Source organism: Hypanus sabinus, chromosome 4 (genome assembly GCF_030144855.1).
Source record: "Hypanus sabinus isolate sHypSab1 chromosome 4, sHypSab1.hap1, whole genome shotgun sequence".
NCBI lineage: Eukaryota > Metazoa > Chordata > Chondrichthyes > Myliobatiformes > Dasyatidae > Hypanus > Hypanus sabinus.
This window is the reverse complement of record NC_082709.1, coordinates 113,429,890-114,006,605: the sequence shown is the minus strand read 5'-3', so window position 1 is coordinate 114,006,605 and position 576,716 is coordinate 113,429,890. Positions and strand designations below refer to the sequence as shown.

Here is a 576,716-nt window from a genome sequence, read left to right as displayed (position 1 = left end):
GAACTGGCCTCAAGTGTTTCCTGTGGCAGAGAATTCCACAGATTCACCACTCTCTGTGTGAAGAAGTTTCTCCTCATCTCGGTCCTAAAAGGCTTCCCCTTTATCCTTAAACTGTGACCCCTCATCCTGGACTTCCCCAACATCAGGAACAATCTTCCTGCATCTAACCTGTCCAATCCCTTTAGAATTTTATACGTTTCAATAAGATTCCCCTTCAATCTTCTAAATTCCAACGAGTATAAGCTCAGTCGATCCAATCTTCCTTCATATGAAAGTCCCGCCATCCTAGGAATCAATCTGGTGAACCTTCTTTGTATTCCCTCTATGGCAAGAATGTCTTTCCTCAGATTAGGGGACCAAAACTGCACACAATACTCCTGGTGTGGTCTCACCAAGGCCTTGTACAATTGCAGTAGAACCTCCCTGCTCCTGTACTTGAATCCTCTTGCTATGAATGCCAACATACCATTTGCCTTTTTCACTGCCTGCTGTACCTGCATGCCCACCTTCAATGACTGGTGTACAATGACACCCAGGTCTCGTTGCATCTCCCCTTTTCCTAATCAGCCACCGTTCAGATAATAATCTGTTTTCCTGTTCATGCAACCAAAGTGGATAACCTCACACTTATCCACATTAAATTGCATCTGCCATGAATTTGCCCACTCACCTAACCTATCCAAGTCACCCTGCATCCTCTTAGCATCCTCCTCCCAGCTAACACCGCCGCCCAGCTTCATGTCATCCGCAAACTTGGAGATGCTGCATTTAATTCCCTCGTCTAAATCATTAATATATATTGTAAACAAATGGGGTCCCAGCACTGAGCCTTGCGGTACCCCACTAGTCACTGCCTGCCATTCTGAAAAGGTCCCATTTATTCATACTTTTTGCTTCCTGTCTGCCACCCAATTCTCTATCCACATGAATACCAAACCCCCAATACCATGTGCTTTAAGCTTGCACACTAATCTCCTGTGTGGGACCTTGTCAAAAGCCTTTTGAAAATCCAAATACACCACATCCACTGGCTCTCCCCTATCCACTCTACTAGTTACATCGTCAAAAAATTCTATAAGATTTGTTAGACATGATTTTCCTTTCACAAATCCATGCTCACTTTATCCGATGACTTCACCGCTTTCCAAATGTGCTGTTATCACATTTTTGATAACTGACTCTAGCATTTTCCCCACCACCGATGTCAGGCTAACCAGTCTATAATTCCCCAGTTTCTCTCTCCCTCCTTTTTTAAAAAGTGGGGTTACATTAGCCACCCTCCAATCCTCAGGAACTAATCCAGAATCTAAAGGGTTTTGAAAAATTATCACTAATGCATCCACTATTTCTCGGGCTACTTCCTTAAGCACTCTGGGATGCAGACCATCTGGCCCTGGGGATTTATCTGCCTTTAATCCCTTCAATTTACCTAACACCACTTCCCTACAAACATGTATTTCCCTCAGTTCCTCCATCTCACTAGACCCTCGGTCCCTTACTATTTCCGGAAGATTATTTATGTCGTCCTTAGTGAAGACAGAACCAAAGTATTTATTCAATTGGTCTGCCGTGTCTTTGTTCCCCATGATCAATTCACCTGTTTCTGACTGTAAGGGACCTACATTTGTCTTAACCAATCTTTTTCTTTTCACGTATCTATAAAAGCTTTCACAGTCAGTTTTTATGTTCCCTGCCAGCTTTCTCTCATAATCTTTTAATGTATGTCAAATACCGAGTGAAATGCAAAACCTTTGGGCTAATTGCAAGTCTGTATCTTTGCTATTGCTTTGCTAATGCTTGAGAGCTCGGTGGCGGGTGCCCATGCTTTTTGCCAGTGGGGGGAGGGGGGATTGCTGTTCATCACCACTTACATGCAGGAGGGATACTTTGGGGTTCTAACATTTAACTGTTGTTCACTCTTTGGGGCACTCCTCTGTTCTCATGGATGTTTGCGAAGAAAAAGCATTTCAGGATGTATATTGTACACATTTCTCTGACATTAACTTGTACCTTTGAACCTTGGAACCTTTGAACTTTTGTTTGTGTTAGGCACTGTATATTATACTTTTGACCCCTTTATAAGTAAGTATTGAATTAACAGTCCATCAGGCATTGCATTCCATAATACCCTGACCTACAGTGCTGATCTCTGTGTCTCTCCGGAAGAGAAAAGTCCAGTTTCATCAGTTCCTGTATACGTAACCACTGTTCTGCCCAGTCATTAAAAAATTCTAATAAGTTCCCTCTTCACCCCTCCAAGGCCTTGACATCCCTCCTTTCCCGAACCCTGGTGTGTAGAAGTGGTTACTAAACCACTGCTCATTGATAGGAGCTCCCTGCCTTCCTTTTACTAGACCCTACTGTTTGCAGAGGCATATTATTTCAAAACCACAAAGTCTACAAAGACAACAGATGGAGAAAGAAGGTCAGGCAGAGTGTACGTAGGAACCATGTACCTGTTCTCCAACTGCATTGTGTTCTGTATTGCACGCTTAGTATATTTATTATGTAACTTGTCGTATTAGTCAGGGCATGGTAAAAGTGAAGGGAATAAGTTACGTATTCTTGCTTATTTCACGGCAGTTTGTAGCTTGGAAGCGATGAAGATTGTATTTTTGCTGACCGCTCAATAACACTGAATAATGTTTAGCTTACATTTTGGTACATTTAAGTTCATCGCTTCAAGATTATATGATTGCTAATTGCTAATAAAGGATCCAACTTTTGGAACAATCTTTGGAGCTGGGGTCTGGTGAGTAAAGCAACTCTGTAGCGGTCACAGGCTAATGGCAATTGTTTAGTTTTGGATTTTGGTTTAGTTCTGCAGCCACAGTGTACTATTTTGATTATTTCGACTAATCACTCAATGTTAAAGCTAGATGGAGCAGGAGTTTCACTTCCTTGGGAATTTCGTTAGGCAGCAGGTTGGTGGTTTGGGAGTTTGGGTGTGGAAAGAGAGCGAGGAGAGCTACTCACTTCAAAGCTCAACTCTTTTAAACTCTCCAGTAGATATCTGCTTCCTACCCAAGGACTGACACGGGCTTACATGCAAGAGCAGCAATAATGACAGGAGAACAGGGCCTGACGAACCAGTGGTTGAGTGCTGGGGACCTAGGAACAGAGGTCCTCATCGGGCCAGCCTGTGATGGGTTCTTCTTCAGGACACCTGGAGATGTCAGAAATGGCAGTGCACAGAAGTTGACTTGGCCTCAAGCATCCAAGACAAGTCAAGTTCATTTTTATTGTTAGGGCATATTCCGGAGTTAGGGTATATTGCAAATATTATCTTCACCAGCAACCAATCTTCAGACATGAACATGGGTTGAATTTAAAATGCAGCCTTCAACGATAGTTTACCTGGAGTTGTGGACTGGAGTTGATTGAAAACCAGACAATGTTGATTGACTTTCATTTTGGGTATCTGGAATGTGGGTGTGAAGAAGGAGGTGTGTGAAAACTATATATAATTCAAAGGAAGCACTGTAGATGTATTGTAATGACAGAATTGTCCTGATGTTACCTTTGATCTTTAACATATAAAAATGTCGTGTAATGAGGTCTCAGGAGGCTTCTTCCTCCGAGAGTATCTCAATATGATGCCTGCTGCTTGTTTATGTTGAATAAAACACTTCCAAGTCCTCCAGCTTCAGTGTACTTGCAGTGACTTTATTCACGTTACACCATTTAGAGATATCACTCATGTATGGTGAGTACAGCCACAACGACAGAGTTGTTTGAAGCAGCATTCCCAACACAAATGTACATACAGCACAAGCCTCCACCTACACCAGGGCAATTTACACTGGCCAGTTACGCTACCAATACACACATCGTTGGGCAGTGGGAGTAACCAGAGGACCCAGAGGAAACCCGTGAGGCCACAGGGAGAAAATACAAACTCCACACAGTCAGCAGCTGAGGACAGGATTGGACCTGGGTTGCTGGGCTAGTTCAGCCTCTGTTCACCTGCCCATTACTTCCCCCTGGGTCCCCTCCTCCTTCCCTTTCTCCTATAGTCCTTCCCACCCACCTGGCTTCAGCAATTACATTCCAGCTAGACTGCCCCCACCTTTTCATTCTACTATCTTCCCCCTTCCTTCTCAGTCCTGAAGGATCTCGGCCCAAAATCTTGACTGTCTATTCATTTCCATCAATGCTGCCTGACCTGCCGAGTTCCTCCACCATTGTGTGTGTGGTGCTCAGTTCTCCTAGTTATGCTTCGCTGATGTCTCAGGTGTCATCTGCCATGAGTTAAATCCCAATTAATGTGCCATTCAAGCCACCTAAACCTTCTCAAGGGCCAGCCTTGTAGCTCTCTTGTCTCCTTGCTCTAAACCAGAGGTTCCCAGCCTTTTTATAGCAGGGGCCCTGGGATCTGTAGGCCTCTGCTCTAAACCAAATACTGAGAAAGAAATTCATTAAATATCTTTAGTAACTGATGTACAAGAGATTGATGGAAGCTCATTAGAATTACCATTAAAAACAATGGAAAATTTTAATTACATTCATATGTCGGAAGTTATCGCTTCTGACAAGATTCCCACTCAGTTAACCATCCCTGATTGCTCCTTGGGAAGGTGATAGCAAACCTTTCGAGTCTGCTTAGGGCACTTCTGGAAAGAAGGGGCTCTAGCCATTGTTGTAGTTTGCTGGAGATGTATTACAGGATCTGCACAAAGCGGGATCCCACAAAGAGTATGCTGATAGTGTAGTGACCAAGTGATCTTTTCCTTTGTAACTTTGATATAAGGCCTTGAGGTGCACCTCTCCATTCCCCTTCGGAACAGAGCAGGCAGATCCTCTGATGATCTGAAAAGTAGCCCCTCTCACAATACAAGAAGCACACTGGAGCCTCGATCTGGATTTGGGATGGGCCGGGGCATTGAACTCAAGAACCTCCCTTACTCAGGGGTAAAGGTGTTGGTAACTGTCGTAGGTTCTGCCCCTTTGAGGGCAAACGTTTCTCCATGTAACTGCTGTGGATCACAAGAAATAATTAGTAATTAAAAACCTTGACAAATATCCATGCCTATAATTGGTGCTGATGCTGTACACAACTAGTTTATACAATCCAAAGTGATGCTTACTTGGATAAGAGCCATTTATGAGATATATACTGAAGAGAAGCTTGAAAGTAGAACTGCAGAGTAATTTCAGATTGATGTTTAATCGTATTTAATCTGCCCAGGAAGCGGAGCCACAGCACATTCTGGACGTTTACAGCTCTTGCCCTGGCGATATACCCATACACTGCTGAAGGATTGTGCAGTTTAGATGTTAGGAGAAGCCACGGGGTGAGAATGAGATGGCGCTGGGGTTAGAGGCTCATTTTACATCCTTCTTGATCTCACACCGCAGTGGTGAGTGGCAAAGGAACAAATGGTGCTGTGTAAAGCAGCCATGCAGCCGCCCATTCCACCCCTCTGGAACAGCTGACTTCCTCTGACCTACCCCTATCCCTATCCCTATCCCTATCTACTACCCCTATCTACCTCCTGGCCACCTCCTGCCTCATCATTCACCCATTCACAACTTCCCAGATGCTTGACTGCCCATCTCCATCTCCTAGACCAGACAGCCATCTGATCATCACCCTACCCATATCTCCTCAAGCACCTGTGTACCTGTCAGCTAAAACCAGGACTTCACCAGAAACTGGTTCGGGACCTCGGTGAGTAATCTAAAGACAAGAAGATAAGTTTGGACAGAGAATGAATAAAGGGTTACCTCAGAATGAATACTTATGATGGTTTTCATAAGACCATAACAAATAGGAAGAGGACTCTGATGCCACTTAGTATGATCCTGTCCATCAACCTCAACTCGCCTTTCCCAATCCATCCATATGTCCACTTCTTTCCCAGGCCAGGAAATTCCAAAAGATCTCAAACTTCTCAGTGAAGACACGCCTTCTCACCTCTATGCTGAAAGGGTTTGTTTTGAATCCAACAAATAAACTCACTGTTCCAATTTCTGAAAGAAAAAAAGGATGAATACTTATCCAGCAAGTTTCAGGCATTCTGAAGAAATTCCAGTACCATCTTGATCAGAGGTCATGTGTTATTCATTTAAAGCTGGTAATAAAGTTAATTCGTATAAACATTAAGTTTTATAAAAGGATCTTCTTAAGTTAATCTGCAACTTTATCAAAGTGTGTCCAGTTGAAAGAAATATCTATTCAAATAAGCTTTATTCCTTAATGGCCAATGATGCATACTTAAAACAGTTTTATGAAGTTAAGATAACAATCTCCAATCTTACTAAGGGTCTCAGTGCCAGTAAAAGAGAACCCACTTCAGTTGAGCGGAGGTTCGTTTTTACGGAGTTTATCAGCCCTCAAAGGACTTGACTGATGCTGAATTATTGAATTGTGAAATCTCCTTCCCAGCTACAGTAATAAAACACAAAAAGGGTTCATATTAATGAGTACTATCCCCTCCAGGCTGTCAGTAGGACAGACAGTTCCCTCCATCCTACAGTACCGTTATTGATAAATGGATTTCCAGGCAATCTGTTTTCCATCCTTCATAATTATCATCCCCAAGGGTTGCTGATAGTTTTTGATAATAGCGAGAGCTGTACTTGGAGCTAATATCTTAATAGTGAAAGAAAGAATTACATTTATGTGGAGCCCTTGACTCATTATGCCCTCAATGTGCTTAAGGGAATGTAGGGCTTTCAGTTACAGAACTGACCCCAGCAAGGGCTTGATGAAAGAGGTAGGGGAACAAACGGTGGTGATCTGTGCATGTAAGTTTATTTTGGCTGACGTGCAATTGCAGAGGAGCCGAAGCTGAGCTGGCATGGATGAAGACCACGGCAGAGACGAACAGAGCACCTCCACACACTTGACAGCTAGAAACAATTGGATATGATGCTATAGGTCTCCCACTGTTAATTAGTTCCTGTGCTCTGTCGTTCACAGGAACTCCTAGTTCACCCACCCCCACAGAGAGGACCACTTGTAGCTTTCATTGCATGGGAAAAGGTGTAAAATTTGTTGCCTCAGGAGTCCCAATCTGGTTTAAAATCATTTGCTGAAATGCAGCAACCATTGTAACGCAGGAAACACAGCAACACATTCTCAGACAGCAAGACCCATAAACAGCAGTGAGACAAAGAGCACATAATGGATTAGATTCTGAATGGTACCATCCAATTTTGTATGAAACAGCAAATACTTATCATTGAAGCCCAAGGTGGGGTGTACAATAGAATGTGCTTGGTGAAACGCACAGGTGACAAACAATCATAAGCGTTTCCATATGATGGAGAAGGGAGCCATTCAACCCATCAAGAATATGTTGTCTCTTAGAGCAATCCTATTCCCAACTCTTCACTAATTTTGCCCACAAACTATTCTCCTCAAATTTCCCAACTATTTTACCACCCACTTACAATGGTACTATTTCACATTGTTTAGTTAACCTACTAACCTGTACATTTGTGATGCAGTCAGAAACCACTGGAGTTCAATGTCAAACCCAGGCCCCTGTGAGAGAGCTGCCCCACTAGCTGCACCACTGGATTCAATGGCTTAGGTGGGTGGCTTCATGCTGCAGTTCACTCACCTTGTGCCTACGTACTGGAGTACCCAAAGTGTTTAACAATTCAAAACCCACGGCAGTTCAGCACCCTGAGGGAACAGTGAGAGAGGAGTTTGTAAACACAGTTATTAACAATGATTATCAGCCTCATTGTTCAAGCAGGAGAAGGTTAAGTAACTCTGATCCTGTGAGGGCAGCCTGCTGACAATGGAATTTGCCAGTTGTGGTGAAAAACCAGCCACTGATACTCTCCAGGGAAGGAGAGCTGCCCTTGTTCTGACCTTCATTTGACTATAATCCCATTCTTTGAGGGGGAGATGGTGGGGTGGGACAGTGAGAGTTTCCAGGTTCTCCACTTCTACTGGAACTTTAGTGAGAGTGGCCAAGTTAACCCATTGATTCAACCCCATGAAACTGCAGATGCAATGAGCAGGAGAAGGCCCGAAGGAAAAACTGCCCATAAGGAGCCCCTTCCAGTCATGTACTTCCAATTCTAAAGGTCCCAAGTTTTTGTTTGATCTTGATTAAGGCTAAGAGCAGCTTGGTCTTTCTCGTCTGAAGGTTTATTACCCTTGGATGATGTCCAGACCAATGCTTACTCCTTCTTGACTCCAGCAGGGCTCATCACCAGAAAAGGTTAACTGTGAGTCTGAGTATTTGATCCAGGACAGTAGAACACCCAAGGGAAACAGGTAGAATGTGAAATCCCCAGACAGGAAATCGGAGCTACATTAAACGGCAAAATGGACTGTGAACACTAAAAATCCGAAGAAAGAAATGCAAGTACAAAGATCGCATCGGTAACCGAACTTTGAAACAAAATATGTAACTGTTATTCAAAACAGACTATTTACTGCACATTTGGACTGAGGAATGATGTGTATAAGATCACTTTTCATTGGCTCTTAATGACTTTTGGCTATTGTAACCAATATACGGACAACGGGATCAAATAAGGTAAATGGCCAGCTGACCAGGGGGTTAAATATTGAAAAAATACTGGAGAAATTGTTCTATCTGAGGTCATTGAATCATTCACATTGAAACCAGTCGAGAGTTAGCATTGAGTCATAGCATAGAAGACCATTGAGCCTGTCTGAGATCAATGTTAGACTGATCGAGCCAGCTCAGCTTCCTGTAAACCCGCAAATTATTTCCCTTCTGAAATCTGCAACCTGTTTCCGCTCTGCTAGAGCATTGCCAACGGGACCAGAGTGTCTCAAACGGGGTTCCGTGAGAGACTGTGATTTTAAAAAATATTGGTTTTTGAACTTTGTGCTCACAGTGCTGGGTCACCAATCTCACTAGAGGTGTCTCTGCCCAGTGCGGCAGTGCGCAATTGGGCCGTGTTTATTTGGTTGAGTCCATCGTCAGTTTGTGACACGAGATAGGGGAGGCGGTTGATAATCGGTGAGTGCTGTATTGCACGGAGGGAGGACGGTAGACTGGTAATTGGTGAGTACTGTATTGAACATAGGGGAGGACATATAGACTGATGATGAGCACTGTATTGCATGAAGGGGAGGATAGTAGGCTGTTGAGGAGTGAGAAGAGCGTTTTCAGAGAATTGAATGTACTCGCCCAACTTGGACTGTGACATCAGCCTCTCCCGCCTGAATTACCTCCCCCAACTTCCCCTTATGCACCACCAACTGACTTAAGGGAGCGAACAAACTACCAGTGCAGCAGAAAATTGGAGGGGAATTTTCATTCTAAAGATGGTCCAGTGTGGCGATTTTTGAAGAGGAGGTGTGAGTTGGAAGAGGAGGATTCTGGGCCTAGGCCTGAGGACAATTCTGGTAAGGTCAATGATGAAGAATTACAACCTTCTGAGTCATTTCACTGCACAAGTGTAACAATGGACAGAAAGCCTGTCTTTTTTTACAAAACTATAAAAGTTCATTCACACAACAAATACGCAAAGTACAAACATTCACTACTTGCAAGACAGTGAACAAATTCAAGTTATATTGTATATAAAACGGTCAATTCCCTGGGGGCCCATTGCTCTCGTCAATCCCCCACTGTTGCCATTGTGACCACATGCTGTCTCTCCAAGGGAAGCCAGGCACGAAAGGACCTTCGGAAGAGGGGTAGGCAATCAGCCCTGGCAGAGCCCTTGGCCATCTTGTCCAGGCCCACGAGTAGATCCACCAGTAAGGCCTCTGAGTGGTTTGCCTCCTTCCGTACTGGGTCCCTGTTTATGAGGAGCGCCGGGCTAAAGTGCAACCAGAACCTGAGAAGCAGCCCCTTCAGATACTCAAACAGGGGCTCCATGTCCTAATACACTCCACTCCATGTCAGCCCGTACACGGACTGCTCCTGGCCAGGTGGATGGGGTGTCAGTGACCCTGCTTCAAAACCTGTTGCACGGTACTGCCCAATGCAACACCTCCCACCCCAGGTCCCCAATGTACTGGGAAAGGCCCCTGCTTAGAGAGATTTCCACCGGGGACCTCCTCCGCTGCCGGATGGTGAGACAGATCGCCCAGGTGAGTCTGGTCGGCAGACGAAGGCTAGGGACTGAAAGGTGTGCGGGAGCTGCCCTCACAGGAAGCACTTCGAAGCACAGTGGGCATTCCCACGAGATGCCTGACGTCCTGCGAGACCCTGTCCCGCGTGGTATCCTGAGACCTGGGTCAAATGGGCCCCTCCGCCCCATCGAGAACTGGAACTCCTCCACTTCCCCGAGCCCCCTCGACACCCACCACGATAGGACGGGGACCAGTCCCTCTTGCAGCTGGAGCACCGTCCCCCACTGGCACAGGAGCACCCTGCCTGGATGAGACCGGACTCCAAACCCTCAACGGCTTTCGGTAAGAGCGAGGCAGTTCCCTCGGGGTAACGTGGCTGATGCTGTGCTGTATGCCGCATGTCCTCCGGCAGGCAGCGTTCCAGCGGAGAAAGTGTGTCGCCAGCGCATGCCGTCTCAGAGAGTGGTTGCGGTACAGTCACCTCTGCGAGGTCCTGAGGCAGAGAGCTGCCAGCTGGGGGCACACACTCACCAATGACTGACCGCCCTCCACCATCGAAAGCCTCAGGACTGCAGCAGAGACTCAATGCTTCCTAGTGTCCTACAAGAAGTCCAGCAGCCGCTCCTGGGTCCTAGAGACAAAAGCAGCGGGTGGGACTGAAGTAATCAGCCGGTACCATATCTTTACAATGAAAGCTGCTTCTCAATGGGTTTTACACGGACTGGTGATCCGAGTTGTCTTGTTCCATTGTGCCTGCTCTGTGGCAGACAAGTTACTAGTGCAGCAATGGCTCCAGCAAAACTGAAAAGCCATAAGTTACAGAAACGTGCCAATCATTTTAAACGTCTGCTGGAATCTCAAAACAAACAGATTAATGCTTTTTAAAATAAAGTCACAGTCAGTAAAAGGAGTTCAGAAAGCAAGTTATTTAGTAGCTTTAAGACCAGTTCACTGAAAATGTTTAAAAAACTGTGTGAAAACCTGGACAAAGAGTGCACCAATCTCCTGCCTCACACAGAAGCCAATGGCTTAGCAGAGGAAGAGTTCTCAACAGGGTGTTGGAGCTGAAAGGAGTACTTTCGAGAAAATGGTAGGCCAGATTTTGCCCAGTACTTTGAAGATGAAGAATGGCTGCAGAAACTAGCCTACTTTACAGGCATTTTTTATCATATGAACCAGTTGAACAAGTCTTTGCGAGGCCCTGGTGAAAATGTTTTGACTACAAGTGTTAAGATTCTTGGATTTAAAAGAAAACTGGATCTTTGGAAAATCATGCTGCAAAAGGAAACCTCAAAATGCTTCCACTGCTGCTTGGGCTTGAGAGTGACGAAGGATATCAGATAGTGTCGAGTCTTATTGAAAACCACCTGGAAGAACTACAGAACAAAATTGAACAGCATCTTCCTTCCTTTCAGCACAAGTGAGGGACCTCTGAATCTTCTGCTCAGCCTGAGAACTTGACTGTGAGAGAAGAGGAAGAACTTTGGGAGCTGGTACTCTGATCGTGCACTTAGGATGGGATTTACTGATCTGATTCTGGATTTCTATGAAGAAAGAGTATCCTGCCATTCATAGGAAAGCACTGATATTTTGTTCCATATTGCAACTCCTTACATGTGTGAGCAGGTTTTTTTTCTTGCTTAGTAAGCATCAAGAGCAAGGATAGAAATTGTTTCATTTCAGTTGAAGGTGAAACCTGTGCATGCTTATCCCAAGTTTGACCCAGAATTGAGAAATTTATTATATTTGCCTTATGAGTTTTCAAAATTTATGAAAGAGGAAGAAAGAGTAATTTCAAGAAAGGTAAGCTAGGCTTAACAATGTGTTTTTCAAGAAAGCTTGGCTAAAATATCATGCTGTACTCAAAGGAGCATTGACAATTATTTTTGGATTATTATATCTACAACTTACTGATCACGCTGTCATACTATGAGCTCTAGATATAATAATATTTTGCAGGATTTCCCTAAGACCTGAAAATTACTTCAAGAGCTCCCCCAGGACAAAAAGGTTGAGAAAGGTTGATGTAGACACTAACCACTCACTATATAAAAAACTCTTCCTCATAACAATTATGTTTCATTTTCAGAACACCTTCATTCTGTGTCCTCTGAATCATGAGCTCTCTGTCAATTGGAATGGCTTTTCTCCATCTACTGACTATATCTTTCATTATTTTAAAATTGTCTATCTGAGCTCTACATAACTGTTGAGAATGAAGCCAGTTGCATTCTTCAGTTAGACCACTAAGCATGTACCAGCCCTCTGTCCCTTAACTTAAGACTCCTAGACCATAAGACAGAGGAGCAGAATTCGGCCATTTAGCACTTCAAGTCCACTCCGCCATTTCATCATGGCTCATCCATTTCCCTCTAAACTTCATTCTCCTGCCTTCTTCCTGTTGCCTTTCACACCCGGACTTATCAAGAACCTATCCATGTCTGCCTTAAATACACCCAATGACCTGACAGCCACAGCTGCCTGTGGCAATAGATTCACCACTCTCTGGCTAAAGAAATTTCTCCTCATTTCCATTCTAAAATTACTTTCCTCTATTCTGAGGCTGCACCTTCTGGTCCTAGACTCACCCACCACAAGAAGCATCTTTTTCACATCTGTACTATTTAGGCTTTTCAACACTCGATAGGTTTCAGTGTGATCTCCCCTCATTCTTCTAATTTCCAGTGAGTAAAGGCCCAGAGCCATCAAACGCTCTTCATATGATAAGCCTTTCATTGCCAGAATCATTCTTGTGAACCTCTGCTGAGCATTCTCCAAAGTCAGCAGATCCTTTCTTAAATAAGTGGCTCTAAACTGCTCACAGTACCCCATGTGAGTCCTCGCCAGTACCTTATAAAGCCTCAGTATTACATCTTTACTTTTATATTCTAGTCCTCTCAAAATGAATTTTAAAATTGCATTTGTCTTCCGCACCAGTGACTCAACCTGCAAAGTAACTTTTAGGGAATCCTGCACAAGGGCTCTAAGTCCCCTTTCTCCTCAGATTTTTGTATTTTCTTCCAGTTCTGAAAATAGACTATGTTTTTATTCCTTCTACCCAAGTGTATGACTGTACATTTCCCAACACTGTTTTCCATTTGCTACATCTTTGCACCTTCTCCTAATCTAAGTCATTCTGCAGCCTACATGCTTCCTCAACACTACCTGTCCCTCCACCTATCTTCAGATCATCCAGAAATTTGGCCACAAAGCCATCAATTCCATCATCTAAATCATTGACATACAACATAAAAAGAAGCAGTCCCAACTCTGACCCCTGTGGAACACCACTAGTCACTGGCAACCAATCAGAAAAGGCTCCCTTTATTCCCACACTTTGCCTCCTACCAATTAGCCGACACTCTATGCATGACACTATCTTTCCTGTAATACCATGACTCATAGTTGTTAAGCAGCCTCAGGTGTGGCACCTTGTCAAAGGCCTTCTGAAAATCCAAGAACACAACATCCACTGATTTTCCTTCGTCAATCCTGCATTGACACTCAGTGTTGTATTCCTTACATTGCATTGTAAGAATGCCATATATTTTTCCACTTGTGTGATGTTACGAAGCAGCCAGATGTTCTATATGATGAGGTGGTGAGCTTGTCTAATTAATCACTTGCAGATCCCAAGATATTTGTCTTCCTTCAAAAATTGACTGAACGCGTTCCAGAAAATGTTGATTTCTTCCAGCATCTACATTCCTAGTGTGTGAGTTCCATATTTCCGATATACTTTGTGTGAAAAATTTCACTTACATTTCATTCCCAGATGGATGGGCTGCTGGGTTCCAGTTTGTTTTCTTGCTACAGATTCCAGCATCTGCATCTCTTATATCTCCACTCGTAACCTTTTTTCAAGGGGAACAACTCCAGCTTCTGCAGTTAACTTGGTTAACCAAAGTCTCTCCTTGCTGGAAACATCTCTGCAGACTCTGTAAAGAATTTACGTACTTTTTAAATACTCCAACCGTGGCTGAACTAGTGTATTACAAAGATTTATAATGAGTTCTTGTTTTTGTACCCCATACTTCTCCATATAAAGCTGAAGAACAGTCATGCTTTTTAACGACTTTCTCAGCAAGATCTCTCTGTTCTTTTTGAGTGAGGCACTGTAGTTTATTTTGCCTCTTCCAATCAAAATGTTACTCTCAACATTTCTCAGTATTAAATTTTATCCGCCACCTATCTGCCCAATAACATTTTTAATATGTTTTTTTTAAAACTGTGCAAGTATTGGAAAGGCCCACACACCTAGCTGCCAGTCATGACTGTGATCATTTCAACAAAGTGAATCAGACAGCTAGACAGGGAAAATAAAGAACAGTGAAATCTTTAAGGAAAATTTAAGCAGGCTGCATTTCCATTTGCTGCCCGAGAGTGAACATGACACAACATTTGAGATTATGGGACCCAGGCAGTAAATTGTGTCCAGACTACTGCATGGTCAGCAAATTGAAAATCTATTCCATTCTGAGAACTTCTACTTCACTCCTGCCAGTCATTAATACTGCAAAAGTAGAAATGCCCACTCGTCCACCGCTGTTAGACTGAAAGTTTAGAAAGGACAATTGTCCATTCCCCAGATGATTCCTCTTAAATTTTTGAGATGTATTTGTTTAAAGAAAGCTGCACTGTCAATCTCAAAACTGGCTTGGAGAGAAGCAGATCCCATTGATCTTTCGAATCCATGTGGAGGTTGATGGGGGGGGGGGGTCATTGTTTGCTTCTCTTCTGCCTAACCACCCCCTAGTCTCTTCTTTACCACCTTCCCCTACCCTCCCCCCACGTCAATCCTCTGTCCCTCATGTTAAATTAGACTACAGGCACTTTATTACATTATGCCAAAGGTAATCAATTTATTTCACTGTTTGAAATTAAAACATCCATAAAATACAAAGAATTTATATGAAAAGAGCCTTTAAAACCTTGAAAGCACAGCTTAACCAATTCATCTGCAAATAAACCCAATTAATTCTCCATTGGCTATTCGTCGTTGCAAAACTTAAATCCGGCCCGACTCTTGATGTTGGTACTAAACAGTAGCACATTTAACAGCTCTGCCACTTGCAGTTCTGTGGTTCAGTCTGAATTACCACAATTAAGACTTTTTTTTAAAAAAAGCTTTTTATTTGAGAAACAGCTTCCAGTGAAGCTTAACATAAATGGTTACCATGGAGATGTGGAGCAGACATTTGGGTACCTATTGAAAGGCTGCCGGTGGAAAATGGAGATTACTGGGCCTTTGAGGAAAGGATAATCTTTGTCTTCATTGAAAGCTTTCTGTGGGAAATGAAGAATGCACCATTGTAATCTGGCCTTCCTCCAACACATACATGATGATGCAAATCACTAACTTACTTTCTGTCTGCCTCATCACCTATATCTCTGTCTCACTCCCTGTTTTTTCTTCCTCACACTTTCTGTCTGATCCCCTTGTAGTTTCCCTTCAGACAGGTCTTGTTCTCTCTTTCGCTCTGAACCTTTATTTTTTGATGTTGTCAACTGCGGGATACTAATTAGACAAAAGAAATGCTCAGCATCCGAAGGGCTGTATGGCCTATGATGTAACACCTAAAAGATACAGCTACTATTGTGATGTTGATGACCTGTCAATTCATTTGAATATAAGACGCTGACACAAACAACAAAGTAAAAATGACTAAATGCTTGAGAAATCAATAATCATTGCCATGGATTCTAGAAATAACTCTCTACTCTTCGAATTAGACCCACGCAGGATCATTGGCATCCATCTGAGAGATTAGCTGGAGCCTTGATTGAACAATGAGAGTGTCTCCTACAGAAAATCCTTCTTTCAGTAATGCTTAGCAGTAAACTGTTGTACCCAGGTTTCTGCATTGAGATGTGAACACATAACCCGCTGACTGAGAGACAAACATGCCAACACTGAGACAGAGTTGGCATCTGACACCTTGATGCAGACTTCTTGGGAATAGTCTTGATTGATCACATTCTGTGCCAGTCTCCATTTGCTCCTACCCATGGTCCTCTAGTTTATCCAGAGAGTCAGGTGTAAGACTGGATCCAGAATGAATGTGGACATTTGTTTATAAAATATTCATTTCTCAGGATCCTTGGCATCAGTAGTAAAGCCTGCATTTATTGCCTGTCCCTGATTGTCCTTGAGAAGTTGATAGTAAAACATCTTCCTGAATATTGGCAATCTTTTTGTTGTAGGTACTCCCAGTGCTACCTGGTAGAGAGTTCCAGGTTTTAGACTCCGTGTCAGTGGAAGATAACACCACACTTGTAAGGCAGGATGTGCACAACTGAAAGGTGAAAGGAGAATCTGCAAGCAAAGATATTCCCTGGCACCTGCTGCCTTCGATCTTCTTCTTAATGCTGCTAGCACTGTGGTGAACTACGTATACCTGTCTGGACACGCCCCCCCCCACCCCACTGACTGCTCCTGTGGCACCTCCCACTGACCCCTGTATAAAGGTGATTGGAGACACAGCCCCGGCCTCAGTCTCCAGGATGTAGTGTGGTGGTCTCTTGCTGCTTGTTCTTTCTTCCAGCCAATAAAAGCCTATATCTCGCCTCACGTCTTCGAGAGTTATTGATGGTGCATCAGGCACATAGTTCCAGCAACCTGGGTTCGATTCTGACCTTGGTAGTTGTCTGTGTTGAGCTCCCGAACTATTTCTGTGAGGTCATGGGTTTTCCCTGGGTGTTCTGGATTCCTTCCACATCCCAAAGACATCCTAGTTGTTAAAGTAATCGGGCTGTGGAAATTGGCACATGAGTGGACGTGGTGCAGGAGAATGAAGGGGGTACTAATAAGTATGGGGGCATATCCTTCAGCTACTTCTACATTGACCTTCCTTCTGTCGTAAGGTCACAAGTCACAATGCTTGCTGATGATTGCACAATGTTCAGCATGATTCAGATAATGAAGCAGTCATATGCAAATGCAGCAAGAGCTGGACAAGGTAGAAAGTAAAATTTGCACCATAACAATTACCAAACCATGGTGAAAATCCAGCTACCAGCCCTTTACTTTTAGTTCCTGTTATGGAATAACCCAATATCAATCTCCGGGGGGGGGGGTTATCATTAACATGAATATGAATAGCTGTAGTTACAAAAACAAGCCAGCGGGTAGGCAATTTACTCACCTGCTAGCAACCACTGTCAACGAGGCCCAAGGCAGGTGTGTGATAGAATAACCTTTATACATGCCTGGATGAGTGCAGCTTCAACAACGTTTATGAAGGTTAACACTTGGCATAGAAGCCCACTTGACAGCCAGCCCAGCCACAACCATTCCCTCACTCCACCAAGTGGCACACAGATACAGCAGTTTGTATCATCCACAGGATCCGTTGCAGCCACTCACTAGGACTCCTTAGACTGCAAACCCATGAACTTTACCAGCTGGAAGAACAAGGCCAGCAAAAACACTGGGGACCCTCCACCTCAAAGTTACCCTCCAAGCCATGCAGCATCTTGACTTGGACAGACAATATATCACTGTTGCTGCACCATCACTAAGTCATCACTGGAACTTACCCCCTAACAGCAACGTGAAGATATCCACATCTCAAGGACTACGGTGGTTCAAGAAGGCAGCTCACCATCACCCTCACAAGAGTAACTAAGGCTGGGCAATTAAATTCTGGCTCAGCCTATGAAGCCCACATCCCTTGAACAGATTTAATGAATGGTACAACTGGAAGTCAGAATAGCCTACACATTTGCAGTAAGATTTCCTGACAGGGAATTTGAAGGGGTGGGGTGAACGGGACTCATAGCAATGCTCTGACTTGATGGGCTGATTGGCCTTCTCTGTTATAAGGAAAATCAAATATGAGGTGATGTCGAAATAGCAAATAAATGCAGTGTGTTGTATGGATGGACACTAAGGCTGGTGGATTCTACTCTTCTTTAGCTCTATGGATGCACTACAGTTAACAGCTGCACAATATCCTATATCACTGTGACATGGTTTGGAAACACCGATGCGCAGATACGGAAAAGACTACAGAAATTGGGGGATATAGCCCAGCCCATCTTAGGCAAAACCTTCCTTGCGCATCTGCAAGGAGCGCTGCCACAAGAAGGCAGCATCCATCATCAAGGACCCCACCATACTCTCCTCTTGCCACTACCATAGGCTGGAGGTTCAGAAGACTTGGGTCTCACAACACCAGGTTCAGTATTAATTTACAACCGTTATGCTCCTGAATCAGAGTGGATTATTTCACTCACCACAACTCAGAACTGACTCTATGCCCTACAGACTCACTTTCAAGGACTCTTTGCAACTCATGTTTTCAGATCATTTTATATTTGCACAGTTTCCCTGCTTTTACTTCTTTTTGTCATTCTTTATGTGTGTATAATTTTCTTAGAGTTTCTAATGAATTTATTTTCCTGCAAATCCTTGCATGAAATGAATCTCAATGGTAACATATACATACTTCGGTAATAAATTTACTTTGAACCTTGATTACACGCCATTCAAACAGGCTGCTTTGCCCTGGATAGTGTTAGACTTACTGGGTGTTCGTCCAGGCAAATTGAGATCATGCTTTGTAGATGGTGGAAAGGCATTGGCATGGTGGGATGTGAGGTATTCACCACAGGATTCCTATCTTCTAATTTGCTTTTGTAACCATATCATTTATCTTACTGGCCCAACTGATATGGTCCTCCACAGATTGGAGTCAACCATGGAGATTTACATGGGTGTTGCCTGGATTGGCAAGCATGCATTACAAGAATAGGTTGAGTGAACTTGACCTTTTCTTCTTGGACCGGTGGCCGATGAGAGGTGACCTGATAGAGGTGTATAAGATAATGAGAGGCATTGATCATGTGGATAATCAGAAGCTTTTCCCCAGGGCTGAAATGGCTAACATGAGAGGGCACAGTTTTAAAGTGCTTGAAAGTAGGTACAGAGGGGATGTCAGGGGCAAGTACTTTACACAGGGAGTGGTGAGTGCATGGAATGGGCTGCTGGCAACTGTGGTGGAGGCGGATATAATAGGGTCTTTTAAGAGACTCTTGGACAGGTACATGGAGCTTAGAAAAATAGAGGGTTATGAGTAACCCTAGCTAATTTCTAAAGTAAGGGCATGGTTGGCACTGCATTGTGAGCTGAGAGGCCTGTACTGTGCTGTAGGTTTCTATGTTTCTAAATATATTGGCTGTGTATGAGACTTGGTGACAGCAATCCTTAAGAAAGTCAAGAGCAGATGATTCACCTGGTTGGGGATGGTCATTGGCTGACTCTTGGAATTGAGAATGTTACTTGAATTTGTCTGAAAGTTTCTCTATGCAGTCATGAACTGTTTTCTTCTTTGAAGACCTTGAACGTAATTTACCATTGTGCTATTAACAGCAAATGCCCCTACTTCTGAGCAAAGAAGGGTCTTTGACAAAGTTACTCAAATGGTGAAACCTAGAGTACTGCCTTGATGAACTTCTACAGTGCAGCCTTGAGACTGGGATTGAACTCTTACAACCACAACCTTGTTCTTTTCTGTAACATAGAATTTCTGTTCTATGCATTTTCTGATGCAGGGATATTTTCTCTTTGATATCCATTGACCTTGGTTTTGCCAAGGCATGTAGATGTCACACTGGATTAAATGCTGCATTGGTTCAAGGCCTGTGACTCTTACTTCACCTCTGAAATTCAGATGAATTAGCTAGTTTTCGAATTGTTGATTCACACCTTACTTTGTGACATTGGCTGCATTTCAACAGTTAAACACGTGATCCAAAGTGCTAAGTCAATGTGAGAATAGAACATTGAGCATGGCACAGAAAGCACAATACAGCCCTTGAGCCATCGAGCCCATGAGGTTGTGCTGATCTATATAAAGCTACTCTAAACTAACCCTTCTTTCCTGCACAGCCCATAATCCTCCATCCACAAGGTCAAACCTTTCCTGATGAGTTAATTTGGGAAGTCAGATGAACATATTTCTTTTACATGAGGTTGAGCATATTCTTTAGATCTAGGCCACCCTGTGGTGGGGTGGTTTGCATGCTTCTGTTAACCCTTGATATGTTTAGAACTGCTTGGCCAATTGCTTCATGTATGATTCACACGCATTCTTTTCAATTCAATGGTAGGTTTTTCATAACAACCTTAGTCAGTATCAATAGTTCATTCAGATGAAGCTTCTTTACCCAGAGAGTGAGAAAAGTGCTTGAGACCAATAGCTCAATTACTTTTACAGGGACATGAGACAAAAGCGTGCTATGGAGTTAAGACTATAAGACCTTAAAACCTATTTATGAGCAGAATTAGGCCATTTGGCCCATCAAGATTGCTTGGCCATTCCATCATGGCTGATTTGTTATCACTCTCAAACCCATTTTCCTGCCTTCTCCCCATAACCTTTGACACCCTCTATGATGGCCTGATTAATCAGATCCAAAAGACTCAAACAATTCCAGAGCTCAGGAGGTGTGGTAGTGTAAATTAAGCTAGTTTATTTATATAAAATAGAAAGCATAAATAAACCACTCAAAACCGTATGTAGTAAGTAACAAAGACTTCAGAGCACACAATTCATAGTCACCACTTGATTGTCGCTGTTGTCAGGGGAACTCCAAATTCCAACTTGCGAAATCACCATCGGTCTACTGGGCACCGATCGTAATCCCTCAGTCTAAGTCCCAAGAACCAATCGAAAGTTACCCCAGTAAATAAGGAGTTCCACAAGCATTGTGAGACACACAGGAACAGACAAGCCCTTTGATCTTCTGTTCTCATGTCACTAACACAGCATGGTATTCTTTCATTCAAATAACTCGTGTTCATAACAGGCATCCTCATGCCACTGGTGCCTGAGACCAGGAATGAATCCAGTCGCTATCAGCTAACATTAGACATAAACAAACCTACAGTGTTTCACTTGTACAGACATCTTATATGCTGCAAGCTCACACAGTGTTGAAGTGTCACTTGGAACACTTCAGATCTTCATCCAATAATTTACAGAATTTAATACACCACAACACCAGCCATGACTTTGAATATCTGAATAGGCCAAAGACACATAGAACACCTCCTTCTGCTTAAAATGAAGAATGCATATTAATATTCCTTTTGGACGATTGAAAACTAAGATTATCACAATTATTAAAATATGAAAAATTATACAGATTCAATTATTAACCTCAACATTCACATTAAAATATATGACCTCGTCCTTAAGGAGCATTAACAATATCTTGTCGATAATTAAAACAGAATGAATAAGATTTGCAAACACCATATCATGATCAGAAATGCAAGAGTCAGATTATAATCAATTAGGCGGCTTACTTGTTTCACAGGGGAAAAATAGTCGTATGACTCCAGTCACTCTAGGTTTACAACATTCTCTCACACCTACAGGTCCCCAATTAGCACATATCACATCATTTGCATTTTCCACAAAACAATAATATCATTTTTACAGATCACAAGGTTTTCAGTGGCTTGTCGGATCACAACAAAAGCCCAATATCCATCAAAATCCCAGGCGAGCATTAAAACAGAACAAAGCAACGTTCTGGCAGGAACATTTAAAAACAAAAGTGGAGCAATGGTTAGAAACGTTTTCATGCCCTCTTAGTCAATTTGCCCTTATCCACACACACAGGATGGGTTTGTCCTCCTACCATCACCGAGTATGTATTTCCAAGTCCGTCGGATATAACCTCACCCTCTCCTGGAGGGGAAGGTGGGCATGTCAGAAACACGTTACCCCCCCCCCCCCTTGCAGAATTGAATTGGTTCTTTATTAGCCCATCCAGTAGTGCCATCAGGAACAAAAGGAATAGATTGTCCTGTCATTAACAGAAATAGAAGTCCTCCTTTCAAAGGGTGGTTGTTCAAATTATACAAAGCATGGGGAAGGCTAGGAAACCATCCAGATAAGGTCTGGGCAGGAGTAAGTAAACAAATTTGCCTTTTTAATGGACCATTCATTAGATCAATCAGACCACTGGCTTGAGGATAATATGGGACGTAGAAGACCCACCGTACACCATGAGATACAGCCCATTCTCGTACCCTGCGACCATTATCGGATTGAATTTCAAGGGGTTCGCCTTAAGCAGAAACAGAATGTTCTAATCCTCGAAGGGTACTATCCTGATTCCTTTTACCATCGAAAGGCCAGGACAAGTGTCCACCATAGTGAGGAGGGACTGGAATCGCTTCTGTAAAGGAAGGGGACCAACATAATCTATTTGTCAAAATGACCAAGGTGAATAGCAGCCAAGAGTCGTTTTAAACAGTGTCGGTCCTTAATGTCTTAACATAGCCCACAATTCCCTAGCACTGTATGAGCTACACAATCCCCGTCCCATGGTACTCTGTACTCCCAAATGAGCAGAAGATTCGTGGGCCCACTGAGCAACTGGCAATTATGGTATTTGAGGCTGGGGACTGGATAGTGACAACACAAGCAATGACGTTAAATCTTGTCATTGGCGAATCGTCTTTCAAATGGGCGTCGAGATAGTAAACTCTAACAGTAACGTGCGATAATCGTTTCCAAAGGTCCTTCCCTAACTCTGTCACCTATCAGGCATGTCCCATAACTGTATAAAACTGCTGGGTCCATCGGGGCAACCAAACAGCAAACCCGTTAGCAAAGAAGTATAAATATGTGTTTCTTCACTTTCACGCATAATGGCAGTTCCACAAGTTCTGCATATTGGCTGGAAACATCAGAGCCTTGCGTCATCGGAACTTGTTGGGTGAGAGGGCAAAATGCTGCAGCCTTCCAACAAGAGCGACGGCTCTTCCATATCGCAGAGCGATCCGTGAACCAGGCGTGCTGCTGCTGAACAGAAGATCTAAGGGAACTCTCCGCCCAGCAAGCCAGAGTAACTTCAGGCGAGGTTGACAAAGCCTGAAGGGACTTGGCAACCAGTTCACGTATTTTACAAATTCCTCTGCTCCCTTTGATGCTCATTCAGAAATACTCCAATTCTACTTGACAATTCAACTTTTTTTTTGCACGCCCTACCTTATGATTAAGTGTGTCAGAGAGTACCCATCCCATAATATGAAGTTCAAGGCGGAGAGAGATGAGAGAATCTCCCGTCTGCTAAAGCCCAGTAATAAGCATGAAGCTGTTTCTCAAACACAAACGTATCTGGTGCCAACAGCAGGAAGCTTTGGGACCAGAAACCCTGAGGCATATTCTTTCCTCCATACTTCAGCTTCAGACAGCCACATCATCTTTAACAGAAACTTGTAGTTCAAAGGGGAGGCCTTCTCGACGAGGAGATAGGGGTAAGGCCACGGCAGCTGCATCCTTTGCAGCCTCAAAGGCCGATTGTTGCCCCATACAAAAATAACTATATTTCTGGTCACAGCATACGAGGGTCAAAGGAGCATAGTCAAATGGAGTATGTGGTGCTGTCGGTATCCCAAAATGCCAACAAACCTGAATGCTTCTTGTTTTGTCATAGGGGGTGCTATGTCTAGGATCTTATTTCTGACCTTATCTTGAATTAACACCCTTAGTACATTGTATTTCCAGAAATGAACAGTTGTAGCTGGGCCCTGTACTTTATCAGGGTTAGTTTCCCATACCCTAGATTGCATGCGATCAGTCAAAGTACTAAGGACTTCAGAACCTCCTCCGAGCATCTCCACATTAGGACATCATCTATATAGTGAGGTACTTTCATGCTGGAGGATAGCACACTTTCACGCAAACCCCGTGCCACCACACTATGGCAAATAGTAGAACTATGGACATAACCTTGTGGAAGCCATACTGAAAGGCGTACTGAAGGCCATTCCATGTCAAAGCAAACCGATCTTGGAACTGCTCAGCAACAGGAATGGAGCAGAAAGCATTAGCCAAATCAATAACAGCATAATAACTGTCAGATGAAAAGATCTGCAGCTGCTGGAAATCCAAGCAGTACATACAAAATGCTGCAGGATCTCAGCAGGCCACAGGCTCCATCATTAATGGAAAAGAGTAAACACGCGACGCTTCGGGCCGAGACTCTTCATCAGGACTGGAAATAAAAGACGAGAAGTTAGAGCAAGGAGGTTGGGGGAGGGGACCAACATTTATATTCCGTCTGGGTAGCCTCCAACCAGATGACATGAACATTGATTTCTCAAACTTCTGGTAATTGCCCCCTTACCATTTCCCGGTTCCCTCTCTCACCTTGTCTCTTTATCTGTCCATCACTCCCTCTGGTGCTCCTCTCCTTTCCCTTTCTTCCATGGTCTTGTGCCCCCTCCTTTCAGATTCCCTCTTCTCCAGCCCTTTATCTCAGCCACCTGTCAGGGTTTGATTGAAGCATGACTGTGCAAGTGCGTGGATGTTGGCGAGTTAGACCAGTGGGAAGGATTTAAAAAGAAGACGGATTCATAGAGCAGGCATCCAAGGGGCGAGCGTTGAAGTAGAGGGAGTTGGAGTAGGAGGGCTTTGGCTCAACGGTGCTTCAGCGATAAAGGGTCGAGGCGAGGTAAGTTACTTGTGAGGAATAGAGAGTATGTCTGTGAGGCCGGCGTTCTGTTCTGGGTGTCGGATGTGGGAAGTCCGGGAGACTCCCAGCCTCCTGGACAGCCACATCTGTGCCAGGTGCATCGAGCTGCAGCTTCTTAGGGACCGGGTTAGGGAACTGGAGATGCAGCTTGATGACCTTCATCTGGTCAGGGAGAGTGAGGAGATAGAGAGGAGCTATAGGCAAGTAGTCCCTGGGGCTTCAGGAGACAGATAAGAGGGTAACAGAGGAGAGGGAAGGGCCGGAGTCAGTTACTAGAGAGTACCCTTGTGGGTATCCCCCTTAACAATAAGTACTCCTGTTTGAGTACTGTTGGGGTGGGGGGGGGAGAGAGCCTACCCGGGGGAAGCAACAGTGGCAGTGTCTCTGGCAAAGAGTCTGGCCCTGTGGCTCAGAAGGGTAGGGAAAGGAAAAGGAAGGCAGCAGTGATAGGGGACTCTATAGTTAGGGGGTCAGACAGGCGATTCTGTGGATGCGGGAAAGAAACGCAGGTGGTAGTTTGCCTCCCAGGTGCCAAGGTCCGGGATGTTCCTGATCATGTCCACAATATTCTGAAGTGGGAAGGTGAACAGCCAGAGGTCATGGTACATATTGGTACCAATGACATAGGTAGGAAACGGGAGAGGTCCTGAACACAGACTACAGGGAGTTAGGAAGGAAGCTGAGAAGCAGGATCTCAAAGTTAGTAATCTCGGGATTACTGCCTGTGCCACACGACAGTGAGTATCGGAATAGAGTGAGGTGGAGGATAAATATGTGGCTGTGGGATTGGAGCAGGGATTCAGATTTCTGGATCACTGGGGCCTCTTTTGGGGCAGGAGTGACCTGTACAAAAAGGACGGGGGACCAATATCCTGGCAGGGAGGTTTGTTAAGGTTATTGAGGAGAGTTTAAACTAGAATTGCTGAGGGGTGGGAACCGAACTGAAGAGATGGAGGAAGGGGCGGTTAGCACACAAATAGAGAAAGCCTGTAGGGAGTGTGAGAGGGAAGTCAGGCAGGTAATAGGGAAGGGACTGATGATTTGAGATGTGTCTATTCTAACACAAGGAGTATCATGAACAAAGTGGATGAGCTTAGAGTGTGGATCAGTACTGTTGTGGCCATTACAGAGACTTGGATGGCTCAGGGGCAGGAATGGTTACTTAGAGTGCCAGGCTTTAGATGTTTCCGAAAGGACAGGGAGGGAGGCAAAAGTGGTAGGGGTGTGGCACTGCTGATCAGAGATAGTGTCATGGCTGCAGAAAAGGAGGAAGTCATGGAGGGATTGTCTGCTGAGTCTCTGTGAGTGGAGGTTAGGAACAGGAAGGGGTCAATAACGCTACTGGATGTTTTTATAGACTACCCAATAGTAACAGGGACATCGAGGAGCAGATAGGGAAGACAGATTCTGGAACGGTGCAGTAATAACAGGGTTGTCCTGATAGGGGATTTTAATTTCCTCAATATTAATTGGCATCTCCCAAGAGATGGGGTGAAAGTAGAGCAGTAGATGTAGTGTATATGGATTTCAGCAAGGCATTTGATAAGGTACCCCATGCAAGGCTTATTGAGAAATTAAGGGGACATGGGATCCAAGAGGACATTGCTTTGTGGATCCAGAACTGGCTTGCCCACAGAAGGCAAAGAGTGGTTGTAGACAGGTCATATTCGGCATGGAGGACAGTGATCAGTGGTGTACCACAGGGATCTGTTCTGGGACCCCTACTCTTCGTGATTTTTATAAATGACCTAGATGAGGAAGTGAAGGGATGGGTTAGTAAGTTTGCTGATGACACAAAGGTTGGAGGTATTGTGGATAGTGTGGAGGGCTGTCAGAGGTTATAGCGAGACATTGATAGGATGTAAAACTGGCTGAGAAATGGCACTGGGAGTTCAACCCAGATAAGTGTGAGGTGGTTCATTTTGGTAGGTCAAATATGATGGCAGAATATAGCATCAATGGTAAGACTCTTGCCAGTGTGGAGGATCAGAGGGATCTTGGAGTCCGGATCCATAGGACACTCAAAGCTGCGTCACAGGTTGACTGTGTGGTTAAGAAGGCATACGGTACATTGGCTTTCATCAACTGTGGGATTGAGTTCAAGAGCAGCGAGGTAATGTTGCAGCTATAGAGGACCCTGGTCAGATCTCACTTGGAGTACTGTGCTCAGTTCCGGTCGCCTCACTACAGGAAGGATATGGAAGCCATATAAAGGGTGCAGAGGAGATTTACAAGGATGTTGCCTGGATTGGGGAGTATGCCTTATGAGAATAGGTTGAGTGAACTCGGCCTTTTCTCCTTGGAGCAGTGGAGGATGAGAGGTGACTTGATAGAGGTGTATAAGATGATGAGAGGCATTGATAGTGTGGATAGTCAGAGGCTTTTTCCCAGGCTGAAATGGCTAGCACGAGAGTGCACAGTTTTAAGCTGCTTGGAAGTAGGTACAGAGGAGATGTCAGGGGTAAGTTTTTAAGCAGAGAGTGGTGAATGTGTAGAATGAGCTGCCATTGGCAGTGGTGAAGGCAGATACGATCGGGTCTTTTAAGAGACTCCTAGATAGATACATTGAGCTTAGAAAAATAGAGAGCTATAGGTAACCCTAGGTAATTTCCAAAGTAAGTACATGTTCTGCACAGCTTTGTGGGCCGAAGGGCCTGTATGGTGCTGTAGGTTTTCTATGTTTCTCAGCTCTTTACTTCACCTCCTGCCCCCTCCCAGTTTCACCCATCACCTACCTCCTTGTAATTCTTCCTCCCCTCCCCTCATCTTCTTGCTCTAACTTCTCATCATTTTTATTCCAGTCCTGATAAAGGGTCTCGGCCTGAAACGTTGACTGCTTACTCTTTTTCATAGATGCTCCCTGGCCTACAATATTCCTTCAGCATTTTGTGTGTCCCACTAGAAGTGTCCTCAATCTGGGTCATAAATCCTAGAACAGCCGTGGTCAGCGAAGGGGCAAACCGATTCAGCTGGCGATAAACAACGGTCATGCGCCATGAAACATCTAGGTTCTAAACTGAGCTATTATAAGGGGAAGAAGCAGGATGAAGAACCCCCAGATTTAAAAGGGACTGTCTCATCGATTTCCTTATGCCCTCCCAGGATATGATATTACTTGGTAATTACTATTTGCAATGGCAAGGGTATAAAGACAAGTTCCCACTTTGCCTTTCCAACCAGAATAGACACCTTCCAAACACCAAAAGTAAATTCGCCAAAAGGGTGTTTTGTTAGAAATTCCCATTGTTATGGCACGGTAGCAATGAATATAGAATTGAAACAGGTTTTTCTATAACAAATAAAACATTTATTAAACACTGCTCAAAAAAAACCCAAAAGTAAACCAACTAACATAACCAGAAGTCAACTGCTGTACGGCGGCTCGAACAGTTCTTAAAGCAATTTTGCAAAAACAGTTCTTAAAGTGATAATGCAAAAACAGTTCTTAGAAGTAGTAATGCAAAAGTCCAAATGATTTACACAGTCACTTAGGAGAGTTTTTCCTAGAAGTAACGAATTCCTCACTGACGTCACGACGTTACTGCTGATCCTAGCCGAAATATGCCCTGCCCAAAGGATTCATGGCAAATGAAATAAAACGGATTAAAGGTACTGTCCTTTCCTTGGTGAAACCTTGCTCCAACCCTTTCTGCTCTTTTGCTATCTTGGACCGCTATCTTAGGGGTTATCTTGGACCGCAGGTTACTAATTCCTTCAGAATGAAGATTAATTAAGGTCAAATCTATTTATCGCCATCAACACCAACTTTTTCCGATCCTTCGGGATTTCCGTACTTCAATAAACTCTTCACTCTCCAACCACACTTTAACTGGCAGTGATTTTCAGAACTGCCGGCACAACAATGCTCACAGTGGAAATTAAAACTGCACTTTTTAAATGAAACTGCGTCATAACATTAAATATGCAGCAGAACGGAGTCACTGATGAGTTCAACCATGAACTGACCTGCGTCACAGGGAGGGGTTCTCCTTTTATACCCTGTTGAAAAAACTATCACATGACCTCTCACTGGCGGCAAAATTACATCACTCCACCATCACAAGACCATTACATCATGCCCAACAGAGCCTCAATTACATCATGATCATGTGACAGACACAAGATACCCACGGTACGTAACACCTCCCTCCAAAAAATTTTTTTTGTCTGTTATGAACAAAATTTTAAGAATTAATTATTTACAAAAGAAATAATAGAAATGTATAAAATTTACAATATACCCAGTATACATAGTATTATCATACAGCATCTTACAACTTACTATACAGTAGGTGTTACAAATGTTAAAATATCACTCCATAAAAAAAATTACATTGTACATTCAACATCGAGATAGACAATCAGCAATCACATTATCTTTGCCTTTAATATGAGTCATCAAAATATTGTACTCTTGTAACATTAAACCTTTGTTACTAAATTGGAGTTTGATGTATTTCCTTAACCATTTTCCTTAACCAAGCCCGGACTTACAACATAACTAAGGTAAGTCACAGTGGCATTACCGAATTCACTTTTAGCTAAGTTAATAGTTAAGTTAGCTTTTGAAAGCCTTTCAATAATTTCTCCACCACAGTAATGTGTGCTTCCCAAGTATCATTTCCTGTAACTAAATCATCAATATAAGCATCTGTACCTTTCAATCCATGAATCACAGAGTTAATCATCCTTTGGAAAGTACCTGGGGCATTCTTCATTCCAAATGGAAGAACATTATATGCGTATAGCCCAGATGGAATTACAAATGCAGAAATCTCTCTATCCCTATCTGTTAATGGAACACACCAATACCCTTTCAATAAATCAATCTTTGTAAGGAACTTTGCTTTTCCTACTTCATCTACACAATCATTCACTCTAGGAATTGGATATGCATCTGTTTTTGTTACAGCATTCACCTTCCTGTAGTCCATACAAAACCGAATACTACTACCTGACTTAGGCACCGTAACATACGGTGAACTCCAATTCGAGTTCGAAGGTCGATAATATTATCCTCTAACATATATTTAATTTCTTTCTCAGTGAGTTCACATTTTTCCATGTTCATCCTATGTGGATGTTGCTTTATGGGTTTGGCATCTCTAACATCTACATCGTGTGAAGCTATTGTGGTTCTTCTAGGAATGTCTGGAAATAAATCCTTATATTTAAAAATAAATTGCTTCATTTGTTGCTTCTGGTCTGGCTGTAAATGTGCTAATTTCTCATCAATATTTTCCAGAATGCTTGAGTTTGGTAATCTGACAGAAACAATGTTGGGTTTAGAATGAGTTTCAGATGAATCATCCATTATGTTCCTGATGAGATCAGATTCAGTATTATTGACCACAACAGTCATAGTAACAGACTGTTTCTCATAACATGGTTTTATCATATTTACATGACAAAGTTGAGTTGGCCTCCTATGATCTGGAGTTTTTATCACGTAATCCACATCATTAATTTTAGACGCAATTTCATAAGGACCATGAAATTTGGCTTGTAAAGGATTTGTTTGCACTGGGAAAAGAACCAGCATCTTATCTCCAGGTTTAAATGTCCTCATCCTAGCTTCTTTATCGTACCAGGTTTTCATTTTCTCCTAAGCCAATTTTAAATTTCCCTGGCTAAGCTACAAGCTTTATGCAAACTGTCTTTAAATTTTAAAACATAGTCCAATAAATTAGTGTGTACTTCTTTATTAATCCATTGTTCTTTTAATAAAGCCAAAGGTCTTCTAACTCTTTGCCGAAATACAAGTTCGAATGGACTGAAACCAAATGAGTCCTGTACTGACTCCATTACTGCAAATAGAAATAAATATATACCCTCATCCCAGTCATTTCCATTGTCCACACAATACGTTCTAATCATAGTCTTGAGGGTAGATTGAAACCTCTCTAAGGCAGCTTGAGATTCTGGATGATATGCAGAAAGGGTAATCTGCTTAGCTCCCAATTTATAATCTGTTGAAACAATCCAGACATAAAATTGCTGCTTTGATCAGATTGTATTTCCTTCAGCAACCCAAAATAAGTAAAGAATTTTATAAGAGCCTTTTTTACCATTTCAGTTGTTATATTCCTAAGTGGTGCTGCCTCTGGAAACCTAGATGCGGTGCACATGATAGTCAGCAACTACTGATAACCAGCTTTTGTTTTTGGTAAGACTCCTACACAATCTATAATAATTTTGGAAAATTGTTCACCAAATGCTGGAATAAGTTGCAGTGGGGCCACTGGAGTAACTTGATTAGGTTTACTCACAATTTGACAAGTATGACACATTCTGCAAAACGTCGCCACATCTTTTCTTAAACCAGGTCAGTAAAAATGTTTTAAAATCTTGTCCAGTTTTCCATACCCCTTGATGTCCACCCAAGGGCACACTATGGCCTAAAGTTAAAATCTCATTTCGATAAACTTTAGGAACTACTACCTGGTGAACAATATTCCATTCATCACTTGCAGGAATTGTAGGTGATCTCCACTTCCTCATCAATACTCCTTTATCAAATAATATCCTACTGGCACCTTATCAATTTCACTATCTGGAAGAGTTTGTTCTTTTAATCTGATAATCTCAGGATCTCTACTCTGCTCTGCTAACATCTCCTTCCGAGACAGAGACAAATCTTCATGGTCAGGCTTACTCCAAGAATCTTGTTCAAACAATGAAGGTAAGAAAGTTTCTGACACATCCTCAAAACTCGAATCCTGAGTTGAACAGTCATGGGTAACAACCTCATTCTGCAATTCAAACTTTTTAGCCATAGCTGGAGTTACAACACAGGAGGAATCTGTGTTTGAATCCATCCGTGGTTCCTCTGACTTTATTGTCAAATGCATCTCAGGAAAAACTTGTCCACCTGCCATGTAATTGCCTAACAATAAAGAAATATCATTCACTGGTAAGCTAGGTTGTAGTCCTACTTTAACAAGTCCTGTAACTAACCCTGACTTTAAGTTTATTGTATGCAGATGTACAGGCATAAGGGCACTCCCAACACCTCATATATAATTTACCTCACCAATGTTAGACTCATCTTTAAACTTCAACACACTGTCTAACATCAGTGATTGAGAAGCTCCAGTATCCCTAAGGATTTTTATTGGCACCGGAGGGGGTCCCTCTTTTAAGGATACAAATCCTTCAGTTATAAAATGATCATATCCCTTCTTAACTTGGTCAGACTCTAACAAAGCTTCATTTGTGTTTATCAAACCCTATGAATTTACAGGTGTTTCAGTATGTTGTGTGCAAGCATCTGGGACTGTTTCCTTCTTTCTTTTTCAATCGGCAACAGTTGGCTATTACGTGACCAGGTTTCTTACAATAATTACAAATGGGACCAAACTGTCTTTCCTTCACAGGATTCCCTTCCTTCTTACCTTTCTCACCAACTTCTGATTTAATTTCTGATTTACCTTGATTCTCTGTGTTCGTTTTCCTTTTAAAAGATCTGCCCTGAGGAAATTTATTCTTGTGGATTAAAGCATACTCATCAGCTAATTTAGCAGAGTTCTGCAATGTAGCAGTGTCCCTCCCATTTAAGTATGTCCTTACTTCAACAGGGATGCTCCTTTCAAATTCCTCCATTAAAATCAGCTCTTTCAATTTATTATAACAAACCTGATAGAGTTCTTTGAGGAGGTGACCAGGCATATAGATTAGGGTAGTGCAGTGGATGTGATCTACATGGATTTTAGTAAGGCATTTGACAAGGTTCCACACGGTAGGTTTATTCGGAAAGTCAGAAGGCATGGGATCCAGGGAAGTTTGGCCAGGTGGATTCAGAATTGGCTTGCCTGCAGAAGGCAGAGGGTTGTGGTGGAGGGAGTACATTCAGATTGGAGGGTTGTGACTAGTGGTGTCCCACAAGGATCTGTTCTGGGACCTCTACTTTTCGTGATTTTTATTAACGACCTGGATGTGGGGATAGAAGGGTGGGTTGGCAAGTTTGCAGACGACACAAAGGTTGGTGGTGTTGTAGATAGTGTAAGGGATTGTCGAAGATTGCAGAGAGACATTGATAAGATGCAGAAGTGGGCTGAGCAGTGGCAAATGGAATTCAACCCGGGGAAGTGTGAGGTGGTACACTTTGGAACAACAAATGCCAAGGCAGAGTACAAAGTAAATGGCAGGATACTTGGTAGTGTGGAGGAGCAGAGGGACCTGGGGGTACATGTCCACAGATCCCTGAAAGTTGCCTCACAGGTAGATAGGGTAGTTATGAAAGCTTATGGGGTGTTAGCTTTCATAAGTCGAGGGACAGAGTTTAAGAGACGTGATGTAATGATACAGCTCTATAAAACTCTGGTTAGGCCACATTTGGAGTACTGTGTCCAGTTCTGGTCACCTCACTATAGGAAGAATGTGGAACCATTGGAAAGGGTACAGAGGAGATTTACCAGGATGCTGCCTGGTTTAGAGAGTATGGATTATGATCAGAGATTAAGGGAGCTAGGGCTTTACTCTTTGGAGAGAAGGAGGATGAGAGGAGACATGATAGAGATGTACAAAATATTAAGAGGAATAGATAGAGTGGACAGCCAGCACCTCTTCCCCAGGGCACCACTGCTCAGTTCAAGAGGACATGGCTTTAAGGTAAGGGGAGAGAGGTTCAAGGGGGATATTAGAGGAAGGTTTTTCACTCACAGAGTGGTTGGTACGTGGAATGCACTGCCTGAGTCAGTAGTGGAGGCAGACACACTACTGAAGTTTAAGAGACTACTAGACAAGTATATGGAGGAATTTAAGGTAGGGGGTTATATGTGAGGCAGGTTTTGAGGGTCAGCACAACATTGTGGGCCGAAAGGCCTGTAATGTGCTGTACTATTCTATGTTCTATGTTCTATAGTCCCCATTTACATTTTTAGAGGAAACCCATCTCTGAAAACACACTGCTTTATCGTAGACGAATTCCACATAAGTTTTCTCCACAGATTTCTTCCAATTTCTGAATCTTTCTCTATACGCTTCTGGAACTAACTCATACGCCTTTAATATATGCAGTTTCATAGTATCATAATCAAGTGCTCGCTCAGCAGTTAAAGCTGTATAAACTTGTTGTGCCTTGCCTTTAATTACAGTCTGTAACAACAATGACCATTTCTCTTTCAGCCACTCTGAAGTTAGAGCAACAGTTTCAAAATGTTGAAAATATTTCTTTACTTCTGTTTCATAAAAAGGAAGGACCAATTTAGTTTCCTGACTAACAACAAACATTTTTTCTAGAACCAGGAGACTGATTCTCGGACCCTAATTCCGCCATCGCAAATTCAAGTTCTCTCTTTTTATTTTCAGCTTCTAGCCTACAATGCTCCAAGTCCACTTTACTTTGCTCTAACTTCATTTGTTTGATTTGTAACTGCATCTCTAGAGTATTTATTGGAAACATATCTAAAATCGATTCATCAAAATCACCCGAATCTACATCCTGTGACGCGATTTTTCTCTGTATTACAGGCTTTGTTGTAGACCTTGAAATACCTTTAAGCTCTAACATACTAGCAATCTCAGATACATCACTCTTTTTCACCTTTGCTAATAACTTTGTGTCTGGCGATGCCAGGAAGTCATCAATATTCATTGCTGCTCAATACCACTCACAAACCAATCATACAAAACAATTGGGTGTTTCCCTTTACCAGAACACTGACCAAATATTAAACAAGCATTTAAACTCAAAAATGGTACTAATCCAATGAACCCCCAATTGTTATGGCACGGTAACAATGAATATAGAATTGAAACAGGTTTTTCTATAACAAATAAAACATTTATTAAACACTGCTCAAAAAAACCCCAAAAGTAAACCAACTAACGTAACCGGAAGTCAACTGCTGTACGGCAGTTCGAACAGTTCTTAAAGCAATTATGCGAAAACAGTTCTTAAAGCGATAATGCAAAAACAGTTCTTAGAAGTAGTAATGCAAAAGTCCAAATGATTTACACAGTCACTTAGGAGAGCCTTTCCTAGAAGTAACGAATTCCTCACTGGCGTCACGATGTTACTGCTGATCCCAGCCAAAATATGCCTTGCCCGAAGGATTCACGGCAAATGAAATAAAACGGCTTAAAGGTACTGTCCTTTCCTTGGTGAAACCTTGCTCCAACCCTTTCTGCTCTTTTGCAGGGGCTATCTTGGACCGCAGGTTACTAATTCCTTCGGAATGAAGATTAATTAAGGTCAAACCTATTTATCGCCATCAACACCAACTTTTTCCGATCCTTCGGGATTTCCGTACTTCAATAAACTCTTCACTCTCCAACCACACTTTAACTGGCAGTGATTTTCAGAACTACCGGCACAACGATTCTCACAGTAGAAATTAAAACTTCACTTTTAAAATGAAACTGCGTCATAACATCAAATACGCAGCAGAACAGAGTCACTGACGAATTCAACCATGAACTGACCTGCGTCACAGGGAGGGGTTCTCCTTTTATACCCTGTTGAAAAAACTATCACATGACCTCTCACTGGTGGGAAAATTACGTCACTCCGCTATCACAAGACCATTATATCATGCCCAGCAGAGCCTCAATTACATCATGGTCATGTGACAGACACAAGATACCCACGGGTACATAACACCAATAACAAATCAATTCCTAAAAGGTGTTCCGGTACCCGGGAGATAACCACAGAGACAGATCGAGGAGGTCTACCGCCAATAGTGAGACAGACCTTAGTTAGTACAGTATCTACAACCAATCCCCCATATCTGTGAGTATGCACTCGCTCCTCTGTTTATCGATCCAGATTCCCATGTAATAAGGTAACCTCTGCCCCAGTGTCCACCAGGGCGATTCACCATTGTTTATTGCCATATGATCACAAGGGGTATGGCCTCAGGTCTCCCTCTGGGTCGCCAGAAATATCAGTTGCCAACAGCGGCCATCCTGGAGCCCTGGCCACATCCCTTGGCAACGTGCTGAGGAACCCGCCACCCAAGTGCGGAAATAGCCGGGGAACGTGCTGCTTTCTGTGATAAGCATTACAGTCCGATGTAGGGGCTGGACGGGCTTTGTCTGTGCTATTGAATGCAGTATGACACATAAGGAACACCAGTAGGTACATCATCTATATATTTTTTTTCTTTTAGCAGCCCCATTTTTAGCAGGGACAGAAATATTTCCTTCCTAGCAAAGTGGAGCTGTCTGAGACCGACTGTGGACACACACAGCCGTTGACTACTTTGGAGCATTCCGAGTTCCATTCATCAAATGCCTGAGTTGCTGCTGCTGCTGCCGGGATTTAAAAGCAGCCTTAACCTTGCCCCAATCCCAATATGACATCTCATCCTTCAAGTTGGGCCAATAGACGGCTAGCCTCTGTAACAGCCGGGCCCTCATCTGGCCCGAACAGAGCAAGCGAGACACCTTGCCACCACTGGGGTTCTCATTCCATCAATGGGTTGCACACACCTAGCGAGAAGTGGACAGCCGTTAAAGTTATAGATGCAGATTGTGTTGCCATATCACAGCAAGCTTTGTTTCCATTCTTCCACTTTGGACATGTCTCAACGACTTCTATTTCCTTAACGCCTCCTTAGAACACGTGACCACCCCATCAGGAATCACTGGTCTAGGAGAAGTGGTAATAAGCATACAAGCACAACAAAGTAATTTAAGCTAATTTATTATTATAAAATAGAAAGCATAAATAAACCACAATAAATACTACATAGAAAGTTACAAAGGTTTCAGGGCTCATGATTATTAGTCTCCATCTGATTGCTGCAGTTGTCGAGCGAACTCTGAACTCTGACTTGTGAAATCATCCTGGGTCTCCTAGGCCCCAATGACAATCCCTTGGTCCAGGTGAAGTCCCAAGAACTGAGCGAAAGGTACCCTTTAAATAGGGAGTTCCACAAGTACAGTGAGACACACAAAGATTGACAAGCTGTTTGATCTTTTGTTCTCATGCCGCTAGTTCACCATCTCAGCATGATTTCTTTCAATCAAACAGCTCGTGTTCATTGACAGACCTCCTCATGCCACTGGAGCCTAGAGCCAGGAAAGAATCCAGCCACTGGCAGCAAGCATTAGACATTAATAAAACTACAGTGTTTAACTTGTGCAGGCACCTTACATGCTGCGAGCTCACAAAGAACTGAACTGACTTGGAACTGTTTGGACTTTCATCCCCCCTACCAAATTAGTTTATCCCCTCAGCAACTGCTCTAGCAAACCTGCCTGCGAGAATATTGGTCCCCCTTGGGTTCAGTTGTAACCTGTTCTTTTTTGCATAGGTCATGACTTACCCAGAAGAGAGCCTAAAGATCCAGAAATCTGAATCTTCAGCCACGCTTTCATCCGCCAAATCATCCTGTTCTTACCCTTGTTTTGACTGTCAACAAAAGCCACCAGGGAGACATGCAGCTGGTAGTATGAAAGTCTTTATTTGGCACACACAAGCTGACAGTATTTGGGTCACTCTGGAGAGAGATAGTCTAACAATCTATCATCACATTGTTAGATGCTAAAGATCAAATTCCTCTAGTCACAATGCATTTATAATGCTTCCTTTGGATTATATATAATTTTCAAGCGCCTAGATCGTCACACCGACACCCAAAATGGATGTTAATCTCCGTTGTTTCTGAGTACATGGACAGGTCAACTGATTTAGCCCATGCAAACAATTTAACCCAGGAAGACCTTTGTCCAAGCTGCATTTTAAATTCAGTCTATATTCCACATTCAGATTCGAAGACTGGTTGCTGTTGAAATGAATATTTGCTATATACCCTAACTCCAGAATACACCCCATCCTCACTGAGGCATGACACAGGCAGCAATCTGGAGATTACTACCTTGGAGATTCTCCTTTTCTGCTTTCTACTTTATCCCTTATATTCTCTTTTCAGGACCTCCTCCCTTTTCTTACCCATGTCATCGGTACCAATATGTTCCATGACTTCTGGCTGCTCACCCTCCCACTTTAGAATGCTGTGGGCCCAATTCAAGACATCCCTAACCCTGGCACTTGCAAGGTAAAATACCATTTGAGTTTCCTTTTCACATCCACAGGGTCTCTGGTCTGCTCCCTCTAACTATCAGAGTATGTGAAAGGGTCAGATGAAAGATGGGGGAGCACTCCTGTGGAGAGGTCAGCTGGGAAATGGCCAGTTTAGTAACATTTGCACTTTTTTATGTAACTTTTGTCATGGGAGATAATTGCACAAAAGAGAAGATCAGGCCAGAGGCTCAATATACCACAGGAAGTAAATCATCTCCCAACACCTTAAATCTTTGCACAAGACAATGAACCAGAAATGTGAACCCAGATGATCCCCATTTTCTCAGGCAAGTGCTGCACTAACAGATCCATGAGACGCTGAACACTATCCAGGACAAGCAGCCCACTTGATTGGCATCCATCTACCACGCTAAAGCATTCAGTCCCTTCAGCGCCTTGCTCAGAAGCTCTGATGAGTACCATTTATTGAACGCACTGCTGTTGCTTACCCAGGCCACTCTGACAGTGCACCCCAAACCCATGACTTCTACCCCCAAGAGGGACAGCAGCCGTGTGGGACCACACCTATCTGTAGCTTCCCCACAAGCCACACAACAATCTGATCTGAAAACGTATCCCTGCCCAACAGCACTGAAGTGGTTCAATAAGGGACCTCGGCCGCACCTTCTCATGCATACACAGCATGCCACAGTAGATACTGCATTTCTGGCAATGACTAGATTCTGAAAAATAAAATGAATAACTAAATCACAGATGAATAATCTTTCTAAAGTGCTACATTCAAATGAGCATTGCATTTCGACAGAAATGAGTCTCAGCCCATTTAACATAGATAAGATTAATTATTTTATCCTTGTGAAAACCCATCTCTCAGCAAGTGGAAATTATATCTAGGCACTCAATCAATATCACAGACTAAACTTCATCGCTGCCGTCAAAAAATGCATTGACGCTCTCTATGATTAAATTGCCTCAAGACTATAGCTGCTCAAACCAATTTCAGGATACTAAAATGTCTATTGCATATCTGCTTTACCTATTATAAATGAATGTCTGTGAGTTGAAGATATTTAACAGGATGTATGTAACTTATTCAACAAGCTACAGACTCTTATCTTTCTACAAGAATAAACTGGTGAGCTTATTTAAGTTTCTCCTTTTGGGGATGGTAATTATTTTCCCTCCACAATACAGATTTCAATGCTAAACTCTTATCAGGGAGCCAAAGATAATCAGCATAGCCTCATATGAAATTCCTTGTTGTTATCTTGGGCTGTCAATGATAGAGGAACTCTGTAATGAAAAGTAGAGGATGGAAACCAGTAAAATGCAAAACCACATATCAGTCTGTGTGGCAACCAGGTAGAAAAACACATTACATCAACAAGAGAGTCCAGTTCTGGTCAGACCCTGTATGGAATTACTGGATCAATCTGTTGCTTAGGCACTAGTTCTTCTAGCAGACTAACATGCAAATGTTGGGGCATATTCTGGAGTTAGGGAATATAGTAAATATTGATTTCAACAGCAGCCTTTCTTCGGATTTGAATTCAGAACTATGGGCATCCTGGAGCTGCAGACTGGGGGTTAATTGCAAACAAAGCAACGGCAGGAAAGAGCAGCTAGTTTTTCCAACAGAAGTCGCAGATGAGATAGAAGGGTTCCCGCGCAGCTGCGACAAAGAGCTTGAAAAAGCAGCCAGTTTTTCGACGGGAGTCATTGATTGGAGTACTGCGCAGGTGCAACAGGAGCGTTCCCGTGCAGGTCTGACAAAGATTTTCAACGGGAAGCTCAGTCTTTATAAAAGAGAGGTAAGGGCTAGTGGAGAGGACTTCGTGGGAGCGGTCGTCGGCAGAGTAGTAAGGCTTAAGCTCAATAAGGCTTCGGCAAGAACAGGCAGAGGCAAGGTAAGTAGGTATGTTCATTTGTTATTCTTATTCAAATCTTGAAAGAATAGGGGATATGTATACAGAGCCAGTGTTCTGTTCTGTCAGATGTTGCGATTTCCAGCAGAATTCCAGCCTCTTTGATGGCCACATCTGTGCCAGGTGTATCGAACTGCAGCTCCTTAGAGACCATGTTAGGGAAACTGGAGCTGCAGCTCGATGACCTTTGGCTTGTTAGGGAAAGTGAGGCAGTGATAGACAGGAGTTACAGGGAGGTCGTCACCCCAAGGCTACAGGTAAATGAGTGACCATCAGGAGAGGGAAGGGGGAGCATCAGATAGTGGTGAGCACCCCTGTGGCCATCCCCCTCAACAATAAGTACTCCATTTTGAGTACTGTTGGGGAGGGTGGAAATGACTGAACTGGGGGAAGGAACCGCGGCCGTGCCTCTGGCACTGAGTCTGGCCCTGTGGCTCAGAAGGGTAAGGAACTGAAGAGGATGGCAGCACTTACAGAGTCAAGAGGGCAAATAGGCAGTTCTGTGGATACAAGAAGGAAACTCGGATGGTAGTTTGCCTCCCAGGTGCCAGGGTCCACGATGTTTCTGGACGTGTCCACAAAATCCTGAAAAGGAAGGGTCAGCAGCCAGAAGTTGTGGTACATATTGGTACCAACAACACAGGAAGAAAAAGGGGAGGGACACTGAAAACAGACTACAGGGACTTAGGAAGGAAGCTGAGAAGCAGGACCTCAAGCGTAGTATACTCGGGATTGCCGCCTGTGCCATGCAACAGTGAAGGGAGGAATAGAATGAGGTGACAGATAAATGCATGGCTGGAAAAATGGAGCAGGGGGCAGGGATTCAAATTTCTGGGTAATTGGGACCTCCTCTGGGGCAGGTGAGAACGCCTGAGGCGACCCAGGGTGTTACATTGTGGGGTGCTCGTCCGGGGTTGATTTCTGTGGAAGCTGTGTGATCACCCTCTTTAAATTGTGTCTGCGGCGAAGAGCTGGTGTGTCTTTGTGGGTGTGCGATTGCTGGTTATCACTGCGTGTGTGTTGGGTGGGGTGGCTGCTGTTGCTAGCCTGGAGGTCGTTGTTCGAGTTCCGACTAGTGCTGACGAAATGGTGGTGGGACCATGGGCTGTCCGTACTGTTTGGAGTGAGGAGTGACAGGTTGGGATGTTTCAGCAGTGGTGAGCTCCGCCCGGTTGTTGGAATAATGTCCAGCCCTAAAGGGGCGGAGGCGTGGGCGGAGCGGACCCCTCAGTTATTGGGTGAGTGGCAGTGCTTGGCTGAGGGAAAGCGACAGGGATGGGTTGAAAGTTTGAGTAGGCAGGCTGGTGACTTTGTTAGAACTGTCGGGCGCAATTACCTCGAAGTGACCGCTGCCAGTTCTGGGAAAGTGTGGGAAAATGCGTGTGGTTCGACTGGAAGTCAAATGCCGCAGCTGGGGGGCTTATCATATCCGTGGCAGGAGATTGGTGGGAAGTTTTTAGGGTATCCCTTTTTGCCTAGGGGGGCAGATAGATTGCTTGTGGTGCCAAGGGGATCTGTCAAGGGGATCAGTTGTTCCGTTGATTCGAGAGGTGTCGGGAAACTTAGAGGAGGCCCAGTGGGGGAACGGCTTGGGGTCTCTGGGGGAGCACGTTCCCAGCAATGTACCAAGGAACTCCCGAAAGGAACAGAACCTATTCCTGAAGGCTTAGAGGGGCCACGCGCACAGGTGTTGTTACGGATGGATGGAAGTCAAGTTAAAGCCATCCTCGGCACCGGGGCGCCGGTTAAGTTGCTGTACAGTTTGTTTCATAACCGTTATTGGAAGCATTTACCCTTGACGACACTGAGGACACTGGAGATTCGGGGTACCAGTGCCGGTGATTATCCAGACGACGGTTGTTGGTCAGTGAAAATGGAGTTCTTGGAGGCAAATGTGGAGGAGACTGAGGTTCAGGAATCGTTAATGCTGATGTGTCCGGACCCTGTTGAGACGGGCAGCGTTTCTGTTCTAGAGAGAACCAATATCCTGCTGGTGTGCTTGGGGGCCTGCCCGGAGGAGGCGGGTGAGCGCTGTTTGGAGGCATTGTCGATGCACCCAGAGTTTCGAGCTGCTTGTGCGGACGTGTGTAGCAGCATTGGGCCGATACCGAATTCAAACAAGAGCCAGTGGTGGTACGGCCTGGGGGAAGTATCTGAGGGTGAGACCCTCTTAGTGGACGCTGCGAAATACCACGAGGGAGCGGAGTTGACTGCTGAAGACACCTCGGAGAGAGAGATGTTGTGACGACTGGCCCCTGAAGCCGTGGAAGATGTAGGCAGCGTGTGTGTGGATTATATTGCGTTGAAGAGGCGCACTGTCAGTGACCAGAATATGGCCCTGAGGGCCGGAGAGGCGATGGCCTGTCTGAGTGGTGTGAAATGGTTTAAGGTGCTGGATCTGAGGAGTGGATGTTGCCAGATCCCGATGAGTGGGGCCGACAAGGAGAAGACGGCCGTTATAAATTCCCTAGGAGTCTTCGGGTCCGAAAAGATGCCACAGGGCATATCTGGAGCCCTTGCAACCTTCCTGCGGGGCAGGTGGAAGACCATAGGGGATGTGGAGGCGTTTGGAGTTTTGGTGTATGTGGATGATCTCTTGGTGTTTGGATTTGCCTCAGGAGAATATGAAGTGAGGTCGTTGCAGGAGCAGCTGAGAACTACCGAGTTAAAGTGTTTTCGGGACACGTGCCAGGGCTGGCGAAGGTCGCAGCTCGTGAGTGACTGTCTCTACAGAATCAAGTTTGAAATGAAGACGGAGAGACTGGAGAAAGTGATCTGGAACCATTCGGAAGACTTACAAGTTGGAGAGAATGAAGAAAGTTATCTGACTGAGGGTAATAGCAAACTGAGAACCCGGAGAGGGGAGTTTGCGGAGGTGAAGAAATTACAGACGAATCTCAGAAGAGAGAAGCGGAAGCTTGAAGGGAACCTGAAGATGACCATCGACAGTTCAAATGAAGTGCAAAACCTGAAAGTTGATCTGGAAGAAGTCATGAGGAAGAAAAAGCTGGAGAGAAGTGCAGTGAATACTGAACAGGAGGTTGAAGAGACTGCGGGAGCAGTGCAGGCCACGTGTTTCCATTTGGAGAAGATCAAACAGCAGCTACCGATCACAGGAATGAGGAAGAATACAGATTCGATGGATGATGTGCTGGATGTGTGGTACACACTGCCTTTTGCTGACTTTCCCTTGATTGAGGAAGAGACCTTTGGCCCTTCTCCCATTGAGTCAGGTGTAGCGGGGAGGGTTAGCTGTGTGCAGTGTGGGGCATGAGTGAGAGGTTGAGAGAGGAGTTGGTAGTGGGCCCAAGGTATCCCCAGTTGTGTCCGAGCCTGAAGGGTTTAGGTGAGGGGGTACGGAGGCCTCAGAAGGGTTAGGGAACTTCCAGACAGTTGGCCTAAGTAGCGCCTGAGGAACAGGGCATGAGGGTTACTGTGTGGGGAGGAGATGTCACTGTTTGTGCTTGGGTTACGGTGTGTTGGCAGGAAAGCTGGCGAGTTATTTAGTAGTCATGAGGACATGACTTTTATTTGGTGGAGGGAGAGTGTAAAGAGGGTTTCTTCTTTTTGTTAACTAGCAGGAATGCTAATTTACTGATAACGAGAATGGTATTCCTTTGTAAACCAAATGGGGATTAATGTTCTTTCTTCTGAGTCTGTAAGCTTTTGTTGACAGGCTTTTGGGGAGATCGGCGCGAGGGGGTCGAGAGAGAGGACGCAATGCTCTAAGCTGGGCGGGGATCGGACCCCAAAGGGGGGTCCGAGGCCGGGAGATTCTCCGAGGAGGGGGGGGGGGATGAAGCTAGATGTGCTTGGTTGACCACTCGGAGGGTCCTGAGCTGTTTGGAGAGTCGAGGAGTTCGGAGGGTCCTGAGCTGCGAGTCGAGGAGTTCGGAGGGGATCGAATGGTGGCCAGAAGACTTCAGTAATTGAGCTCCAACGGCTGTGCACGAAGTGGTTTGGACTTTGATAAGTTTGGCGCCTTTTCTTTATTTTTTCTCTTCATATATACTGTATCGTTATTAATCACTTAGTTATAGTAACCTTTATAAATTGTACTCATTTAATCGCATATGGTGTACTGTCTGTTTTTGGGCGAGGCGGGGACATCAAACAGCATCCACACCAGCTGATTACCCAGTGTGGTGGGGCCGAAGGCTGCTCCCCCTAGACGAGAACGAGCTAAGCAAGCCTGAGGCGACCCAGGGGGTTACATTGAGATAATTTGCTCACTCTTCCTGCAAAGCACAAAGTCCAACTGAGATGTAAAAGGCAGTGACATAGCTCCTCAAAGCGGTAGGGGTCACACTCTGTTCCCTAGTACTACATAGGCCAGTCTATCCAGTGATCTCCTGATTCTTTGAGACCTCGGTACCACCTCATCTACCTCTTCATGTTCCAACACTACTGGGGATATTTCTGGCTCGGCCTCCCCCAGCCTATCACTTGTGCCCTGCAACTCTGACCCCTCTGGCATTTAGCTGAGCCCCGCTTCATCCTTTGCAGGGTCCTGCTGAACCCAGGCTGTCCACAGACAGGCCCTCAATTTCACCTGACCCAGTGTGAGAAGGGTTGGGAATCTCTTCCTCAATCAGTGGGGAGTCAGCAAAAGGCAGCATATACCACACTCCCATTTCCTCATCCTCCGAGTCTATATCCCATTCAGGAGTAGGGGCCAGTCTAATCTCTCCTGCTGTTGGTCCGTCAGTCACCCCGTGTCACCACGGAGTCCTCTTACTAGGTGTAGGCTCCAGGTCGGGCTCTGGGTCAACCCACACCTCTTGTCCCAGAGAAAGAAGGTGGTTCTGATGGAGAATCTTGACAGGCCCATTCCCATCCTCAGGTTTCACCTGGAAAACTGGCAGGTTTGGCATCTGACTCTCCACCACATAGGGCAAAGCCGCCCAGTGGTCGGCCAGCTTATGCTTCCCAGGTCGTCCCAAATTCCTTAGGAGGACCTGGTCTCTCGGTAGGAGTTGGGAGACCCTAACTTTTTGATCATACCTCCTCTTATTTCCTTGATTCTGCTTAGCAGCCAGGAATCTGCGGTAAGATGCTGAACTTTAAATAACGTGACAGTTTCATGGAAAAGAGCCCTGTTGTCACTGTGCTTGGGTTAGTGCTAGCTCCGTCATGGGGATCATCGTGTGCAGGCACTTCTCGGAAACAGCACAAGGTTTAAGAAGAGCTCGTGAACCTTTGGGCGGGTTTGCCCGGTTTGAAAACATAGCGGTCTATAAGAGAAGCGGAGACTGTGCAGGTCGGAATCTGTCTACAAAGTCCGGAGAGGCCGCCAGTTTATTCACCTAATGACTAATGGCTGATGGTTGACAGAACTATCAAACTGCCGCACTTGTGAAAAATAAAAGGAGGGAAAAGGAAAAGTTGTTTGGTCATTGAGTGGAATCCAGTTAAAAAAAACCTTCGGGTAGACCAATTCAATCCCTTTCAAGTGGGGAAACTGCACATGTTCAAAGAAGAAAAAGAAATCCAACTTGACACATATACTTCAGATGAGTCTTCGGGAGAAGGTCTTGCTCATCAGTCTCAAACAAAGGTCGATGGGCAACCTCACCTCACGCCCAAACGTCAGATAGTACGGCGAGTACGCAGTAGCTTCATTTCGTGTACGGTTGTAGCAGTGGACCAGACGTTCAATATGGTGACTCCACTTGCTCTTCTTGCTGATTTCCAAGGTTCTGAGCATGTCCAGCAAGGCCCGATTAAACCCCTTGGGCTGGGGCTCACCCTGTGGGTGATAGGTGCAGTTCTCAACTTCTCAACTCCAAGCATGCTCAGTAACTCCTGTTTGAGCCTACTCTCAAAATCCTGTCCCTGATCACTATGTATCCATCTGGGAAGGCCGTAATAAAGGAAATGCTTCTCCTGTAACACTTCGGCCACCGTGGACACCCTCTGGTCCTTGGTAGGACAAGCCTGCGCATATCTGGTGTAGTGATCCGTGATGACTCAGACATTTACCGTGTTGCTGGCATCTGGCTCTATTGACAGGAAATCCATACACACCAGGTCAAGGGGCCCCACACTCTGCAAGTGGGACAACGGAACGGCCCTCGTAGGCAGCATCTTCCTCCATATGCATCGAATGCACGACTTGCAGTATTCTTCGACCTCCAGCTTCATTCGGGGCCAGTAAAGCTGGTCTCTGAGCAATCCATAGGTCTCTTCAACCCCCAAATGGCCAGACTCATCATGCAGTGACTTCAACACTATCCTCCGGTACTTTTCAGGCAGAACCAGATGGAAATACTGAGACTGATCTGGAGGTGACGTGAACTGGTATAGTACCAGCTGCCTGCGGTCAGTCCGGAGGCAATGTGAGTCGGTATAGGATCTGGTTCCTCAACTCCAGTCTGGGCCATTCTCTCAGTAATGGTGGCACCGCAGCGTGTTTCGTCTTCTCCACTTGGGCCACACCCCCTCAAATGGTGCCGAACATCTCGCTGAACAGATGCCATTTCTCCATGACTCAATTCCAGTAACTGTTTCATCTTCAGAGCAGTCAGGTTACAGTGAACTTGTGGAATGGTGTCATCAGAAGCTCCCAATTGATCCACCCCTTGATCCTGCCCTTGCCTTCCCCCTGCCTTCACCGTGATGGCAAACTGGCACATGGCTTTCACCCCCGGGGCAGGAACGCTCTCCCACTCTCCGTCCCTGTCCTGCCCCTCATGCGCACGTCGGGACAAAGCATCAGCATTGATGCTCCTACTTCCCGGCCGGTACTACGAGCTGAAATCATAGGCAGACAATGCCGCCAACCACCAATGGCCTGTGGCATCCAATTTCATCGAGGTCAGGTTATAAGTTAGGGGATTGTTGTCTGTCCTCACCTCAAACTTGGCACCATAGAGGTAGTCACTCAGCTTATCCACCACCGCCCATTTCAATGCCAGAAATTCCAACTTGTGCATGGGACAGTTTTTCTCAGAGGGTGACAGACTCTGGCTGAAGAATGCAACAGGTCTCAACCCGGTGCCCTGATCCTGATACAGGACACTCCCTAAGCTCTCTCTGCTGGATTCTGTATGCAGTACAAATGGCAATCGAGGATCTGCAACATCCAGCACAGGCACCTGGGTCTGCATCTCCTTCAGTGACTGAAAGACCTCTTCACATTTCACATTTCACATCCCACATCAGTCCAAAAGGCTCCAAAGGGCTAAAATACTCTTTACCCTCCTCTCCTTTTATTGTTCTGCCTTTCTTCCCCAAGAGAGGGTAACCATACAGAAGCTGGTTTAAAGGGTGACTCATTTTCGCATAGCCGTTCACAAACCTCCGATAGTAACCCCAGAACCCAAGGAACAAGTGCAAGCACTCACAGTCTGGGGCGTTGGCCACGTGATCACCGCCTTCATCTTAAACAGATCTGTAACTACTCCATCCCCGGAAACTATGTGCCCAGCATAGCTAACAGGTGTCTTGCAGAACTGGCACTGGACCAGGGAAAGTTTTAACCCTTCAGCTTTCAGGCAGCCCAGCACCTTCAGTAGCCCCACTTCATGTTCCTCCAAGGTGGACCTGAACACTCTGAGGTCATCCAGATACACCAATACCTCAAACAAGTTCATATTCCCCACTGTTTTCTCCCTGGCAGGCTGGAAGGTCACAGGGGCTCCAGATATGCCCAGGGGCATCCTTTCAAACTGGAAGAATCCCAATGCACATATAAATGCCGTCTTCTCTTTGTCAGCCTCACTCATGGGGATCTGGTAATATCCACTCCTCAAGTCCAGCACACTGAACCACCTCGCACCACCCAGACAGGCCAGCGCGTCTTCAATCCTTGGGACCGTATACTGGTCAGAGACGGTACGCCTGATCAGTGTCCTATAGTCCACACACATCTGTACCTTCCCATTTTTCTTCCTGGCTACTACTGGGGACGCAGAGGGCCTTTAGGACTCAGTGATGACCCCAGCTTCCTTCGACTTACACAGACACTGTCAAACATCTTCTGCAGGGGCCAGTCTCTCTGAACAGAGTGTCCTCGGTCACCCGGATAGAGTGGCAAATGCTCTAGGAACAACCCACATAACATTCATCAGTAGAGAAGGCACCTTCCAGTTTCAACATCTTCTCTGTCAACCCCCTCTTCCAACCTGAGTCCCCAAAGTTGAATGTCTCAGCGGTCAACTTTCCCCCTTTTGCAACTAGTTTCTCCCCGGCTTGTCTCACAGGGGCCCTAGACATTACTGTCACCGGGAAGAGATGTGCCGGGGCATCCCCCGCTTGAAGGTGACCTCCCTCTTCGTAGTGTTCCTGACAATCACTGCCATCCTGCTTGCCTGCACAACCGAGGGTTCTACAGTTGGTGCCTCACCGGTACCCAGCAGGCATGCCTGACTCCTCTTTGTGATCTTCTGGAGCATCAACCAAGAGGGCCGTGCCCTCGGGTATTTCGGGATACTTGGAGTTTCCCATTACTCTCGCTACTTCCCTGGGCCAGTACACAATTGGCTTGGACTGGGGGAACCACATAGTCCCTCGTCTAAACTCGTTATCCAACCCAATGCAGCCACGCACTTCCTCAAAAGCAGCTCGAAACGCCAGACGAACAGACAATGTTCTCTGGAAGCTCTCTCCAGCTTTCTCCTTGCAGTCTCCCATGAGCCTCCTCACAATAGGAGTGTTGGAATTGAAGAATTGAAACTCCGCCCTTCTCAAAGGGGTCCAGACAAACCAGCACTAATGTATCAAGTCCCTCAGTCACTCCCACATTGGCCTCCGAAAGCTCCAGCTTCACTGACAAATAACCTTCATATGGATAATCACCTACACTAAGACCCCAAATCTATAGAGCACTGAGTGGCATCAATGATTTCAAAAGTGGAACTTTGAGAGTACAGAGTTTGTCTGTTCCTGTTAGAATAAAAAGCAAGAATAGCAGGTTTATGGAACCTTGGTTACTCAGGCACTGGGTAAGAAGAATTAGGAGGCGCATAGCAGGTATATGCAGGAAGGAGAAAATGAGTTACTTGAGGAATATAAGAAATGCAAAAGAACTCTTAAGGAATCAGGAGGGCTAAAGGAAGGCGTGAGGTTGCTCTAGCAGGGAAGGTACAGGAGAATCCCCCATGCTTCTACACATACACTAAGAGCAAATGGATAGCAAGAAACAAAATTGGTCCTTGGGAAGATCAGAGTGATTACCTAGGTAGGGAGCCAAATAATATGGACTCTTGGTCTTGGATTATTTTGTGTGTGACTATATTTACTGATATTTTATATGTGCCTCTAATATCTTATACATGCCTTGAGCTGAGCATGACTGTTAGTTCTGTGTTTGGAACCTTTGCCCCAGAGTAATTCTGCTTTGTCAGGCTCTATTCATGGGTATTCGTGTATGGTTAAATACTGAAACTTAAACTTGAGATGGGGGAGATAGTAAATGGATTTTTGCACCTGTATATACTTAGGACACAGAGCCTATAGAAGTGAGGCAAAGCAGCAGTGAGCTCATGGACTGTATACAGGTTACAGAGGAGGAGATGTTTGCTGTCTTGAAACACATTAGGATGGATAGCTCCCCAGGGCCATACAAGGTGGTCCCTCAGTCTCTATGGAAGGCCAATACAGAAATTGCAGGGGTCCTCGCAGAGATATTTAAAATGTCCTTAGCCACGGATGAGGTGCTGAAGGATTGGCAGATAGCTAAAGTTACTCCATTTTATAAGAAAGGCTTCAAGAATAAACCAGGAAATTATAGACCAGTGAGCCTGACATCAGTAGTGGGGAAGTTATTGGGTAAGTTTTTCTAAGGGACTGGATCTGGGAAGTATCCAGTCCCTTAGAAAATTAAGTGACTAATTAAGGATAGTCAACTTGTTTTTGTGCATGGTAGGTTTAACAAATCTTATAAAGCTTTTCAAGGAAGTTACTAGGAAAGCTGACGAAGGCAAGGCAGTGGATGCTGTGTGCATGGACTTTATCTAGGCCTTTGACAAGATCGTTCATGGGAGGTTACTAAAGAAGGTTCAGTCACTTGTCATTGAAGATGAGGTAATAGATACGATTGGACATTGGCTTCGCAGGAGAAGCCAAAGAGTAGTAGTAGAGATTTGCCTGTCTGACCTGAGGCCTGTGACTGTTGGACTGCCACAGGGATTGGTACTGGGTCCTTTGTTGTTTGCCATCTATAACAACAATCTGGATGATTATGCAATAAGATGGATCAACAAATTTGCAGATGACACCAAGAGTGGAGGTTTAGTGGACAGTGAGGAAGACTATCAAAGTTTGCAGTGAGATCTGGACCAGCTGGGAAAATGGGCTGAAAAATGGCAGATGGAATGTAATGCAGACAAGTGTGAGGTGTTTTGCTTTGGGAGGACAAACCAGAGTAGGACATATGTTGAGTGGTAGGGCAATAGAGCCAAGGGATCTTGGAATACAGACTCATAATTCCAGGTAGATCGGATCATAAAGAGAGGTTTTGGTACATCATCAATCTAAGCATTGTGTACAGCAGATGCAGTGTGATGTTGAAGTTGTACAAGACATTGGTGACACCTAATCTGGAGTGGATTTTTAGCCACCTACCTAAAGGAAAGAATACAGAGAAAATTTACAAGACATTGCCAAGACTTGAGGAGAAAGGTTGAATAACCTGCAGCAGCATTTCTCGAGCTATTTGTCCTGGAGGAAACCTTGAAATAATCTTTAGGTCTCAGGGAAGACCTGTGCAAAAATTAGTATACCTACAGCTCACAGTATGTTAGCGTTGTCAGTAAGTTGCAGACATTAGTGTGAATTATGGACATTAATCTGTCAAAGAAATTTTTCACCACCCTCTGGGTCTCAGGATAATTAATCCCATCGAGTGTTTTGGCTACGGTAGTGGAAGCAATATTGTATATATGAGGGAGCAGCTACCAGCAGCCCGGAAGCAACCCTTGTTTGCCCAGCAGAAGCTCAACAATCCAGACGAGCTGAGACAGAGATACCGAGGCTGCAGATCAGGTAGAAAGCAGAGCAACAAGAGACAGATATAAACCATATCTCCCAGCCTATCATTATGGGGAGCATAAGATTCCTGGCAAATAAAGTGGAACTAGCAATACTCATGAGGACACAGAACGAATATCGAGAATGCAGTGTTATGTGTTTCATCAAGACATGATTACATGAGCAAATCCTGGATCCAACGCTACTATGAATGAGTTTTCAATGCTATGAGCAGACAGAGTTAATCTCCAGTGTGGTAAGAGGAAGGGAGGTGGACTTGCTGTGCTTATAAATAACAGATGGTTTAATCCCGGTCACATTTCCATGAAAGAGCAAATCTGCAGCCCAGACATTGAACTGTTTGCTGTGAGTTTACATCCATGTGAGCTCAGCCACACCATTTTGCTTGTTGCCTACATTCCACCTTCCCGACGCTGTGTGTGACATCATACACACTACCATCACAAGCCTCCAGACTCTGCATCCCGATGCTTATCATTCAACCATGTTTCTCTCTCAACAACCCTACCCACCTTCCATCAGTTTGTCAAATGTCATACCAGAGGAAATAAACCACTGGACCTCTTGCATGCAAGCATTAAAGATGCACATAGCTCCACAGCCCTACCCCCACATGGAAGATCAGATCACAACCTGGTTTACCTCATGCTTCCACCAAGATAGTAAAGAAATGGCTTCCAGGGGACATCATGGCCTTGAGGGGCTACTTTGAGGTTACTGACTGGAATGTGCTTTGTGAACTGTATGAGGAGGACAGTTATGGACCTATTTATTCCGTAACTGGCTACATTAACTCTGTGTGGACACTGTAATACCATCAAGGACAATACGAGTGAATCTGCAGATGCTGGAAATAAATAAAAGCACAAAATGCTGGCAGAACTCAGCAGGCCAGACGGCATCTATGGGAGAAGGTAGTGACTCAGAGAGAAGATCTGAACTTCTTCATCAAGGAGAGTTCGCTGGCTTCCCCAACAACAAACCAAGGGTCACCAGTGATCTGAAGGCTCTTCTCAACCACAAAAAGAGGGAGCTAAAGGAGAAGATCAGGGCTAAAGAGGAATACAGGAGAGAGCTGGAGAACAAGCTTGGGCAGAGTAGCACACGGGGGGCATGGAGAGGCACGAAGTACATCACCGGCTTCAATCAACCTAGCTGTAGAACCTCAGAATAGGCTGTGAATAGGCTAATGAGTTAAACATACCTTTAATATGTTTGACAATTACCCTCCTGTTCACACCCCACTCAGCATAGCATTCCAGGTGCCAAAGCACCCAATGCTCCCTCAGCATCAACGCCTCCCTTCCTCCCTCCTCCAGTTCAACACAGGGATGACAACACAGGCTACCACTGTCTACACCCCCTCCTTGCCCAGCACCTACCATCCACATCTCCAAGTACTGGCTGCTATCATCACGATCTCTACCTCCCCCCGTCCCCACCTTCCACCAGTGAGCAGGTGAGAAGGTCTCTGGGGAAAGCATTGGGACTGGAAGGTGTGAACCCCCAAGGTCCTGAAGGAGTTTGCTGAGCAGCTGTGTGGAGTTCTCCAGAGCATTTTCAATCTGAGTCTCAGCCTGGAAAGGATCCTGACTGTGTGGAAAACATCATGTGTGATCCCAGTACTAAAGAAGGGCCAACCAAAAGTCTTGAATGACTACTGTCCAGTGGCCTTGATCTCACACATCATTAAGATCCTAGAGGTCCTGGCTTACCTCCTACCCCGGTCAGATCCAGCCTTGATCCACTGCAGTTTGTCTACCAGGAGCATATTATAGTCGACAAATCTGTCATCTACTTGATGAGCAGAGCCTACTCCTATTGGATAAGCAGGACAGCACAGTGAGGATCATGCTTTTTTTATATTCAAGTGCCTTCAATACCATGCAGCCCTCATTGCTGGGGGAAAAGCTCCATTCAATACAGATTGGCACTTCCGTTGTATCCTGGTCAATGCAGACCACAGTTTATGCAGCTTCAGAGCTGTGTGTCAGAAACGGCTATAAGCAGCACTGGGGCCCCACAGGGGACTGAAATGGGTCCTTCCTGTTTACCCTGCATACCTCGGACTTCAGATCATCTGCAGAAATTCTCTGATCCCTCAGCAATAGTTGGGTGTATAAAGGAAGGACAGGGTCCTGAGGAGGACTTTGTTAAATGGTGCATACTGAATCAGCTACAGCTCAACATCAGTAAGACAGGGGAGAAGATGACGGACTCTAGGAAGACCAAGCCTGCATTGCTCTCTGTTGCTATTGATGGTGAAGGCGTGGATGTGGTGAGGACCCACAAGTACCTGGGGTGCACCTGGATGACAGACTGGAGTGGAGTACCCACACAGAGGATATGAGCAAGAAGAGCCAGAGTTGCCTCTACGTCCTGAGAAAACTGAGGTCTTTTGGGGTATGCAGGCCTCTCCTTCACATGCTCCACCAGTCTGTTGTGTTACGTATCCCGTAACTGGATCACTTACCAGCAAAGATAGAGAGGTCCGTTGGAGTCTGATGGCACTATTTTCAAACGTTTTTATTCATAAAAGGGGGCACCAAAGTAAGGTTAATACAAACATTCAGAACATATATGTCGGCAAAACTCAATCTAAAGCACGGGTATAGCAATAATCATCATTAAGAAATAATCTCAACTGTTGTCTAGGGGATAATATATTGTCCGTTGGAAATATAAAAGTCACTCAGAAGTCTGCAGGCTTCAGTCTTTTTGGGGAATCACTGGGTTTCACGTGTTTCAGAGAGAGTGAGGAGAAACGACAAAACTTGCCCGGGTCTTTGACGAAGCAACACCGTTGAATCAGGGGAGCGTTGTTTCCCTGTTATTAGTTCGAAGTCCTTCTCGGTATTATCAGCCACCTGCTCCCCAGGCAGAGAAGTTACGGAGCGCACGTGGCTTTTGACTGGCTTCCAGCTATCATGGGAGCATTGAGCTATGGAGTCCTTCTGGTACGTTGCTGGGGTACCGCCTTCTGCAGTCCCCTTTTATCTTGACTTGCAGAGTTGTAGATGTCCATCAAAGTAGGGTGATGCAATCCCCACCCCCACATTGCCCGAGGGTGTCCATATCCGTGGTAGTTGTCACGTAGCAGGGTCATGCACTTAGCACAGGTGTCTCTAAGAGCCCTGGCCAAAACCATTACATTGTCTCTCATTTGCCTGGGTCCGAGACCCGAATTAATAGTGCTTTTGCGATTCTCTGGAAGGAGGGGGCTGCTCCCGCCCCTTCGGCCCCTCAGAGCTGTGGTACATTCATAACACCTCCCCTCTAAAAAAAAGTTTTTTACCAGCGGTTAAAAACGGAGTTGTACAGAGTCTTACATGATTTTTAATCTAACACAATACCCAAGCTTTTTCTTTTAATTACAGAGCCATCCAGTTATACACTTAGTTCAGCATCGAGATAAACAATCCGCTAGCACATTATCACTCCCCTTAATGTGCTGTATCTTAATATCGAATTCCTGCAGCATCAGACTCCAGCTCAATAACCTCCTGTTTTTATTTTTCATATTGGCCAGGAATACCAACGGGTTGTGATCGGTATTGACCACTAGGGGTTTTTGCGCGGGACAAACGTATACTTCGAAATGTTGTATCGCCAACACAAGTGCCAACAATTCCTTTTCTATGGTAGAGTAATTCCTCTGGTGTACATTGAACTTCCGAGAGAAATATGCTACCGGGTTCTCTACTCCATCCCCTGCTTGCTGTAAGAGGACCGCTCCTGCAGCCTCATCACTGGCGTCCGTCGCCAAGGAGAAGGGTGCTAACAAATCGGGTGCTTTTAACACCGGGTGATGGCACAATACGGCTTTTAACTTTTCAAAAGCATTCTGACAAGAGGGACCCCACTCAAATTTTTCCTCCTTCCATAGGAGTTTTGTAAGGGGGAGCGCAATGTCCGCAAAATTTCTACAGAATTTCCGATAGTATCCCACCATGCCCAAAAACCTCCTCAGGGCCCTTTTATTGTAGGGTACAGGAACCTCAGAAATAGCCTGTACCTTCACCTGCACAGGAGTCAACTGTCCCTCTCCTACCACATACCCCAAATAGGTGATAGTGGCATGACCAAATTCACTCTTGGCAAGGTTTACTGTAAGGTGGGCTGCCGACATTCGGGTAAACAGACTTTCTACAGCCTCCAGGTGCTCCTCCCAGGTGTCACTCCAAACTATCACGTCGTCAAGATAAGCCTTGGTGTGGGTTAACCCTTTTATCACAGCATCTATCATCCGCTGGAATGTCCCTGGTGCATTTTTAATCCCAAATGGCATAACGTTGTACTCGTACAACCCGGATGGGGTGACAAAGGCGGAAATCTCTCGAGCCCTGTCCGTTAAAGGAACGCACCAGTATTCCTTTAACAAGTCAACTTTTGTGATGTACCTCGCCTTCCCCACTTGGTCAATGCAATCATCCATCCGGGGAATAGGGTAAGCATCTGTCTGGGTGACCGCGTTGACCTTCCGGTAATCGGTACAGAATCTTATGGTACCGTCCGGTTTTGGGACAACCACGCAAGGAGAAGCCCACGCGGAAGAGGATTCGCGGATTATCCCAGCAGCTAGCATATGTTCAATCTCCTTTCCTACTAGCTGGCTCTTTTCAGAATTCATACGATAAGGTGTCTGTTTTATGGGCTGGGTTGAGGTAACTATCACATCATGTTGCGTCCCACTACACCTTCGGGGAACATCTGGGCACAAGTCTGCATGCCGGTTAATGAGCTGTATTATCTGCTCCCGCTGTTCAGGCTTTAAGTGTCTAACTTTATCCGCAAGGCTTGCCAATACCATAGAGTTCTCCAATCTGGTGGGGACTATACCTATCTTTTCAAACCGCTCTGGTCCCTCCGGGCCATCCCCCCCACCCCACCTCATCGGTTTTAATGGCCACACCGACCACCGCGGGGGTAGTGTCATGGTACCTTTTCATCATGTTCACGTGAACTAACTGGGTCGGCTTTCGCCGATCGGCGGTTTCAATGACGTAATTCAGCGAGTCTATTTTCTTACGCACTGTATATGGTCCGTGAAACCTCGCCTGAAGGGGATGGGTAACTACCGGAAATAGGACCGAAACCTTGTCGCCTACATTAAACTCTCGTTCTCTCGCTTTCGGGTTATACCACTGACTCATTTTTTCCTGGGATTCTTTAAGGTTTTCCTTTGCCAAGGCGCGTTCTTTATGCAGCCTCTCCCGGAATTTCAGAACATAGTCGATCACACTGACTTGAACGGTCGGGCTAGACCACTTTTCTCTCAGGAGGGTTAGAGGGCCCCTGGGCCTGTGACCGAAAACGAGCTCAAACGGACTGAACCCCAGTGAGCACTGGACTGTATCCCTGACGGCAAATAACAGAAGGGGTAAAGCCTCATCCCAGTCTCGAACGTTCTCCTGACAATAAGTTTTAAGCATGGTCTTTAGTGTAGCGTGGAACCTTTCCAATGCCCCTTGGGATTCCGGGTGGTACGAGGAGGCTAGAATTTGTTTGACCCCTAGCTGGGTCATCACCTGCCGAAATGCGTTAGATGTGAAGGTACTCCCCTGATCCGATTGTATCTCCTTAGGCAGCCCCACTGTGGTAAAGAATTTGATGAGGGCCCTCACCACCACAGCGGTCCTAATATTACCCAGAGGCACAGCCTCTGGAAATCGTGTAGCGGCACACATCATGGTCATGATATACTGCAGCCCCCTCCCAGTTTTAGGTAGGGGTCCCACAAAATCTACAATGATTCGGGAGAAAGGCTCCTCGCACGCGGGGATGGGTCGGAGGGGTGCCTTAGGGATAACTTGGTTCGGCTTACCCACCATTTGGCAGGTATGACACCTTTTACAATATTCAGTAATCTCTTTTCTCATGTTTGGCCAATAGAACTCTCTTTGAACCCGATCCACTGTCTTCGTTATTCCCGGATGCCCACCTAACGGTCCCTTATGAGCTAAGTTCAGAATTTCGTCCCGATACGCTTTCGGGACTACTATCTGATGTACCACCGCCCAGTCCTCATCGACCGACACCTTGGGGGGCCTCCACTTCCTCATAAACATACCCTCCTTCAGGTAGTAACCTTCGGGCTCAGTTTCAACCTTGGTCTCCGAAAGAACCAACTCTCTCAAGGCTATCAGCTCCTTGTCCCTTTCCTGTTCCTGTACAAACTCTCGTCTGGCTAAGGGCAGGTCTACCTCCCCCAGTTTACTCTCTCCCCCCTCCTTACTCTCCGGTTTACCTTCCTCGAACCCTCGCTGGTACAGAGTCGGTAAAAACGTGTCGGCCAAATCAAAACCAGCCAGATTTAGACTGCTCTCTCTCTCAGCTATCTTTTTAAACATGCTGCGAGTGACCGCGCAGGCGGGGTATATCTTCAGATCTGAGGGAGGGGCCTCAATCCTCGCAGGCTGGGTTGTCAGCTTCACGGCTGTTCCCATTTTCCCTCCCGCGAGGTCGCTCCCCAGAAGGACATCCACGCCTTCCCCCGGCAACTCCGGCGGGACCCCCAGCTCCACTGGTCTCGACACCAACTCACAATCTAGAAGAACCCTATGCAAGGGTACCACTTTGGTCCATTTTTCCTATGCCTCTCAGGGCTACCTCTCCCGTCGGAGGTCCGAACTCTAGCACTTTATGGCTAATCAATGATAGCTCAGCTCCACTGTCTCTCCAGATCCGTACTGGAATTTGTGGGCCTCCCTCCTCCTCCAGGGACATGGTTCCTATGGAACTAAACGCCCCTCCTGTACTCCATCTACCATCTACCGGGGGCCCTCTCGACGATTTTCCTATCGACGCGATACATCCTATAGGGATAGCTGCTTTCCCTTTTTCTGGCTCCTTCCTCGGAGCGGGGCACTTAGATGCAATATGTCCCACCTTTCCACAATTAAAACAGGTCAAACCAGGAAATCTCCAGGTTTCTGGCCTGGTATCCTCACTTTTCCGGCTAGCTCCCGGCTGAGTTTCTACCTTAGCCGGCGGGCTTTCCCTACCATTCCCACTGTCTCTCGGGTAACTTTTTGTCGAGGAAAACTTTGTCTTGTGAGTTAGGACATATTCATCTGCGAACCTAGCAAATTCTGCGACGGACCTAGTCGGCCTCTCGTTCAAATACATCCGGATCTCCTCTGGAACACAACTTTTAAATTCCTCAATCAACAGTAACTCTCTGAGACGCCCATAATCCTCGTCCATCCTTTCCGCGGTGCACCAACGGTCCAAGAGCACCCCCTTCTCATGGGCTTGCTCGGTATACGTTTGATTCCACCCTTTCCTTAAATTTCTAAACTTTTGTCTATAGGCCTCAGGTACCAATTCGTAAGCCCGGAGAATGGCCTCCTTTACTTCAACATAATTCTCCGCTTCTCCCTCCTTCAGGGGCAATGCTGCATATGCTCGTTGGGCCTTCCCCTTTAACACACTTTGTAACAACGCCACCCACTGCTCTTTTGGCCACTTATGATTTACTGCCACCTTTTCAAAAAGCAAGAAATAACTATTGACATCTGTCTCCTCGAACAGGGGTACCAATCTCAACTCCCTACTAACATTAAACCGCTCCGCTCGGTCTAACCCTTGATCTCTTCGCTCGTTCCTTACCTTCTCCATCTCCCAGTCATGTTGCCTCTGTTTCTCTTTCTCGGCTGCTTCTAGCTCCTTTAGCTGAATTTCATGCTGTCTTTGCCTCTCAGCTTGGTCCTGCTCCCTTTCCACCTCTAACCTCTTTAGTTGGAGCTCATGGTCTCGTGTCACCTCCAGCTCCTTTAGGTGGAACGCCTGCTCCCTTTCTCTCTCTCTCTCTCAACACTTTCTTTCTCTCTCTCAGCCGCTTCCAGCTCTTTTAACTTAATTTCATGTTCCAACCTTAATTTCTCCACCTCTAACTGAACCGTCCCACTTGATGGTACCTTTTCGGCGATATCTCCCAATACCTCAGCTTCAAACACCTTCTTCCCAATGTAATACTGGGTTATGGCCCTTCGCACCTCCCGCTTTTTCATGGACGACTTCACTTCTGCGAGGTTCAACCCCTTTGCCAAATTTAACAAGTCTGATTTGGTGGCCGCTTCTAGCGCCCCCACAGTCAGGTTTTTCATAAATTCACCCACATCCATCTTTGCTGGTTTCCCGTCTGGCTACCCGCGTAACTAGATTCAAGTTTTGAACTACAAGCCCGATTCACTGGCCTCCCAATTTGGTGTCAAATCCCAGATGAGCCCCCAAGTTGTTACGTATCCTGTAACTGGATAACTTACCAGCAAAGATAGAGAGGTCCGTTGGAGTCTGATGGCACTATTTTTGAACGTTTTATTCATAAAGGGGGGCACAAAAGTAAGGTTGATACAAACATTCAGAACATATACATCGGCAAAACTCTATCTAAAGCACGGGTATAGCAATAATTATCATTAAGAAAATAATCTCGACTGTTGTCTAGGGGATAACATATTGTCCGTTGGAAATATAAAAGTCACTCAGAAGTCTGTAGGCTTCAGTCTTTTTGGGGAATCGCTGGGTTTCACGTGTTTCAGAGAGAGTGAGGAGAAACGGGAAAAACTTGCCCGGGTCTTTGACAAAGCAACACCGTTGAATCAGGGGAGTGTTGTTTCCCTGTTATTAGTTCGAAGTCCTTCTCGGTATTATCAGCCACCCGCTCCCCAGGCAGAGAAGTTACGGAGCGCACGTGGCTTTTGACTGGCTTCCAGCTATCACGGGAGCGTTGAGCGATCGAGTCCTTCTGGTGCGTCTCTCTGGGGTACCGCCTCCTGCAGTCCCCTTTTATCTTGACTTGCAGAGTTGTAGATGTCCATCAAAGTAGAGTGATGCAATCCCCACCCCCACATTGCCCGAGGGTGTCCATATCCGTGGTAGCTGTCACGTAGCAGGGTCATGCACTTAGCACAGGTGTCTCTAAGAGCCCTGGCCAAAACCGCTACACTGTCTCTCATTTGCCTGGGTCCGAGACCGGAATTAATAGTGCTCTTGCGATTCTCCGGAAGGAGGGGGCTGCTCCCGCCCCTTCGGCCCCTCAGAGCTGTGATACATTCATAACAGTTGTCACCCAGTACAATCTTCTGTACAGTAGCGTGCTGGGGCAATGGCATCAACACAACAAAGGTGATGCCAACAGGCTCAATAAACTGATTAGACAGGCTGGCTCTGTTAAAGGAGTCAAACTACACACACTGGAGGCTGTGGTAGAAAAAAGGACCCTACAGAAAATCCTGGCAATTCTGGGCAATGTTTCTTACCCTCTGCATGCCACCTTGGCTGAACAGAGGAGCATGTTTGGTCATGGACTAATACAACTACACTGCTTCAAAGAGTGCTATATGAGGTCATTCTTACTCTCAGCTATCAAGCTCTATAATTAGTCAACCTATAGCCGGGGAAGTGTTAAACCCCTCCTGTTAGACTGAGGTAACTTCTTTATATTCGTTCTTACTTCTCTTCTAATATTTGTACCTACTCTGTGTACTTGTAAAGTTATTGTGACATTGTAATTTCTTTTGGAATCAATAAAGGATCTATTTATAATAATCCAAAAATAACTGTCAATGCTCTTTTGAGTAGAGCATGAATTTTTAGCCAACCTTTCTTGAAAAAAACAGTGAGTTAAGCTTAGCTTACCTTTCTTGAAATTAATCTCTTTCTTCCCCTTCCATAAATTTTAAAAACTCATAAGGAAAACATAATAAATTTCTGTTTTCAATAAGATTTGAGACTTTATGATATCCTTCCTCACTCTGAAGCCTAAGCAGCACTGGAAACATTTCAAGATTTTCTTTTGTGCATGACTTTTCCAAAGATTCAGTTTCCTTTTAAATTCAAGAATCTTGTCACTTGAAGTCAAAACATTTTCTCCAGGGTCTTGCAGAGACTTGTTCAACTGGTTCATATGATGAAAAATATCTGCAAGTAGACTAGTTTCTGCAGCCATTCTTCATCTTCAAAGCACTTAGCAAAATCTGACTTACTATTTTCTTGAAAGTACTCCTGCGATTCACTTTTTCACATAAACACCTTGTTGAGAACTCTTCCTCCGCTAAGCCATTGGACATCTGTGTGTGGCAGGAGATTGGTGTGCTCTTTGTCCAGATTTTCACAGTTTTTTAAGTATTCTTGAGTAACTGGTCATTGTTTAATAAAGTTAACCATTTTTGTAGCATCATCCAGAACTTTTTTCATTTCATCTCCAAGAGTTTTTGAAATCAGCACCTCTCTGTGATGAAAGCAGTGTGTTGTGACAACATCGGGATTTTCTATTTTTACAAGAGAAATGCAACCTCTCATGGAGCCAACCTCTGATAAGGCACCGTCTGTGCCGATGCTGACACAGTTCCTCCGAGACAGACAGTTTCTTTCCAGATACGAAGGCTAAGCATTATATACATCTTGGCCTTTGCTTTTTTTGGGCAGCTCTTTACAACAGAAGTTTTCTTGAATTTTGCCACCATTTACAAATCTTACAAATGCTACAGCATGACATTTATTGATGAAACCTATTGACTCATCAAACTGGAGTGAGAAGCTGTTGTTTTTCAGTTTATCACACAAAAACTCTTCGGCATCATGTGATATGTCATCAATACATTGATTTATGGTACTGCTTAGGAGTGAAACCTTTTCAATTTCTTGTATTGCATCTTGTCGTAACACAGAGGTTAATAAAATATTTTAAAAGTGGCATTATAAATAACTAAATGAGAAAACCACAAAAACTTCACAATTCACTTCTAACCAACACAGTTCACCTTTTGCAACACTTACAACACAGCAAAGCGGCAGGCCAGTAACTGAGTCGCAGCATGTAAAAATTCCTTTAGAATTAAAATTTCCCTCCAATTTTTTACTTCACTGGTAGTTTGTTCGCTCTTACGTCAGTTGGCAGTGCGTAAGGGGAATTTAGAGGAGGTCATTTGGGAGGGAGAGGCTGACATCACAGCCCAGGTTAGACAATTCCAGTCAATGCTCGGAAAATGCACTTCACACTCCTCATCAAACTACCGTTCTCACCTCTGTGCAATACAGCACTCACCAATCATCAGCCTACCGTTCTCACCTCTGTGCAATACAGCACTCACCAATCATCAGCCTACCGTTCTCACCTCTGTGCAATACAGCACTCACCAATCATCAGCCTACCGTTCTCACCTCTGTGCAATACAGCACTCACCAATCATCAGCCTACCGTTCTCACCTCTGTGCAATACAGCACTCACCAATCATCAGCCTACCGTTCTCACCTCTGTGCAATACAGCACTCACCAATCATCAGCCTACCGTTCTCACCTCTGTGCAATACAGCACCAACCAATCATCAGCCTACCGTTCTCACCTCTGTGCAATACAGCACTCACCAATCATCAGCCTACCGTTCTCACCTCTGTGCAATACAGCACTCACCAATCATCAGCCTACCGTTCTCACCTCTGTGCAATACAGCACTCACCAATCATCAGCCTACCGTTCTCACCTCTGTGCAATACAGCACTCACCAATCATCAGCCTACCGTTCTCACCTCTGTGCAATACAGCACTCACCAATCATCAGCCTACCGTTCTCACCTCTGTGCAATACAGCACTCACCAATCATCAGCCTACCGTTCTCACCTCTGTGCAATACAGCACTCACCAATCATCAGCCTACCGTTCTCACCTCTGTGCAATACAGCACTCACCAATCATCAGCCTACCGTTCTCACCTCTGTGCAATACAGCATTCACCAATCATCAGCCTACCGTTCTCACCTCTGTGCAATACAGCACTCACCAATCATCAGCCTACCGTTCTCACCTCTGTGCAATACAGCACTCACCAATCATCAGCCTACCGTTCTCACCTCTGTGCAATACAGCACTCACCAATCATCAGCCTACCGTTCTCACCTCTGTGCAATACAGCATTCACCAATCATCAGCCTACCGTTCTCACCTCTGTGCAATACAGCACTCACCAATCATCAGCCTACCGTTCTCACCTCTGTGCAATACAGCACTCACCAATCATCAGCCTACCGTTCTCACCTCTGTGCAATACAGCACTCACCAATCATCAGCCTACCGTTCTCACCTCTGTGCAATACAGCACTCACCAATCATCAGCCTACCGTTCTCACCTCTGTGCAATACAGCACTCACCAATCATCAGCCTACCGTTCTCACCTCTGTGCAATACAGCACTCACCAATCATCAGCCTACCGTTCTCACCTCTGTGCAATACAGCACTCACCAATCATCAGCCTACCGTTCTCACCTCTGTGCAATACAGCACTCACCAATCATCAGCCTACCGTTCTCACCTCTGTGCAATACAGCATTCACCAATCATCAGCCTACCGTTCTCACCTCTGTGCAATACAGCACTCACCAATCATCAGCCTACCGTTCTCACCTCTGTGCAATACAGCACTCACCAATCATCAGCCTACCGTTCTCACCTCTGTGCAATACAGCACTCACCAATCATCAGCCTACCGTTCTCACCTCTGTGCAATACAGCACTCACCAATCATCAGCAGCCTCCCCTATCTCGTGTCAAAAACTGAGAATGAATTCAACCATACTGAGCTGATTGCTAATGGGGCTGCTCGTTCATTGCTCACCCCTGCAAGCGACAGTATCACGCATTGCACAAAGTTAAAAAAACTGGGTTTCTTTGCATGACCTCTTGCAGAGCCCCAGTTGAGAAACACTGTCCTAGAGCATAGAAGAATGAAGGGAGATTTGATACAGGTATACAAATTTATGGGAAATATTGACGGAGTAAATGCAAGCAGGCTTTTTCCACTGAGTTCGAAGTTCAAAGTAAAATTATTATCAAAGTGCATAAATATCACCATATGCAACACTGCACTTGACTTTGACTTTGACTGTACGGGTTTCCTCACAGTTCTTTCCATGCCCCAGAAATGTGTGGGTGGGTAGGCTTATTAACTGTTGTAAATTGCCCAGGAGTGTAGGTGTTATTTTTATGGTCTTAATGTCTTTTTCTTGTTATTAAGTAATTAATAGTTGGTGAAACCAGATGAAACACCATGCAAATGTGATGCACAAATGATAACACCAAAGAATTTAAGGGTTACTGACCCTCTGCCATGAGGACTGGCTCATGAATCTCTGGTTGTCTCCTCCTGAAGTCAATAATCAGCTGCTTGTTCTTGGTCTGGGTAAAGAGGTCGTCGTTGCAGAACCACTCAACCAGACTTTCAATCTCCCTCCTATAGCCTATTTTAGATGTGACTAATTATCGAGCTCATGGATTAAGGGTGAAAGGTTGAACATTTAAGGGAAACATGGGGAGGGGGATCGTCTTCACTCAGAGGGTGACTGGACTGTGCACTAAGCTGCCAGCAGATGTGGTGGATGCATGTTTGAATCCAACTTTAAAGAGGAAACTGGAAAAGGGATGAGAGCTTTAAGGACTATTATGGTACAGGTGCAGGTCAATGGAACTTGGCAGATTCACCACAGATTAGATGGGCTGAAGGGCTTGTAATGGATTAAGTAATCCATGACTCTATGACTCTAATAGCTGCGTAGATAGAGTCCATCTTACCATTCAGAGTGTCTGATAACAGTGGGGTAGAAGCTGTCCTTGAGCCTGGTGGTGTGTGCTTTCAGACTTTTGTGCCACTGCCCGATGGGATATGGGAGGAGAGAGAAAGTCCAGTGTGGCCATGATCTTTGATAGTTGGTAGCCTTACTGAGGCAGTGAGAAGTATAGACAGAGCCCACCCCATTCTTGAACTCAAGGGATGATGAGACAGATTGTTGTGATTTACCATTAGCGCAGACCAGAGATTTATTTCAAAGCCTCTTTCACCTTTATGACTTTCATTAATAATCAAACTGGGGGAGTAAGCCCATGAAATAAAACTCTAATCAATCATGTTAGAGCAGTTTAAACCAGTGAGGTCAATAGTGAACTTAATTCAGACATACTTCAGCAGAGCCCTGGATGCTTGAAATATCCTGAGGCAGGTATGAATCCAGAGTTGAGATTTAAACTGAAACAACACACACAAAACGGAGAAATTCAGCAGGTCAGGCAACATCTGTAGAGAAGAATAGACAGTCTTCGCTTCAGGCCAAGACCTTTCAGATAAAACCCTTCTTTTTATGTTATATGTCAATGATTTGATGATGGAATTGATGGTTTTGGTGCAAAGTTTGCAGTCATAAAGAAGATAGGAGGAGGGGCGGGTAGTTTTGAAGAAGTAGAGAGGCTACAGAAGGGCTTAGACAGATTAGGAGAGTGGGCAAAGAAGTGGCAGATGAAATACAGTATTGGGAAGTGTATGGTCATGCACTTTTGTAGAAGAAATAAAAGGATTGACTATTTTCTAAATGGAGAGAAAATTCTAAAATCAGAGGTGCAAAGGGACTTGGGAGTCTTTGTGCAGGATTCCCTAAAGGTTAATTTGCAGGTTGAGCCTGTGGTGAGGAAGGCAATGCAATGTTAGCATTCATTTCAAGAGGACTAGAATATAAAAGCAATGTTGAGGCTTTATACAGCACTGGTAAGGCCTCATTTGGAGTATTGTGAGCAGTTTTGGGACCCTGATCTTAGGAAGGATGTGCTGACACTGGAACGGATCAAAGGAGGGTCATGAAAAAGATTCCAGGATTGAACGGCTTGTCATATAAAGAGCGTTTGATGGCTCTGGGCCTGTATTCACTGGATTTCATAAGAATGAATGGTGATCTCACTAAAACGTATCTCATGGTGAAAGGCCTTGATAGAGTGGATGTGGAGAGGATGCTTCCTTTGATGGGAGGGTCTAGGACCAGAGGACAAAGACTCAGAATGGAGGAGTGTTCTTTTAGAACAGAGATGAGGGGGTATTTATTTTGCTAGAGAATGATGAATCTGTGGAATTTGTTGCCACAGGCAGCTATGAAGGCCAAGTCATTATGTATATTTAAAGCAGAGGTTGATAAGGTTCCTGATTGGTCAGGGCATGCAGGGATACGGGGAAAAGGCAGAAGATTGAGTTCTGAGAGGAAAAATGGATCAGCCATGATGAAAAGGCAGAGCAGACTTGATGGGCTAAATGGCCTTAATGTTGTTCCTATATCTCATCTTATTTTGACCTGGAAACTTGGGCTTTGTTGACTCAATGACTTGGTCACAGAGTTCCTGGTATTCTTACACAGAACACCAAAGGTCAGTATGCAGCTCCAACAATGAATCTGGGTAGGCGGAGGTTGACTGTCACCGTAGACCCGTGCCAACCCTTCCTCTGAATTATTGCACAAAGGCATGGGCAAAAGAGCCCTGCTATAGCAATAGATTTACTGGAAACTCTCAGCAGGTCAGGCAGCATGCATGTAGCAAGAAACAGGAATAAAGCTTCGGGCAGTAAACCTTGCATCAGAATCGGCTTGCATTGGTATGTAACTTTCTTGAACAAATACTGAGGCAGGGAATTGGAAGAGCATTAGAAGAAGCAGGTGTCTATGACTGGGTAGAAGGTGAACAAGGTCAAAGAAAAATCTGCACACAGAGAACAGATCTCCCACTCTTAATTATCAAACTTTCTGACAAAGATTCCAGATCCAAAGCATTAACTGTTTTTCTTGCCACAGATGCTGCCTGATCTGCTAAGTGTTTCCAGCATTCTCTGAGTTTGTCTCCAGTTTCCAACATCAGTGTTTTTTAAATTTTCACAAACTTAAAAGAAACCTGTTTTGCCTCGTTTCCACTTCTGACCAAGGGTCTCTGACCTGAAGCAACAATCCTGTTTCCCTCGCCACAGAGGCTGCCCGACCTGCTGATTGTTTCCACCATTTTCTGATGCCTATCATGTGCAATTACTTTGATTTTTGTAAATAAACAAAAATACTGTGACACCAACTGTTTAGCAGACTGTCATTTATATTGCTAACGAGGACTAAAATTATGGTTTATTATTTTTGGTGGTACATTCAGAGATACTTCCTCAATCTGATTCCTTTGTTTCATTAGTCGAAGATAAATTCACAGATATAAGGTGCAAATAATTCATTGTACTGCTGATGAGAAACGCAAGAGGAGAAATATACAGTTGACATTCTGGGCTGAGACGCTCCATCAGTACTGGAAAGGAAGGGGGCAGAAGCCAAAATAAGCCTTTCCCCACACCTAGTCTCACCAATCATCTGCCAGCTTGTACTACCTCCTTTCCCTCCACTTTCTTATCCCGGCCCCTGCCCCCTTCCTTTCCAATCCTGATAAGGTCTCAACATGAAACGGGGAGACTGGTTATTTTCCTCCATAGATGCTGCCCGACCAGCTGAGCTCCTCCAGCGTTCTGTGCTGCCAAGCTGTTAGCAGGCATGTGTTCCAGCGGGAAATTAACCCCACTACCAGCCCAGGAGGGAAATGGAATTTTTCTTCCAAGATGGGACTGAGCTGCAACTTCCATCGAGTCGAGGCTCGGATTTAGTCATTTTGAGTGGTTTTTCTTAGACTCATTAATGATGGTTTTAGGGACAGGGATGAGGGGGATTTAGAGGTCAGGCCGGAGTTCAAGTTTCCAGTCCGCTTCTGAAGGCCAGTGGCACGGACGTGGTCAGATGCAGAAGGTCAATGACCACCCTCCCAGGTCACTGAGCTGTTGGTGAGTTCCAGAGTCAGAGTCAGGAGGAAGGTGTTCTGAAAACCCCCTGGGTTCTCAAATCAGTGAGACCGGAGCTCGAGGCCAAGCGTTCAGTAATCGATGCTGAGGGTCGAACCGGAAGTTCACTGGCCAAAGCCAAGTCTGCGAATCTCTGCAGGCCCGCTGGGATGCCAGCAAGTGCAACTCTTTGAGGTTGAGTCCAGTAGGGGCTAGGGGCTGAAGAAGACAGCCTCCCCTGGGGTTAAAGGACAGTGCAGGTGCATAGGTGGGAGGGAGGAATGGTGCCTGCTTTGCTGTTATCTTGTTGCTTGATGTGTTCTGTGTTGCTCTACCAAGCATCGTGGGTGTGCTATATTGGCACCAGGGTGTGTGGAGACACTTGTGGGCTGCCCCCTGCACACTCTCGGTTTGTTGGTTGTTAACACAGACAACATGGACACTTGAGAAATAAACCTGAATTTTGAACTTTCCACCAGACCAGCAGGAACTGGCATTTTGTACAGAGCAGCATAAAACTGGAACTTTTGCAGGAAAAGTTCGGTGCCTGACATGCCCTTACTCCTTGTCATTCACTTGCAACTTCTTCGATTGCTGCGGCCATCCCTTCCCGTGGCTGGCCTCCCTGACTGCTTTCTGCTTCCCACCAGCACACTGTTCTTCTAATAAATACCGTCTTCACATCTTGTGAAATACTATCTTTACATCCCGTCTCCACATGCTTCCCACACACACCCTCCCCCCACTGAGGCTTCAACCATCTTGTTCTTATTCTCTGAAGCCCCCTCTCTCAAGCGTCTCCACTTGCACCAGCCCCTCTGCGGCCTCAGTCTCACAGAGAAATCTCTCCCTCCTAATCACCCTTTCCTGGCAGTCTGACAAGCTATCTGTGCCCATTGGGAGACAGTCTTTCATGCAAAACTGGCAGTTGCTTTTGCAATTTGTCTTGTTGTGTCTCGCGCATCCAAACATGCATTGTAATGTAATGGTTAATGCATGTAAGTTATTCTTGTCATGACTATTGTAACTTTTGTGACTTTTTGCAATCAGTCATTTCGGTGATTTATTTTCCAGAAGACTGCAGTGCCTGAGCCATATGCTCAACACACGCTTCCATTTTACCTTAATTGGAAAATTACAACATGTAATTCTGCTGATGTTACTTGGAGGAAACAAGAGCACATGGGACACATTACTGCGCTAAACAGCCTCTGAATTCATGGAATGTGAGCACTGTATGGTCCCAGTAAACGAAGCCCTGATGTGTTCAGGGGTTACAGTGCTAACTTCTGCAAATCCTGTCATCCCCCTATACTTTGGCAATGGGATCGATGATGGCCTGACAAAACAGAATAGGATTTAGGTATGCTAAACAAACAAATAGTGTCATTAATTCTGGGCCTAATGAATTGTCTTGTGCATATTGACTTAGTCCAGGAAATAAACTGCACAGTGATATATAGGTACCAAGAGACACTGTTCTACAATTGGCAATTTCTGTGGCAGGATGGTGAATCTTTGATCCCCAAACTTTGCATTACAAGGGCTCAGTGAATAAACCCACAGCTACAAAGCATTACATCTACCTTCTTCACGTCCTTGTCTGTTAACTTACATTAACCTCCCATAGGTTTGGCTTCTCATGGGTCTGCTGCTTTGGTGGGACATGTGACCATCCCTTATCAAGCCTAAGGTGAGCCTGGAGAAATGGCGGAGACAGCTTCATCATAGGCTTCAACTGGATAAATGTCTGCTGAAGAGAAGTCTGCAAGGCTATGGAGAAAGGGCAAAGGTGGAGCAAGTAGAGAGCTAGCATGGACAAAATGGGTCAAATGGCCTCCGCTGCTGTAGCAGTTCCATGAGTTCTCTATCTCATTAAACCTGCAAAAAAAAGTTAAATCCGTTTTATGTCACTGTAGATTTAAAAGATTTATCTACTGTGAGCTTAGAACTATACAAGGGACAAGCAACTATCTTGTTGGCTGCAACTTGGGAAGTTGCTTGAACATCTGAACTGATTTTGAACATGTACCAGATACTGGCCATTTGACCTGGTTCTGCAGGAAGTGTCCAACCTCAGAATCGGAAGCCTTAACACTGGGTGGGACACTGACAAAATCGCATCTGTAGCTGTGAACTTCCCATGATTCAGGACATTTACAAAGACAGGTGTGAGAAAGGGGCCCAAAGGATCATTGGGGACCCGAGTCACCCCAACCACAATCTATTCCAGCCGCTACCATCTGGGAAGCAGTACCGCAGCAAAAAGCCAGGACCAACAGGCTCCGGGACAGCTTCTTACACCAGACCATCGGACTGATGAACTCACGCTGATCTGAGTATACTTTATCTTACATTGTCTGTTCTATTTATTATGAATTACAATGATTGTACGTTTAGACAGAGACGTAACGTAAAGATGTGAAGGATGTAAGAAATAAAGTCAATTCAATTCAATAAGATTACTCTTGCTTGTTGCAACCTGAGAAATTTCCTTGTCAGAAAGGTGAAAGAGATGCTTAATCTCTTTGTGAATGACATGCATCCTTGAAGGGGATTCCTTTCTTTTCAGGAAAAAGAATGAAAATCTACCGTTAGATATGTTTAACAGTGGACAAAGGGTTTCTGTGTTCGTTGACCCCTAAACTGCAAAAGCCATTGACTGCCTTACATCGCAATGAAGGCTTCCCTCTGATATTGTTTGTGTATCCAGGTCACAATAAAATGTGGTTGTGTGCTCCCTCAGTCACGGCTTTTACTAAACTCCCATCCCCTACCAGTTACCCCATGAACAGGTGCATTATGCTTTACTACAGCAAACCCGGATGCTCAAGGATGCAAGAAACTACAGAAAGTTGTGGACTCAGCTCAGTATTTCAAGGGAACATCTCTTCTCATTATCAGTAGCATCAACAGGAGGTTCTGCCTCAAGAAGGCAGTATCCATTCAGACGATCTCATCTTTGCACAGCTACCATCAGGCAGGAGATGCAGAAGCTTGGTTCAAGAATAGCTATTTCCTTTCAACCACTTGGCTCTTGAACTAACAGGCACAACCTACAGAGATCCTTGACTTCCTTATTTGGAGACCACAGTCACTGTAGATCAGCAGTAGTATCTCCTCCTGACTGACTATAAACATCGGCGCACCTCAAGAATGCATGCTTAGCCCATTACTCAACTCTTCCTGCACTCATAACTGTGTGGCGAAGCACAGCTCGAACACAACTACAAATTTGTTGATGACACCACCGTTGAAATGTTGATGGGATAATAGACAATAGACGGTAGGTGCAGGAGTAGGTCTTTCGGCCCTTCTAGCCAGTCCTGCCATTCAATAGACAATAGGTGCAGAAGTAGACCATTCAGCCCCTCGAGTCTGCACCGCCATTCTGAGATCATGGCTGATCATTCACTATCAATACCCAGTCCCTGCCTTGTCCCCATATCCCTTGATTCCCCTATCCATCAGATATCTATCCAGCTCCTTCTTGAAAGCATCCGGAGAATTGGCCTCCACCGTCTTCCGAGGCAGTGCATTCCACACCTCCACAACTCTCTGGGAGAAGAAGCTCTTCCTCAACTCTGTTTTAAATAACTGACCTCTTATTCTCAATCCATGCCCTCTGGTACTGGACTCCCAACATCTGGAACATATTTCCTGCCTCAATCCTATCAAATCCTTTAATTATCTTAAACGTTTCAATCAGATCCCCTCTCAATCTCCTCAATTCCAGCGTGTACAAGCCCAATCTCTCCAATCTCTCTGCGTAAGACAGCCCTGCCATCCCAGGAATCAACCTAGTGAATCTACGCTGCACTTCCTCAATTGCCAGAATGTCCTTCCTTAAACCTGGACACCAAAACTGTACACAATATTCCAGGTGTGGTCTCACCAGGGCCCTGTACAAATGCAAAAGAACATCCTTGCTCTTGTACTCAATTCCCCTTGTAACAAAGGCCAACATTCCATTTGCCCTCTTCACTACCTGTTGCACTTGCTCATTCACCTTCATTGACTGGTGAACTAGGACTCCTAGGTCTCTTTGCATTTCTCCCTTACCTAACTCGACACCGTTCAGACAATACTCTGCCCTCTTGTTCCTGCTTCCAAAGTGGATAACTTCACATTTATTCACATTGAATGACATCTGCCAAGTATCTGCCCACTCACTCAGCCTATCCAAGTCTCCCTGTATTCTCCTAACGTCCTCTTCGCATGTCACACTGCCACCCAGTTTAGTATCGTCAGCAAACTTGCTGATATAGTTTTCAATGCCCTCATCTAAATCATTGACATAAATCGTAAAGAGCTGTGGTCCCAATACAGAGCCCTGTGGTACCCCACTAGTCACCTCCAGCCAGTCTGAGAAACACCCATTCACTGCTACCCTTTGCTTTCTATCTGCCAACCAGTTTTCTATCCATGTTGAAACCCTGCCCCCAATGCCATGAGCTCTGATTTTACTCACCAATCTCCTATGTGGCACCTTATCGAATGCCTTCTGAAAATCTAGGTACACAACATCTACTGGCTTACCCTCATCTAACATCCTTGTTACACCCTCAAAAAACTCCAACAGATTAGTCAAGCACGATTTGCCCTTGGTAAATCCATGCTGGCTCGGCCTAATCCTATTTCTGCCATCTAGATGTGCCACTATTTCGTCCTTAATAATGGACTCAAGCATCTTCCCCACGACTGACGTTAGGCTAACAGGGCGATAGTTCTCCGTTTTCTCCTTCCCTCCCTTCTTGAAAAGTGGGACAACATTAGCCACTCTCCAATCTTCAGGAACTGATCCTGAATCTAAGGAACATTGGAAAATGATGACCAATGCATCCGCAATTTCCTGAGCCACCTCTTTTAGAACCCTCGGATGCAGACCATCTGGACCTGGGGATTTATTAGCCTTCAGTCCTACCAGTCTACTCATCACAGTTTCTTTCCTAATGTCAATCTGTCTCAATTCCTCTGATATCATATGACCCTGGCCCATCCATACATCTGGGAGATTGCTTGTGTCCTCCCTGGTGAAGACAAATCTAAAGTATGCATTAAATTCTGTTGCCATTTCCCTGTTTCCCATAACAATTTCTCCCAATTCATTCTTCAAGGGGCCAACATTGTTCTTAACTATCTTCTTTCTCTTCACATAGCTAAAAAAGCTTTTGCTATCCCCTTTTATATTCCTGGCTAGACTGAGCTCATACCTGATTTTTTCTCTCCGTATTGCTTTTTTAGTTAAGATCTGCTGTTCCTTAAAACTTTCCCAATCATCTGTATTCCCACTCATCTTAGCCCTGTCATACTTCTTTTTCTTTAATGCTATACAATCTCTGACATCCTTTGTCAACCACTGTGGCCCCTTCCCCCTCTTTGAATCCTTCCTTCTCATTGGAATGAACTGCATTTGCATCTTTTGTATTATGCCCAAGAATATCTGCCACTGCTGATCCACTGTCTTTCCTGCCAGGGCATCCGCCCATTTAACTTTGGCCAGCTCATCCCTCATGGCTCCGTAGTCTCCTTTATTTAATTGCAACACTGACACCTCTGATCTGCCCCTATCCCTCTCAAATTGTAGATAAAAACTTATCATGTTATGATCACTACTTCCTAATGGCTCCTTTACTTCAAGATCACTTATCAATTCCTGTTCATTACACATCACCAAGTCCAAAATAGCCTCGTTCCTGGTTGGCTCAAGCACAAGCTGTTCCAAAAATACATCCCTTAGACACTCCACAAACTCCCTATCCTGGGGTCCAGCACCTACCTGATTCTCCCAGTTCACCTGCATGTTGAAATCTCCCATAACGACTGCATTACCTTTAGCACATGCCAATGTTAACTCCCTAATCAACTTGTACCCAATATCCACGCTACTGTTTGGGGGCCTGTACACAACACCCATTAGGGTCTTTTTACCCTTACTGTTCCTCAGCTCAATCCACACAGACACTACTTCCCCTGTTCCCAAGTCACCTCTTGCTAAGGACTGAATCTCATTCCTCAACAACAGGGCCACCCCACCCCCTCTTCCCATATTTCTGCCTCTACGATAGCACGTATACCCTGGTACACTCAATTCCCAGGCCTGATCCCCTTGCAGCCATGTCTCCGTTATCCCAACAATATCATAGTTCCCCATTTTCATCTGAGCTTCAAGCTCATCTGTCTTATTTCTGACACTACGCGCATTCAAGTATAGAATTCTTAGCCCATTCCTCCTCTCTTTGCTTAAAACACTGTCTACTGTACCTAACCCAGCTCTTTGAACTTCCATCGGGCAAATTGCACCCTGAATTTTGATGACCTTCTCAAGATCACCCAAACCTTGTACACATTTAACCCCATGCACCTTCTGACCAACCCTCTGGATCTGGATCCCTGCCCCCTGCACATCTAGTTTAAACCCCCCCGAGCAGCACTGGCAAATACTCCTGCAAGAATGTTAGTACCCCTCCGGTTCAGATGTAGACCGTCCCTTCGAAACAGATCCCAATGTCCCTGGAACAAAGACCAATTATCCAAAAACCTGAACCCTTCCTTCCTGCACCATGCTCTCAGCCTCGTATTAATGTGCATAATCATTCTATTCTTCGCCTCACTCGCACGTGGCACAGGTAGCAATCCCGAGATTGTCACCCTGGAGGTCCTGCCTTTCAGCTTCACTCCTAACTCCCTGAACTCTCTAAGCAGGACCCCCTCACTCACCTTACCTACATCATTGGTCCCTACATGGACCACTACATCTGGGTTCATGCCCTCACTCTCAAGAATAGCCTGCACCCGATCTGAGATGTCCCGGACCCTGGCACCAGGGAGGCAACATACCATCCGAGACTCCCGATCTGCCCCACAAAATCTCCTATCTGCCCCCCTAACTATAGAATCCCCTAAAACTATCGCTCTCTTCTCTTCCCTCCTCCCCTTTCTAGTTGAGGGTTCAACCTCTGTGCCAGAGGCAGGACCACTACAACTCATTCCTGGTAGGTCATCCCCATCAACAGTATCCAGTACAGTATACTTATTGTTAATGGGAATGGCCGTAGGGGTGCTCTGCTCTCTCTGCCTGCTCCCCCTGCCTCTCTGGACTGTCACCCATCTGCCTACTTCTTGGTTTTTTGGTGTGACTACCTCCTGCTAACTAACTATCTCTGCCTCCACCTCCCGAATGATCCATAGTTCATCCAGCTCCTGCTCCAACTCCCTAACTCGGTCTGATAGGAGCTGCAGCTGGACGCACCTTTTGCAGGTGTGGTCATCAGGGACAACTGTGTTGACCCTGACCTCCCACATACTGCATACGGAGCACACCACTGCTCTGACTGTCTCCCCCATACCTGAACTGGATTAATAGAATAAGTCTAAAAAGCACCTAGCGACCTTACCTTCTTCCCCTCAGCGAGCAATCACACAAGCTTACCGAAGTCCCCTTACGCTGAAGCCCACTTAGCCAAAGCCCAGGACTCTGCTTCCACGGACTCCGCTGCCCGCTCTGACTGTGATCATGGCTGATTATACACAATCAGTACCCCGTTCCTGCCCTCTCCCCATATCCCTCGACCCTACTATCTATAAGAGCTCTATCTAACTCTCTCTTGAATGCATCCAGAGACTTGGCCTCCACTGCCTTCTGGGGCAGAGCATTCCACATATCCACCACTCTCTGGGTGAAAATGTTTTTCTGCATCTCTGTTCTAAATGGCCTACCCCTTATTCTTAAACTGTGGCCTCTAGTTCTGGACTCACCCATCAGCGGGAACATGCTTCCTGCCTCCAGTGTGTCCAATCCCTTAAGAATTTTATATGTTTCAATCAGATCCCCTCTCATCCTTCTAAATTCCAGTGTATACAAGCCCAGTCACTCCAATCTTTCAACATATGACAGTCCCGCCATTCTGGGAATTAACCTTGTGAACCTACGCTGCACTCCCTCAATAGCAAGAATGTCCTTCCTCAAATTTGGAGACCAAAACTGCACACAATACTTCAGGTGGGGTCTCACCAGGTCCCTGTACAGCTGCAGAAGGACCTCTTTACTCCTATACTCAATTCCTCTTGTTATAAAAGCCAGCATGCCATTAGCTTTCTTCACTGCCTGCTGTACCTGCATGCTTGCTTTCATTGACTGATGTACAACAACACCTAGATCTCGTTGTACTTCCCCTTTTCCTAACTTGACTCCATTTAAATAGTAATCTGCCTTCCTGTTCTTGCCACCAAAGTGGATAACCTCACATTTATCCACATTAAACTGCATCTGCCATACATTTTCCCACTCACCCAATCTGTCCAAGTCGCCCTGCATTCTCATAACATCCTCCTGACATTTCACACTGCCACCCAGCTTTGTGTCATCAGCAAATTTGCTAATGTTACTTTTAATCCCTTCATCTAAATCATTAACGTATATTGTAAACAGCTGCGGTCCCAGCACCGAACCTTGCGGCACCCCACTTGTCACAGCCTGCCATTCCGAAAGGGACCCGTTAATCACTACTCTTTGTTTCCTGTGAGCCAGCCAATTTTCAATCTATGTCAGTACTCTGCCCCCAATACCATGTGCCCTAATTTTGCTCACTAATCTCCTATGTGGGACTTTATCAAAAGCTTTCTGGAGGTCCAGGTACACTACATCCACTGGCTGTCCCTTGTCCATTTTCATTGGATCATGGTTAGAGGAGTGAGATAGATCAAATGGATTGAATGATGCCCTAACAACAACCTCACACTCAACATCAGCAAGACTGAGGAAGTGATTGTGGACTTCAGGAAGGGGAAGTCGGGAGTACGCACTCCGGTCCTCATTGAGGCCGTCAGTGGTGAAAAGGGTGAGCAGCTTCAAGTTCCTGGGCATCGATACCTCAGAGAATCTATCCTATAGACCCAAAACATTAATGCAATTACAAAGAAGGCATGCCAGTGGTTTGACGGTATTAGTTTGAGGTAATTTATTATGTCATCACGGACTTGCATATTTCAATAGACGTACGTTAGAGAGCATTCTGACTGTTTCCATTACAGTCTGGTATGAAGGCTCCAATGCACAAGAACCTGCAGAGGGTTGTAGACTCTGCCAGATCCGTCACCGGCTCAACCCGCCACACCACCCAAGGACATTTTCAAGAGGCAGAGTCCATTAATGAGGAGCCTCTCTATCCTAAACATGCCATCTTCTCATTTCTACCATCGGGAAGGAGGTATAGGAGCTTGAAGAGCCTGAATAACTTAGGGACAGTTTCTGCCTCTCTGCCCTGAAATTTATGAAGAGCTCAAGAACTCATGAACACTGCTTCATTATTCCTTTAATTATCTTATAATTTATAGTAATGTCTTTGCATGTACCACTGTTGCAAAACAACTAATTTCACATCATACGTTCCTAATAATAAATCTATTCTGATTATGTTTCTGAACACTAATCACTACAGTGTAGCAGCATTATGACCACTTTGCACTTTTTTTATCATATTCTTTCTTGTAAAAATGTTATAATCAATGTTTAATTTATGTTTTCCTCATGAATGCTGCTTCCTGATGCTGTGTGCCTGTGTGGCTGCTACAAGTAAGGCTTCCATTGCATCTGTGCTTCGGTGTGCTTGTGCAGGTGACAACCTAAGGACAAACTCGACTTTGATAAACCTCTTCACAAAGAGGTGTGGTTCGACCCAGTCGGTGCCGGTTGGCCTTGAGTGTGGTTAATTGCTCTAGAGATTGGACCACCCGCCCGCGTGCAGTGGTGGTGAACAGGGTAGTGAGCACTTGGGACCCTGCAAGAATTATGAGCGTACCCTTGTAGTGCCCTGGTTCATATGATTTTACTGTTATTCTGTCCTGTATTTGATTTCTGTGCTGTTCTCTGCAAGCTGGTTGTTTGGGTTACTGTTGAAGATTAGAGACGGGAGAATTGTGTGCCGTCTAATTAGGATGATCGGATTCAGGGGAGGTTTCTCTGGTGAGGGACACTAAGGTTGGACTTCTGGCTTTTACTGAAGGGAAGAAAAGAGAAGGCGCCAGAGACAAGAGGTCGCAGGGTTCAACCAGGAGTGGGGCCGTGATTCAACGAAGCCCAGGGAGATCGAGGGAGGATCGGCGAAGGCAAAACCATGAGCTCCAACTTCGGCACATTAGACTGCTTTTCTCTCTTTCTTTACTAACCCTTCAATAAAATTAAGAATTATAAATCTGAATTGTTTAGTATATGCCGTATACTATCTATTATTTCATGGCATTTATTTGTAACAAAGTAACAAATCATTCAGCAAAGTGGGTTTTGGGATGGGCTCACACCTCAATGTCACATGTCTGGTGGAGCCAGAAATTGTCTTCCCTAGACTTACACAGCCGACAGAACCAGAGGGTTTCATCCTCAAAGTTCAACTTTCTAAGAACATTTATTATCCAAGTATGTGTACTATATACAACCTTGAGATTCGTCTCCTTACAGGCAGCCACACAACAAAGAAACCCAATAGAACACATTTAAAAAGGCCGTCAAACACCCAACATGCAAAAAAAATCATGCAATAAGTAAAAGTAAGCAAATAATATTCAGAACTGAAGTTCATGTGAGTGAGTTCACAGTCACAAAGCCAGTCGCAGCTGATCTAGGAGCCTGTTAGTTGCAGGCCACAGCCTCAGTTCAGTGCAAAGATGAGAAAACTTCACGAGAAGCAAGCTGAACACTGGCCCATCCCTTACCTTCAGCTCTGACACCCTGACATTTTCAATCTGGCCTGGTGCTTAAATCAGCCAAATAGTAGGGCATTCCTTGCTCTTGGTTCCAGTTCTACCACCTCGATACACTCCTAGGCCCAGGACATACTGCCTCGATTCTGCCTTTCCTATCTGGCCCAGCACTTAAATCAGTCTAACCTTGGCTCATTCCTCACTCCTGGGCCCAGGCCCCATCACCTCGATCCAGCCTGTACCCGCCACACTGTAACTGTCCTGCACCTTTAAGATTCACGCCGCAAAAATGCCAAGCGTACAAGCAAGTTCAAAAGCTTAGGTCCAAAAGGGAAGTTACCGGATATTGTCTGCAGTAATCATTTTTGAGAAAAAGTGTGAATAATAAATTAATTAGCTGTTTTGTTTGCTGCCAGTAAGTTGTCACTGTGCGTGAAGCACATTTCAAGCCAAACAGAAGCTGGTTAAACAAACACTGTGATTCCAGCACACACTCTCCCCTGTTATCCAGTTTAGCCCTTGGTATGTCTAGAGTCAGCTGATCATAGATTTTGACCTCAGCATAGTTCAGTTTCGATCCCAGACTGTCTGGGGTCTTCCATTTTACTACAGAATTGAAATCATACATCTTATGTCTGTAAAAGGGAGTGTGAGTGGGATCATGTTCTTCACTTGCCATGGAGGAGGGTGTAAAGGGCAAGTCACATATTTGGTGAAGATTAAAGTGCTTGGGAACATCTTGCTCTAACCATTCTGTGACTCTGCCAGTCTGGATATTGGACAGGTTTTATTCTTGTCATCAGTCAACAGCAAGTTAGGGAGGACTCACATCATTAACATTATGGTGAAATAACATTTGCCACGTGAGCAACTGGCCACATTAGTTCAGACCCACACATGGCGCGAGGCTATGAGAATTAAGAAATTGATGTCATGTCACATCTCCTTTGAATTACGTGGCCAGTCATCACATCCATCTACTTCATTGCGAAGACGTGAAACTGGAGATGGGAAAGTGGTGGGATTATTGGGCAAATTTAAGAGCAGGCTGAAGGCTTGTGGATAACTCATGGACTTCTCTCACGCTGTTCAGATGTAAGCCTGCCTTGAGCACAGAAAACCGTCTGCAGTTGTTGCTTGATGTCCCTCTGCAATAATGCGATACATCTCATCAGAGTGAGAAACATGTGCCTTTGAAATGAGGCACTGTTGGTAGAAATCAAAAGCAGATGCTGAGAGAGAGGGTAAAGTAATACAAAGGCTGACTCCTTGTAGCAAGTCTGCAAGCCCTGACTATAATAAACTCCAACAATCCTCTGCTCCATAGCTGAAAACCGCTGATGGCTCACCAGGTGATATTTCCAGTAGGCCCTTCAAGCTCATTGTTCTCAGCTTCCATGTTCCCTTTTAAACACATTGAGGCATACATTGCCATGCTCCCAAGAAACCCAACTGGTGTACTGAACGTAAAGAAAAGTGTGCAGGAATATTAAAAGGGACAGCTTCCATCAATGCAGAACAGCCCAGTCCAGCACTAACAACACCCAGAGCATGCAAATGATCATAGATTAGACAGCTTAAAACCTCCACAATTAGAAATGTAGAAAACCTACAGCACAATACAGCCCCTTCGGCCCACAGAGTTATGCCGAACATGTCCCTACCTTAGAAATTACTAGGCTTACCTATAGCCCTCAAATTTTCTAAGCTCCATGTACCTATCCAAAAGTTTCTTAAAAGACCCTATTGTATCCGCCTACACCATTGTTTCCAGCAGCCCATTCCACACACTCACCACTCTCTGAGCAAAAAACTTACCCCTGACATTTGTTCTGAACCTACTCCCCAGCACCTTAAACTTGTGGCCTCTTGGGGAAACCATTTTGGCCCTGGATAAAAGCCTCTGACTATCCACATGATCAATGCCTCTCATCATCTTATAAACCTCTATCAGGTCACCTCTCATCCTCCGTCACTCCAAGGAGAAAAGGCTGAGTTCACTCAACCTATTCTCATAAGAAAAAACAAAAACAAATCTCTCTTGATAGAGTCAAAGGGTAGAGGCCAGACTAAGAGTGGTCCACAGGTCCTCCAGGTTACAGAAACAGAAATGCAGAATCCTTCTGAGTAATTTGAGGAGATGGATCTCTGTCCCTGGAACTGCTTCTGCTGATGTTGTCTGAGCATTCCCCTGTCTGATCACACTTTAAGGACAGTCAGAAAATTGGCTTATGGCAAATTGTTCTGTGCATTCACAGAGCTTTTGACCAATGGGAATTTGTGCTTCCTACCGTTGCATCTATTGTATGTTTCCAGAAGTCAATGCTCTAAGTTCTGCGACTGAGTCCTCCACATTCCTGTTGCCATGCTTTCACCGATACAAACTCAACTATAAAATACTAGCTCAGCAGTAAATGCAAAACGTAGCACTAGCATGATAATTCAGCAAAAACAATGGAAATCAGCAAATGCGGGCCATGAAATGGAAGATACTTTTGCCACCACTGCCTTTACTCTTCATGCAACAAGCATTAGCAACTTTGAGACTGACTTAAAGCCATCTGCATCTCTGATTTTATCATCCACTCTGAATTAATTTCCATATGAAGTGTCCAACTGAAACTCTCCACAGTTCAGTATATTGCGTCCACTACCAGAATCTGTATTAGAGGCTGATGTTTTTATTACCTTTGCTTTCCGATGCCACTTTCCCTTGAAACCCATGGACTTTTACTTTCTTAATCAATTCCAATTGTTTACCAATCATCATAAGACTCTGGTTACAATTCTTCCTGCCAATGAAAATACTTTCTTTCTACCCACTCATAATTAGAACACTGGCAATATTCTCATGGATCTACACTGAACTCATTCCAAGGTCAATATATACCCTTGATGATACATTGCCCAAAGGTGGAAATTGAAATGCAATCAATCTGGCTTTCATTGCTTCACAAACTCAAAATGTCACAGAATGCTTTAAGTGTATTAAAGCACGCTTACTGTTGTATTTCAGAAATGCAGCGGAGTATTGAAAACAAGTGTAGCGACAGAATTGATCCAAAATCAAAACAAAACATTTGTTGCCAGCAGTGGACCATACGGACTGTTATACTTTCATGATGCACCCACAGCTCCAATGATTGCTCCAAAAGGCAAACCCTTTATTCATTCCTTTCTTAGAATTTAGCAAACAGACAATAAGCATTATTGAGTGTATCTCAGTGATCAGTGGACAAGATCGAGAGGTTGGACAAGATCAAGGCTGAGGAGTAATTTTTAACTGGTGGACAAATTAGAACATGGGAATATTCCTTCAAAGATGAGAGTTTGAAAGGTGCTGGTGTTCAGAGGGAACTGGCTATCCTTGTGCATGAGTCATTGAAAGTTGTTGTACAAGAACAGAAAGTTACAAGTAAATAAATGGTGGAAACCCGATATAGACTGGGAGACTGCTTCGCCGAGCACCTACACTTCATCCGCTAGAAAAAGCGGGATCTCCCGGTAGCCAGACATTTCATTTCTACTTCCCATTCCCATTCCGTGTGTTGCAAATGGTGGGAATGTTTACTTCAAGAGGATCTGAGTACAAGGTAAAAACATCTGACTTCAGTTGTGTACAGTCCAAGTGAGACTGTATATGACATGCTGTATAAGGGTCTCCCTGTTTAAGCAAGGATTTGGTTGAAATGCAGTGAAGGCTCACCTGATTTGAATGAGAGAAGGTTAAATTGGCTGTGTCTATTCTCTCTTGAGTTTAGAAGAATGAGAGGTTATCTAATTGAAATGTACAAAGCTTTTTCGGGCCTTACAGTAGAGACAAGAATGATGGTACTTCTGGATGTGGTGCCTGGAACTGTTTCAAACCGATCAGCTTATTTGGAACAGAGATCAGAAGAAATCTTTTCACCCTAAGAGGGATTAATATTTGAATTCTATTGTAATTCTCTAGCGTAGGGAGATGTTTTGGAATGAATTTGAAAAGTTTTTAGACATTAAGGGAGTCAAGGGACACTGTTTTGTCCAAAGAATTGTCCGTGAGGTGAAGGATCAGCCAGGATCTCGCAGAGCAGGTACAAGTTCCCCCAAACTGAGTAGAAGATGGGACCTAAGATGATATTTGAAGACGCACTTGCTGAATTCGACCATGCACATTTAAGGCCATTGTGTTGTGCTGATCCAGGACCTCTGGGTGTCCATACCCCCCCCTCACTGATCTATCTGTACCCAGGCCTGTTGGGATTCTAGGACAATTCTTTTCCTCCCCACTGTAGCCCCTAGGAAGGCATCCAGCTATCCCAAGATTTCTCTTCTGGTATGCGCAGTCTCCTACACAGCAACCTCCAGTACATGCCTCACTCACAATGTACCTTTTGAAGCCAGCCACCTTGTTGAAGCAGCATTAACCTGAACTGATGCGAGCCACTAATGCAAAACTTCAAGCTGTTTTCAAATGCCTCGCTAATCAACACAGCAGGCAGGTGCTGGAGGCATAACAATTGCCTGGCAGCACAAATCCAATTTTCTGGCAGTGTCCCTCAACAGTTATGTCAGTATTTACCCCATCCAGCAATCGACAAGGAAGAACAGCAGGTGAAATAAGGGGGGGGGGGGAATAGGCGGTAGACCCAAGGTACTACAGACATCAACACACAATGTTTTAGAGCTACCTGTGGTTACCTGAGGGCAATAGCCTTGAGAAGGTGAGGAGCTGCCAAAGATTTGTATTCCCTGAATTTCTTCAGTTCATTCATCTTCTGGACTTGCAGGTAGAGCCTGCTGCCCGTGTGGTGTGAGTGTAGAACTGTGGACCCTCTTCACTTCACTAAACAGTAAATGAGAATCAGTTGATTGGTTATCATTCCCAGAAATGGACTTGTGGATCTAGGTGTTCTGATACAGGCAATAAATCTGATCTCTCACTGGTGGATTTGTGAAGTATTTTAACCATTCCCTCATTGTCAGTGGACCCAGTAAACTAGAGGCAGCTCATGAACAGTAACACAAGAATCACATATGTTTGGATGCTGTTCATAGACTTCAGTTCAGCATTCAACACAGTCATTCCTCAGCACCTGATTGGAAAGTTGAAACTTCTGGGCCTGAACACCTCCCTCTGCATCTGGATCCTAGACTTCCTGACTGGGAGACCTCAGCCAATCCAGATCGGGAGCAGCATCTCGAACACCATCACACTGACACAACAGTGGTGGGTCTCATCAGAAAGAACGAGTCAGCTTACAGAGAGGAGGTGCAGCAGCTAACAGACTGGTGCAGAGCCAACAACCTGTCTCTGAATGTGAACAAAACAAAAGAGGTGGTTGTTGACTTCAGAAGAGTGCTCTCCGCTGGACATTGCCGGCTCCTCCGTTGAGATGGTTAAGAGCACCAGATTTCTTGGTGTTCACCTGGCGGCGAATCTCACCTGGTCCCTCAACACCAGCTCCATAGCAAAGAAAGCCCAGCAGCGTCTCTACTTTCTGCGAAGGCTGAGGAAAGTCCATCTCCCACCCCCCATCCTCACCACATTCTACAGGGGTTGTATTGAGAGCATCCTGAGCAGCTGTATCACTGCCTGGTTCGGAAATTGGTTTGTCTCAGATCGCAAAACCCTGCAGCGGATAGTGAGGTCAGCTGAAAAGATCATCGGGGTCTCTCTTCCCACTATTACAGACATTTATACCACACGCTGCACCCGCAAAGCTAACAGTGTTGTGAAGGACCCTACGCACCCCTCACATAAACTCTCCTCTCTCCTGCCATCTGGCAAAAGGTACCGAAACATTCAGGCTCTCACGACCAGACTGTGCAACAGTTTCTTCCCCCAAGCCACCAGACTCCTCAATACTCAAAGTCTAGACGGACATCTATAGCATTTATTATTATATTGTAATTTGTCCTCTACTGTGCCTATTGTCTTGTTTATTAATTACTGTACTGCCCTGCACTGTTTTGTGCACTTCCCGTAGTCCTGTGCAGGTCTGTAGACCAGAGCAGTTTTTATGTTGTTTTACATAGTCTAGTGTAGCCTTGTGCTGTCTCACATAGTCTAGTGTAGTTTCGTGTTGTTTCATGTAGCACCAGGGTCCTGGAGGAATGTTGTTAAGTTTTTACTGTGTACTGTACTAGCAGTTTATGATCGGAATGACAATAAACTTGACTTGACTTGACTCTACTTCATGCCCATGAATTATGATTATTGGGCAATACAGCAGGTCAAGCCACTCGCTCACAATCCACGTTTAGCATGGTGACACTGACAGGATCCCAGCACACATTCAGGCTGTGTCGGCCAGTGACGCAAACGCTGCATTTAACTGAGCGTTTCGATTAATTCTAATTTCTCCAGTGATCCTGGCTCAGTCCTGAGCTCAGGTACTGATGCATGGAGTTTGCACATTCTCCGTGTCTACACGAGTTTCTTCTCCGTTCCCCAGTTGTCTCTCACGCCCCAAAGACATGAGGGCTGGAAGTTTCATTGACCAAATGTCCCTAGTGAGTGGTATAATCTCGGGGAGAAGAAAAAAGCGTGGGGAGGTTAAAAATGGGATTAGCATAGGTTTTTGTAAGTGGATGGTTAGTGTGGAATCAATGGGCTGAAGGTTTTGTTTCCCTGCTCGATCTGTCAGATTCTCCGTAATGCAAGAGCCCACGCTTCCTGACCTCTTTGTTCCTAGCTCTGGGAGTGCTCTTTTCCACATTAAAAGACATATGAACAGGTGTACAGACAGGAAAAAGGCGTATAGAGGAAAGTGGGCCAAATGTGACTAGCTCTGGTAGGCTGATTGGTAAAGAAGGATTTATTGGGCTGAAAGACCTAGAAAGCCTCTCTAATCATTCCGCACCTACTCTCTCCCCATCTTTCCAGTCTCTTTTTCCACCCACTGTACAGATAAGCACCCCACCCTGGTACGTACAGAGGGGCCCCCTGCAGTTTTTAGGTTGCTTGTTCATTAGCTGTGGTGTTGACTGCTCCATGGTTAACAACACAATATAAAAGATTCTAATGGTCAGTCTGAAGAATTATTCGGAATAAGCATTCCTTTTTGCTGATGATGCCAAGTCTCAAAGAGTTAGGTCGATGTTTCACACTGCAAACAAGCAGAGATGCCATCATCGCATCAATCTATGTCCTCTGATTATCAATCCTTCTGCTCATGGAAGCAGCTTAACTTGAGGGACTCAGCTGAATCCCAGCCTGAATCTCTCTTCCAAGGTGACCAATTTGATTCATTCTGAAGGCTCCCTTGCTAGTTTCCAAACACATACATCTTTTCCAACATCTTGACATGCTTCCTAGCATTTGGTGCCCAGGACTGCACTCAGTTTCCACCACTAACCCATTTAAGTACAGAGGATTGATGTGGCCCTCATCAGTTTGCACACATCAATCGGGATGAAGCTTTATTCACCAAGGTCAACCTTCCACTGCAGGATGGGCTGTATGCATACCTGGGTATCAAGTCAAGTCAATCACTTTTTATTGTCATTTTGACCATAGCTGCTGGTACAGTACATAATAAAAATGAGACAACGTTTTTTCAGGACCACGGTGTTACATGACACAGTACAAAAACTAGACTGAGCTACATAAAAAACAACACAGAGAAAGCTACACTAGACTACAGACCTACCCAGGACTGCAAAAAGTGCACAAAACAGTGCAGGCATTACAATAAATAATAAACAGGACAGTAGGGCAAGGTGTCAGTCCAGGCTCTGGGTATTGAGGAGTCTGATAGCTTGGGGGAAGAAACTGTTATATAGTCTGGTCGTGAGAGCCCAAATGCTTCGGAGCCTTTTCCCAGATGGCAGGAGGAGGAAGAGTTTGTATGAAGGGTGCGTGGAGTCCTTTATAATGCTGTTTGCTTTACGGATGCAGCATGTAGTGTAAATGTCTGTAATGGTGGGAAGAAAGACCCCAATAATCTTCTCAGCTGACCTCACTATCCGCTGCAGGGTCTTGTGATCTGAGATGGTGCAATTTCCAAACCAGGCAGTGATGCAGCTGCTCAGGATGCTCTCAATACAACCCTTGTAGAATGTGATGAGGATGGGGGGTGGGAGATGGACTTTCCTCAGCCTTCGCAGAAAGTAGAGACGCTGCTGGGCTTTCTTTGCTATGGAGCTGGTGTTGAGGGACCAGGTGAGATTCTCCGCCAGGTGAATACCAAGAAATTTGGTGCTCTTTATGATCTCTACCGAGGAGCTGTCGATTTTCAGCGGGGAGTGATCGCTCCGTGCCCTCCTGAAGTCAACAACCATCTCTTTTGTTTTGTTCAAATTCAGAGACAGGTTGTTGACTTTGCACCAGTCCATTAGCCGCTGCACCTCCTCTCTGTAAGCTGACTCATCGTTCTTGCTAATGAGACCCACCACGGTCGTGTCATCGGCGAACTTGATGATATGGTTCGAGCTGTGTGTTGCAGCACAGTCATGGGTCAGCAGAGAGAACAGCAGTGGGCTGAGCACACAGATGCTGCTCCCAATCCGGACTGACTGAGGCTTCCCAGTCAGGAAGTCTTGGAAGTCTAGGATCATGGTCCTTCAGGAACATATGGGATGCACGTTGGCTGTGTGAATGTGTTGCACGTGTGTACGGGCTTTCATTCCACCAAGATGTAACTGTTACCCAGCCACGTGTTCAGAAGTTCAATGCAGGCTGCCATGTACTTCTGGCTCTTGCATGGTGCGACCATTTTGTCAAGAGATAACAGCTGAAAGACAGCTGCATTGACAAGGAGCCACTGAACTGAGACATTCCTCCCTCCACAGATCCTGCCTGACCTGCTGAGTGTTAGATCTGCAACATATTACGGGAAAGGGCAGTAGGAGCAAAGTCTATAGAAACCAAGTGTAGATGCAGAAAGAAGCACTTCTGGATTCATGACGAGAGAACAGGTCAGAGAGACAAACCGGGCAGATGTTTATTTTAAAGAGCCGGTGTAGTCAGATTCATTTATTTATCAAGATACAGTTGAGAAAAGGCCCTTCTGACCCTTCAAGCAATCTCCAATTTAGCCCTAGCCTAATCACAGGACAATTTACAATGAGCAATTAACCTACCAACCAGTACATCTTTTGACAGCAGGAAGGAACTGGAGTGCCCGGAGAAAACCATGCATTCCTCAGGGTTTTACTCTTTACAGGTGACATGGAAATTGAACTCCAAACTCTGATGCCCTGAGTTGTAATAACACCACGCTAACACTACGCCTCTGTGGCACCCACAGATGCTCTCCTTCTGTGATAGTATGCTATCAGCTGTGTAAGATAATAACTGATATCAAGAGGTTAGCTGTGTGAAAAATGACTCCCTGAATTTCGATCACATTCCTCAATCATTTTATATGACCTTTTTGCTCGAGGTCATGAGGCTCTAACCTGGACCCGATTGGCCCTCCCTCCTTCAATTATGTTACCGTTACGACAGCTTCGGAGGCTATTGAGCAGTCCACATTTAAGCATCATTTGTGCTTTTGGGAGTGCAAATAAAAATATGTTTAATCAATCTCATTAATAGCATCGATGCCATGAGTAATATAAGCTGCTCCCTGTCTCCATGGAAACAAATTTAAACCCAGGTGACAAAATTAATTAAGTGGTGCACAAAGCACTGGCAGGCTTCACTTCCCAGTGTGCACTGCATTATAGCTGCTTAAAAACAAACTAAAATAATACCTCAGAATCTGAAAGTTGAAACAAAAACAGGGAATGTTGAAAGCACTCAATAGTTGAAGAGTCTTTTCTGTGGTTAAGCAAGTTTGTTTTTCACAATTAATTTAAAGTAATATCCTCTGTTTACTTGCTCTAGCAGGTGTGAAAATATTTGACTTTTATTGGTGCAAAAGGTAGTGAATGGGACTATTGCATTCCTGGGTTTAGAACGTCTTTTCTCAAGACAAAAGAACAGACAAGGACTGAGTGTTAGACCTGGGCTAGGTGGGAGGAACAATGTTTCATTGGCGTATAGGGCAACCGATCAACAGGGAAAATTTGCAATGGCGCACACTTGGGAGAAAATGATAGAGTAAAAAAGATTCTTAACATATGCATTTCTGCTTGCACATCCACTTTTAGATTTACAAAAAATCTTAGTTTGAGTGTTCATTTAACTCTTTAGGAAATATTTCTGATTTATAATTTTCTACTGCTGTAATAAATAATGTGCCACCCTTCAGTCGGAGGAATACTCTGTACTGACACGCTCATATTTCATTTCACTCAGCTGTTTCAGGAAGCAATTCAACCTTTCAATATTGTTCTACCAATCAATTGATGCATACATCAGCTCTAGTTGCTCCATAAAACTTCACACCTAAATCTATCAATCTGCATTGAAACATTCAGTTGACCACCAATGTCTCTAAGCCTTCCTAGAAAAGAAAATTCCAATTTCTCTTCACATATTGTGCGATAAGCTACTTATGATTTCCTTCCAATTATGATTATGCAGTCAATCCAATGCAAGCACACCTGAAGCAAGAAATAACTTCAGCGCTTTTCAGCAAGTCAAGTTAACTTTATTTTCAGTCATTTAGATGCCTTTGATGCATAGTCATTGTTGTTATGCAGAGAGAGCTCCCAGAAACACCAGTGGGATACGAGAGCATATCTAAAGTATTCACGATGCTGACTGAGGGTTTTACTTCAGTGAGGAATTTGAGAGAAGTTTAGTGCCCTTCGAGAAATTGTCGCACAGTAATTAAATCGTTGGTTGTAAAAGACAAGATAGAAAATCTTACATTCATTTTTACCACTTAGAGAAAATCCTTGCTGATAGTATGAACTTTCAAAAACTCATCAAACTACTACCTGCACCCACCAACTAACACTGAAATGCAGGGTTTTATTTTGCTTCTTAATAGTTCAGAGGTCTGGACCTAAAATCCAGTTAATTTTCTTTTCAGTAATTCCAGAAATAAGAAGCTGGCAAACCAATCATGAAATTGTTGGACTCTTGTGATCACTGATACTCTTACTAGTTCTTAGGCTAGAGCTGACTTTGTACCACCATAACACTAACCTTTATTGGCTCTATGAAGTCGGGTGGCATCCCACCAACTTGCTACAAAGAAGGTGATGAGTGGTGAAAAAGAAGACCCACCATGAGATATGCAGGATGATTAGAAATCAGCAATGGAGCTTGATGACTTGAGAATAGTTATAATGGAGAGTTGTGATGTCCACATTGTTTACAATGGGATGCAGGTTATGTGTAGTTGAAAACTTATCACATAAGTTAAATGGAGTAAAGTGTGAGGTCCTGCACTTTGGTAAGAGGAAGCTAAAGGTAAACTATTGCCTACATGGAAGGAGATAACAAATGAGTGATGAACAGAGAGACGAATGTAGAGTCCAAGACATCTTCAAGGAGTGGTTTCTTTGGAAGGCGGTGTCCATAATTACAGACCTCCATCACCCAGGACATGCCCTCTTCACAATGTTACCATCAGAGAGGGGGTACAAAAGCCTGAAGGCAGACAGGAACAGCTTCTTCCCTTCTGCAATTCAATTGCTAAATGGATACAGCACCTAGAACACTATCTCATTACTTTATTTTGGTACTACTTAGTTTAACTTAACTATTTAATAGACATATATATACTAACTGTAATTCAGTTTTTTCTCTATATTTATTCATCAAATATTTCATTGTACTGCTGCAGTAAAGTTAACAAATTTCACAACAATGCCGATGGTATTAAACCTGATTCTGATCGAGGTGTATGAAATGATTCTGATCAAGAAATGCAGACAGTTATGAAGACATACAAAACACTGGCCTTTATTGCAAAGAAGTTGGAATTCAGAAATGGAGAAGTTCTCTTGCAATTGTACAGGTTGTTGTTGAAGCCAAGGCTGGAGTACAATAATGGGGACATGGTTTCAAGATAAGAGTTTAGCTATTTAAAACTAAGATACGTAGTAAATTCTTGTAGAGGATGGTGGATCTCTGGACTTCTCTGGCCCAGAGAATTGTGGAGCCTAACATTATAAGTACTTAAAGTTGGAATAGTTGCATCTGTGAACAATCACGCAATTAAGAGCTATGGGGAGCTGGCACAGAAGAGGAGTTGAGGCCTGGGGCTGAGCAGCTATGGTCACATTGAATGGTGGGACAGGGTGAAGAGCCTGGCTGCTTACAACTGCTCTTGGGTGCTGGTATTCTTGTCCAGCCTCACCATGCACGATCATGTCCTGAATTCAAATTAAAACAGTGACACAAAGGAATACCTGCTAAGTTCTATCCAACATGTTCCTCACATTACATCATGTTAGTCACATTTCTTGGGCTGTAAAGCATTTTGAAATTGTGAAAGGCACAAAGAAACGCAAGTTCCTTTCTTTTCCTGCACTCCCAGCTTCTCTTGCTCCATTGAACACAAACAAAAACTCTTTCAGCAGAAGGGATGAGTGTCAAGCAAGCACTAAAATGTAAATGCATCTTTACGTTAAATGACCCACAGATGAATGCTTGCAATTAGTTTCCCCACCCCAACCCCCACACCTATTGAAAAAAATAATTATAACTGTCCAAGAGCAAAGATATGCAGCCGAAATGTTTTATTTAAAAAAAGCTGCATTCTTTGAAGTGCAAAAACACGGCCCAGGAATTCTTTACAAATTGGATGATGTAAGTCAAGTTTGCTTGTTGAAGTGCACCAGGAGGGAATATGCCTAGCTGGGCTCCATGGCTTCTAAAGGCTGCTTGTGATTAGTAGTAATACCAATCTCAAGTGTTGTCAGGCAAAGAAAGTGGTGTTCGCAGTAGTGATGTGGGAGAGTCACCTACTCAACAACCACATGTCGATCCAGTCACTAAGCCTTCAGAATGAACAACTATTTTCTCAAAGGGGAGAAAAGAGATGGAAGCATTAATGTTCCAAACAGGGTAGGGAAAGCCCCGTTGGTCAGGTAGGCATTTCAAAGGTTGTGGCAGTGGGCTTGCACTCTCCAACACTTCATACAAAGTAATTCCCCATAAAATTTAATGTGCCAGTTCTATAATGGAACACAGATCTGCTGGATTTTTTTTACTGCTGGTCTATAATGTTTCTCAGGTTTCTGTTATGAGTTCTTTTGGATTCCTAGTTATGTGTAAGGAGATGAATCTCAAGGTTGTATAATGTATACATACCTTGATAATAAATGCACTTTGAACTTTGAATTGATCTTTGATGGAAGAGAAAGTGCCGGGAACCTTTCAAAGTTTTAATATTTCCGACCTAAGACACATATAAACCCAACAGAGAAGCACAATTTAATTAGTGGAACTCTAGTAAAGGGAAGTGTGTAATCCCACTGCAATGTGTGAGATTGAGCATATTCTTGGATCCAGAGGCCTGACTTCTGTCTGAGGAGAGTCTGGGTGTTCGTCCTGTCACTGCATGGATTTTCTCTCCATGTCCTGGTTTCTTTGCATATCCCACGGAAGTGTGGGTTAGTAGGGTAATTGGCTGTTGGAAATTGCCATCAATCTAGAGAGTGGTTTAGGGATAAACTTGGCTTGCCTCCAAGTCTACAATGAAAGGAAATGTGGATGTAATTCAGAATTCACGACCACATCACATTAAACACTAAAACAACATTGAATTAAATTGACTTTATTTCTTACATCCTTCACATACATGAGGAATAAAAATCTTTACGTTACATCTCCATCTAAGTGTGCATTCATAGTCATTTATAATAATTTACAATAAATAGAACAGTCAATGTAATATAGAGTACACTCAAATCAGCGTGAGTTCATCAGTCTGATGGCCTGGTGGGAAGAAGCTGTCCCGGAGCCTGTTGGTCCTGGCTTTAATGCTGTGGTACTGGTTCTTGGATGGTAGCAGCTGGAATAGATTGTGGTTGGGGTGACTTGGGTCCCCAATGATCCTACAGGCCCTTTTTTACATACCTGTCCTTGTAAATGTCCTGAAACATGGGAAGCTCAGATGCGCTGGGCTGTCCACACCACTCCCTGCAGAATCCTGCGATTAAGGGAGGTACAGTTCCCACACCAGACAGTGATGCAGCCAGTCAGGATGCTCTCAATTGTGTTTCTGTAGAAAGTTCTTAGGATTTGGGGGTCCATACCAAACTTCCTCAACCGTCTGAGGTGAAAGAGGTGCTGTTGTGCCTTTTTCACCACACAGATGGTGTGTACAGACCACGTGAGATCCTCGGTGATGTGGATGCCAAGGAACTTAAAGTTGTTTACCCTCTCAACTGCAGATCCATTGATGTCAATAAGGGTTAGCCCATCCCAATTCCTCCTGTAATCCACAACCAGCTCCTTTGTTTTTGTGACATTGAGGGAGAGGTTGTTTTCTTGACACCACTGTGTCAGAGAGATGACTTCTTCCCTGTAGGCCACCTGTAGATAGATTCCAGGCAGCAGTGGGCAAAAGAGATTAAGCCTGTTTGCTCATGGAGGGGCTCAGAGTTAGATCAAAGGAAAATAATTGTTTATGTCAAGTACAGGGTTTTCTTTAAAAAGTAAGACCTCGGGGCAGCAAAGTCTGTGCTTGTGATGCTGTTGCAAGCTAGTCTTCCATTGTACCAGTTCCTCCTAGTACTTGTGAACATAAAAGCAAACTCCCACAAAAAGTAGTGGATATGGCGCAGTCCATCACGGGGAAAGACCTCCTAATCATTCAGCACATCTGCATGAAACACTGTCGCAGGAAAGCAGCATCCATTATAAGGGACCCCCACCACCCAGGACCTGCTGTCTTCTCACTGCTTCCATCAAGAAGAAGGTACAAGAGCCTCAGGACTTGCACCACCAGGTTCAGGAACAGTTCAGGAACCTTTCAACCATCAGGCCTTGAACCAAAGGGGATAACTTCATTCGCCCCATCATTGAAATGTTCCTACAACCAATGGACTCACTTTCAAGGACTCTTCATCTCATGTTCTCAATTCTTATTGCTTATTTATTTATTATCATTGTTTCTTTTCTTTCCATTTGCATAGTTTGTCGTCTTCTGCACTCCAGTTGCACAATCTAGATGGGTGGTTTTTCATTGATGCTGTTATTGTTACTATTGTGTACATTTGTTAAGTATGCCCACAAGAGATTGAGTCTCAGGGCTGTATATGGTGGCACGTACTTTGATAATAAAATTTACTTTGAACTTTGAACTAGAAAGGGTGTCTGGACAGTCGCTGTTAGGCACATCACCTACACAGGGAGTGCTGTCAGGGCAGGGCACTCACCAGAGGTCGGATTAGAACGTCGGATTATTGATTTCGAGTTAGTTGCGGGTTTAATCAGGGTTCTTCTCATTGTAGAGGCAGAGAGAGGTATCCCAGCTTCAGTTGTACTCTCTCAACCTCAAGAAAAGCCATTTCAACATGGAATAAGGAATTATTTTCTAAAACTCCCTGATCAGGACATTGAAAATTGAAATTGATTAACACATAAAAATCGGATTTAGAATTAATGGCTCTGTCTTGGCTTGGCAAGCTATAATGAGTGGATTATCCTAGACCCTCAGTTATTCACGTTTCACTTTAATGGCCTGCAAGAGGGCAAAATGGAAAGTTTCCAAGCTTGCTGATGACACGATAGGTGGAAGGTCAGGTCTTGTGGTGAGGATGTTGTAACTCTGCAATGGATGTGAGTGATTGGGTGAAATCTTGGCAAATGGAGCTGAATACTGGAGACTGTGAATGCATTCACTTTGACAAGAGGCACCAAAAGCAATTATATCTATGTAAAGCTACTGTGAATGAGTAACATACGAGGAGATCTAGGTGTTGTACATGAATCACAGAAAGTTAACAGTCAGCTGTAGTAAGTATTTAAAAGAGAAACATAGACACTTGCAAATTTTTACAGATGTTCCGTGGAGAACATTTGTACTGGCTGCATCACAGCCTGTTATAGGAGAAGGGGTAGCTACTGCTCAGGATTGAAATAAGCTTCGGAGAGTTGTAAACTTAGTCTGTTCCATCACGGGTACGAAACCCCATAGTATCCAGGACATCTTCAAGGAGCGATCATTAAGGACCCCATCCAGACCATGCCCTGTTCTCATTGCTAACATCAGGAAGGACGTACACATTCAACAATTCAGGGACAGATTCTTCCCCTCTGTCATGCGATTTCTGAAAGGAAATTAACACTAACACTACCATGAACACTACTTCATTACGTCTTTATTTTTGTTGTTGCACTAATTATTTAACAATTTAATATATATAAACTTAGTGTAATTCACATTTTTCTATTATTATGTATTGCATTGAACTGCTGCTGCTAAGTTAACAAATTTTATGACATATGCCAGTGATAATAAACCTGATTCGGATTCTGATCTACTGTATATTGCAAAAGGGTTGGAGTTTAGAGATCGGCAAGTTTTGCTACAATTGTACAGAGTGTTGGTGAGGTTTCACCTTGAATACTGATCATGGAGACATTGTTTAAAGGTAAGGGGCCAATGATTTAATAGCAAGGTACTTAGTCATTTGTTTACATAGAGGTCTGCAAATCTTTGAATTCTCTAATCCTGAGAGTTGAAAAGGGCATATCACAGGAAGTATTTAAAGCGGAGGTAGATAAATATTTGACAGATCCGGGCTTGAGGACAGTGGAGTTCTGATGTAAGGCAGTTGAAGATGAATCTTGATGTGGAGAGGATGTTTCTGATACTGGGGGGAGTCCAAGACCTGAGGATAAAGCCTTAAAATAGAGTAGTGTCCTTTTAGAATGGCGATGAGGAGGAATTTCCTTTGCTGAAGAGTGGTCAGTCTGTGGAATTTCTTGCCACAGTGGCTGTGGAGGCTAGGTCATTGGGTATATTCAAGGTATAGATTCTTGATTAGTCAAGGCATGAAGGGAGATTGAGGCTGAGAGGGAAAATGGATCAGCCATGATGAAATGGTGGAGCAGACCCGATGGGGCAGATAGCATAATTCTGCTCCTATATCTTATGGTCTTATGGTCACATTGAATAACAAAACAGGTTGAAACCAATTTCTGCTCCAAATCGTGTGGACACTGGACCATAATTCAATCACTGGCTGGTTGTAAACATGGTGGGGGTACCGGTCCTGCATAACCAAAGTGTTTATATATCTTGACCCTGCCTTGACCCTAATTATAGAAAAATTCACAGGATAATTGCCATTCTGTAGGACCTGACATGATTGGTTCCTCAATAGTTATTCCCATCTTTATAGGTCAGATCTGCCCTCAATTTCCTGTAGTTTGCCTACAAAAGGCACATTGGAGTCACATATCTGTCACCTACCTGCTGAACAGAGACTACTCCTACTTGGATAAGCAGGGCAGGGCAGTGCTGTGAGGATCATGTTTTTTGATTCAGAGAGTTGTAAACTTAGTCAGCTCCATCATGGGTACTAAACCCCATAGTATCCAGGACATCTTCAAGGAGAAATCATTAAGGACCCCATCCAGACCATGTCTTGTTCTCATTGCTAACATCAGGGAGGAGGTACAGGCATCTGAAGGCACACACTCAACAACTCAGGGACAGCTTCTTCCCCTCTGTTATGCGATTTCTGAATGGAAATTAAACCCATGAACACTACCTTCAAGTGCCTTCAATACCATTCAGTTGCCATTGTTGGGGTAAGTGCTCCATTCAATGCAGATTGGCAGATTTACCCTGGATAATGGATTACCTGACTGGCAGATCACAGTTTGTGCGTCTTCAGATCTGTGTGCGTCTGACATGGCTATAAGCAGCACCGGGGCCCCACAGAGGACTGTATTGGCTGCCTTCCTGTTTACCCTGTATACCTTGGTACCTCAAACTTTAGATAGAGCATTGAGTCATGTCATCTGCAAGAATTCTCTGAAGACTCAGCAATAGTTGGGTGTATAAAGGGAGGTTGGGAGGATGAATACAGGGCCCTGGTGGAGGACTTTGTCAAATGGTGCAAGCTGAATCATTTGCAGCTCAACATCAGTAAGACAAGGGAGATGGTGACGGACTTCAGGAAGTCCAAGCCTGCACTGCTCCCTGTTACTATTGATGGTGAAGACGTGGATGTGGTGAGGACCTACAAGTACCTGGTGGTGCACCTGGATGACAGACTAGAGTAGAGCACCAACACAGAGGCTGTGTACAAGAGCCAGAGTTGCCTCTACTTCCTGAGGAGACTGAGGTCCTTTGGAGTATGCAGGCCTCTCCTTCACATGCTCTATCAGTCTGTTGACCCCAGTACAATCTTCTGTGAAGTGGTGTGCTGAGGCAATGACATCAACATGGGTGATGTCAACAGGCTCAATAAACTGATTAGACAGGCTGGCTCTGTTATAGGAGTCAAACTGGATACACCGGAGGCTGTGGTAGAACAAAGGACCCTACGGAAAATCTTGGCAATTCTGGACAATGTTCCTCACCCTCTCTGATCAAAAAAGTATCTATCTATCTATAACAACCTGTGCAGGACTGCAGGGTAAGGAGGGTTTTGTTGTCTCACATACAAGTTCACTTATTTCCTGTGATATAGAGCCCATTCAGCCCTTCAAACCTATGCAATCCCATCAGACACTCTTTTATTTACCTGTTGCCCATTCTCACTCTCTCATGCCTTTTAATTGCCCCTGACTTTCCTGTCATTCAGGTGAACTACTCTCCCAGGAGGTGCACATAAAATCATAGAAAACTACAGCACAGAAACAGGCCCTTTGGCCCATCTAGACTGAGCAGAATCATTTAAACTGCCATCATCCTGCAGTGGGACCATCGTCCTCCATACCCTTACCATCCATGCACCTACCCAAACTTCTTTTAAACATTGAAAATGAGCTGCCCCACTTACATTGACAGCTTGTTCCATGCTCCAACAACCCTCTGAGTGAAGAAGTTTCCCCATATGTTCCCCTTAAAATTTTCAGTTTTCACCCTTAACCCATGATCTCTTGTTGCAGTCCCACCTAATCGCAGTAGAAAAAGCCTGCTTTCATTCACCCTATCTATACCCCTAGTAATTTTGTCTACCTCTATCAAATCTACCCTCAGTTTTCCACGTTCCACGCATGATGTGGGTGGGAGCTGTTGCACCCAGGGGAAGCCCACCTGGTCAGTAGAAGGTTGCACAAACTCTACAAGGACAATGTCCAAAATCAGGCCCGAAGCCAGGTCCCTGGAGCTGGGAGGCGGTAGCACTAGCTGCAGTACTACTCTGCCGCCAGCGGACATCTGCACTCTGTAAACAGGTACAAAATGGAATGCCAGCGTCAACTCGCAGAACCAGTGCCTCTCCCTCAGCTTGCAGGAGAGAGTTAAACCGTGCACCTTCTGACTCAGATGGGAGTGATACACCACTGAGCCAGAGGCTGCTTGCAATTGAAGTAAACAGCCTAATCAAAGTCCTATTGTTCCCTCTTTCAAAACTGGTTATTGTTGGCTCAGATGCCTCTTCACTTCACAGAAACTTGAGTTCAAATAGAATTAAACTGGTTAAAAATAAGTCACAGTTAAAGGAACAAAGCTCAAAACTGCTATTAAAAGAGTGCAATTATCTAGACACAAACCTCCTTTCTCCAGCCAAGTGTCAAATTTCCTTTGATATTGCATAGGCTGGTCACAGATAATGTTGCAGATATACTAGTGCTTGTTCAATAATAAGCTCATCGAAGAAGCAGAGGAGTACTGAAAGGAGAATGTGGTGTGAGTGACAGAGATTTATAGTCTGTAGTGGAACTGAAAGATACTCTTTTGTCTCGTTTGACACTTGCTGCAGATCTTTGATCCTCACTTAACTGTGCATGGGATGAGATGTTCCCAATGACTGTTCAGTTCAGAATTCTGATGCCTTTTCTCTGGCTTGCACCTGCACCAACTGCACACTTAGAGAAAAATCACAGCCAAATCCCTCTTTGTGTTGAGTCCTCCAAAGAGATGAGGGCAAAAGTGGGGTTGAAGGGGCTCTTGCAATAAAATGGGTAATACTCAGCAGTTCTAACACAAATGGTTTTCTTCAAAGATGCCTATCTGCTGCAAGCACAACTTGACCATAAACACAGCAGCTACAAAAAATATTGTTTCATTGTGTCATAGAGCTTGCGGTGAAGGATCTGAGCCCGAAACATTGACTGTTTATTCCCCTCCATAGATGCTGCCTGACTTGCTGAGTTCCTCCAGCATTTTGTCTGTCCTATGTGATCCCTTCAGCTCCTGTCATGCCACTTTCAGGGATCTTTGTACATAAGGGCTAGGGAAATAAGGCAGGGATTTGTACCATGAATTGTAGGGCTCTCAATATTCTGAAGGGTTGTATCACTTATTGTATAAATCCTAGCTTTGTTAGACACCCATAAAATGCATCAGCACACACTAGTGTGACCATGGTGTCACAACAACATTATGATGTCCTGAAGCTCTAAAAGGTGCTAATATAAAGGTAGATTGAGCCTTCCTTCTCCTATTTCTCCTGTTTTCTTCCATCTTTCTTTCAAAAACTATTCACAACTTGGGTGTATGATCACAACCCATGGCCAATCAAATAAACATGATCAAATAAACTTGCATAAAGGCATTTTCTTTGGCCTCTGGAGTCCATTGGTAATACTGGGGATTAACTTTGTTCGTTATTGGTCAAAGCAAACTTCTTAAAGTATTCCTTAATTTTTTAAATGGATATTTCAAAGTTAACTGAAGTAGAAGTTGCCAGTTGAAGTAAAGATGCATTGGAAATCTGTAGATGTGGCATTTGAAGTTCAGCAGACAAATTTAAAACATCAAAGGTCGAATTTAATGTCAGAGAGATGTACACAATATAAATCCTGAAATGCTTTTTCTTCATAAACATCCACGAAAACAGAGAAGCGCCACAAAGAAGGAACAACAGTTAAATATGAGAACCCCAAACCCCAGTTCCCCCATCCCTTGCATAAGCAGCAGCAAACGACGATCCCCCTCCCCCCACCAGCAAATAAAAAGCACTTTGGTACCGTCACTGAGCCCAAGCATGTGCTAAGCAACAGCAAAGACATAGACCAAAGTTACCCCAAAGGCTTCACATTTCATCTAACATTCAACAAACTACGGGTTCTCCCTCTCCCTGGGAAGGGAGAGGGAGGTGTCCCCCATTTCCACAGTGAGCAGGAGACATAACAATATTTAGCAACCTGCTGGTTTACAATGTTAAAAGCCTGTTTCGTCACTTTTTTTGAGCTCTGTGTCCTAAGATCACAAAGACCTCGGGACTTTGGGCCCACAGCGACGACACACGAGTCTCCTGCCGTGACACTGACCCTCGATCTGCCCGTCTCCAGAGCCTCGAGATCTCAGGCTTCTGAACACAATCGAGACTCTCAGGCCAAACCCTTGGCAGGTCGAACAGTGGCCAGTCGTGGAACCCCGAGAACGGGTCTCATTCCCACAAAGAACTGAAGCCTGCATGTAACTCCAGGTCAGGGTCTTCAAAAGAACCCTGAAAGGGAAAGATAGAGATATTAAAGGTGGAAATAGAGCTGTTTCTGAAGATGCAAGCAAAGGAGTCGCTGTTAGGTGCCATTTAGAACTAATTCACCTGCTGGCTTGATGTCACCTGGGAGTTGTAAGGAAGATGGAGTATGCAATCTCATTTTGATTGTATGGATAAGGTGAACGAACAGGCCAGGAGCAGATCATTCTATTTACATGGGGGGAGGGAGGGGGGGAGAGAGAGGGGGAGGGAGAGAGAGGGGGAGGGAGAGAGAGGGGGAGGGAGAGAGAGGAAGGGAAAGAGAGGGGGACGGAAGGAGAGGGAAGAAGCGAGGGAGAGGTAGAGGGAGGTAGGATGCGAGGGAGAGGAGGGAGAGGGGAGCGGGATAAAATATTGTACAGCTGCAGATCGGATTACCTTCTCCAGTAGCTTTCTGCATCACCTAGCTTTGTTTCTGGTGAATTAACAAAGGCTAAGATTGCAATCAGCAAAGATAAGGATAGGAGCTGGTGGAAGATGGTTCTTTCATAAAGCAGAGTAAAGAATGTAAGGACAATGAAAAGCAGAAATGCATCAAATGATTTCTTTTAGCTGAAGCAGATGGAAGCAATCAGACTGGCGGCAGAAGGAGGGTACATTTGAAGAAAGCGGGAAGTGCCTGAAGCAACTGAAACAATTTAATAAACTGTTAACAATATCAACTGGTCACGTTTCCAATAACAGCCTGGCCTGTGTTGGGAATATACTCAGACAAAGCCTCTATACTCAGCAGAAGTCCAGTGCATGGTGCAGTAAGTGGAGGTCTCGTTTTCCTGAAAATAAAATGAATGCTTTCCCGCGGACTGCTTAGGCCTGGCTTTGAGTGTCAGGAGCTGAATTCTTCACCATTAAATGTCCAACATATAACCTGCATATTTAGTCAGATTTAACTTCAAACCTTCGGTCAAACACAAATGTCGGCGGGGGAGTGTGTGGGTGGAGGCAAAAGTGTCATAGGTCCTTTATATTGGAAACAGGCCATTCTGGCCATCTAGTACCTACTTTTACTGATCTCACTCTCCAAAACTGGTGCCTCAGTGTCTATGCCTTGGCATTTCAAATATTCATCTAACTACTTAATTAGTATTTAGGTGATCAGGGGAGGCAGAAGAGTGGCTAAGGGATTGCTTCAAGTCAGTGGACTGGGCCATGTCAAAGGACTCATCAGATGATCTGAACGAATTAGCCACGGTCACCACAGACTTTATAAAAGTAGTTGCAGACAAGTGTGTCCCCACAAAGTTATTCAGAGTCTTCCCAAAGTCATCGAAGCTTTGGATGAAACAAGAGATTCACAGTCTGCTGAGGACCAGTTCAGTGGTGTCCAGGTCTGGCGACCAAGTAAGATGCAAGAGGTCCAGGTAAAAGCCACCTTACATGTGCTGGCAGTTCCGGACCTAACTTGAATCACTGCAGGATGTTTGATAGCTGTGGCAGAGCTTGAAAACCATTACCTCCTGCAAAGTGAGCCAAGTGACATAGGTGACAACAAGGTTTCACTTCCAGATGAACTCAATGCCTTTTATGATCGTCAAAACATGGAGGCATCTTCACGAACGCCCATGGCCTCAATGACCCTGTGATTTCTGTCTCTGAGGCTGTCATGGGAGCATCCTTCAGGAGGGTGAGGTATCAGCAAAGATGGGGTACCTAGCCAAGTACTGAGGCCCTGTGCTGGTCACCTGGCTAGGGAGTTCACTGATATCTTTAACCTTTTGCTTTGGCAGTCTGAGGTACCCACCTGCTTCAAGCAGGCTTCAATTACACCAGCGCCCAGGGAAAATGTGGTGACCTGCTTCAATGGTTATCATTCAGTCGCATTTACATCCGCAGTGATGAAGTTCTTTGAGAGGTTGGTGATGAAACGTATCAACTCCTGCCTGAAGAGTGACTTGGATCTGCTCCAATTTGTCTACCGTCACAACAGGTCAACAGCAGATGCTATTTCATCAGCTTTTCACTTAGCCCTGGAACATCTGGACAGTGAAGATGCATAAAATGATGCTCTTCATTGACTACAGCTTGGCATTCAGTACTATCACCCCCTCAAAGCTAATCAATAAGCTCTAAGTTCCAGGCTTCAGACCTCCTTGTGCAGCTGTATCCTTGACCTCTACAATCACCATCATGCTTAGCCCATTCCTCTGCTCACTTCATACTTACAACTGTGAGGCAAAGTGCAGCTCCAATGCCGCCTCAAGCTTGCTGACAGACACTGGCCGAATCAAAGGTGGTGATGAATCAGCATATCGGAGGGAGATTGAAAACCTGGCTGAGTGGTGCCACAGAAACAACCTCTCATTCAATGTCAGCAAGACCAAGGAACTGATTATTGACTTCAGGAGGAGGAACCCAGATGTCCATGAGCCTGTCATCATTAGGGGATCACAGGTGGAGAGTGTCCTCAACTTTAAGTTCCCTGGTGTTAGCATTTCAGAGGAGCTGTCCTGGGTCCAGTGCCCAAATACCTTTACAAAGAAAACATGCAGTGCCTCTACTTTCTTAAAAGTTTGCAAGAATTTGGGCATGTCATCTAAAACTTTGACAAACTTCTATAGATGTGCAGTGGAGACTATATTGACTGGTTGCATCACTGTCTAGTATGGAAACACCAATGTCCTTGAACTGAAAATCCTACAAAAAATAATGGCTATGGCTCAGTCCATCATGGATAAAGCCCTCCCCACCTTGAGCACATCTACATGGACTGCTGCTGCCATCAGGAAGGAGTTACAGGGGCCTAAGGACCCATGACACCAGATTCAGGAACAGTTATTACCCAACAATCATCAGGCACTTGAACCAGGGAGATAACTTCACTCACCACAACACTGAACCCTTCCCACAACCTTTGGACTTGCTTTCAAGGACTGTTCATCTCAAGTTCTTGACATTTATTGCTTATTTACTTATTTATTATTTTTTGCTTTTTTTGTTGTTTCTTTGTATTTACTGTGAATACCCTCAAAAAATGAATCTCCGAGTTGTATATGTTGACATATATGAACTTTGAACTTTTATTAAATGTGAGAATACAGCTCCCACTACCCTTTCAGGTAGTAGATATCAAATCCCTTCTAAACCTAAGTGAAGATTAATCCTGTCCCTCACAACCTTCTTCTCCCCCAATAACTTTCCTCTGGTGAAGACATCGCTTTGCTGGCCGACTTGGGTCAGAGTTCAAGGGTGATGGATGGATGAATGGAAATGTTGTGGGTTGGAACTAGAAACAGAGTTAGGCTACAATTTTTGTTGAGATAGAATGAGGGAACCTTGCAAGGAACCAGTTAAAAGGGTGAGTTCCAGGGGTATCAAATCATGGATGATTGAGATGAGATGATGAATCTTGATTTGGAGAAAGTTATGGAAGAAACGGTGTCATGGGTTCTGTCTAACCAACAATGTTACCTAACACGGATAGACTGATTTTTAGGTTGAGCACATTCACAGTTAGCAAGAAACTTGAGCCACCATTCTTCACAACTGAAAATGTATTGTGGATTTAATTTGGAGTGCAGCTCTGAACAATGGATTCCTAAAAGCCGTAAATCCCAAATCAGACAATGCTGATTAAAATTCATTTTGATGTCTGTGGTATGGATGCAAATCGGGAGGCGTGAAGTTTATGTGTTGTTTCAAAGAAAACATTGTCGATACGTGGTAAATATGAAATTGTCCTTTAATGTTTAGCACAAAAAATATCAAGCCCCATATTAGGCCAACTAGACCTTTCAACCAAGACCGTTTCTATATGATGCCTGTTGTACCTTCTTTTGGGGAATAAAAAAGCTGCTTTGTATCTGCCAGTACTTTTCTCTGGAAACTTCAATCACACAACGACATTAATTTTGTTTCTAGGCCCCACCCATAGCATTTCCATCCATCCGTCACCCTTGAACTCTGACCCAGATTGGCCTTCAGCAGAAGAAAGTTAATTGGGGGGGGTGGGATGTTCTGAGAGACCAGATTAATCTTGTTAATTAGGATTAATCAGGTTAGGATCAACAATCAAATGGCAGGAAAAGGGGGACTGAGTCAATGGTTGGGAACAGAGTCTGAGACAGTAGTCAGTCTATTAGAGGTCTCTTCTGCTTACCCAGGTACGGACACTAAACAAGCTGCTGCAAAGCAACAAATTTCACAACATATGCCAGTGATTCTGCTGACACAATGTGTTTTTTTGCTTTTCATTAAATCCCAAGATTTTAGGATGAAACATTAATATCAGCCTCCCTTATCCCAGTGTTTTCGTTCCCCTCGGTGCCTCGTGCTGCATTGGATGGCAATTGCCATTTCTTTAACATTTGTCTGTTTTTTACGAGGCTGAGTCGCCAGCTCGACGCACAGATGGAAAGCGTGCAAGCAGGCAGCCGGATTCGAACCCCTGACCACTTTCCTCGAAGTCCGGTGCAGATGCCGCTACACCACCCGCTGGCTTTTCTCTATTAATCACACCTATATTAACATCTTAATGTAAAGTGGCACTTTCATCAGTGCAGCACTCTCTCAATACTGCACTGAGGCATCAGCCTGGATTCTGCACTGAGATTTCTGGAGTGGTTTTGACTCAAGAATCGGAGGAATACTTATCTAGAGAATGAAATTTGATAAGAATGGACTCTCACCTGTTGTCAAGGTAACACTGCAACTTTCCCCAGACATCCTGGCACCTCCATTTTATTGCCTTCCAGTTTGCGATTTATTCAGTCAGTGAAGATTAGTATTGTTATAAGTTCGTTATGTGTAGTACACTTTCCTTGCAATGATGAGAATGCAAGAGGTTATTACCTAAAAGAAAACAAATGTTAAATGATGAATTCTCTCAAAACTCCACAACTAACTGGATCTCTTAAATACATTAGATCGCAGAGGATACTCGACTGTCGGTACCTGTCTTAGGATTCAGGGTCTGCAAATACTTAAAAGTTGAAGCTATTTTCTATGCCATTCCCAATACACATTACTGCAAATTAAGTCCATAACATCACAGTCAGAGAGCCTTGCGTTCCACTCCAATACCCTGCTCCTACACTCGCATCTCCTCCCTACCTAATCTGTCCTGCCTGCCATGTAGAAAATTAGAGAAACCCTAACAGTCTCAATGCAACCTATTCCCACCTCAGTGCAACCATTCCCCAACTGGACAACCAACTAGGCTTACAGACAACTACGCCACAGCCAAGAACTTCAATCCTTTCTAATAGTCCCTACTCTCACCCAACCCCACTCCCCCTTCACTCCACAGCCACAGCTTCTAGCCAAATAGCCCCAGTCTTTGTCCTGAGACTGGCTGGAACAATGAAGGGACTTCATGCTCAAACACTATGATACTTCTTCCACGGATGCTGTTTGACCTGCCGTATAGCCACCATTTTCTGTCCGAGTTGCAGGTGTTCCGTTTCTCCGCCCATGCAAACAGGATCTCTCTAAACTCACTTTCTCAGTGACAGCACCACTCCACCTGCACTGGACATCCCTTCATTCTGCAAACGCGGCTCGTCGAGTTCGGGCCAACTCACTGAACAATTCTGCTCGCCCGCTTTATCTCTGGATTACTCAATCAACCCGGCTGGCTCTGAGCCGTCCATTGGATACACAAACCTGCCACCTTCCCTGCTCTGACTGTGTGCAAGCCCAACACTGTTTGCTTTCGCTTCTTGAATATTTTTCACCTGCCGTTTGAACAGTAGGTTACAAACTGATGAGCACAAGACTGCAGCTTTTCAGGCACCAGATGCCAATAAGAATACATCATCACACTGCGCAGAATCTGTGCACAAGTATAGAGTTTCCTCAAATCAGACGAAAGGCAGACAATGGAAGCAGGAGTAGACCACTCAATGTTGCCTCACTGCTCAATATGTCATGGCTGGTCTACCCCAGGCCTCAACTCCTCTTCTTACCCCAATAATCAATTGCTTTACTAAAACATTTGCTTACGAATTTGTTTGAATGGGAGTTGTTAGATAGACATCCATTGCTAAGTATTCAGCGCATATCCGGTTGCAGTGAGCAGGGAGCAGCGAGCTCTTCCCAAGTTGTTAGGGATTGTTTTAGGCACTTTGCCAGTTTGTTCAGAGCAGTTAAACTCACTGGCGAGGGCTGTGTAAGTAATCACTGCCGATGAAATGGAACTGAGCAAGTATTATTCTGCAACTGAGCTGCCAGGGATTAGCTCCCATTCATGGGAATTAGAAGCTGCTCCTCATTAGGAGCAAGCTGGAAGTGCACAAGGGAAATGCAAGAATTCCAAAGTGCATCAAGTGCACTGATAAGGGAGTTTACCAGTCCTTGCAGCCCACTCGCAAACCATGACATATGGGGGCACACCGTGCGATTTTGAGCAAAATGACTTCCCCTCCTGTGCTAAGTTTTGCCTGTGGAAACCTTTCCCTGAGAAGTTCACTCAAATCACTTTCATGGCAAAGCCTTACAAAATTCACCTACAGATGGGGGAAAATAACACTGTTTAAACTCTGCCTTGTGACACAGGGTATCTGGAGCCCCTGTGAATGGTCAGGTCAAGTCAAGTCACTTTTTATTGTCATTTCGACCATAACTGCTGGTACAGTTCACAGTAAAAACGAGACAATGTTTTTCAGGACCTTGGTGTTACATGACACAGTACAAAAACTAGACTGAGCTACATAAAAAACAACACAGAGAAAAGTTACACTAGACTACAGACCTACCCAGGACTGCATAAAGTGCACAAAACAGTGCAGGCATTACAATAAATAATAAACAAGACAATAGGCACAGTAGAGGACAGTAAGCTGGTGTCAGTCCAGACTCTGGAGTCTGATTGTTTGGGGGAAGAAACTGTTACATAGTCTGGTCGTGAGAGCCTGAATGCTTCGGTGCCTTTTCCTAGACGGGAGGGAGAGGAGTTTGTATGAGGGGTGCGTGGGGTCCTTCATAATGTTGTTTGCTTTGCGGATGCAACGTGTAGTGTAAATGTCCGTGATGGCAGGAAGAGAGACCCTGATGATCTTCTCAGCTGACCTCACTATCTGCTGCAGGGTCTTGCGATCTGAGATGGTGCAATTTCCGAACCAGGCAGTGATGCAGCTGCTCAGGATCTTTTCAAATGCTATTCACTATAGCCCATCGGGAGTGCCTACATACCTCACTCTGTAATCCCCATCCCCTCCCCAACAGTGGCTCGGATTACCCATCACTTCCCTTCCCAGATCGCATCTCAGAATGAAGTTTATTATCACTGAGTTATATGATGTGAAATTGGCTGTTTTGTGGCAGGAGTACAGTGCCAAGACATTAAAAGTTACTATAAATTACAAATAGTAAAAAATAGTAATAATGAGGTAGTGTGCATGGATTATTCAGAAATCTGACAGCAGAGGGAAGAATCTCAGAATCGGATTTATTGTATATGTCGTGGAAGTTCTTGTTTTGGGGCAGCAGTGCAGTGAAATAAATAAAATATTTCTATAAAGATTAGCTCTATTTGTGGCATGTACACAAACATACAGTGAAATGTGTCGTTTGCCTCAAATCAAGTCACCAATGGCAGTGCTGAGCAGCCCATAAAATCAGAGTTGTCGGGGTTGCCGGATGCTGCAGCTCGAAGGGCCCATCCCACACTGTTTCTCTAAATAAAATAAATAAGAGTCACCACATAGCTTGCCTGCAACTCACTAATGCTAACCCCACGTCCTTGGAATGTGGGATGAAACAGGAGCAAGCAAGGGAAACCCATAGGAGCACAGGGAGAGGCAGTGGGAATCGAACCCAGGTCTTACAGCTGACGCCATAACAATTAGAAATATCAACAAAGCAAAAAGGGAGCAAAATAGTGAGATAGTGTTCTTGGGTACATGGGCCATTCAGAAATTCGATGGCAGAGAGCAAGAAGTTGTTCCTAAAATGTTGAGTGTGCTCCGCAAGCTGCTGTGCCTGCTCCCTGATGTTAGTGACGAGAAGCGGCATGTCTTGAATGGTGGGGTCCTAAGTGATAGATGCCGTCTGCTTGATGCATCCTCTCTGAAGAGGACAGGGAGGCTGGCTAAACCTATAACCCTCTGCGGTCCTGTCCATTGTAGTCTCCTTACCAGACGATAAAGCAGCCAATCAGAATGCTCTCCACCGCACACCTATAAAAGTTTGCAAGTGATTTTGGTGATACAGTTTATCTCAAACTCCTGACGAAGTTGGCATGCCTACTTTGCATCAATGCGCTGAGCACAGGGTCGATTTGCAACAACCCGCCATCCTCCACCCCTCCTTTCTCGGACTCATCTCTAAGGTTATGAGCAATGCTGGAGCCAAGAAGAATTGTCAGGCCTTCTGTATACCAGTAGCCTCGGGGGCAGGGGCTGGCACAGAACGATCAGCTTGGTGACATGGGGTAGAATTTCTCTCCCATTTGGAGTTAATCTCTCAACAATTACCACAGCTGTGCACAGATAAACAGAACTTGGGACCTTTAGTGCTTAGTACAGGGACCTCAGTTTGTTGTCTCTGAGGAGACTCCTCTGTGCTCAGTGTTTGTCTGCCACCTAGTGAAGATGTTAACATGTACACAGTCGAATGAACAGGGACTTAGTCTAAAGGCAGCAACACATATTTACACCGGACTTTCAAGATGAACTGACTCCAAGTCTTTCCCATCACATGGCCTGGCAAAGGAAGAACTCAGTGTTAATTGGGATCCCTCATTGCTTCCGTATTTCCATACAAAATAGAACACCACACCAAGTCTATGTCAGTGAGCAGAACAATCCTATTCCTCCACTGATTTGGTAACAACTTCTCCCCACGTTCCTAATGACTCTCTCCAGATTCTACACTCAGTGGCCAGTTTATTCGGTACCACCTGCACACTACTGTTGTAATGCAATGTTATTTGAGTTGCTGCCCCCTTCGTCTCACCTAGACCTCTCTCATTAACAATGCATTCTCACCCACAGAACGACTGGATGTTTTATTTTGTTACCCACACCATTCTCTGTAAACTGTAGTGTGTGAAAATCCCAAGAGATCAGCAGTTTCTGAGATTCGCAAACCACCTTATCTGATACCAACAGTTATTCCATGATCAAAGTCACTTAGATCACATTCCTTCCCCATTCCGATATCTGGTCTGAAAGATCCACTTGACCATATGATTGGCTGATCAGATATTTGCATTAACGAGCAGGTATACAGGTGGCCACTCATGTGTAAATATAGGTGATTTACAGTGCCAATTAACCCACCAGACCACATGACTTTGGGATGCACAGGAGGACACCAGAGCACCCAGGGTATCCAGCTGTATCACTGTATCATCAGACCTATTTGCCCCTTGAGAAGGCAATGTTGGGATATCTCCTTAAATCACTCCAGTCTGGACCTTGAACAGTATGGAGCCTGAAAGCCCTTCCTCACTGCTGTCAGATTTCTGAACCAGCTATCTCTTCCACAACCCCTTCCTGGTAGTGTTTCTACCTCCTCAAGCCTTCAATCTATCCTCTTCCATTATTGTCACTTCACCATTTTGCTTGCACTACCTCAGATTGCACCATTTTGTTATTTTTATGCTCTAACTGCTTTATTATGTTTATTATTGCCATCGAGTGTATACTGATTACTCTGAACTTCACGTGGGCATTGCATGCTGGTGTATACCACAATGAGCCAGACTGTGTGATGAAGTAGTCAGTCCTTATGCCTCAGTTAAGGAGGTCACTGCAGGGTCTTGTCAAATTGTCATTAAACCAATCCTCAGGAGTTGATTTACCTACAATGAATGGGAGAAGGGATGGAGTGTAGTGTATAAATGTCATGAATCATAATCCTTTCAACAATGCCTACATTCTGCCTGGGGCCACTGATCTTGGAAAGGGAATAAAGAAGTTAACTTGGAAGGCAGAGATCTAATAAGAAGTTAAAATATTAACAATTATTGAAGATAATAGGGAAATATTTGACAGGCACATATTCTATAAACTATAAAAACTACTTTCTGGGTACTTTCAGAAGTTCTAGGAAAAGGAGAAGCCCTTAAACATGACAAAGTGGCTAGGCACAGCTCAAATGCCATCTATAAATTTGCTGATGACACAACTATTGCTGGCAGAATTTCAGATGGAGACGAGAGGGCATGCAGGTGCTAGTTGAGTGGTGTCGCAGCAGCAAACTTGTACTCAGTGTCAGTAAAAACAAAGAGATGATTGTGGACTTCGGAAAGGGTAAGATGAGGGAACACACACCAGTCCTCATAGAGGGATGAGAAGTGGAAAGAGTGAGCAGTTTCAAGTTCCTGGGTGTCAGTATCTACGAGGATCTAACCTGGGTCCAAAATATCAATGTAGCTACAAAGAAGGCATGACAGCAGCACTAGGAGTTTGAGGAGATTTGGTATATCACCTAAAACATCCACAAATTTCTACAGGTGTACTGTGGAGAGCATTTTAACTGGCTGCATCACCATCTGGTATGGGAGGTGGTGGGGGGGGGGTGGCTACTGCACAGGATCAAAATAAGCTACAGAGATGTAAACTTAGTCATCTCCATCATGGACACTCGCCTCCGTCGTATACAGGACACTTCAAGGAGTGATGCCTCAAAAAGGTAGCGTCAATCATTAAGAACCACCATCATTCTTCTCATTGCTACCGTCAGGTAGGAGGTACAGAAGCCTGAAGGCACACACTCAACAGTTCAGGAACAGCTTCTTCCCCTCTGCTATCGGATTTCTGAATGGGCACTGAACCCATGAACACTACCTCACAACATTTTTTACATTTTTATTTTTCCATTGCTTTGGCTTCAGTGAGAACAGGCGGAGGTGAGGTAAGTAACTAAGTTTATATCTTATTTCTTTTTCTTATTAAACTTTTGAAAGAACAGGGGGTATGTCACAAGGGCCAGTGTTCTGTTCTGGGTGTCAGATGCGGGATTTGAGGAGACCCAGCTTTCCCGATGGCCCCAACTACACCAAGTACATTAAGATGCAGCTCCTTAGAGACTGTGTCAGCGAACTGGAGCTGCAGCTCAGTGACCTTCGGCTTGTTAGGGAAGGTGAAGCAGCGATAGACAGGAGCTACAGGGAGGCCGTCACCCCAAGGCTACGGGAGGCAGATAAACGGGTGACTGTCAGGAGAGGGAAAGGGGAATGTCGGATAGTGGAGAGCACCCCGTGGCCATCCCCCTCGACAATAATAATTCCATTTTGAGTACTGTTGGGGTTTGGACCTACCTGGGGGAAGCAACAGTGGTCATGCCTCTGGCACTGAGTCTGATCCTGTGGCTCAGAAGGGTAGGGAACTGAGGAGGATGGCAGCAGTAATAGGGACTCAATAGTTAAGGGTACAGATAGGCAATTCTGTGAGCACGAGAAAGAAACACAAATGGTACTTTGCCTACTAGGTGCCAGGGTCAATGATGTTTCTGAACATGTCCATGATATCCTGAAAAGGGAGGGTGAGCAGCCAGAAGTTGTGATACATATTGATACTAAAGACACAGGTAGAGAGAGGAGGACTTGAAAACAGAATACAGGGAGTTAGGAAGGAAATTGAGAAGCGGGATCTCAAGGGTAGAAGCTGAAGATAGCTGCCTGTGCCACGGGACAGTGAGGATAGGAACAGAATGAGATGGCAGATAAATGTGTGGCTGAAGAATTGGAGCAGGGGGCAGGGATTCAGATTTCTGGATAATTAGGACCTCTTCTGGGGCAGGTGTGACCTGTACAAAAGGGACAGGTTGCACTTGAATCTGAGGGGGACCGATATCCTTGTGGGCAGGTTTGTTAGAGCTGTTAGGATTGGTTTAAACTAATATGGCGGGGGTGGGGGTGGGAAACAATATGATAGAACTGAGGATAAGCCAGCAGATTTACAAGTAGATGATGGGTTTAACATGAATATAAAGAAGGACAAGCCAATGATTGGATACAAATGCAGACAGAGCAAAGAGTTAAATTGTACCACAGAGGCAAAATTCAAAAGGGGGAAGAACGCAGGAAGAACGCAGGAAGAACGCAGGAAGAACGCAGTGCTGTATTTAAATGTGCATAGCATTCGGAATAAGGTGGAAGAACTCATGACACAATTGGAGATTGGTCGGTATGACATTGTGGGCAGCACTGAGTCGTGGCAGAAGGATGACCATAGCTGGGAGCTTAATATAAAAGGATATACTTTGTATGAAAAGGACAGGCAGGAAGGCACAGGCAGTGGTGTGGCTCTGCTGGCAGGAGATGGAGTTACATCTTCAGAAAGAGGTGACTTAAGGTCAGAGAATGTTGAATCATTGTGGGTGGAGTTAAGAAACTGCATCGGTAAAAAAAACCATTATGGGAATCATTTATAAGCCTTCAAATAGTAGCCAAGATGTGGGGTTGAGATTGAAAAGGGAGCTGGAAAGGGGAAGTAATACGGGTAGTGTCACATTTGTAATGGGGGATTTGTTGAATGCCTACAAGAATTTATTTTAGAGCAGCTTGTGCTTGAGCCTATTCAGGGAAAGACTATCTGAGATTGGATGTTGTGTAATAATTCAGATTTTATTAAGGAGCAGATAAAGGAACTTGAGAGGGAGAAGCCTAAGTCAGATGTTTCAGTATCGCAATGGAATAAAGGGAATTACAGAGGCATGAGAGAGGAGCTTGCCCAGGTGGATTGCCTGCGGGGATGACGACAGGGGAGAGGTGGCTGAAGTTTCTGGGAATAATTCATACGGTGCAGCATAGATATGTCCCACAGAAGAAAAAGTTCTCAAATAGCAGGGGTAGAAAACCGCGGCTACCAGGGGAATTTAAGAACTGCATAAAAGCCAAGGAAAGGGCATATAATGTAGCAAAAGTGAGTGGGAAGTTTAATGATAGGGATGTTTCTAAAATCCAACAAAAGGGAACTAAAATTCATAAGAAGGGAATAGATGAAATATGAGGATAAACTAGCCAATAATATAAAGCAGGATACTAAAAGTTTTTTCAATTATATAAAGAGTAAGAAGGAGGTGAGAGATGACATTGGACCACTGGAAAATGATGCCGGTGAGGTAGCAATGGGGGCAAAGAAATAGTGGACGAACTAAGTAAGTACTTTGCATCAGTTTTCACTGTGGAAGACACTAATCAGTCAGGAAGCAGGAGTGAGTGCCATTGCCATTACAAAGGAAAAACTGCCAGGCAAACTGAAAGGTCTTAAGGTTGATACATCATCTGGACCAGATGGACTACATCCCAGAGTCCTGAAGGAGGTTGCTGAAGAGATAACAGATGCATCGGTTATGATCTTTCAAGAATCACTTGATTCTGGCATGGTTCCAGAGGACTGGAAGATTTCAGATGTCACTCCACTCTTTAAGAAGGGAGGAAGGCAAAAGAAAGGAAATTATAGGCTAGTTAGCCTAACCTCAGTTGTTGGGAAAGTGTTGGAGTCTATTATTAAGGATGAGGTTTTGAGGTACTTGGAGACTGATGATAAAATAAGTCAAAGTCAGCATGGTAAAGGGAAATCTTGTCTGATAGATCAGTTAGAGTTCTTTGAGGAAGTAACAGGCAGGGTGGACAAAGGAGAGGTAGTTGGATTTTCAGAAGGCATTTGATAAGGTGCCTCACATGAGGCTTCTTAACAAGATAAAACCCTATGGTGTTACAGGAAAGTTACTGGCATGGATAGCAGAATGGCTGACAGGCAGAAGGTAGCAAGTGGGAGTAAAGGGGGCCTTTTCTGGTTGGTTGCCAGTGACTAGTGATGTTCCTCAGGAGTCAGTATTGGGATCACTGCTTTTCACATTGTTTGTCTATGTTTAAAATAATGGATTCATGGCTTTGTGGCAAAGTTTGTGGATGATATGAGGATAGGTGGAGGGGTAGGTAGTGCCGAGGAAGCAAAGTGTTTGCAGCAGGACTTAGACAAATTAGAAGAATGAACAAGAAAGTTGTAGATGGAATACAGTGTTGGGAAATGTATGACAATGCATTTTGGTAAAGGAACAATACTGTGGACTATTATCCTAATGAGGAGATGGTTCAAACATTAGAAGTGCTGAGGGACTTAGGAATCCTCATGCAAGACTCCCAGAAGGTTAATTTACAGGTTGAGTTTGCGATAAAGAAGGCAAATGCAATGTTGGCATTTATTTCAAGGGGTATAGAATATAAAAGGAAGGAGATAATGCTGGGCTTTATAAGAAATTAGTCAGGTCGAGACTAATTGTCTTATTGTCAACAGCCCTAAGTGTGTTGTTATCCCAGCAGGATGTGTTGTTATTGGAAAGAGTCCAGAGCAGGTTCACAAGGATGATCCTGGGAATGAAGGGGTTAACATATGAGGAGTGTTTGGCAGCTTGGGCCTGTACTCACTGGAATTTAGAAGAATGCGGGGGAATCTCATTGAAACCTACCGAATGTTGAAAGGACTAGATAGGGTGGATGTGGAGAGGATGTTTCCTGTGATGGGGGTGTCCAGAACTAGAGGGAACAGCCTCAGAATTCAGGAACAACCTTTTAGAACAGAGGTAGGGAGGATTTTTTTTAGCCAGAGCATAGTGAATCTGTGGAACGTTCTGCCACGGACAGCTGTGAAGACAAGACTGTCAGTATATTTAAAGTGAGAATTAATTGTTTCCTGATCGGTCAGGGCATCAAAGCTTAAGGCAAGAAGGGGGTTGAGTGGGATCCGGGATCAGCTATGATGGAATGGTGGAACACAATCGATGGGCTGAATGGCCTAATCATGCTCCTATGCCTTATGGTTTTATGGTCAACTTAATTAATTTATCTATTTAATATATATATACTTGCTGCAATTCTTTTTTTCTATTATTATGTATTACGTTGTACTGCTGCTGCAAAGACAACGAATTTCATGACATACTGTATGCCATTGATATTAAACCTGATTCTGATATAGAACCTAGAACACTACATAGAACATAGAATATAGAAATCTACAGACCACAATGTTGTGCTGACCACGTAACCTACTGTAATAACTGCATAACCCCCTACTGCATAACCCTCTATTTTCCTAAGCTCCATGTACCTATCTAATAGTCTGTTAAAAGACTCTATTGTATCTACCTTTACCACCATCACTGGCAGTGTATTCCACGCACCCACCACTCTCTGTGTGTGAAAATCTTACCTCTGACATCCCCTCTGTACCTACTTCCAAACACCTTAAAACTATGCCCCCTCATTTTTGCCCTGAGAAAAAGCCTCTGACTATCCATATGACCAATGCCTCTCATCATCTTACACATCTCCATCAGGTCACTTCTCATCCTCCGTCGTTCCAAGGAGAAAAGGCCACATACACTCAACTTATTCTCTTAAGGCACGATCTCCAATCCAGGCAACATCCTCATAAATCTCTGCACTCTTTCTATAGGCATCCACATCCTTCCTGTAGTGAGGTGACCAGTACTCCAAGTGGGGTCTGACCAAGGTCTTATATAGCTGTAACCTTACCTCACAGCTCTTGAACACAATCCCACGGTTGATGAAGGCCAACACATCATATGCTTTCTTAACAACACTGTCAACCTATGCAGCAATTTTGAGTGTCCTATGGACATGGACCCATGGACCCCAAGATCTCTCTGATCCTCCACACTGCCAAGAGTCTTTCCAATAATAATATTTTCTGTCTTCAAATTTGACCTAACAAAATGAAACATTTCACATTTATCTGGGTTGGCACTTCTCAGCCCAGTTCTTCATCCTATCGATACTCTGCTGTAAGATCTGACAACCCTCCAGACTATCCACAACGCCCCCAACCTTTGTGTCATCTGAAAATTTATGAACTCATCATTCTACTTCTTCATCCAGGTCATTCATAAAAATCACAAAGAGGAGGGGTCCTAGAACAGATCCCTGAAGAACACCACTGGTCACCGACCTCCATGTAGGATACGAAACCATCTATAACCACCCTTTGCCTTCTGTGGGCAAGCCAGTTCTGGATCCACAAAGCAAGGTTTCCTTGGATCCCATGCCTCCTTACTTTCTGAATGAGCTTTGTATGGAAAACCTTATCAAATGCCTTGCTGAAACCCATACACACTACATCCAATGTTCTATCCCTAATCATATTATGCCTCTCCAAATGCTCATAAATCCTGCCTCTCAGGATCTTCTCCAACAACTTGTCCACCACTGAAGTAAGACTCACTGGTCTATACTTACCTGGATTATCTCTACTCCTTTTCTTGAACAAGGGAACAACATTTGCAACCCTCCAATTCTCTGGTACTTCTCCTGCCTCTATTGATGATGCAAAGATCAATGCTAGAGGCTCAGCAATCTCGTCCCTCGCTTCCCACGGTAGTCTGGTGTATATCCTGGTGACTTATCTAACTTAATGCTTTTCAACAGCTCCAGCACATCCTCAGTCTATATGCTCAAGTGTTTCAGTCCACTGTAAGTCATCCCACAATTACCGAGATCCTTTTCCCTGGTGAATACTGAAGCAAAGTATTCATTAAGTACCTCTGCTACATCCTCATATTTCTACATTACACTTGATTGCTCCTCTTACACGGTTCATTCTCTTGCTCTTCACATACTTGTAGAATGCCTTGAGGTTTTCCTTAATCTTGCTCGCCATGGGCCTCTCATGGCCCCTTCTGGCTCTCCTAATTTCATTCTTAAGCTCCTTCCTAGCAACCTTGTAATTTTCTCAAACTCTATCAGTACCTAGTTTCTCGAACCTTGCGTAAGCTTTTCCTTTCTTCTTAATTAGATTTTTCACATACTTTGTACACCATAGTTCTTTTACCCTAACACCTTTTCACTACCTATGCAGAATGCCATGCAAATGTTCCCTGAACATTTGTCACATTTCTGCCGTGTATTTCACTGAGAACATCTGCTCCCAATTTATGTTCCCAAGTTCCTGCGTAATGCCATCATATTTCCCCCATCCCAATTAAATGTTTCCCCATATTTTCTGCTGCTTTCCCTATCTAATGCTATGATAAAGGGGAAAGAGTTCTGATCACTACCTCCAAAATGCTCTCCCACCGAGAGATCTGATACCTGACCAGGTTCATTTCCCAATACCAGATAAATTACAGCCTCTCCTTTAGTTGGCTTATCTACATATTGCATCAGGAAACATTCCTGAACACAACTAACAAACCCCACCCCATCTAAACCCCTTGCTCTAAGGAGATGCCAATCAATATTAGGGAAGTTAAAATCTTCCATCACAACAACCCTATTATTTTTGCACCATTCCAGAATCTGTCTCCCTATCTGCTCCTCGAAGGCCCTGTTACTATTGGGGGGGGGGGGGGGGGGTCTATAAAAAACACCCAGTAGAGTTATTGCCCCCTTCCTGTTTCTGACTTCTACCCACACTCAGCAGCCATTCCTGCCCCCGAGACAGCCAAGTCTCTGTAATGGCCTCAATTGAGTCACGCTCTAAGTTCATCCACCTTTTTTATGATAGTTCTTACATTAAATTGGACACATTTTAAATCATCAGGCTGAGTGCATCTTTGCACTATCATCTGCCTATCCTTCCTCACAAAAGCCCTACAAGCTGTCTCTACTTGTGCACCAATCGCCCCATCCTCTGCCTCTTCACTTTGGTTCCCACCCCCCAGTAAATCTAATTTACACCCTCCCCAACAGCATTAACAAATCTCCCCACAAGGATATTGGTCCTTCTCGGATTCAAGTGCAGCTCGTCATTTTTGTACAGTTCACACCTGCCCCAGACGATGTCCCAATTATCCAGAAATCTGAATCCCTGTCCCCTGCTCCAATCCTTCGGCCATGCATTTATCCTCCACCTCACTCTATTCCTATACTCAATCCTGTGGCACAGGCAGTAATTCCAAGATCTTGGAGGTCCTGCTTCTCAGTTTCCTTCCTAACTCCCTGTAGTCTGCTTTCTGGACCTCCTCCCTTTTCCTACCTATGTTATTGGTACCAATATGTACCACAGCATCTGGCTGCTCATCCTCCCATTTTGGGATATTGTGGTCGTGTTCAGAAACATCATGAAGTCTGGCACCCTGGAGGCAAACTACCTTCCACGTTTCTTTTTTCATGCCCATAGAATCACTTATCTGTCCCCCTAACTATAGAGTCCCGTATTACTGCTGCCTTCTTCTTCTGTTCCCTACCCTTCTGAGCCACAGGGCCGGCCTCAGTGCCAGAGGCACAGTCACTGTTGCTTCCCCCAGGTAGGTCATCAACCCCTCCCCCCACCAACGGTACTCAAAATGGAGTACATATTGTTAAGGGGGACAGCCACAGGAATGCTCTCCACTACCTGATGCTCTCCTTTCCCTCTCCTGACAGTCACTCACTTATCTGTTTCCTGTGGCCCTGGTGTGACTACCTGTATGTAGCTCCTATCAATTATCTCTTCACTTTCCTAACAAGCCAAAGGTCATCGAGCAGCAGCTCCAATTCCCTAACTCCGTCTCTAAGGAGCTGCAGCTCAATGCAGCTGGTGCAGATGTGACCTTCGGGGTTCTGGAAGTCTCCCGGATATCCCACATCTGACACCCAGAGCAGAAAATTGGCCTTGCAGTCATACCCACTACTCTTAAATTAGAAGAAATAAGAGGTATGTAAGTAACTTACCTCCTTACCTCACCTAGGCCCATCCTCGCCAAAGCCCTACCACTCTGACTCACACTACTCAGACAACTGCTCCTTCGACAACAGCTCCACTAGACAGTGTCTCCCTTTTATCCCAAAAGCTTCTCAGTAGCCTTGAGCGATGATGAGCTGCTGCATCTGCCTGCTTCTCCCAATCGTATCTCCTGCTGAAAGAAACTCGTCACTTTTTAAGTTGTCTCAGCAGCCTTGCAGGATGACAAGCGACTGTGTCTGCACACTTCTCCCAATCTAAACCCTCCTACCTACTCAATGTCAATATCTCTCCATCTTCCTTACAGCCATGTGCCTATCCAAATGTCTCTTAAAAGCCTCTAATGTATTTGCTTCTACCACCATACCAGGTAGTGCATTCCAAGCATCCACTACGCTGAGTAAAATATTTACCCCTCACATCCCCTTTTCAACCTAGCTCTTCTCAACTACAATGTGTGCCTTCTGATATTAGACAAATATTCTCCATCTACTCTACCTATGCCTCTATAATCTTGTAAACCTCTATCAGATCTTCCCTTAGCCACCGCCTCTCCAGAGAAACAGCCCCAGTTTATCTAGACAGTACAAACCCTCTAAAGCAAGCAGCTTTCTGGTAGACCTCCTCTGCACCCTCTCCAAAGCTTTAGCATCCTTCCTTCAGTGGGACGACCAGAAGTGTTTGCAATACTCCATGTGGCCTAACCAGATTTTGTAATTTTGCAACATAATTCTTTGAACTCAGTGCCTCGACTAATAAAAGTAAGCATCCCATAAGCCTTCTTAGCCACCCTGTCGACCTGTGTAGCCTCTTTCAAGGAGCTCTGAAATTGGATCCCAAGGTCTCTCTGCTCAGCAACATTGTTACGGGTCTTGCTTGTAACAGTGTACTATCTCCTTGTATTTGCCCTACCGAGGTGCAACACCTCATGTTTATCTGTGTTAAATTCCATCTACTATTTCTCTGCATATACCTTCATTTGATCTTTATCATGCTGCATTCTTTGCCAATCTCCCACACTATCCAAAACTCCTGCAATTTTGGTATAATTTGCAATCTTATTAACCCACCCATCTACATTTTTATCCATCACAAACAGCAGAGGTCCCAACATAGATCCCTGTGGAACTCCATTAATTACAGACGTCCAGCTCGAATAAGCCCCTTCAAACACTACCCTCTGACTTCTATGCACAAGCCAGTTCTGAATCCAAACAGCCAATTCACCGCGGACCCCATGCATCTTAATCTTCTGGATTCACCACACATGAGGAACTTTGTCAAAGCCTTACTAAAATCCATGTAGACAACATCCAATGCCTTACCCTCATCAATCTCTCTCCTCACCTTGTCAAAAAATTCAATCAATTTGGTAAGGTGCAACCTGCCCTTATGCGTCATGATGGCTCTCCCTAATTAGCCCATGGATCTCCAAATGTTCTTATATCCTATCCCTAAGAATTTTCTCCAGCAATTTCCCTACACTGGTCTTTAGTTCCAAGATTTTTCCCTTGTTCCCTTCTTAAATAGAGGTATAACATTAGCCACTCACCAGTTCTCTGGGACCTCGCCTGTCGTTAGATAGAACACAGAGATGCTGGTCATGTCCCCAGCAGTCTCATCCCTTGCCTCCTTCAATAGCCTGGAGTAAATCCCATCTGGGCCTGGGGACTTATCCACCATAATACTCATTGGGAGACCCAACACTTCCTCATCTTTGACCTCTAAACAGCCTAACGTATTTACACACTCAGCACTGATCTCCTGGTCCTCCATATCCTTTTCCACTGAAGGAAAGTACGTATTTATTAAGTACCTCACTCACATTCTCCGCAAACAAGCAAATGTTCCCCCTTATCCTTGAGTGGTCCCTTCTCTCTAGTTATCTTCTTGCTCTTAATGTATGTGTAAAATGCCTTGGGATTCATCCATATAACACTGTGTTTTTATAATAAAGTTAGTCCTAGTAGAATTCATTGGTTATTTTTCATTTTTGTTTACATTTAGCAGAGCTCTCCTGAAACAATGAAGTAAAACTTGACACAGTATGATAAATGGGCTTTTGAAACTTGGATTGATTTTCTGACCTAAAGCATTTAGGAGAAAAGCTAAATAATTTTAAATGCAAGAAAGGTGTTTCCAAGAACTGAATTCTGCAAAGGGCACGGCAAGTAATTTATAATAGCAATTTTTTAACAGTAATTGCAAAAGGAGAAATAAGAAGGGAGTTGGGGCTGAAGGTGAATGTCAGATAAACCCATATGATACATATTCCAGATGGCTCTGCATACTCAATCACTGAGTCCAAGATCAGTGGATGATTGGAGATAAGAGAAATAGAGGAGGAGAAACACCATCCTTGACTTTATTGATTGATCAGTGGCGGAGTTATTCCAGCTCCAATTTCTTATGATGTCATGACTACAATGTGAAAGAGCAACTTTTCACCAGTAGTCCGGAGCTCTAGAATGAAGACACATGAACAGGGAAGAGTGGAGGAATAATCTTCTCGTTACATGGAGGTTTTATCATTTGAAGGTCTGTTGAGAAAGGGACACCTTGGAAAACATATCTATGGTGAGCATGTGTCCAAACTGAAGAGGGGTTAAGGCCTGTGGCAGATCATACCGTAGAGCACGGCATGACACCCAAACTTGGAAGATTAAGTGGCCTGCTCCGACTCCCATTTTCTTGTGTTCTTGTAGTTAGTTCAAGAACATCCTGAGCCCTGTATTACTGGGAACTAAAAGAAAGGTATCCACATTCCGACATTGTCAAAAGCAACAGAACTCTTCTGACTCAGAATCAGGTTTATTATCACCGGCAAAATGTGATGTGAAACTTATTAACTTAGAGGCGCAGTTCAATGCAACACATAATATAGAAGAGAAAAAGAATAAAAATAATAATAATAAATAAATCAATCAATTACAGTATATGTATATTGAATAGATTAAAAAAACGTGCAGAAAACAGAAATATTGTATATTTAAAAAAGCGAGGTAGTGTCTAAGGGTTCAATGTCCATTCAGGAATCGGATGGCAGAGGGGAAGAAGCTGTTCCTGAATCGCTGAGTGTGTGCCTTCAGGCTTCTGTACCTCCTACCTGATGCTAACAGTGAGGAAAGGGAAGCCCTGGGTGCTGGAGGTCGTTAATAATGGATGCTGCCTTTCTGAGACACCGCTCCTTGAAGATGTCCTGGGTACTTTGTAGGCTGGTACCCAAGATGGAGCTGACTAAATTTACAACCCTCTGCAGCTTCTTTCAGTCCTGTGCAGTAGCCCCTCCATACCAAACAGTGATGCAGCCTGTCAGAATGCTCTCCACGGTACATCTATAGAAGTTTTTGAGTGTATTTGTTGACATACTAAATCTCTTCAAACTCCTAATGAAGTATAGCCGCTGTCTTGCCTTCTTTATGACTGCATTGATATGTTGGGACCAGGTTAGATTCTCAAAGATCTTGACACCCAGGAACTTGAAACTGCTCACTCTGTCTCCTTCTGACCCCTCTATGAGGATTGGTATGTGTCCCTTCATCTTTCCCTTCCTGAAGTCCACAATCAGCTCTTTTGTCTTACTGACACCAAGTGCCAGGTTGTTGCTGTGGCACCACTCCACTAGTTGGCATATTTCATTCCTGTACACCCTCTCGTCACCGCCTGAGACTCTACCTACAATGGTTGTACCATCAGCAAGTTTATAGCTGGTACTTGAGCTATGCCTAGCCACACAGTCATGCGTATGTAGAGAGTAGAGCAGTGGACTAAGCACACACCTCTGAAGTATGCCAGTGTTGATTGTCAGCAAGGAGGATATGTCCTCCAATGCCCTCCCACCAAGGCACACCCAATGACATTTAATAAGATACCTAATGGCCATAGTTTTACATGGGATAGACTAACTGTGTCCAGATAGATCCCTCACAAAAATCCCCCTGGTCCTGTTCTCATTATTCCTTACACTCAGTGGCCATTTTATTAGGTACCTCCTGTATTTAATAAAGTGGTCTCTGAGTGTATGTTTGTGGTCTTCTGCTGTTATAGCTGATCCATGTCAAAGTTCGACCTGCTGTGCTTTCGGAAATGCTCCTCTGCACACCACTGTTGTAATTGAGTTACTGTCAGTTTCCAGTAAGCTTGAACTGCCTGGCCATTCTCCCCTGACCTCTCTCATTAACAGAACTGCTGCTCACTGGATTTTTTGTTGTTTTTCTCAGCACTCTCTATAAACTCCAGAGACTGTTGTGTGTGAAAATCCCGGGAGATCAGCAGCTTCTGAGATACTCAAACCACCCCATCTGGCACCAACAATCATTCCACAGTCAAAATCACTTAATCACATTTCTTTACCATTCTGATGTTTGGTAAGAACAACTGAACCTCTTGACCATGTCCGCATGCTTTAATGCATTGAGATGCTGCTCATGATTGGCTGCTTAGATATTTGCATTAATGAGCAGGTGTATAGGTGCACCCAATAAAAATGGCCAGTTAGTGTATGTGGAGACCTTGTACTGGTGAGTCTAGTATCACAAATGCTCCATGATTTCTAATACTTGTCCAAATCATCATGGACACATCCCTCCCCACCATCGGTAGTAGCTACATGAGGCACTGCATCAAGAAGGCCGCACCGATCATCAAAAACCCCACAAAAGCCATCTTCTCGCAGCTACCATAATGAAGGGAGATACAGAAGCCTGAAGTCCATGGCACCAGGGTAAAGAACAACTATTATCCCTTCAACCATTTAGTTCTTGAATCAACCGGGGTTAGACGTATCTGGAGTTAGGGTATACAGCAAATATTAATTTCACCAGCAAGCAATCTTCAGATTTGAATGTGGATTGTAGATTAAATTTAAAATGCAGCTCTGAACAAAGCCTTCCGGAGCTGCAGATTGGGGTCAATTGCAAATCAGGAAACACCCATTCATTTGATGTCTGCATATGCATGAATCCAGTCAGTTGGGATTAACATTAATTCTGTGTGTCTGGAGTGTGGGTGTGAAGAAGGATATGTTAGAATGCTGTATGTAACTCAGAGGAAGCATTGTAGATACATTGTAACATTAGAATCGTCCTGCTGTTACCTTTGATCTTTAGCATATAAAGAATATCATGTAATATTGGGTCAGGCAGGCCTCTTCCTACAAGACTGTCTCAGTATGATGCCTGTGCTCTTATCTGCTGAATAAAACACTTTTATATCCATTAGCTTCAGTGACCCTCCAGTGACTTTGTTCGTGTTACCAATCCGACACAACCTAAAGGCAGCAACACAACACAAATTACTTCGATCACTTGACACTAAAATAGCTTTTTTTCTTCTATATGTGTACTTTCTTGCAAGAATTGTACAATTTATGTCTATGTTTTTCTTGTGAATGCTGCTTATCTGATGCTACGTGCCTACGATGTTGCTGTAAGCAAGTTCTCCACTGCACCTGTGCATATATACGTACTGGTGCAAGTGACAATAAACTCAACGTCGACTATCACATTGAAACCAAAGCCCAGCCCTGCACTCAGTATCTCCAACACCATGGAACTGACTGTGGACTTCAGGAAGGGGAAGCTGGGAGAACACGTACTTCTCTACTTTGAGGGGTCAGCAGTTTCAGGTTCCTGGACATCAACATCTCAAAGGATCTATCCCATGCTCAACATTTGATGCAACCATGATAAAGGCATGTTGGTGGTTGTGCTTCATTAGGAGTTTGGGGATATTTGGTATGTCACCAAAGACTCTAGCAAATTTCTATAGATGTACTGTAGAGAGCATTCAGACTGGTATGGAGGTGCCAATGCATAGGATTGTGAGGGGCTTTAGAGGGATGGAGACACAGCCAGCTCCATCACAAGCACAATCCACCCCACCATCAAGGACATCTTCAAGAGGTGGTACCTCAAGACAGCATCCATCACTAAGGACCCCCACCATCCGGGGAACGCCCTCTTCTCATGAGTACCATCAGGAGATGACCAATACTCAATGATTTAAGAACAGTTTCTTCCCCTGTGCCATTATATTTCTGAACAGTCCATGAAACCATGAACACGACCTCACTGTTCCTCTTTATTTTTTTATTGTTATTTATAGTAATTTAGTATCCCAACTGTAGTCCTGCCACAAAACAACAAGTTTCATGACTAATGTTAGTGTCAGAAGCCCTGCTTCTGACACCCAATACTTGTTCTGATTTTGGCAATAGCATAGTATGGAAAGATTCAAAAAACGGATAGATTCTGCCCACTATCGGCCATTTTTTATTCCTCAGAAACATATGTGAACATTATTACATTACTGTCTGTGCAAGCTTGCTGCCATTACAATGAAAAATCAGATTTCAAAACTACTGTATAGCGTTTTCAATGTTGTCATCGTTGACATGAGATTGTGAAAGGTGTGGTGGAAGCAAAAGTCTTTAATGACGAGTTATCTTGCTTCAAGGATGTTGAATGAGGGGGAACTATTGCCCACAGCACTGGTTAGATGCCCTTTGACCTCTTAATGTGATGTTTAGATGTGGAAAAACACCTTAATTCCTAGCCTTCCTTGGATTAACAGTTAAGTTCCTAGCATGTTTAATTGGCTTTAGTGATGTTGAGTAAGGGATAAATATAGGCAGGATATGCATTAGATTTTCCCTTAATTTAAAGAATCACTCATAACATTATTAATTCCTAAACTTCTTTTGAATGAACTATAATCTACTATGTCCGGCATTGAAATTTAATACAAAGAATGATGGCTACAAGCCATCATTTTTTTTATCATTTTCAGCAAACTCTGTTGAAGGGAGATACTCACAGAATGGCCTGCCCTCTCTAATAAGATGTCCTTAACTCAAATTAGGGTGGAATAGGAAAACTTGAATTGTTGGGAGTTTTTTTGTTCTTTTATCTCTTTCCTCCTAGCTGAGCTTTGGCTCTGATGGATTGGCTTGCTCTTAGCAGTGAAATCAGAAACACCTGTTTCTTGGTATTGTTTAAAGTTTTGAACCAGAGGTACGTGAACTGATAAATCATCCCATCTTATGATCAAGGCAGTATGATACTTAAAATTCCAGTTGGCACCATTAGGTCTTGACTCAACACCTGGTTAAAGCATGTGTGCGGGGAGAAAAATCAAACCAAAGTGTAAAGGGCTGGTTTTTTTGTTATTACAATAAGCAGTGTCTGCAGAATATTGCCCCAGTGGAAGTGCTTTTCATGCAAGTTTATTCTTTTAAAGGGAAATCACTATTTTATGTTGGAAAAAAAATACATGCAAGAAGATCCTATTAACAACAGTGATGGAAACTGACCAGGTGATTGGTTAAGTGGTGTAGAGATGGACTTGGTAAAATAAATTATCTGACCATTTACAAATAATGCCATGGGTTTTTTTTTTAATTTCCTTCCAAGTGGGAAGCTCTAAAGTTGTATCATGTTGAGCACCTTCTTGCTACGTCTTATAACAAACAACAATTAACTCAGAGTGAATCAATGATATGCCCGTTTATTCTATTTGCAGCAAGGAAAGACCAGCACCACACAGGATCCAGTGATAGGTTTGAAAAAAACAGACAGCATAGTCACTCCTTTATACACAAGTGTTTGCTCAGTTTCCCAGCCAGAAGCCTTGGATGAACCCTTAGATCCATACTCGGCTGAGGGCCAGATCAGAGGCATCCAAGTTAAAAACAAGAGTTCAAGGACAGGGTGCATTCTGTTCATCTGCTTAATCAGTGTACCAGGTATTGTTACAGTAACCAAATCCAGTTGTCTTTCTGCAGCTTGTCATATACTCAGGGTCCATCAGCATAATGTTGCACAAACACTATCAGCAAAGCACTTTAAGTTCCACTTTGTTGCTGCCAAAATGTTTTTTGTTACTACAAGTACATTTCCATATTCCCTCCTTGTTGCCATTTCATGACATTACATTTCACCAAATATAGTAATTGAAATATCCAGATATATGTATATAAAGCAATAATGCAGTTTCAAAGCCCAACCCAAAAATCATCCCTTTCCATCTGTCCACTTCAACTAGTACCTGTTCCTTTCCTTGATATCCTCTACTTCATCCTGTTACCTCACACAAAAATCATAAAAGAATAACAGCCATTATTATAATACCAATAGTTATACCATAGTACCGAATAGTTGCCACCATCCTCCCAGAATCCCAGATGGCCACCATCTACCTCCCGGAGTGTAACAGCTGTGATCCTGATTCCTTAATCTCTTTGCTAGCTTCTTGGATATTGTTTGCCAAGTGAGTTATATTTTCTGATTTGTCAGGTATACAAGTTATTACTGCAATACAGATGCCCCCTTTCACTGATAGAATAAAATCCAAAGCCATTCCATTCTGTAATGCTGCTGTATGAACAGCTATCATTTCTGCCGACAACTCGGTTAATGCTTGTTGGGTTCGATCAAAGGCACATGCAGTTTCATTCGCCATTTTCTCCAAAGTCTATGCCATATTAATCAATTGCTGGGACAGTCTAGCAATTTCATATCCTAGAAAGACAATCATCTAGTATCTCTCAGCCTCTGGTACTGCTGGACCAGAAGGTGGTGAGATAGAGGCGCCAAGTGTCACATGTGGGACACTATGTAAGCAAGATAACAGCAGCCCTTCTCTCTGCTCTCTCCACTTCCTCTCACAATCAGGGGACATGCCTAGCAGCCAGGGGTAGGCCCAGTAATCACATACCCAATAAGTACCATTCAGCGAACAGGGACGACTGAGGTTTGAAAGTTTCATTTCGTTACCAGCTAGGGGACCTTGCAGTGACACATTACACCCTTGGCCACTGCCCCAGACAGTTTCATGTGAGGAATCTGGTTCCCATATTTCTTGTGGCTGCACCAATCATGCTGGGGGTGGGGGGACACGGCAGTCAGTGTCTGTCCTGTAACTGTTCAGGGTTTTCAGTTTGGTTCCACTCTCCCTCGAGCTATTCATGAATGTGTTGACTGAGCCCCGTTCACTGGAATTAAAGAGAACCACCCACAGCAGGATTCCTACTTTACTATGGAAGTTCAGCATCACCAATATGAGCTAGGAGGTCGGCACAGTGTTGAGTGATCTCATGCTTTTATTTGCTTGTAAGTCTTTTTACAGTGCAAGGCGTGTATCCATGATGGTTTCTCTCTTACCTTGATAGCACTATTAATCACCAACAGTACCTGAAATGCTTCTTCAAATAGAGGTTGGAAACAATTCTTCCTCTTAAGTGTCTGGACAAGTACATAATATCCAGGCTCCGTGTCATGACACTTAGTGTTGGCAACCAGTTGTTGTGTTTCCTTCACCTGTTGCTGATAAATTTTGTCAAGGATACGCAATAGGCCAACATTCTTTCATCCAAATTATGTACGCCTATTTGCATGACTCTGAGAGGTGTATCAAACGGCTGGCATAATACCACTCCATTATGTGTTAGTGGGGGGACAACCCAGCAGTCCCATTGGCTGTGGCCCTAATGGTCATAGGGACCAAAGGTAATGTCTGTTTCCATCTCAATCCAGTTTCCTCACACATTTTACTAAGCTTGTTTTCAATCATTCCATTCATCCTTTCTACTAAGCCTGCTGACTGAGGATGGTAGTTACAATGGAAGTGTCAGTCAATCGCAAGGCCTTACATACTTTTTGTATTACCTTCCCAGTAAAGTTGGTACCATTGTCGCTAGGCAGTTTCCAAGCCTCAGAATGATTTCCTTCAATAAACATTTAGCTGCTGTAACTGCATCATTCTTTCTACAAGGAAATGCTTCAACCCATTGTGAAAAAAAAATTGACCAATACATATTTATAATCTTCACACAAAGGTAATTCAATAAAATCCATCTGTAAATTCACAAGTGTTCCATCAGAGGGTGGTGTACAAAATCCTTCCACCTTCACTAATTTTCCTGGATTTTGTAAAATACACATCATACATTGTTCACAAACTTGATTCACAGTTTGTGATAAACCAGGGCATACCATGTTTGATGTATAGGATGTACTATTTCCCTGTTCATCCTCCAGGGAAAGTGAGTACTGTCCCCTGCTGGACCATGGAGCATTTGAGTTGATGGTCACTTTATACAGCTCAGCCATGAGCAGCTTACTCATCTCATTCGGCTGGAGGGCTCGAAGTTGTGGTGGGACCTTGGAAAGTAAAGGTTCCACATCAGCACTGACAACCTTCCTACAATTTCCTGTTCAAAGGTTGCCTCTGCTCCTAATATACTTTGGAGTAATAAAAGAAAGCCCTTACCTCCCTCCAACTGCCTTGGACTCCATCCAGTCATTTGCAGGACCTTCAGTCATGATGACAGACCCTTCATCATTCGTCCAAGGCCCTTTGCCGCCCTGCCTAGAATTAGGTGGGGTTCCCTGCTCTTCTGGTCTTGTATTGTCCACTGAACCTCGTTGGGGGAGTCACACTGGTGCCACAATACCGGAATTGCCCCCATATATTTCAGCAGTGTGCAGAACTATTTCATTACTGAAATAGGGGGCCAATTTCTGATGCATAAAATGGTCATTTCCAGCTGAGTCATGATAAGCCGTATAGTGAAGATAACAATGCCACTTACTGAGTTCTAGTTCTAAACAGAATCTAGAGGAATCCTCAGAGGTTTTCAGAGAACTTTTGCAAAAATGTTCCAAACTCTTTGAGAAGTGGGTAGTGAGTAACTGCCACTTATACGAAATAGGCTATTACTGAAATCGTACAGTCCACAATGGCTGTCTGGTGTATACACATGAAGTCCTTCAAGAGGGCAGATAATAGTAGCTCACATTTTACACAATAAATCTCTTCCACACAAGCTCACAGGCACATCCGGAGAAAGCAGAAAGGCATGATATAAATCCGGGTCTCTGATGCTAACCTCCACCAGGTCTGATTTCAGGACATTAATAAGCTGTCCCATGTTTGGGAAGGACAGAATGCAATTCGGGCCGAGGACTATTTGCAATAATACTAATTGTAGGACCCATAGCCTGTTCTTTCAGCAGTCCTGAATGTTGTTCCAGTTTCTGTACTATCTTCTGAATATATTCTTCTACAGAATCACCACTACCTTGTTGTGTCTCCATAATCTCAGAACAATTAGCCTTTTTAGGAAAAGCAGCATGTAATGCATCATACATGTTTTTTTATAAAAGTCTTCATTTGGTGTGGTTGCAGGTCCTGGCCTGACACTGTAGTGATGTTCTTGAAAGCCCTGAAATTTAACCTTATAAAAGTCAAGTTAGGGTCCTAACCATGTCCTCATTAAGGTCTCCAAATACATAATGTTAGGATCATGAAACAAAACAATAATTTTAGTTTCTGAATAGCTATTTCCAAGCCAGTCTCCAGGTCAGGCATTTCATCTACCATGGCCTGTAATCCTCCAACTGACTAAAGTTCCCTATCCATAATTTTTCCATCAATCCTTCCTATAATTATTAAACATATGCTATGTCAGTATCTCCTTATTTTGGGTGGGGAGGGATTCCTTTTGTCCCATTGTTAACAATTTCTGGTGTCTCTTCCTTACCCTACTTACCACGTTTTCTCCTTCACTACAGCTTTCTGCACAGATTAAACTATTAAGCTCAGTTTCTATAGATCTCCTCTTATTCATCTTACTGGTGCAACCCTAATGCCAGAGGTGTCTCTGACCCTGTTACCATCTAAATTTAGAGCATCCCTAATGCCATAGGTATTCCTGAAACTCTTACTGTTCAAATTTTGTGACTGTCGATGCTATAGGTGTCTCTGACACTCTTACTGGTCAAATCTAACCATCGATACCCATATGCTACTGGTCACCATGCTGAAAGCATTGGAATCATGGGGAGTGAAACTGATCTACAAAATAGACAGTAGGACAGATCACAATGTATCAACCAGGAGCAGGCTAGAACCCAGTATTTGCTTCTTGCCTGGAAAGGCCACACAGCAAAAAGCAAACTTACTTTTCTGTGATCAGTCTCTTCAAGAGTTTACCCGGGAGTAGATGGGCATCAGAATCTCCCTTGGTCTGCTCCCGCACCTAAACATGCAATCTCGGTGAGACTTCCAGATTTTGTTGAGCACCTTTTCACTATGTCTTATAGCAAACAGCAGCTGCGTTATATGGGAGGCAGGGTTTAAGGGTGGGCACAACATTATGGCCAAAGGGTCTGTACTGTGCTGCATTATTCTATGTTCCATGTTCTATGTCTTATAGCAAACAGCAATTAACTCAGGGTGGATTAATCATAAGCATGTTTATTTTACTTGCAACATGGGAAGACTAGCACTGCATAAGAGCCAGTGATAGCTTTGTAAAACAGATAGCACAGTTGCTCCTTTATACACAAGCATTGGCTCAGTTCAAGGACAGGGTGCATTCTGTCCATCTGCTTAATCAGTATATTTGGTATTCTTCTAGTCATCTAATCAACTTGTCTTTCTGCATTTGTCATATACTCAGGGCCCATCGGCATAACTTTGCACAAACACTATAAGCAGGACACTCTGGTACAATACAGGTTCCATTTTGTTACAGCCAAAAGTGACATTTTTGTACAAATACATTTCCACAATCAAATAATCTCAATCTCCACGAAGTCTGAGCCCAAATCAGTGCCCATTTCTCTGGAGCTGGAACTAGCAATCCTACAACCAGTGTTGAAAGGCATAGTTGTACTGTGAGGCCAAGTGGTGTGGGCATGTGCTTAAGGAAAGAAGAGTGGTCTCATCAACAGGGTAGATGTGGAGTTTATGTTGTTCCTGACTGGGAGCCCAGAACCAGAGGTCACCACCTCAAAATAAGGGCCGGCCACTTGGGAAACAAGTGACTAAATTTTCATTTCGGAGGTGCAGACTCTTTGTAGTTCTCAATCCTGGAAGGTTGTGGAAGCTGAACTGCCAAGTATATTTTATGATCAAAATCAACCTTTGGTATTAAAGAAATCAAGGGGCATGGGGTTAGTTCAAGACAGTGGTGTTGAGGTAAAATTTGAGCCATGATTTTACTAAATAGATTAGTGGGTATGTGAGGGGCCAAATGGTTTACTCCTTCCGTTTCTTATGTAACTGCGGCACCAGCGGCTGGCACCAATATCACCTGCCTCAAGCACTGAAGCAAGAGGATATGAGTTCACAGGGATCATTATCAGGGCTGCCTGTAATTAACAGAGTCTTGCATAGCTGAAGGCAAGAGAAATGCCCTGATGGCCACTGCTGTTTCACATTTCAAAGGATTATAGAAAGGTGCAGTACAGAAACAAGGGCCTTTCGGCTCTTTCATCCATGCTGACTATGATGGCTATCTATGCTCACCTCTGTCTTCCCTATCCAAGTTCAGGTCCTCACAGCCTACAAACACTAGACTTATGTACTGTCCGTATAAATGAGCGAGCATTTGGGAGACCAGTAGGATGGATTTGCGGGATCTGCTGCCTCCACCACCTCTTCTGGCAGCTCGTTCCAGATGCTCACCACCCTCCATGTACATTTGGAAAGGGTTAAATTACGTTCTCTGTGTCGACAGCTCACAACAATATACTTCCTTACAAATAATGTTTTGCAAATTTATTTATTGATTTTACAGACTAGAATAAATTTGTTCTTGCAATCATTTGTATTTGCAATTCCAGAATGAATACTTACTATGCATCTACTAAGAACCGGTACAGAAACACTTTGACAGAGAGAGAGATTCCTATACACAAGAAAACAAACGACAATACATGGTAGAGAAGCAGCCCACTCAACCCAATTTGTTCTGCTTTTTAAATAAGCTTATGCCCGGTCTGGGCCCCAGCCATACTGAGGTCCCTTTACTGTATTTCAATTAACACTGTCACCCAATAAAATTCATCTCAGCTCTTGCAAGCACCACACAGGTTTGTGGGGAGGAGTCCTTCATCTCTTGTCAGCCTTTCATTTCATTCCACTTACAGACTAAAAATGCAAAAGGGAAGTCTTTTCCCTTTAAAGTTCAAAAGTGAAATCTGAAATTTTGCTTTACTCTAGACCCACTGTACAATAAAAGCAGAATCTAAAAATAAGCAGATGAGAAATAAAGCCAGCCTATTTTGCTGGTAGCTCTGCACTGGCCACATTGATAACAAGCAGGTTGGACCTCAGGACTAGAATTAAACTTGGATCCATGCACACCTCAGTCTTATCAAGTTACACATGTGAGATAGTTATCTGAAAGAATCCCTTTATCTTTCAAAGAGTCACAGAAGAGGAGATATTGCGTCACATTAGTCACACTCAAGTCAGGCCAGTTCAATGGAGAACTAACGTAGAGTGGCTGAAGCCTAATGGTTAGTTGCTTCAACAGGGGGGATGATCCACTAAAGCAAACTACTCCTGATGAGCTGCACTTCCACTGGCTTTGAGGAACATCTGCACAGGATTTGTCCAGTTTCAATATACTTCAGTATGGCATAATACCAATTACACAGAGGGGGAGTCTCTTTGGAGTGCATTGCCGAAACAGCTGAATACACAGGAGCATAGACAACTTTTGAAGTCAGGAGGGAAGAAGAACAATTAATATTTTTTTTGCAACTTCAACCAAGTGAAATGACGCAAGATGTTTCTCAGTAATACTAGAAATTAAAATTTGACACAGAACTGCATTTGCAAACCCCACAAACAGGAAATAGTTCTCCTGGCATTTTGCTTTAGCTGAATTTTGATAACTGGATACTCTGTGTTGTAATAATATAATGCGAACATTTTCAATGGCTTGATGCAAATTTGATAACACTAGAAGGGAAACTGAGGCCATGTTCCACAGGGTACTAGGAGATTTTGTATTAGTTTCAAAAGAAAATCTGGAAACAAATTGTTGGATAGGTAAAACTGATTATGAATCAGTTATTAATTTTAAAAATGCAACTAGTTCACTAATAGATTTAAATGAAGCAAACCCCCAGCCTTGATATTAAATCTATCTTACAGATATTATTTAACTTACTTAGGAGGCCAATCATCCTGCTAGGCAGCACCTATGGAGAGGCATAAACAGTTGGCGTTTCAGGGTAAGACCCTTCATCAAGACTGGAAAGCAAGGGAGCGGGGTGAGAGGAGGGAGTACAAGATGGCAGATGATAGGTGAGACCCAGTGAGGTGGAAGGGGGAAGGGATGAAGTAAGAAGTTAGGAGGTGATAGGTGGAAGAGGTAAAGAGCTGAAGAAGAAGGAATCTAATAGGACAGTGGGCCATGGAAGAAGGGAAAGGCGGAGGGGAACCAGAGGGAAATAATGGGCAGGTGAAAGAAGAGATGGTAACCGGAATGAAGAATGGAAAAAGAGGGAAGGGGGTAATGGGGAGAAATCACCTCATAGTCCATCCGGTATCCTCCAACCTGATGGCAGGAACATCAATTTCTCCTACTTCCAGTAATTTCTCCCCATTCCCTCCTCTCTTTAGTTTTCTCAAGCTATTTACTTATGAGGACTTGCTGCTCAAAGAACAGGAGTATTTCAGTTCAGAGCACTTACTACATCAATATTAGATTAATCATGTTCAGTTAACTTGCAACATCTAGTGGCAGCCCCATAGCACTTAACCAGATCGTTTTATAATTATAAAATATTGTGTCTTAATTTGCAACCACTGTAAACCGGATCTCTGTCCCACTCACAATCTGAATTCAAAGCATTGTCAATTTAATCCTGAGCCCCTGACACCACTAATGAACAATTCATCAAGTCATCAAAACAGTCTCATGTCACTTTGAATAATGCTTGAAATGAGATGTGCACACAAGCTGAATTGCAATTAACGTCATTATTGAGAATACCCAGTGGCATTTACAGGGGCGACTAATCAGTCCAAGTTATATACGTCAGAAAGAGTGGAGATTGTTTATTTGAATAATCTCCTTGAACTTTCAAAGATAACCATGCTGGTCTCGGGTGGTTCTGAAACAAGAGTCTTCAAGATTGTGGATATATATTGCTCCTGGGCCTCCCAAGCTGACTGAGCATTTGGATGGGGCAAGGGTGGTAATAAAGCCTTGGGATGAGTTACAACATAAAAATATTTGACCATAGGTAAAACACACCATTAATATAAATTGACCATTAATATTAAGTGTGAGGAGGAGCTTGACACCTTCCAGGATATTGAAGGGGAGATTCACCAGGATGTTACCGGAGGAGGAACGTTAAGGGCGCTGGATGGAAAGGTTTTGTTTTTCCTTGGATCAGAGGATGAGCTGACAAAAGGTATAGAAAATGATGAGAGGCACTGATTGCGAGGAATGACAAGAGGGTGGATTGTAAAAAAGTGTTCCCCATGGAGGAGGTGTGCAGGGCAAAAGGGTGAGGGTTTAAGGTGAGGAATAAGAGGTTTAGAGAGGATTTTTTCACTCAGAGTGTGTTTGTAGTCTGGAACATATTGCCTGAGGACATGATGGAGCCAGTTACTCGCCAAGTACATCCAGGAACAATCTGTTGAGCACTTAAGTTGCCATGGCATAGTACGTTACATTCCGAGTGTTGGGAAACGGGATCAATATGGCTGGGTGCCTGATGGGAAGCATGGACATGATGAGCCAGGGGACATTTTTTTCTGTGCTGTATGATTTAATTAGTCTGCTTTGTTGACACCACATCGACAATCCCAAACATTCAAATTCTCTACATCACGTCTGCAGCGGGTACCCTCTACAAAACACACTGCAGTTACTCACCAAGACTTCTCCTCCCCAACCTGCAAACTCCAGCACAGGAAGGACACAGTCAAGTAGAGCATGGGGAAACCACCACCTACAGACTCCACTCCAAGCTATGCACCATCCCCATTTGGAAGCATATAAGACCGTAAGATATAGGAGCAGAATTAAGCCATTCAGCCCATCAAGTCTGCTCTGCCATTTCAACATGGCAGATCCATTTTCATCTCAGCCCCAATCTCCTGCCTTCTCAGTGTATCCCTTTATGCCCCGACTAATCAAGAACCTATCAACCTCTGCCTTAAATATACTTAATGACTTGGCGTCACAGCCCATGTAGCAATGAATTCCACAGATTCACCACGCTCTGTCTCAAAAAATTTCTCCTCACCTCTGTTCTAAACAGACAACCCTCTATTCTGGGGCTGTGTCCTCTGGTATATGACTCCCCCACCACAGGAAACATCCTCTCCACATCCACTCTAATGAGACCATTCACCATTCAATAGATTTCAATGAGGTCACCCCTCATCCTTCTGAATTCCAGTGAGTAGAGGCCCAGAGCCACCAAATGCACATCACATGACAAGCCTTTCCTTCCCGGCATCACTTTGATGAACTGCCTTTGAACCCTCTCCAACGTCAGAACATCCTTTCTTAGATAAAGGGCCCAAAACTGCTCACAGTACTCCAAGTGAGGCCTCATTAGTGCTTTATAAAACCTCAACACTACATCCTTGCTTTTATATTCTAGTCCTCTCGAATTGAATTCCCCCAAACCTGTGCTCTAGATTTAGATACCTCTGTTATAAAGAAAAGTTCCTACTGTCTACCCTATCTATACCACTCATAATTTTATATACCCCTACCAGGTCTCTCCTAAGCCTCCTTCACTCCTTACACATTTAGATGGAGACGTAACGTAAAGATTTTTACTCCTCATGTATCTGTAGGATGTAAGAAATAAAGTCAATTCAATTCAATTCCAAGGAGAACAAACCTAGCTGACCTAGGCCCTCCTCATATCCGGAATGCTCCATCCAAAGCAACACCCAAACAAATATCCTCAGCATCTGCTGGAGAGGGATCCCAACCCTCCTGTGGTGTCGTGATCAAACTGGTGCACAGTACTCCAGATGTGGCCTAACTAATGTTTGATGAAGATCTATCATAATCTTCCTGTTATTATATTTGATGCCTTGCCTAATGACGCTAAGTATACTGCATGCCTTCTTCACTATCTCCTCTCCCTGAGCATCCATATGAATGGGGACTGCTGAACCTGCCCCACGTTTATCCATGGAAATACTTGGAGAAGTCCTGGCGTTAGTGCTGATGCCCAAGATGAAGATTCAGCCCTGATATTCCTGGACCTATTTATCTTTTTTTTTGTTGATCCTTCCCTCTGATTTTATAATGTATCTTCTACAATCTTGAGAAACTCCAAATCACATTACTGGTGATGCAGATTTTGTGTATTGGCTACTTGGCAACAACTGGTGGGGGCAAGACTCATGACAAACAGTCCATTGGATAGCAGGAAAAAAAGCCAACTTTCTCAAAGAAATTGTTCAGTCTAAAGGCTGGAAGGTAAGAAAGTACGACAGCGTCTCCCAATAAAAGCAGGGTGATTTCACAGCAGCTGAGTGTAGTTAGATATTTAGTGTGCACAAAAGTACTCAGTCCCTGGTGTGGCCATCAAGTTTTATGTAATCATCTTCAGTTCTGATTGGCTACAGAGTTGTCAATTTCAAAGTGTAGTCATTCAGCAATAGTGCAAATATGATAGCCAATGTTCACACATCAAGCTCCCACAAAGAGCTGTGTGATAAAATGCACATAATCTGTTAGTTCTATTGCACTGATTGAAGGACAACTGTGGTTGAGGACATCAGGGCCCTTTCCTTGCAATGTCACAGGATATTTTAGGTTTAACTAAAACAACAGACAAGATCTTGCTCTAGGTTCTCATCCAAAAGATAGTGTAGCGCCTTATTATTATGGCATTGGAAAGCCATCAGAATTTTATACTCAAGCCTGTGGAAAAGGATTCAAGCCTACAGTCTTGGTACACAACCAAGAAAGAGTCTTCCTGAGAACCACAGGTGACAATCTCCTTTGGACTGGCCCTCTATTAACCCTGATCTCTGTCAATTGTCATCTGTTTAGTCTGGGCTATTAGGTCTTGCCTTAATCTGAACATGGGGTCTTGAGGTTTTAAAGATTCTATGTCTATGGCAGACAGTTTATTGATCTTAGCATTTTATGTGCAAAACCAGAGCACTGTAGACCCTAACCTCATCTCAGTTAAGCATCCATGTTGATAAAATAAATCCATATATATTTAACTAGTAAATTCTTTTGAACCATAACATACATATCCTGCCTAACAATAGGGGAGGCTGTAATTGGTTAGTGTACAACACGTAATAATGAAGGCATGTCTGCTTTAGATTCTTTTCCCTGCTACTTTAACGGAAGTACTTATTTATTGAATTACAGCGCGGAATAGGCCCTTCCAGCCCTTCAAACCACACCACCCAGCAATCAATGTTCCCTCTGGTTTGTAATGACCAGTGTGCGCAGAAATCTCGTGCTGTGCAATTTTTTGCCCAGTGACAACAACATTTTATACATAGAGGTATTCATTTTAACAGCTAGCAAAACCCTTTCAATAAGAACTTTGATTTTCTTTGGGATGACTGTTTTCCCTCAGAAGAAACATCACTAACAATCCTCCAATTTAATCCTAGCCTAATCAGGGACAATTTACAATGACCAATTAACCTATCAACCAGGTATGCCTTTGGATTGTAGGGGGGAAACGGAGCAGCCGAAGGAAACCCACTCAGTCACAGGGAGAACATACCAACTCCCTAGAGGCAGTGGTGGGAATTGAACCTGTGTTGCTTGTACTGTAAAGAGTTGTGCTAACCACTACGCTACCATGCCGCCCCTTTACTTTAAGCAGTTAAAGTACATTTTTCAAAAACAAGAGAAAGTAAATGTCTAATTTGCAAACTCTATAACTTAGCCCAACGTTGTTCATAATTTAAACATGTTAATTCATGTTCATTGATCTTCACAGTAGTGATGGAAGAAATTTCACAAGGCAAGCATACAGACCACATTCTTGTTCAATTTCACACATTTTCTCAGTAATGTATTTGGAAGTATAAATAGTAGTTGTTACCTTCTAGACTTGGGTGGTGGGGTCGAGACACATCTCTACCAAAGGTGCTGTAAGGCACTCTTTCCCTCTGAGAGCCTGCAGATCACCCTTGGGCAAGGTGTAGCACCTGCTTAGCCTCCTGATGAGGGTCGGGTGAAACCATGAGATCGGGTGGTGGGTGGTCATATGAGCAGCTGATTCATATCACGCCTTGATTATACAACCACTGAAGCCAGGCAGACAATCTCTGAAGATTACTGATAATGGCTGGGGTCACTCGTCTTGTAAAGACACTGCCCAGAGAAGGTAATGTCAAATCATTTTTGTGGAAAAATTTGCCAAGGACAATCATGGTCATGGAAAGACCATGATCGCCTACATCATATGACACGGCGCATAACAAATGAACGAACCCTTAAGCATTGCATTCTGGAAAACTACTCACCACTGGATAGGGTCCAAGGTCCTTACAGATGATAAAATGGACTCTTGGCCTCACAATCTACCTTGTTATGAACTTGCATCTCTCTGTCCACCGATACTGCATCTTTTCTGCACTCTGCTATTGTTTTACCTGGAACCATCTCCATACAACATTGTTAAAAATTGATCTGTATGGGTGGGATGTAAGATAATGTTTTCACTCAACGTTGGTACATGTAAGAACAATAAACCAATTTATCAATTTAATAAATGAAAATACTTTTCTGGTTAATGGCAGAACATGCAGCATCACAATATAAACCTCAGCAATCTAGTGCCCCTACTTATTCACAAGGAACAATTTCTGAATTGGTCAAGTGAAACAGAAGATCAATTTTTGACGATTGGCAGGGTAAATTAATATTTGACATTGACATACTCATTTTCATTGGTTTTTACCCATCCCAACAGCCAAAACTATAACACACTCATATCATGCCATTAACAGAGTAAGCTGTAGTATCATTGGGCACAAAACCACATGAGGACAAAAACTAAAAGCATTTTTTATCAATGTACATGAGGGGAGGATGGCGGAGGGGAAGGGGAGGATGGAGGGGGGTAAAATCAGGTATGGAAGAGGCTAGTACTGGAGGAACAGATATCTATCAATATCTTAAAAGAATTACAGGGCTAGAGGGTGACAGTGCTGAGAAATCTGTTGACCCACTCAAACAAATACTGCTTATCTGCTGGGAGAGATTAGTCTAGCTGGACAAAATAGCAGGGAAACAGCAAGCCACCATCTGAACAAGTGGAAGAGTGTGCAATTGTCTGGATTTATGCAACTAGGTGAAATGAATATGTTAAAGGGAGCTGGGATACTAAAGGATGGAAATGATGATTCATACGGTCATATAGATTCTGGTTAGAGCCCAGTTGGGTTGATGCCTCAGTTCAGGCACAACACCTCAAGAAGGAGAGGTTAACCTGGGGGTGATTGCAGTAGAGGTTCACCAAGATGATATCAGGGATTAAATATCAAAACAGTAATTGCATAGACTGAACATGTAATAGTTAACACAAACTTGTTGGAAATGAACTGTATTGATTCAATTAAGAGGAAGCTAGGTACGGACATGAGGATATATTGACAATGCAGGATTAAACAAGGTCAGTGGAGGCTTGCTGTAAATTCGCTTGGAGTCAAATCAGCTTTATGTTTCAGTAAACTTCATCAGATTTGTGAGCTAAATGGGTGATTTGGGAAACAAATCTTAAGTCTTCAGCACGAATTTCTTGCTACTTGCCATAAATTCAAACAAGGGAAGCTGAGGTCTCGTACTGAGCTACATCAGAGACCAATATTCAAATGCAATGTATTTATAAATCTCTATCATGTTACTCCAGTTGAACAAACCTCTTAGGTAAAGTTAGTGAGTTGAGAGGTTAATATAAGATGCATCTTTGAACACACTGCCAGGCTTTCCATAAGACCTGGGACTTCAGCTTCTCCTCTTCTTCTGAAAGTGATACTGGGCTGGTGCTCACCATAGGCCGGTCCTCTTCTCTGACCCAGCGCAGGGCCAGTTGTCCATCTCATGAGCAAGCTGCTGTTGTTTACCCAATGATCAGTATTCAATTCACTTAAAGGTCACCATGCCCTGAGACTTCAGCCACACCCATTGTTTATTCCCTTCTTAAACCACAACTCAGCAAGGTTGGACAGTAAGGGGGAGGATGGGGTAGGTCAGTTGAACATGATTGATTCAGGGTCCTGATTTGCCATTTGGGCCATGTGCCTTAGTACATCCTTTTTTGTTAAGATGCCCAGGAGACGTCTGAAAAAAGAAGAGAAACCCGCAGTGAGAGTGTGCTTTAACTTCTGGTGCAAGCTACAGAGGATGTTACAAAGCCTGTGTTTTCTGTCCAAGCAGGATCACATTTAATACGTAGGAAGTGTTCTGAATACAGCAGACAATACATGTCAATCGCACATTGTTACTATTTGTAGTCCAAACCAACAGGAGTGGTCGGTTCATTTGCTAAAAGACCTCAGCTTGACCAAATCAGATTTTAGAAGAACCTACAAGATCTTCATTGGATGCATGCCAAGTGGCACTGACTGGCTAGTCCCAGTAGTATGCTGCTATGTTGCATATTCTGGCCATGTGCTACTCTGCATTACCTCTTCAGGGAATTCAAGGAGGCTGGTCAAGCTAGACTTTTCTGATGATTTGAAATAAAATATGGAAAATGCTGGGAAAACAGCAGATCAGGCAGATGTGTGAAAAGAGGAACGGCTCTGAATGTGGGAGCACAGTTCCTGTAAATGGGGTTGGGGCCCCAGCAAGTGGACGGTGAGTTAGTAAATATCATTTGGTGAGCCAGATGCCAAACCCTCTGTATTTCTGAGCAGTCTGATAAGTGATTGTCAGACTTTTATTGAATTTCTTTCATTACTTTCTGTCTAATGATTTTGGCTTTATTTATCATTGAGCCTCAATCATAGAATATAGAACAAATTTTCAATTGGCCTTAATACCATCAGACCCCATCAATCACAGACTTTTTGATACTACATGTTCATCCCTTCCTTTTACCTCCAACTTAATTTGAGGCATGACAGGGGTTCACTGGCTTCACCACCCTCAGAAATGCCACACACCAAAAGATCCATCTAACCCTGCAGCCCCTGGTCCTGCTTTCCCCACCTCAATTATGGTCAACATCAACAATGGGCTTCTGTGCAATAAAACCTCCCAACACGTAGCCCTGATGTAACATCTCAATGTGGCCCCAGTGTCAGATTGGGTGAAAGTCAGTGGTAAAGCGTACCCTGAAGAGGAGAGAGGTCGAGAGGGACAGAAGGTGAGGAATGGAATTTGACCAAGGTAGCTTAAGAGGAAACAGACGGTTGGGCCAGAACTGGAGATCTTACAGGGTTTCTGGAATTAGACATGGGAAAACAAGAAAAGAAAGATAACTTTCTTTAAACAAAAATAAATTATTGCTCATGTAGGAACCAATGTAGGAGAGGAGAGGCGAAGTTACGGATATTCTCAAGCCTGGGAGGGGCTGGAATATGGAACCCCTGGTGCATTTGCATAATGGTCTCAGTGTCAGAGACCAGGACAGTGACTTAGTATTCCCAGTTTCCCAGGCCTGACAGCAATTCCATATGGAATGGTGCTGTGCCCTGGATTTGTGAACCTTTTCCTGAAGGGTTCCAGCAAAGCACACAGAGTTTGACCGCTTTAAATCCAACAGTTCATGCCAGGTTTATACACTCATGGAAGGCTTTACTAATGGTACAGGAATCTGGATCACATTGTGGTAAGTCTGGGGAATTCTGCTGACAGACAGAAGAACAATTCAGAGCATTGCAGGTAGTAGCGGGAGGAGGTGAGTCAGACCCTGAAGCCTGCTTCAACATTCATCAGATTGTGCTGATACAGTCTTGGAGTCTACACCACTATCTCTGTACCCCTTGTCCCCTGTTATTGTTCAAATGACTGTCAATCATGTCCCCCCCCCCCATCCAGAGAATATAAAAAATTCTACAGCTTTCTTCCTTCCACTGTGGGTAACCTCTCATTTTGCCACATTATACTCCATCTGCCAGCTTCTGGCCCTCTCACACAAGCTGCCTATAACTTGCTGCATGCTCCTTATGCCTAACTCACAAATAGTTAATTCAGCTATCTTCACAAAACAGCAAGGATGGCTACAGATCGCTTCACCCATAGTATCAGCATTAACAGTAAGTGGTTGAGGCCCCAGAACTGATCCTCAGGTGCTGATGGTCAAATGGAAATTGACCCAAGCATCCCAACTGTCCTCTGCTTACCGGTCAAGGTACTACCCCAGTCCCACTGGTTCTTGATACAAACAGCAGATAGAATTCATGGTACTGCACATTAAATCCATATCTAAATCATGAGTGTATCTATGGGCATTGATTCCTAGAAGCAGTGTGGGGTTAAAAAGTGCACCATTTCACAGTCCAGCTTTCAGGAGGAAAGTGCCTTGCACCTTATTGTCTGCCTCACTGCACTTTATTCTGCATTGTTACTCCTTTCGCTTTGAATTACCTCGATGTACTGATGTGATGACCTGCCTGGACCGTATGCGAAACAAAGATTTTCCCAGTTCACGTGACAAAGTAAACCAATTTATCATGAAACCTCTTTGTGAGTCTCAGTGCTAAATTCTCCTGCTGAAGGACCTTAAAGATGTTATCTAACTGTGAGCTGTTGAACATTACAGCTGATGTCATAACCATTTTGTTATCTGCTTGGAAACCTCTTCTCAGAGGCAGCCATTCTAAAAACTGTGGTGTACCTAATGATATGTCTGACTGCTACCGTTTAGTGGGCATGGCCCATGCATGAAGGAGGTGAGGTCGTTGAAGAAGCTGACTTTAACTGCCGCTTACCCACTACGAGTGACGAGACACTGTCGCAGACCGAGTTTACGGAAGATATCCACCACTGTCTCCATGGGCGTGTGGTCGGTTACTGTGAATGGGCTGAGGTTGAGAATCCTCCGCAGTTTGAGAGGGCAGGGGCAATTGCCTGGCAACGAAGGAGGCTCTTCCATAAAGTATACAATGGAGTTGCTGACTACACCGTCTTGAATTTTTCTTGCGTTTTCTGGTGAAGAGAAGAAACAAAGTTTAAAATGATTGAAGGATTTTGTGGTTGCCACTGTTACGCCTGCAGCCCCCTCCTTTTTGAGAATCGCAAGATCGCTATTGATTTGGGTCAGGAGACCCAGGAAATGAGAGAGAGACGTGCGGAAGGTCTTGACCCCCCCCCCCCCCCCCGTCGATATACAGCTACAGAAAACGGCCATTGTCTCTTGGAGACGAACTTGTGTATTGCAATACTGTGCTACGTGGAAGCCCTCAGGCAAAGTGGGCTGGTTGAGGGAGGGATTGCATCATCCCAACCTGATTGACATCTGAGACCCTGTGAGTCAGGATAAAAGAGGGTCTGTGGGAACAGCCCCTCAGACGCACCAGAAGAAACGTTAGCGATCCCATAATAGCGAAACCCGGTGGGAAGGCCGCGTGCGTTCGGTTCCATTTGCCCCGGAACCGGTGCCCTTTACCACGGAAAAACGGCTTTTAGCTAACAACGGGGAAACCAACTCCCAACGACTCTCGAAGGAGTGACATCATAAAAGGACTGGGCAAGTTTTAACCCGTCTTTCTTTCAAACCAAAACACTGCAGCTTGAACGAACTAACAGTGATTTTCATATTTCCATCGGACAATACATTATCCCCTAGACAATGATAGAGCTATTTCTTATTGATTATTATTATACCCGTACTTTTAGATTTAGTATTGACGACATATATTATCTGTATGTTTGCATTGATATTATTTTGTGTACTTTTATCAATAAATACTGTTAAAAACAGTACCATCAGACTTCAGTGGACCTCTTTATCTTTGCTGGTAAGTGACCCAGTTACGGGGTACATAACACCACACCCTACACACCTCCCCTCAGCCCCCTCCTTCTAATTCCGAATTTCATTCTGGGCAGTGTTCCTAATGGGCCTTACCAATCATCTCAGACTCAGTCCACTACCTTGCCTTGATTAGTCAAGGCATTTGGGAAGATGTATTGCAGCTTCACAAAACTCTAATTAACCCACATCTGGAGTATTACATTCATTTCTGCTTGCTCTGTTATAGGAAGGATGTAGAGACTTGCAGCGGCTGCATAAGAGATTTAGCAGGATGTTGCCTAGATTAGAGAGTAGGAGCTTTAAGACCACATGACCATAAGATGTAGGAGCAGAATCAGGTATTTTGGCCCATCCAGTCTGCTCTGCCATTTCATCATGTCTGATCCAATTTCCCTCTCAGCCCCAGTCTCCTGCCTTCCACCCATATCTCTTCATGCCCTGACCAATCAAGAATCTATTAACTCTGCCTTAAGTATACATAAAGACTTGGCCTCCACAGCTGCCTGAATTCCACACGTTCACCACACTCTGGCTAAAGAAATTCCTTCTCATCTCTGTTCTCCTCTATTCTGAAGCTGTGTTCTCTGGTCTCAGACTTCCCCACCACAGGAAATATCCTCTCTACATCCACTCTCTCAAAGCCTTTCACATTTGACAGGCTTTAATGAGGTCACCCCTCATTCTTCTGAATTCTAGTGAATACAGGCCCAGAGACATCAAACGCTCTTCATATGACAAGTCACTCAATCCTGGAATTATTTTCGTGAACCTCCTTTGAACCCTCTCCAGTGTCAGCCCATCCTTTCTAAGATAAGGGGCCCAAAACTGCTCACAATACTCCAAGTGAAGCCTCACCAGTGCTTTATAAAGTCTCAACATTATATCTTTATTTTTATATTCTAGTCCTCTTGAAATGAATGCTAACGTCACATTTGCCTTCCTCATTACCAAGTCAACCTGCAAATTAGCCTTAAGGGAATCCTAAAGGAGGGTTCCCAAATCCCTTTGTGCTTCAGTTTTTTTGAATTTTCTCTCCACTTAGAAAATAGTCAACCCTTTCATTCCTTCTACCAAAATGCATGAGCATATACTTCCCGACACTGTATTCCATCTGCCACTTCTTTGCCCATTCTCCTAATCTGTCTAAGTCCTTCTGTAGCCTCTCTACTTCCTCAAACCTACCAGCACCTCCACTTTTCTTTGTGTCTTCTGCAACCAAGCCATCAATTCTGTAATCCAAATACAAGGAGAGGTTGGACAAGCTTCAGTTGTTTTCCCCAATGAAGCTGACAGTAATTATAAGATCATGGAAGGGATAGACAGAGTGTCTGTCGGTACCTATTTACTAGGTCAAAATATCTAACACCAAAGAACATGCATTTAAGGTGAGAGGGGGAAAGTTCAAAGGAGATGTGCTGGACAGCAAGTAGAGGGTGCCTGGAATGTGCAGTCGGGGTGGTGAGTACAATGGAGGTGTTTAAGAGGCACATGAATGTGCAGAGAATGAAGGGATAGGGGATTAGTTTAGTAAGGCATTTAATTAATTAATTCAGCACAACATTGTGAGTTGAAGGGCGTGTCCCGTGCTGTACTGTTCCAGGTTCAATGCTCTACCTGAGGTAGTGAACTCAAAGAGGAGGTTACGTCCTGTGGTTTAACACCCAGAGAAGAATAAATAAACTAAACCCATCTATATAATTTCTGCTTGTAACCTGCACTGGACCCTGACCACACAGACCACAACTTCTTCCTGATCTGGTTAGTGCCAAGCTCACAAAGGGCACTCATTTCCTCACGCCCTTGTGCTTACATTGTCACTCCACACTTTCGCCTTTTATGTATTTTGTTACAGAGTCAGTGTCAATCCAGGCACAAAATTAAGTATACATACCATGTTTAAGTATCTTCCACACATTTTTGTGATCTGCTTCCAAGCCCCAAGATCAAGTTATTAAAGTAAATAATGGATGCCAGTTCTCGACTCATTCACAGATCACATGTACAGGATATTCTCTCATAACTGAGGTATTCCAGTGTTGCCAGATTTCTAGAGCCCCTGTGTCATTCTTCTTGAAGTTGTCAGTCAACTTTGTTTGTATTCTCAATTGGAAGAGGGGCCAAAAGGCCTGTTTCTGTGCTGTAATGTTCTATGGTTCTATGGAATTTAGCAATCCACGTTATTGAATTTAAATAGAGTGCAATGATTTGCAGGCTCATTATCTAGCTGAAAGGTGATGATATGCAAAGTCCTTTCACAGGTCCCAACTCTTTTCCAGAGAACAGGAGGGATTATTGAGGAGGTGCATCTATCTACATCCATTGGGCATGATGTCCTACTGCTTACCCATCTGTATTTCGAACCTACAACTCTGCTCTCCATTGCTGCGACTTTCTGAAGGAAAACTCCAATCATACATTCATGGTAAACAAACTACAGATCTGCCCCAACTTAATTCATTCAACAGAAGCTATTAGTCTCAAGGTGTCAAATTTCCATATGACTTTCCATACAGATCAGTGCAATATTTGGTCTGCCAAGTCTATGCAAGCATCTCTGTTAATCAAACCACACACACCCCACCCTGTAACCTATCAACTCCTACATGCTCCTCAACTATTCCTGTAGCCCAGTTACCCTGAGGGTAATATACTGCAGCCCCTCAGCACCTCTTTGGGATTTGGAAGGGAACTAGAGCACCCAGAGGTTGGGAACCGAACAATCGTAGGGAGAATGTGCAGATTTCACACAGACAGCAGCAGAGTTCAGGATCAGACCTGGATCTCTGGATGCGTACAGCACTGACAATGCCTGTTGCCCCTCTGCCCATCCAAATGCACATTGTGTGCTGCTGAATCCACTAAAACCAGCTGCTCCACACTCACTTATTGCGAGAATGAGATCTCTCCGCTGGACAAAGCCAATGAGCCGCTCCGACTCCTTACTGACGACAACTGGGAACCCATTGTAGTCCGTGTCCTTGATGAGAGTCTCCACATCCTCCACGGTCATGCTGCCTTGTGTCAGGACCGACAGCGGAGGCTCGGTGCGTCTTGGCCTCATGACATCAGTTGCCAGCGTCCTGTGCCTGAACTCATCCTTAGAGTCCAGGAAGGGGTAGCCGTTCAGGTGTATGTGTGCCTCATAGATTCCCACTTTCCCAAAGGCATCTGCGACCCACTTGCTGGTCACTGCTGCAGCCATCAATGGTACAATGTACTCCAAGCCTCCGGTGAGCTCGAACATGATCACGACCAGAGACACCGTCATCCGAGTCACTCCACCTGCAAAGACAATATCAACACTTGGCACAAAATTCTTTTAAAATGAGATCAGAGGTATCTAGAATTTGGATTGGAGAACAAAAAACAGCATGCACTTTTTTTTTAAATGGTATATACATCTAGTGGATAAGACATGATTTTGGGCATGCATTAAAGTGTTCCCATTACTTTGTTGTTGAAGTTCCACCAACTGATGAAGGTAGAGCTATGGTTGTGGTGTGTATAGATTTTAGTAAGGTGTTTGATGAGGTTCCCCACGGTAGGCTCTTGCAGAAAGTCGGGAGGCAAGGGATCCAGGGAAATTTGGTTGCATGGATTCAGAACTGGCTTGCTCACAAAAGGCAGAGGTGGTAGCCTGGAGCTCAGTGTTCCACAATCGTCTGTCTGGGATCCCCTGCTCTTTCTGATCTTTATAAATGTCTTGGATGACATGAACATTCGTGGTGTTATGGGTAGTGTAGAAGGTTGTTGTAGGTTACAATGGGACATTGAGGACGCCAAGCTGGGCTGAGAAGTGGGAGATGGGGTTCAATCTGGATTCAAAATATGATGTGATATACTTTGGAAGGTCGAATTTGAAGGCAGATCGCAAGGTTAACGGCAGGATTCTTTGCAATGTGGAGGAACTGCAGGATCATGGGATCCACACTCATAGATTATTCTTGGAATATGTTAAAAGGTCACTGTCTCTGCCTCGCAGCTGAGCTTTGCTGTCTGATTATGTTCAATGATATGTCAGCTGAGCGGTATCAATGCCTTGATTTTTATTCTTGGGCTGTTAAAAATCTTCAGAAGTGGAAACAGTTGTATTAGCACCAAGTCAATCACATCTGTACTGGGCTCAGCGACGGTGCTCTGCACTCTTATGATTACTGGGGGGTTGTGAGGGGAAGGGGGTTGAAAGAGTCTGGCTGAGGTGTTAAACAGAAGGCTTGCAGGCCTCTCTCATGGACATTAACAAGCCAAGTTAGTTCTTCTGGGATCCTGCACAACATTTATCACTCAATCAACCTTATTAAAATACACAATCTTGTTATTTACCCCTTTACTGCGAGTGAAACCTTACTGTATATTTGATAACAAAGAAAACTAATAATGCTTCAAAATCCGATGACCACGAGATACTTGGCGTGATGATTAAAAAAAAGCGGCCAGAAGGTAGAGGTCAAGACCAGAGTCCATGTGATTAAGCACATTCAGCTTTTATTTTAATGAGCAGTTTCTGATCTGTATTAGGTCATTTCCTGTGCAACCAGGAAATAGTATGTAGAAAAGCATACTGGCTGACAGTACACCAGAGGTTTATGTTAGGGGCAAAAGAAATTTCTATTCAAAGACATCTTATTGTTTCTCCAGCAGAAGCACTGCATGCAAGTTGATGTTATATTGTTTAGAAGTTAAGCTAAAGGTATCATTAAGAATTTGTTAAAATAGAATGTTATTTTTGAGTTTATTTGACACAAACCGAGATGCTAATGGTTTACACATACTGATCAGCTGTAGCAATTTGTTGTTAGAATCTTATAATATTTACCTGCAGGAAACTTAACAAAGTTCTTACTTGTGTATATTTACGAGTGTGAAAGGAACAATGCGGTGATTGCATGAAATTTTGTTGATTTTCAGTTTCACTCCCTATTCGCTATGTCATGCTATGAGTCTACAATAAACCCAAGGAGCTAGGAGACTTTACCCTGACTCTCATGTCATTTTGGCTGACTGTCTAGTTGATATTACAAAACCTCAGCAAGGGCATTACAAAGAATATTTTCAAACGTTGAAATACCGTGTAATATTGCTAGCTTGGGTTGGCTATTAGGAAGTTTGGCTGATCGCCGAGCTTGGCAAAATGTTTGCAGACATTTCGGCTCTAATTGGGAAGCCATCATCGGTGCGCAGTAGCAGGATCAAAACACGTGAACAGTTTAGCATTCCGATTGGCTAGCTTCGAGGGAAGTCTGTGGGAAATGTTTGTTTCACCGTCCAGATCCTGAGATTACTGGCAATTTGTTGACGTTGCTGTTTCTCTTTTATATAGTGGATCTATGTTGATGGATCCTTCTGTAGACAACAATGCTTCAAGAAGCGTGACTGATAGAACAAATGGTATCAACAAAATTCAGCATGGTGACTGCAACAAGTACTATGGTACATCGGTCAAACAGGAAGAAAACTATCAACCAGGCTACACCAACATCAGCTAGCAAGCAGTAGGCATGACCTACTCTCACTAGTATCAGCTCATGAAGACAAAGAAGGACACCATTTCAACTGGACAGCAGTTAGAATCTTGACTCAAGCAAGAACAAGAAAAGAATGAAAATTTCTCAAAGCGTGGTTCGCTGCAGAAAGATCCATCAACAAACACATCGACATTGATTCGGTATATGAACCCTTACAGAGAAAAGAGAAAAAAACGACGTCAACAATCAACGAATTGCCAGTTATCTCGGTATCTGGACAGCGAAGCAAACACTTCAAATGGACCTCCCTCGAAGCTAGCCGATCAGAATCTCCTACTGCTAAACTGTTCAGTGGCTAGAACCAGCCAACCAGATCACGGCGTCTAATCAATATTCATTTGGATCCCGGAGGAGTATGCAAGCCGGCATTCTGAGGAGCCAACACCCTCAGTGTGCACTGGTGATGGCTTCTCAATTGGAGCTGAAACATCTGCAAACTCTTAGTAATCAACCAAACTTCCAAAATTTCTTTTATATTATGACATTGTCTCCCCACATTCCCAGGGCTACTCATAAAACTTCTGATTTTGGTCTCCACTAGCCTCTTAAAAAGTTCTTCCCAAGATTCAGTCTATCCCCCCCCGCCCCAAGGTACAAACACTTCCTGAGCACCTGAGATACTCCAAACCATTAACAAACAATGACATATAGCTAATAGCCAACTTGTACACAGAGTTACCTGATCATGTAGCACATCAGTTAGCAGACAACTGTATGGGAGGCAACCCAAGGTCTAGCATATTGACTGGCTAACAAGAAAGGGTGAATAGTGATATAGAGATCTTTTTCTGGTCAACACTGTGCTGTGACTGGTGTACACAGAGATTGCACCTCAGGTCTCAATATTTTATATTTTGTATATGCAACTAGAATGAAGACACTGAAGTCACTAAATTTGCTGAAGACACCACAATTGGTAAGAAAATAAGTGACAAAGTAGCCCTTAGGTCAAAGAGGGTACAAATAACTGGCAAATGGAGCATAATGTAGAAAAATATGACAGTGTCCACTCTGGCCAGAAAGATAAGAGAAAAAAAACATGTGATTACTGTTAAATGTTCAGGTGCCAAGAGATTAGGATATCTAGCGCATGATTTGCAAAAGTTAGCAAGAACATGCAACAGATAACAAGGCTATCTAAAAGAATCTTAGTGCTTGCCGTTGGAGGAAATAATCGCAAAGCGGGATGCTTCTGTTACAAAAGACAATGGTGAGACATAATCTGCAAACAATGTTGTTCTGCTGTTTAAGAAAGAATGTAAATCCGTTGAAAGTAGCTCATCACATTGATACATGAAAGGTGTGGGTTGACTGATAAGGAAAGGCTTGAATTCACTGGAGTTTGGAAGAATGAGAGAATAGTTGAATGAAATATATCAGATCCTGAGCAGACAAATATGGAGAGGATGCTTCCACTTGTAGGAGAATTCAAAAATAGGAGTCACTAACCATGGCCCATTTAAGACAAGAATGAGACCAAATTCTCTCTCTCTCTGAGGACTGAGAGTTTTTGGAGCTGTCTTCCATATATTTTAATGCAGGATTTTTTAGATTCTGAATGGTAAGGGATGAAAGGTTACTTGGGATGGGCAGGAATGTGAAGCTGAGGCTAGAACTAGACCTTGTTGAATGGGGGACCAACTTAAGAGGCCATACGAATTAACCCTATTCCTAATTCATACCAACAAATATGCCATTTAAGTACAAATATTAAGTACAAACTCCATTGGTTGCTGTGGACTAACATTTCTCTCTTGGTCCATCAGTTGTCACTCACCCAGACACGCGGCGGCCCCAACCATGGCGTACAGCCCGGGTGTGACACAGTCAGCTCCTGGCCTGCACCAGCTCCTGAAGATGAACCAGTCGTGGTGGTGATAGGCCATCTGCTCCACACCAATGCCAACCATTCTACCAGCTATTGCTCCAACAGCCATACTTGGTATAAACAGTCCTGATGGCATCTGCAGGGATAGGAATAAAAAATATCACAGTACATCTCAGTAAAAGTATAAAACAGCTATGAACACCCTTGTTCAGCAATACCTAGCTAATGCTTCACCTCAGCCTCCATCCAAGGCCCCACGATCACAGGAACTAGTCTTCGGCAATGCAGTTCACTCCATGTGACATCACGAACAACTGGATGGAGAAGCAGCAGAGGAAGCCACTTAATGTACAGTACTGAAGTTACACCGTCACGGGGCATGCAGCCCAGAAACTGGCCCTTCAACCCATCAGCTCCATGCTGACCATCAATCGCATGTCTACATTAATCGTGTCCTAATAGTATTGCTGAGACAGCCAGCCACCCTGGCCATCCCTTGTTCTCTCCTCTACCCTCTGGAGAAGATACAAGATTAAGACTCAAGAACACTTATCACACCAGTCACCCCTTCCACATCTCCTTCCAAGTGGTGCTGCCACATTTTCAGACTCTTAACTCTACCTCTCTCAGTCTGTTATTCTGACTTTGACATTTTTCTCCACTATTTCAGATTGCACTTCAGTCTTCCCACTATTCTCATTGTTGCATTTATTGTTATACTTATTTTTTCCAAGTTTACCACTTACTCTGTGGGCTTATGCTGTGGGTGACAATAAACTAACATGAAATCTAATCCCTTACTTTATTTTCCCCTCGGATTCTACAGTCCACCTATTTTACAAGAGCAATTTACAGCTGCTAATCACCTGACCAAGCTGCATGTCTTTGAGGGATGGGTGAGAATCACACAGTTCATTGGGAACCCATATATTCACAGGGAGAACATTCAAACTCCACACAGACAGCCCCAGAGGTCAGAACTGAACCTGGACCTCTGGTTCTGTGAGGCAGTGTATTTATTATCTGCATTGCTGTGCCATTCTGCTGAGGTTCTGGGCTAACACGGTACAAATATAACATCAGGGTCAACCTGGGGATACAAAAAAATCACCCAAGAACTTCATTATCACAGAAAAACAGGACAAATCCAGTCCAGGTAACTACCAGTTCCACGGCCTACTCTCCATCACTAGCAGAGAGAAGCAAGAGCCAACCTGTTCACTTGTGCTTAGTTTGGTTCTGCTAGTTTCATACTGCGTGGAGAGAAGAGCTCAATTCCAACGGTTTGGTTAGCTTTGACAACAGGATGGCAAGTGTGACATTAAGAACTCTAGATAACGCTTCTCACACACGGACAGGACAATAATTGTTGGAAGTTAATCCTCCATTACCTAGAGACCTGGGCTACATTGTTCAAGTCGACAGTATCTGGGGCTGAAACCCTTATCCACATGAACTTATTCTCCACACCAGTCTTCCACAGTTTATTCTCTGTAACATTTCACAAGGCTGCACCACTGAGATTGACAGCTTCAAGTTCCAATCACCTATAGCCTGTCTTGGTATGTAAGCACAATGGCCAAGGAAGTGCACTAAAGCCTTATCTTCCTCAGGAGGCTGAAGAAATTTAACATGTCTCCATTGATCCTAGACAGTTTTTTTAAGGTACCACGGAAAGCAACTTGGTATGGCAAATGCACTGCTCGAGACCTCAAGAAACTGCACAGAGCTGTAGAAGAAGCTCAGCTTATCACGGAAACCAGCTTGCCCTCCATGGATGCGATACTTCTCAGTGCTTCAGTAAAGCAGCCAATATAACCAAAGCTCTTACCTCCATTTACTCTTCTCCCTCAGCCCATCAGGCAAAAGTTTAAAAATAGCTTCTGAAACCAGGTATCATCAGACTCAAGGATAGCTTCAATCCTGCTCTCTATGAGACGGACTCTTGACCACAATCCGTAGAGTATTTAATATTTCAATAATATTTGAGTAATCGTCAAATGTATGTGTGTGTGCATATTGATTAAGCACTCTTGTTCATTTAAAAATTCATTATAGTTTATATGTATAAATACGTGAATTGATACGTCATCATGCTACCACATGATACATGTGCCTCGCTTTAAATAAACCAGAAGTTAGATCTGCTGTCCCAGACTGTCTTGTCTTCCTTTGAATTAGTTTAATATTTTGAACAAAACATAGTAATCTACCATGTTACAGCCCTGCACCTAATTGTCTGGCTGCATCACAACACTTCATTCTGCGTTCTGTTATTCTTTTTCCATTGTACTCAGTGTGCTGATGTGATTAAATGATTGGTATGGATGGCGGGCAAAACAAGTTTTTCACCAAATCTCAGTCCTGTGACAATAATAATTTACCAATTAGGTTTACCAGAGGTTCTGCTTACCATAATGTTATCACATACAGATCCTGTTCACAATTCACTCCTGTGCTCACTATACTACACTAGATCCCAGTTAAGGGACATCTTGATTTAAAATCCCCGCATTTCTTTACGCATATTAATCTGCAAGCATTCCCAGTCTGAAGCTTCCTGAGTTACGTGCTCGCCTGTGAAGCATACCAACTCGTTAATCACTATGCCACTGACATCAGTTGCCTGGAATTGCTCCACCATGTCTCCCCGCCGTCTCGTTCACATCAACAGCTTGTATTTGTAAAGCACACTTAACATCGCCAAGCATTCATCGACAATGCACCAGTCTGCTATCGTGTGCAGGTTGATACTGAGCCAAGAGCAAGTAGGATAGAATTCTGCAATCAGTTTTAAATGGAGAGGGTTTTAAAAATCATTTAAACATAATTTTAAACGGATTTATTATGTCCTCCATTAATCTCCTCTGCTCCTCAGAGAATATCGCAAGTGAGTGCCAGCAATATAACTGTGACACAGAGTAGTACCACATTGCTCATCAGAAGGAAAGAAGATCATTTTCATCGGACCAGAGAAGATTAAGGAAAGACAATGGAGATATGTAAAATTATGTCTAAAATTTTTAAAATCTCTCCTCCCTGATTTGGTACCATTCTCCACTGCCTTCTCCTACCAGGCCCATCATTTTGACAATGTTTAATGTCCCCATTTACCTCTTCACTTCACATTCTGATCCTACCGTCCCTCCTTCTGGGCGGTTCATGACCCACCACTTCCCTTATCTTACTTTCTACCTGAGTTGGCTTTCTTCACTGGTTCTGTATTAACATCAAGCTCTCTGCCCTTTCCTGTTGGCGTTGCCTGAACCTCACTCTGCTGGATTTTGCCCCTTCCCTTTAATTCCATGGCCTTACCCCTCTCCAACCCCGGATATTCAATCTAGCAGATCTCATGTAAGTGGCACCATCCCAGTGGAGTAGCCCTCCCTTCCCCCAACCCACTACTCCATGAGTCAACCATTGGAACTCAGGGCAATCCAACTACTTCCTTAACTCAGTTGTCTTCTTCCTCCAGGTGATACCTGACCCACAGAGTATTACCAGTATTTTCACAGAACAGTACAGCACAGGTACAGGCCAAGCACAATGTCAAATTAAATTACATCTCCCTGCTTGCATATGATCCATATTCCTCGCTTTCCTGCAGGTTCATGTGTCTGTGACTAACTGCCTCTTAAATGGCACAATTGTTTCTGCTTCCACCCCTACCCTGCCAGCCCATTACAGAGATCTCAGCCTTCACCCTGCCTTGTGCAGCTGGATCCTGGACTTCCTGTCAGATTGCCGGCAGGTGGTAAGAGTGGGCTCCCTCCCCTCTGCCCCTCTGACCCTCAACACAGGAGTCCCTCAGGGCTGTGTACTAAGCCCCCTCCTTTACTCTCTGTATACCCATGACTGTGTCGCCGCTCACAGCTCCAACCTGCTAATTTAATTTGCGGATGACACTACTCTGATTGGCCTAATCTTAAATAATAATGAGGCAGCCTACAGAGAAGAAGTCACCACCCTGACACAGTGTGTCCAGAAAACAACCTCTCCCTCAATATCGCAAGAACAAAGGAGCTGGTTGTGGACTACAGGAGGAATGGAGACAGGACAGCCCCTATTGACATCAATGGATCTGGGGTTGAGAGGGTGAACAGTTTTAAGTTCCTCAGCATTCACATCACAGAGGATCTCACGTGGACTGTACATACCGGCTGTGTGGTGAGAAAGGCACAACAGTGTCTCTTTCACCTCAGACGGTTGAAGAAGCTTGGTATGGGCTCCCAAATCCTAAGGACTTTCTACAGGGGCACAACTGAGAGCATCCTGACTGGCTGCATCACTGCCTGGTATGGGAACTGTATCTCCCTCAATCGCAGGACTCTGCAGAGAGTGGTGCGGACAGCCCAGCACATCTATAGATGTGAACTTCCCACTTTTCAGGACATTTACAAAGACAGGTGTATAAAAATGGCCCGAAGGATCATTGGAGACCTGAGTTTTCCCAACCACAAACTATTCCAGCTGCTACCATCAGGGAGATGGTACCGCATCATAAAAGTCAGGACCAACAGGCTCCAGGACAGCTTCTTCCACCAGGCCATCAGACAGATTAATTCAAGCTAATACAATTGTATTTCTATGTTATATTGACTGTCCTGTTGTACATACTGTTTATTACAAATGACTATAAATTGCATATTGCACATTTAGATGGAGATGTAAGGTAAAGATTTTTACTCCTCATTTATATGAAGGATGTAAGTAATAAAGTCAATTCAATTCAATTCAAATTCCCCACGTACCTTTATCTCAAACATTATCCCTCTCGCCTTAAATAAGTGTTGTCTCTTGTTTGACATTTCTACTCAGGGGAAAACTACCAACTATCTACCCTACCTACACCTCTCACAATCTTACCAGCTTCTGTCAGGTCTCCTCTCCGCTTCCTCCACTCCAGAGAAAACCACCCAAGTTTGTCCTGCCTCTCCTCATATCCTCTAATCCAGTACCCTCTTCAGTACCCTTTTCAAAGCTTGCTGCAATGAGACACTAGAATTGTATGCATATGTGACTCAACTGATGGTTTACACAGCTGCAACATGACTTATTTACTCTTGTAATCAATGACTTGACTGAAGAAGGCAATATACCTTCATATGCCATATCCCTTCTTTACCAGCCTATCAATCTGAGTGGCCGCTTTCGGCGAGCTATGGACTTAGACCCCTAGATTCCTTTGTCCTTCAACACTGTTAAGGGTCCTGCCATTAACTGTATATTTTCTCCTTACAGTAGACCTCCCAAAGTACAACATCTCTCACTCACCTGGATTAAACTCTATCTGCCATTTCATTACTCCTAACTGCTTTATATATAACTGTAATCTCAGTGCCTATTTCAGATATCAGTGGGTGGTTATTGATTATCGATGACCATTACCCTTCCTTTGACAACATAACCAAGCCTGGTTTGACATCATATGGTGGCAATCAGGTGACTTGTTCTGTCCATGGTGATTGGCTTATCTTTAACACAATAGATTGATAGGGCTGTTGCATGGAGATGATTCTCACTATTGGTGGGCTTGCGGCCTGTCCTTACCTTCATCCCAAACGTAAAGATGGTGATGATGATTTTGAAAATGAGAGCAAGAGCCAGCTGCCACAGAGCCGCGTAGACACCAGGTCCCGCGGGGCGGTCAGGGATATCGTCCACAGGCCGGGTCATGTTCGGGTCATTGATGTAGTCGCAGAGCTGCGAAGATTCAAGTGCCCCGCAGTCATTGAAAAGTTCAGAGATGAGCTCGCTGGTGCTTCGTCGCGTGTACGGGTTGGGAAAGGCAAAGATGGCGGTGATGGCAGTGACGGCTATCACCTCGAGCACTGGGTATCTGCCCAGGTTTGTGGTCTTGCGCTTCCTGCACCAGGCGATATTTCCTCGTATGAACAGAGTCCCCCACAGCCCCCCAAACACTCCCAGCAGGATGAAGGGCACCAGCTCGGCCATGTACCAGGGCGTGTGATACTCCACGTAGAACAGCACCAGCCTGCTGTTCCCAAACGGGTTGATCGAACGGAGAGTGAAAGCGGCCACCAGCGCAGCGAAGAATGATCTCCAGAGGGTCTTCAGTGGGAAGTAGTAACTGACCTGAAAGAGAACAGCAAAACCCAGAATCACTAGCCCTGCCCCGTTTCAGCACTCTTAAACCGCGGGAGCACAGAGCTGGGGCACTTCCTTGTGGCATTCCGCAAAGGACTTATTTACACACATTCATTTTTTGAGAGTGTTTGCTGGCACTTATTGTCCATCCCCATGAACAGGAAATCTAGCAGGGCTATTAAAGGTCAGCAACACCACCAAGTCAGACTGGATAAGGATAGCAGATATCCTGGGACAGTAAAACCTGGTGGGATTTTGCTTCAGTCTTCATTTGGCACTAAGACACTTAGAAACATTGTACCCTGCCCTCACCCAACTTCCAACGGCCCAGTTTTGTTTTATCTGGAGTTAATCAAATGAAGTTCTGTGCCAAGGCAGAGGTAACATCTAAAGCATTGAACTCCCAAGAAACCTGCGAGGAAAGTGCCCAATCCAACAGAAACTTAGCCAGGTAATGCAGGGAAGAGAGCATAGCGGCTCAAACACAAAGCAGGAAGACCCGGCTCCAACGGACGGAGGTGAATAGGGCTTGAACCCCTCACCTCCTGTGCCAGTGGCTGTGTCACCACTCAGTCAACTCTCTATGAGCTTACCTGGCATTGGTTGAGAAAGTTCATTAGGAAATACTGATGAAACAACATTTCATAAGAATTGGGACTGGGGAGACAGTTTGAGCAGGAACATTACCTCTTCCAGACTGAAAAGCACACCTCCGATGGGGGCACCAAAGGCAACAGAGACCCCTGCAGCAGCTGCAGCCGACAGCACCTGCAGGGTGGACAAATGCTCTGGTTACTTATTGCCTGCAAGCTTGCACTGTCACAGTGAACAGATAATACCTTCAGTAGGGGAGCCAGTCTTCAGATTTAACAGGAATCGTACAACCTTCATGCCGGGGCACACACACGACTCAATGGTTAATCTGTAGTGTGCACATGCCCAGAGGCTGCACACCAACACAAAATCAACATCATCACTGAAGCATATGAGAGGACAAGCTTTATACTTAACAATTAGCAAGACTAAGGTCCTCCATCTGACCCCCAACCGTCAACACCTCCCTCACTGGACCACACTACCCACCGACAACACAGTTTAGTGGAAAGACCTTTGTAAACATGAACCACTTCTCATATCTTTGGAGGCAGCTCTCAGTGAAAGCAGGCATCTCCAGGTTACAAACACCCAAATTATGTTCACCATACACAATGAATGAGCTCCCATAATACTATTCAATTCAAAAGTCTGGTATATGTACATAAGTTTGTTCCTACCAACTGCAGGACTAGTTTCCTCTCCGACCACTTTTAGTAATTGTTCTTTCTTATCCATACCATTCATTACAAATCTGTGCAGGTGCAGTTATCATATTAAAAATGTATTTGCCAACATGGACAAAATTTACTCCAGCATGTCAGTAAAAACAGAACTAATTTTTTTACTCAGGATGATATCCACCATCAAAGCTCCTACACACCCTATGGTGAGTTGAGGTAAATGGTGTTTGATGGTCAACAGCTCAGACTTGGAACAAAACCATGCTCTACTATGCAACAGTGAGCTCTGTCCTCCATTATACTTCCGAGACCTGGACTACTACATCAACATTCTCCATATTCACTAATAGGACATGTGAACCAACATCAATGTCTTCTCCATTTCCGAGATCCAGTCAGCTACAGTGGACAGACTCTCTATTCCATGGACTGCCAGGGGAGAGATCACCAGGAGGACAGAAGATGAAGACAGGGTTGAGAACCTCAAGTCCTTCCACGTGGAATTCCTGCATCACCTCACAAATGATTTCTCCCACCTCATGCTCCAGCCGTTGAAGAGTCCATAACTCCCACATCGGCTGCAGAAGCCACAAAACCAGAGTGGAAGTAAGGTATCCTCAATCTCGAGGGACTGCTAAAGGGGAAGGAAGCATGCCCTGAATAAAGACAGGAGTTTGGCATTTCATCTATATCAGTATTGAGAGATGAAATCTCCAGTCCCCACCAAAGTGACCCTCCACCATTTATTTATAAGCAGCTCAACTGCATTATCACTTACCTCTCTCCTCTTCCCTTCATTCTTACTGTATTTTGAAAACAAGCAGCAGAAAAGGTTGCCACAACAACAGGCCACGTGCACCAGAGGCCCTTCCTTTCCTAGGCTGAGGCCAGAGGATACGGCCAACACCAGGGTCACCGTTTTAATCAGGAGAGTCCACTTGCCCAGATAGCCCCTGATAATGAAGCCACTGAGGATGGTTTTAATCTGGAAAAATAAAATTCAAGTCAAATGAAAGATCATTTATGATAGGAACACAGGCACAGATCAAACCAAAAGGATATTTTCTAAAGTAATAACTTCATCAACTTATAAAACTATTCTGACTCAATTAAAAATCACAGCAGTGGAATGTCACATTGTATTAATGTATCTATGATTTGCTAATACTTTGATAGTTTTGTCTTCAAAACCAGTTTTGTTTTCCTTCTGAGTCCCTCACATATCTCAGCTCACAATTAATGGCTGTGCCCCAAGCAATATCAGGAATTCCCTCCCTCCTCCCTCCTCAACATATGATCTCTGCCTCCTGCCTAATGCACTCTCCCCCCTCCCTGGTGCTCCCGCTCCTTCTCCCTGTTACGTTCTTCTCCTTTTCTCCCCAAGGCATGCTCTCTCCCTCCCCCGTGTTCTCTTTCTCCCGTTGCATTTGTTCCTCCTCTGAGACTCTGCATGAAACCTGGCTCGTTGAGCACGTACCTGCCCTATTCTTACAAAGGTTGATAGATTCTTGATTGATACGGGAAAAAGGCTGGTGACTGGGGCTGAGAGGAAAAATGGAACAGCCATGATGAAATGGCAAAACAGACACAATGGGCTGAATGGCTCAATTCTGTTCCTATATCTTATGATTTTATGGTCTACTCTCTTTTATGAGGCTCAGTGGCAACCTTTTGTCTCTTTCCTGTGAAGAGCTTGGGGTGGGGTTGCATTACATTAAAGATATAATTTAAGGGCAACTTGCTCTACAAAATCAAAGGAGAAAGACATGAAGTGTGAGAGCGCCCTGTGGAGTTTTCATTTCAGATTGAAGAATCTGGAGAGAACTACCTGTAAAGGCATCAAATAGCTTTAACCTCCTTTGACTGGCACTTACCTCGGGAATTCCAGAGCCACAAGCATAGGGAGCAAACACCTTGACCAGTGAGACTCCCAGAAAAGCGAAAGTCAAAGCCCACAATATGTATAAGAGGTAGTTCAGAATGTACGCACTGGCACCCTGGGGAAAGAACACACACCACAGAGATTAATTTTAATGTTATAGACACTCACAGACGAGAAATAATTCCTTCAACCCACCGCGTCCATGGCACCCATCAAGCACCCATTTTACTAATCCCATTTTATTCCTCCCACATTCCCTTTAACTCCCCACAAATTCTGCCATTCCTCTATCCGTTAGGGGCCATTAAAGTACCAGTCTGCAAATCTGTGGGGCGTGGACAGAAACCCAAGCCAGTAACAAGGAGAATATGCACTGGCATCAGAGGTCAGGATCGAACCCAGATCACTAGTGCTGAGAGGCACTTCCTGCACAAAGTACAATCCACTCAGAAGCTGTGATTGGTACAAATGCCCATGGAAGCAGTAACTGATGGGAAAAAGAAACCCAATGGAGTCACATGATACATGGATCATAGAGCAGTTAACCTCAAACAGTTGGTGTTCAATGGACACTGACATCTACCAAGTGCTAATGCCACAGGGCTTTAGATATCATCCTTGGTCAGGTGCTCTGGCAGCTACAAGCATTTAATTGAAAATCACAGTCATGGCAAGGAAGGTGGCTTAAAGTAGCCAAATGTTCAAGATGCCAACCCTTGCCAAGACACCCTGGTAGAATTCAATCCTCTGTCAGTGGCACCATACAATGGCAGCTGTGCATCTTCCTCCACTTCTGAAATTCACTTCAAGATGAGGTAGTAAATTGTATTAGATATTGGCTTAGCAGGAGAAGCCAGAGGGTGGTAGTAGAGGGTTGCCTCTCTGACTGGAGACCTGTGACTAGTGGAGTGCCACAGGGATCAGTGCTGAGTCTGTTGTTGTTTCTCATCTACATTAATGAGAATATGGTAAAATGGATCAGCAAATGTGCGAATGACACCAAGATTGGGGATACAGTGGATGGAGAGGAACACTACCAAAGCTTGCAGCAGGATCTGGACCAGCTGGAAAAACAGGCTGAAAAGTGGCAGAGAGAATTTAATGCAGGTGAGTGTAAGATGCTACACTTTGGGAGGACCGACCGGGTGAATAGTTTTACACAGTGAGCTGTAGGGCAATGAGGAGTGCAGTAGAACAGAGGAATCTGGGAATACAGATCCATAATTCTTTGATAGGGAAATAATTTTGTAAATAAAGCTTTTGGCATATTGGCCTTCATAAATCAATGCACTGAGTACAGGAGATGGGATGTTATGTTGAAGTTGTATAAGACGTTTCTGAGGTCTAACTTGGAGTATTGTGTGCAGTTTTGGTCACCTACCTACAGGAAAGATGTAAACAAGGTTGAAAAAGTGCAGAGAAAATGTACAAGCATGTTGTCGGGTCTGGAGGACCTGAGTTATAAGGAAAGGCTGAATAGATTAGGACTGTATCCTTTACAATGTAGAAGATTGAGAGGAGATTTGATAGAGGTATACAAAATTATGAGGGGCATAGATAGGGTAAACGCAAGCAGGCTTTTTCCACTGAGGCTGGGTGGGACTAACACCGGAGTTGATGGGTTAAGGGTGAAAGATGAAAAGTGTAAGGGGAACATGAGGGGAAACTTCTTCACTCAGAGGGCCGTGATGTGAGAGTGTGGAACGAGCTGTCAGCGCAAGTGATCGAAGCGGGTTCGATTTCACAATTTAAGAAAAATTTGGATAGGTACATGGATAGGAGAGGTATGGTGTGCTATGGTCTTGATGCAGGTTGATGGGACTAATGGATCAGAAAGGACTAGAAGGGCCAAAAGACCTGTTTCTGTGCTATAGTGCTCTATGACTCTGGACTCTAATTTGGTTCTTTTGCTGGGAATGGTACACAGGTTCCAATGCCCTTCCCTTGGACAACATTGGTGGCATGGAGAAGGGAGACTTGCAGCTTGGGCAACTGCCAGTCTCCCATAAAAAAAATACTTGCCCAGGCTTGCGCCCTGGAAACTTTCCAAGGTGCAAATCCATGGTCTATCGAGACTAACAGAGGCCTACACTACACACAGTTTGGAAGCAGAGTGCCATGAAAGTCACATGCTTTTATGCCAGGCAACAGGGGATGAATTCCCACCCTCCATTCATCTTTATACGAGGGATGATTGATAAGTTTGTGGCCTAAGGTAGACGGAGTCAATTTCAGAAAACCGAGCACACTTATTTTTCAACATAGTCCCCTCCTACATTTACACACTTAGTCCAGCGGTCGTGGAGCATATGGATCTTGGACCTCCAGGAAGTGTCCACGGCAGGGGTGATTGATAGGTTTGTGGCCTAAGGTAGAAGGGGATGAGTTATACAGCTCTTGTTACATGCACATGCAGTTCAACTCTTTGAGTGATTATGCAGAAATTTTGAAGTTAATAACTCATCAGGGCTGATGGGTAAGTTCGTGGCCTAAGGTAGAAGGAAATGAGTTATTAACTTCAAACTTCCTGCATAATCACTCAAAAAGGAGAACTGTATAACTCATCTCCTTCTATCTTAGGCCACGAACTTATCAATTACCCCTCGTATGTTAATCCTCTGGACTACATGGCAGCTGTCGCTCAATGCCACTGGTGTTGTGGGGTTGTGCTCCTCCTTCTCCCTCTTCCAACTCTGTGTGGTGGTCTGCTCCTCCCAGTCAAGCTGTCTCCCAACATTATGCTGGAAGCATCTGTTTCGTGTGGAAGCCTGGGATCAGCAGTCAATCTTCAGCAACTTTCCCTGTGATCTGTAGCTGAAATCTAGAGTAGTCTGAAGGTACTGCCAGAGCGGGCAGGTAAACGGAACAATATGACAGACAACTGCTTCCTAACACCAGGGAGTTCTGGGCCAATTCCAGAAACTTAAAAAGGTAGAAATAAAAAAAGAAATAAGAAAGGCAAAGAGACCATTAAACACAGTTTTCTGCAGGCATAACCAAAATTATTGGACAGGAAAACGATGGAGGCCACCCAGAGATTAAAGGGAGGCAAGTGGTATAGCCAAGGGGGTAAATCAGTCTTTAACGAGAAGGAGATACCTCTGTAGTCTCAGCAAAGGCAGATGGAGTTGAGATTCTGGATGGGATAAGAATGGATAAAGAAGTACTGGAAAGGCTAGTTGCACTTAATGTGGATAAATCCCCTGGTCCAGATGAGATGCAACCTGGACTGCTGAGGGAATTAAGGGAGGAAATTGCAGAGACCCTGTCCATAATTTTCCAAACATCTATTAATTCAGCAGTGCCTGAGGACTGGAAAATTGCAAATGTTACATCCTTGTTCAAAAAAAATAGAACGTGGGGAACAACCCAGTAACTACAGACCAATCAATTTAACCTTGGTGGTGGAGAAACCTCCAGTATCGATTAATAAGAACAAACATAAAATATGAATTGCTTAGTGAAGACCAGCTTGGATTTATTAAAGACAAATCATCTCCAATAAACAAGAGAAAGTTTTGATGAAGCGTTAGGAAAGCAAATATAAGGCAAATGTAATTGATGCAATGGACTTCCAAAAGATATTTGATAAAGTGCCATCTAGTAAGCTTGTCATCAAGACTGAAGTCCAGGGAATAGATATTGTCATGGCACTAATATAAAAGTGGCTATACAACAGGAAACAAATAAGAGCAGTAACAGATCATCTCTCAGCTCAAGGGAAATGCAGAGTGAATGCAAGGAACTTTGTTTTCCTTAACAAATACAAATGGCTTGAACTTCAGTTTCCTAGGCCCAACTTTTGAATTTGGAAACAGTGTGATGTGTGAAGGATAGGAAAAGGCATCAAGGAGATATAGTGAGGCCGGTAAAATAGACAACAGAAGAAAGTTAATGTGCTAAATTGTTACATTTGAAAGGAAGAATGGGAAGTAAGGCAACTGAGGGCATGGATTTACAAAACTAAAGAACTCTGGGGATGCATAGTTTTGATGAAAAGCAGCTAAAACATCTGGGCTGTATAAATGGAGTCATAAAGAGTAAGGAAATCTCGATGATCCTTTATAAAACAATGGTTTAACCACAGCTAGAGAATTGTGCCTGGTTCTGGATGCCAATCCTAATAGATTGGAGAATAAAGTCACCAAAATGATTCTAGTAATGTTGAACTTCAGAATGGAGAAGCCTCAGTTATTCTCCTTGGAATAAGGAGATCTAATTGAGGCATTTAAGATCATTAAGAGCATAGACACAGCAGATAGAAATAAATAGCCATTAGTCAAGGAGTTAAGAACTAGCAACATAGAGTGAAAGTGATTGGCTGAAAATCTAGAAGCAACATGAAGTACCCTGTTGGAGCCTTAAATGAACTACCAGAATCAGTGGTAGCTTCAAGTAAAGCAGTCCAAAGGAGAATAATATGGACTTGAAAGGAATGAATCTGTATGCCTTTGTGTAAGAGGTTGTCAACAGGATTAGCTAGACTACTCTTGCATAGAACCGGTATGGCCTCACTGAGCCAAGGCCACCCTCCTTGCTGTAACTACTGTGAACCTGCAAGTAATCTGGCGGCAGTGGCACAGGACAATGGGGCTGTCAGCTCCACTTGCTCATTTCACCATCTGCCCACTCTATGTACAACTGCCAAGCATCCACTGAATGTTTAATGTGTACACCAGTATGCCAGCAAATACAACTCACCCCAAAGGTGTGCTTGTAACACATACCACGTAGATTGCAAGGGGTAACAGCGGCATTCAGAAATGACTTCTAACAATTCTAGTATCTCACCTATTGCATGAGTGCCTAGGGGGTTAATTACTATAAGTTCTCTCAAACTGATTTTTGTGTTGGATTTAACAAGACAGTGTACTTAAGGCCTCATTGTTTAGAAATTCATAGCTGAATTCCTGCAAAGCTCTGTTCTGAGCACAAAGTGTAGACTCAATGCAACTGGAGAGAAAATAATAAACCACTGCACACATCTTCTGGCTCATTACTAATAAACAGTGGCAGAGACCCAGGAAAAGATTATTTGCTTTTAATCTTATTTGGTGAATATTTATAGCAGTTTAGAACCTAGGGAAAAATAACTTTAAAAATAAGTTTTGAGCAGGAATCTTTTTTGACTTTTGTGGTTTTCATCAATGATCCAAGAGGTAATATTGTCATTCAACATTTTACCAAGGAATGCCTCATGGATGTTCTTCGCAGATGAAAGCTCTGCTTAGAAGCTTTGCTTGAAGGTGCTACTGGAACAAATGCATAATCCAACAGAAAATGTTTAGTTATAGCTTGTGATTTTTAATCAGATCGTGTGTCTAACTGGAGTTAACTCCATTCAAATTATTTAACTGTGATGACATGATGTTCTGCAGTCTACTAAGACCAAGTGCCAAATGGAACTCTGCAATTTCTTACTTCAGATCGGTTGGCCAAAAGCTCTGACCATGACTTCCACTGAGGGCACTTGTCTCTGTCCTCAAAGGTGGTCTCGTTGGAAGTCCAACAGCACTGCTCGTGACTGAACCAAAATCCAGCTAGGCACACCCCCTCCTTCAGGTCTGTCATCCAGTCGACAGCTAGGTCAATCACTCCAGCTAGTGTTCCTGAATAAGGCAGAACACAACATTTAGTGTGGAAATAGGCTCAGAGATTCTGGTTTAGTGTTACAATGACTGGGTGTCTACATTGTTGAGGCAGAGACAAATGCCATGGACAAACTTTAGAATTGCAGGTAGACTTTCTGTGTTCCTACAAAAATATAGTGACCTCCCTCCATTGCAACAACACTCACCCTCTCCTCCAGCTTTCCATGGCTACAATCCATTCTTTGTCTAGGATGCAACGCATCAAAGCTTCTTCAGCAGGATCTCCAAAGACCAGCGTCCAGAAGTGGCAGGTGCATCTGGAGACACCATCTCCACATTACACCCTAACCTGGGCATTGTTGTTCCTTTATTGCTGCTGGGTCATAAATTAGAAATAGGGGTATTCAGCACTTTGTCCCTACTCCATGGCAGAGCATTCACTAATATACCTAGTTCCTGCCTTCTCCCCAAATTCTCTAATCTGCTCTTTACTTGAATAGTTTTAATGACATGGCCACCGCTGTCTTCTGTAGTGAACTGAACAAGTTCGCCATCCTCTAAGTGAAGGAAGTTCTCCTGATCTCAATATTAAAAGGAATTCCTTGTTGTATATTTAATGTTTCAGTAACATTTGAGTAATATTGTAAATAGATTGTTTGATCAAGCATTCTTTGTTTGTTTAGGTAATTCCTTATGTGTTATATGTAAAAGTATGTAAATAGCATACATCGTTATGCCACCATGTCATAATTGCACACCTTGCTAAAAGTAAAAATAAGAATGTACTTGAGTTATCCCGGCTCCTTGCTTTGCTTTGAATTCGTTTTATGTTTTGGAGTTACAAAACATAACAGTGGCAATAAGTAAGTTTTAACACAAACCCGAGACGGCTACCGACCTGTTGAAGTGCAGTTGAGTTTTTAAAAAAGGGCAGAAAATGGATAAATTCACAGGTTCATAAAAAGTGAGGACTGGGTGAAAATAATCAAAAAAAAAACATTTTAAAAAGGGCAGAAACAGCTGGCTACATTGGAAAGATATACACATTTGGTTTCACAAAAGGGTGATGTATACTGAGTGAATTACATTTTTTACAGCAAACGAAAAGCCAAAGAAAAGTGAGTAGCAGGTTTGCTGAGTATGCTAGGTTGAAGAGCATACAGTTTGTTTAGAAAATTGACTTCTCAACCCAGCTGAAACGAACTTTGCTGATATTGTGACAGTAATGCAGGAACACTTAAAAACAAAACAATTGTTGATTGCAGAATGCCTTGGGTTTCTTAGGTGGATTCAAAAGGAAAGCATACGTGGCTGAATTGAAGAGATTGTCAGTTCAGTCATAGGTTTACAGATGCACTGAGAGATTGGTTGGTTTGTGGAACCTTGCAAGGAAGCAATCAAAAATGGCTCCTAACTAAAGCACAACACACATTTAAAAGAACATTTGAAATTGTTTGTATCAATGGAAACAACAGGAGATACGCAATGGTGTTGCAGTCAGAAATGACAGTGAGTGTGAACAAAATTGCAATATCTAAACAGAAACCTGCATAGCCAAATAAATAGTGTTACCATTGTGGCTGAGGTCCACATGCACCAGGCTAATGCAGATTTAAATGTGAAACTTGCAGAAAATGCAATAAAGTAGGTCACATACAAAGAGCATGCTGAGGAGACAAAATAAATGGGGAAGAGAAAATGATAAAAAGTCATTTTGCGGTTTCAAAAAGAGCACCAATCTGTGTGTTGATCAAATTGTAGCATTTAAGATCATTAAGGGCATAGACAGAGCAGATAGAAATAAACGTCCATTAGTCAAGGAGTTAGGAAATAGGAACATAGAGTGAAAGTGTTTGGCTGAAGACCGAGAAACAACATGAACAAGTACCCTGTTGGAGTCATACACTACGTCCACACTAGACTGGATAAATCTGTAACCGAAGCTTTTTCTCTTCATTTTGACCCCCTGTCCACACTGAAACAGTGCTTCCCCCCAAAAAAACAGAGCTTTTCTAAAGTGCCCTCCAGAGTGTGTAAACATGAAAATGCTGATTGGGCGGAGTAGAGTGGACGGGGTAACCGGAGATTTCTACAAATGCTGTCATGACGTGCCAGAACAGATGGTGGCGGCAGCACGGCATTCCATTGTTTTCTTGAATGCAACCCCCACACACAACCTAGCAATTTCAGAACAGACGGCAACGAGGCTGAAGCCAGAAGAGTTAGAAATGTACTCATCAAATACTTTGACCCATAACTTACTAAATAAATAAGTATACTCACTTTGCCCTGTTTTCTGTCCTTGCTCGTATGAAAGTGGTTTACCTATTTCAAGTACTTCTCTGACAATAGATGTGTAACAGCCTAATGTAACATTGTATGGAAATACAGGATAACACTGATGCAGACATGTTTTATACATTTAACAAAGTGTTTTATTAATGCAACAAAGTTAGTCAGTTTTTCAATGTTCGTTGTCAGCCAGGTCATAATGTCCGTGAACTTCCTGTCAGTTACCTCTATACGCTCCAGTAATTTTTTTTTTAGTTTTAAGTCCTCCTGCATGAGAGCCAACAGCTGTCCATCACTTGGCAATTTCCTTTTAAGTTTTTCTAGTCTGTAACTGCACAAATGTGCACTTTCATAGCGAGATTTGACACCAAAACATTTGTTTTCTGTAGATGCATCCTGCGCATGCCAAGTAGGAGGAAATTTGCCCAAATACCTGTTTCAATGTGGATGGAGGTATTTTCAAAAATGCTTGGTGTGGACGCCTTTCGTTTTTACACGAAACCAGTGTTTTCCGAATTATCTGGTCTAATGTGGATGTAGCCTTAAATGAACTACCAGAATCAGTGGTAGCTTCAAGTAAAGCAGTCCAAAGGAGAATAATATGGACTTGAAAGGAATGAAGCCGTATGCCTTTGTGTAAGAGGATGTCAACAGGATTAGCTAGATTACTCTTGCATAGAACCGGTATGGCCTCACTGAGCCAAGGCCACCCTCCTTGCTGTAACTACTGTGAACCTGCAAGTAATCTGGCGGCAGTGGCACAGGACAATGGGGCTGTCAGCTCCACTTGCTCATGGTGTGTCTAGCTCCATAAGTTAAAGAAAGGGCTTCAACATGGAAACACTAGTTAATGTCACCATCTGCCCACTCTATGTACAACTGCCAAGCATTCGCTGAATGTTTAATGTGTACACCAGTAGGCCAGCAAATACAACTCACCCCAAAGGTGTTCTTGTAACACATACCACTTAGATTGCAAGGGGCAACAGTGGCATTCAGAAATGACTTCTAACAATTCTATTATCCCACCTACTGCACGAGTGCCTAGTGGGTTAATTAACATAAATTCTCTCAAACTGATTTTTGTCTTGGATTTAACAAGACAGTGTACTTAAAGCCTCATTGTTTAGAAAGTTATAGCTCAATTCCTGCAAAGCTCTGTTCTTATAGACAACTGCTTTGCGCCACTTGAACGATTATCTGTAAAGTTTAACTTACCCAGCAATCATTTCTTCAGATATTTGCAAATTAGACATTTTATCAGCCCTTTGTTATCAAGCTTCCCTGAGGCACCGACACAATCGTCGTTGATATGTTTCTCTGCATGAATCCATTGCACAAAGGTCTAATATCTACTATTTGTGACAAGCTGGCGGTTCTGAGGCGAGCCCCCCTTGTCAAAATCAAAACTGCCTGGGAGCAAGATTTAAATTTCTCACTGTCAGACGATGTATGAGATTCAGTTCTCAAGTTAGTTAACTCAGCCTCTTTATGTGCCTGCCACTGCCAGTTACAGTTCAAGGTCGTACACAGGGCCCATATGTTTATGTTATCTCGTATTTACCCGGATGTTAATCCCTGCTGCGACAAATGCAAAAGGGGCGAGGCTTCCCGTATTCACACGTACTGGACATGCCCTAGCTTGGAAAAATACTGGAGAGATGTTTTCCAGACTCTATCCCAAATACTTAACTACAATCTGGTACCTAACCATTTGATTGCTCTTTTTGGCACCCCCGGAGAGGGGGACATGCACCTAAGTCCGACCAAACATCACATACTGTCTTCTGCCTCTCTTTTGGCCAAGCGTGCAGTCTTGTTCAGGTGGAGGGATGCTGCCCCACCCACCCACGCTCAGTGACTCAGGGACATCATGTCCAGTCTACACCTTGAGAAGATCCATTATTCAACTCTCAATTCGGACATAAAGTTCCAAAAGGTGTGGGGGCCCTTTCTTAAATATTTTCAGAATTCCCAGCCAAACTAAAGGTTCATCCCTTCTTCCTTTCCTCTGCACATAACTCCCTGACTTTCAGCATTCTCCAGTAAAATTCTACAATCTCAGACGCGTAAACATACAAAAGTTTATGTGTTAGGAAAATACATCTTCTCTATACCAATGCAGCTCTGTGGGGATAAAGGTTCTGTTTAACCCTTTTTGCTAATACAATGATGGCTTGGAGATGGGAATTGGGAGGGGCAGGTCGGGGCAGGGAGGCAACCAAAGCATGATTGTACTATGGGTGCATCTCTTTTATAGGTGTGAATTGTACGTTTGTTGTGTACTGCACAAACCTTCTTTGTACTATGCTTTCTTGATTTAAAAAACCTATAAAAATATTGCTGAGAAAAAAAAATCTGATAACGATGAGAGTGACACAGGACTGAGTAGCCTTGAGATTTACAATGTGAAAACTAACAAAAGACAAGCAACAGGGCTTACACAAGAAGTGAACGGTAAATTAATTAATTTCCATGGATTTGAACACTGGCTCAACTGTTCCAGTAATTCCACATATCTTTGCAAACCTTTCTGGCGGGAAACTCTTCAGCAAAGTAGACTGATCTGTGACCCACTTTCAGATGCAAACAGAAGAAGAGTTCAAAGTGTTTCTCACCATAAACACACACAGAAGGGCTTTATTGCTAAAATAGGCTTGTTTTTGGAGTACATCTGACCTCTGGCAGAAAGCTATGGACGAGGTGCTGCAAGGCTGCCCAGACACTCACTGTTACCTGGATGACATCATTGTTACTGGTAAGGATGACGAGGAACATCTCCAAATTCTGTGTTAAAAAGATTATGAGATTATGGGCTCACAGCACAAAGCAATAAGCAGTGAGTTCTTTAATTCAAGCATCACTTACTGCCCCACAAGGATTACACAAGTGTGCTGAGAAAATCCAAGCTGTGGTAAATGTTCCAAGGCCAAAGGACGTGCCACAGATGCCATCCTTTTTAGGATTTGTCAATTACTAGTGCAGATACCAGCCAAACCTGACTATGAGCTCCAGCCCTTGAATTCATTACTTAAATTGGGAAGAAATGGCAATGGACAAAGCAGCATGAGGTGGCTTTCCAAAAGACAAAGGAAATAGTGACATCGGAACCTGTACTCACACATTATAATCCACGTCATCCAGTGAAGCTTACCCGTGACGCCTCGCCTTATGGTATAGGAGCAGTCATGTCACGTGTTATGAGTGATGGAAGTGAACACCCCTTAGCCTTTGTATCACATTCCCTTACTGCTGCAGAAAAAAAGTCACGAACAGATGGACAGAGAGGCCTTGAGTTTGGTTTGGAGTATAAAGCATTTCAACTCCTCTTGATGCATTCTCACCAATGCAAATCGAATGTCTTCCTATTACAGCAGAGCTGATCCAAAAGGAAATGAGAAAAGACCCCACACTGTCTCCAGCCTATATGGCCACCCAAAATGTCTGGAATGTGAAGCAGAAATGCTAGCTCCTCCATTTTTTACCTGCACCAGGATGAACTTGTCCCTGATGGGTGTTGCCTTATGCGGGGACTGAGAGTTGCTGTACCATCCAAGCTGAGAGCTAAGGTGTTGGAGGAGCTACATGCCTGTCATCTAGGCGTGGTCAAAACGAAAACTTTGTCTGGATCAACAGGTTGAACAGCTTGCCACACATTGTTTGGGATGCCAATGTGTACTGAAGGTACCAGGAGCAGCATCTCTCCATCCCTGGGAATGACCACCATTGCCATAAAAAAAGAAAATCTGCAAATGCTGGAAATCCGAGCAGCACACACAAAATGCTGGAGAAACTCAGCAGACCAGGCAGCATCCATGGAAAAGAGTACAGTCGATGCTTAGGGCCAAAACCCTTTGGCCCTACCAGGATTGCCATGACAGAGGATTCATGTAGATTTTGCTGGACCATTCATGGACACAAATTTCTTGGTAGTAGTGGATGCAGCTACAAAGTGGCCAGACGTGTTTCTAATTGCCTCCAATACATTCCCACACACTGTTTACATCTTGAGAAGCCTCCTCTCAAGGACTGATGTCCCAGAACACTTAGTCAGTGACAATGGACAAGAGTTTATTGCAGAATCATTTCAGTCATTCTTGAAAATAAATGGACTAAGACATATTGCATCTGCACCCTACGACCCAAATAGCTTGGTGGAAAGGTTTATCCAGATTCTAAAGAACACTCCTGCAAGTAACATCAACAGAAAACACTGAAGCAAAAGTTTGGCAATTTTCTCCTTGCATATCACAATGTGGCACACTCCACCAACAACTCACCAGCTACGCTGTTCCTGGATCATCCTTTGTGTACACGCTTGGATCTTCTCAAACCCAGTCTCTGGAGGAGTACACAGGACAAGCAGCTGAGACAAATAGAAGGCTCCTCAAGCAAGGAGGTTTGACGTTTCACTCCTGGACATGCAGTCCTGGTGAGGGATTTACAGAGGTGATCAAAAGTGGATACTTGGAAAGATTAAAGACAGAACTGGACCACTCTCCTACACACTGGAGATTGTGTCTGATATCACCTGGAGACGACATGTTGATCAGTTGACGAGAGCAGAGTCAATTGGTAAAGAAGAAGAGTGTCCGGAGCTCTCAAAACCACTTCCTGCAGTCCCAGTCAACTTCTACAGCCACCACGGAGCAGGCCCAGAACCTGAGATTATTTCACAGCCACAAATCTCACCTGCCAAGCAGAGTGACCCCCCTTTGTCAGGAAAGACATTATCCCATGAGTAAGAAATCCTCCACAGCAATTAAATCTTTAGGCCTAGATGGGACAATTTAAAATTTACTATGCTGAGGATGTCTATATAGAAGTTGTGTTATATAGTATACTGTGCATATAAGTTGAGATGCATTCTATATTGAATTGGAGATTATAGCCAAGCAGGGAGGAGTGCTGTGTATTGAATGTTTCAGTAATATGGTAAATATATTGTTTGATTTGTCATTCTTTGTTCATTTAAATAATTCATTTCGGGTTATACATAAAAGTACATGAATGGCATACATCATAAAGCCACCATGTCATAAGTGCACATCTTGTTAAAAGTAAAACTAAGAATGTACATCAGCTGTCTCTGCTCTGATTTTTTTCTTTTGATTAGCTTTATGTTTTGGAGTTACAAAACATAACACCTGGCTCCTGGTTCTGGATTCCCCAGCCATCAGAACCATCCTCCCTGTGTCTAGTCCCATTAGAATTTCTGGATTACTATGACATCCGCTCTCCCTACACCATAATGTTTGGCCATATCCCCTATACTCCAGTGAAGAATCCTAACTACCCAACCTCTTCTCGTTCATCAGCCCTCCCATTCCAAAAATCAGTCAAATAACCTCTGTTGCACTCCATCCATGACAAGAAACATCATGCTTCAGGCAGCATTCCTCAAACTCCATGCAAAATTCTACATGGAGTCTCACCAAGGCCTTGTAAGGAGGAGGTACAGAAGCCTGAAGGCACACATTCAATGATTCAGGAACAGCTTCTTCTCCACTGCCATCCGATTTCTGAATGGACATTCAACCCATGAACACTACTTCACTATTTTTTAATTTCTGTCTTTGCACTACTAATCTTAATTTAACTATTTAATATACATATGTATACTTACTGTAATTCATTTTGTGTTTATTTATCATGTATTGCATTGTACTGCTGCCGCAAAGTTTACAAATTTTATGACCTATGCTGGCGATATTAAACCTGATTCTGATCCACAAATTTGGAGACATTAGATTTTATACCCTTATCCAAATCCAAAGGTGATGCCTTTAAATGCGCATAGAATTCAGAATAAAGTGGACAAACTCGGCACAATTAGAGACTGGTCAGTATGACCTTGTGAGCTTCAGTGAGTCATGGCTGAAAGAAGGTCATAGCTGGGAGCTTAACAGTAAAGGATAATCTTTGTATCAAAAAGACAGGCAGGAAGACATAGGTGGCTCTGTTGGTAGGAGATGGAATTGCATCGTTAGAAAGAGGTGACACAGGATCAGAGAATGTTGAATCTTTGTAGAGTTAAGAAACTGCAAGAGTAGAACATCCGTTATGGGAATCATATATACGGGCCTCCAAATAGTAGCCAAGATGTGGAATTGAGATTGCAAGACAGCTGTAAAAGGCATGTAATAAGGGTAATGTCAAAATTGTAATGGGGATTTCAACATGCAATGAGATTGGGAAAATCACATTGGCGTTGGATTGCAAGAGGGGAATCTGTAGAATGCCTACAAGATGGCTTTTTAGAGCAGTTTGTGTTGGAGCCTACTTGGGGAAAGGCTAGCTTAGACTAGGTGTTGTGTCATAACCCAATTCTTTTTAGGGAGCTTAATGTAAAGGAACCCTTAGGAGACAGTGACGATAATATGATGGAATTCATGCTGCAATTTGAGAGGGAGAAGCATAGGTCACATGTATTAGTATTGCAATGGAATAAAGAGAATTACAGAGGCATGAGAGAGGAGTTTGACCAAGTGGATTGCAAGAGAAAACTGGCAGGGATGATGGAGGAGCAGAGGTGGCTGAAGTTTCTGGGAATAGTTCACAAGATGCAGGAGAGGTATGTCACACAGAAAAAGTGGTTCTCAAATGGCAGGGCTAGGTGACCGTGGCTGACAAGGGAAGTTAAGGACTGCATAAAAGCCAAGGAAAGGGCATATAAGGTAGCAAAAGTGAGTGAGAAGTTGGATGATTGAGAAGCTTTTAAAATCCAACAAATGGCAACTAAAAAAGCTGTAAGAAGGGAAAAGATGAAATATTGGGCAAAGTACCCAATAATATAAAGCAGAATACTAGAAGTTTTTCCAGTTATATAAATAATAAAAGGGAGATGAGAGTTGATATTGAACCACTGAAAGAAATGTCAGATGAATTTAATGGGTACTTTGCATCAGTCTTCACTGAGTGTCAGGGGTCTGGGAGTGTCAGGAAGCAGGAGTGAGCGCCATTGCTATTACGAAGTGCCAGGTAAACTCCAAGGTCACAAGGTTGATACGTCATCTGGACCAGATGGACTACATCCAGAGTCCTGAGGGAGGTTGCTGAAGAGAAGTGGATGCATTGGTCATGATCCTTCAAAAATGGCTTGATTCTGGCATGGTCCTGGAGGGCAGGAAGCTTGCAAATGTCACTCCACTCTTTAAGAAGGGAGGAATGCAAAAGAAAGGAAATTTTAGGCCAGTTAGCCTAACCTCAGTGGTTGAGAAAGTGATGGAGTCTATTAATTAAGGATGAGGTTTTGGGGTACTTGGGAATTATTAATAACATAAGTCAAAGTCAGCATTGTTTCTCCAAAGGGAAATCTTGCCTGACAAATTTGTTAGAGTCCTTCAAGGAAGTAACAAGCAGGGTGGACAAATGAGTGGCAGTAGCTGTCACTTACTTGGATTTTCAGAAGGCACTTGATAAGGTGCCACACATAAGGCTCCTTAAGAAGATAAGATCCTATGGCATTACAGGAAAGATACTGGCATGGATAGAGGAATGGCTGACAGGCAGGAGGCAGCAAGTGGGAATAAGGGTGCCCTTTCTGGGTGGCTGCCAGTGATTAGTGGTGTTCCTCGGGGGTCAGTATTGGGACTGCCACTTTCACAATGTTTGTCAGTGATTTAGATAAAGGAATTGATGGCTTTGCGGTGAAGTTTGCAAATGATATGAGGATAGGTGCAGGGGTAGGTGGTGCTGAGGAAGCAATGCAATTGCAGCAGGACTTAAGAAAATTGGAAGAATGGGCAAAAATGTGGCAGATGGAATACATTGTTGGGAAATGTATGATAATGCATTTTGGTAGAAGGAACAATAGTGCAGACCATTATCTAAATGGGGAGAAGGTTCAAACATCAGAAGAGCAAGGGGACTTAGGAGTCCTCACGCAAGACTGTCAGAAGAATAATTTACAGGCTGAGTCTGTGGTAAAGAAGGCAAATGCAATGTTGGCATTTATTTCAAGGGGAGTAGAATATAAAAACAAGGAGATAATGCAGAGCCTTTATAAGTCACTGGTCAGGCTGCACTTGGAGTATTGTCAATAATTTTGGGCCCCATTTGTCAGAAAGGATGTGTTGTCCAGAGCAGGTTCACAAGGATGATTCCGTGAATGAAAGGGTTACCATATCCAGAGTGCTTAGCAGCTATGGGCCTGTACTCACTGGAATTTAGAAGAGTCTGTGGGGATCTCATTGAAACCTACCAAATGTTGAAAGGACATGATAGGGGTGTGTGGAGTGGACGTTTCCTATGGTGAGGGGATCGAGAACTAGAGGACACAGCCTCAAAATTGAGGGGTGATCTTTTAGAACCGAGGTAAGGAGGAATATTTTTTAGCCAGAGAGTAGTGAATCTGTGGAATGCGCTGCCACAGACCAGACCATGGGTATATCTAAAGTGAAAATTAATAGTTTCCTGGTCAGTCAGGGCATCAAAAGTTAAGGCAAGAAAGCAGGTGTACGGGGTTGAGTGGGATCCGAGATCAGCCATGATGGAATGGTGGGGCAGACTCAGTGGGCTGAATGGCCTAATTCTGCTCCTATGCCTTTTGGTTTCATGGTCAACTTAATTAATTTATCTATTTAATATATATATGCTTACTATTTTTTTTAGCCAGAGAGTAGTGAATCTGTGGAATGCTCTGTCACAGACTGCAGTGGAAGCCAAGTCCGTGGGTATAGTTAAGGTGGAAAATGATCGTTTCCATATCAGTCAGGGCATCAAAGGACATGGCGAGAAGGCAGGTGTATGGGGTTGTGTGGGATCCAGGATCAACCATGATGGAAGGTGGAGCAGACTCGATGGGCTGAATGGCCTAATTCTGCTCCTATGTCTTATTCTAGTCGATCTTTGAGACTTTCCCAATAGATCCCAAAAAAAATGAAAAATAAATACACAAGTACTGTTGAGAGATTGTTTCTGGGTTGCGGGGTTTTAGTTCCGTTCTTTTTGCCCCGTGTGCATGCGTGTAGCTCCCCCGCCACACACTGCACAGTGTACTTCAGTGGTCCCCAAGCAGCGGGCCTCGAGGAAACGGTAGGAGTCAGCTGCACCTTTCCTCATTCCCTGTCAGCCCACTGTTGAACTTGAACCCACGCGAGGTCATCAGTCGCCTGAATGCAGCGACACCCTCGTGCCAGGGATCGCTGGTTGGCTTCGGGTGGCTGGCGGGAAGTGCCGTCGCTACTGGCCTGGAGCACTGTCTCTAAACCTGTTTAATGCACTGAATGTTCGTGGGGAACCCAGTGCTAAAATATTCGCAGACGACCTAATTCGGGCTCAGCATTTCGTAAGCATCAGAGCAGCTACCGCACTGAAACAAACTTTTGTTGGCCGACAGATCCTACAAGGGGGGCGGGCGCACTCCCTGTTGCACTCCTCACTCGGTCGCTCGCTCTCTCTGGACTGTGACCACCGCGATCTTGGGCTTAAAAAGGTTGGTGACCACTATCTTATAGTCTTATCGTCTAAATCATTGATAAATATTATGAATAGATGGATAATTAACCACTGCCTAAGAAAAGCTTGTGTATTCCTGTTATTTCTTGCTTGCCTATCAGTGCTTGCCAATATACCACCCCCAATCCCATGTGTTTTCATTTTACACATGAACGTTTCATGTGAAACTGTACCAATAGCCCTCATAAACGCCAAATTTAACACATCTGCTGGCTCTTCTTTATCTAGTCTACTAGTTATTTCCTCACAAGACTTTTACAGATTTTCTAAGCATGGTTTCCGATTTCCCCTTAAAACCCCAGACTGACTTTGGCCAATCCCATGAAAGTTTTTCAAATGCTTTGTTATTGCATCTTTTTATTTCCCTCACTACTGACATCCAGCTTACTGCTGTTTTCCACTCTTTCTCCGTTAGGGCAGCAATGAAGCTCCTCTATCTCTGTCTGTCCTTGGCCACATTTTCTCCTGTGTCCCAAGTGCGATTCAGGGGCCTCAGCCGCACATACATATAGGATTCTTTATTGCTCTTTCCATAACAATTTTATCTTAACCAGTCAGGGTTGCTGGCCCTGACCCGAACCCCCGAACCTGGAGGACCGATAGACCACTTGTAATTTGGCCTCTACCCTTTGACCCGTTTGGCATGGGAGACCCTACCAGGAGCCAAAGCATAACGCCGTGTCTCCAGTCGACAGGGCTCTCCAGGTCACTGAGGCACACAAGCCTCCAAGCCATGGCAAGGTTGTGCTCCACTTGGGGGGGTATGTGGTAAGATCTCTGGGAAATCTTGGAACTTGTGATGTCGCACTGAAGAAGAAGTACATCATTATATGAAATGAGGTTTTAGTAATTAGTTATGTACAATTTGGGACAGACAATAAACACTGGACTTGACAATGATGGTTATTATTTTAAAATGTACACAATGGACAGGAGTAAAAGAGAAAGTCATACAACTAAATTACAGTGGCACACTTTTATTTTTTAAGACCTCTGTGAGTTGCAAAGATCTAATATTGCCTTCTATAAAATGTTCTTGCTGAAGCACACATCAGAGCTACAGAAGATGGTTGTCAACACGACTTTCAAATTCTTTCAATGCCTGAAGAGAAATGACACTGTTGCTTTCTACTGATTTCCATTCAGGAAGTAGAGCAAACTGAAAGGGAACATGTGGGAGAATTGCTACAGTGGAATCGGCTGGTAAATGAGACGTGGAGTTAATTGCAGCAACTGCACAGTCAGAGAAAAAAGTTAATGAAAAGAAAAGACAAACTCCAAACCAGGCCTCTCAATAACTGGAACACCCTGGGGGTATGACTGCTAATATATACAGTAAGGTTTCATTTTTCCCTTTTGCTGTTAGATTGGGCAGAGGGCAACTACTCATTAATGGCTCTCACTGGAACAGAGAAGTTAAAACAGTAATCCAGTAGAAATTCATAAAATAATGAAGTACTAAACTAAGTTTGCTTCTTGGCGGGCGAACAATCAGCACCGATGGAGAAAATGGGAAAAACTCCTCCCGCCGATGGCCACACTGATCGTTGTAGCAGCAGTAACCGCTACAGCAGGGTCTACAAGATGCTATTTTAAGTGAGAGTTGGGCCGAGCACTGGAACAGATGGGGGAATAGAAACAAAATGAAACCAGCTGCCTGCTGCTGTGAGCAACCACTGAAGCACATCGCAACGTCACCTGCTTTCTGTAATTCGATGATCCCTCCTGGCTAATATCTCTGTCATCCCAGATCGCCCAATTACAAACTGAAAAAGCTTAAAAGGCCATGCTGAGGCATCTATTGGATACCGAAACCTGCCATTATTCAACTGTTAAGTTTATTGGTTAAAATCACAACAAATTAAACATAAAAACTCTCTGAAAGTTAGAGGGGGTAAAACCCGCTGGCCCATTGCCTGGCCTCATGACTGAATGTTCCTGCTCTCTGATGCACGATCAACCTTGCCTGCCCCCTCGCCCTGACACCCCACCTTCTGCTGTTTACCCTGCCACACCCCTTCTTCTGTTGTAGTCTTGGGATTTGGACTGACTTGGGAGCTCTAAAATGGCTGATGGGGCCAACGTGGGACCCACAGATGGGAGAGGATATAGATGGATGGATGCCTTCCTTCATTTACACTAGACTCTGTGTGCCCCTGAGAAAGAGGTGCATCGTGCCTCGATGCCTCTATTTTGAGCTGCCAGGGATCCTATGAATTGCTGAGGATTTTACTCTTATCCTTAAGTAGGCTTTCAGAGTTACCTCAAGTTGTTCCCTCTGTACGTGGCAGGGTCTATTTTTGGGACTCATCCCTCTGCACTGAGCAGTCCATCAGAGCTGAGTGAGGAGAAGACTCTGAGGTTGGTTCACTCACCCTGCCAGTTGATTTGGAAGGCTTTGTCCAGGGTACCTCTCCAGTGCTTTAAGCTGCTTGCTCTAAGCAGCACCCAGAAGGGCAGAACCACTGCCGTTAGAGCTTAAGCTTTGTGCTGGATCGAAGACCCCGAACTTCAAAGAAACAAAAGCTTGCTAGCAAACTAAAGGTGATAGTGACCTCCATCACCAATACCTGCCTGCACTGAGAGACGGCTCCCGTGAGATGTCAAGTGGTTCACACTTTTCAGGAGCTGATGGACCTTTCTTGCTCCTGGAGTGGGGAGGATATGCCAAGTGATCAGGCAGGGTGCTGTGCACAGGTTTAGTGTGAGGCCCGTTTATTGTGGAGGATAGGTGAACAGCGGCTTAGAGCTCAGTCTCTGAACGTCTGCATACACAAGTATCACCCGGCCACTCCAGCTCGCTGACTGAAGTTGAAGTGATCCTGGTTCTGCACTGGAAGTGAATGGCTTCCCCATTGCCCTGTGGCTGAGCTCCAGTCCACCGGCAGGTTTGCTGGCAGTGAGAAAGACAGAGAGAAACGGTGCAGCCTTGCCTCTCACCAGACTGCACTGACTTCAGGCCCGGTATGGAGCTGCTGGTTAGCATCACAGAATACATGACCAATTTCTGAGGGCAGCCAGGTTTGTTAAGAATGTGCCACTACCCCTCCCGATCAATGGAGTCAAAGGCATTTGTGAGATCTTCCAGCGTAGCTAATGCTTTGCCTTGCATTTCAGACCTCACCTCATACTTGGTTCCCACCTATCACCTCACTGTGGGCAGGTACATTATCCAACCACATCAGAACGCCGGGATATAATATTTATACAATTCCTCCTAGGTCCTAGACCCCTCCTAGAGGAAATAATTTTTCACTGCCTACCCTATCAGTTCTCCTTACTACCTTTGAATTTTCCATCCAGTCATCTACTAAAATTGAGTAGTAAAAACAAGTTTATTTAATCTCACCTTGGGACACATTACACACCTGACCTCCAGAAAGCCAGGCCAGTATTCCTTCAGTATTTATGACCGTGTTCTGCTCCTGTCCTGCGTGCTTTAATTTTGTCACATTGGTGGCTAAATCTCCTTGGATTTTGGGGAGAATCTCTACACCCAATCCCATTCAGACATTTGATACCAGCCCAAGGAGGTGGCATGCAGGTCCAGAGTAACAATGAACTTTGAGAAGCCCGGAGATTTCGTACCTGCCAGGAGTCCAATAAGTAGCATCACCACCCATCCTGACCACGCGTCCAACAAGCCCTTGATACATTCCAAGATCGATTCCTTACTTCTGCTTGTGATCTGAAAATAAAGACAGACCAGTTATAGAGCACATTCTAATTGCTCTTATTGTCACCATTACATTTCAATTGCAAACTATATGAAATAGGAGCAGGAACAGGCCACTCAGCCTCTCGAGGCAAGGCCTGAACTGATCATAACCTCAATTCCATATATCCACTCTCGTGCTTATCAAAAACTTCTTGAACTCTGCCTTACAAGTGCTCAGACTCTGCTTCCACAAGCCTTCGAGGAAGAATGATTAATGATTCTTTGTCTCATTTCTGTCTTAAATGGATGGTCCCTTATTTTTAATTGACTCTTAGTTCTAGATCAACACACACAAAATGCTGGAGGAACTCAGCAGGTCAGGCAGCATCTTATGGAAATGAATTCACAGAGGATGTTTTGGGCTGAGACCCTTCTTCAAGACTGAGAAGGAAGGGGAAAAGGTAGAGGGAGGGGAAGGAGACTAATTGTAAGATGATAGGTGAAACCAGATGGGTGGGAAAGGTCAAAGGCTGGAGAAGGAATCTGATGGGAGAGGAAAGTGAGCCATGGGAGAAAGGGAAGGAGGAAGGGACCCAGGGGGAAGTAATAGGCAGGGGAGAAGAGGTAAAAGGTCAGAGTGGGGAACGGGGAGGGGGTTGAGGGGTGGAATTTGTTCACGGAAAGGAGAAATCAATACTCAAGCCATCAGGTTGGAGGACTGACATGTTGGAACGGGATTAAATGTTTATCCATCGGAAAGTCCCGCTTGTGTGCATGGAGTGGAAGTGCTCGACAAAGTGAAATTCGAGATTCCCCCAAAAGAGGGAACATCCTTTTACATCCAATGGGTTGACCAGCTCTGTGAGGGGAATTGGCAGTGTTTCAATATAAAGTATCAACAATTCCTTTTCTTTCTACAGGTGCTGCTTGACCCGGTAAGTTCACTTAGCATCTTGCTCATATTCTGAAGTCTCTTGTGTCTCTTTTCAAATTCACCCTGTCAAGACCCTTCAGGATTTGTGCATTTAGCTTATTCTGCACCTTGCAGGGAATAAAATGAGGGCACTGTTAAAACCTCCTGACGTGGCGAGGAAAGAAAATCATTCAGTGTGTGCTGTTCAAGATTTCTAGCATCTGCCGAATCTCTCGCCTTTATTGCCCAGTCTCTGCTTTGGCTTGGAGATCAGCTCTGTTGATGCTGGGAGCGTGTAGGTTCTGCACAGCAATCAGCCCGCAAAACGTCTACATCCCATCTCTACAGGCTCACAAAATCCCCTCCACCCCTGTCACTGGCACAGCGCAAATGTATCTCAGCATCATTTTGTGGCAGTATTGAGAGAGTAGTTCACAGTCCATGGTGCCTTCACCCAAATGTCACTCAGACTTACGTACAAGGTTCCACTGCAGCAAGCATTTGCCCAGAGTGGTGTCCGAGATTTATCCCCCAGTCATCATCACATAAACACACCACTTGCTCATTTATCTCATTACTTTCGGGAGCCTTCCTGTGTGCAAATGGTGTGTCATTGCAACAGTGACCAACATCTCGGAGAACGTTAATTAAACAGTAATAAAGCACGTTGGTTCATGGCGATTTACAAGCACCTTGAAAGTAGAGGGCTGTCTCCATAAAACTGGAACACAAACAGAAAAGAAATCTAATTGATTCATTTTCTGTTTTTCTGTAGAGTGGACCAGCTCTGGGTAGAGCAAGGATCTGCCAGTTTCATTCAAAGTTAGCTGATATTGGAAGGTAGAGCTCTCGTCACACAGTGTAATACTCAGAGCAATCCTGAATAGATGACTGGTCGACGCTGAATAAGATGTTCCAGAACTTATTGCTTTTAAATTCTGCATTAACATTGATAGGATGACCTGGTCAGATCTGATCCCAAATGATAGAGGGATCCTCAGACTCATCAGCCTTATCCCAAGTGATAAAGGGGCCTTCAGACACAGCTGTCTAATCTTAGGCTCTTCCGATAGAGTGATAGAAAAGTACAGCACAGAAACAGGCCCTTTGGCCCATCTAGTCCATGCCAAAACCAGTTAAATTGCCTACTTCCATTGACTTGTTCCAGGACCATAGCCCTCCATAACCCTACCATCCATGTACCTATCCAAACTTCGCTTAAAAATTGGAAATCAAGCTGGCATGCACCACTTGAGCTGGCAGCTCATTCGAGCCTCTGAGTGAAGAAGCTTCCCTTCATGTCCCCCTTAAACTTTTCACCTTTCACACTTAACCCACGACCTCTGGTTGTAGTCCCACTCAATCTCAGTGGAAAAAGCCTGCTTGCATCTAAGAACTCTCATCATTTTGTATAGCTCTAGCAAACCTCCTCTCAATCTTCTACGTTCCAAAGAATACAGTCCTAACCTATTCAATCTTTCCTTCAGACTCAGATCCTTCAGACCCAGCAACATCTTTGTAAATCTTCTCTGCATTTGTTCGACCTTGTTTACAGCTTCCCTGTAGGTAGGTGACCAAAACTGCACACAATACTCCAAATTAGGCCTCACCAACGTCTTATACAACTTCAATATGACATCCCATCTCCTGTACTCAATACTTCGACTGATGAAGGACAGCATGCCAAAAGTTTTCTTTACAACTCCATCTACATGTGATGCCACTTTCAATGAATGATGGACCTGTATTCCCAGATCCCTTTGTTCTGCCAAACTCAGTTCACTGTGTAAGACCTAAACTGTCTGGTCCTACTAAAGTGCAACACCTTGCATTTATCTGCACAAATTCCATCTTTCCAGCTGATCCAAATCCCTCTGTAAGCCTTGATAGCCTTCCTCACTGTCCACTACACCCCTAATCTTGGTGTCATCCACAAATTTCTGATTTAGTTAACCACACAATCATCCAGATTGAAAATCTCTATAAGATTGGTTAGACATGAACTACAACACACGAAGCCATGCTGACTATCCTTAATCCTGCCAAAGGGTCTCAGCCCAAATCATCAACAGTACATTTTTTCATTGATGCTACCTGGCCTCCTGAGTTCCTCCAGCACTTAGTGTGTGATCATTAATCAGTCCATGTCTCTCCAAATACTTATATATCTGGTTCCTTAGAATACCTTCCAATAACTTCCCCACAAGTGTTGTCAAACTCACCAGTCTATAATTTCCTGGCTTATTTTTAGAGTATTTCTTAAACAGTGAAACAACATTGGCTATCCTCCAATCCTCTAAAACCTCCCCTGTCACTAAGGGTGATTTAAATATCTCTGCTGGGGTCCCGGCAATTTCTGCACTAAAGCCCAAGGGAACATCTTGTCAGGCTCTAGGGATTTATCCACCCTGATTTGCCTCAGGATAGCAAACACCTCCTCCTTTTTGAACGAGTTTGAAGGCAACATCAGATGTACGACAATCTGCCAGGGTTTGCAAGACATTGCTTCCTACAAAACAAAACCCAATAGCATGAATGGCAACGATGCTAGACTACCAGATGAACTCAACACCTTCTATGCCCTCTTTGAAAGGGTGAATATAACTACAGCTGTGAAGATCCCTGCTGCACCTCGTGACCCCGTGATCTCTGTCTCAGAGGCCGATGGTAGGCTGTCTTTAAAGAGGGTGAAGCATCGGAAGGTCCCAATGGAGCACCCAGTAAGGCTCAGAAAACTTGAGTCAACCAACTGGCGGGAGTATTCAAGGACATTTTCAACCTCACATAGCTACAGGCAGAAGTTCCCACTGTCTTCAAAAAGGCAACAATTATACCAGTGCCTAAGAAGAATAATGTGGGCAGCCTTAATGACTATCACCCAGTAGCACTCACATCGACAGTGATGAAATGCTTTGAGAGGTTGGTCATGCCTGAACTGAACTCCTGCCTCAGCAAGGACCTGCACCCATTGCAATCTTCCTATCGTTACGATAGGTTAATGGTAGATGCAATCTCAATGGCGCTTCACACGGCCTTAGACCACCTGGACAACACAAACTCCTATGTCGACTATAGCTCAGCATTTGACACCATCATTCCCACAATGATGGGAAACAAGTCTGGAGAGACTTGTTCTAGAGAAGCTCCAGCCTATGGTTAGGCCACACTTAGACCCCTCCAGTTCGCTATCAGCCCCGACTAGGAGTTGGGGATGCCATCGTCTACCTGCTGAACCGTGTCTTCGCCCACCTCGACAAGCCGGCGAGCACTGTGAGGGTCATGTTTTTTGACTTCTCCAGTGCATTCAACAGCATCCGCCCTGCTCTGCTGGGTGAGAAGCTGACAGTGATGCAGGTGGATGCTTCCCTGATGTCATGGATTATCGATTACCTGACTAGCAGACCACAGTACGTGTGCTTGCAACACTGTGTGTCAGACAGAGTGGTCAGCAGCGCACCTGGGACTTCAACTACAATGCAGAGTCTTGCCATCTTCAGAAGTTTTCTGATGACTCTGCCATAGTTGGATGCATCAGCAAGGTAGATGAGGCTGAGTACAGGGCTACGGTGGGAAACTTTGTCACATGGTGCGAGCAGAATCATCTGCCGCTTAATGTGAAAAAGACTAAGGAGCTGGTGGTGGACCTGAGGAGGGCTAAGGCACCGGTGACCCCTGTTTCCATCCAAGGGGTCAGTGTGGACATGGTAGAGGATTACAAGTACCTGGGGATATGAATGGACAATAATCTGGACTGGTCAAAGAACACTGAGGCTGTCTACAAGAAGGGTCAGAGCTGTCTCTATTTCCTGAGGAGACTGAGGTCCTTTAACATCTGCCGGACGATGCTGAGGATGTTCTACGAGTCTGTGGTGGCCAGTGCTATCATGTTTGCTGTTGTGTGCTGTGGCAGCAGGCTGAGGGTAGCAGACACCAACAGAATCAACAAACTCATTCGTAAGGCCAGTGATGTTGTGGGGGGTGGAACTGGACTCTCTGACAGTGGTGTCTGAAAAGAGGATGCTGTCCAAGTTGCATGCCATCTTGGACAATGTCTCCCATCCACTCCATAATGTACTGGTTAGGCACAGGAGTACATTCAGCCAGAGACTCATTCCACTGAGATGTAACACTGAGCGTCATAGGAAGTCATTCCTACCTGTGGCCATCAAACTACAACTCCTCCCTCGGAGTGTCAGACATCCTGAGCCAATAGGCTGGTCCTGGACTTATTTCCACTTGGAATAATTTACTTATCATTATTTAATTATTTATGGTTTTATATTGCTATATTTCTTTACTATTCTTGGTGCGGCTGTAATGAAACCCAATTTCCCTCAGGATCAATAAAGTATATCTGTCTGTCCGTCAATCCCGAATGAGAAGTTACAGAACCTGGGCCTCTGTACCTCCCTCTGCAATTGGATCTTCGACTTCCTAACTGGGAGAGCACAATCTGTGCGGATTGGCAATAATATCTCCTCCTCACTGATGATCAACACAGGCGAACCTCAGGGGTGTGTGCTTAGCCCATTGCTCTACTCTCTCTATACCCATGACTGTGTGGCTAGGCATAACACAAATACAATCTATAAATTTCCTGATGATACAACCACTGTAGGTAGAATCTCAGATGGAGACAAGAAGGTGCACAGGAGCAAGATACACCAACTAGTGGAGTGGTGTTGCAGCAACAACTTTGCACTCAACGTCAGTAAGACAAAAGAGCTGATTGTGGACTTCAGGAAGGGTAAGACAAAGGAACACATACCAATCCTCATAGAGGGATCAGAGGTGGAGAGAGTGAGCAGTTTCAAGTTCCTCAAGTGTCAAGATCTCTGAGGACCTAACCTGGTCCTAACATATCAATGCAGCTATAAAGAAGTCAAGACAATGACTATACTTCATTAGGAGTTTGAAGAGATTTGGTATGTCAACAAAAACACTCAAAAACTTCTATAGATGTGCTGTAGAAAGCATTCTGACAAGCTGCAACACCATCTGGTATGGGGGTGGGAGGGAGGGGCTACTGCATAGGGCTGAAAGAAGCTGCAGAGAGTCATAAATTTAGTCAGTTCTATCTTGGGTTCTAGCCTACAAAGTAACCAGGACATTGTCAAGGAGTGGTGTCTCAGTAAGGCAGCGTCCATTATTAAGGACCTCCAGCACCCAGGGCATGCCTTTTTCTCACTGTCACCATCAGGTAGGAGGTACAGAAGGCCGAAGGCACACACTCAGTGTTTCAGGAACAGCTTCTTCCCCTCTGCCATCCAATTCCTAAATGGACATTGAACCCTTGAACACTACCTCACCTTTTTAATATATTTTGTTTCTGATTTTGCACGATTTTTAATCTATTCAATATACATATACTGTAATTAATTTAATTTATTTATTCTTCTAGATTATGAATTGCATTAACTGTGGCTGCTAGGTTAACAAATTTCACGACACATGCTCATGGTAATAAACCTGATTCTGATTCTGATTCTGAGAAATTGAGTTTAGCCATCAGGCTATGATCTCTCTTCAAGTACTGTAATTGTTAAAAATCATAACAACAGATTTTGGCAGCCTCTGGACTATTCACACTTCATAGCAAAATACAGTTTGCAATTCTCCTAATAAATCCAGAAAAGGTGACTGTTAGTATTTTCAAAGTGTTCCTATACTTACAGCATAGCATTGCCCACACGTATTACAACCAAAACATATTTGCAAGCTCTTCTCCTGTTCCTCCAGTATCCGAATACTAATGGAGCTTTGAACAACTAATACCATAAGATCACAGGAGTAAAATTAGGCCATTTGGCCCATTGAGCCTGCCCCACCAGGTCATCACGGCTGATCCATTTTCCCTCTCAGCCCCCTATCAACCTCTGTCTCAAATATACCCAATGACTTGAACTCCACAGCCACCTGTGGTAACAAATGCCACAGATTCACCTCTCTCCTTATCTCCATTCTAACAGGTTGCCCCTCTGTTCTAAGGCTGTGTCCTTTGGCCTTAGTCTCCCCCACCATAGGAAACATCTTCATCACTCTTCTGAGGCCCTTCAACATTTTTAATCTATTAATAGATTTTTAATTTGTTCATTATATGTATACTGTAGTCAATTGGTTGATTTTTTTTTTCTTCTTCTATACTATGTATCGCATTGAACTGCTGCTGCTAAGTTAACAAATTTCACGTCACATGCCGGTGATAATAAACCTGATTCTGATTCTCTGTAATCTGTACAGGGTCCATAAAGTTGGTGCCACTTTGCCTCACTTCTCTAAACTCTGTGACCAACTCCTGATAAATATAGATGTAAAAAAAATATTTTAAGATCTCCCTCATTTGTATTGGCTGCACACATGGACTACCATTCTGATCTTCCAGAGGACCAACTTTGTCCCTTGCAATCCTTTTGCCCTTAATGTATTTGTAGAATCCCTTGGGATTCTCCTTCACTTTATCTGCTAGGGAAACCTCATGCTTTCTTTCAGTCCTTTTGATTTCTTTCTTGAGTGCTTTCTTGCATTTTCATACTCCATAAGCACTTCATTTGTTCCTACCTACCTATACCTCCAATGCACCTCCTTTTTTTTCTTAACCAGGGTCACATTATCTCTTGAAATCCAAGGTTCCCTACACTTATTCCCTTGCATTCTGACAGGCTTTGTACAAGCTTTGTACTCTCAAAATTTCACTTCTGAAGGCCATAAGACCATAAGACAAAGGAGCTGAAGTCGGTCATTTGGCCCATTGAGTCTGCTCCACCACTTCATCATGAGCTGATCCAATCTCCCCTTTAGTCCCATTCCCCTGCTTTCTCACCATAACCTTTGATGCCCTGACTACTCAGATACCTATCAATCTCTGTCTTAAATACACCCAACGACTTGGTCTCCAGTGCCGCCCGTGGCAACAAATTCCACAGATTCACCACCCTCTGGCTAAAAAAATTTTTTTGCATCTCTGTTCTGAATGGGCGCCCTGCAATCCTCAAGTCATGTCCTCTTGTACTAGACTCCCCCACCATGGGAAACAGCTTTGCCACATCCACTCTGTCCATGCCTTTCAACATTCGAAATGTTTTTATGAGGTCCCCCCTCATTCTTCTAAACTCCAAGGAGTACAGTCCAAGAGTGGTCAAACGTTCCTCATATGTTAACCCTCTCATTCCCGGAATCATTCTAGTGAATCTTCTCTAACCCTCTCCAACGTCAGCACATCCTTTCTTAAATAAAGAGCCCAAAATAAGCAAATCCAAGATGGCAGTGCGACACAGCTTGCAGCGACTACTCCAGAGATGATTATCTGTTATTTGTGAAGCGGGGTGGCGCGCACAATCATAATAGGATGAAAAACAGATGTGGGAGCACGGAGGAACACCTGAAAGTCTTCAGGAAGACCTTCTTCGTTGTTGCTGCTGCTGGGAAGAACAGGTCCCCAGTCCTCGGGGTTGCGTTGCCGATGGCCATTGGTGGGGTTGAGTTAATACGCTCTGCAGAGGATGGTGTTCGGAGAAGCTGTGCTGGAGGGGATGGTCGGAGGTTTGACAGACTCGGAGTCCGCTGTGGTCAGGTTGCTTTCATTGTGTGCTGCGTCTGCAAGGCTGAGTCGGGCGACGCCGTGGAAGTCCATAGCGGGGGTATTCCCTTCTGCGGCCGGCGTGGGATGGCGAGTCAATTGGGGACCTTGAGGACTTGTGAAAACTGTGTGATGGTTTCTTTCGAACTTATAGTCTTTTAACATCTTTGGACTATTTTTACTGTGCCCATGGTCTGTTTTTTTATCAATTAAGCTATTGTTTGCACTGTTGTAACTATGTGGTTTTGTGCAGGTCTTGTGGTCTTGTTTATCTGGTGGATTTGGAGCTCCTTTCTGGGGAACGCACTAAGATGGTAGCGTGATATTAATATGCAGCAGCTTCTCCGGACTCTGGATTGGGGATTGCCAAACGTTACGTGGATTTTCTGGTGTAGTCTGTTTTGTCATGTGCTTTTCTGATATCATTCTGGAGGAACGTTGTCTCATTTTTTAACTGCATTGCATTTGTGGTTTCTAAATGACAATAAACTGAATCTGAATCTGAATCTGAAAACTGCACACAGTATTCCAAGTGAGGTCTTACCAGTGCCTTACAGAGCCTGAACATCACATCCCTGCTCCTAAACTCTATTCCTCTAGAAATAAATGCCAACATTGCATTCGCCTTCTTCACCACTGACTCAACCTGGAGGTTAACCTTAAGGGTATCCTGCACAAGGACTCCCAAGTCCTATTGCACTTCAGAACTTTGAATTCTCTCCCCATTTAAATAATAGTCTGCCCGTTTATTTCTTCTACCAAAGTGCATGACCGTACACTTTCCAACATTGTAATTCATTTGCCACTTCTTTGCCCATTCCCCCAATCTATCCAAGTCTCTCTGCAGACTCTGTTTCCTCAGCACTACCGGCCCCTCTACCTATCTTTGTATCATCAGTAAACTCAGCCACAAAGCCATCTATTCCATAATCCAAATCGTTGATATACAATGTAGAAAGAAGCGGTCCCAGCACGGACCCCTGTGGAAAACCACAGGTAACTGGCAGCCAATCAGAATGGGATCCCTTTATTCCCACTCTCTGTTTCCTGTCAATCAACCAACACTCTATCCACATATGTAACTTTCCCATAATTCCATGGGCTCATCTTGTTTAGCAGCTTCATGTGCGGCATCTTGTCAAAGGTCTTCTGAAAATCCAACTACACAACATCTACTGCATCTCCCTCATCTAGCCTACTTGTAATTTCCTCAAAAAATTGCACTAGGTTTGTCAGGCAGGATTTTCCTTTAAAGAAACCATGCTGAGTTCTGCCTCTCTTGTCATATGCCTCCAGGTACTCCGTAACCACATCCTTGACAATCAACTCCAACAACTTCCCAAACACCAACATCAAGCTAACAGATCTATAATTTCCTTTTTGCTTCCTTGCCCCCTTCTTAAATAGTGGAGTGACATTTGCAATATTCCAGTCCTCCAAAACCAGGCCAGAATCTATCGACTTTTGAAAGATCATTGCTAATGCCTCCGCAATCTCCTCTGCTACTTCTTTCAGAACACGAGGGTGCATTCCATCTGGTCCAGGAGATTTATCTACCCTTAGACTATTCAGCTTCCTGAGTACTTTCTCTGTTGTAATTGTGACTGCTCATATTTCTCTTCCCTGACACCCTTGAATGTCCGGTATGTTGCTGATGTCTTCCTCAGTGAAGACTGATGCAAAATACTCATTCAGTTCCTCCGCCATCTCCTTATCTCCCATTACAATTTCTCCAGCATCATTTTCCATCTGTCCTATATCTACTCTCACCTGTCTTTTACTCTTTGTATACTTGAAAAAGCTTTTAGTATCCTCTTTGATATTATTTGCTAGCTTCCTTTCACTGTTCATCTTTTCCCTCTTAATGACCTTCTTAGTTTCCTTTTGTAAGCTTTTAAAAACTTCCCAATCCTCTGTTTTCCCATTAATTTTTGCTTCCTTGTATGCCCTCTGCTTTGCTTTTACTTTGGCTTTGACTTCTCTTGTCAGCCACAGTTGCATCCTTTTTCCATTCGAAAATTTTTTCTTCTTTGGACTATATCTGTCTTGCACCTTCCTCACTTCTCGCATAAACCCCAGCCACTGCTGCTCTGCCATCCTTCCTGCTAGTGTCCCTCTCCAGTCAGCCTTAGCCAGTTCCTCTCTCATGCCACTGTAATTTCCTTTACTCCACTGAAATACCGACACATCGGATTTTGGCTTCTCTTTCTCAAACTTCACAGTGAACTCAATCATGTTGTGATCACTGCCTCCTAAGGGTTCCTTCACTTCTATCTTTCTAATCACCTCTGGTTCATTACACAACACCCAATCCAGTACAGCCGATCCCCTAGTGGGCTCAACAACAAGCTGTCCTAAAAAGCCATCTCATAAATATTCTACAAATTCTCTCTCTTGAGATCCAGTGCCGACCTGATTTTCTTAATCCACTCACATGTTAAAATCCCCTACAATTATCATAACACTGCCCTTCTGGCAAACCTTTTCTATTTCCTGTTGTAATTTGTAGTCCACATCACTGCAGCTGTTCAGAGGCCTGTAGATAACTGCCAACAGGGTCCTTTTACCCCTGCGATTTCTGAGCTCAACCCATAAAGATTCTGTACCTTCTGAACCTATGTCAACTCTTTCTAATGATTTAATGTCATTTCTTACCATTAAAGTCACGCCACCCCCTCTACCTACCTGCCTATCCTTGCGATACACTGTGAATCCTTGGGCGTTCAGCTCCCAGAGACATGCAGCCTTTAGCCACGTCTCAGTGATGGCCACAATATCATACCTGCCAATCTGTAACTGTACAACAAGATCATCCACCTTATTCCCTATGCTGCGTGCATTTAAGTATAGCACCTTAAGTCCAGTATTTGGTACTTTTTGCATTGATTGCACTGCAACTTTATTGCACTGCAACTCATCCCAATGGCTGCAAATTTGCTCCATCACCTACCTGTCCTTCCTGACATCCTTACTGCTTACTACCTTAGATCTATTTCTGTTTTCCCCCTCCTCTATTCCATCATTCCAGTTTCCATCCCCCTACCAAATTATTTTAAATCCTCCCTAACAGATCTATTAAACCTTCCTGCCAGGATATTGGTCCCCCTGGGATTCAAGTGTAACCCGTCTTTTTTGTACAGGTCACACCTGCCCTAAAAGAGGTCCCAATGATCTAATTGAATCTCTGCCCCCGCTCCAATCCCTCAGCCATGCATTTATCCTCCACCTCATTCCATTCCTACTCTCACAGTTGTGTGGCACAGGCAGTAATCTGGAGATTACTACCTTTGTGGTCCTTCTCAACTGCCTTCCTAACTCCCTATATTCTCCTTTCAGGACCTCTTCCCTTTTCCTACCTATGTCATTGGTACCTATATGTACCATGACCTCTGGCTCTTCACCCTCCCACTTCAGGTCTCCCACTTACCAAGTACACCTTTGTCAGAAAACAGCCTGTCCCAATCCACACTTGCCAGATCATTTCTAATACTGTAGCGGTGTGCTACACACAGCACTGGAATAACGACACGCAGATGGTGAGTTGTAGTTGCGTAAAAGATTTATTCAAACTTTGCGGCCTCGCTTTTAAGCCTTCCCGTTTTCTGCCTACAGTATGGTAGGGGGAGCATATTCACAATCCCTTCCCGGGCGTGGGCTTTTCCCCTTGCTGGTGAAGAAGGCCTGGAGCCCTTTTTGGGGCCGGCCTCTCTGCCGGTGCGCACCGCTTTGTGAGCCGGTTCGAGTGCGCTGGAAAGTGGGTCACCACAATGCCATCAAAATTGGCCTTTCTCCAATTTCAACCCGTGAACCAGACCTATATTTTTGCATATTTACTTTGAAGCTAATGCCTTTGTAATTATTAGATGCAAAATGTTCCCTACACAAACTTCTGTCACCTGCCCTGTCTCATTCCCACATAGTAGATCAAGCAGCACACACTCTTTCATTGGGACGTCTACGTACTGATTAAGGAAACTTTCCTGAATACATTTGGCAAACTCTATCCCACCCCTAGTACTTTAATAGTATGGGAGTTCCAGTCAACGTGTGGAAGTTAAAATCACCTATGATAACAACTTCATGTTTCATGCAACAGTCTGCGATCTCTCCACAAATTTGTTCCTCTAATCCCTCAGACTTTTGGGTGGTCTGTAATATAACCCCATTAACGTGGTCATACCTTTCTTATTTCTCAGTTCCACCCATAACACCTCACTGGACAGGTTCTCCAGTCTGTCCTGACTGAGCACTGCCGTGGCATTTTCCCTAACCAGTAACACTACAAATCCTCCTTTAATCCCTCTCGTTCTGTCACATCTTAAACAATTGAACCCCGCAATATTGAGCTGCACTGCCCCCCCCCAACCAAATCTCACTAATGCTACAATATCATATTTCCACATGCTGAGCCATGCCCTGAGCTCATCTGCCTTTCCTATAACACTTCTTGCATTGAAATGATAATGAAAATTATTTTTTCAAGGTTATTATCCTGATCTTTAAACCACCAGAATGCAATACCATTCACGTCAAAGATTACCAACTTTATCATTAAGTATGAAAACTAATGATTTTAAACCATTTAAAACATTACTTTAGTTTCAAAGGTTTAGTGTACCAATAAAAAAAAGTTTACCTATATTTGTGGATTCACGATTGGAAACAGTGCATTTATATTGATGGTGTAATTAAGTGCAATCAATTCATATTCATGGAAGGTTTTTATTGACAGATGGATTTATACTAATAGTTAAGTCCTTGAAGAACAGCAAGTTTCACTGCACGTCCACTCAGCAAGTTTCACTGCATGTCTACAATGGAGAAGTTAAAACATTCCTGATGAATAATCAATTGATTTTCTCAGAAGCTCCATACAGATATGAGCAGACAGAATGATCTCAGGAGAGGAGGAGCTGCATTCATACAAATCAGTTGAAAATGAATGGAGAACAGTAATAAAAACAACACACACAAAATGCTGGTGGAAAACAGCAGGCCAGGCAGCATCTATAGGGAGAAGCACTGTCAACGTTTCAGGCCGAGACCCTTCGTCAGGACTAACCGAAAGGAAAGATACTAAGAGAACAATAATAGTTCATTAACTCCCCTGTGTTCACAATGAGTTCAAGGTAGAAAATATTGCACTTTGACTAATTGGAATTTTATTGTTTGATTTTGTTTGGCCTACTAAAAGATGGTAACATTTTAACAGATATTTACTGAAGGAACTTGACCCACAAACTTCAACCAAATCTTTTGCAGCAAACTGACCACAGATGGATTTTCCACTTGGAATGGGTTCTGCCTGAAACATGCCACCAGGGTTACATTTCTCAGGACTACCATCAACATGGACTATACCCTGCCTGTTTTCCCAATATCACCCGCCAATTTAACATCCCCTTGAATTATAACCTGCCTAGACTACAATCCACAGGGTTACATCTAATCCTGATTAATTCCCCAAGATTATATTGTGGCAGGATTCAGTTCCCAAAATTCTACCCCTCACCCAATGATAAATTCATCATTCTTAGGATCATACTCACCCAGAACACTGTTTCTCAGAATACACCCCACTGGATGTCACCCCGTCTCGTTTATTCTCCATGAATTCTAATCCATCAGTGATACATTCCGTCCAAGTTAGACTCACAATTTCACTGGAAACATGGTATACCTCACCAGGATGACCTCTTTTCAGAATATACCCCTCAGGATTACACTGTTCAGTTCCTCAGATGTCAGCCCATCCAGTTTATAAGTCAATGAATTCTCTCTACGTTGCACTCCCCAGGATCACAGAGCGTTTTATACTCCCCAGAATCACACTCAACACGTGTTACGCTCCCCAGAATCACACTCAACATGAGTTATACTCCCCAGGATCACACTCAACACGTGTTACACTCCCCAGAATCACACTCAACACGTGTTACCCTCCCCAGAATCACACTCAACATGAGTTATACTCCCCAGGATCACACTCAACACATGTTATACTCCCCAGGATCACACTCAACATGAGTTACACTCCCCAGGATCACACTCAACACGTGTTACGCTCCCCAGAATCACACTCAACACATGTTATACTCCCCAGGAGCACACTCAACATGAGTTACACTCCCCAGGATCACACTCAACACGTGTTATACTCCCCAGGATCACACTCAACGCATGTTATACTCTCCAGGATCACATTCAACACGTGTTACACTCCCAAGATCACACTCAACATGAGTTATACTCCCCAGGATCACACTCAACACGTGTTACACTCCCCAGGATCACAATCAACGCATGTTATATTCCCCAGAATCACCCTCAACGCGTGTTACACTCTCCAGGATCACACTCAACACATGTTACACTCCCCAGGATAGGGCTCAATGCGTGTTACACTCCCAAGGATCGCGCTCATCAGGAGCTCCGCTCCCCAGGATTGTGGTCAACACGTTTTATAGTCCCCAGGATCACACTCAATGCGTGTTACACTCCCCAGGATCACACTCAATGCATGTTACACTCCCCAGGATCACACTCAACATGAGTTACACTCCCCAGGATCACACTCATCGCGTGTTACACTTACCGGGATCGCAGTCAACGCGTGTTATACTCCCCAGAATCGCGCTCAACGCGTGCTCCGCTTCCCAGGATCACAGTCAACACGTGTTATACTCCCCAGGATCGCGTTCAACGCGTGTTCCGCTCCCCAGGATCGCGCTCAACTTGTGCTCTGCGCCACAGGATCGCAGTCAACGCGTGTTACACTCACCAGGATCGCAGTCAACACGTGTTATACTCCCCAGGATCGCGTTCAACGCGTGTTCCGCTCCCCAGGATCGCGCTCAACTTGTGCTCTGCGCCACAGGATCACGGTCAACGCGTGTTATACTCCCCAGGATCGCACTCAACGCGTGTTCCGATCTCCAGGATCACGCACAGCACGTGTTAAGCTCCCCAGGATCACACTCAACATGTGTTATACTCCCCAGGATCACACTCAACGCGTGTTACACTCCCCAGGATCACACTCAACTCGTGTTACACTCCCCAGGATCACACTCAACATGAGTTACGCTCCCCAGGATCACACTCAACTCGTGTTACACTCCCCAGGATCACACTCAACATGAGTTACGCTCCCCAGGATCACACTCAACATGAGTTATACTCCCCAGGATCACACTCAACACGTGTTACACTCCCCAGGATCACACTCAACACGTGTTACACTCCCTAGGATCACACTCAACACATGTTACACTCCCCAGGATCACACTCAACACGTGTTACGCTCCCCAGGATCACACTCAACATGAGTTATACTCCCCAGGATCACACTCAACACATGTTACACTCCCCAGGATAGCGCTCAATGCGTGTTACACTCCCAAGGATCGCGCTCATCAGGAGCTCCGCTCCCCAGGATTGCGGTCAGCGCGTTTTATACTCCCAAGGATCACACTCAATGCATGTTACACTCCCCAGGATCACAGTCAACACGTGTTACACTCCCAAGATCACACTCAACATGAGTTATACTCCCCAGGATCACACTCAGTGCGTGTTACATTCCCCAGGATCACATTCAACACGTGTTATACTCCCCAGGATCACACTCAACACATGTTACACTCCCCAGGATCACACTCAACGTGAGTTATACTCCCCAGGATCACACTCAACACGTGTTAAGCTCCCCAGGAGCAGATTCAACATGAGTTATACTCCCCAGGATCACACTCATCGCGTGTTACGCTCCCCAGGATCACACTCAACGCGTGTTATGCTCCCCAGGATCACACTCAACACGTGTTACGCTCCCCAGGATCACACTCAACGTGAGTTACACTCCCCAGGATCACACTCAACGCGTGTTACACTCCCCAGGATCACACTCAACACATGTTATACTCCCCAGGATCACACTCAACATGAGTTACACTCCCCAGGATCACATTCAACACGTGTTACGCTCCCCAGGATCACACTCAACGCATGTTACACTCCCCAGGATCACACTCAACATGAGTTACGCTCCCCAGGATCACACTCAACGCATGTTACGCTCCCCAGGATCACACTCAACACGTGTTACACTCCCCAGGATCACACTCAACGCGTGTTATACTCCCCAGGATCACACTCATCGCGTGTTACACTCCCCAGGATCACACGCAACGCGTGTTATACTCCCCAGGATCACACTCAACGCGTGTTATACTCCCCAGGATCACACTCAACACATGTTACACTCCCCAAGATAGTGCTCAACGCGTGTTACACTCCCAAGGATCGCGCTCATCAGGTGCTCCGCTCCCCAGGATTGCGGTCAACACGTTTTATAGTCCCCAGGATCACACTCAACGCGTGTTATACTCCCCAGGATCACACTCAATGTGAGTTACACTCCCCAGGATCACACTCATCGCGTGTTATACTCCCCAGGATCACACTCAACGCGTGTTACGCTCCCCAGGATCACACTCAACGCGTGTTACACTCCCCAGGATCACACTCAACGTGAGTTACACTCCCCAGGATCACACTCAACGCGTGTTACGCTCCCCAGGATCACACTCAACACGTGTTACGCTCCCCAGGATCGCACTCAACGCGTGTTACACTCCCCAGGATCACACTCAACGTGAGTTACACTCCCCAGGATCACAGTCAACACGTGTTACGCTCCCCAGGATCACACTCAACGTGAGTTACACTCCCCAGGATCACACTCATCGCGTGTTACACTCCCCAGGATCACACTCAACGCGTGTTATACTCCCCAGGATCACACTCATCGCGTGTTATACTCCCCAGGATCACACTCAACGCGTGTTATACTCCCCAGGATCACACTCAACGCGTGTTACACTCCCCAGGATCACACTCAACGCGTGTTATACTCCCCAGGATCACACTCAATGTGAGTTACACTCCCCAGGATCACACTCAACGCGTGTTACACTCCCCAGGATCACACTCAACGCGTGTTACACTCCCCAGGATCACACTCAACGTGAGTTACACTCCCCAGGATCACACTCAACGCGTGTTACGCTCCCCAGGATCACACTCAACACATGTTACACTCCCCAGGATCACACTCAACGCGTGTTACGCTCCCCAGGATCACACTCAACACGTGTTACGCTCCCCAGGATCACACTCAACACGTGTTACGCTCCCCAGGATCACAGTCAACACGTGTTACGCTCCCCAGGATCACACTCAACGTGAGTTACACTCCCCAGGATCACACTCAACACGTGTTACGCTCCCCAGGATCACACTCAACGCGTGTTACGCTCCCCAGGATCACACTCAACACGTGTTACGCTCCCCAGGATCACACTCAACGCGTGTTACGCTCCCCAGGATCACACTCAACACGTGTTACACTCCCCAGGATCTCACTCAACGTGAGTTACACTCCCCAGGATCACACTCAACACGTGTTACACTCCCCAGGATCACACTCAACATGAGTTACGCTCCCCAGGATCACACTCAACACGTGTTACGCTCCCCAGGATCACACTCAACATGAGTTACACTCCCCAGGATCTCACTCAACGTGAGTTACACTCCCCAGGATCACACTCAACACGTGTTATACTCCCCAGGATCACACTCAACATGAGTTACACTCCCCAGGATCACACTCAACATGAGTTACGCTCCCCAGGATCACATTCAACACGTGTTACACTCCCCAGGATCACACTCAACGCATGTTACACTCCCCAAGATCACACTCAACATGAGTTACGCTCCCCAGGATCACACTCAACGCATGTTACGCTCCCCAGGATCACACTCAACGCATGTTACGCTCCCCAGGATCACATTCAACACATGTTACACTCCCCAAGATCACACTCAACATGAGTTACGCTCCCCAGGATCACACTCAACACGTGTTACACTCCCCAGGATCACACTCAACGCGTGTTATACTCCCCAGGATCACACTCATCGCCTGTTACACTCCCCAGGATCACACACAACGCGTGTTATACTCCCCAGGATCACACTCAACGCGTGTTATACTCCCCAGGATCACACTCAACACATGTTACACACCCCAGGATCACACTCATCGCGTGTTACACTCCCCAGGTTAACACTCAACGCGTGTTACACTCCCCAGGATCTCACTCAACGCGTGTTACACTCCCCAGGATCACACTCATCGCGTGTTACACTCCCCAGGATCACACTCAACGCGTGTTACACTCCCCAGGATCGCAGTCAACACGTGTTATACTCCCCAGGATCGCGTTCAACGCGTGTTCCGCTGCCCAAGATCACGCTCAACTTGTGCTCCGCTCCCCAGGATCGCGCTCAACTTGTGCTCTGCTCCACAGGATCGTGGTCAACACATGTTATACACCCCAGGATCGCGGTCAACGCGTGTTACGCTCCCCAGGATCACACTCAACGTGAGTTACACTCCCCAGGATCACATTCAACATGAGTTACGCTCCCCAGGATCACACTCAACGTGAGTTACGCTCCCCAGGATCACACTCAACGTGAGTTACGCTCCCCAGGATCACACTCAACACGTGTTAAGCTCCCCAGGATCACACTCAACATGAGTTACACTCCCCAGGATCACACTCAACATGAGTTACGCTCCCCAGGATCACACTCAACGCGTGTTACGCTCCCCAGGATCACACTCAACATGAGTTACGCTCCCCAGGATCACACTCAACGCGTGTTACACTCCCCAGGATCACACTCAACGCGTGTTACACTCCCCAGGATCACACTCAACACATGTTATACTCCCCAGGATCACACTCAACACGTGTTACACTCCCCAGGATCACACTCAATGCGTGTTACACTCCCCAGGATCACACTCAACACATGTTACACTCCCCAAGATAGTGCTCAACGCGTGTTACACTCCCAAGGATCGCGCTCATCAGGTGCTCCGCTCCCCAGGATTGCGGTCAACACGTTTTATAGTCCCCAGGATCACACTCAACACGTGTTATACTCCCCAGGATCACACTTAACGTGAGTTATACTCCCCAGGATCACACTCAACATGAGTTATACTCCCCAGGATCACACTCAACACGTGTTATACTCCCCAGGATCACACTTAACGTGAGTTACGCTCCCCAGGATCACACTCAACACATGTTATACTCCCCAGGATCACACTCAACGCATGTTATACTCCCCAGGATCACACTCATCGTGAGTTATACTCCCCAGGATCACACTTAACGTGAGTTATACTCCCCAGGATCACACTTAACGTGAGTTATACTCCCCAGGATCACACTCAACGCATGTTATACTCCCCAGGATCACACTCATCGTGAGTTATACTCCCCAGGATCACACTTAACGTGAGTTATACTCCCCAGGATCACACTTAACGTGAGTTATACTCCCCAGGATCACACTTAACGTGAGTTATACTCCCCAGGATCACACTTAACGTGAGTTACACTCCCCAGGATCACACTTAACACGTGTTATACTCCCCAGGATCACACTCAACTCGTGTTACACTCCCCAGGATCACACTTAACGTGAGTTACACTCCCCAGGATCACACTTAACGTGAGTTACACTCCCCAGGATCACACTTAACGTGAGTTATACTCCCCAGGATCACACTTAACGTGAGTTATACTCCCCAGGATCACACTTAACGTGAGTTATACTCCCCAGGATCACACTTAACGTGAGTTACACTCCCCAGGATCACACTTAACACGTGTTATACTCCCCAGGATCACACTCAACACGTGTTATACTCCCCAGGATCACACTCATCGTGAGTTACGCTCCCCAGGATCACACTCAACACGTGTTACGCTCCCCAGGATCACACTCATCGTGAGTTATACTCCCCAGGATCACACTCAACGCGTGTTACACTCCCCAGGATCACACTCATCGTGAGTTATACTCCCCAGGATCACACTCAACATGAGTTACGCTCCCCAGGATCACACTTAACGTGAGTTACACTCCCCAGGATCACACTCAACACGTGTTATACTCCCCAGGATCACACTTAACGTGAGTTATACTCCCCAGGATCACACTCAACACGTGTTATACTCCCCAGGATCACACTCAACGTGAGTTACACTCCCCAGGATCACACTCAACACGTGTTATACTCCCCAGGATCACACTCAACACGTGTTATGCTCCCCAGGATCGCGTTCATCGCTTGTTACACTCACCAGGATCGCAGTCAACGCGTGTTATACTCCCCAGAATCGCGTTCAACGAGTGTTCCGCTGCCCAAGATCACGCTCAACTTGCGCTCCGCTCCCCAGGATCGCGCTCAACTTGTGCTCCGCTCCCCAGGATCGCGGTCAACGCGTGTTATACTCCCCAGGATCGCACTCAACGCGTGTTACACTCCCCAGGATCGCGCTCAACGCGTGTTCCGCTCCCCAGGATCGCACTCAACGCGTGTTACACTCCCCAGGATCGCGCTCATCGCGTATTCCGTTCCCCAGGATTGCGCTCAACGCATGTTCCGCTCCCCAGGATCGCGGTCAATGCGTGTTATACTCCCCAGGATCACACACAACGTGTGTTCCGCTCCCCAGCATCGCGGTCAACACGTGTTACGCTCCCCAGGATCGTGGTCAACATGTGTTATACTCCCCAGGATCACACTCATCGCGTGTTACGCTCCCCAGGATCACACTCAACGTGAGTTACACTCCCCAGGATCACACTCAACACGTGTTATGCTCCCCAGGATCACACTCAACACGTGTTATGCTCCCCAGGATCACACTCAACGTGAGTTACACTCCCCAGGATCACACTCAACACGTGTTATGCTCCCCAGGATCACACTCAACGTGAGTTACACTCCCCAGGATCACACTCAACACATGTTATACTCCCCAGGATCACACTCAACATGAGTTACACTCCCCAGGATCACATTCAACACGTGTTACGCTCCCCAGGATCACACTCAACACGTGTTATGCTCCCCAGGATCACACTCAACACGTGTTATGCTCCCCAGGATCACACTCAACACGTGTTATGCTCCCCAGGATCACACTCAACGTGAGTTACACTCCCCAGGATCACACTCAACACGTGTTATGCTCCCCAGGATCACACTCAACGTGAGTTACACTCCCCAGGATCACACTCAACACATGTTATACTCCCCAGGATCACACTCAACATGAGTTACACTCCCCAGGATCACACTCAACACGTGTTACGCTCCCCAGGATCACACTCAATGCGTGTTACACTCCCCAGGATCACATTCAACACGTGTTACGCTCCCCAGGATCACACTCAACGCATGTTACACTCCCCAAGATCACACTCAACATGAGTTACGCTCCCCAGGATCACACTCAACGCATGTTACGCTCCCCAGGATCACACTCAACACGTGTTACACTCCCCAGGATCACACTCAACGCGTGTTATACTCCCCAGGATCACACTCATCGCGTGTTACACTCCCCAGGATCACACGCAACGCGTGTTATACTCCCCAGGATCACACTCAACGCGTGTTATACTCCCCAGGATCACACTCAACACATGTTACACACCCCAGGATAGCGCTCAACGCGTGTTACACTCCCAAGGATCGCGCTCATCAGGTGCTCCGCTCCCCAGGATTGCGGTCAACACGTTTTATAGTCCCCAGGATCGCAGTCAACGCGTGTTATACTCCCCAGGATTGCGGTCAGCGCGTTTTATACTCCCCAGGATCACACTCAACGCGTGTTATACTCCCCAGGATCACACTCAACGTGAGTTACACTCCCCAGGATCACACTCAACACGTGTTATACTCCCCAGGATCACACTCAACACGTGTTATACTCCCCAGGATCACACTCAACACGTGTTACGCTCCCCAGGATCACACTCAACGTGAGTTACACTCCCCAGGATCACACTCAACACGTGTTACGCTCCCCAGGATCACACTCAACACATGTTACACTCCCCAGGATCACACTCAACGTGAGTTACACTCCCCAGGATCACACTCAACGCGTGTTACACTCCCCAGGATCACACTCAACACGTGTTATACTCCCCAGGATCACACTCAACATGAGTTACACTCCCCAGGATCACACTCAACATGAATTACACTCCCCAGGATCACATTCAACACGTGTTACGCTCCCCAGGATCACACTCAACGCATGTTACACTCCCCAAGATCACACTCAACATGAGTTACGCTCCCCAGGATCACACTCAACACGTGTTATACTCCCCAGGATCACACTCAACGCGTGTTATACTCCCCAGGATCACACTCAACGCGTGTTATACTCCCCAGGATCACACTCAACGCGTGTTATACTCCCCAGGATCACACTCAACACATGTTACACACCCCAGGATCACACTCATCGCGTGTTACACTCCCCAGGATCACACGCAACGCGTGTTATACTCCCCAGGATCACACTCAACGCGTGTTATACTCCCCAGGATCACACTCAACACATGTTACACACCCCAGGATCACACTCATCGCGTGTTACACTCCCCAGGATCACACTCAACACGTGTTACACTCCCCAGGATCACACTCAACTCGTGTTACACTCCCCAGGATCACACTCAACATGAGTTATACTCCCCAGGATCACACTCAACATGAGTTATACTCCCCAGGATCACACTCATCGCGTGTTACACTCCCCAGGATCACACTCATCGTGAGTTATACTCCCCAGGATCGCGTTCATCGCGTGTTACACTCACCAGGATCGCAGTCAACGCGTGTTATACTCCCCAGAATCGCGTTCAACGCGTGTTCCGCTGCCCAAGATCACGCTCAACTTGCGCTCCGCTCCCCAGGATCGCGCTCAACTTGTGCTCCGCTCCCCAGGATCGCGGTCAACGCGTGTTATACTCCCCAGGATCGCACTCAACGCGTGTTACACTCCCCAGGATCGCGCTCAACGCGTGTTCCGCTCCCCAGGATCGCACTCAACGCGTGTTACACTCCCCAGGATCGCGCTCATCGCGTATTCCGTTCCCCAGGATTGCGCTCAACGCATGTTCCGCTCCCCAGGATCGCGGTCAATGCGTGTTATACTCCCCAGGATCACACACAACGTGTGTTCCGCTCCCCAGCATCGCGGTCAACACGTGTTATGCTCCCCAGGATCGTGGTCAACATGTGTTATACTCCCCAGGATCACACTCAATGCGTGTTACACTCCCCAGGATAGCGCTCAACATGAGTTATACTCCCCAGGATCACACTCAACACATGTTACACTCCCCAGGATAGCGCTCAATGCGTGTTACACTCCCAAGGATTGCGGTCAACGCGTTTTATACTCCCCAGGATCGCGCTCAACGCGTGTTCCGCTGCCCAAGATCACGCTCAACTTGTGCTCCGCTCCCCAGGATCGCGCTCAACTTGTGCTCTGCTCCACAGGATCGCGGTCAACGCGTGTTATACTCCCCAGGATCGTGGTCAACGCGCGTTACACTCCCCAGGATCGCACTCAACGCGTGTTCCACTCCCCAGGATCGCGGTCAACGGGTGTTACACTCCCCAGGATCACACTCAATGCATGCTCCGCTCCCCAGGATCGCGGTCAACGCGTGTTATACTCCCCAGGATCGCGGTCAACGGGTGTTACACTCCCCAGGATCGCACTCAACACGTGTTCCACTCCCCAGGATCGCGGTTAACGCGTGCTCCACTCCCCAGGATCACACTCAACAGGTGTTGACCCTTCCTCCAGCTGTGACCTCTTCAATGACTTCTGCCATCTGTCCCACCAACACCCCAGGCCTTCTGTCATCTGGTCCTCTTTAGAATCTCTTCACCAAACCATCTGTCCTTCTTATCCTTCCCTCAGAAAGGATAACTTGAGAGCCTGAATCTCGTGCCAACAGTTCAGCTTCCAAACCTATCATCCTGAAACAAGCCTTAGCTCATCTTACCTTGAAGAAACCTTATGGACAAGGAGACATTCCAAAGAAATTGTCTGTCATTTACATTAGCAGAATTATTACTTAGATGACAAATTCACCCCTGTTAATGTAAAACTTTACTAGTCCTCAGTTTAAAACATACAGGCAGCCCCCAGATTACAAACAAGCTCTGTTTTTACAGATGTCCATACGCACAAAAATCACTCCATATAGTAATCGCATCTTCACAATTTTGTAGTGAAAGTCATCAATAACACCTAAGACTGATAAAGTCATACAGCATAAAAACAAGCCCTTCGGCCTAACTCATTCATGCTGATAAAAAAGAATAAGTGGAGAGAGAGAGGAAACTAGTTTTGCTGTTCAAACAGATGAACATAAGTATTCACGATTAAGTTTTGAATTTATTATTACGGGAACTCATTCATTCGTAACCTGGGGGTGTTTGACTATGGAAGTAACAAGGTCCCTTGTATGTTACACAAATGATCTGTTCCCATGGTGACAGTGACTGGTTTGTTTCACCGAGCTGCTGCAATATGTGTCCCTCATGTTCATACCAGCACTTAGTCATATGGTTGTGTTTTACAAAAGGAACACCTTGCAGAGATTAAGCTGTAAGAGTTTGCTCCCTTGTCTGTAGATAATCCAGGGCATGGGCCATCATTAGCCTAAGTAACTGAAGCACATTGGATAGAAGTGTGCTGAATGGGTGAATTGGTTTATTGCTGCAAGAAACTTTATTGTCATTGGGGTCACAGGGGTAAAAAGAGATTTTCGTTCACTTTGCAACATTTACGACATCAGGATGCCTCAGCCTTCCTGCTAAATTCTGAAGAGCAGCCATTGCTATAATGAAGGGAGTGCAGTAGGCAAGTTTGATCCTGCAATAGCCCCCTATTTGTGCTGTGTTGAAATTGAGTTAATGATGTTCGTTGAAGAAGAGACACAAGATTCTGCAGATGCTGTAATCTGAGGGAAAAAAAACTGCTAGAGGAACTCAGCAGGTCAGGCAGCAACTGTGGAGGATTCCCAATATTTCAGGTTGAGACCCTATATCAAGACTTGATGAACAAGGCGTGGCCAGGACACTAAACATCATTCTCTTCTGGCTGAAGTGAGCCTCAGTGTAACTCCTCATCTGAAAGTTAGTGCCCTATTTCTCAAGGCCACGCAAGAGCCTGGATTCAAGTCCACAACTCTTCAGGCCCAGTGATGAGGGTGTTGCCACCCCAGTCACAGCTGACATCAGTAGATAAACAATAATAAATAAGATTGAATTCCTCTCCATTTTAGCCTGAGCAGACCATGACAGCCCAATTATTCTTCTACAATAACTATGAGGAAGACACCAGAACAAAATAACTTTGCCCAAATGCTGTGGGCTGTACTGCAGTTACTGCTACTGCCTCATCGCTCCAGGAGCTGGGGTCAAAGTTTCAGTGTACACTTATTATCAAAGTATATGTGTGCAGTATACAACCCTGAGATTTGAATTCCCCACAGACAGCCATGTAACAAAGAGACACCATGGAACCCATTCAAAGAAAATGATCACCCCCCCACCCCACCCCACCACCACATGCAAAAAGAAACAAATCGCTCCAATTACAATAAAAAAATTAGCAAAAAGCACAAAACTGAAAGTCCTTATTCACTTGAGCTCAGTTCACTATCTGCAGGCTACCCTGATCAAAAAATAGCAGCGAAAGAAAAGGAGTGACCAGGAGCAGAAACAAAGCAACTGCTGGAGGAGCTGAGCAGATCAGGCAACACCTATCAACAGGCTGAGACCCTTCGTCAGGACTGAACAGGAAGGGGGAAGATGCCAGAGTAAGTAGGTGAGGGGAGGGTAAGAAGGTCAATAGGTGAAGCCAAGAGGCTGGGAGAGGTCAAGGTTTGATCAAATTCCTGGATGTCAACATGTCAGAGGATCTATCCTGGACCCAACACATTGATGCAATTACAAAGAATGCACGACAGCGGCTATATTTCATTAGAAGTTTGAGGAGATGTGGTATGTCACCAAAGACGCAAGCAAATTTCTAGAGATATACTGTGGAGAGCATTCTAACTGGTTGCATCACTGTCTGGAATGGAGGGGCCACTGCAGAGGGTCGGAACAAGCTGTAGCAAGTTGTAAGCTCAGCCAGCTCCACCATGGGCACTCGCCTCCCCAGCATCCAGGACACCTTCAAAAGGCAATGCCTCAAAGAGGCATCCTCCATCATTAAGGACCCCCTTCACCCAGGGCATGCCCTCTACCCAGTGCTACCTTTGAGGAGGAAGTACGGGAGCCTGAAAACACACACACAACATTTTTGAGGAACTGCTTCTTCCCATCTGCTATCATCTCAATGGACAACCAACCCAGTAGCACTATTTTTTGCTCTTTTTGCACTGCATATTTAATTTAATTTTGTTATATATACTCCTTATTGTAATTTATAGTTCTTCTAATATCATGTTCTGCTGTCACAAAATACATTTCACAACAGGTGCCAGTGATATTAAACCTGATTCTGGTTCTAGTTTTGGGATGAGTTTTGTGAGGAAATCTGAGCATAACAACCAACATTAGTTGTTGGCATTAACAGCTCTGGGATTTCCACTCTCGAATTTCCACTCTGCCAATGTTTCACTACTGGGAAATTGACTGTGCAGCGATCACATAGTCCATGTGGAAATCAGTACAGGAGTGGGAACTCAGTCAACTTGTACTCAATTCCACGGGCAGTAAAAACCTGCATCACAGGCACAAGGCAGCATAAATGGTCTTTTCCCTTTACCCTGAATGAACAAAATGGTGAGAGACCCAGCTAAGAGTCATATAGAAAGGTTTTGCAACATTAACCAGCTTTTATATAGTATCTTTACACAAACTTATTCCATTATTGACTTTTAAATTTGTACTTAGAGAGACAGCACCCATCAGGCTGTTCCGGTCCAATGAGCCACTATGCCCAACAATCCACCGATTTAACAGCAGCCTAATCACAGGACAGCTTACAATGCCCAATAACCTACAACTGGTTCGCCTTTGGACTGTGGGAGGAAACCAGAGCACCCGGAGGAAACTCATGCACTCAACATACAAAATCCTTACAGATGGTGCTGGAATTGAACTCCAAATGCCAGAATGCCCCGAGCTGTAATAGCTTTGTGCTAACCTCTGCTCTACTTTTCACCCTCCTCCCACCCCGTAGGCGCTACAGGAGCCTCCGCTCCCGCACCAGCAGGCACAGGAAGGGCTTTGTCCCTGAGGCTGTGACCCTGCTGTAGCAGGATTGCACCCATATTGTAATGTCTCAGTACTTTTATATTTGTGTGCTGTAGCACTTAATTTTTATTCACAGTTATTTTGTAAATAACACTTTCTGGTTAGATGCTAACTGCATTTCATTGGCTTTGTACCTGTACTCGGCTCAATGACAATAAAGTTGAATTTAATCTAATTGAATCAAAAACCATGGCTTTATTAAATGTCCTAAAATTTCTCAAGGATTAATCTTTTAGAATCCTTTAACATTTCAAGTTTAAAGTTCCATTCTAAATCTTTTTAATGTTTCCAAACGTTTCGGAATGTCTCAGAGGCAACGTCAGTGCTCCTTGTTTCGCCAGCTCCAGCTCAGGTAGAAGGCGTGACCCATCACCTTAGCAGCGGAAGAACAAGCAGGACCAGGACGACATCCATGCACCATCAATCTACAGGCCATGCCACTCTGGGAAAACTGTGTGTTTTCGGCTATTGTAACCACATGTGCTATTATATGCTATGTGCTGTGTGCTGTTGGCAATGAGTTTTGCACCTTGGCCCCAGAGAAACGCTGCTTTGTTTGACTATATTTATGTATGGTTGAATGATTATTGAACTCCAACTTAAACTTGAGCTCGTTGGCACTGTTTTCTTTTTCTCTTTTCTGTGCTGAGGAAACATGCAGTGCCACTTCAGGAAGGACACCCCATGTCACTGACAGTAAACTGTGACCTAAAAAGTGAAAATCAAATCCTGCAGCTGCCGGAATTCTGAAATAAAAACAGGCAATGCTCAGTGTTCAGACAAAGTGTTCATTGTCACATCAGGCTCAGGGAGGGCTAAGGTCAAGACCGCTCTCAAAAACTTGATGGTGCATGATCAAGGAGGGGGAGATCAGAAGTGCTGGCGAGGGGTGAGGGTGGGGGGAACTGGTGGGAACAGGTAGAACCAGGGGAATGAGAAGAAGGATAAAGGTCAGGAGTGGTCAAGAGCTGGTGTGACTGCAGCCTTTGGTGTCCGAAAGGATGGCAAGCAGTGGGCAGTTTCAGCACAGATGCAGCAGAGATGCCTGTGGCACTGTGCTTATCTCAACCCTCCCTCAGATTTTATCCAGTAAATCAGTGACTGAGCTGCTGCTGCTTGTATTAATATAGAACAGGAAAATTTCATCACCTTTGCTGCCAGTTTCCACCCTACTCACACCTCCACACTGGCACCCTCTCACTCTGCCTTTCCCATAGCTCTCAGGGACAGGCTAATCACAAACACCCATTACAAGCCCACAGACTCCCACACCTATGTTAACCACCCTGACTCCTGTCAGACTCCATTCCATTCTCCCAATTCCTCTGCTTCCATCACATGAAAGCATTCCACGCAGGGGATTTTAGAATGCCGGGAACTGTGGCTTCCACTCGACTCTAGTAGCAAAGCCCTTGATGACATCTGCTTTACTCCCTGCCCTTCTTCTCTCACCCACTCTCCCACTGGGGAGAGCAACAACAACGTTTCCTGGTCCTCACCTTTTGTCAAGGAATGAGGAAGAAACTTGACCAAAACACAGAGCAGCGGAGATAATTCAATGGTGAGTGATAACTTCAATAGTAAACTGCAAAAAAACAAACCACGAGGGCACACTAAACAAGAAAGAACAGATACTAAACACTACAGGAAACAAGGTAACTGAAGGCTAGGAGCAACTGGCTGACTTTGGCTGGTTTGATGGGTGAACAAATACTGTGGGTGAGAGGTGCGTTTAAATAGACTGCAGGTGATGAGTTGGAAATAAGGGGCGGGTGATTCCTGTTAGCTGGGTAGAGAGTGGGGGGGGGGGGGAGTGCCGGTGCAGGCCTGACACCTTCTACCCTGCCAATCTCTACCATAAACAGATTATCCTTTACAATGTCTGCCAGCTCCAACTGAAATCCCCTCAGAAAGCATGCATTCTCTTCCCATGGTCTCACTCTACCAGAGATATTCCACAGATGCCACCTGATCTCCATGGCATTGCCAACGTTCTCGGGTTTTATTCTGAACCTAGAAAATCTTTAAATTCCTCCACAAGCCATGAATCAATACAGAAAATCCTTCAAATACCTTTCTGTGTCTGTCTGTGTCCCGGGACTTTTCTCTCAACCAGTCTATCGTATGGAAGTCTTCATACATTCCAACCTCTGGGATTGATTCATCCAGGAAGTCCATTAAATTCCCTGAGCCATTCATCTCTCCTCCTGTAGCCATACTAAACCCTGTCAAAGAAAGAGAAATATTCATTTCGACTGGAAGATATTTTAGAAATGTACTTAGTCAAAATTCTGTTTCAGCACATAATACTGTCAATGTATGGCAAAAGAATATACTGTTACTAATACTCCAAATGGCTTTAACAGTAAATTCTTTAAAAGTCTAACAACTTTCATTGATGACAGACTTGCAAAATACTTTGGAACAATTTACTAAGTTAAAGGCATAGTATAAATGCAAAATAATTCTGTTATATGTTTTTATATAGAGCACTACAACTGTATACAGAGAATTGCAATTAATTAGAACACATTGGGACCAGTATATTTTGGCCCAATTAGCTGAAATTTCACAAAGTAGTCAAAAAAGTATTAAAAAGACAAGCTACCATTTAACTGAGTAACAAATTACGCATTTAAATGAAGTACAGAATAAATTAGTTCATAATCAATACTACTAAAGTACTACAAAACTGTGTATTAGTTCCTAAAAGTAATCGAGAGAGGAATCCGGTGTATGTTGACATATTCTTCTGATTCTCCGTAAATGAACAAAATCAATGTAGCAAATAGTGGACCACATTTTCGAAATCTTCATTTTAATTTGTACATTCAAAATAATTGTCAATACCTTCAGATTCTTCATAGTTCCTAACTTGTTGAAGTAGTGAAATCATTTCATTTTCATTTCTGGCCATATCTGGCATCACCCAGCCTGATTGTTTGAAACCACAGTGAGCAAAACAGTCCTGAATTGTCCTACGGTTTAATACTTGCCAACCATCAGTGACAAAAATCACTACTTTTTGAACACAAACATGCAAGTGACACTATAAAGGGTGATTGATAAGTTCATGGCCTGAGGTAGAAGGGGATGAATTCTACATCTCTCATTACATGCACATGCAGGTCAACTCTTTGAGTGATTATACAGAAAATTTGAAGTTAATAATTCATCTACTACCTTGGGCCATGAACATCAATCATCCCTGATGAGTTATTAACTTCAAGCATTCTGCATAATCACTCAAAGAGTTGAACTGCACGTGCATGTAACAAGAGCATCTTGGACCTCCAGGTGGTCCATAGGGGTGATTGATAAATTCATGGCCTAAGGTAGAAGGAGATGAGTTATACAGCTCTTCTTACATGCAAGCACAGTTCAACTCTTTGAGTGAAAATGCAGAAAGTTTGAAGTTAATATCTCCTTCCACCTTCGGCCACAAACTTATCAATCACTTTCTGGAGGTCCAAGATCCGTATGCTCCACGACCGTTGGACTAAGTGTGTAAATGTAGGAGGGGACTATGTTGAAAAATAAATGTGCTAGGTTTTCTGAAATTGACTCCGTCTACCTTAGGCCTCGAACTTATCGATCACCCCTTGTATTTAAGAGCTGTTTACACTGTTCTTAATGGACCTGCGTCCACACAAGTGCGCGCAATTGACACTAGTTAGAAACTGCTCAGCAACAGTCACCTGCCCCAATTAAGCAGCATGGTGTCCCAAATAAATGAAGGGAATCTTGGCTGTCTTCTGGATTTTTTTTTCCTCAGGTGTTGTCCCAAATAAGTGGCTGCCCTGATTAGCCAAAGGCCCGACTAATGATGATCCATCATCCTCTCTGGACATTATTTGATTACGGAGTGTATGACATACTCTGTGGAAAGAGTAATTGCATTCTGTGGACAGCACTGTCACATACTCCATGGAGTGTGCAAAGTACATTCTGTAAACAGCACTCTGTAGTCAGCCCTGAAATCATTTGCTGTGGACAGTGTGTAGTTATATATTATGGAAATTCTGTAATGTAGTGTAATTGTACTCTAGACCTTAAAATGTATATTCTGGATAGCAATGTAATTATATATTCTGGGCAATAAACTGTACATTTAATGGTCAATAGTGTTGGTGTATGGGCAATATTGCAATGATATACTCTGCCAGCATTACCAGGTATTCTGTGAAGAACGCTGTAATTATGTGTGACCAATATATAATTGCACAATCTGTCGACATACTCCGGACTGTATAACTTTATAAACAACATAGTTGCTTCCTCTGTGGAGAATAATTGTTTTGTACTGTAATTACACACTTTGACTGGAACCGTGATGACAGACTTTATGGAGCATAACTGCATGGACTGTGGAGAACACTTCTTCATCCTTACCAAAGCTTTCGTTTGCAAGGAATGTGGAATTCCCTCCTCAAACCTGAATACCAAAGGAGTTCTCCGTCTTACCTTTACTCTATGAAGGCGGACAAGCAGTGACATTAACCAACAGATCCACAGCAGAACCAATTCCAGTGATGGCCAGAGACACAAGCAAGGCTGACTCATTGCCCCAACAACTTTCTCAATCTCTCTTGCTGCACCTCATTTGCAAAAAAACTTCCTCCAGCTGCAGAAAGTCCCAGCATTGTACTCCTGAACCAAGATCACCAGAACCTCAGTAGTCAAGCTGCAGTGCGTAGATGATACTTGTGCATAGATGGAACATCTGTGAGACTTGCTGCTCAGCAAAGCACAGCCTATTAGCCAGTACAACTTCCGGTCAAAGTATGATCCTGAACACAGGAGTGCTCCCAACTGGGCCACTGCTGACACCTACAGGACAAAGGTGGTATTGCAACATCATGCAGCGGATGGCTGCAGTGAGAAAGAGCTTCGACCAGCAACCATTCGACATTTGGGATTGATTAGCAAGAGCAAGTTAATGGAAGGTAGGGACAAGTGCAGTGGTCGTCGTCGGGGTGGACAGAGTCAGAGTGGCGGTCTTGGGGCTTTAGCTCTCCGAGGCTTCAGGCAGAGAAAACAAAAAAAGAAAAGCTCAAGTTATTTTCTTCCCTTCTTTAAACCTGCTCAGCTAGGATAGTAGAGATGCAAGGCAGGATAATGCAATGCTCATCTTGCAGGATGTGCCCTCCAGTGCCCCTGACGACTACATCCAGCACAGCTTCTAACAAACCACCTTAAGGAGTTGGAGCTGGAAATGGATGAACTCCAAAATCATTCAGGAGGCTGACGAGGTGATAGATAGGACATAGAGACAGATAGTTACACCAAAAGTGCAAGACACAGGAAACTGGGTGACAGTCAGGAAGGGGAAAGGGTTATTAGCCAGTGCAGAATACCCCTGTGGCCATCCCCCCTCAGCAACAGGTGTGAATATTGTCGGGGAATGACCTAACAGAGGAAAGTCATGGTGATCGGGTCTCGGGCACCGAGTCTGCTTCTGTGACTCCGAAGGGAAAGGTGAAGAGGCATGCTGTGTTGATAGGGGATTCGATAGTTACCGGAACAAACAGGAGGCTCTGTGAGTGAGAACAAGATTCCCAGATGGTATGTTGCCTCCCGGGTGCCAGGATCCAGGAAATGTCGGACTGAGTCCTCAGCATTCTTAAGTGGCAGAGTGAACATCCAGAAGTCGTGGTCCATGTAGGTACCAGTGACATGGATAGGATGAGGGACGAGGTTCTGCATAGGGTGCTCAGGGTGTTAAGTTAAAGGGCAGGACCTCCAGGGCTGTGATCTTAGGATTACTACCCGTGCCATGTGCTAGTGAGACTAGAACTAGGAAGATTATACAGTTTAATACAATAATGGGGAGCAACGGAATGGCAGGTGAACTGAATAAGAATTTTGCATCAGTCTTCACTGTAGAAGACACTAACAGCATGGTGGAAGTTCCAGCTGTCAGCGTCATATAATGTGAGAAGCTACCATTACTAGTGAGAAGGTTCTTAGGAAACTGAAAGGTCTGAAGGTCAGTAAGTCACATGGACCAGACTGTATATAGCCCAGGGTTCTGAAAGAGGTGGCTGAAGAAATCGTGGAGGCATCTTTCAAGAATCACTACATTCTGGAATAGTTCCAGAAGACTGGAAAATTACAAATGTCACTCCACTCTTCAAGAAGAGAAAGACTCAGAAGAAAGGAAGCTATAGGCCAGTTAGTCTGACCTCAGTGGTTGGAAAGATGTTGGAGTTGATTATTAAGATGAGGTCTCAGGATATTTGGAGGCACGTGAAAAAATAGCCTGTAGTCAGCATGGTTTGCTAGAGGGGAAAACCTTGCAGAACAAATCTGTTGGAATTCTTTGAAGAAATAACAAGCAGGATAGACAAAGGAAAATTAGTTGACATTGTGGACTTGGATTTTCAGAAGTCCTTTGACGAAGTGCCGCACATGAGGCTGCTTAACAAGCTATGAGCCCAAGATTCTAGCATGGATCAAGCAGTGGCTGATTGGCAGGAGGCAAAGAGTGGGAATAAAGGGAATCTTTTCTGGTTAGCTGCTGGTGACTAGTGGTGTTCCACAGGGGTCTGTATTGGAACCAATCTTTTATGTTATACGTCAATGATTTGGATGATGGAATTGTTGGCTTTGTTGCAAAGTTTGCAGATGATACAAAGATAGGTGGAGGAGCAGGTAGTTTTGAAGAAGTAAAGAGGTTACAGAGGGATTTAGACAGATTAGGAGAATGGACAAAGAAATGGGAAATGGAAAATAGTGTTGGGAAGTACACTTTGGTAGAAGAAATGAAAGGGTTTACTAGTTTTTAAATGGAGAGAAAATACAAACAATACTGAGGTGCAAAGGGATTTGGAAGCCTTTGTGCAGGATTCCCTAAAGGTTAATTTGCAGGTTGAGTTGGTGGTGAGTAAGGCAAATGCAATGTCAGCATTCATTTCAAGAGGACTAGAGTATAAAAGCAAGGACGTAATGTCGAGTCTTGAGTCTTTTATAGAGCAATTCTCCAAGTGAAGCCTCACTTGGAGTATTGTAAGCAGGTCTGGGCCCATTATCTTAGAAAGGATGTGCTGAAACTGGAGAGGGTTCAAAGGAGCTTCACGAAAATGATTCCAGGATTGAACGGCTTGTCATATAAAGGGCATCTGGTGGCTCTGGGCCTGTATTCACTTTTCAGAAGAATGAGGGGTGACCTCATTGAATCCTACTGAATCATGAAAGCCCTTGATAGAGTGGATGTGGAAAGGATATTTCCTGTGGTGGGAAAGTCTAAGTCCGGAGGACACATCCTCAGATTAGAGGGATATCCTTTTGGAATGGAGATGAGGAGGAATTTCTTTAGCCAGAGAGTGGTGAATCTGTGGAATTCTTTGCCACAGGCAGCTGTGGAGGTTAAGTCTTTATGTATATTTAAGGCAGAGGTTGATAGTTCAGAGCATGAAGGGATATGGGGAGAAGGCAGGGAATTGGGGCTGAGGGGAAAACTGGATCAGCCATGATGAAATGGCAGAGCAGACTCAATGGGCTAAATGGCCTAATTCTGCTCCTATATCTTATGGTCTTTTAGTATTATAATACTATAGAGTAAATACAATAACTGCTTATTACCTACAGACAATAAGCATGTTACCTAATATGGCACACTCTATAGAATACCATAAACAGTATTATATATTCTGTATTAAGTGAATGTGTGTAAGGTAGGCAGAATTGTAACAACATGCTTGTAGACAATAGCAATATAAAGTGTGCATATGATACCTTTATATTCTGTAATCAATATTGTAACATGAACAGCATCTGTATACTCTGTACACTGCAAAGCAACTGCGGAATCTGTAACTAATGTTCTGTACTCAACACTGTAGCTCTACCCTGCACTGTAGACAGTGACTGTATGTACTGTACTGTACACAGTACGTTGACCATATTCTGTAGGCAGATGGCGTGGAAAGTGGACCCTTGTGTACAGGACAGTCAATGTCCATTATAGGCACCACTATGACCGTGTTCATCTTTGGCTTAGGCAAAGGTCACTGATACCTGGCAGGGTGCAGGTGTTGCTCACAGCTTGTGGTTCTCCTGGCTGGACTCTATTAGAATCTATTGCATGTTGGCAGGGGAGTCTTCTGAGCTTCCTGCCAGCAGTAGGATGTTACTGGAATTTACCTTCCCTGCCAATCCTCTCCTTGGTAACCAAGGCACCCAGGAGGATCAGTTGATCTCTCTCTGAAACTTGGACCAGGCTGGAGATGAATTCCCATTCTGACTTTGTCCATTGCTTCTGGGGTTGGGATCTGCACGCTGATGCTGGGAGCCAGAAAGCTGGACAGTCAGTGATATTCGCTTACCCTTCCCTGGAAAATAGATGAGATGCCAGACCATTCCACTCGATGAAGACGGGGTGGAGGGCGGTGTACTCTTCTGGTCTGGCCTTGCAGAAGACATGTTTTCCTTTGACCAAAGGAGGATGAGAAGGAACATAATATAAGTACACATAATTATGAAAGGCATAATTTGGGCAGAGTCATTAGATGTTTCCCATAGTGTGGCTATCTAAAACTTTAAGGTGAAAGGGAGGAGGTTTAATGGGAGGTTTGAAGAGTACAGTTCTCACCTGAGTCATTAATATCTGAAATGAGCGGGGCAAAGAGAGATACGGAATTCATGCTAGCTAGTAGATTGGTATAGATGGGCCTGCTGGTCAGCATGGGGCTAGTGGGCTGAAGGGCCATTATCTGTGTTCTACAACTCTACAGCTCCATGTCCCACCACCCTGGTCTTTGGCGTGGCAGATCCTGACCTCTCACTCAGGACAGCTGTGTCAACAGTGCAGTGTCAGAGTTACTCGGCTATGAGAGTAGAGTGGTGCTCAGGTCCAGGACTGTCAGGGATGTCCATGTTGTTACAGGACCTGAACTCTGTTCTGAGGAATGCAAGTTGGAAGTGGATGATTCCACTCTGAAAGCACACCACAGATGCCAGACGTAAGGTGAGGCTTTGGACCATGCTGCCTGGCATTCTGTATGCAGGATTGTAACTTGTAACTGTTGATTGCATTTGATTATTATGCACCAGTGGAATAAACAGTGCAAAAGTCTTTGCACTCGTAGTGTCAGTTGTTCAATGTGTTCAGTAGTGTTATAGAACAACTTTGTATTGTGCATAGCACCATTGCCACTCATGTGAGACTCTTCTGCTGTTCATCTCCGTGTCTAGTTGTAGAAAGAGCCGAGACTGTGGTCCTCCTCCACAGAGCCTCTGCATTGGTTGCACCGAGTTTCTGCACTTGGCTCAGGATGAAACATATTGATGCAACTATAAAGACGGCAAGATAGCACCTACGTTTCATTAGGAGTTTGCCACCTAAAACACTCGAAAACTTCCACAGATATACCATGGAGAGCAGTGACTGGCTGCATCATTGTCTGGTGTGGGGGGGGGGGGGGACTGCTGTAGAAAGTTGTAACATCAGTCAGCTCCATCATGGGTACTCGTCTCTGCAGTATCCAAGACACCTTCACGGAGTGGATGCTTCACGAAGGACCCATCGTCAAGGACCCCCACCACCAACACGTTTCAGGCAGACCCAGCTCCACCTTTCACCTCAGCTATACCTTTCACAACTTGTAGAGCTTGCAGTGTTTCCGAAATTTACTCTGCACATTGCTTGCATTAGAAACTTGGAACCCACACTTAGACCAGTGATGGCAGAATGGAAATTGATTGAAGTTATGATGAGTGGCAAAGTCAGTGAATGGGAAGCAAATGTATACTCACAGCAGGACGATGACCGGAGTCAAGTTCATACTCGATCTCGGGAAAAGTGAAGAACAGTACAGATGTATCACTGTCACTCCATGTCATTCGTAACACTGAGATAGCAGCTCGGAGCCAGTCTGGCTCCATGGGGAACCACGGTGGTAATGATTTAGCAAAGGAGTCAGAGTCACAGAGAACAGAAAATGTGTATTCACCCGCTGACACCACACCAATCATCATGCACCCATCTACACTAATCCCATTTCATTCTCCCCACAGATTCTATTGCTCACCTACATACAAGAGGCAATTTGCAGTTGGCAATTAGTTCATCAATGTGCAATTCTACGGGCCATAGGAGGAAACAGGTGTACCTGGAGGAACCTCATACAGTCACAAAGAGGACGTACAGGGACAGCATCCGTGATCAGGAATGAACTGAGGTTGCTGAAGCTGTGACGCAGCATCTCTACCAGCCGCACCACTATGCTGCCTCTCAATTCTTAAGCAGAGTCATCTTTAATGCAAACTGAGTTATTCCGACTGAAGTCTAGGACACACCTATGGTTGGTGTGAACCTGAGCACAAGAATTCAATCAGACAAGAAGGGAAAAGCTTGGAAGCTTGGGCCGCTTTGACAGACTCCTAGCAGGGCAAAAGATTCTTATTCAGTGAGGTGACAGACTTACTGTAGAAACAAGGCCTTCACCCAATGAGTACACACAGACTACAGGCACACATCTGCACAAATCCTGTTTAATTCTTCGTAAATTCCCTCCAAACCTGCACCTTCAGAGAGACGGGATCCAAAAGATTAGGCAAGACCATTGGTGGTTATAGAACAGTGCTGCAGAAGTGTCTGACACCAAGTTTTGCACCATCCTGAATTAAGCACCATGGGGCAAATTCAACTACATTTTAATAGAGAGCCATATTCAATCTGCCACAATTGCCCAAACCAGTTTTTTACCCCTTTTCACATGCCAGTCCAATCTCCATCTGGGCTGTTCCACAGGCTGCCTTTAGAGGGCAGACTAAACTCACCTGAAGCTTCTCCATTATTGGGCCTTTCTTCCACTCCAGTCAGTGCATTAGGGTGGCTAGCTATTGCCTGTTTCCCTTGCACTTCGACAACGAGACAGTCTGAAGAATGCCCTCTATGAGGACAGATGTGACACCGGAATTTTAGTAGATGAATGGAGTCACTTAGAGTTTGGATAAAGAGAGCAAATTTCCTGTCCTTGGCAACATCACAAGAACACATGAGATTGGAGCTGCTGAAACCTGGAATGACACACCAGGCAGTGGAGGAATTCAGGCTGTTCACATTTTCGGTGGAGGCCTTCATCTGGACTGGGTGCCCCAGACAAGAACTGGGAGCCAGAGTAACCATTTAGCCCTACAAGCCAGCTCTGCCACTCTGTATGATCATGGCTAATCTTCGACCTCAGCATCACTAAACTGTACTATCCCCAGATCCCTCAAATAACTAGAACTCTCTCCATCTCTCTCTGCCTTAGTGACTCCAAACTGAGATTCCAGGGTTCAGAATTCATCGGTGAATGTGTGGTTTTCACAAAAATCCCACACAGCTCCACACAATTTCCCAGATGTTTTGAACTAGACTGACAGCCCATGAAATGCTGTACTTTCTCCTGAGCAGGCAGCAGATCTCAGTTTAACATCTCCAATGACAGGCAGCAGCACTGACAATGCAGCCCACCCAGAGATTGACACCACATTCTGATTGGGACTGGAAGCTTCTCGTCAATAAGAATTGATTGGTGCAGACCACTGCAGCGTCAAACAGAAGGGCTTGGGGCAGGTCACAGCAAAGATCACCGTGACTTCGGCTCCAAACATAGCAAGAGACCCTTGGTGTGGACAGTGAGCTTCTGACGTTACTTGGTGCCTACGGTCAGAAAGGGGCCTGGGCTCAATTAATTTGTAATAGGGCAGGTCATTCTCTGGACACTTGACCTCTCCGTCCTCCTTGGAAGTACCCTCTGCCCATCTAGTGCCCAAAGGAACTGGGGTGTAGATGTCCAACAAGCCAACGTCTCACTAGCAAATCACTTTTGGTAAGGGTGAGGGATGCAGAGAGAAGGCAAAGGCCAACAGGTCTCAGGTGCGTTCACCTCTGCTCACTGTCTGGTACCGTAGGTCAGGCCTGTGGAATTCTCCAGCTCTCTGCAACAGCACCTGGGGCAAAAGTTCCAAGTCTGTGCTGCTCAGCACACACCACCATCAATCCCAGGACTGGGTGCACTGTCCTCACTGCTCTGGGACCAGGTGCAGATTCCTCACCAGACCTGGCATGAGAACCAGTGCCCTCACTAAGAGCTGGTACGGTGGCCCCACCAGGAGTGGGTACAGTGGCCCCACCGCCCTGGGACTAGATGCAATGTCCTCACTGGAACATCTACAGTGTCCTCACAGGGGTCAGGTACAGTGTCCTCACTGAGACAGGGTAGAGCGTCCTCATCACCCAGGGATGGGATACAGTGCCCTGATCGCCCCAGGACTGGGTACGGTACCTTCACTGCTCAAGGAGGGGGTACCCCTCAGCCGGGTACAGTTTAAGAACATCCTCAATGGAAACAGTCATCTTCCCTTCCAGCTCCTGGTCCCAGTTCATCCTCCACATCCTTTTGATGGGTTTTCATGTTAATAATCACCACCGTGCACACTCACGCCTCTCTAGGCTGTGTCCAGTCTCTAGGACGCGGTTTCTCACCTATTTCTTTTGAAGGGCATTTCCTCCCTCATATTCCTGCTTCCTTTCATGGTGCAACAAGTGAAGCCAGTGGCCAGTGACACCAGACCTTAACAAGATTATTAACAGTAATACGAGCATACTTGGTTGGCGGGGTGGAGATATGTCTCTACCAAAGGAGGGGGTAAGGTTCTCCTTCCATTCACTAGCCTGCAGGTCACCCCTGGGTAAGATATAGCATCTACTTAGCACCTCCACCCACCCCGATCATGGTCACGTGAAGCCATGGGAGCAGGTGGTCGTCTGAGCAATTGGTACATACCATAAGTGCTGGTCAAGCGATCTCTGATGCCAAGCAGACAATCTCTGAGGAATATTGACACCGGCTGGGGTCACTGCCTTGTAAAGACACTGCCCAGAAGAGGGCAATGGCAAACCACTTTAGCAGAAACACTTGCTAAAGTGTTTGCTAAACAATTTGACCATGATTGCCTACGTCATGTGACATGGCACATAATGAACAAACAAAGGAGCGTACAGATGTCTAATGAGGTTTTCCCATATTCCTTCCAACTTTTCACTCATTTACCCATTAACCTGTCTAAAATAAGTGAGTCATCCCACTCCCTTGTGTAGTGAGCTGTGCCAGAAGAATGCCCGGAATATGTAGTCAAGTATTACAGATGAGATAAACCCAACCACCAAACTGCATCAACTCAACAGTAAATGGAATGAGCAGACATTCCGAACACAGTCACCTCCCTGTCTGTCTCAACTACTCCCACCCCAGCAATAAATTCAAAGCTCCAATACCTTGTGCATCGCTGATTTTTTTTGCTCTACCAAGGTCTGCCGCACCTTCGATTATCTCTGCTTGAGACATCTGCAGCGACGAACATTGAAATATTTAGCTCACTGATCCTTCCCCACTTATTGAGAACCTGGCTGATTTCCTACTAACACCTTTCAACCTCTCCTCTTCTCCCTGCTCCTGTAATGGCCCCTCAAAGCTTCTCAGCCTAACCTTGCAGTTCCATTGTCCCTTTCCCTTTCACCCAGGATATTACTACACTGGAGACGTTACATTACAAGCTGTTGGAGAATGTACCACTCCATCACGGAGCAGTAGTTAGTTTTGTGCCTGCAGTTCAGTGAAGATAAGAACATAAGAAATAGGAGCTGGAGTAGGCCATCCAGTCCATTGAGCCTGTCCCGCCATTCAATAAGATCATGGCTGATCTGTCCATAAACTCAGCTCCATCTACCTGCCTTTTCCCCATAACCCTTAATTCCCTTACTATGTAAAAATCTCTCTAACTGTGTATTAAATATATTTAGTGAAGAAACCTCAACTGCTTCCCTGGACAGTGAATTTGACAGATTCACCACTCTCTGAGAAAAACAGTTTCTCCTCATCTCCGTCCTAAATCTTCTCCACTGAATCTTGAGGCAATGTCCCCTAGTTCTAGTCTCATCTACCAATGGAAACAACTTTCCTACTCCTATCTTATCTATCCCTTTCAAAATTTTGTATGTTTCTATTCATTCTCATTCCCTTCTCATTCTTCTGAATTCCAGAGAGTACGATCCCAGGTGACTCAATCTCTCCTCATAGGTTAACCCCTTCATGCCTGGAATCAACATGGCGAACCTCCTCTGCACTGCCTCCAAAGCCAGTATATCCTTCCTCAAGTATGGAGACCAGAACTGCACACAGTACTCCAGTTGCGGCCTCACCAGTACCCTGTATAGTTGCAGCATAACCTCCCTGCTCTTGAACTCAATCCCTCTAGCAATGAAGGCCAACATTCTGTTTGCTTTCTTAATAACCTGTTGCACCTGCAAGCCAACTTTTTGCGATTCATGCACAAGCACTCCCAAGTCCCTCTGCACAACAGCATGCTGCAAACTTTCACTATTTAAATAATAATCTACTCTTCTATTAATCCTTCCAAAGTGGATGATCTCGCATTTACCAACATTGTATTCCATCTGCCAGACCTTGGCCCACTCACTTAACCTATCTTTATCCCTCTGCAGTCTCTCCACATCCTCTGAACAATTTGCTTTTCCACTCAGTTTAATGTCATCAGCAAATTTTGCTACGCGACACTCAGTCCCCTCTTCCAAATCATCAATGTAAATGGTAAACAGCTGTGGGCCCAGCACCAACCCCTGTGGCACCCCACTCACCACTGACTGCCAGCCGGAGAAACACCCATTTATACCAACTCTCTGCCTTCTATTGGTTAACCAATCCACTATCCATCCCAATATACTTCCTCCGACTCCATGTATCCATATCTTATTTGTAAGTCTTTTGTACGGCACCTTATTGAACGCCTTCTGGAAATTCAAGTACACAACATCCACCTGTTCCCCTCTATCCATTGCATTCATTATGTCCTCAAAGAACTCTAGTAAGGTTGTCAAACAGGACCTGCCCTTTCTGAATCCATGCTGCGTCTGTCTAATGGAACTATTCCTTTCCAAATGAAAGACATGACGAAGGGTTTCAGCCCAAAACGTTGACTGCTCCTTTCAACGGATGCTGCCCGACCTGCTGAGTTCATCCAGCTTGTTTGTACGTATTTACCTTTCCAAATGTATCGCTATTTCTTCCTTACTGACAGCTTCAAGAATTTTCCTGACTACAGATGTTAAGCTAGCTGGCCTATAGTTGCCTGTCTTTTGCCTTCATCCTTTTTTAAAAAGTGGCGTGACACTTGCTGCCTTCCAATCCATCAGGACCTGCCCAGAGTTTTGATAAATGATTACCAATGTGTTTACAATAACCTCCACCAATTCCTTCAGCACTCCAGGATGCATTCCATCAGGACCAGGAGACTTATCTACCTTCAGGCCCTCTAGTTTGCTCATCACTATCTCTTTACTGACAGTGATTTTATTGAGGTCCTCACCTCCCATTTTGTCCATAACACCCTTCTTTGGCATATTAGACAAGTCCTCCACCGTGAAGACTGATGCAAAATAGTTGTTCAATGCCTCAGCCATTTCCTTATCACCCACTATCAATTTCCCCTTCTCGTCTTCCAAGGGACCTATGTTGACTTCAGCCACCCTCTTCTACTTTATATATTTATAAAAACTTTTGAAATTGTTTTTCTATTTTGTGCTAATTTACTTTCATACTCTATCTTCCCTTACATCTTTAATTCTTCACTGTTCAATGACAGTCTGCCCTACTTCAATACTGTTGCAGATGCACCAACTTTAAAGTTGGGTCATACACGCAGGAAAGAACATTTCATTGTTGCGTTGCAGCAGCACTGCAGCAATGTCTAAGACACACACACATTGTTAATGCAAGTCTCAACATACAAATCCAAAAGTCAAACTGTAACAGCCGAAAATGCTGGAAGTACTCAGCAGCATCTACAGAGAGAGAAGCAGAGTTATTAAGTTAAGTACCCTTCACCTGAACATGAAAAAGTTAGGAATCAAAAGATATTTTCTTGGTTCTACAATCTGCACATCTCCCCTTTCTTGGTAGTTGAGGTTTGATTTATAACTTTTGAATTCTGATGGCGAAATTGCAGCTTAACTCTGATTTTCCTTCGATACTGCGTGACTCATTGAGAATTTTCAGCATTTACTCTTTTTAGTTATTACTAAAAGCTTCAGGCTGGAATCTGCCTTCAAAAAAACAGACTAATCAAAGGCAATCCAACAATTTCTATAACCTTTCTCTGCACAATGAAGCAGTGGAGACTATCTTAGTAAGTATGTTTAAGACAAAGTTGGATAGATTTTTGCATAAAAGGGGAATTAAGGCAGGCAGGTGGAGCTGAGTCCATGGGCAGATCAGCATGATCTTATCGAATGGTGGCACAGGCTCAATAGGCCAGATGGCCTAATCCTGCTCCTGTCTCTTATTTTCTTATGTTCTTCTACACTTCTACAGATCTGTTTTGCAGCTAATGGGTTAAAAGTAAATGGTGCAGCAGATATCCTGGTGTGTGTGTGTGTGTGTGTGTGTGTGTGTGTGTGTGTGTGTGTCTGTGTCTGTGTGTGTGTGTGTGTGTGTGTGTGTGTGTGTGTGTGTGTGTGAGTGTGTGTGTCTGTGTGTGTGTGTGTGTGTGTGTGTGTGTGTGTGTGTGTGTGTGTGTGTGTGTGTGTGTGCCCTCCAGCTGCGCCACTTTCCTCCCACAACCCAAAGACATGACAGGTAGCTTAATTGCAAAAAGAATGGAACAGTTGTAGATGGGCATGTGTGAGAAAGAATTAATTACAGGGCTACAAGGAAATGGGGTTGCTCCTCTGGGAGCAGGAATGGACACCATACGCCCTGCGGGCATCTTCTGCATCCTTGTAAGAAACACCAAGGATAGTAAGATTGTCAGCCAGTGACATTGCTGAGAGTACAGGAAGCAGACACTAAGCATGTTCAAAGGACCAAGAAACTCTCTGTTCAGTCCTGACGAGATTCATTTCCTTGTAACAAGACACTCATTGTGCTCCACATTCAGTAACTATTCTAATGTTATTATTATCAAATAATCTGCATTTGATTTAGGCATAAATTTCACCCTTGCTTTAATTCAAGCAACATGGCTATTTGCAATCAATTCAGTACTTACAACAGCAAAGATGGTTCCTTTTTGCAGCCACGTTTAGTGGTTTTGGTGCTGCCATCCTTTGCTCGGGCTTCCAACGGTGAAGACTTCTCCCAAATGCGAAGGGCTGACAAAGAGCCATTGTGTGCTGGTAGGATGTGTAGCTGCAGCTGAAAAATCTACCAGCAAGCCAGCTAAAGTTGCCTGATACAAAGCAGGAGCCAAGCATAGTGTTTGCAAGTGCCTGTTTTTACTCTGGGAGTTCTGCGTAAAAAGACCACGTATGTTATACATGCTTCCCAAGACAGTCTGCAGCTGGCTTTTGAAGTGTTGTGACAAAGGAAGTGTGGCAGCTAGTTTCCTCACAGCAAGGCCCCACGTACAGTCATTTGCTAACATCCAGGTAAGTGTCATGTGACAGACAAATATTTGTCAAGAGAGAACTCCAATCTTCTTTGAACATTACACATACATTGCAAAACACACACAAAATGCTGGAAGAACTCAGCAGGTCAGGCTATGGAAATGAAAAAACAGTCGACATTTTGGACTGAGACCTTTCTCCAGGACTATTGGACATTCATCATCAGGTTTCGTGTGGAACATGACCCGTTTAACTCACTCCATCTTGATGCTGTAGATAAACCAAAAGATGTCTCAGGTGACTACCAAAGCGGAGGACGAGGAGCAGGCAAGTACAGTAGCCTTCAGAGCATATCATAAGACCATATGATATAGGCCATTCTGCCCCTCCGCTATTTCACCATGGCTGATCCATTTCCCTCTCAGCTCCAGTCCCCTACCTCCTCCCTGTATCCCTTCATGCCCTGACTAATCAAGAATCTATCAACCTCTGACTTAAATATACCCAGTGATTTGGCCTCTACAGCTACCTGTGGCAACAAATCCCTAGCTAAAGAAATTCCTCCTCACCTCCTTTCTAAAAGGACTCTCCTCTTTTCTGAGGCTGTGCCTTCTGGTCTTAGACTCTCCCACCATAGGAAACACCTGCCCCAGATCAACTCTATCGAGGCCTTTCAATATTTGACAGGTTTCAATAAGACAACAATCCCCCCCCATTCTTTTGAATTCCAGGGAGTAGATGCCCTGAACTATCAATTGGTCTTCATGTGGTAACCCTTTCATTCTCTGAATCATTTTTATGAATCTCCTCTGAACCCTCTCAGCTTTAAAACACATCCTTTCTAAGATAAGGGGACCAAAACTGCTCACAGTACTCCAAGTGAGGCCTCACCAGTGCTTTATGAAGTCTCAACATTACATCCTTGCTTTTATATCCTTGTCCTCTCAAAATTAGTGCTAACATTGCATTTGCCTTTCTCACCATTGACTGAACCTGCAATTTAACCTTTAGGAAATCCTACACGAGGTCTCCCATGTCCCTTTGCACCTCAGATTTTTGAATTTTTTCTCCCTTTAGAAAATAGTCTATGTTTTTATTTCTTCTACCTAAGTGCATGACCATACATTTCCTAACACTATATTCCATCTGCCACTTCTTTGCCTATTCTCATATTCTGCCCAAGTCCTTCTGCAGTCTCCCTGTTTCATCAACACTAGCTGCCCCTCCACCTGTCTCGGTATCATCGGCAAACCTTGCCACAAAGCCATCAATTCCACCATCCAAGCTATTGACATATGAAGTAAAAAGCGGTCCCAACACAGACCATCGCTAGACATTAGCAGCCAACCAAAAAGGCTCTCTTTCTTCCCACTCTTTGCCTCTGCCAGTCAGCCAATGCTCTATCTTGTCTTTATATATTTCCTGTAACATCATGGGCTCTTAATTTGTTAAGCAGCTTCATGTGTGACTCCTTGCCAAAGGCTTTCCGAAAATGCAAGTATACAGCATCCACAGTTTCTCCTTTGTCTATCACACCTGTTATTTCTTCAAAGAATTTCAACAGATCCATCAGGCAAGATTTTTCCTTAAGGAAACCATGCTGACTTCTGCCTATTTTATCATGTGCCTCCAAATAACCCAAATCGCCTCCGTAACAATCAACTCTAACAACTTCCCAACCACTGAGATCAGACTACCTGGCCTATAATTTTCTTTCTTCTACCCCATCACTTCTTGACAAGTGGAGTGACATGTGTAATTTTCTAGTCCTCCAGAACTAAGCCAGTATCCACTGATTCTTGAAAGATCATTATTAATGCCTCCACAATCTCTTCAGCCACTTCTTTCAGAAGTCTGCAATATATATCAAATGGTCCAGGTGATTAATCGACCTTCAGATCTTTCAGTTTCCCAAGAAATTTCTCCCTCATAATGGCAACTTCACTCACTTTTTCCCCTGACACACCCAAACCTCCAGCGTTGTGCTGGTGTTTTCCACAGTGAAGACTAATGCAAAATACTTATTCACTTCATCCATCATGCCCTTGTCCCTTCTACTACCTGTCAAGCTTCATTTCCAGATATCACTCCTATATCTACTCTCACCTCTCTTTTACTCATTATATATCTAAAGAATCTTTTGGTATCCTCTTGAACATTACTGGCTAGCTTACCTTCATATTCCACTTTTTCCATTTTCATAACTTTTTTTTAGTTGCCTTCTGTTGGCTTTTAAAAGCTTCCCAATCCTCCAGCTTAATGTTTGCTGCATTATCTGCCCTCCCTTTGGCTTTGACTTCCCTTGTCAGCCATGGTTGTGTCATCATGCTTTCAGAATACTTTTTCTTCTTTGGGACATATCTGTTCTACACCTTCCGAATTGCTCCCAGGAATTTCAGCCACTGCTACTCTGCCATCATCCTTGCTAGTGTTCCCTTCCAATCAACTTTGGCCAGCTCTTCTCTCATGTCTCTGTAATTCTCTTTACTCCACTGTAATACTGATTGCATCTGACTTTAGCTTCTCCCTCTCAAATTGCAGGGTGAATTCTATCATATTCTATCACCGTGAATTCTATCACCATTCCTCTAAGGGTCCCTTTACCTTAAGCTCTCTAATCAATCCTGATTCCTTTCACATAAGAGCTGATCCCCTAATGGGCTCAACCACAAACTGCTCTAAAAAGCCATCTTGTAGGCATTCTACAGATTCCCCCCTTGGGATCCAGCACCAATTTTCCCAATCTTACAGCTATTTTAACATTGCCCTTTCAACATGCCTTTTCTAGCTCCTGTTGTAATTTGTAGCCCACATCTTTGCTACTGTTCAGAGGCTTGTATTTTAACTCCCACCTGGGTCTTTTTACCCTTGCAGATTCTTTACTCTACCCACAAGGATTCTACACCTTCCGATCCTATGTCACCTCTTTCTAAGGATTTGATTTCATGTATTACCAACAAAGCCACCCCACCCCTTCTGCCTATCTGCCTGCCCTTTCAATACAATGTGTATCCTTTGATTTTAAGCCTCCAGCTACAACTCAGTGATGCCCACACTATCATACACGCCCATCTCTAACTGTGCTACAAGTTCATCCATCTTATTCTGTATACTACGTCCGTTCAAAATAGCACATTCAGTCCTGCGTTCATCACTCTATTTGATTTTTCACACCTGATAACCAAGTTCTCCCTAGTTATTGATAGAGCACACCATTTCCGGAGAACCAATTTTTGTTTTCCTTCCAAATCTGCTCCAGACAGTTCTTGTTAATCACTGCATTCCCTCGAAACCAGATCTTAGCATCTTCAGGTAGTTGAAGCTGAAAGTGAAGAAAGTGGGATTGGTCTTCCTGCAGGTAATCCTAGCGCTCAATGTCAACTCAGATGCTGATCAATCTGCAAACTGACCATGGGTCTAAGCAGATGACGGTGACTTCGTCTATTTTCAGGGAGGTTTTGACGTGTGCCTCCACTGCCTGGCAATGTTTCCACTTATGCTCCCATCCTTCCTGATCCATTCAGCACAAAAACAATTCAGGGAAGAAAGGGCAAGCCTGCCTGACTCCAGATGATGCAGAAAGTGCTCCCACCCTTTAACCTGCTCCATACTATGGATACCTATGTAGAGCCATTGTGTTCCCTCTGCAAAACCCATTCTGGAGAGCCTCTCCTTCACATAGGTGTGTGACATCCGACATTACATTTATTTTGATTATTGACTGTTCAAAGGTTCTTTAATTATCAAAGTATACAATCATATACAACTCTGAGATTCGCCTTCTCCAGATGGCCACACAACAAAGAATGAAGGTGAAATCCATTTAGAGAGAAACATCCATCCCTGCCCCACACTAAACAGAACAGCATCCCAAACATCAACCCCCAAACCCCCTTCCCCTGCACAGGGAGAAGGAGAATAGGCAGACAGTGCAGAGTACTCCTGTGGACATTCCCCTCAATAACAAGTATATCATTTTGAACCCTGTTGGAGGGGGTGGCTACCAGGGGAAAGCCTCAGTGACCCAAGTCTCTGGCACTGAGCCTGCCTCCGTGGTTCAGAAGGGAAGAGATGCAGAAGGAGAAGAGAAGAGCAGTGGTGATAGGCGATACGATATTTAGGAAAACACAGGAGAACTTGTGGATGTGAAGGACACTCCCAGATGGTTTGTTACCTCCCAGGTGCCAGGATTAGTGATATCTCAGATTAGGTTCACAACATTCTTAAAGGTGGGGGGACAACCAGAAGTCATGATACGTACCGATACCAATGACATTGGTAGGAAAAGGGATGAGATCCTGAGGAGCAAATTTAGGGAGCTAGATAGGAAGCTGAAAAGCAGGACCTCATGGGTAAAAATGGCTGGATTGCTACTTGTGCCACTCGCTAGCAAGGATAATGATAGGATGATATGATGGATGAATGTGTCACGGAAAAATTGGTGCAGGGGGCAAGGCTTCAGATTTATGGATCACTGGAATTTCTTCTGGGAAAGCTAATACCTTAACAAAAGGGACAGACCACACCCGAACTTGAGGAGACCAATACCCTTGTGGCAGGTTTTTGCAAGAGTTGTTGAGGAGGGTTTAAACCAAGTTGGCAGGGAGATGAAAACCATAGGTCAGAGAATGGAGCATTTGGTGTAAAGGTAGATGCAGTGTGCAGAGAGACTGTGAGGAAGCATTGACAGTGGCTTGCCATTACTGCAGTCAGTCAGATGGGTTGAAATTTGTTTATTTTAATGAAGGAAATATCAGGAACAAGGGTGATAAACTTAGAGCATGGATCAGTACATGGAACTATGGCATTTTGATCATTACAAACACTTAGCCATCACAAGGGCAGGACTGGCTGCTGGCTGTTTGGGGATTAGATGTTTCAAAAGAGACAGGGAGGGAGGTGCCGAGTGACATTGCTGATTAGGGATAGTATCACAGCTGCAGAAAGGAAGGACATTGTGGAGGGATCAACCACGGAGTCAGAGTGGGTCTAATTCAGAAACAGGAAGGGAGCAATCGCTCTATTAAATGTATCTCATAGAATCCCCAACAGCAACATAGACACTGAGGTGCTGATTGGGAGGCAGATTTTAGGAAGTTGCAAAAATAACAACGTTGTTGTCATGGATGACTTCAACATAAGACATAGGAGCAGAATTAGGCCATCTGGCCCATCAAGTCTGCTCCACCATTCAATCATGGCTGATCCTTTTCTTTATCTCCTCCTCAACCCCAGTTCCCGGCCTTCTCCCCGAATACATCATGAATACTGATTGACACCTCTTAGGGCAAAAGGCTTAGATGGGACAGAATTTGTGGAATGCATCCAGGAAGGATTCCTGACACAATATGTGGACAAGCCAATTACCAGGAGAAACTGTACTTGATCTAATACTAGGCAATGAACCCAGTCAGATGACAGACCTCTCAATGGGTGAGTGCTTTGAAGACAGTAACCACAACTGTCTGAGCTTTGCCATAGCCTTGGGCAGGGCTAGGAGCAGATGGCATGGAAAAGTATTTAATTGGGGGATGTTGAATTATGATGCTATTAGGCAGGAAATTGGAAGCATAAATTAGGAGCAGATGTTCTCAGGAAACTGCATAATGGAAATGTGGAAGTTGTTTAGGGAGCACTCACATGAGCTTCCTGATAGGTTTGTCCCATTAAGGCAGAGGATGCATGGTAGGGTGAGGGAACTATGGTTGATAAGAAATGTGGAACATCTAGTCAAGAGGTAGCAAAAAGTGTACTTAAGGTTTAGGAAGCAAGGATCAGATAGGGCTTTGGAGAGTAACAAGGTAGCAGGAAGGAGTTGAAGAAGGGTCTTAGGAAAGCTAGAAGGGGACATGAGAAGGCTTTGGTGGGTATGAATAAGAAAAAATCCAATGTGTCCTACCCGTACATGAAGAACAGGAGGATGACTCGAGTGAGGGTAGGACCAATCAGAGATAAGAAAGAACACATGTCTGCAGATGGAGGAGGTACGGAAGGACCTGAATGAACACTTCACTTCAATATTTACCACTGAGAGGGATCTTGACAAATGTGACAAGAGTGTAGAACAGGCTAATGTGCTGAAACTTTAGAAAAACATTAAAACGTACAAGTCCAGAGACAGATGGAATATGCCCCAGGTTACTTCGGGGCATGAGGGAAGAGATTGCTGTGCCTTTTGGTGATGACCTTTGCATCCTCACTGGCCACAGGAGTGGTACCAGAAGATTGGAGGGAGACAAATGTTACTCCTTTATTCAAGAAAGTTAATAAGAATAATCCTGGGGATTATTGATCAGTGAATCTTATGTCAGTGATAGGCAAACTATTGGAAAGGAACTTCAGAAATACAATTTATGAGCATTTGGAAAGCATAGTCTGATTAGGGATTGTCAGCATGGCTTTGTGAAGGGCAAGTCTTGCCTCATGAGTCTGATGATTTCTTTGAGGAAGTGACAAAAGAAACTGATGAAGGTAGAGCAGTGGATGGTGTGTATATGGATTTTAGTATCGTGTTTGACAAGGTTCTTCACAATAGGTTCATTCAGAAACTCAGGAGGCATGGGATCCAGAGAAACTTGGCCAATGGATTCAGAATTTGCTTGCCCACAGAGGAAGAGTTTATTAGTAAATGTAGTGTATTCTGCCTGGATGTCAGTGACCAATGGTGTTCCACAGAAGTCTGTTATAGGACCCCCTTCTCTTTGTGTTTTATAATAAATGATGTGGAAGGGTGGGGGTTTAGTAAGTTTTCAGATGACACGATGGTGGTGGTATGGATATTGTAGAAAGTTGTCGTAGGTGTCAACGGGCCATTGATAGGACAGACAGCTAGGCTGAGAAGAGGCAGATGGAATTCAACCCAGGAAAGTGTGATGTGAGAAACTTTGTCAGGTCAAACTTGAATGCAGTGTACAGGGCTAAGGGCTGGATTCTTGGCATCGTGGAAGAACGGCGGGATCTTGGGGTCTACATCCATAGTTCCCTCAAATTTGCTGTGCAGGTTGATAGGGTGGTTAAGAATGCATATGGTGTGTTGGCTTCATTAGTCAGGGATCTGAGTTCAAGAGCCTTGAGGTAATGTTGCAGCTCTGCAAAAGCCCCGGTTAGACAACACTTGGAATATTGTGTTCATTTCTGGTCACATTATAGAAGGCATTTAGAAGCTTTAGAGAAGGTGAAAAAGAGATTCACCAGGATGATGCCAGGAATAGAGAGCATGCCTTATGAGGAAAGGTTCAGTGAACTATGACTTTTCTCTTTGCAGCGAAGGAGGATGAGAGGTGAATTGATAAGTCAAGTCGTCACTTTTATTGTCATTTCGACCATAACTGCTGGTACAGTACATATTAAAAATGAGACGACATTTTTTCAGGACCATGGTGTTGTTACATGACACAGTACAAAAAGGACACTGAACTACGTAAAAAACAACACAGATAAAAAACTACACTAGACTACAGACCTACCCAGGACTGTATAAAGTGCACAAAACAGTGCAGGCATTACAATAAATAATAAACAGGACAGTAAGGTAGTAAGGTGTCAGTCCAGGCTCTGGGTATTGAGGAGTCTGATAGATTGGGGGAAGAAACTGTTACATAGTCTGGCCGTGAGAGCCCATATGCTTCGGAGCCTTTTCCCAGACGGCAGGAGGGAGAAGAGTTTGTATGAGGGGTACATGGGGTCCTTCATAATGTTGTTTGCTTTGCGGATGCAGCGTATAGTGTAAATGTCCATAATGGCGGGAAGAGAGACCCCAATAATCTTCTCAGCTGACCTCACTATCCGCTGCAGGGTCTTGCGATCTGAGATGGTGCAATTTCCAAATGAGGCAGTGATGCAGCTGCTCAGGATGCTCTCAATACAACCTCTGTAGAATGTGGTGAGGATGGGGGGGGGGGGGTGTGGGAGATGGACTTTCCTCAGCCTTCGCAGAAAATAGAGACCCTGCTGGGTTTTCTTTGCTATGGAGCTGGTGTTGAGGGACCAGGTGAGATTCTCTGCCAAGTGAACACCAAGAAATTTGGTGCTCTTAACCATCTCAATGGAGGAGCCGTCGATGTTCAGTGGGGAGTGGTCGCTCCGTGCCCTCCTGAAGTCAAGATCCACCTCTTTTGTTTTCTTCACGTTCAGAGACAGGTTGTCGGCTCTGCACCAGTCCGTTAGCTGCTGCACCTCCTCCCTGTAAGCTGACTCGTCGTTCTTGCTGATGAGACCCACCACGGTCTTGTCATCGGTGAACTTGATGAGGTATATAAGATGAAAGACATTGATAGAGTTGACAGCTGCCATCTTTTTCCCAGCGCAGAAGTGGCAAATACAAGAGGGCATCATTTTAGTGTAATTGGAGGCAGACCGTGGTGAGTGTGTGGAACACACTGCCAGGAGCAGAGGTGAAGGCAGATATACGGAGACATTAAAAAGGCATGTGGATGAAATAAAAATGGAGTACTGTGCAGGAGGGGAGTGTTAGGTTGATCTTGGAGTAGCTTAAAAGGTCAGCATAATGTCATGGGCCAAAGGACTTGCACAGTGCTAGACTGTTCTAAGTTCTAGAATATGTTTCAAATGTGACTGAGAGAATAGGCTGCATGTTCTAGGAGTTGCATATGCACAACCCAAAGCAGTCTGTTACAGTCAAGGTGTTTTTGAAGTGTACTCTCTGCTGTAATGTAGGAAACATCTTGGCTATTTGCCACATAACCAAGCCACACAATTGGTCTCATTCGTCTGAACAGAAAGCAAAATCAAACAGTATATTAACTCCAGGATGAGCTCAGAGGTTAAAGTTATTACATAAATTTAAGTTGTCAAAGCCTGGTTTACCATGAAGAAACCATAGTTACAGCTTCACTCATGATTACAGGAAGACTGTACTCATCTAAATGATTCAGTGTAGTTGGCCTTCTAACCCCATCCATCATCCTTTGTGTAGCTGTCTTCTGGAGAACCTGGTGTGGTTGTTGAATGACGTGCTATTTCTCTCTTCCCATCCCAATAACCTGGGATGTTTTCTCAGAAGTGTTGCTGAAAATGCTTCAGGGATGCTCAGGATTAAAGATTCGTGGTGCTACTATGGAAATACATGCTCATAAGGGAAAAGAAATTAGAAGTCGCTACCTGGTCCCTTCAGCCAAGCCTGGGGCAGAGCCTGCAGTGGCAGAGGATCCAGCCTCCATCATCTTCTGCCGCTGTGGGTGGTACTTCTCAGTCACTCCACTGTGGCAACAGGATGCAACAGTATGATACAAATCACACCATTCAGTACCAGAAATCAAATCGTGACCAGAGCAGAGGGCAACTTTCCTTAGTGAAATTGGCAAGATTATCGCCAACACAAATTCAGCAAAGTGGCTCAATGCAGCTTTCTTAATGACAACAATAGACAAGCAAGAATATTGGCCTTCCCAGTGATACCCCCATCAACAATAAACAAGAATTCTAGCAGACTTAGGACAGAACAATCCTATCATTTCCAGCAACGTCATCAAAACAACCAGCTGATAATTGACTTCAGGAATTGGTGTGGAGTACACACTCCTGTATATTTCACTAGTGCTGAGGTAGAGATGACTGAAAGCTTCAAATTTCTAGGTGTGAACGTAACCCCAATAGCTTGCATTAGTCCAACCGTGTGGATGCCATAGTAAAGAAATTACACCATCACCTCTACTTCCTCAAAAGGCTAAGCATCTGGCCTGTCCCTGTTGACACTCACCATTATTTCTAGATGTCCCATAGAAAGTGCTATGTTTTATAACTCCAAAACATTAAACTAATTGAACTGAAAAACACAGAGCCAGTGTTTTTACAGTGACGTATAACACACCTATATGTCAGTTTAATTTTTACTTTAAGCGGAGCACATTGTCAGACTTGGCAGGAACCTGACAAAGCTTAAGAAGGACAACAGTGACACATCCTTCAGCCTTGGGGCATCCACCACTGCTTGTGCATCATTGGTGTGACTACGGCAATTGATGCTTGGTTTTAAGAATTCACACTTGTTGCATCATGCTCTGAACCTTTAATCTTCTGTTTTTTTAAACACTGTCTTGAGATTTTGGATATGCTCCTTGTCATCTTTATTAGTAACGATGATCTCATCAAGGTAACGCTCAGTGTCTGGACAGCCTTGCCCCATCTGGTCTACAGCTATCTGCCAGAGTGCAGCTGCAGATGCCACTCCAAGAGTAAGCCCATCACTGTGACTAACACTTTGAAACATTTTGATCTTTCAAGAATCATTTGATTCTGGCATGGTAACAGAGGACTGGAAGACTGGAAATGTCACTCCACTCTTTAAGAAGGGAGGAAGGCAAAAGACAAGAAATTATAGGCCAGTTAGTTTAACCTCAGTGGTTGGGAAAGTGTTGGAGTCCATTATTAAGGATGAGGTTTCCAGGCACTTGGAAATAGTGATAAAGTAAGTAAGTCAGCATGGTTTCTGTAAAGGGAAATCTTGCCTGACATATCTGCTAGAGTTCGAGGAACTAACAAACAAGGTGGACAGACAAAGGAGACGCAGTGGATGTTATTTACTTGGATTTTCAGAAGGCATTTGATAAGGTGCCACACAAAGGCTGCTTAACAAGATAAAATCTTATGACGTTACAGGAAAGATATTGGCATGGATAGCAGAATGGCTGACAAGCAGGAGACAGTGAGTGGGAATAAAAGGGACCTTTTCTGGTTGACTGCTGGTGACTAGTGCTGTTCCTCAGGGGTCAGTATTGGGACCACTACTTTTCACATTGTTTGTCAATGATTTGGATAATGGAATTGATGGATTTGTGGCAAATTTTGCAGATGATACAAAGATAGGTGGAGGGATAGGTAGTGCTGAGGAAGCAATGTGATTGCAGCAGCACTTGACAAATTGGAAGAATGGGCAAAAAAGTGGCAGATGGCTTAAGGTGTTCGGAAATGTACGATAATGAATTTTGGTAAAAGGAACAATAGAGTGGACTATTATCTAAATTGGGAGAGGGTTCAAACCTTAGGGGTCCTTGTGCAAGACTTCCGGTGGCTAATTTACAGGTTGAGCCTGTGGTAAAGAAGGCCAATGCAATGTTGGTATTTATTTCAAGGGGAATAGAATATAAAAGTAAGGAGATAATGCTGAGGCTTTATAAGACATTGGTCAGGTTGCACTTGAAGTATCGTCAACAGTTTTGGACCTCATATCTCAGAAAGGATGTGTTATCATTGGAGGGAGTCCAGAGGAGGTTCACGAGAATGATTCCCAAAATGAATTGGTTAACATATGAGGATTGTTTGTCTGCCTTGGCCCTGTACTCACTGGAATTTAGAAGAATGTGGGGGGGATCTCATTGAAACCCACCGAATGTTGAAAGGATTAGATAGGGTGGATGTGGAGAGGATGTTTCCTATGGTGGGGGTGCCCAGAACTAGAGGGCACAGCCTCAAAATTGATGGGGGCGACCCTTTAGATCAGAGGTAAGGAGGATTTTCTTTAGCCAGAGAGTAGTGAATCTGTGGAATGCTCTACCACAAGCTGCGGTGGAGGCCAAGTCTGTGGGTATACTTAAGGTGGAAGTTGTTCTTTTCCTGCTCAGTCAGGACATCAAAGGATATGGCGAGATGGCAGGTGTATGGGGTTGAGTGGGATCTGGGATCAGCTATGATGAGATGGCAGAGCAGACTTGATGGGCTGAATGGCCTAATTCTGCTCCTATGTCTTTTGGTCTTATGGACTCTTCTTCCGTCTCCATCTGTAGGTGGTCTTAGCTAGATCTACTTTGCTGAAGTCTTTCTCTCCAGAAAGGTTTACAAAAATATCCTCGATCCTGGACAGAGAGTATTGATGGGTCCTTAAACTCACCAGAGATCTTGACAGACCCATTCCTCTTGGCTACTGGCACCACTGGTGTTGCAGATGGGCTCCATTCAATCTTGGAAAGAATTCATTTGGCCTCCGTGGATCAAAGTCACTGGCTACTTTATCACAGATGGTACAAGGAAATAGACAGGCTTTGCAAAACCTGAGTGTGGCATTTTCATTTAACACTATTTTACCCTTGACCTGTTTGCATTTTCCAATGTCATCCTTGAACACTGCTGTGGCATCATCCAGTGCTTTTCTTAATTCACTTTCAGTTGATTGTATTTCAGGGGATGTGGCATGCAAATTGTGGATGGATCTCCAATCAAGTTGTAGTTGTCTCAGCCACAAACATCTCCACAATGCTGCCCCTCCTGTTTTTCCACATAGAAGCCCAATGTGTCTTGTTGGTTGTTGTATTTCACTATTTGGAATGTCATTCCCACGGGAGTTATCTTTTCTCCAGTACAAGTTCTTAGTGGGATATCTGCAGGCTTCAATTCAGTATCTTTGAAATGCCTCACAAACTCATTTTGTGGAATTACAGAAATAGCCAATTCCACTTTAATTAATTTGCTGTTCACTTCTGCTGTAAGCCATATTGCTTGTCTGTTGTTAGTTTTAATACTGAAAATCTCAAAGATACCCAGTTCTGTGTCACTCTCATCATTTTAAGATTTTTCATCATCAGTATGTAGATTAGTGCTCTTTTTGAAACTGCAACTTGACTTTAAATTTTTTTCCCTTCCCTGTGCAGTCTATTTATTTTTGCCTGCCCAACATGCTTTTTCTATCTGTCCTACGCTGTTGCAATTTCTGCAAGTTTCACCATTAAACCTGCATTGGTCTGGTGTATGTGAACCCGTCACAGTGGTAACACAATTTGTTCAGCCAGACCTGTTTCTATTGAGATGTTGTAATTTTGTTCACACTCACTTTCATTCCTGACACAACTCAATTGTGTCTGTCTGCTTTTTCCATTGATACAGCTGTTTCAAATGCTCTTTTAAATATAAGTTGTGCTTCAGTTAGGAGCTATTTTTGAATGCTTTCCTGTAAGCTTCCACAAACTATACAATCTGTCAGTGCATCATTAAGCCCATAACTGAACTGACAATGCTCAGACAACTTCATCAATTCAGCCACATATGCAAAAACGCTCTCCCCTTCCTTTTGATTCTCCTCATGAAACCTAAAGCATTCTGCATTAACAATAGTTTTGATTCTAAATGTCCCCACATTACTTTCACAATATCAGCAAAACTCATTTCAGCTCATTAGTTGGAGCAGTTAAACCACTAAGAAAACTGTATGCATTTAAATCCAATGCATACAGCAAAACTGGCACTCTCTTTTCATTGGCTATTTCATTTGCTTCAAAATTCTGCTCAATCTGCTCAGTATACATAAGCCAGTTATCTGTTGTGCATTTGAACACAACTATCTTTCCAATGTAGCCAACCATTTCTGCTCTTTGTTTATTATTTGTGGTTATTATTACCGGGTACTCACTGTTTATTAACCCACAAAACTCATCTGTTGCCTGCCTTTTTCTTAAACTCAACCATACCTAAGAAAGTGTGCTGCACTTCGATGGGTAGGTAATCATCTTAGGTTAGTTTAAAACTACGTCGTGACCACTGTTATAATTTGTAATTCCAAGACATTAAATTAATTAAAAGTAAACCACAGAGCTGTGATAACTCGTGTTTGCTAATGTCATTTTTACTTTAAGCGAGGTGCACATGTGTGATATGTCAGCATAATCATATATGTCATTTACATACTTTTATGTATAACCTGCAATGCATTATGTAAACAACAAAGAATGCTTAATCAAACAATGTATTTACAGTGTTAGTCACATATTACTGAAATGTTAAGTACACAACAGAAAGCACCTTATCCAGATGTGCTACAGCTTGGTATGTCAACTGCTCTGCCAAAGACAAAAAAAAGTACAGAGAAATAAAAACACAAAATGCTGGCAGAACTCAGCAGGCCAGACAGCATCTATGGGAGGAGGTAGTGACGATGTTTCGGGCCGAAACCCTTCATCAGGAGTGAAGTAAAAAATAGAGAGAGTTATGGACACAGCTCAGCACATCACAAAAACCAGAGTCTCCTCCATTGACTCTTCCCGCAGCCCCAGTAAAACAGCCAAAGACCCCTCCCACTACAATCGTTCTCTCTATTCCATCTGGCCGAATATACAAAAGCTTGACAACACAACTTCCTTCTTGCTGTTATAAGACACTTGAATGGCCCTCTTGTACAATAAAGATAAAGACTAAACCACACAACCTAACTGGTCATGGCCCTTGCACCTTACTGTCTGCCTGACCTATACTATCTACCCCCATATCCCAGAGTTGCAGGGTTTGGTAGGTGTAGGTATGTGGTAGAGTCCATAGAATTTGTGGGAGGAGGGGGGATGGTGTTGGAGTCAATGCAGATGTCAGAAGAATATAATGGATTTAGTGCCAGATTAGTGCAAATATAGGGATGGATGCTCAGCATTGGACTGAATGGGCTTTGGGACCTGTGTCCATGCTGTACGTCTCTTGGATATGGGGGTTGAAGGGACTGAAGACAAGGTGATATCAAAGGGAACATCCTGACTGTGGGAGCAGGGCGAGCATGGGAGCAAATAGGTGAGAAATGCAGCAGGAATATTGGAGGAGATTCCCTGCAGGGAAATAAAGGGGGACCTTCCTAATGAATGTTATCTTTCCCAGACCCTGCCTGGCCTGCTGAGTATTCCAATATTCTCTGTTTCTGATTTCCTATGTGCAGTTTTTCAATAACTTGCTTTCCAGTTTATGGTGAGAAGTGGAGATGGCTGCTAATGGAATTCAGGTATCTGATAAGTAGCAATTAGTATTTATGTCACCAAAGTACCAGGTGATAGTTGTCTCAATCGACACCGTCAAACAGTTCAATTGCAGTCAGGCCTATACACATGGTATAGGATATTCTTGTCCTCTGTCATCTTGGATGGCTGGTGCCAAGCTGTATGAGTCCTAATGCCCCTCCCTTGGACAACATCGGTGGCGTGGAGAGGGCAGACTTGCAGCTTGGACAACTGCCAGTTTTCCATTAAAAAAAACCTTGCCCAGGCTTGCGCCCTGGAAACTTTCCAAGGTGCAAATCCAAGGACTATCAAGACTAATGGAGACCTACACAAACTACACACAATCTTGGATGAGGAGGGGTCATTGTTAACTGGAAACTCTAATGAACCTGCCCCATATATACCAAGTTTATGGGAACAGATCAGAGGGTATACAATGGCTAATGGCTTACTTCCTAATATAACCTTTCCAGATACAAGTCAGGCATGGGTTGGAATATGCGACTGGTACAAATGTTGTCTGCAAAAGTGAAGCTCCAACAATGTTCGGATGTTCAACACCGTCCATGATAACAACAGCCACTTGATCAGTGCCCTATCCATCTCTCCACCACTGGCGTACTAGAGTTAACCATTTACAAAAGGCAGTTACTTCCCTGGGTATCATGACTCTACCAGCAAGGACAGCAGGTACGTGGAAGCACCACCACCTGCAGGTTCCCTCCATGCCACACGCTATCCTGCATGGCTGTGTCTAAATCTGCAGACTCTGGGAAAACCTTCACCTGAACAGCAATCATTCAATGTGTCTCACCACCAGCATGTTGGAACAATTATAGATGGAAAGTAAATATTTCCTAAATTATCAAAAATGAACAGGAAAAAGTAAAACAAAGCAAGATTTTCTTCAACCCGAAAAATTCAGCAGTTATTGGAAATCCTGAGCAACACATATAAAATGCTGGAGGAACATGGCAGTTCAGGCAGCATCTGTGGAGGGGTATAAACTGTTGACATATCAGACAAAGATCGTTCTTCAGGACTGGAAAGGAAAGGGGAAGAAGCCAGAATAAGGTGGTGGAGGGAGGCAAAGGGGTACAAGCTGGCAGGTCACTCAACCCAACCCGCTCTCCAACTGGAATGGGTCATTATTCTCCCCGGATAAGCTGTGGCTGCAACAACAGAGAATGCCATGCCAGGCACAATAGACCAGGCAGCATCTTGAGAAAGAACAACAGAGATATTGCCCGAGGTCAAAGACTTTCCATCACAACAGAGAATCATCACGTTCTTCATCCTGAACCATTAGCTCCACTTCTCTTTCCGCAGATGATCTCCGAGTTCTTTTTGATTTTCATTGAATACCATGTGGCTACTCAACATTCCTAGGGGTAACTTAGAAAGAGATTCAGTTACGGGCCCCTTCACAGTGACGAAAGCCATCGTAGCTCATCCTTTCTGATTAACTCTTGAGTTAATCCATTGCTCCATTGACCCAGACCAGCCTTGCACAATTTACAAGGCCATGACCACTGGGAACTTTGGGTCCAATAGTACCTACAGCAGGAACTGCCGGCACCAACACTAAGAAGGAACCTGATTTACAAAGGCAAACTGGACCTATGCAGTAGGTTGCTCAAAATAAATCATCTGTTTAAAAAAAATCAGGATTGTAATGAAAAGGGTTAAGCTCCTGACTGCCCTGTGATCAATGTGCATCGAACAGAGCTACATTCCACTCATATCCCCCATATGGGCCTATGCCAATGTTTCAGACCATTCCTCACAGGACTGATGACTCTGTTGGTGCTGCATCCTGTTGCCATACATAACTCCAGTGCTTCATCACCTGCGCTGACAGCTTCTACCCTGCTCTCACCTTTTCACGCTCCACCCCTGGATTTTCACTTCCCTTCCCCGACCCTCTCCTTCTATCCCCATCTCAGGGATGGGTTGTTATTGACCAAGTTCAGAATCAGCCACTTCTCCTCAACTGGCACCTACTGGCACAACCCCAAACATTAACAGCTTCAGAAGCCTATGAGCACTTTGCACTAAAATGGGCTTTTCTTTTATTGTTCTAATTGTGTTCTTTCTTATAAACATCGTACATAATTTATGCCTTTCTTGTGAATGTTGTGTATCCGGTGCTCATGATGCTGCTCCAAGTGAGTTTTTCATCGCACGTGTGCATATGAGGGCTTTGAGTTTGACCCTGCAGACTTCTACAGATAAAGTGATTATGCCCCAATCCACATTGCTTCTTGCAAGGACTCCATTCCATTTCCACAGTTTCTCCAGTACCATCATCATTGTTCTATCAGAATCTTAGGAAAGGCAGGAAGAGGACATTCAGGGCTGATGTGCTTTCCTGACTCATCACCTCACTCAGCACCATATTCCTTAGCACGCTTCGTATCCCTTGAATATCCTTTCTGTTGAGAAATGTGTCTACCTCCTTAGTAAATATATCCAGCCATCTGTAGGTGAGAATTCCATCGATTTACCACTCTCTGAATGACAAAAAGTCTCCTCACTTCAGTCTTAAATCATTTGTCCTTAGCAAGAAACTGGCCCTGGTTCTAGAATCCAGGCCAGGGGAAACATTCTCCCAGCATCATGTCCCTGTCAGACTTCTGTATGTTTTAATTAGATCCCTTCTCATTCTTCTCATCTCTGGCAAACACAAACCTAGTCAGCACAACCTTTCCTCATACAGCAGTCCCACCATCTCTCTGGTGAATCGCCACTGCCCTCCCTTGAAATTGAGTATATCCTTCCATGAGAAAGCAGACCTAAACAACACACTACACTCCAGATGGGATACTGTGTATAATTGTAGAAAGATAGCTTTTCTCCTTTACCCAAAACTCTTGCAATAAAGGGCAACATATCATTTTCCTTCCTAACTGCATGTTTGCTTTCAGTGACTAATGCACATAAATAACCAGGTCCGTTTGTACATTGACATTTTGCACTCCAATGCCATCTAAGGTAATGCAGCATCTTTCTGTTTTCCTACCAAAATGTGTAATTTCACAATGATTCACATCTGCTGCATCTTTTCCCACTTTCTCAATATGTCAAGGCCACCTCAGATCCTCTGATTTCTGTATTCTCTGATCTCACTGCTGTTTCCCAAGTGTCCTTTGTAATAGACACTCATACTTTTCAACTAGTGATGCTAACCTAACTGGTTTCAAGATTCAATTTATTACCACATGTACATTGAAACAAACAGTGAAATGCTTTGTCACATTACCAACCAAGGATGCGCTGGGGGTAGCCTGAAAGTGTCACCAACACATTCTGGCAGCATGATATTCTTTTCAATACTGTTCTGTTTTCCCTCTCCCTCCCTTTGTTTTATGGAGTAGGAATGAAGATAAGTCACAAGAGATTCTGAAGTTTCTGGAAATATTGAGCCATACACACAGAAGACGCTCGAGGAACTCAGCCGGTCATCTATGGATGAATATGAGCAGTCAATATTTTGGGCAGTCACGAGGTCCTAATGTGCCTTCGCACAGGTCTCTCAGATACATCTCTGCCACTTCCCATGTTTCTGCTGCCCTCTCGGTCAGAGCAAGGATTCCCCTTGTCTTCAATCTCCACCCATATGAGCTTCCATATTCAATGAATCATCCTCCACAATCTCTGCAACATCCACTGTGACATATCTTGATGAGACACATCTTCCCCTCCTCTGCTGGCCTTCCAACGGACCCTTCTTTTTGCAATACTTCGATTCTCTCTTCCTTCTCCACCTACACCCATTCACCTTCTCATGGCAACCAGCCACTCTTTCAACTCATCCCTTCCTGACAGCTAGGGGGCCAGATACCTCTGACCAAATGAAAGAGTGATTCACTTGTCAAGTGCTTCCAATCTGGTGAGCTGCATTCAGTTCCCAAGGTGAAGTCACTGCACTGGAGAAACCAAACACAGATTTGGTGACCACTCTGACAGAGCAGAGCCCACATGACTGACCGAGCTTCCTGTTGCTATTCACTTCAATTCTCCGCATATGGCCTGGCCTGCCAGTGAAGCTAAGCTTAAGCTAAAGAAGTAGCACTACATCTTCTGACAAGGCATGTCCCAACCCTCCAAACTCAATAGTGTTTCAAATAACCAGTCTTTCAAGTTTGTAATGTTAACTCTGTTTTAATCTCTTTACAGATGCTAACTGACCTTTTGGGAATTTCTAGCAATCTCTTTTATTTCAGATTTCCAGATTTGTACTTCACAGTTCCTACACCATTTTCTCTTCCTCTCTCCTCTTCCCTCATTAACCTCCCAACAAGTCTTCACCACGCTCTCTCAGCAGACACTTCTGCTTGTGTCCGTCAGTCTTACTTGATCTGCTCTTTACCACAGACACTCCCTTCATTCTCTCCAACCTCTCACCTTCTCCGTAACTTTAAATGTCAAATGTTTTCCGCTTCTTCCGTAAAACATTAATTCTGCTCCTCTCTCCGCAGGTGCTGCCTGGCCTACCCATTGCTCTAGTGATTTCTATGTTTGTTTACTGAGGTACAGTGTGGAATAAGCCCCTCTAGCCCCTTGAGATGCGCCGCAGAACAATCCCCCAATTTAATCCTAGCCTGATCACGGGACAATTTGCAATGGCCAATTAACCTACCATCCAATGTTTGTTAGGATTTCCTTCCTTGCCCCTCTGTGACACAGGAGAAATCGATCTTCATTCACTGGCATCCTCTGTGAATAACTTGTGAGCCCTTTCCATTCCATTAACAGCCTTGTTAAATTTCCTGTTTTGATCTCACTTTCTTCGTGCCGTGAGAAACCGTATATTAACTAGTCAGAGATTGTGTATTAACTAGTCAGAAATCATACAGCAATTACAGCATAACTGATCAAAATGCTTAAATGGCGGAGGGAAGGATGATGGAGTGGGGTGAGGGAGGAAATCTCACAGAATCCTAAAGACAGCCAGCTGCTGTTTTTTTCCATTTCAATACCCCTTTACTGCAGTCTGCAGTCAGCCATCTGTTGTCAACAATGCAGCCTCACACAGGGCATTGATTGTAATGCATTATAACTCTTAGCTAAACCCCTTTAAAAATGCAAATTACTGGTATCCCAACTCCATTTAATTCCATCACCACTCAACAGAGCAGTCGATGATATCACTTAAGCAGACTCTATCAGCATTCGTTACCTATTCAGCTGGCTGTGGCATAGAATTTTCTGACCTGTGCCACACATTTCTTCCTACCTGTACTCTTGCACAATCTACTGCAGACTGACAACCTCTCCTGCCATCCTTTCCAGGGAACAGCTGAGAAAAGCAGTGATGTCACCAACAGGAAGGAGTAATGATCACATGACTAGGCGTTGAGATGTCAGATCCAGGAATAGGTCCGGACACTCTGCTCAAGGAATTCTGTCACACTGCTGCTGTTACAAAATTCACTCCTTTCAAACAAAAAGCCTGAGAAAAAAATAACTTGTGAAAAGAAAACAAGACTGGAAAAGAAAAATAAATTTAAGAGATACCTCTTTTCAGTCATCAGCCAGTATCAAACTCATTATTAGATAATCAGAATGTAAGAATGCTAACATATTTAATTTAATTATATTCTATATGAGATTGAATGCTGTGGTCTTCATATATCTTACTTTTGTAGTCTATGAGGATATCTAGACTTTTTTCCCCAAAACAAATAACTCAGTAAAATGATTTAAGACTTTTTCCAAACCAGCAGGTCACACAAACTAGAATGGTGTAAAGGAAGGAGAAATTATCTGTCATAATTGATCAGGTGTAGTTAGCTGGCCAGCATGTAGATCATAATTCTGAGGCTCGTGTTTCCATGGACCTGAATGCTGTGCTACCCAGAGTCCAGTACTCCTGATTAGGTCAGGCATGCCAGTGGGACCAAGTGGGAGTTATGAAACAAATCAATATTCTGCTCCAAAATTGCAGTGGCAAAGTCTGCGGATAAAGAGCACTTGCTTCCTGATGGCTATCATGGTGATGTGGGTAGCCAATGGAGGATGATTCTTGATGGCTATTGAGGTGATGTGGGTAGCCATTGGGGGATGATTGGGGGATGATCTGGATTTGTTCCCATGGTTACCAGCATCCAAATATATTCCTCATCCTGCATGAAATTGCATTCACACTTCATGTGGCCTACTGTGGGTCTGGCCAATCAAGCATTAGTTCATTCCATTCTCTGATTCTGGACACCTCTGCTATTTAAATCATCTTTATGTGACTCGACTCTCATGAGGAAATCATTGGTCAATCTTATTGATGTGGGATTCCCAGTCAGTTACAGACAGACAGATTCCTTCCCAGAATTACGTCAGTGAACCAGTTGCAATCTTCTGGCAGTCCAACATCATTATTACCAGGTCCCACTTTCAGATCTCTGTTTTTTTTTAAAGCCAGAATAAAATCCAACAGCTAAGGTAGGATTTTAATTTGAAATCATCAGAATGAACAGATCTGAGAGCCACGTCCACAACTGCCACCCCAACATTTAATGTAGTGATGATGAGGAACAACCCCCTCAGGTGCTCCTTGTTCACTCTCAGAGCTGTGGAGATGTCAGCTGCCGCACTCCACCCAGGGAGCTACAGAAGAGCCAGGGAGGTGGTGTGAACAGCAGCACAAGGTGGAGAAGGGAAAAGGGAAGCACAGGCTGGCTTGGCAAGTTCTGTCCTGACCTTCCCCCCCTCCTTCTGTGCTGCCACCATCACATCTTCTCTATCACCGGACTGCATCGATCACCTATCTTTAAAGTCAGTGCTGGTGAGCCCAACTCTTATTAGTGGGGAACGGTAGATTTGTGCAGCAGTAGGAGCCAGTTTACTGACACAGAAATTCCACTCTATAATGTCAGTGACCCTGGGAAAAGCACGTACTACCCCACCATGCTCCCATCCCAACCTCCCCAGAATCTGAAACACACTGCCCCAAAAGGTGGTGGGGTCAGATACTCTCACAACACTTACAGTTCTAATTACATTTATTATCAAAGTATGTATACGTTATATGGCTTTGAGATTTGTCTCCTTACAGGCAGGCACAGAGCAAAGAAACCCAAAAGAACTCATAAAAAAAGGCCGTCAAACATCCGATGATTAGACAACTGAAGACAGATTGTGCACACAATAGAAGTAGGCAGATAGTATTCAGAACGGAAGTGAGACCACAGACATGAAGCCCATCACTACTGCAGCCGGAGCAGGCCACAGCCTCAGTTCAGCGCAGAGACGAGTAAACGTCACGGAGCAGCGTGCTGAATCAGCTTGACCCTCGCCTCTATTCCTGGCACCCTGCCTGTTCAATCTTAGGAAATATCCAGGTGACTTCTTGAATCACCAAGGTCTTGAAAACTAAGGACTAGGTGTTGGTAAGTAGGTTTAGTATAGATGGGTGCCTGATGGTTGGTGTGACTATGGTGGGCCAAAGACCTTATATGATCATATGACTCTTATAATAATCACATTGTCAAAGCCCTGGGGGTTGGATCACTCTTTTCACGTGAAGTTGTAAAGTCCCTGAGCAATAATTAGCTTGAGTGCTGGCTTTTCAGGTCATGTCCCAGACTGGCCTGACAACCTTTGCTGTCGTCAAAGGCCTTTGAATGGATTTTTAATGTGTTGCCCAAGACTTGTTTCCATGGCCAAGTCTTTAGCAAACATTGTCAGCCTGGCAGATCTCCTGCCCTCAGTGCACAGGGGTGACCCCGAACCTCCACTTTAATTCACCACCTCTTTTCACTCAGTGTGTGGCCACCCACTCTGTTACAAAGAGGCTCCCAACACAAGTTTGTGCTGGTTCCGGGCACGATGCAGTCTGTACACTCAGTATCAAATTCTCCAACTTTACATGACTTGATCTCTCTATCCTGTTTAACTTGTTATTGTATCTATAGGTACCGCATGGTAACATTTCATCCATGTGACCGATTAATCTAATAACCAGTACATCTTGGGGATGTGGGAGGAAAGCAGAGCACCCGGAGGAAACCCACATCCTCATGGAAACCATGTACAAACTCAGTGGAATTGAACCCGGGTCACTTGTGCTGTAATAGTGTTATGCTAACCACTACATTACTGTTTGTAACCCTTTCTGTCAGCTGTACCACTCTTCCTTTCCCTTTCAGTGTACAATCTGGCTCGCTGCGCATGTCCTGGTGACTCAGACTTTACAACATCACCGAGATTTAGTCGTAGAGTTATACAGCATGAAAAGGCCCTTCACTCCATCTTGTCCATGCCAACCAAGCGGCCTACCTGAGCTAGTCAATTTTCCAGCAGACTGCCCATAATCTCTAAACCTTTCATCTTTCTAAATGCCCTTTAAATGTCATAATTATACCATCTCCCCCAGCATTGCATTCACTCACTAATCTGTGTGAAAACATTTCTCTTGGTTTCCTTTCAAACCTTTCCCCCCTCACTTTAAACTTACACTTTCCAGTTTTGGATTCCGTTATCCTAGGGAAAAATTTTGGCCGTTATTTTATCCATGTCCCTGATTATTTTATACACCTCTGTAAGGTTAACCTCAGCCTCCCATGCTCCAGGGAAAAAAGCCCTCCTTATAACTCAGATCATCTAGTCCCAGGAACCTCCTTGTAATGCGCTGAAGGATCGCAACCTGAAACCTCAATTGGTTACTTTCCTCCATAGATGCTGCCTGACCTGCTGTATTGCTTTGTGTTGCTCCAGTAATATCCTCAGAATTTTTTTCACACCATTCTAGTTTGATGACATCCTTCTTATAGATAGCACAGTGACCAGAAGTGCATTCACATCTCCAAATGTGGCCTTACCAACGTCTTGTATAACTGGAACAACTGTATTCAGTATTTTGACTGACAAAGGCAAGTGTGCTAAAAGTCTTCTTTACTACACTATATACACCATTAGCACCATGTTACACAGATATCTGAGCTAAGCTGCTTCTCCATGGGTACTTTATTTCACCTTATTCTCTTTGTTCAGTTATTGCCTTTCCTCACCTTCACTGCTGCCTAGACTGACTCTTTCACTCTCCCAGTTCGAAGGGTCCTAGACCTGAAACGTAAACCATTTCTCTTTCTGCAGATGCTGCCTAACCTGCTGAGATTTTCCAGCATTTTCTGCTTTCACCTCATTCTTCCAGCTGTTCAAAAGGATTTTTTATATATATGAGCGGTAGCAGTATCTGTGTGGAAGAAAGGTCTCGATCTACTTCCGTATCTTGCCATGAAAACCCTTTGGACAACTACACTATCCATAGGGTCACCATGCATTGACGGCAACTCAACAGCACTCAACAACAATATATTTCTTGAAGGCACTTAGATTCCAGCAGACTAGGTAATGCATTTCAAATTTCAGATGAGGATGTTATGCCTTGATAAAGTCATGATTAAAATTGTGAAAAGCTCTCAGTAATTAACATCATTTTGTCGCAGGAGTGATAATATTGGTTCTACCATGAATTCTGTGGGGCCCTTTTGCAGAGACTCCACTGAACATTTTTGCTGATCAGACATTAAAAAACATCCCAAGTTGAACTGAGCACTTTCTAGAAAAGTTGAGGTGAGGCCTTGCTCCCCACTTCCTGAATATAGTCCACATCATCATCCCAAGGAACTTCTCCACATATCATGAGAAGCCAACATGACCAGTTTTTATGCACATCTTTCTATTGAAGGCAAGCACCCCTCAGCCACTTGGGATAAAAAAGAGCATCTCAATTTTTCACACTTAATGTCTTGACTCCAACCCAGGTGTCTGGACCACAGACTCAAACAAAATCATAAAGCTCCCATTCCAAGATCACTAAAAATAAACCAGAAGGGTCCATGCTGAACTGAGAACTTCCCCAGCCACCTCCATCAAATCATCGGGGGTGCGGAATGCATCTGTCAGAACCAGATGAGCAAGGCACAATGGTGCAACCAGCAGAGCTCTCAGCTCCGGCAGCCTGACCTCCACCTGATCTTGTGTGGCGTTTGCGTGTTCTCCCTGTGGGTGTCCTCTGGGTGCTCTGGCTTCCCCTCAACTCCAGAGTGGTGGTAGGATCTGGGGAGTATGTAGTGAACAAAATGGGCAAGTGTACAGGATACTAAATGGTAGGCATAGATTCAGAGATTCCAAGGGCCTGTTTCTGTTCAATATTTCTCTATCTCTAGCAATGAAAAGACAACCAAACAGTAGCAAAGGTGGGCTAATATACTTAAATATATAATTCACTGGAACAGAGAGCAAATAATTCATGATCAATATGTACAGAATGTTTAGGCTGCAGAAAATACATTTTTACGAACCTTTCTGAAATATTGGGATACCTGCGTATGGCACAGATTAATCAAAGGTGAAGAGTCTGTGATAAATATGCTGAAATACTATTTTTGTTTGATCAGAGAAAAACAGTTAAGGAGTGTATATTTATAGTGAGTTGGTAGTCCTCACTACCAAGTTCAGCCTAACTCCATCCCAGGTTATGGAGGGATCCAGGAAGAAATTTGCTTAAGATCTTGCCACAGTTTTCCAGAATCAGAATCAGATGAAATAGTCACTGACATATGATGTGAAATTTGCTGTTTTGTGCCAGTGGCACAGTGCATTGACATAAAAACCAATAAATTTCAAAAGATAAATAAATAGTAGTTCATAGTCTATTCAGAAATCTGATGGTGGAGGGGAAGAATGTTGAGTGTGGGTCTTCAGGCTCCTGTACCTCCTGGCCGAAGGTCAAAATGAGAATGGGGATGTACTTGGGTTGTGCCCATGATGGAACTGACTGGGTCTGAAACTCTTTGCAGCCTCTTGCAATCCTGTGCATTGGAGGCTCTTCTCCAGGCTAAGATGTAACCACTCAGAACACTCTCCGCCAAACATTTACAGAAATCTGTAAGAGCCCTTGCTGACGTACCAAATCTCCTCAACTTCCTAAGGAAGTAGAGCTGGTGGCATGCCTTCTTTGGGATTGTACCAATGTGTTGGGTCCAGACCAGATCCTCTGAGATGTTGATGCCTGGGAACTTGAAGTCGCTCACCCTTTCCACTGCTGACTCCTCAATGAGGTCTGATGTGTGTTCTCCCAGCTTCCCCTCCCTGAGGTCCTCAGTTCTTTGGTCTTGCTGAGGTTGCTATTGCAATAGCACTCAACCCACTGAGCTATCTCAATCCTGTACACTTCTGTCACCATCTGAGGTTTTACCTACCACAGTGGTATCATCAGCAAGTCTATTTTATTTATTTATTTAGCAATACATTGCAGAGTAGGATCTTCTGGCCCTTTGAGCCATGTTATCCCAGCAAGCCCCCAACAAACCCAATTAACCCTAGCATAATCATGGGACAATTTACAAAGACCAATCAGCCCACCCAGTAGGTCTTTGGACTGCGGGAAGAAATTGGAGGACCTGGAGGAATCCTACGCATCCCACAGGGTGGTCATACAGAGACTCCTTACAGAACAAGGCCAGATTTGAACTCTGAATTCTGGAATGCACCGAACTGTAATGACGTTGCACCCCATTACAAATTCTGTTCAAGCTGTGCTTAGCCGCACAGTCATGAATGTGCAGTAGAACAGTGGGTTAAGCACGCATCCTTGAAGTGCTTCTCCAATCCTATCTGGATTGGAGATGCACTTCAGGCCCTCCTGGCCACAAAACTGTGGGGACATCAAGCCATGACAGTGTACGTAGCTTAACATGAGCGGTGGGACATTTCTAGAGATAATTACATGGGGCACTATTAAGCTGATGGCATCAGAAATGATGGGGCTAGTCCACTGAAAGTGGGGTAAGAGATAAGAATATAGTGGAAGATAAGTAATACTCTATCCTTGTTCTGGGTGGGAGGAGCGGGGCTGCAAACACAAATATGAGAGAAACTCATTGCTTGGTCATCATAGCCTTGCCAATGGTCCCTTTTGGATCCTTGGGGAGGAAGACAAGAACCAGAGAAAGAAGTATCAATAAGGGAGGGACAGTACGGCACGGGCAATGTCAATATTGCTGTGCCTTGCTGCAGGATTTGCAACCTGGTGATTGTGAGTGACTTGCAGTCAGTGATAAGCACCTGGCCATAAAACCAGCAGGTAGAATTGAGAAAGTCAGAAGCAGGAGGAGGTCTCTTTCCCACCACCAGCCTGACTGGGATAGAGAATGTCTCTTCAGCAACAGGATGTCCTGTGTTGGGTCTACCTTGTGTACTTTCTGCAGGAGGATGACACTTGCTAAGCATGTCACATCCCATCAAAGGAGAATGAATGAGACCCACGTATACCATTCAAAGAGGGTTTCAATCGGTTTGCACAGTGTTAACCAGGCTTTGTTTTAGCAGCCCCAGGCAATTTCAAGCGATTTTTTTGTCGGTTTTGGTACCAAACTGAGTGTTCAAATAAACCTTAAAACCTGTCACCTGATTTTGCCCTTTGTCTCAATCAGAATGATAATCACACAGGGGTAATTAGCATTTCCAGATCAGGTTTGAACAAGTTGATAGCAATTGCTATGATTGGTTGATAATGAATTATCAACTGGACCACACCACCTCCAATGTGGCAGAAAAGGCACGTGGATCTGAATCAGCAGATGATTTAAGGACGATGGAAGAGCAAGAACTAGTTTCAAGCTTCCTCCGATAAGTCAGCAGGGAGAGTAACGATGATTAGCTATTTTAACTCTGATTCCTTATAGCAAATAAATACTTGTAAAATGAAAGCATTCATTGTCTATGTCTTTTCTGATTAAACTTTGTAATTTAATTAAATTATTTTCAAATCCTCCTCACAGAAGCAGCATTGTTTACTTGTTAGCCTTGATGATGGTTATACACGCATTGGGATATTAGAACAACTGCTCCTATCTTTGCTTGCCAGCTGCATATTACAACTTCACCAGATCACAGACAGGAACTGGCCCAGTTCATCCAGCCTCAATCCAGTGCTGCTGAGGTCAATTATAATGTTCCTATTGACAAGCAATTAGAGCTCAGCAAATGCAAAGATTGGCACAGCCCAGGGGTCTAAAATTACTCCGGTGTTGAGCAAGGCCAGCCATTATTATTTTGGACTAGTGTTATGGAAAGCTCCAATAAATAGGATGAAAAAGAAGGGCTGAACAGTTTAATAAGAGAAGGCAGAGCTGTGATCTGGAGGAGGTTTTTAAAATTTGATATAAACGGAGAGACAGGATGTGGGGTAGAGAATATAAATAAGAAATTCGTGAGAAACTCTAGAGAGCAGTGAGAATGTGGGACTTCAGACAAACAAGATGTAAGGGGAAAATTATACAAGCATACTGGGAGAGAGAACAAGACTAGGTGTCGACTAGAAGTTTATTCCCTAGAGAGTAGAAGATTGAGGGGCAACCTCCTGAGGGATCTATAAGATCATGAGGGAGGCATATACAGGGTGAAAGGAAAAGTCTTTTTCCCCAGGGAGGGGTGCTAAAAAGAAGAGGGCATAGGTTTAAGGTCTGAAACAAGACAATGAAAACTGACATCAGAGGCACACAAAGGGTGGTGTGCATTTGGAATAAGCTGCCAGAAATAATGGTTAAGGTGGGCACATTAGCAACACTTAAAAACCATGTAGCTAGGTACATGGATATGAGATGGTTGGAGGGCTATGGACCAAGTGTGGACACATGGGGCTAGCTCTCTAGGCAACACTGTTGGCATAGGCAAGTTGGACCAAATGCCCACACAAAGCTTGCAGGTTCAATGGGTTTTAAGTCTCCCAACACTCATCCAGTTGGGTATGACAGCACCAAAATGATGGACGTGTCTGGTGGCCAACATCACATGGGTAAGGAAAACATAGTGTTCCTCTGAGCTCCAGAAATACAAAGCAACTGAAGTTGCAGACAGGTGATCATTAGTTACAAATAGCAGCTTCAGAAATGCAACGATGTATTCAGCATTATAGGTATGTCCCTACTAAATCAGAGGGATAATCATCCTCGATTAGACTACCATTTTCTTTTAATTGGAGAAAAGAGTTTGGAGTAGTACACAGTAACATTTCAACAGAAGTTCTTTCATCAGAGCTGGAAGATGCAAGAGGTGAGCAGCAATTCAGTAAATGCAGACCAGAGAAAGTGAGGTAGATAAGGCAGGAATTGAAAGGGACACCGGTGGGGGGGGGGGGGGGGGCAGTTCCTTCACGCAATGGATGGTGTGTATTTGGAATGAGCTGCCAGAAATAGTGATAAAAGCAGGCACATTAGCAACATCTTTCTAAGTACATTGATAGATAGATTAGGATGGCTAAGAAGGCGTGTGGTATGTTGGCCTTCGTTAGTTGGGGGATTGACTTCAAGAGCTGAAAGATAATGTTGCAGCTCTATAAAGCTCTTGGTTAGACCACACTTGAAGTATTATGTTCCATTCTGGTCAGCTCATTATAGGAAGAATGTGAAAGATCGAGAGAGAGTGCAGAGAATATTTACAAGGATTCTGCCTAAATTAGAGAGCATGGCATTAGAGAGGTTGAACCAGCTTTCTTTTTGATGTGAAGGAGGATGAGATGTGACTTGATAGAAAGATGATAACAGGCATTGATAGAGTGGATAGTCAGTTCCTTCTTCCCCCAGGTGGAAATGACTAATATAAGAGAGCATCATTTAAAGGTAATTGTTGCAAAGTATAGAGGGAGAGGGGAGTCAGAGATGGGTTGTTTTACACAGAAGTGCACGGAAAGTGCTGCTAGGGGCGGTGGTAGAGGCAGATACATTAGGGAGATTTAAGAGACTCTTAGATAAGTACATGGATGACTGAAAGATGGAGGGCTAAGCAAGAGGGAAGTGTTCGATCAATCTTGGATGAGGTTAAAAGGCTGGCACAACAGGACTGTACTGTGATGTTCTGCGATAGGAGAGGTTTGGAGGGCTATGGGCCAAACACACGGGCAGATGGGATAAGCTTACTGGGCAAAAAAGATGGAATGGGCAAACTGGGATGAAGAGCCTGTGCCTCAATGAATGAAGAATGGAGTACGTGTGTAAAGGATACAGCAGGCTGCCAAGATGAAGGAAGAGGTGATGACAAAGCTAACAGATGATCATGGAGCAAATAAAGAACCAAAGTCCAGAGGAGGCGGCAGGAGAAATCTGATAATGGGAAGTTCCCTGGGACAAGGAAGGCAGCTTGATCTTGGGATGTGGGCCATTCCAACAGCCTTGTGTCAACAGGATCACCACACCCACCCCATACCTTCTCTAGTCCCAGCTCTGTCCTCCAGCACCAGTATCTGACATCTGAGACAGAGACGACGTGGTTAGCATCAAGTCAGTCATTTTAGCACGGAGCACTCAATGATAACTTCTGACAAAGCGCTGTCTGTGGATTGTTATACCATCCCCTTAAAATTTAAAAAAAACTTTATGCTCAGCAAACTTCGCACTTAAACAGGAATTTTTAACATATTTTTCTGATTATAGCATGACAAATCTCAACCACCAACAGTGAGCTGATGTGGTCAGTGTAAATGAGCAGAGTGAACACTTGGAGCATTACAGGCCATCAAATAGTGGGAAGGAAACAGGAGAAAATATGAAGAAAGTCTGGACAAAGATGGGGCACTTCACTAAGATACCAACAGACAGAAAGTCAAAGGGGGTGGGGGGGCAAAAAATTCCTGAGCTGCTTTCAAGAAATACTTCCTGGGTTGGGCAATGAAGAACAAGATGAGAAGGTATAGGTTTTAAGATGAAAGAGGAGAGGTTTAACAAGAACCTGAAAGGCTATTCAGATTGCTATTAACAACATTCAAAAGACAACTCTGCAGAGGGATGGGAAAGGTTTAGAGCAAGGGTTTCCAACCTTTTTTGTGCCATGGACTCCCACCATTATTGGAGGGGTCTGTGCACCCCTGGTTTAGAAAGATAGGGGCCAAATAAGACTAGCTTATATGTTCGAAGGGCTAGGTGGGTTGAAAAGTCTGTTTTCACGATGTAGACTCCAACTGTTCCTAGCCTAACTGGGAGGGAAACAATTCTGGATATTGTCTGGAGAAGGAAGTGGGCAAGTGAAACATGTTTCAGTTAAGTAGAGCGGCACTTTGGAAAGGAGTGATCCCAATATTCCATTTATAGTAGTAAGGGAGACCCAAGCATCAAAATATACAACTGATGGAGGGCTAATGTCAGTGAGCTAAAGAGGAATCTCATTCTACCAAAGACTGGATTTGAAGCTTTTTAGGTAGAACAGTAAGTGAACTTGGGGTGATCTTCAGAGGGGAGTTCAATATGGATCCAACACTCTCCTGTATGTACCGTCTTTAGATATCCAGGACAAGGGTGGCTGTATGTTAAAAGGCAGAGAAAAGCACCAGTCTTGAATTATGAGAATCAGGCTGAACAGAGGAAGTACCTAAAAGGAGACGAGGGAGGTTAAAAAGAGAGTGCATGACATCGGTTGGCGATCAAGCGAAAAAGGAACCCAAAAGCTTTAGGAACAAAGCAATTGAAATATGCGAACTAGGAGGAGGAAGGGTCCTACCAGGAGCTAAAAGTGATTGCCTTTGGAAGGAGAAGCAAATGGCTTTAAGTGTTGAATAGGTACTTTATCTTCCCTCTGGATCAATGCTCCAATGCTCTCCCCAGCTGAACTAATAAGGGCATAACCAAAACCTGTGACTCGAGAAACTTCATACTGAAGTAATGCTACATACAACATCTTAAAATTCAACCTTGCCCAAACTTTACTGAGTGTTAAATACACATCTTTTGAAGAATTTTAGCTGAATTGAGGGTGACAAGAACAAGCAAAGGAAGAAAATAGGGAGCGTGTAATGGGCAGAATTAAAATGACCTAGTGGATTCACTTACCTTTGCTTTGCTTTCTTCCACAAAGGTCTCTGATTTTAGTATATTTTTCTCAGCAGCGAGATTACCATCTCCTAGAAAACAATGGAGTCCTCCTCAAACACACATCCAATTCAATTACCTTAGGCATCGACTTCTCTCTGAACCATGAGCCTGAGAGACAATTGGCTTGGGCTGCTGTGGAACTCATTGGAAGAGAAGCCAGGGTCCTGAGAAGCTCGCAAAAGACAAGGTCACTCTTTTTCAGTTTGCTCATGGGTCAAAGGACAACTTGGATCTAGTTTGAAGTTTGAAGAGAGCTTTGCAGCTGCAAATAGGAGGCTGGAAGGAGATCTTGTCTTGACCTTATTAAAAAGGTATGCTTGGATGGATCAATTCACCATTTGAATTCAACTTAAGGACATGGCTATAACAGGGGAGGGAACATGGGAGATCGAGCTCAATATTCCTAATCAGTAGATGGCCAATTTTAAAATAATTCAAAAAAAAGGAAGCAGCAGTTTACTAGCAATTTTGTTTGTCCCCATTTAGAGAAAATCCTTGAATAAAGTTCTACATAAATAGCAATATTTTTCCACTTCTCCCCATTTATCTATATAATTCATGCACCTGGTTAACTAGTTGGAGAAATTCTGTTTGATATCTTTGTTTCATTCCCTTGACCTTACCATAACCAAGTGACAGTTATGAAGAGTGGATGGGAACTAATCCATCCACTATTCTGGAACTAAACAGGGAACTCTTCAACTATTCTGGAACTAAACAGGGAAATTGAACTTCACACGTTCACCTGTAAGACTGTGATGCAGGTTAAAACTTCTTAGAGACAAGCATAAACCATCTGATGAAACATGCTGACTAACTACAACAGAACATACTACGTATGGGGCACCTGTGGAAAAAGAGACAAGAGTTACTAATTTGCCAATGAGCTACCTTTGGCCCATGATATTTTGCCGGCCTATATAACCTATTCCACAATCTATCTAGCCCTTTCCTCCGACACAGCCCAGAGCTATCTATGAGTGTCCCTATAGCATCAGCCTCTACCACTAGCCCCAGCAAAACATTCCTGGCACCCACCATTGTCTAAGTAAGAAATGTACCCCTGTCATTGCCCCAATACATTCCTCCACTCACCTTAAATGGGTACCTCTGGAATTTACCATTGCCACACTGAGGAAAGAGTCACTGGCTGTCCACTTTGTCTATGCCTCTCATAATCTTACTACACCTCTATCAAGTTGCCTCCCAACCTCTACTGCTCCCAAGAGAAAAGCTCCAAATTGCTCAACCACTCCTTATAATGCATGCTCTCTCTTCCAGCTAGCATCCTGGTTGGTAGATCTCCTCTGCACTCTCTATAAATCTTCCACTTCCTTCTTATAATGAGGCAACTGGAAATGAACACAACATTCCAAGTACAGTCAAACCTGAGGTAGCAGCCTGAAGGTCAAACCTGGGGTCAAAGCCTGAAGGTCAAACCCTTGATCAGAGCATCTTGGGGCTGATACCCAGAGGGCAAAGCCTAGGGTTGAAAACCAGAGTTCAGTCAGCCTGGAGGCAGCAGGTTGAAGACTGAAGTCTGCAAGTCTGGAGATGGAGGTCTGAAGGCCAAAGCCCCTGGATCAGCTTATCTGGTCAGAAGCCCGATGGCTACGAGTGTGAGCCAGAGACTAGAGGCCCGGAGGCAGACCGACCGGTCTGTGTGTGTGAGCGTATGAATGTGTGGGAGGCTGGGAAAGGGCCTTGTGCTGTTATTCTACTTCTGTGGTTCTGATGAACCTGGTGGACGTGCCGGATTGTGTGGCAACACTTGCAGGCTGCCCTCCCCCCAGCAAACCCTTGGGTGGTACTGGCTGTTAACGCAAACAATGCTTTTTACTGTTTGTTTCCATGTACATGTGACAAATAAATCAGAATCTGAATCTCCTGGAGCTGCAAGATTACCTCATGAACAACCATCTGTTAATGATGAATGGAATCCTTAAAATGGCAGAAATTGAACTGGCATTTAAAAAGCAGGGTACAAAAGAAACATACTGTAAATAAGCGTTCTTTATAAAATGGACCTTTTTATAAATGAATTCTACATTTTTTTCCAAAATGGAAACAAGTACCAAGTATGTGCCTGTGTGTTTGATTTCAATTCTTTTATCTTTTTTTTACCTTTAAGGTTATCTGGAAGAGTCTTGCCTCCTGCAGAGTTAAATTTAATGTGGTTTCCTTTAAAACACAAACTGCAGCAGCAGAAATAATTTGTGCAAAAGGCAAGTACAGGATGACCTGGTTCACTTCTTGAAAATCCATGTTCTTAAGGAAATAAATATTTCCTTGTCATTTCAGTTGGAGGAACTGCATTCTCTATGTATTAACCAAAAAGAGGGAAAAGTCACGCCATGAGTTACAAGAAACTGGATTGCTTCAGTACAAGAATGACACTATTGCCCATAAACTCAGTTCCTTTATATTGCTTTTCTTTACATTGTGCATTCTTCCCCCTTAGAATGAAATGTGATAATGACCAACTTTGATTGCTTTGTATCATTCCAAGGAACTGACTGGTTTCTCCCTGGTGTGAATCTCATGCCTTGATGTGCTTTTCACATCAGGATGGAGTAATTGCTATCATTCTCTGTGCAGTGTTTCCTTCTGCCACTGGGGGTGAATTTCAACCCAAGTTGTCCTAGGGACTTGCACTCTCAGACACCCCTGCTACAGCTGTCCTCCCAATGGAGCTCCAGTCAGGTACCTAAATGACTTCTACACATCTAGTCCCACACCATCATCTCCTCGGCCCAACACCCACTCCAATCAAGGAGGAAACTACAGGAGGAACTCAGCAGGCCAGGCAGCATCTAAGGAAAAGAGTAAACAGTCGACATTTTAGTCTGAGATCGTTCTTCGGTGGTCTTCATGCCTTGAATGATTTCCGAGGAACTGTGTTGGCCTGAAACGTTAACTGTTTACTCTTTTCCATAGATGCAGCCTGACCTGCAGAGTTCCGCCAGCATTTTATGTGTGTTGCTTTAGATTTCCAGTATCTGCAGATGTTCTCGTGCAGGATGAACTCAACAGGTCAGGCAGCATTTGGTCTCAGTATGAAAAGTCAAACGTCCCTCTGCCTCTGTGGATACTGCTTGTCCCACTGAGTTTTTACAAAAAATTGTTTTTTTTCCCCTTGCTCCAGATTCCAGCAGTCTCTTTATTTTCCACATGGTCTAATTAAATCCACTGAAAATGATTATCTCCCAATATCCTTCCAGTGATAATGAACCCCCTTCCTCATCCTATCGCCCATTCTGCAATACTCTCCCTGGACATCAGTCTTCCAGGCCCAACCTCCTCCAGCTGCTGTGCCCATAGGCCCATTCCAAACTAAGTGCCCAAGGAGGAGAGGAGCTTTGGGGACTCTATTCTCCATCTCAGGCACCAGATTTCAATGGTTGTCCAATATCCAAAATGTTCTTGACACCCACTGTCACCCCTTGTGATGCCCTGGAACTTCTAGGCATGCCTCATTCCTTCACACATTTGGTCAATGCAAAGGATACAATGCAGGGATATTAGACTAGAAATAGGTAGCCTCAAACTTAATTGCAAATAAATACTGTGATTTACCCTCAGATATCATTATGACAGTAAAAAGCTGTAAATAATATACTAAACATTTTGTGTAAAGTGCATTAATAATGGTAGCATACTAATGCAAGATCTAAGCTGTTCTCTGCAAATAACCATTCTCCACAATCACTGATAAAGGGTTTTTTTTATTTTATAGTAAAAATATTGAAAGATGTCACTACTGAATTTTTTTATACAATAAACAGTTGTGGTAAAGATTACAACGTTACAACATGGTGTAAAGGCATAGGGTAATATAAAATGCTAAAGGTATACGTGCGGCATGAAACACACTAAAGTAACATTAATAATTAGCGCATAGTATTTTCACATCAGGTAACAGAAACAAAGCCAGCTTAAGATTTCATTCCAGTGCACCCAAAAATACTGCAGAACTTTATAGTCTTAAAATACACCTAAAACTGAGACTTTTCCTTCAAGGAAAATATTTTTTAAATAAGAAACTTATATTACAATGGACATGATTAAGCTGGCCTTGTTTCCATCTTCCAGCCTTTTAAGCTCACATACATCAGAGTGCACAGAAATTGAAAAAAGATATACAACAGCTTGGTTTGATCTTTTACATAATACCGTTCCTTCAGAGATGTTAATTTCACAACAAGGATACACAGTGCCTCGCTGCAACTCTAGAATTATAATATATATATAAAGATATATATATATATTTATAATATAAGTATATAGCTTTTTTTCCATTTTTCATTTTACAAAATGTGTATAGGAATAACCCTTGCAACAAGTGTTTAATAAAAATCACTTAACTTTTTTTTCTAGTAACTTCACATAAGTAAAATTGAGATTGATAAATACTTCATAGTTAAAATAGAGTAAAGTGTCATACATCATCTGCTGGCAGAGGTGGTATGTTGATTCGTGTTTGGGTGAAAAATGCCATCTTCTCTCTGTGATAAAATGAAAGGCAACGTTACCAAAGTCCGAGATGCTTACAGTGTCAAGTGTGGGTCTAGAGTTGTGCGGGGTGAGATGCAGTGAGCAGCAAGTGCAGTACTACTTCATGACGGTGGCTCCACACAAGATGGAGAGGGAACTGCCAATCCAATCAGATAATCTGACTAAAAACTTGGAAGAACAGATTTAAAAGGAGCAAGGAGAACTGATTTCTTCATACCTTGCCATTTTGACTGCTTCCAATTTCCTGGTCACCTTCACTAGGGATTCCAGTCTCAGGTGCCCCACTCCCATCAGTCCACTTAAGTTCTCGTTCCCTTCTTTCGGTTTTTCCATCCCTTCCCCCTTCAGTACCTGGATGTCACCATCTGGAACCTAGTTCCATCTGCCCATAATCAACCGATCCACCTGGGTTTCTTTACCCTTGGCCCACTTCTCCTTTCCCTGCCCTATTTGATTCTATCTGCCCATCACTCCCCTCTCTCTACCTGGTTCCACCACTCACCTACCAACCTCTCCCCTCATTTCTACAGAGTGGCCATCTTCCCGTAACAGGTTTCAAGCTGAGATGTTGACCATCTCATTGCTACCACAGATGCTGCTTGACCCAGTGGGTCTTCCAGCATTTTGCCTTAAAAGGAAAAAAGCTTTTGGCCTTTATAGTGAATAGAAAAAAATTCCCCAATATATAAAAAAGTATCTCTACTGGCTGCAAAAGCATTAAAACACTATGGCTATGTTACAAGGGACAGTTGGGTTCACTTTTAAAAAATGTCAGTGACAGAGAAATACTTGTGATTGCTGACAATATTTCCTCACTTTAATTGTGTTCACCACAGAGATAAGACCAATACCCCTTACGTATGCAGCATTATACTTCTACATTCTACTAACTAGTTTCAAAGGATGCAACTATTTGTTACACAATTACTTGTTAAAGCTCATAATCAAATTTAACTCTAACCAAGATATTTACACGGTAAAACATGATGATGAACTCTTTTAATTTTTGTCTCAGTACCTTTCTTACACAACTCCACATCTGGCAAGCCAGTGGACAAACTATTCTTTCATAGATTTTTCAGTCAAGAGACTGTGAATGAATGTTCACAACTTGCTACTGGAAAGCTGGAGTCATTTCCTTGAACCTAAAGAGATTCCTTACAAGTCACTAACATTGACAATGAGAGATTTATTACTGTTTCCCCTTAAGCAAGGGCTAACATTCAGATTTCCTTCTGCACACATGCATTGTTATTTGAGAACTATAACTTGAGCATAGCTGGTAACGCAGGTCACCAGGACTCCAGTGGCATTGATACTGAGGTGAGTCTACATTAATCATTAAATCAAATACTAAGGATATTGGGAACACGGAGGTAATTTTAAACCCATATCCATCGGCAGGATAATTGATAATCAGAAAACATGTATTTTAGATTAATTCCAACTCCCCTCGAAGTTGTATTTACAACAATGGTATAATTGTGAGGATTTTTTTTATACATTCAGTTCTTCCAATTAAGAATCTATTGCACAAAATGCTGTAGTAGCAAACCAGACAATACCTTTCAGAAGGAAACTAGATAAAACACATGGGAAAGGAAACAAAGCAGAGGTTAGGGCACAGGGAGACGGGCCCGTCGGCTTCCTCTTTTGAAAAGGAGACTCATCCATGATAAGTGATTCATCTCCTGCACAGTAACATTTTTTTTAAAAGGTTGCAGCCTACTTTCTTCTTCCCAGCTCTATATTAGATGTAACAAGAAATGTGTATTTACAAAATAAATTTATAATAAAAAAAATTAAACTAGTCAGACATCTGACTATGGTGGGGGAAGTAAAAAAAAAGATAAAATGGAAAACACAAGTTTTAAATCCTATTTCAAATTTATTTAGAGGTGCAATTTCTCAGTAATACAGTTTTCATTTTAAAACCTTTGCTCTTCTTTAACCTTCCTCAGAGACTATCTATAGTCATCAGTATCCTGGAAGTATTTTTTTTGTCATTCATTCTTTGGCGATTTTTTTTTCTGTTTCAAGAGTGTCTGTGGAGAGTAAGAATTTTAGGTTGTATATTGTATACATTCTCTGATATTCAATGGAACCACTGAAACGTTTAATCTCACATTATCCAGCTTGAAATTAAGGTTTGTCTACTGAAATTTATGGGGAACATGTCAAATTGCTATTTTAATGAAGAACAGTACACTGGAAAACCACCCGATTTAAGGAAGGAGTTTAAATGGACATTTGCATTGAGGATAGGAAAAGCACATTGCTCAAGGAATCATCATTAAATGAGACAGACTATTCATCCAAGTAGCAGTGAAAGGCAGCCATGGTGTTTTCTGCCTGGTTCTGAACTGCAGTCAACATCAGCAAGAACAAGACCTTTGCCATTTTTAAACTGGCTTGTGGAGCCCTAATGTAAGGAATAGTTTGCTATACAGTATATCCACAGGTAAGTACTCACTAAACTATGCTCATGTGTTTCATGGAAAGCTTTTCAGTACCTGAAGGACTGAACCTGCAAAGGTTCCTTTTGGCTTTGTCCTCGCAGTTGATATATTTCCTTTGCTGCTTTTTTCAACATTTTCTGGGCCGCTTGCTCTTGGCGCTGTTCAGACTTTGTTTGCCTTGCCTGCAAATGGGTTTCAAAAGAAAAGCATTTATATCACTCATCCAAACGCGCTGTGCAATCTTTGTGCAGATACTTCATTGGAAATGGAATCTGATTTTTATACCAGCCACAACACACACCGAGCAAGCTCTGGTTCAGGCACCTAGTCTCACCTCTAAGCCAGAAGCTGATGCACTCTAGGCCCTTTGCAGACAATGTTAGCAAACCCCTCTACACTGTAAAACATAAAAGAAACTGCCTACCCTTTTACAGTGTCTGCTAAAGGTGGCTACTCCTTCCAGGGAAGGGAAATCACTCAGCTTTCCTTCCCAAGGAATTGGTTAAAGAATCTCATCTACCCAGCAGAACTGAGAGACAGAAGCCAGAAAGTGAAGGAACGTCCAACTAGATTGATAAAGCCTCTGACTTGTGTTAGAGCGTTTTGTCGGTGAGAACATACAGCAAATAACTTCAGCCACCCATCTTCAAATCTGAACATAGACTGTAGATTAAATTTAAAATGCAGTTCTGAACAATGGGTTCTTAAAGGCTGTGAATTACAGTTAATGGGAAGACCAGACAAAGCTGCTTAAAACGCTTTTAGGTGTAGTGCTGGGTCAAGGAGGCCTCTTCCGAAAGGGCTCTCAATATGTTCCCTGCAGTGTCTCATTTTGTTGAATAAGGAGACTACTTCATATCTAACAGTACGTCTCTCCAGTGAATTTGTTTCTTCCATTACAGTTAACTCTTAAGGTCAATGCATACCTGTTAAGACGTGAACTTTCAGCAAAACTGTTTAAGTTTCAATCTACCCAGTAACAAAGAAAATCAAAGAGCAACATCTCTTGCTGTAACACACAAAATGTTAGAGGAAACTCAGCAGGTCAGACAGCATCTATGGGAAGGTGTAAAGAGTTGACGGCAGGGCAAATGCCCTTGTAGCTTCCTGGTTTCTGATATCATTTTAATGCATGCAATTAAAGAGAAAGACAGTGAAGAAAAAAAGAGATGACAAAAGCACTTCTACAAGCGGAAAACACAAATTAATGTTTCATCGCTACAAAGTTCCCTCATTAGATCTTCAACCTGGTCTGTTGCCAGTTGAAGAAATCACAATGAATACAGCTCACTGCTCTGACAAAGCGATTTCCACACACCTGCCTCTCTGCTTCTTTCAACAGGTTGTGGAATCGTTCGTCTCTTAGGATCCACTGAGGCAAGTCAATCTGCCCCCGACTCCTGCTCTCCTCCAGCCGCTGCTTCAGCTCCCGTAATGCACTCAGCTCCTCGTCCAGTCGCCTCTGCCTTGTCCTGGATGCCTGGAGATCCAGCTCCAGGTCCAGGGATGTCCGAGTAGGATGTTCAACAAGTGGGGTCTTGAAGGATGGCTGAAATGAACCAACAAAAATCCAGGCGAATACTCCAAGAAATGAATTTGTATTATTGAGCATTTTAAAATCCAAATTATAACTCTTGAACAATCAACCATATCACAAATAACTACCATCTGTACAACTAATGATCTTAAATATACTTCAAATAATTATACAAGATAAGACCTTAAGGTATAGGTGCAGAATTAGGCCATTCAGCCCATTGAATCTACTCCACAATTTTATCACAATTCTATGATTGATTGTCCCTCTCAGCCCCATCCCTCCTGCCTTCTCCTTATAACCTTTTAGACCATAAGATACAAGGGCAGAATTAGGCCATTTGGTCCATCAAGTCTGTTCTGCCATTTCATCATGGCTGATTCATTTTTTCTCTCAGTCCCAGTCTCGTGCCTTCTCCCCTTAAGCCTGACGAACCAAGAATCTATCTACCTCTCAGTTAATTATACCCGATGACTTGGCCTCCACAGCAGCAGGTGGTGATGAATTCCACAGATTAACCACTAGCTGGCTAAAGAAATTCCTCCTCATCTCTGTTCTAAAAGGACGTCCCTCTATTCTGAGGCTACTATTTGACAACTGGTTGTTTTGGACAGATTATCATTCAGATTGGTTGAAGCTCTTCATGCTGCCAATGAAAATGGACTTTTAAAGCAAACAGGCTTAAAAGAAGCATTCAATACAAATCAAAGACACCATTCTATTGATCAGGCTGTTGGTTAGATTACATCTGGCAAATTACACTCACAGGGGATGATGTTGTGCTCCATTGGACTGCAGTGATCATAGGAGAGATACCACCTATGTGGCATCCACAACACCTTCCAAATACACTGGCAGGGTAAACAAACACCCTCCCAACAACTCCAGCGCGGAGGTTCCATTTCCACCCAGTTGACTGCAAAGGACTGACCACAGCCATCAGACGTCCTCAACACCAGCCTCTTAAACCTGACTCTATGCTGAGCTGTTATAGCAAGACATTCCCAAGTGGACAAAGAAATTGATTCAAGGATATTACAAAGCCTGTGTAAAAAATGCAACACCTCTAATCCCTGGGCTGTGGGTGGTCAAGATGGGAGAGGTAACCAAGACAATGACAACTCAAGTCTCTTTGCTGGGAGGGAACGCGTGGAAGACCAGCAGGAAGAGGGCACCAGTTTCCAGCCAACCCACCTAGCTACCCCGTCAAGCACCTCTTGCCCCACTTGCAATAGAGTCTGTTCGCCCCACATTACCCACCCCCAACATCAGCCCCCTTAGAACCTGAGTGCAACCAAATCATCCTCGATCCCGAGGAACTGCCTGAAAAGTTAGTGGCCTTGGAAAACGTTTAGAGGGGAGCTATGTGACCAAGCCAATCTGAAAGAAATACAGTTATTCTGATCGTTTAAATAAAAACAATTTTCTTTAGGGGAGCGAAAGGTTAGTGGGGGTCAGGCAGAGGTGTACAAAGTGATGGAGGGGTTCTGTGTTAATTTGTAGGTAATTTCACAGTTATAGGATGCAGGGAAGAAGCAACACACATTGTAGTTACTCTGTGCTATGGGAGCACAAATCTGATAGAGGCTCTCTTGTGAGAATGAAAAGTAAGCTGAAATCCTATTCACCATTTGAAGTAGATGCTAAAAGCAACCTGACAACCTCCACCCTCGAGGAAAATTTCATCCCAGCGGGCACTTGCTGTGCTCTCAGCCTGCCACTAGGTGGGGAGCTAGTGTGGAATGAGGCACTGAAGTTAAAGCCAAATTAGAACTGTGCTGCAACTGGTGGGGAGGGGAGGAGGGAAAAAGAACGATTACCCCCTTGAGGCACTCACCATTAGTTACAATGGAGGGAACATACGTATGTGCGTACATCAAAATGATCTAAATCACGTACTGTAATGATTTTGTGCTGGAAGTGTCAGTTGCCCTAAATTATCCCAAGTGCTTACCTGCTTATAACGCAGAGTGCATCGCTCGAATGCATTTCGGATAAATGGTGATCGTTTTGGAAGTGTTGAACTGTCACTGTCACTCCGGTACAGCTGCAATGAGGAACAAGGTTATAGATAAAACAGTAAAGGCTCATTTTTAATTTCAGTTGTGATACTCTTTCAGCACAGGTACACAAGGCCATGTGCTTAGCCCTCTGCCCTACTCACTTTACACTAATCACAGTTCCAATGCCACATTCTAGTTTGGTGACAACATCACTGCTGTTAGCCAAATCAAAGGTGGTGATGAATCAGCATAAAGGAGGGAGATTGAAAACCTGGCTGAGGGGTGCCACAACAACAACCGCTTGCTCAATGTGAGCAAGACCGAGGAGCTGATTATTGACCTCAGGAGGAAACCGGAGTTCCTGAGCCAGTCCTCATCGGGGGATCAGAGGTGGAGCACTCAGCAATTTTAAATTCCTTGGTGATATCATTCTCGAGGACCTGTCCTGGGCCCAGACTGTAAGAACAATTACAAAGAAAGCATGGCAGCACCTCTACTTCCGTAAAAGTTTGCAAAGATAACGTAACTAAAATTTTGACATGTGGTGGAACGTATATTGACTGGCTGCATCACAGCCTGGTGTGGAAACACCAATGCCCTTGAATGGAAAATCCTACAAAAAGTAATGAATATGGCCCAGTCCATCATGGATAAAGCCCTCCCCATCAATGAGCACACCTACATGGAGCACCGTCCCAGGAAAGCAGCATCCATCATCAAGGACCCCCACCACCTAGGTCTTGCCCTCTTCTCACTGCTGCATCAGGAGCCTCAGAACTCACACCACCAGATTCAGGAACAGTTATTACCCCTCAACCATCAGGCTCTTGAACCAGTGGGGATAAACTTCACTTGCCCCATCACTAAACTGATCCAAACCCATGGCCTCACTTTCAAGGACTCTTCATCTCATGTTATCAATACTTATTGCTTCTTTATTTATTTGTATTATTTATTTTGTATTTGCACAGTTTGTTGTCTTTTGCACATTGGTTGTTTGTCCATCCTGTTAGGTGCAGTCTTTCATTGATTCTATTATATTTCTTGGATTTACTGAGTATGCCCACAAGAAAACAAATCTCATGGTTGTATATGGTGACATATATGTACTTTGATTACATTTTCCAGCAGCCAACTGCAACGCTCTCATGTGTTACATTCAGATGCAGAAGTTCAGGTCTGCATCCCAACCCGGATATGACCAAACTAACAGGGTGATCGAATAGCTTAGCAATCAATAGTGAACGCACCAGGTTGCACATCCTCACTCCTCGAAGAACTGGATTTTGATTAGTTATGTTAATTTATTTAAATGCTCCTACTGAGCAAAAGACAACACAACAGGCCCTTTGGCCCAAGTGGTCTCTGCCAACCAAGATGCCCATCCAAGCTTGTGCCAGTCGCCAGCATTTGGCTCACAACCATTCTAATCTATGCACCTGTCCAACTATTGTGTGAAAGTTATGATTGTACCTTCCTCAATCACTTCCTCCAGTAGCTCATTCCACATACACAGGACTCTTTGTGTAAAAAACTTGCCTCTCAAGTTTCAATTAAATCTGTCCCCTCTTACCTTAAACCTAAGTCTTGGTTCCCATAGCCCTGGAGGAGAGAAATAAAGAGTTCCTCTATCTCTGCCATATGATTCTATTAGTACTGCCTGGACTCCGCGTGACTGGTGAAATGGCCACTTGCCCCTCCCTATTCCCATAACTTTTGTCAATATTTCTCTGCATCTCCACTTCCAGCCTTAATGCTAGACAGCCAGGAACTCAGAGATAACTTTCACATAACCCCCAACGAGCAGGAAAGCATCAGGATGGAACAATGCTCTCGTTTTACTGTGCGGCTCACCTCAGCAGATACGGAGCAGGCGGCAGGCTGCTTTGGTTGAAATTAATCCACATTTAATGGTATCCAAGCAACTTGAAATCAGGCTGAAATCACTATCTCTGCAAATTCTGCTCTGAGAGTACAGCAGTCAGCTGCATAGGCATCACGTGTTAAATTTTCCACCATGGTTTGAGTCCCATTTAATACTCAACGATTTCAAACATCAGCCAAAATTCTATCAGAGTGCTTCTCTCTGCCTGCCACACAATTAATGTGACTGGTAACTGACTGGGATGCCCTGAGCAGTGCCCTTTGGGCTCCCCACCCATCCATTCCCAATGGTCACCATCCTTCCATAGCAAAACAAACTCTGCTGAACAAATGGGAGACAATTGTTCATCCCAAAATATTGTAAGGGGGTTCATTAGGAAATTAATAAAATCTGTTTATGCTGTGCCTCATATTTGCATCTCCCTTTTTAAAGTATTAGGAGATCATTCTTGATTCACAGATACTTTAGGACAGTTCCAGAGGGCAATTACAGCTTCCCTTATTCTCGTACCTTAAGTGGTAGGATAACCTGTTTCAGGGCACAGATGGCAAATGTGCATTCCTTAATATTACAGATTACTTACCCTACAGACATACTGACTCCGGGCTCCTGGTGAGAAGGTCTGTGAGCGGACAATGGTGCTACTACGTACAAAAGCAGACCCGCGTGATCGACGATTGCTTCTTTCTTTTGATCGAATCATAACCTCTTCAGGGAAGGGCTCTTCCGTGTTGGTCTCTTTATCAACCTGGAAGGAGTGAAAATAGTCGCAGCCACCCACTTTTAACTGATCACCGCTGGAGAAGAACGCGTTGTTAATTTATTTAGCTGCTTCCGAGTGCAATCATCAAGTCCCTATCACTGAGATATCCAAGAAAATTGTGCATACACCATAGGACCATAGAGATATGAAGGTCAACAAGTAAACAGTGAGTGATATACTGCCATTAGTCACATCAGAATATAAAAAAACAGAATCTGGTACAGATCACTCCATTCCCTCATACCTGCTCTGCAATTCAATATCATAACTGATCGTTTCCTAAGGAGATCACCTTCCCGTACTAACCCTAGATCCCGATTCCCTCAAATAACAATCTCTCCGAAGGTAAATGGACAGTCGACTTTTCAGGTCAAGACCCTTTATCTAGATTCGTCTTTGCCCTAAATGTCAACTTCTCATTTCCCTCCACAGAAACTGCCTGATCTGCTGAGTTCCTCCAGATTCCAGCATCTGCAATCTCTCGTGTCTCCACCTTACAATTGCTGTCCTGAACATACTCAGCACCACATATCCACAGCCTTCTCAGCTAGAAAATGGGGTAGTGTGATTAGCTCAATGCATTACAGTACAGGCAACGCAGGCTCATTTCCCGCTGCTGCCTGTAAGGAGTTTGCACGTTCTCCCCGTGACCGCGTGGGTTTCCTCCGGGTGCTCTGGTTTCCTCCCACAGACCCAAGATATAAATTGTCCCATGGTTAGGCTAGCATTAAATTGGGGGATTGTAAGCAGTGTGTCTTGACGAGGCAGGAGGGCCGATTCCACACTACATCTCAATAAATAAATACATTTTTTAAATTCCTGAAGATTCACCAACTTCTGGATTAAAAAAAATCTTACTTGCTCAAAGTAGCCAACTCCTTTTGAAAGAGGTTCAATCGAATGGTGAAAAGCCTTGATAGAGTGGATATGGAGAGGATGTTTCCTATGGTGAGAGCATTTAGGACCTGAGGATGCAGCCTCAGAATAGAGGGACGTCCTTTTAGAACGGAACAGAGGAGGAATTTCTTTAGCCAGAGAGTGGTGAATCTGTGGAATTCTTTGCCACAGGCAGCTGTGGAGGTCAAATCTTTTTGTACATTTATGCCAAATGGTTGATAGATTCTTGATTGGTCAGGGCACGTTTGCTGATTACTTCAAAATTCACCAGTGAAAAGGACCTTGGCAATTGTGGGGATGACTTAAAGTGGACTGAAATGTCTGAGTGTATAGACCAGGGGTGGGCAAACTTTTTGACTTGTGGGCCACAAAGGGTTCTAAAATTTGACAGGGGGGCCGGACCAGGAGCAGATGGACGAAGTGTTTTGGTAATACACCTCATAAGAGAAAATAAAATATCATGGGATATGTAGAAAACATGTGCTTTAATTTCAATTGAAAATGAACAAATGCATTACAACAAAATATCTGTCTTTGAAGTCCCATGTTATTTAGCTATTTATTGAAATGACTTTTAAAACACTGAAAATTAAATGAATAAAATACAGCTTTTTTTAATAGTAACAGTTATTATTTTAAAGCACTGAAAATTCCGTTATCCTTCAAGATATTATCATCATCACTCTCCTCCTAACTGTCTTTATTTCAAAAACGGTAGGAGATGCAGGTCTACTTGTCCTGCTCCTTCTTATTCAATTGTCCCCCGTGCCAAAACTCATCAACAACCAGCACAAAGACAGAACAATGACAGCGCGCCAGTATGCGGAGCGCGTTATTTGATCTGGAGCGCATTTTTTATTTTGAGAACGTACGTGCACCTGCGCACTACTCATGTCCATCACTTAACAGAAATGACATGTAACATGTAAGGCTTATTGAAAAAAATATTTTCAAATGCATTTTTTACATAACACAACGAAGAAACTTATTTTTAATTTCAGTGGGAACAGTGTTGTTGGTCTCCCTTTTTAGCCAGCGCATCAAAGTCTGGATTTAGTTTTGATGTGGCGATTCTCAGGATGGATCTGAGGTGTTGGTCAGTCAACTTGGATCTGTGGCTGGCTTTGTTGATGTTCATGACGCTGAACGCCTGTTCACACAAAAAGGTCGAGCCGAACAAAGAGTAAAGCGCAAATGTGGAGTAATACGCTGCACCTCAACAAAGGTCAATGTATATAGAGTGCGTCATCTATTGGGAAAACGCCAGAATTGCGGGGAAAAAACGTTAACAAGGTTTATCAATATAATTTCATCAAGTTCTGCGAGCCGAATTAAAAAGCTTAACAGGCCGCATGTGGCCCGCGGGCCGTAGTTTGCCCATGCCTGGTATAGACAGTAAGAAAGAAGACGTGCTGGAGCTTTTGAAAGGTATGAAATTAGGTAAGTCGCCGGGACTGGACGAAATGTACCCCAGGCTACTGTGGGAGACATTGCTGAGCCTCTGGCGATGATCTTTGCATCATCAATAGGGACGAGGGAGATACCAGAGGATTGGAAGGTTGCTCAAAAAATGGAAGTAGAGATAACCCAGGAAACTGTAGATCAGTGAGTCTTACTTCAGTGGTGGGCAAGTTGTTGGAGAAGATCCTGAGACGCAGGATTTGTGAGCATTTGAAAACATAATCTGATTAGGGATTGTCAGTATGGCTTTGTCAAGGGCAAATCGTGCCTTAGGAGCTTGATTGGATTCTTTGGGGAGGTTACAAAACACATTGATGAAGGTAGAGCAGTGGATGTGGTGTATACGAATTTCAGTAAGGCACTTGATAAGGTACCCCATGCAAAGCTTATTGAGAAAGTAAGGAGGCATGGGATCCAAGGGGCCCTTGCTTTGTGGATCCAGAACTGGCTTGCACACAGAAGGCAAAGAGTGGTAGTAAACAGGTAGTAAATCCTCTGCATGGAGGATGGAGACCAGTGGTGTGCCTCAGGAATCTGTTTTGGGACCCCTCCTCTTTGCAATTTTTATAAATGACCTGGATGAGTAAGGACAAGGGTGAGTTAATAAGTTTTCTGATGACACAAAGGTTGGAGGTGTTGTGGACATTCTGGAAGGTTGTCAGAGGTTACAACAGATGCAGAACTGGGCTGAGAAGTGGCAGATGGAGTTCAACACAAGGTAAGTGGTTCATTTTGGTAGGTCATTTAATAGTTCATTTTGGTATAACACTAATGGTAAGACTCTTGGCAGTGTGGAGGATCAGCAAAATTGTGGGGGTCCATGTCCACAGGACACTCAAAGCTGCTGCGCAGGTTGACAGGGTTGTTAGGCCGGCATATAGTGTGATGGTCTTCATCAACCGTGGGATTGAGCTGAAGAGCTGTGAGGTATTGTTAAAGCTATACAAGACCTTGTTCAGACCCCACTTGGAGTACTGTGCTCAGTTCTGGTCACCTCACTACAGGAAGGATGTGGATAGTATAGAGAGAGTGCAGAAGAGATTTACAAGGATGTTGCCTGGATTGGAGAGCATGCCTTATGAGAATAGGTTGAGTGAACTTGGCCTTTTCTCCTTGGAGTGACAGATGATGAGAGGTGACCTGATAGAGGTGTATAAGATAATGAGAGGCATGGATTGCCCCCAGAGGCTTTTTCCTAGGGCTGAAATGGCTAACACAAGGGGGCATAATTTTAAGGTGCTTGGAAGTAGGTACAAGGGGGATGACAGAGTTAAGTTTTTTTTCTAAAACACAGAGAGTGGTGGGTGATTGGAATGCACTGCCAGTGAAGGTGGTAGAGTTAGATACAAAAGGGTCTTTTAAAAGACTCTTAGACAGGTCCCCTAATCTGAGGAAAGACATTCTTGCCATAGAGGGAGTACAGAGAAAGTTCACCAGATTGATTCCTGGGATGGCAAGACTTTCATATGAAGAAAGACTGGATCGACTAGGCTTATACTCACTGGAATTTAGAAGATTGAGGGGGGATCTTATTGAAATGTATAAAATTCTAAAGGGATTAGACAGGCTAGATGCAGGAAGATTGTTTCTGATGTTGGGGAAGTCCAGAACGAGGGGTCACAGTTTAAGGATAAAGGGGAAGCCTTTTAGGACCGAGATAAGGAAAAACCTCTTCACACAGAGAGTGGTGAATCTGTGGAATTCTCTGCCACAGGAAACAGTTGAGGCCGGTTCATTGGCTATATTTAAGAGGAAGTTAGATATGGCCCTTGTGACTAAAGGGATCGGGGGTATTGAGAGAAAGCAGGTACAGGGTTCTGAGTTAGATGATCAGCCATGATCATACTGAATGGCGGTGCAGGCTCGAAGGGCCAAATGGCCTACTCCTGCACCTATTTTCTATGTTTCTACATGGAGCTTAGAAATAGAGAGAGCTACGTGGTAGGGAAATTCTAGGCAGTTTCTAAAGTAGGTTACATGGTCGGCACAACATTGTGGGCTGAAGGGCCTCTAATGTGATCTAGATTTCTATGATTCTATGAAGGGATAGGGGGAGAAGGCTGGAGATTGGGGCTGAGAGGAAAATTGGATTAGCCATGATGAAATGGCGGAGTAGATTCAATGGGCCAAATGGCCTAATTCTGCTCCTATATGTAATTGTCTTGTGATCTTATAAAATCCTTCAAATCCATTAGAAGTATAAGTGAACAAATGTCAGACCCTTTCTTGAATCAACATCAAAGCTTCAGTTACATTTTATCTGTATGCCCGACACCAGACTTCTTAAGTGGGTGCTCTAGTTCAAGCTCAGTCATTTTAAGAAGTTTCCAAAAGGACAGAGAAAACACAAATCATAACATTCAGCTTCAGAAAACGTGCCTATAATGATAAGAGTACCTAGAAAGGCACAGTGGACTTCAAGTCTCAGAAGAATTGCAGATGGCATGCATAACCTGTCAAACCACATCAAACACCTTCTGCCAGTCGCTGGGAGAGATTGTGGATCCCACATTGGCTTTATCAGCTGCCTCAGTACGCAATGAAATGGAGAGGGATGCAATCATCCTTGAACACAGGGAATGGCTACACAAATTCAGCCATCTGTAATAGGAATTAAACTGAACTCTTAAACTAAACTTAAATTAAACTCTTAAACTAAACCTGCCTGAAATTTCTTGCTCAACTGCATACAGTCAAATTTGTGTTTCTAGTAATTTCCTGTACGCATCCCTTCAAATATTCCTACAGCTCATTGGAACAATGACAGGACGAACAATGGGAATCAGGGCTAGGGCACTTTGGAACATAGCAATATCCTGTATTTGTACAATGCCACCATTAATCAAAACTGAACATAAGAGGAAATATATGAGCCAGGTGGTCAAAAGCTTACTAGGTTTTAAAGTATGTGAAAGGATCAGCAATAGAGACACAGAGAAGATTAAGGAGGGAATTGCAGATTTTGAGGGGGTGATGGCTGAAGGCATGGTTACTAATGGCACATAGATTAAGACTAAGAATGCTCAAAATGCTGGAATTAGATGAGCTCAGATCCTAGGATTTTTTTAAGGCCAGGAATTAGAAAACAATAATGAGGAAAAAGTTGATGCTTATCCAGAACAGCACACACAAAATGCTGGAGGAACTCAGCAGGTCAGGCAGCATCTATGAAAATGAACTAGATAGTCAACGTTTCGAGCTGACACCCTTCTTCAGGACTGAGAAGGAAGATAGAAACAGCCAGAATAAGAAGGTGGGGAGAGGGCAAGGAGGCTAGCTGGAAGGTAATAGGCAAAGCTAAGTGATGGGAAAGGTCAAGGGCTGGAGAAGAATGAACCTGATAGAAGAAAAGAGTGGACCATAGGAGAAAGGGAAGATGGAGGAGACCTAAGGGGAAGTGGTAGGCAGGTGAGAAGAGGTAAAATGTCAGAGTGAGGAAAAGAGGAAGAGTGGTGGGGGGGGGGGGTATGTGTTTACTGAAAGAATTCCCTATTCATGCCATCAGGTTAGACGCTACCCAAATGGAATACAAGATGTTGCTCCTCCACTCTGAGGGTGGCTTCATCTTAGCAGAAGAGGAGGCCATGACCGACATGTTGGAATGGGAATAGGAATCCAAATTAAAATATTTGGCCACTGGAAAGTCCCACCCTGTGGTGGATGATGCAGAGGTGCTCGATGAAGCAGTTCCCCATTTTACAAAGGGTCTCACAATGTAGGGGAGGTTGCATCGGAAGCACCAGACACAATAGACAACCTCAGCAGGTTCACAGGTGAAGTGTTGCCTGTCCCGAGGCCCTGAATGGAGAAGACAGAGGAGTTGTAGCACTTATGCTCAACCAGGAGTCAATGAGGGCACCAGCAATAAATGAAGATGAATTTGGCGCCCGTTAGCTTCCGGCAACAAGGTTCTGATGATAAGTTGAGGGAGGCTGTTCGGAAGGGTCAGAGTCATGCAACAGAGGGAACCAAAGCAAAGATGAGTGTTTCAGCAGCAGACAGGTTTAAATACAATAGAGTCAGCTGAGTGAAGAAGACTGAGTGATTGAAGATAAAATGATTAGCTATTTGGGGGAAAAAAAAGATATATACTAAAGCTATTTTGAACTCCATGGAGCATGTGGGGATCTTTCGATATCCAGGCACTCGTTCTTCCTTCTTTCTTTCTTTTTTTTTTAAAAGATAGGGATGTTAAGTGGGGGGGGGGGAAGGGTTAAGAGGAGGGGGGAGGGCTGATATCATTTTTCATTACTCTATTATTCTATTCATTGTATGTAATTCTCTTAAAAATTTAATTAAAAATATATTTAAAAAGGAAAAAGAAGACTGAGTGACCTAACTAAAGCTTTCCTCAAGATAAACATTATAAACAAACATTGTTTGGTTTCACAGCTGGAGAGGAATAGAATTGGGAGCCAGAGAACAGTCTATAGAACTGGGCCTGAAATCAATGTTTTGGCCTACCAAGCTTTGGTTTGGGACAAATGTTTTCTCATCTCTTATTACTTGTTTACCAACAGTTAAAGGTGCAGAGGGTTCAAGAGAACTGGTGTAGGGGGTACAACTCAGACATGTCAATGCACCCAAGGAAACCGATGCTTCACTTTCACAGCAAAACCCAGGGTGGCAAGCAGGAGAAATGAATGGGCCAAGGACAGTTCCTTGAGAAGCACCAGAGGCAACTGTGAGAGAACAGCAACTGAAGCCATTGCAGGCAATTCTCTTATTCCCAGAACAAAGCAAGGACAGCTTGGCAAGACTGCAAGATGGAGAAAGGGAGCTGAAGGAGAATAGGAAAGAATTGTATGAAAGATCCTTGTCAGTAAGGATAACAAGGAATAGGATGCCCTTACTGATCAGATCATATGAATCTCATTACTTTTGAGATTTTGACACCACAGTGACAAGGGAACCCAATTGGAGAGATTTAAATACCGCTGGAAGGAAGGGTGTGTATTCGAATTAATGACAGCGTGCTTAAGCATGTTAGAAAAAGAAGCTGGAGATGAAATGGTAAGGTTGCAAGAATGGAGGAGTTAGGGGTTATTTATTTTGATGGAAGAGGGGCCAAAGTGAGCCAGGAACAGATACCAAGTAATTGTGAATTGATGAGGATGAAGAGACTCACAGAGCAACCTCCTTCCAGTAATTATCAACTAGTAACATCTGAACAGATTCATTGCCTGTTAAGCCCATGGCCAATTAAACTTGCTAAGCAACGCATTTTGAAATATCATAAAGTACCAGCCCAAGGTCCTACATTAAAAATAGGTAGAGCACTGAAAGTTCACTATTCTGATATTCTATGTGGTCTTAGATGGAGAAGAGTAGATAACACAAACACCAAGTGTATTCATGGTCTAAGCAGAATGCCTACCTTCATTCGTGGAACTCTCATTTTGATAGAAGCAAACTGGCTGACTTTATCTGCCAACTCGTGCAACTGGCCCACGTTTCCATCCACACAGCTCAATTGTTCCATCAGAGGATACTGTGGGCTAAGTTGGGCACTGTTGCTGCACCCACTGTCAACTGACTCCGCCTGCCAGCTCCTACGAGAAGGAAATCAGCACAGCCATCAACAGCTATTTGTAGGCATTAACAGAACTCAGTAAATATTAAACCTCCCCAAAGCCAATAACACCATTGAACGGAGGAAGCTAAAGAGCAACATAATATATATCACTACTCATGGCATTGAGCTGCAACAGGTTACTACAGCACTATTGGGAATTATATTACTGAGAAAAGATCAAGCTACATTAAAAGCCTGCTTATCAGGCACTTCACCAAATAGCATGACACAATAACCATCACTTCAGAGCCGGCATCAGAATAGCTCTGGGGGAGCTACTAGGACAAAATCAGATAGCAACAAAGGCCCACCCAGACCACCATCAGGTGAATTGTTACCACTGATAAACCAGCACCAGTACATTCTGGCACATCCTTGTACCATCCTGTTTGCAACAATAATAGCAATTTATTCAACGTAGAAAACAATCAAATCTCTAACATTTACTCTACAAATACCTAATCATAGCTAAAAATGGTGGAGAGTTTCAGAAACCTTGGGGAAACATTTTTCTCACGCACACTGTCCACATCGTGCTTTAATTAGTAGTAAAGTGCATTCTAGAGAGCAAATTTTTGAAATGAATCTGTCTGATCCGCTTTTCAATATACAAACAGCATTTGCTTCCACCGCCTCCTTAGTGTGACTATTCTGAAGGTTAACCACTTGTTCGTTTTAGCTGCTTCTCTTTGCCTCTTACAACACAACCAGAAGACTCGAAGTGAGTCAAATCAAAACTGATCTACATGGCCATTATTTTAGTAGTGGCCGTGTAGGCTATCTTGACTCACTTCAAGCCATGTCTGTATCTTCTGATTGTGTTGGAAGAGGTAAAATGAAACAGTACTATGATCATACATTTGAGAGATTTTTAATCTATTTGACCAGAAACTACCGAGCAAGTTTGTAGAAAAGCTCAAAATCACCAAAGTCACACAACTGGCATACTGTGCAAAGACTCCCTAACAAATCATGGTCAACACAGAGGTCTACAATCCTCCCATTTCTTCCTTTCACATTATTGAGTGCCTCATAGATCATCTATCTTTTCACCACACCTCTATTATTCTGTGATAAACAGTCAAATCTCCACTGGAGATCTCTTTTGATTCTGCACCTGCTTCATTATCATTCCCCTTACATTCAGCATCATCCTTTTATCATTCAATAATCTCCCACTCTCTCTTTTTGTTCTCCTGCACCAACTTCAGCTTCTTTCTCCAATTTCTATTTGCTTAAAAAGCTGTCCATCTTTAACACTCTCCAGCCCTGACAACATGTTATCAAACTAACATTACGTGCATAAATGCTGTCCAACCGTCTATGAGTTTCCAGCACTTCCTAACTTAAAAAAAACGTACCTTTCTGAGACTGCTTCGAGTTTCTCTTCCTTCATTTCTTCCTGGATTTCCTCCTCCAACTTCACTTTCTCCTCTGCTAACTGCTTCTCCACTGCCTCCAACTGAGCTGTAGTTCTCGCTAAAAGCATTGACACCTTCAGAAAAAGGAAACAGAAAATTAGCTTGCATTGGATTCTTCCATCACATTCAAGACCAAGGATGTGCCTTCAGTTATCTGCTTCAATTTTCATATGGCCCAGTTCACACTGCAGTCCATGATCTGTCATTCTATGGCAGAAAACACAACAAACAATACACACAAAGGCAAAAGAAAACCTGCTGGTGTGAAAAAAGAATGCAGAGAACATTCAACCAGAAAGCATATATGGAGAGTCATGCAGGGCTAATAGAGCCAGTTCTGAGGGGCAACTTTTTCACCCAGAGATATGAAATGAGCTGCCAATGGAAGTGGTTGAGGCAGGTACATTAACAACATTTAGAAGGTAATTGGATGATGAGTGGACAAGAAAAGTGTAGAGGAATATGGGCAAATGGGAATCTTGGTTGGTTGGCATAAACAAGTTGGGCCAAAAAGGCCTGCTTCCACACTGTAAAACTCTAATTCTATGGAAAGTCATAGACCCAAGTCCACATCTCTCTCCCTAGATGCTGCCTGGCCTGCTGAGCAATTCCATAATTTTCAGTTCTTGTTACAGAGTAGGGTGCCTCGTAGGGAAGTGCATGAATCTGTATGTGCAGAGTCATACCTTGGTTTGACTGTCAGTTGGATTTCCAAACATCATGGCACCGCTGAATTGGCTGCTGCTCCATTCCAGTTTTGCCCCCGCAATGCTGAAAATGAGCAGCTGATACCACTGAAGCAACATTTCACTCTGTCTTTCAATGTCAGCTAGACTTATCTGAAGGACTCCCTAGACAAAAGAAAGGAAGGAAAGGAATTACAACAATGTCAAGACTTAAGACCTATTTCAGAACCTATACACAGCTGTCCCAATTTAAAAAATGGTTCAAATGGTTCAATTTAATATCAGAGAATGTGTACAATCTACAACTTAAGATACTTACTCTTCACAGACATCCATGAAACAAGCAAATCCATAGAATGAATGATAGGAATGTCAGACCCCCATCCCCCTCCATTGCACAAACTGAATATCACCACGGACAAAGTAGTTATGTGATTGGGACTTTAACAACCAGCATGAATGTTTTCTCACATCACCCTAGTTTACTGTAACTACTACAAAGAGCACTGCAGCAAGTCTCCAAATGTTGACCAGCAGCGGCACTCCATCCCATTACTCCAGCAGAAGGGAGATACAAAGGAGCAAGAATTGAGGATTATCATCGCCTCCCTGGCTTGTGCAGACCATTGTCATTCCTGTATCAGACCATGTAGAATATGGAATGAAATCACACCATGACTGTCAGCAGTGAGCATATGATACATTAATACCACAACAGGACCACACATGGACAGCTCCTGCTGAGAGGAAGTGGCCTCTTAACATACTCGAGTTCAAAGTTTGAGTATGGACATCTGGCTTCTACAAGTTCAACATCAGTACAAAACCACGTTCATTCCACACAAATGCTAAACCTGCAGTGTAAATGAGGAGATCAAACATCAATTAATGAACACCTACCACCAGCTCCTCCTGTATCTGCTGGTCAATAGCACATACATCCAACTGCAAGGTCTTCAACTTCAACATACTGAGCGGAATTGGTATTTGGAACGATTCATTGAACGTTATGAGTGGCTGGCACTCTAAGGCTTTGGAGCAGTAGGTAAAAGTTGTGCCGGTGTCAAGTGGGAGCAACGAAATCCTGATGTATCTGTAACAAGGACAGAATTCAAACTTCTACATTGAAAATTTCAAAGCTGGAATACTTCCCGTATCATCAGATGTTTTGCACCCAACCTCTCTCCTCCAGTTTCTCTCTCAACAGCCGCAAAGTTTCAGGTAATTTCCATTAACTCTTAACTTCTCTTCCCCAGAAGCAACAATAAAATGGCATATTTCTGAACAGCCAGGGGATCAGAAGGGTCCAGACAAAACAATTTAACTGGAACCCCTGACAACTAGTGCAATCAGCCACTGAGCCAAAGTAACCCTCCTCTGTGATCACAAGACATATTAGATTTGTTCAAAAAATAACAAAAAGGCAACATTGACAGAATGGCCAATTTTATGAGAGACAACAGCAGCTATAAAACAGACCTCCAGACTCACTGGGCTGTTGCAATATTTTTTTAACTTACACTCTGTTGCCATCTTTCACATGTAGAGCAGCGAGATGCCTTATCTGTAGGACACGAATGATCAAGCTTTCATCACGGTCATCATACCTGCAGATCCAAAGATTTTGTAAGTGTATTTCTCAAAATAAGAGATTTGCATTGGACTCAAAGAAGAGTTGCAATATAGGGAGCTAATTTGTATAACAACCCCACAAATAGTGAGTAAAAATGATAACTATGAGATCTATCTTCAGTGAAGAATGAAGGAAAGTTAATCAGGATACCAAAGAGAACTTCTCAGAGTCATAGAGCTATACACAGAAAGGGGACTCTTTAGCTCACTGCATCCATGCCCAACTGCGCTATACCATTTGCCCACTTTGAAACATAGTTGGAACATAACAATTCAACTTTTATATTCCCTGTCCTGACCCATGAAGGAAGCAAGGGAGATTCATCACCCTATTGGACCAGTGTTATTATGGACAAGGAACTGTGCATTTAGACCCCTTAGTCTCACTGTTCATCAACGTTCCTTAGTGCCCTACCATTTATTGTTCATGTCCTATTCCTATTTCACTGCCCAAACTGCATTAGTTCATAATTATTAGGATTATATTCAGAATCAGGTTTATTATCATGTGTTGTGAAATTTGTTAACTTAGCCAATGGCCCACTCAATTTCTCCCATCTGTTGCTTGCTGTTTTCAACATCACACATTTTTGTCTCATCCACAAACCTCCTGATCAAACCTTCTACATTCACATCCAAGTTGTTAATATAGATCACAGACAGTGAAGGTCCCAGCATCAATTCCTGAGGTATGCCATTATTCAGATACTCCCAATCAGGAAAGTATCCTTACAACCACTACCTCCTGCTAGACAAGCAGGCTGCTTTTTGCTGGATTGATTCATGCTTCCTGTGCTTTTTTGATCTGCATCCATCCAGCAAGAGGAGTGAATGCCATCATATTCATCGACTCTCTCCTCGGAAATATTTACTGAGATACAGTGCAGAATACAGTGGCCCTTCTGGCCACACTGCCAATAATCCCCGATTTCACTCTAGCCTAATCATGGGTCAACTGACAATGTCCACCAATTAACTATCAACTGGTATGTCTTTGGACTGTGGGAGGAAACCCACATAGTCACGGAGAGAATGTGCAAACTCCTTACAGACAGCAGTGGGAATTGAATTTAAGTTGCTGGTACTATAAAAGTGTTTCGCTAACCACTACACTCCCATGCTTCCCTATGAATTATTGATACCAAGGTGATATCATTATTGATATTATAGTAGTATATTATTAAAATTTTTATATATTAAATATGAATATAACAGGTCAAGGCGAGGTAGGTTGCCTGTGTAAAATGGAGAGAGGAAGTATTTGTGTGAGGCCGTTGATCTGTGCTGGGTGTCAGATGTGGGAAGCCCTGAAGACTCCCAGCCTCCCAAGCGGCCACATATGCACCAGGTGCATTGAGCTGCAGCTCCTTAGGAATTGGGTTAGGGAACTGGAGATTCAGCTCGATGACCTTCACCTGGTCAGGGAGAGTGAGGAGGTGATAGAGAGGAGCTATAGGCAGGTGGTCACACCAGGGCCTCGGGAGACAGGTAAGCAGGTGGGTAACAGTCAGGAGAGGGAAGGGCAAGAGTCAGATATTACAGAGTACCCCTCTGGCTGTCCCCCTTAACAAAAGGTACTCCTGTTTGAGTACTGTTTGGGGTGGGGGGGGAGATGACCTGCCTGGGGGAAGCAACAGTGGCTGTGCCTCTGGCACAGAGTCTGGCCCTGTGGCTCAGAAGGGTAGGGAAAGGAAAAGGAAGGCAGCAGTGATAGGGGACTCTATAGTTAGGGGGTCAGACAGGTGATTCTGTGGACGCAGGAAAGAAACTCGAATGATAAGTTTGCCTTCCAGGTGCCAGGGTCTGTGATGTTTCTGATCGTGTCCACAATATCCTGAAGTGGGAAGATGAACAGCCAGAGGCTGTGGTACATATTGGTACCAACGACATCGGTAGGAAAAGGGAGGAGGTCCTGAAAACAAGACTACAGGGAGTTAGGAAAGAAGTTGAGAAGCAGAACTTCAAAAGGTAGTAATCTCGGGATTATTGCCTGTGCCATGCAACAGTGAATATAGGAATAGAATGAGTTGGAGGATAAATGTTCTTTATAGTTATAGACCACCCAATAGTAACAGGGATATCGAAGAGCAGATAGGGAGACATTCTGGAAAGGTGTAATAATAACAGGGTTGTCGTGGTGGGAGATTTTAATTTCCCCAAAATTGATTGGCATCTCCCTAGAGCAAGGGGTTTAGACAGGGTGGAGTTGTGTTAGGTGTGTTTAGGATGTTTTCTTGACAAAATATGTAGATAAGCCTACAAGAGGAGAGGCTGTACATGATCTGGTATTGGGAAATAAACTTGGTCAAGTGTCAGTTCTCTCAGTGGGAGAGCATTTTGGAGATAGTGATCACAATTCTATCTACTTTATCATAGCATTGAGGAGGAACAGGAACAGACAATTTAGGAAAGCATTTAATTGGCGTAAGGGGAAATATGAAGATGTCAGGCAGGAACTTGGAAGCATAAATTAAGAACAGATGTTCTCAAGGAAATGTACGATGAAATACGGTGCACTGGCCCTTGTCAAACATGGGGCTGAGTTTAGGAGCTGAGAGGTAATGTTGCAGCTATATAGGACCCTAGTCAGACCCCACTTGGAGTACTGTGCTCAGTTCTGGTCGCCTCACTACAGGAAGGATGTGGAAGCCACAGAAAGGGTGCAGAGGAGATTTGCAAGGATGTTGCCTGATTGGGGAGCAAGCCTTATGAGAATAGGTTGAGTGATCTTGGCCGTTTCTCCTTGAAGCGACAGAGGATGAGAGGTAACTTGATAGAAGTTTCATCACATGGACAGAAGAAAAATACCGTAGATTCCGGACTACAGAACGCAACTGATTAAAAGCCGCACGCTCTAATTTTAGAAAGAAAATCAATTTTGTACTTGTACAGGCCGCACTGGATTTAAAGCTGCAGGTGTCCCACGTTGTAATATGAGATACTTACACAGAAAGATATTGCACGTGAGGATTTTTTAACTTTTAATTAAATCCGTATGGTAACATAAACAAATACATATTGCAAATGCTTTTCTTCGAACATTGCCTGTAACACAGCTACTTTTAAATATACATACGTATCAGTAACACACAAATTACGTTCCGTATACTTTTTTACTGAACAGTGCACGAACAACATTCCAATATTTCCTAACGACTGGTAAAAAAAATATATAAATACTGCAGCCTACCAGGAAAAGTTATTGATCGCCTTCTTCATCTTCCTCTTGTGCACTAAAACCATCAAAGTCCTCTTCTTCAGTGTCCGAATTGAACAACCTCAGGATCTCGTCACTCACTTCAGTCTCTTCGTTGTCGCTCTCACTTGAGCGCACGCGGTCCTCTTCATCACGCAGCAGTCCAGCCTTTCGAAACCCGTTGGTGATGGTGGATGTTGTGACACGGCTCCACACTGGCAGACTTGAGTTAAAGATGCTCTTCGCATGCGTCCTGTTTTGGTAAAGGATTTCTCACCGCTCGTCATCCAAGCCTCCCACTCAACGCACAGCGCCACTTTAAATGCCCGGTTCACACTGATGTCCAGTGGCTGCAAATACTTCGTGGTGCCCCCAGGAATCACAGCTGGAATTGAGTTTGTACTCTTGATGGCAGCTTTCACTGAACTTTCATTGTCAGCCGCTTAAAAATCACCATCGGTGGAAGCTTTAGTCCGGATGCTGTGCAGCTCAGAACACAAGTAAAATGCGTTCTCTCATGGCCACTTGTTTTCAGTGTGATGGATGAGTCACCTTTTTTATTAACAGTACGAGTGAGAGGCAGGTCAAACGTCAAAGGTACTTCATCCATATTTTTGATATCATCTGGCCCGATGGAATTCTCCGCTATCTTTGTTTGAGTGAATGTGCGGAAGTTAACAAGTTTTTCCTCGTGGTCGGGAGGGAGCTGCTGACACAGAGTCGTGCGTACCCTGACGGACATGCCTTTTCGTCTCATAAATCTAAAACACCATGATGGCCCACCTCTAAAATCTTCGATTTTCATTTTGGTGGCGATTGCTTTAGCTTCAGTCTGATCTGCATGGTGGAAACACCGCGGCCGCCTGCTCTCTGTGTTAACCCAGTCTTCAAGAAAGTTTTCAAGTTCGGGCCATCTGCTATGATTACCTCTGAAAGCTTTTGTCGTCTTTTTGCATTGACTCAGTTCTTCACGCTGGCGTCTCCACCGTCTCACCATCGATTCATTTATGCCAAGATTATGTGCAGCAGCTCGATTTTCTTCTTCAACTGCCAGATTGATCGCCTTTAACTTAAAAGCTGCATCATATGCTTTTCTTCGAGTGTTTTCCATGTTGATGAGGGTGAGTACAAATGACTGATTTACAATAATTTAATTGTGAAAGTGCGCTTGATTTATCGTACAATTTCATTGGACCTCTGTGAACTACTCATCAATTTTATTGGTCTACTGTTATGAGGTAAAATGTTTTTGGCGGCATGAAAAAAAAACATGCATTAGCCGCACCGTAGTATAGGCCGCAGTGTTGTCGCAGTGTTCAAAGCGTGGGAAAAAAGTAGCGGCTTATAGTCCAGAATTTACGGTAGAGGGTTATGGGGTAGTGTGGGTTTAGTACTTTTTTTTGGTAGTTGGTAGGGGGTTGACTTTTTTATATAAAAAAATTCATTTTCTGATGTATGACTTAACTTTAAATTTTTGATTACAGTGGTATACCTTTATGTGTTATGCTATAACATTTTGATCAATTCTATTATAATATATGAATGTACACAAGTTATGTTGAGATGTATCTATGTGTTGTACTCTGTAAATCTTGTTTTTTTCTGAATAAAAATATTGTAAAAAGAAAAGTACTTTTTTTTAAGGATTACATGGGTCAGCACAACATGGAGGGTTGAAGGGCCTGTACTGTGCTGTAATGTGTATAAGACAATGAGAGGCATTGTGTGGCTAGCCAAAGGCTTGTTCCCAGGGCTGAAATGGCTAGCATAGTTTTAAGGTGTTTTTTTTTTAAATGCAGAGTGGTGAGTGTGTGGAATGGGCTGCCAGCGACGGTGGTGGAGGTGGATACAATAGGGTCTTTTAAGAGACTCCTGGATAAGTACATGGAGCTTAGAAAAATAGAGGGCTATGCGTAACCCTAGGTAATTTCTAAAGAAAGGACATGTTCGGCACAGCATTGTGGGCCGAAGGGCCTGTATTGTGCTGCAGGTTTTCTATGTTTCTGTGAATTCTTGGATATAAAGGTATGAAGGAAAATTGGGTAAGTGCAGGAAAGTGGCACTGAGGTAAAAGATCAGCTGTTAGATGCCAGAGCAGGAATGAGAGACCAAATGGTCCACCCCAGATTCTATTAATTATGGTTTTCTTTGAAGTCAGCACCCACAACAGGCTATGCTTCCTGCTGACCTGGAGTGGATTGCATGCTCAGATCTCAGGCACGGGAACTGAACCCAAAGCTTTCCCAGCAAAGGCAGCTCTGCCTCCCACTGGGCCAAATGTCAATGCCCACATTGACACACAAAGAAGCAGGTACTCCAATGGGCACTCCCAATAAATAAACACATTGAAAAACACAAGCTATTTGTGCGGTAAAATATACTCAAGGCAATTTACTACCATGCACTCTTAGTATATATATTAAAAAAAAACAAATTATAGACAGATTTCAGTGCACCCAGCTCTGTTACAACTTGGAAAACAGGTGAAATGGAAAGTTCTTCACTTATTGTACACAAAATGGGACTGCCTTAACCCTGGGATCAAACTGCTGAGTGGTTCCATACCAGGAATAGAATTTTTTATTATTATTTTACTGCCGTAAATGTTGGTGAAGAACTCTACACTGACTCAATAAAAGAGCTATTTTTGAAAATAAAAACAGCAAAAAAAACAACAGCTGATTGCAATCCCTGGAGGTTCACTGCCTTTGCTAAGAATCAGCAATCAAGCTTTGGGTTCCAGCAACATTAACAAAAAATAAGTTAAAATTTTATAGCAGTATTTTCTGGGGAAAAAAAGGAAATGGAAGTATTAGTTTAATCCTGCCATTGCTATTAGATAATTAAGTAAAAAGTAAACTTTATATATAGTTATATACTGCCAACTATCCCCATATCACTCTATTACTCACTATCAAAAATGTCTTTGACACATGGGACAAGCCAACAAGGCGTTATCATTGGAAAGTCCCTAAGTGGTTTGTTACGGTGCTAAGTTCAATACAAAACATAAATTTGGAATCAGATATTAGCTAAACTAATCAGAAATAGCAAGTTACTCTATAAAGGTCATCATACCAAGCTCCTGTAATATCATTTTAGCAGAAGCTCAAAACCAACTACCCTTAGCGTTTAAAAAAAAGTATGATCACGCATCTCTGCTTTTACCCCATCCTCTCGTCATCCTACCAGGGATAGGGTTCTTATCCTCACCTACCATCCCACCAGCCTCCACGTCCAGCATATAAGTCTCCAAAATTTCCACCACCTCCAACTGGGTACCACCACGAAACACATTTTTCACTCCCCCCCCCCCCCCACTTTCTGCTTTCCGCAGGGATCGCTCCCTGCACAACTCCCTTGTCCGTACGTCCCTCCCCACTGATCTCCCTCCTGGCATGCATCCTTGCAAACGAAACAAGTGCTTCACCTGCCAACTACCCCTTCCTCACTATCATTCAGTGCCCCAAACAGTCCTTCCAGGTGAGGTGGAACTTCACCCGCGAGTCTGCTGGGGTCATTTACTACATTCGGTGCTCCCAGTGTGGTCTCCTGTATATTGGTGGGACCGCTTCACCAAGCATCTACGCTCCATCTGACACCCATTTTAATTCCACTTCCCATTCCCATTCTGATATGTCCATCCATGGCCTCCTCCTCTGTTGGGATAAGACTACACCTAGGTTGGAGTAACAACACCTTATATTCCGTTTGGGTTGCCTCCAACCTGATGGCATGAATATCAGTTTCTCAAACTTCCAGTAATGCCTCCACCCCTCCCTTCACCATTTCGCATCCTCTTGTCTCTCTCTCTTGTTGTCCCCTTGCTCGCCCATCACCTCCCCCCACCCACTTTCTTCTTTGTTCCATGGCCTTCTGTCTCTTTCACCTACCAAATTCCCAGCTCTTTGCTTCATCCCTCCCCCTCCAGGTTTCACCTATCGCCTGCTGTTTCTCTCTCTCTGCCCTCCCTCCACCTTTCAAATCTACTCCTCAGCTTTTTGTTCCAGTCCTGCTGAAGGGTTTTTACCCAAAATGTCGACTGTACTTTTTTTTCCATAGATGCTGCCTTGCCTCCAGCACTTTGTGCGTGTTGCTCGGATTTCCAGCATCTGCAGATTTTCTCTTGTTTATGATCAGGAGGAGTCCACTTGGATCCTCAAGCCTGCCATGTTATGGAATATAATCATGGTTGATCTACCTCAGGCCCCATGTCCTCTTTTGGACAGTTCTCCAATTACCCAATCTTACATAAAGATATCTACTTCCTCTTTAAACAGCCAAACAGAACTATCCACTGAAAATCCTTCAGGTAGAGAATTTCTCCATGATAAGTTTCTATGTTTTACATTTGATTAAGGAGCTTAATGTAACCATATAACCATATAACAATTACGGCACGGAAACAGGCCATCTCAGCCCTTCTGGTCTGTGCTGAATGCTTACTCTCACCTAGTCCCACTGACCTGCACTCAACCCATAACCCTCCATTTCTTTCCTGTCCATATACCTATCCAATTTTTTTTTAAATGACAACATCGAACCTGCCTCTACCACTTCTTCTGGAAGCTCGTACCACACAGTTACCACTCTCTGAGTAAAGTTCCCCCTCTTGTTACCCCTAACCTTTTGCCCCTTACCTCTCAACTTATGTCTTGTTTGAATCTTCCCTACTCTCAATGGAAAAAGCCTATCCACGTAAACTCTATCTATCCCCCTCATAATTTTAAATACCTCTATCAAGTCTCCCCTCAACCTGTAAAGGAAGCCTTAGGAGACAGTGAATATAATATGATAGAACTCACCCAGTAGTTTGAGACAGAGAAGTGAAAGTCAGATGTATCGGTATTATAGTGGAGTAAAGGGGATTACAGAGGCATGAGAGAGGAGCTGGTTAAAGTTGATCGGAAGGGGACACTAGCAGGGATGATGGCAGAACAGCAATTGCTGTAATTTTGGGGGCAATTTGGAAGGTGGAGGATAGGTACATCCCAAAGAAGTAGTAGTATTCTAAACGGAGAATGAGGCAACTGTGGCTGTCAAGAGAGGTCAAAAACAGGATAAAAGCAAAAGAGAGGGCATATAATGGAACAAAAATTAGTGTGCAGTTAGAGGATTCAGTAGCTGCTAGTGATGCTATTGGAGAAAACACAATAAATTGTATTTAATATACATTAACTTTATATATCCTTGAATATCATTTCTATTGTTCAAAATTTCTTCATTTGAACTCTCTCAAAATCTGATGCATTTTTTATCTGCTTGTCTAAAAGTCAAATAGATGATTAAACTCATCCAATCTTGGGATGTGGACACCATCATTGAGGCTGGTATCTACTGCCCACCCCAGTTGTGATGGAGATGAGAAATACCAGAAGTCGATCATGGCTGAAGTGACATTTCACCTTCCTTAAAAGACATGAATAAATGGGTTAGGTTTCTGAATAAGAATTTCTCAGCCTCAGGGTAACTTTTAATGTTACTTCAAAATATTTTAAATTGATTACAAACCCTAAATCACTACAGTGGGATTTAAAATCTTGTAATTTGAATTTAATATCTTGTAATTTGTATTTAATAGTTCAGCAATTTATCCACAATTCTACTGTATTCACTGCTCTGGTCTATTGTTCAGTCTATTTAAAGGATTTTAAAGTACTACGTAACCTATTACACTATTTACTTGGGTTTCAATCATCCAGAAGTAGAACAGCCACTGACTTCTTTATTTAAATATATTGCTTACACTATATATACTAATACATTGGTGAACTATTTTAACAAAGTTATTAAGGCACTTATTTACTGTCAACTGTGATATTCCTGGGAAGCATCTCAAGCATCAGGAACACATGCAACCCAGGAACAGAAAATTCCACACCCCACCCCCACAAACAAACTTTTATAAAAAGACTTGGTAATCAAGGACTAGATTCTCAGGGATCAACAGAGACATTGACACTTACACAAGTCCCATTTTTATCTGTGGTGGATCAAATGTAGTGGAAGTATTATTGTACAGAGCTTCTTCTGTATCATCAGGCCTGCAAATAAAATCATTTGAACAATAATATACATAATTATAAAGGATAATGTCAATTTACAAGCTTACATACTCACTCATAACATTAGTCTCCTTATTGAAAAGGAGAGGCTGTACTTGTTTTGGTATTTGGAAATGAACCTGGTCAGGTGTCTGATCTCTCAGTGGATGAGCATTTTGGAGATAGTGATCATAATTCTATCTCCTTTGCAGTACCATTGGAAAGAGATAGGAACAGACAAGTTAGAAAAGCGTTTAATTGGAGAAAGGGGAATTATGAGGCTATCAGGCAGGAAATTGGAAGCTTAAATTGGAAACAGATTTTCTCAAGGAGAAGGACGGAAGAAATGTGGCAAATATTCAGGGGATATTTGTGTAGAGTTCTGTGTAGGTTCGTTCCAATGAGACAGGGAAGTTATGGTAAGGTACAGAATCCATGGTGTACAAAGGCTGTAATAAATCTAGTCAACAAGAAAAGAAAGGCTTACAAAAGGTTCAGAGAGCTAGGTAATGTTTGAGATCCAGAAGATTATAAAGCTACTAGGGAGGAGCTTAAGAAGGAGATTAGGAGAGCCAGAAGGGGCCATGAGAAGGCCTTGACAGGCAGGATTAAGGAAAACCCCAAGGCATTCTACAAGTACGTGAAGAGCAAGAGGATAAGACGTGAAAAAATAGGACCTGTCAAGTGTGTCAGTGGGAAAGTGTGTATGGAACTGGAGGAAAGAGCAGAGGTACTTAATGAATACTTTACTTCAGTAATCACTATGGAAAAGGATCTTAGTGGCTGTAGTGATGACTTGCAGCAGAATGATAACCTTGAGCATGTAGATATTAAGAAAGAGGATGTGCTGGAGCTTTTGGAAAGCATCAAGTTGGATAAATTGCCAGGATTGGATGAGATGTAACCCCAGGCTACTGTGTGAGGTGAGGGAGGAGATTGCTGAGCCTCTGGTGGCGATCTTTGAATCATCAATGGGAACAGGAAAGGTTCTGAAGGATTGGAGGGTTGTGGATGTTGTTCCTCTATTCAAAAAAGGGAGTAGAGATAGCTCAGGAAATTATAGACCAGTGAGTCTTACCTCAATGGTTGGTAAGTTGATGGAGAAGATCTTGAGAGGCAGGATTTATGAACATTTGGAGAGGAAAATATGATTAGGAGTAGTCAGCATGGCTTTGTTAAGGGCAGATCGTGCCTGCGAGCCTTATTGTATTTTTTGAGTATGTGACTAAACACATTGATGAAGGAAGAGCAGTAGATGTAGTGTGTATGGATTTCAGCAAGGCATTTGATAAAGTACCCCATGCAAGGCTTATTGAGAAAGTAAGGATGCATAGGATCCAAGGGGACATTGCTTTGTGGATCCAGAAATGGCTTGCCCACAGAAGGCAAAGATAGTTGTAGACAGGTCATATTCTGCATGGAGGTCGGTGACCAGCGGGGTGCCTGAGGGATTTGTTCTGGGACCCCTACTCTTCCTGATTTTTATAAGTGACCTGGTTGAAGAAGTGGAGGGATGGGTTAGTAAGTTGATGACAGAAAGGTTGGAGGTATTGTGGATAGTATGGAGGGCTGTCAGAGGTTACAACGGGACATTAATAGGATGCAAAACTGGGCTGAGAAGTGGCAGATGTTCAACCCAGATAAGTGTGAAGTGGTTCATTTTGGTAGATCAAATATGATGATAGAATATAGTATTAATGGTAAGATTCTTGGCAGTGTGGAGGATCAGACGGATCTTGGGGTCCGAGTCCATAGGACGCTCAAAGCAGCTGCGCAGGTTGACTCTGTGGTGAGGAAGGCGTATGGTGTATTGGCCTTCATCAATCATGGAATTGAATTCAGGTGCCGAGAGGTAATGTTGCAGTTATATAGGACCCTGGTCAGACCCCACTTGGAGTACTGTGCCTCACTACAGGAAGGACGTGGAAGCCATATAAAGTATGCAGAGGAGATTTACAAGGATGTTGCCTGGATTGGGGAGCATGCCTCATAAGAATAGGTTGAGTGAACTTGGCCTTTTCTCCTTGGTGCGATGGAGGGATAAGAGGTGACCTGATAGAGGTGTACAAGATGATGATAGGTATTGATCATGTGGATAGTCAGAGGCTTTTTCCCAGGGCTGAAGTAGTTGCCACAAGAGGACACAGGTTTAAGGTGCTGGGGAGTAGGTACAGAGGAGATGTCAGGGTTAAGTTTTTTTTACACAGAGAGTGGTGAGTGCGTGGAATGGGCTGCCGGCAATGGTGGTGGAGGCAGATACGATAGGGTCGTTTAAGAGTCTTTTAGATAGGTACACAGAGCTTAGTAAAACAGAGGGTTATGGGTAAGCCTGGTAATTTCTAAGGTAGGGCCATGTTCAGCACAACTTTATGGGCCAAAGGACCTGTACTGTGCTGTAGGTTTTCTACGTTTCTAGTTGCAGTAACCACTAACTCAGTGGCAACATTATCAGCAGATGTCAAACTGAACTTGTACACCTTGTCTGAATATCCTCTGGAATCAAATTTGCTCCAGGGAGGGTCACAAAGCTTCTTCAGTCTAACGTAAGTAGCGAAATGCCCCAGCTATTGTCTATATCTTTATCAGGGAAGACAGGGAACTTTAATCAGTCAACAAGGAATAGATAGAGAGATAAGAAATTTTTATTACACTTCAAAGACTATCTTGATCTTTGTAGGGGGGCAGGAAAGCAAGGGGGGCGTGGGAGAGCGAGGGGGGGCAGGAAAGCAAGGGGGGCGTGGGAGAGCGAGGGGGGCGGGTGGAGTGAGTGACAAGAGGGCAATTTTGAGTTTTGGAAATTATGAGAAATTCCATGGAGAACTATCACAGGAAGACCATCACTGGATCTCTCCATAAATAATCATCACTCAGTGTGAGGCACTTGCAAAATCCCAGCGTATATATTTTTTCCAGTCCTTCCAGCCTGACTTTCAGATAAGTATTATCACCTTTTATTTAAAGCTTCAAAGACTCCACTGTCTGTAGCAAGAGAATCATCAGATAATCCTGTGGAGACTTTTCTCATTCTTCGGCTCGCTTTAGTGGCACCATCCGTGCGCAGAGTTACCACTGGAGAAAAGAGAGGAAACGCAGCGTGTTAATGAAGTCTCAGTGAAAACGAACTGCAGTGCAGATCACTCTCAGTAGGTCCTGAAGACCCTACAACAGCAGAAATGTTTTCAGTGCCATTATGACACATATAGCAGTCGGAATCCTCTGCTTCAACAAAACATGTCCATGCATCCGGCCTTAACATCTCAATTACGTATATTTTATCGAGTATCAATTTCAGCTGGAACAAAATAGGCAAAGAAAAGAGTTAATGTTTCAAGGCCACAATAATTAACAATAACTTTTATTTTTAAACGCCTGCCTGACCTGCTGGGTATTTCCATGTTTTAAGTGTTACTCCTTGCTCCCAGCACTGGCAGCGAACTCTCTTTCAAGCCTCTCTTGAATGGTTTGCATTTTGGTCCACCTTTATCATGCTTACTAACCACCTCCTTTGGTGAGGAGCTGATCAAAATCTGGCCTTACTGAGTTTTACTGGACATTACCATGAGGTGGCAAAAACTGGTAGGTATGACCACTTGTCAACCGTGTTAAAGCTCGGGTATCTGCATCCGAACCATCAGAGTTGGGTAATGTAATATTCCAGGTTTACTGGACTATGTCCGCCCCACATTCTCCCCTAGCTGCATCTCCACTGCAAGGAGAACCCCAGTGTTGACCAGGGTTCTCTCTCAACAGTAACCAAATATCTGCTCTAGGTACTCCCCTAGAATGCTGGTTTCTGGAGATTTATTGGCATGCCAAATCACAGAGCTTGTAGTGCGCTTCAATTTACAGATTCAACAAAACAAGTTTCAGTGTTTTTCATTGTGGACTTCCAGGTTCAGAAACTTGTCCCTAACTGCATCTCTTAATACTCGTTTCATTGGCACATTTGGAACGTATATCTTTGATATTTCCATTCAATACTTAAAGCAAAGAACTGCAGGTACCAGAATCTGAAATAAAAAACTGCAATTTACTTTACTTCGTCCGATTTGGTAAATCGCATTCAACGTACAGAGCGTAGTCTCCTACGTACAAGGCAAACCAAATGCAAATTGGGGTGACCATCTTGAGGACATCTCTGTTTATTCTTCAAAGCTGACTTTCGACTTCCAGGAGTCTGGCCTTGCAGTCTTGGACTTCCTATATGTTCCAATGCAAATTCAAGGGACATCACCTCATCTTCTGAGTTGGCACTATGCAGTGTCCACTATATCAGGCCTGGATGTCAGTTCTAGAATTGCTTGTTACTTCTCTCCACTTCCGATATTTGAAATTTCATTTGTCTCTTCCTATTCACACTCATCCAGACATACCTTGGCTTCCTTTCCTAAGCCAGAACCACCACCACCACCACTTGTGTCCTTCCGTTCCTCCAAGTCCCCACCCAGTAATCCCCTGTTCCTCTCTATGTTCACTGTAAAGGACTGAGCTGAAAGCCGGTGATTCACAGCTGGATGCAATGTCATCATCCAAAACATTCACTCTGTAGGTCAGCTGGCATCTTTGAAGAGGAACAGAGTAGAACATACAGCAGTACAACACAATATAGGCCCTTCGGCCCATCATGTTATGCTGACCTTTCAACCCACTCCAAGATCAATTAAGCCCTTTTGCATTTTTTTTTTCATCTACATGCCAAAGACTCTTTAAAAAGTCCCTAATATCTCTGCTTCAACCACCACCCTTGGCAGTACGTTCTATGCACTTCCCACCCTCTGTGTAAAAAGCCGAACTCTGATAGCCCCCCATACTTTGTTTCAATTGCTCTCAAAGACCAACCCTACATCCCCCGTTGCAAGAGGTGGAAACAGGTAAGGCCAACAATGGGACTCTGGTGAAGCAGTAAAGGCTAGTCCCCTGTACAGTGGATACACTGGATTACAGAAACATTGATGAACTTCAACCACATCATCAACTTTGGATATTGGAGATGGGAGGTTAGCAAGGGCCAAAGAAGAAGCCTTAAAAATAAGCCCTCTCATATCAGCCATTCCCGTGCTGAGAAAAAAAAAGTCACTGGCTGTCTATTTGATCTAAGCTTCTCATCATCTAATACACCTCTAACAAGATTCCTCTAATCCTTCTTCGCTCCAAAGAGAAAAGCCATAGCTCGCTCAATCTCTCCTCATAAGGCATACTCTCCAAAGCTTCCACACTCTTCCACAAAACTCCACAAAGCTTCCACATTCTTCCTATAAGGAGTTCTTCCAGTTTTCATTCCTTTAAAAACCTGCTGTCCAAAGGCATACATGAAAGAAAGGTGCTTTGAGGGAACGTAAAGTTAAGATATTGTTTACTGGCAATATTACATTTGCCACTCATTGTGGATCTCTGTGTTCAAGTAGTAGTGGTCCAGATTTCTCAACACACATTATTGCAGAAAGGTTTTAAAATCATAAAGACATATAGTTAACACTCTCTTGCTCCCATGAGCTATGCTACGGTAGCAAACAAGTTAGAAATATAACATCCATCTGCATTCTCACCTGAAGATCAATGGGAAGGAAATTGAAGGAAGCCTAGAGCTACTGGAACATTCCCCTTACCACAGGTGGATATTTTAATGTCCAAAGGATCAATTGTGTTGTGATGAGAGTTGAGTGTCCAAAACATTAGTGATAGAAACATAGAAAACCTACAGCACAATACAAGCCCTTCAGCCCACAAAGTTGTGCAGAACATGTCCCTATCTTAGAAATTACTAGACTTCCCCATAGCCCTCTAATTTTCTAAGCTCCATGTGCATATCTAAAAGTCTCTTAAAAGACCCTATCGTATCCGCCTCCACCACCGTTGCTGGCAGCCCATTCCACACACTCCCCACTCTCTGAATAAAAAACTTACCTCTGACATCTCCTCTACACCTACTCCCGAACACCTTAAATCTATCCCCTCTTATGGCAACCATTTCAGACCTGGGAAAAAGCCTCTGACTATCCACACAATCAATGCCTCTCATCATCTTATACACCTCTATCAGGTCACCTCTCAACCTCCATCACACCAAGGAGAAAAGTCCGAGTTCACTCAACCTATTCTCATAAGGCATGCTCCCCAATCCAGGCAACGTCCTTGTTAATCTCCTCAGCACCCTTTCTATGGCTTCCACATCCTTCCTGTAGTGGGGTGACCAGAACTGAGCACAGTACTCCAAGTGGGGTCTGACCAGGGCCCTATATAGCTGCAACATTACCTCTCGGCTCCCAAATTCAATTCCACGATTAACAAAGGCCAATACACCATACGCCTTCTTAACCACAGAGTCAACCTGTGCAGCTGCTTTGAGCGTCCTATGAACTCAGACCCCTAAATCCTTCTGATCCTTCACATTGCCAAGAGTCTTACCATTCATGCTATATTCTGCCATCACATTTGACCTACCAAAATGAACCACTTCACAATTACCTGGGTTGAACTCGATCTGCCACTTCTCAGCCCAGTTTTGCATCCTATCAATGTCCCACTGTAACCTCTGACAGCCCTCCATACTATCCACAACACCTCCACCCTTTGTGTCATCATCAAATTTAATAACCCATCCCTCCACTACTTCATCCAGGTCATTTATAAAAATCACGAACAGTAAGGGTCCCAGAACAGATCCATGAGGCACTCCACTGGTCACCGACCTCCATGCAGAATATGACCCATCTACAACCACTCTTTGCCTTCTGTGGGCAAGCCAGTTTTAGTCAGTCACATCCTCAAAAAATTCAATCAGGCTCGTAAGGCACGACCTGCCCTTGACAAAGCCATGCTGACTACGCCTAATCATATTTTCCTCTCCAAATGTTCATAAATCCTGCCTCTTAAGATCTTCTCCATCAACTTACCAACCACCTGAGGTAAGACTCACTGCTCTATAATTTCCTGAACTATCTCTACTCCCTTTTTTGAATAAAGGAACAACATCCACAACCCTCCAGAACCTTTCCTGTTCCCATTGAGGATTCAAAGATCATCACCAGAGGCTCAGCAATCTCCTCCCTCACCTCACACAGTAGCCTGGGGTTACATCTCATCCAATCCTGGCAATTTATCCAACTTGATGCTTTCCAAAAGCTCCAGCACATCCTCTTTCTTAATATCTACATGCACAAGCTTTTCAGTCTGCTGCAAGTCAGCAATAAAATCACCAAGACCCTTTTCCATAGTGAATACTGAAGTAAAGTATTCATTAAGTACCCCTGCTATTTCCTCTGGTTCCATACACACTTCCTCACTGTCACACTTGATAGGTCCTATTCTTTCACATCTTATCCTCTTGTTCTTCACATACTTACAGAATCCCCTGGGGTTTTCCTTAATCCTGCTCACCAAGGCCATCTCATGGCCCCTTCTGGCTCTCCTAATTTCCTTTTTAAGCTCCTTCCTGTTAGCCTTATAATCTCCTAGATCCCTAACATTACCTAGCTCTCTGAACCTTTTGTAAGCTTTTCTTTTATTCTTGACTAGATTTATTACAGCCTTTGTACACCACAGTTCCTGTACCCTACCATAACTTCCCTGTCTCATTGGAACGTGCCTATGCAGAACTCCACACAAATATCCCCTGAACATTTGCCACATTTCTTCTGTACTTTTCCCTGAGAACACCTGTTCCCAATTTAAGCTTCCAATTTCCTGCCTGATAGCCTCATAATTCTCCTTACTCCAATTAAACACTTTTCTAACTTGTTTGTTCCTATCTCTCTCCAATGCTATTGTTAGCTGGAAGAATTTCACTCAATATATAAACCAATATATTGCCAATAAGGTAAGTCCTCATACACAAAAAATAAAACTTAATATTCAAATAATTGTGACAAAATCTAGTTTTAGGCCAAAGAAATAAAGCTTAAATGAAACTTAGAAATGTTATCTTACCTTGGACTGCAGGCCTCATTCTAGGGCCCAGCTCTTGTGATACTTTGATATCTCCCAGTGAACTTCCAGATGCAGCCTCCTGCAAATCTTGGCAAACAGCCTGGGCTTGTATTCGGAGACTGTCTGACTCTGATCTCCCAACCACCTCCTCAAACTCCTCGTTCATTTGGGCCAGGGGAGAATCACGGGAAGCAGATAAGTATGGGGTGTCGAGCGGGGAGCTTGGAGGGGAGAGGGAAGACAGTGAAGATCTGGAGGAGAGTGACGCTAGGGACTGTGGGGGATCCAGTGACCTCCTTGGCTTATTCATGCTAAACAGTCCAAAATGGTCGATGAATGAAGGGTCCTTCGTTATCGTGTCAAACGGAAGTAGGTCGAACTGTAGATAGCATCCCACATCCAGTGAGCTGTCAGTCTCATATTGAGGAAGTCCATATATATCAGTAAAGCTGACTGAGCTTAAAGATCCTCGGCTAGAAGCCAGAGATCCACAGCTAGATGCAAGTGAGCCTCTGCTGCTGCCAGATGACACCGTGAGAGAACTAGCGGTTAAGCTGCAACAAGAAGAATATAATTTAGTTCTGAATGTGTTCAATGGGTAATGACTATAATCCATTAACCATCCCCTTCCTGCACTCCGGAATGCTTGGGATTGGCCATCTGCACCAGAGCACTTTGTAAGTCTGTTACTACCAATTGTGCAGATAACCTCAATGTTGAGAATAGATCAAGTGGAACCTTTCAATAACATTGCAAGAGTCAAATAGATTGAACAAGGGAATTGCCACAGTTCTGCTTTCCTCAATTTATGGTCTGCTCCCCAACACCTGTAACATAACCCCACCACCCTCTGCAAGACCAAGTTACTCTTCAGGATGTTTCCAATAGTGGGAGAGTCAAGGGTCAGAGAGCACAGCCTCAGAACAGAAGAATGTACCTTTAGAACAGAAATAAGGAGGAATTTATTTAGCCAGAGGGTGGTGAAGTTGTGGAATTTATTGCCACAGGCAGCTGTGGAGGCCGTCATTGGGTGTATTTAAAGCGAATGTTGACAGGTTCTTCATTAGTAAGAGCAGCAAAGATTATGGGGAGAAGGGTTAACAAATCAGCCCTGATGGAATGGTGGAGCAGACTCAATGGGCAAAATGGCTTAATTCTGCTCCTATATCTCATGGTTTAATGGTATTTACCAGTTGAATCAAGCAGATGAGAACTGTGTGAGTGAAAGGGAGCCATGAGGACTACTAACTTTCTGGCAGTCTGAACCCCTTCCTTGGCAAGTCGGAAGAGCAACTAAGGTTCAACCACATTGTGGGTCCAAACACATAAAGGCCATACTAGTTAAGAAGTGCAAGTTTCTTTCCACAAAAGGCACTGGTTATGTTTCTGTTAGAAAATACAACAGTTGTTATTGACTCCAGATTAGTATCTTATGCTTGAAACAACACAGGAGGCTAATCAGCCCATCGAGTCCATGCCAACTTGTCAGGGGAGCGATCCCACTACAGTAAAACTGATAACCCACTCTTCATCTGTTTTTTAAAAAATCAGTGGTTCAGGGTCTATCTCACAGAGTGCTGTAACCCACTCTATTTGAATTCATTGGAACCCTTTTCCTGCACTCCTCTTAAATGTGCATATCCACTGGAAAACTTATAACATTGCTGTGTGGGAATAACTTTGCAACAGTCTGGGTAAAAATCCAGATGGCACTGGAGAACCAATCCACCTCGTATTTTGCAGTATCCTTGCAACTTGCTCTCTCACATATCCACATCAACTCCCTCTGGGTTTTCCTTTTGCTGGTTTTTACAGTAATTAATTTACTGTAGCCAATTAACCTACCAGCCTGACTCACAGATTGGGAGGAACCATAAATGCTAATACAGAGAATGTGCAAATTCTACACAGATTGAATTAATGACAGGATCAACCTTGGATCCCAGTGCTAGTAACTGCTGCACCACGAGGTCGCCCATAATTTCAAGCTACTTCAGTTTTTAAAAATCGCTTCCTGAATATTATATATTCTCTATTTATGGATAACATATGCATATACCACACAGCACAATGAGAAACACCATGAACAAACTCAGTTACTAAACAAAACCATCCACAGTTAATCAAACAGCACTAAATAATGCAAGAACTAACCTCTTCAGCTGGGAGTGCAAGTACGTGGTTAAACGTGTAGCTTCCTCCAGCTGCCTCAGCAGACAGCTTCTCTTCTCTTGCAACAGCATTCTACAAGAAAGTAATTAAAAATGTGCTTTGAAATTGAGTTAACAGCTTGGCACTTAAACATTGCTTCCCTGACCAAAAGCACATCCATCAAACTTCCTGCATTCCTGCTCTGTTTATAGAACATTCCACTTGTCCACGCGTTTCCACTCCACACCCCCCCCCACCCCCCCAGAGAAGACAGATTTAAGCATGTTTCACGCAGCATTAGCCTTAAAGGGTGGTTAAGAAGAGGATGTTTAGAATATGCTGATAAAATAAGTAGGGAGGTGGTGTCTATAGAACTCTTCAGTCAAACACCCCATTTCTTGTCATAGCCAGATTGGGCGAACCAAGCCAGCTCCTGCAGGCGAAGTTTGCACCATGTTGGAAACTGAGGGGCGTGGGCAATGGGTGACTGCACGTAATTATCTGATTTGTAAATGCTCCCACATGAAGCCCGAGCTCAGTTCGGAGGCTGCTTGTCTACAGTCTCACTGCAGGAGCCGCCACTTAATCACACAGATCAGGACAGGACCAAAACATCATGTGGGGCACAGGCTGCCAGGAGATGGAAGACAATATTTATCACTTGTGCACAAATACATACTACATGGCTCATATCCAATTCCACTGTATATCCCCAAATGTCTGCAGATTCATATTTTACATTTTCCAGGGTGGAACCAAGTGAAATCATTTGCTATAATGAAGCAACCTGACAAAAATAAACAAGATTAGGGAAGGCAAAGATAGGGAAGACAAGTGGTGTTGTTCCCCCTGGGGTCAGAATGTCTAATGCTCAAGGGCATGCATTTAAGGTGGGAGAGGGCAAGTTTAAAGGAGATGCAGGAGGCAAGTTTTTCTTATATATGCAGACAATGGTCGGTGCCTGGAATGCTCTGTAGGGAACGACAGTGGAGGAAATACTATAGACGTGTTTAAAAGGCTCTTAGATAAACACATGAATGTGCAGAGAATGAATCAGAATCAGGTTTACTCACACTGGCATACGTTATGAAAGTTGTCGCATTTTGCGGTAGCAGTACATTGTAATACATAATAAAAACTTTAAATTACAATAAGTACATATATAAAAAATTAAATGAGCTGTGCAAAAAAAAGTGAAAAAATACTGTGGTAGTGCTCGTGGGCTCCTGGTATTGACAGATTTTTTTTAATGTCGTAAAACAACGCTGCTTATTGGATCCATGGTTGTGACTAGATTTCGACTGTAGTAGTCCTAAAGGGGAATATACGATGATTCACACTGGAGCCCAACACAGACACCACTTAATGGCGCCATCTTACCAGAAGTGAGAAGAACTGTGTAGGGACGGGGGAGTAGTTTAATCGGCTGTTTAATGACTACTAGTTCAATTAGTTTGGCTAAATATTGTGGGCTGAAGGGCCAGTTTTTGTGCTGCACACTTCTATGTTCTATAAACCTAGACCTGGAAACCAGAATCAGGATTGTATGGGCTACCACAGAACTGTACACCGATCGGGGAATCCACGTGTCAAATATTACATACTATTATTTGATTAAGAGATCCCACAACGTGGCCCCTTGACATATCCTTTCCCCCACACGTGAACAGTCAAGTTGCAAATGTAAGACAGAAGTCCTACACTGCCAAGTTTTAATATAAATTGCTCCTGAAGCCTTGTTCTTCCATAGTTAACATATGGCCTTCTCAATTTCTTATTTGGTTTGGGTGATGATCAGACTGGACCTTGTACTCTGCTGTGGGTTGAAGTTGCTATTCTTCCTCCAGGTGCTTCTTTCAGCATTTGTCCTTAGCAAGTTCACGTCCACTCTTGGCTCTCATGTGGGTGAACTATTTGAGATTTGGCCTTCAAATTAGTTAAGTGGCTGTAAACATTGTGGTTATTAGCCAGTTGATAGAAAATAGATAGAATGCAGAAAGGGGGCAAGCGGGCCAAGTCAAGAGTTTTCCATTCGGTCTCAACTGTAATGTGTCCTAAAGCCATTTCTTTCCCTCCGGGTATGGTGGAGTTGTGCTTGTGGTTATTTACCTGGTGGACCTTCTGGTCATTTCACCAAACTAGTTCTGGCATTTTCAGGTTGAAAAGCTAAGTCACTTCACAAGTGCTAATGATGGTGAACAGCAAGACAATCCAAATGTGTGAACACTCTTTTGCCCCTATAGGTTTGGAGTTACCTAGCTCTGTGAGAAAATAATCTCAGTTAATTTCAGTGCATCTGTGGTCTTTGACCACCTGCAGATCCAGACTTCACAAACTTAAGCACAAATCTCATAAGTTGAAGGACAGCCACAGTCCTCAGCATCCTACCTACTTCTGGGCTTACAGGAAGCAACTCAAGATACTTCAACACTGACTCTACAAAATCATCCAAACTACAGGCGGGATAATCAACGTCAGCTTCCACTCCCAGCACAACGTTCTCTGAATCAAGGCCCTAATTACATTCAGTCCGCTCTGTTGGGCTGGTCAGATCAACTGTCCATCCAGCATTAGACTCTGGAAACAAGCACTCTGCTCCAAGCTTGATCACGGAAAGAGGTTACCAGGTAGACAGAGTGGATGTACAAAATTTCTTAAGGGGTAGATGGCTAGGTTGTCACTGGTTGGGGTGTCCAAAAGCAGGTTGCACAGTCTCAAAATAAGGCCATTCAGGACAGAAAAAGACGTAGAATTCTCTTACACAAAACGTAGCAGAAGACAAATCATTAACTATATTCAAGAAGGAGCCACATATCCTCCTATACCCATTTACGGTGTGAATGATAATGAAACTTGATTTGATTGTTTCGAGGCTGGGAGAAATCAAGGGATAAAGGGTGAAAGCTGGAACAGGGTACTGAACTTGAATGATCAGCCATGATCAAAACAGGCAGGAAAGACTGAATGGTCTGCTCCCGCACCTACTTTCCACAAAGTTTCTTCACCCGAAAGGTGATGACTTTTGGACATTCAGAACGCCTTCCAAGAGAGTGAACCCTCACAAGGCAACAGGCCCTGGTGTACCTGGTAAGACTCCGAAAACCTGTGCCAATCAACTGATGGGTGTGTCCAGACATTTTCGATTTCTCATTACTACAGTTGCAAGCCCCCAGCCTCTTCAAAAGGGCAAGAGTCACACCATTGTCCATGAAGAGCAGGATGAGCCTCCTTAATGATTATCTTCCAGTAGCACTCACATCTATGGTGATGACATGCTTTGAGAGGTTACTGACTTGAAGGGGGTGAACACTAATGCAATCAATTATTTTGTGCATCATATTTGTAATTAATTTAGATCACTTTGTAGATCTGTTTTCACTTTGACACGAAAACGACGTTTTCTGTGAATCAGTGTCAAAAAAAAACAAATTAAATCCACTGTAATTCAATGTTGTAAAACAATAAAACATAAACTTCCAAGCGGATGAATATTTTTTATAGGCTCTGTATATCAGCTAGTTGCGTGGTGGCAAGAGTGAGCAGTTTCAAGTTCCTAGGTGTCAATATCTCTGAGGATCTATCCTGGGCCCAACATATCGATGCAGTTACAAAGAAGACACGACACCTGTTTATTTCATTAGGAGTTTAAGGAGATCTGGTATGTCATCAAAGACACTCACAAATTTCTACAAATGTACTGTGGGGAGCATTCCACTGGCTGCATCACTGTCTCATATTGGGGGTGGGGGGGCACTGTATAGGATTGAAAGAAGCTGCAGAAATTTGTGAATTCAGTCAGCTCCATCATGGGCACTAGCCTCCTCAGCATCTAGGATATCTTCAAGAAGCAATGCCTCAAAAAGATGGCATCCATCATTAAGGACCCCCATCACCCAGGGCATGCCCTCTTCTTAATGCTACCATCAGGGAGGAAGTACAGGAGTCTGAAGGCACACACTCAGCAATCAGGAACAGCTTTTTCCCCTCTGCATAACAACAGACTTCACGACATATGCCGCTGATATTAAACCTGATTCTGATTCGGAGATGGCTCTGGAGGTGCAGATGCTGTGCATTATCGAAGACACAGATCAAAAGGCTTTCAGATATTAAGCAAGTTAAGGCTTTTGAAGACAATGCAGGGAAGGGGGACTGAGGTCAAATTTCAGCCGAAATTTATTGAATGGCCAAGCTGGCACAAGGTGGCTGAATGACCAACCTCTTTTCCATTTTTTGTACTCTTTGCGAATGATTGAAATGTTGTACTTGCCCCCAACAACACATTGGAATCCACAGCCTGTGACAACTCAAAAATGGAAAAAAGAGTATTTGCGACGGTATTGAGAAGTGCAAGTCCATTCATTCTTCTGCCACTGTAAAGCCATTCAAAGCCTACTGCCTATGACATGCCCAGTGTTCTGGTTTGCCCTGGTGTGCATGTGGACTTTCAAAAGTCTTGCTATGTCCAGATATATTTTGATCACTATGCATGCTTTAGTCCCTTGGAGACGATACTGTGTTGTTAAATAAATTAACTCATTGTGAAAATGTCTTCTACCAACACAAGTATTTATGGATAAAACAGGATAATATACTTTCCATATTTCACAAAGCTTTTTCAGAAGTTCCTTGCAGAGATGGAGCAGATCTAACAACAGCCAGGTACTAAATAAAATAATTTCATCAGAACAGCGGCCCTGGCATGCTCTAAATGTTACCATTGAATAGAACAAGAGAGGCAGTCTGCTATATGCTAACTCTAACCCACCTCAGCTGCCAAAAGCAAACAGCGCCAGACAAGATTATCAGGATGCAACAGAAAATGGACGGCCATGACTTGGATTTTCTTAGCTCTTTTTAGCATTTCACAAAGACCCAAAGCACTTTTTGAGAATGAAAATCTTCTGAAGTCATGCCACATTTGTAACACAGTGAACGGACCTGATGATCTGCAAGTGGCAAGCTCTCAAAATACTGATATCTGATAATGGAATGAATTCTGGCCAGGACATCAGGAAAGAAACACATCAACTATGTACAGCACGTTCCCCTTGAGGCCTAGTTCTGTGCTCGAGTGGGTTTTGAAGCAACAACTTGATGATAAGGTCACAGAATTATTGAGCAATACATACAGATACAGGCTATTCAGCCCAATGAATCCATGCCAATGATGTTCCCACCCAGCTAGTCCCTGCGTTGGACCCATATCCTTCCCAGCTTCACCCCTACATGTACCTATCCAAATGCTTCTTAAATAATACTATTGTACCTGCCTCAGCCACTCAGATCACTTTTAAATCTTTCCCCTCCCTTACCTTGGGGAAATGAATGCTACAAATCATGTAGCTACTCCTCTCATTTTAGAGATTTCTAAGGTTGCCCCTCATTCTCCTACATTCCAAGGAATAAGGACCTAGCCTGGCCAAATTCCCTCTAACTCCGGCCGGCCCTCTAGTCAGAACCTCAATTTTTCTCATAGGCCAAGATTTTGTAAACTTGTCAGGTTTACCCTTTGGCCGAACAAGAACATGCTCCTGGATACCTGATATCACACTCTTTAATCAAGTACAATACAAGTAAGCCTCTCACTTACAATTCAAACGAACTCACCCAATCAACCTCAGAATTAGTCCTGTTCCAGTTTAGAACACAAACCTGTCACATTCTTATCCGTCACTATCTTAAGACCAATAGAACTACGGTTACTAAAGCCAAAGTGCTCCATGATTGCCACTTCACATACATGACGATACGACAACCCAAACAGTCTCCCGCACACGTGGAAACCAGGAAGCAAACCAACAACCGTTAATATTTCGAAACGGAGTGCACTGCATTGAATGATCCCCGATGAGAAAAGCGAGATGTTCAAGGCAGAAAGCATGCCAGAATATTAGGATGGCTATTCAACATCAGGTACGACTGCACAATTTAATGAAGGATATGCAGGTGCATAAGATTATATTTGCTGATTAAAACAACGCATTGCAAACAAACCAACGAAACACAAACCTTTCCGTCAGCTGCTGGCAGGGAACAGCTTGCGCACGATGGATGTCGTCCTCCAGCCGCTGGCGCTCGGCCTCAAGCCGAGCTAGTTCCTCGGGCAGGCGTTTCTGTTGGCTGATGAGCTGCAGCTCCTGGAGCAGGGCCTCCTTCTCCCGAATCAGCTGCAGCCGGTCCCAGTCTGCCTCGGCCCTTCCTGGCCACGTCTCGTTGTCCAGCTGAGCGAGTTGCAGCTGGATATTGGAAACTCTGAGAAGTGGGTAGGGTGAGAGAGAGGACAAATGCAATCACTACAACACCGCATACTGGGGACTGATTTATCCTGGTTGGTTCAGCAACGTGAAGCAATTCTACAGGCTTCAGAGGCTGGGAACAACAGAAGGGTGATTAACCACTAACACAATCATTACTGTGTTACACCAGACCTTAATCCAGCAATGATTATATTATATCTATAGTTCAGTCCTCCTCATAAGGTAGGTAATCCAGAAGTCTTGGAAAGGATTTAGCAGATGCAGATTAAAATATTTTATTTATACTGCTGTACAAAGTCAAGGCATGCTGCATTCAGTGTTGAATTTTAACAGAGAATAGGATAAGCATTTGAAGCTAAGGTGAATTAGGGGCACTGGACTTGTTTTGGCTCTGAATTCTGCTGTGTTACTTCAGTCCAATGTCATTAACTTTGTACGGCCAGTAGATGGTGCCTACATTTGTTCTGGTTCTGGCAAATAATTCTCACCTTGATGCCAACACTAATCAGGACAATTTATTGTGTTTATCGCTTGAAACCTAATTAGCCTTCTCCGTAATTACATGGTCGTATTTGAATCCAAACATTGGCACATTATGTCAGGGCCACAAGATAAGCTGGAAAGGCTGGAGGTCGGAAACCAGTGCCAACTTTGTAGCAGATGTGTGCAGCAGAAACGCAACATGAGTGCCGAGATGTTATCTATATGGCCATTTGCAAGGGGGAGATACAGATGATGGATCGAATGTGCTGAAGTCAAGAATATCTGAGACATCACCTTCAAGTGGAAAAGTCCCTCACACCCTCTGTTGTTTTCTCTTACCTCCTTGTAACATCGGAGGCCATTTGACTCATCAAATATATACTGGCTCTCAGAGCAATTCCATCCATCATATTGCCTCACATATTTCCCTGTCACTTATTCTCTTTCAAATGCGAATCAACTATTTGCCCCCTTCCCCCCGCCCCCGATTCCTCTACAGTCCAACCACCCACACAAGAGACAACTAACAACAGACAAACAACCGACCTACCAGTACAGCTTTAGGAGGAAACCAATACACCCAGAGGCAACACAGACAGTCACAGGGAGAACATGCAAATGTGGCACAGAGGGAGCCAGGTTCACTGAAGCTGTGAGACAGCACTTACCACATTCAATGCAGCTACATATAATGAATACACATCCACAAGGTGTGATGTTGTACAGAGACAGAATGAAGTTGGTACAAGAGAGATTAAAGAGAAGATTACCTTTACTGGTCACATGCACATCAAAACATACAGTGAAATGCATCGGCAACACAGCCCAAAAATGTGCTGGGGGCATCTTGCAAGTACTGCCAATATGGCATACCCACAGTTTACTAACCCTAACCAGTACATCTTTTGGAATGTGGGAGGAAACTGCAGCACCACAGGAAGCCCACACTGTCACAGGGAGGACGTACAAATTCCTTACAGACTACGGTGGTAATGAATCCCAACCCTGTGATCACTGGTGCTGTAAAGTGCTACACTTCTGTGCCCCCCCCCCCACAACTTCATGTTGTGGCATCTTTCATAGCTTTATATTGCTTCAAACTGTCGTAGAATTGACAGGAGTGCTTCTTTTGGAATCGGTCGCATTTGTAAAGCAACAATATTCGGGTAACATTAAAAACTCAATGCCTCCTGGGGATCTGATCAAGCATTTATTAAGGTCTGGCGTCAAAAAAATTATGCATTGATAAGCTGCATCTTTATTCTAACAATCCAACACACTGGCTTTTGAAATTCTCAAAAGCAAACTGCACCTACACCAAACCACACGCTGCAATTAACTTACTGCATTACAACAGAGACGACACTTCAAAAGTCATGGGAAAAGAAAGCACATGATGGTGCCCCAAGATTGTGAACAGCACTGTTTAAATTAAAGTCTTCACCTGTATACTCCATTCACTTCCCAAATACTTTAAATAGTTGTCTGCTTTTATATTCTGTTTCATGTATCATATAACATATAACCATATAACAATCACAGCACGGAAACAGGCCATCTCGGCCCTCCTAGTCCGTGCCGAACTCTTAATCTCATCTAGTACCACCTACCCGCACTCAGCCCATAACCCTCCACTCCTTTCCTGTCCATATACCTATCCAATTTTATCTTAAATGACACAACTGAACTGGCCTCTACTACTTCTACAGGAAGCTCATTCCACACAGCTATCACTCTCTGAGTAAAGAAATACCCCCTCGTGTTTCCCTTAAACTTCTGCCCCCTAACTCTCAAATCATGTCCTCTCGTTTGAATCTCCCCTACTCTCAATGGAAACAGCCTATTCACATCAACTCTATCTATCCTTCTCAAAATTTTAAATACCTCGATCAAATCCCCCCTCAACCTTCTACACTCCAATGAATAGAGACCTAACTTATTCAACCTTTCTCTGTAACTTAAGTGCGGAAACCCAGGTAACATCCTAGTAAAGCGTCTCTGCACTCTCTCTAATTTTCATCTTCATATTAAGTATTTTTAATTACAAAAATGACTTTATTCATAATAAAAAATACATACAAGGGAATAAACAGTGCAAGTACTGCCATCTTAAGAAAATTAAATTCCATACAAATAAACATCTAACACAACACAGTTAAGTTTTCAGAAGTTAATACCGCAAGCCTGTCAGGAAACCAATAATTGCTTCTCTCAGCTGAAGAGTTGCAGGAATTTTGTGAAAAAATTAGTACAATGCAGCAGACTCTCTCGTCCACTGAATGCTGGAACTAACTCGGAACTGTTGCCAGTCACAGAGAGCTGAAGCAAGGGGAAAGAAACTGCACTGGTAAACACAAAGGTTCTTCGGTAATAACGACAAGCTGAGGAGAGGAATACATGATAAATGAAGAATGCGACCACAAAGATAACAGTACGGCAATGCCTGCAATACACATAACATTGAAACTTCCCTCCAGCACAATGCTGCATCCTTTCAAAGCAATTATCTAAGCAAGAGAAAAGGCAGTCTGCCTTCTAACCCCACTGGGACCTTCACTAGAATGCCAACCCCTAAAGTTGTAATTTGGTGAATTTTGCTGAGCAATGACTATCATTACTAGAAATCAGGATCAGTTTTTCACACTGTATGAAGCACAGCTTGGCTCTAATGGCAAGAGAGTTGGTCTACAAACCAAGCTTATGGAACACCATTTATATGTTGCTTTCTAGTTGAAATGATTTATTCTTTTCTGGGATTTGAATCCATTAGTACTTGTTGTCCCCACAGCTCAGCCCACACCAAAATAGACAAGCACCAGGTTCCCATCACCAGCACAGTCATTCCACTCAGAATCAACCCATCGTAGCACGGCAGCAAGGAAAGCCAATCCTTCTCGCAATGCCAGTAAGTCAGATTTAATGAACATTGCTTGCGTGGAGTTTGCACATTATCCCCAGTTGTCCCCATGACTGCACTAGTTTCCTCCCACACCTCAAAGGTATGCAGATTGGGTAGGTTAACGGAGCAGTATAAAATTGCCCCTCCTGTAAGGTAGGTGGGAGAATCAGGAGGGAGTTGTTAAAAACATGGAGAGAATAAAAAGCGGGATGAATGCAGTTTGGTGTAAACGTATCACTGATGGTCAGCATGACTCATTGAGTCGAAAGACCTGCTTCTGTGCTGCAAGACTCAGATTCTATTCAGCACTATTTCAGTAACAAATCAAAATCAAAATCCGTCATCCCAAGTATCTTGCTTTTTGCTTTTTAAGCAGGTGTAGAAACTCACCAGGGCAGTACTGAGCCTTGCCAGCCTTGGAAACTCCTTTCTCTTCAAATCCACCTGGATAATGAATGATTACCAAATCCAGCTCAGCTAGGATGGTCACAGGGTTCAACACCTTCAGCAACTCACTGCCATGACTCAGACCCAAATTTTGGTGACATCGAAAACAGACAGGCAGGAAGGTAGACTCTTGTTGTTGTATGAGTCAGTGCCTTCAGCAGACTACAGAAGAGACACTAATCATAAGAAAATGCCCCATAAACTAATATTAAATTAGACTTTTGAGAGGTGGCTTTGTAAAGTATAGGAAGGTCGCATCAATATCATCTCCCTAAACAAGCACCTAATCCAATGCTCAACTTTACTGCTGATGGGAAGACACTTTTCCAATATGTTTTGAACTGTTATTCCATAAATTCTACAGCACAAGTATACTGGCGTTGTAAAATTCAATTTAGTTAATATTTGTTTCAGTGTAATAAAAGCAAACCCTGAATCTATTCAAATGAAACACAACAGCCAGTTCTAGACTGTCTCATGTTACCCCACAAAGTCTGACAGGACAGCTTGTGGCGTGATTCACTGCCATACACCTGACATAATTTCCATGTCATTGGACCAAAGATGAAGTCATACAGGAATCTCTGAGTGTTGCAGATGAAACTATACTTTCATGTCTCTACAGAAGTTGTCCACAAGCACTCTGGGGTAAATTTGATTTTTAATTGCAGGAACCATGCAAATCCAAACCTAACTTTCCACACCACGGAAAACAATCTCTGATCACCACTCCCTCCTGTGGCCCAGACTCTGCCAAGTCATAGGCCCCTGACCTCAGCCCCACCCTTAGGTACCTCCCCTCTGCCCATCCCTGAGCCCAGGTGATACTGCCAAACAACCAGATCACCAACACTCACCATCTCCTGGCCTGAACCCCACTCAAGCTCCAGTCACAAACTGTCTTGCCAAATTCCAGAAACCTTTACCCAATAACACCAGCCTCTCTAAGAACCTCTTTCCCCTTGGCTAGTATCGTTATCAGAAGGATCAAAGCCCTTTCACATGCTCTGGGACACTACTTAAACGTTGTAATGATCAGTGAAAGAGACAGCAGCTGTTGAAACACCACTGCTTGGCCAGTCTAGCACCACAATCTGGATGCATTGGCAACGACTACCCAGTGGCATCGAAGGGGCAGAATGAGTACTAGACATACTTCATTGTTATCAATGATTAAACACACAGGTCTGGTGCCCCTCTCTAATGAACAACATGGCATACTTGTAGTGCATTTATTGCTCATCTCTAGTTGCTGCAAAGGGCTGGAGGTGTTGGTTTTCCTTGAACCATGGAAAATAAGTTTTGGAAAATCCTTATCTACTTCAGAGAACAGCTAAGAATCAACCATAACAGTGTGACACCAACCATGTGTAGGCCGGACCACCTTCCCCAATCTTCTTCACTGGATAATGTTAACCACATTACAATCACTTCTACAGGTACCTGAGGAAGGAACATGGGTAATATCCTGTATTAAAGGCAAAACAGATTCAATGGAAGTTTTGTACAGATTAACCCTCGCCTGTTTTCATAGATAGGAGCAGCAAGGAAATTACCTAAAATTAAGGTCCAGTGATACTGTGGAGTGAATTTTACTATTGAGCTACATTCCTGACGTGGTGCTTGTGTCCTGAAAGCAAGACTCCCAGGAATTATGAAAAGCTTGATTAGCTCGAAACCAATATTCTGCATTGGTCCTTCACAAGCTACAGGGTGAAATGGTCATCTCTCTCTTTTTTGTCAGGGGTCCATCTAGAACAGGGTTCCCAACTGAGGGACCACAGACCCCACGGTTAATGGTAGGGATCTATGGCATTAATAAAAGGTTGGAAAACCCTGATATAGAATGCAGTGGAACTGAGCTCAGTGTACTAACTGCCTTGCATATTACTGCTCGGAACTAGAAAATCAGCAACAATGTGCCAATATCTTTGTTAAAAGTACAACTTAGTAAGTTAAGTAAACACTAAGCATTGAGTAAAAATTGAGAGACAATAGGCAATTGTGCTGGAAGATATTTAATGTTACATACCTCTTCTTGGCTTCTTCATACTGCCAACTAAGTCGAACTTTGTCAGCTAGCTTGGATCTCCCACCACATGAAAACTGTAAAGGATACATAAATTTATCCAAGGTCAAGCATTGGTAAATCTAAGATCTAAAGTCAAAATGCCTAAAATGTCTGAATTTAATTAATTGTAACATCTGCCCTTCTGAAACCATTTAGCATTACTATCAAAACAAACATATGTATCCTTCTATAGTGTGCAAAGGTGATCAATATATCAATACACAAGAAACTGCACTCATTGTGTTAATGCCTTGGTCTCAAAGTCAAGCTGGGGTAGGTATATACAGTATTTTAAATAAAACAGAGAGGATGAGCAACATTTGGAAAGGATGCTTTCCCTTCTTAAATGAACAGCAGGATTTGAAGACATCTAAACCAAATTACACAGTTAAGTTTTAAATCGCAGCAAGAGGCGGAGAGGGAAGAGGTAAAAGAAGCTCAGAGCGATCGCGGCAAAGAGGCTAGACTGCGCAACCACGTGAAAGTTGGCCCGTGAAGCAGCGGGAGAGCTTAAAAAGCAAGCAGAGGCTGAGTACAAGCTTCACTCCAGGTGAGGTAAGACTGGGTAAGCTCCTTTAATTAATCTAATTAGTTTAGGAGTAGGTAATGGAGGCAGCAGTTGGGTAGTTGAGTGCTCTGTTTGCAGGATGTGGGAAGTCAGGGCGACAATTGTTGTCCCTGATGACCACACCTGCAAAAGGTGCATCCAGCTGCAGCTCCTGAAAAACAGTGTTAGGGAAATGGAGCTGGAGCTGGATGAACTTCGGATCATTCAGGAGGCAGAGGCAGAAATAGACAGGAGTTTAAGGGAGATAGTCACCCCCAAGAGTCAGGAGACAGGTAGTTGGGCGACTGTCAGGAGAGGGAAGAGGAGTAGACAGGAAGAGCAGAGCACCCCTGTGGCCATTCCCATCAACAATAAGCATACCGTTTTGGGTATTGTTGGTGGGGATGACCTACCAGGGACAAGTTGCAGTGGTTGCGTCTCTGGCATCGAGACTGGACCCTCAGCTCAGAAGGGAAGATGGGAAAAGAGGAGAGCAGTAGTGATCAGGGGATTCGATAGTTAGGGGGACAGATAGGAGGTTCTGTGGAAGAGATCGAGAATCCCAGATGGTCTGTGGCCTCCCTGATGCCAGGGTCTGCGATATCCTGGATTGAGTTCTCAATATTCTCAAGAGGGAGGGTGAGCAGCCGGATGTCGTGGTCCATGTAGGGAACAATGACATGGGTAGAAAGAGTGAGGAGGTCCTGAAAAGTGAGTTTAGGGAGCTAGGTGCCAAGTTAAAGGACAGTTCCTCCAGGATAGCAATCTCAGGATTGCTAACGGTGCCACATGTAGGTGGATTTAGAAATAGTAAGATAGTGCAGATCAATGCATGGCTGAAGACTGGTGCAGGAGGGAGGGCTTCAGATTTATAAATAATTGGGCAGTTTTCCAGGGAAGGTGGGACCTGCTCCGGCGGGACTGTTTACATCTGAACTAGAGGGGGACAAATGTTCTTGCAGGTAGGTTTGCTAGAGAGGCTCCAGTGGATTTAAACTAGATACGAGGGGGGAGGGGAACCAGAGTGTAGGAACAGATGTATGGGAGAAGGAAGAAAAAGAAAGCAGTAAAGTTTTTTGTACTGTTAGAGATAAACAGAGAGGAAGAGGTGGAGAATTTCTTAAATGCATTTATTTTAATGGTAGGAGCATTGTAAGAAAGGTGGATGAGCTTAGAGCATGGATTGATACCTGGAAATATGATGTTGTAGCTATTAGTGAAACATGGTTGCAGGAGGGGTGTGATTGGCAACTAAATATTCCTGGATTTCGTTGCTTCAGGTGTGATAGAATTGGAGGGACAAGAGGGGGAGGTGTTGCTTTGCTTGTCAGAGAAAATATTACAATGGTGCTCTGGGAGGATAGATTAGAAGGTTCATCTAGGGAAGCTATTTGGGTGGAATTGAGGAATGGGAAAGGTGTAGTGACACTTATAGGGGTGTATTATAGACCACCTAATGGGGAGCAAGAATTGCTGGAGCAAACTTGCAAGGAGATAGCAGATATTTGTAGTAAGCACAGGGTTGTGATTGTGGGAGATCTTAATTTTCCACACATAGACTGGGAAGCCCATTCTGTAAAAGTGATGGATGGTTTGGAGTTTGTAAAATGTGTGCAGGATAGTTTTTTGCAGCAATACATAGAGGTACTGACTAGAGAAGAGGCAGTGTTGGATCAGGAACTGAAATAGGTCAGGTGACGGAGGTATGTGCTGGGGAGCACTTCGGGTCCAGTGATCACAATGCCATTAGTTTCAATATAATTATGGAGAAGGATAGGACTGGAGCCAGGGTTGGGATTTTTGATTGGAAAAAAGGCTAACTTTGAGGAGATGCAAAAAGATTTAGAAGGAGTGGATTGGGACAATTTGTATTATGGAAAGGATGTAATAGAGAAATGGAGGTTGTTTAAAGGTGAAAGTTTGAGGGTACAGAATCTTTATTTTTCCTGTTAGGTTGAAAGAAAAGGTTAAATGTTTGAGAGAGCCATGGTTTTCAAGGGATATTGGAAACTTGGTTAGGAAAAAGAGAGATATCTACAATAAATTTAGGCAGCATGGAGTAAATAAGGTGCTCGAGGAATATGAAGAATGTATGAAGAATCTTAAGAAAGAAATTAGAAAAGCTAAAAGAAGATATGAGGTTGCTTTGGCAAGTAAGGTGAAAATAAGTCCAAAGGGTTTCTACAGTTATATCAATAGCAAAAGGATAGTGAGGGATAAAATTAGTCCCTTAGAGAATCAGAGTGGACAGCTATGAGTGGAGCCGAAAGAGATGGGGGAGATTTTGAACAATTTATTTTCTTCGCTATTCACTAAGGAGAAGGATATTGAATTGTGTAAGGTAAAGGAAACAAGTAGGGAAGTTATGGAAACCATGACAATTAAAAAGGAGGAAGTACTGGCGTTTTTAAGCAATATAAAAGTGGATAAATCTCTGGGTCCTGACAGGATATTCCCTAGGACCTTTAGGGAGGTTAGTGTAGAACTAGCAGGGGCTCTGACAGAAATATTTCAAATGTCATTAGAAATGGGGATGGTGCCGGAGGATTGGCGTATTGCTCATGTGGTTCCATTGTTTAAAAAGGGTTCTAAGAGTAAACCTAGCAATTATAGGCCTGTCAGTTTGACGTCAGTGGTGGATAAATTAATGGAAGGTATTCTTAGAGATGGTATATATAATTATCTGGATAGACAGGGTCTGATTAGGTACAGTCAACATGGATTTATGCGTGGAAGGTCATGTTTGACAATTCTTATTGAATTTTTTGAAGAGGTTACGAGGAAAGTTGACGAGGGTAAAGCAGTGGATGTTGTCTACATGGACTTCAGTAAGGCCTTTGACAAGGTTCCGCACAGAAGGTTAGTTAGGAAGGTTCAATCATTAGGTATTAATATTGAAGTAGTAAAATGGATTCAACAGTGGCTGGATGGGAGATGCCAGAGAGTAGTGGTGGATAACTGTTTGTCAGGTTGGAGGCTGGTGATTAGCGGTGTGCCTCAGGGATCTGTACTGGGTCCAATGTTGTTTGTCATATACATTAATGATCTGGATGATGGGGTGGTAAATTGGATTAGTAAGTATGCAGATGATACTAAGGTAGGTGGCGTTCTGGATAATGAAGTAGGTTTTCAAAGTTTGCAGAGATATTTAGGCCAGTTAGAAGAGTGGGCTGAATGATGGCAGATGGAGTTTAATGCTGATAAGTGTGAGGTGCTACATTTTGATAGGAATAATCCAAACAGGACATACATGGTAAATGTTAGGGCATTGAAGAATGTGGTAGAACACAGTGATCTTGGAATAATGGTGCATAGTTCCCTGAAGGTGGAATCTCATGTGGATAGGGTGGTGAAGAAAGCTTTTGGTATGTTGGCCTTTATAAATCAGAGCATTGAGTATAGGAGTTGGGATGTAATGTTAAAATTGTACAAGGCATTGGTAAGGCTGAATTTGGAATACTGTGTACAGTTCTGGTCACTGAATTATAGGAAAGATGTCAATAAAATAGAGAGAATACAAAGAAGATTTACTAGTATGTTACCCGGGTTTCAGCACCTAAGTTACATGGAAAGGTTGAACAAGTTAGGTCTTTATTTTTTGGAGCGTAGAAGGTTGAGGGGGGTCTTGATAGAAGTATTTAAAATTATGAGGGGGATAGATAGAGTTGATGTGGATAGGTTTTTTCCATTGAGAGTAAGGGAGATTTAAACAAGAGGACATGAGTTGAGAGTTAGGGGGCAAAAGTTTAAGGGTAACACAAGGGGGAATTTCTCTACTCAGAGAGTGGTAACTATGTGGAACGAGTTTCCAATAGAAGTGGTAGAGGCAGGTTCGGTATTGTCATTTAAAGTAAAATTGGATAGGTATATGAACAGGAAAGGAATGGAGGGTTATGGGCTGAGTGCAGGTCAGTGGGACTAGGTGAGAGTAAATGTTCAGCATGGACTAGAAGGGCCAAGATGGCTTGTTTCTGTGCTGTAATTGTTATACGGTTTGTTATATAAGTAGCGTGAAAAAGATCAATTATATTTTATCCATCAGTTGCATATAGTCAACTATAGATACAGCTATGGATTGTCAATCATTTACCCAGGCTGGGAGCAATTCTTTTCCTGTTTAGGTAAATTGAACAAATCTTGCCCACCGACTGCCTAAATTCCAGGATATTATCAGGGGTGGAGAATTAATGGTCAATGACTCAAGTATTATACTGATGAAGATAATTATTACATCAGAACTCAGCACGAGTTGGTACAAGGCAACAAGAAGCAGAGAAATAAAACAACATAAAAATCAATCACCAGTATAAAATACACATCTTCAACATATCATGCCATCTTTCAAATAGACTAAATTGTTCCTAAAAATTGGCTTCTAGTTTGATGATCAATAACAATTTGAGTGAATAAATTACCATTACATTGAAACTCGAGTACAGTAATTGAATAGGATTGATCAAGCAACACACACCACTGTTAAGTCACGAGTCTCTTCTAATCTTCAGTTGCATTCCCTTGTGCAACAGGTCTCTTCAATGCTTTCTTGCCCTTCCTCAGCTTCTTGTTCTATTTTTCCAGGACCATGTGAAATGACCGACCCATTTCCCTTCATGGACAGCTATCCAAGCCTTCATATTTCTCAAATAAATTGAGTCTGTGCTATTCTGGACTTATAATCCAGATGTGCAATATGGCAGTTTAGACAATGTATTTCCTGGCATTACTTATAACTAACTTATGCAATTGCTGATATCAAGAGAGCAACTTTTCTATAATGTGCAAACATGAAAAAGTGTAGACCTTACAACTTGGAGAAATTATATCATGGGTAAGTTCGCCAAATGCATCTTACAGCAAAGAGCAAGAGTACCAGAAAGTGCCAATTAAATTAGCCCTTGAACTTCCCCTACCATTTAACAGTTGACTGTTTAACTATTTTCTTGTATTTTGTCTACTTTCTTGCCCCATCCCACAAACTTTGACTTTCCTATTAACCAAAAATCTTCATCAATCTTTGTGACCTTTATAACTTAGCATATACACTGAGTGTCCCCTTTACTAAGTATATCTGCTCAATAATGAAAATATCTAAGCAGCCAATCATCAAGCACTCAATACATAAAAGCAGACATGGTCAGGAGGTTCAGTGGTTGTTCAGGCCAAACAACGGAATGACGAAAAAATGTGATCAAAGTGACTTTGACTGTGGAATGGTTATTGATACCAGACAGGATGGTTTAAGTATCTCAGAAACTGATGATCACCTGGCATTTTCACGCACAACAGTTTCCAGGGTTTGCAGAGAATGGTGCAATAAACAAAAAAAGAGACATTCAGTGATTAGCAGTTCTGTGGGCAAAAACTCTTTTTTAATGATAGGGGTAAGAGCCAAATTAGTTCAAGCTGACAGGAAGGCAACAATAACTCAAATAATCACGCAATACAACAGTGGTGTGCAGAAGAGCATCTCTGAAAACACAACACATTGAACCTTGAAATGGACAGAGTAAAACAGTAAAAGACCATAAACATATAGAAATACACTCAGTGGCAACATTATTAGGTACCTCTTGTACCTAATAAAGCAGTCAGTGAGTATATAGTTCTATAGGTACAGTCTGAGTGTATAGTTCTATAGGTACAGTATGTCAAAGGTTCATGACCCTAAGAAAGAAGAAATTACTCCATACCATGTTAACCTGAGGTTATATTTCTAACGGGAGCTGTTCTTGGAGTATTTATGCCTCAAGCACTCTTGCAATACCTTTCAATATGACCTTATCTGGCTGTAGAATAATAGCACAATTGCAATTAGTGCATGGTAACCTGCAGGATTAGTGTAGGAGCATCTTCCTAGCTCTTCAAGGCAACATTTTGTGAGACCAGAGTAAAATAGGACAGACCAGTGAAGATGACAAGCTCCCTTCCCAAAAAAGAAATCAACCAACTGGTTGAGTTGTTGCAACTTCATTGTTGGAATTTTAGCTCCATATTTTAAAGACTGGATTAAAATTCCCAAAAATTCCAGAGTGGGATTTGAACTGTGCTAGGGCTTTAGACCAGAATGTGGATTGTAGATTAAATTTAAAATGCAGACCTGGACAATAGTTTTCCTGGAGCTGTAGATACTAGTTAATTGAAAACCAGACAATGCTGATTAACAACTATTTTGGGTGTCTGGAGTGTGGGTACAAAGAAGGAAGGTTGAAAACTATATGTAATTCAAAGGAAGCATTGTAAGTATAGAACTGCCCTGCAGCTAGCATAGAATATTGGGTCAAACAGGCCCTTTCCTCCAAGAGCATCTCATTTTATAGAATAAAACACTTCTGTATCCACCAGCTTCAGTGCCTCTCTGGTGATGTTGTTCATACTACAACAAACCGGTGCTTTCAGCATTATTACAGACCAGTTCTTTAGATTTCTACCACAGTAGAACTCTAGAGCTCTCACCCCCAGGAACTCTATCTAGGCTTTGAAAATTTTAACAGATATAAATTTTAAACTTGGTTTATGCTAAAATGGATTTTCACAAAAAGATAATGGTGATGTAGAACTTTTCTATAGTTAGGCTGCATTCAGACGCAAGTTATCTAACAACCAAATGAAAATGACTTTGGCCAATCTTCTCCTGTGGCTCCTAATGGGAATCGGAAACACAGATTTTTAATTTTGCTTTCTGTGAGTGCATAGCCAGCATGGATTTTGCCAGCATACACTGAAGCACAACACTGTTGGCTAAAAAGTTTATAGATAGGTCGAAGCCTTTCAAAAACATACCTCTCCGATGATGTCTGTCTGCGAACCTGCTTCACGGTACTGCCGTGATAAGTAGTCAGAGGAGAGGCCTGTGTTCGTCTGGAGGTCCTGAACTGAGTTCTCAATGTAACAGCTACTCCTGAACTCATCCGTTAGCCTGGACAGGCTCTGAAAAGAAGCACAAAAGAAACACAAATCTTAACTTGGTATAGGCATGCCAACTGACAAGCAAACACTCATAAAGGAACCACTTCAATTTCACACTTGAAATGAGAAATTTCAACAATTTTATTTAAACATGTTGAGCAGTAAATCTGTGCAAAGTCTTACAGGTTAGACCAAACTGGATGAGGATCCTGCCAACTGGCTCCTGTTGACTACTACTGGTGGTAAGGGAATTGGGGAGGGAAGCTAGAAGGTTGGGAATTCATGGGTATGTGAGGTTCAGGGAAATAAGTGGGAGGTGGAATTGAGTGATTGCAGAGATTACTTTGGCTCACATTCAGCACAGGCCCTTCAGGGCCTAAGAGCCTGCTGTACTCTACGTTCTGTGCTGTGAAGGCTGGTTCAGACTGAATGGGCCAATGGCTTTCTATGATAAAATGATGGACTCTGAGGGCTGTGTCACGAACTATGAGGATGATGCCCAAGACACTGTTGATTCCCGTCCTGTCCAATACTTCACTTACAAATGCCTGAGGGAGTAGGGAATGGGACTAATGGGTATGCTACAGGAGCCTCGATGGGCCAAATGGCTTTCATCTATACGTTAAGAAAACACTGCAAATATGAGAAATACAAGATACTACAGAGACAGTAATGCTGGGTAATTGCTTTATTTTATGTCAATGGTCCCCAACCACCGGGCCACAAAGCATGTGCTACTGGGCCGCGAGGAAACGATATGATTTGGCGATATGAAACGATACAAGTCAGCTGCACCTTTCCTCATTCCCTGTCATGCCCACTGTTGAACTTGAACGCACACGAGGTCATTACCCATTCAAGGTCATCAGTCGCCTAAACACAGTGATACCCTAGCACCCAGGGATCACTGGTTGGCCTCAGGTAATCGGCCGCCTCATGCGGCCGGCGAGAAGTGCCGTTGCTACTGGCCTGGAACATGGACAGATGGGCGCCACCTCTAAACCTGTTCAGCATACCAAATGTTCGTAGGGAACCCGGTGCTAAAATATTCACAGACGACCTAATTCGGGCTCAGGGTTTCGTAAGTAGCAGAGCAGCTACCTCGCTGCAATCTACTGAAAGACATCCCTCGAGCCAAACTTTTGTCGGCCGATAGATCCTACCTACCTACAAGGAGGGCGGGCACATGTCCTGTCGCACTCCTCACTCAGTCGGTCACTTTCTCTGGACTGTGACCACCGTGGCCTCAATACAGGGTCCTCCGGCCCTTATCTTGCCCTCTCACTGGTGTGTTGCAATGATTTTATATGTTCATGTGAGGAAAATATGTGCTGTGTGTTTAACATCTAAATGTTACTTAAAATGTTATGATGCTATTGACTTATAAGTGAGTTATAATTGACTTATCACTATGTTCATGCGAGGAAAATATGCGCAGTGTGTTTAATATTAAATTTGTTAGATAAACCCTTTTAGAAATGAAATTGAGTGTATTAGCCATCTATAAGAGACTTACAGTTGACTCATCACCTATATTCTGGTTGTGATTAACACCCACACACCCCCACCCCCCATCGGCTGGTCTGCAAAAATATTGTCAATATTAAACCGGTCCACAGTGCAAAAAAGGTTGGTAACCCCTGTTTTACATACCAGCATGGGCTATGTGTGGTGACTGTGGCTACCAGGCTGCTAGACGCCCCTCCCTTCTGCAAGAGCAGGAATAAAATTGGAGGGGCTTGGGTAGAAGGGTCCTGTTAGTATTTGCAAATGGAGTGGTATGTCATCTCATAAAGTGAGAGTGTCAACTTCAGAATGAAGGAAATATCTACCAAAATGTCCCTTTAAATCACAAAAAAAATCTGCCTAATAATAAATAAAAATGATCCAATTGATTCTTTGAACAAATGACAATCACTGCCTCAATTGGAATAAGATCTTTGGGAAGTGCCACCAACAAATATAGCCAAGTGCTCACATTCCTTTATACCAGTATTATCCAACAAAGGATGCCATTCAATCCATTGTGCCTGCGCCAGCTCATTAAAAAAACTGTTCAAAGTACAAAGTCCAAAGTAAATTTATTATCAAAGTATGTATCGGTAACCGTATACTACCTTGATATTCATTTGCTTGCAGGCAGTCATGGTCGAACGAAAAATAAAAGAAAATCAATGAAGAACTACACACTAACAAAGACAAACAACCAATGCACAAAAAACAAACTGTGCAAATAAATGCATACATAAGTAAAAAGGAAGACAGACAGACAGACAGATGCATACATACAGAGAACATGAGTTGTAGAGTCCTTGAAAGCGAGTCTATAGGTTTGAAATCAGTTCAGAGCTGAGGTGAGTGAAGTTATCCACACTGGTTCAGAAGCCTGGTGGTTGAAGGGTAGATAATAACTGCCCTTGAATCAGTCCTGAGTCAAAATTGTTCAATCAGTTTTATTTCCCAATTCTCTCACCAGAATCCTTTTATCTTCTTTTCTACTGAATCCAAGAGTTGTCAGAATACATTCCAGATCATGTTGGATTCAACAGGATAACCTTTTCTTCTGTTCCCTTTTACTTTCTATGCCAGCTACCTCGAATCTGTGTCCTCGACTGATGCCACTGAATACTGGATAATATTGAAACACTGGGACAGAAGTCAGCAACTCAATCACAACGTCATTCACGACTCATCTCTAGCTCATTATTATTTACCCCGCTCTGATGCACAAACACACAATACCTTTACCACACTGAAACCTGTAACAACCAGAACATTTTCAGTTGATCCACAACCTACCCAGAAGCAAATTCAAAATTAGGGCCAGTACAGGAGTGCAGCAGTTAGTGCAATGGCCAAGATCCCAGTTCAGTCCTCACTGTGGCCACTGTCTCCTTATAAATGAATGCTTTCTTTGCCCATTTCGTTTTCCTCCCATATTCCAAGGACGTGCTGGCAGGTTAATTGGCTCCTTAATGCAGGTAAATGACAAAATATCAAATAGGGTGTTGGTGGGCACATGCAGGATATCAAGTTGCACATCAACAGGACAATACGAGGAGGGGGATGGGTTTGACAAGACTACTCAGTTGGGAGCAGATACACACCCAAAGTCCTTCTTGTGTGTCATAAGACAGCCCACTATAAAAAACCTATGAAATAGGACCAGAAAATGCTGAAAATATTCCAGAAAAATAGCTGGCATTTCACATCAACAATCCTTACATTGCTTCCTGAATGGCCTTAAACTAGTTTTAAGGTGAGATCGACTTCTACCTGGATTTCTATAGTAAGGAATGGAACCTCTCTACACATGCCCACATCACATTTGTGAACTCAGCGAGGCACGTCACCCACTGAGACCTGCACCCAACTGTAGGTAGACTTGCTAGTAATTGTGCATTCCCATTGGGAAACTGAGCTTCCTGTGCAATGGAGCTCTCATTGTGGGAATTTTCTGCCTGGCTAGCTGCCCTGTAGATACTGCTAGCTGAGCACTGCAATCCACGGGTTTCCAGCTCTGAGGTCAAGCAAAGGTATATCTGCATACACAGTTACAACCCCAACTGGAAAGTCACTCAATATTCTGGGCATAACTGAATCACACATTTAAGTATCTCAATAATTTCATACAGCTTTTCCATTCATCACATATCCTCTTGATTCAACGGAATTATAGATTTGGCGTTCTTTTCAGGCACAACTATTGTACAATATGTCAATCTCCCCTGCAATACAATAAGCTGCATTTTATGAGTGTTAGACCATATCTCACTTCAGAAGAATTGGTGAAAATATCTTGCACCAAGAAGATATGGTCAACTGCCAATTTGGGACTTTAAAACATCAATGTATGAAGATAAAAACACAAAATGCTGGCAGAACTCAGCAGGCCAGACAGCATCTATGGGAGGAGGTAGTGACAACGTTTCGGGCCGAAACCCTTCATCAGGAGTGAAGTAACATGGGATGGTCCAAGGGGGATAAGAAGTGGGGGGAGGGATAAAGTAGAAAGCTAGGAAGTGATAGGTTGGAGGGAAATGGGCTGGGGGAAGGTGGAGAATTATGGGAAATAAAAGAGAAAGAAAGGTAGGGCTGGGGGGAGATTATTGTGAGGGGGGATAAAAGAGAGAGAAAGAGAACCAGACTGAAATGATAGATAGGGATGGGGTAAGGGATGGGGGCAGGAGTATCAACGGAGGTCTGTGAGTTGGATGTTCATGCCGGCAGGTAGGAGGCTACCCAGGCAGAAGATAAGGTATTGTATGAAGATACAAGGTTCTAGTACATTTATCTGTCTGCAAGGAGATTGTGACCCTTGATCTTCTGTTGACTGTTCTGATGTGAGTCAATTAGCCAAATTTATCAATTTCACCACTTTACAACATTACAGGACGGTGGTGACGAATGTCTCAAAATACAGTCGGCCCTCCTTATCCACGAGGGATTGGTTCCGGGACCCCTCACAGATACCAAAAAACATGGATGCTCAAGTCCCTTATTCAACCTGTCTCAGTGTGGTGGACATTAGGACCCAGTGGAGAAGCTCTGAATCTGAAGTGTTTCTGTTTACAAAAATAATCATGATCACGATTGAAAATAAAGGGGAAATAATAAAGTGATCGGAAAGAGGTGAAACGCCATAGGTCATTGGAAAAGTGTTAGGCTACAGTCGGTCAACGATCGGAGCAATTTTAAATGAAAAAGGCCCTGCCCCGATGATAGCTACAATTATTACTAAGCAACGCAGTGGTTTAATTATTGGGTTTTGGGTTTTTGATCCTCCACATCAACCTGGCACAGTGGAGAGCATACTCGATAGCGGTCTGTCACTGGACTGAACTCGGGGACTTCTGTTCCCGAGCCCAGCGCTGAAACATACGTTCTTAAGTGTTTTATATGCATAGAAAGGTAAAATATATACTATATACTAAGACAAGCGTTTGACTAACTGACGCTAAATAATACCAGATGTACCTGTTCCGACTTACTTAGCAAGAGAACTTCTGATTTTTTTTATCCCGTTCCACGATAACCCACGCACATCCTCCCATATATTTTAAATCATCTCTAGATTACTCATAATACCTAATACTATGTAAATACTATGTAAAATAGTTGTGATATTGCATTGTTTAGGGAATAATGACAAGAAAAAAAGTCTGTACATGCTCAAACAACGAGTACTGGAAGAGCACTTCCAAGTTTTCTCGATTCACGGTTGGTTGAATCCATGCATGCGGAATTCATGGATAAGGAGGGCAGACTGTATAGCATTTGTATTAGAAATAAAACCTTACTATATCCCAAAGTGCAATGAAAGGAAAATGAGACAGAATTCTATTCTATATATCTGGTGATGTTAAAACTAGGGTCATAATATTCTGCCAGTAAATTCCAGTCTTGAGAGCCTAAGCCATCATTCTTTTGGGGGAAAAAAAATGGGATGATGTTCATTCCTTTCAAATGGAGCTCATTACCATAACCACTATGCCAATCAGAACCATTGTAAGAGATAAGTAAGATCTTCCTAATCACTGTTTTTAGACTAAAAATCATTTGCTGCTTTCTAAAGCAGTTGGTTGCCAGACGGGTCAAAAACGGGCTCCGAATGAACCAGTACGAGGGATTAATCTACTTGACCTTGTCCTCCTCAGCCTACCAACATTGGTAGAAATGCCTTCAGAGGATTGTGCAGTGGTCAAAATCCAGTCCTCCCTTTCTATTATGCTGGGTGGCATTATGAAAGTGCTAAAGGGATTGGACTTAGACCTGGATTGCCAGAACTGGGTGTCCATGAGGTTCTGTGTACCGTTTGCACAGAAGCTGCTGAGAGGACAATCCATCACGGCTCTCTTCTGACATTCCCACCATCACAAATGCCGACCTTCAAGTCATTCGGTTCAGGCCACGTGACGTTAGGTAGTAATGGATGCAGCAAAGGCTACAGAACAAGGCCACACTCTCACCATGGAAATGGACACCTGCGCCCCAAAGCAAAACTGTTCCAGTGCCACCACAACGCTGTCATCCACCCAACATGCAAAAAATTGTTTAGGTGTGTCCTGTTTACACAAAGCAGGCAAATCCAATCCACTTACAGCAATCTGGCTGTGCTCAAACATCAGCAAAAGGCTGAAAGCCATCATCAAAAGTACCAAACGTAGGACGTGTTCTCCAATATTCTACTTACTGATAACCATCTTGTCCATATCAATGTGGACCAAGGACACAAATTCTGTAAGTGAAGTGACAGTGACTTGTCGTCCAAGCAGAAACTATCTGAGTGTGGCATCACGGAGCTCCAGCAAAGCTGAAGTTAGTGGCATCATGGGGAGAAGCTTCCAGTGGATGGAGTCATACAAAGACAGGTGGTTGTGGTTTTTGCATATCAATCAGGCCAGACCCAGTACATCACTTCAGGAGTTCCTCAGGGCACTGCCCCAGAATCAGAAAGGGGGTTTGAATGATCGTGAGAGAGGCCACAAGTTGCAGGAGTACAGAAAAGAAAGAGAGGGAAGTGGATTGATGGGATTGCTCTGCTTGGCCCTGGTATGAGGTGAATGGACTTGATTTTGCACTGAGATAATGTGGCAAGCCAGCTTCCTGGCACCCTGCAGGCTCTCAAGGCTGATTTATACTTGTGCAGACGGGCTACTCCGCAGCCTAAACCGTAACCCTGATTTTCACGTCTGCGTCGCTCTACGCCGTAGCGAGCACGCGTTGGTGTGTGCCAAAACATTAGTTGGCAGTGGGGTTTCTATGCCACTGTGATGAGTTTCTTCCTGAGAGACATGGATGAGGAAATGCATTTCAAACATTTTCACATGACGGCAGGTAGATTTGACGATTTGATTTCGCATCGGTTTACAGACATGGCAGAGAAGCAGCAACTGGAAATGTGTAGGAGGAAATGCAATGCTACCAAATGGACCAATCACAGTTGTTGCAGTCTGCGTCACCACGACACACGAGTTACTTTTCTGGGGAGGTGCACGTCACTCTACAGCGTAGATACGATGCACAAGTATCAGCCTTCACTCTTAGGATACACAAACAATATTTCAGGTAGCCCACAGCTTACTGATGCAGAATGCTATGATGTCCAGTGTTTTTTTGTACAGCTAAACATCATGCAAAATTAAATCAAACAATAACTGATTTAAGATATTTGTTGTCACATTTCTTCAACAGCTGCATCAAAAAAAAACTTTATTCTGCTTCTGCCGCCATCCTTTCAAGCCCTAGTGAGGAGTCTCAGCTCAAAATGTTGACTATTTATTCCCCTCCATAGATGCTGCCTGATTTGCTGAGCTCCGACAAAATTTTGTGCATGTTCCTCAAGGATTTCGAGCATCTGTGGAATGTCTGGTGTGTTCAAGGAATACCCCAAAAATTTGTTCCTTCTTTCATAGTGCAATATCTCACCTTAAAATACTGAATTAATGAACAACTAAATAAGGTCATTCTCAAATAGAATGTTCATTATCAGGATAAGAGCATTATTAGAAAAGCTGGCACTTGTTGCTGAACAACTTCTGCAGGGACAGTGGATGCGAACTATCTTCATTCTCTGACCCAGTGGACTGTTGGGGTACTTAAGGACCAGATCATCATTGTGGAACTTGATTTACTTAAAGGACATTAGTGAACCAATGTTTTTTATGGCAACTACACACAAAATGCTGGAGGAACTCAGCAGGGCAGGCAGCATCTATGGAAACGCACAAACAGTCGATGTTTTGGGCCGAGTCTCTTCCTCGGGACTGGAAAGCAAGGGGGAAAGAAGCCAGAATAAAAAGGTGGGGAGAGGAGATGTGGACAAGCTAGAATGTGATAGCGGAAGCCAGATAGGGGGGTGGTGGGAAGAGGCAAAGTTGATTAAATCGATGAGCTCACCATGCCATGGCATGGGTACATGAACCAACACCAACACAGTTGCCCATGCAGTGCAGAAAGAATTGGGGAACATTACCAGGGAAGACTTGGAACATGGACTGTTCCACGTAACCAACAAAAAGACAGGTATAGCTCATGGCTACCCCTTGAGTCTGCAGAAAGTGGGAGGAGCTGAAGGAGAAATTGTTGAGGGCAAGAACCAGTTCTGCTAGATGAAGGGGGGTGAGTCAGAGGGGAACTAGCTAGGTCTATTGTCAAAAAAGCAGAAAGCTTTAAGGCCTTCTTGATTGGGGGATAGTTATGTACAGGGACTGGACATCCATGGCAAAAATGAGGCAGTCAGGGCCGAGAACCCTAATCCTTCTTCTATTTCACACTATAGCCTACTCCGATATCCTTTCTTTTTTAATGTCTCCCATGGTCCAATCTCCTCACCCATCAGATTCTTTCTTCTCCATTCCTTTACCTTTCCCACTCACCTGGCTTCATCCATCATATTCTGGCCTCCTCCTCCTCTGCCACCCCCTTCCCCCGACCCCACCACCACCTTTTTATTTTGGCCTCTTCCCATTTGCTTTCCAGTCCAGATGAAGGGTCTTGGTCCAGAACTCTTTATTCATTTTCATAGAAATGCATTTTCTGCATTTGCATCACCTGCATCTGCTCCAGCATTTTGTGATTGTTCTCTGCATTTCCAGCATCTGCAGAATCTCTTGTGTTTATTATGATTTTTATGATGACTTACTTTTTTAAAAAAATAAACCAGCTTGGAATTAAAAAAAAGCAGGTTGGACCCTAATTCACAAATTACTATAGCAAGAAGCAGGATTTGCAATCATGCTTTATAATTAGCTTATGTGCCTGGGTATTTACTAATTTTGACAATGTGAAAAGTCTTACCTGAATAAGGTCCTGCCTTTCCTTTTCTCCTAAAGTAATTGATTTCTTGATTGTTCTCAGCTCATTCATTATTTCCTGGGCTTCATCCAGTTTATAGTTTGTTTGACTATCCGATATTTTACGATCAATCCTGAGCCAAAAGAAAAAAAATAAATAAATGCTTGAGTGGTGTGTTTTACTTTCCTCCTCTTGGTGAGTCAGCACTATTTTTGGCTGGTAGAAATAATTCTCATATCTTGGTTATCAAAACCCTGACAGAGATTTCAAGCAACCATACTAAAGAAATACATTTACCACAATGATTGAACAACCAGATTTTCTGAAACTTAGGAACCCCATCGCATAAAAACCCAGAGCCTCCGAAACACCAACAGAGGCTCTAAAGACCTCAACCTGTGACAGGAAGGATCTTTGCCAAGAAGGAGAGATGGCCTATACTTTGGGACAACTTGAAAGATCGGTCCAGGACAGAGGATTCTGTCCAGCTGCTGTCGGAGGCCTGTGCCTCATTAGGGGTGATGGGTTTAAGGAAGTAAATTCTGCAGCACTTTCTTTTGGAAAACCATATATATGGTGTTGAGAACAAAAGAACTTGTGTTGTCTGACATTGCCACCATGCATTCAGTAGATAGAATTAGGGGTCAACAAGTTAAACTCAATCACAAAAGATTACAATATGGGTGCTTGCATGAGAACAAAGCTGCAATTTTACTTGTGCTTATTTTTATGGAAATGGTTCAATAAAAGGTTTATATTTGAGGACTGATCAAGGTCTCAAGGGCCCTAAGTAATCCAGCTTGTCGAAATAGGCAATTATTTTTTTTAAATGCTTCTTAAGCGATGCAGAGGCTATGAAGAAGCACATTGTCTGAGGAAAGGATCAAATATAATAACAACTGGAGTGCAAGGTAGATATATATAAATTTAATCATGCAAAGTCCTTTTAGCTGATTTCACTGTGAAAAGCCCCAGAAAGATTGATCTTCAGTAGCAATGATCAACTGACCAGCATGTGGTTCCCATCAGAAGGAAAGCCCTGAAACAAACAACCTTCTCAAATGAGCTGACATAAAGATTCAACTTAAAAACTTAATTCTTTCAATGCTTGCACGGTCTATACCTCAAAGCAGGCCCAGCCAAATGTGGTCCAGTGTCCTGCAGGAAAGAGTGCTTTTGCAATTGAAACTTCTACAAGTGTTCATCTGAAAGTATCCTGACTGGTACAGCAACTTAAACGTACAGGAACACAATAAGCTACAGAGAGCAGTGGACTCTCGCCAATACACTGCAGGCATATTCTTCCCCATCACCAGTAATATCTACAGGAGTCAATACCTTAAGAAGGCAAGATCCATCAACAAAGATCCCCACCATCCTGTCATGCAATCTTCTCGTGGCTACCATCAAGCAGGAGATAAAAGCCTGAAGTCCCATACAATAGGTTCAAAAGCAGCTACTTCCCTTCAACCATTCAGTTCTTGAATCAATCAGCACAAATCTCATCACTACAGTTTATTAACACTATGACTACTTTGATCATTTTGCTCTAAACTGGACTTTGTTATTGTCCTAATTATCTACTAATTGTGTGGGTTTTTTTTGTAAAAGTTGCGTTGACTTGTGTTTAATTTATGTTTCTCTCATGAATGCTGCTTATACAATGCTGCATGCCCGTGAGGCCTCTGCAAGCAAGTTTTCCACTGCACCTTGCAAACATACACCTGTGCATTTGACAACAAACTTGAATTTGAACCAACTAGGATTAACATGGCATCTTCAGTGTAGGTACTTGTCTAAGGGCACTTCACAAGTGCAATGTCAAGCCCCAAGCCACGCAAGGACATAGCAAACCTGGTCAAAGGGACAAAGTTTATGGAGCAGCAATAATACAGAGGAGAACTTGGCAGCTGGAGGCACAGTTAGCAATATAACAATAATCACAAATGCTTGAGAGACAGGAGCATAGAGATTCACCCAACCCACCTGGCACATTAGCAGGTGATCTCACAGGAAAGGCCAAGTATGTGCAGTCGTATGCACATTGTCCCTTGGGTAGAATCTGTGGTACAATATCTAACCCTCTGGGCATAACATAATGACAGGTTCAGTAGGCCAAAGTGGACTCCTTCACAAGCAAATATGGAACAGAAAGCTTTGGCCCATGATGTTCCATCAAAGAGGCAGGGAGAAACAAGTTGGGAAAAAAAATCTGGATGAAAAATTCTTTTAAATAGCAGCAACAACTTGGGAGGAAATGCAAAAAAATGGTTAAAGCAAAGAAATATTCCAGTGGACTTCACAAGAGTGAAAGCAATGAAAGCTGACACCAACTCAAAGCACAGATATTAAATGAAAATCAAAAACAAACTACAGACACTGGAAATCTGAAACAAAAACAAAGTGGTGGAACCAGCCAACAGGGCAGGGAGCACCTGCAGAGAAAGAAATAAAGCTAGTTTCAGTTTCGGGACCTTTCATCAGAACGGGGAAAGAGATTTTTTTTAAAGTGTAGGGAGAGATAGCTAAGTCAAGGGTTATCTGACATGATGAGCCCAGGTCAACTGAGTTATTGTGACAGAAGATGGAGCCAGTGTTAACATTGTGAAGTAAAAGCTGGCCTGAAGAGTGGAGGAATCCATTTAAGGTATGCTTCAAGCACACGTTCTGAAGTTTTAGAGTCATACAACATGGAAAAAGGCCATTCTTGCTGATCTGCATACACCGATTTACACCAATTCTACACTAATCCCATTTTTATTGTTCTCCCCACATTCCTGTCAACTACCCCAAGATTTGATCATTCACCCAGAGGCAATTTGCATTGCCCAATTAACCTGCCAGCCCACACATCTTTGGGATCTGGGAGGAAACCGGAACATGCAGAGGAAATCCTCCTGGTGCAAGCTCCACATAGATGTACCAGAGATTGGGATTGAACCTGGTTTGGTGAGGCATCAGTCCTTTTATCTGTCAGTATGCCATTCTTCCAGTTTGCTGCAGTATCGGAAGCCTGGAATAGACTATAGTTCTTTAAATCGTAGCTTTTCATGCCAATCTCTACTAATCTGAGCAGACTATGGGAGGACTCCACAAGATCTTACAGTTTAAGAAAATCAGATTTTTATCTAAAGGCAAAATAATACATGCTTGAGCAGCTGCTGAAGAATGTGCTTTGGCATTTTTACTTCTGTGTACTCTTATTTCTATCTTCACGCACTAATGGATTCTGCAGGAGAATAACAAGGCTTCCACCAGATAACTGACATTGCAGATTCCAGGATTAGATCTTAGTATTTGTGGGGGTCCCAAAGTAGTGGTGGTGGTGGGAAAGATGCTGGAGTCAATTATAAAAGATGAAATAGCGGCACATTTGGATAGCAGTAACAGGATTGGTCCGAGTCAGCACAGATTTACGAAGGGGAAATCATGCTTGACTAATCTTCTGGAATATTTTAAGGATGTAACTAAGAAAATGGACAAGGGACAGCCAGTGGATGTAGTGTACCTGGACTTTCAGAAAGCCTTTGATAAGGTCCCACATAGGAGATTAGTGGGCAAAATTAGAGCACATGGTATTGGGGGTAGGGTACGTACATGGATAGAAAATTCATTGGCAGACGGTAAACAAAGAGTAGGGATTAACAGGTCCCTTTCAGAATGGCAGGCAGTGACTAGTGGGGTACCACAAGGCTCGGTGCTGGGACTACACCTATTTACAATATATGTTAATGATTTAGATGAAGGGATTAAAAGTAACATTAGCAAATTTGCTGATGACACAAGGCTTGGTGGCAGTGTGAAATGTGAGGAGGATGTTAGGAGAATGCAGGGTGACTTGGACAGGTTGGGTGAGTGGTCAGATGCATGGCAGATGCAGTTTAATGTGGATAAATGTGAGAGTTTCCACTTTGGTGGCAAGAACAGGAAGGCAGATTACTATCTGAAAGGTGTCAAGTTAGGAAAAGGGGGAGTACAACAAGATCTAGGCAACCTTGTTCATCAGTCACTGAAAGTAAGCATGCAGGTACAGCAAGCAATGAAGAAAGCTAATGGCATGTTGGCCTTCATAACAAGGGGAGTTGAGTATAGGAGCAAAGAGGTCCTTCTGCAGCTGTACAAGGCCCTGGTGAGACCACACCTGGTGTATTGTGTTCAGTTTTGGTCTCCAAATTTGAGGAAGGACATTCTTGCTATTGAGGGAATGCAGGGTAGGTTCATGAGGTTAATTCCCAGGATGGCGGGACTGTCATATGTTGAAAGATTGGAGCGACTGGGCTTGTATATACTGAAATTTAAAAGGATGAGAGGGGATCTTTCTGAAACATACAAGATTATTAAGGGATTGGACACGCTAGAGGCAGGAAACATGTTCCCAATGTTGGGGGAGTCTAGAACCAGAGGCCACAGCTTAAGAATAATGGGTAGGCCATTTAGAATGGAGTTGAGGAAACACTTTTTCACCCAGAGAGTTGTGGATCTATGAAATGCTCTGCCTCAGAAGGCAATGGAGGCCAATTCTCTGGATGCTTTCATGAAAGAGTTAGATAGAGCTCTTAAAGATAGCAGAGTCAAGGGACATGGGGAGAAGGCAGGAACTGGGTACTGATTGTGGATGATCAGCCATGATCACATTGAATGGTGGTGTTGGCTCAAAGGGCCAAATGGCCTACTCCTGCACCTATTGTCTATAACTCAGTTGCAGGAGGAGAAAAACATGGAAAGTTTGGAGAGACTTATGAGAAGGAATCAGCAGCTGACTCCGTTCAGAATTCATAGGATTTTGAATCTCTTGGTGCTTCATCCCAGAGCATAAAGCAACAGATACAAAATATGACAACAGTGAATTAAAGCCTGCAGTTTTACTTGTCCATGAAGGGAAGCATTACTATCAGCACCATTCCCTGCTGATAACCAAGGATTACCAACTCCAGTTGATCTCAGCTTCAAATAGTTTCTCAAAACTATGAGGGAGCAACTACAGATAGTGAGTCAGCTGGCCACTGTCTAAAACAGTTTTGCACCCCCTCCTCCTACCCACACAAGAAATGATGCCTACCCCACTTGGCGGCTCTAGAAAGGAAAGGGCAACTCTCTATGATGCCATAGACCTAATGTTTATAACCACAGACATAATGCCTTTCTTTCTCACTGTCTTTGTTCTCTGTGAACTCAAGTTAGCTTCCAACAATGAGGTCCTCAGAGGACAGGCAACATATTCTATTTAATGATGTATAAGGTACATTATAACTGTGGATGGCATCTTTCCTGTTGGGCCAACCTGCCAGAGGCTGTTTTTTCAGATCAGTTTGATCATAAAGCAGAAGAATTTTTTAAAACATTTAGACAGTTAAAAATAAAACCTTTGTTAGCCTGCTCAAAATGTAATTGCATTCCCGTTGATCTCTTGAAGATCAGGAGAAATATCAGGAAGTTGAAGGAAAAAAAACATTAAGTTTGGCGTCTGCAGCTGGTCTCACTAGTCTCAGAGAACCATACACTGGTACTGCTAGGTTTTTCTGTTCTACAATTGCACCCAGGGCCCTGTCATTTACAGTGCAATTTCTGCCTCATCTGAGTTAATTCCATCTGCCACTCCTTTGCCCAGTCTTCAAGGTGATCTATATCCAGTTGTAACCTTAAACAATCTTCCTTCACTGTCTACCATGCCATCACTTTTGGTGTCATCCACAAATTTATTAATCAAGCTACTTGCATGCACACCACTGGTCACAGGGCTTCAGTCTGAACTATGACCCATCCTCTGTCTCCTACAACCAAGATAATTTCATACCTAACTGGCCAGTTCATGCTGGAACCCACGTGATCTCATCTTTCAGACCAGCCTACCATGCTAGACCTAGTCAAAATTGAAGTCCAATAACATCTATTGCCCTGGCCTCGTCAATCCTCTTGGCCATCCTAGAAAGACTAATTAATCAGTATTTTTTATAAATTTGTCACCATTTCCCACTAATGGCCTTGCTGTCCAATCCTGTTCTCTCCAACTACTGGTAGATCCTGATCTTCAGAAGTTCCCACCACTGGTGTCAGGCTCACCAGCCCATAGTTTGCAGCTCCACTTAAATAAAAGTATATTAGCCACCCTCCAGTCTTCTGGTCCCAACACCTGCTAATTTCATTGATTCTGTAGTGGTTCTTTGTATTTACTGTGTATGCCTACAAGAAAACAAATCTCAGGGTTGTAAATGGTGACATATACTGTATGTACTTTGATAACAAGTTTACTTTGAACTTTATTCTGCACATCCTTGGGACATGGAAGGAAATGAGAGCACCCAGGGGTACCCCATAGAATCAATGTGCAAATTCCACACAGCCATCAGATACAGAATTCTCTGCCAGGGCCCCAGCAATTTCTTCCATTCCTACCCACAATAGCCTAGGGTACACCAGGGATTTATCCACCTTTGTGTGCCTCAAGACTGTCAACACCACTATCTTCAATCTATCGAAATGTTTCAGTTCATCACTATTCTCTTTCTCTGAAATTCTCTAACTTCCATGGGCTCCTCCACAGTTGGTCACTGCACTGAGCATCAGCAGTTCAAGGCAGCAGCTCATCACACTTGCTCAGCTCAAGGGCAATTCGGGATGGACAAATATTGATCACTTATAAAACCAACATTAGGTTGCCTTGGATCTGCAACATCAAAGTTATTATTCATCCTTCTCATACCACCTTCAAGGAAAATATATTTGCTGTAGTTTATTTAGTTACTGAGACTCAGTGTGGAGTAGTCACTTCTGGCCCTTCGAGCTTAGCAGCCCAGTAACTCCCAATTTAACCCTAGCCTAAACGCAGGACAATTTACAATGACCTTTTAACTCCCAAGTCTTTGGACTGGAGGAGGAAACCGATGTACCCATAGGAAACCCACGCGGGCACAGGGAGAATGTACAAACTCCTTACAGGCAGCGGCGGGAATTGAACCTGGGTTGCCTGTAAAGCATTGTGCTAACCACTAACCTAGCATGCTATTCAGGACTGTGTTTCTTCACGTGCGGCAGACAAGTGTGCTCAGGCACTTGTGCTGAGGATTATACAAATTCCCATGCATAGTTATCTCAAAGAACCCACACAATATCACAAAACACCAAAGGGTACATAGTCTGATCCAAATCAGCATTAAATCTTGAAAAATTCTAAAAAATGTAGGAGGAGCATTTAGGACAAAGAGCTGCACAAAACAGAAAAAGGCCTTTCTACCCCTCAGCACCCTTAAGCCACCCATTTACACTGATCTTACACCATCTAATTTTATTTTCCCCACATTCTGTCAACTGCCCCCGGATTCTACCCACAGCAAGGGCAAGAGACAATGGCCATCTTCATGTCCTTGGGATGTGGAAGGACCCAGGAGAATCCCATAGGGTCACCATGTAAATTCCACACAGACAGCAGCACCAGAGGTCAAAATTGAATCCAGATTGCTGTGAAGAGTATGATTCCAGGAATGAAAGGGTTATTATTGAGGAACGTATGAGGACTCTGGGTCTCTACTCACTGTAATTCAGAAAGATGGCGGGGGGAATCTCATTGAAACCTTTCGAATGTTGAAAGGCCTAGACAGATTAGATGTAGAAAGGATGTTTCCCATGGTGGGAGAGTCTAGGACAAGAGGGCACAGCCTCAGGATAGAGGGGCGTCCATTCAAAGCAGAGATGCTGAAATATTTCTTTAGCCAGAGGGTGGTGAATTTGTGGAATTTGTTACCACAGGAAGCTGTGAAGGCCAGGTTGTTGGGTGTATTTAAGGTAGAGATAGATAGGTTCTTGATTGGACATGGCATCAAAGGATACAGGGAGAAAGCTGGGGAGTGGGGCTGAGGAGGGGAGAAAAGGATCAGCCATGATGGAATGGCAGAGCAGACTTGATGGGCCAAATGGCCTAATTCTGTTCCTATGTCTTGTGGTCTTAAGGGGCAGCTCTAGCAGCTATGCCACAGTACTGCCCAATGGGTGACATCTACTCTATTGAGGCAGGATCAGAGGTTTCTGGCAATAATGCAGACTCCTGGGAGAAAGAAAAAAAACTCTTATTTTCAACAGAGACCCAATTCCAGCAGCATAGGTTATAGTTCTCCTAAATACAAGTCTTCAAGCAATAAAGGTCAACACTCCATTTGCCTTCTTGATAACCTGTCGCATCTGCAAACCAAACATTTGCAATTCATGCATGAGCACTGCCAAATCCCTCTGCCCAAGAGCACACTGCAATCTTTCACCATTTAAATAATAGCCTGATTTTCTATTTTACCTTCTAAAATGAATGACCTCACATTTACTCTTGCCCACTCACTTATCTATAACTCTCTGCAGACTGCCTGCATCCTCTGCACAATTTGATTTTCCATTGAAGTTAGCATCATCAGCAAACTTAGATACACTAGACACTGCTGAGATACACAACACCCAGTCCCCTCTTCCAAATTGTCAATATACACAGTGGCCACTTTATTAGGTACACCTGCTCGATAATGCAAATATCATGTGGCAGAAATGCAATGCATAAAAGCATGCAGACACGGTCAAGAGGTTTAGTTGTTCCCCAGACCAAACATCAGAATGGGGAAGAAATCAAATCTAAGTGGATTTGACCATGCAATGGTTGTTGGTGCCAGATAAGGTAGATTGAGTATCTCAGAAACTGCTGATCTCCTGGGATTCTCATGTACAACAGAGTTTACAGAAAATGGTGCAAAAAGCAAAAAAAATCCAGTGTGTGGCAATTCTCTGGGTGAAAAGCCTTGTTAATGAGAGATCAGAGAAGAATGGCCAGACTGGCTCAAGCTGACAGGAAAGCACCAGTAACTCGCAACATGTTGAACCCTGAAGTGGATGGGCTACAGTGGCAGAAGACTACACCTAGTTCCATTCCTGTAACTAATAAAGTGGCCACTGAATATATATTGTGAACAGTTGTGGGGCCAGCAGCAACCTCTACAGTACTCTGCTCACCACTGATTGCCAACCTGAGAAAATTCCAACTCTCTGCCCCCTAATGGCTAAACAATCCTCTATCCATACTAATACATTACCCCAACTCCACGTATCCTTAACTTATAAGTGTTTTATGCAGCACCTTATTGAATGCCTTCAGAAAATCCAAGTATATAACATCCACCTGCTCCCTTATACCAACTATACTCAATATATCCTCAGAGAAATTCTGTAACTTTGTCCAACAGGACCTGCCCATCATAAATTTATCCATGTCAGCCTGATGCAACCACTTCTATCTGGACGTCTCATTATTTTGCTTTAACTGTAGCTTCAAGCATTTGCCCAACCACAGATGTTAAGCTAAATGGCCTATAGTTATTTGCCTTTTGCCTACATCCTTTCATTTTAAACAGTGGCATGACATTTCCAAACTGCTAGAACCAGCTCAGAGTCCACAGAATTTTGGTAAATCATCAGAAGCACCTCCACAATAACGCCTGCCATTTCTTTCAATGCTCTGGGATGCATCCCATCAGTTCCACCTTTATGCCCACTAGTTTGTTCAGCATTACCACTTTGATGATAACGATCATATCAAAGTGTTGGCGTGTGGCCAAGTGGTTAAGGTGTTGGTCTAGTGATCTGAAGGTCGCTAGTTCGAGCCTCAGCTAAGGCAGTGTGTTGTGTCCTTGAGCAAGGACCTTAACCACACATTGCTCTGCGACACCGGTGCCAAGCTGTATCGGCCCTTACCTTTCCCTTGGACAACATCGGTGGCGTGGAGAGGGGAGACTTGCAGCTTAGCTTGGGCAACTGCCGGTCTCCCATACAACCCAGGCCTGCGCCCTGAAACTTTCCAAGGCGCAAATCCATGGACTCTTGAGACTAACGTATGTCTAAGTAAGGTCCTCACCTCATCTCTTTAGCCTGTTAGATGTTTGGCCATGAAGATTGTGCAAAATAGTCATTCATAGTCTCAACCAATTCCATGCTACCCAATACTAATTTCCCATTCTTAAACTTCCAAGGGCCCTACGTTCATTTTAGGCACACTTTCTCTGTTTTATACGTGGAAGAGCTTTCATTTACTTTCATAATCTATCTTCCTTTTTCTTATTGCTTGCTTAGTTGTGTGTTTGGTTTTTATAGTTTTCCCAATCTTCCAGTTTCCCATTAGTGACCTTTGCATGTGTGAGCCTCCTTACATCCTTAGTTAACCAAGGCTGGCTGTCCCCACCATCCCTGTCCTTGCTTCTGATTGGAATATACTTTAGTTGTGCACTCTGAAAAGTCTCTTGGAAAGTCCTCCACTGTTCCTCAACTATCCCATCATATAGCCTGTAACTAATAGAGGACAAGCATTTAACATGGGGGGGTGGGGGGGGGGGGGGGAGTTTAAAGAAAATGTGTGGGGCAATTTTTTTTTATGTAGAGGGGTCGGTGCCTGAAACAGGTTGCCAGGGGTATGATAGTGGTGTTGAGCCTTTTAATAGTTACATGAACATTCAGGAAATGGGCAGATATGGATCACATACAGAAGAAGCTTAGTTTAATTTGGTATCATGTTTGGCATGTACACCTTGGGCCAAAGAGCCTGATCCTGTGGTGTACTGTTATGTTCTATGCTTTGTGTGAATGGCAATACTGATTGTAATAATAAATGAGGGAATTGGAGTAAATCTTCTTCTGGAGTCCAGGGGAATCAGTGAAATCTGGTCAAAATCCATGTAGTATGACTGTGCACAAATCCCAGAACCACCATCACCATTTAGTTCAAGGACCTGGGGAGGGAAAGTACGGTAGCACATGTAAATGGGAATCACTAGCGTTCAGGCCTGATGCTGATTACTCAGCTGGGCGTTGAAGGCTTGTGTTAGGCCATTCACTGATTTACCAGCACCAGACTCTCCATTGCCAAAGGTGGAACATTCAGCAGTCCATTTCAAGCCGACATTGGATCTGCAAAATGGAGGCATGGAGTAGAGGAAACATGCCAAGATGGCACATACTCCTACTGCGCACATCACCGCAAACACACTGCCACACTGTCCGGATAAAATCACAAAACCAAACACAAACTTTTGTTTGTACAGTGCCTTTACCCTTGGAAAATGTCCCAAAGCAAACTGAAAGGTGTGTCATCAGCCATTTAACACCAAGCCGCACGAGGACGCAGGTGCCAGGGAGCACCACAGAGGAGGAAGGGGTGGAGAAGTGGAGACGTTTAAAGAGGAAATTCCACAGTTTAGTGCCCAGCCAGCTGAGAGCACAGCTGCCAATGCTGAATCAAAGGAGGGCAGGAATGACCAAGAAACCGGATGTGGAGGCATGTACAGATGACCAGGGACTGCTGAGTGCAAGAGGTTGTGGAACTGATATAACTGTGGAATACTAAGGGAAGCCTTGCCAGGGACGTCCAGAAGCAACTCCCAGCATCCACGAGTAACAGGATATTCAGGCTAGTGGGATCACTACTGGGTTTTCGGTAGCATCAATGAGGCCTCATTGTGCTAAGCAAACTGTACTAGGAAATGGAAAACGTTATTTTACTTCACATCTTGCGGAGAGCTCGCACCAGTCCTCATAACTATCCTCCCTGAAAAGATATGCAGCATATCCTGAAAGAATGGAAAGTTCTGTTACGGCTGCTACGTTTTGCATCATCGGCTGCTGGCAATATTCCCTTACCTAACCACAGTCTGTTTCCTGCAAAGCTTTTCATCAACAGCAGGTACTGTTAGAGCCGCCAGCTTTTCACTCAACCCTACCCAGGGCCCAAACACAATCCAGCCTTTGTTCTAACATACTTTTGAAAGTTTGTCATCGAAAGATCACCCGGCCCTCTTCTGTGTATCTCTGCTGTCCCTTGCCTCATGCATTATATATTTAATCCAGGTTTGTTGAGATGCCAACTAACAAAAGCATTCTGTTTGAGAAGTATGTCAGGACTTTCAGGGCTGAATAACTTGTTACTGCAACGGAAGGGGGAGGGAGGGGCCCAAGTTCAATCCTGCCAATTCTGTTGAGCCTAGTAACTGGACAAATAAAAATTCACTACAAAAACAAATGTCAAAGGAAGATATCTGCACGGCTAAACAGAAAGGGTGAGGTGAGAGGGAGCAGGAGCAGCTGTAACATGCAGACAAAGCTGGCGTGGGCAGCCAGGGGTAGAACAGTTTTGAATTGCAGTTACAACTGCGATCCTGCAAGTTTTGGAGGCCAGCAAAGCTGATCACAGTCCACTTCAATCCTTGTGTTTAGTGGTCAAGTTATCACCGTGGCCACTTCACAAAAATATGCCCCACAGGGGGGGAGGATGGAGTATCAGACTAGGTAAGGGAACAGCTCAATCTCTAAGAGTATATCTGAAACAGAAGTAAGCCATGCAATTGTTTCTTACAGCTCTCTGCCTAGTATTTCCAGTTTCAAGATTGTTTAATGTCTTTTCCAGTACACAAGGGTGTAGGAGAACAAAATAATTGTTACTTCAGATCTGAAGCAGCACAAAAAAAAACACAATGATAAAAACACAATAAAATAAATACACAAGATGGTTTATTTACATTGATTGATTGAATGTCGATAAAGTGATACCAGGTAAAGGAGTCTGTACATAAGGTGACTGTGTCAGGAAATGATGAAGTAGTTGCACTGGGGGATGTGGAGGGGTGGGTTAGTGGGTGGAGGTGTTGACCAATCTTGGGGAAATAACTTTTTTTTTGAGTCTGGTGATCCAGATGGGGATGCTACTACCCCCATCCCTGATGGGAGTTGGACAAACAGTCCATGAGCAAGGTGGGTGGGATCCTTCACGACGTTACTGGCCTTTTATGACACCTTTCTGTATCTATGTCCTTGACGGCAGGTAGGCTGATGCTGGTGACACGTTGGGCAGTTTTGACTACCTGTTGTAGACCCTTCCTGTCGACCTCAGTGCAGTCTCTGTACCATGCAGTGATGCAGCATGTTAGGATGCTCTCGACTGCACATCTGTAGAAGGACACGGGTATAGACATGCATAGCCCAGCACTCTCCAGCCTCCTCTGAAAACAGAGGCATTGGTGAGCTTTCTTGATCGTGCAGGATGTGTTCTGGGACCACAAAAAGTCTTGTGTGAGCAAGAGTGTACAGTAGCAGGCACAGCGCACAGCCCTGGGGTACCCATGTTGAGGATGATGTGGAGAGAGGAGCAGTTGTGCATCCTGACCATCTGAGGTTAGGAAGTCCAACACCCAGTTGCAGAGTGGTGTACTTACTCTGAGGAATAGGAGTTTGTTCACCAAGGTCTGTGGAACAATAGTGTTGAAAACTGAACTGCCATCCAGAAACAGCATTTTGACATAGGCATCTTTGCCTACCATGTGTCATAGCCAGATGCATGACAGATGCTAAGGCATCTGTCGAAGAGCAGTTCTGTCAGTAAGCATATTGGTGAGAATCCAGTGTGGCAGGAATGGAGCTTTTCATGGGTGCCATTACCAGCCGACCAAAGTACTTCATGATGATTAGTGTCAGTGTCACCAGGGAGTTTGTTAGCTGGTAGCATAGTGGTATCAGCGCCGGACTTCGGAGCGAAGGCTCCCAAGTTCAAATCCAGCCGGCTCCCTTGCACGCTTTCCATCCGTGCTTGGTTGAGCGTAGAGCTAGCAACTTGGCTTCATGAAAACAAGAAAGCCTGCTCAAAAAACGCCATGATGACGGTATCCCAATGACTCCACTCAGAGATAAGGGCTTTCTTCTTCTTCACCGGGGAGTAGCTCAGAAGGTGTAGATTTTTTGGCACAGGGACGATGGTGGCCGATTTGAAGCAAGTGGGGCCAGCAGCCAAATGTTGAAGATGTCCATGAAGACATCGCTGAGCTGGTGCGCACACTCCCAGAGCACTCAGCCTGGGATGTCGTCTGTCCCAGCAGTCTTACGGGGGTTGATTCTCTCCAAAGTCCTTCTCACATCTGCTGCTATTACAGACAGTGGCTTCGCACCTGGAAGGACGACGGGCGGGGGGGGGGGGGGGGGGGGGGAGAGCGGGTTTCATGACTGGTGTCGTTTATGTTATGCATCGAAGTGTGCATAAAAGTTATTTTGGTTGCCAGGGAGTGCGTGGTCAGTAATCCTATGTATTTGCAGGACATACAGGCTTGGCTCTGCCAACAGTTGTGTGAGCTTTTCCAAGTCAAAAGTAGTTTTTATTTTGCAGTATATGGCAGTGCCTTCCATAACAAGCCAAAGGACATTTTAAGAGGACAGGTGAATGAGGAACACGACGCTGTCAGTCTAAAACCTGACCAAGTCATGGCAACAGGCATTATACCCTAAAGCAAGCTAATTCACCTGAGAGATCACTATAACCATCTAGTCATCAGTACTAACACTAACATGATATCCACATTTTAGGTCTCCCTTCTGGTAGTTGGGCTCACCTACAGACATTATTTCAGTAATTTAACAACTCTGCCACCATACCTGACAAAGGTTCTAACCCCAATCCAGACAGTTAAGCATAATTTTTTGGAAGCCATTTCAGTACTTCAGTGAGATGACTGCTCTTCAACAGACATCTTTCAGGTGAGACCTGATACATTCTTTCAGACAGCATTAATATTTCTATGGCATTCTTCTGAAGAGGACGGAAGATGTTTCAGAAATACGGCCAACAATTATCCCTCGATCTATACCAGAAAAATTAGATTATGTGGTATTCATTAGAGTTTCTTTGCCAGACTTTATTGAAATCTTATTTAAAGCCTTCCATGCGCTGGTGTCTCAGGTGCATGACTACATAGTGCTTAATGGTACCTCAGGATCAGTCAGCTCATGGCCCAACCAGAAGCCCTGGCTGAACGCTAAGGAATCCTCCCTGCACAAAGCCCAGATCCTGCCTTCAGATCTGGTGACAGAACAGCCCCCACAACAGTTAGGAGAAACCTCATCTTAGGCATCAAGAGGGCTAAGACCACCTACGCACAAGAAGTTCAAGAAAACCCATTTGGTAACAATCCCTGGTGTACGTGGCTGGGCATCACTGGGATCAAGGGCATCACTGACTAAGCAAGGAACAACAACATTGACTTTACCAATGATACCTCCCTCTCTGATGCACTCTGAGGCATGCAACAACGCCGGTGACAAAAGCTACCCCTCTCCCAGGTGAGCTGCCACTGTCTGTAGCAGCAGCAGGTAAGAGAAGAACTCTGCAGTGAGTTAACCCCCGTAAGGTTGCCAAGCCAAACAACACCCCAGGCCAAGTACTCGGTGTGTGCACACCTGATCACTGATACCTTCAACCCTTCACTCATCCAGGCTTCTGTCCCCACGTACCTCAATCAGCCGCCACCATCCCTATACACAGGAACCTTACACTTTCAGAACTAAACTACTGCCTGGTGGCACTGACGCCAATCCATAAAGTACTTTGAAAGGCTGAAAATGACACATCATTAACTCCATTCCTGCCACAATGGAGACTCACCAATACGCTTACCAACAGACAGTTTTATGACAGATGCATCTGGCACTGACATGCCTAGAAAACCAAGACACTTATGTCAGAAACCTGCTTCTAGATTTCAATTCGGCATTCAACACTATTGTTCCACAGACCTTGGTAAACAAACCCCTACTCCAACTGTGCAACTGGGTGATGGGCTTCGTAATGAACAACCTCAGGTAGTCAGGATGGACCACCACTCCTCCACCCCATCATCCTCAACACGGGTGCCCCGACAGGGCTACACGTTGAGCCCACTGCTATACAGTCTTCTCACACATGACTGCACAGCCAAACATCCAAGTAATCACATTGTCAAGTTTGTCGATGACACGATGGGGGCGGGGTTCATCACCAACAATGATGAGACGGCCTACAGAGGGGAGGTGGAAGAGCTCCCAGCCTAGTTCCTGGCTTAAATAAGTTTTTCCTCAGTGTTAACAAGACTAAGGAGGTGGTTATCGACTTCAGGAGAACCTGCACCACTCACACCCCTCTTTACATCAGCGACACAGCAGTGGAAACTGTGAGCAGTTTCAAACTCCTGGGAGTGCACTTCACACACAACCAAGTCATCTGTCAACCTCTTTTACTCCCACCTATCAAATCACTCCCCACACCTGAAGTCTTCCAATCTAGTCAACATTCTGTAAATATCCACTGCACTCAACAGAGGATTCAAAAGTACTTCATAAAGAGTAAAGAACTTTGGGACAGAGATCATTAAGGTCTATATAAAAACAATTTTTTTTGCTCTGTTGACTTGATCATGTGATATTTGACATTCAGTTAGGTCACACAACACCCTTCGCATGATGCCTAATCTGCAAGACATCAGCCCACTTTATCTTACAAAACCTATTGCATCTACCCTTTCTGAATGTGTCACTTCCAACATGTTCCAAATAGTTGCCTTGTTTTAAGCATAATTCATTAATCAATGAATAGAAAAACCTTTTGCAATATTTAAATTAAAACAGCTTCTGTGCTACTTTTGCCACTATGATTACAAGGAGAAAACACAAGCGTATTTTTCACTGATTCAACAAAACACGTCAATAGGACTTCTAACTAGTCTTGGTGATTTTTTAATATTACAAAATGTTAAAAACATCAATAAAAACAAACCAATTCTAACACAATTCATTGATTGCAAGCCACTTGCAATAGAGACCTCTTTCAAAGAAATGAACATGACAGAGAACCACAGCCACCGGTCACCGAGGAAAAGGCACAGCCTACAACAATGGGTGCATCTTCCCATGGGTGGAAACGTCACCATGAAGACTTCTGGACCTTGCACTACAGTTGTTATTTGGGCTGAGCTACACTCTGGACATAAAAGTGCTTGCTAGCAAAGGAAGTCCATCCATGGCACTGAGTTCATTAGACAGCTACCTTTCCATCAGGACGGTGATTTGAGATTTTAAAAGCAGCATTTCATGGCAGGTTACAAAAAAAGAGCTTCAACCAGTGACTGATTGGTGTTTGGGATTGATTAGAAAGGGCAAATTAAAGGACGGCAGGGGCAAGTGCAGGGGCCATTATCTGAGTGGACAGAGTCAGAGTGGTGATCTTGAGGCTTTAGCTCTTCGAGACGTCAGAGAAAAGAGGTGTCAGTCAGAGTAAGCAAAAGAAAGAAAAGCTGAAGGTTAAGTTACATTTTCCTTCCTTTCTTTATATCTGCTCAGCTGGGACAGTAGAGATGCCTCGCAGGATAATTGAATGCTCCTCTTGCAGGATGTGGGAAGGGAGACCTCCATTGTCCCTGACAACTACAGAATACTCCTGTTGGGGATGTTGTCCTAACAGAGGAAAGTCTCAGCTCTCTGGCACTGTGTCTGCCTCTGAGACTCAGAAGGGAAAAGGGGAGAAGACACACGCTGTGATGGTAAGGGATTCAATTGTTATGGGAATGGACAGGAGGTTCTGTGGGCGAGAAGCAGGTTCACAGATGGTATGGTGTTTGCCAGGTGCCAGCGTCTGGGACATCTTGGATTGAGTCCTCGGCATTCATAAGTGGAAGGGTGAACAGCCAAACGTCTTGGTCACATGAGTGATGAGGTTCTGCACAGGGGGTTCAGGGAGTTAGGTGCTAAGTTAAAGGGCAAAACTTCCAGGGCTGTGATGTCAGGTTTGCTACCCATGCCACATACTAGTGAGGCCAGAACTAGGAAAATTATATAGATTAGTACGTGGCTAAGGAGTTGGTGTAGGAGGGAGGGCATAAGATTTTTGGATCATCGGACTCTTCCAGGAAAGATGGGACCAGTACAGAAGGGACAGGATGCACCTGAACTGGAGGGGGGTTAATATCCTAACAGGAAGGTTTGCTAATGCTGCATAGTGGGGTTTAAACTAGAGTTGCAGGGGGATGGGAACCAGAGTGCCAGAACAGTTAGTGGACAAGTTGTGGAGGCAGATGTTGGTAAGACCTTAGAAGAATGGGGGGGGGGGGGGGGGAAATCTTATTGAACCCAATCGAATGGTGAAAGGCCTTGATAGAGTAGATATGGAGAGGATGTTTCCTATGGTGGGACAGTACAAGACCAGATGACACAGCCTCAGAATACAGGGATGTCCTTTTAGAATGGAGATGAGGAGGAATTTCTTTTGCCAGAGAGTGGTGAATCTATGGAATTCTTTGCTACAAGCAGCTGCGGAGGCCAAGCCTTTATGCATATTTAAGGCAAAGGTTGATAGATTCTTGACTGGTCAGGGCATGAAGGGATACAGGGAAAAGGCAGGAGATTGGGGCTGATGGGAAAACTGAATCAGTCATGATGAAATCATGGAGCAGACCTGATGGGCCAAATGGCCTACTTCTACTCCCATATCACCTTAAGGTCTAAACACAGATGAGAGGGTGGAGAAGGGGGGAGCACAGACACCCAAATCCATGCTCCAATTTACTCTATTCCATACCGCTGCAATTTTCAAACGGGCCCTATGTTTTCTTTGCAGTTGTCAGAGAAAATTTCTAATCTGGTGGTGTCATTTGAGAAGTAACAGATTCAATTTATCTTACTGCAACATCTAAGCCCTGCCAGACTTATCAACACAGAAGTCTGGGTGTACATGAACTGTCATTAGCTTGTGGCCAAATGGAAGAGCAACAAACAGGTAACTACTTTTAGCAACGGTGGGAAGGAGAGGGTGAGGACAAGGCTGAGGTTAGCTTACCATGGTCAACTGATCAGGCAACCACTGATCTGAGTAGCTGCACGTTGTAACAAAGCTGGATTAGAAGGTGTGAAGTAGGAGCATGGGTGTACAACTGAAAAGGTTTGTGAGCAATATAGTATACACTCTGGAGATTATGAGACTGACAATGCTGCGACCCGGAGCAGAAAGCGAACTGCTGGAGGAACTCCGTGGGTTCAGCAGCATACTTGTGAGTGGGGGTGATGAGGAACATCAGGGCAGCATACATTCACCTCTAGCTTCATATTATATTGAAACAATGATCCACCTAGCCAATCCTATACAGTTGCACTGACTTCCCCATCGCAATATCGTACACTGGGTCTCCAGAGTGGCAAAAGACACATTACACCAGATTAATTTAGAAAATCCCTCTCCAAACTTTATGGATGACCAAATCTAGTTGGGGAGAACATTGTCTTTGGTTTCTGCTCCAAGTTCTTGTTTCTGTGGATAAGGTGATGTCCGAGAGGTTTCAAGGACCATGGCTGAGCTGAGGCAACCCTGCCTTTACAGTGGAATTGTTGGCTGTAGCAATAACAGGCCTCAACATCTGAGGAGGGGACACTGCTGATGCTGAGCCCATGAGATGAGATGTTCCCTCCACAGTATCAACACACATCGAGCAGCTGGACTAGATGCCATACCTGGTCAGGTCCTCAGCACTGCACTGACCAGCTGGCAGAGGTTTTTGCTAATGCTGGATCCAACATATTATCCTCCACCTTCAACAGGACCCCAACACTAAGAACATCTTTCTCTCTCTACCCCTCTCTGCTTTTCGCAGGGATCGTTCCCTCCGCGACTGCCTGGTCCACACGTCCCTCCCCACAGATCTCCCACCTGGCACTTATCCCTGCAAGCGTAAGTGCTACACCTGTCCCTAGACCTCATCTCTTACCACCATTCAGGGCCCCAAACAGTCCTTCCAGGTGAGGCAACACTTCACTTGTGAGTCTGTTGGGGTAATCTATTGCATCCGGTGCGGCCGCCTCTACGCCGGCGAGACCAGACGCAGATTGGGGGATCGCTTCGTCGAGCACCTCTGCTCCGTCCACAACAACAGACAGGGCCACCCACTTCAACTCTGCTTTACATTCCCATTTGGATATGTCCATCCATGGTCTCCTCTACGCCGGCGAGACCAGACGCAGATTGGGGGACCGCTTCGTCAAGCACATCCACTCCGTCCGCCACAACAGACAGGGCCACCCACTTCAACTCTGCTTTACATTCCCATTTGGATATGTCCATCCATGGTCTCCTCTACGCCGGCGAGACCAGACGCAGATTGGGGGATCGCTTCGTCGAGCACCTCTGCTCCGTCCACAACAACAGACAGGGCCACCCACTTCAACTCTCCTTCACATTCCCATTTGGATATGTCCATCCATGGTCTCCTCTACGCCGGCGAGACCAGACGCAGATTGGGGGACCGCTTCGTCAAGCACATCCACTCCGTCCGCCACAACAGACAGGGTCTCCCGGTTATCACTCACTTCAACTCTCCTTCACATTCCCATTTGGATATGTCTGTACATGGCCTCCTCTACTGCCATGATGAGGCCAAACTTCGGTTGGAGGAACAACATCTCATATACTGTCTGGGTAATCTCCAGCCCCTTGGTATAAACATCGAATTCTCCAAATTCCGGTAATTCCCTCCCTCTCCCTTCCCCTATCCCACCTTCACTCTGTCTCCTCTTCTAGCTGCCTATCACCTCTCATGACTCTGCCTTCTTCTAGTGCTTTCCCTTTAGATTCCTTCTTCACCTCTCCTGCCTATCCCCTCCCCCACCCCTTGATCTTTCCTCTGATTGGTTTTCCACCCTCCCCCCACGTTCTTTATAGGGCCCCTGCCCCCTCGTTCTTTAGTCCTGACGAAGGGTCTCGACCCGAAACATTGACTGCTCCTTTCAATGGATGCTGCCCGACCTGCTGGGTTCATCCAGCTTTTTCGTATGTCTTGCTGAAATCTGTAACCTCTCTGTCCCTTGCTGTGAACCCTGCATACATCAACCATCATACTAATTCCAAAGCAGTCAGTGGTAACATGCCTCAACGACTACAGACCAGTTGCACTCACCCCCACAACCACCATGTGCCTGGACAGACTTCTGAGAACACCATCCCTGTTGCTCTGGACCACAGATCAACCAAGGACACCATCTCCATCGCTCTGTCCATCGTACTGGAACAGCTAGAGACCTACACCAGAATGCTTTTTATTGACTTCAGTTCTGCCTTCAACACCATACCCCACAACAAACTGACCATTAAACTACACAATCTGGGACTGGATTCTAGACTTTCTTACCAATCACACCCAGACAGTCAGACTAGGCAAGTACATTTCACCCTCCTGACCATGAACACCAGTACACCCGGTACACGATGTGTACTAAACCCTCCTTTACGCACTTCTCACCCATGACCCTGCCCCTGCCTATGCCACCAACTACCATCGGATTTTCAGATAACTCCACAGTGACGGGATTAATTACAAATGACAATGAAACGGCATACAGAGAGTAGGTGCAGAAACTGTCTGAATGGAGCAATAACCATAACCTCTCACTCAACATCCCAAAAAACCCAAAGAAATTATCAACTTCAGGAATCGAGGTTTGAACAAGCTCCACTACTCATAAATGAAGAAGCAGTGGAAAGGGTCTCCAGCTTCAGTACTTGGCGGTAAACATCACAAGGGAGCTCTCTCAGACCACCAACACCTCCCTGACAGTAGGGAAGGCTCAGCAGTGCCTGTACCATCTTAGGAGTGTAAAGAGAGCAAATCTGCCCCAAAAGCTGCTGGTCAACTTTTACCGATATGCCATGGAGAGTATACTGACTTACGACGTGACAGTATGGTACATTAGCTGCAAGAAGATCAACTAGAAAGCATTTCAGTGAATGATCGAGACCTCACAGAACATCACCGGGACACAACTACCAGATATGGAAACCATCAGCAACTGACACTGTCACCGGCGAGCTCACAACATCATGATGGACATTCCACCCTGGTAATCACCTGTTCAATCCCCTACCATCCTGCAGGAGATACAGAAACATTTCTGCATGGACATTCAGACTGAAAAACAGTGTTTTCTTCAGGGCTGTTGTGCAACTGAATAATGCTTCCCCCACTCACCCACCCATAGCTCATAGGCACTATGGACAACCTCTAAATGCCATACATGGGCATGTGCAATATTTGGGTTTAAATGATGCAGTTACCTTCCTTTGATTTCAGTGCTCTCTATTTTTTTAATTTCAGTTCTAATACTTGATGTTATTTTATATTTAATCTGTTTTTTTATAATATGGACGTGCAACACCTGGAATGGGGCAGCCACTGTTTCGTTTAATTTTAGAGTTGTTTGTTTTTAATTCAGTTGTAATGTAGATGTCATTCTAAATAACTCAGATGTTATTTTATATTTAATAATTGTGTTTTTAGTACAGTCAGGCACTGAATAGTGCCGATTTGTTACAGCATGGTTATTCAATCTTTATTGAAATTTTTAAAAATGACAATAATTCATTTTAAACAACACTTAAAACCTCTCAAGAGCAGATATTACTGTAAACATTCAAACAGCCAATTAGAGCACTTTACATACACTATGAGCCACTCACAGCCAATCACATATCAGTTCAAACTCCTCCACCCCTCACGTGTGTAAACATTTTGTTCACTCGTTTATATATTCCATTTCTTCAATCATTATGTCTGGAAAATGGCTTGCAACATCCAGTGAGGATGGTACACCTACGATGTCTAGGAAAAGCACTAGCAATAGATGTGAAACTGCAAGTGATTCGGCATTTGGAAGCTGGTGAGCGTCAGGTTGATGTTGATGTCTCTTTGAAATTGGCTACATCAACGATCAGAACGATTGTAAAAAATGCAGACAGGATAAGAGCTTCTGCAACGACAACCTCAAAGTTATCATCAACGAAGATGACTCGTTCAAGGAGACATTTGCTTGAGAAAAAAGAAAAATAGACTAAACATACGGGTGGATGACCAAACACAACGAAACATGCCCCTAAGCCAGCTGATAATATTGGAAAAGGCAAAAAGCATCTTCAGTCATATTCAAGAAGTAGACACATAGTAACGTTAACAGCCAGCAGAGGTTGGTTTGATAGATTTAAACAGTGTAGTAAATTCCACAGTATATATTTCTCTGGTGAAGTGGCCAGTGCAGACAGCAAGGCGGCCCAAGATTTTCCTGCAACACTGAAGGCCATAATCGAAGAGGACGATTATCCTCCTGAGCTCGTCTTCAATGTGGATGAAATGGGCCTATTTTGGAAAAGAATGTCTTCTCGTACTTTCATCTCCCGAGAAGAGAAACATGCATCTGGGTTCAAGGTTGTAAAGGACCAGCTAACACTCTTGCTAGGAGGCGATGCTAAAGGTGACTTTCAGTTAAAGCCTATGATTGTGTATCATTCTGAAACATGAGCAATGAAAGGCATTTTAAACTCAAGTCCACAAGTTATTTGGAAATCAAACAAGAATGCCTGGGTGATGATCGATGATTGGTGCTTTCCAAAATTGGTTTGTTTCACATTTTTGGCCAGCAGTGAAGCAGTATTGTGAGGAGCATGACATTGAACCTAAAATATTGCTGGTGCTTGATAATGCCTCAGACCTCCCTAAGAGTCTTGACATGCTTTAGAGCTGCATTCCTGCAGAAGTGGTTTACCTTCCACCCAACACCAGTTCGTTATTCCAACTGAAGGATCGAGGAGTAATATCAAATCTTAAAGCCTACTACTCTCATTGCACATTCAAGCAACTTGTAGAGGGAACAAAAGGTCAAGACAAATAATCCATCAGGCAATTCTGGATAAGCTATAAAGTCATGAAAGCTGTTGGAAATATCAGAGCAGCCTGCGATGAAGTAACTTCAAACTGCATGAACAGAGTGTGGAAGAAGTTATGGCCAAAAGATTGCAACGACATTCTAGGATTTTGGACGTAACCAGTCATCTAAATCATCGTTAAACTAGCCAATGAAGTGGGATTAGAGGGTGTTAACGATGGTGATGTTGAAGAGTTACTGCATTCTCATAGTGAGAGCCTTAATAACGAACAGCTTCACGAACTGGCCAAGCAATGCATCCTGGGTCAATCTGAGGACACGGGTGAAGAGGAAAGTCCAGCAAGAAACTTAACCACAAAATTCCCCAGCACTGGCACCACCAAATCATGGACCAGTTCATCGATAATGATCTTGACTTGGAGTAAAGCAATAAGGCAAAGAGAGGTGTTCCTGACATGATTTCCTGCTACCGAGAACTACGTCATGAGGGAAAACCTTTTAAAAAAAGGCAGTAAAGTCTCAAAGTCTCCTTGAAGACGAAGCCAAAGTGAGAGGAGGACCCACAGCCTGGCCCCTCCTCAAAGATGTGACCACCACCCACTTCCCTCCGCTGCAGCGCCGTTGTGTTGCTACTTCACTGGTATACAGGTTAGGCTTATTTGTGTGTTTTTATTCCATAAATTACTGTGTGTACGTAAAATATCATACATCTCAAGTTTGATTTTCTTTAAACTCAGGCACATATGTCCACTTCCGTAACGTTATAATGACCCAACATATTGTTGAGTTACACGTCCTTAAACAGATGCTGGGTGTAATTGGATTGCCAGAATGCTGTTTTACACTGGATGGAGAAGCACTGCAATCTCATTGTCCTGAGCAATAACAATAAAGCTCTCATTAACTAGCTAAGGGAATGATCTCAACGTGCACTACAATAGAGTCTTGAAAATGGTATGAACTAACAATGAACAGCACTTTGCACATGCCCAGGCGACTGATATTTATTATGAAAACTATTCCGATTTCCTTGCACAAGATTGATTCTTTGAGCCTACAGATCCAAGACAAAAGGTTTGAAAGTTCTTGTATATGACATGGGTCAGCAGAAACAGTTGGCACTGATGCAGCTATTAAACATTAACATATCTCTCCACAGACGTCAACTGCCGAGATGAGCTAGTAACAGGCAATATTACATTGATAACAGGCTAGCAGATATAGTTTATTAAATTCTTTTCAGCAAATAACTATAATCCTACTAGGAGTTGTGTTCTTCCCATATTTCCAAACCTATGGAGCAGCAGTGCTTGAGGGAATTTCCAATGGTACTTTGCTCTTTGGCAGTTCAAGAATAAAATAAAATCTTGAGAGAGAAATAATTGTATACAAGGAAACTGAGGTAAAATTAGAGAATTCTAAAAAACAAGTAAAAAGACAAGAGGTTTTAATTTGAACCATAGCATAACAGCTCAAACATTTGCAAATTTTTTTTTCAAAATGTATGGTAAATCTATATATCATGTTCACAATCATTTACATTTTTAGGTGCTCACCCTCAAATACTTTCTTCAAGCTTAGAAGTCTTAGATGTGATAATTACACTCTGGACAAGGCCTACAGAAGACTTGCTTATCAATTTTGTCTGTCATCAAATAATGTACAATATCCTATCTCTGAAACACCTTCCACCATTACCAACCTCCACCGCACTCCGTTCTGCTTCAGTTCTCTCTCCATCTCCCTCTCCCACACTTCCCTTTTCTAAGACAATGGTATTCTTTAGTACATTGCCTGGGCCTTTGGTTAGCTGCTCTAACAGTTCTGTAGCTCAGTGAAAAAGCTAGCCTAAGGACATACCAAACAGAAACCAATTTAGGCTATTCAGCTCTTTGATCCTAGATGATGTCAAAGTCCTGAGCAGAGATAGCTGACTTTACAGTACAGGGTGACGTTTTTATTGACACTGAAACTAACCACAAGACACATTGGTAAATGACTATCAAAATCTGTCCTCAACTTAGTGGGAGGTTGTTAGCTAAACATATACAGTCGGACTTCCTTATCCACGAGTTCTGCATCCGCGAATTCAACCAACCGAAAATCGAGTAAACCCGGAAGTGCTCTTCCAGCATTTGTTGTTTGAACATGTACAGACTTTTTTTCTTGTCATTATTCCCTAAACAATGCAATATAACAACCATTTTACATAGCATTTACATTGTATTAGGTATTATAAGTAATCTAGAGATGATTTAAAATATACGGGAGGATTGCGTGGGTTATCTTGGATCGGGATCGAAAAAATCAGAAGTTCTCTTACTAAGTAAGTTAGAGAAGGTTCATCTGGTATTATTTAGCGTCAGTTAGTCAGATGTTTGTCTTAGTATATAGTATATATTTTACCTTTCTATGCATATAAGACACTTAAGAACGTATGTTTCAGCGCCGGGCTCAGGAATGGAAGTTCCTGAGTTCAATCCAGTGACAGATCGCTCCCAAGCGGGTGGATGTGGAGGATCAAAAACTCAAAACCCCAAAACCCAATAATTAAACCACTGTGTTGCTTAGTAATACAGTAATGGCAGCTTTCATTGGGGCAGGGCCTTTCTCGCTTTATCCTTTAAAATTGTTCAGATCATTGACCAACATAGCCTAACGCTTTTACAATGACCAATTGCGTTTCACCACTTTTTGATTGCTTTATTATCTCCACATTATTTTCAATCATAATTGTGTTGTGATTATTTTCGTGAACAGAAACACTGCGGATTCAGAACTCCACTGCCGGGTCCTAATGTCCACCGCACTGAGAAAGGTTAAATAAGGTCTGGGGTTCCGCTGGGTCCTAAGGTCCACCGCATTGAGACAGGTTGAATAAGGGACTCGAGCATCTGCGCTTTTTTGGTATCCGCGAGGAGTCCCGGAGCCAATCCCTTGCGGATAAGGAGGGCCAACTATACACGTCCCAATTGGAGATAAAAGATATACATGCGCAAATTGGAGGCAAGTTTAAACAGAATCCAAGTACATCACAGGTGAAGCCCTCCAACCATTGAGCACATCTACATGAAATGTTGTCATAGAAAAGCAGCATCCATCAAAGGTCCTCACCACCCAGGCCATGCTCTTTACTCACTGCAGCTATCAGGCAGAAGGTACAAGTGCCTCAGGAATTGCAACTCCATGTTTAAGGACATTACTACCTCTCAGCCATTAGACTGCTAAACAAGAGCATAGCTACACATTCCATTACTGGTGTTCCAACAACCAATGATCTCCCTTTAAGGACTTTTTATCTTGTTATTTCAAGCTTTTGTTATTTATTACTATTTATTTATATTTGCAGTTTGTTGTCTTCTACGCTCTCGTTCTTTCACTGATCCAGTTTACAGTTTCTGATCTACAGATCTGCAGAGTATGCCCGCAGGAAAAAGAATCTCAGGGTTGTGCGTGGTGGCGTGTATGCACTCTGATAATAAATTTTACTATGAACGTTGAAGCAACTTTGATGGGTAACTTCATAAAATTCCAGGGCATAAAAGTCTACATTTCTAAAATTACACAGAGCAACAATCTTGTGGATCCATTGTATGATCAGGTGGTTGAATTTATCTCCATAACTTCCAAGCAAGTGCAGTTTTAAAAATGTATCAGCAGAGCTTTTGGCAGGGAACGTGGCATTTGAAATGAAGATGTGAAAGGTGAAAGATGTGAACATCATTATCCTTTCATCAAGCCTCCAATTCTGCAATGAACTTATGGTTGAGCAGTCTGTGTGGCTCCCATGGTTAAAAACATTCACTGGTTTAAATAAATGACTTGTTTTCCCTCACAAATCACAGGGGACAATTCATTGCGTATTTAAGTTTTCACTGAGTTCTGATGTTTGTCTAATTGCTATTTCAATAAATATGTTTAAAGCAAGGGCACAATGGATAAAGCACATCAATAAAATATGACAGCTTGCAGTTTTGTGACAGCTATCTTTACCCAGATGTACAGAAAGATACAACACCAAAAACCACAGAAAACTATAATATCTCAAACTAAGAACAAACTTACTACCAATGAATAAATTAATCCCTCTTATCAAATCATTGCCACAGCAAGGGCATCCTTTTCTTTAAAAACTGAGAGATGCAAGTGAAGGGCAAAGATACACTGTGACTTTCTGGTGTTTAAAAATACTTTTGATTGCCAATGGACAGCAGAAAGAGAAAGATGAACATCCACTCCAAAACCCTTCAGGAACTGGCAACACAGCTGAATGTCTACTGTTAATCAGTCCATCTCTTACAAAAACAGATGCCTGCTGGCGTCAGAAATCATGCCAACAGTCTTTTGAAGAATTCAACAGGCCAGCTCACTGACCACCATCAGGGCAACAAGATATCAGCTTATATCCAAGCCCATTAACAGCTCTTCACAAAAATAATTAGAAACATATTTAGTTAATAGGAAACAGCATTATGAAGGACCCCATGCACCCCTCATACAATCTCTTCTCCCTCCTGCCGTCTGGGAAAAGGCTCCGAAGCATTTGGGCTCTCACGACCAGACTATATAACAGTTTCTTCCCCCAAGATAACAGACTCCTCAATACCCACAGCCTGGACTGACACCTTGCCCTATTGTCCTGTTTATTATTTATTGTAATGCCTGCACTGTTTTGTGCACTTTACGCAGTCCTGTGTAGGTCTGTAGTCTAGTGTAGCTTTCTCTGTGTTGTTTTTTTTTGTGTAGTTCAGTCTAGTTTTTATACTGTGTCATGTAACACCATGGTCTTGAAAAAGGTTGTGTCATTTTTACTATGTACTGTACCAGCAGTTATGGTCGAAATGACAATAAAAGTGACTTGACTTGACTATATCTAAGAAAGGCTTAGAGAATGTCCCAAGAATGAAAGGGTTCATGTATGAGGCGTGTTTGATGGCTCTGAGTCTGTGCTCACTGGTGTTTAGAAGAATGGGGGGAGGAATCTCATTGAAACTTACTGATTATTTAAAGATCAAGACTGAATGGATGTGGAGGGGATGTTTCTTATAATGGGGGAGTCTCGGACCAGAGGGCACAGACAGAATAGAAGGACATCTCCCTAAGAATAGAGATGAGGAAGAATTTCCTTAAGCCTGACATGATGGTAAACCTATGGAATTCATTGCCACAGGAAACTGTGTAGGTCAGGTACTTGGGCATAGTTAAAGCAGAAATTGATAGGCTCTTGATTAGTAAGGGAGTCAAGGATTACAGAGAGAAGGCAGGAGAATGGCATTGAGAAAATAATTCAGCCATGATCAAATGACAGAGTAGACTTGATTGGCCAATTGGCCCAAGTCTGCTTCTGTATTATATTTTCAAATAGTGCTATAGTAAATGTCACAAGAAGGGAAAAACAAATCTTTCCCTTTGTGATCTTTCCCTCTGTGTTTCTAAATAGTGTTAAAGCACGTTCATAAAGCGAAAGAAATAGACAATTTGTCAAAATGATACTGAAGGGTATACAGAGTGATGTGCCCTGGTCCTTTCTAATTTGTTAAACTGACACAATCTATCAATAAGTACAGCAAGTAATCAAGTGCTTTTAGTACAAATTAACATATTAGTATAGATTTAATATAGAGAAATGCTGCATATCATGCTATCCTGAAATAAAATGACCCTTCTACATCTAGTTAGGTACAGTGGTGCTAGAAAGCTTGTGATCCCTATAGAATTTTCTCAGTTTCTGCATAAATATGACCTAAAATGTGATCAGATCTTCATGCAAAGCCTGAAACTAGATAAAGAGAACTGAATTAAATACATAACTCAAAAAACAATATACTTGTTCATTTATTTATTGAGAAAAATGATCCATCATTGCATGTACTTGTTGGAAAAAAAAAGTATGTTAACTTTTGCTTTCAGTAACTGGTGTGACCCCCTAGTACAGCAATAACTTCAACCAAACATTTCTGGTAACTGTTGATCAGTCCTGCACATCAGCTTGAAGGAATTTTAGCCTCATTCCTCCTTATAAGCTGCTTCAATTCTGGAATGTTGGTGGGCTTCCTTGCACAAACTGCTTGCTTCAGGTCCTTTCACAACATTTCTATCGGATTAAGGTCAGGACTCTGACTTGGCCACACCAAAACACAAATTTTCTTCTTTTTAAATTTCCCTTTAATTTACTCATGTTTCAGAACCTTATTTTGTTGTATTATCCAACTTCTATTAAGCTTCAGGTGATGGACTGCTACCTTGACATTCTCCTGTAAGATGCTTTTGAATTCATTGTTCCTTCAACAATTGCAAGCTGACCAGGCCCTGAGGCAGCAAAGCAGCTCCAAACCAGATTGCTCCTTCCACATGCTTCCCAGTTGGGATGAGTTATCAGTTTTGATGTGCAGTGCCCCTTTTCCTCCAAACATAGCAAAGTGCATTTCTGCCAAAAAGTTCAACTTCTGCTCTATCTGTCCACAGAACTTTGTCCCAGAAGTGTTGCAGAACATCCAGGTGGACTTTCGCAAATTTAAGATGTGCAGTATTTTTATTTTTTGGAGAGCAGTTGTTTCCTCTGTGGTGTCCTTCCACAAACACCATACTTGTTCTTGTGTTTTTCTTATGGTGGACACATGAACAGAGATTTTCGCAAACTCTAGAGATTTCTGCAGGTCTTTTGCTCTTACCCCGGGTTCTTTTTCACCACCTTCAGCATTGCACGTTGTGCTCGGTGTGATCTTTGCAGGACGCCCACTCCTAGGGAGAGCAGCAACAGTACTGAGTTTCCTCCATTTGTAGACAGTTTCTCTTACTGTGGACTGATGAACACTCAGGTCTTTAAAAATGCTTTTGCAGACTTTTCCAGCTTCAAGCATCTCTACAATTCTTCTTCTAAGGCCCTCTGAAAATTGTTTTCATCAAGGCATGGTGCACATAAACAGATCTTTCTTGAGATGAGCAGGCTCTGTCAGTAACCTGACCCTTTTTTCAAAAATGGGGCAGGGCCCCTCTATATCCCCCACCTCCAATCTCATCTCATTGATTGGATCACCTGACTCCAAATAGCTTTAGTAAAAGGCATTACGCCAGATGTTCACATCTTTTTCCAACAAATACATGTAATATTGGATCACCTTTCTCAATCAATAAATGAACAAGTATAATGTTTTCCTGTTATTTAATTGGGATATCTTTATCTAGTTTTATGACTTGTGTAAAGGTCTGGTCACATTTTAGGTCATATTTGTGTGGAAGTTGAGAAAGTAGGCCTTTTCTCCATGGAGCAACAGAGGATGGGAGATGACCTGATAAAGGTGTGTAAGATGACGAGAGGCATTAATCATGTGGATCGTCAGAGGCTTTTCCCCAGGGCTGAAATGGCAGCCACAAGAGGGCACAGGTTTAAGGTGCTGGGGAGTAGGTACAGAGGAGATGTCAGGGGTAGGTTTTTTTTTACGCAGAGAGTGGTGAGTACGTGGAATGGGCTGCCGGCAATGGTGGTGGAGGCGGATACAACAGGGTCTTTTAAGAGACTTTTGGATAGGTACATGGAGCTTAGAAAAACAGAGGGCTATGGGTAACCCTAGTAATTTCTAAGGTAGGGACATGTTCAGCACAACTTTGTGGGCTGAAGGGCCTGTATTGTGCTGTAGGTTTTCTACGTTTCTAAAATTCTACAGGGTTCACAAACCTTCTAGTACCATTGTAACCCTAATAAGACAGTGACAGAACTAAACGAAACGTTATAGTTGTAACCCCCTGGGTCGCCTCAGGCTGGCTCAGCTCGTTCTTGTCTAGGGGGAGCAGCCTTCAGCACCGCCAAACTGGGTAATCAGCTGGTGTGGATGCTGTGTGATGTCCCCGCCTCGCCCAAAAACAGACAGTACACCATATGCGATTAAATGAGTACAATTTATAAAGGTTACTATAACTAAGTGATTAATAACGATACAGTATATATGAAGAAAAAAGAATAAAGAAAAGGCGCCAAACTTATCAAAGTCCAAACTACTTCGTGCACAACCGTTGGAGCTCAATTACTGAAGTCTTCTGGCCACCACTCGATCCCCTCCGAACTCCTCGACTCGCAGCTCAGGACCCTCCGAGTGGTCAACCAAGCACATCTAGCTTAATCCCCCCTCCTCGGAATACCACCCGGATTCGGACCCCCCTTTGGGGTCCGATCTTCGCCCAGTTTACAGCATTGCATCCTCGCTCTCGACCCCCTAGTGCCGATCTGCCCAAAAGCCCATCAACAAAAGCTTACAGACTCAGAAGAAAGAACATTAATTTTCATTTGGTTTACAAAGGAATACCATTCTCATTATCAGTAAATTAGCATTCCTGCTAGTTAACAAAAGGAAACCCTTTCCCAACAGTAACAAAGAAAAAAGAAGAAACCCCCTTTACACTCTCCCTCCACCAAATAAAAGTCATATCCTCATGACTACTAAATAACTCGCCACCTTTCCTGCCAACACACCGTAACCCAAGCACAAACAGTGACATCTCCTCCCCACACAGTAACCCTCACGCCCTGTTCCTCAGGCGCTACTTAGGCCAACTATCTGGGAGTTCCCTAACCCTTCTGAGGCCTCCGTACCCCCTCACCTAAACCCTTCAGGCTAGGACACAACTGGAGATACTTGGGCCCACTACCAACTCTTCTCTCAACCTCTCACTCATGCCCCACACTGCACACAGCTAACCCTCCCCACTACACCTGACTCAATGGGAGAAGGGCCAAAGGTCTCTTCCTCAATTGAGGGAAAGTCAGCAAAAGGCAGCATGTACCACACATCCAGCACATCATCCATCAAATCTGTATTCTTCCTCATTTCTGTGATCGGTAGCTGCTGTTTGATCTTCTCCAAATGGAAACACGTGGCCTGTACTGCTCCCGCAGTCTCTTCAGCCTCCTGTTCAGTATTCATTGCACTTCTCTCCAGCTTTTTCTTCCTCATGACTTCTTCCAGATCAACTTTCAGGTTTTGCACTTCATTTGAACTGTCGATGGTCATCTTCAGGTTCCCTTCAAGCTTCCGCTTCTCTCTTCTGAGATTCGTCTGTAATTTCTTCATCTCCGCAAACTCCCCTCTCCGGGTTCTCAGTTTGCTATTACCCTCAGTCAGACAACTTTCTTCATTCTCTCCAACTTGTAAGTCTTCCGAATGGTTCCAGATCACTTTCTCCAGTCTCTCTGTCTTCATTTCAAACTTGATTCCGTAGAGACAGTCACTCACGAGCTGCGACCTTCGCCAGCCCTGGCACGTGTCCAGAAAACACTTTAACTCGGTAGTTCTCAGCTGCTCCTGCAACGACCTCACTTCATATTCTCCTGAGGCAAATCCAAACACCAACAGATCATCCACATACACCAAAACTCCAAACGCCTCCACATCCCCTATGGTCTTCCACCTGCCCCACAGGAAGGTTGCAAATGCTCCAGATATGCCCTGTGGCATCTTTTCGGACCCGAAGACTCCGAGGGAATTTATAACAGCCGTCTTCTCCTTGTCGACCCCACTCATCGGGATCTGGCAACATCCACTCCTCAGATGCAGCACCTTAAACCATTTCGCACCACTCAGACAGGCCATCGCCTCTCTGGCCCTCAGGGCCATATTCTGGTCACTGACAGTGCGCCTCTTCAACGCAATATAATCCACACACACGCTGCCTACGTCTTCCACGGCTGTAGGGGCCAGTCGCCGCAACCACTCTCTCTCCGAGGTGTCTTCAGCAGTCAACTCCCCTCCCTCGTGGTATTTCGCAGCGTCCACTAAGAGGGTCTCACCCTCAGATACTTCCCCCAGGCCGTACCACCACTGGCTCTTGTTTGAATTCGGTATCGGCCCAAGGGTGCTACGCACGTCCGCACAAGCAGCTCGAAACTCTGGGTGCTTCGACAATGCCTCCAAACAGCGCTCACCCGCCTCCTCCGGGCAGGCCCCCAAGCGCACCAGCAGGATATTGGTTCTCTCTAGAACAGAAACGTTGCCCGTCTCAACAGTGTCCAGACACATCAGCATTAACGATTCACGAACCTCAGTCTCCTTCGCATTTGCCTCTAAGAACTCCATTTTCACTGACCAACAACCGTCGTCTGGATAATCACCGGCACTGGTACCCCAAATCTCCAGTGTCCTCAATGTCGTCAAGGGTAAATGCTTCCAATAACGGTTATGAAACAAACTGTACAGCAACTTCACCGGCGCCCCGGTGCCGAGGATGGCTTTAACTTGACTTTCATCCATCCATAACAACACCTGTGCGCATGGCCCCTCTAAGCCTTCAGGAATAGAGTCTGTTCCTTTCGGGAGTTCCTTGGTACATTGCTGGGAACGTGCTCCTCCAGAGACCCCAAGCCGTTTCCCAACACCTCTCGAATCAACGGAACAACTGATCCCCTTGACAGATCCCCTTGGCACCACAAGCAATTTATCTGCCCCCCTAAGCAAAAAGGGATACCCTAAAAACTTCCCACCAATCTCCTGCCACGGATATGATAAGCCCCCCAGCTGCGGCATTTGACTTCCAGTCGAACCACACGCATTTTCCCATACTTTCCCAGAAATGGCAGCGGTCACTTCGAGGTAATTGCGCCTGACAGTTCTAACAAAGTCACCAGCCCGCCTACTCAAACTTTCAACCCGTCCCTGTCGCTCTTCCTCAGCCAAGCACTGCCACTCACCCAACAACTGAGGGGTCTGCTCCGCCCACGCCTCCGCCCATTTAGGGCTGGATATTATTCCAACAACTGGGCGGAGCCCACCACTGCTGAAACATCCCAACCTGTCACTCCTCACTCTCCAAACAGTACAGACAACCCATGGTCCCACCACCATTTCGTCAGCACTAGTCGGAACTCGAACAACGACCTCCAGCAGCCACCCCACCCAACACACACGCAGCGATAACCAGCAATCGCACACCCACAAAGGCACACCAGCTCTTCGCCGCAGACACAATTTAAAGAGGGTGATCACACAGCTTCCACAGAAATCAACCCCGGACGAGCACCCCACAATGTAACACCCTGGGTCGCCTCAGGCTGGCTAGGGGGAGCAGCCTTCAGCCCCGCCAAACTGGGTAATCAGCTGGTGTGGATGGTGTGATGCATAGTTAAGACACATTTCAGCTGTAACTATGTGTTCATGATGAGCACCGGCAGATATTGCACTAAAGTATGCCATCCAGTGTTCTTCTCCCTGAATCTGGTCTATAATCCTCTCTTATTTATTCGCCAGAATCTTCTGTAGCACATTTATCTATTTCCACTATCATGGATGGGTTTCAACAATAATTTGTGGCAGAGGTTTCTGTACTCCAATTACAAAGGGGGAAAAATCATATTTTTCTCTCCAATGCTTCCTCTCTAATTCTGTTTGTGATCATTTTTGGGAAAGGATCCAGTGGGAAGATGAGAAGTTGTTTTTAAGTGGCCAGTCGTGATCTGGAATATAATACATTCAATACTAAGACCCAAATGGGAGTGAGACATCTCCTGAAAAGCAAAACTGTTTTCAGAAATATAGGGAAAGAGCTGCCGGGGGAGATGGGATTAGGAAAATACTCCTTAAAGAACCAGCAGAGGCTAAACAGTATCCATCAAAACTGTAAAGTTTAAAGATTTTAAACTTTCAGCCACTTTGTTAAAACCTTACTAGTGGAAGTGGCGAATTGGGGTTGAAACAACAGAGATTTACTTACTTTAATGTAAATATCTTTTTAACGTCATGGTCAGCAGCAAAGCTACACTCTAATTTCCGAATCCTCTCTCTAACTATGACCCATTTCTATCATAACATATTGGGCTTTCCTTCCCCTGTCATTATTGTCCAAATATTTAGCAGAACATTTCCTACTCAGAAACGGGGACGGCATAGTAGCATAGCAATTGACACAATGCTATAACAACGCTAGCGACCCTGGTTCAATTCCCGCTGCTGTCTATAAGGAGGTTGTATGTTCTCCCTGTGACCATGTGGGTTTACTCCAGGTGCTCCAGTTTCCACCCACATTCCAAAGACATACAGATTGTTAGGTTAGTTGGTCACATGGGCAGTGTGGGCTCCATCTTAAAATAAAATAAAACTGCAGATCAGCCTGTCTGTATAACCCACTTATCTTTGTGCCTGATCTACACATTCTCTCATCAAATGTCCACTCCAATTTAGCTGGGTGGGTTTCCTCTATCCCAGCATTCCTTCTCTTTTATTATATTCCTGTTCCATTGTGGCACTGAACATGTTTACATTGTTGTTACTACTCCCCAGTGCTTCTCCACCTTAACCACACTGCTTACTAATTTACTCTCAGCCAAGTCAAGCTTCACACCTTGCAAGAATAACAGCGTCTGGACTGAATCTTACTTTCTGAGCAAAAATCTATTTCCTTCTCCAATCCATTGCTACATATTTAATATTGTTTACATTAGTAATTCAATGATTTATAGATGTCCCATTTAACAATAAAATTTCATCCCCAGTTCTGCGCCCTAGTTTGATCGTCATGAAGCATCCTCACTCAGATGGACAAGTTCTTTGCATTCCACCCATCAACCATCTGCTTCAGGATTTAGGTGAGAAATATTTATGTAGAGCAAAATGCCCTCTCATGGACATTCAGATTTCTGAAGCCATCTCAATGGAACTTCGTCAGCATCGTTGGGTCAGGTATATGATGGCTCACAAATAACAGTGGAGTGCTGGGAGGCTGGGTGGGAGGATGGTTTGCTGGTGGGCTAATAGCTAGTGGACTATATAGACCAGACTTTTTGTGCATAATCGAGAGAAATCATACGAATACGGAAGTAGGAGAAACTGTGCCCAACTTGCACTGGGGTTGGTCACAATGCTAACCTTGCACAATTTAATTTTTTGACATTCCATAACGACCTGCAGATAGTGAGACCAGAACTTGCATACACAAGTGACCTACACACGTCAAGTCTCTCTTTAAAATTACTCAACTGTCGACTAGCTTTTCCCAAGATCGTGGCTGGGCTCAAGAACCACAACTACGATGAGACTATTCAATGCCAGCATTTGGAAATTGAAGCATGAACCAGCCTTTTTACCTCTCTCATTGTGAACACAGAGAAGTTTATCTATAAAAATTAAAGTTTTTATTAACTGAGATTTTCTGCATGCTTTGAAAGGGACAATGACACTTCCCCTGTGTGCATCCCCACAGAATCCGATGACTATGATTTCCAGCTTGGAGTCCAGTATCAGAACATCCTTCAAAATCCTCCACCATCCTCCACAAGAAGTTAGGCCCCAAAGGTGCCCTGATGAAGGGTCTTGCCCCAAAATGTCAACTGTTTACTCTTTTCCACAGATGCTGCCTGGTCTGCTAAGTTCCTCAAGCATTTTGTGTGTGTTGCCCCAAAGGTGTATCAGGCAGGGCACTGAAAACCTGTGCCTACCAACTGAATGGAGTGTTCAAGGACATCTTCAACCTCTCACTGCTGCAGCTGGAGGTTCCCACCTGCTTCACAAGGACATCAGCCATACCGATGCCCAAAAGAGCAGGGTGAGCTGCCTCGGCAACTATCGACAAGATCCAGTCACATATACTGTACTGAAGTGCTTGGAGAGGATGGTAATGGCTAGAATTAACTCCTGCCTGAGCAAGGACCTGGACATGGAACTGCTACAATTTGCCTATTGCCACAACAGGTCTACAGTGGACACAACCTTACTGGGTCTTGACTTCGCTGTTGAGCACCTAGACAACAACAAAACATCCGTTTGATTTCAGCTTGGTGTTCAACACCATCTTCCCCTCACTACCAATCAACAAACTTCAAAAGCTGGCCCTATGTACCTCCCTCTGCAACTGGATCCTTGATTTCCTTATCAGAAGGCCACAGTCAGTTCAGATTGGTATTAACATCTCCTCCTCACTGTGGATCAACACAAGCACACCTCAAGGATGAGTGCTTAGCCCCACTGCTCTACTCTCTCCACAATACAAGACTATGTGACATGAGTCAAGCACCAGCTACAAAGTCATACAACTGTCATTGGCAAAAGCTCAAAGTAATGAAATGTGTAGGAGTGAGATGGATCAGCTGGTGAGAACATAAAACAGGAGCAGAATTAGGCCATTCAGACCATCAAGTCCACTCCGCCATTCAATCGTGGCTGATTTAACTTCCCTCTCAACCCCATTCTCCTGCCCGCTTCCTGTAACCTTTGCCACCCTGACAAATCAAGAACCTATCAACTGCTGCTTTAAATAAAACTAATGACTTGGCCTCCACAGCCATCAGTGGCAATAAGTTCCACAAATTCATCACCTACTGACTAAAGAAATTCTGTTCTGAAAGGACAACCTTTTATTTTGAGGTTCTCCCCTCTGGTCCTAGACTCCCCCACTACATTAAACATCATCTCCACACCCACTTTATCTAAGCCTTTCAATATTTAGTAGGTTTCAATGAGATCACACTCATACTTCTAAACTCCAGCATGAGTACAGGTCCAGAGCCATCAAATGCTCCTCACATTAACATTTTTATACCCAGTATCATTCATGTAAAACTCTGAACCCTCTCCAATGCCAACACGTCCTTTCTTAGCTATGCGGCCCAAAACTGCTCACAATACTTCAACTGTGGTCTGGCCAATGCTTTATAAAGCCTCAGCATTACATCCTTACTTTTATATTCCAGTCCTTTTGAAATTAACACTATCACTGCATTTGCCTTCCTTACTACCAAATCAATTCACTAATCTTTTTCACTTGTCCATTTATCTCTCCCCTCTAATCTCCCTCAGACAGAAATGCTACACCTGCCCATTCACCTCCTCCATTGCCTCCATTCAAGGCCCCAAACAGTCCTTCCAGGTGAGACAACACTTCACCTGAAAATCCACTGGTGTCATAAATTATACCTGGTGCTCCTGATGCAGCCACCTCTACACTGGTGAAACCCAAATTAAATTGGGTGACTGCTTTGTTGAGCAACTCTGCTCCCTCCGCAAAATTTCCAGGTTACCAACTATTTTAATTCCTAACCTCAATCCTGTTCAGACATGTCAGTCCACGATCTCCTCTTTTGCCACGATGAAGCCACTCTCAGGGTGGAGGAGCAACACCTCATATTCCTTCTAGGTAGCCTCCAATCTGATGGCATAGACAATGATTTTTCTTTCCTGTCGTTTTTTCCCCCTTCATCTCCCCTTTTCTTCTACTCCCACTCTGTTCCCTTACCTCTTCTTCTCACTTGCTTACCACCTCTCCCTGGTTCCCCTCCTCTCATGGCTCATACTCTCTTCTCTCCTCTCAGATTCCTTCTTTGCCAGCCCTTTTAACTTTCCCACCCACTTGGCTTCACCTATCATCTTCTAGCTAGTCCTCCTACCTCTCCCCTCACTTTTTTCACTCTGGCCAGTCCTAAAGAAGGGTCTCAGCCTAAAACATTCATTGCCATAGATTATGCCTGACCTGTTGAGTTCCTCCAGCATCTTGTGTGTGTGGTTTTTTTTGGAATTCTCCATTTCTGAATTCACTCCCCATTTAGAAAATAGTCTATACCTTTACTCCTTCTATCAAAATACATGACCCTACACTGTTTTTCATCTTACACTTCTTTGCCCATTCTCCAAATCCTTCCACAGATTCCCTGGACCTTCACCACTACCTGCCCCTCCACAAAATTGGCCACAAAACTATCAATTCCATTATTCAAATCATTAACAAATAACGTGAAATGCAATGCATACCACACCAACCCCCACAGAACACCACTAGGCACTATTAGCCAAACAGAAAAGGCCCCTTTTATTCCCACATTTTGCCTTCTGCCAATCAGCCAATCTTCTGTCCACTTTACTATCTTTTCTGTAATATCATGGGCTCTTGACTTGTTCAGCAGCACCTTGTCAAAGGCCTCCTGAAAATCCGAGTAAACAACATCCACTGACTCTCCGTTATCTAAACACAAAAATACAACTGCAGATGCTGTGGATCAAAGAATACGTACACAACGCTGGAAGAACTCAACAGGTCAGACAGCATCCGTGAGAAAAGAGTAGCCAACGTTTCTGCCCATTCCTGATGAAGGGTCTTGGCCCAAAACATTGGCTACTCTTTTCTCATGGATGCTGCCTGACCTGCTGAGTTCTTCCAGCATTGTGTACGTATTCTCTCCTTTATCTATCCTGGCTACTGTTTGGAACCATATACAGTAAATAACTCCCATCAGCGTCTTTCATCTTTGTAGTTCCTTAACTCTACCCACAAGGACTCAACATCCTCTTTCTAAGTATTTGATTTCAGATTTGGTTAACCAATAAAACCATTCCATACCCACTGCCCACCTACCTGTCCTTTCAATATGAGTGGTGTCACAGCAACTTCACACTCAACTCAACAAGACCAAGGAATTGACTGTGGTGGTGAAGAAAGGGAAGTCAAGAAAACACACAACAGTCCTCATTGAGGGGTTAACGATGAAACAGATGAACAGCTTCAGGTTCCCGAGTGTCAACATCTCAGAGCATCTATCCTGGGCTCAACACACTGATGCAATCATGAAGATGGCAGGCCAGGGGTCTGAGAAGATTTGAAGCTCCACCAAAGAATCTTGACTGGTTATGTCAAAACCCAGCATGGAGGGTCCAATGCACAGGATTGGAAAAGTCTGTAGAAGGTGATGGACTCAGCTAGCTCCATCACTGGTACAACCCTCCCCAACCCCACCCATCAAAAATATCTACAACAGGCAGTGCCTCATGACGGCAGCATCCACCATTAAGGACCTCATCATCCAGAACATGTTCTCTTCACCTTGCTACAATCAAGTGAAGTGTACGGGTGCCTGAAGATCCACACCCATTGTTTTTGGGTGAGCTTCTTCCCCCTGCCATTACACATCTGAATGGTCCATGAACACGACCTCATTATTTGCCTTTTGCACAATTTATATTTGTAATCTGAATTAACTAAATTTCACACATATATCTGTGTTAAGCAGCCTGATTCCGAACTGCAGTTCCTCTCAGACTGAAAAGAACCAAGCAGGATTTATGTGACTCGGGAAGTCAAATCTGAAGAGTTACTGTTGAGAGGAAAAGATCAGTCATAAAGCTACAAAATGTTAAACAGATGGCTAATTAAGGTGCAAGGAACAGACAACAATGTCATCTCAAATCATACAGCAACAGAAAAAAAACTATTTTACAACAATAATCAAATGTATTTTCTGGCAGCTATGTTATTAATGAGAAATATATTCCCATGTGAGTAATCACTTTGATAACTCAGCATTACTAGTCCTTTGTGCTGAAGCACATTCAATGCACAGCCTTACCATGGCAGATAAGTGTTAAAAACTAGTGAAGCAGATCCGTTTACAAAAAAAAAGGGGCCATGCTGAGACAAGAAGAAAGTCAGGAAAATTTCCAATTGTGACATTTTGTTCTGGTTTTCAAGATACATTTTCCTTTAATATTTTGAGTTCCTATTACTGATGTAATAGTGAGAGAGCTGTGGTAAGACTTTCATTCAGTTACACAAAGCCAAGGGATAAAAATAGCTTTATTTCTTTTTAAGCAAAAGGATAATTTGAAAATAAGCAGCACCACACCAACCCTCCTAAAAAAATAGCTGTTATAACTATAGATAAATACCAAACTTACTCTTGTAGTGTCTCCACGCCTTTCTCCTTGCTTTGCAATTCTTGTTTCATCTGTGCCAGCTCCCTTTTCAATCTGGAAACCTAAAAGTAAGAGTCATTTCTATTAAACACTCCCAGATTTGGACAACCATGAGAAATTCAGAGCATCATATAGATTAGAACAGACCCTTTGGCTTTAAGCTGTGCTAATCAAGCACAATTTTGAACTAATCCCATTTTTATTCCCGTTAACTCCCCGCCGCCCAATTCTACCATCCCCTTCATTCTAGGAGAATGCAGCTTGCAATAACTAAATACCCTAGCGTTCCTTACAAGTCTTTGAGATGTGGGCAGAAACCTTTCTCAATTTAATTGAGAAAGACCAGCCTTTCTCAATTTAATTCAGGCCATTGAAACTTAAACGTCCAGCCGACCAACCAGGAAACTGTGACAACTATTCCAGTGCTAGCATTTCTTTGTTGGCTCAATGTATTGCAAGAATATTGATTCGTAGGGAGAAAGAGCAGTCAAACCTGTTCACCAAAGACTCCCTACTGCATGTATAGATTTTAAAAAACTGAATTAGGATAAGCATAAGTGAAACTTTTTAGTTGGCTTCACTTTGATCCAAATTTCATAAGTTTTTGCCAATAAAGGATGCTGGCAGCTTTCTAATTGAGATCAGGAAGAGCAGAGTAACATGGCCACTGGCACCCAGTCAATTTTGCTACTGACAAGTAAAGCAGTTTACTTTACAAGCATTGTGAATTGTGTCTTTTGGCATAGAATACATGACTACATTGTCCCTTGTATGTAACTTGAGTGTTCCAAATTCCTGGATTAAATTGCATAAGTAGGGAGAATGGAAACATGCTAGGAAATAATGGAGTGAATGGTAGTTGAGGAGATGGTAGGAGGGAGAATGTTCATCTAAAGTAGAAGATACTGAAAAGCTCTAAATACAGAAGCAAGTGATTGAGAAATGGAAGCCAAGTTACAACATAGAAAGATTGAAATATTGAGTCTTAATTTAGGTGGCAAACTATACAACTCAATAAAGGTCTGGTAGGGGGCAATTCTTTAATATTTATTGATGTTTATCCAGCTTGGTAAATAAATGATTTGGGAGCAATAAGGCACAAAATATATTATCCCAAATGAACTTGAGGCTTTACTGACATCATTCTGATTCAGTGAGTAGCAATACTTCAGATCAGCAACTCAGTGATGTTACACTAAGAGCCAGTTGGTGAAATTTATTAATTGGTTAATTTTGCCAATCCAATCCCAGTTACAAAGCCAAATTGAATTGCAGATTTTCATCACATCACATACATGTAATATACTACACACTGGTTACTTCTGCATTGTGAGAAATGCTGTATACTTGTATAGTTCTGTTCATTATGATGGAAAGGTAAACAACATTGACAGGCTGAAAGTTGCCAATTTTGTGTCACAGTGCAGAAGCAATCACTCGAAATGAAGATGCAAACACTCGAAGTGGCTACAAAGGAATGAAACTTTGCTTGCTTCATCACAACTTAACACTGTGGAAAGGAAACTCTGGCCACACAGTACCTTCTACTTGCTGGCTAAACTCTGCAGGCCAGCAGTCAATCTGAGAATCTCCAAGATTATTTTGGGATGGATGCAAAATTGGCCATAAACTACTCACTTAATCTGGTAATCTGGACTTCAAATGAACAGTAGAAATCTGATCAGGACCACATGTAAGTTATTATGAAAGGTTTGTTAAAACTTCAAATGTTACATGAAAGAACTCTTAAAACTATGGTACAATTACTGTTTTGAAAATACATTGCAGTTGCCTCACCTCAACCAGGCCACTGCTGTGTTTATTTTCACAATTCTTCATTAAACTTAAAATGCAACTTTCAGCATGTCAATGGTGTTTGCCTTTTTGTCATAGTGTACAGAACTATACAAATATAGCCTTCACTCTTCCATTGTAAACTTTACAGCTAGAAGTTTATTATTCAGGACACAGTATATCATTTCATATTGTTTTGCCTTTAAAGTCAAGTTACGGTTCTTGAAAATAGTTTTTGATGTTAGATACATGAAAAAATATGTATGTAAAGTGTTCTTACCACCTGAACAACAGGTATACCTCTTTGGATACTGTCAGGTGGGATGACCTAACAAAGGAAAGTCACAGTCTGCCTCTATAACTCACAAGGGAAGTTAGGGAGGGGATAGAAGAAGAGGCATGCTGTAGTGATAGGGATTTGTTAGTTAGGGGAATGGACAGGACGTTCTGTGGGTGAGAATGAGAATGAGATTCCCCAATGGTCTGTTGCCTTGCGGGTAGCAGGGTCCAGGATAGCTCGGATTGAATCCTCAGCATTTTTAAGTGGGAGGGTGAACAGCCAGAAGTCGTTGTCCATGTAGGTACCAGTGACATGGGTAGGATAAGTGATTAGGTTCTGTATAGGGAGCTTGGAGAATTAGTTACTAAGTTAAAGGGCAGACCTTCAGGGTTGTGATCTCAGGACTGCTACTTGTGCCATGTGCTCGTGAGGCCAGAACAAGGAAGACTATACAGTTTTTTACTTGGCTAAGGAGTTGGTCTAGGAGAGAGGGAAGATTTTTGAATCATTGGGTTCTCTTCCAGGCAAGGTGGGACCCTGTCCAAAAGGGTCATTTGCACCTGAAATGGAAGGGGATTAATATCTAGTGCAAAAATTTGTTAATGCTGAATGGTGGGGTTTAAACTTGAGTTGCAGGGGGATGGGAACCAGAGTGCCAGAACAGTTAGTGGAGTGGTTGTGGAGCCAGATGTTGGTCACACCTCAGACAAAGGTAGAAATAAGGTTGAGCATGGCGTGACTTGTGTCCTGAGCTGCATATATTTCAATGCAAGAAGTATTGTGGGAAAGGTGGATAATAGTACTGAAGATGAGGTAGCTGGTTTACAATCAGAGGCAATGTGTAGTGTGAAGAGGCTGTTGGCAGGGCAAAATTGCAGTCAACAGGATGAGCTGCAACATAAAAGGCAGACAAAATCGAAAAGGCTGAATAGGACTGAAGGTGTTGTATTTGAATGCATGCAATATACAGAATAAGGTAGATGAACTTGTAGCACAGTTACAGATTGGCATGTATGATGCTGTAGTCATCACTGAATCATGGCTGAAAGAAGATTATAGCTGTATCAAAAGGACAGGCAGCAATGCAGAGGGGGCAGCATTGCTCTGCTGGTAAAAGATGAAATCAAATCACTAGAAAGAGATGACGTAAGGTTAGAAGGTGTTGAATCATTGTGGATAGAGCTAAGGAACTGCAAGGGTAAAAAGACCCTAATGGGAGTTGTATACAGAACCTCAAACAGTAGTAAGGATGCGCACCTAGAAATCATAACGGGGGATAGAAAATGTATGCCAAAGGGATGATGTTACAATAGTTACGGGGGACTTCAACACGCAGGCAGGTTGGTAAATCAGGTTGGTGCTGTATTCCAGGAGGGAGAATTTCTAGAGCGCCTATGTTTCGGCTTTTTAGAGCAGCTAGTAGTTGAACCCACTACTGCAACATCTATTATGGATTGAGTGCTGTGCAATGAACCAGAATTGATTAGCGAGCTTAACGTAAAAGAACCTTTAAGGGGAGAAGTGATCATAAAATGATCGAATTCACCCTGAAATTAAAGGAGAAATGAGAGTCAGATGTATCAGTATTATAGTGGAGAAAAGGGGATTACAGAGTCATGAGAGAGGAGTTGGCCAGAATTGATAGGAAAAAAAACACTGGCAGGGATGATGGCAGAGCTGGAATTTCTAGAAGCAACTTGGAAGGCACAGGATATATACTTCCCAAAAAGGAAAAGAAAAGATGACAAACCATGGCTAACAAGACAAAGCCAACATAAAGGCCAAAGAGAGGGCACATAATAGTGCAAAAAATCAGTGGGAAGTTAGAGGATTGAAATGCTTTTAAAAACCAGAAGTCAACTAAAAAAGTCATTAAAAAGTAAAGATGGAATACAAAAGTAAGCTGGTCAATAATAATACGAGGATGCCAAAAGTTTCTTCAGATATATATAATATAAAAGAGAGGCAAGAGTGGATATCGGACTGCTAGAAAACAATGCCAGAGAGGTAATAATGGGAGAACAACAAAATGGCAGACAAAATGAGTAAGTACTTTGCATCAGTCTTCACTGTGGAAGGCACTAGCAGTATGGTGAAAATTTCAGGTGCAAGGGAGCATGAAGTGTGTGAAGTTACCATTACTAGAAAGAAAGTTCTTGGGAAACTGAAAGGTCTGAAGGTAGATAAGTCACCTGTACCAGATGGTGTACACCCCAGAGTTCTGAAACAGGTGGCTCAAGAGATCATGGATGCATTAGTAATGATCTTTCAAGAAGCTCTAGATTCTGGAATCATTCTGGTAGACTGGAAAATCGCAAATGTCACTCCACTCTTCAAGAAGGGAAAGATACAGAAGAAAGGAAATTATAAGCCAGTTAGTCTGTCTTCAGTGGTTGGGAAGATGTTTGAGTCAATTATTAAGGATGAGGTCTCAGGATATTCTGAGGCACATGACAAATTAGGCCATGGTCATCATGGTTTCCTTAAGGGAAATTCTATCCTCACAAATTTGTTAGAATTTTTTGAAGAAATACCAAGCAGGACAGACAAAGGAGAATTGGTTGATGTTGCATTCTTGGATTTTCAGAAGGTCTTTAACAAGGTGCCACACACGAGACTGCTTAACAAGCTATGAGTCTATGGTATTACAAGAAAAATTCTAGCATGAATAAACCAGTGGGTGATTGGCAGGAGGCAAAGAATGGGAATAAAGATTTCTAGTGGCTTTCCACAGAGGTCTGAGTTGGAACCAATGATTTGGATAGTAGCTTTGTTGTAAAGATTACAGACAAAATAAAGATAGGTGGAGAGGTAGGGAGTTTTAAGTAAAGAGGCTACAGAAAGCCTTAAGACAGATTTGCAGAATGGGCAAAGAAACGGCAGAGGGAATACAGTGTCGGGAAGTTTCGGGTCATGCACTTTGGTAGAACTGAAGGAGTTGTCTATTTTTTTTAAAAGGAGAGAAAATACAAAACACAGAGGTGCAAAAGGACTTGGGAGTCCTTGTGAGGGATTCTCTAAAGGTCAATCCGCAGTTTGAGTCTGTTGTGAGGAAGGCAAATGTGATGTTAGCATTAATGTTAGCAAACAGGCCAAATAATCTAGTTCTACTTCTACATCTTATGGTCTTAAGCTTTACACCCTTATTCAAGAAGCACACCACCAGTTTGTGGTGACAGTTTGGATTCTCTGTTTTCATGGTAGAATATAAAAGCAAGGATGTAACGTTAATGTAATGTGAGACTTTATAAGCACTGGTGAGGGCTCACTTGGAACATTGCGAACATTTTTGGGCCCCTTATCTAAGAAAAGATAATCTGAAACTGGAGAGGGTTCAAAGGAGATTCATGAACATGATTCCAGTAATGAATGCCTTGTCATATGATGAACGTTTGATGGCTCTAGGCCTGTATTCACTAGAATTCAGAATGGTAAAAGGCCTTGATAGAGAGGATATGGACAGGATGTTTCCTATGTTAAAGAAATTCTATGACCAGAGGACACAGCATCAGGAGAGGTATCCATTTAGAACAGAGATGAGGTGGAATTCCTTTAGCCAGAGATTGGTGAATCTGTGGAACTCTTTGCCACAGGCAGCTGTGGAGGTCAAGTCTTTATGTGTATATGGAGTTGAGGATGGGGAAGAAAGGATCAGCCATGAGTGAATGGTAGAGCAGACTCAAAAGGGCTAAATGGTCTAATTCTGCTCCCATGTCTCATGGTCTTGTATTTAAGGTTGATAGATTCTTGATTTTTCAATGCATGAAGGGATAAGAGGAATGGGGCTGAGGGGAATATTGGATCAGCCATGATGAAATGGCAGAGCAGACTCGATGGTCTAATTCTGCCCCTACATCTTATGGTCTTAGGCCTTGCACCTTTATTCAAAGTGGCAAAGCACACCTTCAGTTTGTAGTCACAGCTTTGGATTTTCTTTTTTCATTCCAATACCTCACTTCTATTTGAGAACAATCAACTCTTGTTCAGAGTTTCACAAATGCCAGAATGTTCCTAATTTTGAGTCACATTGTTGTTTTGTGTGACTCATAGAATACTATGATGGATTACAGTTCACCAGACACTAATCAATTTTTTCCTTCCCTGAACAGGGTCTCCACAACTTCTTGCACTCTCTTTCCCCTTTAGCCTTCTATAAGAACAATAAATTAATCATCAAAGGGAAAATAGAACAAATTTCACATGGTTCACACTAACCCAGGCAAAATCTTTAAATATCAGGCCAACAAGAAAGCTAACTTTTTACTAATCTTTGCAAATTCTGTCAGCCTTGCTTTATAACTTATAAACTAAATCTTGTTAACAGCTGAATGCACCTTGAATATCCCGACAACTTTTAGAGACATCAGGTCAACAAAGTGGGCAGAGAACCCCAAGAGAAAGTAACTACAGTGTCTGAACATCCTTGTTTTCTTCTGCATTTACTGATCAACCTAAACCTTTACATTCTATGAAGTTTTCAAATATTTGATTAAATTACCAATGCCTTTTATTTACCTAGAATCGTGTACACAAAAATGTTATTTGGTCCAGTCTGCGATTGCTTTTTGTGAAAAGGATCAAATTCTACCTATGACTGTTCATATTCTTCCCTTTCAAACAACAATCGAATTCACCTTTAAATATCACTTCTAAGCTTGCTTCCATTGCTTTTTTCAAATATAAGTATACGCTAGATACAACAAATGTATCCTCAACTTCCCTTTGGTTTTTCCTCTGCCAGTGAATGCACTCCCCCCTTTGTCTAATCCTAACCAAACCACTCACAGCTTTGAGCACAAAGCAAAGCGCCAGTTGACCTGCTTTGTTTGAGGAATAGAGTCACATGGACACTAGAGGCCAAAGGACTTACATCCACACTACAACTCTAACAATCTCGGTTTCTCCTAGTCTCTCTGAAGATACTCATCCATAACACCATTCTGGAAAACCTCAAAAAACGTTCTCTCAGAATAGTGCTTTTAGCCCTTGGAATTGCCCGTAAGTCACTCACAATAATCTCAAATGGCTTTACAACATGGAAGGAGGAAGCACTTTGATTTACACTTGACCAATCCATTGCTCATTCTAATCCAGCTGAGATCAACATTACTGTCTGTTCCTAAGTTGATATGACACAGCTATTTCCAGCTTTATTTTATAAGCTTTACACCTTCTGCCGGCTATCATGAGGGAGTTTACTAAACAAAATCAGAATATAAAACTTCATTATTCTCCTCATGAAAAGAATGCTGATAACATAGACTAACTCTCTTTTCCTTCCAGGTGTGACCTAATGCATGGCTTAGACCCAAACCTCTACAATTCCTTTCCCCCATAGATGCTGCTTGATTCACCGAATTCTTCCAGCAGATTGCTTGTCACTCCAGACTCTAGCATCTGCAGTTACTTACTATCACGTCACTTTCCCATATATCAACAACTCTTTTGCCATTTCACCATAGCTCCTTCCACCACATCACATGCCTCCTCTTCCCCAGCTTTGCCATTGCTCCAAAGCTACTTCTCTCAAAAATGTTCCAGCCCTGGCTTTGGAATGGCTATTCCATTTTTCTCTCGATGGACACTGCAGGACCTGTTGAGTCACACAGCAATTTCTGCTTCTACTTTAGTCTTCCAGAATCCACAGGGACTTGATTTAATTTACGAAGCCAGTTTGGCTTTAATTTGATATTTCCTCCAGTTATTCTGGAATCATTTGTTCCATCATAAATCCCAGAACTTTTGAGTTGTAGGATGCCAAATGATCCAACAAGTGAATTTGCCCAAGAACCCTCATCTTACTTCTAAAAGCTGTGAAGCAACTAGTGCAGCTCTAGTCCAGCTGTTCACAGTATCACTAAGCATATATAGGCAGTCCCCGGGTTACAAACGAGTTCTGTTCCCGAGTCCATCTTTAAGTCGCATTTGTACGCAAGTCAGAACAAGTACATACGGTATTATTTAGCATCAGTCAAACGTCTGTCTTAGTATATAGTAAACATTTTACCTTTCTATGCATATAAGACATTTAAGAAACTTATATATTCCAATAATTAAGCCTTTGCATTGCTTAATAATAATTGTAGCTTTCATTGGGGCAGTGCCTTTCACATGCTCCATTATTCTCACTTTATCTGTTATCCTTTAAAATTGTTCCGATCATTGACCGACAATAGCCTAACGCTTTTCCAATGACCGATGACCAAACACTTTATTATTTCCACTTTGTTTTCAATCATGATTGCTTCCTGTCAACAGAACAGAAACATTGCAGACGGCGGGACCCGCTCCATTGGGTTCTAAGGACCACCACACTGAATTCTCCAGGTCCTAGAGTTCTCCGTACTGAGACAGGTTAAATGGGGCAAGTGGGGGCTGTGCTGGGTTTAGGTATTTGATCCTCCTCAATATTCTGCGTGGAAATTTATACTGGAGGTGGCAGTGTTTTTTTTTAATGAGGTCGAGTTGCAAGCTCAACATTAATCCGGCACACTTGGGAACAGTCTATCATCGAATCAAACTCGGGAACCTCCGTTCTCAAGCCCAGCGCTGATCTCACTGCGCCACCAGCCAACCAGATGGGGGGGGGGCGGGGTCAGGGTGAGACTTGCTAAGAAAAATTTAAGCCAAATATAAAGCTACACAGTCATCACAGTGTCAATGGTAATGACTTAAAATGGCGGATGGCGTTCTCCTCCGTCGGCTCGTGGGTACAAGTTGTTCATAAGTCGGATGTTCGTAACTCAGGGACTACCTGTAATGAAAAACTTCTAGCAAAAGCCTCAAAACGTCCACAGATCTGACAAGAGAGGGTGGTCAACATGGGATGGGTTTACAACCATAACGAGGTTCAGCAGCTCACTTACCCCTTCTCTTCGACTAGCAATTTCTGCTTTGATCTGGTCAGGATCATATTTCGTGTTGGAGGATGAACTTGAATACACTGTTTACAAAAAAAAATTTTAAATCAGCAACATGGAATCAATGAACGTGTGAAGTTCAAAACAACTGGAAAAAAATCAAACTACTGGCTTACAAATCAGAGCTTAGGGAACCGCTTGTGGTCAAGTTGAAGAGGAATGGGAGGTATGGCAAATTTCACACCAGCAGTTAATGCTGGAGCACCTGATGTGAAAACCAAAGGGCCTGTAGAGTGAAAGTGATGAAGGCAGTGAGTGAGTTGAGTGGAGAAACAGGGGGTATGAAAGGAAGGTAGAGGGAAAGCAGTATTGGTGGGTCTAAGAGTGAGAAGGATCATGATTCACCTGATCTCTCCTCTGGCTCAGCCATTCCATTGCAAATAGGCACAATAACTTAACCTAGAGTTTTACATAAAAGACCACCAAGAACTTACGATGCACGGCATCTCGAATTTTAATTCTACAGTATTATGCATCTGTGCTTTTTAAAAATTCAGCTACAAGATCATTTTGTCCATGAATCTCTGTGTGATTTGGTAGTTCTGAAATTGGAGATCTGTATCAGTTTAAATACTGATGGATTAATGTAAAAATCTAATTAGTTTACTAGTGTACATCAGGAAAGAAAAACTCTTTATCCCACCTGGTCAATACATGACTCTTTAACTGCTCCACCACAATCAAGATCTTGTTAGCACTGAGGAATCTCAACGTACAACTAAAGGTGTTCAAGCAGGCAGCCCCACTGTTCACTTCTCAAGACAACTAAAGACAGAACAAATTCTGGCCATTTCAGCAACACCCACATAAATTAGAAGCAAGATTTCATCAGCTTAGTTACACATCAATGATAAAAGAACCACATTTTTTTGTGACCAGATTCTCATCCAAGTCAGGAAAGGTGGTTAATGGGATTGGTGTGTGTTCACTGGATGGTGAGAATGAAGCTCAAGAGCATAGGTAAAATACTCTGTGGCACTGCCTCGGATTTACAGATGTCCATCGTGAATAATATCTGAGCCTGCCTAGACTTCCAACCTATGCAAACTAATCAAACCAAAGGAGTTCTAAATGGGAACAACGCATGGCTGCACAGATCAAAGATCAGCTTTAAGAAGTGCAAAGTCAGCACCTGACTGTTAACTGTTTAGAGATGAATGTGTGTCACAAAGTAATGAAGGGATTAAATTGCTTCCATGGCCATCTTTTTCAATGAGAAACATTAGGGCGAAACAGGGGCCACATTCTCAGGTTGTGTCAAACCCCATATGAGATCAGAGGAGCAGTTTTTCCCCCAGTAAGAAAGGGCCTGTGGAAGAGGTTGCCGGCTCCTGAAGTGGATGCAAATTCCTCCAAGTGAGAGTAAACCCAGTTTAAGTCTAGGGCACAGACCAGCTCACAAGAGGTACATGTTGGAAAACAGTAAGTCAGGTCGTAGTTTTCATTGTCTATAGGAAAAGGAAGTGGGAGGTCACACAAGAATTCCCCAATTTATCCCTCATTAATGGTGAAGATGGAAAATGTTGGAGATACCCAGCAGGTTGGACAACATCTGTGGAGAAGGAAGCAGTCACCTTTTCAGATTAATACAAATAACTACTTCTGACAAAAGTTGATCAACCTGAAAACGTTAATTACTTCTCCCTCCTCAGATTCTAACATCTGTGGAGGTTCTTTTCTCGGTATTTTTATCCCTGATTGTTTTGCCTGGCTTTCTTCCTTCCTCGGTAATTCCATTAGACCAGATGGGGTGGATAGTAGACTGATACACCAGGCATCATGCCAGTGTGGAACAAAGTGGATGGATTAGATGGTTCTTTAATGTCCAACATTAATCTTGCATCCACTGCTGTTACCTCCTACGCACTGCCAGTGGCATGCATCTGTGATTACATTCACTGACAACCAAGGTTGTTGAAAAAGCAATGGGAAACTGTCAAAAAATGCTATACTACAAACCTACTAATTGTACATTCTTTAGCTAATGTCAAAAACTGAGGCATCAGGTCCAAGAGATGGAGACAGAGAGAGACAGGCAGAGAAGGGTGGTGACATACGGACAGGGAGACAGGCAGAAAATAAAGTTTGTGAGTGAGCAATCGAGCATGAGGGATTGACTGGCTGTGCTCAGAGTGAAACTGAATGTTTAAAGGCCAACTCATCCAAGTTTAACATTAATGTCATTGTGGAATTGAGCTGATCCCCATCACCTCTTCATTCCCCGTGAATTAAGCGGATCTGTAGGTAGAAGCACAGCCAGCTGGGTGAAACAGCCTCGCAAGCAAAGCATCTGCTGTACAGAGTATCCTATGCTAATGGGTTGCCTGTTGGAAAATACATTGAAGACTGGCATCTGAATGGCTACGTTGATACCTTTCAGTGCCAGTCTCAATTTACTGAGCTTGACTCGTGCTTCTGTTTATGTACTAAACAATTCGGTTTTCTGTCTTTATCGGAGGTGAACTCTTCTGGTTCCCAACAACTCCCCAGAGTGAAAATACAACATGTGGAAGAACTGCAAAACAGTACATAAGTAAAAGACTGCAGAGATGGTGGAGTGGCTTGCAGGGGAGGAGAGTGCACATATTTATTTTCTAACTGCTGCAAACACAAAAACATTGACTATTTTGGCCTCCCATTTAAACTGAGCCACACAGGCTTAAGCTTGAGGGAAGAAGTTACTTTGGTAACATGTGAAATTGACAGCTGACTGTTGAAGGTCTCGATAGACATTATGGGTCCCTAGTGGACCAGTGGAAAGTACTGGTGGGTACTCACAGCTGACGTAGGAGATACTGTCGTTCTCGCACAGGTCGTGCAGTTGCTGGTACTCCTCTTGGGCAAGCTCCAGCCGCTGTTTCTTCACCTGGTAGATCTCTTTCTTGGCATTCAGAGCCTCCTGGGCCACCACCAAGTACTCTTTCAGCATGCGCTCCTGTTCTCGCCGCCACTGTGCCCTCGGGTCTTCGATCTGCGTCAGCTCTGCATCACAACAACTTTGTTAGTGAGCATCACACATCTAACATGAAGCACTGTCTCGAAAATGCTGCATCCAGGCCATACCACCTTATTGCAGCTACCATAGAGCAGGAGGTACAGAAGCCTGAAGTCCCCCACTGCCAGGTTTTTAAAAAACAATTATTTAGCGATACAGTGCAAAAAGGCCCTTCCAGCTTTGCCACCCCTGCAATTCCCGACAATTCCGATTTAACCGTAACCGACTCGTGGGACAATTTACAATGACTGATTAGCCGACAAACCCATACATCTTTGGACAGCAGGAGCAAACAGGAGCCACCGGGAAAAGCTCATACATTCCACGGGGAGGACGTACACACTCTTTACAGACGACACCGGAATTGAACTCTGACGTCCTGAGCTGTAATAACGTCGCACTAACCACCACGTTACCACTGTGCCCATTTGTGGTTGTTTCAATAATAACTACTGTTCTTGAATAAACCTGCACAATTCTAATCATTGCAGTTGAGCAACACCATGACAATTCTACACTACAATGCCATTTTTCTTTGTTTTGTGGTGGTGTATAATTTCTTATCTAACTAACGATTATGCTGTATGTCTAATGCTCTGAGCCTGAGGTTACTGCAAGTAAACTTTTCACTGCACCAGTGCATCCGACAATAAACTCAACTTGACTTGACATGACTTAACAGTGGAGCAACTACTAGAACAGCTGGCTCACAACTGCACCAACATGGGTTCAATCCTGAGCTTGGATGCTGTCTTACTCATTCTCCCCATATCCACTGTGTACTCTGTCCTCCCATATTCCAGAGACATGTGAGCTCTTCGATAAATAAGTCATTGTAAATTTGTCCCAATGTAGATAGGCAGTAGAATAATATGGCTGTAGTTAACATACATCTTAAGGTTGTTATAGTCAGGGATGGTGTTAGGGACAAGCTCCCACTACCTATTAAATGCTCCCAATGGCCTGCGACTCAAATAGCCTCTGACCACCAAGTCCACTCCTGGCCTTCACGTGTGGCTTAGCTACTGAGCCTGGCAGAACTGTTTCTACTGACAGGAGAAGGTGCAAAGTAAAAGACTGTCTTAAAGCCAGTCGCTTCGGACAGATAGGGCTCATCAAGCATGGTTGGCAGCTCAGCTAGGAGAAGGAAAACTCTGATTTCATACCTTCACTGCCTTACGGCTATACCCACTCATGGGGAAGGATTCAGGAGTAAACCCAGAATGAAAAATCCAGACCTGGAGTCCTTAAGGCAGACCTAAGTTGAGTTCAACACAGCTTGGCAACTCCTGTGATGTTGCTGGTGCCCAAAGTGTATTGGTCTCTGCTGTTTGTTTGGGTTCATCAGATGTATGGAAAAAGGGAGCGTGCTACGTGGACAACAGCTTGCTCTCCATATTTTACTGCCCTGGCCTGTGTATCTAGACAGCTAGGACCCAACATCCATGGTCGACCCTGACCGATGAAAACCTCATTTAACATGCATCTGAGAGAGAATGGAACCGATGGAGCTGCTCTGAAAGTCAGCATAGATTTTGTGGGCTGAATAGCTCCTACATCACAGGGTAAAAACAAATCCGAGCAAGTTTTCCTTCCCCGTTTTGCTTAAGGCCGCATTGCACCAGGCAGCCCTGATCAGTTAGCAAAGAAGCTTCTTACAACAAGCATATGGATCATTTGGAAAAACTGCCTCCTTCACCTCATCTCAAATATTTAAAACAACATTCACTCTAATGAACCTTATTGGGTGTTAACCTATGGACAAATATTTAAAGAAACCTGCTGCCTGCATAAATAAAGGAAGATTTCTAAAATGTCCCATTTATGTATGTGAATAAACCAATTACTCATCACTAGAGAGTCAAAATTCCACAGCTTTAACGCCACAGCACTGTGCTGGTACCTTCAACTTAACTTTTCTAAAAGAGTAATTGGGGAGGGGCAATAACTAAGGGCCATGCCAGTGATGCGCACATCACGTGAGCAGCAGACTAGTGACCAGGCCTGGGAGATGGTCCTCAGTCTGTGAGCTGATGAGATCCCAAAGAAATCCTGGGCTGTCGAGTAGAAGCAAGTAGAAGCATCTCAGCTCCTGTCTGAATAGTGACTTGGATCTGCTCCAATTCACCTAACGAAGCAACAGGTCTACAGCAGATGCTAACTTGTTGGCTCTTCACACAACCCTGGAACATCTGGACAGCAAAGGTGCATACCTCGGGATGCTCCTCATTGATTACAGATTGGCATTTAATACCATTGTCACCTCAAAACCAATCAGTAAAACTCCATGACCTAGGCCTCAATACATCTTTGTGCAAATCGATCCTGGATTTCCTCACTTGTTGACCCCAGTCAGTTCAGATTGGCTAAAACATCTCCTCCACAATCTCCATCAGCACAGGAACACCACAGGGATGTGTACTTAGCTCCCTGTTCTACTCGCTTTATACCTATGAACGTGTGGCTCAGTACATCTCCAACACCACGCACAAGTTTGCTGACCACACAGTTGTTGTGGGCTGTATCAAAGGGGGTAATGAATCAGCATACAGGAGGGAGATTGAAAACTTGGCTGAGTGACATAACAACAACAACCTCCCTCTCACTGTCAATAAGACCATGAAACTCATTGTAGACTTCTGGAGAGGGAAATCAGAGGTCCATGAGCCAGTAATCATCAAAGGACCAGAGGTGGAGAGGGTCAGTAACTTTAAATTCCTGGGTGTCACTATCTCAGAGGCCCTGTCCTGGATCCAACATATCATTGTAATTACAAAGAAAGCACGAACAGTACCTCTACCTCCTCAGGAGTCTGTGAAGGTTTGGCATATCATCGAAAACCCTGGTAAACTTCTAACTGACTGGCTGCATTACAGCCTGGTATGGGAACACCAATGCCTTTCAGCAGGAAATCTTACAAAAGGTAGTGGATTCGGCCCAGTACATCACAGGTAAAGCTCACCCAACCATTGAGGACATCTACATGAAAGGTTGCCATAGAAAAGCAGCATCCATCATCGGTTATCCTCACCACCCAGGCCAGACTGTTTTGTCGCTGCTGCCATCAAGTAGAAGGTACAGGGGCCTCAGGGCTCACACCACCAGATACAAGAACAGTTACTACCCCTCAACGATTAGAGTCTTGAAAGAAAGGGGATAGCTACACACATTTGAGGACTTTGCTATATTGTTATTTCATGCTTGTTAATTATTGCTATTTATTTATATCTGCATTTGCACAGTTTGCTTACAGTTAACAGGTCTTGATGTTTACTGGTTAATAGATTTGTTGAGTATGCCCGCAGAAAAAGAATCTCAGGGCAGTATATAGTGACATGTATGTACCCTGATAATAAATTTTACTTTGAACTTGGAAAGGACTCAGTTGCCTGTATGCTAATTCTATAAACAGGCCAAGTTGTCTCATTAAGAGCGGAATGAACAGCAGAAACACCAACTCGCACAAAAGTACCCAAGACCTAGGAATAGATCTATTCTAGATCTAGGAATAATGGTGCATAGTTCCCTGAAGATGGAATCTCATGTGGTGAAGAAAGCTTTTGGTATGCTACCCTTTATAAATCAGAGCATTGAGTACAGGAGTTGGGATGTAATGTTAAAATTGTACAAGGCATTGGTGAGGCCAAATTTGGAGTATTATGTACAGTTCTGGTCACCGAATTATAGGAAAGGTGTCAACAAAATAGGGAGAGTACAGAGGAGATTTACTGGAATATTACCTCGGTTTCAGCACCTAAATTACAGAGAAAGGTTGAACAAGTTAGGTATTTATTCTTTGGCGTGTAGAAGGTTGAGGGGGGACTTGATAGAGGTATTTAAAATTATAAAGGGGATAGATAGAGTTGACATGGATAGGCTTTTTCCATTGAGAGTAGGTGAGATTCAAACAAGAGGACATGAGTTAAGAGTTAAGGGGCAAAAGTTTAGGGATAACACGAGGGGGGACTTCTTTAAGAGAGTGGAAGCTGTGTGGAAAGAGCATCCAGTAGAAGTGGTAGAGGCAGGTTCGATGTTGTCACTTAAAAAAAATTGGATAGGTATATGGACAGGAAAGGAATGGAGGGAGGCTGAGTGCAGGTAGGTGGGACGAGATGAGAGTAAGCATTCGGCACAGACTAGAAGTGCCAAGATGGCCTGTTTCCGTGCTGTAATTATTATATGGTTAAGAGCAACAAGTCAAATTGTTACAGATTGAATAAAATTATAAATAAGAGAACACCAAGTTTTAGTTTTCACGCCAGGAAAGTGTTCAAATATCTAACAGCTGTATCTGCCATTAAGCGTGCCTTCTGCGGAGCGACAGAGAGGTGAGGCTGAGGATAAATGTACAACGGGCAGGATTCTGGTCTCATTCTCTGTCTGGTAGCAAAAGAATGCAAGCACTCCGAGTCATTGTGGCCACAAGTGCAGCTGGGATGACTCTACTGATATGAATCAGAAGTCTAGCATGCATAGTATGACAACATTCAAATCAGAGTGGAGCTGGGAGGAAGGAGACAGTACAAATTAATTTGTTACCATATCATTAATGAAGAAACCTTTGCACCTTATGATTTGGGATTGACAGAAAATCTTTGGAAGGTGTACTAAGCAATGGATGACAGAGTGTTTAAAATGTTGTGTTACAGGTCCATCATAATATAATCTACAGGTGGGAGGAGGGGCGTAGGATTTAAGCATACTCTTTGCCTCATCAGCAAAAGATGCTTGACTATCACAAACTTCTAACATTGAGATTAACCACCCTGGGAAAAATAAAATTATACTAGCCACTCTTAGAGCAGTACTTCACTTGTGTTACCAACAGTTCTGGTTCACGTTCATGTCAGTCACCCACAACAGTGTGGTATTAACGTAGAAGAGTACAGCACAGGAACAGGCCATTCAGCCCACAATATTGTGCTGGACCAGCTGAAAAGCAAATCAAAAATACCCGAACACTGATCTCTCCTACCCACACCACGTCCATATCCCTCCATCTTCCTCACATCCATGTGCCTGTCCAAGCATCTCTTAAGAGCCTCTAATGTATTTGCCTCTTCCACCATACCAGGAAGTGCATTCCAGACATCCAAGACTCAGTAAAAAAACTTATCCCTCACATCCTCCTTAATGCTCTCTGGTATTGGGCATTTTGCCCTCAGGTATGACATTTAATTGTTACTGAAGGACTCAGCAAGCATTTCTGTCAATTATTCTCTGCTTAGGAAGCTGTTAATTAGTTTCAATAAAACATTCCTTTTGTCAGGAGATAAAGGAGATGAGGGGAGCGGTGAATCAGGGACCTGTGAGTGCGATGCTGGTGGTCAGTTCTGGGCAATTAAGTCCTGGGGGAACAACTGGATGCGTGATGGTCCTCAGCCTGTGGGCTGATGGTATGGTGGGCAGTAAGTTAAAAGCAGCATGTAAATAACCATGGTCTCAAATGTATGCTAAGCAACTGGTTCAATATTTTAGCTTCTAACAGATAACTGCAACGTGCAGCACAGAGGAAGTGGAGGTGCCACCTTTAAGATGAAGAAACTGAGTAGATGGGGGTTAAAGATACATGTGATGACTTTATAAGCTGGGGTTTCCTACAGTTGCACTGGTCAAAATTTACACTCTGCCAACTTCCTCACAACTGCTGTTAGTGGGAGCTTGCTATGCTGAGGTTGGCTGCCATACTTCCAATGACACCGTTATTGAAAACTCCTTCTTTTGTTATGGAAAACTTGGATTGTGGAGACTTTTAAAAAAGAGCCAATCGAAGCCTTTTCACTGTAGTTATTTACAAATTGCTATTATGACCTAGAAATACGATTCTACAAAAGTACTTGATTTTAAGCATTTTGCATTTGCTGATTGATCACTACTCAGGCGAGGGCACTGTAAAACTTGTCTCTGTGAGCAAGATTTCCCTGCATTACTGACCCCCGTTCTACCACATGCAGACCCTTACCCACATACCCCAATGTTTAATTCTCAGTTCCAATGATGGTAGCACATGCAGGGTATTTACCTATTGCGATGTTCAAACTTGTGACACTAGTTTTCCTTTATTCACTGGATACTGATAAAGTACTTCCCTTAAGAAAAATTGAACCAGAGTTGAAATAAAATCATGATTAGCCATGTAGCACATACCTATCATGGTCCAAATTCTGGAATAATCCCTTCCTCCTCAAAGTGTCTCCCCTCCCTTCATCGTGCTTCTGGAGGAGACTGAGGTCCTTTGGAAAATGCAGGCCTCTCCTTCACATGTTGTTGCCAGTACAATCTTCTATGCAATGGTGTTCAGGGGCAATGGTATCAACACAGCTGATGCCAACAGGCTCAATAAACTGATTAAAAAGGCTGGCTTTGTTATGGGAGTCAAACTGGGCACACGGGAAGCTGTGGTAGAGCAAAAGACCCTACGGAAAATTCTGGCAAATTCAGGACAATGTTTCTCACTCTCTGCATGCAACCTTGGCTGACCAATGGAGCATTTTTAGTAATAGACTAAGATGACTGCACTCCTCCAAAGAGTGCTACATGAGGTCATTCTTACCCTCGGCCATTAGGCTCTATAAAGAGTCAACCTGTAGCCAGGGAAGTGATGACCCTTTCCTGTTAGACTATTTGAGGTAACTTTTTTTAAAATTCTTTCTTATTCCTAATATTTGTGTTTCTGTGCACATGTGATGCTTCTGTGACACTGAAATTTCCTTTGGGATTTATAAAGTATCTATCTATCTATGCTCATTACAAATGTGGTGAGGTGAGGCTTCCAAGATATCATGTTGGTTGAAAGATTTACCTGGATGGACTGCCTATATCAGGCTGCTTTTTATTGGTTACAGCTCAGTGTTCAACACCATCCCCTCAGTACTAATCAACAAGCTTCAAAAACCTGGACCTCTGTACCTCCATCTGCACCTGAGTCATTGACTTCCTCACTAGGACATCGCAGTCTGTACAGATCAGAAATAAAAACTCCTCGCTAATAATCAACACCAAGTGCACGTCAAGGATGTGAGCTTAGCCCATTGTTCTACTCTCTCCACACTCACGACTGTGATTAGACACGTCAACCACCATCTATAAATTTACCGATGACACCACTATTGGCAGAATCTCAGATGGTGATGGAGGTGATGTACAGGAGTGAGATGGATCGGCTAGTTGACTGGTGTCACCACAACTACCTTGCATTCTTTGCTCAGCAACGCTAAGGAACCGATTGCAGAATTTAGTGGGGGCAAGTTGCAGGACGACACACCAGTTCTCAGTGAGGGATTAGCAGTGAAAAGGATGAGCAGTTTCAGTGTTTGGGGTTAACATCTCAGGTGATCTATCCGGGGCAAACACATTGATACAATTACAAGGAAGGCACAACAGCTGTTATACTTCATTAGAAGTTTCAGAAAATTTGGTATGTCACTGAAGACTCTAGCAAATTTCTACAGATGTATCATGGAAGGCATTCTAGCAGATTGCATCACTGTCTGGTACAGAGGGGTCACTGCAGAGGGTGGGGAGAAAACTGCAGAAAGTTCCAAACTCAGCCAGCTCCATCATGGACACTAATCTCCCCAGTATTCTGGGCACCTTCAAAAGGCGATGCCTCAAAATGGTGGCATCCAACATCAAGAACCCCAATGACCCAGGACATGCCCTCTTCTCATAGTTACTGGGGGTATAGGAGCCCAAAGATACACACTCAATGTTTCAGAAATTGCTTCTTCCTCCTCCACCATCTGACTTGTGAATGGATGATGAACTAACCCAGGAACACTACCTCACTATTTTTGCACTAATTATTTATGTATCCCTCACAATAATTCATGTATTCCATTCCTCAAGGAGCAATAATATTACTTCCTTCACCTTGGCCTGCAGCACTGGAATTTGGCTTTTACAGCATAACAGCTCATCTCAAGCAACAGATCAGGAGATTAGCAATTACAACACACAGAAATTACATTTTATATTGAATCATTTCTACTTTTTAAAAAAAGCTGACAGTGATGACAATGAAGTGAAACACCAACAGTCACTTCACTATTACAATGAATAGGGAGAAATTTTCCCTAGAGTTCTTGCTAAAAACAGAAAATCTGTTCACTTCTCTCTCTGCCATTTCATATATTGTATTGTACTGCTGCCACAAGACAACCGACTTCACGATATATGTCAGTGATATTAAACCTGATTCTGACATTTTTCTGAAGGAATCTGTGATAAGTTTATCTAGGATATTCGGTAGATGTGCCATGCATTATTATCCTCCATTGAGCACTGCAGGGATTGGGGAAAAAAAACCTGCCTGTGGTTCACATAAAAGAACCCAGCACCCCTTTCTCAACTCTGCTTGACTAACTTCACATGCTGCAGCTGCATACCATTCACATTCTTTCTGGACCTCATGTTATGAGCCATAGTTTGTTCAAACTTGATTTGCTGATGCAGAAGATTACTTTTCATTTACACAGTAACAACTCACAAAAAAAATGCACTGGTGGGTAGCGAGTGTAGAGAATTTTATTCTTTTGTAGCAAGATCCCAATCACACTCTGGCTCTTTACTTCCTCCCACATTCCAAAAAAAAATGTGGTTTAGTCTGGGTTAATTGGCTATTCTAAGTTGCTGCCAGTGTGTGTTAGTGGTGGATCCTTGGGGCCATTGAGAGGAATGGAGTGGAGAGAAAAGGAATGGGGCCTTATAAATGGTGCTTGAAGGCCCTCACAGACACGGTGGTTCAAGTGGCCAGCTTCTACGATGTACGGCTGTCAAACGTGTCACAGAAACAAAGTGTATGAAACATGCAAAGAACTTCATAAACAGTGATGAAATGGCAGAAAGCACAGAGGCCCAGTCTCGTAGCTTCAAAGACCTCGCTTCAGTCCCGATCTCTGACATTGCTTCTTTGGAGTTTGCACATTTTCCTCTTGATCGCACAAGGATCCAGTTTCCTGCTCTAGTTTCCTCGCACATCCCAAAGATTTGCTGGTCAGTAGTATAATTGACCACTGTAAATTGACCCTAGTGTTGGTGGGAGAATCGGGGGGCTGGAATGTAAAGAGTAAAGAAAAATACAAAGAGTATAAATTACAGGGAAATGAGTGAGGGAATGGAATTGCTTTGAAGGGATAGGCCAATTACCTCTGAGACTGCACTGTAAGGAAATAATAAAAGGGATGAAGAAACATTGGTATATTGCATAAAAGATCCCTGGGCCTGAGTAGAAATAAAAGATTCCCACAATAGACTACTTAATACTGTAATGGGAAATTGTTCAATATTCTGCTCAAAGTATTTTCAAAGATTTAGCTATCCAGTCCTCTTTACTGCTTTTAGATAGTCTGCTCTCTCAGAACCAGAGCATAGCTCTTCATTTCTTGAAACCCCTACTCGCCAGTTTCAATCTCATGCTCAGCTTCCTCGGAGCTAATCCACAACTTCCCTCAACAGTTGACTTTGTATCTTTGATGGAAACACACAAGATGCTGGAGGAACTCAGCAGGTCAGGCAGCATCTATGGAAATGTTTTGCAGATTTTCTTGTGTTTGTATCTTTGATGGTGTCCATCAAGGCACCCTTCACTGTCTTCTAACAAGCTGAACCACTCCAACTCTCTCGCTATCTCACCCCTCAGGGTTCATCTCACCTTAAATGTAATTCTGACTCCCTGGACTCTGTCAGCAGGTAAGTATTATCAGTTTTCGATATTTGCCAGCAAGTGTTCCTTCATTTGCGAGCACATCTTTGTCATCCATGTGCATGACCAAACAGACATCATGGTCTTGTATGGTCATCTACACACCTTCACTTCCAAATGCTGCCTTCCTGCCTGGCCACGGCTCTCCTCTATTGTTGCCACCAAGCAATCTGTAACTCCAAGTCACAGATGAGTCTGCCCCCCATTCTTCTCACAATTCCTGCTCTGAACATAACATTCCATTCACCCATCATATACTAAAACCGTGCAAGGTTTATTGAGAAAGTAAGGAGGCATTGGATCCAAGGGGACATTGCTTTGTAGATTTAGAATTGGCTTGCCCACAGAAGGCAAAAATGATTGTAGACTCATCATATTCTGCATGGAGATCGGTGACCAGTGATGTGCCTCAGGGATCCATTCTGGGACCCCTTCGCTTTGTGATTTTTATAAATGACCTGGATGAGGAAGTGGAGGGATGGGTTAGTACATTTGCTGATGACACAAAGGTTGGGGGTGTTGTGGATAGTGTGGAGGGCTGTCAGAGGTTACAGCAGGACATCAGTGGGATGCAAAATTGGGCTGAGAAGTGGCAAATGGAGTTCAACCCAGATAAGTGTGAGGTGGTTCATTTTGGTAAGTCAAATATGATGACAGAATATAATATTAATGGTAAGACTCTTGGTGGTGTGGAGAATCAGAGGGATCTTGGGGTTTGAATCCAAAGGACACTCAAAGCTGCTGTGCAGGTTGACTGTGTGGTTAAGAAGGCATACGGGATCCCATCAACTGTGGGATTGAGTTCAAGAGCCGAGAAATAATGTTACGGCTATACAGGACCCCACTTGGAGTACTGTGCTCAATTCTGGTCACCTCATTACAGGAAGAATATGGAAACCATAGAAAGGGTGCAGAGGAGATTTACAAGGATGTTGCCTGGATTGGGGAGCATGCCTTATGAGGATAGGTTGAGTGAATTCAGCCTTTTCTCTTTGGAGCGACAGAAGATAGAAGGTGACCTGATAGAGGTGTATAAGATGATGAGAGGCATTGATAATCAGAGGCTTTTTCCCAGGGCTGAAATGGCTAACACAAGGGGATACAGTTTTATGGTGCTTGAAAGTAGGTACAGTACAAAAAGGTTTTCGGGGTAAGTTGGGTTCTTTTTAAACACAAAGAGTGGTGAGTGCATAGAATGAGCTGCCGATGACTGTAGTCTTTTAAGGGACTCCTGGATAGGTACATGGAGCTTAGAAAAATAGAGGGCTATGGGTAACCCTAGGTAATTTCTAAAGTAAGCACATGTTGGGCCAAAGGGCCCGTATTGCGCTGTAGGTTTTCTATGTTTCTGTTTCTAGTATCTCATCCCTGATTTGTTGACTCTCCATCCAAGTCACTTTCCATCTCAAATCCCTTCTATATCTGACACTGGAAATAGCTACCTCTCAACTTGTTCATTTGGAAGGAAAAGCTTACACCACAGAGGAGATTCCTTACACTAACTAAGGGTCCTTATACTCACAGCAGCCCAGTTAATTCCATCTTGTGGCAACGTCCAATATATACTCTTATAATATCCAAGTACTTTCTTCTGATCAAAGCACAGCATTCCAACCAGAACCTTCATTCCTTATATTGGCATGTCCAACAGTAGAAAATACAGGTGCCTCTGGACAAAAATTAAGTGTTTCCCATAAAGGAGCAACAATAATACAATGGAAATAATTTACTAGTTAATTCCAATTAAAGTCTTATTTCTGTGCAAGATCTAATAGATCAACTCAGTTTTACAAAAGAACAAGTTGCTCTGGAGGTGTGACACCACACAGGCACCTTCTCAATCTCCATTAATGGTCCTTAACAGCATATCCTTCTTTTCCTTTCTTCCTTCTGTGATTATCCAGCTTCCTTTTTAGATTTTTACTATTTTTCTCACCCATCCCTTGTATCAGCATCTTCTACATTCTGACATCTCTCTGGGTAAAGAACTTTCTGTATAAAACATCTATTGGTAATTCAACCCCTAGCTAGTATCCCTTCACATGGACTGTCTTACTCAAGGGTCCTCATGAGGTTTCTCTCTTGAATTCACCTCAACACAAGTCTGATAAACAAGTATGCAACAGAAAACAGCAAGGGACAGTTATCTGGCATGCATATACTGATCAGTGTTTTAAAGTCAGCTACAAAAAAATTGATTGCTATATTAGGTTAGTTCAGTCACCGAAGTTATTTTAGCCATAACTTAGAAAGAAAGTGAGTGGTGGTTACTGTCTTGAGACAATGAAGAAAGCGTCAGTGCTCACGGACAAGAACCAACTCTGATCGTCAGCTTGGCGGTCAGAGACTTACTGGGTTGTACTAGTCTCGGTGTGTGCGTGTCTGCATTTCACAACATCAGCCAAAGGTCATGTCCTCTAAAGCCTGAGTCAGCTTAGCTTTGAAGTGATAAGCTAGTATAAGTAGTCCACTTATTACTTTCATTTACTGGGGAATGCAGGAAAATGTTTTAACAGCAAGAATGATAACTAATGAATCAATAATTGATGTACAAATGAAAGTCCTTCACCCACCTCAGTGACAGGTTATCACTTTGTGTAAGGTAATGAAAACTTTTGTGGGAGCAAAGGATAGTTCCAGTAACTGAGTACTGGAGTAAAGATATTTCACTGAAAGTTACTGGACAGATTAAAAAAAAAATTCAAAGGGATGAATGAAATGTTGGGTTTTATTTAAAGAGGCCGAGGTTAGCTTCAGCAGTATACAGTTTTGATTAGAGTCTACCTGCATATTTTCAAGAGAAGGCATATTGGAAGAGAAGTTAAAATACACCAAATAGGAGGAGGTTGAATTATGAGGTCAGGTTGTATACACAGATTTTTATTTGCTTCAAGTTAATGAATTCTGAACTATCTCTTCTAGAAACTGAATGGGGGATAGAGATATACTGTCTGCTGGTGATGGATCCAGACATGGTGTTAGGGTGTTCATGGCCATTGTTCACCAATAGATCATAACAGAATGGTGAAAGTAATCAGCAAGTTAAACAGCATCGGAGGAAAAAGATAATGTCTCCAATATATGACCTTTCATTGAAAGTGCGGAAGTTGGGAATGAAACGAGGTTTAGGTTACAGAACAAACAGGTGAGAAAGAGATCGCTGATAGGGTGGCCCTGGATGATGCAAGAGATGATGGCACCAGCAGAGAGAGAAATATATGTTTGGAAGAGAAAAGAAAGAAAGAAAGAAAGAAAGAAAGAAAGAAAATAAATGCAGGATGTGAGAGTTGTGACTGGATTGGATATTTATCTGAAATGGCTGAAATCAGTAAAGAGGCCCAAGAACTGTAATGTGCTAAATCACAAGATGAGATGGTGGTCACCAAACCAGTGTGAGCAAGCCAAAGACAAAGGTGTCAACCAAGAGTCAGGTCAAGAATCAGAGTGGCAACAACTGCAATTTTGGGGTCACCCATGTGGGCAAAAGGAGGTGCAATGCAAGCCGCAGTGTAGAGGGAAGGACATTGTGAGCTGCACACACAGTACAATAGATTAGTATGAATAAGCCGCTGCTTCACCTAGAAAAAGCATTTGGGTCCTTGGTCATTCAATGTGACCACAACTGATGTAACTGCAGCCTCAGCTCCACATTCCTGTTCACTCACTGTAACCTCTCAATTCCGTGCATTAAAATCCATTAGTGACTCACATCAAAATGGAAGACAATTCCAAAAATATTCTGAGAGAGGTTTTGTCTCATCTTTGTGCCAACTAGGCAACACCTTATTTTTTTCTGTAACAAGTTTCTATGATAAGTTTTGATCTGGCAACTCCTGAAATATCTTCTTGATATCTAACCACTGGTTCCACTTCCTCCAGCAGAACTCCAGTAAGATGCTTAAGATGATTTCTCTTTCATAATCCATGGTACTTGCCACAAACATCTTGAATCTTTCCTAGTGACCTAAGATAGCATCTTTAAAAACTGCTTCTAACACTTTCCCCTTTACAGATGTCAAACCAGCTGCACGAAAATTTCCACCTTTCTGCCTCCCTCACTTCTTGAATTAAACTGCAGAAATTCAAATTTTAGTTTTTCATCCAATGGAATCTTCCCTAAATCTAAGGAATTTAGCAAAATTAAAATGAATGCATCATTTCACCAGCCAATTCTGTAAAGCTCCTTGGATGAAGTCAATCAGGAACTGAAGGCTTTTAGCTCACAGCTGTAACGAAAGAAAGGGAGGAGGTACAAGGGGTAATTGATAAGTTCATGGCCTAAGGTAGACAAAGTCAATTTTAGAAAACGTAGCACATTTATTATTCAACATATCCCCTCCAACATTTACACACTTAGTCCATGGTCGTGGAGCATACGGATCCCTTCTTTGTAGAAGTCGGCGCCTTGGACCTCCACAGGAGGCATGATTGATAAGTTTGTGGCCCAAGGTGGAAGGAGATGTTATTAACTTCAAACTTTCTGCATTTTCACTCAAAGGGTTGAACTGCATGTGCACGTAACAAGAGCTGTCTACCTCATCTCCTTCTACCTTAGGCCACGAACTTATCAATCACCCCTGCCGTGGACCACCTGGAGGTCCAAGACGCTCACATTACATGCATGTGCAGTTCAACTCTGAGTGATAATGCAGGAAGTTGGAAATTAATAACTCACCTTCTTCTACCTTAGGCCACGAACTTATCAATCACCCCTGTTGTGGACCACTTCTACAAAGAAGGGATCCGTATGCTCCACAACCGCTGGACTAAGTGTGTAAATGTAGGAGGGGGCTATGTTGAAAAAAGAAATGTGCTAGGTTTTCTAAAATTGACTCCTTCTACCTTGGGCCATGAACTTATCAATCATCCGTTGTAATCTTAGTGGAAACCGGGACTTGCTCCCCATAAAGCTGCAGAGACTAAGGCATCAACTGAAGTTTTTGAAGCAGAGATTGACTAACTTTTGTTGCAATGGGTAGCAAGGCTTGCATTTTGAGTTGAATATGAATTAGCTCTGACCTAACAGAGGAACAAGCTTCAGTACTCCAAGTTGGTATTCCTGTCTCCTTTAACACCAGGCCGTTCCTTTTGCTCTGGCTTTACCCTTCAGCTTCCTTTCAGAATTTACCATTAAGTGCTTTACATGAATGTGGGGAATAGAAGTGAGATTATTGTAGGGTTAGTGTAATCAGTACTTGATGATTGGCATAGACTCAGTGGACCCTGAAAAGCCTGTCTCTTTGCTGTATGGCTATGATATTGAAGCCTTATAAATATTTCTGTATCTTTAATGAATGCATAAAATTAGAAACAAAAGGAACGTAGATTACATGCATAGTAAATGAACAAGAAATGAAACCATCTTAATTACTTATGATAGCCAGCCAATGGTGTAGTGGCATCCACACTGGCCTGTTTGAGGCGGGTGGCCCCAGGTTCAAATCCGGCCAGCTGCTTGCTCACTTTCCACCCGTGTTGGGTTGAACATTGAGCTAGCAACTCGGCCTCATTAAAAAACAGACAAAAATACTAAAGAAATGACAAGGTTGCCGCCTGATGCGCCACAAGGCACAACTTTTTACTTATGAGGCAGCAGAACTTATCAATTGCTGAATATCTTTAACAATAATGTTTGCATGACAAGATATCGAGCCGGATGACTGGGAATGTACAAATGAAGGGAAGGAGGAAATATTGAATGGGTGATTATGTAAATATGCAGCAGAACAAAGTTGTAACATCTATCTGATGTACGTGCAAACTTTCAAAAACAAAACTTTCATGTAAGGGCACATTGACTTCCTCTGAAAACTATGTATGGGCTCACGAGGTCATGAAGCAGCAAGGTACAAGACTGTGGCCTCCAGCAGCTTCCTTCTTTCTCGACCTGCCATTGCAAATCAGTTATGGGATCCAGTGCCTAATTGTGTAGCCAGCTGTTCACTGATAGCATTAGTGCTGTGACTTTTATATGAACACCAGTTCAGTATGTTATCACATTCTTGATTACCTGAACTGCTCACCCTCTTCCCCATCCACCCACTCACTCTTACCCCTAGGCAATTAAAACTCAAAAGACTGACGCTTACGATGACATTCAACATGCCTTTTACTGCGATGTTTTTTCACAAATGCAGACTGATTGGCCCAATAATGCAGCTGTTTGCAAAATAAAGGCATATTTTCAAAAGGTGGATTTAAAAATCTTTATAAACAATGAGACCCAATAAGGGCTGGAAAAACATCCAGCTGTAATCAGTTGCAGGATAAATAAGGTTTGGTTTCGGCAAGATCAGGAAATATGTTTTCAATCACATCTTATCACATCATCTACACAGCAAGGATGATTGTACAAGGCTAAATAAAAGTAATTCTAATGTTAAGAACGCTTACAGACCTGTGCAAGATCATCAGAGAAAGCTATTCAGTAACCTATTTGATGCATTCCCTCAGGTCCAATTTATGCATCGCCAAGGTTCATTCATTTGCCCAGAGGCTGCTACCAAGGAAGCAATGTCCTTTCATCATTTTGATACAGAGGTGAATACAGTCACAGCCACAATGCAATGCTCCTTCTCGTGCGCAAGGATACAAAAGTTTTTTGTGGGTATTTGTTATTTAGAACCCTGATGTTTGGCCCCTGCCCCGAAATCATGTGGGCAGCTATCAGAGAAAATGGTTTCCACATTTCACAACATCACCAGGATGCAAAACCACCTGGTTCAGTGAGGTTGTTCTCCAAAGATGGTGACCACCTTCATGTATGGGATCAGCTGAAAACGATTGGTGGAGAAAGAATGGCAGATTGTCACTAACCCGCCCCAAAAGCTGGTGGGATGGCACTTTTTGTATTGTGTCTGCTATAGGAAAGGTGTCATTCAACTGGAAAGGGTGCAGAAAAGATTTACAAGTCCAAAGTTTAGAATTCTTGGAAGAACTTGGACAGGTTAGGACTTGTTTATTTCCCCCCTAGGGTATAGGAGACATAAGAGATGATCTTATAGAGCTATGAGGGGCATAGATAGGGTAAATGCACATAGTCTCTTTCCAAAGGTTGGAGAATCATTCAAGAGCACGTTTAAAGTGTAAGCAGAAAGATTTAATAGGAACTTGAGGGACAACTTTCCTTTATGTACAAATGGTGCTACATTCATGGCTCCAGAGGAATTGTTTGAAGCAGGTATATTGACAACTTTTTAAAAGACAGTTGGACTGGTACATGGATAGGAAAGGTTTAGAAGGTTATGGGCCAAATACTGGCAAATGGAATTACTTTGGATGGGCATCTTGGGCCAAGTTGGGTGAAGGGCCTGCTCCCATGGGACCAGAAGATATGGGAGCACAATTAGGTCATTGAGACAAATCACATTTCCATGACATACAACTATGACTAATAAGCCCCAGGATCTCTATGGGCTGAGGAAGGGGCAGGTTCACTGAATTGTTAAGTCACAGGTAGATGCACAATTATTGCAAATACACTCAACCACATAGGCAAGATACTCCGATACTGTCGCTCTTCCTACACTTGAGAACCCCTTTGTAATTGAACATGGACCAAGAGGGCAGGTGCTTAAAAAAAGATCTTTCCATTATCCTCAAGATGAAAATTAGCTCATCTGATGCACAACACCCTGGAGTCAAGACTAACAGTGCATGACAAAAGAAAGCCAGTCAGTGGTTTGCAGGAAACCTTTTCTAATCTCATTTGCACAGTATGCCATTACTTAATAACTTGATTCCAAATCACTCAGTTGATTTTGGATCTTGTCCTGATAGACAAACAGACTTGATGCACTGATCTAGGCACAATGCTGAGGTGTAAGAAAACTGAACGGCTGGTTGACATTTTAAACTTGGTTTACTTTGTGGAGGAAATATTTTAAACAGTGAAATCTTCCGAATTTGAAAGAGAAATAAATTAACATAAACATTAAATTCATCACATTATTTTAAAAATGTACCAAGTAAATAAATCATTTTAGCTATACTAAAACAAATTTTTGGAGAGATGTTACAGCACTAGGCAAAAACAATTCAAGTGATGATTTACAAAAAGGATAAACAAAGGAGCCTCTTTAATTGCAGCCTGCTTAAACCACATAAAAAGGAGCAAAATGTTCAGAGAGTCAAAACTGAAAAGAGCAAAAAATTGTTATTTTTCAAAAAAATATACATCCACTGATGTTCTAACACAGGTCTGGAGGGGGGGGGGTTAGATTTGAGTAAATGATTCAACTCACATGCAGCTGACTAATACGGAAGCTGATCATAAAACCATTAGTAGTAGGAACAATAACAGTAGGTCATTCAGCCCTTAAAACCTGCTTTGCTGGAAACTCATTCAACTCACCATCCTTCTTGGCTCAATACAAGGTGGTAAACACTATCAAACTGCACAAACATGAACACTCAGTGAGTGTATTGCAGGCATTCCCATTAAATCATTGTTGATCTGTACCTAACTCTATTTACCCACTTCATATCCACAGTACCCAACAAAAAAAATTATCTTAATTTTGAATTATTTATGGGGATGACGAGGATATGAAGGTTCTGGAAAAGCTGGAGAGGTGGTTTACCAGGATGCTGTCTAATTTGTTGAACATGTTATGGGAGGCTGGACACACTCTAGGACATCCAGAGGCTGTGGGGAGATACACACACACACTGATTAGACTATACGTGCAGGAGTAGGCCATTCGGCCCTTCGAGCCAGCACCGCCACTCAATGTGATCATGGCTGATCATCCACAATCAGCACCCCTTTCCTGCCTTCTCCCCATATCCCTTGACTCCACTATCTTTAAGAGCTCTATCTAACTCTTTCTTGAAAGCATCCAGAGAATTGGCCTCCACTGCCTTCTGAGGCAGAGCATTCGATAGATCCACAACCTTCTGGGTGAAAAAGTTTTTCCTGAACTCTGTTCTAAATGACCTACCCCTTATTCTTAAATTGTGGCCTCTGGTTCTGGACTCCCCCAACATCAGGAACATGTTTCCTGCCTCTAGCATGTCCAATCCCTTAATAATCTTACATGTTTCAATCAGATCCCCTCTCGTCTTTCTACAGTCCAGTGTATACAAGCCCAGTCGCTCCAATCTTTCAACAATATTGAATATACATTTCTTATCATAATTTACAGTATTTTTAATAGGCATTGCATTGCTGCCACAAAACAACATATTTCATGACATATGCTGGTGATATTAACAAGATATTGATTCTAATACTGTTTTACGTAGAATTCTTGACTGCTCTAGCCTGTATGTGGAACTGTGTATCCTGATTTGACTACATGATCTAGCTCTGAATTAAGACCCTCGACCTGAAAGCCCTGGATTTAACTAACAGGGGAAAAGGTTTCTCTGCTTCCAGCAGACTGAATCCCTTTAAGATTGACAGAGGTCTATCATCATCCTCAACCTGTAAATGGACACTGTCCATTAGTTTAAATGTGTGTGTGATGGGATAATATATCCAAAGTCTACGACAGTCCTAAGAATCAAGAGACAAGCATTCACAGCTAGAAGGGTAAACACTTTAGGAGGGGATGCTGATTGAACATTATGGTCCTCACAGTGCCACTATAACGCAGTGCAGAAACACTGTGCTCCACTTGTAGAATGAACACTTATACTCACGGTTGATGTGGTCGATATAGTAGATACCAGCCTGTGGATCGTAAACCACTTCCCAGCCCAGTGGCAGTTCGTCACCAACACAGTCAGCAAACGTCAGTGGCTTGGTCAGTCTAAAAAAAAGCAAGAAAGGAGTGCACAGTAAACATCTGCAGTCTTGTGGATGGGGCAAAAAGCCCAGCTTCCAAATAGATACAACAGAAGTGATTAAAAACATACCTTTGCCTTACAGGAGCAGAAATAACCATTCAACCTCCACCAAGTGTTGTCTGTATTCAAATAGATCATTTCTGAATCACATTTTAATTCAACCAACCTTAAATAACTATTGATCACAGATAAGACATCTGCAGTTGCTCCTCAAACTCCTGACCCTATTTCAGGTTAAGGTTCAAATTTTCACCATTCTTTATATGAGAGCTAGCCTGCCAAAATGGTCCTCATTCTAAATTTAACATCAGGGCCTGACCTAGAAAAGGCCTAATTTACCTTTGCAAAGATCGATGTTTTGTCAAGTCACACAACTGTCTGCACAAAGGTCAATGTTGAGAACTACACCAGCTCTGTGCTGTGACATTCTGCAAATCCACAGAATCTGCTCCTCTTCTGCAATAATAAGTAACCATCCAGACCATAAGCCACACATTGAATGGACAGTGGGTAATCAGTTCCGTGCTCTACATCAGCACCCAACATACTTTTGCATCATCTCAGGAACGCAACAAATCTTCACCATTTCTTTTGATTAAGCCGCCACCTCCCCCAAGACAGCAGCTATTTGGCCCTGTAATTGTAAGGTTTTGTCGCAGTTAATGCTTTGGGACAAAGCTGCAGATACTGTAAATCATTCCAGGACTGGTGAGACATCTTCATTTAACTGCCTCACATTCATTAACATTAGTTCCATGGAGTAGATATCCTCTTCATCTACTGTCATGAATGATTGCGCTTCTCACTATGATCTCTTGCCAAACCAGCTCCCGAGGAGTAAATCACTCAGAGTTGCACTATCCTTGAGCAGTATATCTGCCTCATCATGGCAGTGTTAGCATTCTAAAACAAATACTCTACTGTACATTATATTCCCTTGCTATGTCTGTTAAGTTTTGTAACTTCAAAATATGAAAATAGTTCAAAGAAAACACAGGAGTCTGAAGAGTACGGGTGTAGCTTCTAGTTTACTTTAAGCAAGGAGAGCCCGTGTCATGTGGTAGTGTGATTATATTACATAAAACAGTAAAATTATTTTAAAGAATGCTTAGTCAACAACCTATTTACAACATTACTCAAATATTACATGAAATACTAAATACAACATCACTCCTCCCTGCTTAGCTATAAACTCCAACTCAATATAGAATGCATCTCAACTTCTATACACAGTATACTGTATAATACAACTAATATATTGATATCCACAGCATAGTAAATTGTAAATTGTCCCATTAATCACTGTGGAGAATTTCTTACTCTTGTGGGAGAACATCTTTCCTGACAAGAGAGGTCACTCTTCTTGGCAGGCAAGACTTGAGGCTGTGAAACGGTCTAAGGTTCTGGGACTCCTCCATGGAGGTTGGAGAAATTGATTCTGAGAATGCAGATAGTGATTCTGACAGCTCTGGACAACTTTCTTCTCTCTTTGGATCTACTTCAATCGTTTTCTTCTTTCTCAATCTCCTTCTCCCTTTCACATTCTTTCTCTCTAATCTTTTCCCTCCTTTCTCTTCTTCCAGTTTGTACATTTTGATCTTAGGAAGGTACGTTTAGTTCAGTGGAGCATTCCCTTACTAATCCTTCTATTGCTCCCTTTTGATCTTATCTCTCCTCTTGGTTTCCTCATCAGCAACATCATCCAACGAATCCTCTGTTTCCATATCTCCATTGACTCCTTTCTTTTTCACCTTCCATTCATCCAGCTGGGCTTTTACAAGGAGCTTTTTGTCTCCCACTTGAAGTTCCTGCAGTATCTGTAATGCGCACAGAGTAGATTCTGGTTCTTCATAGTCATAAAAGCCAAATGCTTGTAGCTTTCCTGAACATCCTTGAACTCTCTTCTGGCTTAAACCAAAACCACATTTCACAAGTAACAACCTGATTAACATATCAGAAGCTTTCTCAGATACACTGCCTACAAAACCTGTTGTAGTCGGACCACTGCTTACGTCACTTTTGTGCTTCCTCTGAGCAGCATGGTCCTTCCCTGGTCCAATATGCTTTCCAACCAGAGGCACAGAGGTTGGCACCAACACTTGTCTGCCCACTGTTAGGCAAGTTCATGATGTTCAGCATGGAGATATCTGTGGCATCATCCAGTACCTTTCTTAATTCACTTTGAGTTTTTTTTTCTATTGCAGGGGATGTGACATGCAAATTGTGGACAGATCTCCAATCCAGCTGCAGCTGTCTCAGCCAATCACAGCCCCACAATGCTGGTCCTTCTGTTTTTAACCACATGCAAGCTCAATGTGGCTTGTTGGTTGTTGTACTTCACAATTATGGTTGTTATTCCCACAAGATTCATCTCTTCTCTAATACAAGTTCTTAGTTGAATATATGCAGGCTTCGGTTTGGCATCTCTGAAATGCCGTACAAACTAATTTCATGGAATGACTGAAACAGCTGAACCAGTACCTAATTCTATTTTAATTAATTTGCCATTCACTTGTGGTGCAAGCCATATTGCTTGTCTATTGTTCGTTTTCACATTGTAAATCTCAAGGCTACACAATCCTGTGTCACTCTCATCAGTATCAGATTTTCATCAACAGCATGCAAATTAGAGCTCCTTTGAAACTAATTTAACAGCTTTCTCTCTTCCCGGAGCAGTCCATTCATTTTTTGTCTGCCCTACATGCTCTTTCTACATGTCCTACTTTGTTGCAGTTTCTTACTCCCTGTATACCCATGACTGTGTCACTACCCATAGCTCTAATCTGTTAACTAGATTTGCCAACAACACTACATTGATTGGCCTAATCTCAAACAATAATGAGGTAGCCTACAGGGAAGAAATCATCACACTGAGATAGTGGCGTCAAGAAAACAACCTCTCCTTCAAGGTTGTAAAAACAAAGGAGCTGGTTGTGGATTACAAGAGGAATGTAGACAGGCTAGCCCAGGCATGGGCAAACTATGGTCCGGGGGCCTTATGCGGCCCGTTAAGCTTTTTAATCCGGCCCGCAGAACTTGATGAAATTATATTAATAAACCTTGTTAACGTTTTTTTCCCCGCAATTCTGGCGTTTTCCCGATAGATGACACACTCTATATACATTTGTGGCCATTTCCTGGCACATCCGAACCGACTCACAATTAGCCAGCGTTCCGGCTAAGGGAGATAGCCTGCAGGGATTTGCGAGCACAGAGCTTTGGAGCCTCTGCGCCACGGGGGGCAGGTTGAAGGAGGCTTAAAAGTGAGGCTGGGGATTTCGAATAAAGTTTTTTTCTTCGACTGCAGTTACCGACTCCGTGTCGTAATTTTAGCGCTGCATGTAGCACACCGCTACACATTGACCTTTGTAGAGGTGCAGCGTATTACTCCACATTTGCGCTTTACTCTTTGTTCGGCTCGACCTATTTGTGTGAACAGGCGTTCAGCGTCATGAACATCAACAAAGCCAGCCACAGATCCAAGTTAACTGACCAACACCTCAGATCCATCCTGAGAATCGCCACAACAAAACTAAATCCAGACTTTGATGCGCTGGCTAAAAAGGGAGACCAACAACACTGTTCCCACTGAAATTAAAAATAAGTTTCTTCGTTGTGTTATGTAAAAAATGCATTTGAAAATATTTGTTTTCAATAAGCCTTACATGTTACATGTCATTTCTGTTAAGTGATGGACATGAGTAGTGCGCAGGTGCACGTACGTTCTCAAAATAAAAAATGCGCTCCAGATCAAATAACGCGCTCCGCATACTGGCGCGCAGTCACTGTTCTCTCCTTGTGCTGGTCGTTGTTGAGTTTTGGCACAGGGGACAATTGAATAAGAAGGAGCAGGACAAGTAGACCTGCATCTCCTACCATTTTTGAAATAAAGACAGGCAGGAGGAGAGTGATGATGATAATATCTTGAAGGACAACAGAATTTTCAGTGCTTTAAAATAATAACTGTTACTATTAAAAAAAAGCTGTATTTTATTCATTTAATTTTCAGTGTTTTAAAAGTCATTTCAATAAATAGCTAAATACCATGGGACTTCAAAGACAGATATTTTGTTGTAATGCATTTGTTCATTTTCAATTGAAATTAAAGCACATGTTTTCTACATATCCCATGATATTTTATTTTCTCTTATGAGGTGTATTACCAAAACACTCCATCCAACTGCTCCTGGTCCGGCCCCCCTGTCAAATTTTAGAACCCTTTGTGGCCCACAAGTCAAAAAGTTTGCCCACCCCTAGGCTAGCCCCTATTGACATCCATGGATCTGGGGCTGAGAGGATGAACAGCTTTAAATTCCTTGGCATAAACAACATTGAGGCCCTCACCTGGTCTGACTGGCTGTGTAGTGAAAAAGGCACAACGGGTTGGAAGTTTGGTATAGGCCCCCAAATCCTAAGAACTTTCTACAGGGGCACAATTGAGAGCATCCTGAGTGGCTGCATCACTGCCTGGTGTGGGAACTGTACCTCCCTTAATCGCAGGATTCTGCAGAGAGTGGTGTGGACAGCCCAGCACATCTGTAGTTGTGAACTTCCCATGATTCAGGACACTTACAGATACAAGTGTGCAAAAAGGGTCCGAAGGATCATTGGGGACCCAAGTCACCCCAACCACAAACTACTCCAGCTGCTACCATCCAGGAAACAGTACCACAGCATAAAAGCCAGGACCAACAGGCTCCGGGCCAGTTTCTTCCACCAGGCCATCACACTGATTAATTCATGCTGATTTGAGTGTACTGTATATTATTAGATTGCCTGTTCTATTTATTATAAATTACTAAGATTGCACATTTAGACGGAGACATAACACAAAGATTTTTACTCATGTATGTGAGGGATGTAAGAAATAAAATCAATTCATTCAATTCATCAATTCAATAAACCTGATGTGTTTGGTAAATGCGAGCCCTTGCCACAGAGGTAACACAATTTGTTCAGCCAGGCCACTTTCTGTTTAGGTGCCGCAACTTTGTTCACGCTCACTTTCATTCCAGACTTCAACTCAATTGATTCTGTCTGCAGTTTCCACAGAGACAGCAATTTCCACTGCTTATTTAAATGTAAGCTATGATTCAGTTAGGACCCATTTTTGAATGATTTCTTTTTAAGAATTCACAGTGATTTCTTAGTGTATCATTAAGGCCATTACCAAACTGGCAATCTCTTCAATTTAGCCATGTATGTAGAAATGGACTCCCCTTCTTTTTGATTCCACTTATAAAGCGTTCTGGGATTGGTTCAAAATGTTCCTGCATTACTTTCACAATATCAGGAAAGCTCATATCTGCAGGCTTGGTTACAGCACTCAAACTTCGAAGCAAACTGTGTACCTTTAAACCCAATGCACTCAGCAAAACTGGCACTCGCTTCTAATTGGCCATTTCACTTGCTTCAAAATACTGTTCCAATAGCTCAGTATACATGAGCCAATTACCCATTGTATAATCAAACTAGTCAACTTTTCCAATGTAACCAGCCACTTCTGATTTTTTTTTTGGATTATGACCCAGTACACCCTCTTTATGAACCCTGAATTCTTCCATTTATAGCCTTTACTTTTTGACTCGACCGCATCTTCCCTTCTGAAGACACGTTGCTCTGTTTCGCCATTGAAGCATTAGTTTTAGTTTCAATGTCTCACTCCACTTTAACAGGTTGGTAGCCATCTCAGGTTCAAATGTTATGTTTTGTAACTTCAAAATATGAAACAAATTCAAAGAGAACATGGGAATCCGAATAATATGGTTGTAACTTGTATTTTACTTTAAGGGTGGCACGCCTGTTTTATGTGGTAGCGTAATGACGTATGCAATTAACCTGTAAGCATACTTGTTCATTTAAAATAATTTGTTAATCAACAACAGATTCACAAGATTACTGAAATATAATATACACAACTTGTCCACACTTGCTGCCATGCAAATACCATTCCGCAGGATTTGTATAAAGAGATAGTGCTAGCAAAATGAACCAGGAAATCTCTCATGTCCACAATACTATGCAATGTCTATTTTTATCCTACACTTCACGGGCTACCGACCTACAAATTTATTATGACACAAGTGAAGGATATTCATCCCATTCTCTCTCACATGCTCATCAACCCATCTTTCTTGTCAAGTTTGTGTATACCAGGAGCAATTTACAGTGGCCTACTAGCCCACGTGTCTTTGGGTTGTGGGAGGAAACTGGAGCACCGGAGGAAAACCACGCAGTCTCTAACTCGACAGAGACAGTGCCAGAACCCAGAGCCCTGGAACTGTGAGATGGCAACACTGCCTGCTGCTGCACTATTGTGCTGCCTCTCCTAGCATCTTCCCTTGAGACAGGTACTCCCGCTGAAGAAGGTGGAACCTGCCACTGTCAGTGAGACTAAGTCCAGATGGATGGAAGGCAGACTTATGCTGCTCTCGTCTGTCCATTCTGAGCCCGGTCATTTTAAAATTGATAAATGTGTTCTTAGTGTGAAGGTGCACAAGTTAGACAATGGGTTACATCAAGCAGCCATGTTTAAATGATACCAAGCATGACTCTTCAGCTGCCCTGACATTGGGGGAGGACAGAAACTGAGGCAAGGTAAGGCATCTAACTTCAAGCTGCCCAGGAACAGTTATAGCACTGGCCAGGCAAAACACCAGCCAGGCATTGAGATATTGTCAACCTCATCTGCTCCAAAGTATGAAGGTGGTGGAGGTGGAGGAAGAGAGGAGGTCCTACCATATCACTGCAACGCCACTTTAATTCATCCAATGCACACCACGTGGACTTCCCTGCTCCGTCATCATCCAAGCATTTCAATCCATTCCTTTTTCTTAAAGCAAACCATTTCTGCTCTCGATTGGAAAAGAAAAGTTCAAACATCTCAGGCAGCAAGAAGACTGTTTACAAGAAAATGTCAAGCACATTCCATCCCTCGAGGAGCAATAATATTACTTCCTTCACCTCGGCTATGAGACCTGAAAGCTCCGGCAGCTCTGGAATTTGGCTTTTACTGACAGTATAACAGCTCATCTCAAGCAGCAGATCAGGAGATTAGCAATTTCAACACATAGAAATTACATTTTGTACTGAATAATTTCTACTTTAACAAAAGGTGGCAGAGAAGGCAATGAGGTGAAACGTTAACTGTCACTTCACTATTACCATGAAGAATAGGGGGAAATTTTCCCTGGAGTTCTTGCTAAAAACAGATAATCTGTCCATTTCCCTCATTACCATTTGTGGGAATCTGCTGTATGCCCTTTCCTGCCCTGTGTTTCAATGCTTGGTGAGTGACATCCTGAATTTATTACAACAGGAATGACACAAATGCAAGTTAGTTTTTAAAATAATAATGCAGTTTGTCATATGAGAGATTAAGTAGACTAGGCTTATTCTCTCATGATTAGAAGAATGAGAAGTGATCCTACTGATCTCAACTCTTAATGGACTTGAGAGGGAGAAATTGCTACTTTCCAGAGCCCAGAACCAGGGATTGCAGTCTCATATTAAGGAAGTAATTATTCAGAATAGAGATGGGAAGAAATTTCTTCCGCATATGTTGAATTTTTGGAATTCTCCACCCAAGAAGGTTACAGAGGCCCATACATCAAAATCAGAATCAGGTTTAATAGCACCAGGCTATATTGTGAAATTTGTCAACTTTGCAGCAGCAGTACATGGCATGATAAATATAGAAAAAAACTGAATTATACCAGGTTAAAGTAACTAATGCAAAAAACAGAAATAAATTTAAACAACTAGTGAGGTGGCTTTCACGGGTTCAATGTCTATTTAGAAATCAGATGACAAAGGGAAAGAAGCTGTTCCTGAGTCACTGAGTGTGCGCCTTCAGGCTTCGGTTCCTCCTCCCATTGGTAACAAGGAGAATCGAATTGAATTTCGGTTTATCATCATTTAGAAACCACAACAGCAATGCAGCTTAAAAAAAATGAAACAACGTTCCTCCAGAATGATATCACAAAAGCACAAGACAAAACAGACTACACCAGAAAATCCTCATGTCCTAGGTACTGGGGTTCCTTAATGATGAATGCTGCCTTCCTGAGGCATCACTCCTTAAAGATGTCTTGAATACTACAGAGGCTAGTACCCATAATGGAGCCAACTAGTTTTACAACTTTCTTACTTCAATCCTGTGCAGTAGCTCCTCCATACCAGACAGTAATGCAGCCTGTCAGAATGTTCTTTTCACTACATCTATAGAAGTTTGAGTGCTTTAGGTGACAAACCAAATCTCCTCAAAATTCTAATGAAATATAGTCACTGTTTTGCCTTCTTTATAGCCACATCAGTATGTTGCAAACAGGTTAGGTACTCAGAAATATTGACAACCAGGAACGTAATTTGCTCACTCTCTCCACTTCTACAGGGTTTGGTTTGTGTTCCCTCGTTCTACCCTTTCCACAATCAGCTCTTTGGTCTTACTAATGTTGAACACAAGGTTGTTGCTACAACACCACTCAACAAGCTAGTATATCTGGCTCCTGTATGCACTCTCATCACTATCCGAGAGTCTGCCAACAATGGTTGTATCATCAGGAATTCTCTAAATGCCATTTGAGCTGTGCCTAGAACACAGTCATGGGTGTAGACAAAGTAGAGGGCTATTCACACATCCTTGAGACTACAACAGGATGAGGGAGGAGTTGGCTAATGTGGATTGAGAGCACAGGCTATTTGGTAGGACAGTTGAGGAACAGTGGAATACTTTCAAAGAGATATTTCACAAAAAAATATATTCCAGTCAAAAGTAAGGATAGTAAGTGTGGGGAGAGCCAGCCTTGGATAACTAAGGAAATAAAAGATAGTATCAAATTAAAAGTTCATGTGTACAAAGTCGCAAACAGCAGTGGGAGACTAGAGGATTGGGAAAACTTCAAAAAGCAACAAAGAACAACTAAACAAGAAATAAGGAAAGGGAAGATAGAGTATGAAAGTAAATTAGCACAAAGTATAAAAACAGATAGTAAAAGTTTTTATAAATATATAAAGCAAAAGAGGGGGGCTGAAGTCAATGTAGGTCCCTTGGAAGACGAGAAGGGGAAATTGACATTGGGTGATAAGGAAATGGCTGAGGCGTTGAATGACTATTTTGTGTCAGTCTTCACAATGGAAGACACGTCAAATATGGCAAAGAAGGATGTTATGGACAAAGTGGGAGGTGAGAACCTCGATAAAATCACTGTCACTAAAGAGATAGTGATGAGCAAACTAGAGTGCCTGAAGGTAGATAAATCCCCTGGTCCTGATGGGATGTATCCCAAGGTCCTGAGGGACTTGGCAAAAGTTATAGTAGATGTGTTGGTAATCATTTACCAAAACTCTCTAGACTCTGGGCAGGTCTCGGCAGATTGGAAGACGGCAAATGTCACGCCATTTTTTAAAAAAGGATGCAGGCAAAACACAGGCAACTATAGACCAATTAGCTTAACTTCTGTGGTTGGGAAAATACTTGAAGCTGTCATTAAGGAACAAACAGCAAAACATTTAGAAAAGAGTGGTTCCAATACAGACGCAGCATGGATTCAGAAAGGGAAGGTCCTGTTTGGCAAACTTACTGGAGTTCTTTGAGGACATAATGAGTGCAGTGGATAGAGGTCGATGTCGTATACTTGCATTTCCAGAAGGCGTTCGATAAGGTGCCGCACAAGAGGCTTATAAATAAGATACGAATGCATGGAGATTGGATTGGTTAATCAATAGAAGGCAGAGAGTTGGTATAAATGGGTGTCTCTCCGGTTGATGTTCAGTGGTGAGTGGGGTGCCACAGGAGTCGGTGCTGGGCCCGCAGCTGTTTACCATTTACATCGATGATTTAGAAGAGGGGACTGAGTGTAGCGTAGCAAAACTTGTTGATGACACTAAACTGGAAAAGCTAATTGTACAGAGGATGTGGAGAGACTGCAGAGGGATATAGATAGGTTAATTGAGTGGGCCAAGGTCTGGCAGATGGAATACAATGTTGGTAAATGCAAGATCATCGACTTTGGAAAGAATAATAGAAGAGCAGATTATTATTTAAATGGTGAAAGATTGCAGCATGCTGTTGTGCAGAGGGACTTGGGAGTGCTTGTTCATGAATCGCAAAAAGTTGGCTTGCAGGTACAACAGGTTATTAAGAAGGCAAATGGAATGTTGGCCTTCATTGCTGGGGGATTGAATTCAAGAACAGGGAGGTCATGCTGCAACTATACATGGTACTGGTGAGGTCGTACCTGGAGTACTGTGTGCAGTTCTGGTCTCCTTACTTGAGGAAGAATATACTGGCTTTGGAGGCAGTGCAGAGGAGGTTCACCAGGTTGATTCCAGAGATGAAGGGGTTAACCTATGAGGAGCGATTGTGTCACCTGGGACTATACTCTCCGGAATTCAGAAGAATGAGAGGGGATCTTATAGAAACATACAAAATTTTGAAAGGGACAGATAAGATAGAAGCAGAAAAGTTGTTTCCATTGGTAGGAGAGACTAGAACTAGGGGATATTGCCTCAAGATTCAGGGGAGAAGATTTAGGACGGAGATGAGGAGAAACTGTTTTTCCTAGAGAGTGGTGAATCTGTGGAATTCTCTGCACGGGGAAGCAGTTAAGGCTTCTTCACTAAATATATTTTAAATACAGTTAGATATGTTTTTACATAGTTATGGAATTAAGAGTTATGGGGAAAAGGCAGGTAGATGGAGCTGAGCTACAGAAAGATCAGCCATGATCTTACTGAATGGTGAAGCAGGCTCAATGGGCCAGATGGCCTACTCCTGCTCTTATTTCTTATGTTATTATGTGCCAGTGAGGAGATATTATTTCCAGTCCACACAGATTGGGGTCTTGCGATTAGGAAGTCGAGGACCCAGTTGCAGAGGGAGATACAGAGGCCCGCGTTCAACAGCTTTTCGATCAGGCCTGTAGAAACAATGAGCGCTGAGCTGAGCGTGATAGAAATGAATAGGAGATCAAAGGATACAAGATTAGTGCAGGAGAGTGGCACTGAGGAAAAAAGACCAATTATGATCTGGATGAGTGGCAGAACAGACATGTGAGCCAAGTGGGCTGTCCGGCTTCTAACTCTTAAGTACATTACTGGTATTACCAGTAATTTAGTTTATCTGATCACAGCCCAAAGATGCTACAAGGAGAGGATGGACAAATGCTGAGAGACCTGATTGGAAGGACACAGGCAGCCATTACCCCTTTCCTGGGTTGAAATGTCTAATTCAAGAGGGCATGGATTGAAAGGTGAGAGGGCTCAGTTCAAAGAAGATGTGAGGGGCACACAGAGTGGTGGGTGCTTGGAATGCAGTTCTGGACGTGACTGTGGAGATGCATACGATAACAGCATTGCAGAGTTTCTTCGATAGGGACATGAACTGTGTAGGGAGAAGGGGTTAGTTCAGTCAAGTGTTTAATTAGATTGTCACAGCACTGTGAGCCCAAGAGCCTGTTCCTGCTCTATCAGCATTGTGAAGACCCCACGCACCCCTCACACAAACTCTTCTCCCTCCTGCCATCTGGCAAAAGGTACCGAAGCATACGGGCTCTCACAACTAGACAGTTTCTTCCCGCAAGCCATCAGACTCCTCAATACCCAGGGTCTAGACTGACATTGTAATGTGTCCTCTACTGTGCCTATTATCTTGTTAAATAATTACTGTACTGCCCTGCACTGTTTTGCACACTTTATGTAGTCCTGTGCAGGTCAGTAGTCTAGTGCAGTTTTTATGTTGTTTTACATAGTCTAGTGTAACCTTGTGCTGTCTCACATAGTCTAGTGTAGTTTTGTGTTGTTTCATGTAGCACCAGGGTCCTGCAGGAACGTTGTTTCATTTTTACTGTGTACTGTACCAGCAGTTTATGGTCGAAATGACAATAAAAGCAACTTGAACTTGAACTATCATTCCCCCATCCACACAACACCAATTTTTGTATTATAAGATACATAAATTCTGAAAATACCCTACAGCAGTGGAAATATTTTAAGTGGTTTCACCCACACAAAGACAAGGAAAAGCAAAATATCCCCTCAGGTTACAGTTCGAAAGCTGAGAGTGTTTTTTTTATAGATCTTTTGCACACAAGTTAATGATGGTGAAGTTACAGGAATGGCTGAGTGTCACAGAATGGTCCCCGGCAAAGAGGGAGACAGACATGTTTAGTGTAATGTGCAACTCATGGCAATTTGCAAACGTTTTAAAACACTTTGAGAGCTCAAAAATTAAATAGTAAACAACATTCTTAAAATTTTTAGGAAATAAGTTTGTGTTTTCAAACAGGAATAAGGTACTATATTTAGGAATGTTAGTTTTTTTTGGGAGGGGGGATTTACTCAGAATTCCTTTTTGTACAACTTTAACTGAATTATTAGCCAACATGCTTTAAAAATGTTTCAATGGTTGGTGTCAAATTCCTCAGAGTCTTAATTTAATATAAACATATTAATCCACGCGCTTATTGAACAGTCAAATCTCACTGCACGATGCTGACTACTTTGCAATGTGTTTCTATGAGCTTCTGTCTACTATTGTAAATAAAAATAATTACTCAATTTAAACCAGTTAATATCTTTATTAAAGTTAGCAATGGAATTTCATTTGAAGGTTCTGACATTCATTTGTAAGAAAAGGACATTCATAGGCCCTCTGAATTCCAAAGCCTGTGGAATATTGTGAAACCATTCAGAATACCAAACCAACATGATTTCTGTTTTACTGGATAGATATCATAAGTGAAGATTAAAAAGTGGAGTTCAATTAATGTTAGCCAGTGAAATGGACATTTAGGAAGTCCTCGCATTACTTAGGCTGACAATCAATCTGTAGAATTTAGCATTGTAACTAAAACTCCATCTTTAATCTTAATTGTGGAAAATTCAATCATCCTAGCATTCTTGCACCATTCTACCCCTTCTATCACTCCTGCTGCTCAGCAAGACGTGGCTGCCAAATCTCCAGACCTGAACATGGGTAAGTAACCACAGTAAGAACTTGTTCCACCTAGAGCATAGAAAGGGACCCTTCAGATGAACTGGTCCTTCCCAGTCAAGATTCCCAGCTAAGCTAGTCCAATTCGCCCATGTTTGCCCAATATCCCTCTAAACCTTTCCTGTCCATATACTTCTTAAACACTGTTAACGTACCTGCCCCAACCACTTCCTTCCATTTACTGACCACCTTCTGGTGGAAAAGGTTGACAGCAGGGTCCATTTAAATCTTACCCCCCCCCCCCACCTTAAATCTTTGCCTTCTAGTTCTTGATTCTCTTGAGAAAAGGAATTCACCATATCTATGCCACTCATGGCTTTATACACCTCTGTAAGATTACCCCAAATCTCCTCATCCCAGCCTGCTCAAGTTCTCTCTATTACTCAGCCCCTCAATCCTGGCAACACACCAATACACTGGAGTGAAGGATCAAATCTGGAACTTGCTTAAGTTCATCTACAATGACCTAAAGACTGGAAGAGATCTTTGTTCCTGACTGACAAGATTCCTCCTTTCTTCCAATGAACACCTTATCTTCTTACAGTATCTGTGCATTTCAGATGAGCTTTACTACAGAAAAGCTGATCCCTTACCATGTAAAGCAGCTGGATTGGTAACCAAGTGTTTGTCAAAGAGCTCAATGTCAGGAGGAATACAGCCTGGTAGAAAGTCAGATGTTTACAAAATAAAAAATGGGCTACAGAGGATAGTCAGAGGAATACTGAATACTGAATACCTCAGAACTTGGATCATCGGAGGATCTGGCAGAGAGAGGGACGGAGTGAAGCCATCGAAGTTATAAGAATGAGAATTAAAGACAGTAAATGGTCCAAGTCAATGTTAATGATGAACCCATAGCAATGCTGGATGCCATTGAGCATGGAAACAGATCCTCCAGCCCACCAAAACCTGCTGATCTTTAAGTGCTCAATCTGCATAATTGTGCACTATGTCCATTGGGTCAGACAATGACAGAAAACCTGCGCAGGAGAGTTTTGAAAGTGGAAAGGCTGCTGCACTGGAGCAGTTCCACTCTCTTGAAGTCAGAAATCTGGGTCCAGTAGTACAAACAAGTGTCACAGACTGGTTTCTTCCTCTGTTGCGGTGGATGACCATGACCCTCCAGATTCGAATCACTGACCCACCCACTTACAGATCCAATTAACCTACCAACAAGCACATCTTTGGGATGCAGCAGGAAAGCAGCACTAGGGAGAAACCCACACAGCAACAGTAGATATGTAAACTCTATACAGACACCATGTAGCAGTTAGCAGGATGCTATTACAGCTCCGCGCATTCTGGAGTTCAGAGTTTAATACCAGCACCGTTCTGTAAGGAGTCTCTGTACGTCCTCCCCGTGAAATGTGTGTGGATTGTCCAGTTTCCTACCACAGTCCAAAGAAGTACCGGGTCAGTTGATGGGGCATTGGAAATTGTCCCGTGATTAGGTTTGGGTTAAATTGGGGTGGCGTGACTCAAAGGGCCAAAAGGGCCTACTCTTTGCTCTTTCGCTAAATAAACATTCAATGTCAGGGTTTTCCCCAGGTCGCTGGCACTGCTTGGTAGCAGTTCCTCATTCTGCATCTGACACCTCGATGTCAGTTCTTAAGGCCTGCTGCATCATTGTGCCGCACATGAGTAAGTCCTGGCATGTCATCACACAAGCAGCTTTGGATCAATTATGATTTATGGAGAGTGAAGGACAGGAAGATAGTCAGAAAAGTAATGAACCAAGATAGCAACTCTTGTTGAGAGTTAAAAATACATCTGGCCATAGGCAGCCATTCTTCAGACAGCATACTATACCAGGCATTCGATCATGAAGTAGGCAAATCCTAGACAGAGAGAGATCTGTTTAGCACAGTTGATCATCCTAGTACAACCACAAGAGTATTTATATCCAGTGGCTACAAATAGCATTCTCCCCCCCCCCGCCCCCTCCCCCATCCTGGAAGTTTTCATGTTTTATCACTTTACAACATTAAATCACAGTGGATTTAATTTGGCTTTTTTTGACACTGATCAACAGAAAAGACTCTTTCATGTCAAAGTGAAAACAAACTTCCACAAATTGATCTAAATTAAATGCAAAATAATTGATTGCATAATTATTCACCCCCTTTAAGTCAGTATTTAGTAGATATACCTTTGGCAGCAACTACAGCCCTGAGTCTGTGTGGATGGGTCTCTATCAGCTTTGCACATCTGGACACTGCAATTTTTCCCCCATTCTTCTTTACAAAAACTGCTCAAGCTCTGTAAGATTTCCTGAGGATTGTGAGTGAAAAGCCCTTCAAGTCTGTCTACAAATTCTCAATTGGATTGTGGTCTGGACTCTGACTTAGCCACTCCAGGACATTAACTTTGTTGTTTTTAAGCCATTCCTGTGTAGCTTTGGCTTTATGCTTGGGGTCATTGTGTTGCTGGAAAACAAATCTTCTCCCAAGTTGCAGTTCTCTTGCAGACTGCATCAGGATTTCCCTGTATCTTGCTGCCGTCATTTTACCATCTTCCTTCACAAGCCTTCCAGGGTCTGCTGCAGTGAAGCATCCCCACAGCATGATGCAGCTACTGCCCTGCTTCATGGAAGGGATGGCGTTTTCGATGATGTGCAGTATTTGGCTTACACCAAACATAGTGTTTAGTCTGCTGACCAAAAGCTGGTGAAGCACCCAGGCAACAGTTGTATGAGTACTCTCTCCCATCTCAATCACTGAAGCTTGTAACCTCCCAGAGTTCTCATAGGTGTCTTGGTGGCCTCCCTCACTAGTCTCCTTCTTGCACAGTAACTCAGTTTTTGAGGGTAGCCTGTTCTAGGCAGATTTACAGCTGTACCATATTCTTTCCATTTCTTGATGATTGACTTAACTGTACTCCAAGGGATATTCAGTGATTTGGAAATGTTCTTATATCCATTGCCCGACTTGTGCTTTTCAACAACCTTTTCATGGAGTTGCCTGGAGTGTTCTTTTGTCTTCATGGTGTAGTGTTTGACAGGATACTGACTCACCAGCAGCTGGATCTTCCAGATACAGGTGTATTTTTACAACAATCAATTGAAACACCTTGACTGCACACAGGTCTCCAAAAACAGATCTCCATTTAACTAATTATGTGACTTCTAAAACCAATTGGCTGCACCAGTGATGATTTGGTATGTCATATTAAAGGGGGTGAATACTTATGCAATCAATTATTCTGTGCTTTATATCTGTAATTAATGTAGATCGCTTTTTAGAGATCTGTTTTCACTGACAAGAAAGTCTTTTTCAATTGATCAGTGTCAAAAAAGCTAAGTTAAATCCACTGTGATTCAATGTTGTAAAACAATAAAACATGAAAACTTCACAGGGGGTGGGGGGGTTAAGAATTTTTTCATTGGCACTGTGAAGGTTGTGAAGAAAATTATCTAAAGAGACTAGACTGAGGAAGACTGAATGTGACACTCAGTCTTCACAGAGATCAAAAGCTTGGTCAAATTCTGAGAAAGTTTCTAACTAACAAGAATCAGAGAGATTCAGTGCTGGGCATACAGGGAAAGATTTCCATTTCTGTAACACCTTATACAACTTCAGCATATCCTCAAAAAACTTGATTGAAGAACCTCAGAAATGCTGGCATCAGTATAAAGTAGGAAATCTGACATTCTTCTGCAAAAAAACATGGACTAAATAATCAGCTTAGGTGGCAGAATTTGAGAGATAGAAACTGCTCATGATATCAAGAGAACTAACCTACATCTTTTCCAAATTACTTTCATTCATCTTTACTCCAAGAGCAGTTTTAAAAGCTCACTACTGCACTCCCTCTCCCTCTCAACTGGGTGGAAACATGAGCTTAGTTTTATTTTGGAGAGGGAGTTAAACCCACCAATTTCTGACTTGGTGCAAACGTGCTGATCAAACATAAAAAGAAACTGAAGATTCTGCAAATTTGAAATAAAAACAGAAAATATTAAAAGTACTCAGGTCAAAAAGCAAATGAAGCACTAATGGTTTCTCTTCACACAGATGCTGCATGACCTGCTGAGTGTTTCCAGCATTTTGTTTCTATTTCAACAGTGCTGAAAAGGGACGTGGCTGGCAGCAAGAGTTCAGCGGTATAATTAAATCCTGTATGACTCAATCAAGTGTATAATTCAATCCCATCACCAGTTACACTACAGTCCACCATGAAGCCGCACTGCGAAAATGTCCTAGAAATTTATTTCTGATTGGCCACACTAAATGAATTATATTAGCACAAAGCAACCATACCTTGCCTTAGATATCCTGTTCCTAAACTTTGAGGCACAAATGATTTCAGGGATTATACGAAGAGAGCAGGAATATGGGACTAACATAGAACATCAGTGTTATGCTTTATAACTTTAAAACATTAAACTAATTCAAAGGAAGACACGGGAGTCCAGGAAAGTGGGTCAAATGTGAAGTCTATTTTAAGCAAGGTGTGTATGCATCTGGTGTATGTAATTCACATATTTACACATCTAATCTGGAATGAATTATTTAAACAAATAAGAATGTTTAAACAAACAATATACGTACGTATACAAGATTAATATTTGAGCAATTGTGAGCAAGTCTGCAGATGCTGGAAATCCAAAGTAACACACACAAAATGCTGGAGTAACTCAGCAAGTCAGGCAGCATCTATGTAAATGAACAGATTGACGACATTTTGGGCTAAGACCCTTCTTCAGGACTGAGAAGGAAGGGGGAGGATGCCAGAATAAAAAGGTAGGGAGAAATATTAAAGGCACATCAATCAGTCATGAATATATTGAATGGTGGAGCAGACTCAAAGGACAAAATTGGCCTACCTAATGTTAAATAGATCTGCATCTCATAGGCAGTATAATGTGCTGCCATAAGCATATAACAAATCTAAACCATCAGCTGAGGCAGATTCCCCAGGCAATGCGCTTTTCCCAACTATAACTTAATTTGGCAATTATTTCCATAATTGTGCATAAGCCAGCATTGAAAGGCAAAAACTGACAGGTGCTAGAAGTGCAAAAAAAAAACAGAAAATGTTGGAAATATATCTCTAAAAGTTAGGCAGCATCCATGGAGATGGTAGCAAGAATTAATATTTTGAGGGCATTATCTTTCTATCTCTATTTCAATATCAATAAGCAGCTTGAAAAAAATCACTTGTCATGTAAATTCCTTATCCATCCCAACTTTATAAACCCTTGCAGAACTTGCTCCTGAAAGAAACAACTGTTGTTCAATTACTTGTACCGTAGAGAATCAGAATCTTGGTCCGTCATAATTTAAAGCTATTCCATCCATACCCTCAAGGTAATTAAACCATTTACAAAAGATGAAATGCCAGTTTGAAACTCCAGAAACAAAAAAAAACAGAAGTTTGGATTAGCAGGGACTTCTGCAATGGCATATGAATTAAAGGGAAACTGCATTAAGTTATTTACAAAGCATTAGTGTCATATTTTGTCATTTATCATTTTTCCTGTTGGTGTTAGAAGAGAAAAAGATTTATTTTAAATGTACAACTTTATTGCACTGCTGTTACTTTTCAAAAGAATTTACATTTGGGGAGGGAGCAGATGGAAATTATTTCTCAAGTTAAAATGTAAAACCTCCCCATCTGATCAAACACCAAAGAGCACAGAGACCCCATCACAACACAGCTTCCGAGATGGAAGTGATACAACTGTCAAAAGGGTTTGCTTTCTGCACTGGGCTTAGACAAAAACTAAATCTAGAAGAGGAGGGGAATTAGGATTGTAACAGTCCAGTTGATCCAACAGCAAATAGCTTTTCCCTTTTCACACTCACTTCAGCATTATTGAGCAAAGGAAGACAACTGACAAAGCCAGAGCTAGAAATTTAATAGGACCATCCATTTACATCTTTGCACTTATTTCTTACAATATTGGTCTATCCCACCTATGGCAGATCTCACAGCAATGCCACGCTCCCAATCAATTCCTCATAACCCAACCATACTTACCCTACCCCTGCTTGAATTCTCCTACCACACAGCTGCAAAGTGTGGCAATGATTTAAACCTATCAACATGTCCCTGAAAGATATTGGGAGCACCTGGGTAGAATTCACATGGTATAACAAACACAAGAAAATCTACAGATATTGGAAACTCAAAGCAACACGCACAAAATGCTGGAGGAACTCAGCATCAGGCAACATCTATGAAAAAGAGTAAGCAGTTGATGTTTCAAGCAGAGACCCTTCTTCAGGACTGGAAAGGAAAGGGAGAAATTACAATAAGAAGGTTGGGGAGGTAGGGGAGAAGAAATACAAGGTGGCAGGTGATATGTGAAACCAGGAGAGAGGGACATGGTGAACTGAAGAGCTGGGAACTTCATCGGTGAAAGAGCTGGAGAAGGTGTAATCTGATAAGAGAGAACAGAAGACCACGGAAGAAAGGGAACGGAGAGAAGCAATTAAGGGAAACATGAATAGGGAATGGTGAAGAAGAGGAGGGGCACAGGTAGAACGTGAAAACTCTATAGAGACGGTATCAGTATGTCGGGGCTTTCATACTCTGACGCAGCGGCTGCACCAATGCATTGCCATTCCTTGTGCTCTAAACTCCACAGCCCTGTAGAACTCACATCACCACTTACTGCAAGGTGTAAAGTACTTTAGCTTCAACCAGAGCAGTTCGAGACTGTGATATTCACAGAATGCTGGAGAACTCAACAAATCAGGCAGTATCTACGGAGGGAAATAAAGAGCTGACATTTTGTGCCAAGACCCATCTTCAGGCCATCCGGTCCATAGATGCTGTCTGACTTGTTAAATTCCTCTAGTACCATGTTTCTAAGCTTTCCAGCATCCGCAGAACCTCAGATCAGATATATGGTCATTTCATTTGAATTCCTTTCAAGACATCATAGGTGCAATTTAAATCTTTAACAGTGTTTGTACATACAAGCTGTGACATTGATGCAGCTAGGATTTAAATAGAGATCAGATTTTAGTCAGGATGCATTGCATGCATCAGGATTCCATTTAAATTTAACTGCATTTATCATAAGGTTACAACCCCATAATGTGCACAATATTCCTTGCAAAACACATCCCCCAACAAAGACACAAGAAACTGCAGATGGTGGGATCTGGAGCAACAATCTCCATCGATGTTGCCCAACTTCCCTAGTACCTCCAGCATTTTGTGGGTGTTTCTCAAGATTTCCAATCTCTGTAGAGTCTCCTGAGTTTATGATTCACAATAAGTTTTATTCTCTTCACTGGAAAACAAAATAAACTAGAACAGTAAATTCATTCAGCAGGAAGTAACAGCATTATGAATATTCTATTTATCTTGACCTAATTATTGTTCCTTTGCATAATCAATCATCTCCTAGACATTAATCCCTATTTAAATGCCTGTCAATTACAAATCTCAGTAAAACTGAAACAGCACACTCAATATTGGCAAGATCTCCACAGAGTCAAGTCAAATATAACTGGGAATTCAGAGGCAATTCCCTACATTGCTGATCAACAAACAATGACATACAGATAATTGTTGGGTATGAAACCTTGATGCCCAGATTTGTGCACAGTACACATGTTGTGACTGGCTCCTTGCATGTTCTCCATCAGAGCTGAGTTGAGTGCCGAGCTAGCAACACTACCTCGTAAAAAAAAGACAAAAGCTAAAGAAAGGGCAAGGTTGCTGCCTGAAGTGCAGAGAGGAACAAAAGACAGTACTATTGCATGCGCTTACTGATGTACAAGTGATTTGTCTGTCACCATTAAACTTCAGAATTGGGTTTAATATCACTGGCATATATTGCTTTGTGGCAGCAGTACTTAGCAATATAATAAAGTTCAAAGTAAATTTACAAACCAAGTACATATACTGCATGTCATCATATACAACCGTGAGATTTGCTTTCTTGCTGGTATTCTCAAAATCCAAGAAACATAACTTGTTATTAACAAAATTATTAACGATTTGTATTGATAAAACTATAAATTACATTAAATGCCTATAAAAAAGAAAATTAAATTGAATAAGTAGTCCAAAAGAGAGGAAGAAAATACTAAGGTAGTGTTCATGGGTTATTGTCCATTCAGAAATCTGATGGCGGAGCTGAACTGTTCCTGAAACACTAAGTGCGTCTCTTCCCCATTTTGTACCGCCTCCTTGATAGCAGCAATGAGAAGGCAGCATGTTCTTGGTGATGGGGGGCCTTAATGATGGATGCCACCTTTTTGAGGCATCAACTTTTGAAGGTGTCCTCAATGCTAGGAAGGCTGGTGCCTATCATGGAGCTGGCTGAGTTTACAACTTTCTGAAGCTTTTTCCAATCCTGTGCAGTGGCCCGTCCATACAAAGCCATGATGCAACCAGTCAGAATGCTCTCCACAGTACATCTGTAGAAACTTGCAAATGTCTTCAGTACAATACCAATTCTCCTCAAACACCTAATGAAATATAGCTGTTGCCCTTTTGAAGCAGGTAATAACCTTCGACCGCAGCACTGAGCAATGCTCTTGAAAACTCCCGCCAGTTGGTTGGCACAGGTTTTTGGAACCTCACCAGGTACACCATCAGGACCTGATGCCTTGCAAGGATTCATCCACTTGAAAGATGTTCCAACAACGGCTCCAAGACAGAGATCACGGGTCACCAGACTTCACAAAGGAGATGGCAAAAAGCCACAACCACGGCCCAAAAATTCCTTGCACAACTCTAAGATAATGGCAGAAGTCAAACAGAACAATATTCTAACTATTTTAGGTTCTGAACTCCCACTTAAAAATTCCAGTCTTGAAGTTTCAATGGGAGTTTCATCAGCACTAATCCCTTTGTCTCTAGCCTAAAATTCCTTCATGACCAAAAGTAATCTACAGGATGATTCTCAATGTCACTGCTCTGAAAAATATTCTTATTTACTCATAAGACAACGTGGCCAAATTGAACCAGTTCACTCTGAATGAAAGGCTCAACTACACATTTTGCTCACTCTGAGATCAATGATTTTCAAAATCACCTTCAAAGGACTGGACTGATTTTCTGCCCATACAGAAAAGGATTATGGTCATCCTCAGCCTCCTTGCCTCTCAGGCTAATCCAAGGCCATTTGCAGGTGCCATTCCTCTAAATCATTCCTTCTCATCATTGCAGCATGCCCTTGCTTAGCCAAATAACAAACTTAGACCTGTGGAGTTTAGAATTATGAAGGGTGACCTTATTGAAACACAAGATCCTGAGGCATCCAACCAAGTGGATGTCAATAAGTTCCACTAGTGGGAGAATCCTGAAAGAGGGACATCGTTAAAAGATTAGAGAGAGGTTAAAAGTGAGCTGTGTAGGCACTTCTTATAGAGGGTGGCAAATCTCAGAAGCAGAATCAGGTTGAATATCTCCGGAGTTCTTTATGCCTGATGTTGTTGGTTAAATATCTCTGGAACGATCTATGATCTGAAGCCAGATCACTGGAGATAGGTGAAGAGCAAATTAGTACATTTATGAAATGATCAGAGCAGTGAACCCTATAGGAACAGAAAATAAAGCCTGGAAGAGCCGTGATAATATTCAGTGGTGAAACAGACTTAAGAAGCCCTTCTCCTGTTCTTCCTTGCTACTGAATAACACCAGAGATGTATCCCTGTGGGTGGAAGAGTGCTGCATTCTTTTTTTAAGAGATGAGTGCTAACCACAGCTGTGAGGCAGCTACAGGGAATTTGACAAATTGTGATAACATCCAACTGAATGTTGGATGTTGCGTAGGAACATCCAACTGCATTGCTTCGTGAAGATCTGAATCCTTATTAGACCACCACAAACAGCATCAGGGTAATTCACAAAGCTGTCTTGATACCACTTTACTTTTTAGTAAAGGAATCTCTAGGCATATTTCCATTTCAGGTTCTCTTGCAAGGATGACCTTGATCTTGACTGAGACAGGGCTTGAATTGCACACAAGCCTAACTTACACGTAACATACAGTCAACAAGTTCTCCTGAAATGGGACCACCACTTTTAACAAGGAGAAATTTCCCAAAGTATTTATGTACTTTCCCCTTGGAGGTTTTTCAAATTCAAGTTCATTTTTATCCAATGGTACATACATACACCACTAAATGAGACAATGTTCCTCTGGACCAAAGCACACAACACAGCAAGCAAACAGAGATCACAACGTATAACACACACACATAAAACCACAAATAAATTAACATATAATAAGGTAGCACTCAGTTAACAAGATCTCCTGAAATGAGAACAACCATTTATAACTAGGAAGAGTTCTCCAAAGTATTTACACTAACAGTGTAACACTACTGGCACTTCATTACATGATGAAAGCTGGGTGAAAGCAGGGAGTTCAGCAGTCTTGTGGCCTAGAGGAAGAAGAAACTGTTCCCCATCCTAACGGTTCTTGTCCTAATGCTATTGTCCTCCTGCCTGATGGTACTAAACCTTTTACTCTGTTTTTTTGCCTCCTTCAAGAGATTAAAAGACTGTGAGAGGAGGTTTAATGTTTTAACGATTATACGCTAGGGCTCGTGGATTGGACATTTTGGTTATTTCCTGCCCAGCTATTAAATGCACATGTGAAAATGCAACATTTTTAAATCTTAATAACTGGCAGAAATTGCAAGGATCCATAAATATTGTCTCAGTTAGCTAAAATAACAGCAACCTGGTGTGGGTATACTTGGAAGCAGTTCCAGTTTTTCTTGTGAGAAGTTTCAGAAAAAATGCGTAACATGTTTAGTAATGTGTGAATTCTGAAATTACAGGGTCCCTCCTCTAAATGCTGGTCCACTGCAGTGACGAGAAGCCCGGTATTCCCAATCGCCTGGACACTTCCTGAACTGAACAAAGTTCGGAACAAATTAATTTCCCCAGAAAGTGCAGCATATTGTGAATTTGTGCATTTGCTTTCCCTGTCAGCTCCAGTTTAGCATTCCCCGTGCCTCTGCCCCACCGCACTCCGAACCCAAATGCGACTCTGGCTCACCCCTAAAGAAATGACCACAAGCAAACACCCCCAGCAGCCAGTCACAAACCCACACACTCAATGCCGGATCCCCTCAGCCTATGTCCTGAACCTGACACCCATCCCCTACTCACCCTGTAGCCCGGACTTTCTGATCACCCCACAATGCAGGGGCGACGGTGAAGGAAGTCCTTTGAGCACATTTAAATAAGTAAAAGCCTCTTCCATTGCATGTGAGAACTGGATCTCCTCTGCAATAGCATTCCAAAGCCGCAGACCCTCCTGAAAAAGACACTCAGGGGGCTACAGTGTTCCACACCTGAATTTACAGGGAGAATCTGCATGGAGACTGAAGAATAGCAGGAGTTTAGATTGGCAAAAAAAGTCCACAGCAAGCAGGGTACTGCAAACTACTTAGCCTCATAAGAGTATCACAAGCAATTAATGAATATCTTTTATGGGCACTAAAAGAGAACCAGCTGTAATAAAGAGAAGTCACTGTGGTTATTGGATCAATAGACTGCAGCTCATATCCCATGGAATTCATGAAGGAGATAATCAAATGGCAGCTCTCCAGTAAAAAATTACCTGCTTGGATTTTTGGTTTTGTAGTTGGTGTCAAGATTTTATACGTTAGCAGCTAATTAGGCAGCAGAATTAGACACAGGCTTTGCAAAAGGGAGCAGTAGGATCCTGCTGATCACTGACTGGCTGCTAACAATCAGAGAGGCAGGACTTTCAGCTGCTCAGCGCCTTTGGCACCCACGTGTCAGTTCCGTTTATCTGTCTTTTCTCCATGTCATTCAATACGCTTAGCCAACAAAAACTTATCAATTTCTGCCCTAAAGGTTTCAACAGTCCGAAGATATCTTCAATACAATATTATCAAAAGTTGCCACAGACAGCTAAAGATTTAAAAGAATTGATATTAATTATGTTGGCAGGTAAAAGATTAACGTGAAATGTAGGTACAAATCAATGTCCTCACTATACTATTGACAAACCTGAAAATTGGCAGGCACATTGTGTGCCTTTTAGCAAAGGTGAGAGAGAGGAAAAAATGAGGGGGATCTGAATATAAATGCTGACAGGCTCGTGAAAATGCCCAGGCAGTGTGGTATTATTGCCCACCGTGCAATTCACAAAGAGGAAAAAGGATCATGAACCAAGCTGGGATAAATTTAGACCAAACAGCAAGAATAGTGCTTTTCTTTTCCCCAAAAGCAAACGTTTTTCATTACATTCAGTAGTGTTAACTTACTTTTTTAAAAAAAAACATAGCAAAGGCCTGATGGAGCACAGAAGAAAGATGACTTCTTTAATAGATACTAGAGATCCTGCAGATACTACAAATCTTAAGCAACTCAGAAAATGCTGAAGGAACTCAGCAGGCCAGGCAGCATCTATGGAGGGAAATAAGCAATCAACATTTTGGGCCGAGATTCTTCATCGGGATTTATGACTTCTTCAATATTGGTTTAATAGAGACTTGAAGGAGGCCAAGGCTGATATCACACAATCAAAACAAGGATAAATTATGAACTGATGGGTCCATTTGCTGGCTGTAGAGAGTGGAGTGAACATAATATGTGTTGGTCATAGATGAAAACACTAGAGCAGATGCACTGGATGACAAGTTGTAACATTTCAAACTGGTTGAGGGTGGAGAGAAAAGTCGCCATAGTGGACAATTTGCACAGAATTAGACAAACATACAGCACACGTCCTCCATGTTGACCGTGGTCCTATCTAAACTAATCCCCCTGCCCACATTACACTTATATACCTCTCAGCTTTTCCTATCCAAGCACGTGTACAAATGCTCATTAAATGTTGTTATTGTATCTGTGTTTTGAGTATATCAAAGTCATGTGTAAGAACTAACAGACTCAACTGCCTTTTAAACATCCCTCCAGCCAAAATGCTACACAGATTCAGCATTATTTCCCTCACTGCAACTTACCACTACATTTGTTGGTTCTGGAAACCTAAAAAGGACTTCTTAAAATCAGCTTACTTAGCAGTTCATAATACTAAAACACTCCAGACAGAGCACCTTACAGCCAGTCAAGCACTTTTCAAAAGTTACTACACGGCTGCTTTGTGCACAAGCTATTACAGGAAGTGACCTTTTACAGATTGTTGAGATCTCTACTGGCTGGGACCACAAAGAAAGCTCTCCCGATTGTTAAAACAATGACACTGTATCATTGACATTTAGCAACGAAAAAGCAAACTAGACGAGGTCATCCTTATCAGCTCACCTCACATAATGCTCTTCCAACGGTGCAGAACTTCATCCATATACTGAAACTAACATCCTGTGTGCTTAAGTGTCCGGAGTAGGATTCGAACTTGCAACCTTTTGACTCAGGGGGCTGACCATTACAGCCCTGAAATACAACTGCAATTCATGCACCAAATCTTGTAGTTTGTTTCAATGATATAATAATGGATACACATGCCAGGTGGAGTTATGGCTCAGCAGTTGTACTCTCAGTTAACATGGTTGTTAACTATGTCAGAATTTAACCAGAGTTTAACCATTTATTAAACCAAAACCAATTTTTAAAAATCTGGCTGCCACTTCATTGTACGTAGTAAACTGCCACTAATGTGGCACCTTTCAAATCAGAAACAAAACTAAGAAGCTACCTGTCATCTCTAGAAGGTTGATGTGATCCCATGGGATTATTTGACGAAAAACAGGATCCATCTCCTCAGTAACCTGATGAACATTTATGATATCAATTAAGCAGATTATTTTACCATCATCTCACTACTGTTCGTGGGAGTTTTCAACTAAAAGCAAGGTGCAGCAATTCCTACATTAGAGTAGTAACTATAGAAAGCACTTCGTTGGCAGTGCAATGTGTTGGGTCCTGAAGGATTTCATACAAGAATTTTCTTTCTGATAGGATCCCCACTTACCCTTATTACGCCGAAGAGCTCAAGCCTGTCCTTATTTGCCCCTCAACTTGGCACAAGAATTCAGCCAACTGCTCTTCCTTGTACTTCCTCCCTAGCCAGGACGACTCCTTTAATAAGAGCCGGCTCGCTCTTGCAGATTCCACTTGCACCTGCACTGAAGGAGCGGTAAAACAATAAACTATTCAGCTGGCAAACAATTAGCTAACAGCTATATTGTACAGACCTGGCACGTTTTACTCTGTAAAGTAGCTTCCTTATTTGTCACAGATAAACAGCTCATTACACTCCATTAACTACAAACAAACTTGGCAAGAAATTAATTTGGAAACCTGACCCTAAATGACTTCTGCTTCAAACTGTTTTCTTCAAATTGGGTTGTGCTGTTTGAAATCTGTGTTCTATCCATTCTGTCTTTTACATTGTCTGTTGGGGTGGATAAGGAAGAGATCAGGAATCCAGACTTTTTCCCATATCAGTGAACTGTACTCCATAAAACCATTTCAAATTCCAATTCTACATCTTTGCACACTCTTGCCAAACACCAAAGAGAAATAATGATGTTTGGTTATGAATTTTGAAAAAGATGGAAATAATCAAAACTAACATTTTTTTCTTTTACACCCAAGTGCTGGGAAGGACATACACTAGTGATATGGGGAAGCTACAACGTTGTGAATACAATGGTGAACCTCCCCATTTCACCCGATCTATATGGCTTCAACAAGACATTTGCAATGGCCTGCTTCGTGCTGTAACCCACTAAAATGCAGCTGAAATTATGCAGCAGGTTATAAGCATTTTGCAAAACACTATTCAGATGGTCCCAAGCAAAAGCACAAACTGCCAGAGAAATTTGGTGGGCCAGGCAGCTCCTGTAGAGGAAAATGGAGAGTTAAACACCTTGGGTGAAGATAGTCCAAGGATGATTTGAAGGGGGAAAAAAATCAGCAATATCATACATTGAATGAAAACAAAGATGACCATTCAGTCCATAGTTGTGCCTCCTCTGCCCAATTAAGTGATACAAGCAACTTCTTTACTTTTTCAACAATCTATCCAGTTCTTATTTGAATATACTTTGAACAGTTTATCAGACAATGTGTTCCAGATCACAACACCCAGGTGGGAATGCAAACCTCCCTCCAGCTCTTTTGCCAATAATCTTACATCTGCTACAACTAGTTACCAGCCTGCTGTCAGTGAAAATCACACTCTTACTAAAAACGTCCAGAGAAATACACTTAATTTCTCTGGGCTTACCTGGCAGGGCGGAAGCCTGTGCAATGTCTGTCTGCAGCAACACAAAGTCCATCTCAAACTTTCCGCTAGGTGCTTACCTTCCAGTCAGCAAAATTTATTACTCATTCAACTGGGACTAAGAATTTAGTCCATAGCTCCCTGAGGGAACTGGAGTGGTGGGGGGTGGGGGGTGGGGGGCAGCAAGGCGCCAGAGAGGTGGCAAGGCAGGGTGAGGCGCCAGAGAGCAGATGGGCTGAGGCCCCAGAGAGAAGGGAGAGTGCGAGCAAGCAAACACTATTTGAAAGCCAAGTCAAGTGTTGTTATACCAAGAGACAAGATGGGCTGCAGGGCCTGTTTCTGTTCAGGTTGGTGTGTTCCATTTTATATAAACATTATGGCCTGCCTGTGGCAATAAGCCGTATACAACAAAATTTATTTTGTCTCCTTAAAAAAAAGTCATCCTGTGTTTAACAGCCCCTTGGATCAAATCATCATTAAAATAGTGGATGAGAGTCAACGTCCCACAGCTCAGAGATCAGTGGTTTTCTTGTCGAAAGTAACAATGAAAACTAAATAATAACATAGAACTCCAACAGCATAAAATTGGAAAATTCTTTCTGATCCCATCCATTCTGTGTCGCTATTAGAGCTGAGTAGCAACATGGACACAGCCTGAGTTAACACAAGTGGCCTGGAGTTTATTTTTGTACAGAGACTGGCCAATCTGCAATGCACATTGCTGAGATTCTGCCATCTGCCATCTAACAGAGACTCACTTGTTTTCCCTGCTGGTGAAGTCAGCTTTGTCTTGCATTACTGAGCAAAAAAAATATCAGTGGGCCTGGGACGGGGCACTTACATGCCACATTGAGTTTCACAGCTAGTTATTTCTGGCAACACCCTCACAAACAGAAAGCAGTCTGCCCCACCAATGGAGCTAAGGCAGCTTCTGCTTACGACAGGATTCCTGTGTAGCACAGCTCGTCTGTCGCCGTGCACATTATTCCTCCATAGCTTCCCCTCCCCATGGAAGCTGCCCTTCAGGCTTTCTGAATTTCTTCACACTCCCCCACTACCAGGCCTCCCTTCCCACTGGCCCCAGGCAACACACGAGATATATTACGACAGTGTCTGCAACAGCTCTGTCTGGTACATTCGAAATCCCCAGGCCGAGGGGTGTTGGCGAGAGGAATGCTTGGCATACCTCACATTCCAGACCATGTTAGAGACTTATTAAATGCTCTGAGCTGCAAGGATTTGATTAGGGGAGCCCTGGCAGGACGAAGACCATTATTTATTATATCATTTATTTTCTCATTGACAGCTGCTTTTAATTGTGTTTCTAAAAGCTGTCCAAATCACTCATTCTCTCTCACTCTTGAATAGTCCAAATGTTTTGGCACAAATATGAATAAATAATCATTCCATTCTGTCTTCTCACCCTAGATTTTCACTTCCTGCTACTGGTCTCACACTTCGTCTTCTCTGAGACCATCCTGCTGTACTGAGGACAACTCACCTACACTCCTGTGCAAGGCAGTAGAAGATGCCTGTGAGAAAATTCTTTTTAATGTGGGAGAGTCAGTGTACCATAAGACTCGACAGACTGAGGCCATGGTCCGATGGCACGGAGGCCCCAGATAGATGAACATCAGACTCTGCTGCACGGTCCTAGCCCAAACACGCAGACACACTGCGAGCACAGGGAAACACTCCAGTGACCACTGTGACCCCCCCCACCACCAACACTCACTTGAAAGCAGGCACACAATCTTGCCCATATGCTTTTATTCAGCTCTGCCATCACAGACTTCATCTACAAGTGTGTTAAGGACTGTGTCCTAAAGATGACAATCTGGGTGTTCTGAAATGAGAAACCACGGTTGAACCAGGAAGATCCTGGACTGTGGCATTCAAATCAGGCGGCCCTGGCCTTTACAAAAAATCAAGGAACAATCTCTATAAAACTATCAGAGACATCAAGAAATCAACCAGTCCAAAATAGAATCCCAGAGCAGCCGTCAGTTGTGGCAGGTGTTACATACTATAATGGGCTGTAAAACAAAGTCAGGCAGCATTGCTGACAACACATCCTTTCCCAATGCTCTTAGTGCATTCTATGTTTTGATTATGGATCACATTAAATCCCATCTTCCTGCTGCTTTGGACATCTTCCAGTCTGCTTATTGTTCAAATTGGTCCACTGAGGATGCCATAGCCTCTGAACTCCACTCCGTCCTGTCCCAGCAGGAAAGCGGTGCCTCAAATACCAGGAGGCTGTTTATCAACTTCAGCTCAGTGATTACTATGATCATCTATCGAAGCTGGAGGGTAAACTCTCCTCATTGGGTCTCAACACCTCTCTGTAACTTAATCTTGGACTTTGTGACAGAAAGGCCACAGTAAATCCATGTTGGCAGCAACATCTCCAGTTCCAACACACTGAGCACCAGTGCCCCCCAGGGCTGAGGGCTCAGCCCACTGCTGTCCACACTGCTGACACATGACTGTACTGTTAGTTCCACTTCAAACCAAAAGATCAAATTTGCTGGTGACACAGCAGTGGTTGGCCTCATTAACAACCTCGACGAGACGGCAAACTGAGAGGAAGTACAGCGGCTAATAAAATGGCGCAAACATAACAACTTGAGTCTCAATGTGGACAGGCTAAAGAAATGATTGTGCACTTTAGGAAGGTACAGGCTGAACACGTGTCATTGCACATACACGGCTTCTCCATGGAAAGAGTTAAGAGCACCCAGTTTCTGAGACTGCACATAACAGACAATCTCACCTGGTCCCTCAACACCTTCCCTTTAGTCAAAAGAGCATAGCAGCATCTCCACTCCATGAGGACACTTAGGTAAGCGGCCCTACACCTACCTACCCCCATTCGAACTAATTTTTTTTCTTTTTTATTACAAACAGGAGCACCATCAAGAGTGCCCTGACCAATTGCATCACCGCCTGGTATGGAAATTGCAAGGCATCTGAGCACAAGATCCTACAAAGGATGGTTAGGACTGTTAAAAGAACATTGGAGTCTCTCTTCCATTTATCTAATATTTTTATCAGAAGCGTTGCTTGTAACCTTAGATTTGTCAATGATTGTTCCTATCTGTCCAACAATCTCACTGACCCCCTACCATCAAGGGGGTGCCCCAGCATTCTGACAAGGACTATTAAGATAGGAAATGACTTCTTCGCCCAGGCCATAAAACTGCTGAACTCCCTGCTACCACACAGGTCTCATCGCATATAATATCATACAATATAGGAGTAGGATTAGGCCATTTGGCCCATCGAGTCTGCTCCGCCATTTCATCATGGCTGATCCATTTTTCCTCTCAGTCCCAGTCTCCTGCATTTCCCAGTATCCCTTCATGCTCTGACCAATCAAGAATCTACCAACTTCTGCCTTATATACACCCAATTACCTGGCCTCCACAGCTGCCTGTGGCAAAGAATTCCACAGATTCACTACTCTCTGCTAAAGAAATTCCTCCACACCTCCATTCTAAATGGATGCGCCACTATTCTGAGGCTGTGCCCTCTGGTCCTAAACTCCCCCACCATAGGAAACATCCTCTCTACATCCATTCTATTGAGGCCTTTCAACATTCAATTGGTTTCAAAGAGGTCGCCCCTCATCTTTCTGAATTCCAGTGAGTACAGACCCAGAGCCATCAATCAGACATCATATAGTAACGCTTCAATTCCTGGAATCATTCTCGTGAACCTCCTGGGAACCCGCTCCAATGTCAGCACATCCTTCCTTAGATCTCAGCCCAAAACTGCTCGTAATACTCCAAGTGAGGCCTCACCAGTGTTTTAAAGAGCCTCAACAATCCATCCTTTCTTTTATATTCTAGTTCTCTCAAAATGAGTGCTAACATTGAACGTCTTCCTCACCACTGACTCAACCTGCAAATTAACCTTCAGGGAATCCTGCAGAAGCACTCCCAAGTCCCTTTGCACCTGGGATGTTTGGATTTTCTCTCCATTTAGAAATTAGTCTACACTTTTATTTTTTTCTACCTTACACCTCCCAACACAATATGCAAGACCATACACCTCCAGACACTGTATTCCATCAGCCACTTCTTTGCCCATTCTCCTAATCCGTTTAAGTCCTTCAGCAGTACCTGCCCAGATGGTGTGCTCAGCCATGCCCCTAGATCCTGAGCAGATCAGCTGGTAAGGGTACCTGCAGGCATTGTTAAACACCTCCCTGTTTCAATGCGAGGGTCCCACCTGTTTTAGGAAGAACACGATCATCCCAGTACCTTCGGAGGAACAAAGTAACCTGCCTTAATGTCTACTGCCCAGTGAGTCTGATGTCCACCATCACGAGTGCTTTGAGAGATTGTCGAACTCAGACAACCTCAATCTACTGCAATTCACCCTCTACCATAACAAGTCTATGGCAGACACCGTCGCCCTAGCCCTACATTCATATCTGGATTAGCTAGACAGTAAAGGCACTTATATTAGACCATTGCTTATTGACTACACCTCCGCCTTCAGTATTATAATTCCAAGCCAACTCATCACCAACTCCATGGCCTGGGAGGCAACATCTCCCTCTACAATGGACCCTTGACTTCCTGACCAAATGACTACAACCAATAAGGATAGGCAACAATGCTCCACCATGAGTACCCCTAACACTGGTGGCAACAGCTCCTATTCTACTCCCTATACCAGGGGTCGGCAACCCACGGCTTTTTCATATCTGTGCTGCGGCTCCCTGTGGCTTTGGAAAATAAATGATGAGTATTTAATTAAAATGTATTTTATGTTAGTTTGTTAGTTTTTAAAATGTAATTCTAAATTTGAAGATTATGGTGATATTGTACAATCTAAATAAAACGTGTTTTTGTCACTATTAATATGCATCACTACTGCCAAAGCCTGACACCCGCCAGTGAGCAATTTCTTTAATTTTTCGATCCAAGGTAGGGTCCAAATGGCACTTTCAGTGGTAAAGGTTGCCGACCCCTGCCCTATACACTCAAGACTATGTGGCCCGGTTCTGCTTTCACTCTTAAGTTTGCAGAATATACCACCATAGTGGGCCAGATCCCAAACAACGAGCTGGAGTACAGGAAGGAGTAAGAGAGGTTAGTGATATGGTGTCATGATGCCGACCTCTCGCTGGAGAAGATGAATCTTAGAGTTGTATATAGATATAATACATACTTTGACAATAAAGGAACCTTTGAACCTTGTTTTTTTAAAAGATCCCATCCATCCCTTACAATTTCTCCTCCCCCCTCCCTTTGCGCAGAACATACAAAAACCTGAAGGCACCAGGCTCAAAGGAAGCTTCTACTAGTATAAGAATAGTTAACAGTTCCCTAATACGATAATATGGACTCTACCACATAACGACCTTGCATCTTATTTGACTGCTGCACTGCAATTTATTAGCAACATTTTATTCTGCATTCTGTTATTGTTTTGCCTTGTACTACTTCAAAACCCAGTGTAATTAATCCTTCTGAATGAACAGTATGCAAGACAAGCCTTCCATTCTACCTCTGTATATGTGATAATAATAAGCCAATTCCAATTCAGTCTGTTGATCAGGAAGACAAGGATTCAGTTGTAGAGCGAGATGCTGACTTCCAGATCTTGGAGTTTCATGCATCAGCTAGTTCGGAATTATAGTTCTGAAGGCGGAGCTGTAGTCAATAACCAACATACCGGCTGTGCAGTGAAAAAGGCACAACAACGCCTCTTTCGCCTCAGAAGGTTGAAGAAGTTTGGTATGGGCCCTCAAACCCTAAGAACTTTCTACAGGGGCACAACTGAGGGCATCCTGACCAGCTGCATCCCTGCCTGGTACGGAAACTGTTTTCCTCTCAATTGTAAGACTCTGCAGAGAGTGGTGCAGACAGCTCAGCGCATCTGTAGATGTGAACTTCCTACTATTCAAGACATTTACAAAGACAGATGTGTAAAAAGGGCATGAAGGATCAATGGGGACCCAAGTCACCCCAACCACAAACTGTACCAGCTGCCACCATCCAGGAAATGGTACCACAGCACAAAAGCCAGGACCAACAGGCTCAGGGCCAGCTTCTTCCACCAGGCCATCAGACTGCTTAATTCATGCTGATACAACAGTATTTCTATGTTATATTGACTATCCTGTTGTACATACTATTTATTATAAATTACTATAAATTGCACATTGCACATTTAGATGGAGACGTAACATAAAGATTTTTACTCATGTATATTAAAGATGTAAGTAATAAAGTCAATTCAATTCAATTCTAATGGTGACAGTCCTTCTAGGTGAGGTGACACTTCACCTGTGAGTCGGCTGGTGTGGTATACTGCGTCTGGTGCTCCCGGCGTGGCATTTTATATATTGGTGAGACCCGACATAGACTGGGAGACCATTTCACTGAACACCTACACTCTGTCCACCAGAGAAAGCAGGATCTCCCAGTGGCCACACATTTTAATTCCATGTCCCATTCCCAATCTGATATGTCTATCCATGGCCTCCTCTACTGTCAAGATGAAGCCACACTCAGGTTGGAGGAACAGCATCTTATATACCGGCTGGGTAGCCTCCAACCTGATGGCATGAACATTGACTTCTCTATCTTCCGTTAATGCCCCTCCTCCCCTTCTTACCCCATCCCTGATATATTTATTTATTATTATTTTGTTCTCACTCTGCCTGTTCTCCATCTCCCTCTGGTGCTCCCCTCCCCCTTTCTTTCTCCATAGGCCTCCCGTCCCATGATCCTTTCCCTTCTCCAGCTCTGTATCCCTTCTGCCAATCACCTGTCTGGCTCTCAGCTTCACCCCACCCACTCCGGTCTTCTCCTATCATTTCGGACTTCCGTTGCCCCCTCCTACTTTCAAATCTCTTACTATCTTTTCTTTTAGTTAGTCCTGACAGAGGGTCTGGGCTCAAAACGTCAATAGTGCTTCTTACTATAGATGCTGACTGGCCTGCTGAGTTCCACCAGCATTTTGTGTGTGTTGTTTGAATTTTCAGCATCTGCCGATTTCCTCATGATTGTGTTTTGAAGACAAGCTATACTGGATTCAAGGTCTTGCACTATAGTTTTTTGTGACCTTATTTTACTTTCATCATTTATGTGCTTGCTATCTTATATGTGCTACATATACCTTGTGGCGTCTGTAACCATTGCTGGCGTTTTACACCCTGGCCCCAGAGAAACGCTGGCTTGTTTTGCTGTATTCATGGATATTCATGGACAGTTGCATGACAATTAAACTTGAACAGTTTACCTTCCCAGTTTAAGCAAAAGGCAGATAACAAGTAGAAATGAAAATAGTAATTGTGAAAATTATAATGTAATGCTATGATGAGAGAACTAATTACTCAGATAATCCTTCACTGACAAATAACATGCTCAAGCCTCATTCATCTTATGTTTAAAAACTGAATGATAACATAATTGAAGTGTAGCACAAACAGTAGTGTTTAATAACCAAACTAGTTTTCAGTCTTCTCATTCCTGCCTGGACTTGCTGTTAGAAATGGAAAGTCAAATCAATCTCATTTCCCCATCTTCCCCATTGACAACATACATACATTCCTTTTCTGTAAATCACAATCTAATTGCATTTAGAAAGTCACCAATGAATCTGGTTCCACTAGTCAATGCTTAACACATAGTGCTCTCTGCATAAAGTTTCTCCGCATCTCATTCTAAATCTGTGACTTCAAGTTTTTGACCTTCCTGTCAACGAGACTTTTCCATCTTCTTCAAAGACAAAACTTTCACATAATCAAATTACGCATAATCAAATTAAGTAGGTAGAAGGATGCAGAAGATTTAGGACAGCAGAGCTTAAAAAGATGCACAGGTCGCGTGGGCATTCTATATTGAGCCTCGATCTTGGATTTTTTTTACATCATGAAAGTCATACTTGGAAGTGTGACACCCAGATAGAATTAGGACAATTTCCTCCTTGGTAACTAATTTTACCTGTCCATCAGAACGCTGCCCTCTCAATCTCTTCCAAAAATCTGAGGCTTGCTTGTGATCTGCAAGAGCTCTGCTTTCATGTACAAAGACTTACACATCTCACAATGAACAAATACCACAATGCTTCTTGAAGTTTGCAAGATACCTTATAATAATGTGTCTATTCACAGAGATTGCACACAAGATAGTGGAAACAACAGCTTCAAAACAGATGCTTGGTTTAGGACTTAACTCAATATTCTAGTGTAGTTGTTTAGGAAATCTTATGTGTGATGGATAATGATTGTTCCTCAGACTAACCATTTTAAGGTAAAGGAAGCATTAACAACAGTACAGGTTCTGCAGGAGAAAATAAAATGGCAATACAGAAAGGAGAGCAGTGGATAACTAACTGGGAGTGGAGACAGGTTGAGAAGCCAGTAAGTTGTGGCCCATATCTTCTCTAAATTGGATGCCGATTTTATTGCATTTGAATCCAAATGATGGCACAACACTAGGTCTTATTAAGGTCAACTTTGAAAGATGCTGAAACTGGATTGAAATTACAGCCATCTAGGTTGAGTATGTGTCAACACAACTGTATCAACACTGATGACTCAAAGGGACAGGATGAATCTCCCCAAAAACCTCTACAGAATAAAAGCAGAAAATTTTAGAAAAGGTTAGGAGGTCAGACAGCATCTATGAAGAGAAAAATCAGGGTTAGGTTTCTCAGGACCTTCCATCAGAACCTGTGCACCATATCTAACTTTAAGGAACTAGCTTTAAGAAGCTACAAGAGGGATAGATTCCATGACCTTGGATTACAATCCTTTTGGAGAATATCAGATTCAGCAGATGCTCAATCTGAAGACTGCAAGGAAATGGAAGGCCTGGCAAAGAGAAAAAAAGATACCATTTTGAACATGATTCAAGCAAGCATCAGGAGGAAATTCCAGAAGGTGTGCAATAGCATTAATGTATCTATTATGCCATAAATGCACGACTGTATCTGACTCAGTTCTGCATCGAGCGATAGCAAATCCCAACCAAAACACAATCAACCGTTGATGAAGGAGGTAGTTTCTGGGATGGACACAACTATGCCAATATTAATAACTGCCAATCATGAGCTGGCAGTTACCTCTGGGTGCCAGCTGATTAAGTAGCAAGTTCCCAGTTATAGCATCATCACATCCATATCAAGGCTTGAGCAACTGGCAATTTACCAGTGGACTTCATCCATGAATAAAATAGTCAGAGTTCCAAACGTTGTACCAGATGAGACCTGGTGTCAACATGAATGGGAAGAATTCAAACCAGTGCCACAGCAATGAAAGCGACATGATGCTAGGTAATGTCTTAGTTGAGGACTTGGCCACAACAGTTACTGGTGGCTGTATTATACTGGAGCAAGAGGGGACAAAGAAAATCAGCAGAGGCAGACTGCTGGCATTACACCTGCCTATGATTGTGCTAGGATGGAAAGGCAGTTCAGAAATTGGCCATTGCCTGGAGGGGTGCACCAATTCAAGCACTACAAGACTATCCTAACTGCATAAGGACCCTCCTGTGCATAAAATGCATACTGCACAACCACCTACTGCACCCCTCTGGAGATAATATTCATGTGCATGGTACACCAACAACTCTTCCTATATCTATACCACCACTTGCAAGTTCCCTTCACTTTTACTATCAGTGTTAACTTCATCAAGATTTGCCTGTACATTGAGGTTCCCCTACATCTGGTTTACTCAGTCTTTGCCTTTGACTTGACTGCTAACTTGATTTCACTACTGAACAAAATTAGCCAAAAAGGAGCAATGTTAGCGCAGGTCATCACAAGGAACAATGGGCTTTTCCAACTGCAGCACGCACGGTTCGGAATGCAACCGCTGGTTCCTCCATCTGCCACACAGAGAAGAGAGACAGTTCTTGAAGGCAGCAAGGCCTGACGGCTCACAGAGGGGGAAGAAGCTGCAGGCAGGCAGGAGAGCACCCTTAGATCGTTTTCATGAATGAAAACCCCCACCTTGTTCATACTGGTAACACACACAAAATCCTGGAGGAACTCAGCAGGCCAGGGGAGAAAAAGCTGAGGAGTAGATTTGAAAGGTGGGGGTGGCGGGGCTTTTTATCTCATCGGCCCGAAATGCAGCACCACCAGCATTGTTTGCTCACCAGAGAACAATTAACACTATCCTGTTTGAAGCTCAGTATACAGCTCAGTGTTTAAAAAAACATTTTGGCACAAAGTCAAAACAGTCCTTCCTTTGCACGTACACTGCTAGTCCTTGACCCACTGTAGTCTGATGTCTGATTATCCAGTTGTTTAAGTTGCATTTGCCACAGGTTTGGTGACTAATTTTCTGCACACAAAAGCACTTCCATAAGGAACAATTACTCATTTCGACGACGACTAGTGCACGGCAGAATGCAATGCAGCTGGCAGCTCTTCTCATTGGCTGTTCTACGTAGTTACAAAGCTTGCTGGAATTTCACAAAGGAAAGTCACGGTGGAGACCGATCCTTCCCACTTTCTGGATCCTAATTGACAGTCCTATGACAATTCAGTGACTTGCCTGGCTCTATGATATTCAGCTGCATACAGGCAGCCTTTTCTGCAGAATAAGTTTATGTGGGTTAATCTGCCTTCAAAACCTGTTGGCTCTGCACCAGATTCTGTAGCTTGCTTCAATGCAATGAATCAGAATCAGGTCTAACATCACCGACGTATGTCATGAAATCTGTTACCTTTGTGGCAGCAGTACAATGCAATACATGATAATATAAACAAAAGTACTGTGAATTTTGGCAAGTATACACATATTAAATTAAACTAGTGCAGAAGCAAATAAAAAAGTAGTTAGGTAGTGTTCATGGGTTCAATGTCCATTCAGAGATCTGATGGCAGAGGGGAAGAAGCTGTTCCTGAATCACTGAGTGTGTGTCTTCAGTCTTCTGTACCTCCTACCTGTAACAATGAGAAGAAGTCGTGTCCTGGGCGACGGGGTCCTTAATGATGGGTGTAGCTTTGTGAGGAACTGCTCCTTGAAGATGTCTTGGACACTACTTTGGCTGGTACCCACGATGGAGATGACTAATGTTACAACCCTCCGCAGCTTACTTTGATCCCGCTCAGCAGTCTCCCCGTCCCCACCCCCACACCAGACAGTGAATCAGCCAGTTAGAATGCTCTCCACGGTACATCTGTAGAAATTTGCAAGTGTTTTAGGTGATATACCAGATCTCTTCAAATTCCTAATGAAATTTAGCCACTGTCCTGTGGTTGGTATAAGGTTGAGGATTTAGTAGCCTTATTTATATGGCTACCATTTTTTCTCCACTAAAATCTCTTGGATCTTCTAGAGATTCCCGCAGTTACTCCCCTACTTCAGCAGCCACATTTTCCTTATTTTGTCCTCAGCAGTTTTATAAAATAACTACAATTAGCATAGTCTCCAATAGATTAAAAGAAGTGGTTTCACAGGATGGCAAATCAGATAAAAACTAAAACTGAGGTGAAACAATAATAGAGATGATTAAACACTTGATATGGTGCCTCAAAAGGAGAAGGGTATGAAGCAAGGTGACTCAGAGAGAGATTTCTTTGAGTTCTAGAACTCTGCCAGCCAATGCACACGAGATACCGGACAAGTGGTCAGAGATGGAGCCTGCTGGGTGGGTGGGTACACTGAGTGGGTACGGTGAGAAGGCATGGCAAAAAGCCGAGGAGTTACTCGGAAAAGAGTCGATGCAGTCAGCAAAATGGAGGAGAGGCGGGTAAGAAAGTGAAGTCTGGCAGCAAAGTGTCACAAGAAGTTTAGAGGGTGGGAGGGGGAAGCTGAACAGGAGTCCATGAAAAAAGCCAAGTCAGGAGGTGAATGGATTTTACACACTAGTCATTTTCTCAGTCTGTCTATTTCACCACTTTCACCTGTCTAAGTCCCCCACAGGCTTTCCAGTGCCTATGCCTCCTGATAGTAAAGATCAAGTCACACCTGCCGAGTTAGGAGGAGAAGAGTCACCAATAGGGTACTACCACAGAACTACTCAAAGGTTTCCTCAGGAGATTCTAATGGTGACATGCTCAGTTCCAAATCAAAAAGTCATGGGTTCAAGTGTCACATATGAAGTGCTTGTAGTATTATACTGCTTACTCTTTAAAATTGTGTTACATATATGCACCTTATTATCTGATCATTTATTTGTAGTAATATTACTTTGTGTTGTGTGTGAGAGCTGTATGTACTGTGTTGTGCACCTGGGTCCAGAGGAACATCGTCTTCTTTGGCCATATACATGTGTACGGTTGAAGGACAATGAATTTGAAGTTCAAGTCTCATTCCAGACACAAGCACAAAGTCTAGACTGAGAGTACTGAGGGAGAGCCAGCACTCAGAGGGACTGCCTTTTCAGTGAGAATTTAAACCAGGCTTTCCCACTGTGGGAAGTGACAGCAAGACAGGGTGAGGACCCTGCCTCAAGCCCACCCACATTCAGGCTGGCCCCGGGTGCTGTTTGTGGGAAGCCTGCGTGCTCTCCTTGGGGCCATGTAGATTTCTCTGGGTGTTCTGGACTCTCCTCCCCCATACTAAAAATATGATGCAACTGAAATCTACTGAACTGAAAATTGCCCAAACACCACTGACTAACAGAATGGGGGGGGGGGGGGGGGGGCGGGTGGCAAGTGGGAATGACTTAATAGGAATGTAGGAACGAAAATAATTAAATGCAAATGTGTGCTTGATGGCTGGTGTGAACTCAATAAGCTGATAGACGTCTCCAAACATGGCTTTGTGATAGCCATCTTCCCACAGCGCATTTATTCTTAATAGATGTTATAAATCAATGAGAAGCACAGACTTTCTACCCTGTCAGTGTTGATTCCCTGACCAATATCACTATATTCAGATTAATTTATCAAATGGATGTCAAAACATAAAGTGAAATGTGTTGTTTGCATTAATGACCAACAAAGCTGGAACAGCCTGGAAGTGTCGCCATGCATTCCAGAACCAACGGGGGAGGTGACATTGGGGATCTTCTCTTTGTCCACGATTGCTGGCCTTTGAACACAGAGGAAACCTAGTCCTCAGCCCAACCAACTGCCGACATCCCCGTCCCTGAACTCTAACCTAACCCCCAACTCCTCTCCTCTGGTTTCAAAACCACCCTACAAACCTAGAAAAACAACTAAGCCTGAATCACGGCCTCAGAGACTGGAGCTTGGTACCATCTTACTCAGAAGACCTTCAGTGATCTGCTATGGGATTTTGCAGTGCACTAATTGGTCACCATTACAATAGCACCTCTACTACAGAAGATGATGCTTCTGATGAAGAAAGCTTTAGAACAACCTGACATTGTAAAATCTGCTCCTCAAGTGTCTTTTCTTTTCCTCCATTAACTGCTTTTCCCGATACTTGGTTCAATAACCCGTGGGAGACGATAATCCCTTCAAAAATCTCAACGTTAGAGGTATATCCTATTATCTTTCATGCCCTTTTGGCTTTTACCATCAATTTTCACGGTTCACAATAATAAGAACTCTGTAAAGTATTATTTGTTGAAAAAAAAGAATTAATCTAAAAGGGCAAAAAAAAATGTTGTTACCTTGTCATATGTTCACAGGCAAGCAATGTTGCAATCAGGATTTAACAAGGTCGAAAACATTAGTGCAGACCAATAATGCACTCAGAAACATTGTTACAGGTGTCAATCAATCAGTGTCACAAGGAACACCGATACTGACTCACACACTACGATTCCAACTCAAAGTGCAGAGTTGAGAGATTGAGAATACCATAAATCCTTAAGAACTGTAACAGAGAAATTTAACCATAAAAAACATCAAGATTCTGGGAATAAATCATTCAACTGTTTTCACTGCACTTGCGAAGAAAAATAGGAGAGATCTTAAACCAGCTGCAAACAGTAAGTTGTTCAATCCAATTTCTTTGTTAATTTTAATACCTGGAAAATATTGGACCTTGTGCTGTTCGTATGAAGTAGTTGGCGATTCTAATGCAATGGGTTAAAAACAGAGGGTCAACTACTTTAAAATTAATTTATGCTTTGAAATGTATCCAGCAAACCTTCAAAAACTAGTATCTCTCACCATCCAAATTGCACGTTAAAGCTGAAACAAAGTGAAGGTTAAGTAACCTTACTACCAGTGAGGATCTATTTTGCACCCTTTCTGTACAGCAGTATTCTATGCCTCAAGACTACCTAGATCAATACCTACTGGGAGTCAGTAACATTCTGTAGTAGCTCAGTAGTTACAGTCCATTTCACAGATGGACATTTAGAGTAAAACTTGTATTTCAGCCCAGCAACAAGAGAGTTCTGGAATGTTGCAGAGGTGCCTTTACTCAGCTGCAACACTGAACATAGAGTGGAGGAATGCCCTCATATCCTGGCTACATCGTGAGAGATCTGATTACGACCTCATTTGTGTGTGTGGGACCTTTCTGTACGCAACCTACTCCTGCTGCAACAGTGGCTGCACATCAAAAATTCAACAATGGCTATGGAGAATTCTGCTACATCCTCCAGTCATGACTTGTGCTATGCACACTACCCTGGTAATCCATGGACTAAAAATCAAAGAGTCCCGACCCAAAACGTCAGCTGTCCAATTCCATCCCCAAGGGCTGGAATGAACCACTGGGCTTCATCTAATGGTTTATTTGTCAATCCATAGTTTTATTCATTTTTGGATCATTGTCGGAAAGTGCAATATTTATAGCCAAATCCCAGTTGTTTGTATGCTACAGCTGAGTAGCTTGCTAATCTCGATAGGGGTGGTTACATCCTCACCATGTTCCTGTTGGACATAGAAGCTAGACTGAAAAGTTTGCTTCAGAAAAGAACAAGTAAGAACTCATTGGGGGCTGGTGTTTAATAACAATATGACTACTTAAATGAATCCTTTTATATTTGAATATTTTTCTTACATATTAAAGAATGAATTCACAATCTCTAACACAGCAATATAAATCCTAAGATACCTACCAAGTCTTAGAAACAACCACATTACAAAATATTGACAACAGCAATATTTCTCTTTCTAGATTAATTAGTTTTATTATTTATTTACACATCTTGACTTACGTGGATATCCAATTTCCTAAATGACAGCTTCTTAGTGTTAGGATAGAAGGGAGGTATCAATTATATTGTCTCCTTGTTATATGCATCAAACCAAGTTATCAAGTATGTTTGGTCAATACCGTTAGGCCAGGATGCTGGAATAAAAATCTTTTAATCTGTAATAGTGTCTAATGTGAAATTATTTGGTGAAACTCAAATAGTTCTTGCCTTTCTAAAAATATGCCAAGTAATTGTAAATTTGTTGAAAATCAGAAAAGGTTGAAGCTACTGTTGATGCCTGATTTGATAGAGCAGCTCAGTATTTGTGACTGTTTATCCAGACCAGAAGGAGATATAACAGCGATGTTCAAAGTTATGGCAGATTCTGATAAAATAAATGGGATAAAAGAGTTTCCACTTACTACAGGGTTAGTGATCCAGAGGACAAAGATTTAAAGTAATTGGCAAAAGCAGCAAGAGGAACAATGTACTTACAAAGCAAGTTGGTATGATCTGAAATATAGTGCATGAAAGAGATGGTTGCTGATGGCAGGTTCAATGTAAATTTTAAAAGGGCATTAGACAGGGAACCAGAAAGCAAACATTTGTATGGTCTTGCTGAAAGAACAGAAACACGCGAGTAGCTTTTTCCAGGTCTTCCACTCTGCTATCAATGGATGGTCAATACATTGTTGTTTGTGTAACTCTATTACACAAAGGACACTATACTGAGTCACTGTTTGGTCAATACAAAATCTGTAACTTGAACTATAACAGTCAAAAATTAACTTCTCTTTTCTTGCCTTCATTCACATTGATTATTATGAAATCCCAGAAACTTTCATACTTCAAGACCATCATACCTTTTAAACACTCTACATGCTCTATGAATAGCATTTACAACTGGCTTCTTTTCTCATTGCAGAAGTTTACTTTTACAAGATTAATATAGTTGTTGGATAGGCTCTCAAGTAGTGAGGGAACTGTGCAAGTGTCTGGTCCAGCTGCCGTTTACCACACTGAAACTGCATGAGAAAGCTGGTAGCCTACTGAAAATCAGAGGACAATCGGTGTAGCTTGGGACAACTAATTCAAGTATACAACGCATTAGCAGCAAGGCTGTAAAATCTAGCCTTTGCTGTCCAAGTTCTGTTCACCCTCAGTCTAATATACAATCACCTACACAAGCCCCTACTAAAGCAGTCATTTTGGCAATGCTCTCCTGGTACATGGAGTGAGTTGCCAGAAGTGGTAGAGCCAGGTATAAATTCTAAATTGTTAAAGAACATCTTGACAGGTACATGGATAGGAAAGGTCCCCAACCGTTTTTATGCTATGGACCCTTACCAATAACCAAGGGGGGCCCATGGACCACAGGTTGAAACCCATAGAGCCAGATGCAGATAAGTGGAATTAGTTTAGACAAACATTTTGGTCAACATGGATGCACGGAGCCAAATCCATTGCCATGCTGTTAAATTCTAATAATCTATGCCCTACACCAATGAAATCTATACTCCTCCACTTCCACACTCATGTATTTTTGATTCCAAACACCAAAAAGGATCTCAGCTTCCATTTTCCAAATCTGGTATAGTTTCATGAACAGCTCCCCTTCTTCACCATGTTTTCTTCCCTCCTTTAATCCTTGGTCAAAATCTCCCCCCTTCCCCAAAGAATTTTGGTTATCTGCTCCAAGATATTTTATTTGTCTCATTAAGCCAGAGACCTAATCACCTCAATATACACTGACGGAGTATTCTACACAAGACGATGTCAAACTTGGGCCTCAGCTGTGCTCTCACACCTGATCTTAGTTATATTTCTGGATAAGTGGCCTTTCTCTGCTCATTTCCCAACTGTTCACCAAATTACAACAAGCATCTTACAAACTTACTTTAAAAAAAATCAGGAAATTACAGATACATCTGAAATAATGAAAATAATAGAAAATGTAGGAAACACTCAACAGATCAGACAGAAACTGAGAAAAGAGAAATAGAGTTAATATCTCAGGTCAAAGTCCCTTCACCAGACGTGACTTTGCATCACTGACTGCAATGCAATGAAAAAGGTTAAGAAAACTGCCATATTGATTTTCTTAAAACCTTTTATACAGATAAAGTGCCAATTTAATGATGCGGACAAATATCAAAGGGGATTAAATCACTCTGACCTATTGACATTTCGTGATCCAGTTCTGGGGCACCGAAGGACCAACTCAAAATGGAAGCTGCACCTTTAACAGGAACCAATCACCTAGAAGTTAATCCATCAGGCTGGGTGAACAAGGATGAAACTAATCTGATTGGGGAGGGGGAACTGTTTAGAGACCGAATAAAAGAAAAAGAGCAGCAAAATAGAATTAGATGACAACAGATCAAGAGAGGAAATGCAGAATGTGCAGACTTCTCCTTTTCCTTTCCAGTCTCGCTGAAAGGTCTCAGGCCGAAAAGTAGACTGTACTCTTTTCCATAGATGCTGCCTGTCCTGAGTTCCTCCAGTGTTTTGTGTGTGCTGCAGAATACAAAACCAGTTTGCAATGCACGGGTACGAATACAAATAAAAAGTGAAATAGGCAAGCAAAGTAAGGTGTAGTTACTGCAAGTGAAACATGACGACAACAAATTAATTAAAAAAAAGACAGGTTTTGGGAAAACATTCCACAATTTATTGATCAGAAATAATAAGGAAAATAAAGCAGAGCAGCGGCAGTAATGATTATAGGGCAGGCATGGGCAAACTACGGCCCGCGGGCCATATGCGGCCCGTTAAGCTTTTTAATCTGGCCCGCAGAACTTGATGAAATTATATTAATAAACCTTGTTAACGTTTTTTCCCCGCAATTCTGGCGTCTTCCCAATAGATGACGCACTCTATATACATTGACCTTTGTTGAGGTGCAGCGTATTACTCCACATTTGCGCTTTACTTTGTGACCTTGTGGCGACCCATTTCCTGGCACATCCGAACCAGCTCACAATTAGCCAGCGTTCCGGCTAAGGGAGATAGCCTGCGGGGATTTGCGAGCACAGAGCTCCGCATATTGGCGCGCTCTCACTGTTCTGTCATTGTGCAAGTCGTTGTTGAGTTTTGGCACAGGGGACAATTGAATAAGAAGGAGCAGGACAAGTAGACCTGCATCTCCTACCATTTTTGAAATAAAGACAGTCAGGAGGAGAGTGATGATGATAATATCTTGAAGGATAACAGAATTTTCAGTGCTTTAAAATAATAACTGTTACTATTAAAAAAAGCTGTATTTTATTCATTTAATTTTCAGTGTTTTAAAAGACATTTCAATAAATAGCTAAATACCATGGGACTTCAAAGACAGATATTTTGTTGTAATGCATTTGTTCATTTTCAATTGAAATTAAAGCACGTTTTCTACATATCCCATGATATTTTATTTTCTCTTATGAGGTGTATTACCAAAACACTCCGTCCATCTGCTCCTGGTCCGGCCCCCCTGTCAAATTTTAGAACCCTTTGTGGCCCTCAAGTCAAAAAGTTTGCCCACCCCTGTTATAGGGGGTTCTGTAGTGACAGGATGCTCTTGAATGGTCAAGTACAAACAACATGATCAAAGATAACCTGCAAGAGAATTATTCATGTTGCTACAGGTACTTTGCCAGCCCACAAACTGTAAGAGAGATAGAGGAACAAATCTACAGAAAGATTACAGAACTGCGGAGAAGCAAAATGGGGGATTTCAATTGCCCCCAGTAGTGACTGGAACAATATTAGAGGGTAAAAGAGGACGATTTTCTAAAATGATGATGGAAGAACATCCTCCATTGATATACATCTGGCCCAAGGAAGAAGCAACAGTGAGGGTGCTAGTGGGAAAACAGAGTGACCATCAGATCATAAGTAGAGACAGGCCAAGAGCAAATCTAAAGTAACCTTTCTAAATAGGGGTAGAGCTAAACTCAATAGAATGAGAAGAGACTCTGCCAGGATTGGTAACCATATATTGCCAATTAAAACATGGAAACCAGAAGGGCATTTTAGCTACAGGCTGATTACCTTACATGGGTTGGTGGGGGGTAATAATACTAAAGACAGAGCTCCTTGGACCTCAGCAGAAGTGATGGATGTAATGTAAGAAAAAGGAAGGTAAATAACTTCAGAGGAAGCAGGGTGAGCAAGGAGGGAAAAGAAAGGAGTACACAGTGAAAGTGGCATTGAATGTAAAAAGGAATCAGTCATCTAGACGTATAGAAGTTGTAAGAGGATTGCAAGAGTAGGGATGGGCCCCATAGTTTGATGTACAGAGACAAAACCTGAAATACTTTACATTAGTTTTCATTATGGAAATGTATGCTGCTAAATTCAGTGGAACAGGAGTAGAGGTAATGCATGGGGTGAAAATTGATAAGGAGGGGCTACCAGAACTACTGGCTCTACTTAAGATAAACACAGAACCAGCTTTAGATGGGATACATCCTAGGATGCTAAAAGAGGCAAGAGTAGAGAATATAGAAAGGCTTGCCACAACCTCACAACCCTCCTCACATACAGAGCAGATGCCCGAGAACCACAAAATGGAAAACTTAACAAGTGGTATACGAGCAAGCTGCTACAGGCTATTCTGCTGAATCCCAGGAAAACATAACTAGGCACCAAGAGAAGATCAAGCTGAGAAAGCAGAAGCAGAAAAGATTTGGTAAAGGCAAATTTCCAGTTTGACGATCCTGAATTAATTTATTGATGAGGTCATAGGAAGGTAAATCAAAGGAATGGATCCCCATGTATTTTTAAAAGTACTAGATACAATTTCCAAAGCCACTGCTTGTTATCAGAGCTGAGCCCCTTAGAATTAAAGATCAAGACAACAGCAGTAGTAAACTGTTTTTAAAGATAGGGTTCAAAGGTTCATTTTATCGTCCAAGTATGCATGTACAATACAACTCTGACATCCATCTTCTCCAAAGAGCCATGAAATACAGAAAAAAAAACCACAGGAGAGTGAAAAAGACATCAACCCCCCTCCCCCCCCCACAAAAAAAGGAAAAAACAAAACTCACAAACCCCAAACTCACCACCCCCTCCCTCACACCAAAACTAACATATCACCCACACAGAAAGTAGCAGTTGGAACATTAAACCCCAAACCCCCCAGCCCACCTGCTTCAAAAAAAAGCGACAAAAATACTAAACCCCCCCAAACAACTCTCTCGTAAAAAAAACCCAACAACATCAAATCCCCTAACCCCCTTTCTCTCATACACAAAAACTAACAGATCACACACACAGTAAACCAACCCACCAATCGGCAACAAAGAAAAGGTAGAAAACTGAAGGAGAACAATATAAACTACATGATAGCCAATGGTATATACAAGTATTCCCCAGAGAACACTTAGGTCATTAACTGTGAATTTTACATCACAGTTAATGACCTAAATGTCAACACAATTCCATGCCTACAGATGAAATAAAACTCAACATTGTAGCATCAATGAGGCTAGTAACACCAAAACTTTGGGAAGTAGAAGAGGAGACTATTTAGCTCTTCATCCATGCAGATCTTCCACCTCAGTATCGCCCCCTTCAAAAATCTATAGCTCTGCCTTAAACATAGTTTGTGATGAAACTTCCAATATCCTCTGCACAGAGAATTCCAAAGATTGACTACATCTCAGTAAAGACACGTCAGCTGACTGAACAGGCAGATAAGTGCCAGATGAAGTTCAACGTAAAAAAAACAAGTGTTACACTTTGGCAAAAACAGCAAGGACAGTCAATATAGACCAAGTTGTGCATTTCTGAAATGACTACAGGAGCAAAGAGAAACCTGATCATACACATGTAAAACTCCACGAAAGTGAAAGGACATTTCAAGTAAGTGATTAGTATATGAAACCCTGAATTCATAAACAGATCTACAGGAGAATCTATACTTAGGAGCACACTCAGAATACTCTGCACCATATTTAAGCAAGGTTGGGGGCACAACAGTTTGTGCAACACTATTATAGCTCAGGGCATCAGAGTTCAATTCCAGTGTCTCTATAACCAAGTTTGTACATTCTTCCCGTGTGCACGTGTGTTAGCTCCGGATGCACCAGTTTCTTCCCACAGTCCAAAGATGCACCGGTTAGTAGACTAATTGGTCATTGTAAATTGTCCTGTGATTAGGCTAGTGTTGCTGGGTGATGCAGCTCAGAGGGGTCTGCTTTGCGCTGTGTCTCTCTCTAAATTAAAAATAAAATATCAAGATCCCAAAGTGGGTGCAGAAGGAATCTTACTGGGATTCAAGGGATTAGGAATTTCACATTCAAAGCTAGATTGAGTTTGTTCTCCCAAAACAAATAAGTTAGAGAAGGGATTTTATAGAGGAATACAAGATCAGAGCTGGTGAGGACAGGGTAGACAGAGGGGAAACTGTTCCCACCTAATGAATGAACTGGGGCACAAGAAGTACTGACATACGATTTTGGACAAGAAACTGGACTAATGTGAGGAAAAGTGTTTAATATAACTCAAGTTTAATTAGAATTTGGGATTCACTGTTTGTAAAAGAGTTGGAATCACACACTTGTAGGGAGAAAAGGATGAGCAAGACATCAAAAAAACCAAAGGAACTGAATTGTTCTTCTGGAGCCAGAACAACCTCAATGGGCCTTCCGACCTTCCCCATGCCATAACAATTCTCTAATCCACCAGAAATGAAGCACTGTTGTAACTTCAATAGCTTATATGGTGACAGTGCATAGTATTATGCAGATCATTACACTATCTAGATTTCTCATAAAAACAGTAGCATTTAGTTTTAAAGACATCATCTGACCACATTTCTGACCACATCTACTTTATTATACATTGTGAAGCTTACAGATAGATGAAGTTATATTGAATAAATTAACTAGGCAGCAACAATGCATCAAGTGTAAATATTGAAGCAGGGCATCTGAATATTTTCAGAAGCAAAGATGGAAACTGCCAAAATCTAGCAAAATTAAATTAAGATAAACAATTAAACTTTAAGCTCCTATGTATAGAGAAGATTAAGATGACTAAAGGTGCTAAAAACCAACTACAATATTAAATCAGTTGTAGACAGGGGGCAAACTTTTATCCTTCAATGGGAAAGTCTGGGAAATAAACAAAGCCTATTTATGTATTATCTCCATTTTGTCCTGGAACACCAGCCAATATTTTTGTGCTTATTCTCTAGAGTCACAAGATTCTGACTCTGAGGCAAGAGCGACAGTGACTGAGCTGAAGGATCTAAGAGGCAGAAGACTGAAAAAGTTAGGCTAAGTATTTCATACAAAATCATCCAGCAAAGCTCTTCAATACATGAGGGTGGGGAGGTGGGGGGGGGGGCAAGGTCAATATATTTTGGGTAGGCAAGGATATTGTGGGAAATGGGGTCATAAAATTTAAAATGGAGGCAAGATTTAGATCTATCATGATCTCACAGAAGGGCAATACAGACATCTAAACACAAGTTCCTAAAGTGTTCTGTTCATCCTTACACCACCAGAGAGCTTCATGCACAGTCCCTGCCCTTTGTAGATATCACATGTATCATCAGGACACACAGAAGTATGCTTTCTGTTAAGGGTCGCACTATGCATAGGGTTACAAAAATTCTAATTCAAACCGGTGACATCAACCCATGCATACGGCTTGTAATTCACAGTTGAAGTGTATCCCATAGAAATGCTTATGGCAATTCAACATCTGCCTGATAAAGTGTAATGGATAGAGGAACGAGATTCTGATAATATGGCATCACATTGGATGTTACAGGATGGGAAGCATGTCTGTGTCAGCTTTTTGAAAGAACACTAAACAATTTCCTTCCCCAGTAATGTATTCTCTTCAAGCCCCACAGTCATGATGGAAATTAATGTTCTGCCTTTTACAGGTGAGTAGGTGCATTGAGTATAAATCAAACCAAACCCACAATTCAAATGGAGGTCAGTCTCAAATTGATTTTTGCTCAGTTTCAATACAATGCAAGTTGGATGCATCAGAGTCAATGGAAAGATCCCTTCCTGAATGACTACATCACCAAAAGACTGTTAACACAACTAAAATCTTTACTGCAGGTGTAAGAGTGTTTTAATGTTAACCAGCAAAGTAAACTGCCAATGCTGGAATTCTGAAGTAAAAAACAAGAAGATGGAGACACTCAGGAGGTCAGTCAGCAACCACAGAGAAACAGAGTCACCGCTTTGATTAGAGGTTATCAAACTGAAGAGTTAACTCTGTTTTTCACTCAGGTGTAACCAAACCTGCAGAGCACTTCCCACCTAATTGGTTGGGGTTTCATGGCAGAGTGAGAGTGGGCACGGCACGTCAGGAAGAAAGTGGCTGAAAATACTGATAAAAGAATGAGAATATTGTAGAAGTTCAGATACTTTTACCCCTCCGCAAGTCAGGCTGATGCTCATACTCATTTCCACTGTTAAGCACCAGCAAACAAGGAAATGTATTGCTTCTTAAGGAACAGCAGCCAACAAAGCATTCTCTGGAGAGAGGCAAACATCTCACCAGGTTTTTCCAGCAATAGACCTAATGGGGTTCACATTCCCAATGGCTATCTCTAACTGCAAGTTTGGATAAGTATATCCAAACTTATTGAGGGGGTTGGGGAGGGACATGGCAGGCTATGATCGATGGGGCTAAGCAGTATAATTGTTCAGCATGGACTAGATGGGCCAAAGGGCCTGTTTCTGTGCTGTAGTTCTCTATGACTCTGTCCTGATAAGAACCTCATTAAAACTTTGTCTCATTAATCATGACACAACTTCCTTATAAGACTCAGCTTAAAGATTTTCTTCAGTGGCATGCAAAAGAATTTGGTTTAATGTTACTGCATTGTAGCTGTTTTGTAATTGTTGTCGAATGGCTTTGAAGAAAGTAGAGAATCAAGGGGGGCAATTAAATGGTAAAAGGGAAGATGACGGAGGACAAAGAAACAAAAAAAAAGGATGTACAAGTAGCCGTGGGTGTTTACGTATTTCCAGCAAATCAACCCAAGACTCTACATCTCCGGTTGCCTCCAAGCAGAATTTTCCATTTATTTCAAATCTCCAGCATTCACAGTATTTTGGTTTTGTGCTAGCAAACTAACAATGTTCAACCAACTTAGAAGGTGATTGTTTAAGGAGACATAAATGTGCTTACAGAGTGTATGGTCAAGAACAAAAAACATTAGGCCATTATGCATGCAGCATGTGGCTAAATTTACTGTAACCCCCCCCCCCCCCCAATCACATGTAGCCTGCAGCAAATGGAAAAGGGGTCAGCATTCACCAGTCCTTTTCCACTAAAGTTTATGAACCATCCTTAGTTGGCCCCTTTCACACATTTACCACTCAGCCAGCCTTACCCACAGACTGTGGTAACAACTCCTTCACCCCCATATGGCATACCTACACATTCTGCGAAACATACGCATACCTATATTTTTCCCAACATGATTTCAGGAACTATTGACATGACCAGCCTCGTAAGAACGTGCTTGTAACAAACGACAGCTCGAAGAAACAGAAACCCTGCTGGAACCAAGGCACAGCTATCGCAATGAAGAGAACTTGGTGATAAAAGCCATTAACGATGGAAAATCATAATTCCCAACCCTTAACTAATTTTAAACAGTCCAGTTAGAGTTCTGAGAGGATGACAATAATTTACTGTTATTTTAAACCTCATATCCTATTAAGTGCAGTGATTCAGCACTCCCTCAGTGATCCACTGGATTATGTGCTCATCTCCCTGGTACAAGGCCTGACTCAACAACCTTCTAACACATTCAGGAGAATACAACCTACAATTTCCTGAGCATGAGAGTGTACTGACATGACTGCCTCATTGAGTATGGAGGGTAACATTTTAGATTAGTATAACTACAAAATACTCTCTTTCTACAAACAGCAAATATCACTTCCTTTAAAAAAAAGTGGCAGCTTAAGTCAGCAATTCATTCAACAGGTGAGAGTTACTCTTGAGAGGTGGACAGTTCTGGTAAACCCAGTCTTATGGTTTATCATTAGCTGGGATGATGGAAACCTGAAGTTCCACTGCCCATCCCTGACAACACACCCCCTCAGCCACACACATACGGGGGCTGTTCCACTATTTAGAGAACTATTACTCACCTTTGACCCAAATTTGTGTACCCATTTTTCTCCATTTCCTGTAATAACCTGGATTAACAATAACCATCAGCTTCAGATCCAAGTTAACTATTGACCTGGTATCAATTGCCCTTTGCGTAACAAGTTACAATTTTCCGCACTCAGCACAGTTTGCCTGTAAGTTCACTCCTGGAGTGTTTTGTTCTAATTTTTAAGACCATAATTTTCTTCTTAACCTATTTCCAATCATTGAGGGGGTTGGTGAGGATGGTGGGGGTGGGGGGGGGGGTGGAGTTGGCCTTCTCTATTAATCTTCTGTAATCTTCAAATATTGAATCAAATCCCAGATTCCAGGGAATAAAGTCTGTGCAATCTCCCCTAATTACTCAATTTTTAGAGTGCAGGTATCATTCTGGCTAAATCAGATGTACAAAAAAGCGGGATGAACACAGCATGTCGGGCAGCATCCGTTGAAAGAAGCAGTCACCGTTTTGGGTCGAGACCCTTTAGTCCTGACGAAAGCATCTCCAAGTTTGCGGATGACACGAAGCAGGGCTATGGTGTTAGCTATGAGGAGGATGCTAAGAGGATGCAGGGTGACTTGGATAGGTTAGGTGAGTGGGCAAATTCATGACAGATACAATTTAATGTGGATAAATGTGAGGTTATCCATTTGGTTGCAAGAACAGGAAAACAGATTATCATCTGAACGGTGGCCGATTAGGAAAAGGGGAGATGCAACGAGACCTGGGTGTCATTGTACACCAGTCATTGAAGGTGGGGATGCAGGTACAGCAGGCAGTGAAAAAGGCAAATGGTATGTTGGCATTCATAGCAAAAGGATTTGAGTACAGGAGCAGGGAGGTTCTACTGCAGTTGTACAAGGCCTTGGTGAGACCGCACCTAGAATATTATGTGCAGTTTTGGTCCCTTAATCTGAGGAAAGACATTCTTGCCATAGAGGGAGTACAGAGAAGGTTCACCAGATTGATTCCTGAGATGGCAGGACTTTCATATGAAGAAAGACTGGATCGACTAGGCTTATACTCACTGGAATTTAGAAGATTGAGGGGGGATCTTATTGAAACGTATAAAATTCTAAAGGGATTGGACAGGCTAGATGCAGGAAGATTGTTTCCGATGTTGGGGAAGTCTAGAACAAGGGGTCACAGTTTAAGGATAAAGGGGAAGCCTTTTAGGACCGAGATGAAGAGAAACTTCTTCACACAGAGAGTGGTGAATCTGTGGAATTCTCTGCCACAGGAAACAGTTGAGACCAGTTCATTGGATATATTTAAGAGGAAGTTAGATATGGCCCTTGTGGCTAAAGGGGTCGGGGGTATGGAGAGAAAGCAGGTACAGGGTTCTGAGTTGAATGATCAGCCATGATCATACTGAATGGCGGTGCAGGCTCGAAGGGCCGAATGGCCTAGTCCTGCACCTATTTTCTATGTTTCTATGTTTCTATAGTTAGGCAGCAATAACAATATATACACACAAACAAGGATGGCGTGTGAACTGGGAAGGGAACTTACAAGTTCAAACAGAGAGAGGTCTCCCATAAACTTCAATTTCTTGTTCTGCTTTGGGTCTTACTGATGTCCACATAATCAACAACAAAATATTGTGCAGTATTACAGTCACATAGGGAAGGTTCTTCACCAAGCCCAGACGCTGTCCTTTCCGGCCCTTCTTAGCTTGAAGTATAACTGACTGTGCAGTTGTAAATTAGCAAAACACAACAACTTGTATGCAACGCATGGCCCATTTCAGGGAAAGATGTCCCACTTCACTTATCTGCACTTACCTACAGAGGCAAAATACTTCCTGAATTTAACTGTAAAGGACCCATCCATGCAAGTGGCAAGCCCGTTTTTCACCAACTCCCCAAACACAACTGCCATTAATATTTCCATTTGTCACTCTCCTGGATTACTGGCTGTTTAAAAAAAACTGAACACATAGGAGTATCTGATAAATACAAAGACTGAATGCTCAAAAACCATTAAAAATATCATTGAAGGTTTTAAAAATTATAACATTAGAAGTGTTGCAGAATGACTCTAAGCAAACACATTGAACACAATGCTTCATACAAAGAAATTATTTCAATGAGTTGAAAAAGTTGTCCACCTCTTTTGGAGCAAATTCAGCAGGCAGATTCCCAGCTGCAGGAAGTTGGTGCTCCATCCTACAGGTCTACAGAGGGAGTCTGGACTGGGTGTGGGAACAGAACGAGTTCAGCAAGGGTCCATCAAGGACGGAGATGAGGAGGAACTGCTTTTCCCAAAGAGTGGTGAATCAGTGGAATTCTCTGCCCAACGAAGCAGGGGAGGCTACCTCAGTAAATATATTTAAGACAAGATCAGATAGATTTTTGCATAGTAGGGGATTTAAGGGTTATGAGAAAGAGGCAGGTGGGTGGAGATGAGTCCATATTCAGATCAGCCATGATCTTATTGAATGGTGGAGCAGGCTCGATGGGCCAGATGGCCTACTTCTGTTTCTCATGGTCTTACGTTCAACTGGGCCTTTCTTTATGGAGATATTCCTTGCCTGTCAATGACACTATCTCCCAATTGTCCAACTAGCCAGAACATTGCTGGCACTGGGTTCAGAATAAGTGGAGCTGTGAAGAGAGCTGAATAGCTCCATTCCTGACCTTATATTGGAGGCAAAGTCATAAATGAACTAGCTGGAAATGATTATCAGTGCAGCTCAGTATCAATTAATGACTTATAAACTATTGCTTATTATTATGACAGCAATTTATCTTGCATCTATACAATTAAAAGTCTTGTATTGTGCACACACCCATAAACTGTACGAATTTCAAACTAACACACCTCAAAAAAGGTATCACTGTTTGACAATAAACACTGATGTAAAATGCCATCATCTAACAATGCCGATTAGTTTTACATTAACTAATGAAATACCTTGGCAAAGGGACAAACACACTCGTCTTTTTGTAACACCTGGTTCCATCTTTTGGATATCCCACAATATTTCACAAACAATGTATTATTTCTGGGTATTTTTACTACAACTCTGCCAACAAAATGTAATGGGCAATTTATGCACAGCATAATGTTATGCATACGAATGAAAGATTAGTCAATGTTCTTAATGGTGTTGGTTGAGGTGTCTGATTTACCAGAATAGCTACTCTTCTAAAATGTTTGGCCCAAATCTCCAGAAAGCACAGATTTTATAATTTCATCCAAAGCAAGGAATATTCTTATAATCTGGCATGTTTGAATCTTTGGAGGTGCTAGACTAGTAAATGTTTTGAGCAATTCAAAGTTGCTCTTCTCTTCTTTATACCCAACTCACCTTTATTTCACTTATTTTAGAATCAGAATCAGGTTTAATATCACGGGAGTAGGTAGTGAAATTTGTTGATTTGCAGTAGCAGTATATTGTAATACATAATAATAGACACTATAGATAACAGCAAATATATCTAAAAAATAAATTAGTGCAAAAAGAGAGGAGAAAATACTGAGATAGACTTCAAAGGTTCATTGTCCATTCAGAACTCTGATGGCAGAGGGGAACCTGTTCCTGAAATGTTGAGTGTGTGTCTTCAGTCTTCTGTAGCTCCTTCTTGATGGTAGCAATGAGAAGAAAACTCCTAGTTGATGGGGGGATCCTTAATGACAGATGCCACCTTTTTGAGGCATCGCCTTTTGAAGGTGTCCTGGATGCTGGGGAGGCGAGTGCCCATGGTGGAGTTAGCTGAGTTTATAACTTACTGCAGCTTTTTCCGATCCTGCGCAGTGGCCCCTCCATACCAGTTAGAATGCTCTCCACAGTATATCTGTAAAAGTTTGCGAGAGTCTTTAGCGACATCCCAATTCTCCTCAAACTTCTAATGATTTTAACCATGTTGCCATGCTTTCTTTGTAATTGCATCAATATGTTGGGCCCAGGATAGATCTTCAGAGATATTGACACCCAGGAACGTGAAACTGCTCACCCTTTCTCAACGAGGACTGGTGTGTCTTCCCTCAACTTCCCCTTCCTGAAGTCCATAATCAATTCCTTGGTCTTATTGGCATTGAGTGCAAGGTTATTGCTGCAAAACCAGCTTTACCTCATTCCTGCACACCACCTCATTGCCATCTGAAATTCCTCCAATAGTCAGTCCTGACGAAGGGTCTTGGCCCGAAACGTCAACAGCGTTTCTTCCTATAGATGCTGCCTGGCCTGCTGTGTTCCACCAGCATTTTGTGTGTGTTGCTTCTGCCAATAGTTGTTCTGTCAGCAAATTTATAGATGGCATTTGAACTGTGCCTAGCCACACAAACTTGGCTGTTGAAAAAATTGAGCAATGGAGTAAGCATGCATCCTTAAGGTGCACCAGTGTTGATTGTCAGCAAGATGGAGACGTTTTTCCGATCCACACAGACTGTAGTTCCTGGTAAGGAAGTCAACAATCCAAATGCAGAGGGAGGTACAGAGGCCCAGGTCTTTGACAAGAAGTGAGGTTACGATGGTATTGAGTGCTGAGTGATAAATCAATAAACAGCAGCTTGACATGGGCATCACAATTGTCCAGGTGATCCAAGGCCAAGTGGAGAACCAGTGAGATTGCATCCGCTGTAGACCTATTGAGGCAATAGGCAAATTGCAGCAGGTCGAGATCTTTGCTTAGGCAGGAGTTGATTTAGTCATGACCAACCTCTCAAAGCACTTCATCACAGTAGACATGGGTACCACTGGGCAATAGTCATTAAGGCAGCTCACCCTGCTCTTCTTGGGCATTCGTATGAATGTCACCCTTTTGAAGCAGGTGGGAATGCCTGACTGCAGCAGTGAGAGATTGAAATAGTTGTTGAACTCTCCCGCCAGTTAGTTGGCACAGGTTTTCAGAGCCCCACCACATACACCATCAGGGCCTGTTGCCTCGCAAGGGTTCACCCTCTTGAAAGATGTTCTGACATCAGCCTCCGAGACAAAGATCACAGTCACCAGATGATGCAGGTCATATCACAAGTCAGACACAAGTATAATATTCTGGTAAACCTGGCAAGTTAAAGGGAGCAGGAAGTAAGCAAGCACCCTGGATCCTGGCTCCAACTGCAAACTTACCCACGTTCCTGACTCCTGATATTACCCACCCCAACCCAAGTCACACGCCCATCCCATAGTCCAGCCCCCATACCCGGCTGTGCAGGCTACCACCAGTGCTTGCCGCACACCTGACTCGCATTCTGCCTCACTTTCTGGGTTACTAGGTGAGCAAGATGCCGAAGCATCAGGATTCCAGACAAAAGAAAGTTTTCCTGTACTTCCAAACATGTAACGCACCCAAGTAATGGAATAAATCACAAAACGAAAGGCCGACTCTCAGATCAAAGTTTCAAGTGACCCCGGTAGCAAGCAGTGTCAGTCTCATTGCAAGTTAATGGCCAGAATTTGTCACATAAATGCAATTACAGTCAGCCCTCCTTATCCGCGAGTTCCACATGTACGAATTCAACCAACTGCGAATCGAGAAAACCTGGAAGTGCTCTTCCAGCACTTGTTTTTGGAGCATGTACAAAGTTTTTTTCATCATTATTCCCTAAACAATGCAGTATAACAACTATTTTACATAGCATTTACATTGTATTAAGTATTATAAGTAATCTAGAGATGATTTAAAGTATACAGGAGGATATGCATAGGTTACCGTTGATTGGGATGGAAAAAAAAATCAGAAGTTCTCTTACTATGTAAGTCGGAACAGGTACATCCGGTATTATTTAGCATCAGTTGGCCAAACATTTGTCTTAGTATATAGCATATATTTTACCTTTCTATGCATATAAAACACGTAAGAACATATGTTTCAGTGCCGGGCTCGGGAAGTTCCCGAGTTCGATCCAGTGACAGACCGCTTCCGAGTGCGCTCTCCTTCCGTGCCTGGTTGATGTGGAGGGTCAAAAACCCAAAACCCCAAAACCCAATAATTAAACCACTGTGTTGCTTAGTAATAATTGTAGCTTTCATTGGGGCAGGGCCTTTCTCACTTTATCTTTTAAAATTGTTCCGATCATTGACCGACTGTAGCCTAACGCTTTTCCAATGACCGATGGCGTTTCATCTCTTTCCAATCGCTTTATTATTTCCACTTCATTTTCAATCATGATCATGATTGTTTTTGTGAATAGAAACACAGCAGATTCAGAGCTCGACCGCCGGGTCCTAATGTCCACCACACTGAAACAGGTTAAATAAGATCTGCGGTTCCGGTGGGACCCAAGGTTCTCCGCATTGAGACAGGTTGAATAAGGGACTTGAGCATCCTCATTTTTTGGTATCTGCGAGCGGTCCCGGAACCGATCCCTCGCGGATAAGGAGGGCCGACTGTAGTCAAATTTCCCATGAAATGAGCACTGCAAACTCCACAGTAGCCACAGTAGTGTAGTGGTTAGCACGGTATACATACAACTTGAGGCGGTCTGGAGTTCACAGTTCTATTGCGGCACCATCCGTAAGGGGTCTCCCTACGTCCTCCCCGTGGAATGCATGGGTTTTCCCTGGGTGATCTAGTTCCCTTCCAAAGATGGTCAATTTGTCATTGCAAATTGTCCCATGATCAGGTTAAGGTTAAATCAGGCTTGATGGGCAGTGTGGCTTGGAGGGAGGGAGGTAGGGAGGTAGATAGGTAGAGCAGTTTCATTCACCTAACTGTACAGCATTCTGCATTCGATGGAAAGGCTTGAATTCATAAAATGTCTCTTCCAATCTCATCATATTCCAAAGCAGTTTACAACCAATGAAGACCATCTTAAAATGCATTCACAGTTTTAATGAAAGGAAAAAAATAGCAATGTTGCTAGTCACAGGATTAAACTTGAAGAATTGCCCTGTTCTTCATCAAAATGTGTACTTTTGCATTCACTTGAGCGGACGCACGGATCTCAGTTTAATTTCTCATTCAAATGTGACAGAACTGCCAAATGCTCCCTCAGTTCTACCAGTTTAAAACAAACATCTGCAACAGAGCTGTGACTAACAGACAAAGCTATAGGGAGCAACGTTAAAAAGTCATCATAATCCCATAAAAAGAACAAAGAGAGGTCCCTGTAGCTGCAATGCAACTAGTTCAAACCAGAGGAATTTCTTTTGTTTGACTCATTATTGCACTGAAGATTTAAATAGTTCTCTGCAGTAAACACATATGAAAAGCACCTTTGTTCTTCCCCACCACTGCCCCAAAAGCCTGAGCACCATCAGCTTTTGGGAGGGGGGGGGGGGGGAACATGCAAAGCCATACACGCAAAATCAAAGTGTTTCCACCTTGTTACCAAAAGGAAACTTCAGACCATTGGGCATGGTGTGAAGTGTGAATGGGACTATAAAAATAAGAAATTGCAAAGCCTAAAAAGAGGATTTAAATGCTTTTAATAAAACTACAGGGAGTGGAACATAGCTCCTATGCCTTGGAACGGGAGTAGAGGCACTTCATGCATCTCCATTGCCCTTGCCAATTCTCCATAAACTTAACATGACGGCCGTTACTCCATGGGCCAGTCCACTTTAATCTCCGACCATTTCTGCCCTTGTTAAACTGAAACATGACACAGCAAAATAAAAGCACAGTTGCTCACTCAATTTATAAAGCACAACTGCGGCTCACTCTTAACATAGGCATGTAGACTGTCTAACATTTTAACCGTTTTGAAGCATTAAATTACCTCCATTTATTTTATTTAATGCACAGTTCCCTTGTTAAGTGCAAAATGATTGGCACTGCAACACCAGCAAACTGCCCGTCAGGGAAGCAGTCGGATATTGTCGGGCAGGAGGGGGTGCGGTTGGAGTAGAAAGGATTTCATTTGAAAAATCTTGGCTGCTACAGCCAAGGAAAATTATTCCACGTTTGACCTGAAAAGGCCTCAATACTGAAGTCACTGCTGGAATTTCCTTTGTTTTGATCACTGCACACACCCAACCTCGTGATTTCCAGAGCTCCTCAGTTGATTGTGTATAAAACACCAGCTTTCTGCTTAAATAGAATAAACGCCACTTGCTATTTAATAGATTTGGAATGAACCACTGTCACATAAGAACATCTATTCATTAGCAAATTGCTATTTATCAAAAACACACACAGAAAATAAACTAAAGCAGCAAGCCCCAAAAAATTTTCATAATTGAATGCCAAACTGAAGGTATACACAGTCTTCATCTGACCAATATTGTCAAATTCCAGCAAGACAGATCATGAATCTTCCTCCTCAAGAAAAACAACAAAAAAAATGATAATGGCATGAAGGTAACTAAACATGAGAATAGCCAAAAATGCTCACTTCATTAAATTGGATAAAGCAGATGTGATCAGGCATAACGCTGACAACAGAGTGACTGAAGAGGTGATAAATAGAATGGGTAAAAACAGAGGCCCTCCACCAGACAGGGTCGGCCATGGATGTTACGTCCCAGCAGTCCATGTTCTGTGCAAGCCAGGGCAGTACAATATGGAGGGCAAGCTGTTGCCCATGTACTAAGTTCCTCCTCTCCACGCAGCTGATGAATCCAAAGGAACAGCAGAGATTGATGCAGTTTCGCACCAGCGGGGTTGTAGGCATTGCCATCAGCATTGAACTCAACATCCCCTTATACAGCTCAGCTGGACTGATTTCAAATTCATCCCACCATTTGCTCAACTGTAGTACAAGTAATCATCCTGCTACCACCATATAATTCTGTCAGAAATATACAACCACATAAGAATTGTTACTGTACAGGAGACAGTCCTATGGCTCAGAGTCCTTGCTAGGAATGAAAGGGTTAAGGTATGAGGAGCATTTGATGGCTCTGGGCCTGTACTCAACTGGAGTTGAGAAGAATGATGGTGATCTCACTGACATCTATTGAATACTGAAAGACCTAGATAGAGTGAACGTGGCGAGGATGTTCCCAACAGTTTGAGTGTCTTGGACCAGGAGGCACAGCTAAAGAATAGAAGGACGTCCTTTTCACACAGAGATGAGGAGGCTCTTTTTTAAGCTAGAAGGTGGTGAATCTATGGAATTCATTGCCACAGAAGGCTGTGGAGGCCAAGTCATTGGGTATATTTAAAGCAGAGGTTGATAGATTCTGGATTAGAAAGGGCATGAGAGGTTATAAGAAGGCAGGAACTTAGGGTTGAGAGGTTGGTGGGATGGGGGGGGGGCGGAGTTAGCCAGGATTGAATAGCTGAGCAGACTCAATGGGCTGAATGATCTGCTCACGTCTTCTGCACTCATGCTCACCAGTCTCCCAGACGGGGTGTCCACAAATCTTGTTTTTCTAACCAGAGAAGTACCTGTAACACCAAAAGAGTACGTTTTCCAATTGCACAGGGCCAGGCTAAGTGGAACAGGGGGCAACAAGAAGAAAAAGCAGAGCAGCACAGCATTGCAGATATTAGAATTGGTGCCACACAGCTCCAGCTGCCCGGGTTTGATCCTGCCCTCTGGTGCTGTCTATGTGGCGTCCACATGGTCTCCATTACCATATGGATTTTTCCACAAGCTACCTCCCACATCCCAAAGACCTGGGGTTGACCACTGTGAATTGCCATTGCCCCAAATGTGTGGGTGAGTGGTAGAATCTGAAAGGAGCTGGCAGGGAAGTGGGGGGAGCGAAAGCAATCAGCAAAGGATTAGCATAAATGGGTGTCTCTGATGGCTCGAATGACCTGTTTCTACGCTGTATGACTCTACGAAAAGCTACATGACAATGTGGAATCATCTTCAGTTTTAAGCCTGTGGCTGAACAGGCAAAGAAGAGAATGAGGGAAAACTTCTCCAAGTCTCTGAAAGCAGTAACAAGATGTACTTCCTCCATGGTCACATAGCTCCACAAGACAGGTACCCAAAAAATCAAAACTTCAGATTACCTATTTTTTTTTAAATCCTGACGTGCTAGAAAGAAACAACTCGCATTTCTCCATCTTTATTAAAATAGCAAAATATCCTAAAGCAGTCCACAGGAGCAATGGCAAACAACAACTGGAACAAGACCATTTCAGAAAGTGTTACCATACATGTGCAAAATCTCAGACAATGAGTTAGGTTTTAAGAAAGATGGTTAGATAGATAAAGATGACAAAGATATGGGTAGGTTATCCAGAGTTGTCCAAAACACAAAGAGCAAGACAAGAAAAATAAGGTACAAGCCCTACAGAAGTATTTTTTAGGGTTGTAGGGCTGAAAGAGGTTATAGAGGATGGGGATTCCAAGGCCACGAAAAAGAATTAGAGAAAGAATGAGTATTTTTTAAATCATTTGAATGCTGGACCAATGTACGCCAGTAAGCACAGTAGCAATGAACAGGGCTTAATAATCTATAAGGAAAAGCACAGTTGACGTTTCAGGCCGAGACCCTTCGTCAGGACTAACTGAAAGGAAAGATACTAAGAGATTTGAAACTAAGATACTAAGAGATTTCACTTTCAAATCTCCTGGTATCTTTCCTTTCAGTTAGTCCTGATGAAGGGTCTTGGCCCAAAACTTCAACAGTCCTTCTCCTTATAGATGCTGCTTGGTCTACTGTGTTCCACCAGCATTTTGGGTATGTTGTTTGAATTTCCAGCATCTGCAGATTTCCTTGTGTTAGGGCTTAATAATCATTAGGATTAAACCAGGAGATTTCAATAATTGTCCTCCATGAATCTGCAGATTTTAATAGCTTCGCATTAATGACATTTCAAGCTTCCAGTAGGAACTATTTAAAATACCAACAACATACTCAGAATCAGATTATCACCGACATATGTCATGGAATTTGTTGGTTTGTAGCAGCAGTAGAACACAAGACATTTAAAAAAAAATCATTGTAAGTTACAATAATAAATATATAGTGGAAAAGAAAGAGAAAGGTGGAACTCATGGCCTATTCAGAAATCTGGGGGGGGGGGAGTGGTGGGGGAAGTTAGGTGTGGTCTTCAGGCTCTTCTACCTGTTTGCTGATGGTAATAATGAGAAGATGGCTTGTTCCGAGTGGTGAGGGTCCTTAATGATGGATGGATGACAGCTAGATATGCACTGACTGGGTGATTCATTCTGAACTCAGTAATTATGCGCCCCCATTGAAGTACTGTCCGTCTGAAATTAGACTATGGCAGTTAACCCAGTTACGATTGTTCCTACAAAATTAAATAGATTTCCTTGCTTTTCCCAGCAAATAGCTTGGAAGCACAGTTCAAGGCCTACACAAAAGACAGCTTGCACAGGTAGGGCAATGAAAACAAGGATGCCCAAGAGTTAAATGTTGGGAGAAAGGCAGAATTCCCAGTGGTGTGAGGGAGGCACAAGAGCATTTTCAACATCACAATGGAAGTTTTAAACTGAGGCATAGTGACTGCGAGCCAGCGTCAGATTTCTTCTAAAGTAGCCAGGAAGCTACATGAGCAAAGATTTCCTTTGCAAGCAGTAAAGCCATGTTCTGTTGAACTGCATACACACCACATTTATCACTGTTAGCACATGAAAATGTGAAACACATTGTAGAGGAATTAACATAGCTGTGACACATTTGACTGGCTGCTGCTAACACTTCACAAATGTTCACTAAGTGCTTCTTTCTCTCTCTCTCTCTCTCACACACACACACAAAAAGAACTTTATTACAGATAATGAATGAGATTTTTGGATATTAATTTTTCCTGTCATTGAAAGTTTTCCAGATAGTACATCTGCTCATTTCTCTCTCCACCCCCACCCTTGGCTTAATAACAAAAGCATTCCATCACAAAGTGCAGGAAAGTTAAAGACAATAGGAACCTAAGTGTTTACAACTAAAATTTTCTCAAGTATTTTTGTCTACAAGAAGACATGCAAAATTCATTTCTCCTAGAATATTATTTCCCCAGTGCTATTTCAAATCATAACTTAAAATGCAAATCCATACTAGATTCTGCAATAGGTTCTATAATTAAAAACACAATTTCTGTAGATAGGCTTGCTTTGGTTTATCAAAGCTGCAATTAATTCTCACTTTAGGATGTATTTTCACTTGCTGGAACAGAGAATATTTGAAGCACTGAATGGACAACCTTATTTCAAGCAAATAATTAGTGGGGATTCAGTACAAGATACACTCATTAGGGTGGTTGTAATATCTGACATCAATAAAGAGTTGGCATGGTCCAAGAGAATGGACGTAGACAGTGAGGTCCCAGGTTGGTTGGAACTTAACCAAGTAGAAAAAATGGGGCAGGGAAGGTGGGTGGATGAGACTGGGATAGAATGATGAGTGTGCATTACAAAGGGTAGATGACAGAAAAAGAGGATGGATAGCTGATATGATGCAGATGAAATGAGGAAATTTATCTGAAAGGTATTTGAAGGCTCAGTTTGATGTTAAGGTTGCCAAGGCAATTCACCTTTCGGCTTCAATTAGAAATGAAAGGGACAAAATGCCACAGATATAATTCGGCAGTAAAATGGAATGACTTTAGTGCAGCAAGTGTTGCCTTGTACATGACAGTGCTGAACGGGCTTTTGGCATGTTGGTGGAAAAGTAAAGCTGCGTGTTCATGGGTGATGTAAAAGTACTTGTGCTTCTAATTCACCTGACAGATGTATGACATGCTGACAATGAAAGCACTGCCTCACACATTGAAATGAATTCGCACACTTAGGTCTGCATCTCATCCTGTCAGGTTTGAGGTAAACAATCTTTCATTATATTGAAAAGTTTAGGGTTATATTGTTAGAAAGCATGGCAGTGCATTGAATGATAGTGAACCATGTGAAACAATTCTCCCGGTAAAGTAGTAGGCTTTTATATGGTTGGATGACAGAACATTCCCCATTCAGTAACTGTAGCACTAAATGCCCATAAATGTTCAAGCACTTTTGTCCTCTTAGTCAAATTCCACTTTTCACCAAAAAACTGTAACACACATCCTTCAGCGTATGATGACAAGCCCAACGATTTTAATACAAGGCTTAGTTTCATTAGTATATGAACTTCAGAATAAAGAAATAATAGCGTATTTGCTGCACATTAGAAAAATAGAAATGGTGCCACAGCGAGGATAGATTTTTACCAATATTAGTGACCCTAAACAGTATTTACTTTCAGTACTCTCAGTCCCTTTATCTTTTTGCTGCAGCGGCAAGCTAAAGTTCAGCAGTAAAACAAGTTCAATGATCAAGGTCCCAAGGTAGAACGTATATAGTTTCCAATGCAGCACGTTTTACTTAAAAATTCATTTATGGAATGAGAGTAATAAAGGCAGAGCCACTATTTAATGCCCAATGCTAAATGCCCCCAGGAAGGGATTGCAAGCTGCTGAATGGAAACCATTACAATCCTCAGGATGAAGATACTTCACGTTGGTAGGACGTCAGATTCAAACTCAGCAGTGAACCAGTAACAATATTTTTCTACCCGTGGCATGAGCTTTGCTGGGAAGTCTGGTGCTCCTGTATTGCTGCTGCTACAGTCCTTCCAGGGAGGTAGTGCTGCAGTTTTGGAAGCTGCAGGCCAGATAGCATACACTGCAACTATGACATGGTAGCTATAGAGTGAATGATTAGGGTGGTGAATGTGTGTGACCAGCTAAGTGGGTGCTTCATCCTGGCTTGTGTCCAGACTTCTTGACAGTGGTGTAGTAAATATTTGGTAAAAATAATTTATAATTGTCACATGTGCTAAGACATAGCGAAAAGTATAATTTGGCACATCATCCATACACACCATTTCATTTAATCAGTGTATTGAGGTAGTACAATAACAGAAAGCAGAATATAGTGTTATAGAGAAAGCACAGTGCAGGCAATCAAAAGGTGCATGGCGGTAACGAGGTAGATTACAAGGTCAAGCGTCCATCTTATCGTACTAATGGACTGCTCAATAGTGGAGAACAGAAGCTGTCCTCAAGCCTGGTGGTGCATTCTTTCAGGAGATTGTATCCATGCCTAACAGGAGGGGGAGAAGTGAAGAGAGAATGGCTGTTATCTATGGGATCTTAATATTGTTGGCTACTTTACTGAAGCAACAGGAAGTGTAAACTGGGTCAAAGAAAAGTGCAGCAAAGGTGGCCCTTCAGCCCATCTAGTCCATGCCGAAGCCATTTAAACTGCCTACTCCCATCAACCTGTACCATAGTCTTCCATAACCCTACCATCCAGGAACCTATCCAAATCTCTCTAAAACACTGAAATAGAGCTTGCATGTACCACTTGAGCTGGCAGCTCATTCCACACTCTCATGATCCTCTGAGTGAAGAAATTCCCCTTAAACTTTTCCCCTTTCACTCTTAACCTATTACCACTGGTTGTTGTCCCACCCGACCTCAGTGCAAAAAGCCTGCTTACATTAACCCTCTCTATACCCCTCAAAATTGTGTATACTTCTATCAAAACTCCTCTCAATTTTCTTTATTCTAAGGAATACGGTCCTAACCTATTCAATCTTTCCTTATAACTCAGATACTTTAGACCCAGCAACATGCTTGTAAATTTTCTTTGTACTCTTTCAACCTTGTTTACATCTTCCCTGCAGGAGGGTGACCAAAACCACACACAAATTAGGTCTCACCAACATCTGATACAACTTCATCAGAACATCCCATCTCCTGTACTCAGTACATTGATTTATGAAGGCCAATGTGCCAAAAGCTTTCTTTACCACCCTATCTACGTCTGACTCCACTTTCAATGAAATATGAACCTGTATTCCCAGATCCCTTTGATCCGCAGCACTCCTCAGTGCCCGACTGTTCACAGTGTAAGACCTACCTTAGTTGGTCCTACCAAAGTGCAAAACTTCAGTTGTCTGCATTAAATTCCATCTGCTATTTCTCAGCCCATTGGAAGCCATGACAGCCTTCCTCACTGTCCACTACACCCCCCCCCCCAAATCTGGGGGTCATCTGCAAATTTACTGATCTACATGTCCACATTATCATCCAGATCATTGAATAGATGACAAACAACAAAGGACCTAGCACCAGTCCCTGTGACCCCCATTAGTCAGAGAGGCAACCTTCTCCCCCACAAAGCCAATGTCTAATCCAATTTACTACCTCATCTTGAATGTTCAGCAACTGAACTTTTGTGACCACGCTTCCATGCGGGACCTTGCCAAGTGCCTTGCTAAAGTCCATGTGGACAACATCCACTGCCTTGCCTTCGTCAACTTTCTTGGTAACTTCCTCAAAAAGCTCCATGAAATCAGTTAGATCTGACCTACCACGCACAAAGCCTTCCTGACTATCCTTAATCAGTCCATGTCTATCCATATACTCATATATCCAGACCCTTAGAATACCTTCCAATAACTTTCCCACAACTGATGTCAGGCTCACCAACTTCCCGGTTTATGCTCAGTACCTTTTCCTCTTAAAAAAAAGCCTAACAACATTGGCTATCCTCCAATCCTCTGGTATCTCTGCTGTTGCTAAGAATTTAAATATATCTGCTAGGGCCCCAGCAATTTCTGCATTTGCCTTCCATTGAGTCTGAGAGAACACCCTGTCAGGCCCTGAGGATTTATCCAGCCTGATTTGCCTCAGGATAAAAAAAAACACCACCTCCTCTGTAATCTGTATAAGGTCCATGAAATTGATGCCATTTTGCCTCACTTCTATAGACCATGTCCATTTCCTGAGTAAATACAGATGCAAAAAATTTATTTAAGACTTCCCCATCTCTACTGGCTCACACATTGATTACCAAACTGATCTTCCAGAGGCCAAATTTTGTCCCTTGCAATCCCTTTGCTCAACATATCTGTAGGATCCCTTAGGATTCTCCTTCAGCTTGTCAGCTAAAGCAACTTCATGACTTCTTCTAGCCCTCCTGATTTCTTTAAGTGTTAATTGTACTCCATAAGCATCTCATTCGTTCGTACCTGCCTATACCTGCTATTCACCTCCTTTTCCTCCCTCCTCTTAAACAGAGCCCAAATATCTCTTGAAAACTTAGGTTCCCTACACCTGTTATCTTCAGCCTTTAAACTGACAGGCACATACAAGCCCTGTACTCTGAAAATTTCACTTTTGAAAGCCTCCCACTTACAAGGAAAACAGCCTGTCCTAATCCACACCTGCCAGATCATTTCTAATGTCATGAAAATTGGCCTTACCCCAATTTAGAATCTCAACCTGCAGCCCAGCCTATCTTTTGAATATTTTCTTGAAACGAATGGCATTGTGGTCACCGGATGCAAAGTGTTTCCCTGCACAAACTTCTGTCACCTGCCCTGTCTCATTCCCTAATGGCAGATCCAGTATCACATGTTCCCTCAATGGGACTTCCACATACCGAACACTTTTGATAAATTCTATCCCATCTAGTCCTTTTACGATGTGGGACTCCCAGTCAATAGGTGGAAGATAAAAATCACCTACAATAATAACCTTATGTTCTTTGCACAGTCTGTGAGCTCTTTACAAACCTGTTCCTCTCAATCCCTTGGACTGTTGGGTACTCTGTCATATTGCCCCATTGACATGGTCATACCTTTCTTATTTCTCACTTCCACATATAATGATGCTCCACCAGTTGACCTCCAGTCTGTCCTGACTGAGCACTACTCTGACATTTTCCCTGTATAGTAATACCACACATGCTCCTTCAATCCCTCCCACTCTGTCACGGCCAAAACAACAGAACCCCAGAATATCAAACTGCCTGTCCTGCCCCTCCTGCAACCAAGATTTGTGAGGGACGTGAAGGCACTGGAGAGAGTTCAGGGAAGGACGACAAGACATATTCCAGATCTGCAGGGTATGAGCTATGAAGGAAGGTTGAAAGAATTTAATAATTTTAGCTTAAGTAGACATAGAACAGGAGGAAACATGATAGAAGTGTTGAAAATCATTAAGGATCATAGGTGGAGACTGGTTAAAGGTTGAGTTCAGACTAACATCAGGAAGCATTTCTTTACACAGTGAATTGTGGACATATGGAACAAACTACTTAGTTGTGTCGTGAGAGTAGGACCTTAAGAGTCTTTCAAATCCAATCTCAATAGTTACTTCAACACACTATTTGAATAGGAATTTGGCAAGCTTTGTTGGGCCAAATGGTCCGTTCTTGTCAAAAACTTTCTAATGTTCTAAAGTCTCACTAATGGCTACAATATCATAATACCAGGTGTTGATCCAGGCCCTGAGCTCATTCACCTTTCCTACAATACTTCTTGCATTGAAATATACACAGCTCAGGACACTAGTCACACCAGGCTCAGCATTTTGCATCCTGACCTAGTCCAAGGTCTCACCAACATCTGTCTCCACAATCTCTCCACCAACCATTCTGGCACTCTTTTCCCATCGCCCCGTAACACTAGTTTAAACCCCACATGCAGTATTAGCAAACCTTCCCACTAGAATATTAGTCCCCTTCCATTTGTCTATGGAGGGGAGGCCGTTTTCTGTGATATGCTGATCTGCGTTCACAACCGTCCATTTGATCTTACTCTTGACTTGTAACTTGTGACGAGTTGCACATTAAATATCTCTGACCTGAACTCTCATCCACAGTACATGGGTGACTGGTTCACTCCCTCTCCCCCCACCCCACCGCCCGGAACATTGAGAATTCTGAGATGCTAATGCTACTAAATGCCTCGCTTGTTGAAAACTGGCGGTTTTTGTCACTTGCAAATACTAGCTGTCACTAACAGCCCATGTCTGAACATAATCTAGGATTTGCCGTACATACAGGCAGGGACTACTACATAATAGAGGTGGTGGGACGGAGGTTGAACATTGTGCAGTTAGCAGTCAACATCCCAAGTTCTGCTGTCATGGTGAAGCAGCCAAAGATAACTGCCCTAGGCCACAAATTTGACCTAATGTTAAGATGACTAACCTCCACTACCACAAGCTCTGTTGAAAGGCATCAGCCAGTGGGAAGTTTCCTGATTTCTCACTTTTGTCACTATGCTTATTCACACATCAGAGCCAATGACTGACCTCACCCTGGAACTCAGCACCTTTTTCCCATTTTGACACCAAGGCCATGATCACGTCTGGAGCTGAGGAGCATCGCCAAGGTTTAAGGTGAAAGAGCAGCACTTTCAGCAATCCCTTCCATCAATCTACTGCTGATTGACATTAGACACTGAACATTGATAACATTGGATTTATTCTAGTTTTTTGTAAACTGGACACCAGAGTAGATTTCCACAACTGGATACACACCAATATTGTAACTGTACCAGAACAGTACAAGTACATAATCCTAAACCAAAACAGAGAATATTGTGTACACATGTGGGACGAGAAACAGTCAACGTTTCCCTCTGAGGCACTTCATCAGAAAACTGAAAGGGAAACAAAAGAAACTGCAGGGATGATGGGGCAGTAGAGATAGCAGATAGTTCCTGCTGGAGGAACTCAGCAGGTCAGGCAGCATCAATGGAAAAAGTCAGAGCACAGTCGAGTGAGTTTTCACAAGTGTTGGACTCTAATGTCACCAAAGACGAGGGATGCACTTGAAGCTCCTGCCTTTCGTTGGCTGCCAAAGTGTCAAACACTATTCAAGACTAGATGGTGTTCCATAGCTGCTTTCATGGCTTGATGGGAATGGTAGAGTGTGGGAAATGCTGGGTCATCTGGCTTTGGGATGTAAACCTGCTGCTGAAAATGACACAGGTTGCTCAGCTGATGCCCAGATCTTAGCTGTAAAATATTCTCTGAGTCCACCTTATTTAACCAGATTGCAGTAATAATTCCATTATTTTTCATTTGAGGACAGTGAGTAGGTAGTAAGCACCAGCTTTCCTCAGCCTCTTGCCTCCATTTTTCTGACAAGGTCTTCAAGGCCCCTCAACTATCTCAACTTTTAAAGCTTCCAATTTGGCAGGCAGCTCCTTTATCTGCAAACAGCCTCTCCCTATCAACTTTTGATAGTTCTTGTTAAATGTCATTGAAATTAGCTTTGCCCCATGAACCAGTTCCACCTTTCTGCAAGGCCATCTTGAAACTAATAAAATTATGGTCACCGGCTTCAAAATGCTCCCCCACTGACTCTTTAATCACTTGCCCAGCCTCATTTCCCCAAGAAGAGATTGGGATTGAGTGTAGCCCCTTCTCTAGAAGAATCATCAACATAATGACAATGCTTCTGAGAACTATACACACAACAAATTCTGCCCCATCTAATCCCTTAGAACTAAAGGTGCTCCAGTAAATAATAGGGAAATTAAAATGATGAATTGTTATTCCTGCACCTATCTGTGTTTTCCCTACATATATGCTCCTTCAATTTCCAATGGCTTTAGTATAATCCCATCAAAGTGATCACTCCTTGTTTAATAAGACACAAGAGACTGCAGGAGGTCCATGAAAGTTAGATTATTTGAATATATAAAGAGGAAGACCTCAACACAACATGTTGGGCCGAGGAGCCTGTTGCTCTGCTGTACTATTTTTGAAAGATCAAAGAATCGGAAACATGTAATTGAGATGAAGGCTGGGACAGATCATGACGAGTGGCAGGGCAGACTAGAGGGGCTGGCCAGCCTACTCCTGCTCCTAATAAATCATCCTCACCATCTTGGTCAACAATTGCACCCATCCTTAAGCTAAATTGCTCCAGGAGGTTCAACATCCTTAAAATAAAGAGTGATCACCTATCCCTTTGTAAAAAAGGAACAGACACTATTGTTTTGTAGCCATGAAGTACAATTAATTCCCAAATACGTAATTATTACATACAAATCCAGTTTCTGAGTGTTATAACTGCAATTGCTCTATCTTTTGGGCATTTAAATATTTAATAGATCCTCTTCTCAAATTGTTAAGCACTCTCCTCCTGGGGAGTTTCAAAAATGTAGGTCATATTCTTTGGTCAAGCCTCTCGAGTGTAGTGAGAGAGGATAAGGCGAATTCAACAGATTCACCAATGAATGTGATATGATATGCTGAAAACTCTCATTTTAATCTTGCATGACAAACTTTCAAATGAAAATTTTACTTGCAAACAAAAGTGGCTGCACAAATGCATAAACCAGCTAGATTGCAGTGGATTACTAAAGAGCATACTCCAAACATTAAGCTTCAAGTCATGCAAAGTAAACATTCAAGAAAACCCATCCATACACAGGGAGTGTGTCTGTGTGTGTCTGTATGTGTCTCTGTGTGTCTCAGTGTGTGTAAAAGAACACTAAAACCTACCAGTCCCACGCAATGCCCAAGATTCAGGCTTTTATTCTTATTGTGACACAAATACTAAAGTAAAATTATTAAAAGCTTAATCCATGCACTTTATATTGGCAAAGCAGACATTGCTGCCAGGTACTGTTGACTTGTGGGGTAAAGCAATTAATGAACAAAGCATTCAATAGATACAATTTGAAAATCTCAGAACAGTACAAAACACCATCCCATCTGTCACCCACACTCAAACTAAACAAACTACTCTCCCCAGAGTTAAATGGCACTTCAGTCTGGAATTCATAGCAGCCAGCCCTGACATTGCCGCTGACGTTGATAGTATTTACTGCCCAAGATAGGCTGTGCTAAGCAAAGAGAGCCTATTTAGTGGGGAGTTTTGTATATTTTTACCTTTCACAATCACAAAGTTCCTTATACTCAAAGTACTCTTCTAAAAAGATCATACCAGCACCTTGCACTTAGTACAGTTCCACAAAGAACAGTATCGTAATGATTACGATATTTAAGTTTGTGCTGGTGATTTGTAATGTCAGCTGGGTACCTGGTTAACTCTTCCATGGCTTCTTTTACATCCAAGGAGTCGTTCAGCATGGAAGTAGGCCCTCTGGCCCTTCTCATCTATCTCAACCACTGAGCACTTCGATAATAATCCCTTTTTTATTCCATCCTCCCCACTTTGTCATCAACTCCAAATTCAGCCACTCACACTGGGTGTCAGGACTGAATACAAGTCACTGGAGACACAAGGTACCGGCCCATTTTGTGGTTATCGTCATATTGCTGCTTTGGGATCTTGTTACAAACACTCCTTTTGCCATATCCTACAGTGAAGTTGTTCTAAGTGGTGAAATACTCAGGGCATTACATGACATATTATATAATAACGTCCTTTTACAAAAAAATGACAGATTCAATCAAGTTCTTACATAGAAAGAGCAGCAAACTGATTGGATGCAGAGCAAGGAAACAAAAGGTTATGATCTTCTATTCAGTTCAATCAATTATATAAAAGTGCACACACGGCTGAATTTAACTCCAACTGTATCCAATGTTTCTGGATGCCCTTCCATTTAACTTCCAGACAATTGTTATTCAATTTCCCAGCAGCTATTATTGCTCTTCTTTAAACTTGGGCTGAGTTTTCACACTTCCATCACGTTTGGCTTCTTGGGTCTGGGTCTGACCCGGTTGTATCACAACAACAAAACGCAGCTGGACTGTGCAATTTATTTTACAATACAGCGCGGATTAGGTCCTTCCCTCCCAGCAACCCCCAACAACCTCGATTTAACCCCAACCTAATCGTGGGACAATTTACAATGACCAATTAATCCACCTGGTATGTCTTTCGACCGTGGGAGGATACTGAAGGACTTGGAGAAAACCCATGCATTCCACAGGGAAGATGTGCAGCAACTCCTTATGGAGGACGCCAGGATTGAACTCCGACTCCCCGAGCATTAATAGTGTTTTGGGCTGAGAACCTTCAGCAGGACTGGAGAAAACAAAAAGATGGGGAGTAGAGCTCCCCCCCCCCACCTTTTAACTCTACTCATCTTTTTTTTACTCCAGTCCTGCTGAAGGGTCTCAGCCTGAAATTCAACAGTACTTTTTTTTTCCACAGATGCTGCTTGGCCTGATGAGTTCCTCCAGCATTTTATGTGTGCGTCAGTTCTATACATGTTAATATTTTCGAAGTTAGTGTTTCACCAATTTAACATCTACATTTTTAAAATCTTTTTATTAATTATTATTGCATTTTGCCTGACTGGCATTTCTTTCTGGGTTGAGTGGCACTGTATAACCATTCCCCATCAGCTCAACTGAATGGTACTTAGGTACATAGTTGCACCTTGTTAAGACCCCAAACAAAAGAATATTTAGAACTGATCTTCACAAGGGAATTATTTTCAGGATCTTCCAGTCCTGGACATTTAAATAAGTATTATTTCAAATGAATCTTTACAGGTGAATCACTGTTATAACCACATCCTCACAATGAGCAGTTGTTTAATGTACAGAAGTGCTGAACTCATGTCTTAGTTATGTCTTTGTGACGCACACGTTCTAAAATAACAACCACAGCCTTGGCAAGCAGCATAAATACAACACATACTGCAATTTGTGGACAAGAGATAAACTTCGATTTGGCCGCATTCCTTTGGAATGACTACAAATTTCCTGGAGGGATAGAAAAATATTGTACAGGTATTAATAAAGTCCTACGTGGGATACTGAATCAGTACAATGCATCAAGAGACGGTGCAATTTATTCAATTAGAATGGTTGAGACTTACAACATGTGAAATCAATTCAACCAGCAAATTTTTCCCTGAGGGTGGTAGTCTCATGCTAGAAGTCAAAGAGTTACACAGCACTGAAACAGGCTGATTGGCCCAGCACTCCATGCCAACCAAGTTGTCCAACTAGATCAGCCCATATCCCTCTAAACCTTTCCTACCCATGTAAATATCCAAATGTCTTAAATGTTACAACTGTTCCCATCTCTGCCACTTCCCCGGCAGCTTATTCCATACACTCACACCTACCCTCACAACCCCCACATGGGAAAAGTTGCCCTAAAGGCCATTTGGAATAATTTCCTCCCCCACCCCCACCCCTAATTCACTTTAACATGATGCCTTCTTGTTTTGGATTCTCCTACTCTGGGAAAAAGAATGGACATTCACTTTATCTATGAACCTCATGATCTTATACATCTCCATAAAAGATTTCTGCCTCCCTCAACCTCCTACACTCCAGGGGAAAAAGTCCCAGCCTATCCAGCCTCTTCTTATATTCAAGCCTTCCAGACCCAGTAATAGCCTCATGAAACTCCTTTGTATCCTTGAATTTAATTTCATCCTCCCTACTGCAGTGCAACCATAACTGAACATAGTACTCCAAATAGGGCCTTAGCAATATCTTGTACAGTTGGGATATGAGATGGTAGCGGCAGATACAATTACAAAGACTAAAAGCCATTGGACAGAAAAGGAGCAAAGTGATATGAGCCTATTGCAGAGGCTAACGTAGATGGGCAACACACTTTAACATGGACAAGTTGGGCGTTTGCGCCCATTTCAGAAATGTAAATGACCATGACCATGATTTCCAAGCAGAATTGATGAAATTAGCTGGTTATGATTATAGTTATACTTTTTGCTTGTAAAAATAAGCCCATAGTCAGCTTGATATCTTTCCTTCTGGCAGATGCTGCTTCTCAACCATGGTTTTGCACTTCTGATATTCATGTCCGCTACCATTTCAATCCAACTGTGCAGGAACTTATTTTTACTTCATAATGTACACAAAATCTGAAGCAGACAAAGAAAATGATGCAACTGCATATCAGCTGGAGAGGGGGAAAAAACAGGCCAGGAAGATAAGGCAGACCAGGAGAAGGACTACATGGTCTTCCTCTTCATAGGTGCTGACTAATCAGCAGATCCATATCTAGTATGTCTCACTTTTATTTTGGATTGTCCACATCTGCTATCTAGTTTCCATTCTGAAATATCCCTACTTAAACCAATGTACATTCACAAATAGAAAAAAAAAGTTATCAAGTATTAAGTGCACAGCAGCAGTAACACCATGGAAACTGATTAACTGCTATCAATTTCAGCACAAGTTCGAAGATGCATTTAGAGAAATAAAATCCAGAAGGTTGGGACACTAATCTCTTGACCAATGGCAAGGATATTAATCTGAATTGAGTTAATTCAATTCGATCCATGCCTCCTGACTTTACACATTTGGCACCCTTGGGTAGGGACAGCCTCGTTCAGAAAAGCTGCAGAGAGTGAAAGCCCTGGGACACTGCATCATTCCTGACCCAGGAAACGAAGCAGCCCAAGAGGTTTAGTCTGTCACGGTCTAGGATATGGGCCAAGTTATTTTTCTTATAAGATCAGAACAAAAGTTCTCCTCAATTACCAAGAGTTGGAGCAGCACATCGATCGATGACTCTAATGGACTAGTGTTACCTGAGGTGGGGTGGGGGGGTTATGAGACACTCTACCCCATTGTTGATGACAGAGCTCTCTTCATTTAATTCACCACCATCACCTATCAATTTTGTCCTTCCAGAAGATGCACCTTTGAGATCACCATCCTGAATCAGATTTATTATTATCAACTTAGATAACATGTTGCTTTGCAGCAACAGTACAGTACGAACAAAGTTACTATAAATTACAAAAATAAATAGTCCTATAAAAAAAGGAATAATGTGGTAGTGTTCATGGGTTCATGATCCACTCAAAATCGCCAAGTGTGTGTCTTCAGGATGCTGTATCTGCTCCCTGATGTTAGCAGCGAAAAGAAGGCATGCCCTAGATAATGAGGGTCCTTAATGATGGATACCACCTTTGAACACCATCTCAAAGATGTCCTTGTGTCTTTGTTCAGGGGGATGTTATGCCCCTAATGGAGCTGGCAGAGTCCACGACCCTTGACCCATGATCTTGTGCACCATGCCATGATGCAACCAGTCAGAAGGCTTTCAAACAGTAGGACAATTGGCAGCGTACCAAATCTCTTCAAACTCCTAACAAAGTAGTGCCTTCTTTGTGATTGCATCACTAAGTTGGACCTAGGATAGATCCAGTGAGATACTGATACCCAAAAACCCGAAGCTGCTCAGTGCGTGCTCTTCAAAGCACCGATGCTTGAATTCTTGAGCTAAAATAACAGAGGTACATAAACACAAGAGCTTCTGAAGATGCTGGAAATCTCGAGCAAAACACACAAAATGCTGGAGGACCTCAGCAGGTCAGGCTTGAAGGAATAATCAGTTGACCTTTCAGGCCAAGACCCTTCATAAGGACTGAAAAGGAAGGAGGAAGATGCCAGAATAAGATGGGGGGGGGGAGGGGAAGGAGTACAAGCTGACAGGTAATAGGTGAAGCCAGGTGAGGGAGAAGGTGGGTGGCTGGGAGATAGGGAACGAAGTGAGAAACTGGGATGTGATAGGTGAAAAAGATAAAGGGCTGAAGAAAAAGGAATTTGATACGAGAGGACTACTTTGTCTATTTGTATTTCCTCCCTGGTCTTCCTCTTGGCATTTATCCCTGCAAGCAGGATAGTTGTCAGACCTACCTCTTCATCTTCCGTTTCACCACCACTCAGGGCTCCAAACAGTCCTTCCAGGTGAGGCAACACTTCACCCGCACATCTGTCTGGGCCATCTATTCTACGCAGTGCTCTCAATATGGCCTTCTCTGCTTCAAAGAGATCCTATGTAAATGTGGGCACCACTTAGCCAAGTATCTTTGCTTTGTTCACAACAGGTGGAATTTCCATTTTAATTCTGCTTCCTATTCAAATACGCACCCAATACAGCAAGGTCTGGTCTCCTGGCAAGGAGATTCAAACAGACTACCAATTAGTTTTTGCTACTTGCAGATTGACATCTGGGTAGGCAGGTGTATAGATACCTGTCAACATGCACTCAACTCTACCTCTGACTCCTACACAGACCCCCACCTCTCAACTTCCCCAAACCAATTTCACAGTCGCTACCACTTGACTCATTCTTTCTCTTCTGATCCCCAAAACTGTTTACCCTCAATTGCTTCTCTCATATTCTCTCCCTCTCTCTTCCAAACCATTACACACACCCTTTCGTGTGCACCCTCTGATTTGGCCCCTCCTCCCTCTATTCCTCTATTTTTATTACCCCCACCCCACTTCAGCACCCAACCCTCTGCAAGTCCTTCTTCACTCCCCAGAAGCAGCCCTCTCCCTATCCACATGCCATTGTTAAGTGGCATTCCATCAGTGACGGGCTGGGCTAAGGTGCAAAGGAGGTAGTAGCAATGGCCTCTGGATGGATGATATACTCCAGTACCCCCACCCTCTCCCCACACCCACACAGAAGGACAAGCACAAGAACTCATGGCAACACAACACCCCAAATGAGAAACACCAAGGCTTCAGTAGCAGACAGCAACCCTGCTGAAGATCTAAAAAATTAAGAGATCTAAGAACCAGAATTCAGCTCTGAAGGAGAAGTGCTTTGAGCTCCTTGATATGACTTCAACTTATTGAAGCTGGGGCTTTCTAATGAAAGGAAGAATGGTTCTTCCTCCCTGGATTCAGTATTATCATCAGAAAATGAAGCAGGTAAAACATGAAAACCTCTGATAGTCCTGGCTCAGTAAAGCAGGTGTCATCGTTTGGCCAGAACAGTGTCACGGCTGGTAGAGCTGCCTCTTCAAAGCAACCTGGGTTCAATCCTGACCTCTGGTACCACTGTCCATGTGGAGTTTGCAGTGACCCTATGGGATTCCACTGGGACCTTCCACACCACAGATTAGCAGGTCGATCAGTCACTGTATTTTACACCTAGTACAAATAGAGAGGCAAGATCTGGGGCAGATGATGGGAATGTTGGGAGAATAAATGGGATTATGTAGGTAGGAGGATTATAGTATTGGGGATTCAATGGGTAGAAGAGCCCATTTCTGTTCTGTGCAACTCTTTGGCCTACATGTTACTTTTTTTTAAAAGAACTTTCAGAATTTTGATTGATGCAAATTTGGATCAGGATGTGCTTTGTGAAACTGTGCGGGTACTTTGAGATAACGTCAACGTGCAGGGGAATTTGTCTAACTTCCAGTCAAGTGTCCAAACATGTTTGTCTGCTGCATGTGAAATCAGTAGTCAGAACCTCAGTCACAGATCCACAAGCTCATCTCCCACATAACAGTGCCCCCCTTCAAGAAAGAAGTCCTACCTAACCAAGATGTTGCTAATAACACTTAGTTGACACTAAAAGGCAGAGGGCACGTTTCTGGGATGCTCGTTGGCAGAGTCCTGAAACATTCTCTATGCTGAGTTCTGCCACTGCCAAGAGGTTACAAGATGTTCAGAGGAAAAGTACAGTCCCAATGTTCCCTTGAAGATATGCAACATCACCAAAGATTTGCACAAATCTCTGCCCCATATCCACCAAAGAGGGAGCCACTCACAATGCTCATCTTGGTCCTTTAAGCAGAGACATGAGCCTGCCAGTGCTGAAATTGGGAGCAAAACTCCATCAGCCTATCACCCTGCCTCACATGGATCCATCCAACACTTGCAAGCTTTTGCCCACCTCTCCTCCTCACCTCTTTATACTGGCTACATTTCTCCTCTGCCCTCTCTGTCCAAAGGAAGGAGACTATTCCCCCTCCGTAGATGCTGCCCCACCTGCTCAATTCCTCCTACTGCTCGTTTTTCACTCCTTTGAGTGACTTGGGCGAGGTACACAACGTGCACAGATGGGAAAGGTTCAAGTAGTGGGGTGTTGGGTAAAGTTCAGAAAAAGAAATGGATTTAGGGAAGACGACAGTGTAAGAAGCTGGTGCTCCAAATAAATGAGGCTACAAGGAGGACAGAAAAAGAAAACGCTTACTTAGTTGCAATCTACCTTTGGAACAAACCCAAATAATCTGTTATTCATGCACTTATCCCATGGCAACCACTTCTTTCCTAATCACCAATTAAGTAATCACCAATCTGGTCATTAGCAAATTGCAGTGCTAACAATACAACTACACTGAAAACGTCTCACTGGGAGCACACTTTGGGACATGAAGGCCATTAAAAAGCACCATGATAGTCAGTTTGTTCCTATGATATACCTCTAACAAAATATGTGAAGGCAAAGAATCAGACATTCCACAGGCAATCCTCTTCAAGTCCAGCAGACACCAGGTGTCACCAGTTAATTTTAATTATTATTAGAATGACATAAATTTGACTAAATTTGCAAGATCCCGGAAGATCATAATACAGTTGAACTAAAGTGAATTTTGGCAGCTGGTAACTGGCATTTGCATGTACTATTACATATGCAAATATAACAAAATATTAATACAGTAATCTAGAACAAGGATAAAAGCCTCCCTAAACCACACCGGTTTTCAGACTTAAAAATTGTTCAGTCCCTGCCTTGCAACAACAAAAGTTTGCAATGCCAATTTAACCATGAACTCCCAAAGTGGATTACATCCACAGAGTTTACCATGTGGTACCATGCTTTCAGAATGAGGTTTAATATCACTAGGATATGTCATGAAATTTGTTAACTTTGTGACAGTGGTAAATTGCAATATGTTATAAATATAGAAATAAAACAATTTCAGTAATTATATATACAGTCGGCTCTCCTTATCCGCGGATTCTGTATGCACTGATTCAACCAAACGCGGATCGGGAAAACCCAGAAGTTCTCTCTCCAGCACTCGTTGCTTGAGCATGTACAGACTAATTTTTCTTGTCATTATTCCCTAAACAATACAGTATAACAACTATTTTCACAGCATTTACATTGTATTAGGTATTATAAGTAATCTAGAAATGACTTAAAAGTACAGGTAGTCCCCAGTTTATGAATGAATTCCATTCCTGAGTCCGTCTTTAAGTTGGATTTGAAGTCAGAACAGTACATTCGGTATTATTTAGCGTCAGTTAGTCAAACGTTTTTCTTAGTATATAGTACATATTTTACCTTTCTATGCATATAAACACTTAAGAAACATACATATTTCAATAATTTAACCACTGCGTTGCTTAGTAATAATTGTAGCTTTCATCGGGGCAGGGCCTTTCACATACTCCATTAAAATTGTTCCGATCATTGACCGACTGTAGCCTAACGCTTTTCCAATGACCGATGGCGTTTCACCTCTTTCCGATCATTTTATTACTTCCACCTTATTTTCGATCACGACTGTGATTATTTTCGTGAACAGAAACACTGCGGATTCAGAGCTGCACCGCCAGGTCCTAATGTCCGCCACACGGTGACATGTTAAATAAGGTCTGGGGTTCCGATGGGTCCTAAAGACCACCACGCTGAGCCAGGTTAAATAAGGGACTTGAGCATCCGCGAATTTTGGTATCCGCGGGGGGTCCTGGAACCAATCACCCGTGGATAAGGAGGGACGACTGTAATATACATATTAAACAGTTAAAATTAGTGCAAAAAATAGAAATATTTTTTTATTAAAGTAGTGAGGTGGTGGTGATAGGTTCAGTGTCCATTTAGAAATCAGGTGGCAGAGGGGAAGAAGCTGTTCTTTAATCATTGAGTGTATGCCTTCAGGCTCCTGTACCTCCTTCCTGATGATAACAATGAGAAGAGGACATGTCCAGGGTGGTGAGGGTCCTTAATGATGGAAGCTGCCTTCCTGAGGCACCGCTCCTTGAAGATGTCTTGGATACTTTGGAGGCTAATACCCATGATGGAGCTGACTAATTTTACAATTCTCTGCTATTTATTTTGAACCTGTGGTTTAGCCCTCCCACCCACCCCCATACCAGACGGTGGTGCAGCCAGTCAGATTGGACTCTATGGCACAGCTGTACAAGTTTGAGTATTTTAGGTGAGAAACCAAATCTCCTCAAATTCCTAATGAAATAAAGCCACTGTCTTGCTTTCTTTACAGCTGCATCAATGTTTGTCGCATTCAGTCTCTGAGGCTGGAAATGCCACTCAGTTCAATAATGGCTAACCTAAAAATGTCAGAAACACACAGCAAATTATGACAAAGTAGGGTACTGATCATCAGGCAATCACAAAGACATCCAGATGCAAAGTTATCTTTTGGCAACAACTACAGGTAACATCATTTTTTAAAAAATATATATAAAATATCAGGCTGGAAGGAAAATCAAGATTATTTTCTTCTTGCTCGACAATTGACACACATAGTGTACTGGTGAGCTCACCAGTAACCAGGTTCAATTCCCACCACTGTCTATAAGGAGTATGCACATTCTCCCCATGACTGCATGGGTTTCCTCTGGGTGTTCTGGTTCCCTCCCACAGTCCAAAGGTACCGGTTGATGGGTTAGTTGGTCATTATAAATTGTTCCATGATTAGGCCGAGGTTAAATCAGGAGTCGCAGATCAGTGTGGTTCAAAGGGCCTATTCCACACTGCATCTCAATAAATAACTTATGAATTGAAGTGCTATAGAAAGCTATAGATGTTTGCTTCTGCATTTCAGAATTACAGATAAGCTGAGTTCTAATAGTTACCTGAGCATGTCAGAAATTTCCAGTTTATTCATTTCACATTTCAATAGTTCTGCAGCTAGACTGTTGGGAGAGAAGGAACATTTAATTATGACAGCCTAGACTTCGTAAGCACAGGCAAGCTTGATGAGTCAGCTTATTCATTACTGCCTATTCGACAACAACCTCAGGTGCTGAATACTCGATCCATGCAACACACATTCTAAGAAGAATTGAGAGTGTAACTATCAAGGGCTTGATTCCTTCAGCTGGTGAGCCTGAAGCAAACTAGGACAAAGGGTCAACTATTTGTGGAATAAGGGGGCATTTCTTAATGCTGTCTTTCCCACACAAGGCTACAAGAGGGATGCTCTGTTATGAAGTGCATTCAGGCTGGGTTTGATATATTTTTGTATACTAGCAAAAATCAGAGAAGTTGGGATGATGGGGGTAGATGATGGGGCATTCTAGTGATGCAAGACCATAAGACATAGGAAAAGAATTAGGCCATTTGGCCCCTCGAGTCTGCTCTGATATTGCATCATGGCTGATTTGTTATTCCTCTCAACCCTATTCTCCTGCCTTCCCTCCATAACCTTTGATGCCCGGATTAATCAAAACCTCCACTTTAAATATACCCAATGACTTACTCTCCGCAGCTATCTGTGGCAATGAATTTCACAGATTCACCACTCTCTGGCTAAAGAAATTCCTCATCTCTATTCCAAATGGGCATCACTCAATTTTGTGGCTGTGGCCTCTGGTCCTAGATTCCCCCACTATAGGAAACATCCTCACTTCATCCACTCAAAGAAACACAATAGAATCAATGAAAAACTGCACACCACAACAAACACCCAATGTGCAAAAGACAACAAACCATGTAAATACTAACAGAAAAAAATATAAATAATAAATATCATGACCATGAGATGAAGAGTCCTTGAGTCCACGGGTTGCGAGAACAGTTCAATGTTGCGGTGAGTGAAGTTATCCCCTCTGGTTCGAGAGGCTGATGGTTGGGGGTATAACTGTTCCTGAACTTGGTGCTGTGGGTCCTGAAGCTCCTGTGTCTTCTTCTTCCTGCTGATAGCAGCACTGAAAAGAGAGCATGGCCTAGTGGTGGAGGTCCTTGATGATTGATGCAGCTTTCTCACAACAGCGCTCTGTGTGAATGTACTTACTGGTGGGGAGGGCTTTATCTGTGATGGACTGGGATGTATCTACCAGTTTTTATAGGCTATTCTGTTCAAGAGCATTGTTATTTCCATACCAGATCATGATGCCATATGCATGAAAATAGTGTCCCTTGGGTCCCTTATAAATTTCAGCTTAAATATATGTTCCCTAGTTTTAGACTCCCCGATCCTAGAGAAAAGCCTGTTATCATCTACTTGTCTGTGCCACTCCTAATTTTAAACATTTATGTAAGGTTGCCCCACATTTTCCTATGTTCCAAAGAATTATGACCTAGCCTGCCCAAACTCTCTCTATAGCTCACACCCTCTAGTCCTGGCAATATCCTCAAATCTTTTCTGCACATTTTCCAGTTTAAAGTACATCTTTAGGGTAACCAAAATTATACACAGCATGGTCGCACCAACTTACACAATTGCAAACTAATGTCCCAACTCCTATATTCATTGTCCTGACTGATGAAGGCCTACTTGCTAAATGCACTTTTCATCACCCTACCTGTAATACCATTTTTAATAAACTAGGCACTTGTACACCTAGATCTCTTTGTTCCACGACACTCCCTAGTGCCCATCCAATAGTAGTACAAGTCCTACACTTGATTGACTTTGCAAGATGCAGCAACTCACACTTCTCTGTTGGCATACTTCCCCAACGGATCAAGAACCCCTTGTAATCTACTATACTGTTCTTCACTATCAATGACACTCCTAATTTTGTGTTATCTGCAAACTTAATGATCAAGCCTTGTTCTTTCACATCCAAATCATTTATAACATATACTATTATAGCATAACATTCATCACTGCCCTCTACTCAACCACTAATCTCTTGCTTCCTACCTCCAAGCTAATTTTGGATCTACCCAGTGAGCTCTCCCTGGATTCCATGGGACCTACCCATCCAGATCAGATTACCATGCAGCACCCTATTAAACTCTAGACAACGTCCACTGTCCTACGCTCAAACTTTTCAGTTAATTCTTCACAAAAAAAAAACTTCAAAGATTCGACAAGCATGACTGGTACAGAGAGCCATGCTGACTCCTCCAAATCAGACTGTCTATCCAAACATTGGCAGAACCTGTCCCACAGGCTTCCTTCCTGTAACTTCCCAGCTCATCACATCAGGCTGACGGGCCTGTAGTTTCCTGTCTTGTCTTTGCTACCCTTCTTAAATAATGGAACAACATAAGCCATCTTTCAATCTTTGGGAAGTTCACCAGTGGCTAAAAATCAAGTAAGTATGTCTGTGAGAACTTCCACAATTTCCTCTCTAGCCTCTCACAAAGTCAGACTCTGCCTCGGTCTCTCTCTGGGGATTTATCCTCCTTAACGTGCTTTTAGGCTGTAAATCCCTCTTCTCTGGCAATATGAAATGGCCTCCAAAACATCGCCACTTATTTCTATTATCTCGAGCAATCATAATTTTCTCCTCAGAAACACTAAGAAGAAATATTCATTAAAAAACCCAGCCATCTCCTGCAGCTCAAGACATAACTGATCTCCAAGGGGACCTACCCACTGTCTTAGCCACCCTTTTACTAGTGCTATAGAACTTGGGATTTTTCTTAACCTTACCTGCCAGATCCATTTCACACCCTCTCTCTGCCCTCCTGATCTTCCTTTCAAGAGCATTCTTAATCTTTTGATCATCGGTAAGCAATTTGCTCAGTCCCAACCTTTTAAAACCATAGTATGCTTCCTCCTTTTTCTTGATTAGAGTCTCAGTCTCTCTCATCAACCAGGTTTACCTTTCACCCCAACGGGAACATAGGCTCCTGGAGACTTGTAATCACCTTCTTAAGACCTCCCATTTGCCATTTGTTCCTTTGCCTTCAAACAGGCTCACCCAACTGACCACTGACAGATCCTGTCTGATTCTCCCAATACTCGCCCAGCCCCAGTTTAGGACCCTACCTGTGGTCTTGCCCTACCCTTTATCATGATGATATTAAGAGTAATAGGATTATAGCTGCTAGAGCTACACGCCTCCCCGACTGCTGCTTTAGTTACTTATTCTGTCTCATTCCCAAAGAGGAGGGTCAGTATTGCACTCCACCCCCACGTGGGTCCTGCCATATATCGACACACTTGTCCTGGACACACTTCACAAATCTTATCCCATCCAGGGCTTTAACACTTGGGATGGTCCACGCAATATCAAGGAAATTAAAATCTCCCACTAATACAACCCTATTATTCTCATAGCTATGAGCAATTTTGCTGCATAACTGCTCAGCGTTCTATATTCTATCCATATGGCTTCACTAGACGCCCCCTCCCCTCCAAGAATGTCAACATCAAACACTGCTGGAATGTCCTTCCTTATCTAGGCATGTTACCTTCTTCTTGTTTATCACATCTGTCTCACACCTGTAGCATCTGTGCCCTGAAATATTCTGCAGCCAGTCCTGCTCTTCTCTCAGCCATTTTTCTGTTGTGCCCTTAATATCCCAACCCATTCTGTGCATTCATCTGCCTTCCCTGTTAAAAGTTGAGTATTGAGTAGTTTGCATGTTCTCCCTATCAGCACAGGTGCACCACAAGGCTGTGTGTTTACACCCCTGCTCTACTCACTTTACACTTGTGACTGTGTGGCTAAGCACAGCACCAATGCCATATTTAACAGTGGTGTCATCAGCAAACTTGTGAGCCAAATCGAAGGTGGTGATGAATCAGCATATTGGAGGGAGATTGAAAATCCGGCTGAGTGGCGCCACAACAACAACCTCTCACTCAATGTCAGCAAGACCAAGGAGCTGGTTATTGATTTGAGCAGGAAGGAACTGGAGGTCCTCATCAGGTGATCAGAGGTGGAGAGGGTCAGCAACTTTAAATTCCTTGGTGTTATCATTTCAGATGACGGTTCTAGGCCCAGCACACAAGTGCAATTGCAAAGAAAGCACAGAAGCACCTCTACTTCCTTAGGAATTTGAGACAATTCAGGATGACTTTTATAGCTTAGACCAATTACTATAGATGTGTGGTGGAGAGTATATTGACTGGCTGCATCACAGCCTGGTATGGAAACACCAATGCCCTTGAATGGAAAATGCTACAAAAAGTTATGGATACAGCCCAGTCCATCACGACACATTATTGAGCACGTCTACATGGAGCATTGTCACAGGAAAGCAGTATCTATCATCAGGGACCAACACCACCCAGGTCATGCTCTCTTCTCACTGCTGCCATCAGGAAGGTGGTACAAAAGCCTTAGGACTCATCACCAGCTTCAGGAACAGTTATTACCCCTCAACTGTCAGGCTCTTGAACCAAAGGGGATAACATCAATCACCCCATCACTGAAATGTTCCCACAACCTATGGATTCACTTTCAAAGGCTCTTCATCTTACATTCCTGATATATATTGCTTATTTATTATTTCCTCTTTCTTTTTGTATTTGTACAGTTTGTCTTTTGCATACTGTTTGAATGCCCAAGCTGGTGCAGTCTTTCATTGATTCTATTATGGTTATATTGTATTATAGATTCATTGACTATGCCTGCAAGAAAATTAATCTCGGGGTTGCATATGGGGACATATATGTGCTTTGATAATATATTTACTTTGAGCTTAGATCACATGGGTTTCCTCTGGGTGCTCCAGTTTCCTCCTACAACCCAGAAGTGTGCAGTTTGGCAAGTTAATCAGTTAATTGCCCATTGTAAGTTGTCCCAGTGTGTAGCTGAGTTCATTGACCAATAAAATCCAACAACCTTTTTGAGTACAGGGTCAACAGAACATTGGTTGCAGCCTTTGCAACAACATCCATTTGATTTCCCTGCCAGTGCAAGTAACTGGTTGATGGTACATCGGAAGATGTAGAATCTATGTTCTGCTCTGGAGACTGAAGCAAATGGAAAAAAAAAGTCAAGGCAGATACATTATTGGGTGACATTACAGACACAGTGTGAGAGAAGAGCAGAGCCATTGCTCCATCTTCAAGACGGTGAACACAGTCATTACCTCACACTGGCATTTGTAGGAGTTTGCTGTGTGCAAGTTCTCTGCTACATTTCCTATATCATTTTAGATTGGAAAGATACTTTGTTGGTTGCAAACTGACAGATCAATACAGACAGCATGGAAACAGGCCCTTCAGACCAACCCATCATGCCAGCCAAAATGCCCATCTAAGCCAGTCCCATTTGCCCATATCCCTCTAAATCTTTCATCTCAGTTTTTTGCTGTTAGAATCATATTTAGTTTGAGACAAGCAGAAACTGATTTAATAATTGTTTAAAGAAAGCAACCAGTAACAATACTAATTACCTTTTGTCAAAACTGTCAGCACTTATCTCTTACAAGAGCCAATTCTGATTGGCAGGCATGCTGCTTAGCTGCTAAAATAAAAATACTAAGCATTGGCTCTCTCTTGTGGATCGGTAGCTTAGAATGAAATCACTCAATGCACAGGTGAACCTTGAACTGTGAGAGTAAAACAGCAAAGAAAAAGCAGAATGCCTGTAACACTCAGCAGGTCGCAGTGTCTATGGAATGAAAAATAGTTAATCTTTCAGTTCTGGGACCTTTCATCAAATCGGATAAAAGAGAAAACAAAAAAAATGTATTTACAACCTATTGCATTTTGAAATATTTACCTGCAGGAACCACAATCCATATATGTAAAATTATCTTTAGAAACCTTAGGATATTAATAATATCTCATACCAGACAACAATTTCAAAGTCCTTCAAATGCAGAAAACAGCTTGTAAAAATACATGGTTGTCATCATACCACAGCCTTTGAAGGCAGTTACAAAACAGTGTTTTGGAATCACTGACAGCAACTTATGGCCGACTCTGATTATTATTAATTTCTCTGTGCAGTGACCATAGATGGCAAGTGTTGCCATTGCTGCAGTAAAAAGCAAGGTCATCGTGAAGCTGAACTATTTCCACTATAAGAGCTTGATACTGAAATTTGGTGACACAATATCTTAACTACCTAGTGTCATTACAGGATAGAGAACAGAGAGCAAAGCAACACAGGAACAAACCCATCAGCCCATGATGTCTGTGCCAAGCATGATGACAAATTAAACTAAATTGGCGTTCTCAGTGAAAAGTAATATATTACCTTATGTTAGCCAAATAAGGAAGAATGCTTGCATGCTAGCTTTGTTGGAATTGCTGCCTTTCAGATTCAATATTAGTCCAAGGTCCTGTCCACCCTCTCAGGTGGATGTAGAAACTTTGCCAACACCACTGCAAAAGAACAGTTTACTGAGTGCCCTGGACAATATCATCCAGTAACAAACCTCACTAAAACATGAAGGGAATTAAGGGATATGGGATTCATGCAGAAAAGTGGCACCAAGGGAAAAGATATGCCACAAGCTTATTCAAAAAGTAGAACAGGCAACAAGGGGCCAAATGGTCCACTCCTGCTTCTTTATCTCATGTTTTTATTTATTTACTTAGCGATACAATGCGGAGTAGATCCTTCGGGCCACGCAGACCCAGCAACCCCCAATGAATCCAGATTAGCCTGAACCTAGTCATGGTTCAATTTACAATGACCAATTAACCTACCTGCTACGTCTTTGAACTCTGGAGGGAAACAGGAGGACCCAGGGAAAACCCACACATTCCATGGGGAGGATATACAGACTCCTTACAGAATGGCACCGGAACTGACCCGTGAACTCCAGAACACCCCACACTGTAATAGAGCTGCACTAACCACCCATTATCTGGGTGCACTGCTTTGAGCAGAACACCAGTAACTCTGCTTCAAAATTATTTCACTGGGTTCAGAGGTTTTTTAGGAATGCCTTAGAATCAGCGAACACACCAGTATAATGTCCGTTTTCATTCCACTTCAAAGCAAGAACAAATATATCTCAAGATACTCCCTAGTAAAACTAAAACATGATAGGAGCACAAAAGATTGTGGACGACTAATGAGGTAACAAGAATGCAAGTTACTTCCTAAATTTGATTAATTGCAGAAACAATCATCTCCCAAAAAATATCAATATCACATGGCACAGCACTGCCGTTGGACATGGTCCAATAATTTGCCTGTGAGATTCTGACCCTCAGATTCATGTTGAAAGCTTGACCAAAATCCAGCAGATTGCTTTCAAGGTACTGCATTTACAGACAGACAGATGACACTGATTACAGTCCCTCCTTTCCTTCTCAGGTTGGGAGCAATTAACTACTGCCCATTTACAACTCTCAGATGGAATTCTCCGGAACATTTAATTTCACTGGCATCCCACTTGGATTGAACCCAGGAGACTCAGAGTACCACAATTTCAGTAACTTCCACTCATCCCAATTCTGTCATTCAACATGATGATGATTAGAATTCAATACGCCTACAGAATTCAGTCCAGGTTGGGTTGGGCAACATCCAGTTTTGGATGTTGCCCATTCCAAAGACACAGAAATTACTTATTCTTAAGGGAAGCCGCACATTTGGGATGGGTTCCCTATTGGGTGGATGGATGGATTTTTATATTTTGAAGTAAGTTTGTAAATAATAGTATTTTTTTACAAAAACTTACTTCATCAATTGGAGGGTATTAGTAATCACCACAATGAGTTCCTCCTGCCTGGCCACATTTCAACTCGGTCTTCTTGAATGCTTTCATTGCTAATTTGCAATCCTTACTTGCATGTGCAGAGGGCACTGTTAGCATTTTAGGAGAGCTACATCCAGTACAATAGCACTGTGTAGATGGAACTGGATGGGCCAAAGGGCACGTTTCTATGACTCTAACTGATAGAGGCAGCTTAAAAGGTCTGTTTGAACTGAGTAATTGTGCCAGGTGATTTATTTCAAAGCTATACAGGCCATTATTTCATTGTTTCATAAAAGTAGGCGAAAGGTGTTTTGGACCTCACTCTTCAAGTGGAGAGTTTATACCTTAAACCCACCATTTCTTAAAGTACAGGTGAATGTCATATCACAGGGGAATGCACTCTTATAAAACAGTTCAAATTATAATTTCCCATAACACAAAGTCACATTAACACCTTAAAATGTGCAAACAGGCAAAAAAAATGTTTTACTGTATTTCCCCCCACAAGGACTCTGTGAGAGATAATTTTATTCCACATCTCAAAACTATTGGATAGTGATTCGTGAATTCTGCAAGGGCAAACAGTTACAATGTGGGGATCACCTGGATTAACTGGGGAATAGACACCTGGTGGAAATGAGTGTCACATCCATAGATAAACATTTATAAAAAGTAGGATGAAGAGTCCTTGAATTGCCTAACAGGCAACCACAACTTGCCTGGGATGAACCAGTAACAGATTAAATCAAGCCAGCTGTAGAGTCCCGAATACTACAGATGTAATCATGATCTTTACATTGGGTGCAGAAGATTATCACAGGAGCGCCACCTCAGTCAACAGGGAAAAACAGGTACAGTACATGTCATTATTACAATAAAATAATTAGATTACAAAACCCTATTTAAAACATTTAATTTTGCCCTTGAAAAACTGAAGAATACAGCAGAAATTTTTTCAAGCACTTGATGCAACCAAAATGGTAAATTGTGAACTAAGGTAGCATATTCCATGAAAAGATCTTCTGAAAAATTATCTCCAAATATGAGTAGTTGAATTGGACAAATCAATGAAAAAAGGTTTCCATGGTGGGTGAAATAATGGTTTACCTTTCAAACTGTATCTGTAATGGTATACCAATACTGAAGTTAGAGGGGAACACAGAGGAATAAACAGGCAAAGGGGACATGAGAGGCAGAGTAAGGGGGAACAGGAAGGACAAATCATTTTAATAATTGTTACTTTCAGGATGTCCTCAGTCCCTGCTGTTGTGAGGGGGTATCACTAAAGCACAGAACACTTTTGAGCAACCCACACAAAACGCTAGAGGAACTCAGCAAGTCAGACAGCATTTATGGAAATGATTAAACAGTCAACATTTCGAGCCAACACCCGTCATCAGATCTCGGCCCGAAACATCGACTGTTTATTCATTTAGTGACCAGCTGAGGTGTGTGTGTGTGTGTGTGTGTGTGTGTGTGTGTGTGTGTGTGTGTGTGTGTGTGTGTGTGTGTGTGTGTGTGTGTGTGTGTGTGTGTGTGTGTGTGTGTGTGTGTGACTTTTCAGATTACTTTGTAATGGATCAGCGATAGCTGACAACATCCACTTCACCTTCACTAATACAAACATTTCACAGATAGCCTCATCACATGGGGATCTGGTTCATGCTGCCTAGAGAGGGACAGAGTGGCCTTCTCCAGTTGCAATGTTCCTTCACCCACCCCATTTATGATCATTGCAAATGTTGACACTACCCTCTTATAGTGACATCTGTATATCAGGGCCAGACTAACAGCTGTCAATGCGAGCAAACAGACTTAAACACTAAAGCTTTGCATTGAAATGCACAATTCACTTCACACACTGGCTACCATGACATCAGATACTATACATTCAGTTGCTTGGCAACCAGTGAACACTCATCAGCATCTGCTGCTTATACCTTGCAAATCAGTAAAACTATCAGTAAAGCAAACCTTCAAAGCTGAGGCTCCTGCTTCTCACAGGCAATTGTGCTTCAGGAGCCAATATTCCGGGAAGAGTGCAAAAGAAAAATGCATCAAAAGCAACAGTGAGCGCAAGCTGCAAAGGGAAGTGCATTCCAGCCCCTTTGTGCTTGCTTTTACGATTGCAGCCTTCAGGGTCCAGCTGCCAAAGTGACACAGGAAACGAAACACCCCCCCCCCCCCATTGTGCCTTTACCATTCGTCATTAAGGGCGACTCCAAGCCAAAGTTTCCGCAACAAACTACTGATCACTTCCAAGTCTCAATGAATGAGAGCTGGAGATAGCATCCTTTTCCTTGCGTGAATGTGTATTTGTGAAGTCCCTCGGGCTTGCGGACTGGCTCGTGTGGGATCTCCTTAGCAGCACGGTCAAAGAAACCGATCAGATCAATGACGTCGACCTCTCTGATGGCTTTGGACCCTGCCACTTGGCTAACTGCTTTCCTGTCCAACCAGTACCAAGGCAACAACGCACACAAAATGCTAGTGGAACACAGCAGGCCAGGCAGCATCTATAGGGAGAAGTACTGTCGATGTTTCGGGCCAAGACCCTTCGTCAAGACTGAAGGGTCTCGGCCCAAAACGTCAACAGCGCTTCTCCCTACAGATGCTGCCTGGCCTGCTGTGTTCCACCAGCATTTTGTGTGTGTTGTTGTTTGAATTTCCAGCATCTGCAGATTTCCTCGTGAGTACCAAAGGCACACCCGTTTCCTCTCCTCTCCGAGTACCATCTTTACTTAGCCTCATCCTCCAAGGTGCACACATCATTACCCATACAAAAGTGGTCTTCCACTGCCTGCCCCTGACCCAGAAGCCATCCCGCCCATTTCCTCACTCAACCCACGGTCCTGGTACTGTCATCTCTCCAAGATCCGTAGATGCTGCTCCCAGCCCAACAGATCCCTTCCAGAAATTCACCCTGCAGCCCTCATGACTTTTATCTGGATCAACCTTCATTACATGAACGTAGGTTATTCCATTTATTCTGGAAATAGTTAATTATAAATACTGGAAATTCATCTCTGATCGGGCCAAACTCAGAATGTAATTTGACATAATCCAATGCACAAAAATTACACATAAATGTTCAGCTATTGCACTGTATACTTTTTCCATTACAATCTATTATATTACTATTTCTAATTATAAAGGATGAACCTGAAATACAAGACAGAATTATTTATATTGTTTTAATATGCAGGATTATAAAGGGCAGCTTTTTTTAAACATTTGCTATATAGGCACTCAGTGGGATCAGTTTGAGAAGGTTTTGATTGCTTATTGTAAAGTGAGGCAGCTGGTGGAGTAGTGGCATCCACACCGAACTTTGAGACGAGTGATCCCAGGTTCGAATCCTGTCGGCTCTTTGCACAATTCCCATCTGTGCTGGGTCAAGCATCTCAGGCTTGTAAAACAGACAAAATTGCTGAAGAAACTGCAAGGTCGCTGCCGATGAGCCACAAGGTGTGGAAAGGAACAGCAACAACTGGAGAATGTCATTGACATAGGTGCACAAACAGTTTTTTGTTTTTTTTCCCAAAATATAACAGAGAATTTTGTGCAGGATCATGCAAATTGCTAAATCTGTCTAATTTGTTCATACCTGGATTTGATGAAAGTCAATGATGACTTCAGAAAGGGCAACAAATATAGAACAGATAAAATGACAAAATGACATCTGCCTCAGAAAATCCTCAGTCAACAACTAAAATATTTATAATCAGTGACTGATAACTTCAATTAATTAGACCCATATGAAACGAGTAAGAAGGGCAATTTGTCCTCAACTACGTTAAATTTTAAAAATATATATTATTCACATCAAGCTTTTGACATCAGTGTTTGATCACTGTACATGTCCTTAATTTCCATTAAAATGATGAATTAACGAAAGACTTTTATCTGATGCTGCAAATAGTAGAATTATTTTCAAATAACTCTTATTACATTCAAGTGATTTTTTTATTGCGCTATACCTTTCACAACTTGAAGTCATCCCAAAGCTAACTCATAACTAATGCAGTACTTTTCAAAATATACCACGTTCTACAGTCCAGGGAATAAAGAGGCCAATTTACAGACAGCAAGTTTGCTTTAGTTTACCAAAGTCTGGGTGTAACATTGAAAGGCAGATTCTGTAAAGCTAACTAAATACAAATTGTCAATAACATTCCACTACCCATGTAACAAAATGAGAAAACAAAAACACTTCAAAGTTAATTAGCTGTTAAGATTTATAACAATCGCTGATCATGAGAAGCACAATATAAATACAAATCCTCTATTTTTATTTGTTTTTTTTTCTAAATATACCACTCCTTTGTACCATGTAAAACACTGACAAGCTAATACCACAATAAAACTGACACGAAAACATCTGCTGGAAGATTGCCATTGCTCAAAGTAGTCCATGAACACTAGGCAACTTGTACACCCTGTTCATAACTTCAGTGTTTCCAAACAAATAGTTCTCTTCAGAAATTCTGTCAGAAATGGCTCCTGCACCTACACAGATAGCAGGAATCTTCCAGTCAGCCCTGAAGGTTAGATTACCACAGGAAATCTCCACACAACCCCACCGCACCCCACAGGAAAGAAAAACACTGGCCACTGGAAGCAGCAGCAAGAACTTGAATCTTTTTTAGATCCAAATATTAACAATGAAAGGACGGGCTAGGAATGTGGCCGAATTGGAGAGGGTTATTCCCACCCTCCTTGCAATAAAGTCTGCAGAATATTCTGATGCCAGTACAAGTTTTGTCACCAGACTGAACTGTAGAAAATTCGGGGGGAGGGGGAACGCACATACACATACACACACACACACACACACACACACACACACACACACACACACACACACAAAATTAAATGGCAGGATATGGATGTGGAATTTCCTCTGTTTGGGTGGGTAGGAAGGCAGAGGAAAAAGTTCAAACAATAACCAGCATTGGCAGATCACACAACGTGATAACTAGCGATCCAAGCAAAATTAAAACTTGTTCAAAAGCAAAGAGAAACTTTTTTTTAAGAAGGGAAGAAAGCAAGCCCCTCTAACCGCTAGAAAACTTGCCTCAGAGGGGAGCAAAAAGTTGGTAGCAGCAGAAGGGCAGGGTGATGCAACCAAATGCCATAGGAAAAGGGAGAGAATGAAACCAAAATGTAATGGAAGTTCCGCTGGAAAGTAAGTTAAAGAGTCAGCGGCCGAATGACAGCCGGGGAGTTGTCAGAAAGCCGATCCTGGCGCCCGGTCTGTGTGCGTGTGTGGTGGGTGCGTGGAGAACGAACACCCACGTCCGACACATTGTTTCAAACCGCCGTCACTTTTATTTTGGATACTGTCGTTGCCCCCGCCACAGTCAGGGCGCTCCCTCGTCCACCCCTCCCTTTACCCCTACCTGTCCCGCGGGTCTATCCAACTCGTCTGCCGGGTGTTGTGGTCGATGTAGAAGACCCTGCCGTCGAAGTCGCGGGCTTCCTCCCAGCCGTTGGGCAGGGGCAGCTCGCCGCTCGACCTCCTCCTCGGCATCTCGCTGCCCCCCCTTTCTAAGCCGCTTGCCCCGAAACGCCGGCTCCCGAGGCTGCACACAGCGCTCGCCAGGCGCCCGACGCCGCTTTCATGGCTCTTTACCCCTGCACCTCCATGTTGGGTCGCTGTCGGGCCAGGATCGTTGCCTCATTCCCTGTTGGTATGGCTATTTGCATAAAACTTTTTTTCTCGCTCTGTGAGGTAATTAATTATTAATATATTGGTCCTGCCTCAGCCAATCCCAAACAAGGGGAGCCTTCTGTTAGTCCTTTGACAAATGCATCCTTTCCATCCTCCTGCAGTCTTGAATTATCTTTGGAAGAAAAGTTGTGATTATTAACACCAAAAGGAAACTTTTGTTTTGGAAGAGGAACTCAAAAAGCGAATAGGAACTAGGAATGTGTCTGGAACACAGGAATAGTGCGGAGCTGTTTTACTGCTTTTCTTTAAATTATTTGCTGCACAGAGAGGATCTTCTGCTTTATTGAGCCCGTTCAGTTCATTTACAGCTACTGAAAATATGGTGGCTGCTTGGTTGTAGAATGCTGGCAGACATTTCAGTACAGAGCTTGGAACATAAAACCATAATGTAAATGAGCAGAATAAGGCCATTTGGCCCAGTGAGTCTGCTCCAGCTTTTCATCATGGCTGATCCATTTCCCTCTCAGCCCCAGTCTCCTTCCTCCTCCCAGTATCCCTTCATGCCCTGACTAATCTTAAATATACCCAATGATTTGGCCTCCACAGCTACCTGTGGCAGCAAATTTCACAGATTCACCACTCTCTGGCTAAAGAAATTCCTCCTCATCTCAGTTCTAAAAGGATGCCCCTCTATTTTGGATTTGTGTCCTCTGGTCCTAGACTTCCCCACCATAGGAAACATCCTCTCCACATCCACTCTATAGAGGCCTGTCAACATTTGATTGGTTTCAATCCAGTCACCCATCATTCTTCTGAATTCCCGTGAGTACAGGCCCATAGCCATCAGATGCTCCTTACATGACAAGATTTTCAAACCCAGAATCATTTTTGTGAACCTCCTTTGAACCCTCTCCAATGTCAGCATATCTTTTAGTAAATGGTGATGGACTTTAGGAAGACTAAGCCTGCACTGTTCTCTTATTATTGATGGTGAGGACGTGGACGTGTGAGGATCTACAAGTACCTGGGGTACATCTGGATGACAGACTTGAGTGAACACCAACACAGAGGCTGTGTACAAGAAGGGTCAGAGTTGCCTCTACTTTCTGAGGAGACTGATGTCCTTTGGCGTATGCAGGCCTCTCCTTCACATGTTCCACCAGTGTGTTGTCACCAGTCCAATCTTCTACACGGTGGTGTGCTGGGGCAATGGCATCAACACCGGTGATTCCAACAGGCTCAATAAACTGATTAGAAAGGCTGGCTCTGTTATAGGAGTCAAACTGGACACACTGGGGGCTGTGGTAGAACAAATCCTGGCAATTCTGGACAGTGTTTTTCACCCTCTGCACCCCACCTTGGCTGAACAGAGAAGCATTTTTAGTAATAGACGAAGACAACTGTGCTCTCCAAAGAGCGCTATATGAGGTCATTCTTACCCACGGCCATTAGGTTCTATAACGAGTCAACCTATAATGGGGAAAGTGTATCCTGTGCCTTCCTAATTGCTCCAAGAAATTTCAGTCATTGCTGCTCTGCTGTCATCTCCGCCAGTATTCTTTTCCAATCAATTTTGGCCAGCTTCTCTCTCATGCCTCTGCAATTCCCCTAACTCCACTGTAATACTGATACATCTGACTTTAGCTTCTCCTTCTCAATTTGCAGGGTGAATTTTATTATATGATAATTACTGGCCCCTAAGAGTTCCTTTACCTTAAGCTCTCTAAACAATTCCCAATTCAGAATAGCTGATTCCCTAGTGGGCTCAAAGACAAGCTGCTCCAAAAAGTCATCTTGTAGGTGTTCCAGAAACTCCCCCTCTTGGGATCCAGCACCAACCTGATTTTCCCAATCTACCTGCATATTGAAATCCCCTGGGACCATCATAACATTGCCCTTTTTCCATACATTTTGTATCTCCTCTTGTAATTCATAGACTGTATCCTTAATGCTGTTTGGCAGATTGTATACATCAGGGTCATCTTACCCTTGCATTTCTTAGTTCAACCCATAATGATCCAACACCTTCCAACCTGATATCAGCTCTTTCTAAAAATTTGACTTCCTATTTTACCAACAGAGCCACACCACGCCCTCTGCCTACCTGCCTGTCCATTCGATACATTGTGTATTTTTGGATGTTAAGCTCCCAGCTGTAGTCTTCTTTCAGCCACAATTCAGTGATGCCCACATCATCATGTATGCTGATCTGTAACTATGCTACAAGTTCAGTGACCTTATTCCATACATTGCGCATATTCATATAACACCTGCAGTCCTGTATTTACCTTTTTTGATTTTGATTTTTTCCACCTTTTACATAGCAACTCATCCTGTTGACTCCCATTTTGCCCCATCATCAACCTCCCCTTGCTAGCAGTCTCACTACACTTTGTTTGTAAACCAACTAGCCCATCCTCAGCACTTCCACCCCCCCTTCCAAATAGCTCTAGCAAATCTGCCCACAAGGATATTGGTCCCCCTTGGGTTCAGGTGTAACCCATCTCTTTTGTACAGGTTATTCCTTCCACAGAAGAGACCCCAATGATCCACAAAACTGACCCCTGCCCCCTGCACCAGTTCCTCAGCCACACATTTATCTGCCAAGTCATCCTATTCTTAACTTCACTGGCACGTGGTACGAGCAGCAATCCAGAGATCACTACCCTGGAGATCCTATTATACAGCCTTCTACCTAACTCTTTAAAATCACTCTTCAGGACCTCCTCACCTTTCCAACCTACGTCATTGGTGCAAACATGTACCAAGACTTCTGGCTGCTCACCTTCTCTCTTTAGAATACCATGGACATGATCCAAGACATCCCTGTCCCTGGAACCCGAGAGGCAACATACCATCCAGGTGTCTCTATCGTGCCCACGGAAGCTCATCTTTGTTCCTCTGAATGTAGAATTCTGTATCATCACAGCAATCCTCTTCACCTCTCTTCTCTTCTGAGACATAGCACCAGGCTCAGTGCCAGAGACCCTCCGGTAGGTCATCTCCCTCTATTGAGTTCATAGTTCATAGTGATGTACTTATTATTGAGGGGACTAGCCACAGGGGTACTCTGTACTGGCTGAACATTCCCCTTCCCTCTCCTGACAGTCAATCAGTTACCTGCCTTCTGCAACTTAGGGGTGACTACCTCCCTGTAGCTCCTATCTATCACCTCCTCATTCTCCCATATAAGCCACAGAGCTGCAGCATTAGGGGTAACAGCATATGCCACATTCCATCAACCTCTCCTTAGATGGCCCAGAAAGGTCACATGGCAAGAACTGAGAAGGACTTCCAGCCCAGTACTGATCTCCCAGTTAAGACCACTAACCACATTAATGTCCTTTGTAGATTCTGTAAGCCCAGTGTACAAATATTAACCCGTCAATCATAGCTTCATCTCCTGCTTTGATGCCCTTGACTCTAATAAATCTGTCCTATTTGCCCCTTCTAACCCCATTCACCTCTAACTTCTGAGCAACGAATTCCCAATCCTGGCCACTGTGTCAGTCAACACTGCCAAAGGTTCCTCTTCATTGTTGAAACTCCCTTAATCATGATTCCAACCTTCCACAAACAGCTCCTGATTTAAGTCACTAAAGATAATCTGCCTTGATTAATTTCCTCCTTCATCTGCTTATAACCTCTGAATAGAACTTACTTTTTGAGGTATGAGGGGCATAGACAAGTAGCCTTTATCCCAGGGTAAGGGGATCCAAAACTAGAGAGCATTGGTTTAAAGTGAGAGGGGAAAGATTTAAAAGGAACTTTTTCCACACCAGCGACTGACTGTGTATGGAAAGAGTTGCCAGAGGATATTGGGGTGGTCTGGTAGCATAGTGAGTTAGCACAATATTTTACAGTGACCCAGGTTCAATTCCTGCCACTGCCAGGAAGCAGTTTGTACATTCTCCCTCATGACCCCCTGGGTTTCCTCTGGGCGCTCCAGTTTCCTCCCATAGTCCAAAGATGTACCGGGTGGTAGGTTAATTGGTCATTGTAAATTGTCCCCTGATTAGTCTAGGGTTAAATCAGGGACTGCTGAGCAGCACAGCTCGAAGGACCGAGAGGGCCTGTTCTGTGATGTATCTGAATCAACAAATCAATCAAGGCGGAGGATATAATTACAACATTTAAAAGACATTTGATCCGGTGCATGGAAAAAAAAAGTTGAGAGGAATATGGCCAATGCAGGCAAATGGAAAAAGCTTGTAAAAGACCTTGGTCGGCACAGACAAGATGGGCTGAAGTTCTGTTTCCATGCTGTACTTCACTATTAACCAGGTGAGTGGTAATTCCAATCCCACATGTCCTGTCTTAGCTGAGCAATCACCTGCAATACCTTCTCTTCCTGTCTCTGTAGATCTGTCACTATCTAATCTCTGTCCCACATACTCCCGCTGTGCATTGCTATTTCTCACATGGTTAGCACCCAGTTCCGAATCACCACTTCCATATCAGCCCAACACTGTCTCTTAATTGCCACTTCATTGTCCAACCTTCAAAACTGGATAAGCAGAAATTTTGTCCAGCTTGATATAGGAAAGACCAAAGGCATCATCCTCTGTGGCCAATACCAATCTGTTCTGGTCCATGGTACATTCCAGAACTGTACCAGACTGTTCATAATCATGATCTCATATTTGATCTCAATTTGAGATTCAGACCATGCACCAGGGTAGGTCTAACTATTTCCAACTCCATAACCTCAGTCCTATGCTAGTCCATTTTTGCTGAATCTATCATGTATTTGTTGCACCTATATTTGACTGAAATGAATTGATTGAATTGACTTTATTACTTACATCCTTTATATACATAAGAAGTAAAAATCTTTATGTTACGTCTCCATCTAAATGTGCAATGTGCAATTTGTAGTAATTTGTAATAATTAGTATGTACAACAGGGTAGTCAATATAACATAGAAATACAATTGTGTCAGCATGAATTAAGCAGTCTGATGGCCTGGTGAAAGAAGCTGTCCCAGAGCCTGTAGGTCCTGGCTTTAATGCTGTGGTACCGTTTCCCAGATGGTAGCAACTGGAAAAGTTTGTGGTTGAGAAAACTAAGGTCTCAAATGATCCTTCAGGCCCTTTTTACACACCTTTCTTTCTAAATGTCCTGAATAGTGAGAAGTTCACATCTACAAATGTGCTGGGCTGTCCACACCACTCTCTGCAGAGTCCTGTGATTGGGGTTAGTACAGTTCCCATACCAGGCAGTGATGCAGCCAGTCAGGATGCTCTCAATTGTGTCCCTGGAGAAAGTTCTTAGGATTTGGAGGCCCACACCAAACTTCTTCAACTGTCAGAGGTGAAAGAGGCACTATTGTGCCTTTCTCACCACACAGCCGATATGTATAGACCACGTTAGATCCTCGGTGATCTTTATGCCGTTCACCCTCTCGACCCTAGATCCATTGATGTCAATAGGGGCTGTCCTGTATCCATTCCTCCTGTAGTCCACAACCAGCTCCTTTGTTTTTGCGACATTGAGGGAGAGGTTGTTTTCTGGACACACTGTGTCAGGGTGGTGACTTCTTCTCTGTAGGCTGCCTCATTATTATTTGAGTTTAGGCCAATCAGTGTAGTGTCGTCAGCAAATTTAATTAACAGATTTAGTGAAAAAATTGTCAATCAACTATATGTCAAAAAGTACCAAGAGTTATATAGCACAGGAACACATCCTTCAGCCCATATTGTGAACCTGTCTGTCTCCTTGCCTAGGGAATGATACACTGTGATAGAGGGAATGTAGCAAATGTTCAGCAGACTGATTCCCGTGATGGTGTGTTTCTCATATAACAGTGTCCTTTCACTCTCGAGTTAGGAGAATGAGACATGATCTGACTGAAGCATAGAAACTTCTGAAGGGGCTTGACAGAGTAGATGGAGAGCGTTCCCCTGGATGCAGGGTCTAGAACCAGGGAACACAATCTCAAAATAATAGCTGGTCTGTTCAGAATAGAGTTACAACTTCTGCACAAAGCAGGTGTGTGTTGCTTGGATTTCCAGCATCTGAAGATTTTCTCTTGTCTGTGATAGCTATAGATTTTTCTGCCACAGAACAATGGGGACTCAAATCTGTGTGTGTGTTCAAGAAGCAGATTGAATTTTTTTCAGGGATTTAATCAGTCTGCGTTTCACTGAAATAAAATATAAGCCACAATCTTATTGAATGGCAGAGCAGTTAGGTGGCGTGCTCCTGCTTCTAATCTTCCATGTAAAGATTCTTTGCACTGTAGTCATTGTTATGAAGTTGGAAATGAAAGAGACAATTTTTGCCCTACAAATTCCCACTATCAACAATACATTAATGTCCAAAAGAAAGCCTATGCATTGTGGTAGAAATAAATATTGTTCATTATAGAATTTCACACAGTTCTGGAGAAATAAACAAACTCCATACAGAGGGCATCCCACGGTCTTGTCCCTGAAGCTGAGGCAGCTTCACAACCTGCAGCAACACCATGCTATGTACAATGTGCAGGAACCCATATTTCTACAAAACTTGGTGACAGTTTGGTTACAATCCTCACATTCCCTGCCAGACAGCACCAAGGAAACACCTTACCACACGGCACAGCTGGAGATGGGAATTATGTGCTGGGTTTGTCAGTGATACCCATATCCATTAATTAAATAAAAAGAGATAAAGAACCGGATCTTTACTATGACTGGCTGGCTGGTGGCATAGTGGCATCAGTGCTGGACTCTGGAGCAAATGGTCCTGAGTTCGAATCCAGCCAGCTCCTTTGCACGCTTTCCATCCCTGCTGGGTTGAGCGTTGAGCTAGCAACTTGACCTCGTAAAACAAACTGGAGAATGCCACATGATGAGCAATCACCAAAAAGATCAGTGCAAAAAGCTTGTCATGACGGCACCCCAAGGACTCCACCAGGAGCTAAGGACATTCTTCTTCTTCTTCTTACTATGACTGCAAGGAGATTAAGAGATCCTGAGGTTGTGAAAGATGTTAAATTGGATCTTTAGTTTCACAGCATATTTATAGTTACCTTCATGGATACAGATGATGGTTACTAATCACTCAAGATTTTCCATCATAGCTTGTAATTTTTGGAACTGGTTTGATCTTACTTTGCTATCGATCTCAAATGTATACTACTGTTTATATGTTCCTTACATTGTGATTCTGATTAAAATGTGTCATTGGAATCTACAAATCTTTGATTAAAAACCACCATGACCCAACAGTGTTCCACTGCTTGCTCTGCATTGGATAAGCCCAGGCCTCTGTTCGCAATAGGATGGTTGGCAGCAGCTGGCATCACTGGGTATGAGGTGCCTATGTGGTGTTTACTTGCAGTGGGAAGGAATTTCGAGAACAAGAGCCCATGAAATTAATCACCAAGTTACCATGTATACATTTTGAAGAACGCAAAATGAACTTGTCAGGGTAAGCCGCTGATGAAAATGCTTGCAGGTTCACTTAAGCAAGCTTTCCTGAAGCAATACTCCCTGCCTGAAAAGTGACATTTGCAGATCATCTAATAAACGTCTGTGTTCTCACTTTGCAGGGAATTGTTCTGGAACAGTCTGGTCAGTTTATAACCTAAATAGGCAGGAACTGAATCCCTAATAAATTGGGACATTTATCAGAGCCTCCGTCTGGCTACTCAGGTGGACACAAAGAATGCCAGAGCTTCATTCAGATAAAAGCAGAAGCGTTTTGTGTGTCTGGCTCTTGACTACACATTAAAACATACCACATAGTAATCTGTCTCAATGCTGTTTGTGGCTGTTGTGTTTCCTGCTTGGTAACAGTTGCTGCACATCAAACAGTACTTCAGCTAAGATCTACCGTCCTGCTATTGCTTTGACTATGAACATCTAATTGGTCTTAACGACCACTGAAATCGTGTCTGCCTTAAATCTGTGGTCTGACCACATAACCTGAACTGACAGTTCAGACTTTGCTGCATTTTTGGAGGTGCCACCTTTTCCAAAAGCTGCGGTATATCTGCCTTACTAAAAGGGTATAAAAGTGTCCACTGCATTATTGAAATTAAGGGCAGTATGTCCTAGTGAACTGGCCAATATTTATGCTTGGAATGTCATTGTTAAAACATCACACATTTCTGTTGTCTGCTCCTTCTCATACCCCACGACAGAGATAATGAAGAGCAAGTGGGCAGATGGTGCTTTATAATACTACCCAATATGAGATGTTGTTCTTTCAATTTGTTTTTGGCCTTTCTATACAAGGGTAAAGGCAATTCAGTGAAATGATTTAAAAGAAACTAAACTACTTAAAATTAATTAAGTGAATTGAAATGAACTCAAATAATGAAAAAGTGTAAGCGTAAATCTCCTTAAAGTTACATTTCTCAAAGTTCAAATTGGATCAGCAAGTTTGCTGATGACATTAAGATTGGAGGCGTTGTGGACAGCGAGGAAGTCTTTCAAAGCTTGCAGAGGGATCTGGACCAACTGGAAATATAGGCCAGAAGATGGCAGGTGGAATTTAATGCAGACAAGTGTGAGGTGTTGCATTTTGGAAGGACAAATCAAGGTAGGACATACACAGTAAATGGTAGGGCAGCGAGGAGTGCGGAGGAACAAAGGGATCCGGGAGTTCAGATACATAATTCCCTGCAAGTGACGTCACAGGTAGACAGGATTGTAAAGAAGGCTTTTGGCATCCTGGCATTCATAAGTCAAAGTATTGAGTATAGGAGTTGGGATGTTATGGTGAGGTTGTATAGGACATTGGTGAGGCCAAATTTAGAGTATTGTGTGCAGTTCTGGTCACCTAACTATAGGAAGGATATCAGTAAGATTGAAAGAGTACAAAGAAGATTTACTAGGATGTTGCCGGGTCTTCAGGAGTTGAGTTACAGGGAAAGACTGAACAGGTTAGGACTTTATTCCTTGGAGCGTAGAAGAATGAGGGGAGACGATAGAGGTTTACAAAATTTTGAGGGGTATAGACAGTATAAATGAGAATAGGTTCTTTCCACTTAGATTAGGTGAGATAAATACAAGAGGACATGGCTTTAGGGTGAAAGGGGAAAGGTTTAGAGAGAACATTAGGGGGAACTTATTCACTCAGAGAGTGGTGGGAGTGTGGAACGAGCTGCCATCTGACGTGCAAATGTGGGCTCACTCTTAAGTTTTAAGAATAAACTCTTAAATCATGGATAGATACATGGATAGGAGAGGTCCGAAGGGTTATGGACTGGGTGCAGGTCAATGGGTCTAGCGGAATAAAGTTTCAGCACAGACTACAAGGGCCAAATGACCTATTTTCTGTGCTGTAGTGTTCTATAGTTCAAAGTCCAACAGAAAGTAGTGCATATGGCACAGTCCATCATGAGTAAGACCCTCCCTTCCATTGAGCACAGCTACACAGAGCGCTGACACAGGAAAGCAGCATCTATCATCAGGAACCCCACCACTCAGCAGGGCATGCTCCCTTCTCGCTGCTGCCATCAGGAAGCTTCAGGACTCACGCACCAGGTTCAGGAACAGTTATTACCCCTCAACAATCAGGCTCTTGAACCAGTGAGGATAACCTCATTCAACTCCACTTGCCCCATCAGTGAACTAGTCCCACAGACCACGGACTCACTTTCAAGGACTCTTCATCTTGTGTTCTCAATATTTATTGCTTATTCATTTATTATTATTTTTTCTCCTTTGTATCTGCACAGTTTGTCATCTTTTGCACATTGGTTGTTTGTCCATCTTGTTCATTAAATCTGTGACGGTTCTTGGATTTACTGAGTATGCTCTCAAGAAAATGAATCCCAGGTAGACTATATATGGTAACATATATTATACTTTGATAATAAATTTGCTTTGAACTTTGAATTTTGAAGTTCCTTCTCTCTCCTACTATTCCTTTGCTTTTTTGAACACTTCCAACTACTAAAGTACGATTCTGCTTCATTCTGAAGATATATTACCTAGTCTACCCATGTAATATTCTAGATTGTTGAAAGAGAGAATGTCTTAGACTCACCTGGCAGCGTCTCTTTAAACTATGATCCATATTTGCATAAATTAGTAAGGCATCAGCTCAGTTTAGGTGGATGCTTCACCTGTCTGCAACACTTTTCATGTGAAAATTAAAACCGATTAGGAGATGTGTCATTCAGGACTTCGGTGAAAGAGGTTTCATTATGGAAGGTCACATGCTAGTGTTCCACTGGAGTAGGTAGGGTTAACATAAAAGCTCCCGCCACTAGATTTGGAAATAATGCAAAGTGGTTACAGTATATTTACAGGAGCAGAGACCATGAAGCAAGAGGAGATGGTTTAAAATAATTGCAAAATGTCATGAACAGGAACGTATGTGGGCAGGACAAATGCAGATGGAATTTGTCTACAGTATATGTTCTTTTAAGGAAAGGTAGACAATGGGCATGTTTTATATTTAGCTCAAATAGCTAAGGATGAAATAAACAGGAATCTCAGAGCTTGAAGACAAAGGAGACTGCATACTCTGCAATCTGGAACAAAAATCAAAATATTGGAAGACCTCAGTGGGTCAGGCAGAATTTGTGCAGGTAATAGTGTATGTGGAGGGTAAAAAGACCCTGATGGGAGTTGTATCTAGACCCCCAAACAGTAGCAAGGATGTGGCCTACAAATTGTAACGGGAGATAGAAAATGCAAGCCAAAAGGGCAATGTTACAATAGTCACGGGGTCCTCAAATATGCAGGTAGATTGGGTAAATGGATTGCTGCGGGGTTACAGGACAGGGAATTTCTAGAGCGCCTACGAGTTGGCTTTTCAGGGCCGCGAGTAGTTGAGCCCACTAGGGGATCAGCTATTCTGGATTGGGTGTTGTGCAATGAACCAGAATTGATGAGAGAGCTTAAGGTAAAAGAGCTCTTCGGGACAAGTGATCATAATATGATTGAATTCACCCTGAAATTTGAGAAGGAGAAGCTAAATATATCAGTATTACAGTGAAATAAAGGGTATTACAGAGGCATGAGAGAGGAGTTGACCAGAATCAACCGGAAAAAAACACTGGCAGGAATGACGGCAGAGCAGCAATGGCTAGAATTTCTGGAAGCAATTCAGAAGGCACAGGATATATTTGTCCCAAAGAAGAAGAAATACTCTAAAAGCAAGATGACACAAGCATGGCTAACAAGTCAAGTCAAAGCCAGCATAAAAGACAAAAAGAGGGCATATAATAGATCAAAAATTTGAGGGACATTAGAGGATTTGGAAGCTTTCAAATACCAACAGAAGGCAACTAAAAAGTCATTAAGAAGGTAAAGATGGAATATAAAAGAGGATAATATTAAAGAGGATACCAAAAGTTTCTTCAGAGACATTAAGAGTAAGAGAGGCAAACATGGATATCAGACCACTGGAAAACAATGCTGAAGAGATAGTAATGGGGGACAAGGAAATGGCAGACAAACTGGATCAACCTTCACTGTGGAAGACTCCAGCAGAAGCTCCAGGTGTCGGGGGCATGAAGTGTGTGGTTAACATAACTAAAGCGAAGGTTTTTAAGAAACTAGAAGATCTAAAGGTAACTAAGTCACCTGGACCAGACAGTGTACACCCCAGAGTTCTGAAACAGGTGGCTGAAGAGAGTCATTAGTAATGATCTTTCAAGAATCAGTAGATTCTGGAATGGTTCCGGAAGACTGGAAAATTGCAAATGTCACTCCATTCTTCAAGAAGGAAGACAGGCAAAAGAAAGGAAACTATGGGCCAGTTAGTCTAACCTCAGCGGTTGGGAAGATGAATCCTCATTGAATCTTATCAAATGGTGTAAGGCCTTGATAGAGTGGATGTGGAGGGGATGTTTCCTATGGTGGGAGAGTCTTTGATCACAGGGGACAGCTTCAGAATAGAGGGGCGTCCTTTTAGGACGCAGTTGAGGAGGAATTTCTTTAGCCAGAAAATGGTGAATTTGGAATTCTTTGCCACAGGCAGCTATAGAGACCAAGTCTATGTATATTTAAGGCAGAGGTTGATAAGATTCCTGAACGGTCAGGGCATGAAGGGATATGAGGAGAAGGCAGGAGATTGGGGCTGAGAGGAACATTGGATCAGCCATGATGGAATGGCGGAGAAGACTTGATAGGCCAAATGGCCTAATTCTGCTCCTATATCTTATGGTCAACATAGTGAAGAGCCAGCAGTACAAAGGAGGGTGGAACAGAGACAGACAGGTAATAGATGGAATCAAATGAGGATGTGGATAATGGGCAGATGAAGGGGGAGATGGTATAAACAAAGGGAGAAGAAACATGGGTGAGTGTGGTGGGAAAAAAGCAGGGGTGTGGATGACCTGAAATTGGAAAATTCAATGTTCGTGCCATTGGCTTGTATGCTACCCAAGTGGAACATGAGATGTTGTTCTTCCGATTTGTGATGGTAAAAGCCAGTGTTAGTGGATTCAGTGAATACTAGAAAATGATAAAAAATTAAACAATATTTAAAATGAATTAAGTGAATTTAAATGAACTCAAGTAATGAAAAAAGTGTAAGTGCAAGGCTCCTTAAAGTTACCTTTCTCCCTCCCAGTTGTTGCTCTCCATTGAAATGAATGGAGTCACTGAACGTGCTGCAGGTTTGAATGCACATGGGCCATGGAGGCAGGTTCCCCAGTATTGATGCTGGGAAACAGAAAAACCCCGTGCTCCATCACGGGATTCCAGAGCAGGAGGGATGCAGGTCATCCGTTGCCTGGACGTCGAGAACCTTCTCATTTCAGTATGTTCACGTACACTCCCCTTCCCACCACCATATTGATACGATTAAATATAACATTGAACAGCGCAGCAAACCGCCATGTCTACATCGACCATGACACCTTTGAACCAATCCCACCCCGCTGCACATGATCTATGTCCCTAATCTCCCTGCTTGTTCATATGTCTGTCTAAGTGCAACTTAAATGTTGCCATCATACTAGCTTCTTCTATATCCTCTGTCAATGCATTCCAAGCACCTACTGCTATGTGTAAAAAAGAGAAGATGCCTCCACATCTCATTAAAACTCATCTGGACTCACCTTAAACCTATCCCCTCCAATATTCAACATTTCTAGCTGGGAAAAATACCTTGACCCCATGTACCCCATCTATGCACCTCATATGGTCGCCACTCAGCCTCCGAGGCTCCTGTGAAAACAGCCAAATTTGGCCAAACTCTCCAGATTACTAATCCCCTCCAGTGCGGGCTATATTATGGTGAGCCTCTTCTGTACCCTCCCCAGAGACTCCGCATCCTTCCTATAGAGTGGAAACCAGACCTGCAAGCGCTACTCAAAATGTGGCCTTACTAAGGATTTACACGGTTGCACACAACCTACCAACCTTCATGCCCCAACTGATGAAGACAAGCATGCAGTATGCTTCTTTTACCACCTAATCCACTAATGTTGCCACTGTCGGGAACTATAGACTTGCATCCCAAGATCCTTCTGTGGATCAGTACTCAAAGTTCTTGTTACTTACTGTATAAAGTTCCTCCCCAAGAGACAAAGGCCCCAATTATGGACAACCTATATATTCAAGTGAGCATTCGGGATCAATTTTCCAGCTAATGCAAGGCAGCAGCAACTTCTTGCAGGTAGGAAAAAGGCATTTCTCCGCATCCCACCCCATCCTCCCACCTAGTGGCAACAGTCAGTGCTGAGACGAGCCAAGCAGAGCCAGGAGCATCGAACTATCTCATTTACCTGCTCACCGAGGGGGTGAACTTCCCACACTTTCTTATTCTCCTGTTACAGCTGTTCCTGTTCATTTCCGACTTGTGAACAGGTTTGGGTTACAGACAGTTCTCAGAAACAGAGCCTGTTGTAACCTGGGAACCGACTGTAGTTTCATCTAGCGTATAACCTGACAAAATTCATTATCTCCCACTTGCCCAGAATAAACACCATCTGCATTTTCTCTACCCACATTTCCAAATGATCTGAAATGATTCTGCTATATCCTTTCCCCACATGCAAAATGCAAAATGTGCTGGTCAAAACACACCCTTGAATATTGTCTCCAGTTGTGCTTACTCAACAAGAATGAAAATATATCAGCATTTGAAGTAGGGCAGAGGGAGAATACAAGCCAAGGAGAAAGTTTGACATTCAGAGATCTTGTGACTTCGGAAGGTGGTGCCTGTTTGGAGAATTGATGGAAGTAAATGTTCTGGAAAAGGAAATCTAAAATATATTTTTTCTGATAAGTTGTGGAAATAGAATAGAGGGCCACAGATCAAACCAGTGAAGAGTGATTTTAGGATTGGTGCAATGAAAATCAAGGCAGAATGTGGGATAAATTTCTTGTAAACCACTGAAGGTAAACCCAATGGAATCAATAAGGAAGCTAAGGACCCAGAAATATAGGAATCACCAGAGTACAGAAGTAACTATGTTCACTTACAGCTTTGCTGGTAGTCATGTCATATAAAGTAGATACAAGAACAATGAGAAGGCAGCTTGTCATAAACACAGGAGATTCTGCAGATGCTGGGTATCATGAGAAACACACACAAAATGCTGGAGGAACTCAGCAGGTAGGAAGTATCAATGGAGAGAAATACTGTAAAGAGTTGATGATTTGGTCTGAGACCCTTCATCAGGACTCAATGAGTGGTCTCAGCCCTAAACATCAACTATTTCTCTCTATAGATGCTGCCTGGACTGCTGAGTTCCTTCAGCATTTTGAGTGTGTTACTCTAGAATCCACCTTGGAGAATGAAATTTTAGGATCTCCCTGAAAGAGTGCAATACATTTGCCTTATTTCAACAGGTACCCTTAATGTCAGAGAAATGTATACAATGTACATCCTGAAAATCTTTTTCTTCACAAACATCCACAAAAACAGAGGAGTACCCCAAAGAATGCAAGACAGTTAAATGTTAGAACCCAAAATCCTCTCAACTCTCCCCTCCCATGCATAAGCAGCAGCAAAGCAACGATCCCCCCTCCCCCACCAGCAAAAAGCATCGTTCACCCGGTAATTCAACATACCCCAGGCTCTCTGTCTCCCTAATAAGGGAAAAAGAGGTGCCCCCATTTCACAGGGAGAGGGGAGACATAACAAAACAACTGGCTGATTTATAGTGTTAAAAGTCTGTTGCGTCGCTTTTTCCGAGTTCTGTGCCCAAAGAACTCGGGTCTCTGGGCAGCCAGCTCGCTGCTTTCCATCTTCTGTCTCCCACAACACACCATGTGGCAGCACCGGCCTCGAATCCGCCCGTCTCCAGAGCCACGAAAATCCGACACCCTGAAGGCACGCTGGTCTTCCAGGAGACGTCCTTGGCATATCAAAAAGCAGCCGGCTGTGAGACCTGAAAGCAGACCCCATTACTGCAATGAACCGAAGTCATTGTGTCCAGATCAGGGTCTTCAAAAAGAACCCTGAAAAGGAAAAATAGAGATATCAAAGATAGAAGTAGAGCTGTTTCCAAAGATGCAAGCAAAGGAGTCGCCATTAGGCACCATCGTCCTAAGCTCCACCCCTCCTTCCCATGAAGTATTCTTTAATGGACTGTAATATATCAGGATAAGTACTACACTGGCACACACTCTACAGTAATAGCTGCAATATTCTTTTCCAACTATAAAAAGAAACTCAGAATCAATACTCGTTTTAATGAGAATCGGTCTTTTACCCTGATCTTATCCAATATCATAGCACCGTGGATGGCCATCAACCCAATATGCCTGCCCTGGCTCTTTAAAATGGCTATTCCATTTCCACATTTCTGCTCTTTCTCAAGGCTCTACAAGTTATTTGCAGAGGAGGAAAGTAATTTTTATTGTATTTGTGTTGGTGGTTGGCATCCATCTGTCTTGAAGGACAATGGGTGATGATCATGACCACAAGCCTGAGCAAAAGGTGTGGAGATCCTTAGATCCCTAGTCAAGATCTTCATCTCAGCCTCACCAGAGTAGTCCAAAGGAAAGCTTATGGAGCAATACGCACCAGCTTGGCAGCAGGAGCTGCTGGAAGGATGTTCAATGGCGTCCAGCCCCCTTAGGGGCTCCACTCCGGATCTGCTGTCTGGGTTTACTCCCATAGCCGCCTTCTCTCCCGAGGCTGCCCACAAGGCAGTGGAGCTCTTAACCCTGAGACGAGGATCTGGTTCACGAGCACCGGGACACGTCCACACGCTGGTGGGCCTGCATGCTATCTGTGCAAAGGCCAGACCTCCTCCCCGTCCTCTGTTTCTCAGCCCGAGTCCAAAAGGAGTTCAGTTTCTGTGTGTCACCAGCAAGGAGGCATTACATGAGGCTTGCCATTGGAGAGGCTGTGTACCGGCAGGGAGAGACTTTCACATTCAGCTCTCCTTCTCGCAAGACTGCCAGCCGGTAGTGGAAACTGAAAGTGAGAGCCACGAGCACTACCCACTACACTACCACATTAGACGCGTCACAACAACCATCAGTGCAAAGAGCTTGTCATGATGGCGCCCCGATGACTCCACACACACACATCTGTGTACCAGTCAGAATTTTAATATGTAGCAGTTTCTCTTAGATAGGCAAAGAAATCATTTCTCGGTTACAGTTTATTTATTGTGTTTCCTTCTCTACATTTGCTCAGTTAGAACAGCAGAGATGCCAGGCAGGATAGTGGAATGCTCCTCTTGTGGGATGTTAGAAGGTAGGGAGACCTCCAAAATCCCTGATGACTTCATCTGCAAGAAGTACATCCAGCTGCCGCCTCTAACACAAAGGGCACTAAAGGATTTGGAGCTGGAACTAGCTGAACTCTGAATCATTCGGGAGGCAAAGGGGGTGATGAACAGGACAGGTAGAGATGTAGCTGCACCCAAGGTGGAGAACACAGGAAGCCGGGTGACAATTAGGAAGGAGAAAGGGGTTAAACAGCCAGTACAGAGTACCACTGTGGCCATCCCCTCTACAACACTTTGGATACTGTAAGCGGGGTTTGACCCAGCAGAGGAAAGTCACAGCGGTCGGGTCTCTGACACTGAGACTGGCTCCGTGACTCAGAAGGGAAGGGGGGAGAAGAGGCGAGCTGTGGTGATAGGGGATTTGTTAGTTAGGGGAACAGAAAGGAGGTTCTGTGAACAAGAACAAGATTCCCAGATGGCACGCTGCCTCCGGGGTGCCAGCATTCAGAACCTCTCGGATCGAAGTGGGAGGGTGAGCAGCCTCCACGGTATCAATGACATAGGAAGAGGGACGAGGATCTGTAAAGTCAGCTCAGAATCAGAATTCACAATCTGGTTTAGTATCACCAGTAGATGTCATGACATTTGTTGCCTTTACTTTAGTAGTACAATGCAATAAATAGTAACAGGAAAAAATGAATTTAGGTGAATTCAATATACAGGGGGTGATTGATAAGTTTATGGCCTAAGGTAGAAGGAGTCAATTTTAGAAAACCTAGCACTTTTATTTTTCCTACATTTACACACTTAGTCCAGCGGTCGTGGAGCATACGGATCCCTTCTTTGTAGAAGTCGGCATCTTGGACCTCCAGAAGTGGTCAACAGCAGGAGTGATTGATAAGTTCGTGGCCTAAGGCAGAAGGAGATGAGTTATTAAATTCAAACTCCCTGCGTAATCACTGAAAGAGTTGAACTGCACGTGCATGTAATAAGAGCTGTATAACTCATCTCCTTCTACCTTAGGCCACGAACCTATCGATCATACCTCGTAAATAGTGCAAAAATAGAAATTAAAAAGAAATGAGATAGTGTTCATGATTTTAATGCCCATTCAGAAATCAGATGGCAGAGGGGAAGATGCTGTTTCTGAATCATTGAGTGTGTGTCTTCAGGCTTCTGAACCTCCTTCCTGGTGGTAGCAATGAGAACAAGGCATGACCCGGTGATGGGGGTTCATAATGATGGATGCTGCCTTTCTGAGGCATCGCTCCTTGAAGATGTCTTGGATACTATGAAGGCTAGTGCCCATGATGCAGCTGACTAATTTTACAGCTCTCCGCAGTTTACTTCGATCCTGTGCAGTAGCCCCCACCCCCACCCCCCACACCAGATGGCAATGCAGCCAGTTAGAATGCTCTCCATGGTACATCTGTAGACACTTGCGAGTGTCTTTGGTGACATACCCAATCTCCTCAAACTCCTAATGATGTTGTGTCTTCCTTGTAGCTGCATCGATATGTTGGGTCCAGGTTAGATCCTCAGAGATATTGACAATTGAATTTGAAACTGCTCACCCCTTCCACTTCTGATCCCACTATGAGGACTAGTGTGTGTTCCCTCATCTTACCCTTCCTGAAGGCCACAATCAGTTCTTCGGTCTTACTGACACTGAGTGCAAGGCTTTTGCTGCAACACCATTCAACTAGCTGATAAATCTCACTCTCAACACCATCTGAGATTCTGCCAACAATATTTGTATCATCAGCAAATTTATAGATGGCACTTGAGCTGTGCCTAGTCACGGTCGTGGGTGTAGAGAGAGTAGAGCAGTGAGCTAAGCACACATCGCTAAGGTGTGCCAGTGTTGATTGTCAGCGAGGAGGAGATGGTATTACCAAACCACACAGGTTGTGGTCTTCTGGTTAGGAAGTTGAGGATCCAGTTGCAGAGGGAGGTACAGAGGCCCAGGTCCTGGAGCCTTTCACCAGGACAGTAGGAACGATGATGTTAAATGCTGAGCAGTTGTCAATAAACAGCATCCTGATGTAGGTATTTGTATTATGCAGGTGATCCAAGGTGATAGTGGCTATAATGGTGATAGTGGTACTAAGTTAAAGGACAGGGCCTCCAGATTGTGATCTCAAGATTGCTACCCATGCCACATGTTAGTACAGATTACATAGTTTAACACATGGCTAAGAATTTGGTGTGGGAGGGAAGCAGTCAGATTTTTGGATCATTGAGCTCTCTTTCAGGGAAGGAGGGACCTGTACAGAAAAAATAGTTGCAGCTGAACTGGAAGGGGACTAATATCCTAGCCGGAAGGTTTGCTAGTGCTGTGGGAGGTGGGGGCAGAAACTAGAGTTGCAGGGGGATGGGAATCAGAGTGCCAAAACAGATAGTGGAGAGGTTGTGGACTTTTACATACTGTAAAAGGGCTAGATGAGATAAAGTTTGTCAAATGTGTTCAGCAAAGTGTCCTTAATCAGTATATAAAAGTCCTAACAAAAAAGTGTGTGATACTTGATCTGATATTGGTATCTGAATGTGGTAGGGCTGGTGACAAATGTTTGTGAAGGGCAACAGTTTGCATCTAGTGATCATAATGCCGTTAATTTCAAAATAAATTTGGAAAAATATACCGTAGGTCTGATCCACAGATGAGATTCTAAATTGAAAAAAGGCAAATTTTGATGATTTCAGAAAGGATCTGCCAAGTGTGGATTGGCAAAGGTGTACTTGGTAAGTGGGAAGCCTTCAAAAGTGAAATTTTGAGAGGACAAAGCTTGTATGTGCCTGTCAGAATAAAAAGTAAAGATAATAAGTTCAGCGAACCAAAGCTCAAAGTAAATTTTATTATCAAAGTACATACTGTTATGTTACCAAATGACAACCATGTGATTTATTTTCCCGTGGACATTTTCAGCAAATCTATAGAGTGGTAACTATCGCAGGATCAATGAAAGACCAAGCAGAAAAACAACAAACTCTGCAAATGCAAATATAAATAAATAACAATAAATAATGAGAACATGAAATAACAAGATGAAGAGTCCTTAAAGTGGGATCTTTGATTGTGGGAAGATCTCAATAGATGGGCAAGTGAGCGTAGTTATCCCCTTTTATTCAAGAGTGTCATGGATGAGAGATAGAAACTGTTCCTGAACTTGCTGGTGCAAGTCCTGAGGCTCTTGTACCTCCTACCTGATGGCAGCAGTGAGAAAGGAGCATAGCCTGGGTGGTGGGGATCTCTGATAATGGATGCTGCTTTTCAGACAGCATTTCATGTAGGTGTGCTCAGTTGTCAGGAGGGATTTCCCTGTGAGGTACTGGGCCAAATCCATTCCATATTGTAGGATTTTCCTTTCAAAGGCATTGCTGTTTCCATACCAGGCTGTGATGCAACCAGACAATTTACTCTCCACTACATACCTATAGAGGTTTGTCAGAGTTTTTGATGACGTGCCAAATCTCCGCAGACTCCTGAGGAAGTAAAGGCGTTGGGTCCAGGACAGGTCCTCTGAAACAGTAACACTCAGGAACTTAAATTTGCTAACTCACTCTACCTCACGGACCTCTGGTTTCCCTCTCCTGAAGTCTACAATCAGTTCCTCAGACTTACTGACATTAAGTGAGAGGTTGTTAATATGACACCACTCAGCCAAATTTTCAATCTCTTCCCGTATGCTGATTTATCACCATCTTTGATACAGCCCACAACCGTGGAGTCATCAGTAAACTTGAATATGGTGTTGGAGCAGAGCTTGGCCACACAGTCATAGGTGTAAAGCGAGTAGAGCAGGGGGCTAAGCACTCAGCTCTGTGGTGCACCTGCGCTAATGGAGATCCAGGAGATGTTTTTACCAACCCAAACTGACTGGGATCTACAAATGACGAAATCCAGAATCCAGCTGCACAAGGCGGTATTGAAACCCACATCTTGGCGGTTATTGATTAGTTTTGACAGGGTGATGGTATTACATGCTGAGCTCTAATCGATAGCGAGCATCCTGATGTATGAATCTTTGATATCCACATGTTCCAGGGTTGTGTGGAGAACCAATGACATGGTATCTGCTGTGGACCTGATGCTCCTGAAGGCAAATTGGAGCGGATCCAAGTCGCCTCTCAGGCAGGAGCTGATATGTGTCACCACCACTTCATCACTGTGGATGTAAGTGCAATTGGGCAATAGTCACTGAGTCGGGTCACCACACTGTTCTTGGGTACCGGTATAATTGAAGCCTGCTTGAAGCAGTTGGGTACACACTGCTGAAGCAAAAGGTTAAAGATCTGAGTGAACACTCCAGCCAGTTGGTTAACACAGGTCCTCAGTACTCGGCCAGGTACCCTATCCAGTCCAGATGCTTTCCCTGGATTCACCCTCCTGAAGGTAGCCCACATATCGGCTTCAGATACTGAGATTACAGGGTCATCAAGAGATGTGGGGATTCACAATGGTTCCTCTATGCTCTGATGGTCAAAGCGAGCAGAGAAGGCATTGAGCTCATCTGCCTTGATGCACCCATGCCATCTGATTTAACTTTGTATGGAAGGTGATGTCATTCAAACCCTGCCACAGCTGTCAAGCATCCGTAATTGATTTTAGTTTGGTCCTAAGTCAACATGTCGCCCAGAGATCATACCTACACCTCTAGTTGCATTCTTGGTCTCCAGAATTGAATGCCTCTGATCTGGTCATCAGCCAGATCAGAACCTTGATTTTTAAGAGATGTTAAGGACCTGGTTAAGATAAAAAGGAGGTGCATAGCAGGCAAAGAGAGGTAGGAACAAATGAGGTGTTTATGAAGTATAAGAAATGCAAGAGAACACTTAAGAAATCAGGAGGGCTAAAAGAAGACGTGAGGTTGCCCTAGTAGACAGGTGAAGGAGAATTCTAAGGGATTCTACAGAGGTGTTAAGAGCAAAAGGATAGTAAGGAATAAAATTGGTTCTCTCGAAGATCAGAATGGTAACATATGCCTGGAACCAAAAGAGATGGAGGAGATCTTAAATATATTTTTTAACATCTGTATTTAGTCAGGGGACGGAAACTGAGTCAAAAGTGAGACAAAGCAGCTTTGACTTCATGGACCCCTTACAGATTGAAGAGGAGGAGGAGTTTGCTGTCACGAGGCAAATTGGTGAATAAATCACCAGGGCCTGGCAAGTTGTTTTCTCGGACTGTGTGGGAGGCAATTGCAGAAACTGTCAAGGCCCTAGCAGAGATATTCAAATCATCTTTAATGACAGGTGAGGTACTGGAGCATTGGAGGAGAGATAATGTTGCTCTAAAAGTAAACCAGGAAATTATAGGCCAGTGAGCTTGACATCAGTTGTGAGAAAGTTATTGGAAGATATTCTAAGGGACTGGATACAAGTATTTGGATAGACATGGATTGATAAGGGATAGTCAGCATGGCTTTGTGTACGGTAGGTGATGTCGACCCAATCTTAGAGTTTTTCCCCAAGTTACCAGGAAAGTTGATGAAGACAGGACAATGGATGTTGTCTACATGGACTTGAGCAAGGCATTTGACAAAGTCCCGCACAGGAGGCTGCTCAAGAAGGTTCAGTCACTCGGCATTCAGGATGAGATAGAAAATGTCACGGTCCTGATCATTATTTCCCTATTTATTATTCCCTAATATCCTTTGATTGTGCCACGGCTCTGATCATTAATTTCCCATTTGCTCCTAATTCTCTTTGATGATGACACACCTGGTTTCCTTCAGGATTTGCAGTATAAGAACCCTGGAATTACAACCACTAGTTGCCAGATCATTGGTTTTGCCTGTGTGGTAATTAAAGCTTCCCGGCCTCTTAGGACTGTGTATTCTAAGTTTTGCTCCAGTACCAAGAACTACATGTGAAACTCAGTCTCTCCATGTCAAGATAAATCTTCTAAGGTTTTACTTCTGCACCAAGGTTTCCCTGCATAACTCCATCTCTCCATGCTAAAAAGAGTTTTGTCTGCCGTTTCCTTTTCCACGCTCCGTGTCAAGATAAATTCTGCCTGTCTCTTGCTTTCCTGCTCTCCCTCCTGTCTGCCATTCATGTCGACATCCTAACAAAATTTCCGTGCCTGTGTCCTTCTCTTGGGTTTGCATCATTTGTTCATTGCAACAGAAAATTGGATTAGACGTAGTCTTTGTGGGAGAAGCCAGAGAGTGGTAGTAGATGGCTCTCTCTCTGACTGGAAGCTTGTGACTAATGCACTGTCACAGGGACTGGTGCTGGGTCCATTGTTATTTGTCATCTAAGTCAATGATCTGGATGACAATGTGGTTAACTGGAAAAGCAAATTTGCGGATGACACCTAGAATGAGGCTGTAGTGGACAGCGAGGACCATCAAAGCTTGCAGTAGAATCTGTACCAACTGGGAAAATGGGCTGGAAAATGGCAAATGGAATTTAATGCAGACAAATGTGAGGTGTTGCACTTCGGGAGGACCATCCAGGGTAGGTCTTACACAGTGAACAATAGGGCACTGAGTAGCGTGGTAGAACAGAGATCTGGGGATACAGATCCCCATGTCCTTGAAAGTGGCATCATATGTAGATAGGGTCATAAAGAAAGCTTTTGGCACATTGGCCTTCATAAATTAAAATCCTGAGTACAGGAGATGAGACGTTATGTTGAAGTTGTAGAAGACATTGATGAGGTCTAATTTGGAGTACTGTGTGCAGTTTTGGTCACCTACCTACATGAAAGAAGTAAATAAAGTTGAAAGAATACAGAGAAAATTTACAAGTTGTTGCTGCGACTGGAGAACCTGAGTTATAAGGAAAGATTGTGCAGGTTAGGACTTTATCCCTTGGGATGTAGAAAACTAAGGAACCTATGAACAACCTATGAACAACTCGTACTTATGAACGGTCTGCCACAAAGCCTATTATATTAAAAATATAATATATATTAAATATATAATATATTAAATTAAAAATTATATATATTAAAAATTTGTCAGCTCGAGGAAGGAGAATGCTGTCCGACATTTCAAGTCGGATCACGTTGCTGTTAACACTGTGTTCAGTGTGTAACTTTGTATTTGGCTTAAATTTTTCTTAGCAAGATTCACCCTGACCCCACTTTTTCCAGTCAGCACGGCCCCCACTTGTCCCATTTAACCTGTCTCAGTGCGGGTGGACTTTAGGACCTGGAGGAACTCGGGACCCGCCGCCCGCAGCTGCTGCTGAATCCTCAGTGTTTCTGCTCTGTTGGTGGAAATGTTCATGATTGAAAATAAAGTGGAAATAATAAAGCGATCGGAAAGAGGTGAAATGCCATCGGTCATTGGTAAACTGTTAGGCTACAGTCGGTCAAAGATCGGAACAATTTTAATGGATGAAGTGAAAATAATGGAGCATGTGAAAGGCCCTGTCATGACGAAAGTTACAATTATTACTAAGCAACAGTGGTTTAATTATTGAAATATATATGTTTCTTAAGTGTTTTATATGCATAGAAAGGCAAAATATATACTACATACTAAGACAAGCATTTGACTAACTGACGCTAAATAAAACCGGATGTACCTGTTCTGACTGATGTACAATTCCGACTTAAAGACGGACTTAGGAATGTAACTCGTTCATAACCCGGGGAGTGCCTGTACGACTAGAGTTTATGGATCAAGGGTGAAAGATGAAAAGTTTAAGTGGAACATGAGAGAGTAAAATGGACTGCCCGCACAAGTACTACATGTGATCTTCATTTCAACATTTAAGAGAAGTTTCGATAGGTACATGGATGGAAGGGGTACAGAGGGCTATGGTTCCAGTGCTGGCTGATGGGAATGGTTCTAAATGGTTCTGCACATATTAGATGGGCTGAAGGGACTGTTTCTGTGCTGTACTTTTCTACAATTCTATGACTCCTGGCAAACCTAATTTTTTTCTGACATTTTCATTGCTATATTGGTGAAATGCTATTGCAAGTATTTTGATCTTCATTATGTTTATACCAATTTATTCAACCTTCCGGAAGGGAAGTATGTACTCAAATATAATTGTTTACAGTTGCCAGTTCTTCAGTGTCTGCCAGTGAGTATTCTCTTAATGACATTGAACAAATTAAACTAATAAAGAACATCACTTGCAGGAACAGTTTAGACTGTCCTTTGTCCTGTGATTATGGAGGCGTGTACCAATCAAGAGAAGGACTGAAGGCAGCAGGGAACAATTACTTAAGGATCCGCAACATCCCTTTGATTTCACTCCTTTGATTGTCCACTGCTGGACAAAGCTGCAAAGGGAAAATAAAACACTTAAATAATTTTATTTTAGTTTAATTATCTTAATTATTTGTAATTTTAGGGTCTCAGTTTCTTTAATCTTTTGTTTCTTTTTAAAAATATCCTTCATTTTTTTAATGCCTCTGTAATTCAGAGATATTCAAAACAATTGGCCATCAAGTCATACAGCATGAAATACAACTAGTCACAGAGTCATACAGCATGGAATACAACTAGTCACAGAGTCATACAGTGTGGAACACATTGAGTCACAGACATAAAGCATGGAACACAATTAGTCATAGATTCATACAGTATAAAACACAAATCATCGGACTCAGCATGGAATATAATTAGAGTCATAAAGCATGGAACACAATTAGTCAGAGAGTCATACAGCATGGAACACAGTCATCGATTCATACAGCATGGAACACAATTAGTCAGAGAGTCATACAGCATGGAACACAATTAGTCATTGATTCATACAGCATGGAACACAATTAGTCATCGATTCATACAGCATCGAACACAATTAGTCAGAGAGTCATACAGCATGGAACACAGTTAGTCAGAGAGTCATACAGCATGGAACACAGTTAATCATCAATTCATACAGCATGGAACACATTGAGTCACAGACATAAAGCATGGAACACAATTAGTCATAGATTCATACAGTATAAAACACAAATCATCAGACTCAGCATGGAATATAATTAGAGTCATAAAGCATGGAACACAATTAGTCATCAATTCATACAGCATGGAACACAATTAGTCATCAATTCATACAGCATGGAATACAATTAGTCATCGATTCATACAGCATGGAACACAATTAGTCATTGATTCATACAGCATGGAACACAATTAGTCATCAATTCATACAGCATGGAACACAATTAGTCAGAGAGTCATACAGCATGGAACACAATTAGTCATCAATTCATACAGCATGGAACACAATTAGTCAGAGAGTCATACAGCATGGAACACAATTAGTCAGAGAGTCATACAGCATGGAACACAATTAGTCATCAATTCATACAGCATGGAACACAATTAGTCATCAATTCATACAGCATGGAACACAATTAGTCAGAGAGTCATACACCATGGAACACAGTTAGTCATCGATTCATACAGCATGGAACACAATTAGTCATCAATTCATACAGCATGGAACACAATTAGTCATCGATTCATACAGCATGGAACACAATTAGTCATCAATTCATACAGCATGGAACACAATTAGTCATCGATTCATACAGCATCGAACACAATTAGTCATCGATTCATACAGCATGGAACACAATTAGTCATCGATTCATACAGCATGGAACACAATTAGTCATCGATTCATACAGCATCGAACACAATTAGTCATCGATTCAAACAGCGTGGAACACAATTAGTCATCGATTCATACAGCATGGAACACAGTCATCGATTCATACAGCATGGAACACAATTAGTCATCAATTCATACAGCATGGAACACAATTAGTCAGAGAGTCATACAGCATGGAACATAATTAGTCAGAGAGTCATACAGCATGGAACACAGTTAGTCATTGATTCATACAGCATGGAACACAATTAGTCATCAATTCATACAGCATGGAACACAATTAGTCAGAGAGTCATACAGCATGGAACACAATTAGTCAGAGAGTCATACACCATGGAACACAGTTAGTCATTGATTCATACAGCATGGAACACAATTAGTCATCAATTCATACAGCATGGAACACAATTAGTCATCAATTCATACAGCATGGAACACAATTAGTCAGAGAGTCATACAGCATGGAACACAGTTAGTCATCGATTCATATAGCATGGAACACAATTAGTTGTACAGTCTTACGCCATGGAACACAATTAGTTGTACAGTCTTACGCCATGGAACACAATTAGTCAGAGAGTCATACAGCATGGAACACAATTAGTCATCGATTCATACAGCATGGAACACAATTAGTCAGAGAGTCATACAGCATGGAACACAATTAGTCATCGATTCATACACCATGGAACACAGTTAGTCATCGATTCATACAGCATGGAACACAGTTAGTCAGAGAGTCATACAGCATGGAACAGAGTTAGTCAGAGAGTCATACAGCATGGAACACAGTTAGTCAGAGAGTCATACAGCATGGAACACAATTAGTCAGAGAGTCATACAGCATGGAACACAGTTAGTCATCGATTCATACAGCATGGAACACAATTAGTTGTACAGTCTTACGCCATGGAACACAATTAGTTGTACAGTCTTACGCCATGGAACACAATTAGTCAGAGAGTCATACAGCATGGAACACAATTAGTCAGAGAGTCATACAGCATGGAACACAATTAGTTGTACAGTCTTACGCCATGGAACACAATTAGTCAGAGAGTCATACAGCATGGAACACAATTAGTCATCGATTCATACAGCATGGAACACAATTAGTTGTACAGTCTTACGCCATGGAACACAATTAGTTGTACAGTCTTACGCCATGGAACACAATTAGTCAGAGAGTCATACAGCATGGAACACAATTAGTCAGAGAGTCATACAGCATGGAACACAATTAGTTATACAGTCTTACGCCATGGAACACAATTAGTCAGGGAGTCATACAGCATGGAACACAATGAGTCAGAGAGTCATACAGCATGGAACACAATTAGTCAGAGAGTCATACAGCATGGAACACAATTAGTTGTACAGTCTTACGCCATGGAACACAATTAGTCAGAGAGTCATACAGCATGGAACACAATGAGTCATCGATTCATACAGCATGGAACACAATTAGTCATCGATTCATATAGCATAGAACACAATTATTCAGAATTATACAGTAAGGAACAATTAGTCATAGTCATACAGTCTGGAACACATTTAGCCAGAGTCATACAGTATGAACCACAATTAGTCATAGAGTTATGTAGCATGGAATTCAATTAATCAGAGTCAAACTGTGCGGACAATTATTCAGAGTCACACATTATGGAACACAATTAGTCATAGAGTCATATAGTATGGAACGTAATTAGTCTGAGTCATACAGCATGGAATTCAATTAGTTAGAGTCATACAGCATGGAACACATTGAGTCATACTGCATGGAACAAAATTAATCATTCATTCAGCACAGAACACAATTGATTATGGAGTCATACAGCATGGCACACAATTAGAGTGTGTCACCTGGAACACAATGATTCAGGGTCATACAGCATGGAACCCAATTAGTTTTGGTATTAACGGCGGTTCAATCAATTCGCAGAGAGAGAGCTTTGCACAGTTCGAGGGAAGAGTTTAAAGAGGAGCGTTTTGCAGTGCTCAGTGTATCAGCGGAGGATCAACCGATTCATAATTCATTAGCAGGAGAAAATAACCATAAAGCCGTGTCAAAGCAGCGAGGCCATTGTGTGAGTGGACCAATGTAGGAGTGGGAACTAGAGGCTTTGACTCAAGAGGTTTCGGCGAGGAGGCACAGGGAAGTAGCAGATAAGGCTTTTATAGCGGTTGAAGGAAAAGTCACTAAATTACAACTAATTAAATAAAATAAGGATGATGCAGGATCAGGTGATGAGCTGTAGTTGTATGATGTTGGAGCTGGTGGATCCACTGTGGTTCCTGATTAAGACATCTACAGCAAGTGCTGGATGCTTGAGGAACTCATACTCAAAGTAGATGACCTGGAATCTCAGCATCAAACACTGTGGGATATCAGGGAGGGGGAAACGTTACCAGGATTTTCTGTTTCAGGAGGTAGTCACATCCATTAGATTTGCTGCCTCAAATTCAGTCTGTGGTCAAGGACAAGAGGGTGTGACTGTGAGTGAGGCGGATAGTGGGATCCAGGAGCTGGTGCTGAAGGAGCCTCAGCCCTTGAGTTAATCCATCAGGTCTGAGATTCTTGCTCCCGTGTGGATGAAAGTGGGGGCTGTAGGAAGGATGAGCAACCTCACTGTGGCACTGTAGTTCAGGGAGCCATTCAAGAGGGGAGAAAGAAGAGAAATACAGTGGTAATTGGGGATAGTATAGCCAGGGAAATAGACAGAGTTCTCTGTCGTGAAGATAGAGCATCCCGAAGGCTGAGTTGCCTGCCTGGTGCCTGGGTTTGGGACATCTTATCTAACCTGCAGAGGAATTTGCCATGGGAGGGGAAGGATCCGTTTGTCATAGTCTACGTGGGTACCAATGACATTGGTAGAATGAGGAAAGAGGTTCTGCTGAGGGAATTCGAGCAGCTTGGGACTAAATTAAAAAGCAGAACCAAAAAGGTTGTAATCTCCGGATTACTACCTGAGCCATGTGCAAAATGGCATAGGGTCAGGAAGATCAGAGAGTTAAGTGCATGGCTCAGGGATTGGTGTGGGAGAACTGGGTTTGAATTCATGGGAAATTGGCACCAGTATTGGGGAAGGAGGGAGCTGAACCAATGGGATGGGCTCCACTTGAACCATGATGGGACCAGGATTCTAGCAAATCGTATAAATACAACTGTAGATAGGGCTTTAAACTAAATAGTAGGGGGGTGGGTTCAACAGATTGAAGAAGTATGCATAAAGTAAAAAAGAAAAGTGTGGATAAAGATAAAGTGAAAACAAAAGATAAAAAAGAGAAAAGTGCTACTGGACTGGAGTGAAGAAAAGTCGTGCAGAAGAGTAAAAGATTACAACATTTTAAAAGCACAATGAGTGTAAAGGCACTTTATTCGAATGCCTGTAGTATTTGAAACAAGGTCAGTGAACCTGTGGCACAAATCAGTACAAAGGTTTATGATTCAGTGGTCATTACAGAGATGAGGTTGAAGGGTGGAGAGGATTGGGAACTAAATATCCAAGGATATCAGGTAACAGGGAAGGACAGGCAGGAAGGTAAGGGAGGTGGGATGGCACTCTTAATTAAAGATGAGATCATGGCGATAGTAGGAGACAGTATAAGATCTAAGGATCAGAATGTTGAATCTATCTGGGTAGAGATTGGGAATAGAAAAGGAAAAAGAATTACTGGTGGGAGCTGTCTATTGGCCACTGAATACTAACAGACAATAAACAGAAATATCTGAGGCATGTAAGAATAGAACAACCGTTATCATGGGGAGTTTTAACTTGCACATAAATTTGGTGAATCAAGTTGGTCGAGCCTGCCTTGAGAAGGACTTCATAGAATGCATCCGTGTTGGCTTTCTTGAGGAGCATGTTACTGAACTTACAAGGGAACATGCCAGCTTAGATCTGGTCCAATGCAATAAGACAGGTAAAATTAGTGATCTTGTACTTGGGGATCCTCTTGGAAGAGTTACCACAGTATGACTGAGTTTGTCATCCAGATGAAAGGTGCATCAGTTCGATCTAAAACCAGTGTACTATACCTAAGCAATGGAGACTACAATGGGATGAGGGAGGATTTGTATAGTGTAGACTGGGAACACAGGCTATTTGGAAAGATAGTTGAGGAACAGTGGAAAACTTTTTAAGAGGCATTTTATGGTGCTCCATATATTCCAGTTAAAAACAGGAGCAGTAAGGGTGGGGAAAGCCAGCCTTTGATAATGAAGGAAATAAAATAAGGCATCAAACTAAAAGCCCATGCATACAAAGTTGCCAAGAGTAGTGGGAAACCGGAAGATTGGGAAAAACTTTAAAATGCAACTAAGAATCACAAAGCAAGCAATGAAGAAAGGGATAAAAAACACAAAATGCTAGCAGAACTCAGCAGGCCAGACAGCATCGATGGGAGGAGGTAATAACGACATTTCGGGCCGAAACCCTTCATCAGGAGTGAAAAATGAAGAAAGGGAAGCTAGATTATGAAAACAAAATAGCACATAATATAAAAACAGATAATAAAAGATATTATAATTATATAAAATGGTAAAGGATGGCTAAAGTAAATGTAGGTCCCTTGGAGGATGAGAAGGGGAATTATGATATTGGGTTATGAGGAAAGAAATGACAGAGACTTTGAATGACTATTTTGTGTCGGTCTTCACGGTGGAGGACATATCTAACATGCCAAAGAGAGATGATATGGAGGTGATGGGAGGTGAGGACCTCAGTACGATGGCTATCACTAAAGAGGTAATGCTGAGCAAACTTGTGGGCCTGAAGTTAGATAAGTCCCCTGGTCCTGATAGCGTGCACCCCAGGGTACTGAAAGAAAGAGCAGAAGTTATAGTAGAGGCTTAGGTGATAATTTATCAAAATTCTCCAGAATCTGGGCAGGTCCCAGTGGATTGGAAGACGGTGAATGTCACACCACTGTTCAAAAAAGGATGAAGGCAAAAGGTAGGTAATTATAGGCCAGTTAGTTTAACATCTATAGTTGGGAACATGCTTGAAGCTATCATTAAAGAAGAAATAACGAGGCATCTGGAAATAAATTAATTCATCAGGCAGACACAGCATGGATTCAGCAAAGACAGGTCCCTTTTGACAAACTTACTGGAGTTCTTCGAGGATATAATGAGCACAGTGGATAGAGGGGAACAGATGGATGTTATTTAATTGGATTTCTAGAAGGTGTTCAATAAGGTGCCGCATAGACTTATCCGTAGGATAAGGATGCATAGAGTTGGGGGTGATATATTAGCATGGATAGAGGACTGGTTGAATAACAGAAAGCAGAGAGTTGGCATACATGGGTGTTACTCCAGTTGGCAATCAGTGGTGAGTACTGTGCCACATGAGTCTGCGCTGGGCCTGTAATTGTTCACAATATACATTAACGATCTGGAAGAGGGGACCAATGTAGTGTGTCTAAGTTTGCTGATGATACTAAATTGAGTGAAAAGCAAATTGTATGGAAGATATAGAGAGTCTGCAGAGGGATACAGACAGGTTAAGTGAGCGGGCAAGGGCCTGGCAGATGGAGTACAATGTTGGTAAATGTGAGGTCATCCACTTTGGAGGTGTGGTGAACTATGTGCCTGTCTGGACACGCCCCCTTCTGACTGCTCCTGTGGCTCCTCCCACAGACCCCTGTGGACACGCCCCCTGCTGACTGCTCCTGTGGCTCCTCCCACAGACCCCTGTGGACACGCCCCCTGCTGACTGCTCCTGTGGCTCCTCCCACAGACCCCTGTGGACACGCCCCCTGCTGACTGCTCCTGTGGCTCCTCCCACAGACCCCTGTGGACACACCCCCTGCTGACTGCTCCTGTGGCTCCTCCCACAGGCCCCTGTATAAAGGCGATCGAGGTCTGATCCTCTGCCTCAGTCTCCAGGACATAGTATGATGGACACTCACTCCTGGTTCCTTCTTCAGTCAATAAAAGCCAATATCTCGCCTTACGTCTCAGTGTGAGTTATTGATGGTGCATCAGAAGGAAAAATGAAAAGCAGATTATTATTTAAATGGTAAATACTTGCAGCATGCTGCTGTGCAGAGGGACTTGGGAGAGCTTGTGCATGAACCACAAAAGGTTGGTTTGCAGGTGCAGCAGGCTATCGAGAAGGCAAATGGAACACTGGCCTTCACTGCTAGAGGGATTGAATTTAAGAGCAGGGAGGATATGCTGCAATTATACAGGGTACTGGTGAGGCCACACCTGGAGTACTGTGTGCATGTCTGGTCTCCTCAAGGAAGCAGATACTAGCTATGGAGGCTCATGAGGTTCATTCCACAGATGAGGGGATTAGACTATGAGGGAGATTGATTCACGTGGGACTGTACTCATTGGAATTCAGAAGAATGAGAGTAAATCTTATAGAAACACAAAATTATGAAAGTGATAGAGAAGATAGAGGGAGGACAGCTGTTTCCTTTGGTAGGTGAGACTAGGACCAGGGGACATAGCCTCCAGATTCAGGGGAATAGATTGACGACGGAAATTAGGAAGAACTGTTTCTCACAGAAAGTTGTGAAACTGTGGAATTCTCTGCCCAATGAAACAGTGGAGGCTGCCTCAATAAATGTATTTTCGACAACATTGGATAGATTTTTGCATGACAGGGGAATTAAGGGTTATGGGGAAAAGGCAGGTAGGTGAAGAGGAGTCCATGACCGGATTAGCCATGAGCATATTAAATGGCAGATCAGGTTGAATGGGTCATATGGCCTAACATACTCCTATTTCTTATCTTCTAATGTTAAGACTTTATGTTCTAGTCATCGAGACATACAGCATGGAATACAATTAGTAAGGGAGTCACATAGACCGGAACACAATTAGTCACAGAGTCTCACAGACCGAAACACAATTAGTCACAGAATCATACAGACCGGAACACAATTAGTCAGAGAGTCACACAGACTGAAGCACAATCAGTCAGAGAGTCACACTGACCGGAACACAATTACTCACAGAGTCACACTGACCGGAACATAATTAGTCACAGAGTCTCACAGACAGGAACACAGTTAGTCACAGAGTCACACAGACTGGAACACAATTAGTCACAGAGTCATACAGACCGGAACACAATTAGTCACAGAGTCACACTGACCGGAACACAATTAGTCACAGAGTGATACAGACCAGAACACAATTAGTCACAGAGTCACACTGACCGGAACACAATTAGTCACAGCGTCACACAGACCGGAACACAATTAGTCACAGAGTCATACAGACCGGAACACAATTAGTCACAGAGTGATACAGACCGGAACACAATTAGTCACAGAGTCACACTGACCGGAACACAATTAGTCACAGAGTGATACAGACCGGAACACTGTTAGTTAGAAAGTCATACAGACTGGAACACAATTACTCACAGAGTCTCACAGACCGGAACACAATTAGTCACAGAGTGATACAGACCGGAACACTGTTAGTTAGAAAGTCATACAGACTGGAACACAATTACTCACAGAGTCTCACAGACCGGAACACAATTAGTCACAGAGTCACACAGACCGGAATACTGTTAGTTAGAAAGTCATACAGACTGGAACACAATTAGTCAGAGAGTCATGCAGACCGGAACACAGTGTGTCAGAGAGTGATACAGCATCAAAGTAGACCCTTCAGCCCAACATGACCATACAACAGTGTTTCCCAGTGAGCTAGTCCCATCTGCCCATATTTAAAAACTATTCATACTTTTTACTGTCGGCAAATTAGTAACTCTGTGACTAATTGTGTTCCATACTGTATGCCTTTCTGACTAATTATGTTCCAGTTTGTATCAGCTGTCAAAGTTGCCGATGTATTTTAGGAGCCGTGATATTTTACCTCACTGCTGGACATGCAGCCGGCACTTAGACAAGTTAGTAGGAGTCCCAGATTCTTCAGGCCAGTGACAATGTTGATCCGTGTCCAGATCAGGTGAGGATAGGCATCGGGAGGCCATGGGCAATGGCTTTGAGTGGAGGAAGTTGACAAACAGGACGTGCCCTGCTGTTCCTCTGTATTCTACAGCTTGCATGCATCATTAGTGCTTGGCACCTGACACAACAACAGAGCAAGCAGAACCTTGGGAAGAAATCTTTTGGTGTTCTGTAGAACCCTGTACTACAGAAGCCATGCAGTTCCACAGAAATACTCCAGAGTATTGGATCCAAGGTTATGGGCAACACCTGCAACCTGATCCATAATTAAATAACAGCCTTAGAAGGAATGATAATGTCTCCATCTGTACCCTATCACATTATTCCTCCCTTGTTCCCTAATATCTCTTCTCATTCTGCCTTCAAGTAAAGGAAAGCAACTGAGAGACCACTTGAGAAATTGGCTAAGAGGCTAACTCTGGCAGTGACTTTCTGCATCCGTGTTTCATTCTGTTTCCCCTGCTGACCAATCTTCACTCTGTCTATCTCCCCACTCTGCCAGAATTCTTTGACCATGGTTTACTTCTTTGGTTGCACATTAGGAGATCTCTATTTTGATCCAGTTATTGAATCACCATGGATCTGAAGGATTGTATTCAGGTTGTAGAACTTAAACTACTACTTTGACAGTAACTTGGTTTTGTGCCAACACTCATGAGACTCACAGACCTATAAATTGCTCCCAGCGGGAAATCAGATTGCAAAATACTCCAGGTGTGATTAATTATTCACCAATTGAAATAAGTACTATAAAATCTAGTCTATAAATCACACTGTTGTTAAATGGTTTCAATTTTTTGTTATGTTTTATGTAAATATATACATTATTTAATGCCTTGTGAAGAATATTCAATATGGAATTTTATTTATCCGAAGTTTGCTATTGGATACAAGCATTTAACAGTTACACCGCCCTTAATTTACCGGAACACTTACTTGCCTAGATCTTGCAAACTCAAATCACTTTGCACAATCTATGAGGCTATTTTGTGTGTTTGTGATCATCAAGAAATGAGGACAATATCGGAACAAAATATAGAGACTAGTACAAGCCAGTCTCCACTCTTCCATGGAAACTGAATTCTCTAAAGAAAGCTGAAGGTCTCTCTATATTGGGACAGTTTGTTCATGATGTCCTAATATGAGAGAAATGATGAAAACAGTATCTCTTCCACTTTAGTCAGATTTAAGTGTTTCTTAATCTAGCCCATTAGAGAATCACAGGTTACTCGACTCCGTCTTTCAATGTAAAATTAATGGAATTACCCACCTCATTTAGATTTTCCTACATTTGCTGTTCGATTTGATTGATTGTGCTCTGCACATTGAGTTTCAGGACTTTCCAGTTCATCCATTTCCAATGCCCTCCCTCCCTTCACACAATTGATCTCCATTATGGAATCACTCTGTATTACCAGGCCAAGAGAAAAAGGAAGAAGAATGAATAATGGAAAGCAAGACAGACTAAAACAGGATTAGCCTTGCATAGAAGACATAGACAAAAGTATAAATAGAGTGAAATAACATGTTTGACAGAATTATGTCAAGTACCTGAAACCTGTCTATGGGCAAATCTTCATGTAAGATAAGGAAATGTCAATAACTGCTAGCAACTTCCCAAGCCTAAAGATTTTCACCTCAACCCAACAGCAGGTGAAGCAAACAACTTTGGCTGTCTGTCCATAGACGGCCAGCTCTAGCTAAAAGAGGGACTCTTGTTTCTTAGAGAGTTCTCAGAGCTCTCAGGTTATGATTTTTCGCATACAAGTAGCCTCAGCAGATTCACGTTTGATAATGGCAAATTCATGGATGGAGATGGCTACCATTTTGATCAGGTGTTGGTAACCAAGAATCAAGCACACAAGGTCTGCACAGATCATTGTTCACTCCGCAACTTAAGAACATCATAACAAAGACCAGGAGCAGACCATCAAGCCTTTTAAGACTCAACAGGCATTCATTACGATCATAGCTGACCTTCCATCTCACTCACTGACAGCAATTTATGGTTCAAGTGGTGGAGCAGATGCTATGGGCCAATTCTTCTATGTCCTGTGGTCTAAGGTAACACCGCTTTCCAGCACTACCCCAACTGCTCAATGTAACTATTTTAAGACCATCCACAATTCCTTTGTTTTTGGCCGAGGAGGAAAATAAAGAAGCCAAGACTGTCCCCGGCAGGCATGTCCCATGACACTAGCTGCATGCATACGGAATTCCCATTCATTGACCAGTAGGAATTTTGGTATGGAGTATTCAGTACCTAAGCCTTTCCCTGATGTTTAGATTTTCCAGTATTTCCTTGACACTTAGTATGAGTGTCATATTACTTGAGAAACTGCATTGATGAGCAGACCTGACAAAGTCCACTGCAGGGACACTCAAATCACAGAGCATGCTGAAGTGTTCCCTTCATCTTGCTGACCAGTTGGCCGATAGTCTACATCAACGCCTCAACGATGAAGTGTCAAACAAGGTTCTTAACTTGTGAGGATGAGGAATCGCTGCTTTGGCTCTGAAATAAATGTGAAGATGAGCTTCTCTTGGGAAGGGTGGGTTGAGAGAAAAATATTGAACAGAATAACGTGGAGATGGAATCATCTGCTGGGATTGCACTGTGCATGTATGTGCCATTGGCACATTGAGAAAATGAGAGTGAGTCTTGGAGAGAAACCTACGGGGGATGGTGTTCCAATCTGCCTGCTGCCCAGTCCCTTGGTGGCAAAGACTGTGGGTTAGCGAGATACTGGCACGTATTTGTGGCTAAATCAGTAGGCTATTATTAAAAGGTGTGGGTTGTTGATAAGTGTCATGGTTTCAAATCCCACACAACAGCTGGAGCTTAAATTCCAGCAATTAAGTATATCTGCAACAAAAACTTAATATCAGTGATGGTGTCTATGAAACTATCGGATTATTTTAAAACCCATCTGAGTTACTAACGTTTTCAGGGACTGAAATATAACACCCTTACTCAGTCCAGCCTGTATCAGAGCCCAGACCTACAGCAATGCATCTGGCTTTTAACGGTTTAGTTCAAGAGAAATTGGAGATAGATTAAAATTGTTGGCCAGCCAGCAATGGGCACATCCCGTGAATGAATAAACATTAAATCAAACTCTACACCAGGACATCCTCAAAGGAATCCCTGCCATGTTACACACCATTGTGCCATTCACATACAAACAAATGAATGAGGAGCAAGAGTAGGCCACTCAGCCCCTCATACCTATGGCAGATCTGATCATCAGCTCGCTGTCCATCTATCCCAGTGACCTTTCCATTCCTTGTTTATCGAGAACCTAGCTATTTCTGCTCTGAACATGTGCAAAGATTCTGCATCCACCCCTTTTAAATGAAAAGAGTTTCGAAGACTCTTGAGAGAAAAGAAAAGAAAATGCCTTATTTCTAGCTTAAAGGTAGAACACTTAATTTTGAACAGTGAGCTCTTGTTCTGGATTTCCCACAGGAGGAAATGTCTCTCCCTATCTACTCTATCAAGAGCCCTCAGGATCATATTTGTTTCAGTACATCATCACTGCATCTAAACCTTGATATCTATATCCTTTAAAATGATGAAAACACAAAGAGCGGATTAGATATTTTACAGCTGACTAAACCAGTAGAAAATGAAGGTGCGATTTGACCAAACTTCCTTATATAAGTATAGCACTGCCAGGAATAAGGCTTTTTTCTGTTAAAGGGCAGGTCTAAGACAAGAGAATATCACCTTAACATCAGAGCTAGGCATTTCCAAAAAGATGAATAAATCTCTCACTGTTAAGTTTATTCTAACTAAAGACAAATTTAGCCTAGGTAAAAACATCTTTGTGACATTCCAGCAATAGCTTCAGCCCAACACGAGCGCATGCAACCAGCTCATCACGTCATGTTCGGTTCCAGGTGAACTGCCCACATTGCACACTGGGAATTGAAGTTCTTTATTATGTACACATATAATAACACTCAACAGAAGCAGTATCTCCGTTAATAAGCACCACACACAAAATGCTGGAGGAACTCAGCAGCCCGGGCAGCATCTATGCAAAAGAGTATAGTTGAAGTTTCAGGCTGAAACCCTTCATCAGGATCTGATGATTAGTTCAAGGGAAATTGGGGATAGACTAAAACTGTTGGCCAGTTAGCGACAGTCTCGGGAATCCTGATTTTTCCTGGAAAAGAATGTGGAGACAAACTTCAGACCAGGACAGAAAAGGGGAAAGACACAAGATGGGAAAATCATCGTCACGGACAGCTGCAACCTGGAAGCAAAGGTGCCAACTGCCATGATAATATACTCATATACTGGTTAGTCAGCAATCTAGTACTTAGACTTAGATTTAAATTATGATATTGTAGTATATTGGTTGTGAATATATCCTTATGTACGTCTTGTGATACATTGTTGGAACAGTATATCACAAGACACACATTGAGATATTACAGCTGTTGTGTGGCGTGAATTAAAACATTACTAATTAAACAGCAACAGAGAGGAATCTATGAATGCTAACAAGTGAAGTGATGGGATATTGCAGTTGAGGGTGTGCTGCCAGATCCTTGGTTATGACAAATTCTACAAGCGTATCCAATATAACAACATTCCAGTTCGTAACCTCATCGATAATGCTCCCCCGACTTCCCAACTGAAATCCTGAAAACCTTCCTACAACATGAAAGACCTGGACTCCTATGGCGAACACACTGAATAGCACAGAACAGGGATCTGATTGACCACCCCACCTCCCCCTCCCGGGCTTTACCAGGGGGAAAAAATACTGGCCAGTGGCAAACAGACTCAGAGGTCGACGTGCTAAAACAGCACAAACACTACACTGATGGGCGTCCGAGAAACCCCAGCTTGCCACTGTGGTGCCCCAACCCACGACGTCCTCTGCCTGGTCCAAACACGGCTTCTCGCCAAGATCCGAGACGGCTCTGCCGCGGTCCATCGCTGTGGTGCGAGCTGGCAGAGTGACTTAACAATTATAACTGTGAAGTGAAAAGCACTTGGCACACAAAACAACAACAAATGTCAAGATCCTGGTAGAGGATCGAAGAGAGCAATGTAGCCATTTGTTCAAGTGAGCTGATGTCCTGCACAGATGATTAAGGATTTAAGTCGGCCATTTTTTCCCCCACGCTTTAAGAGATCTTTGCAAGTTTGGCGGGAACAAAGAAGAAAATGTGAGCAATTATATCACCAGGTTAAAGGTGCTTTCTAAAAACAACCAATCTAGATCAGGTACTTGGGACCTTTCAGTGCCGCAGCCTGACAGATCTTAACCTGCATGACGCACTGGATCTAACTTTGGAGGGAATGTGCAGAGTACCCACAAGTATGGAACAGTCTTGTTCAGATGCAGGCAGGGAGCAAGGTATGGTAGGAGTGATCTTCACAACAGAGTTATGTAGATGTAAGAGTGTTTTTCAGCAAGAAGGTAGATGGTTGTGCATGCTGGAGGCAGGAAGGCTGCAAGTCAGTGGCTTTACTATAGCAAACATGGAAGCAGCCTAGTGTGGTGAACTACATATACCTGTCTGGACACGCTCCCCCTGCTGATTGCTCCTGTGGCCCCTCCCACGGACCCCGGTATAAAGCCGATTGGGGACTCCGCCCCGGCCTCAGTCTCCAGGATGCAGTGTGGTAGTCAATTGCTGCTTGTTCTTTCTTCCAGCCAATAAAGCCTATATCTCGCCTCACGTCTCCGAGAGTTATTGATGGTGCATCACCTAGGCTCAGAGTGCAATGGCTCAAGTTTTACTTGCAATTGTATGGCGCATGTTGAATGGGCGTGCAGGTAACTAGTGGTAACAGCAGGGATCTTTCTTTTCCTCTGGTGAATAGGGCAAAGGTGTGTCCATGTGCTGGAATTGGATAGAAGAGACAGACTTTAATGTACACCTGCCTGGAGGCATGTTGATCCTGCTGAGATCCAGCCAGTTAGAGGGCACAATGTGGACAGAGAATATCTCAGTCTCCATTGATGCTGGTGTTATAACTCTCTGCAGGAGGATCTCTGGTGTGGAGTCACTGCCCAAAAAGACCACAAATCCATTTCAAATAATTAGAGCTCACAAGCTCAGCCACACTTTCAGCTCTAGCAAGGTGGCCAAGGAGAATGATGAAGCGGTATCAAGCTTCATTAGCTTGGAAAGGGAGTAAACAGCCAGAGCCCCACGCTGACATTAGGGTTAGTAATTTCAAACACAAAGTACACTGCAGATGCTGTGGTCAAATCAAGATGTACAAAAAAGCTGGATGAACTTAGCAGGTCGGGCAGCATTCATTGAAAGAAGCAGTCAACAATAGACAGGATCTCCCGGTTGCCATTCACTTCAACTCTGCTTCACATTCCCATTCGGATATGTCCATACATGGCCTCCTCTACTGCCATGATGAGGCCAAACTTCGGTTGGAGGAACAACATCTCATATACTGTCTGGGTAGTCTCCAGCCCCTTGGTCTGAACATCGAATTCTCCAACTTGCGGTAATTCCCTCCCTCACCCTTCCCCTATCCCACCTTCACTCTGACTCCTCTTCTAGCTGCCTATCACCTCTCATGACTCTGCCTTCTTCTAGTGCTTTCCCTTTAGATTCCTTCTTCACCTCTCCTGCCTATCCCCTCCCGCACCCCTTGATCTTTCCTCTGACTGGTTTTCCACCCTCCCCCCACCTTCTTTATAGAGCCCCTGCCCCATCCTTTAGTCCTGACGAAGGGTCTCGACCCGAAACGTTGACTGCTCCTTTCAACGGATGCTACCCGACCTGCTGAGTTCATCCAGCTTTTTTGTACATCAGGGTTAGTAATTTGTCTTTTGTCTTGTGTGCTAAGCAAACTGTAAACTTTGCATCGAGCATCTGGACTCCAGCGTATGGCAAAGCTGCCTCCTGTAGCTGAGTGATATCACTCGCACCTCCGAACCAGGAGCCTTTCTTTTGACACCAACTTAAGGGACCAGGTTGCATAAGCCTAGCTGATCCTCCAGTGAAGGGTTCAGGGAGTGATGTGTAGTCAGGGGTACCATTGACAGCATGGGGCATTAATCTGGGGCTCTGTCTTGCACAAACAGCGAAGAACACACCCCTGCCTTTATTCATCAACCCTATTCCTAAACAGATGATCATTTCAGTCATTGTGGGGGCCTACACAACACAGGTTAGTCACCATGGTGACCACTCTTCACAGGCACTTCAGTGGATGCAAGGTCCTGTGGGACCAGCTGGAGTTGTGAAAGGCGAATACGTGTGTTGTTTATGAGGGACACTCTGTAAACATGCATTAAAGGATCCCGAGACTGCAGTGCATGAGTTTCTACACGCCAGTCTCAAAGCGGAGGAATCCCAGTTTTCCAATGGGAACTTACTCCTCACAAGCTACCTTCCTACGTGCAGGGACTCAGCTGGTGTTCCGTCACAGACTACACTGAAAGGATGCATTCTGCCAATAACAGTGCGGGATTGGTCGTTTCAAAGGAAAAATTAAACTGCCAGAAATAAAGCAGGAATCCATTCACGGGTGATGGGAAAGGATCCGCTGGGGTGAAGAGACTGTAAGGGTTTTATTGACTGGTTAGCTTTAACATTTCAGTTATTAACTTCCAGTTAAACAATGATAGAAATAATTTCTGTTTGATGGAAGAAAGTGCTTCAGATGCATGGAAGAATCAGAACCAAGCTTCCTGTCACTGGCGTATATTGTGAAAATTGTTGTCTTTGTGGCAGCAGAACAAGGCAATGCCTAATAATAAAATAAAAACTGTGAATTGCAGAAAATGTTTTATATAAAAGTTAAATTAGTAGATAAAAGTAGTGAGATGGTGTTCATGTGTTCAATGTCCATTCAGAAATCAGATGGCAGAGGGGAGGGAGCTGCGCCTGACTTACTCAGCCTCCTTCATCTTCTCCCTGATGCTAGCAATGAGAGCAAGGCATGACCTGGGTGATGGGGATCATTTACAAAGTCAATGGCAGGATACTTGGTAGCGTGGAGGAGCAGAGGGATCTGGGGGTACGTGTCCACAGATCCCTGAAAGTTGCCTCACAGGTAGATAGGGTAGTTAAGAAAGCTTATGGGGTGTAAGCTTTCATAAGTTGAGGGATAGAGTTTAAGAGTTGCGAGGTAATGATGCAGCTCTATAAAACTCTGGTTAGGCCACACTTGGAGTACTGTGTCCAGTTCTGGTCGCCTCAGTATAGGAAGGATGTGGAACCATTGGAAAGGGTACAGAGGAGATTTACCAGGATGCTGCCTGGTTTAGAGAGTATGCATTATGATCAGAGATTAAGGGAACTAGGGCTTTACTCTTTGGAGAGAAGGAGGTTGAGAGGAGACATGATAGAAGTGTACAAGATAGTAAGAGGAATAGACAGAGTGGACAGCCAGCGCCTCTTCCCCGGGCACCACTGCTTAATACAAGAGGACATGGCTTTAAGGTAAGGGGTGGAAAGTTCAAGGAGGATATTAGAGGGAGGTTTTTCACTCAGAGAGTGGTTGGTGCGTGGAATGCACTGCCTGAGTCAGTGGTGGAGGCAGATACACTAGTGAAATTTAAGAGACTACTAGACAGGTATATGGAGGAATTTAAGGTGGGGGTTATATGGAAGACAGGATTTAAGGGTCAGCACAACATTGTGGGCCAAATGGCCCGTAACCATATAACAATTACAGCACAGAAACAGGCCATCTCGGCCCTTCTAGTCCATGCCGAACGCTTACTCTCACCTAGTCCCATGTACCTGCACTCAGACCATAACCCTCCATTCCTTTCCTGTCCATATACCTATCCAATTTTACTTTAAATGACAATATCGAACCTGCCTCTACCACTTCTACTGGAAGCTCATTCCACACAGCTACCACTCTCTGAGTAAAGAAATTCCCCCTCGTGTTACCCTTAAACTTTTGCCCCCTAACTCTCAACTCATGTCCTCTTGTTTGAAACTCTTTTTGTTTGGAAAAAACCTATCCACGTCAACTCAATCTATCCCCCTCATAATTTTAAATACTTCTATCAAGTCCCCCTCAACCTTCTATGCTCCAAAGAATAAAGACCTAACTTGTTCAACCTTTCCCTGTAACTCAGGTGCTGAAACCCAGGTAACATTCTAATAAATCTTCTCTGTACTCTCTCTATTTTGTTGACATCTTTCCTGTAATTCAGTGACCAGAACTGTGTACAGTACTGTGCTGTACTGTTCTATGTTCATGGTGGACACTGCCTTTTTGAGGCAATGCTCCTTGAAGGTGTCCTGTAGCTACAGAGGCGAGTGTCCATGATGGAGATGACTGAGTCCACAACTTTCTGCAGCTCCTTTCGATCCTGTGTAGCAGCACCACCACCCCCCACCCCACACACACCACCCCATACCAGATGATGATGCAGCCAGTTAGAGTGAGATGATCCAATTTTATATATAGGCTTGGGTCAATAACAGGACTGATGATTCATTTAACAGTTTGCAGCGGTTTAGATACAATATTTATTCTTTTACAGACTATGGACATTGATGGAAGGACCAGTATTCATTGTGGAGGATAGGTGGATGGAATTTAATTTGATTCATGAACTAGAAACACTACATTCAACAATCTTATTAGGTGATGCATGACCGTACATTGTGTATCACTTCAATGCAGGATCACACAGCCCAGAATGAGTCTACCGTCCGGCTCATCATTTCTGAGCTGTCTCTCTAAACGACCAATCATTCCCACTCCACAACTTGCAAAGAACTCGGTCTTTACACCAGGGTGCATGGTAGAGACCATAAGACAAAATGAAATGATTCCTACTTGATTCAAGTGGAACTTCTCACTTCTTTGCAACTGTTCACGCAGAATTATTCTGATTCCCCTCAAACATTTAAATTAGTAGAAGTTAATGTGAGATTTTTTTTACTGTTTACTCTTCAGGCACTTTTAATTTAAATTTGTATAGATCTTTATTTTGCTCGAGAAAGCATGAAAAATATTTCAGATGTTGTTATTTTTATGTATTATTTTAAAGGGTGATGCAAGATTTTCAAATCCTCAAAAGTTGGTGGGGTCCAGTCATGAAATGTATTTTAAACAAATGGCTCATTCTTTTGTTATGTCCCTTGTCGCATGACGTGGGCAATCATGGTCTTTCCATGACCATGATTGCTCTTGACAACTTTTGCTGCAGAAGGGGTTTGCCATTGCCTTCTTCCGGGCAGTGTCTTTACAAGACAGGTGACCTCAGCCATTATCAATACTCTTCAGAGATCGCCTGGTGTCAGTGGTCACATTATAGGTTTTCGCAAATAAAATGAAGTGAGGCATTTTATGTTTAATGAAACCCGTGACACAGTTTTATTGAACCCCAGAACCTAAACACAAAAGCACACACTTTATACAGCTACGTCAGCACGTCAGACCAGCATCTTAAAGTGAAACCCCAGCTCAATGTCGGTGATTGTGAATTATGTACATTTCCCCCAATTATGTTACCCCACACAGCACCCCCCCAGAATTCACTAAAACTGGCATTGTGAGCCTGGCAGGAGCCCAGACAAGTCACCCGCCCAGCTCAGATTTTGTGTTCCAGTTTGCCAACACAATGAGGTGAGGGTGACTGAGACATCACGCAGGATGTCACACGGCTTCTCTGAATTTAACGTCATCTCTGTTAAAGCTGCAAGGCGGTCAGCACTTCCTAGCGTTTGTACCAAAGCGGTGTGGTAAGAACACAGACCCAGCGTCATCAGTTTGTGGGCGTCCATATGCTGACCCGGATTATTGAGGTGGAGAAGGAGTAGGAATGATGCACCACTGCCTGGCTGAGTGTAGTCAATCAGCCATCTTAGCAAGCTCCCTATAGTCCTTCACAGGTGCAACAGCAAGGGCTGTGCGAAGTTGATCAAGCATTTACTGCATGAAGCATTCTTTAAAATTAAAACAAGGATGGTGATTTCCCAGCAGAGACAGCAGGTGGTCCATTAGCTCCAAAGGCCAGGCGTTGCTGAGGCCAGGCAAAGAGTGCAATTGTTTGGCACTCTCAGACTCCAATAGTCCAAAAGGCAATAAGGGGTGAGTTTTCAGTGATCGGTATCTACTGTGTTCAGACGGACGTTCAAGCAGAATCACCACTTACAGTTGTGGAGTTGCTGAGCGATGCTACCAGGCAGTAGAATTTGGTGATTCCTTGCAGAGTAAACTGGGCCTATGCTTGTACAAACCAAGCAACGGTGTTTTGATCCCAAAGCTCTGGCAGTTTCAAAGTGTCAGCATTGGCTGAAATCATCCTAGAGAATCGGGGTCACCAATGAAAGTTTTTGCAAATAAAATGAAGTGAGGCATTTTATGTTTTTATTGAACTCCAGAATCTAAGCACAAAAATGTGTTAAAAATCTTTACAAAACAACATCAGCACATCAGACCAGCCTCTTAAAGCAAAACCCCAACTCCAGGTTTGTGGTTGTGAATTATATACAATTCTCCCATGTGACAAGAGTTCTTGATGAGGATGAATTGAAATTCTGGGATATCCAAAGCAAGGTTCGAGACACAGTATTAAACTGGATCTGAGCTCAAAACAAACGCTAGACGATATCACGGGTAGGCTTATAATTGAGCACTGAACCACAGTTCTAGTGTTCCTTAAGTACTCAATTCTTGGCACGTGAAACATGATTATCAATTAGCAGGTCTGTCCTGAGCAACTACCCGTACTCCGGAGAGTCTGAGTGTCTAAATCCTGGAAGCTGGTGCGATTGGGGGCGTCTTGTAACATGAGCAAATGCTACCCCCCCGCCAAATATGTTACCCTACAGCATAACCAGGGCTTGTGATATGCACTGGCTGCCATTAGGACCAGCCACCACCTGCTCCCTTGGCTTCACTCTTAGGACCCTAATCAGGGGGCTAAGCATGACCTGCAGGTGAGCACACCTCCTTTGGTAGAGACATATCTCCATCCCGCCAGACAAATGATGCTCAATGCAAGTGCATTTATAACAAGACCAGGATTAACATGATGTGGTGTAAACACCGGACCCACAAAGGAGAAACAAGCTCTTCTACCCAGCTGCACCATGCAGAGTTCATCCTCCAAATGAGTCTCCAACTACTCTATCCCCGCTCTGCAGCTCCATCTCCTTGGTTCTCTTTCAACCTTACCATCAATGCATCATTACTTCTTGCTTAATAAGTTCATGTGACATATTCTCCCAGTGCAAAGGAATTCCTCCTAAATATTTAAAGAGTAGCTGCGTTATAGTTACGACTCATGCTGCAATTGATTAAAGAGTTCCAAAGGTCTGTGTAAGCTTAGAAAGAAGAGAAGATCCTAAGCCAAAAACAAAACTCCCGGTGAGACACAGTGCGTTGATTGATGACATGTGAACATCTTGATATCAACCGTGTGATTCAGAGTGCAACCTGTTTTATGTTATTTATGGCAGCAGCAAAAAAAAAGCCAGCCTCTATCTCTTTACACTTTTACTGCTCCCCCTGACAGAATTAATTCCCTTTATTTATTTAATGGGGTACATCGCTGAATGGGCCTATCCGTGCCTTTGAGCTGTCCTGCCCAACAATCCCTCAGTTTAATTGGAGCCTAATCACGGTACAATGCACAAAGACCAAATAATCGACTATGAGGGAACCAGAGTACCCGGAGGAAACCCATTCAGTCACAGGGAGAATGTACAAATTCCTCACAGGCAGGGTCAGGAATTGTTCCCGGGTTGCCTGTCCTGTGAAGTGTTGAGCTAACCACTATGCTATGGCGTTGTTCTGGCTCTATTCATCCATTCTCGTATCTTTAGTATCTGTGTGATCCCAACGTTACCTGGTGTAACAATGCTTTGATAGCTGACTTAGATTTTCATGTCTCACCATTATAATGAGTAGCAGGTAGAATCCAATATAGTTCAATCTTTGAGTCCATACATTCCTTGGTGGTCGGGTCTAGTAGGATAAAGGGGCAAGCTGGCCTTATGTACAGTATAAAGGATGTGATAGTTCTTTTCCCTGTACTAAAGCACTTGTATAAAAGCCACTTCATTTAAACCAGTACTACAAAACTCTTCCCCAATCTACTTGCCCCTTCCACATCTTTTCAAACAGAGAAGCAGCTGGAGGCCACATGTTCTCTTGGGCCTCCCCTGTGTTTCATGGCCACTGTTCCTCGATCACTTTCCAGCTCAACCTTCACCCATATTCTTTGATCCCCATCCAATTATTACATGTAAGTCTTGGAAATTGTTTAACTAATAATCCAGAAACTGAGTCCAATTTTCCACTGTAACAGATTGGGAATTTAAATTTAGCTTTTAAAACTTCAGAAATCTAATCTAGTATCCATTAAAGGAAACAATTGATTAGTTATAAAACTGCAACTGCTTCACTTATATTCCACAGGGAAAGAAATGTGCCGTCCTTTAGCTTCTGGGTTACTCAGTCTCATTGCAACACAGTTGATCTTGACTGGCCCCTGGAATGGATGATTGAGGATGCCCTACACACACATTATGAGAATTAATATATGACAATTAAAACAAAAATAGTGAATAAAAGTTAAAAGGACAAGCAGAAGAAAGTTTGCAATACTATTAGGAGATGGTATTTGATTAATAGACAGATTAGAATTCGACATGGTCTGGCTAATCTGTTGCAACTTGTAATTCAGGGAACTTAAACAAAAAAACTGCTCTGAAGATTTGAGTATTCCTTAATGTTTTTAAGTCAAACAAGGCATTAAACCATGAACCCGCTGACTTACAGGTCGGCTAGCTTGGACTCCTGCTGTGGCACCAGACTCAATATTGTTGATACGGCTTCACTTGAGCCAGCCAGCAGTTCAGCGACAGGAGGCACAGACAGGAGCACAAACCCTGCTCCAGACAGTCTGGCACGCAGACATCAGATCTGAGTAATGGGTTGACAGCAACTCAAATGTGGTGGGTATGAATGAGGTGTACCTACCCCCAGTCCTGAGGCCTGTTAAAAAAATCCAAAGCCTCTCATAGTACCACCTCATACAGAGATAGAAGCAGGCTGTCAAAGGCTATTCACATCGCACCTTCCCAAATGGCTAATCTGTTACACCACTCGCATTGAAATATTGGTAATGGATCTGCTGCAAAAAAATTGATTGGATCCATCAATGACTGTTGGGACTGAGTGGATCCATGACAGTACGCTGGAGTTTGAAGAGTATATCAGCTGTAGTCTGTTAATATTGTATATAGAGCTGAGAGATGGGCCATTGGTCATTATCTTCACCATGACAGTATGAAGGCAGGATGGAGCCTGGTGCAATGTTAAGAGTGATAGAGACAAACAAACTATACTTAGAGGAATTTAAAGAGTTATACTACCAACTTTTTTATGATTTGTTTACAATTCAACACCAAAATGGTTTCACAACTAATGGACACACTTTCATGGACTCTACAACACATGTTCTCAGTTTTCAGCTAGTTAGTTATCCAATTATTTATTTATTTGTCTAACTATTTCTTATTTTTGTATTTGCACAGTTTGTCTCCTTTTGCAGACTTTTATTTGTCAGTCTTTTTGTGTAGTTTTTCACTGCTTGCATTGTATTTCTTTGTTCTATTGTGAATGCCTGCAAGAACATGAACCTCAGGGTAGTATATGGTGACATATACTTCCCTTGATAATAAATTTGCTTTGAAAGATTCTCTGGGTGAGGAGATGGCTCATGTTCCATTTTTTATGCAAAACACAACATCTGGCACAATTGTGAATACATGTCGAGAGTAAATAAGATGTGCATTCCCCTCAACTTTACAAAACTCAGAAATGCTTGTAGATTTCCTCAGAGATCCATGGCCATTTTCAAAGTGCAGAGCTGTGTTATCTCCACAGCCCCTTTCCTTTCTGCCAGTCTATGTACATCTCTCACTACCACCTTTATCATAAATAATTTTTAAATGTTTTTTTCCTAATATAAACTTCAGCAATCGTCTTTAACATTTGTGACGATAGGGAAAGAATTCTTACATTCTCATGGAATTAACCTATTTTTTCAATGTGAACTGAGGGGGCACATTGGAAACTTTCAAGGTCTTCTTAAAGTCAACCCTGACTGCTCTTAACATATTCATCAATTCTTCAATTACTTATACTGTTGAGAGGAAAACAAATAGCAATGCTTTCCAAACTAATTTTAACATAGATTATCAACAGAATCAGATCAATAGTATTGCGTCATTGTCTAAAGCAATATAACTGCAATGAACAAATTTTGGCAGAGGGCCCTTGTAAGGCAGCAAGACAGTAAGACAGTTGTTGGCTTGCAAAGGCCCAGTAGGGGAGGAGGCAAAGGTGATTTGCTGATAGAGACATTTCATAGGAACATAAGAAGCAGTAGGAGGCCATTTGTCCCTCACATGTACACAACCATGCAATACTTTCCTGTACTAACCCCATTTTATCCGATTCAATATCCAACCACCTACTGATCTCTTATCTTGAATATGGTCTCTGATTAAGTCAATTGTACTCTTAGGTAGAGAATTCCAAAGCTTCACTACACTCCGATATGAAGATATTTCTTCATGTTAGTTCTGAATGACCAGTTCATTACTGTATCCCCGATATAACCCACCCTCGATTAGGCATAACTGGCCAGTGGTGTATTGGCATCCACTCCGGACTTGGAGGTGAGTAGTTCTAGATTGAAATCTGACTTGCTCCTTGAACGCTTTCCATTTGTACTGGAATCAGGATCGAGCTAGCAACTCAGCCTCATAAACGACAGACAAGTGCTAAAGAAACAGCAAGACTGCCGCCTGACGCCTTTGAGAGGAACAATAACATCACCTCTACAGCCACTCTGTGATGCCTATAAGGATTTTGCAAATTTCAACAAAAACACCTTTCTTTCTTCCAAACCCACCTGCCTCATCACTCCCTGTAGAACAATTCCTGCCCCCTTCATGGGAATCAACCTGGTGAATTATCATTGTATTCACTCTATCACATTCCCTTAGGTCAAACCCATACATAATACCTCAGATGAAATCTGATCAGGGTCCTGTTTCATTAGCATAAGATTTAGTCTCGTACTTCGATTCTCTTGTAGTATTGGAAATGTACCTTTTGACTTTCTGCATGTTAGGCTTCATTGATCTCTCTGTAGCAACATTGGCACTGAGACTGAGTGGAATTGCATTATTGAAAGGTAAAACAAATGAACTGAAAGGCATCTCTACATCCCGATACTCTTTTGGTCCAAATTCTGAAACTTCAGTTTTGCAAGGATCACCATTGGAGAGCAAATCTAAAACCGAGACATTGTTACCGAGTCCGGTTGTAGAAAAGACTCTCATAATGGAATAGCTAGTGCTTCGGGTACAAACATTCCCAGCAGATGCTTTCAATTTTGGGTCAGTTCATTTGAAATGGGCTTCTGCATTACTCAGAGCCTACTCCTCCCTCCAAGACTCGAGAGCCAGGAGCAGAATCACAGGTCCTGTAGCTCCAGCCCCGGCTCAGGGCTGCCCCCTGTTCATTTTCAGGTAACAGCGATTGCCACTGTGCCACTCCGACCATAACCTGACTAGGAATGTCAGAGAAGTAGATGCGGATGGACACTTGCCCCCAGAGTTATGGTATGGAGTTGGGTCATTTCCAGCACAGTATTTGTTTGAAGGTTGCATTGAAGAATTCAATTGCATCCAGTAGGAATGAGGTCTGATAGAGGTTCAGCCAGAGGTCCCAGTTATGGGTTGTCCAACCATAGTGGGAAAAAGCCAAGGGAATCCTTCCACTCGGTCCCCATAAAACAATGGACAGCTCACCAGTGATGCTGCATCTACTCTCAGACCTAATCCAATGTCCTGGTTGTAGTAGTCACCTTGTCATCATTACAACGGGGACACCTCTTCTTCCCTTATTAGTGGGAGAGAGAGAGAGAGCCTGCGGTATGTCGAATACCGGGTGAACGAGTTGTCTTTGGGGTACCGCAAGTCTGTGTCTTTATTGATGCTTTGCTGCACATTTAAATGCTCAGTGGGGGGGGGGGTGCCAATGCTTCTTTTCCTGGTGGAGGAGGGGAGATCAATGCTTTGCTGCTGCTTACATGTGGGAGGGGGGGTTGGAGGACTTTGGGGTTCTAACATTTGACTGCCATTCATTCTTTGGGGCACTTCTCTGTTTTCGTGGATGTTTGTGACGAAAAAGAATTTCAGGGTGTATATTGTACACATTCCTCTGACATTAAATGTACCTTTGAAACCTAAGTAAGGTTTACTTCTGAGCACTGCAGGAATTGTTAAAGAAGAAAAGGCCAGGTTAAAGTAGTTTTACCTTTTACCATTTTAGTAGTCATTTGATAAAATAATGTTGCCTAATTACTGTAATCCACCTTCATCAATTAATCTTCAGTAGACCCAGGCAGGAGGTGGGGAAGATCTACAATGGGATCAAGGTTAACAAGGGAGTATCTATTACAATCCACAAAGTTTCATGCAATCAGGAATTTGGCAGTGGCTGCTACTCTGAAAGAACAATGAATAGCACCAATCTAAAATCTATTTTCAAGGAACAAGCTGCTATGTAATATACCATTTAATCTTAAAGCAAAACAAACACTTCACTTTAGCAAATACTTGATGCAGACTGACAGCAAGGGCTCCTTGAGTGCCTCGACTCAACATGGTTCAGGGTGAAACCAGTTGGTGGCATCATTCCCTACCATGATGAAATATGGCCGTCCCCCAGGCCATCACTGCAGGAGATCCCTGAGGCCCATTCCTTACCAGAAGCACCTGCAGTCGCTTCATCAGTGTCCTTTTCTCCATACTGAATACCACCAGGCATTGGGATATTCAGTGACAGCTGCACCATGTTTAGTTCCTCAGGTGAAAAGATAATCAATGCAGTAAGACCATAACAATGTTTGGATATCAGCTGGTAACATTCACACTTTACAAAACACACAAAACAAAACATCACCATCTCCAGTACACAAGTGTGTACACTTCCAATTACTCCTACCATCTGTTAGCACGTACTATCCAATGAACCTCACCCCCTTTCTGTCAAGCATTTATTAAAGTCTACCTTGAAAGCTAACTCTGAACCTGCTTCAGGAGCCCTTCCAGGCAGTATGCTCCCCAACAACTCCCTCAGTGGGAGAAGTGTTTCCCCCGTTGCCCCTGATTCTATTTCTGATCATTCTAGATCTATGTCCTCTGGTTACCCGACTCCGCCACTGGAATCAATTTAGGCTTAATTACAATGATGCTGACCATCTCTGTTGAAAGCCATGTGTCGTGAATTGTTCCCTCATTTACAGCAAAGGCTTTAGAAACCATTCCATTTGCTCTCATTTGAGGTTTAGCCAAACAACTTTCCTCTTTGATCTGCTTTATCTCTTCCTGCTGTCTTTTTCATGATTAGACTTTATAAATCATAAACTTGGGTCTTGACCCAAACACGGATACCTTAAGGCATTTCCATTTTTATCTTCTTTAGTCTGGAAGAGGCAATTGCAGGATGGAGAGACAATTACAAAAGCTTGAAACACAACTTCTTATGGGACCTGTGTTGTGAAACAGCCTAGCATTCTATTACCAATTTCTGGCTCGAGACCATTTGAGAAGCTTCTACCTACATGTGTTGAATTGAAATCCTCAGTTTAATACCTGAATGAGTTACTTGCGTCATTCGGAAGGACCTGTTGGAGCAAAAACAACTTGGTGAAGAAACTCAAGTGTGTTGATCTGCATCTGGGGGTGTGGTGGAGTAAGGAATAGTCCATTTTGGGTGAAAATCCTGCATCATGACTGATTGCGAAGAGGGGAGATCGCCAGTATAAAGAGGAGAGAGGACCTGGGTGAAAGAGAAAGATCCTGAGGAGTATTGAGAGGGTGGATGTAAACAGTATATTCACTAAGTTAATCCTTGGAATGGGTTGGTTGCCTCATATAGAAAGGTTAGGCTGGCTAGGCTTGTACTTGCTGGAGCATAGAAAAGTGTGACATATTTTCATTGAATGATTAAAGATTTAAGTAGACTTTGAGAGACTGGATGTGGAGAAGAGATTTCTGCTTGAGGGAGAAGGTGTAACTAGTGGTCACTTTAAAAATATGAATTTACCCATTTAAAACTGAGAAAAGGTAAAACCTTCCATAGGTGAAACCTTTTCTTTCAAATTATTGTGGAATTTCAATGGAAGCAGAGTCTTTGAATATTCTTAAGGTAGGGGTAGAGAGATTCTTCATAAGCAAACAGGCAAAAGAATATTAGGGTAAATGGGAATGCAGAGTCGATAGAAGTGTGATTTAGTTAAATGATGAAGTATGTTGACAGAGCAAGGGGCCTCCTCTGCTATGAGTGTGTATGTTTCTAAGAGAAACATCTTCACATATCAACCTAATTGTTTAAAGTACTCATTTCAGTGCTTTTGCTAGAGATGGGGAAAATGTATCAAAGAATCACATTCGAGATTTGATGCATCTCGAATATCAAAGGGATGTATTCCCCTGTACTGAAGCTGCTCAGTCTTTGGCTGAGGTGATTCTCTCAGTTCATTCCCAACACACCAATCTGGCTTCATTTTTCTGCCTGGTTAAGGATTCAAGCAGCCCCAGTCCTGGATTTGGATCTGAAGATGACACCTCAAACAACACTTTCACAGTGTTAGCCTGTGAGCAAATCCCAGTACAGGCCTTGACCAGTTAAAACATTTTACAGCCAGAGACACAGAACAGAGAGAGGTAGGCCCTCGGTTCCACCATGTCTGCATACAACAAACATATATTTACACTATTCTAGTCCCATTGTATTGTCCCCACATCCCTGTCAGCTCCCCACAAATTCCACCGCTCACCTACCCATCAGGGACAATTAACAACAGCCAATTAACCTCCCAACTTGCGTGTGTTTGGGATGTGGGAGAAAAACAGATTAGCCATGGGGAAACCCACAGGGTCATGGGGAGAGCATGCAAACATCACACTGGAGGTCAGGATTGAATCTGGGTTACTCGAGGTGTCCTTCCATGGTGTCAGGCCTCCCACCCATGAACACAGCTGCTATCATGGTGAACCGACCCATTTTACTTCGAAAAATGGCTGCATATAAAGGCTTCCTTTACTATTGTGACATTCTTGACTCCAGGACGTCACAAGTGGCTCTTGTGAAAATCTTGTCAGAGATGTCATGAAGGAAAACACAACAGCTAAGTGGTGCAGGACAAGTTTCTGCAAACAGCAGTGAGATAAATAGCCTGGATAATCTGTTTTAGCTGACATTAGCCGAAGGATAAATATTGTACATTGGGTTGAAGGGCAAAGGTATGAACAGCAGAAATCCTCACTCTTCTTTGTGATCTCATAGCAACTTGAGGAAGCACCGCAGCATTCCACTGTGAACGCAACCTGGCACGAGGCTGCATTCTGTGCTCATGTTTCTGGGGTGCACGTGAACCAACACCTGTGTGATTCAGGGGTGGGAGCACATACATTTATTAAAGCGAAATGATGGGGAATATTCCCTTACAATCTCTCAGTTTTGTGGTAACCTTTCCAGATAAGGGAAAGGTGAATTCAAATACTTCCTGGAGTTCAACTCATTTTTGCTGATTCCTAATCTCATAGCATGACCTACACCCTATGATATCTGGTGCCACAGAACTGCTCAGGTTAATTCTCCCAGCCCTGTGTCTATTCAGTTAACCATAGGATGTATATCTGAACAATTCCACTATGGGCAATGCCACCTCTGGTGCTGCCATTGATACCAATGGAGTTTTTGATGAGCACAGGACCTTGAGTTGAAAGCAAGAGGCTGTGTGTCGCAGCGTTTCAGGTTTTGCTTGACATGCCTTGTTTGGATGAGCTTTTTGACAACCATGGGGCTGTGTGAATGAATGCCAATGACTACTGATTCTCCATTTCAACATTAGACTTATTTGTATTTTCAGGTTTTGTGGCAGAGAACCTGAAAGATAAATCAATACATCAAATTAAGGGAATGGAGAAAGGACAAAACTTTTCAGGACAGTTATACTTTTCCAACACAGTTCCCAATTTGGAAATCTTAAAGGTCCCCACCATCTTCACTACCCAGCCATGCCACCTTCTCATAGCTACCATCAGCTAGGAGGTACAGAAGAACCTCAGCACCCAGGTGCAAAGGCAGCTACTTCCCTTCAACCAGCTTTTGAACCAATCCACATAGCCCTAATCATTAGCTCAGTCTCTACAGTGGTGCTAGAAAGTTTGTGAACCTTCAGAATTTTTTTTATTTCTATATGAATATGACCTAACATGTGATTAGATCTTCACATAAGCCTTTTCCAGCTCTACAGTACTACAATTCTTCTTCTTTCTTTTCCAATATTTTTATTAGTTTCTACATAGAAGAATACAGAGTACAAGAAAGTGTATATAAAAGGTCTGAAAAGATTTTTAAAAAAAGCTACCAGGTACATTATAGCTGTTCATAATAACAATTACAATACCCCATATTCATTAAGTTCATCAATGGTTATATAGAACTATGCTAATTTATTACAAAAGCAAAAAGAATCTAACCCCTACCAAGACTGAAGCTGTTCATTAAGGAGAAAAGGCAAAATATCTTCTTATATAATAAAAATCAATAATAGCCAACATCTGTGTTTAAACAACAAATTGAAGGAATGAAATTTTTAAACTGGTTAATACTTCATCGCTATGTGCTCGTCATTTCCCTCATACCATTTAAGGTGGTACGTAGAGCTCATGTTACTAAGGATAAGCTATCTCATTTTTATTCGGATATATCTCCCTACTGTGACAGATGTAATAATGGAGAAGTTTCATTAATTCATATGTTTTGGACTTGTCCGAATCTTGAAAAATATTGGAAGGAAGTTTTTCAAACTTTTTCCTTACTTTTTAAAGCCAAGTTTAAGCCTAACCCTCTGATGGCCCTATTCGATATTGTTGCAGGACAAGATATTAAGTTGAAGGCATCTGATTTACAAATTTTGGCCTTTAGCTCTCTTATAGCTAGAGGATGCTCTTGTTTAAATGGAAAGATGTTTTTCCTCCCACTCATGCTCAATGGTTATGTGACATTATGTCATGTTTAGATTTAGAGAAGATTCGTTGTTGAATTTCTGAATCTCGTCAAGACTTTCAAACACTGTGGGGACCTTTTCTGAATTATTTTCAAAACCTTCAGTTCATTGTTTAAACAATTCTTCTTCTAAGATCATCTGAAAATTGTTTTGATTGAGGCATGGTGCACATAAAGAGATCTTTCTTGAGAAGAGCAGGCTCTGTCAGTAACCTGACTTTGTATGCCTTTTTAAATAGGACATGGCATCTCTACAACCCATAGCTCCAATCTCATCTCACTGATTGGAACACCTGACCACAAATAGCTTTTGTAGAAGGCATTACCCCAGAGGTTCACATACTACTTTGAATTCAGATAGGATTGTTTAAATGGGGGTATATTCAGTAATGACGAGAAGAAGTACAATTGTGTGTGTGTTATTAGTTTAGGCAGATTGTGTTTGTCTATTATTGTGACTTGGATGAAGATCAGACCACATTTTAAAGGGTCCACAAACTTTTTCTTGCAACCGTATACCATGATCACTTAAACCACTTTGCACTACAGCAGGCATTATTTGTTCTAATGTCTGTTCTTTCTTATAATTATGTATAATTTATGCTTATACTTTTTTGCGAATATAATGTATATGATTCTATGTGCCTGTAAGTAAGTTTTTCCATCGGACCAGTACATACATGTACTTGTACATCTGACAATAAACTTGACTTTGACTTTGAAATCTTCTCAATTGCACAGAATTTAAACTGTCTCTTATTTGCCACTCCTGATTAATCTTACAAAGTTACTTCAAGCAAATGCAATGTTTTAAAAGCCAATATCTTCTGTTGATTGCAGATCTTCCACTCCTTTGGAAGTAACTCCGTATGTACACACAGTAGAAGTAGGAAAGAAGAAATGTCAAGAGCCCGCAGTGACCTCAGTCCAGCTCCTCTGATTCGAGCTCAAGGAAAACTGTCCTTTAACAAGGGAGAGCCAATGCACCCTGACGTTGAATCATACATTGCAGGACCCCGTACCTCACGTGCTACTGAACCCTTCATGGAACACAGCGACAACAGGATGAGGTCAGGAAGTTGCATGTGGCAATGTGTAGGCCTTTGCTTCGCCTTCCTTGGGTGGATGAGCTGCTTGGCAACCACGTTGCTGCGTGAGTGGATGACAATGAACAATGACATAATATTATCCGAGCAATTCTCCATTGGAATCTGGGAGACGTGTGTTGCTCAGGATGAAGGGTCAGTCCAGTGCAAGGCATACGATAGTCTCTTCGATCTGCCAGAGGACATTCAGCTGGCTCGAAGCTTAATGTGCACATCCATTGCCCTTGGCTTGCTGAGCCTGGTGCTTTCCCTGTCTGGATCAAATTCTGTCACCTGCTGCGGAGATGACAATGCCAAAAAGGAGGGGTTAATGATCAGTGGTGGAGTGCTCTCTATTCTGGCTGGAGTTATGACCCTCATTCCAGTGTCCTATATCGCCCACTTGACAGTCGTGCAGTTCTGGGCTACCGATATCCCCGATTATGTCCCACGATGGGAGTTTGGTCAGGCTTTGTTTGTTGGTTGGGCTAGTAGCTTTCTACTGTTATCTGGCGGTGTTTTGCTAATCAGTGCCCAGTGCTGCTACAGAAATTCCAAGAACAAAGTTCAACTGAGGCCACCACTACGCACCGAAAGGAGACAGAGACAACTGTGGTACAAAGTTGAATATGTCTAAGTATGAATGTAGTTTCCTTCACCACGCAGTTAGCCTAAACTTTCTCATAGTTTGTAATGGCACATCAACCTGCCTGTGCACAATGGGCCAACTACCACTTGGACATTCAGCAGCACCCAAGCTCTGGAGCATTGGATGCTACTGAATTAGCCCTACACGAGATAGGTCTTTCCTCTCTGAGTTGCTCCAACTCCTTTGGAAATCTTGACCAGGGTAGGAGGGGGAGGGGCGGGTCTGGGGGGGTGGAGAATGAACACTAAGGATCAGTAGTGGGGTGGGGGGGGGGTGAGGGAAGCCTGCCTCTGCTGTTTGGAGGTGTCAGTCAGCAGGCCAAAGAGCTAAAGTTGCTGCCTGGGGCATCAAGGGCAGGAGTGGTAGTTATGTGGTCGGGGGGGGCGGGGGGGAATTGAATAGGTGGGGGTCGGGTTGGCCGGTTGCTGGGATGAATAAGAGGTGGGAGGAGATGCTGCAAAGGGGTCAGTACCATTGTGGTGTGATGTGTGGAAGGGTTCAAGATGACCCGCTATCTATTAACCCAAGAACCAGCTCAGGATATGCTCCTCAGTGAAGACCACACAGGAAATGGTCTCAAGCACGTTTCCACAGGACTGCAAGTGCCATTCCATCTCAAATGCTCCATCTAAACGAGCTTTCCACACCATCAGATGCCGGTCCATCCATCCAGGATCCTCTGTGTGTTACACATGAGCCTCACGGTGCTATCCAGAAGAGAACTGTCTGACTGAGAAATCCATACTATTCATTACTGATTGTCATTGCTGTCTTAATTTTCACAGAAATTGTATTGTGCTATGCTGTGATTTCATTTCTAGGGCAAGCATACTTGATAATTGCCCTGCTTTGGTTTGATCTTTGCTTCAAATAGTATGGAGTGTTTCAAAGAAAAAGGAGCCCATTTTCTCTCACTTTGGTGCTGTTAACCTGTTCTGTACCAGACTGTTAATCGATTCCAGCAGCCTGCTGATGAATACAGCAGAGTCATAAACTAAAGCTGTTTGTTACATTTCACTCTGCACTCACCAGGACAGCCTTGAGTGGGAGCTGAACCCCGACCTTCATCACCCAGAAACAGTGATGCTTAATTCTGAGCCGACATACTTGCTACCCAAGGGTGTTTTGTGTTACTTTAAGCACCAATTAGCATAATTAACAACCTGTGCCTCATGAACAAATACAAGCTGCTGCAATACCTGCCATTTTGTGTCAAATGGGTTTGTTACTGTAGAAGAAATTAAGATCAGGTATGTGTGTGGAATATCTACTCATCCTCTAAGTCTTGAGCCTCCAATAAAGTAGACTGATTGAGCTTTGTTGTTATCATTACAGTCGATTCCCAGCACTACGAATATCAGAAGCACTCCAGGTGGACACTACTCTTTCTGTGGAGAAATGCTTGCTGAATTCATTCTAAGTAGCGTAGCTCATTATGGGAGAATTTCCCCTGTCAGCAGTCAATAGTTGTGCCCTGCTTCCCCTTATTAAATCCATCTCTCCTCTCACCTTCCCCCCCCCCCCCCCCAACAAACGTTGCTCGACTTCCTGAATTCTTCCAGCAGATTTGTGGCATAGGCTGCCTTTTGTGTCTCCTCTTTAAACCTGATCCTCCACCTCTTTCCTTTGGTTATCAGTCCCAATATCTCCCAGCTTTGTGCTATAATGGTCCTGCAGACTACCCTGTGATAATAGATTTTACATCACAATGACCACATAAATGCAAGTTGTTGTTCCACATCAAACCTCTCCACCGACTTACTTCTTCAGTGATTTCTACAGACCATTTTGGAAGGAGTGCCTCAAGCCCCTAGTATGTGGTGTGAATCTCCTGACCGTCCCCATTTTCACTCACTCTACCGCCATTGGCTGTGCTTTTATCTGCCAAAGCTCTAAACTCTTCCCCAAACCATTGTCACTCTAGCCCTGCCAGATGTCCTTCAGGAAGGTTAACACAACCAGAATCTACTTTTACCTTACAATCCAAAAAAGGGGTTTGTGATTGGAGGTGAGGACTAGACTGCTGATTAAGCTTTTCCACAATAGCTGCATTTACAAAGCACCAGGATTAATTTCCTAGCTATAAATGCATGGTACAGAAAGAATGGTATTTATGCCCCGGACCATTAGTCAAATTTGTGATCGAATCAGTGAGATGGCAGTGAAGCAAAAAAAAATCCAGTTTTTATATGGAACCTTGCACAAGCTGGGGCAAACCCAAATAATTCACTGCCAGATAATTGTTTTTTTGAAGGGTCATTGTTTTGTATTTGCAGCTGCACGAAGCAATCTCCTGCAAGTGGCAAATGTGAAGATAAGCAGTTTCTTTAATGACACATTTGACCAGGACCACAGGGACAACAACATGCTCTTCCCTGAAATACCACTATTTACATCTACCCCCCCGGGCATTAACTCAACAACTCATTCAAAAGCAGCACTACGGCACTCTGCCTGTACTGCAAGGGGAGACATTGCCTTGATTTCAGCACTGACGGTTCTTGCTGGAAGCCATAACCACCTTCTTTAGCGGTTGTTGAGATCAATGGTGATTTGCTTCCACTCTAGAGCTGGGGATTCCAGGCCAGTGTGGGAACTACAAACTCCCCCAGGTGGGAGTGCCGTGGGTAGGAGGTGATACACTGCTTTCACAGGGCTCCCCGGGCACTCCTGCTGCACAGGCACAAAGTGTTCAACATCCCAAATGCTCACTCCCTATCTCCACTTCCTAACAGCGAGGCAATGCCAAACATGGAAGTAAATATTGATTCTAAAAGAGCGCATTAAAATGGAGTATTATATGGACCACTTCAATACTACCTCTGGAAAGTTGGGTGATCACCTGATTCAGATGGTTCTGAAACAAAATGATTGTAAATGTGGAGACAGAGGAACTGCTTCCTTCATTGCCAAGTTCCTGATGATGCAATGTTAAACTGTGAAGGATAAAAGGAGAATAAACAAATCAGGAAACATTATTCCAGAGGTAGTTGAAGTGCGTGATTCTTCAGTGTTGTTGAGGGTCCAATGAACCTTGCTGGAGTGAAATTGTCTTTGGCTGGGTCGAGGCATCATTATCAGGCCCAGCAAAGGGATTTAGTTTTCGTTTTCTCGTTTCCCAGCATCTCAACATTCCTGCCAGGTGTAGCCTCTCCTGCCCTTTCCCAATGGCCATATAGTCATATAGCAGAGAAACAGGCTCTTCAGAGCACCATGTCCATGCTGACCGGAAATAATGGATATCTCTCTGTACGAGTCCCATTTACCAGCATGTGGTGCTGAGCCTTCAATGCTTTGGCAACACAAGTGCCCTTCTGGATATTTCTTAAATGTTCTGAGTGTATCTGCTTCCACCACTCTTTCAGGCTGTGCTCCAGATTCCAGCTTCCCTCCAGGTAAAGAGTTCTTCCTCGTAGGAAATAGGAGCAGGTTAGGCCATCAAGCCTACTCCGCCATTCAATAAGATCATGGCTGATCTGGCCATGGACTCATCTCCACTACCTGCCATTTCCCCATAACTCTTAATTTCACTACTATGCATAAATCTGTCCAACTTTCTCTTAAATATATTTACTGAGGTAGCCTCCACTGCTTCATTGGGCAGAGAATTCCACAGATTCACCACCCTCTGGGAAAAGCAGTTCCTCCTCATCTCCATCCTAAATCTATTCCCCTGAATCTTGAGACTTTATTCCTTAGTTCCGGTCTCACCTACCAGTGGAAACAACTTTCCTGCCTCTATCATATCTATCCCTTTCATAATTTTATGTTTCTATAAAATCTCCTCTCATCCTGAATTCCAGTGAGTACAGTCCCAGGTGACTCAATTTCTCCTCATAGTCTAACCCCCCTTATCTTTGGAATCAACCTGGTGAACCTCCTCTGCACCACCTCCAAAGCCAGTATATCCTTCCTCAAGTAAGGAGACCAGAAATGCACACAGTACTCCAGGTGCAGCCTCACCAGTACCATGTATAGTTGCAGCATGACCTCCCTGCTCTTGAATTCAATCCCCCAGCAATGAAGGCCAACAATCCATTTGCCTTCTTGATAGCCTGCTGCACCTGCAAACCAGCCTTGCACTCCCAAGTCCTTCCGCACGGTAGCATGCTGCTATCATTCACTATTTACATAATAACCTGACCTTCCATTTTTCCTTACAAAGAAGATGACCTTGCATTTACCAACGTTGTACTGTCTCCCAGAGCCTTGCTCACTCACATAACCTGTATCTCTCAGCAGACTCTCCATATCCTCTCAGTTCTCCCATAATCTTCTTACTTTTTACAGCAATTCCATGCCCCTAGTTTTAGGTTCCTCTTCTTTTGGGACATGTTTGCTACTCTTTACACTTTAACTAGTTTGTAATCTCAACCCAATTCCCCCTCAGCATTTTCTGCCCCAAGGGAAATAAACCCAGTCATTCCTTGCGATTGAAAGGCTCAATCTTAGGCAACATCCGAGTGAATCTGCACTGCACATCCTCCGGTGCAACAGCGAGGTGACCAGAATCATGCCAAGTATTCAAACTGTTATATAAAGGTGTATAAAGGCCACCCTGCTCTTTACTCTGAGCATGTTCATACTGGAATAATATCAATCTATCTATATTAGTTATGAATATTATCACCTGGTACTCACTGTTTATGAATCCATGAACTTGTAAATTTCCTGTCTTTTCTTTTAAATTTGACCGTGTTCTCTCCCCCCCTTCTGAAGAGACACGTGTGATGCTGTTTCCTTTTACTCAACCATTCCTTGCTGAGCTTTTTTTTAAACCCAGACGTCTCAGTGGGTTTCAACTTGGGTTCATTTAAAAAAAAATTCACATCACTGTCATGTTTTGTAACTCCAAAACATTAAACTAACTGAAAGCAAAATCATGGAACCAGGAATAACATATTAGCTTGGTTTTTACTTTAAGCAAGACATGCATATCACATGGAGTGAAGCTGTATGCCATTTACATGCTTTTATATTTAACCCACAATGCATTATTATAAACAACAAAGAATGCTTAATCAAGCAATATATTTACAATATTATTCAACTATTACTGGAATATTAAATACACAACAGTAACCACTTCTAAAAATCTGCTATCTATATAACTTGCAGCCTCCTGAATGTGCTGAAGTTCTTCCAGGCAGCACTCAAGCTCAGAAGCCAATACTCAAGTTGGCCAAGTGGAGGAAACCCCGAGGAGTGTCCCAGAGTAGGCTGCTTGTAATTTGGAAAAGGCCCTTGAAATCTGGTCTAATCTGTTCCCACACTTTACATTAATGATGACATTTGGAAAATACTCACCAGCCACCTACCCACCTGGCACCAACATCACCCTGCCAACCAAAGGCAGTACTGCAATGATGCAAAGGTCACAAAGGAGGTGGGGTGCTCCCCAAACAAGGTACTGTTTTTTTGCCTGACAACTTAAAACAGCAAGAGTTAACTAAAAACAGCTTGCAATGATTTAAGCATGAAAATTACTAGCTCTGTCCACTGGCAGAAATGTAATGAAAAAATATGTACTCAACGCACTGTTGAACACCATGCCCTCATCTCCTGTTTTATCCATTCAAACAGCTCCGGTCAAATTAGGTAAGGATCATTGCAATGGTCACAATTACAAATGCAAGTGGGTCTTCAACCTCAAACGTTAGTTATCTCTGTTTATCCTCCCATATATGCATTGTGTTTGCTGGTTGAATTTTAAAATACTCAAGTTTGACTATTAGATTATTAATGATTAACTTAAATTAAGTAATACACAGTTACACATAAAATGCTGGAGGATCTCAGCAGGCCAGAGTAAACACTTTTCCATAGATGCTGCCTGGCCTGCAGAGTTCCTCCAGCATTGTGTGTGTCATAAGGAGACAGGAGGCTGGACCCAAGCACGGGACACAGGCACTGAAGTACTAGGGACAGGATGGGAACAACTAAACAATAGGCAAGATGTGGTGACCATGGTGTGCATGAGGGACGTGACATTCAAGGTGATTCTGGGGTTCCAGGAGAGTCTTAAAGTTCAGGTAAGGCAGGATCCCAGAGTTCTCTGGGCAGGCTGCATAACTCCTAGGCAGGGCCCAGACCTCCCAGGCAGGAACATGGGGGTCTGGGTAGGTTGCGGGGCACAACCCATCAGAAGCAAGGGATGGAAAGGGGCAGAGACCTCTGGGCAGGCCACGTAACTCCTAGGCAGGGCCCAGACCTCCCAGGCAGGAACATGGGGGTCTGGGTAGGTAGGGGGGCACAACCCATCAGCAGCAAGGGGATGGAAAGGGGCAGAGTCCCCCACTGGGCAACAGCAGTCCAGCCAGGCTTGCCCAACAGAGGCCAGGGATATGAAGGGAACTAGGTCCAGGGTGACTGCCAGACTTACTCAAAGAACTCATCTTTAACCAGGGCAACCATATAAGCAAGACAACCCCCCCCCCCCCCCCAAACTCCACTCACTCCCAGAGGCCCCTATATACACCATCAGCCGACGGGCATCAGGTGCGCCTCCTTGAGCCTCAAACACGCCACGATGATCCACAGGAGTGACTACTTGGGCTCAAGGGTGAAAGGAGGGACGGCTACAAGACCCAGAGTCTGGAGTCTGGAGTCCCCGGACCAGATCAAGACCCTGAATGCGGGCTCCAGACCGGACCATAACAGTGTGATACTTTGGATTTCCAGCATCACCAGGTTTTCTCACGTTTGTAGTATACAGTCACCTTCACTCTTCCCTGCCTGCACTCTGTGACTGCTGGACTCCGAGACCCACTGCCAGAGGGTGGTGCTCGGCCACCTGCTTGAACCTGTCAGGGAAGGATTTCCCACAGTGCTGATGCATGGTACATTCTACAATTTAGAGCCAGTGACAATGACTATCACTGATGATGGGATGGTGCGTGACTTGGGGGGGAATCTGTGGGTGGTGGTGTTCCCATACACCTGCTGCCTTTGAACTGTTTGGTGGTGGAGCTGTAGACAGAGAAGTCCATACGTCCTGGACGGGCAAGATATACTTCAGCAATGATCTAATTGAATGTCATAGCTAATAAGCTGAGTTCCTGCTTTTCTCTTCCTGTGTAGACAATATGTGAATCCTCTGATACAGGTGCAGGCTGTGACCAGTAAATTATTTAGCAGTTTCATCTGTTGGTTATGACCCATTAATAATTGAAAATTAATAAATTAAACTTTATTGTAAAACATAAACATGGGGAAATCTGCAGAAGCTGGAAATCCGAGCAACACACACAAAATGCTGGAGGATAAAAGGATAAACTGTCGACATTTCGGGCTGAGACCCTTTCTTCTTCAGCCCTTGACCTTTCCCACACATCCTGGCTTCACCTATCACTTTATAGCTAGCCTCTTTCTCCCCACCTTTTCATTCCGGCATCTTCCCCCTTCCTCCTCAGTCCTGGAGAAGAGGCTCAGCCCGAAACATTGACTATTTATTCATTTCCATAGATACTGTCTGATCTGTTGAGTTCCTCCAGGTGTGTGTGTGTGTTGCTTTATTGTAAAGCTCTGAGTTTTGAAGCTTTGGGATTCATAAGACTGTACGATATAGGAGCAGAATCGGGCCTGCTGTGACAATGAATTCCACAGTCGCAGTGCTCTCGATGAAGAAATTCCTCCTCATTTCAGTTATAAAAGGACACCTCCTTTATTCTGTGGCTCTGCTCTCAGTTTCTAGACTCTTCTACTAATAGAAACATCCTCTCTACAGCCACTCTATCCAGGCTTTTCAGTATCCACAAAATGCTGGTGGAACACAGCAAGCCAGGCAGCATCTATAGGGAGAAGCACTGTCGACGTTTCGGACCGAGACCCTTCATCAGGACTAACTGAAAGGAAAGATAGTAAGAGATTTGAAAGTAGTGGGGGGAAGGGAAAATGCAAAATGATAGGAGAAGACCGGAGGGGATGGGGTGAAGCTAAGAGCTGGAAAGATGATTGGCAAAAGTGATACAGAGCTGGAGAAAGGAAAGGATCATGGGGTGGGCGACCTAGGGAGAAAGAAAGGGGGAGGGGAGCACCAGAGGGAGATGGAGAACAGGCAGAGTGATGGGCAGAGAGAGAGAAAAAAAACCAACAACTAAATATATCAAGGATGGGGTAAGAAGGAGAGGAGGGGCATTAATGGAAGTTAGAGAAGTCAATGTTCATGCCATCAGGTTGGAGGCTACCCAGCCAGTATATAAGGTGTTGTTCCTCCAGCCTGAGAGTGGCATTTTGTATGAGTTGTTTGAATTTCCAGCATCTGCAGATTTCCTCGTGTTTTCAGTATCCAGTAGGTTTCAATGAGATCGCCTTTCATCCTTATAAACTCCATCAAGGAAGGTCCAGAGACATCAAAAGTTCCTCAAATGTTAATCCTTTCACTCCTGCGGTCATTCTTGTGAACCTTCTAGAAACCCTCTCCAGGGCCAGCGCGCCCCTCCTGAGTTACAGGGCCCACATTTACTCACCATATTCCGAATGTGATCTGGCCAATGCAGTGCAAAGCCTCAGTAATACACCCCACTCTTGTTGAGAGTATAATTCATGCCAGCATTTGCTTTCACCAATCAACATTCACATCATGTATAAATGAGATTCAAGGGCTTGACTTTTTCCACCATTAAACAATTCTGGGGCATCAGCAGAATATGAAAGTATGTAGTATATATCTTATATTTCCCACACTTAGTGGCTGCTTTACTAGGTACATTTGGAAATCTGTGTGTTAATGCAAATACCTAATCAGTCATCCATATGGCTGCAACACAATGCATGTGGACATGATCAAGGGGTTCAGTTGTTGCTCAGACCAAACATGAAAATGGTGAAGAAATGTGATCCAAACAATTTTGACTGTGGAAGATTATTGGTGCCAGATGGGGTGGTTTGAGGATCTCAGAAACTGCTGATTCCCTGGGATTTTCGGGCACAACAGTCTCTAGAGTTTACAGAGAATGGTGCAAAAAAATGCATCCAGTGGGTGAAAATGCCTTGTTCATGAGGGAGGTCAGAGAGGAATGGTCAGGCTGGTTCAAGCTGACAGGAAGGTGACAGTAATTAAAAATACAACACGTTACAACAGTGGTGTGCAGAAGAGCATCTCAGGATGCACAACACATCAAACCTTGAAGTGGATGGGCTACAGCAGCAGAAGACCACAAACATACTGCGTGTATGTGGGCTGTCATCACTATCCTCACAACACGTCCAAACATTTCTTCTGTTACTCATACCAAGGTCTTGAGAAAGCTGGCAGACAGAAAGCTAGGAACCGAGAGTGAATTATTTATTGTCCTTCTCCCAGCTGTCTCAAAAATGTGGTGCCGTCAGATTTGTTACTTCCCATACCTGTGGGCTACTTGTAAATCTAGGGAGCTCTACAAGATCAAAGCAAATGCAGTTCATCTTTCATAACTAACAAGTGCAGGGAATTCATAGTCCCCAGTACTACTTTTCCACGGGTAATAATTATTTTTTGCTTCCTCAGCCTCACTATACTCATGGTCACTTGTTCTTTTCTGAATGAATTTCATGCTTTCTCCTATCAAGATAGACACAAAGTATTTGTCAATTGTCTTCGCCATTTTCCTACTCGACGTTACTTGATGTTACTTAGGGTTAGTACTTTGCTCTGGGTGTCGGATGTGGGAATCCTGGGAATCTTCCGGTCTCCCAGATGGCCACATCTGCGCCAGGTGCAACGAGAGGTAGCTCTTGAGAGACCGTATTAGGGGTCTGGAGCTGCAGCTCGATGACCTGCAGCTTATTAGGGAGAGTGAACAGGAGATAGATAGGAGCCACAGGGAGTTAGTCACCCCGAGGCTGCAGGAGTTAGATAAGTGGGTGACGGTCAGGGAAGGAAAGTGAAGAGCTCAGAGAGTAGAGAGCACCCCTGTGGCCATCCCCCTCAGTGATCATTATCTCATTTTGGATGCCGTTGAGGGGGTGGCCTGACAGAGGAATACCACGACGATTGTGTCTCTGGCACTGAGCCTGGTTCTGTGGTGCAGAAGGGAGAGAAGATGAGGAATGCAGTACCCATAGGGGATTCCATAGTGAGGGGAACAGACAGGAGGTTCTGTCAGCCTGATAGAGATACCCACATGGTGCGTTACCTCCCAGGTGCCAGGGTACGAGATGTCTCGGATCGGGTGCAGAGTATTCTGAAGGGAAAGGGTGAACAGCCAGAAGTCTTGGTTCACGTTGGTACCAATGACATAGGTAGAAAAAGGGAGGAGGTCCTGAAGAGAGAATTCAGGGAGTTGGGTAGAAAACTGAAAAGCAGGACACCAGTGTAGTAATCTCAGGATTGCTGTCTGTGCCACATGCTAACAAGCACAAAAATAACATGATCAGGCATATTAATGTGTGGCTGAGAGACTGGTGTAGGGGGCAGGGCTTCGAGTTCCTGGATCATTGGAGCCTCTTCTGGGACTGGTATGACCTGTACGAAAAGGACGGGTTACATCTGAACCCAAAGGGGTCCGATATCCTAGCAGGCAAATCAAAGATAATGTGCAGCAGAGATGGGCAGGACAGGCAGGAGACGAGGCATAATCACAGCCAGTGGGGTGAATTACAGAGCAATAGAGACATGGCTCCGTTAAAACAGAAAGCAACAAATACTGGACTGAAAACGTTATGTTTGAATGCATGCTGCATAAAATATAAAATGGACGATCTTGAAATTCAGCTACAGATTGGCAAGTATGACGTTGTAGCCATCTGTGAAACTTGGCTGAAGGATGGCTGCCATTGGGAGCTGAATGTCCAAGGATATACAGTGTATTGGAAAGATAGGTCAGTAGGCAGAGGGGGTGGTGTGGCCCTGTGTATAAGAAATAATGTTAAATCATTAGAAAGGGATGACATAGGATCAGAAGATGGAGCGTCTCTGTGGATTGAGTTAAGAAATGGCAAGGGTAAAAGAACCCTAATGGCAGTTGTATACAGGCCTCCAAACAGCAGACGGGATGTAGATTACAAATTACAGCAGGAGATAGAAAAGGCGTGTCAGAAGGACAATGTCATGATAATCATTGGGGATTTTAACATGAAAGTGGTTTGGGAAAACTAGGCCAGTACTGAACCTCAAGAGAGAGAACTTGTAGAATGTCTAAGGGATGTTTTTTAGAACAGCTTGTTGTTGAGCCCACTAGGGGATCGGCTGTCCTGGACTGGGTGTTGTGCAATGATCCAGAGATGATAAAAGAGCTTAAGGTTAAGGAACCCTTCGGGAACAATGATCACAATATAATTGAGTTCACTTTGAAATTTGTGAAGGAGAAACTAAATTCCAACGTGTCGGTATTTCAATGGAATAAAGGAAATGACAATGGCATGAGAGGGAAACTGACCAAGGTTGACTGGAAAGGGACACTAGCAGGAAGGACAGCAGAGCAGCAATGATTGGAGTTTCTGTGAAAAATGGGGGAAGTGCAAGACAAATATATTCCAAGTAAGAAGAAATTTTTGAATGGAAGAAGGACACTACCGTGGCTGACAAGTGATGTCAGAGCCAAAACAAAGGGCAGACAAGGAAGCCAAAGATAGAAGGAAGATAGAGGATTGGGAAGCTTTTTAAAATTTGCAGAAGGAAATTAAGAAGGTCATTAGGAAGGAAAAGGTAAATTATGAAAGAAAGCTGGCGACTAATATAAAATAAGATACTAAAAGCTTCTTTAAGTATATAAAGGGTAAAAGAGAGTTGAGGGTAGATATAGAACCAATAGAAAATGACGCTGGAGATATTGTTAAGGGAGATACAGAGATAGCAGAGGAACCAAATGCATATTTTGCATCAGTTTTTACAGTGGAAGACAATTGCAGTATACCGGACATTCAAGAGTGTCAAGGAAGTGAAGTATGTACAGTGAAAATTACGACTGAGAAGGTGCTCAGGAAGCTTAATGGGCTGAGGGTGGATAAATCTCCTGGACCTGATGGAATGCACCCTTGGGTTCTGAAGAAAGTAGCTGGAGAGATTGTGGGGGCATTAACAATGATCTTTCAAGAAATTAATAGAGTCTGCAGTGTACAGGATGACTGGAAAATTGCAAATGTTACTCTGCTGTTTACTAAGGGTGGGAGGCAGCAGAAAGGAAACTATAGACCTGTTAGCCTGACATCAGTGGTTGGGAAGTATATATTGTTAGGGATGAGATTATGGAGTACCTGGAGGCACATGACAAGATAGGCCAAAACCAGCATGGTTTCCTGAAAGACTAAGCTACTGTAACTTATTGAGGAAATTACAATCAGGGTAGACAAAGGAGGTGCAGTAGATGTGGTGTACTTGGATTTTCAGAAGGCCTTTGACAAGGTGCCGCAAATAAGGCTGCTTAGTAAGATAAGATCCAATGGAATTATAAGGCAGTTACTAGCATGGGTGGAGCATTGGCTGGTCGGCAGAAAACAGGGAGTGGGAATAAAGGGATCCTATTCTGGCTGGCTGCCGGTTACCAGTGGAGTTCCACAGGTGTCGGTGTTGGGACCGCTGTTTTTTACAATGTATGTCAATGATTTGGACTATAGAATTAATGGATTTGTGGTTAAATTTGTTGATGATACAAAGATAGGTGGAGGAGCCGGCAGTGTTGAGGAAACAGAGAGCCTGCAGAGAGACTTAGATAGTTTGGGGAATGGGCAAAGGAGTGGCAAATGAAATACAATGTTGGAAAGTGTATGGTCGTGCACTTTGGTGGAAGAAATAAATGGGCGGACTGTTACTTAGATGGGGAGAAAATTCAAAATGCAGAGATGCAAAGGGACTTGGGAGTCCTTGTGCAGGATAATCTAAAGGCTAATCTCCAGGTTGAGTCAGCGGAGAAGAAGGCAAATGCAAAGTTGGCATTCATTTCTAGAGGTATTGAATATAAGAGCAGGAATGTGATGTTGAGGCTCTATGAGGCACTCATGAGACCACACTTAGAGTATTATGTGCAGCTTTGGGCTCCTTGTTTTAGAAAGGATATACTGATATTGGAGAGGGTTCAGAGAAGATTCACGAGAATGATTCCAGGAATGAAAGGGTTACTGTATGAGGAACATCTGGCAGCTCCTGGACTGTATTCCCTGGCGTTCTGGAGAATGAGGGGAGGATCTCATAGAAACATTCCGAATATTAAAAGTCCTGAACAAATGGGATTTGGCAAAGTTATTTCCCATCGCATGGGAGTCCAGGACAGGAGGGCATAATTTCAGGATTGAAGGACGTCCACTTAGAACAGAGATGCAAAGAAATTACTTTAGTCAGAGGGTGGTAGATCAGTGGAATTTGTTTGTCATGAGCGGCTGTGGAGGCCAAGTCACTGGTGTATTTAAGGCAGAGATAGATAGGTTCTTGATTAGCCAGGGCATCAAAGGGAATGAAGGCAGGGGAGTGGCGATGACTGGAAGAAATGGATCAGCCCGTGATTGAATGGGAGAGCAGAGTTTTATGGTTACAATTGCTCACTGAAGTGCTGAATGAAGCTGCAGCCCCATCAGTGAGTGCTTTATGCCAGCAATGGTTACATCCTCACAGGTGGATCACCACCAAACATTCGTAAAGAGCTGGTCAATTAGAGGAGGAGACACCGGCAGTGATATCCACACCCTGCACAGACACACCACTGCAGAAAAGAAGCCCCTGCTACTCAGGACCTCACATTTCTGCTCCGAACAGCTTCATTAAGTGTGACTGCCATGAGCATTCACAGTGAACACATACAGTCAACGATCCCATCCCATTTCCACATTCCTCCCCCAACATTGTCCAGTCGGCTAGTGTTACGTTACCCAAGACCTGAAGGGCAGGTCGTGCATCATCCTGAGGTCTGCTCACCACTCGAGCAGAGGACATTCCGACCCTGATCAGTTAACCTGCCCACAACATTGGTGTCTGAGACACCAGGAGGATTTGTAATTAGTTGCTCATTGTTAATGATTTCATTACTGTCGCATGTACTGAGATACAGTGAAAATCTTTGCTTTGCTTGCATCAAGATCATTTCAAACATAGGCACATCAAGGAAGTAGAAGGGGTAAAGCAACAGAGAATCCAGAATACAGACAGACAGATAGACAGACTTTATTGATCCAGAGGGAAATTGGGTTTCGTTAAAGCCGCACCAACCAAGAATAGTGAAGAAATATAGCAATATAAAACCATAAATAATTCAATAATAGTAAGTTAATCATGCCAAGTGGAAATAAGTCCAGGACCAGCCTATTGGCTCAGGGTGTCTGACACTCCAAGGGAGGAGTTGTAAAGTTTGATGGCCACAGGTAGGAATGACTTCCTATGATGCTCAGTGTTACATCGCGGTGGAATGAGTCTCTGGCTGAATGTACTCCTGTGCCTAACCAGTACATTATGGAGTGGATGGGAGTCCTTGTCCAAGATGGCATGCAACCTCAACAGCATCCTCTTTTCAGACACCACCGTCAGACAGTCCAGTTCCAACCCCACAACATCACTGGCCTTATGAATGAGTTTGTTGATTCTGTTGGTGTCCGCTACCCTCAGCCTGCAACAGCAAACATGATAGCACTGGCCACCACATAACAATACAGTGCAGAGAAAATGCAGCACAGTGCAAAATTAAAGTGCAAGACCCATAGCCAGGTAGACTGAGAGATCAACAGTTCATCTTTATCACATAAGATGTCTTAAACAAGTTATCCATGAGCTTAATTGTGCGTGTTCTCAAACTTCAAATAGGAAGCAGGAGAAGAGAGAGGGTGACTGGGGTGGATCGGGCGTTTTACTGCTTTCCCAAGGCAGCGGGAGGTGTGGACACAGTCCAAGGAGGGGAAGGATGGACTGTGCTGTGTTCACAACTCTCTGCAATTTCCTGCGGGCCTGGGCAGAGTAGTTGCTACCATGCATGCAGATGGGATGCTCTCTACGGTGCACCTACTGTATAAAAATGGCTGAGGGTCATCAAGAACATGCCAAAGGAACTAGAGGCACAGGTGTGTTTCCTTGGCTGTAACATCTATGCAACCAGGAGAAACTATTGGTTTCATTTATACCTAGGAATTTGAAACTCCCAACTATCTCCACCTTAGCAACAATAACACATATAGGCATGCAGAGACTTGTCCAAAATTTTATTAATCTCTTCCTATTGTTTACATGTTTTTAATGACTCTTACAAGTTTATAATCTTTGTCCACTTACTTTTTCTTTAATTAATTTCTTGATCATATTTCTATAATCCTCCCAAAGCTCAGGTTATTATTCTCTTTGATAACATTGCTAGCACCTTCCTCGAGCCCTTTTAGCAATCTGATACATTGTTTGCAATGCCCACAGTCATTTCCCATCAGATTTTAACTCCTCGAGAGAACGTGTACTCATTGTTGGTTATAAATTTCTGTCATATATACAGTATATGCAAACTGGACTAGGGTCAGGGTCAGATTAAAAGATATGAGGACAGATAAGGAATATCTAAGAGTTTCAAAAATCCTAGTATTTAATCAATATACATTCTCCTAAGGAATATAAATCCTTCTTAAAAGGGCTATAACTACAGTTAGCAATATAGTAAGTTGACACATTGTTATTACAAATGAGGAATCCAATTTTATGTTTAAAAGGAAGAGGCAGGATTTCAGAATTCACCCAGAATTACCGACCACGTTGTTCCAGTTTAAGTTTCTGGTTTTGAATAACTAGATTATATAAAATTCTATAACATTATAATGACTCTTCCCAGAAGCTCTTATGACAACGATATTAATTATCCCTGCTTAATACACATTACTTGATTGAAAATGACCCACTCCACAATAAATTCTAGATCTACCAATTCTGAAAGCCTTCCATGAACATTCTTCACAGCAGTTTAGAAAAATTAGTTTTTCACAGCCTGCATGAAGATTAAAGCTCCCTGTGGTTACTGTATTAACCAGATTATATACCCCTCCGGTGTCATAGTGAGCACACTTACTGTCAGGTAGCCCATAAACTATTCCTAATAGCTTTTTTCAGCCTTTGAAGTTCCATTTCTACCCACACTCAGATCCTTTCTCCCGTTATCCAACCCTTTTCTTACACCTTCCCTCACTTAGTTCCCTGTGACCTGCAGTGCCCTTTTCAACTGATCTTTGGATGGAACTGGAGAGGGCAGCAGCAAGATCCCTGATAAAATTCTCCTCCATCATAGCTGGAATCTTCCTATGCATTACTCAGCGGCTCCCAAAAGGATGAGTGGGAGGAACTGGAGGTTTACCTGATGGGGCTACAAAGCTTAGAAAGTACTTTGTGGAACCAAGGAACTGCTGCCAAATGGGGGTAGAAATGCAAATCGCTCTCTGCACTAAACAAGGATATTTGTTATTGGAGGTTATACAAATTATCAACTTGATTAGCATGTTGAAAGGTCAAGGCAGTGCTAATTACAAATCTCGGCTCAGACCTCAGGCATTGCCCTGTGTTTAGACCACTGCCCGATGATTTTTCCCAGAATGAGGGACCCAGGAGACAACAGAAACCAGACTTTGGTCTAATTGACTGATTCAGATCGCACATCTGCAGGGCAGCTGATCTCTACCAGCACCAGCTGTGCAGTAAGTCCTAAGAGCAAGGAACTGGAGGAGTTATAGGAGGGAATAAGGTAGTGTCCTGTTTGGGATTTAGCATGTAAAATTAGTACTGAGCAATCTTAATCTCTGAGCCACACTTTTACTCCAGATTTTAGGGAGTTTACCAACTTTTAATCCATATTTTCAAGAACAACATAAATTTATCAACTGCTTCAACCTCATTGAGAAATTGGTCTGGTTTGACCAGATGTAGACGTTAGCGTATCAGTGCACCAGGAATCCGAGTACATCCTGCTCCAGGGCTACCTCTAGTGGTTGAGGGTGGAACAACATAGGCAGCGGATGGAAAACATGCTACCCAATGACTGGCTGGCTCGGTTTCTGCAGAATAGATCTCCCATTAGTCACCAGCTCTGGTTGGACAAACCCCAGCTAATTCCATCACATGTTCTCCACCTCCAAGCTGCCCTCTCAACTAAACAGCCAACCAAGCTGTTTCTCTAATCATCAAAACCAATAAAAAAAATATAAAAAATCTGTGAACACGAGGAAATCTGCAGATGCTGGAAATTCAAACAACAACACACACGACATGCTGGTGGAACACAGCAGGCCAGGCAGCTTCTATAGGGAGAAGCACTGTCGATGTTTCGTCCTGACGAAGGGTCTCGGCCCGAAACGTCGACAGTGCTTCTCCCTATAGATGCTGCCTGACCTGCTGTGTTCCACCAGCATTTTGTGTGTGTTGTTGTTTAAAAAATCTGTGGTTTTCGTCTGTAAAATGTGAAAGCAGATTTTTTTAAAGACTTTATCTGATGTACATTTGGTTAATGAGCTGCTACTGGGCCTGTTTCCTCACTCCACAGATGCTGTCTGATCTGTATTGTTATTCACACACACCCCTCCCCCACTGTCTTCTCCCTGGAAAGGCTCATTCCAGTTTTTCCACAAACACAAAATATGGTGGTCACGTCCGTTCCATTCCCCTGATGCCACCTCTGCTGAACAACTGTTGGGTCTATCGGTGAGTACAGCCCCTGGTTCTCCTCTCTATTTTTCTCCACCAGAAGGGTAAAGATCCTTTCCACCCTTACCCATTCAGACCTCCTCTTTGTACTGAATAGCTCCGTTAGGGGGCCAGAAAATGATCAAACACGTGTCATCAGCACTGTAAAATCCAACAGTAATAACGGTTAGGGTCGTGGCTGGAGCACAGAGCTGAGACACAGCGAGCAAAAAGCTGGAGTTACTAGGCAGACATGTCCTGCCCTTCAAGATAATCCACAGTGTCCAGGGATTTCTGAAGCATTGCTTGATTTTCGTTTGAACATTCCGCACTTCCTCAGTAATCCTCAGACTGGAATGCCTGGTTGTCAACTCCACAGCTGGACAGGGAATTTCCTGAGAAGCTGTCCGTGCACAGGCTGCTCCTGGTTAGAATGCTGGCCCTGGAGATCAGGCTGGTGCCGTCAGACCAGTCCAGGGGGAGGGGGTGGACCTTGGAGCAGGCGTGCAGCGCAGGGTTCCTGTAACCGAGCAGCAGCACAGCTGAGAGCAGCAGCAGGCCAGATGCAAAGAGGGCTACGTAGATGGCGGCCCCTGCCTCTTGCGTCCGTGGCGACAGGGGCAGGCGAAAGCGGGGCGTGAAGGCGATGCTGTGGTTGCTGGCCACGGAGCTCAGATTCCAGCCGGCAGGGATCGCGACGCAGACGCTGGCCAGCAGGTGAAGGGCCCCTCCGGCACGCAGAGCCAGTCCTGCCTGCCCTCCGCCAACGTAAACACCTTTCAGCCCAGAAGCCGTGGTCACCTTGCCAGCAGCGCCCACCAACACAGCTGCCACCATCAGCACCTGTGCAGCAGCGATCTCCCACGGTACAAAGTCCTCAGTGATGCCCATCGCCTGGCAGGACATGCGCCGGAGTAGTGGGGACACTAGCTGGTTGCTGTAAAAACAGGCTCTCCAGATGCCGACCCAGGCAATGCCAGAGTCGATTTCTGCTGGGCTCACGTGCCACGTCCTCCACTGGACCAGGCCCATGGCTACAACGGCTCCAATCCAACCCACCGTGCCCAGCACAAACCCCACCAGCTGCCAGGGGGCGCCGCTTGGCTGCTGACCCATGACCCCGAGGTCAAAGGTGGGTGGCAGGCAGGCGTTGCTCGGGGCCAGAGGAACCTCGGGAGTTTACGAGGAGAGCAGGCGGGAGAAAGGGGAAGCTGCCGGTTTGCTGCAGGCAAGGAACTGGAGGTGCTGAGCTCCTGTGCTGCCGGTTGCCAGGAAACACGACAAACAAGTTCCACCCACCGCTCAGGGCTTTGTTAGGTGCTGCCTCCACCTCCTACAGGTGCTCATGTTCTCTGTCAACGCCCATGTCAATGATGAAA

The 576,716-nt window shown here is 43.2% G+C and overlaps 4 protein-coding genes across 5 annotated transcripts; 1 reads left to right on the top strand and 3 right to left on the bottom strand.

Moving 5' to 3' along the window:
* Positions 1 to 133,670: 133,670 nt before the first annotated feature.
* Positions 133,671 to 246,248, bottom strand: LOC132393121 (H(+)/Cl(-) exchange transporter 4). 2 transcript variants are annotated; one of them, XM_059967947.1, is made up of 12 exons: positions 246,203 to 246,248; positions 210,943 to 211,094; positions 181,062 to 181,161; positions 165,553 to 165,740; positions 160,124 to 160,246; positions 159,028 to 159,234; positions 157,660 to 157,740; positions 156,415 to 156,960; positions 150,814 to 151,000; positions 146,395 to 146,793; positions 142,466 to 142,682; positions 133,671 to 139,868 (listed from the first exon to the last, which is right to left on the bottom strand). In XM_059967947.1, exons 2-12 carry the CDS (start codon positions 211,084 to 211,086, stop codon positions 139,778 to 139,780), a joined length of 2,283 nt encoding a protein of 760 aa, XP_059823930.1. In that variant the 5' UTR covers positions 211,087 to 211,094; positions 246,203 to 246,248; the 3' UTR covers positions 133,671 to 139,777. The 2 variants fall into 2 exon arrangements, with proteins under 2 accessions (XP_059823930.1, XP_059823931.1); XM_059967948.1 differs by lacking the exon at positions 246,203 to 246,248 and adding an exon at positions 213,334 to 213,617.
* A 15,285-nt stretch (positions 246,249 to 261,533) lies between these two features.
* Positions 261,534 to 499,894, bottom strand: wwc3 (WWC family member 3). Its single transcript, XM_059967946.1, has 23 exons — positions 499,594 to 499,894; positions 402,882 to 402,991; positions 383,317 to 383,520; positions 380,485 to 380,561; positions 371,527 to 371,606; positions 330,392 to 330,521; positions 321,467 to 321,613; positions 314,101 to 314,174; positions 307,992 to 308,234; positions 301,983 to 302,072; positions 299,829 to 300,382; positions 294,851 to 294,971; positions 291,825 to 291,902; positions 282,551 to 282,637; positions 281,931 to 282,123; positions 281,031 to 281,195; positions 280,285 to 280,418; positions 278,726 to 278,900; positions 270,811 to 270,975; positions 268,294 to 268,386; positions 266,121 to 266,351; positions 264,857 to 264,984; positions 261,534 to 262,333 (listed from the first exon to the last, which is right to left on the bottom strand). Exons 1-23 carry the CDS (start codon positions 499,722 to 499,724, stop codon positions 262,267 to 262,269), a joined length of 3,477 nt encoding a protein of 1,158 aa, XP_059823929.1. The 5' UTR covers positions 499,725 to 499,894; the 3' UTR covers positions 261,534 to 262,266.
* A 4,112-nt stretch (positions 499,895 to 504,006) lies between these two features.
* Positions 504,007 to 557,927, top strand: LOC132392327 (putative claudin-24). Its single transcript, XM_059966147.1, has 2 exons — positions 504,007 to 504,149; positions 556,902 to 557,927. The coding sequence occupies exons 1-2, from the start codon at positions 504,126 to 504,128 to the stop codon at positions 557,781 to 557,783; spliced, it is 906 nt and encodes a 301-aa protein (XP_059822130.1). The 5' UTR covers positions 504,007 to 504,125; the 3' UTR covers positions 557,784 to 557,927.
* A 17,746-nt stretch (positions 557,928 to 575,673) lies between these two features.
* On the bottom strand, positions 575,674 to 576,453 carry cldn34a (claudin 34a). Its single transcript, XM_059966009.1, has one exon. It carries the CDS (start codon positions 576,451 to 576,453, stop codon positions 575,674 to 575,676), a length of 780 nt encoding a protein of 259 aa, XP_059821992.1.
* Between the last annotated feature and the right edge of the window lie 263 nt (positions 576,454 to 576,716).

What these genes read in the sequence shown, in the direction of transcription:
- LOC132393121 (XM_059967947.1), bottom strand. Translation starts at nt 211,086, where the DNA reads ATGGCTACAGGAGGAGAGATGAATGGCTCAGGGAATTTAATGGACTTC. An exon ending in TTTTGGCCAACCGATCTGAA is followed by an intron (nt 160,247 to 165,552) that starts GTAAGAAATTGC and finishes TTCTTTCCCCAG; the next exon opens with GGTGCCAGTGCGTACATTCT. An exon ending in TGCTTTTCAGTCTGGAAGAG is followed by an intron (nt 156,961 to 157,659) that starts GTAATGTTCCTG and finishes GTTCTCTTTCAG; the next exon opens with GTCAGTTACTACTTCCCACT.
- LOC132392327 (XM_059966147.1), top strand. Translation starts at nt 504,126, where the DNA reads ATGCTGTACTTCACTATTAACCAG. An exon ending in TGTACTTCACTATTAACCAG is followed by an intron (nt 504,150 to 556,901) that starts GTGAGTGGTAAT and finishes TGTTGATTGCAG; the next exon opens with ATCTTCCACTCCTTTGGAAG.
- cldn34a (XM_059966009.1), bottom strand. Translation starts at nt 576,453, where the DNA reads ATGGGTCAGCAGCCAAGCGGCGCCCCCTGGCAGCTGGTGGGGTTTGTG.
- wwc3 (XM_059967946.1), bottom strand. Translation starts at nt 499,724, where the DNA reads ATGCCGAGGAGGAGGTCGAGCGGCGAGCTGCCCCTGCCCAACGGCTGG. An exon ending in TTGCACTCCCAGCTGAAGAG is followed by an intron (nt 300,383 to 301,982) that starts GTTAGTTCTTGC and finishes TTCTTGTTGCAG; the next exon opens with CTTAACCGCTAGTTCTCTCA. An exon ending in TTTGAAGCTTTAAATAAAAG is followed by an intron (nt 291,903 to 294,850) that starts GTGATAATACTT and finishes TTTTATTTGCAG; the next exon opens with GCCTGATGATACAGAAGAAG.